Genomic DNA, 465,597 nt, shown 5'->3' with positions numbered 1-465,597 from the left:
TTAATAAAAAAAAAAAAAAAACTCGTTTAAAACAAAAAACTGCAGATTTGAATTGATGAAGTACTACTGAAAAATGGGTCCGTGGCTCACCTAGATGAAAAGTGACTATCACTGGCCATAGACTTCTGCAACACCTGGGCGCTTGCAGGTGTTGACGGTCTTTAAGGAGTAGGATCTTTTCTTGAAAGTTCCCAAATCGGTTTCGGTATGGGTTCAGAAAAACCGCCGAAGAAAGCGCGAAGCAGAAAATAACTTAAAAATCGCTCTGTTGTGGACTTCCGGTCATCGAGGTGGTGTGGAATTTGAAGTTTTGACGGGATGTCTGGAGGCGATATTCAGTTACCGAGATCAACTAAAACAATTCCACGAAACATTCTCCGCGAAAAATGCAAAATAAAATATTGCATCGTTGAATTATCTCCTTCGAAAGAAAACCAGTATGAATTAATGGAGTTTTATTTATGAAGTATTATAATAATGAACATTCTAAAAGTATTTTAGTGAAATTGCTTTTTGCTTATATTTCTTACCGAGTTAAGTGTTACCTGGCTTAAACTACCTAATCTTGTTTGTTTAGGACAAAACGTCCTAATGAGTTTTGGACACTTCTGGGGTGCTTTATATGCTGGCACTTCATATTTTATTTACACTTTGGAACGGCATTTGAAGTACAGAGGGAAAAAACTAATTAAATTTTATCCTTCAAACACTTTTATATGAGAATAAAAGACCAAGTCAAATTTTGTAACGGATTAAATTAAAAGACTAAAAGTGAGTCATTTGATTCAGACCAAAATTAAGGCTACAATTCATTTTCGGAAAATTCAAATAGTACCACTAACAAATATCCGCATTCAATATACTTTTATGATAAATATTAAAAGTGCAAAGATACCAAATGAGGCTGCTTCTGCCCAATTATTAATGTATGACATATTTTTTTCATTCATGACAAAATCGCATGTCAGCATCTTTCAGTTACGTTGTGGCTCTGTTTTCTTTACTGTTTTCATAAACATCGCTGCGACTTCGTCTAGCCTCGCAGATCAATGACTGACTAGTCATTAATCTGCGAGGCTATTAAAACTTGAATAAGTAGTAGCTTACCTTGAAACTTAGCAACACGACAATCCAAACCATTGCTGTAATAGATTATCTGGCGAACAATTTTTAGGGTTACGCCCCTCTAAACGAACAAAAGAACCTTAATAGGATCACTTAAATTTGTTGTTAGTGAGAATCTGACTCACACTTGCTCGTTTTTTTTATTATTGTTACTCCTGCAAAGGACTATAAAACTAACTTTCCAATGGCTGATTTTCCATAATCATTGTTTTAAGTTTGATAAAAAGATACATATAAGAATACAATTAAGAACAAGAAGGAGAACGAGATACTTAAATATTATGTCTGCCTTTTTATATACAGATAGGTAGGCAAAACAGATTATCCGTAACAGAAAAATCTAATCTTTATATACATTTGAAATACGTTTTAAACGATATTTATTGCACATTTATGTAGTAAGTGTTCTGCAAAGTCTAGTTTTAGAAGTATATTAAGTAGTCCACATAATAACTAATTATTATATAAAATAAAACATTATATTCAAAATAATAATTATATTACTTCCCTAAATTAGCTCAACAATTATCTGTGGCGTTTTACACTACCACATTAGTGTTTTAAAATAATTTAACTCCTTGTGGACGAAATCCAACTCACCTGTAATAACTACTTTATTAAACTGTTGAAAATTATATGAATCGACGACTTCTGAACGCTGAAAAAAGAATTTAGTATCACAACATTTCTATGTATTTTTTAATTTATATATATTGTCAGTGTTGCCAGTGCTTGCAACATGTATAATATAAATGCCAAAAATTGCTACCACCGCTCGTAAACATTGGAACGGTAAAAAATATTAACCACTACTTATATCATCAACATACTCTAATGTTAGAGTGTCCCTCACTCACCCTTCAAAACCGAAACACAATAATACTAAATATTGCTGCTTAGCGGCAGAATATCATGTCATGAGTGAGTGGATTTCAGGCAGGCTTGCATAAATTTTAGTTCAGAAAAAGCTTTATCGGATGTTGAAATGTATAAGAAACAATTTATGACAATGAGAAATTTAAAAATATTTCTATCTTTATGTATATATATTCGGTGTCTAGAATTATTAACGCCTGTTTTTTTTCTAAATCGATCTATGATTTAATCTCTTCTTTGATCAGTCATTTAAATATAATTTATCGAGTACTATGTATTAAAATAATTTAAATGTACAACAAAAAAAAATAACATTATAAAATATATTTAATCTTGCTCTAAATATAGTAACTGCTGCAGTTCTTGATGCTCTAAACTAAAACAACATTTTGAGCCAACAGTAGAGTAAAATTGAGGTTAATCCAATTTTTTTAAGTAGATTCTGCTACTGAGCATGTTACTCATATAGCACATAAATCCGAGTCAGATAGCCGTCCCATCGGACTATGTTGATAGAGTATGGACCTGTGTTTACAAACAAATATGCCCTGTGCAGATGTCTAGTCTTTGAGATTTATCACTTTGACCAATATTCTGTCAGAAGGACTTCAATACTATTAAAGGAAGTGAAAATAAGACAAATAACTAATCAAGCATGTTTTAATCGTGACCAATTTAAAATTCGTTCTTAAAACAAATGAAAAGTCGTACAAAAAAAACTTTTTAGACGATTTGCTGAGTAGTAGTAATGCCGTTGCTGATGTAGTTCAATACCATGCTGAACCAAGATTGCAGAGAAGCTAGGTAACTTTGTTCAGGAGCGTTAAGTGTTACTTGAACAGTACCATCGTTGTAAATTTCACCAGTAGGAATTTGTGGAACGGATTCCTCTTCAACGATTACGGGTAGTGTAGGTTCTTCGACGGGTTCAGGTTCAGGAACAATCACAGGGAGAACTGGTGCAGGTAATAGTACAGGGCTTGGGATAGGTGCTGGTTCTACTTCAGGCAAAACTGGTGCAGGTAATAAAACTGGGCTTGGCTCGGGCACTGGTTTTACTTCAGGCAAAACTGGTGCAGGCAACAGTACAGGGCTTGGTACTATAACTGGTTCTGCTTCAGGCAAAACTGGTGCAGGTAAAAGAACCGGGGCTGGCTCAGGTTTGTCCTCTAGACCCTTAGGGGCTGCAGCGACAGCCGCCACCAATAGAGACAGCAGAAAGAACTTCATTATTGTTCACTTATCTAAAAACAACGAGACATTAAATTAATAAATAATTCTTTCAAACACTGAATCTTATTTTATTTAAATATAAACAAACTATTTACCTTAATTTCGATCTGAGGTTCAATGTTGAATGATAATTTCGCTGAAGTTTCCGAAAATTTATTATAACAATACGTAACGTCATATTTATTATCATCATTTCCCCAATAAAGTAAATGGCTAAATTGAGCCCATATTTCATGATATGAGCTTTGTAATCGTATTTCACGAAATGACAATATTTTGATAAGGAAGTAATTAATGTGATATTATGGGGGATATAATCTTTTATTCTACTGAATTACTTATATTATTTGTTTCTTTATAATAACTGTTAATATATCTATATATCTTAATCTATATCAATATACTATAATAGAACCAATTTTTGGGAATAATATTATTTTGAGATCGTGTTGTTTACGTCGCTTGTCTTCAGCATGAAAAAGATTTTTTTTTTAATTAAAGAGAGAATATTGCCTCTATCTTGAGAAATGATTTTTATCAATTTTTGGAACTTTAAATTGTTTGTATGTATATTATATATTTTATTTACTTCGGCTTTTATATATTTCAACCGCAGTGATATCTATTTATTTTCAACACTTCAAATATTTTATAAAGGCGCCTTCATCGTGGTCACGAGTTGATAAAATAAAAACACCATACCTCTTTATCGCGGTTAAAACCCAAATAAAATACAAAAAATATAAAAAAAGTAAAAATGTTTGTCTATTAAAAAAAATATGTTTGTACAGAATATTTATGTTTCTGTTATTGAATTATATATAAAATAAAAATAAGTTAAATGTGTAAGTTGCCTTTATGGTTAACACGTGAATCTATGCCGAAGGTTGCGAGGTTCAACCCCGGGCAAGTTTTCTATTTAAATATAACAACGCCTATTATTATTTAGGTGTCATCAGACAATCAGTGCGTAAAGTAATAAAAATACAATAAAATATATGTATATTATGGTTAATTTTTTGGCCATAGGATCGGAATTGTAATTCAACGAGGAAATGCTGCTTGCATTCTTACCATCAAACAAATTTAATTTTTGCAAATCTTTCATTAATACAAAAAAATACATCTAATATAAAATAGATTTAACTTTTTTAAGTAATCTATCTTAATATTTTGAAATAACGATAAGGAATTGTAATTAAAATAATATTACCATATGTATAATTATTATAACTAAAACGAAACGAAATTTAATTAATAACAATTTATTAAAGAGACATTATAAATAAACAATAAAATATGTAGTATTAAGATATATGATGCATTATTCTAAGTTACTTGTTAGGGGTTACAAAAACTAAAACGGGCTTGTATTTGGGGTCCCAAGTACCATCGTTTTCCGACTGAGGCGTTAAATTTCCGCTTTTGTACGTCTCCGATATTTTTACGAAGATATCTTTGAATTTCTGCTCCGCGTCACTATCTATACTGTTTTCAACGTCTTTGATGGTAGATCCAGAAGGTAAAACCTCTTTTCCTGTTGTGTAAGGAGTTTCTTTGGCGTATTGAAGGTCCATATAGTCGTTAAGAATCCCTTCCAATACAGTTTTTACGCTGTCATTGGAAGAGTAGTCTTGGATGCCCTGAGAGAGCTCGTTGATGGTTACTGTAGGGACAGACATGTTTTATCTGAAACAATGTAAGAAAATTTAAATGGCGCAATTTGATATTTTAAAATATAAAAAATAAAGTATCTGTAGTGTTCTATAAATATTTACTCTGTGTAAATTTTATCAATCGTACGTAAAATGTATTAACATATTTATAATCATCCAATATTTAAGTTGTAAAAATATTTTATTGGCTCAGATAACAGGTAAGTCGTATAATACTAGCTTTTTTTTATCAATGGCATCATTTTTTATATACGTAGTAGTATTTTTTTATTTATTTTATTATATTACTTATTATTTAATAATTATATAATTATATATTTTAAAATTATATTATTAACTATATTTATTAGTATTATTTTTATTTTATTAAGAACAAGTTATATTGAAAAAAGAAATCAAACGTATTTTATCTTGTTACGAATGCTGTTAAGATACGATGTTATGGAGTGGACCGTCGTTTGAATTCAACTGGCGCAGTACCGATGGCAATACTATGATGTGTATACATTTACCTATTGTATTAATTTACGATACTTCTTGACCGAAGTGAGTACTTAAAAGGCAATACATGAATTGTACTAGACACAAGTGCAAGTAAATAATTACTTTAAAAAACAAATAATCTAAGAAGAATTAGATGATGTTTATTATTTTAAGATATTCTAATTGAGTACTCTAGTTTATTCTCGTATATACTTCTATAATTTTTCTATTTATTATATCTGAAATTTATTTACCCGTTTTCATATTATTTTGTAACATTTCAACCATGTTGGGAATCATGTCGTAAACGGCCGCGTAACATCTTTATAAAAGGTCTTCTATCTTACTATCAAATATTAATTTTAGGTCTTCACCACACTGATGAAGTTTTACTTATATTTTCCATCTGGTATATTATATTTGTATAATCTATAACTATTTGATATTCCTGATAGTAAAATAAAGAAAAACAAAAGTCCAAAAGTTGTATCACCTGTATAAAACTAACGTAAATTCCTTATATATCATAACTATCTGATACAACATTTTACAAGACCTAGTAATGCCTAAAGTTTAGTCAACTAATGCTATCAAATTTTCATTAGTTGAATTTCCCTATTCATTCATCTTTATGATAATATTTACTAACATATATATTCATAATTTGGAATTTAGTAAAAATATAATCAGGTTTACAACACGCCGTTACACGTCTATGAAAGAAGCAATAGTGTACATAAGTAACATACAAAAACAAAATCAATCCGTGGCAAATAAATCCACATCTTTTTCAAAATGTTGATTTTCATAAATAGAAGCATTACCAAAACTTTCAAATGCCAATTTTAATAATATCATATCATGTATTTTACATACTACCCGGTAGATTTATCTAAACGGCTTTATTATCACTATGATCTTTCATGACCTTGATTTGTATTTATAATTCATCTCGTACTCTGCGGTTAAAGAAAACAACGTAAGGAAACCTATATTCCGCATGAAAACCCGCCACATTAAAGCAACATACTGGAATAACCTCGTGAGGAGAGGAAGCCTTTTCCAGTAGTGGGACATTTACAGGCTACAAACAAACCTGAGACTTTATATTTCCGTAATAAATTTTTATTTAAAATATATTACACCCATGCCGATAATTGTTATCGAATATTTAAATACGGGAAGTTAATGATAAACGCCCTAAGGAAATGTTTTTAGGTTTGCTTTTTCACATATATGTCATTATCTGTAAAATATATGTACATATATAGAAATATTTCGAATATATTTAGAACTATGTAAAATCAAGAATTAAGGCGAAAATTATATTTATTCAAGCAGGCTCTTCGTGAGCACGTTTTAAGCGTCATTAATGTTATAAGAATTAATTTAAAAAAAACTACGAACGATTTAGACGGTATATTTTACCGAGAAGAAAGGGCAATAAATAAAATTTAAAAATAGAACATAATATTACATTTTAAATAAATGTTTTAGATTACTTAGTAAAAATACTATCGTGGAATCCAAAAATAATATATTTAAATATATATTTTTCTAGTGTTTTACTGAATTACAATCTACAATTCCATTTATTAACCTCCATAAATAGTATATAAGATAACAGGAGATTGATAACAAATTTATTATGATTTATTACATCATTAAAGTCGAAAATATCTTAATACGTATTTAAGTAAGCTAGTATAACTATATAGAAATATTATCAGCAAAAATATCAAGGTTCACTTCACGTACAAGTAATATACAACACCTAAGTATCAAAATATAAATAAAAAGCAAATATATTAGTATGCAAAGTAAAAGCAAAAAATTTAACTCACGTTTTCAAATAACTTTGATGCACTTCAAATACTTTACTAAAGAGTAAGTCGACTGACGTGTATATAAATATCACGCTGTTTTTATAAATCACAAACAATAAGGGCCCTCGAGATAAAAGTGGGCTTGGCGTGTCAAAAAATTGATAAGTAAACTTTATCAGAGTCACACATTACGAATCATTTTTCGCACCAGAGCACCCACTGATAAAATATGCCCTAAATAATCGCAACACAATATTTTTGGCATTCGTGTGAAAATTATTCTTAGCCTTATTCTAGAAACTACTACTACTTTGTACTTTCTCGCAAATAGATTATTTATTTTTAAAATCTATAAATTCCACCAACTTGAAGCTGATTTATGGCCGAATCTTCTTCAGCGAAGGTAGCAGCGGTGAGTTGTTGACAGATTTTTAACACAGCTTCAAGAAATAATTGTCTTCTTGAGAGTTTTATTCGTACAAAAGAGTAAAGGGCTCAAGATCGTTATCTTGGAATATAAAAAGAAATGTTTATACTCGTTTGTATTTATAAGAAACATACGTAAATTATTATTCTTTGTATTAATATATTATATGAAAGAAAATAATATACGCGACTTCGCCCGCGACTTCGCCCACGACTTCGCCCGCGTATTTAAGAGCGTAGATTTCAGGTATAAAAAGTAATGTATTTTCTTCCTTGGGGTTAAGCACCAAAGGTGATGAAATTCGGTTTATCCGTGAAAACGTAACAAATAGAGAGACTTACTTTCGCATTTATAATATTAGTAAAAAAATCTCATAATTTGTAACTAACTGAACTTTACTCTCTAAAATGAATAAATCAATTTCCTTTTTAGGAATTAATTAAAACTATGGAATAAAAATTATTGTGTTATTATATACGTATACAATTTATTTTTATTGCATAAAATATAATTTAGTAATAAATGATTTAAAATGTTTTTATTCATACATTTTACAATACTTTCGCATTGCTTATTTTTTGTTTGTTTACATCTTATCTTTGAGTTCGCCCTTTATCAAAGCTGAAGAAAAAATTACACTATCTTATGTGATGTTAACGTCACCTAAGCGAATTATCATATCATACATATCAATGCAGTTTCACTAAGTCTTCATTCGGATATTTTTATGATTCATAAAATATTAGCAATATTATAACATTCACTATAATTATTATTATTATTTTCATATTAGCAGCCTGTAAATTTCCCACTGCTGGGCTAAGACCTCCTCTCACTCTGAGGAGAAGGTTTGGAGCATATTCCACCACGCTGCTCCAATGCGGATTGGTGGAATACACATGTGGCAGAATTTCGTTGAATTTAGACACATGCCGGTTTCCTTACGATGTTTTCCTTTACCGCCGAGCACGAGATGAACTATAAACACAAATTCAGCACATGAAAATTCAGAGGTACCTGCCTGGGTTTGAACCCGAAATCATCGGTTAAGATGCACGCGTTCTAACTACTGGGCCATCTTGGCTCATAATTTTATACTAATACAAAAATATTTTGATACTATCTATCATTTTTGTTAAATAAACAAATGACTGCTTAGAATTAACAGTCCCTTTGTGGGGCTATATTAACGTTTATAAAACAAGATCACCGAGAGCGTCCAAACTGTCTCTTACTAATTAATTACGAAAAATTGTAATGTAACATTTTGTACAAGAGTTCATAGATCACACTCTACGATTTTAACAATATCTCCCTGGCTTCTTTATTATGTATTAAAAAAAAAGGTTATCAGTTAAAAAATTGAACAAAAAAAGCCGGCTGAGTAATAAGTTCCTTTTTAACGAAACGGTGGTAGTTTTTACTGTATGTATGTATCGCTATAAATAAATTATTATTAAAGTAAAACAATATTAATTTCCTGTTTCTATGTGCTGGTTATTTAATCGATTTATTGTTAAATAAAAACACATCACCGGTTTGTCATCGACTTATCAACATGTTCACTATTTCATCATCCAATTTTATGATTCATAGACTTTTTTGTCATTTTTTACTTAGAACTAGCGTTGTTCATTCGATATGATATTCAATTTCCTCTTCAAATAATCTATAAACAATATAACTTAGTACAAAGACATCTATTGATTCTAAACGCAAAAACATGTCAATTATATGATTATTCTTCAAAGGGCGTCTAAAGACTCATCTTTATGGTGATTTACAAATATTATAGTTTTATTAAATATGTGGTTCGTTTTTTTTGTCCAGAGGATCCGAATTGCGATTCAACGCGGATATGTCAAGATTTATACAGTAACTATTTTTAAGTCATATTTGTATATTTTATTGTTAATAATTCGTATATGTTTATAAATATATATTAATATGTTAAGAACGATACTAAAATATTTTGAATAATGTGTATAACCTTCTGAGTGAGAGTGGAAATCGGTCAAATGATACGCAAAATATTATCGTAATTTATTACAAAAATTATAGCCCCTTAATATAAAAAATATAGGCGTTTTAAAGTATATGCGCTGTCCTCTTCATTCCAATGCCAAAAAGCTGATAACAGAAAGAGAGAAATTAGTATGAAATTAGTGTAACTAATTAATTACTAAGATCGATCAATAATAAACAGGATGAAAATGTATGAGGTGTATATATTTTTTGAGCCTTTTTATGAATAATTTAAACAGATAACATTTTTATCGAAATGTCAATAGTATTTTATCGTCAAATCATCCTATGCATCTCAAATCGAAGTGACTTTGAGATAGGTCAACGGTTTTTTTCCATCTTCATGCTAATAATAAAATTATAGATTAAATTCCATTACAATATCATTGAAATATATTGATAACTGGGTATATAAGAAAAAAGTATTTATATCAATTTAACATATCATCCAACTAAGTGTGTGTGGGTGTGTGTATGTGTGTGTGAGAGAGAGAGAGTCAACGGAAAATATTTTATAATATTTAATTTTGTTATAATTTAGTTAGGTAAGATAAACACACTCTTAAGCCGTTTTGTAATAAAAGTAGTATAAGAAATACGCTTTTTTTATTTATTGATAAGTATATAATATACTAAAAGTATTTTGGTAACGCTTATAAAATGAAATCAACCAAAGCATAATTTGTAAATCATATAATTTATTGAATTCAGAATAGAGAATTTATACCTCTTGTAAATAATGAGCTGTTATTAATTGGTAATTATTAAACTTCGATGGGGTTGACGGCGATGACATCGATAGGGTTGAAGTCTGGTCCGGGAACGTCAGCCGGGGGAGCGGTACCGACATCAGTCACCTAATATAACACAATATAAAGTCATTTTATAAACGGTCGGTGGACTGACAAATGGGCCACCTGATGGTTAGTGATCACCAATTGTGATATAAGAAATATTAACCATTCCTTACATCACCTAATAGCATATACTATAATCCATTTTTGCATTTTTGTTACACATCAAAACAAACAAACAAGACAAATATTCGCGTTGTTCGCTTAGCAACTTTGTGGTTTTTTTTTCATGCTTTTTCGTGATCAAGGAAACATTGAAACATATTTGCGAAATCAGTCCATGCGGAGGATTTTTTTGTAATTGCGAGTTTGCTACAAATTAATCTAAATTATTGATGTTTTCTCTACCTGCTGTGGACACTTCACGTTGATGATGAGCTGCACGAGAGGGCTTGATACAGCAGGAATGTCGACGGGAGAAGGAATGACAGGCTCGGCTATAACTGGGATGTCAGCAGGCAGGGGTACGTGGATGCTTTCCTGCAAATACGACACACATATCAAACCTTAATGCTTATATCTAGATATATATCAAATCTATTTAAAATAAGTTATTGTTCTATTTTAATTTTTAATACTGTATATTTTTTTATTTTATTTAGTAATGATAAATGATATAATATATTTAAATATAAATTAAATTATAGTTACAAATTCGTGCCCATTGTGAAGAGCACTCATTAATTCATTTAGAGCATGTTCCAAGAAGGGCACAACTGCGGGATTGACGTTTGGGTTCTGTAGAGCATCAGAGAGCTCCTGCAGAGTCCAGGTACTTGTGCCTGGGCGGGCGAGGGCAACAGCCACAATGGCGGCAAGCAAAGTAAAGAATTTCATCTTGAATTATTTTTCTGTGAAATAATACCAATTTTAACGCATATAACTTAAATATAACACTTGAAATAAATCTGAGAAAAGTTACAATAAATACTACAATAACAATAACATTGAAAAAAAAAAACAACACGAAAAAGTACCACTTATAAATATTGTTGTATACAACATAGGTAAGGAGACTGTAAGACTTACTTCCTGTCCTGCAAGTATTGAATGAAATCAAAACTTAATTAACTATATATACGTTTTCGTAATGATAAATTCAATTTTATCTATCAATGTTAATTTAATGCTTATGTGTGATAAATTTACTTATCGGAATTTATTGATTAAAAACAATTTGAATTATTATAAACATGATCACCAACTAAACAATATAACTAGACACTACATGTAACGCCGAATGTTTAGCTGCGTAAACGCTAGACGAGCCGAGCACGGGCGGAGCGCAAGCCGAGCCGCTCGCCGCGGTGTCAGGTGTGAACGTGCAACGAGCCTACAACGATCACTCTCCTCGAACATAGTTTTCAACAGTGTACTCGTAGCTCGCAACGGGGATGGACGAGTTGGTGGCTTTTGCAGCAACCGCTGCTGCTACAGAGATTAATATAGCCAAAGTTAGTAAAAGAGCTAGAAGGCCAAAACGATAGGGATCTACAACTTTATATTTGAGATATATGAGACCATGCATCATCTTTTTTTTTAAAGTAATCCTCATGTTTGAGGTCCCATAATTTTGGGTCCCATTTGGCGTTTGTTTATTTAATTTGAAATTGTATCGGTAGGAATCCCACTTGACATTAGCAAAATATTGTGACATTTGTAAAAAGTTGTAACAAAACATAAAATAACTACTTGATTTAATTGTATCATAACTTGTTTTTTAATATGTATACATACTTCATAAATAAGTGAAGGAGAAAAATCTTCTAGCTATGAAAAAGATATAGATATGATGATAGATATGAGAGATAGATATATTAAAGTTTTTCATTTGCCTAAAAAAACGCTAATCGCAATAAAGTAAAACAGTTTCGCTAACAAAAGTTCTAAAATTACTTTCATTAATGTAAGTACACTTGATCCCAAGTAAATAAAAAAGCAATTTTTATAGCAAGAATAAATGCGAGATATAAAAATTTTTGATTTTATATTGCAAGGCATAACAATTGTAACTATTTAGGCGAGAAAAGAGCGGCGAAACTTGAATTCATACCAATGGGTTTTGATTGATCATGCATCTGTCAGATATCAATGGAAATAAACTTTACTTTCTTATTTATAGATACATACAAACTGTCCCCATGTTAGGATGGGCATAAAATGCGAGGGTTTTAATTTAACTCAAAATAACCTTGCAAATTATGACAAGTAATGTTATCAAGGGTAGATATTGTCCACTCATTTCACAGTGTTACCAGGAAAATTTACCAGAATTATTTAAGAATTGGCAATTCTTTTGCTTTAGTCGTTCTCTTTTCGAATTTTAATTTTGCCACCTCGCATACCCTTATATTCCAATCGCGCCACCATATTGGAGTAATGGTGCCCAACAACGTGAATTGTTTGCACCTTTTAATAAGTTATCATGCACGTAACGCTACTGAAGAAAAACCTCATACAACTTTACTGTATATATATGTATGGTATTTTTATCATACAATAATTACGCGTGAATAATAAAAACACACCCGAAACTTAACACCGTCAATCACATTTCCTTCACAAAGCCAGTGAAGATATTGGTGCTCAACGAGCCGTGATGGTTTATAAAAATATTATAGGAGTTACATCGCAACACGATAAAATATATTTAAAAATCATTCTCGGTATTTAATCTTTGTTGTGAACCCGATCAAAACTGTTCCTATTTTTCGATTTTAATTACGTACATTAAAAAAAAAGTCCGTTTACACTTTTACTTATAATATTATATACACGTAATATATCAAAATAAACATTAAATAAAAAGAAGTTTGCTCTTGTAGATGAATTATTATTTAGTACTAGTAGTTTAGCAATTAAAATATTTTTTATATTTTTATTATTGATATATACTATTAAAGTAAAGGATTCATTGAATCTAGTGTAAAATAAGGCTTTGTTCCTTAATTACTAATTGGGTAAGAAATCTACTTCATGAAATTAATAACATCTCATTTGTTTCGTATAGTTTATTAAATTTTAACCATAAATCGTTTTCAATTTACAAAGGTCGGATATCTTCGCATTCAATGATCCATAATACTAGGCTGAGCAGGAGCTCCGATATCGATAGGGTTTACAGCGATGACATCGACGGGGTTAACTTCGATTGGTTCAGGAATAACTATAACGGGCTCCTCAATAACTTCTTCGGGTGATTCTTCGACCAACACTGGTGTAGGGTCTACAGGAACCTCAGCGACCTAATTTATAATAATAAACGTTATGACTATATCACATTATCATTCATTAAAACTACAAATTGCGTCATGTATTTCTATCTAATATAAGATTTTGGAATTCCTCTAAATGTTACTAAAACATCTATAGTATTAATATTATATTTTATTACTTCTTATATATTAATACTGTTTACCAACCTGCTGCTGGCTTTTAACATTGACGATGATCTGCACAAGAGGGCTGGATGGAGCGGGACTGGGAACAACGGGGGCGGGAACAACAGGGCTAGGTACAATGGAGACATCAGCGGGCAGGGGCACGAAGACGCTTTCCTGGAAACAAGAATTAAATGAATAAGGAATTATTTTAATTTTAAATATTTCAAAGAGTTTTATTATTTTATTTAATACATAATTATATTTTACTTACTAATTGTTCTCCGTTGTGAAGAGCAGTCATGATTTCATTTAAAGCATGTTCCAAGATGGGTACGAGTGCGGGGTCGACATTGGGGTTCTGGAGAGCATCAGAGAGCTCCTCCAGAGTCCAAGTGCTTGTGCCCGGGCGGGCCAGAGCAACAGCAACGACGGCGGCGAAAATAGCGAAAAATTTCATCTTAACTGTTTTTTTTTACTAAAATAACGGAAAATAAATACCGATTAAAGCTAATTTTAAAAGTTAACTAACTAGATACAAGGACACAAATAAAGTTTTTTGTACAAACTACAATGATTTCAAAGTTTAAGCAAAACTTTGCGGGAAGTATATTGGACATATCCATTTAATAGAAAATTATCATACATAAATATTTGAATGTAAATATCAACAATTAAAATAACAGGTCACATTACTTACCGATTCACGAATAACAATGCGTTTAAAAAAAACGCTATATTTATACAAAATAAATTACAATGATAAAATGCAAGTTATATTACTCTCGATACAGATAATTATCTAATCAAATCCATTCGTAAATTATAATAAAGATAGAATTACATTCCATTATATGTGCGGTACAAATACTATTTTAACGGACAAACACATTTACGATGTATGGGAAAAAACATAGAATTCTATTGAAGTAATCTGTGATTTAAGATTTTAAATTACCATGGTTATTTTTATTACTAACAGTATTTAAAACGGGATATTTACCATGTTTTTTATTTTTATTTGTTGGAGCTCGATATTTCGACATTATCTACGAATGTCTTGTTCACGAGACTGACGTTTGCGGGTAGATGTTGACGGCATTAGAAGTGTCCATATCGGACTACCTCCTTTCTCGTACGTTTGCTGCGTAAACACTGATTACCACTACCACTGTCACTTTCACCCTTACTATATGTTTTATTTGCACTCGAAACTCGATCCCATGTTTTACAAACGAAACTCACCGTATCGATTCGCGAATTTTTTATATTATTATTCAAGGGTTTGCATAACTTTAACACTGGATTCCATACTTATATATATAATACATATCTGTGATTTGTCCGAAACATTTCATTTGCTAGAACACAAAACAATTCTGTACAAGCTCAAATACTACGGTATTACAGGTAAAGATATTAATCTGATTGCTTCATACTCAACTTAAAAGTTCCAATAGGATTTCATTCATAAAAGAAAAAGTCTTCTGGATCTATGCTAAAAATGTATGTTCTACAAGAATCAATAATAAATAAATTATCTTTATTTCTATTTTAAAGGTTTTTGTGATATAGTGTTATTTGCTAACGATAATTTACAGATTTTTAAAGTTGACAGAAAAAAACTAACTATGACCATGTAAATAGTGCATTCTCGTAGAAACACGATCGGTTCAGTAATAATTCATTCATTCGTTCATAAATAATTTAGTTTTGAATGCTCAAAAAACAAAATGTGTAGTTTTACCCTACCAAACGCTAGAAAGCAAATTGCAATATATTTTTAAGGGATGACTGTCTTGATGTAGCCGATACTACGGTGTTTGTAGGAATACCATTGCATTCTAAACTTCAGTGGAGTCCTTCATCGTCCCAACATTTTATTGGAAGAGTCAGGTCCTCAGCATACACGTTAAGAAAAGTTAGACAGCTAAATAATATATTAGCGCTCGTCTATACTAGACGAGCGCTAATATATTTTGATTATTTTCATAGTATTGTCATTTGATACGAGTATATTACTTCGGAATAACGCAACATATATTGAATCTATTTTTTTACAAGAGAGAGCAGTCCGGCCTGTTTATAATCTTGGAGCTAGAGACTCCCTTCGGGATGTTTTTGACAAAGTAGGAATAGTCATTGTTGCGTCACAATATATTTATGTATATTAACGGTAACATTGATTATTTTGATAGAATCAGTGATAATCATTGAATGTACATGAGAGGTAAGGTAAGCTTATAGTGACGCTAAGTTTCCGAATCCGTCCTTCTTGGACAAAGGTAGTGTTTTTCCTGAACACCAATTTCCATATTTCTAATGTAAATAAATAAGAACGTCCATTCACATCATCAAACAGACATTCATGCCAAATTTCTTGGATTATGCATTTCCAAAAACGTTTTATTAGCTGACTTTTAAATATAAACAGAAACCTAAACGCTAAATTCCATACTTCGAACTTTTGAAATTGACGAATTTTTATAATGAAACTTTTATAATGTTCATTCACGTACCATATAATAATCTTCTATTTTTGGCTTTTATTTATGCTGAGAGGGCACTGATTATTTAGGCAACATGGTAAATATCCCGTTTTAAATACTGTTAGTATTTAGGCAATGTCACGTACGATAAAAAAATCTTGTACAAAATTTCATCCTGGAACACTAACTGACTTGCTGTCAATTTTATCATTTTAAAATTTATTATGTTTATTTATTATATAGAGAAAAACATAATATTTCTAAAATATGTTCACTTAAGTTTTGCTTGGGTGTATTATTGGGATAATCATCGTATCGGAAAATGCGTTACAAGATACGCTACGTAATATATTATAGATCAACTCACAAAGGACTACCGCTCCACATTTGCGTCATTATCTAATTTGATGTTTCTTTTGTCTTTAATCTCACCGTAGTACAAGATAGCTCGATCTTTTTAACAGATGTAAATTTTTCTGATCGACATAACTATGCAATGACGAACATATTATTTTCTTAAATTAATGATTTTAAAAATTATAAAAATATTTTAAAAAATACATACAATACAAAAGTTCCTAAAGATTCAAACGTTTTCCGAAAATTTTAAGACTTTTTCTATTATATATTACTGCTTCAAAGTAAAATTTAAAAAGAAACACTGAAAATAATAGATGCTTGTACAATGTTACATCGGTCGGACGGTAGGAACGCGAATAACAGCCAGTAACTACTACAAATATCGATTACAAAAATCCTTATTAAAGATCATTGTTAAGTTGTTGTTACGAAATAACTTGTAAAAATATTTGTCCTTTTGGTTGGGGTCTCTTTGGCTAGTGGTTGGGGTCTCTTTAGCTGGTATAACTCTTTTTAGAAAAATAAGTTTAAAAAAAATGAACTCTAATTTGAATTCCTCATTCCATCGTTCCAACGACTCTTTCTCGACAAAAAAATATATTTCTTCAAACCGCCACAACCTTGAAATCAGATAGCTATAGGTAGTCTAGACTATGGCCTATCTATTCTGTACCGACAAGATGGCTGGTCTCAGTAGTGGGACAGCTTATAAGCAGGGCTGTAATTATTGTTATAGACAATCGTCTATATAAAAAATACGTCATTGGCGTCAATATCTAATCAGATATTGACGCCAATGACGTATTTTTTATTGGCCATTGAATTTACGTTATTTATTTATGTATTATTAATTGTATCTGTACTTGTGTTAACATTTTCAGTTAGTATAATAGAATAAAAAAAAGAATTAATAACATAATATTGTCTTCAAATCGTTTATTACACTTGTTATATACACATTAGCCAATAATTAAATACATTTTAATTTACAGAGGTCCGACATCTCCGCTGTCGATGACAGGCATAGGACCAACAGGGCCCCACATATCGACAGGGTTGACAGCAATGACGTCGATGGGGTTAACTATGACTGGTTCAGGAACAACAACAACGGGTTCCTCAATAGCTTCTTCGGGTGATTCTTCAACCAACACTGGTGTGGGAACTACAGGGGCCTCAGCGACCTAATTTACAAAAATAAACATTCAATACAACTTTTGTACACCCTAAACACGAAGTGGCGTATTACTCGCCTTGCAAATAAAAATTGCGGATCACTCTTTGAACTCAAACCACAACTTGCGTTATATAAACCAAAATATGTAACAATTAATAAATTAAGAAAGAATAATTTTAAAAAATGACAGGAATTTCTGAAAATGTTAGATACTAAATCAATACTTTTTACAAACCTGTTGCTGACTTTTGACGTTGACGATGATCTGCACAAGAGGGCTGGATGCAGCGGGGCTGGGGACAACGGGAGCGGGAACAACAGGGCTAGGCACAATGGCGACATCAGCGGGCAGAGGCACAAAGACGCTTTCCTGCAAACAAGAATTAAAGTTGAGGAATTATTTTAATTTATTGCAAAGACGATTTATTATTTTATTTAATATTTTTTTACATTACATTAGCAGCCTGTAAATTTCCCACTGCTGGGCTAAGGCCTCCTCTCCCTTTGAGGAGAAGGTTTGGAGCATATTCCACCACGCTGCTCCAATGCGGGTTGGTGGAATACACATGTGGCAGAATTTCGTTGAAATTAGACACATGCAGGTTTCCTCACGATGTTTTCCTTCACCGCCGAGCACGAGATGAATTATAAACACAAATTAAGCACATGTAAATTCAGTGGTGCCTGCTTGGGCTTGAACCCGAAATCATCTGGTTAAGATGCACGCGTTCTCACCACTGGACCATCTCGGCTCAAATCAATTATTTAATATATAACTTTATTTTACTTACTAATTGTTCTCCGCTGTGAAGAGCAGACATGATTTCATTTAATGCATGTTCCAAGATGGGCACGAGTTCGGGGTCGATATTGGGGTTCTGGAGAGCATCAGAGAGCTCCTCCAGAGTCCAGGTGCTTGTGCCAGGGCGGGCCACAGCAACAGCAACGACGGCGGCGAAAATAGCGAAAAATTTCATCTTTGCAGTATTTTTTCTGAAATAGCAAAATACAATTATATTATAATGTTCAAAAACGAATCTAATATACAAGAAGAATGATACATAGATGTATGTATCTTCTTTTAAACGGAAATTATTGGTATAACTATCATTTTTTTAAATAATGATAATAATACACAATTAGTTCCTATTTTCACAGTTCCAAAGAAAAAATATTACAAAAGCAAACTTCAAAATATCTTGCATATTGCTAATTATTATTATATAATCAAAAAGAATAATTTTAGTATATATTTTAATACTGTTAAGAAAATGTCATTTCATGTTACTTACCAAATCACAAGTACGGTTACATTTTCAAAAAACGCAGTATTTATACAACTTTAAATGATAATTATTGTAAATGAATTATATTACTCTCGATAGAGATAATTATCTAATCAAATTCTTATATAAATTATCATAAAGATAGATATATAATCGTTTATGCGTGAATTGGAATGTAACACGCATTGATCATCCCTTGAATTGACTAAAACAAATGTTAATTTCTACAGAATGACATCTAATTATCGATGACCTTTTTTGTTTATTTTCAAACGAGCTGTCGCTCGCAACTTCGCTTGCTTTTTACGGACTGGTCATCAGTTATTGGCAGAATAAACTCCTTCTATGGACATCAAGCTTACTTCATACCAAATTTAATCAAATTCAGTTCATTGGTTTGACCGTGAAAGAGTAACAAACAGACAAAAACAGAGTTACTTTCGCATTTATAACATATATTTCCTGTCTTTCCAAAAACCAAAATTTAGTATATTTTAATTTCTTTTTTTTATATTATAGTTTGGCGGAAGAGCATATGGGCCACTTGATGGTAAGTGGTCATCACCCATACACAATGGCATTGTAAGAAATATTAACCATTCCTTACACCGCCAATGCGCCACCAACCTTGGGAACTAAGATGTTACGTCCATTCTGCCTGTAGTTACACTGGCTCACTCACCCTTCAAACCGGAACACTTATGTTCCTGGCCGTGGTGACCACTTACCATCAGGGGGCCATTTGCACAACCGCCTACCGATTAATAAAAAAAAAATTATCTTTATAACAATATAATTAAGGTTGTATATTTTCGAGATAAAAGCTATTCCATCAATATATTTATCTATGGTATTTCCCTAATCTATTAATATATATCATTTCAATAGTTTTCACGTCAATTGAAAAAAAAATATTCTTGCATTTTGTTTTTATTAAGGGGACTACATGAGCTAAATGCAAGTTTTATAATGCAAAAAAGTATATGATCCAATGCAGTAAACCAAATGAAAAAAATATATGATAATCTTCAGGATACATGCTAAGTATTTGTTATTTTGAAAACATGATGTAATTAATTTGGTACGATAGAAAAAAATCACAAAGTTACCTCTAAAAAGATCTTTTAATCAATAATAACTATACTTATATACGTTCCATAATTCTGGTTTTTTGTCAGATTATTCTACAAGCAATATACTATTTAACCTGGGTGTCACTTTTTTAGTAAAATCAATAGATTTTTTTTAAATCCGATATTCTTATTTTCGAACAAAATGCGTACGCATGTGTGCGTAAACGCCGTGTACAGACAATGCCGGCCGAGGCCTGATGCCATACAGACGTGTCGATCTTTTCGCCGCATCATTCATTACGTTACGAGATATTTTTTTGTAATTTTAATTGTAAATTAATTGTTTCATGTTTTCTTATAATAAATTTTATTCTTTCTTGTAAATAAATATATTAAGTTAAAATAGTGTAGTAGTAATTAGGCATTTGTTTTTTTATTATATTATTTGTTATATTTTTTAATTGTGTAAATATGGGAAATAAAGTGAAACGCGTGAGGAAAACTAAAAAACGTTTATATAAATCAAGCGCCGAACATACATATGAACGATATTAAAAGGTAAGAGTATTTAATTAGTAAACATATATTTTTTTTTATAAATTATGAATATTGAAAACATCTATTAGAAAAATGTGCAATCAGTTCTCATATAATCAGATTTTTCGAGCCATTCTTAATAATTACGATAGAGTATTTGGTCAAAGGAAGGAAAACATTCATCCCCATCAAGTGACTACATTCGATCCCCATGAACTCGAAGCATTTTTTTTCATTATAACTACTATGACATATTAAGATACATATTTTTTAAATACATAATTTTATAATTAATAAAAATGTAATTACTAACATATATTTATTTTTTGCAGAATAAAGAAAGTCGAAAACAATAACACGGAAGCTATTTATATTGCGTAAGAGTTTAATTTTATCGATTGTTTATAATAAGAATTAAAGTTATGTATGAACTAATTTTAATAATAATAAAAAAAAGTAAAGTCGTAACAAAAAAAATGTAATTGTTGTGAACCAGAGAACTAGAATATTTAGAAGTGTCATTTGTACGTAATTCATAAATTTTTGTAACGTCCGCCATATTGGATTGAATATAGCAGCAATTCAAAAATTGTGCATTGTCATCGAGATTAAATATGTGTGCCAACTTTCAGCTGAAAGTGGGTGTAATATTTATTCCAAGATTCCAGGACATATGTAATAACATTAATACATACAAGTGAAATTAAATAAAAAAATTTAAAAAAAAATTAACACTAAATGTTTTTTTTTTGTAGTACTAAATATAAATAAAAATATTTTAAGTTTAATTAAATCAGTTTTATTTTTTAATCATTTTCGAATAACAGTCAAAAGCAATACAAATAATACTAATATCCTACCTATTTTTATGAGATTTATGATTAAACCTATTATGATTAAACCTTTCATTCATCAATGATTCAACCAAATCCAAATTGACAACATTTTTTTCTAGTAAATATTTAGTTTTTTTTTATTTTTTAAATTGAATATATATTTTTTCTTTATGAACCAATATTAATAAAACGAACAAATACTACGCTATATGTTACCCCACGGTCACTACACTACAGATTTCGAACACTTACGATTTTATTATATAAATAGATCATTAAACTTTTATAAAATGTTAAAAATTGGTATGTTTCAATATTTAGTATAAGAACTAATTGTGGTATAATAATATAAATAATAGAAAAAAAAGGTTAAAACTAACTGTCTATTTTATTGTATACAAAATATAAATAAAAATATTGTAAGTTTAATTGAATCAGTTTTATTTTATAATCATTTGTTAACTAACATCGAAAGAAATAAAAATAATTCTGTTGTCCTATCTATTTTTTATGAGATTTATGATTAATCTTACGTCGCTCGGTTTGGCGCCATCTATTAGAATATTTGGGCGTAATCTCGTTACCTCGCTTAACCCTTAGTACACGGGCTTGCCGTTTTTGTCGATTTTGTAAGTGTGTGCGTGCGATTCTCAAGGGCACTTAGCTCTTGTAGTCCTCTTAAGTATCTACTATACTCGCAATGGAATTCACGATAAGAATATTCATGTTCAAAATTATAAATCATTTCAGAAGTCGATTAAACTGAAAATTTCCGTAATGATGACCGTAATAAAAACCCAGAATATTGGACATTTAAGCACCTTACATGAAATACTCATAGATAGGAATACAGATTAAGATGAAAAATTATTATTTTTATAATATAATATATTCTTTCTTGAAAATTTATGTAAATAATATGTTAATAATATCGGTAATTTGTTATAAACTTAATTTGAAAACTGATTTATTAAAATAATGTCTATATTTAACTTTATTATAACAATAGCAATTATTTTTTAATTTCATTTTGGGCCTTATTTTATTCTGCGTTCGACAGTTAAATATAACAATGACAATAATTTCAACTATTCTATACTTAATAAAAATAAGTAAGATACTATTTTTCAATGATTTATTATAGACATTTTTATAGACAATAAAAGAATAATACATAGCGAGCCTTGTGTTTTGGTTGTTATCTTAATATTATCATTTACACTTTGTTCATCAAAATATATTTATTTGTGGCAATTATTTAAACGCTGCCGTAATGTGAACACTCACTGTCGGACAATATAACTAATTCAAGGTCGAGTAGCGTGCTGAGAAGCGAGGTGTGTGTATCTATGTGTTCGCCTTAATATCTTTGAATGGATAAGACCACCCATCACATATTCTACCACCAAATAGCAATATTTAGTATTGTAGTGTTCCGGTTTGAAGGGTGAGTGAGCCAGTATAAGTACAGGCACAAGATACATAACATCTTAGATCACGACGTTGGAAGCACTTTGGTTATGTCTGGAATGGTCAATATTTCTTATAGTATGTGGCTGATGGCCATTAGGAGAAATGAGTTCTAGGTCAAGACAAACTCAGCGAAAATCCGACTGGATGCAGAAAGCGTACAACTGAGACTTCGAGCAAGCATTAATATCTATTTGCTGATGATGACTATTTTACCAATGACAAAACTATTGATATTAATTAAATACCCAAACTTTGAAATAATTCTGTTGCAATAAAAGTCACAGTTATCATATCAATTATTTTGATCACTCGGTGGTTTTCATTATTTTTAAATGTATTGCTAAAACTAAAAGTACCTATTCTGTACATTTGCATCTCTTAATAGCAGTAGCTATTAGGACACAACTAGGTTTAATCGCTTACGACTCATTTTCACATCTTAATAATTTGACTAAACTAATTTTGGCAGTGGTCCGAGAAACGTAATCTGTAGTAGTAAATTACGTTAATTAAAGCATTATTATGCTTTTGCAACATTAATCGTATTAAATTAAATATAATGTTGAAAAAAATATTTACTATATACTTGCGTCTTAACTGTAAAAGAAATATAAAATCTGACATTCTATTTTTTATTCATTAACAATGGCCTCCTATCTTATGACATAAGATTCATAGAAAAGTAAGATTCACAGATATAATAATAGTGACGCGACTAAAGAAGTTTCACACTTCAAGCCCATAGCAGACGGCCGTTGCGCATGCGCCCGTCATGAGCATGTCGGTGACGCGAACCTATAAGATTTTCCTCTACCAAAAAGTGCCTATAGAAGTTTACGCTTCAATAAATATTTATCAGAGCCTACCTAGCTATGTTTACAACGACGTACGTTCTCCAAACGCAATACACCTGCCCAGACGCTAAATATTCATCAGCCAACATTATGTCTTAAAAATTAAGGTATTATTTTGTACCATAATAATGAGATGATGATGATGTCCTCCTAGCATGATATGAAATAAAATTAAACAAAGATACTTCTTGAATTAATCGTCCCTTGCCGAATAATATGAAAGAGTGTATAATTCAAATTCGTCCATTTCAAAATGTCATGTGGATAGATAAAATTTTGAAATGTTCGAAGTCAAAGGTTTGGAGTTTATTCCATCTCACTGCTCCGCGTAATGTATAGTCAATACTCATAGATATGTATCCATATGATGCAAATCTTCTCTAAGCATGTCAAGATTAGTTCGAGTGTTCTTACTTATTTCCTCAACTGTTATGGGTAAATAAATATTACTCAGAATTTTGTTTGTATTAAGAACAATGTAACCACTAGAAGTAAGTTTATTATCTAAAACCCTATATTAATAAGGATATCATATAATAACTCGTATATGGCCTCATCTTAAGGTATTCCATAAAATTCCGTCATATTTTTTAAAAACAAATCTATTATCTATATTTGTAAATAGTTTATTGAATCTTTATCCTAAATACCTAATGGAAGTTGCTGATAATGTAAGCCAAAAAGTTCCTATACACTGACACTGTGTAATATAATACAAAAAAAGCTTTAACTATATAATTTATGTTTTATGGAATTTATCATTCATTTAAATCGATGCGCAACTATACAACACTACAGATTCATATAAAAGACTTAATAGGTAGCCGGAGGCATCGCAATCGAATCGAAAGGTATTCGTTGTCGTTTCCTATTTTCTATTGTAATAACAAAATGATTCAGTTGTGTTCGTCCGAAGTTAGAATGACATACCATTGGAAACTAATCGTAACTGTTATAAAGAATTGGCACCCAATTACAATTCAGCTTAAGTTTATTTATGTAAGGAATAACATCGGGAACGTATCCCAACCGTTATTAGTAATAACTTTCAGAAAAATTATACTAATAATAGACCATCTTATTCTGTTAGACAATTCACAAAGTTACAAAATAGGAAGCTTATTGCCAATTATTAATTTTTAATACCACTTACAATGACAATAATTTTGTATCAAAGATGGATAAATCATTCATAAATTATTTTAAAGATACGCGACGATAACTGCATCAAATGAATGGATAGAATCGTTATTTAGCTTGAGGTTTATCTTTAAGCCAACTTCCGCTACTTAAAAATACAAATGCACGCGATAGTATTTGATATTTTGAAAAACATATGACTAAACTTAAAACTGAAATTCAAAGTATTGTCCAGTGAACGACTAGGAATATATCTGATTAGTTAATAGAAGTAGTAATTTTCTATAGGAACATTTCAATGAATTTGATTAGAGAATATCTATAATCTATTCCAGATGTCGTTGGAATAAATAATTTTGGACTTAGTCTACAGACGACGTGGATGAAGAAAGAAACAATGGATGGATTGTGTGATATGATTAGAAAGAGTGTTACTTGTGAGATGACGTCAGACAATGGAAGAAGACATGCTGCGCCGACCCCAAATAAAATAGGACTAAGGGAAGATGATGAAGACTACAGTAAAGCATTTAATGTTTTAATATAGATTAATTAATTATCTCATTGCTACATTAAAGTTTTACGGTTACTATAATATTCAAGGTCCATGGCCTTTGTTTCTGGTATAAATGGAAGCTCCTACAAGGTCTAAAGCTTTAAAAGTTAAAAAGGATGTTATCTAAGGCTCTATTCTTGGACCTATTTTGTACTAAATTTATACGCCAGACCTATAGAATGTGAAAAAACTCGTTTAATTAACATGTATGCATATGATACGCAGTTATTTTTAAACTTTAATTGTCATATGCAAATTATATCGATAATATAACTACATCTATTAAAAATATGAATTATGATGTTTTTTATATTTATCAGCGGTCGAGAAATCACACGCTATCATTGAATCCACAAAAATATACTTATTTCATGTATTGCACAGGGCAACATCTGCTAAAGCTTGGATATTTTTATAGATGGTCATCCTTTAGCGGAGTCTAAACTAATAAGGAATTGTGGAGGGCAGTTTGAAGGATCGTTACGTTCTCAAGTCAAAATGTTTTTTGGGGCTAAGACCTCTTTTGAGCGAATCGGTAAAATCTACTAGACTCTCGAACTTCTTGTTTCATTCTCCGTTGCTTTAGCATAATGTCCTTTATGGCCCCTGCTTATGTTAAAAGACCGAAAGAAAAATACAGAGCGTGCAAAATACAGAACAACATTAAAAGAAACCTTTCCACCAAATTGATTACATTCATAATATCTACTTATCTTTTTTATGTGTTTTGATAAATAAAGTTCCTTATTATTATATTATTTATTAATAAAAAATAAATTCATATTTAAAGTACCAGGATATACGAGACTACAGACATGGAATTAGTGTTATGATACAAACGATCTTATACTGTAAAAAACTTTCAAAATTGGAAGGGACCGATATCCTTTTTAAAACCATCCCAACCGTATCAAAGACAATGCGATTATGACATAGACTATTTTACAACTTTTTAGTAATTTGACACATTCCGGTTATTAAAAATATATCTTTTTTAAAATAATCCCAACCGTATCAAAGACAATGCGATTATGACATAGACTATTTCACAACTTTTTAATAATTTGACACATTTTAGTTATTAAAAATAACAGCTTAAATCGGAATGTAGATAATACCGAGAATAACAAATCAAATTACATAATATATTGACGATATGTCGTTAATTTTTTTACTGCAAACTTTATGATAATCCTCTAAAACCTTGTCTATTGGTGTTTCTTAAAAAAAAATTTACCGGCGTTACTTTAATCGTTGGTCAGGATGATTAGTTTATCTTTTCCTATCATCCTTGATTTGATATTCGAATGAATAAGACAGCATTTAACTGATCATCCCTTCACCAACATTTATATAGTCTAATCCAACTACAAGAGAACGAAAGCTAAGTAAACAACTTATTTTGACATCAAATTGACGCGATATCATCGAGAGCTTAAATATTTATATTTATTATGGATTTTCAAAAAAAATATCTTTTGAACGTCGATGAAGCTTTTATCAGAACTTAGAAAGTAAAATTAAAGTGGACATAAGTAGTTAACCAGAATAGTATTGTATTATAAATAAAAATATATTCATCAAGAACACTGAGCCGAGATGGCCAAGTGGTTAGAACGCGTGCATCTTAACCGATGATTTCGAGTTCAAACCCAGGCAGGCACCACTGAAATTTCATGTGCTTAATTTGTGTTTATAATTCATCTCGTGCTCGGCGGTGAAGGAAAACATCGTGAGGAAACCTGCATGTGTCTAATTTCAACGAAATTCTGCCACATGTGTATTCCGCCAACCCGCATTGGAGCAGCGTGGTGGAATATGCTCCAAAACCTTCTACTCAAAGGGAGAGGAGGCCTTTATTCCAGCAGTGGGACATTTACGGGCTGCTAATGCTAAAAAAAAAAGAACACTGTTATTAGCGAAAAAATTGATGCGTTTTTAGCAAATCGCATGGAATACGCCAATCTAAGGTTTCTTTATCTTTATTCCTTTTTCGAATGGAATAGATAATAGGTATAGCCGTTAATATATAACTGACTAATTCAAAAGCTACTAAATTTTATCATTTAGATTGAGATCCACTGGTGGTAGGCTCATAGTACATGTTAAAGATCAAATGACATTATGCCAAATAATCATTTAGTTTATCATTTCACAGTACATTTTACCGCAAAACAGCTTACTGCTTTAATACTTAGTATTTTAGTGGTCCGGGTTGAAGTGTGACTGAGCCAGTGTGACTACATATCATCTTAGTTTCCAAGATTGGTGCGCATTGCTTATATGAGAAAATATTTGTTACCATACTAAAGCCTATTAAGGTAGTAGTGACCACTTAACATCAGGTGGACCACTTCCCATCAGGAGGCCCAATCTCAAGTACAATTAACAAATCTCTTGTCTATTGTAGTTTATAGATGTATGTGACAATTAAATATTTATATTTTCTCTCTAATATAGATTCTATAAGCAACCATGTCAGGATAAATAGAAGAGTAATGTTTATTCTTTATGATATACTTTTAATTCTTTAATTATATTACAATATAGATACTTATAAACTAAATAAGTAATTCTTCCCTTGTGCCAACCTGAAACAATAATATAGGATATAAATTTACACATAGAAAGCAATAATAACAATATATAGTAATATTATACGAACGTATTTCTGTCAGTTTTAAATTTGGAATGAAGCAAACTTGAACTCCAGGAAAGAACATGGGCATTTTTTGTGCATAACTCTTGACGATCAATCCCTAAAACGCGGAAGAAATCGTGGGCGACATTTAGTACGCGATAAAAAATTAGGCACCGATAAGATTATTTTTGCGAAATTTTGCTTCTAGGCTAGTTCGTTGCATCCCACAATTTAACGAAAAATCATTCTAAACAAACGAGGCAGTCAAAACCTCAATATGTGATTATAATTTCAAATTCAATATCAAAAATATATTTAATCAGATAGGCTAATCTAAGAAAAGTATTTGTTTTTATTGAATTAATATTAAATACTAAGATAATACAATGGCTTAAGAAAGCTAAAAGTAATACAACCGCGCTTATGGTTAGCTTGATAAGAAACACGATTTACATCAGTCACGTATAGATACTGGACTATAAGTAATCACCGAGCCGAGATGGCCCAGTGGTTAGAACGCGTGCATCTTAAACGATGCCACTCCATCGGTTAAGATGCGTTATGTTGATATGATGGGTTCAGGAAGGCAAGCACCACTGAATTTTCATGTGCTTAAATTTTTTTTCAATTCATCTTGTGCTCGGCGGTGAAGGAAAACATCGTGAGGAAACCTGCATGTGTCTAGTTTCAACGAAATTCTGTCATAAACGTACATTCTGTAATCCGCATTGGAGCAGCGTGGTGGAATATGCTCCAAACCTTCTCCTCAAAGGAAGAGGAGGCCTTAGCCCATCTTAAAGAAAAAATTTCACCACCTGTTCAAATAAGTATCAGGCACCAGGCCAGTACTTAAACCTAGGGAAATTAAAGGTCGGTTATAGGGTCAATACCCTATATATTTTTATGATGGTGTACGGTATCGCTGATAATCGACCTTAAGAATATAGCTGATTCGCGGAAAATTCAACAAGACGTCAAATTCTACATTTATGTATAAATATACGGGGATAAATTTGTGAATAGTATTTTTGAAGAATTTTAAGAAATTAACGTAAAAAAACGATTACTTGCGAAAAATATATTTTTTATTAATTAAATATAAAATATATTAGACTAAATCATAAAAATTTAATTTCATAATCCATAACTTATAATTCAACATAAAAAGACACTTCTATTAAAATATGTAAAAATTAAAATATTTAAGTAAGCTCTTAAAAACACCTGAACCATTTCACGATGTAGATTCTAATGAAGTAGATCTAAATGAACCCTCAAAAGTCAGTAGTTGCTCTTCTCTACAATCCACATCACATCCACAATAAGTATATTAATCAACCCAAGCTCATTTAATATATATGAAGTTTGATAAAATATCGATTAAAAAAATAAAATGCGTAAACTTTTCACAAATTTTAAAAACATTTTACTTATGGCCTATTAAAGAATATTAGCTTCCTTTAAAATAATTAACTCTCGCGACGTCCTCGTTGTGGCAGTTTGGCTATGTTCCAAATTGAAGGTTATCGGTTTTTGCGATTATTACGAACATTTAACAAGCTATATATTGCATATAGCTTTAATAAAGCTGTATTGTGAGGATAACTTTATTAATAGCAGGTTTGTTTTTAGCGAGACAAATTTGATGAGATCCATCCGTCTCGACTTCACACGTGTAAGAGCGTTAAGAGATGGTTAACACATGGCATTTCTTTACAAAATAATGAGTTTTAAATAAATATTATAACATAAACAATATCATATCAAAAGATCTACCAATCCGCATAGTACGTTTATTTTATCTATGGTGATGTCGTCCTGACTGATTTTGACGACCAATCTCAAAGGAGAACCGCAAACGATTCGGGACATATTATTGTACACAAGTGCGTGAGCAAACAACAGAAAGTGTGGGAACGGAGAACGCCAGGTGCGTTCTCTCTCATAATCCGATGGAACGGCAAATCCGACACGACCGGAAAGAATTCTGACGCAGAACCTGACTTGTTGGTCGTGCTAAAAATCTTTAAATAGAAAAAAAAACAATAACTTTTTATCAGCCCGACCCAGGTGTACCAGGTCGCTTAACTCAGCACCTCGGGATTTACGGCCTTATATCTAACCACTACACCAAAAATTGAGTTTGATTTTGAGTTTTATTTGTACATATATTATCAAGAGGAGTTTGTTTGAATGTTTAATCTTCGGAACAAGATATCTAATTTTAAAAAAATCTGTGCATAAATTATATTCGTATCACAGAAGTTTCTTTATTTATTAAATTGCATTATAGTTTATAATACAGCACAATTCCACCTAACTACATATATGCACTTTAATTTTGACTTCCAAAGTCATACAAATTTCGCCGACATTCAAAACGCATTCTCTTCACGAATTCATAATGACTACCTGTGATACTCAGACCCGACCAATGATATCGCATCATTTCTATGTCGAAGTTATTTATTTGTCTTTACTCCACCCGGTGATAGGAAACGGTTATACTATGCGAATACAGTATTGGTCCAAATTCTAAAAGACCCATTTTTATATTTACAGAAAACATTTACAACAATCTACTGAGGAAGACTCGATTTCGATTCGCATGGATGTTATACGATGTAATTTTTGAAGTCCACCCGTCTGCACTGTGCTAATGCATCGTACAACAAAACCTCCATATTTTTTGAAGCTTTTATTTCAATATCTTTTAAAATTTCTGAAACTACAGGTGTGAATTTTTTTTATGAAATAGGTACGCAGGGGGCAAATGTGGTATCTTGGTAAGTGGTCACCACCGCCCATAGACATTAGCGCCGTAATAAATAACCACTCCTTACATCACAATAATGTACCACCAAATTTGGTAGCTAAGATGCTATGTCCCTTGTGCCTGCAGTTACACTGGCTCACTCACCCGGCAAACCGAAACATATTAATACTGAGACGGAAAACAGAGACCATGTATCTGAAAGCTTTAAGTCGTTTGTCTTGCGCTTGAGCTCTCTCCTTCGATAAAGTCAGATTGCCATCCCATCTGATTACGAGAATAATGAAATCGGGAACTCACTACGTATGCGAACAAAAACACTCTATGTTATCTATTATAACTGACGTTAGTCTCTCTTGAGTATGATCGTTGTGACTGAAATCGTCCAGGCAAACACAATTTCTAAACATTAATAAAACTTCTAGAAGAAATTCTCTAAATATACACATACTTACATGAAATTAATATAATCTCCGATAAAACTTTAACTTCAATTCCAACATTTTATGTCTCAGCGGCAACTGCTAGCAGTTTCTTATATGAACCCGCGAGTGATCTAGCTGCGAACAACAATATTTCCCTCCGTGACACTCCCGTTGTCGCCTCGTGCCATTGTGTGTGTGGAACCTGAATTAATAGAAAAAAAAATTAAGGAAGATTAAAAAAAAGCAACAGATGTTCATTGAAACCTACCGCGCCACTTTTTAGTACCTACTATTACGTCAGAGGACAAAATTTGGTATTGGGAATGCACTTCCATTTTAATGGCTCTCAAAAACTTTTCTTACTTCTGTAAGCCAATTGTGTCCAAGTAATAAGACATTGTTTAGATTTTCAAAATTTTAAATAAAAGTGGCCCCAAAATGTATCCCTGTGGAACACTCATTTTTAGAACAGACTGAAAGGACGTTCTTCATCCAATCAATAGTAACTCATTGAATCCTTTGACAGATTTCTCCGTAATGTTACACCTTTTAGAAACAATCAAATCGTAAATTTAAGAATACATCAATAGCATTCCTTTCCTATCTCCCATGCATATATAATCCTGCAAAGCACTATTCCAGCACCAGTTGCGAATAGGAAACAAACAGTCTCAATAGAAGGATGTCAAGGAGATGCTCGTGTGTAGTGGGTGACCTGCAGGTTGGTGGCCATGATGGAGCCGATGGTGAGGCAGTAGCCGGTGGGCGCGGGCTCGGCGCCGGCCGCGCGCGCCGCCGCCACGGCCGCGCCCGGCACCGGCGTCGCCTGCGACTGCAGCTGCAGCTCGATGCCCAGCGACGGCTGCGTCAGCACCAGCAGCGACATCTCGTACCATCTGTATGAATCACATTCATGCAAGTGATCATATTTTTTTTATAACATCCCTTTCGATGTCGTATGATCAGCGCGTGATCATAATGCAATCCGAACTTTTAGAAACGAGACGCGTATCAGCTTGTTTTAAATATATTCCAGATTTCTGAATTTAAAAAAAGATTATATGCTGTATAATCATAATCATTTTGGTAAGTGTATAGTTTCACCTGTCAGGCACAGTCTCCTGTATGAAACCCTCTATAGCGACTATCGGCACGTTGTTGGTGAGCTCGTTGTGTTCGGAGCGCACGTACGCGATGCGTTGCTTCGCCGCGGCGTAAGCGGCCGCGTAGCCGACGGGCTGAGCCGCGGTCACGTCACTTTGTGCTGCGTGACCGCTAAAAAAACAAATATTCATTACAATGAAAATTATATAAGACATTATGTAACCAGTTGCAAATGCGCAAATCTGTAAGTAAACAAATATACCCATAATTTGTTTATTGAATGAGACATGTTCAGTTATTAACTTGGAAATTATTGAAGGATAAGTTAAATGTCAATATAAAATTGGATTCACTTAAGTGTTTTAGCTGTGAAGGTGGGTGTAACTTTCAGACAGACAGAGTCATAGAAACAATTGCTGATATTACTGAATACAATTCATATCATCTTTAAAAAACCTAAAAAGTATATTATTATTAACAAAATGTGCCATTATAAAAAAAATACTTGCATGACTGTTGCTTTCCCGAAAACAGTTTGAAAAGCCTCTCTAACTGGTGAAACCTTTACTTCTTTATCTGAAGCTACAACTATGCATAGATCACCTCCACTCCCTGTAACATTAAAGTATACACTTAAATTATACAATTATTAATAAAAAAAAAAAAACAAAATTTATTTATTAAATTAACTATTTACAATTAATTATTATTAATTAAATATTTATGTTATGAATCTTTATAATCATAACCAAAACTCTAGGATATTCTAAATAAAATCTACCCAAAACCGAAACCGATGTTTTTGCATAGTGCTATATTAATAAGTCACATTAATATATTTGATTTTTTTTCATTCACAAAGTCTTAATAATCTAATATCCATTACCGAAACTATTTGAAACAATCGGATAATCCGAATTAATTTTGTATCCATATCTGAAATTGGTAAAATATTATTCTTATATCCGTATCCATATCCAGATTAAAATGCCATGTCCATAACATCCCTATCAATTATAATACTGATAAACTAATAGGAGTATGAAAACAAAAACTATTTTTGAAAAAATAACATACTTAAATACTCTTTCATTTGTGGATCAAGAGTTGTGATCATTGAGTCAACTGAGCTCTTAGCTTTTTCAGCTACTCTCTGCAATATACCTCCGCTTGAAACTGCACCTTTCATCCAAGTAAGAATTCCACTTCCAGGCATTACATCCCCTAGAAAGAACTTTTTTATTAAATTATTCTAATAATTTAATGCAAAATTATGAATTTCCCCTAACATATCAGCATGCTTGAATATTCTTTTAATTTTTATGTTATATAGTCAGTAGTAAAATATCAATATATTATCATTGAAATTTTATTTATATTTTGGATTTATATTGAAAGAAGGCAACATAAACATATAGTATATGAAGGAAGAATTTAAAAAAAAAAAATAGTTTGACCATAGACAATAGCAGTGTTCAATAATTTGTCATCATAAATATAAAATTAAGTTTTCTCTACTATAACCATAAGATAATTTAGTAATGTTAAATAAAATTTAAATTACTTATCACAATATTCTTATAATTTAATATTTTTTATTGAAAACCTACAAACAAAACGAATATTATCTATTCATTAAAATATATATTAATATGAGAGACATGAACATACCCAGTTGATCAATTTCTGAAATTGATTCAGGTAGAGACTCCGGGGATAATGTAGTCAAAGAATCCTCTGGAGACCGGATCGGTAAAGTCGGCTCTCCTTTAGATAATGGAATAGCTGGACTACAAAATAAATATATTCACATTTGAAACTTAAAATACACTTGAAGATATAGCAATATTTATAAATTCACACAATTACAACCTCATTGTTTCAATAATAATATTATTTACCTAAACTTCTCTGGACTCTCTGGTGATTGTTGAAGTGTTGGCTTTGTTTCAACATCTTGATTAGCTTGTGTTACTGGTACTGGTGATGATACTGGCACTGCCTGCGGAACCTTTAACAGAGTCACAAACAATTTGTTGCTCCTTAAAAACAAAACTTTTAAATAAAGAACACATATCATTTTAGGAGACAACAATCATGAAATATATTATTTACCACTTCAGGTTTCTTAGGAGCTGGTGCGGCTGATGTTGGGACTGTAGTAATAAAATTTGGAAGTTCAGTAGGCGGTGCGACGTTTGAAAGGAGATTGCCACTTGTAGCAAATGACGGAGCTGCCGGTATCTTATTTCTTCTATCAACGTTGCTCATGATTACACCTTAAATTTTAAAATAAAACAAATAATGAAATAGGAACGGCACTAAACATAATACGACATGATTTACAAAATATTTATAAGCATATTTGACTTAATTAATGTGTGTCTTTAAATACCAAAACTAAGCTATTACAATCATTTATCAAATTGATTATATCGAGAAATACAAAATAGAAATACAAATTAAAAACACCTAAACGACGAATTGATGAAAATCAACAAAAAATTGTTGTGACAGATATCTATCAAAGAGTATATAAAGTATATAATTTAATTGAAATGAAAGAAATATTAATAATATTTAGAAAATAATTAAAATTTAATGTTTGAAATGACATAAAATGTGAAACTGTAAATTAATATTTTTAATAGTATAAGAAATAAATAAATATACAAAAACTAAATGTTACTTATTAAGAAATTGTATTATTAGATATGAATATGAATGTCATTACTTAAGTAGTGTTTTTTTTTTGCATTTCAGCAAAAAGAAATTTTAAAATATGAAGAAAGAGAAATAAAGGGAGTTTATTATTCAATATGCAACCTCTTTAATGTGATACTATAGAATAAGAATTTTGTGGAATACACAGGCGTTTTAAGTTCAAGATATCTAGATGATCTTCAATCTCTACTATACAATTCACATGAGAACTTATGTGCTTTTTAAAGTAATTGGAGGAAAACAACAGTAAAGAATTTAATTACTATAATTTAAATAAACACATACTTCGTTTTAACTTTAATTTACATACCTGAGTCCTTTTTCCTCATTTCATAAAAGGACTTAACATGTAAAGGAAACTCATTCAAAGTATCATCAGATAAAGGTGGTCTAGTAAGCTTCACAGTTGGCACTGCAGTTTTAAGTAAACGATTTCCTTTGGTATTGAAAAACTCAGGCACAAAATGAGAACCACATATATACTTTAGCTCATGCAACTTCTCAATCGGCAAATGAATTAAATCTTCATCACCAGTTGCTTTCACCCATAATCGGCATCTGAAAGCAGCATTTATACGTTAAAGTAAGGGTAGCATGCTTCTAAGTTTACTTTTCATAAGTCGGTTCGATTCAAATATACGACCAGATACTTAAGTTTTTCTATTGTAAACTTGTAAACATTAAAATGTTAGATGTTTTGATAAATTTAATAATGTTTAGACATAAAATAAATATGGTATTTAACTTACTGATCTGGGTCTAAAGGAAAACTTGAAAGGAGCGTGTTAGACTTGGGTAACTTTCGCAAACCACAAATCGCACACTTCCTATAACTGTAATGTCGTATATTCTCCATTACAATACAATTAGTAATCAAATAACACAGTTATTATCAATAAAAATAAAATTTAAAAATACACCGAACTTCACAAACATGTTGTCAAATTCGAAATGTCGAAAACAAACATGTTGTCAAATTCGAAATGTCGAAAACAAACATGGCTGTTCTCTGTAACAAACTACCAACATTCCGAATGATTTTTATTTTTGTGTTGGCTACGGATCCATACGGTTCTCGATTCCGTTCTTCAACTAAATTTAAACTTTATTACGTACGTAATAAGGTTAAGATTACGTTGCTTTGCAACGTTTTCGACCATTTCTTAGAAACTGTCGCCGCACTGATATCTATTCTGCCCTCCTAATTGAAACAACCGTAAATGCACAAAATATGATTTCGAGATAACGGCGCTTAAAGTTTTTTACGGTAAATTGGGTGTCAGTACTATAGTTTAAGAAAAAAACAATATTTCTTTATTTTATGGATAGTAACGACCCTTGTCTTTAAAGTAGTACTAATTTTAATGAGATATAATCATTTGTTTATTTTTTAAATAGCAAATAATCTTTATGTGTAGTTAATTTTAATTTTATAATGTATAATGCCTAATCGTGAGTGCCGTATGTGACGGGGTTCCGGTTCTCATATCTAGGAATTGATGTTACGGTGTTTAACAAATAAACATTTCTAAATATTTACTAGCCATAGAAGCGGTAACTGTACTCTAACTAATTGCAAATCAGTAGCAAAAAAATATATTTAAGTGTAAATAAAAATCTTTAACAAGTTTTCTTTATATGGATTTATTACAAAACATAAACAAAAACTTAAACTTTTACTTCTTAAGTAATTAACTAGTGGAAGGCACTTTTGAAATCATATGGTTTGAGTCTCATTTTTTTGGGCGTCTTCTTTCCTAGTCTCTATCACTTGGTCTTGTACATATATCTGTATTTAACTTTTGACTTTTAATATTATGATTATTATTGTGTGCCTCTCTAAATCTAGTGTATTTCTCTTGATTCCGTGTTTCCTCATTTTTAGTCATTCATTCTTCATTTTGAACATCTTTATTATCATGTGTCTGCTGGTTTGCATCCTCGGTATTTTTTCCGTGTCTTATTTGCACCGGGCCCACAGTCATTACTTCCTTCCTCAATAAATGTTTTCCATTCATATATGATTTTGATCTCTTTACTCTCTATTTTCATCATCTAAACCACTCGTTTCATTTGCTTCAGAAATATAATCGCTGTCTTTGTCATAACCTGAATCATAAAAAATATCAATATTTGCATCAAAAACCTTGTGACATTCTAAATCTATACCGGGTTGATTGAAATATTGATATTATTTTCAACAAATTTGTATCTTATATATTATTATATTGTATAAAATTTCATATTTACTTGCATGATATGGGCTCCTTTTGAAAGGTTTTTTAAATATTTTTTTAATATCAGTTGATTTAGTTTTGCATAATGATGAATTATTTTCTAAAATTAAGTTGTTTTTGTTTTTTTCTGTGTCTACCTCACTAAGTAAGATAACATTGGCCTTAATTTTTAAAGTAAGTATTCGGCCTTGTCAGTCTTGGGACGCCATTTGACGGCAACAAAAATATAATAATTTAATAACAGTAAAGTAAGACATTTGAAAGCAATGTTAATAATATGTAAAACGGCAAAAGTAATAAAGGATTTTATACAAGTTCTTATAGACTTGCTATCACACTACACTATCACCAACAAAACATATCATGCTACATTTAACATTCATGCCAACTAAATACAATCATATTAAGCACTTACATTCAAAATAAGATAAAATAATTTAATAAAAATATTTGTTGAATTGGCTTAGAAGCATTGTATAAATATTTTATTATATAAATAATAATAAATATTAACTTACGTTTCCCGCGCCTCACACACATACAACCCACGAACTCTGGCGATACACTTAGCGCATAACTCAACCCCTCGCGTTTTAAAACCAATAATTTTACTACATATAACAGCCGTTTAACCGCGTTTACGGTTGTTATATTTAGAAAAAAATAACAAATAGGTTATTGCTTACTAAATACGACAACGGTAAAGATCAAATACCCTTGTTTTCAGTAGTAAATAAGTGCGGTAATGAGTCCTATCATTATGCAAAAGGACCGTAAGTTGTTGTTACTGTTTTTATGTTTAGTATTAGCCTTGCACAGTTGATGAATGTAGTTCAGATATCAGCGGTATATCATCTTACGGCCTTTATATTTGGTATACATTTTTAACGAATGATCAAGCTCATTCAAACATTTTAAGCATAACAAACGTAGGCGATCTTACGGTATTTAAATTTAGCAACAAACATAAAAATATGTAATTACGGCGCTTATGCTAAACATTATCTCGGTTTCTGTAAGTTTTATCAAAAACATAATAAAGAAGAGATTGTAGATCTCATCACGCTGATTCCGAATCAAGTATTAACTCATTTTTCATAAAAATCGTACTTACGGTCGTCTCAATTAGGAGTATTGACAAAATTGACATATTCTGACAATTCCGTGCTGTTGACGTGTCTTTTTACAGATTTTTAAAATCTTTCAACAGCTTCGTTATTTATTTCATTTGATTTTCTTAAATGTATATCAAGTAAAATCCTCAGATAAAAATTGGCATTTAAAAGATTTTTATACCAGGCATTAAACATTTGTTGTAAAACGGTACGTTATAACATTATCCGATGTTTGGAAAACAAACAAATAATAAATCTGTACGAATGACGAATCTGTCATTTGCGTTGAAATGAAATGTCATTCAAGCCATCACGGTTCGTTTCGGTTAAGTTATCTCGCTGTTTTCAGAATTGATTTAGTAGCGTTAAAACATTCTACAGTTTTCTGAGGATTTTTATTAACTTCTATACACCATGTCGGAGGCATCCGATGCACCTTTCAGCACTGTTGAGATCAACAATGAGAGTAGAGATGAAGAAGATCTCTTCGCTTCGGCGGTCCAGGTATCTTATAGGAATCTGTTTTATTTCGCTCGCATCCATCCGGCGTTCACCAGGGGCGTTACCGTCCCCTAAACGCCCCATTGTGTACAATAATTTTTACGATTTATCCCAGCCTTGATAGATACGAATTTGAAATTGATAGTGATAAATAGTTATTTTTTAATAATTACCCGATAATTTGATTACCAATACCTACCACGTATTTCTTTTATCGTTGATTGTATTGTGAGCTATTAAAACTTGTTTGTTAGTTCACCTTGATAAAGTACATATTTTTATATGAATATGCATATTCTAGTATTATCAAGTTTAGTTCAATGCACTGATGTTGCATCTCAGACCAGCCTAACAACTTTGTTTACAACTTGTTTAATATCATCATGTTTCGTTTTGTATACTTGACTACATTATTATGAATAATGTGATGCAATAACATTAAAGAGTACAAACTTAATTAAATAGAAACAAACAAATCATTGCTTGTAATTTTGAATAAAGGATAATTCACCTAGAAAATATATAATATAATGTGTGTACTTGGTATGTTTTAGGAAGTCAGTCTAGATCCAGATGTTAATGGTGCTCAAGATAGTTTAGACAAGGCAACTTTAGGGGATATAACATCATCACCAGCTATGATAAGTAGCCCGGTTATGGAAGAGGTATGTTTATTATTTAGTTTGAAATATATATTATAATAGTGAAAAGCAAAGATTGTATTGTGTTGTTGTAAATCTTTCTAGATACTAATTAAAGTTATTTGAATATATATATATATACTTAAGCTATTATTACACTTAATAGTTATTTTAAATATTTTTAAAATAAATATTTTATAGCCTATTTCAATAGGAGTAGTAAACAAACAACTTTGACATTGAAATGTCACAATATCATCGGCCAAGTTCATGAATAATATATATACTGTGGTATTCATTATAAATTAGTTTTGAAGTAAGAACCTTTAAAAGTACAATTAACTATAATTGTACTTTTAAAGATTAGTTTTGTAGTATAAATAGAAATATATCAATTACAATCTCTTTGTTTTGTATTGGGATTAGGAAATTGTATTGACTAGGTTATAAATACTTATTAAAAGATGTCTGTAACATCAATAAAATGTGCAGTTTAATTATTTTTATTTTAAAATTTATACCTATAATACTAGGTATACAGTTAAATTATATATGAGGCTCATCATTTACGAAGATAGTGTACTATGATAATAATATTCTATTTAAAAAACATGACAAACTGATTATACAAATTAATGTTATATACGCTCAGGAAGAAAAGCACTTATTAATTTCATCAATCATAATGATTGAACACAAAAAAATTAAAGACTTATTAATTTCATCAATCATAATGATTGATGAAATTAATAAGTGTTTAATTTGAATCATTTTTTATTGAAAGAATAGATAATATTTTATGTGATATTTAATACTATAAAATAAATAGGTATATTTGATTCTTTACAACAATTAGCGTTTAACAAAGATAAACTATTATCTGAATCGTCATTTTTAAAATAGAACAATTTATATTCAATGTTAATGTTCGCCTAACTTTTATAGATTTTAATTTTTAATTTACAGATAGCAACAGAGCGTGCAAATAATATAATAATAACGGTAACAGAACCTCAAAAGATTGGAGAAGGCATGAGTTCATATGTAGCTTACCGTGTTATAACAAAGACGAATATGCCAATATTTAGTCGACATGAATTTACAGTGCTACGAAGATTTTCAGATTTTCTAGGTCTCCATGAAAAGTTAAGTGAAAAGTATCTTCGTTCAGGCAGAATTATACCTCCTGCACCAGAAAAAAGTATTGTTGGTAAGTTTTTTTTTATGGATGAATTTTTATTTAACGGGCATTTTTTTAAAATTTGTTATACAAAGTTTAATGTACTCTCGTAACCTGATGGGACGGCAAATCTGACTCAATATAGCTCACATATGTATATTAGCTTAGACTTAATTCAATTCTTAAATAGACATACAAAACAGATAATCAATTGCTCTACCTGCTTTAAAGGTTAGTGATGAGACCCCGTAGATCATGGGTCGAAATGGCTTGAAGTCGATTGTTATATTTTCATCTATGAAGTCATTAGTTTTATAATAACTATATAATCTTTAACTGTGTTTTTGAATTTTATACCATAGGGCATTTTAAAACGCTTATTTAAAAGCATATATCTCTTAAAAAAATAATTACTAACCTAGTTTACTCAGGTAATGTTATTGGTCTAAAATGGTAAATATATTTCAGGAACAACAAAACTAAAGATGACATCTACACCGTCCACGGAAAGCGCTAACGGCACCACAAACTCAGCGGGAATGCAGTCGCAGTTCGTGGAGCGGAGACGCGCCGCCCTCGAGAGATTCCTCAACCGCGTCGCACAGCACCCCGTTCTATGCATTGACCCTGACTTCAGAGAGTTTTTGGAGTCCGGTAAGAATAATTTTATATTTATCATTCTGATTTGCATCTATAGCATCATCACTAGATATTAATTTATCGACCTTAATTTTATAATTATAATACGCATTTAATTTTTTTTTAAACGTGCCTAATATTTTTTCTTTTTAAAATTAATTTTTAACCAACCTTTACTCCCTCAGATACAGAACTACCGAAAGCTACGAGTACGTCAGCCCTGAGCAGCGCAGGCATGCTGCGTCTGTTCAACAAAGTGGGCGAGACCGTCAACAAGATCACGTACAAGATGGACGAGTCCGACCCGGTATTTAGTGCAATTTCAGTTCCATTGCCTCGCGGAAGTCGACTCGTCGTCTCGATAATTTGTAATAATACAAAACAGTGGTTCGAGGAGCGGTGCGCGCGCATCGAGTCGCTGGAGAGCGGGCTGCGGCGGCTGTGCGGCGCGTGCGAGGCGCTGGCCACGGAGCGGCGCGAGCTGGCGGCGCGCGCGCACGACGCGGCGCGCGCCGTGGCCGCCGCCGCCGCCGCCGACCCGCACGCGCCGCTCTCGCGCGCGCTCTCGCACCTCTCCGACCTGCACGAGAAGGTAACGCCGCCCGCCCGCTTATTTACGCCCTCTTACTTTTATCTTTATATGATACCGGTGTATCTGAGCTGTGCAAATTTTTTATTAGTACAACGATATTTCCTGAAAGAATAATAGCTAAATTTATTTGTATTTTACTCTAGTAGTGATCGTGTAAAAGGTCGTCTTTCAATTTGTTTTAAACTCACTACATACTGCACTCACTACTCACTACATTTTACAGATCGAACATTTAAGGAATGAGCAGGCAAACACTGACTTCTACGTTCTGACGGAGCACATCAAAGACTACCTCGGATTGATTGGAGCGATCAAAGATGTCTTCCATGAGAGAGTTAAGGTGAATTATTGTGCCATGTTTTTTTACTGTTAGGAATAATAATATATGTGTAAATATTACTCTTGTACGTGAAAATAAATAAAAAACAAATATTATATTATATTAGTATTAAAAGTATATTTTGAACATCCAGGTTTTTCAAAACTGGCAACACGCGCAGATGCAGCTAACGAAACGAAGAGAAAATAAGGCTAAAGCAGAACTAGCCAATAGACCCGAAAAAATGGAGCAGGCTGCTAACGAAATTATTGAAGTATTTACTTTTTCATATAATTAAATAAATTTAATCAAAAACTTTGACTCCAGAAAAATAATACCAAGCTTTTCCTGGGTGTTGTAAGTCCAATATTCTGATCTGAATAATATATCTATCATAATTTATTATTGTGATAGATAGCCTTAGGGCAAAAATGGAACAATTACGAAAACAGACAGTTTTTTGCTTATTTATGACAATTACAAATGTTTTAAAAAATGTTTAATCAAAGAGGATTTACTATAAAAGACGTAATTTAAATAAGATCCTTTGTTCTGCCGCGAAATCCAATGGGGTCAGGACTCACTATTAGAAATTTATAACACATATGACACTGCCTTATCGAGATCGTCATACGCGGCTGTTTAAGTCGGTGATGCTAAACCGGTATTGTATTAAAGCCGTCTTTTGCAACGACCAGGAATAATGCTGAAGGCGTAGTCTGTTCGTGTAGTAGCTTTGGTGGTCGCCCTTAAAGAGCGTTTAGTCGTCGCTTCTCAATTTCTGTCACTTTTAAGCTTGTGTGCGTGTAACTGCGTATGCGCGTATAATCACAACTACTATAGTCAAGCCTGTCGATATATAGCGTCATGCTATTACATCATTTATTTCGTACACATTTTCTATGGGTTTTATTTTTAATTGCTTAGAAAATAAAATGACCAACGAATGGTAATAAATTACTGAAATAATTATAATAAATTGGATATACACACATGACACAGTTAATATATATAAAAAATAAAAATTTGCGTAGAATAATAAAATAAATAATAATAAAATCGATTGTCACTCAAAGTAACCGTAAAATTCCGTATTTGAAAGTAACGTATGCTTTTGATTTCTTGTTTAAATTAAACTATCAAATTTTGCCGTCAAAACATTTAGTCCAACATTTTTATGTCACGAAAATTCTACAAAAAAAATATCCATCCTAGCCTTTAAAGACACTGGTAGTCTAATTATAAATGACAACTAAATTATGAGTTCATAAATAAATACAAGAAATTAAAGACACCAAGATCTTTTTTTATTATTTAAGGCAGTTGGTACGGATCTGATAAATACGTGGTACTTCATTCTGAACAAATAATAATAATAAAAAAAATTGAATTAAAAAGCTTTTTTTGAAGTCGTATTGTGTATTTGGCCTGGTTTTCATTCCTTTTCGTCTCGAAAATTATATAGGAATACCATTTTTTTAAAAAACATGCATTAAAAAAAAATCATCTATCTGTAGTGTTTATGTAGGATTTTTTCAATAGATTATATTAAAAAGAGACTTAACTTTTGTACACTATTTTTTGTTTAAGTAAATGATACTGATAAATATTTGGTTCACAATCCCTTTAAAAACCTCGTGAATACGGCTAATGAGGCATAAACGCTCTTAAGCGTCGTCCCTTTGTAGCAACTTGTCCATTACATCGCGGATATGGTTGGTGATGTTGATAGTTACTGACAATTGCCTTTGCGACCTCGATAGAATGTTTATTTTTTAACCGACTTCAAAAAAGGAGGAGGTTCATTAATAAATATAATCTATTGGCTGTAGTCACTTGTCACGCCCCATCAATCTCTGATATTGCTGGTAACAGAAGGTTGGCAACTATCTTTACCTAGTTGGGTTAGGATTAGTTGTTGGCTTGGGTGTTGCACTAATGAAATCTATGAAACGTAGTTTGTCTTATTATACATATCGAACGCTACAGTTTTTGTCGTTCTCTGTACGATATGAATGTATTTGTAATATGAGCAATAACTTCAAAGTATAAGCTAGGAATTGAAATCAGTCTGAACACTGAATAGAGTAAATTCATTACTCAGATCATTGAAAAACCACGTAAATAAGTAATGGAATGTCCGAAAACTTCGTTGCGTATATTGTTGTTTTATTATTATTATTATTAATAAATAAATATATTTTTAAATCTTTATATCAGAATAAAATATCTATCATATTTCAGTGGGAATCGAAGGTGGAGCGCTGCCAGCAGGAGTTCGACTCGATCTCGCGCGTCATCAAGAAGGAGCTGGAGCGCTGGGAGGAGCTGCGCCTGTCGGAGCTGCGCGCCACGCTGCTGCGGTACCTGCACGACCACATGCAGCACGAGGCGCAGGTCACTCCTTACTCACACGATACTCGCTAGTCAAGTCGAAACACGACAGGACAAAACCCAAATAAATATTTGACATCAAATTGACGCAATATTCATTGGTCGAGAGTTCGAATAATCTATGTTTAATATGGATTTTGAAAAAAAATTGCCTTTTGAACGTGAAATGGATATAAGTAGTTCAGTGGTATAGTGTTGTAATTTTTAAAGAATTACATAGTTTGTAAACATATCCTGTGAACTGACAAGCACAGAAAGAAATATAAAGAAAGAAATATAAATGTGTTATGAATTAGGCACTGGCTTTGTAAGATTATTAATGGTTCTTAGAATTTTATTACGACTACAAAGAAATTCAAATTTCTCCATTTAAAATATGCTGATAGATGAGGCCTACAGGTGAATTATAATATTATAGTTACGCCAAAAAAATATCGGTGACCTATTGAGTTTTCCATGGTATTCCCAAACCTTTTTATGGGCTAGCCAAATGTAAAACCAATCACAATATTTCTTAGGCGCTCTAATTATTGTCTACTAGTTCTCGTTCGCCAAGCGGTAGGCTTAAAAAAATTAAAGTTTATGCCAATTTTCATCAAATTCGGTTCCAATGTTTGGCCTTGAAAAAGTGACAGACAGACAGAGTTACTTTCGCATTTATATTATACAATTACAATACATTTATATATGTACAATGAAAAAGTGATCTATAATAGAAATATGTTCCGCTGATAAGTCTGTCATCCTAAAAGTGCACTTAGTACTATAATTATTTTTATTTATTAAATATAACTACGTATTTTTGTAATTGTTTTAAGAGTGTTTAGCTAAGCAAATCTATGTCAAAACAACGATACTTGTAAGAGAAAAACCCTCGCATGTTGTATGAGTAATTGGTAAGATAATTCTTGAATTCCAGGCGATCCGTTACTGGGACGCGTTCCTGCCGGAGGCGCGCGCGATCAAATGAGTGGCGCGCCGACGGCCGCTCCGCCACCGCCGCACGCCACCCTAGCACCTCATGTTTCGCCGTTATCTTTGCACCGTTAAATACAGATTATACATTCACATTGGACAGATATGAGCTGAACTTTGTTACGAATTAAATACCATCATAAACGTAATGATGCGATTTTTATCAGTTTCATTAAACACACGACAGTGGCTCGGAATGACAATAATAACAAAATTTTGGGAATTAAGTCACACGAGATACAAATGAGTTGGAGTCGTTTGTTTTTAACGGTGTAAATTTGAGATGGCGCTAGTGAATCGATAGACATGTTAATTCGTATTATAATCGTTCAACTCTGTCGTCCCATTTATTGGCTGGTTCACATCGGATATATCTATAGGATAAACATAATGAATATATGTATAGTTAGTTAGGATAAAGTAACATTACTGCCGCCGGTAACGACCTTGACTGGACTTTGTTATACCTGTAAATTGATGAGCATAAGAAAGGGATGTCTATAGAGAAGTCGAAATTGAATCCCCCGGTCGGACCAATAAAAGTCATTGGATTTTTCTGTAGAGATGTTCTTAGTAGCAAGCCGGCGTCTGAAATATAGGAATATGTACCCCGTGCTGATGGCTCATATCCTTTAGAGAGCCAGCTGTGACTGAAACCGTTCAGGGCATTAAATACGCTTGAGCCGCAATATGAAATACAAATGTTATTTACTTTTGTTGCTGATGGTACCGATTCCGTTATCTCTTAATTAAACCATTTTCTATTTATTAAAGGATATTTAAAATGCAACCATACAGCCATGACTTCAATTTTTTTTTTCACGCAAATTATTAATATTTATAAGGAAACAGTGTTTAAACATAAAATAATACACTATTTTTTATCAAAAAATATGACTTTGATACTTTATAACTGCTCAATATGTATAAGAAAATTATATTCAGTAGTTTTGGAACATCACAATCATAATTAAAGCTGATATTATCCGGTGTGAACTAGCCTTAAAATCTTTTGTTTCCAATATTGTTTTGTTTTAATTTTAATCAATGTATGATTTGGGACTTCATACGCATTTGTATTTTAAATTGATCTCTGTAATAATGTAAATAAGAGATAATATGGTGTCAAAAGTATTGTAAAAAATCTGACCAAAAAAAAGAGGAAAGACGCATACTAAATTAAAAGTTTTAAAATTAATATAAACAATTGTTTAACTTACGGTGATAGAAATAAGGTTCATTTTTCATTATTATTTTAACTAGTGGGCTATAATACTGCTACTTAAAATATTTATCCATAGATAAAGCTAGATGTAATGTAAGTAATAACTTTTTTTTCCGAATTAAAAAAAAAATGATGTGTGCGTCTATTCTTGTACAAGTGTGTCTATAGGCTGTGTCTTCGATAATAGAACAATTAATTCGTTCATAACAAGTCTGATTCCTTTTGTTTTGTATTATGTTGTTTTACGTTTACGTCTTCAATGATGAATGATGTGATGATTCTTGGCGGTTTCTCCTAAAACGACGCTGATTGCTTGCATAAGCAACTTTTTCTATCGCTACTTCCATATCAATTAAGTTTATGGAGAGATATTTATGTATTTAATCGATTTCGCTCGATTGGTCGTAATTTTTTTACGATGTTTTTTTTTTTATATTTAGCAAATTATTGCACATATTTCAGTCAATCGTTTTTGGTACTGAATTTTATAGATTTGAGAATTGAAAACTGAAATTACCTTAGTTATATTTATCTGGAAATTAAATAATCAATATATAGAAAGGAAAAATACATGTATGTTTGTATGTTATTTTATTTAACTGCTGTTAAATTAAAGATCACACTTCTAGATGTTTAACAGTAATAGTAAACTGAAGAAATGAATCGTTAGATTTTCAAATAAAAAATGCTTAGTGAAATCATAAATTTAATCCATAATTGCTCTCGTAAATTAGCAATAATGACACTTTCGTGGGAAGCAACGTCGTCGTTTCAAACGTTGGCCAATTAAAAAATAATTTTAAGGTTATATATAATTATTGTTTATCTGACATTAAATATATTTTGTTTGAAGTAATTGTTACAATAATTATATTTTCACAGCTTTGCTTTAATGCACAAGTTTTAATTCATAAATAAACTGAAAAAATAAAATAAACGAACCTCCCATCACATGTCCATAAAGTGGTGAATAATTATCGTACATGTAAAGATATTATGATTATTTATTGTCGGTATAATGTTCGTGCGACAATTACTTTAAATTTTCTTTGTATTTACGTTAATTTAAGATGATAAATTTTGTTAAAAACATCTATATTTTTATATCTGTTTTGTTCTAAGATACGTATTATGTATTAGAAAATGTATTCCAATTTAGATAAGATGATTTTTTTAGCCAGAATACTAAAATTATTATATCGTTTGATATGTTTTAAATGAAATATACGTAGTGTTAACTATATTAACACAAAATTTAGAATACTAGCGAAAATTAACGTATACATTAAAAAGTGACATTTAGAGGGGTCAGGCCACAGAGTTTTTAATTTTCCATTATTGAATGTAAAGAAAAATATATTATCATAGAGCATTCTGGCTAAAAAACTAAGTTAATATAATTTATATACATTAGATAGAACGATTGAAAATCTCGAATCTAATGTATTCATTATTTTTATATTGCCAAATATATATAGCGGTAATTTGGTGTAACGGAAGAGATAATCTAAATAAATTTAAATAATGTTGGTTTCGAATTATAGAAATTGTACTTTATTCCAATAATAATAATTATTACTTAAATAAACATTGTTTTTTTTAATGTTTTAATTACATATTTCACTTTCTAACGGTATTTACTGTACTGTACTGCACTGTACTGTACCATTACAGTGCCGAATTCAAACTTAACGCTGCCCCTAGGCCAATTGGAAAAAATGCCAGTCGCAATTCTGCAAAAAGTAGATAAATTTTCTATATATAATAATTAAATTAATAAAGCGACATTCATAGCAAAAATTTTATAACATATTTTTTAATTATTCATATTTTAAAAGAAAAGAAAAAACAAAATTTTTTATTCTTCCTTCTCATTTTGCCGCCCCGAAAATTTACCGCTAAGGGAACCCTGAGTGCCCCTAGTTTAAATCTAACGCTACGTAATTAATTAAAGTATATATTGTATCTTTATACAAATAAAATATATATAATATAATAAAATCTTACCTTTACCTAACAAAACTATGATTTTGATCATTGTCATTTAAAAAAAAGTGGTCCATAGAGTAACCAAATTAAAACCGGATTTTTTCAAGTTTTTAAGTATTTTAGGTACGGATAAATAGCTTGAAAAATGGTAACAATAAACATATTTATCGGAAAATCCCTATAATACTAACTCGATCATCCACTTAAAATACACCACTCAACTATTATTATCATTTCCAAATGATTCATTATTCTACTTGGGTTATTTTAATGTTTATTAATAACTTTCTGAAGTGGATGACCTTACATTAATATTTAACTATCTTATTATTACTTTATACAATAAAAGTTTCCGCTCCCAATGACCTGTAAGGTCCTATGTCCTACGTTTTTCTACATTAGTACAGAAAAGGACGTGTAATCTAGATTACTTGATGATGCCGAAAGAAAATAAATAAACAAATTAATTTTAACATATAATATTAGTTAGAATTGATAGTTTTACAGTATTAAGTTTAAATATTAAAAATATATATGAAATATAATATATAGTCAACGATAGAAACCATGCGCAACTGCCGTGCGACGTGACGGTCTGATCCAGCGGATGCTGCATCTTTCTTGCAGCGACAATTCGGTAATAGTACCAGGGCCGGATCTACCATATGGCTTTTTGGGCTTCAGTCCAGGGCCTCGTGGATTCAAAGGGGCTCCAGCTAAGTCAAGTCAAAGTCAAAAATAGACAATAATGCGAAAGTATCCATTACTTTATTATTAAACAGATCGTATGGTTTGCAGCCCTGCGAGTCCGGCAATTAATCAAACCCATTCAATTAATTTAAATCAAGTCTACGTTCAGATATGTCTTAAGTGGGCTCCTAAGTAGTATTAGCCCAGGGCCCCCTAAACTTACGGTCCGGTCCTGAATAGTACCTATGCGACGAAAAGCACTCATATAGAAAAAAGGCGCGGCGATTGCCTGCTACCCTGAGCTTTAATGGAGAAGATTTTTATCCTATCCACTTTTTTGTATGGCACAGCTACACATCTACTTCGATACAACTCACGGTATGACTATTAGTAAGTATTACAGACGTGACATTTGCCGGATTTTCTAATATGATGTTAAAATATAGCGTTACATACCTATACTCCAGCTACTTATTCCGGCTTCTAGAGCGGAAACTATATATTGTAGATAATATAACTCTATTAACTTAAACTCCACCAAGTTGGTTGATTTTTTGAAAAAACTTTAACAACCATCATCATATTCCAGCTAATTTACACTTCATAATGTAATCTTTTACGTTTACACTTACACACTTTAACTTACATCATGAATCACCCCATCCTTTGTTGAAAACCATATGATCAAACTCAAAAGCGGATTTGGGTCAAATTGTTTAAATTCGGTTTTGAGTTTACCGCATTTGAACAGACAGAGGGTTCGTTTTTTTAGATAACAACTATGTGAATTCGGGAAGTGGGTTATTATTACCTACCATTGCAGACTAATTGGTTATATAAGTTATCTTATGATGACTTGTAATTCATGTTGAATTTGATAATTAGCACAGTAATTATCAAATTGTAATTTATATAAATTGTCAAACTGCCGGTTAAATTCGAAATGTGGTCAGATATTTCCCATATATTTTCAAGTACTTCTTTTAATTAATAACCCCTTTAAGCTATTGCATTGATTATTAAGAAATATACGCGGGTAAAACACAATCTGTGATAAGCTTTTGTTATCATGATAATAAAACACTTTAAATGTAATATAAATATGAAACATTTGTTATTGATTTATTGTCGTTTAACCAGACGGGACAGACATTTAACAGGTAATGAGATTTTGTAATACTTGATTAAAGTTTTCACTATTTAATAATAATTTTCTTATGTATTATAATATTTTTATTACTGATACATTTGCGATACAAGTTTTTTATAATATATGTATTTTATAATTTGTTATTTTTTTTATTTACAGATAAGATGAAGCTTCTCATAGCGATTACACTCTTCGTCGCGGTGTCTGCTTTCCCTCTGTCAAATAAACCGCTCCGAGATGGACCTCCAATAATTTTCAGACACTGGGAACCAACACCCGAGAACGTAAGAGAGCTCCAAAATGATCAAAGCCGTTATGAACTTATTAAAAAAATTTTAAATGCGTTGCCACAAAAACCTTTAGAAGAAATCATAGATGCCCTTAATATTATTCATCACATACTAGATGACAATCAATACGACGATGATGATGCTGATATAGCTATAAACGATGGTGAAGATGAGAACCAATCCGACTTAGCCCCCGATAGTGAAGGAGAGGCTGTGAATCTTGAGCCTCCCCCACACAGAGGCGACAACGAAAACGACAACGCTCAACAATCAAATAATGAAAGCGAGAACAGCAATAAAATTCCAAATAAACACAAACATCCAGCCGGAAATCAATCCCAGCCAGAAGATGAGGAAAATCCTGAAGAAGTTGATGAAAATGATTCTCAGGGTGAAGAAGAAATTGTTGAAACACTTGAGGGAATCGAATTTAAAGTTCCAAATGTCGTTCAGCAACAGCCTAACTAATAACCACCAACTAAAGCGCGTAAAGAAATTCTACTACCCTGCAATAAAAGTTTAGGCAAAATTGTGATATTTTGAAACATTTAGTATTATATTTATTAGCTTGTGTTTTTCGATTGTTATTATTTCTTTGTAAAAATTTTTTGTTAGTAAATTTATTAAAATGAATAACTGAAATTTTATTTAAAAATCAATTTTTCAAATTTCATTCAAAATTATTTTTTTCGAGCATTTATAAGACTTCTAATTTATTTCCTAACAAATAATTAATAAACAAATCTTCTCAGACATAAAATTCAAGTTTTAGGTGTTGTTTTTTATTATTTTGAAAGATTTCTATTTGATGTGACAAATAAATACTTGAGCAAGCCATTAGAGTAATCGCTTTTTCTTATGCTCAACAAGGTTTCAATTTAAGTAACATTGATATGATATTATCTATTATTCCACATTATTTTTTTTATTCTGACAACAATCCCAAGTGGGGTTAATATTCTAAAAGTAAAATGGAAGTTCAACCAGAAGATCAGGAAAATTTGAAGTTTATAAAAATGATTCTCAAAGTAAAGAACAGTTTGTTCATTTGTTGACATTATGCTGAGGCCACTCAAATTAATTTCCAATTCCAAAATTAAAAAATATATATTCTATTAGAATTAAAAGGCACATGTGGCATTTCAATATCTACTTTATTTATGAACTAATTATTATAATTACATTAATTTCCTTTTTTTTTATTTAAGCACATAATCCTGTGGATAATCCATGACCTTCGGGAATTTTTTGACTTCTTCCTCGGAAATATGATCAAGTCTAGTTGGAACTAAACGAAGTTGACGAATTTGATTTGACACATTTTGCATTATATCTTCTGGAATTTCTTCACCAGGGTAAATTAATAACCTCTGCATAGTGTGACGTCTTTGAAGGTTGCCTCTCATCGCTTTGTATACAGCTTTTTTAATAATCTAAGATATAAAAATAATATTACTATTAATGATATATACTATAAGAAATCTAAATTAACTTTTTTTCAGATATGTTACACATTATACAAATTAATTTGTAAAAAAAAATTAAACAAGATTATTCTATATAAGTATAGACAAAAGCAGCTGTCCTATAATTGTAAATTTGAAAGCATTCTTTAAATCACTAATTGCTTGTGCCAGTATTTTTGTAGATATAACTTTTAGTAATCCGCGCTAGATCCCTTTAACACCAATGACACTCACAATATTTTGTTACACTTACCATAGTTGGATCTTTATTGTGAACTTCCCAAGCTAAGGTCCATGTCGCACCACCCGGATATCCAGTGTGATGGAAATATGCCCGTTGGCGCCAGTCATTGCCACGGAGAGCTATCTCTCTACTATTTATACAAACGACCACGTCTCCACAATCATTCATAGGGTGATAAATTGGTTTATGCAATCCCATTAAATATTTTTTTATAACTTCAGCAGACTGGTACGGATCTTGCCACTTGCAATCAAAAATGTGCCAGGTTCTCGCAAAAGTTGCCCATTGCTAAAGCAAAAATATTTTTTAATATGCATTTCTCTTGAATTTGCTATGATATAATAAACCCTAACAAAACATACCTGGACTCTTTTTGCTGCTGACATAGTAAAAAATAGAAAATGTAACTCTTGATTATGATTTTACTGAGTCAATAGCTTGATAAATACAGTCACTTATTTGTTTTAAAATAAGAAATTTGAGGTTATGAATTCATAGCAGAAAATGACATTAATGACAACAGTCTGAAATCTGAATTCTGACATTTCAGACAGGCTGTCAAAATGTTGTGTGACAGTGACAATTTCTGACTAGTGATTTATGGGGAAAATATTATCCTCGGCCTCAGTGGACATCTTAATCACAGATTATTTAGGCACAAATAAAAGCAAATAAAATCTGTGTAAATTCGAAAATCTGGATTGTTTATAAAATTAAGTTGATATTAATAACGAAATTTTAAGATAGCGTAGCGTACGTTAAGAAGAAAGCCGTATAGTACGGTAAATAATGGAGATACATTAGTAGTAGACACAGACCGTGGTCTGATTTTTTATCTATTGGCTAGTATTTTTTTTAAGTTTCTACATTTTAAATAATATGTTAACTCAAAGAAGTTCGGTTGATTAAAGTAATATTGAAATGTTCCTTAAAAATAGTTATAAGAAAGTACCGCAACGAAAGCCTGTACTGTCGCTCTGTTAGAATGCAAAAATAACTTACTTCATATATATCCTTTTGTATATTGTTTTGTATCCTTCATATATATGCTTTGTTTTTTGATTTCAGAGATTGATAAATAATTATATGTTATTATAGTTTCATGTATTTTGTAAGTAATTAGGAATCAAGTCTTTTGATTAAATTGATTTTAATTTACTAAACCATTAAATATTTTTATAATGTCATAAATATTACAAGTAAATAATATATATAAAATAAAAACAGAAGAAGTATATATTGATTTATTCATAACAAAATATTGCTCCTTAACATATAAGGACATAGTAATTTTAAATATTTTCTGTCTGATAAAACTACCATTTTGGTAGATGCTAAAAAGCAAGACGTAACAAGGATTATGTTGTTCAACTATTTATATAGTTTAATAAAATTAAAAATACATAATGAACAATACTTAATTAAACTCCTGCAAAGCCGAAGCACATGTTACACATTTATACAACTTGACTATAACCAAAACAATAATTTTCAACAAATAAAATACTTGTTTTCTTTTAAAATCATTCACCAAGATGCAAATCTTTTCTTAATGTATAAGCAGATACGTGCATCATGTAAGGTTCATTCTTGAGGAAGTTTTCTATAGCTTGGTCCCGAACATCTTCCCAGGCATAAAGGTCTCTGTAGATAGGTCGAACATATTTCATACGTCCTTGGTGGTTGACAAATGCGAATACGTCACTCAATTTTGTTTCATCCCTACTCCTTATACACAATCTTAGCCATCTGTATGTTATTTCAGTGTTTTTGCTGTTAGCAACTTTGTATGCGTCACCAAGATCACGTAGCTTGTCTAACGGCAGGGGATCTTGGTCGATTAAAGATTGTAGCAAATTGATAATTTGGTGTGGAGTGAATGACCTAATATCATCATTAGAGAAGTTGGCAGATGGTTCATTAATATGTTCCAAGAGAGATGTCACTGATTTCGTCATAGACGTATCATAGCTGTGAAAGAAAGGATAATTATTAACACTATTTTTATCATACTTTGTACATGCTAATAAAATTGGTAGATTTCATCAATAGTATTATTTATAGACCAGGGGATCAATTCTACTAACATGTAACAGTTATGAGACATTTATTCTAAATATATTCCGATCTAAATTCGAACGAACCGTAACTTTATCATTATGTTAGTAATATAGGTAGTATAGAAAAACGGCTGAACGGCAACGATACCGTTTCGATTCGATTGCGATTTTATGACAATTTGTTAGTAAAATTGGCGCCCTTGTAGTATGACTTTAAAAACTTACTTTGGTATTACTGGTGGCATACCACTCTTGTGGAGCCAGGTATCCCAATCTACCGTCGATAAATTTTCATTATCTTTGAAGTAGTTTAAAAGGTAGCTTTTAAACTGATCGGTGTCTATTGACTGTCTTTGGAAATTGTTGAGATATGATCGCAGGAAGTCGTCAAAAACAGCTGTATACAAAAACGTAAATTATTAATAAAAAAAAAATGTGAGTGTACCAGCAGTGATATTCAGAATCTTATACCATAAGAAAGCGACGAGAAACTTAAAATTATATCTATATAACTTGCATGAAAATCAATGAATATGAATTATAGTATAATAAAATGAACTCCATGCGTTTTATTATCCTCGAATCTAGTGCAAAAGATTATTTTTAAAATTATTTTGTAGGTTGACCCTTAGGTATTCCACCACTTTTTATCCAATAGTTGCGGCGCGGAGCTATTACAGCGTTAGCAAAAAAAAGAAACGTACATATTCGTCGTACGTAACGACATTATCGTATATTATATTTAAAATCAGAAGTTACCCTATAAATCAATTTAGATATTGCTATCTTAATAAAATTACTCACTTATATTCTCATCAATAATTTAAAGGGGCTTTAAATTTGATAAAAAATATATATTTACGAATACTTTAAAAGCGTACGCTAATTCTGACGCTGGTGCGGACAACAGATTTAGAGGAGAATAAGCCCCATCCCCTCATGTAAAACCCCATCGCACGCGTACTTAAAACATATATAATTATACATGACTTATTTTAAATCTTTAAATGTTGATGTTTAAGAGTGACCATTTTTATATCATACCAGGTCCTCCGAGTAGATCTTCGAGATATCGTAGAAAGAGCGAACCCTTTTCGTATGGAACAGTTGAGAACGCGTCATCAGGATGCACTCCATTCAATTGGACGACCAAGCGAGTTAATGGATTATTATCTCCGAGGTCATCGTGTATCTAAAAAAAAATATCTTTTAATCTCACCTGGGCCTCCTATTAAATCTTCGAGGTAGCGAAGGAAGAGAGAACCTTTTTCATATGGCACTCGGGAGAATGAGTCATCTGGATGAGTGTTGTTCAAGTCTGGTACCAGACATGTTAGGGGATTCTCCACACCGAGATTACTTATAATCTGCAACATACAAATTGCAGGAGATAATGTAAAGGGACAATTTATACTTGATGGTAGGGCTCTGTTCAAGTCTGTCTGAGTACATACCACCCACTATTCATATATTCTACACTAAACAGCAATAATTATTATTTTTATGTTTAAGTTTGACAGGCCAAAGGTATTAACTATGCCAGTGTATTAACAGGCACAAGATATAAACCAAGTTAGTTACCAAAGTTGATAGCACATTAACAATGCAGGAGATAGTTAAAATGTTATTCTTCTAATGTCTATGGGAATTGGCCAATTACCAATCTGCCTACTTTGAAATATTAAATGGTTTAATTTATGAAAAAAAGGATAGCATAGGTGCAATTGTGTTAATATATTATCTATAAAGATTTTGTCTTGTCCCGTGCTACCTCACGGTCTTTTCAGTTTCTACAAATAATTAAATGACAAAAAAAACCTTATTTAATAAATTATACATTAAATATATCCTCATTTTATAATAGGCTATTTGACAATGCGAAAAATAAAGTGTCAATTATTGTAATCAATATATATTATTATGAGTTTAAAAATGGTTATTTATTAACGAAAGTTGAAAATAATAATTAATTTATTGAAAAATCCATAAATAAAAATGCATTTTTTTAAACGTTTCTCACGTGACACAAAACGATCCTGATTGGTCGGGTTTATGATGACGTCATTTGCTTGATAGGTTATCAATATTATATTCGTTTGGGTACTGTATGTGGATTATATGTGCCACAGATTACAATGCAGGGAAATGACGTCACCCTCCCCATTGCAGCGCCATACTGTCAAAGTAGCGTTTTCGCGCGCTTTATAAATATGGATTTTTAATTTGATATTTTTCAGCAAATATATACTAGAGTTAAAAAAAAAAACTAATTTTAAGGGGTTCCTTAACCTCCACTAAATAATATAAAATGGATTTTAAAAACCAGTTAAATAGCCTATTAATGATGACAAAAAATTATATGTTACATAATACTAACATCGATAAATCGCAAATGGATTGCCTAGTTAAGTCAGGGTCAATACTGTTAAATAATATAAACTGGGATTAACTTCTTTTGTTCCACCTCCCAAATAGTTATTATTGATCGAGCATTTGTTTAGAGAATATTACACAATTTATTGGAAACATACATGTTCCTTCTATTTAGCACAACTATAAAGTTACAAACAGGTAAACAGGTGTCATAATATACCTGTTATGGTGTGATATTTAATTGAGATTTTTATGAAATAAAAGGTTTACTTTAATCCCTATTTAAATATTGTACAAATTCTAACTTTTTTTTACATAACTGTCAGTCCTTCCAGTCTTACTTAAATGCAAGAGTTGCTATTAAAAGAAATATAAATATTGATGCACTTAAATAACCAAATATATTCTGTTACTCAAATGACTCATTCCATACTTTTGCCAAAACTAGTCTTTATTGCCATATCATTTCAAGGTCAAATTTGTTTAATCCCCTCTTCTCCTTTCATTAGAATAGTCTACATTCAAACTTACTGTTTCACTAAGTTCCTGCAGCCCGAGTATGCTATGGAAATCCCTGCTCTTTTTAGCTTTCACTGGATCTTCTATGAGCGACGCACCAACTTTCCTTTCAAGGAACACTGTAAAACCCTCGTTAAGCCAGAAATGTTCGAAGTTCCGATTTGTCACCAGATTGCCAGTCCAGCTGTGCATTATCTCGTGGACAATTACATCTGCTTGACTCCTGTCACCAGCCTGAAATAGAAATTGTGAATAATTTATGAGGTTCACTTATTCATTGATATAACATATTTTAAGCCTAAAAAGGTGGGGTAAGATTTTTTTTATTGTATAGGTATAGGTTGGCGGACGAGAATATGGGCCACCTGATGGTAAATGGTTACGACCGCCATAGATAATGGCGCTGTAAAAATATTAACCATTCCTTACATCGCCAATGCGCCGCTAACCTTGGTAGCTAAGATCGCTTGTGCCTGTAGTTACACTGGTTCACTCACCCTTCAAACTGGAACACAATAATACTGAGTACTGTTGTTTGGCGGTAGAATATCTGAAGAGTGAGCGATACCTACCCAGACGAGCTTGCACAAAGGTCTACCACCAAGTAAAAGATCAAAATGTAGGATGTCATTCCGATCGAATTTAAACCTGTATTGAGAACTATTTTATTTATTTTATTCTCCTAGCAATCTTGCTCCAAAACACCCTATATATAATTATCATATATGTTGAAAACAAAAACAACAAAAACTTGTGTGTGACTAAAATTTATTAAAATAATTGGATGCTAAGTGTGTTTTAGTCTATATATTGGTAATACTATTAAACTAATATTTAATATGTTTATTAAATTGGGATGGCGTTCCTTCCTTTCTTTAAATATATTTTTTTTACGATTTGTAGATACTTTATTGTTGTTTTGTATTTTAGAATTCAAATGAACCATTTAGAGTATTTAATTTAAAACTGTTGTGTTAATAATTTTAATTAGAAATTTGGATAAGAATAATTATCTAAAGCATAAAGTTTATAAAGCGAAATTCAATATTCCATAGTAAATTAGCATAACTAAACATCAGATTGTTTTTTATGGTCATTAGAAAAAAGTAATCAAAAGTTTTAATAATATGTATATCAGTTGATAAGCACATAATGTTTATTAATATAGCACATAAGCACGTTACTCATTTAAAGTGTGTCGATATTTACTTCAAATTAAAATGATTCATTTAAATACTGAAACTTTAAATTACTTTTTTGTAGAAATAAACCTACCGTCTTGAATGACTCAATATCATATATATGCTAAAAATACAACGTTTTATAATTTTTTTCGTTTTCTCCTTATTACTATTTTTTTTTCGTATTGTTTAATTGTTTTTTTGTGCAAAAAAACAATTTAAATTTATTTACAAATTTTTGCCAACAAAATAATTCAAATGATAGGATATACTGTTATCAGAATTAAAAAAAAAGAGAAAATTTTTGCTTCTATTATTTAGGGGAAGAAGGGTGAAATAACTTTGTTTATATAATAGGGTTAACCAAAATTTGCTAATAACAAACTTTATCTACCTTTCAACTCCAATCATTATTCATCAAATCAAAATTACCATAGGTAGAGGTAGATAACTTACCAATAAGGTAGGGGTAACAAACGTCAAACAAGGGTTCTCCATACCCCCATAAGGGAATGAAGGGGGTAAAACTAGTAAGTCGTACTGTGTCCATTGGTAGGGGCCGCAAAGTCTCTCCGCAGCTTGCAAATACTTTTCGGTTTCCGCAAATTCCCAGGCACTCTGTTCTATTTCCTCTTTTTCAGACCATACTTGAGACCTACAATGTATAATGACTATAAATATATATTTTTTTATAGATTTGATAGTAAATATTTTTTCTATTTAGGCCAGCCAGGCCTTATTTACAAATTGACTTACCTAGGTCCTAATCTCCTGGACTCCAGGACACCTACTGCCAGCGCCAATAAGTAGGATGGTATAGGCACGGGTTGTCTAAAAGTAGTCTTATTACCGTTGCTCTCTCCACGGATTGCACTCATGAGAACTGTGAACTCCTCAGGTGCAATTACTTCGGCTTCATAAGTGAATTTAACAGCTGGTGTATCTTGACAGGGTAGAATGGATCGTGCATGGACTGGCTAAAACAAAATACAAACAGAATTAAAGTACACATTAATTTATATAATTTAATAATAAACTTTTTACATAAGTTTAAAGAATTTTAAGCACAAAATAAGACTATATAAAATCCTTAAAGCTTTTATTAATTGTTTAATATGTTGTTGCTTTACCTGACATTGACTGAAAAGATAAGGATGCGTCTTGCCAGATGTCTGATTTGGTTCCAACCATTGCAATGCTGTTGCTGATGGCTCAGTGCTGTACTTTATTTTAATCTGCAATCTAAAGATTACACAATCATTTTTTTTTATTTCTGTATTAGTTTTTATCATAAGTAACACCCAAGTTTATGGAAAATTTCATCAAATTTGTTTGAAACTGGTATAAAATAACTTCCCAAATGTGAGACAAAAAAACAAAAGCAAATAATATGTTTTTTTTTTTTTTAATACATATTATTATTCTATTCTTAACAAATTCTCTGTTCAAACAGCAGACACAATATTCAAACAATAACCACCAGTCTCACAGAACTTGTGGTACAGAACAGGGAAATGGTTAAAGCTTTTTTTTTATACCAATTTTTATTAGGCGTATATAGGCAAGAATCAGTTATTATCATCGTAACAGGGCAAAAATGTACTAATCAATTATAATGAGCAATGTCAGTTAAGTTCAGATGTTATCATAATTCTTTCTTACTATTACGATAATTATTTCATACTAGTATTGCTCTATGTAATAATTTAAGCTACATTTGTAACATTACAGGCTACATAATATAAAGAGATTGTTTACATGACCACTCCTTACATATTGCCCCGATAAAGTATTTCTGTACAGTCACTGAGGGCCATTTGGAGACACACACAACTCGAACTATTGGTATCCAAGTTATTATTGTTACAAGTACTCTCTTTCATGTCCACAATTATAAGGTTAGACATGCATGGTTTATATATAAAACCGGCAAGTGTCATGGAAACACATTGAGTCCTGTCCGTCTTTAAAGTCTCTTCAGAATCTGAACTATTTATACTATCAAAGGTAAAATGTATGAAACTTCTAATGAGGTCGACATTTGAATAAACTTGTTCTGTTGTCTTTCCAAGTTTTAGGACATCTACTTCTCTATTACAATTGAATACAATAAGAATATTTGTCACGTCACATTAACGAAGATAGAAAATGCCTGTGCAACATTGCTACTAAGTTAAAAAATTTACATTTTCATTTAAAATGTAATGAAAAAATAAAACCTAATATAACTTTGCATTTATGATAAGAAGAATACCCAATTATTGTTTGCTTCTTAAAAAGACAAGTAAATATAAATTATTAAGGAATATCAGTCTAACAATTTTTAATTTGTAATCTTACTTTTGCTCAGGTGCAGCTGACTGGGGTAAAGTGATAGTCAGCTTTGAACCATAATTAGGAATAGGTTCATCTAATTTATACTTCAATGTTGTACCATCTTTTAATTCAACAGCCTCTATTGTTAAATTATTTGTATCCAATATCTGAAATAAATGGTGAAAATTTGAGGAGGAAATAAAGAAACAGGTTGTATGTTGTATCTAAATAAAATTAAATTTCTCCAATGTGAGAACAAATTTAAAATTGATTAATTACACAGAAAAATTTGCCTGACATAAATATACTAAATGTATAATAATGTCAGCCTTAATGTAACTTAAAACAATTACCTAAAATCTAAATACTTGAACAAAGACATCTATTCTATTTAATTGATTAATAATTTAAAAGCATATGTGAATAAATATGATACTATAATTATGATATAGTATTATATGCCGGTAAGTTTCCTATTGAATGAAACTTATTGAAGTTTAATGAAAGTAATATTACAAGGCTAAATTTAAGAATAAATTTTTCAAATCAATAGTTAACCTTGTAAAGTTTTCTTTTTGCTATGTGTACATACCATTTTTTATCTAATTGGTTTATAGAAACAAATTACTGAAGCTGTATTTGGTCACTTTTTCTTATTTGATTCGCAATAATGAGAAGTTTTGTAAAAACTTGATGTGTTTATATATTAAGAAGTTTCAGAATATATTTTCCTAAAGTGAAATTTAACACTTTTTTTGTTAATTTTATAAGAACTGTGGACTACATTTGATACATCCTGTAATATGCACAGTCCAGTTTTTGTGTAGTTATTAAGATTAAATTTAGAGATTGAATGTAAACTAAATAAATAAATGACTGAATTTATTTTAACTGTACCTAACAATAATAGTATGAAATATGATGAATTAGAATTGCTTTTAATAATGTCCATACTTCATTAGAGATAGCTAGCAAGCTACACATACATATATTATCACACAAGATAGATATTATTATAAGACTCTTCACATTTCTTCACAAGAATTTTGTGATATGTCAATATATGTCATATATATCTGTTTGATAACCTATAGTACTGATTTGATTGACAGCATTATCAATACTTAGTAAATAATATCTCTGTTGGTGCTTTTAACAAAATTGATATAACACATATTTTGTAAAAAAAAATTGGCTAAAAAACATATGCCGAAAATCTGATTAAAATTTTTACTTACCACATCCTCGATGTAGTCTAATACTTGAATTGTTAAAACAGATGTCCCATATAACATTTTCTTTTCAAAATCCACTTTGTATAATAAGTCAACATGTTTTATAACAGCGAGCTCTAAAAAAAATAAAAAACATATTGAAATATAACAAAATCCTTAAAGATTTTTCGAAAATAATTAATAATTTTATTTCAAATAGAACAATATATATGTTAATAGAACCATACCTGGCCTTGAAAAAGACGATGGATCTAATGGACTTAATGCACCCATTGTTTTCATATGACTGAAACATAACACAGAAATCGCCATAAAATAAAAAATACATTTAAAACAATCATCCATCCTTAACACATGTGTAATTCAATAGATTAAACAGCAGAATATATCACTAATAGAATTTGATACTACTCATGAGATGGCAGTAATCACATCTCAAGCTAATAAGTAAAAGTGCCTATGTGCCTTTATCACATCTAATATATATGTATATAAACTATAAGCAAACTAACAATCAATTTAGATCTTAATTTCATGCATATAAAGTTTAAATTGATTTGTAAATAACGAAATTGACATTTTCATAACCTGTTGACAAACGAGAGATTGTTTTCGTAATTAAATTTAAACTTTTACATTGATGAAAACTAACAAAAAGATAATGTGAATTTGAATTTAAATGTTATGCTTTTTGTTTTATTGTTAAAATATATAAATCAAGAAAAAGCCGAAGACGAAACTGTATTCAACTTAACAATAGTCTTCAATTAAAATACTCATTTCGTTAAAAAAGCAATATATTAAATTAAATTTTAATTGTGGTAATGCATATTTTAGTTGTAAGCTGAATTTTGTACTTTAAATTTTATACGAAATTTAGATTTATCAAGTGCCTACCTGTTTATTGCACACAATTTTTGAGTAACTACAGATGGTAGGGTTTTAAACTCGTTTTTGGAAATATAATTGCTAGTGTACGCTGGTTTTTGAGCTAAAATTGAATAAGGTCTTTGTTTTCTATTTATTAGTGAACAGCGTAAAGACAAGCGAAAATGCCGCGTGACCAGTTTGCCGATGACAGCCATTTTTCGTTTTTAAATACAGACAACTAACAATTTCAATATGACTAAAAAATACTGAACGAAGTTTTAGTTTTCCAAAACAAGTCCTTATAAAAAGGAGTAAAATGATTATTGAAGTACACGAATATTTTAAATTTCATTATTAAGCTTATCTTTTTACTAAGCACATAATCAAGAATGTTTGAAAATACACCCTCATAATATACTTAAACTACCGTTTTTACATGGTCATATTAATAGATATTAGCTTCTAGATTTGCTATGTATAAGTATGAAGAGCATAAAGGATTCTACTAAACTTTAAGTAAAAGTAAATTATAGTACTGAGATTTTACGCGCTAAGTTAAGTTCAGTTGACCAAATCTCTTTTCGACTAAAAGAGAAATCAAGATGTGCTGGTGGTTGTTACCAGGAGCGATTTATTTGAATTCCTAATAAAAACAGACAACCTTTGTGTAGTGCGTAATGAAACGACATTATTATGTACGAGCGCATTTTCTTTACACGATTTAATAATTTTATATGGTTATTAATTAATTTATTTCGTAATTTTTTATTTACAAATTATTTCACGTAAATTACATGTTCGTCTGACATCCTGATATTCCACTTCTAAACTTCTTACTAAATTTATTTAGCAATGAAGGGAGTACGGAGTAGTACGCCCAATATGCCAATATAGTTAAACCAGATATTATGCCAATAGCGAAAAAGATAAAAAATAATATATTTTAAAATGACGAATTCCATTCACCGATAATGTAACAAATATTCTCTCAGAGAACAATAAATTCTTCTGGGACCATACATTTTCTCAATTAAGTATTAAATTGATTTTATTATACTTAATAACATTACAATTATGACTATTGTTGAATCAAATAATATCACTATAATTCTTTTAGAGAAGAAGGAAAAAATAACAACTATTGTGCCACATCTGCGTCATCGTCTCGGCTTAGTAACTGAACTGACTGCTACTCCTTCTCCTGGTTTCTTTCCCTCTCAATATCAGAATCCATTGGAATAGGATATAGAATATCAATTCGGGCAAACCATAATAAAAATGATACCCCGGCAACTTAAGAGATATAATTTATTTTATTATAAAACACTAAACGAACATAAAATATTTTTGATCGCACATTGAAGAAAGCTAATAAACAAATAACAAAAATTAAACCCAACGTAAGAGAGCTCTCTTGTATCCTAGCCATAATTCATGACAGACGTGAAACAATTTACAACGGTCGGCTTATATTAATGGCAGCTGTCAATATTTACTGTTGTCAATGTCAATTGTCTTATTTGTTAAAGTTTAAATGAGTGTTGTAGCTGTTGTTTGTCAAAATATGCAAAATGTTATTTGCATACAATAAAATGTAAAACTCTTTATTTAGTTTCTGGAGTACGTCAGTGTTTTTACTGAAAAATAATCGTTATATAGTGTGGTAGATGTGTTAGTCGAAAAATGTTATCCCGGTTTCATCATTACCATGGTTCAAATATCATTTTATTTGAAGAAAATACGGTGGCTTACCGCAAAACCAGTTTTGCGCATGGCTTGACTTTCAGTGAAAAACCTTTGTTGCCTGGTGAAATATTCCTGGTTGAAATTGAAAAGACAGAGCGTGGCTGGAGCGGTCATATGCGACTTGGTCTTACACTGCTCGATCCACAGACGGCTGCTCTCGGCGACAAAGGTCTCCCGCAATATGCTCTCCCCGATCTCGCCAATACGGGTATGTCATGGATTTTCCCAATATCAAAATCCCAAAACAATGTAATTAGTACCTTCGAACTTGTTAATCAGGGCACTAGTAGTCGTCGTGATAACGAAACGAGACTATCTATACTTGGAGACGGACATAGCGTGCGAACTCCTAGAGGATATATTTCTAAAATGATACTTAGGCCACAAAACCTTACCCAAAAAGGTACACCTCAGGGTATTTTGCCAATGGACGCAGGAAGTCGAATTGGCGTAATGTTCGTCCCTTGCCCTAAAACTAGTAAGGATGAACCAGATTTAGCAGAAATGCATTTCATAATTAATGGTGAAGAACAAGGCCCCTGCACAAAAACTATACCTTATACAAGTGGGCCACTTCATGCAGTTGTTGATGTTTATGGAACTACAAAACAAGTGAAGATAATACAACTCTATGGAGGTATGTTATATAGTTATAAATATTTTATTTATGGCAACAAAAATAAAATAAAATAATAGTTTATTGCCAAAATGACTTATTTATTAATAGCTAATTCTTAAATTTTGTTTTTTCAGTGAAAACTCTCCAAAATGTGTGTCGAGATGCTATTCTCCAGTATGTGAAAAATGGTTCAGTAAAATCCCTACCCTTGCCACAGTGTTTGAAAGATTATTTACTTTCATAGGATTTTTAAATAAGGAACATTATATTGTGATGACAATAAGGCTGTTTAAAAGTTTTATATTCCATTGGAACAAGTATTTAAGTGTTTTTAAATATTAAAAAGAATTGAATCAACTTAATTTATGATTGCTTATTTGAATTCAATTTTTTCATAAAATGAATTATAAAGTCATTGGTTTATAAATAAATAACATAATTTTATTAGGATCATCAAATTTAACATAAAAAAAACATCATTTGGAGTAATAATAAAAACAAATTTGTTAGTTTCAAAATAATGTTATACATCAATTTTTAATTAAGCAAGTTATTATTGAATTATTAGCATTGCTCAATCTATGATAATTAATTTTTACATAAAATTTTAATATTGTAAATTACATACAAATTCTTGTCTTGATCTAATGAAAGAACACTAAATTTTTATAAAAACTAAATTAACTAAAAAATTATGAGTAAAAAAAAGGATAAATTTTAAATTGTTCTAAAAAAATGAATAACTTTTTTGCTTCTAATAAAATAATGTTAAGTATGTAAAAAATGATCTGAATTAGTTTAAAATGCAACTATCTTATTGTTCAAAACTACCATTATTCCCCTTTTGTTTTGTTTCATCACGGAGAGGCTGTGTGATTGTGTTGACATAATGCATTCCGCTCTCTCACATGCTGTGCCCCACTCGTGGCTTGGCGTAGCTATCCTCAGGGGGCGAAAATAATGTCTCTCCCCCTTCTCCTCGCTGATGCATACAGCAGAGGCACACACCTCATGCTTCCACGGCTGAAGGGACCTACCCTTGTTCCTAAATTGACCTAACTAAAATTATACATTAATTTTAAAGTATGTATATAAAAAACAAAAAGTTGTTAATTTCATTTAATAGATTATCTATAATGTAATGTAACAAAATATGATTTAAATCATGGTTATGAATAATAAAAAATTGTACTAAAAATTAATATTTTCTTAATTCCTAATGTGTTTTTTATTTAATAGTGTTTTTTCACATGGTTGGATATCATTTAGCACATTATATTAGGGAACATTTTTATTCATCCATAAAATGAAGCTTTTCGGTATTCCACTTTTACCTTTACACAATATTATTTTGTATCCAAAAGTCAATTTTGCTATTTTAAGTTAGCAGATTACCTACTCAGTTGATAGTTTTACACAATCTTTAAACTTATTTCTCTTTTAGTAATATGTCAACCATTTAAGTCCAAATAGGTTTATAGAATGTGAACTACAAGATCTATGCCATTTTAATGTTGTAAATATTAACTAATTGTTTTGTGTTACTATTTTGTTATTTATATTCCTTGCACATAAGTAATGAGAGCTAATTTGAAGAAATATGTATTTATATGCAGCTCACATTCAACTTTATTTATTTATGGTTTTGATATTAATGAAATTGTTACACAACACAACATTTAATTATTGTAATTTTCTGAGCTATTTTATATTAAAATAAAAAGAAATATGTTTAATTTATAATATTGGCTTTAGAATGTATGTTGATTTTTATAGTATTCATAATGGAAGATAACAAGTTTTTTCTTTTATTAGAAAGACAAATATTTAAAATATTTAAGGATTCCTGTATAAAATATAATTAAAATATTTTGTTGTTGTTAATAAAATAAAATAGTTTTTTTTTTTTTAATAATATCTAACATCTCTTTTTTGGGTTAAGTTGTCTAAATATTTTTTATTTATTTATTTAGGAATATAAAACCATGATGTGTTGCTTAATGGCACAAATTTGCAACTTTGTTTTGTTTTTTTTTTGTAATTGTTACAATATATATTTTTATTTTATATTTATTTACTAACGAGTAGCTCAAGCATTCATGTATGTATTATTTTATGACTGATTTCAAGATAAAAATAGCCTTTTAAATTAATGTAATCTAGTATGAAATAAAAAACAAGCAGGTTACGAATAGGTAGTATATTACATAACATATAATATATATCCATAATTTATCAAATGAACATTTTTAAGATTTTACACCAATAATAAGTAGTTATTTATTACCGAAACAGCTTAGTCATAACTTATAAAGTTCACAATCAGAACCTTTGTAAAATGACTACTTAGCACTTATACTTGTAATTTCACATTTATGTAAATACATTAAACTCAAAATAAATATTTTGAGTTTCAGAAAGCTATTGTGTCAATTATAGTTGTCTTTATATATTATTTAAATTTATTTATTACCTAAAGTATGAATATTTTAGCTAAAAATGTTATGAACATAATAAACTAATTGCTTTCTTGACGCTTGAAGGGCAACGATGCGTATATGATACCTATATTGTAAATAGGTAGGAATTAAAACTTGTTTTAGATAATTAATAAACTATTTATTTTTTTACCTATGTATTTATTTAAAGTTTTATTTTCAATTTGTTTTTCATCATTCGGTAAGTAGGTATAGGTGCTATTTCATTTGGTTGTAATTACTATAGTATTTTAAACTTGATTTTCTTTTCATTTGAAAATGTTAAAAGTTGTGTTATCGTAAATTAAAAAAAAAATCTGCAGTAAAGTAAAAGTTCCAATACTAGCCTGTGGTGTCTCATCTGCTTAAGCAGATTGGAAAGTTAAAGGTTTGGAGCTCAATACACCACGCTGCTTCAATATGGGTTGCAACAAGTCATGTGGCAGATTTATATCCGGCATATGTGGTATTCCTCACGATGTTTTCCTTCAACGATAGTTATTATTAGTTTATAAAAACGTAGTGTTCGAACCCCCAAACTTTGTTTAAGATTTACGTGTAACTTAAGTATTTATTTTAAATTAATTAGGGAAAGAAACTAGTTAACTAGTTTTACTTCGCCCATTTGCGAAACGAATACCATATAATCACGCTTAAATATATTATGATAACGACCATCATCATTGCAGTGGTATTTTTAACACGATCGAGTACGCATCTCCTTGTCCCGAATCTGAACTGCAATTAATTAATTTATAATCAATATAATATATAAAAAAGTTCAGGGCTTTGTGGAAGCGGCTGTACCTACCACCTATCCAGCTAATTATCGACACTACTTGTTATCTTAGTGTTAGTTCTCATTTCCGAAGGTTAGTGACGCATTGGTGATGTAAAAAATTGCAATTGATTATTTATTGTAGCACCAAAGTTAATTCAAAAAAATCCTACACTTTTCCAAATAAAAAAAATAATGTATCTGGGTCGGCATCGCTGACCTCTTCCTAATTTAAAATGGCCACTTATTCACTTATGCTCATCGTCACACTGATAATTGTTGAAGACCTTGCAGTTGTTTGCCCTCAATATTTAGTTAGTGGGCGACAGTGGTACGTTCCACGTTATTGATAACGCTCTTCTGAACCAAATAGTATTCGTATACAATCTCTTCGTTTTACTCTGAACTAGCACGTAGAAGTTAAGGCGTGGATATATGTGAAATAGACTCATTTGAGTAACATTTATACCATTTTTTGGTAATCATTACCAAAAAACTTCGCTTCATTGAACTATTAATTACAAGATTATTATATATTTATCATTATTATATTAGATAAAATAATATTTTTAATTAAAGAATACAACACCAATGGAATCTTAACCTTACTTTTACAATTTAACTTTCATAATATTTAAAACGATTTTTTTTACGTAATGGATACGCCCAAATTTTTCTGGCGCCCAGTAACCAGATGTGACGTGATGCTTTTACCAAGAACGGCACACTGTACCTATAGTCCAAAGACGTGCTTCGGCCTCCGAGTAAGTCAAACTAACTAGTAACTACTGCATTTGCCCATTTGGCATTTATAGTGCGGCAGAGGTAAAAGGATAGAAAACCCTAATATTTAATTTGCAATTCAATTTCGAAAATATTTTTAATTAATAATAATAATATTATTTATGTTGTATTAGTTTTTATTAGTAGAAATATAAGCGTTTCTTTTCAACAAACTAATTGTAAATATCTTAATAGTTTAATTTATTGATTAATTAAATTATATACAGTGGATTTCATTCGTCCATTCGTCTATAGTGACGTTAAATCTAAGTCCCCTGAATTAAAGCATACTATAGTATGTACAAACATATGGCTATAGCGACATTGGTTGTAACGTCGAGTTCGGACGTAGCGACTGTTTTTATTGAATAGTTTGTAATAAATCTTTGGAAATCCCATGCAGATTTTGCAACCGTAGTCGGCCGCCAAAGACACAAAAGATCTTTAGACGCACGTTTACTGTTAAAGAAAAGGCGGAAATCGTTTCAAAATTGAAAAATGGTGCAAACAATGCTGATTTGTGCAAATAATACAAAGTTTCGCATTCAACAATATCTACGATGTGGAAAAACCGTGATAAAATATTAGAGTGCTTTGAGTCCATATCTTTAAAAATCTGTTAAAAGACTGTATCTTTTTGCCTTTACCTGTAACGACATCCGGATGTAACGACGAAATAACAGTGGTCCCTTCATCGTCGTTATATCCGTATTTATTACTGTATTATGTTTTTTCTATATATATTGACACATTTTTAAATAAAGTCATTCCGTTCCAACAAGTATGCTAGAAGAAGAAACACAAGTAAGTTAAGGACGAGTACCTCTACAATTATAATCTAATTTGTAAGTCGAGTAGGTATATTCAAAAAAAAATAACAAAAGTATTTTGGTCTTTCATCCAGTATATTTTTGACTATAGTACATAATAAAAGGATTCCTTCTTTATTTAGGCTTTGCCCAACATAGGAAGAAGGAGGAGAGATATAAATAATCTTAGATTATGAATACGTCAATTACATGTTATTTACTATTAAATAGCTCTTTATTAAGTACTATAAACAGTTCTTGATTAATATATCTTTTCTATAATATAACACCATGTCACTTATCTATGTACTAAAATGCGCTCTAATTTTACTACCAAAGTTCCGATATCAACATCCCCTCTTATAAAATCCTATTTTAAAATCTATAATGAATAGTTGCAAATTTTAATTGAATTTGAACAAAGACATTGCATCCATTTCTTAAAAAAATATTTAATTTTTTTTTTATTCTGTACCAACAAGGTACAGAATTAAAGAAAAAGGTGAAAAATGGTGTGAAAACTTTTATAAAATAACTAATATATATAATAAATTTTATAAATAATGAAAGTTAACTACAGTTGTGGTTATTACCCTTTTTTCTAAAAATAGAAAAACTTTGCTCTTTTTTCTCTAGATATTTTGGGAACTTACTTACGAGCTTCTCATCGTACCTCTTATGAAGTTAATGTGTATCTCCTGCGCCACTTCTTGAACAAAACATTGTTCGTAATCATAAATAAAAGGCACCGGAGTTTGTGGAAAATATGAATTGTTCATTTTATATTAGACTTAGAAAGCAGAAGTTTCGCCCGAAATCTTTTTTACGCGAATTAAAAGCATTTTACTATAAGTGCAATGTGGAGTGGAATCCAGAGAGTTATTAATAGTGATTAATTATGAAAGATGTGTTTTGCTACCTCAAATGAAAATAGAATAACAAAATCGAATGAATTCGCAACTTTCTTTAAAAACTTTGTTTAGTAAACTAGTCGAAGAGGGCGAAAATGTCGAATCAATGTAGGTCCTCTGAACAATGTATTTAAAAAAAAATACTTTATAGTTTTAGTAACAATCATTATTTACTACAAAACATAATATACTTACAATTTCACTGCAATAAAAAAATCTTTCATCATATTATTACTGTACTGACTATCGTAAGTATGTCTCTTCTGAACCTTTAAGGTAAAATAATTTCGAAGCTTTATGAATAGTATTTGTTGTTTTTTTAAACTGGAACTAACAAACTAAATTACCTGTTTATGATATTAGTGTGATGATGATTGAATTCGTATGCTTAAATACGAATATATATAATACTATCTAACTTCGATTAAGAAATGTCGAATTTAGTACTCACTTTACTAAATTGTGAGATTTAACGAAGAATGCGGTGATTATAACGTAGAAATTGAGATTAACTATTAGTCATTATAATTGCAAGTTGCAACTAGGCATAAATCATATAGTTATCTTTTTTCACTTTTCCACGGACGTCGAGAAAGTATTATTTTCACTACATAGTTACAATATCAAACGTATGTACAATACATGAGCTGTCATATCACTGAAAACGTTTTAAAAATTGCCCCACCCTTACCGACGAGTGCACACTCTATTATCTCATTTTCATAACGAAACGACTGGCGAAAAAGTGCGTTTGGGTCAGTGTGACCCCGTGGACCCAATGTCACTTAATCTAATATTTTGGCGTAAGTAGTAGAAATAATTATAATTTGCTCCATACCGAACAGCGCACTTTCTATATTCGATAAGACGGTAATACGGCACGTAATGGAAAGAAGTCAAGTTGATACGGAGTTTCTCAAATTATTGTCAGTAAAGATATTATTCGTAAGTCTGAGGACTGTAGCATAAAACTTACAAATATATAAAGTTTGTGTCTAGACATTAAGAAAAAAACATACTACATAGTACTATTCCGAACCAAAGCCGATTAATTGGCTAAATTAGTTTAATAAAACCTACATTTGAAATTGATGTAATGTGAATAAGTTAATTGTTGTTTTTTATTGAAGCTTTTCGTAAAGAAAAGTGGTGACTCTGTGGTTAATATTGTTAGTTCATTACAAACACGTATTTTAATACAAACTAACAAAGCTTACGAGATTATTATATGACTTTGCAATTTGTCAAAATAAATAACACTTTAAAATATTGTCAATTGTAATATTAAGTTAACTACCTAAGAAATTACACACAATAAGAGTCTGTTTTTCTCAAGCAGTCTACTTAAATGAACTTATTAGCAACAAGACTATAAATATTTTCTAAAATTATATGTACCTACATGTTTATGTAATTGAGCAAATTAAAAATAAAAGTAACAAATTATTGTTGACATAAAAGGTAAAAAGTGTTATACCAAAAAAAAAAATTAAATATATTATTAGACCACATTAAGTGAAGTTTGCTACAGAATATTTATATACTTAGCCTTCTCAAGAACTGATTTCTTGGTGGTAGGACTTGGTTCAGACCCGTTTGGGTAGATACAACCCACTCATCATATATTCTACGGTTAAGCAGCAATACTATGTTTCAGTTAGAAGGGAGATTGCGCCAGAATAACTTTATAGGTGCAAGGTAAATAACATCTGTTCTTAAAGTAGGTATCGCATTGGTTAAAAATTAATATGACACCAATGTATATGGGCAGCGTTAACCACTTACGATCTGGTGGCTATTTGCCATTCTGCCTACCTATACCATAAATAACTTAATTAAATCTTAATTGATTAGATAGTGAAATGCGTCTGTGAACTAATTTTAATGTGCTTAGATTCGACTTGCGATGGCGCCCGGCCGGTTGGCGAAAATCAGTGTGACTCCCAATCCGGTGCATGACCTCTTGTTGTAACAGAACTTCAGTTTTTTGTTTTTTTTATATAAACTCAAAATGCTTGAGTTGCTAGCAGGTTGAAATATTCATAATAAACATGTCACTTTTTTCTGTTTCAGTAAAATAATATGTTTATTATTTAAAAATAACGACTAAGCTAAATGTAAACTCTTTTTGAATTGGAGGTAGTTTAAGCCTAACATGGATAAATATAAAGTCTATTCCAATCGAAGAAGGAATAAAGGTAAACAAAACTTAGATTTACGGATTCCTTTCCATGCTTTGCTGATTAATATTATATTTATTTATAACACAACACTATCCTGCTTTACTACTTAATATAAACTTTGAAAGTTACATTAAATGCTTCGTCACCATCTAAAACGATAATAATAAAATATTCAACATCCTGACCAATATCTCGTACATTTAATGTCACATATTGAAATAGGCCAAACCAATTAAAATATTATGCAACTGTTGAACAAACAAAAAGTCATTGTACTATGTAAATTATACTGTACCTTTTTTATTCGAGGTAATTTTATTTGTATTTGTACTTAGAAATAATTTTGAATTCTCGGTAGTAAAAGCTCATTATAAATTTATTATATAGAAATTAAAAGTCGTAGTTTTTAGTCTGTATATCCACGTGATAATCTAAAAGATGAGCCGCCGAAATCTAAAAGATTGGTGTGGCGTCAGATACGCAAAAACTGTCATATCATCTGACACTTTGATAAGCAACTTATCTGGAGTTTAAATGTTAGTATTTGTAGATTCACTCCAACGATAGTGACTGAATATAATTTATTATTTACACAGCTGTTGTTTTTATCAATATGACATCACACAAATGTCTGAAAAGAATTAAAATGGTTGAAAATTGAATTTAATTTTATGGCAAGAAATATATTTTTTTGTAGCTTTTTATTACGAAAATCAACATTTTAAAGTACTTTTTCTAACATAGTAGAATATTAATATTTAACAATAAACACAACATACTCCAACTTAATCATGCTTGCGCAGTGTAGGTGTTGTCTTCTTTAATGGACAGAGATCTTTTTTATATCAAACCTTCAAAGTCAAAGTAAATATAAGGTGTTAAAAAAAACTTTATGTAGGTAGTAATTGTTTTGCTGATAAATTCAAATTTGCAGAATAGTTCTATATTACTTTAATTCACTACTTTCTCGCTTTCAATAATCGTTTGCTTGTGATGACAAAGACTTTTTATTAATTTTCATTTCATATCTTCCAAATTTCTTTTTTCTTATATATAAAGGTTGGCCTTTATCACTCTAAAAAAAAAGACAAGTTTTAAATATTTGCTTTATTTATTTTTTCATACAAGTTTTAATATTTTTTTTATCAGATAGTCCAAGTAGTCCCAGAGGTAGAATTATCACTGGAAGAGAGAAACAAATATAAGTAGTTATACCTAATATTTGATTAATAAATAGTTGTAACTTGATGTGCCCCGCGGTTTATGCCGAGTTTAATTTGTATTTTACCTATAATAAGTAGTATTAAAATTTTTGAGACTGACAATTTTTTATGAAATAAGATAATTTATATTATATAGAAAACTATATTACATAAATGATTTACAACTAAGTTTAACTCGTTTCAAGGTTGTCCGCTCAGATTATAAAAGAAAAGGTAGGTGGAGTGCATGAAACGTGAAAGTGAAATAACACTAAAGCGAATATAAGAACAAAAACATATTGCGAAACAGTACATTTTTTGTTAATTCGTCAGAGGCGCTATTACTTAAATTATTGACGATATAGCAAAAATAAGCTGTATTCCCTGTATTTTATTGCTTTACTTTTATGTTATCAGGCGCTCAATCTGCCGTTTATTTTGTAAGCATACGTGAGCCCAGACAAACAAAAAATAGTTTTGTTTCCGTTTAGTCACATTTTAAAAAGCGGTTATTTTGAAAAGACACACAAGCATTTCATTTATTTATATTATATGTAAAAGTTTAAGCTTCATTATATACGTAGTATCAAAACAAAAGATTTGTTTATTTAGTTTTGTAATATATCTACATTATAGACAAGCTTTAATGTTGCTTGTTTTATTGTCCCACATGAATAATAAATTATATTAAGTAAATTTAAGGTCTTCAGGACTAAATTATAGCTAATCTATATTGATTTGTGGATGGAACAATTTTGGTAAAGCTGCGATATTCAAGTTTATATCTAAATGGATTCAGACCAGATCAGATCAGAATCGGGTGGGATTTATAGTAACAGTATTCTTTATTTACCGACAGAAAGTTACTTGTTCCCAGCAAACAAACGGTTTGTTTTAAATAATTTATAACCAGAATACAAATTTTACTCTTTATATATTTAATTGAATACTCTATATTTATAAATTTGCTCAATAAACTACTCTTTTTTTTCTTTTGCATTTTACGATGTATCCCTTCCTAAACATATTTTTTAATGAATGAACCTTTTTGATTTAGTACATTTTAATATCAAGCCAATAATTCTTCAATTTGTACAAACCAAACAAATTAAATAGTCTTCGCGAGTTTTCATGTAGAAAACATAGTTTATTTACTAATTAAATTTAAATAATACCGGTTATTAGCATTGGCGCCGCATATATATATTAGCATCCGCACCGGGCGGCATTTTGCTGGGGGCGGCGCTACGGAGGTTTAACTTTTTTTTTAAAGAAATTAAATTTTTTGCCTCACATGCTTAATAGTTAATTTACAAAATAAAGTTTCACTTGCTCTCACCTAAATAAATCAAGTAAGTTCAAACTCGATATGTAAATTAACGAAAACGTCTATTTACATGCATAAATCTATCAAGTGTTACTTGTACTACCAAAATGTCAAAAACCGCCCGATAACGATAACGATTGCAAAAATAAGAGGGCGGCAAATTTGGAATCCGCGCGGGGTGTTAGTGACCTATGCTACGCCACTGGTTATTAGTGATGCACATTTATATTATAACTTCATTTCATGTGACTTTAATAAAACAATCGCACCATTAAGTACAACTTATAGCCATTTAAGCACTGACTCAATGTACCAAATATTACATGTTAATATATTAATAATATTTTGTATTAAATTTTGGTCTCTTAATCATAATATAATACAAAAAAAACACACGCAAATTACGGAAATGGTGTTTTGTATTTTTGATATGATTTATTTGTTTTGTACAAATTAAACTATTAATATAATTTCGAATTATCTATTAATAGTGGCTCTGTATTGAATATTTGTACTTACCGATACTCACCCAAGATATATAACAAGCAGGCAGCAACCTCCAGCACATGAAGTAATCTTCTAGATCTAGACTATATATATGTAGGTTGTTTATAAAATGACTAACTTTTTAAATCCGCCCAATTATAATGAATGTGAAAAAATGTTTTGATGCCTAAATCCAATTTTAAAATAATTTATATAATCTATATTTGAAAAATAGCATTATCTCGACTTCCATATTAACATTAAATTGGATAGAAGCATAATATCATGTTAATTGTATAACAATGTCTTTGATAGTTTTTTATTATTTTCATTTGACTATAAATTACCTCAATATTTTTTCCTCATGGTTTAATATTAAATATTACTATACTACTTACTCAGTCTTAGACACAACACAAATTTAAAATTCCCCATTTTCACAATACACATTCACAAACACTGCAGGTAATTTATACCTACCACGACATAGCACTAAACATGATTTGCAGTTTTCACTTTATTTTTTATAAGATATTTCCTTTACCCCCATCAGTCTAGCTTTATTACTGTTTAATATCAATGAAGTTCTTTTAACGTTAGACACTAATCTCTCAACACAAGCCATTCACTAACATTAACTGCACTTTCTCACTAGCTCACAAGGTATAAAAAAACTACAACATCAAATAAAATAATCTATTTGTGTTCACACACTACACATTGCTTACCATACACTGATTATGTTTACACTAAAACCGTTTTTAATTCATAGAGTACACAATGTATATTTCTTGCGGTTATTCTAGCAGAAACTAATTTTAATATAATAAACTTTTAACTCGCAATAACAATTATTGCTTTACACTAAAACTGTGACAGACACAGCACTTTCACATGAACAATAAATTAGTGACCCCTCACTAAACTATGTTTACAATCACCTCACATAAACACTACACGTCACAAGAATTACATAATAAGTTTAATATTCTGAAAACATTAGGAAAAGATTATAAAAATCTTAAACTATGATAGTTTGTATGTAAAACTAATTTTGTACAACTAGGCAGAACCCCCTCGCACAACAACTATGACCAAGTGATCTTCCTTCAGGCTCTCCTCAGTTAGGTTGTGGCAAGTCCTTTTCAGTAGTTCTGTTGAAAAGTCACATGGTGGGAAGGAATATAAAACACCAGTAGCCTCCGTCTCTTTATTCAGCAGTGATATTACCCCAGCGGCCTCCTTCTGTTTCAAATAAGAAACTAAATTTCTCATTGGTCTTGTTTGTATACTTGCATCCTCATTTGTTATTGAAGCTGTTGATCCAGCCACGCCTAGGAAAATGGCATGTGAACTTGATGTTGCTATTCGTTTCTGTACATCATCAAGCTTTGGCTGGTCTAATCGAAGTCTCTGAGTAATTCTCAACTGATTTTTGCCCTCTTCGTCTTTCATCAGACTATCAATAATTTCAGAGTCACCATCTGTGAGATGGAATTTTGTTGGAAATAATGAATTTTTAAGAATTAATGCTCCATTCCAAATTGTTGTTGCTTTTCGAACAACTTCAGGCAGAGTCCTGGCAGATGCAAGCATACCACCATTTCTACGTGGGGAGCCATCGGAATCGCTGTCCGGAGATCGGCGCCGTGGAGAGCGAGAACGAGATCTATCGACTCCAGGCTCTCGCGATCCAGAACGACGAACTCGTCCATCATATTCACCATCAGGGGCTCGTCTCCACTCTTCATCGCGGTAATCACCAGTTCCGTGATATACGCCCCGATACATACCACGACCCCGACCACGATGTCCACCTCTTCCTCTATACCCCCCAGATCCACTGTAACCATATCCATCTTCCCAAGTACCTTCATATCCCTCATATCCTTCAACTGGTCGACCCTCTTCACCAGCAGCAGGTGCATATGGTTTTGGCCTGTAGGGACCACCTGTTCCTACATCTGCAAAGTCAATTCTAAGGCGCCTGTCAGGACCACCAAGAGGAAATCCTCTCATTTCTTTAACTGCAGCTTGTGCAGCATCAATTGAATCATACAAAATATATGCATGTGGTTCACCTTTAGCATATTCAATTTTTTTTATGGCACCAAATCTGTCAAATTCTCTTTCCAGTTGCGCAACTGACGTCCATGGACCAAGACCTCCGACCCATACACGAGTTGTTGGGGTAGCTTTACCATAGCCAATTTTGCACTGGAATTTACCAATGTACTGGCCAGATAACTCTACTTTGGCTCTGTGGGCCATATCTAAAGTTTGATATCGTACGAAAGCAAAAGCATTACCAGTGCCCGGTGGTGGCCTTTTAATGTCTATATCTTCAACAATACCATAGCGACCAAAAATTCTTCGAAGTTCCTCATCTGATATATTGATTTCTAAATTCCCAGCAAATAAAGTTCTGGTTGCCAAGGGATCATCTTCTGGTTGAACATGATGTAAATAGTTTGGAAATTTGTCTTTTTTATTTTCAATCTTCTCAAAAGGTGGATGATGCGGGCGTGGCATGTATGGCCTGGGCATGTAGTGTGGGTGGGGAGGGTGATGCATTGGTGGACGGTGGTGCATTGGGGGTCCATGGGGACCTGCCATAGGATACTCATGCATCGGAGGGCGAAAGTCTCTGTGATGAGGAGGAACTGTTGGAGGTACTCCGTAAGCCCTATCGTCAGGTGGTGGTCTTCGTCTTTCGGCAACTGGAGACCAAGCATAGGAATAAGGACGATCATAATCAGGAGGAGTAATGCTTCTCGGTCTACTTCTATACTCTGACCTAACAGGTTCATACACAGGATCAACTATAGCAACTTTGTCATATAGAATAATTCTTGGTTTTGCGTGCTTTGCGTCTCGTGCATCTTCTGCACTACGGAAACAAACATACGCAACCCGTTCGTCCAGCTCATGAGAAATTTTGATACTAAAATCACCAAACTTTTTGTACTCTCTGTACAACGTATCTTTAATGATCTCATCCGAAGCTTTAGGATGTAAAGCACTTACACATAAAACCTTGTAATAAGGTCGCACGGATTCCTCTCTAACCTCCCGGGATCGCACATAATCATCACGATGGGGTGAAACGTATCGTCCACGGGGGCTAGGTGAGCGAACTCGCCGACGCACCCTTTCTGGCGTGACACGCTCGTCGGAGCTATCGTCATACCTTCCTATGCTACTACGCGTTCTTTTAGATCGCGGCATACTATCCCTGGATGAACTTCTCTTCATGTTACGAATTTTCACCGTTATACGATCTCTATCTCTATCGCTACGCGGTAATCCAATCATGAAAGCTCAGTCTGATGAACCACTATCTGAAATGCACAACATTACACGTCACTTCAAAATGTCGCCTTGTTCCAGAAAAAAATAATCTCACTTCACGATATCAAGTTGTTAGTCTTACCACAAACAAAATTAGGATATAATCACTAATCTAAATTCACAACACCTCCACAGCTATAAAAGTTTAGAAACGATTTTAAGTGCAATTATGAACAACGAAGAATAAAATGAATCAAGGGCAAATAATTACTTCATTAAAAGGGTATCCAAAATGGCTGCTTGTGCTTGGCCGATTCCAATGAATGACGAAAGCTTGGTCTGATCTAAGTATTGCCATTGCAAAAATTTTATTTTAGGTGATCTACACTATCAATTATTTGTGTTTAATTATTAGTAAAATAAAACTTACGACAACTTCACAAAGGAATTATAATATTTTCAAATAGAGTTGATTATTTTTGCACCGACAGCGAAAACATATTTTGTATGATTACAACGGCAAAACTCTTCTTAACAAATTCAGTGAAATGTAGCGGAACTAGCGGAATTTTTAACACTACTTAATGAATTTGCCGCTTATGTAACGGCAACACTGATGTAAGCCACTGCCATATATGAATAATAATTTAGCTAAAATGTTAATTATTGTTCAATGTTCATAATATTTTCTTTAGTTGTTTTACGACAGTTTATTGATATTTGTTTTATTTACATGTTATCAATATTATTGTATATGAGTTGGAAACGTTGCAAATGATAAGCGATAGCTGTTTCATTACAAGCCTTATTCATAATATTACAAATCATATCGTAAAGTAGGTAAGATTTTGTCAAATTTTGTTATCAACAATACTCGTGTATCTGCACATTAAGTATTCTTTAAAAAAAAACATTCATATTATATTTTTATTTTAGATCACGCGTTCCCATATTTTATATTTATAATGGTTTTCCTTTATGTTTTCCTCCTTATTTCATCAAACTTGTAATTGTTTCAGAATAGGTGGTATGTTGCGATAAATATAACTTCAACATTTAACTGTCTATTCATAATAAAAGTTAAAATGGATATTATAATAAATGTTAACAATCAGTCCAATGGAAGGGACAAACTTGCCAGGTAAATAAAACTTACTTTATAATTTATAAATCAATGTGTTTTTTTGCAAATTTTACGTAATCTCTGCGTATATTTAATGCACATAATAATTTTTAATAAGAGAGTGTAGTAGTTGTAATAATTATATATAATGTGGACTTTTTTCAGATTATTTCAATATACGAGTCGCCTGGTCTGGCATCAACTTGAATCCAGAAATGCAAATAAATATTCTGTCGATAGGATAAAAAGCTTAGAAAATGCTTTAGGCTCATTTAGAAAAGGTAATGAATTTTTAAATAAAAAAATTCAATGTTTATTATTGTTTATTCCATATACTGTCTGTCCATCAGTCAGAGACCAATTTTAAATATATCATAATAAAGATAAATAATAATTTAAATTGACTACATCATACTATATGCTGTATTCTCTTTCCTTGTTTCAGTGCTCAGAATGGGAAGATGCATTGACATCTGCTACTTAGCTCTAAATACAATGAACATAGAAGACCCATTCTTGCGAATATCATTAACTGTGAGCAAGATAGCTCATGCGTTGTACTTATATGCTGATCATGTAGTATGGCTCACAAAAAGTGGTTTCCTTAAAAGTGATACTGACAACTGGAATAGAACAGCCAATAGGTTCTGGCTATTATCAATTATTGCTAATTTAGCCAGAGATTTTTATGAAATATTACACATATTAGAACTAAACAGAACAATGTTACTGAAACCCACAAACCTATTGAGTGGTACAATGAAACAATTTGACTTGCAAGCCAGTGTGAAGCATACTTACACAATTGTAAGCTGTCATAAAGATATATTCATTGATACATTGAAGAATTCCTGTGACATTTTTATTCCATTAACAGCTTTGGGATTTACTAAATTTAGTCCTAGTGCTGTAGGAGCTTTGGGTGCAATTTCTTCACTAGCTGCATTAGTTACAATGGTGAAACCAATAACAAAACTAATTCCATCTTAAAGCTAGCTTTTCACTGAGAAATGTTATTTATGTAATACAATAACAGATTTTTAAACTAGCCAACACACAGATACATATCTCCGAAAATTATATTCAGATTATGTACATATAGACACTGTCAGATAATAAATAAGGGTGACTCAGACTACCATTTGGGAAGTGCAATGAGATAAAATGTTTGATTTAAAAAATATATAATATTTTAAATGTAACTTAACATGAAACATCTTTGCTATTAAAAATTATGGCTATTTGTACTATTGTTTGTATGTACTTGGATATCTAATATATAAAAACTAAATGTTAGTTTTTATTCATAATCTATGTGCTTGCAAATTATTCGTTTGATTTTGTCATTGTATATTTTTGGTGCTTGTATCTGGCTTGTGGCAGTTGGTATGCATAATATCATTAACATACAATAAGTGGATCTGTTGTATTGGATTTTGTATTCACTTATTATTGGGGCACAAAAAATTTATAAAATTCTGCAAAGCCATCAGCTACCTATGTAGTAATATTTATTAAATCAAATAGTGAAAAGCCTACTTTAAAGCTAAATAAAATTAAGACTGATCATATTGGTGATTTTATGTTATTGACATTTTATAAAAAGTATGTATAATAAATGCATAATGTCATTTTTCATTTTATTAGGTGTTTATGGACTGTAACGGTTTTTATTGGGGCATTGTTATTCTTATTTTTTTTTGTCATAATTCAGTCATTAGATATACGAAGGTTAAAAGTTATTTTTATCAATGAAATCAAGAAAGTTTTTGTTTTATATTATTTTATTAAATTTTATTACAATTATGGTATTTTTTAATGCTTTCAAACAAACTTCCGACGGAATAAGTTAAAATCTTATGAGTTTTATCAAATGATCTATAAATATTGTAGTAAATCAAATAGAAACACAAGTTCGTAGAGAACATTATATTGATTTATACAGGGTAGGTAAGATCGAAGCTTATGCCGCCATACCCTCATCCTTCTTCCTTCCTTGTCCCTTGTGTTATAATGAGTGCCTAGCGTAGCACGTATGTATAATATTACTTTTTCTCAATTGATTAGTTTAATAATAACTAATAAGAAAAAAAATTATTTATCTATTTTTACTTATTAATTATAAAGAAGTTTTATCGTTTCTGTCAGGCGTCCCCTAGTTGTGACGGTCACGTTTTATTTTATTTTATGAAAGATTTCATAAATGTCTTATATAGTATTAATACATTAGTTTTATTATTATTTTAAATTATACGACATTTTTACTATACTTTGTGAATTAAGCACTATTACAACACCTATTGACTTAATTGAGGTTGGGTACAAGATATCGTCAAGTGATAAACGATTCACAAATAAAAAATATCTGTCAATGCTAATTGTCTATGCCTAATACTTCTATGATGGGCATTGGGAATAATTTGACAATTGTTTGTTTCAGACTTGAAATTATTCAATGATTGTAACTGAATACTAAAATAAAGTATCAACTGTTACTTTTAACTGTAATATCATGTCTCGCAATATAGCCGAAGCAGCGAGAAAATTTCTTTTGTTAGGCCAATGTGTTCCTACTGTGAAACAAAATGCTACAAAAATACGCGTAAAGAGGTTAGAATTGGATGAAAATTTATTAATGGTCAGTAATCTATATATTTAAAAGAATTGAAAATGAAATGAATGTAAATGACTTGCAATTTAGTTTGTTTTGGTTTTAGTATTTCAGAAAAGATGAATTCTATTACTGTCATGATCCAGATAAAAAATGTAAGACCGGTGATATTGTACTAATTCAATCGTTGCCTAGGAAATTGACGAAGCTAATCACACACGAAGTTAAAGAAGTTGTTTATCCATTTGGGGATATCACTGATCCCATAACAAATAAGAAAGTTGCCAAGGAAAGGTACAGAGAAGATATTGAAAAAGAGGCTGAAATATATGGCAAATTGAAATCTGGATTTGATTATAATAAAGCCCTCCCGAGAGGTTGGCAAGACGGAAAAAAAGATTTTACTTCTAAACCAACATATACCAAATATCATGTTTTTGATGAAAATGATCCATATGCAATCTAGTGATAATTATATGATTTAGTTTAATGTAAATAAAAGTAGAATTAACTGATATGTTTTTTAATTATTTCCAATTACGTTTAACATTATCATAGCACTTTTAAAATTGAATAAAATTCTTATTTTAAATTATTTTTAGGAAAAGTTACATACATAGTTTTCATATCTGTTACCAAAGATAAAACTTTATAAATTACAATCCCACTTTCGAAATCAACAGATGAATTAATAACACTAATTATGGGTAAAACCATGTTATTTGTTACATGATAATTTTTTTATAATTAAAAAACTACTGTGTAAGAACATTATTTTATTAACACAAAGGCATAAAATTTGTACAATTGGATGGTAACGGTGGCATCAGTCCTGTGCCAAGAATTCTCTTTCAAGGGCCGCTCCCATTAGGTTCCAAGAACTATCGTCGTCATCAGGTGGACCATCGTCATCGGAGGGAGGTGTTGATGGTCTTGGCCTTTTACGGGGTTTTTGTCCGTCTTCTGCAAACATTTGTTTATTTTTAATAAATATAATTTATAAAAATTACAGAATTATAATTAAAAAAGATTGCCATTTTGATTTTTATTACTTTTGTAGGCTAGTATTTGGAGGTTGTCAAACTAACTACATATATATTGCTGATTACCTTTGTGTTTGGTTGAGTTTTATAGTAGTATTCAATTTAATATTTAATTCTATTATTTCATATGAAATTTTACATAGTTTAATTTAATAGTGTAATGACAAATAATGTTTAAATTGCCTAGTAGTTTTGGCTTTATTACAATATAACCATATATATATATATATATATAAATATGGTTATATTTATATATAAATATGGTTATATTTATATATATATATGGTTATATATTTATTTATTTATTAGTGAGGCAAATATTTTGGTAGACAAAATGATTGTAATGAGGTTGAAAATATACAAGCAGAGGTACTTTTGCATAAATAAGAATATTTGTTTAGATAAAATGCTAACCTGTATTGGAATCACTTGTATCTTCATTCTCTTCAGTTTCTCGCAACCTTAAACAAAATATACTTAACATTTATATTGCATATATATATATATATATATCTATTATAAGTGATTTAAGTTGGAAGTTTGTGATAATTATTTAATAATAGCCAGGCAGATGAGTAAATTTGGCATGTAGTGGAAGTATCAGACCATGGACACAATATGCAAAATTAATCAAACTTAAATAGGTTTTAGTTATGAGACTTGAGATTCAATACAGAACACAGATAAACAAAGTTGCTGTGGCTGTAGAATGACTTGTGAATGATCATTTTACAGTAATTTATTAATTAATTCTTACCTATCTTGGGAACTATTCTCTGTTTCTAGAGATAGTAGTCTATCTTCAGATATATTTTCTTCATCATCAAGATCATCTTGAGGTTTCTTCTCTTCGTCTGTTGAACTTTCATCTGATTCATTAAAGATATCTTCTACCTAAAGGAGTTTATATTTTCACATTAAATATTTTTCAAGTGATACAAATGACAAATATAATTGCAGTGTGGATGTAGCAGGCAATTAGGTACAATTAAGGTTTTGAATTTAATTTCAGCTTGTGAATAATATTTAATAGTGTGTTGTGCTGCATCTTTAGCTGCATAAAACTATAACTAGGACTTAATATAATTAGGACTTGATACTTTGGTTTATATTTTCTGTGTAGTAAATAAAAACGAAGTATTAATAGTTAAATTTTGTAATGGGACAAAGGTAGATCACAAGGTACATTAGAGCTCATCACAAGTATTGTTGACATAAGGTATTTCAATTGTGATATAATTTGTGCTTAAACATTCAACATATCCAGGTCAGTCGAAACAATGGCATTTCTTTACATACCTCTCTGTCCATATCAGCGATATCATCACTGGAGAACGACAGCAAAGGATTTATAGTATCCATGAAGCGTCCAGAAGGCGTACGTTTGCGCATCATGGGCGGGGCGGGAGGCGGACTACTGCAATGCGCGGGCGGGCGTCTCGCGCTGCTCTACACGCACCATACGCACATTAGCAGGAACGAATTTTTAGGTCATTATATTATGTTGAAGACTTAAAAATAAATAACTATCTAATTTGTAATATTATGTCTTTCTGGACTTCAAAATTGATTATAAAAGTGAATTTTTATTACAATTAGTGAAAATTATTTTTTTAGTGAAAATGTTTTATGCGTGCTAATAATTTAAATATTGAACATATTTTGGTCTGTCTTTTTATCTGCTTCGATATCTCTACCTGTCCACCCCTCTGCAGTGGGTAAAGTCTCTCATCAACACGCTCCCATCGCTCAGCACAGGTCCACAACCATTCTGGTGTAACTATGTGGAGTTTTTTCTTGCCATCGGTCATCTTTCTGCTTGCATTGACTTTTGCTGTACCTGAATTGAATGAACGATTAATAATAGGTATACAGAAATGTATAGATTTATATTTCTTATTTTAATTAATATTTTTGTCTCATTGAATACAGTAAAATAGAACTGGTTTCTTACCTGATCTTACTGCTACTAAATGTGTAGTATTTCCGGTAAAATCCTGTGTTACATCTGCCCCTAAGCTTTTAGCAACTTGATAAGCTCTAGATGTTTCTAACCTCTGGTGTGTGGGCACTAGCCCACTAAAAACTAAACTAGCACCAGCTAAAACCTTACACTTTACTTCAGGAATTATAAATTTCAAATCTGGTATTTGATATTGTCCCATACTATCATACATGTCATAGAATTGCCTGAAAAAGGTGCATTCATTATTTCTCTTCTAACTCATTTACATTTTACATATTTCATTAAAATAACCAAATTCCCATACCTTTAAACTTAATTGTAAGATCTAGTGGGGGGGATCTAGTGAGGGTGGTCAATGCATGCCATATAATGTTAAAGCTACCTATAGAATCTTTTTAATGGTCAGTCTTTTGAAGAAATGTGTTTAGTACCTTATCTTAGATTACCACAAATAAAAATAAATTATAGACTAGAATATTATAACACAATTTACATAATTACTTACTTGTGTATTCTTTTAAGGATATCCTCTAAATATATTAAATAATCATCAGCATCGTCAACTTCTATCTGACCATCATCTGTTCCCACCCAAACTGGAACATTTGAGTTGGCACTTGGGATGTCTTGGTCATTTTCTTTCTCCCCTGATTTACTTGTTTTATCATCTATTGGAGCAATTTTACCATTTTCAACTTCAACAGGCTTGCTGTCATTCTCATTTATTTCTTTTACTTTTATTTCTTTAGTTTCTTTATCTGGTTCTGCATCTAAAGTTGGCATTGGATTACTTGCAAGCACTTGTGATCCATTTTTACCGCTTGGCACTTTTATTTTTTCTTCAGCTGCAAAAACATTTGATTTTAAAATTGTGTGTATATTGAAAACTTATTTATGTGCATACAGGAACAACCATATACCACAAGTATAACCATAGATGTCATTTTAGATTAAGAGTTAGTTTGCATGTTGTCCTCGTACCTGTCCTCCTTTTTAAGCTAAGAAAAAGGAAGTCTTCAGTAGGACTATTATGTATGGATTTTTAGTGATATTACATAAGTTCTCAACAATGTAACATGTATCTAATCCAAAACTTTAAAAAAATTGTTTTATCATACGAATTTAGCATCACCAAATAAATATTCATATATAATAAAATTGAATATGTTAGAGAATATCTAAAAACTTATTCCTTTGAAAAATACTACGTAGTAATTATAAACTTCTTATAGCAAGTTTCCAACCATGTAAAGTGTATAAAGCCTTCTTGGGATAAAATAATTTTTTTTTAAATAAAAATCCCTTAAATATTTTTAAAGACTTGCTCATTAATTATATCTCACAAGATTATATGAATATTATTAAGGGTCTTTGATTTACATTCATGATATATATAATTTAACTACTACATTATGAACTTTATCAAGTTAAAATATTTTTAAGAAATATTTATTTAATACAATAGACTGTCTTCCTCGGCACATTCTTGTTAGAATCAACTTTTCCGAGTGGTAGTTTTACTGAACATGTGTAAACATTTATATCAAGTAATTATTTTCTTTGTGTTTAAAATGTGATAGTAATTTACTTACGTAGTGGAGGTGGAGCATTGATGTCACCTGTTGATTGGAAGAATGAGTAAGGCCTAACATGGATAAGGTTTGTTGCATGTCTCCAAACATCTTCTCTGTCGTCTATTATACAGACCATATTATCACCACAAGGGAACAGTGCTCTGGAAATCAAAGTCAAAGAATTATGCCCAATTATTATTATCTTTAAAGGTGACTATGCTGTCACTTTTAAACGGTTGTAGTTGTTTTCAGTTAACATTATTATGCTTACAGAGTAAATAATTTTATTACAGAGTAAATAGTTTATAAAACTGAATTATAAAGTTTTCGAAAAAATTAAAAATCTATTATCTCTTGTAGAGGCCCCGGTTGCATCTTTAGTTTTCTTAAATCTGGCCATCACACAATTTCATTATATATTTTATTTCTTTTTTTTTTGTATCCCTTGTATAATATATGTAAGTTATATTAGGTAACACTTCTATTTTTCTATTTGCGGTTGCTTTTAATATTCATCAATAATAATTAATAAATTACAATTTATGTTCGATTAATAAGAACAAATGTTAAAATGTTGATTCTTACTTTAAATTAGCAGATTTTGTTCTAGCATCAAAGCATTCATCTCTTGATAGGATTCTGTGTGAGAAATATTTCTTCTGTGGATCAAGTAACTCTGCAACTGCATGTGCATATTGTCTCGCACCAAAAGTGCATACATGAAGTTCATAATTTTTGGATGCTGATTCTAAAAATTCTTGGGTTTTAGGTCTTAACCTTGTATGACACCATCTGCCTTGATTGCCAGGACCTCGTAGGAAGAAATGTAAAACATCCTGTAAGGAGAAAATGTTTTTTATTAATATTTTTTAAAATAAACATAAGAAGCTAGTATCAATATTACATTAATCAAAAACTTGGATAAACAATATGCAAATAATGTTAAGTTACATATTTTTTATAAGACTAATGAAGACCATTGGTTGCAAAAAAGTACACTTACTACAGTGAAAATTAATATGATGTTTGTCTAAACAGCCAACCTCTCATCACATAATTCTATCATCAAACAGTGACAGTTTTTAATATATTAATAATAAGATTTTTTATTTATATGATAAATTTGTTTTAATTTCGAAAATATATTCTTAGGTAATCGTTTATACATTATGTTCAAGCATGTAATAAAGTACATTCATTCATAAAAAATATATACCTATGCTACTTTACCTTAATGTTAGGAGGTATATCATCGTTTGTCGTATGAACTAGTGTTTGGTCAAGATCAACAAGGAGAACCAGTTTACGATCCTTCAACAGACGATCAGCATCTTCTCTACCTAGCTTTTGAGCCAACTCTTCTGAAACCTGCGTTGATTAAGTTTTAAGTTAGTTCAAAATTTTGACATTATTTATATAGTAACTGTAATTTAAATTATTTACGGATAGAAGAAAAAAATAATCATTGTCTATAAATTTATTATTAGTACCTTAAGTTCAGGGACAGAATGGACCATTGGGACAACAGCTGTGTCACGTTTCTGAGTCTCTTCGGCCCGTAAATCGGCCCCACATTCTGCGCACATTTCTTTCATTACAGTTGGATGACGACATTCTTCTAGATCCGCGATACATCCTCTGTAAAAACGAAGTCATTTTATATTCATACATGAAGGTTAAATGTACTTATTCTGACTTTGTCTATGTAAACAATAACAACTACATTTTGGCGCGCGAATTTTTTTTTCTTGTATTTAAAAGCTATCCTATATTAAAAGTCCATTTGATAGCACTCATGACAAAATAATTGCTATACCAAATAATAAGAACTGTTTTTAAATTATAAATATAATCCCAAATTTAAAAACAGTTATACTATAAAAAGTATGTAAATACTGTGTGACGTCACTTACCCAGGTTCTACAATGTCTCCTTCTTTCACCTTGATGGTTATGATAGTACCAGCGCGAACCGCTTTGTATTTCTTTATTTCATTATTATTGCCCGAGGAATCACTATACAAAAATAATATTTGTCCATATGACACAAAAGCACCTTCTTTAGCTTTCCATTTAACTAGTTTAAAAGGCTTTTCCGAAGGAACAGAAATAGGCATAGTTTTGTCGGCCATTTTGAACGGAAATTGCGTGTTTAAACTAATTGTAGTATTTTCATTGGACGTTATAGAATATTTTTGGCGGTAAGTTGATATCTACCAATCATATGCGAGTTATGCGATCGATCGAGCTTATATCAAGAGCATACAGATTATACTAATATTACGGTAATAGACTACCATAACCATATATAATATATTATTAAGTTACTAAATAACTTATGTCATGTCAAGTAAAGAATATGTTAGGTACATAAATAATAAAATAATTCTATTTTTAAGTTATAATATTATTTCAATCTTGATATAGCATAAAATTGTTTTAATTACAACGAACAAGAAAAAGTAGTAACTTATAACTTAATGTTAATTAATAACTACCTTTGCCAGATTTTTTTAAAAATAGGTCTAACGCCATCGTCTGTCTTTTCTTTACTTTTTATTTTTTAAAAGCTTTGGTAGTTCGATGTTGAATTTTCTTATGAAACATATTTTAAATTATAGACTCTTTACCATTGCCATGCTTACCAGAAATAATTAATAACGTCGCTACTCACTCAACCGCTGTCACTTGATTTTATCATCAAATGAAAATATTTTTGAATCTGTGACAGTATCATTGTAGGGGTAGTGAGTTTGTGTATTACTTTTATTTTGTTTTGTTGTAAATATTTGATATCATTTACGTTTCAAATATGACGGATGATAACATAAATGTGAGTGATAATTCAGACTTAGAAGATGCTAGTACTCAAGAACTTCGTGGCTATTTAAGTAAATGGACTAACTATATACATGGGTGGCAAGATAGATTTATTGTTTTGAAGGATTCTACCCTATCCTATTATAAAAGCGAACTGGAGAGCAATCTTGGATGTCGTGGAGCCTTATGCTTAAAAAAAGCCAAAGTCAAGGTGATTATTTATAACCATTACCTATAGCGCAAAAATATATATATAAAAAATTAATATGTCCTTGTTCAAGTACGTATCTGCTATAGTTTTTTAATTAATTGCAATAGACCGAATCACTATGTTTTATTGCCTCAGACGTTCAATTACAACATTTCTTAAGGTATATACTTGCTATTGTATCATAGTACATTTTTCCTTATTTTGTTAGTTATTTGCACATTTTTCCTTATATTTTATAGTTATTAAAAAAAATGCCATAATAATATTTATTCACGTTTCAGCCACATGAATTTGACGACTGTAGGTTTGATGTATCAGTAAATGATTGTGTTTGGTATTTGAGAGCTACAAACCCAGAGGAAAAACAGCAGTGGATTGATGTATTGGAGTCATTCAAAGTAAGTATTTTTAACAAATAAAAACTAGAGTATTAATAAGCTATCTTAGCATATGCTGTTTGGTCCATATATTCTTCTTATGCAAGGACTTCTTGCATATATTTCTATATTATTATCAGTGTTATTAGATTAGGAACAATTACTTGATAAGGTTGGATAGTGACTATAGAGGTATTTTATCAATAATCATTTAAGAATTTTATCAATAGATCTAGCTTAACATGTCATTTTATTAATTACAAGTATCTTCTAATGTAATTATGTTGTTTGTTAAAATTATATGCGAAACTTAGATTTAGCGACCTTAAAGTAATTTATAATACGTTACGATTATGTTATTGGTTTATTATTTGAAAAACGGCTGCATTTTTTATTATTTATAAATTTAATTACTTTAAAATATTATCATGGGAAATCTCAAACATGTTAACATTAATTTGAATTTAATGATTGGTTCAATTTAATAGTTAATGGCTTTACCTATAATATTGTTTTTAAGGTGATTTGTAAAACTATGACATCTTTGTGTATTGAATGTTAAATCTATGATAACAGAAAGATAAATCAGTTTAAACTAAACATTCTTTAAACATAAAAAAATTTAATGTTAAGATCATTGCAAAGTTAATAGTAAAATTTCTATTTTACCCAATAATTATATTATTGGGCAGCATTCCTTAAACATTACGAAAATATCATTAATTATTTGCAGGTTGAATCAGGATATGGAACTAACTCAGATAGTAGTTCTAATGGAGGAGGCCTTCGGAGACATGGATCAGTTACATCTTTGCAATCAACAGGGTCACATGGTTATTATTGATTTATCTACTTGTTTAGATAGTAGTCCTAAAATGGATTATGAATCATGAGAATGAGTCAATCTATCATATACATATCAAAATATTTAAATGTAACACATTCATTTATAATAGTTATGTAAAAATCATATTTAAATTGAATCAGGTCACATATTTTCTCATGATATGGTATTGGTTATTATTATTTTTTAATTTAGTATATTGATAGAGATGAACCAATTTTCCATCACGTTGTGAGTAACCGCCGCCAATCCAAGATGACACTGGATAAAATATTAACTTTTTCTTATAATAGTTTTGTTTGGCAATTATTGGAACTAATATATTATGACCCGCATTCATATACTTAAAATAACTCATCAATTTTGACAACTCATCCTCTGAGTTCAAAATTAAAAGATTTCTCCCATATTCAAATAACAAACGATTATTACTAGAAAGATTAAAAATTGTTCAAAGTAAATTGATTAAAAATAGATCAAGTAGTATGAGTTGTTGTGATTCATTTACATTGTAAACAATGTTCTCTTGTTACATAAAACTGAATTGAATTGCCTCTATAAATAACAGATAGATAAATTGTAATACATACTTCATTTTATTGATAAGTTAAATATTATTAAATGAATATGTAAATGTGCTTGATAGTGAAATAAAAAAATATACGAATTCATAAAAGGCTTAAATGCCATGACATATATGTTATGATTAACTTAAAATATAATTTTTAAAAAGATGATTTAATTGATGCGATAAAGTGTTTTATAATTATGATAGTGACAAAAAAAGCTAAATTATTGAATCTATTTTATAAATGTTAACATCTCGGTTAGTCTGTTAACTCATCATAGTTAAACCGAACAGCATGTTATAAAAATTGACATCGATGTAGGCGGGGATTTAGACATGGAAATATGATTAATTATCGAATTAGTTCTAGTATTTTTAACTCACTCGGATATATTTATTTGGTCAAACACATACATATTTGCTTATATTGACTCCTATTCTGAATTTATAATGGTAATGCAACTATATTTTAATTTAAATTACTTGTTTTTCGGTGTCGGTCAAAACTGAATTATTAGTAGATTTTCCACATTCGGCGAAAATCGTATTCCAACTCGGTTTTTATGTAGTAATTTGTCAAATTAATGTTTTTGTAGGAATTTGTCGGTAGTGTATTACCATAAATTATACGACTTATAAACCCGTAGTAATTCTACGAATGCGAAGAAGACTTATTTAAATATATTTGATTCACTTGCACAAATATAGTAAATAATGCTATAAGCAAATTGAATTGACGTGCTTTGGTGTATTTGGCGAATTTAAGTACACATTAAATTATTAAAATAAGGCAAATATTTTAGTTGACCGCCAAAACTTTTGCATTGCTCCGCGTTTGCGTTCATTGTTTAGTTCAAAATCAAATATTTTGGCATATTCGAGTTATTTGCAGATTCAGTTCATACGCGTATGCAGTGGCGGATTTACAAATTTTCAAGGTATAGGTTGTAAAGCTTTTGCCGCCCTTGCCTCCACAATTGTCAAATTGTCATGTCCTAGATTATTTTTACAATTCAACAATTTCGTTGGAATTGTTCGTAAAATAATGTTTAGGTGTATTTTTGAGCAAATTAAAGCTCAATCGTGTAAGATTTGGAAGGCGGGGTAATGCATGCTACTTACACAATTGGTAGACGTGAATAAACAGAATAAATCATCTTGAAATAAAACTAGTTTTTAACGGATTTAATAGCGTATATTAATTATTTTAACATCCCGACGTTTCGAGCACTTTTCAGTGTCTGCCCGTGACCACGAACACTGCAAAGTGCTATACGCGATTAAATCCGTTAAAAACTAGTTTCATTTCAATGTGTAATAATCGCGAAAATCTAAGACAACATTATAAATCATCTTTATTGCGTTTACAAACAGTTGAAAATACTTAATTCAGTAAATTTATATAATTACGTTACAATACTTATTGCGTGATTTTTTGTTGGCAAAATCATCGATGATATCGTCGTACGTGATTTTGTTCATCAATTCTGACTCTATGCACAAAAGAGCTAAAGCGTTTAATTTTTCTTGGCTCAAGGTCGATCTCAAATAATTTTTAACCCTTTTTAAACAAGAAAAACTTCTCTCACCCGAACAATTCGTCGCTGGTGTACATAAAGCCATACGAAGGGCTATGTCCAAGTTCGGATAAACGTTCTGCAAACTCTGTTTTCGCTGAAACGAAGATAGACTTTGCAACGATGGAGAATCTGGTTTCACCAGAATGCTTTGCGAAGAAATGTGGCTTCGAAAATGTATGCATTCTTGAACTAATTCAGTCTCTAAATCATTAGGGTACGTTTCTTCCAAAGACCGAGCCTTTTTCGTAAGGGTTGATGATGACAATTCGCTCATTGTGGTCAGAAATGAAAATTTTTCATTGAAATTGTCGTACGCCTTCTTCCTTTTTACCAATTCGGATGCGAGTCTATCAAAGATGACGAGAAATGTGTTGATTTTGAAAGTATCACTCGCGGTCATACTTATTTCTTCCTCGGGTGTTTCGTCAGCAAATTTTTTCCTTTTCGGTTGTCTTTTTCCGAGGTCTTTTGCGTATTGCTTCGACGCACTTAATTCCATCGCCATTTCTTCAAAATACTTGAAGTTTTCCCGTTGATCCACGAAAAACTTGCGAAGAGATTCATAAAGATCGGCTACGGTAATCAAATCGACGGTAGAAGCCTGGATTTGAACATTTACTTTGTTTATTCTTTCCAAAAAAACGTTCCACACAACAACCATCAACGCCGTTTCCAATTGATTCAACTTTGAAAAAATTCCCGTTGCTTCGTTTCTTGTGACAGGCTTCTCCGTGCAATCGTCCCTGATTACTTCCAAAGCTTTAATGACTTCGTGCCACAAATCTCTCAAACTTTTACACGCATCCTCTCTAGCTGACCAACGTGTGAGGTTTACTCTCTTGACTGTTTTGCCTTCTCCAACTTCAGTCATCATCGTTTAACGACTCGGTCCGAGAGGCATCTTCAATTTTGGAGCACTCGTCGTCAAAAACACAATCATTAATTTTGGAGCACTCGCCGTCAAGAACACAATCATCAACTTTTTCTTTAGTCGATAGTTCAACAGATGACAGATGGGCAGCCGATTTGAAGTCCGTTTCATCCTTTCCAGATTGCATTGTTGACGTTCCCGACTTTTCGATACAATTTTCATTTTTGAAAAAACTGTCAATTTTTGTGGTTTTTCGTATGATTTGCTCTTGTTCTTCTTTTTTTATTTTGGCCTTCTTTTTGTACTTCGCTCCGCTAAGTCGCTTTCTACCATCACTCATTTTTACAATTTCTTTTCAGGAACTGAAATGGAAAGAATGAAATTAAGAAGTTTATTTCTCATACGCAAGCAACGGCATCCTTCGTTCCGAATTCCCGCAATAAATAGTTAGCGTAACGTAATTTTTGTTATTCTATCACGAAAAATCGAAACTACTTTGCATAGTTTCCGATGAATTGTTTATTGTGAATTATTATTTCTATTGTTTCATGTTTGTTTCATTAAAAAAACAAAATGATAAGATAACCATGAGCAATCTTTTAGAATATCTTATGGTTAGTATGAAAATGTTCAAAAGTTTAACGAGACCATGTTCCAAGCTTCGAAATGAAAAATATTTTTGAAGGGCTTTTTGAATGAATTTATTCGTTACAGATAATTTATTGTTATTTATTGGGATTATTAAAAGTTTTTACTTACCGGTGTTGTGAAAAAATTCATACAATCCGCGAAACACGTCGAAAAAAAAACAGCACACACCCGCGTAGAAATATCAATTCGGTATGCAATTACAGCAGCACGCTAAAGTCACAGTTCGCCTTTGTTGCAGCTGTATTTTGGAGGTGCCGGTAATAATCACGACACTCCTACTTATATTTCTCGAAATTTTAAAACGAGGAATTTGATTACAATAATGATTACAATATATTTCGTGAATTCTGGTTCGCATTTACTAACTCCACACAACATAGAGCAGAGAGCGTCTCGAATCGCGACCCAGTATTTTTCGCAAGCGTAAAACTCGTGGTTTTCTAGTTTCGTGCCTTATTTTCTTTTGTTTCGATGTTGTTTTCGTTTTTCGCCTCGATATGTTTGGGTAACCGTGGTAACCCACGCGGTTATGGGAATGGAGAATTAGGAGAATGGACCTTATCGCGTGCACGTGCAACATTGACGTCATTGATAACATTGTAGCATTTTAAAAAAATAGCGCATTCGGGGAAAAATATTTTTTTGACAGCAGACTATCCCGCTATCGCTGCTCAAGGTTTTTCTAGAATTCAAATAAATTTTTCTAAAGCTAGTGCATGTTCAACACATAATAGTCGATACATAAGATTAAAATCGGTAAAATTATTCACTAAATTATTTCTTACATTCAAATTAAAATTACTAAATTATATACAAACCATGCAGTTCGCAGCCTCCAAAAAATAATAGGACTGGCTGTATGGGTTGACGGTAGGAAAAGAAAAAGACATTTTCTATAATTTCGCTCTTTACACTCATCAAAGTGCGGGGAGAGGGCGCAAAGACCGATTACCGATTCGCCGCCCCAACCGATTACTGGTTGGGGGCGGCGAACTAGCTGTTTCTAGAATATGGAAGATTGCTAAACAGAAAACCGTCATCCAGAAATCTTTTTGATTTCTGGTAGCAAAAAAAAAAAAAATCGGTAACCAAATTTGCCGCCCCAAAAATCTGCCGCCCTAGGCTCAAGCCTACTCAGCCTGCTGGTAAATCCGCCACTGCGCGTATGACGTTTAATGTTTGCAAATACATCCAATACTAGGTTTAAAGATTTCGCTACACGAACATGCTTGACTAGTGAACTGCTTTAAACACATTACTACACATTGCATTGTATGTGTGTGATTCATTGGTCACGTGATTTATCGTAGACGTATTCTTCATTAATTTTAGGCGTATTTTATCACCGTATCCTTCCACTGAATTTAAATTTTACCATGTTCATAGGTCGCACGTCTCGTCGGCTCGCAGAAAAAATTGCAGAACTCGAAACATATACAGAATTGTTATCGAAGCAAGCGCTTCAACTGCAGAATTACTTCGACATGTGCGTCTCGATATACCCACAAATACAGGATGACGCTGCGGAGGCTATAGATGCTGCTAAGCTAGCTGACGGTACTTATAAAAATATATATAACGTTACTTAAATTTCAGAATGTTGGGCCAATTTTCTCCTGTCCAATCGAGTAGATGGACATTGAGCACGTATTTACTATATAAAATGATGAATCTAAAAAAATAATTTGCTATATTTACCCCTTTAACTAATCTGAGATTATTAATAATAGTGTTTAATATAATATCTTTCTTATGTGTCCGAATGAAAACTGTATTACAGAATGTGTACCCATATATATATTGACGAAGGTAACTCATTACAAATAAGTAATATGCAATCAAAATAAAAATGTATTCAAGTAGGCTTTCAAAAGCTTTGAATCGTCATTTTACAGAATCATAGCAGCTAGCGACAGTTCGGAATGTAGATTTTATCGAGACGAACCGGCAACAAACTTAATAGCTACTATTTTCTAACATATGAAATACAATACAAAGCTATGCCACTTGAATGCAATTAAATTTATTTAATATATTCTGCCTGAAAGTCAACAAAGTTGAATTATTTATTGTGCGAAAGTAACCCCAGGTTTATACCCGAAATATAAGGTAGATGGCAAGCGAATAACGACGTCGAGGTTTCCAGGAGTGTTACTGAAGCAGCGCACGGAGGAAGTGCGCTCGACGAGCGCGTCGTTCCGCGCGACGTGCGGCGCCACCGTGCTCGCCGTGCAGCACTGCGCCGAGCTGCTGCGGCGCCGCGACAAGCAGGCGCGCCAGGCCGAGGAGCTCTACATGTGAGTGTGCCGTCACAGTTCGCTTTTAGGATATTAAAGGTTCTGAAAAATATATACTTCTCTATGTTTTGGACGAATGGAGAATTGTATTTAGGAATGTTTTTTTTTTTTTTGTTAATCTTGATTAAATCATGATGTAATCGTGAAATTTTCAAAATATATTTTTATATGATATATTTTTAGATAACACTAGGTATATATTTCTAATATAAGAATGTTATCTAAAATAATATTTTAGAGATGATAATTTTTACTAAATGATTATTTTTTTGTCAAAGGGCATTGAAGAACCAACTCACAGAGGCAAGACTGGCTTCAAAACCTGGTCCAGATCATGAGGTAAGTCTTTCAATTGTAAACGAATAATATAATATAAATTATAAATAAGTATAATTGCGGCTCCTAACAAGCGACCTATGACAGCTTTACTTTAAATCACCGGGAAAAAAAGTTTTTGACACATTATTTTGAGTTTATAAAACTGATTTACGTTCATATAACTATCGTTTTACAAAGCGCTCGTCATGTAAGCACTCAAGCGACATGATTATATCGATTTTATCAACGGATATCACAATAGCTAATTTACAATAAATATTCATGAAGTGCATACCTAAATCTTCCTCGTGAATAAATATGTTTATCGGTGAATCAGGATTAAAAATCTACACGGTAGTTCCGTACACACGGCCCCTGCGATTTGTTATAAATTCCCCGTGGTGTGTGTAGTAATTAACAATTTGGTGGCAAAATAATCTGTGAACTCTCGGCATAAATAAAAGCCAAAAAAAAAACAATTTGTTAGTACGTCAATAATTCATAATTAAAATTACAGACCTTTTGACGTTCTAACAAAGAGACTCTTCGTTTCATACTACCGGAATATGTATTTGCTTTTGATTTCATATTCGCTTTTGTTAGTTCACAATAATGTAAACCACGCTTTATCTGCCTCTTGTTTTATTACGGCGAGAGGACTTTATTTTATAATATTTAGTAACGTTATGTAACAATTCGTGCGTCACATTTAATACCCTAGTAGGTCTCAAAAATCGGAATGAAGTTACGAGTTACCTAAAACGAGAGTGAGAGTAAGACAACAGATAAATCATCATAAAGTAATCTATAATCCAATCACAGGCGCAGTAAAGTCAAATAAACAACTTTGACATTGAATTTACGCGATTTCATTAGTTATGAAGTCACGTGGCATTTCGATTTTTGGCGAAGTTGTTTTCGGATATTTGGAAGTAAAATTGAAGTGGATTTAAATGAATATCATGTTTTCTAAATCAAAACAAATCGCATGGAATACGTACATAAATGTAGGTTTTATTTTATTAGTTAAGACACTGTGTAAGGGGCTGTGACCGCTTAACACTGGTGGTCAACTTGTCTGTCTGGCGGTCCCGTAAATGGAATAAAAAATATATTTCATATATAAACTTAGATAAGCACTTCTCTCTCTTCACGCAGTTTTGTGTGTCTAATTTTTGATAAATGTTTATTTTTAGCGTTCTACTTAAAACTGTTCTATTTCGAAGTCTTAAAAAAGTAACATAAATTCAATTATACATAGTTATATATATGTTTATACATAGTTGAAAGTTCAAACCACTCTTTATACTCATGAATAGTGAGTTTAGTTTGTAAACGTAACTAGTTCAGGATAATCACTCATGTCTTCAGAGGGCTCCAAGGTTAAGCAAGCAGCGGTGAATTTATCATGTCCTGTTATTTACAATTCATATCTTGCGATAAGACAGAAAACATGTGTTTTTGTTCTTCTTTAAAATTTGCTTTAATGTACTTACTACATTTGTATTCGGACGGTCGAATTATTTTTATTGTGTTTTGTTTTGGTATTCACAAATTGTGTAAATAGTAAAGATGTTCCGACAAAATATTTCGTAAAGATGTCGGTAAAGCCGACTATCCGGCCGCATTCGTAGTCGGCGACTAGTTGGCGACTATTCGGCAAAGAGACTAACTAAGAGAATCCTTTTATTGAATTTTTGAGAAATTATCATTTGGCACTGGTTATACAGGACTTTACGTGAATCATTATCCAATTGTTAAAAAAAGTACGCAAGAATTTATTTTTGACATGATTAAATTTTAATTCTCTTCAGCTCTTTCCCTTTAATGAACAATAATACTTTATTTTTTTGACACAAATACATCGCTCTGACCCGTGAAAAGTAAAATCAAGACGCTATTTGGCAGCGGAAGTTGCTAAATAACCGTGATCAATGATAATATGTATAATATAATATTGTCAAATGACCCCCGAAACCGTCATCGACTTGACCGAATAGTCGGCCGACTAGTCGGTCTTTGTACAACCGGCTAATCGATTAGTCGGCTAATTGGCCAAAGTTATAATCGGCACATCTCTACTAAATAGATATATTTGACAAAGTGATAAACATGGAAAGAAACCCTCAGCAACGCGGCTGAGAGTCGAGATATTGAGGAAACCGAGGGTACTTGTCCTTGAGATGCAATGGGCCATGTTCGAAATAACAAGAGCAGTCTGCTACATTAGCATGATCGTATTTGGATTTTTTATTAATAAATGGGAATGTTTGACATTAACTTGTGCCATGCCATGTTTTTTGTTGACGGTACGAGAACATTTCGGGTTAATGTTAATCATACTCATAGTAGTACGAGCAGGGCCGGACCGTAAGTGCAGGGGCCCTGGGCTAACACTACTGAGGGGCCCACCTAAGATATATCTGAACGTAGACTTGAATTAAATTAATTGAATGGGTTTGATTAATTGCAGGACTCGCAGGTCTGCAAACCATACGATCTCTTTAATTTAATAATATTATAGATTCTTTCGCATTATCGTCTATTTTTGACTTTGACTTTACTTGTATCCACGGGGCCCTGGGCTGAAGCCCAAAAAGCCATATGGTAGATCCGGCCCTGAGTACGAGTTTTAAAATCATTTAAACTAATTCAATCTCGATACATTTTATCAATTGCCTGGTATAATAATATATACCGGTAAGTTACAAATATGATGCCGGTAAGTTAGTATTAACTATACGGTATATTCATAACTACCGAAGACGAAGCTACATGATATCAAATCAAAGCGAAATATACTTTATTTGTTTAAGTTGGATTTTACAAGAAATTTTGAATCTTATTTAACAGAACTGTATTAAATATAAAGCTAACACAATGCTTATATTAATTTTTTTTTTATCAATGCAATTATGCTTATATTAAGATTTTTTTTTTTTAATTTATGTAAATGAAATAAAATCGAAACGATGAAACTTAAAGTATAGAAATGGCACGGTACGTTTATAGATCGTTTGTGTACACTCGTAATTTTCTCCGCAACACTGAGCGGCGGGCCGCGACGCCCGACGGACGCACACGCTGCTCTGTTTATTTATTTTTACGCGTTACTAGTTTTTCTGTTCCCGCTTTTTGTTTTTATTTTTTAATCTGTGGACTTGTTGCTCCGAATTCTGTGTTGATGTTGGTTGAATGCGTTTAATATATACGTTGCCTTTTTTACGATGAAGTTTAAAATTTTTAAGAAATGTCAGCGTCAGGTGAGTTGTTTACACAATTGCAATAGTGTACAGTTTTACTGTGAAATAACCTACATAAATATATTATCTAAATAATTTTAACACTAAAGTAAAAAATTAAAGATTCGATATGGATTTTACGTGTTTATTTCCATTTCATTATATTTTCTATTTATTCTATATTTTAATATTTTCAATCTTGATGACCCTGGAAAGAAAAGCAGATCATATTTTGGCTGACGACGCCGGAGAGTAGATACAATATTACATTCATAATATATTATGTTATATATTATTTTTGGATGAGCGTTGTATTGGTTTGTCTTGGTAGTTGTGTATCGTGACACTAATTAATTATTCTTCCATAAGGTTTTTTTTGTTAGTGTACTCGTTTTACCTGAGAATGTCTCGTTTTAGTCGAGAAGACCCAGCGGATAAAACACGTGGATCTTAAACGAATGTCGCAGATTTAAATCCGGGAAGGGTCACTGATTATTCATGTGTTTTGTATTCTCTTTTATTCTGGGGCTTAGCGTGAATAAAAACCGGATAAAACCTGCTTGTGTCAGATCATATCTGAAACATGTGTTGCCACCAACCCGTACTGGAGCAACATGTTGGAATAGCTTCCAAAATTATCCTCTATAGTAGACGTAGAATATTTGTTTACTTTTACTTTTTCGTTTGCGTGTATATGATAACTGATTATCCCTCACTAAATATCATATTGAATCCACCACCCTAAAACTTAAATCATCCGATTTCAGTTTTAGGTTGGTTTTTCAAAAATTTCTCGACTTTCTAATTGTTTTTAGCATTGACATACCAAAATTCAAGAATTACAAGAATACTACTATTTTCATTTGTACACGTCATAAAATAGTGTCAGTAATTACATATGTATCGCGATACGCGGTTTATATGTCCTTTGTATAATATAGATTGAGAACAAATAGTCTCAACTAGATAAGAACTGAAAGATGATTATACGAATTTTCAATGAGCGTTATAAAGGATTCTATTGTAGACTTCAGAAGTAAATATTTGTTGACAACGATAAGCAACTAGTTCACGGAAACGTAATGACATATTGATATGCATGCTTCGTAGACGTGTTACGTGTTGCAGAGATGTTGGTGAAATTCGTGTTACGGCTTACTTCATGGACGTTCGTCATTTCTTTTCGTTTCTAGCCTTCATTTACATGCGTCCAATAATTAGTCAATAATATATATTTAAATTATATTGTAGTCTACTTAAAGTTCTATTTTATTTTTCTCTGTAATATATAGATAATAAAATTAGGCTCAATAATTTTAAACATTGGTCAAACGTTGTATATTTGTTGTATATTAAAAAAAAAGTTTAATATGAACACTGTGAAACTTATGCGTTATGTTATGTAAGATAATTTTTACGTAATCATCGTACGGTTACACCATAATGATCTTAAAAGATTGTTCATGAATTTTCAAGGTATTTCGATTGGCATTCAAAGATTAATCACGGCCAGCAAAAACGTTTATATAATTTTAAGAACTTGTAGTATTATATCATAAATAGAAAAGAGAAAAAAACTGTAATACTTTTATTCTCATGTTTGACATTAATGACGAATGATTAAATTTTAGCGATCTCGTTAAAAAGCCCTGATCATCTGTTCTAAATTTAAAAATGATTCCGAGCGGTCTCTGATAAAGCTGAATGTATTATAAAGAATTCAATTATTCATGTCCGAATCGTTTTATGTGTAACTGATTCACGAAGGTACTGTTTATGATGAATGTAGCGAGTTCGTAATGAATAAATGCAAACATGCCTGTTTCATGAGGCTGTGACGTCATTTTCAATTTATAGCTTCACATTCGTGAGGTTTCATGATAAGGACGGGAATTTAAATTAAGTGAATATATATATGCAATGTCTGTGATGTATCCGTTGTTACTGTTTTACGCTGATTTCATTTTATTAGTCATTATTAAAGCTGGCACGATTATAAATAATATGTATATTGAATGATTTTAATTCAATTGTTCCATAATAAATATATGTAAATTATAACAATGTAATATACATTGAATTCTGTTTACTGTGTCACACACGTCAATAGTTTAAATTTAAAGCGGTAAAAGCGCTTTTTTATTTTAATATTATTAAGTTTAATTTCTATGAAAAGCGCTGCATTTTCTGGTATAAGTTTTATTTATGTTGATTTAGTAGATTTAAAGAGTGCGAATTGCGGCCGGAAGGACATTACTATTACAAATATAAACAGTAAAGTTATTAAACCATTGCAATTTGATCGGTTCACGGTTAATAAATACGTTAGTAAGCTGGCATGGTTGCGAAAATGTAAGATGGTACGTGCCGTGTGCCGGTTAAGTGACGTGACCGAGAAAGAAAAGTGCATATAATATTACGAGTCGACCTTTCTTCATATCTCGAAGTGTATCGGCCTTTTTTGTGCAACGGTTCTGGAAACAAGTCGTCGTCAGACTTTCTGATATAAATCGTTTTATTTTTTTATTTTGATAAACGTTCCAATTTTAAAAAAACTTTGTTGTCGCCTTCGTACTATGACGATTAGAAATTTAACGTAAGCGTTGTTATAAAATTTACGGTGCTTTTTTTTTTAGTTCTCTAAGAATTGTGTGCAAAGGTTTCAAAATTAAACTTGTTTTAATTTCGAATGATAGTTCTTTTATGAGTGTAATGTCATGATTATAAAAACCGACCAAGTGCCAGTCAGACACGCGCACGGAGGTTCCGTACCATTATCTATAAAAACGGTAAAAAAATCATGTCTGTTGTAAGGGAGCCATAAATACTAATTTTATTCTGTTTTTAGTATTTGTTGTTATATCGGTAACAGAAATACATCAAAAAATTATGTGAAAATTTCAACTGACTATCACGTTTTATGAGATAAGGCCTGGTGACAGATGGACAGACACGGATAGTAGAGTCTTAGTAATAGGATCCTGTTTCACGCTTTGAGTATGGAACTCAAATTAAGTCTAAAAGTGCAAGTAAAAACACTTGTAAATTTATGTATAAGTGTCAGGGAATTATCGTTCATTGTGAAATTCAATCGCTCTTTAATATCCGGTTCATATAATAAAAGTTTACATCGGTAATGTAATTCCATGAAGGACGATATGAATAGATAATTCGTTACAGGGAGACCCCCTGAACATCTGTAAGAACATCTCATTCTACTCTATTTAATTATACTAAAATAATTTATTTTTAAATAAAATAAAAATATTTGTACATACACAAGATTTTGGAGAAAGGTGTTTTATAGAAATATCACGCACATTTTTGTTTTTTTTTAATACATATATGTATGTTGTTAGTAGTAAACTTGTAAAATCCAGGAATATATGAAGTTCAATGAACGATGTATCTTATTAGAGATAAGTTGACGCCGGTAGATATGCTTAGTGCCAGGCGTAATACGATAGCTTCGCAATGAACAGGTTTCTGGCACTGAGCCTAGGTCGGTCAGGCAGATGTAGAGTGTACTTGATACTTGTTTAAAGGCAAGGCGAAGTGAAGTCTGCTTTTACTACCTAAGGTCACATTAAAAACATTCTGTACGAAAAGAACGTATTTAGTTGAACAGATTTGATGTTTATTATTTAAAAAAGTTTAATAATTTATCAGATCATAATATGTGTGTATGAACTAAATACATACACACATAATACATTAATATACAGATTTGACAAACTAAAGATAAAAAGTGTTACCATAATATTATAGGTGATAACTAAACGTACAATAACGCAAAAAAATTACAGTACGAAACCAAAAATAAATCTAAATACAATATAAAAAAAAAATATTCGAATTTTGAATTTAAAAAAATGTAACATGCGAAACAAAATTATCATGTGAGTAAATAAGTACTGTATTTATGCTCTATGGTCCTTCGGCTACATAGTTATATTAAAACGTAACACTTTTATGATAGTGATATACGTTTTCGTATAGTCACGTTTCGTAGATGATTTCGTGATTGCTATCTAAATTCCTTCAATAAATTCTACAATGTAGTAATGATACAAAACAAATATAATCCAATAGCTAAACCAATTATATGGTTTAGATTAGACAAGTTAAAAAGCTTATAATAGCCTTTCAGGTCGACATCAACAAAACATAATATTTTTTTTTTCATCAAACTGTCTAATTGCGCTTCCTCGCGATACGAAATGGTTTCGCAAGATTCTAATGCGTATATATTTTAAATTAATCTTAAGAAATCTCCGCCGATGTTTTTTTTCGAAGTTTTAAATATGTATGCTGTGTTTAAACGAATTTATATTATTAAATACTATGTGTCACTCTGTATTTAAAATGGCTCAATTTCAAAATGACGACCTCCGTGGTCGAGTAGTGTGTACACCGGTTCGATTCCGGCCGAGTCGATGTAGAAAAACTTCATTAGTTTTCTATGTTGTCCTGGGTCTGGGTGCTTGTGGTACCGTCGTTACTTCTGATTTTCCATAACACAAGTGCTTTAGCTACTTACGTTGGGATCTGAGTAATGTATGTGATGTTGTCCAATATTTATTTATTTATTTAATGAAAGGTTAGATTTTTGTAAAAAGGTGCGATCTACGTTTTGAGATAATTTTTTGAGGATTTATGTTTTTAATATTTTGTTTGTGTCTATGTTTATGTATAGTGTATATATGTACATATGAGAACAATTTCTTTTCGTATTCTGATTAAGTATATCGATTCAAAATTATACGCGGAGCATGTAATGTCGTAATTAATAACATGTCAATTATTCGATGTAATCGTTAAAGCAGTTTTCTTCTGTGAAGTTTGAAAAACAAATAGTTGAAGCGTGATGGCATTGACTCGTCATGCTAAGCTTTAATAAATCAATAAGCCCTTCGTGCCAATCGCGAACGTTTGCACCCTTGCTAATATTCATTTATTTTTTATAGATACACACACAAGGATACAACAAGGTTCTGCGTAAAACATTTATATAATAATGTATATAACTTGTTGGTTTACGAAGCGCGATTTTTTTTTAAATAATTGCGGCACCGGCAAATGTGCCACTTGATGTTAAGTGGTCACCACCAGTAATACACATTAGTGTTGTAAATATTAACCATTCCTTGCATCGCCAATGCGCCACCAACCTTGGGAACTAAGATATGTTCCCTGTGATTATAAGTTACACTAGCTTGTTCACGATTCAAACTGGAACGATACCAAGTACTTGCGGCAGAATATTTGATAAGTGGGTGGTACCTAGAGAGACAGGTTTGCACAAAGCCTACCACCGTACCATCTTCAACATCATCATCATATGTATCAGTTAAATAACACAAAAAAATACTGAATTATACATCTAAACCTTTCTCATAAATCACTGAGTACATTGATAAAAGCCGCTGAAAAACCTTTTGCTAGTTTTTGAGTTTATTGAGTTCCGATGGACAGACGCGGCGGGGCACTTTGTTTTACATTACGTAGTGATTTACGCTATTGGCAATTCGATTCGATATCTATAGCGAATACGACATAAATCTTTACAGACATTAGCATCGAATAGGTAACGACCATTTGCGACTTCATATAAGGTAACAATAAACATCTGGCATAACAATCGCCGTGCAACATAATAAATTCTATAATTCAATTGAACATGATTATATGGACTATATGTGTATATAATGAAGGCCTTGTGGTAGTGCCTAGCTTATAAAGCCACAGATCTCTTGGGTTCAAATCTCGGGTCGTTCAATCATTAATTGTTTTTTTTAATCATTTAAATCTATGTAGCATCCTTGTCTTCGCAACGAACGTAAAACCGTTAGTCTTAAGCGTGAACTCTGAACTTAAGTGAGGGTTTAGAGAAATCACTTGTGTTGGTGACCGCTGATTGAACACTGTAATAAGTATATATAAGATTGCTATGGTCTCCCTTGAGATGATGACCGTCGTGACCGTAATCGGTCAGGAGGACATCATCATTATTGTCATCACATCGCCTATAACACTCAAGAAGTCGTTATAGGAAAAAAGTGTATCTGCGTTTATTTTGGTCTTTGGGTGAGACCTGAATACCACTGATGACTATCTAGATGTTTCTAGTCAATTGACTGTTTGTAACGATAATTTATTTTCTTTTGAATTTTTTATTTGTCTTGCAACGTTAATTAAAGTAATAGTTTACTTTTATTGTATTTTTCGAATTGTCAGTATTTTGTTGTGAATGTCTATTTATTTTGATTCATTCATTCGAATTATATGTACATACCTACCTACTTGTATTTCATAGAGACTTAATACAATATAATTGAATAGATTAAGTTTCCGCTCAATAATAATAGAATTAAAACACTTATAGATTATCTCTTACCTGAGCATTATCGCTATGTTGATATGAATATTTTAATTTAACTATATTTATCTTAATTTGTAATTTTTATTGATGTATAAGTTTTGTTAATATTAAGATCACCTAATAATGCCACGACATGCAAAGACCGGGTTCCAGGATTTTAACTATAAAAAAACACCCAAAAGAGGTCTAGACGAGCAGCTTATTTTTTATAAATTACTTTAAAAATTTAAATTAATTCAGAATCAAATACCATTAGATATAAAAAGTGTTGATTGAATATAATCCAATATATTCCATATATTATCCAAAAGGATGTTTTTAATTCGTTGGTTTTAAAAAAATAAAAAAATAACGAAACATCACAAAGACGAATGAACTGCGAAATGATACGAACTGTTCTATATGGAAGCTCGTAATAAAATTGATTATATAGTCTAGTAGGTATTTTATATTCTCAATGGTGAGTAATATGTGGAATTTGCCATGTATTGTTTAACAATTCAGCATATTGGTGTATTGAATATACCTACAGTGTTTGTTTTGTGATATTTGTAAAATTGGATCGTAATTTCAAATCTTTATTTTCTGTAATCGAAGATAAATTAGATTGGATTCTTAATTTAAATTCAAGTGAGATGATTATCGTTATCATTCTATGTAAATGTTGTTTATTATAAGAATGTTATTTATCGGATTCAGTATTAGACCCTTCCCAGGCCACTGTAAAAGTGTAAATACAGTGCTAAATATATATGTATATCGATGTATTTAGCGAGATATATGCGCGGTGTTACCTTAATCGTTTAAATGTTAATGAACATACCGTGTCTTCCGAGTATGTTTCTATTATTTGATAGAGTTAATAATGAGATGAGAGATGATAGGGATGCTGCATGGAAATATTTTTTTTCTTTCCATTTATCATCACAATCGTAATTTCAGGATTACAGTTATGCTTTCAGTGGTTATATTTATTTAGTATGCAATCTCTTTACTACTGTGTGCCAGTTGTCTTATTTCAAATTCGCCTGTTAGTCTTGCGTGCGTCAAATATTGCGAACGAATTTTAAAATAGTTCCACCTTACCGTTTGAGTTGAAACTCTGCACACATTTTTAGTTCAATGACGATACATACTAAATAATGTATTACTAGTTTGCTATAGTTTTCTTTTAATAAAGTACGTAGTCGGACGATAATTTGGGCCACCTGATGGTAAGTCACCATTGCCCATAGACATTTGTGCTGGAAGGAATATTAATCATTCCTTACAACACTAATGCGCCACCAAACTTGCTACATAAGATGTTATCTCCCTGAATGCCTGTAGTCACACTCCTTTAAACACAATAATACTGAGTATTGCTGTTTGGCGGCAGAGTATATAATGAATGGGTGGTATCCAGACGGATTTGCATAAGACTCTGCCACCAAGTAAGTTATTTGTGAAGAGCGACGTTTTGTTCGTATTTGGTTTATAATGAATCGAATAAATATTATAACTCTATACAACGACCCTTCCATGATTTGTGACCGCAATCTATATTAGTCCGAAATGTAGCAATGTATCAAATATTCGCTACAGCGACCCGACTCGTCCATAAATATTATATACAGTTTTCATAGCAATAATAACCTTCGTCTAACAGTCATTCGCCGTGGATATAGGTCAGGTGAGTCCATGATCTTTTTCATATAGTTGTAACAAGTCGAATTTCACATAGTAACGGAGGGTGCGCCGTGACGTCACCAGCGCCAATATCGGCGAAGACAGCTACGACGGTATGACCACCCTTTGTTACGACAGACGACTTATACAATAGTATAGGGCTACATGTTAAATAGAGCCATCGTAAACGTTCCCTTTTGTTTATCCATTTTCTCTCGGCTTTTTGATGTTGTATCGAAACGCATTGTCTGATGTTGGCGGCGATGTGAACTGGCGGCGGGTACGTTTGAGATATTTTATGTTTTCTCTGTTTATAAATTCGGGCGTATAATGTTTGTTGTATTCGGAATGTGGGGCTTTTCTTCAATAACAATGTGCGCGTTGCTTGTTGTATTTGGGTTAAATTTCCTGAATATTAAACAAGTGCTCTTATTTAACTTATACTACTACTGCGATTGAATAAAAACTTCTCATAATGACGCAGACTTGTCACAGTAACTTAGTTTCCACATCACTTTTGCTAAATCCATATTTATATTATAAATTTATACGGTTCGTATGGGTGAACTGGCTAACCTTAGCAACTATCGGTCCGATATAAGTAATTCGTTTTGCGTTAGATAGCCCGTTGATTGGGTCAGGCTATATAACTTTATGCTACGAGCTTGGCGGAGTAGTATTCATAATTGTCAATTAAATATTAATTAATGAAGCATGTATGTATCTGTTAAATAAATTTAACGCGGGTGAAAGCGCGGGACACATCCAGTTCGAAATCAATTTAATTATGTCAACATAGTTACAGAAAAATTTGCGCCCTGGGTGCCATTAAGGCCAGCGCTGGTAAAGCCATAACTGGCTAAGTGCGACCACTAGGAAGGACTAGACGCAGGATTGCAATAGTAAAATTAAATCTTTGTGCAGTCTTATGTTCCAAGAAAATATTAGTTTAAAGCTCGATATGTTAGTTTGGCAAAAATATTGTGGATGTTCAATAATTATTTAATATAAATATGTGGATTTATAGCCTATTCCAATTGGTGTAGGAAAAAAGATAAACAAACCTTAGATTTACGTATTTCATGACATTAGCTTTAACTCGTCTATATTGTGTACTAATAAGAGTTTATGATTAAAATATATTTATTTATAATACAACACTAATACACTTAACTACTTATTTCCACTTTAATTTTACTTCCAAAATTCGTCATTCGTGCGTCGATTTGCTGTCAAATGTTGTTTATTTCGGCTTTTTTCCGTTTATATTTGGAATAGAGTATACGTTATATTAAGTTTACTTTGGAAGAGCTGTTTACCTATAGTCCTGTCTGGGTAGGTAGTGTCTCATCACGTATTCGACGACCAATCAGCAGTTTTATATAGTGTTCCGGTTTGAAGTGCGAGTAAGCCAATGGAATGGCATAAGGGACATAACATCTCAGTTCTCAAGGTCGGCGGCGCATTGATAATATTAGGAATGATTAATATTTTTTACAGCGCTAATATCTTTGGGCGGTGATGACCACTTACCATCGGGTATCCTATTTGCGCGTCCATCTACATTTGATAAAAATCGTAATTTTTTAAAACTTGTGGAAGTCGTTTAAGGATTTTTTTGTGCGTAATGGGGGAAAAATCGAGGTAATTCAATTTGACTACCACGTTTGTATATACAGTGTAAACTCTTTTCAACTTCCTATAACGTAATAATTAGTACAATTTGGTTTGTTAACCTTAAAACTCATTCATCGATACACTCTTGTATACATCGTACAACAGTCGTTCTCTGTTACGTAGAAATACGTTCATATTTTGGTGTCAGTTTGTATTAATTTTATCTTTATTATCACTGAAGTAATATAAAAGTGTTGAGTGCCGAGATGGCCCAGTGGTTAGAACGCGTGCATCTTAACCGATGATTTCGGGTTCAAACCCAGGCAGGCACCACTGAAATTTCAAGTGCTTAATTTGTGTTTATAATTCATCTCGTGCTCGGCGGTGAAGGAAAACATCGTGAGGAAACCTGCATGTGTCTAATTTCAACGAAATTCAGCCACATGTGTATTCCGCCAACCCGCATTGGAGCAGCGTGGTGGAATATGCTCCAAAACCTTCTCCTCAAAGGGAGAGGAGGCCTTTATCCCAGCAGTGGGACATTTACGGGCTGCTTATGTTATGTATGTAATATAAAAGTGTTATTGTTTAATAAAGGTGATACTATCCCATCCCAAGATATAGATATGAGTAAAATACAAAACAATATTGACATAGAAAAATATTACATGCAAAGTTAACAAAACTGTAATATTTTTTTTCTGTAATTTAGTTAAATGTGGTACAAATATTAAAAAATATTTTATTAAGGTCACTTTTATTTCTCATTTCATCGTGAGAAATTATTAAAGACATATAAGGGGGATTTTACTACAAGGCCATTTGTAAGGCAGAACCTAACCAGAGACTGTAGATCTATTTTGTAATGTAAGAATAAACTAAAAATTCAACGCAGATAAATTTATAGGATACAAGTATCAATTGACACTCTTAGTCGATTGTCAATATTTCATGAGTGAGATACGAAGTGAATTCTTACGGAATCGCACTACTGAAAACTGTAACGAAAAAAAAATCTTGTCTTGAGTTTCGTTGTACAGAGTTTACTCTGTATCGTGTTTCTGACACAAAAATAAAACGTTTCTGACGCAAGCACGATCAATCACTCGTACTGAGATTCAGGTGTTTTTATTTTTGCTAGGAACTCAATACTCATTATATTTGTCTATATAATAAAAACGACTCATTGAAAGCAGGCGAATACTATTTTTTAAATAAGATTTACCCAATCAATGGTTTTAGATCGATCTTACTACTACTAGATAGATACTTGTTGACTTCCAGGCTATATGTAAGTAATACATCCTGTATTACTTACATATAAGTATAATTGTATTCAACTAACATGACTTTGTATTTTTAAATGTTAAAACGAGTAATTAGTGAGTTTCTTGCCGGTTCTTCTCGGTACAATCTGCATTCCGAACCGGTGGTAGCTCCACTTGTACTCATATACTTAAATAAAGAATGTTATGATTTTGATCTACGTTTCAGTAACACGATGTAAAAAAACATATTATATAGACGACCTCCGTGGTCGAGTAGTGTGTACACCGGTTTTCATGGGTACGCTACTCTGAGGTCCCGGGTTCGATTCCCGGCCGAGTCGATGTAGAAAAATTCCATTAATTTTCTATGTTGTCTTGGGTCTGGGTATTTGTGGTACCGTCGTTACTTCTGATTTTCCATAACACAAGTGCTTTAGCTACTTACATTGGGATCAGAGTAATGTATGTGATGTTGTCCAATATTTATATTTATATATTTATATTCATTTCAAACATTAATAACGTGACGAAAGATAATATGATAAAATGTGAAACAAACAAACAGTTATGTTATTTATTCTCTACTATACGGTTGTAATTATCATTAGAGTATAAATAATAAGTGTAATCCTGAAAATGTTACTGAGAACTGAAAACACATTTCAACCAATCAAATTCGATGAAATAGTGTATCCGTAGTTGTTATACTAAAGTAATAGACAACACGTGACACAAAAAAAAAAAATGATTAACGTTAATTCGTAAATTATTGTAAGCTTTTGTTTTTCGAATGATGGTTACATCAGAGCGGTTCTAATGTGCTAGTTCGCTTCAATCCTTCACTGAGAATGATTCTTTGTTTACAGCGGCATTAGTTTTATAAAGCTAATGGTGTTATTTAACCTTGGTTGTACACATTGAACGCTGTTGAATAAATCCCAATGTTTAGCATTCAATAGCAGAAATAGATTGACTTTTACGATACGTTATCCGGAAAAAGAGAATCTAATGATAAATTAATGTATTAAATAGATAAGTATTATAGTGTTTGATTGTTATACATTCATTAGAAAGATGAGTTAGAGATTGTTTCAGTAAGAGTTATCAACCTCACCTCACCTCACCTCACCCTCAATTTACTTTACCGCTAAACTGTAATACATTTTTATTGCTTGTTCCTGATAGAAGGGCAAGTGAGTTAATGGAATTAGGTACAGGCAAAAGGAACCCTTCCTTATATCTCGTGTTTGACGGTTCACTGACGGCCTATGAAGTGTTTCATGTATTTCTGCTCTCGGAATGACAATCGTATCACGTCTTCCTTTAAATTAGATATTTCAAAGGAAGTTGCATGAAAAACTACCAAATAATTTATTTCTTCCGAAAATTCAGTTTATATTATTAAGTTTTTTTTGTTGCGGTATATGGATATATATATATATATTCTAATATACTTTCAAAAATTCAACTCAAAAAAAATTGTTTAATGACGTAGCGTTGTAACAAGAAGCGAACACGTTCACTGCCGCCGGTTTCACTTTCACTATAATTGTTACTTTTGTTTTTATTATAAATGCTTATATGAATATAATGACGGGTTAAATATATGATTTTTTTTATATAATCTGTGGTCACGGTTTAGTTTTTACGCGAATTTTTCATTATATTTTAAAGTAAAAATATTTCATAATAAATTCGGACACGTAAAAGAGGATTTCTAAAAGTCCGCGGAATGGAGGGGAAAGGTAGTAGGATTAATTATTCCGTACTGTTGTAATTATTATATATTTTTTTAATTTTGGCTTTTGTTTGCGCCGAGAAGGCACAGATTATTTCGCCAATGTCACTCGTATTTTTTTTAATCTAATTAACAATAGACTACGTTTTGACATTATAACGTCATTTGTTTACGAGTAGGTAATCTTTCAACTAAATTCATAAAATACTTTAATAGTAAAAATTTCATAGCGCCATCTGATATATTTCTGAACCAATATAATTATTATATTAAGTTATGATAAATAAATAATATTAAAAAAAAAACATTTGAAAGAAAACAAAAGGTAAAGTTAAATGAAAGAATGTTTTTTTTTTTAATCTTTAAATATTTTACAACACATGGCTCGACAGTCCTTTGAATTTGAATAGATGCATCGTATCACGGGCTTCGCTCTGCAATGTTCGGATGCATAGCTTAATTGATCCCTTAGGCGCTATTAACGAGGACGAGGGATGCGTGGTCATTGTTCAAGTCGTACTGTGTCGCCGGGCTTTTAAAGTACATTTAAATTTAGAATTATTAATGTACAGTTCGAGACAATAGTGGTACGTTGAAACCGTCAATACAATACAACTGTATGTGTAATATACAATTAAGCAATGCCAACTTCTAAGCTTTGACAATTTCTAAATAGAAAAACCCAAAAGCAGTTTTTAATAGCCCGATGAATCTCGTGATTTTCAGATTGCCCGCAAAACGAGTCGGACAAATACTACCTAGATAATAAACTAGCTCATTCCGACATTGTACGAGTAAAATTTATACAAAATTTACCCGTCCCATTTACCCTCTTAAAGTTGAAATTTACAGAAATCGTTTCTTAGAGGATGCTTACGTCATAAAATAAAAAATTGTTTCAAGTTGACAAATGTCAGGATTTTATAGATATAGTTGTAAGTATATTACTATAGTAACAGATACACGTAACAGCGTGTGACAAGGTAAGTCTATAAACCTCGGCTGTTCCTAAGGGAGCCATGGTTGGATATCGAAACATGTCAATTGGCTTTCATGGGGTGTGGCGTTGACGTCATCGTCGGGGTAAATGTCTTGAGCACGCCACCTCGGGGCGTGACGATTTACCCTTGGAATACCATCAAATGTAAAAAGAAATACTGATTTTATTATTTGGAATTTTAACAAGTAATGAATAATTTTGTATAAGATTTCTCATGAATACTTGTCTGAATTATTATAATTTTATTTATGGTGGCATTTATTTATAAACTTTACTATTTTTTTTATAAATCGTGTGAATTCCTTTTCAATGTAAATTTATCTTACGATTAGATTAATTGTAAACTAGACAGTGAACAGTTTATTATCGATATTGATTTTAAAAGATTACTGTGTAGTATTACTAGTTTCCCCGCGCCGGGCCCGCGTGTGATAGCGGAGTCAGGTGTTAGGTATCCTATATCCTGCCTTGTACCCCTGATTACACATTGTATGCAAAATTTCATTATCATCAGTTAAAGTGTAACAGAAAATATAAACAAACTCACATACATTTATATTATCACTAAGGTTTTATCACAGACACTATTCTTATACGATTTTTGTTTTATTAATATTAAAAGTTATCATAATGGTTTGGTTGTTATGATTTTCTGTAACTGTTTCGACTGTAGATAATATCAATGTATATCAACTTATGTATTGGCATATTCTCAATAATCAATCGATTTAAATTATGCATGTGTAGCGTCAGCATGACACACATCGTTATCTTCAACAATGTATTCCAAAGGGTTAGCGCTGGAACGGAAGCAGCGTGATAAATAATAACACACTTTACACAAGCTCGATTTATTTCATTGTATATTAATTTTTATTTTATATTTTACTAGATATGTCTCGTGGTTAAATTTTAAATAATATTTATATAAGTTTCAATAATTTTGACTAGATCAATATAAGATATTTCAAGTATAATAATCCCTTTTATTATCACTAGCCGTGAGTTGCGTTAGATTTTTATCATTATATATTTTATGAGTACATAATATGCTTTTTTTAGCATTTTAGAGATTCGATAGAATATATCTATGCTATCAGATCATCCATCCGGTTACTGTACACTGGACGAAATGTTAATGTGTTTCTTGTCATTATCAATTTGCCAACAAACATGAGAACTAATCTAATATTGTTGGACCGCTTGGAATCAAATGTGAAACTATTACAGGCGTCAGTATTATCATTCTTAGTTCGGAGATTAATTATATCAAACCGCGGCATGTCAAACGTCACTGCGGGTTTATATATCAAATTGTGATAGAATTACATCCGATGTATAATAACGTAGAATACAAAGAGATACATTTTAAACATATATTAAATTCTGCAATACTACAGCCCAGGGTCTTGGACGACCTTCATAAGGATGCACGTGTTTTAGTCGTGGCTTGATTAAATAATAAAAGCTTTTCGATTTCATAGCTTTTCAAGGAAACTTTTCAAAGTTTACCGTATACCGTACTCTTGTTATTGGGTCTTATTTAATTAATTCGGTGTATTTTTATTTCACTGAAAATCACTTAGTAATTCTTCTATTCATACGATTAATGTAAGAATATTTTGTTATTTATAAAATATTATATCTATACTAATATAATAAATGCGAAAGTAGCTCTGTCTGTTTGTCTGTTGCTCTTTCACGGCCAAACCACAACCGAATTTCATGGGTATAAAGCAACCTTGAACTCCAATGAGTCCTTCCATATTTAAGAAGAATACTTTTTTACGCCTAAAACCTACCGAGAAGCGGCGCGAGAAAACGCGAGGGAAGCAGCGGAAGACGACTAGTTTTTATATATTACTCTTTCTCTTATCACGCCATACGTATTATTTTTAAATTATCCTTCATCCAGTAAAACCCATATTATGGTAAAACAATTGTTTAAAAATCTACTATAGTACTGATTTCGGCTACGTATATATGACTATAATACGAAGTTATACTTAAAAAAACGAAGATTTATGTTCTCTTTCTAAATTAATATTACGTGTTGTCTAAAAACGTGCAGAACGTTAATGATTTAATTGAAATAAATAGCTCTCTGAATAGACCCATCAAATCTTGAGAATTTATCATTCTTGATACAATAAACGCAAAGTAACTCAGTCCGTATGTTTGTGACATCATCGTGACAAATCCACTAAATATCCACAAAATAGCTGGTGTTAAAAAGATATATCGAATTTACTAATTTCAATTTAATCTGAATTGTAATTGGTCGATAGCGCATGACGCAATAGATGACCAATAACAGGTCGTTTAGACAGATTAATAAATCTGACTTTGATTAGCATTGCAGAAACTGGACGTTTGTTACTGAAGGAATGTAAAAGTTAAATAAAAATAATTGTAAATCGTAGATCGTACGCAAATAATTCATGTCTTTAGGCAGATGTAGGTCAGCGTCGCGTCGCTAAGAATTAATTGTTTTATTCTACGCTCTACAATGATTAGACTTTCTATGGTTGTGCATGTGTGAATTGGAATTATGTATTTGATAAACAGTTCATTCGTTATTGCTTAACTGAGTGTTGAATATAAAAACGGATTGCTTATGATTTACGAAATCATAAATGATTTATTTTTAATTGTTTTCTTATTTACTATAATTCTAATTCTAATAATTATAATTCGATATCTTTGCATTCTTTTTGTTTTTTATTTAAATCTTTTAAATTAGCATGAAGTTTCTCGGTAATTTTTATTGTAATATCACACATTAACCAAAGAAATTTGTTTTTCCTAGGAAGGGCCGCACTCGACACTACCGGACGACGAGTTCTACGATGCGGTGGAGACGGGTTTTGACAAGATGGAAGAGGAGCGGTGCGCGAGAGTCGCTCCGCCCGCTGAAGTCACGCGGGACGAAGTCGAGCTGCCGCCGCCGGCCATTGACAACCGACTAACCGTGCACTCCTTGTGGCCAGAAGTAAACTCTTAACTTATTTGAATATTTTGTCGTTTCTGGACTCCTATCAGGCATATATTTTAGTATTATTTTAAATGCCAAACTAAAAAAAAACAGTAATTTAAAATTTACATCCCTTTTTTACGAAATATAAATGAACAGTTTACATGTTATTCTGTTTGTCTAGTCTTTAAACAGAAAAATCTTTATCACATACATATAGTATGTGATAAATATATGTATAGTATGTCGTAATATTGTGTTATTTATATTTCAATATGCACACATTTAAAAAATAAATCAAATTGTCCCTCTTTTTTTCAGAAATAAAATTTAAAAATCTAAAGATCTTACTATTTTTTTTACTGTTAAAGTATAAACATGGGCTCTTTGCAATTTAGAGGAAGGAAAATACCGCTCGAATAGCGACGAACAATATTCCGTGGTGGAACTAACTTCTTTTGTTTATTTCTTATCCTAAGATTATATCTTTTGTAATTCATACATTCGGATTTCGTTGAAATTGTTCCGTACAATACTTTATAGACATATTATAATATATACACGTATACAACTTGCGTTGAAATTTTAAATTATTTGTTTCTATTTTTTGTTGTATAGAAACATTAACGGCTTTATCTATAAATGTCGTTTAAGAGGAAATTAGTTAAACAATGTTCTGTCGTTCAAATGTCAAATTAATGGTGGCGGAAAGGGTTTTAAGTAAGTGAGTAAGTCAGTATTGTTGTGCTCCAGTTTGAAGGGTGAGTGAAGCAGTGTCATACCAGGCACAAGGGATATGACATCTTAGTCTTAGTTCCCATGGTTGCTGGCGCGTTGGTGATGTAAGGAAAGGTTATAAAAAAATCTAGAGTGCCAATGTCTGTGGGCAGTATATGCCTGATCGCCAACCTATGTAATATAAAAAAATACGTATTTTGTAAAGATATTATAAAAAAAAAATATATTATAATTTCTTTACTATATAATTTAATGCATAGGTATAATGAAAAATTTATTTGAAAAACGTAAATAAATGTTTGTTAATATTATTATTTTTACGTATTTTAATCTACTTCGCGTTTTACTTTCTAAATGATACTATTACATACAGATTATTTCGCGTGTTTTCACTTTCTAAGCAAAGCAATCTTCTGTTGCGGAAGCACCGAGAAAATTGCGACCAATTTGCAATGGAATCCACTTATCTTCTTGAATAACCATAACTAGTTCGTTGAAAACATTTGAGCAGCATTGTATTATAGCAGATATTCCTTCTCGTATCAGATGAGCTCGTTTTGAGTAAAATATTGAACGACTTCATAGACTTCGAAGATCTGATATCGCCTACTTAATTGACTAAATAAGGTAGAGGCTAGGTTAATAATAATAAAACATTTTTTTTTGTCTAGCTGGAAAATGCGTTTTCTCCCACATGCAGGGGGGGGGGGTTATGACTATAATATTGTTAATAGTAAATTTATTTATTATTTTTAAAGTCAGCTATTTTTTTTAGATCGACCGGATATCAACCGAACAGATCCAAGCGGCATTCGAAGGTGTCGGAGGTCAGATCGGTTGGCAGTTGTTCGCCGAAGAAGGGGACATGAGGATGTACAGAAGGTGACATATTTATCGCCGATTAATTATTACATATAACATCAACTATGTTTATCCAAAACGATTAATCACGTGATCGTTATCTGATAATGACGACGTTAGTCACTACCACCGCCACTTACCGTTAGTAACTCGTTTATTATGAACAATGAATCAATCAAAATATGCACACATTGACTTATTAAGACTAACGTAACAAGAAGGATGAATTCGTTATGTAATGTAATATTTAATTATCTAATTACGTACTGGAAATCTGTATCAGTTTAAAAATAGAACTTATTTTTTTGTCATCTGTTTTTCGAGCTTCTTTTGTTTTTTGATAAATGCGTGACTGTTAATTCTTGGTTATGGTTTTTGACAGGAAAATTGCACACTAAAGAATGCTGTAATACAGCCATTAACAACAACATTTTCTTAGCTTTAAAGTGACGGTATAATTCATTTTTGATTTTTTTTTGTCATCAGAGAAATGGAAATCGATGGCATGGTGATGGATCCTTTGAAGGCGATGCACAAAGTGCATGGCGTGTCCGCGCGGGAGATGTGCCATTACTTCTTCAACCCGAGATATAGATACGAATGGGAAAGTGAGTAAACAATTTTTTTACGTGTAATAGTTAGGTGTACGGGCCACTTGATAGAATATGATCCTCGCCGCCAATAGACATTGGCGATAACATATACAAATATTATAATGCATAAATATTAATCATTCCTTACATCACACCAATGCACTACCAACCTTGGGAACTAAGATGTTATGTTCCTTGGGCCAGCAGTTCCACTGACTCACTTACCCTTCAGATCAGAACTTAAATGCTGTTTTGCGTTAGAATATATGACGAGTGGGTGGTACCTAACCAGACGAGCATGCACAAATAAAATAAAAAAAAACTTATACATACTAGTTTCCAGCCGAGGCTTCGCCCGCATGTAAGTTCGCAGGCCTAACATCCTGATAAAGTGTACGCAAAATTTTGTAATAATCCGTAAACAATTTTTTTTTTTTTTAAGAATAGTAGCAATGCCCAAAATGTATTAGGAAATTACTAATATTCTAATTAACTTCTCCTTTTAAGCTTATCACTTGTGTTAGATTCGTATTTACAATATTTTGTTACATTTTATAAAATTCGTTTGGTTTGTTGTAACTACTTATAGCGTAGTTAGTTGCATTTGCAGTTTGTACTAAGAATAAGTAATTAGTTTAAAATGTTTCGTCGTATCCGATACGCAACGCGTGTCCTGTTAAATACTCAGTAAATGAGCCGCGACGTAAAGGTTGCGTGAAAAGTGCGATAAAATCTTTGTAAATGAACCGAGCTAAGCGTATCGTATATCTTGTATATTTGATTTTAACGGATTCGCGCATAAACTATTAATTTGATTTATATGCAACTTACATGTAAATAATTTTATTTTATTGTTTGAGTTCGGTTAGTTTATTTATGTGTTAATATTGTATGTACGTTTTGAGACAGCGATGTTGTGTATAGATCGGTTAGGTCGATGTCGGCTCGGACGCTTTCCAAGTGACCACTGCCAGAATTGTTAAAGTTTTGGGAAATAAGAAAAAAATTACTAATTTAGACACTAATGTTCGATTTTTAGATATTCCAAATATGTACACATAATTTCGATACAGCATTATATCTATCTATCTTTTTAGACGAAGCACATATCATTGTTATATTTAAATAAATTATTTATTATCATAAGTTCAAATTGTAGTAAATATCCTTGTCGAAGTGTAGAAAATATTCATTTTAATCTTTTTTTTTGTCTTTAAAATTGCCCTTTAACACCTTTCAAATCTGACATGTAGTTTTGAGGCCTTACAAGGTATTTATATAAGCGCATGAAAGAATCACGTCGCTCGTAATTTACCTACATGAACAATATGGGCAGAGATATAACTTCGCGCGGTGCTAATTGCATTAAAAGTATTTTTTCTATTATTTAAAGAACAAATTTCAGGTAAATTTCTAATTTGTCAATAAATATATTCCCATAAGAAAGAGACGTATCGTAAATCGATTGTGTAGTATCCAAAGAAACGCACGCCTGTGGTTCGCCTCCAAGACATTCGCATATGTTTAATATATAACTATGTTAGTCAAATTATAATCACCGGCACGAGTCGTGAGCACAGATGGCAGTACTGGGAACAAGTTCGCGCATGTACACTTGCGGTCAATTACAATAGCCCAATGTCAAGTGGGAGTCCTATACACGATAAGCATCGACTGATGGACCAATCGCGTGCTGCCTCGACAGCCTAAGCGTCTTCATTCCTCCAAAGAGACACCTAAAAATGTAATAGTGCGCGGGTCAAAATTGTTCTCACGGCTCAAGTTGCTTACACATACAATACGGAGTTTATTTTAAGTCCTAATACCGCCATAACAATAACATAACGGACCAAACTGTGTATTCCAGCGACACTGGAGACGATGAACATAGTGGAGGCGATATCGACGGACGCGCTGGTGTTCCACCAGACGTTCAAGCGCATCTGGCCCGCCTCGCAGCGCGACGCGCTGTTCTGGTCGCACGTGCGCGCCGCGCCGCACCACACCTACGCCGTCACCAACCACTCCACCACCAACGCCGACTACCCGGTCAGTGCGCACAATCGAATTCAATGAAAAATCTACGTATTCTAAAAACTAGGGCGTTCGAAATGATGTATAACTTTATAAACTAATTATAGTCCCGTAGTTAAATATATATTTAACCGCAAATACCGCAAAATATGACTTAATCTGCTTATATCCAGGTCCCACTTCATTAAGATCGGCACAGCAATTTAGTACAAATGAAATAACAAAGATACTGACAGAGTTACTTTGACGTTTATAATATTTAACACACATTTTTAATGTAGTACACTTTTATTCAATCTAAATAAATAGTTTTGTTTTAATTTTTATTAAACAATGTGATGAAATCCAATCAAGTCTCCTTTCGATATATTACTCGCGAACTGTTACAAGTGACCGCTCTGAGCAAGTGGTGCCGGCGAGCTAATGCCCGTTGTCCTGGCGGCCCGCAGTCGAACTCGGGCGCCTGCATCCGGCTGTTCGTGACGGTGTGCCTGGCGTGCCGCACGGCGTGGCCGGCCGGCGAGGCGCCCTCGCGCGGGAACATCACCACCAGCATCGCCTACTGCAGCACCGGTGAGTCCAACCCTACGTCTTAACACCACTTTTTTATCTCTCTGAGAAAACTTGTTACGCGTAGCCTCTACATGAAGAGGGGAATATGTGATCGACGAAACTGTTATCGGAATTTTCGAAGTAAAACTAAGTGGATATGATTGGTTAAGTGGAATTGTGTTGTATTATAAAGGTATATTAATTAAGATATGTTAGTAGTACACAGTATAACAGAGCTATTAGAAATCGCGCGGAGTACCTTAATCTAAGGTTTGTTTATCTTTATTTATTTATTTATTTATTTATTTATATATGATAAGACTATGGAATACTCGAGTCAGTCGAAAAATTTCGTGAGCCGTTCTTTGAGTTTTAAAGTCAAATACTACAGTCAAATTAAGACGACGCACAAATCGTATATGTTATGTCAATGGACCGAATAAATAAGTATGTTACCTGGTGACTGGCGTTAATTATAAAGAGATTATTTTATCATTATACAATTTTTATTACGCCTAATCTAAAAACAATTTAGTGTTATTATATTTTATTAACTATACTATATCATAGTACGGTAAACAGAGAGCTCCTATGTCTTTATCCTACGGGACTCAATATTTTAGATAGGAAACGCGTCAAAGCGTTTTGTTAATCGTCACGGTAGCATGCGAAAGCGATCCCTTGGCGCCCGCCGAAGAGCTCCATCTCTTCGGTACCGTTGGTTTCTTAGGGTGTATTCCGGTGCACTAGGCGTCCTTGGCACCGGCGAATCTCATATACCCCTCCATCACGTGGGGGTAACGCGTAATGCGTTTATCCAGGAGAATCAAAAGAGGGGACAATTCTACTTAATTATAACGGTAACGATACGTTCTCGATTCTATTTTGATCCAACTTTGGCTATTCTTTACAAAACTTAATCTCAGCTTAATCGTACCTGAAGATCAATTCTACTCGGTGGTAGGGCTTTGCGCTAGCCACTCTGGGTATGAACGGCCCACTCGTCATATATTCAAGGGACATTACATCTTATTTCCCAAGATTGCTGGCGAATTGGCGATGTAAGGAGTGGTTAATATTTCTTACAGCTCAATGTCTATGGGTGGTGATGACAACTTACCATCAGGTGACCCATGCTCGTCCGCCTACCAATGCCTATATGAAATAAATGTTAATTATATAGGTTGATACGATTCCGATTATACTCGATCTAATTTTTTACCGAACCGTAAATGGATCGTTAACAAATAACAAATATTGGACAACATCACATACATTACTCTGATTCCATGTGTTATGGAAAATCAGAAGTAACGACGGTACCACAATCACCCAGACCCAAGACAACATAGAAAACTATTGAAATTTTTCTACATCGACTCGGCCGGGAATCGAGCCCGGGACCTCGGATTGGCGTACCCATGAAAACCGGTGTATACACTACTCGACCACGGACGTCGTTGAGTTTGTAAAATAAGAAAATGCTTGAACGGCAACGATTATAATTGCGATAAACTGACAATTTCTCTGTATTTTTTTACCGTCTGATGTTTTAGACATTCCTTACATAGTTTTTAATAACATTAGTGTGTACTCAAATGTTCGTTACTGTGTAGTAACGAACATTTGAGGGCAATGCCCTAAACGTTTCGTCTAAAGATATTTATTATAAAATACTTTACTGTTGATAAGAATATCATTAGTAATTTAATTAGCTCCCCGTTACACGCGACGGTTTATGATCGCCACAGGTAACTAATTCAAGCTGTGTATTTACAGTAAAATCTAAGATTACGAAATGTAAATGTACAATGTTCTTTATTTATTTTAAAGTATAGTTATATTTTTTTTTTAAATATTAAATGATTTCAACTTAATAAGTATTTAGTATTTTCGGCTAATTTATAATATAAATTGCAAGTCCGTATAGCTTGGTAATACTTATTAGTTAGTAATTATTATTATTGCTAGTGTAGTTCATTCTCCCTGACTGTACTGGCCAGTACAGTCAGGGCGTTTGGGCTCCACCACCACTTATCAACAGGCGGAGTGGAGCCTACCTGCTTATATATAAAAAATAGTACTTAAAATATTAAATATTTTTATCGCTGTTATAGTTTTAAAAGTTAGTGGGATAGTATAATTAAGAGATATATGAAACATACATATCTAGCATAATATATTTAGAGCACATACAGTTTTTTTTAATTGTTTACCTAGTTTCGGTTCGCAGCGTCGCCTGCGTATCAGGAGAGCTTGGGAGGTGTATAGAAAATTAGCCTATTCTTTAGCGTTGAAGCTTTCATACGAAAGCCATCATACCAAACATCATCAAATTCGGTTAAGTGGTTTAGGGGTGAAATCGTTACGGAGAGACAGAGTTACTCTCGCATTTATAATATTAGTATGGACTTCGATCTGCACAGAATTTTGCGACTGGGCGTTTGTGATTTGCGTCGTAGGTCGATTGATTTTTCTTAGTTTCGTTAACACTTGTTTTCTGAATTAATTTATTCATAATTGCTCTACTAAGTAAATATTAATTACCTTTAATACTGATTACTTTGCATCTATTCGTCCCTAATCCGTGAATTTCGTGCCGACGATCGTTAGCTGGGTTAGATCTAATTAAATGTATGTACATTGTACATACATATAAACAGGGCTGTCTTAGACCATTCCAGGGCTCTAGGGCACGCGGGAAAATGGGGCCCTGGTGGATGATTTTTTTCCCTAAACCTAGCGGAAAATAAATCTTATTAATAGATCATTACGTTAATATTTAGTTCCTATAGTTAAAGTACACTTATGGCTTATATTTAAGGGGTGTTTTGTTACACAATACTGTGTCTTCTTCCTTCGAATGTCAAATTATGTCAGAAAGAGAGGAAATAATGTTTAACTAACTCACGTACTTAGTTTAATTATGTTTATAAGTAAGGTCGTTATGTTATTAAATATCTCGTTTGAGGTTTCCTTAAAGTTTTACATTATTAAATATTATTATTATCTTTTCTGTTCTAGTGAATCCAGGTGGCTGGGCACCGGCAGGCGTGCTCCGCGCAGTCTACAAAAGGGAATATCCGAAGTTCCTCAAACGATTCACGAATTACGTGGTCGAGCAGTGTCGCGATAAACCGTTAGTTATATAGCAACCGGCTACGCAAACCTGAACATATAAGCAGGGAATATTTTTTACTGGCACTACTATTATCATCCCTTACTCGAGAGGGTTACTTGTTACGGGCAACACTGGAGCTATAGAAGTTGGAAGTGGAAGTTCGTTTATAGTTTTATGGAAAATGTAATCAATGAAATATATTTTGTCATCTGACTTTCCGGGTGTACGTAAAGCATCCTATATTTTACATAAAGAAAACATTGATTATTTTATATTAAATTTATATGAATATTTGGTTCGTTTCATATATATATTTTTTTTAAATGGTGCACATTGTACTTGATTTATGCAACGATCGCGACCTGTGTACTTGTAATATAATTTAACGTGTATTATATTATAATATATATAATTAGTGTGAAGATTTGTCATTGTACAGAATATGTCTTTATGCACATGTGAGATGTACTCTAGGTCAAATATATAAATTATATGTAAACAAATGACAACGGAGAGGTATTGTTGTATATGTGTATTAGTTGGGGCGCTTATACACGTGCGTTATAAATATTCTGTTACACGATTATTACATTTAAGTCAATGTTTATTGTATACGCATCTTATTTCTGTTAATATTGGTTTTTAAAAATACTTTTTTTTTTTAATTTTAAATTTGTAAACTCTCCTTAATTATGTTATCTACTTACCTGTTTATTCACGCATGCGTGCGTATATTATCGGCGTTCATTTATACAAATATAGTATTTTTTTTTTTTGCTTTTTTTATTTCATAGTAAAGTCATATCACACTGAGACAATTTGTATTATTTGTATTTGTCAATTACACGCGTTTCGTGAGTGAAAAGGTCTATACATAATAATGATATTGTTCAATGATCATTGTGCACGCGTCCTATTACCTGATGCGTTAGTTATGTGTAAACGCGCCCTAACTAAACGTGATCTATAGAAATGTATCCACGTAGAGTATAGCGAGGGCTGTACATATATAATCTGTAACATATTGTATAAATAGATTAATAAATAAATAAATTTGAAATATAAAAATGTTATGATATCAACCAAGTTTTAATTCTATGGATCTCTTAAATTATAGATAAAATTAAATTGAAAATATGAGGGTAGTTGAAAGTTTTGACTCGTATAATTTAATTTGCACAAAACTTAAAAATATTAACGTTATTTATTTATTTATAAACAATGCCTATTTAAATTCCGTTGACGTGAACATAAAAACAGGGAGTTTCTGACGTATGAATAACAACGTAAACGATTTTCATACGATTTATTTATTATATTCCATTCCAATTTCTACTATAGGTTCATAAATATTTAATTTTTGTATGACATTCTTTATTATGCAATATATAGGATGTGTATGATCAATATTATTATTAAATCTAAGTACTTCATAATACTGCGTTGCACTGCATCTGTTATTATAAGGTTAAATTGATCTTGTCTAGAAACGCAATTTTTTCACGACGAGAGTGAACAAGATAACATCCGGTCATTGGAGCTCCGTTTTTTTTTTTTTTTAAATTCAGAAATATAATTACATGTATTATTTTTCTGTTTATAATGTATAAGTTCAGTGGACGTTACTTTTATCTCAAACGAGCGAGCGAGAAGGGTATATAGATTGCATTTATAGCAATGTTGGAATTGTATGTTATAACGCCTGTTTCTGAACAGATCTCTATATTATCTGGCCTTTTTCTCAAGCTGTGAATAATGAAACAACAACAATAGAGCCCATTTCTAATAAATTGAAAGGTTCAATAGTTGTTGTGCTTTATTAATGTTTAATCATATGATCTTTAGGTCTTATGTATAGGCTTTTGTTCTGAAACAGCCTCTTTAAATGTTTTTTAATAATTATTGTTTATAATAAAACTTTTTATGGACATATTTGCCTTTTTATTTAACAACATTATTGAATTATTTAGTCAGTTTTTTATAGAACACATGAAGTGTATCAAAATATATAGAAGGGAAATAAAGGATACATTTTGTGATTGTATGACTTCCTTAACTATAACACCTCGCAATAATCAGTGGGCCTAGAAAAGTCACACGCGAATTGTTATTGACATTTGTAGAGAATATCAGTCTTAAATTACTTTAATATTTTAAATTGTCACTTGACCAAGGATATACAAAAGACAGACGATAGAACTCTGGATAATCTATAGCTCGTAACATATTCTGAATAATCTATATTACAAAATAGTTTGAAAATTTTATACAATTTATTTATTAGACACGTTTGTTTTAAATATTATTTTCGTTACTTAAGTAATCTGTATGATTTTAATTACTTGATTTTAATAATGATCCTTTTATGTTGGCGTTATTAAAATATAGATTCTTCTAATCTAATTATAATTTTTGCATTTCAAACCCCCATAATAAGTCCTTTCTGGCATAGAACCATCTACGATAACAAAATAGTTATATTAAACAATACATGTAAAAAAAAAATACAAGTATCAAAATTGCAAATCAGTAAGCACAAATGTTAAATGTGTTTTGATCTACCGAATAATTAAAAGGAATGCCGCCTTGTACGCGCAAAGATATTAACGTAAATTGTATTAGATTATTAAAAAAATTTGAAAAAGTGGTATTTTGAAAACTTTTCATTGAAGTGTGGGACGTAAAGTCATTACCATGCTGAATTTTAAGTTACCAGTTGGAATATTTATTCTGTCTATCACGATGGCTATCAAGAAAACAATGTCGAATTGACAAACACCTTCATTATTTAAATGGACTATTTAAAAAATAACGGGATCTGCTTATAACTTGTGAAAAAAATATATATTTAAATAATCAATAATTTGATACTCTTCAGAAAAAAGTAATCTATTAAATTTTGCTGTTGAAATACTTGAATCTTGGAGGAGAATTAGTATTGCAAATGGCTTCATTAAAAATATAACACCTCGTCTTATTGCTTCCATTGGTGACAGGAGGGCTGGTTCAATTTTTGCCCAGAGGATTTGCAACGGTGAAGCATTTTTGCGACCATTTTACGCGGTCCAGATTTATACAGTAACTATTTTTATTTCATATTTGTATATATTTGAGGACTTAATGTTAATAATATGTGAATATTTGTGTGTGTATGTGTGTGTATATAGGAAGTATATTAATTACAGTAATATCAAAATTGTTGGAACTTTCAAATGAAGGAAATTTTTAAAAATTGGAAATTAGAAACATAAATAATCTATTAGTTGAAAATAAAAAACAAAAAGTGTAAGTTTTTTCTTTATTTACACAACACTTAACAATGTCATTCATGTTAACAGGACACTTACGGAAAATTCATGTGGATCATTCGTCTAAGTTCTTATTTTATTGACACACAGATAATAAATTAGCCATTACAATTATCTAAAGAATTTTTTCATTGGTATATTAACATTACACAGATAACTAATATAGTTACAAGAAGCATGAAACAAACAGTTTCTTTTTAAAATCTTCATTTTTGATTTTGAGTATTGTTAATACAATGTATCAAGTCATAAGATTAGCCATAACATATTATAACGCAAAAAACTAACCGTTTTTGAACTCGTTACCGAAACGGTTAAGGCTTAAGCTATATAATATGTTTAAATACTGAAATTGTTTAGTTTATAAAATTCTTACACATTTTTTAAACAGAAATAAACATTGTTACTCGATGGAACAACACTATTTATTCACAGAGATTAATCTTCGAAGTTTAATTACTTCGTACGTCGTAATAACATCAATAACTCTGATATATTTATAGCGCATATTGTATTTGCATATAAAATTCACAACAATATTATAACTCCTCAAACACATGGGGACCAGCCCCCGTCTCTTTATATAATTTTCAAACGTCCAACTTACGATAACACAAAGTAAAATATTAATTAATATTAGGCGTTATTATTTAAGTAAAAGTTATGTTCAAATAAATATTTTTAAAATTATACAGTTGCTGATAGTGTAAATAAAATTGCATTATACTTGATTTGTCTATGGTCTCCTCGAATTTATTAAATTTAATTATTTCATAAGTTAACTGAGGCTCCTGTTTAAACATTCCAATATTATATATTATAATATTAAACGAATATTATTTTTGTAACTAGAAAATCTGCAACAAATCTGAGATTACTTCCTTTATTTTAATGTATGTAAAGGAGAAAATCTATTAGAATATTCCTAAACCATATTGATTTATTTCATTACGTCTTCAAATAAATTGAGCTAACTAGTAGAATAATTTAGTAATTAAATTAAGTCTAACAATTTATTTAAGATTTGACATAATATGACATACATGTATGTACTTTGTTATTAGGCATAATACGAGCCTACATTTGGTATATGTTAGATATAATCAATAATATGAGATTTAACACCACGATCTACATTTAAATAATTTAAGAGGGATAAAACTTTACACAGATATATAATTACTTTATAAGTTAAACGTTTAAATCTATGTCCATTTATTTAGACCGTTATGTATTGACATTGAGCACAAGGAAGCGTAACATTATAACCTTTATTTTTGTATTTATTAGCTATACAATGGGTATAAATTACTTAGAATACCAGCGTCATATAGACGAATAAATCTCTACTTTATAATAATAATTAGTATAAACACGTTTAAACCTTATTTGATTATAATAAATTATATTAATAGTAACACGAAATGTTTAAGCGATCAAAGTATAATTAAGTAGGTTATAAATAACAACTGTTTAAATTTCATTATAAAAGTTATGTAAACACACTTGTCCGTGAAATGAAACGAAACGACAGTGTACACTTTCAGATATAGAAAAGTTTGTTAAAACGTTCGAAAATTTGAAATTTTGATATGATAAAAACCGAAAGGTTTCGGTGTATAAGGTATTATAAAAGTTATATATAAAAATAGGAATTTTCTCAAAGCTCAAGTGTATATGTGGACCAATTTTATATTTAGAGTTTTTGATTTTCTACCGCTACATATTTGATTAAAGGGTATATAATGAGATATAAATATATTAATAGTGCAAACATTTTAACTTTGCCGCTCTGAAGTTGCAATTTATAAATTTGTTGTAATTTTATAGTTCTAGGTATGTAGGAACAGTACGACAATGTAGATAGCCTAGCATTATGTTTCCATTTATTGATAATAATAGATTAATAAGAATTCTTATATATTTTTTATTAATTCTATGCGGTTGTAATGTGTAAAAGCCGTACTGTTATAATATTTGCACTATATATTCTCTAGACTGCTATTTCAGTTAAATGTTGGGAAGGTGATGGTGTCATGGCATGCAGTGAAAAAAAAAGATAAAATGACAGTTTGCCAACTACTTATATGGCACGCTATCACGGATTTTTATATTACGTATTTATCTACACAACAAATTTAATACCCGTCTAAATGGCAACTGCAATACAGAAATTAACATCCTATATATTGGATATCATACGAAGATAAATTCATACATGTATTAATGAAACGAACTAATAAACACATTGATATCATATCTACTGCTACTTAAGTAGATAGTAACAATACAATTTAATACCCACACAAACACGGGTATAGGTATAAAATAAGCGTATTTTCGGACACATCCGATTAGGCTTTGCGCCGATGATCCGTTTCAGACTTTTAATTTTTTTTTACATCCAAATGCTTTCAAAGGAAGATTTTAAACATCCATAGTTGTCATATCCGATTTTTTTTATTTGTATATTTACCCAAATCAGTGATGAACACACCATGATGGTTGCATTACTTTGGCCCCATTTAAATTAAGATACTTTGGCAACTATGTTTGAAATGATTTACTAAATACAATTTGTAGTATTTATTTTATACATAGGTTCAATCAATTTGAATAGGGCCAGTCATTTTTATAATAAAAGATACATTTTCTAATAATTAGTTAGTTAAGTATCTAAAATAAAGTTTATTAATATTTTTTCTTGAATATTGTTTACAGTTTTGATTTTTGATTTGGTACGGTTTGGTACTAGTTATAAACAGTTCAAAACTAATTAGTTCCAGATTACCTATGGTCTTTTAAAAAGTTTGTGCTTTAATATTTAACTGGCATTGATATAAAAGTCCTGTATATTACTTGCAACAAAATTAATAGGCTCTTTAAAATGTGTACAAAAAAAGCTGTTAGGTTTTCTTTGATCATTTACTAGTAGTTTGATCGAGTTATATTACGTTACGACGTTCCGCACTTTGTATACAAATGTCGCGATTAGTTAATATGTATTTTATCCAACATTTATGGATAATATTATCTGTTCTTGGAATTCACTCTTCAGCGGTGGGTTGAGAGGTTGAGTTTGGTGCTGATTGTATGGCGTTTTGACGTTGTGCTCGCTTTACATCAGCAATTGTTGTCACACCAGCTTCGTCAAGTTCCCTCCAACGTTGGTGATTATTTCTCGCGTGATTGACCAGTTCAGGCATATCAATGAACGCTGAAATATATGATGAATTTAAACATTTATATATCATAAAAATTGATATTGAATATTATTTTGTAATAATTATGTAATGATTTCTTGACATATTAATGAACATTAAATAGTTTGTTATTTCTGAACGAATCAGGAAGTAGCCCGCGTCGCGTGCGGCATCTGCCGGCCCGTTACCGTGAACGGGACGATTGAGAGTCGAGTCGTTACGCGCGCGAAAACAACTATGGCGTCCGCTCTTGCGCCGATAATTGTTAAATTATCTCAATTGTTTAATAATGTTATTGATTAATTACAAATAGTAAAGTGTAATTTCTTAAGATCGCTATTATTATTATTTACGCGCTCGCTGTATTAGCAGCTTTCCGAGTTCTATTCAGATTAGCGTTGACTTACCAGCCCAAGCTTCCATCATGTCAATAATGATGTAGTCGATGAAACCGATCTGTGAACGAGGTATGGAGCAAGTCGCGCGGTCGAACATCGGCATCACGACCGGCAGCTCCTTTGCCTTCTCTTCGTCAGTCTGCAAGAAGTACTCCTCTGCGATCCTAAATTAATTTTAAAAAGTGTAAAATCGATTTGCGAAAATGTTTGGTCGCCCTTTTAATAATGTGAACGTCAACCGATATGCAGTGAATTTAATTCGTATCTAGTTACCGGCATGTGGTAACACTGTTATGGTGTATGTATTACTTAAATATCATAATTATGTATTAGTTAAGGTCTCATATTATTTTCTGACATTTTATGATGAAGTTTTGCTGTAAATTAAGTTATCTATTACAGAAGGTATAGCTACAGTGTAAATCTTGTTAGAAACGTTTAACGTGGATAATCTGCAGGTATATAAAGTTTATGAATAAAATTGTAGGATATTATTTTATTAAATACCTCCTAGCCCATTCAAAGGCGAACTTTTGTGGTCTTGAAGCATTCGACACGTCAGCACATTTGATCATCATTCTCTTTATTAGAACGACGTTCTCTGGCGAGGTCAAGGCTGTTGTATCCAATGACAGAGGCTCCTAAAAATTAAATATGATGTTATTGAACTTCAATGAAATTACAAGGTTTTTAATATGCTAGAAAATATACATAAATTAAGCAAATTTTAACATTAAAATATCATAAACATTAAGTATTAAATCTGAGAACCCTTACTTAAGGGTTATCCTAAAGTAAAGTAAGCCTGTTAATGTTCCATCATTAGGCTAAGCCTTCTTCTACTTTTAAAAACAAGGCATATTCCAATGCCTTTCCAATGCGGATTAGTGAATTAATATTTGGCAGACATACGGCACATGAGGGTTTCCTCAGGATGTTTTCCTTCTCCATCAAGCACGAGAGAAATTATTAATTGAGTACACGATAGCTATTGCACACTTCGGCTACGATTCACCTGATCTAGACTATTCCTTCTATCTGGAGTAAAGGTATATGAGTTTAACGTACATCAGTGTTCATGTTATCCTCCTTGCTGCCGTTGGATTTGGCATAGAACACGTTGACGAACTTAGCGAGATGTTCGAAGTGCTTGGTCATCTCCGTGGCGAGTATCATGTCGATGACGTTGTGCCGCACCGACTTGTATGTGTCGCGGTCGAGATTCTTGAATATGTTCACGCGATCGTCATCTGGAAATGGATAAAACTACTAAATAACACTATTATTTTTTATTTGGCAAACTTAATTTTGTAACTTTGGATAATTGAAAATGATTTATTAGACGTAATAATATTTGAGCCACTTTACAACAATTTTAGATTTAGAGTAAAATTTCGGGCTGTAAAGGTGTTACAATGTGATGCCAATTTCAGAAATTGATAAAAAGAATGTTGTATTGATTTAGCTTTTAGTTCGTGTCAAAGTAGTAACCTTTTGGGGTTCATTTTATCGTATTTTACGAAATCACAAATTATTGCTGATTTTTGTGATAAACAAATTTAATTTAATGGGTAACGCAACTTAAATCTAAATAATAACTATTTATTTCCTAAATAATTAGTTGTTGGTTTTCCTTACTGAGGGTAAGTTTGAAGGTAAGGGCAGCGTGGTGAGACTCCAGTACGCTGACATCATTGTAGAGGATCGCAAGTGAGTGTCGAGAGTTGCAAAGGAATGCAGAAGATGTTCCAGGATGATCAATATCATGAGCCGCGGCTGAGATGAGCGCTGCAGCAGCTTCTAATGGCTCTAGCAACATCTTTAGACGCTCCTTCTCCATGAAGAATGCTACGGCCTAAATAGAATAGTTTTTTATGAAATAATGTCCAAATAAAAAAGTATTTTTCATAATCTATACACAAAACTAATAACAATAGTTATGAATACGGTTGATTTAGTTTGTCATGGTGTGAATTGGTTTTATAGTGTTTGATTAATACCAAGGCATATTATATGAAGCGTGTCATAACTAAGTAAGCGAGCTGTTTCTAGCAGTTGTAATACTAGCCGAATTTAGAATATTGTATATATACGTAAGTACAATTGAGTTGAAAAATGGCGATTGAGAAAAATCCAGATAGCGAACGTTTAATTAAATAAAATGGGGAGGCGAGTAGATAGTAGTATAGAGTTGAGAAATTTAGTCGTATTGACTTTATGCATTACCTGCAATACATCAGCTGCGTGTGTAGAATTATGATAGGTGTTGACAGCGTGGTAGTTCGTCTCAATAACCGTCAGCCAGTGTAAGAGAGTTCGTTCGTCGCATTCTAACGTCGAACAAACGTCAAAGCGGCCACCCATTAGAGTAAGTCCGAGGTGCGTGAGCGGCCGACCACGGGTCAAGTCCTCGAGGCGGAAGATCTCGAACTCCCAGCTCATAGCTGTGTCTAGAACTTCGCGTAGTTGACCTGTTGTCTGTTGTAGGTAAAAAAGTTAACTAGTTTCATTTCATTATTTTTTAAGTTGAACTGATTATATTCAGAGTAGTAGGCTCTCGTCATAGATTAGATTTCAAAGACGTTTTTCCTTTCAATTTAAATTAAAGTGAAATGTTAAAAAAGTAAAATATTTACTCTGAAATTACACAAAAAAGTACTTACTTTATGTTTCATATTAGTCCTGTTGGCTTGAGATCTAACGACCGTGGAGTCGTTACTACTCCTACGTGACGACAGGACGTTTGTCGCACCTTGCTGTAAACCATAACACGAAAAAGTTTTACAGAGAAATCTTTTGCGTGATTTCATATACAATAAAATATATTTTATTTAAATAATACTTAAATATTTATTATAATCACATATTGATAATATATACATATATAAAATATTTATTATAAACTTTACATAAAATCATTAATACATGTTAATAAAATATACAACAAATAAAAGTTATTTTATTTCGAACAATAATATTGATATAATACATTAATTAGTAGATTAGTAGCACTAAAACATGATATGGATTAATATATTAATAAATAAAAAAATACAAATAAATACTGGTTATTATTGAAAGCTTCGTTCAACTTGTTACAAGAGCCAAAAGGAAAACGTAGAACTTGCAAACTAATCTAACGTGATTAGGAAATTGAGCAACAGAAATCATTTTGATTTAGATTTAGTTTCATTAAACTTATTGTTTTGGAAGAATAACCAATTCATTTTTTTTTAATTAATGGTTTTAGTTTGGTTCTAATCTTTATTTTTTTTACTGCATGTGGTCCTTCTAGCCGGATTGTTGTTAATTGCCTCTTCGATTGGCTACTAGGATATTAAAATTTAATAAAAAAATGTTAAAGTTAAATGTAAAGTTATTAAAAATATATATTCGATGTTCTAATCAAATCCTTTAATTTGAAAATAGTTTTTCTATATATATAGTATAAAAAAAGTTGTCTCCCGTCGTCTCTACGCAAAGATCTTTTAAATTACGTTACGGATTTTAATGGAATTTTCATCAATAAATAGAATGATTCAAGAGGAAAGTTTATATGTATAATACGTCCATATTGTATTAGAGAAACGCCCAGAATTTCAACTTTCGTAGTTCGAAATAAGCAAAATTTATTTTATGTCTTTTTTTATGGCATTGGTTGGCGTACGAGCGTATGGGCCACCTGATGGTAAGTGGTCACCACCGCCCACAGACAAAGGCGCTGTAAAAAATATTAATATGCGCCACCAACCTCGGGAACTAAGATGTTATGTCCCTTGTGACTGTGATTAAACTGGCTCACTCACCCTTCTAACCGGAACACAACAATATAGAGTACTGATATTTGGCGGTAGAATATCTGATGAGTGGGTGGTACCTACCCAGACGGGCTTATTGTACCCTTATTGTACCCGGGGTGAAGCGAGTTATTTATAAAGAGAAGCACAAGTACAAATCTGTATTACTCGATAGTTATAACCAAACGAAAACTAAATTCTAAAATGTCCGAATTTAATATTTCGGAAAAATCTTTGTGTTCGCTCGCTTTCTGTTTACATGCTATACGATGTTTTTTTTTTTAAATCTAAATCAACAAAATGAAATCCAAAGTATTAGCAAACATAAGATCATGGCGCGAATTTTCTGAAACTATGTCACTGAAGCATCAGAAAAGAAAGTTAAAGACGATCACAGTAGAGGAAGAGTGTTTGTTGTAATTTCAAACCTCCTACCATATAAAAAAGGTTTGAGTTCACTTGCTCCCGCTTTCCCAGGCCGAACAGGATCATAAACAGATAAATAATAGTTAGTAAGTTTAAATATTAATTTTATATAAGTTATTATATAATAACAGTTTTTTATTAAATTATATTTGTTTAGTATTAAAAATTTTTTTAATAATTAATAATTAGACTAAATATATTATTTAATATAATAATACATGTTAAGAATATATAATTAACGAAAATATTTTTAAATTTTACTTAAATATAAAATATAAAAATTGTTAAATTGCTACTCACCGACAGCAAAGCCCCAATAAGGTCAGTTGCAATAGGATCTTCGGCCCTCATTTTGGGGTCTTCCCTCATCTGCGGGGAGTACAGCTCCGACGTGCGTAACATGTCAACGGCACGATCTATGCAAGCGATGGTCGAAGGTGGAGCGCCGTCTGTTGCCGCCGACAGGAGGGAAATAACCTAAAAACGCAATTTTTTTGTACTGAATTAATATTTGGAATATTTATTTTAAATATAACTAACATTTAACAAGACACGAAATAGATTTAAACATGACTAGAATTTCGTGTGGATTTAATAAATCCTGTTGCACTTGATGGTTATTTAATGTGTGAAAACCAAAAACAACCGAAGAGAACAGGCGATAAATAATAAATTGATATCTTCAGTATCACAACAATTTCTATGTAGCGTTGGAAGGTAAATGATATACCTAGATTTGCGTCATATGTTTGCCAGAAGGGCTGGCTTTTTTATTGCCCAGAGATTAATGCAGCCAGCATTCTTGCCACCATTCATCGTGATCATGATTTGTAAAATAACTATTTTTTATTTGAAATTTAGACATTGAATTAGATATAATTTATATTAAGACACACATTGTATTTATTAAGGAATAAATTATTTAAATATAAATTACCTTCGTAATTGGTGCTTCCAGTGGTAATCCCTGCAGTTTAGCCAATGATGTACGACGCAGTCCATCAGATGCTACAGAGCGGACATCCAACGATCCTCGTCGAATAGAATGCAGCGAGCCACGGGCCCGTTCACAGTCCATAGCATTGCTAGGTTCACAAACAAACACGACGTGTGAAGTGTTCCTAGAGAAACATAGCGGTCGTATATTTGTATAGCCATAAGTAGGATCTCATCTAAAGTAATATTTACAGCAGCTTTTGATTGTTTATAAGCGAGATTTCTAGTGATTTATTAATAGCATTATATCATTCTTGCTGAGATGAGCCAGTGGTTAAGCACAGTTTTTATGAGTCTATAGTTATTTTGGTGTCCGCGCAGGCAAACGTGGAAAAATGAACGTAACCACTCATTCGCATGAGAACAAGGTGATGGAATAAGCTCCCAATGTTTTCATGGAAGGAGGCCTTAGCCCGCATATTTAGATTGTTGCATTTAGATTGTTGGTGACTTAAATACAATTAAGTCATCTGTCGAGAAAACCGAATGAAATTACTTAACAGCCTAATATCTATAATAACATGTAATTTTCTTACTTGTTTAAAGTTACAGATGATCCTCGGCACGGAAGCAGCACTGGATCGGGAGCTGCACGTCTCCGTATTAATACAGGTGCTTCCCAATCACGGACCCCACTAGCTGCCAACCGCAGGGCCTCACCGCTTACCGCTTCTGTCAAAGGTCTCGGAGCTTCTTCTGGTCTCCAGCCAACAACTCGGCACCACGATTTATTTGTGAGCTATGAAAACACATTAAATAAATTTGCCAAATAAATGTATTTTAGTTAAATAGTATCAAAACTGTTATTGATGTTTTGTCAATGTCTTACCAGCGTTATTGACGCTGTTATTCGCTAACTTACATACTAATTTCATTGGATACTAACCAGTATTCGCTGTTGGTCATCGGTGACGGCAACAAGGTCTCGACAGCGATCCGTTGCCGCCGTCAGCGCCGCGACGGCACCGACATGGGCCCGCGTAGTAGCGGCGGCTGCACGAGCTTGCAACATTTCAGCACACCAAGCTGTTGCACCTAATGTTTCTACCATTACCTGATGGCGGGAAAAAATATAATATAAAGATCCATTAGCGACTATTTAGTTAAATACTTCTTTCTTTTATTAAAAAGACAGCGTTGTTTAATTAAACAACAACGTTTTATAATTAAGGCCGTAAACTCTTAAGTAAATGAACCTTTGATTTTTTATAGCGTTAGTGACATCAAAATGGTAACAAATTATTACATTTATTACAATTTCATAGCTACGTAATGTACGTGAAGCTTGACCAAAGATCATGAGTTAACTTCAGGGCAAGCGCCTCTGTAATTCCAAAGCGCTTAGTTACCGTCTGTCATTTGTCTTTAGATTGCCGTGGAGGTAATTTTATAGGAATCGAATGCGTTGAAACTAATTCTATAATGTATATAGACGAATTGTATATTGTTATTGAATTGTCTAATTCAATGAGCTTCAAACAAATATTATTACATATTTAGAAAAACAAAGATATGAATCAGAGAGTTGAATAGCAAAAATGTTATTTTTTAGTAAGTACTAAGGTACTAGGTTTGATAGGTATCAAACCCCATTAACTTGAAACAATTCAAATATGTATTGAATGTATTCTTTGACAAACTGACCCTTTAATTGAGTCGTGATGTAGACTTTCAAACTTTAAGCGGGCGCTTTAATTAGCAACGGAGTGGCACAGGAAGTAGCTTTATAACTTCTTAGCGATATATTAAGTAAAGCGGTTCTCAACTAAGTTGAAACATTTACAGTTGACACTATAACTTACGAACTTAATAACTTCTCTGTGACTCACGCAGATAGTTAAATAAATAATTTGAAATTTACTCGTTAACATAAAAACAACTCTAATATTTAAAATGTGAGTATCAAACTATTTTATCGAAGTGGAACACAGGCGTTATATGAAGTATTTCTACTATTTTCTATATTCTGAATATAGGCAACTATTGCTATATAACATACGACTTACGCCTGTCTGTTCACCTGTCACATCCTATTTCTTCTTTATAGAAAACATGGTTTAATTCGTTTCTTTTTGTTTACTTGAATTAAGTATACTTTAAATTAAATAGAGTACAAAATAAATAAAAAAAAAACATTTAAAATGTCATAAGGCAATTTGAAATTTTTAATAACAATACGTTAATGACAAGACGTTTAAATAACTACAATATATATTTTGAAATTTGTTCTGTGTATGTATATATTATTTTATATTACTCACCCTGTTGAAACCGGCCTCCAGATACGGTATAACAGCGAAGTCATCCTTGAGGTATGCGCTGAAATAAAGATAGATAAAACATTCAGTACTATTAAAATATAATACTATGTTACGTAAATTGTTTATCGATCCATCTATATCTAGATAGCACTTCCATACTCATAAAGTTCTTTGTTACGATAAAGGTGGGTACAGGGTAACCACGCGCGGCTCATGTTCGAGGTTGCTCAACCGCTAGCCACTCGTAGCTTGCCTGCAAAACGCGTTTGCGCCGAGCCCTTTGTTGTCATTTTGTACGTCACACAACATGGTGTCGAACATGCCAACAACTGCTTCTAATTTATTTTTAATTATTGGTTTAAAAATATTATGAAGTAGTACACTGTTTGGACGGAGCAGGTTTATTTAAAGTTAGGTATTATTTTGAAGTGTCTAAAATGAATATGGCGCACCGAAATACTAAGTTGGCGATGACTGAGTGATATACGAAATGTGTTGATGAGCGTTATTTGAAAATATGAATTTGTGTTACCAGTTAGCAGAACGAGCTGCATATCAATTGTCGTAAAAACAATGATATTATAATCAATATCGATTTAATAAAAGCTAATTTCGTATTAAATTCGCTTTGGAACTACTTATTGAGTAGTACTTCAGTTGAAAAAATCCCAGTAGTAGTCCGGAGTCGGAAAGATGGAGGTGTGTACACTCCAGTACCTCGGGAAGCACGTAAAGCAAAGCAGTTGGTCTTGCGGATTTGCCGTCCCATCGGATTATGAGAGTGAGGGAATAGAGACTGCACCTGTGTTTGTGCATACACTTGTGCACAATAATATGTTTCCTTGAGATTAACCACCGTGGGCGAAGTCGATCAGTCATCCTACTAAATAGATAAAATACAAATTTTGAAAGTCAATTAACCGAAGTTAATTATTACTCTAAGCTAGGAAGGCATAACGAGGCTTAAGAGTACTACTTTCGTATACGCAACCAAGCTACGCAAGACACGCACGTCGGGCAACCTTTGAGCATTATTAAAAAAACGTTAACTAATGTATGTCTCCAGTCAAACATGACCCTTACTTGCCTGTAATCCGCACGAGCCTTAAGAGCTACAAACAGAGATGGTCCAGTATTTTGAAAACATTACAAGATATTTGATGCTTATTGTAATACTGGCAACGTTTTTTTTAATTATCTAGTCTAGTACATTAACGTATTCATTAGGGAATAGCCTATTAAAATATAAAATAAAACTAATAATATGAAAATTAATATGTTGCGTGTACAACTAAAAGTAAATTGTAAGGTATGCACGTTTTATTATTTTAATATTTATTCAAAAGGAAATAATATCATACTTAATTCTAGTAACAATACGGGATCATTTATAACATAAACCTTTCGTCCCAGAATACCAATTGTAATATTTGATAGGTTATGATACATGACGTTACACACACACATCTTGCTCGAGTTCCCCGTGCTCCATCAGTAATCCTATCCGGATGGAAATAGACCGATACTGTAGGCTTGTGTACCTTCAACAACATCCAACAATATTCGCTAGTGTTATATTACACACCTATTGTTCATTGTAAACATGTATCTAAATATGCAGCATAAGTTTATAATATTGTGTTTCTCATATAAAAGTAATATTTAATATGATTACTCGAAATTTTTATTGGATTTGAACAAGGAATAATTTTTTCTTCCTTTATAAATGTAAACTTTTTCGTTTTTATATTTTGAAAGCGTTTTATTTTTAAACCGATATGGCCCAGTATACAGAATTTGTGGATCTTTACTCAAGTTCGACGGTAAAAACCAACCTTGTAGGGAAAAAGGCACGTGTCGCATTTAATTCTATCCTATGCTTAGTTAAGCTCCTAACCTCAGTAGTAACTCTCTCCTTTAAGAGAGTCTTTGCCAATCAGTGGAATATTTATGTGCCTTTACTATATTTTGGTGATAAATTCTTTTGAACCAACGATGGCAACGTACACTCACTGATTTTATTTGATAATTTTCAAAGCCTGCATAACGAAATGCTTTGATATATCAAGGCACTGCATTAAACGAACTAAAAACTGAAATTTGATGATGAAAATTTGGAGAAGAATTTAAAAATGTTATATTCAGAGATAGAATATCATAATGTAGATAAGTATTTTTGATTATAAATATTATTGAATTAGTATTTATCGTCGTGATTTTGCTTTATATTATACTTACAGGCAACGAAATTAGTTGATTAAAATTTAATTTAATTATTTTAATCTCTTTGCTTATCTTCACTACAAAATTTATTGTTTTTTTTACATTAGATATTAAAGCAACGCCACACATACACGTAGGATGTCGTGACAATGTTGTCGTTTCCGTTCGGTGCAGACGTCGCGTCGCGTCGTGACAACTACCATAGACTAGGAAACATTTTAAATGAATAGAACTCATTTAATTTATACAATGGCTTGCTAATCAACCGTCTAGACTGTAGACAACTAGACGGCTGGGGTTCCACGCCTTTATATTTTACAATAATTTTAACTTTTCTCTTGGGTTTTTCGTGAAGTTTTTCAAACTATTCTTTTATAAAATATTAAAGAATGCACTGGTTAATATGCACAAGGTTTTTGTTACACATGATAAATGTTTTTACTAATAACCATAATCCACCTGCTTTATTTTTTATTCTAATATAAAAAAAAAGAAAAGAGAATATAACATTATGAGTTGTATAGGCCAGTGGTTAGAACGCTTGCATCTTAACCGATGATGGCCTGTTCAAACCCGGAAAAGAATCCATACAATTTTCATGTGTATAATTCATGTCGCACTCGGTAATGAAGGAAAACATCGCGAGGGAACGAGTACATGTCTAACTTCAATCATATTCTGCCAAATGTGTATCTGTTTGTATTAAAGTTACTTTACTTTAAATATTGTCTGTAACCAGCAATTATTTTAGACGACGCTAAGCGAAACATTAGATAAATGTCACAAAAATAATCACTTGGAACACGTCTAGCGATTGTAAATGAAAAATAAACAGGCAGTCAGTATCCTTTCCAAGTCAACGAGCTGTGAGCGGCAAAGATCCAGTCAAAAATATATTACGATAAAGCTCGCTTCACCGACTTCTTTTGCTCGCTTTTAACAATTTTTTTTAACCATAATACTTCAAAGGATTTTGAACAGCTCCCGGCGGTATCCTTACCGTTTACAGAAAATATTTCCTTGTTAGAGTAAGTTTTGAATTTAGATATTTTATCTGGAATTCCAATTTATCATTACAAAAATAATAATTAAGAAAACAGCTATTGTTTTCGTTTTTATATCATTTATAAAGTTTAAAATATTTAAGGTTTATTCTATTAGAAAGAATACCCTCTACCGACACTAAATAACGTAAAACCACTCTGTAATGGAAAATGAATCCATGGATCAGTTAGCTGAAGCAATGAATAAGATATTTAGACTTTAGATGGCGTTATCTTGTTTGAAATATCTATTTACATTGTTTTTTAATGAAATATCGTCGCGTATGTTATAAAATGTATATTTTAGCCTTTGATGAAATTTCATTTTAATTATAATAAATTGATCGTAAATAAATAATTGACAATGAAACATTTTCCTTTTTAATTTTTTTACACGATACAACGTCAAAGGAAGACGTATAATATAAATATATGTTATTTTGGTTATGTAGGGGTTTTTTGATCTTTAATTTATTTAAATATCTATATTTATTCTGATAAATTAAATGGAAATATACCATCCGTTTGGAATGTATATTTAGAAGAAGACGACTATCCAGAAGACTTAACAAAAATCAGTAACAATTCCTCAGTAATCAAATAAAATTTATGTAAATTCTTCATGGAAATAATGACCATTTTTTATCATCTATATAATTGTTTATTTTAAAAGTATATGCTGGATTTTACGAACCTACGTTTTTCTTTACATTTTGTATTTTCTTTCCAATATATTTCATTTGAATAACATTACTGTATTACCATACATTATGTACATTTTTTTTTGCCTTAATATATTATTCATAGAGTAATTTTTATTCATGATCTTACTAAATATTTGTAACTTTGCAAATAATTTGCATTTCCTTTTAGCAAGTCAACGTTAAAGTTAGTATATAGATTCTAGTAGTATAGCATGATTTGTCGATGACACATGAAAATATAGAAATGACATCGAACATGTTGCTGAATAACAAAGTAAAAATTAATTAAATTAAATAGTTTTTTTTTAAAAACCTTTTACTTTATTACTACTTACTCTATAAAAATAAATCGTATGTTTATCGATTTATTTTTATAGATCTCGATCGTATTTGGTACGAAATCGTCCAATCATGAAGTCCATAAATCGGTCCGTGAGTTAGTTGAGTGTTATTACAATTTTTTATTTTATGTATAAAATTGATGTCAATTCCAGTATATTTGGCGTTCAATGTGTTTTAACGTTGTTTCAACGAAGGTAACTTTAATTGAATGTTGACGGCAAACTGTTGAAAACTTTTGTATAGCTTGTCATGCCGTGTCAACAGCGCTTGTGGTTGACAGGGTACAGGCTGCGAGCTTGATCAAGAATGTTCGTGTTTGTGGTTTGAATGTTCTAACAGCTGTGAGAGTGGGGCGGGGGTAAATTAGTCTTCATCTACTAGTCAATACAAAGTAACAACTGTATGTGTCGGATTTCATAGTAGGGTCGTGATGTAATCATTCTGATTTATTAAACACATGTATAATTAGGAGAGGATTTTATTTAATTTTAAAGCAATACCTATATAAGTGAAGGGTTTATATTCCGAAATCAATTTTTATTTATTAATATCCGACAAGAGCGAAAACAAAATATTTGTTCAACAAGTATTTTTAATATCCTTCATATTAAATTTTATGTTATTGGTCATACTTATCCACATTTTTTTCAACAATAATGTAATTAATATTGTATTATAAATTAATTAATATTAATATTAGATGAAAACGAATAATACAAAAATATACTTAAAACATTAAGGAAATACAACTCGAAAATCCGAAGTCATAAGTTATGTCAATTTTAAAGTTTAGATAACTATGTTGAAGTTTGCTTCAAAACTTGAATATGAGCCAGTATATATTTCTACTGCACTTGTTTAAAACTTAGTGTATTCTATATTTTATTAGATGTGGCATTGAGCCATTTCTCTTTGTACCGCGACCACGATACACTGAAAATGATTTATGTAGTTTGTATTCCTATTTCGTCCAATTAAATCTATGATCTAGTTAGTTTGCATAGTGGGTACTCGAATTTATATTTACTTGTTAAAAATATAATGTCTATGGTTTAATAAGGAAAGTGCCTTAAATGTTAAAATAGGCTCTAAGGCTTGGGGCTTTGACAAAATGCATGCCATAATTGTCGAAAACATTTTATTTTAAATAGCACCAAAAACGTGCAAACAGATAAAATAATAGAAACCATTACTAGAAATTGATTACGTCTCGATGAAATTTATTATTTCCCGAGAAACTGTATTTGCCGGTTACATCCCTTATTGTCATTTAATCCGCTATCCCACCCGAATCCCAGATTTCTATGTCAAATTCAATAAGGAACAATTTACTGATATAGTTATTATCGCATTTAATTCCTTTCGTTTAAGGTTGATCATATAACACTAAGAATAGATATAATCTTTAAAAAAAAAAATTAATGCTTATAACTTTCGGATCGTCATTTCTTACTTTAATTCAAAATAACAAATGAAAGAGCAACTGTTTTTTCATTTGCTTAAGTTGTGTTTATAATAAATATTTATATCTCGTACTCGGTGGCGAATAAATACTGCAAGGAAGCCTTTATAAGTCCGATGACTTGAAAGAGATGGCCTGCAGTGACACTTTATTACCTAATAAGAGTATTAATTAATTAATTTTTTTTTCTTTGTCACGAAACAAAGAAATAAAACCTTTTTATACTTCGATGCTTGCTTGTTAACAGTCAGGTGTGAATGACCTTATATAAATTTCAGTGACCAAAGTCGCCCTGAAAACCTTTATGGGCTGTAAAAGGGATTGCCCCATTAATGGTATGCCGACGAGCCATATTGTAACGTAATTCGCTTTGTACATATAATCGTTTTATATTTCAGGCTAAAGTAAAAATGTTCCCGGTTAAACATATCGTTGTTCTACTTAGAAATATCTTTTTCGTCCTCGGAAAAAGGGATGTTATGATAACCGTTTGACATTCTTTGATCGTATTATATTTTTTTTTTATTTAAAGCGGTCAAACAAGTAGTCCGCAATTAACAAAGGACACGCGTATTTGCAATCATTTTAGTAAAAAAATATATAATTTGTTCAATTTGTGTGTGGGTTTAATTTTGCCACTGAATTTTTACTACGACTTTTATATTAATATTTTGCATAGATACAAAATACAATTACATCAATTCAAATTTAAAAAAAGAAAACAATTAAACATGATTTATTTTACGAATTCCGAGTTTATATATTTTTATTTATCATTTTATTTTAAATCTGTTTTTATTGTTTTAAAATTACGAAAAAGGAAGTAATTTTATCAGCTTACGTAGGTAGGTAATATATTAGGTAGTTAACAGTAAATATTGATAAAATTACGATTTACATATCATGCATTCCGTTGTATTGTTTTGTTTTAAATAACATTTTTTTTATAACTTCGGCATAAACAAATGGACTTCTTACTTGGTGGTAGGACTTTGTGCATGAATACTGTGTATTGTTTTGTTCCGATTTGATGTGTGAATAAGCCATAGTAACTACAGACACAAGGGACATAACATCTCAGTTCCTATAGTTGGTTGTGTCTTGGTCATGTACGGAATGTTTAAAATTTCTCACAACTCCAATGTCAATGGGAATTGGTGACCTTTTATCTTTAGGCGGTCCATTTGCTATTCTATCTTAGACATAACGAACATACAAACAAAGAAGATTATATTTTAGTGCAAATATTAATCTGAAGTTTTTTTTATCCTTATTATGTGTAATTAAATGATTCGATTTTCAAATGAATTGATAAAGATGATTTATAGATATACCTATATCGTTGAGGGTAAGTAATATACTTAACATATACATACTATAAATAGTATTGTTACATTTATCAAACTATTACTTTATGATAAGACGTGATATTAATCAAATTTCCTATTATTCCGTAACAACATTTCATACAAAATTTGATCAGTTCGGATATATTTGTCTCCGGTCCGAATCAAATAAATGTAGGACGCATTACGTTTATTGGAAATGGGAAATGCAATGTCGGACAAGAATCAAAATTCGTGCCAGTTTATCGCATATAAACCGTAAACCGTTTTTACGGTCGCTTTTGAAATGTGTTACTTGTTTTGCGTCAGAAGTTTTATGCGATAAATAATAATATTTTTGATGTGAGCCTTCAGGGTAGATTCGTTTTATGTCTCGAGTAACATTAAAATCTAATTACGATGTACATAAAAGAATATACTCGTATTCGTGAAAGTATAAGCTCTTAACAACTTAAGTAGCAAGTTATTTTTGTAACGTGAAAATTGTTTGTACATTTTGTGATGTATCGAGTTAATTTGAATGACGTTGAAACCTTTTAGTTTTATGCTATGATATGAAATTTATTTATTCAATGAAAGAAGATAATTTTTTAAAATAATATCATTTATAATTAGTGAAACTGGTGATATATTCTTTCTTATTTATAGTGACTTCATTATCAACTGGGCCCCTTTGTTAAATATTATTAGTCCGTAGAAACTAGGCACTGTAAAAAATATATATCTTACGTAGTTGGAACCACAGGATTTAAGTCCTTAACTCAAACTTCACGTAATCGCGGAATACTTAGTACTGATATATGTCATTAGCAATAGAATAACTGGTTAGTTATAACCACCTAACCGTACCACCGCTTAACTCTTTCACTAAAAATCAAACGACTTTCTAAACAACTATGAATCTAAAATTTTAATGCAAATCTGTTTTGCATAATGACGAAAGTTTTTGTGACAGAATTTGTCAGAACTAGGCAGATTAGACGTGCTTACGTTTACGTTTGATTATAATATTGTATTAATATGTAACTATTGTAAAAAATCTGCCTTGGAGTTCAAAGGGCCGTTATAGACTGCCGACACAAGTCGTCTATAAGATTGCTAATCTTATATGTGACATCACGTCGTTATAAAATGAATGAATCTAAGTCCTTTTCAGGGCCCTAGGGCTCACGAGAACATGGGGCCCTGTTGGAAAGTAACGAATAAACCAATTACGAGTCGATATCGCGTATTGAGCAGTGGTTTGGCTATGCGGGTAAAGGCCCGGAGCGGTGTTGCATTGAAAAAATTATTGATCTATATTAAGTTGCTACTCAATAGTAGAAGTCGTGGAATCCTATTTTCTTGAATACAGTATTTGATAAATATCAAAAACATAGCTAAATCGTCATCATATATAAGTTTTAAAATAAATATATATTTTTTAATAATTGCCTCTATGCACCGTACCGTTTTGCCCTATGATAGCTACGCCACTGTAATTGAGGGTTCCGTACCACAAACTTTGGTATTATCAACTTGAGATATATCGTAAACCCAATTCACACTTGATCTGTTTTTATTATTAGCGGTCCATATTTACAACATCAGGATTTTTTTCTGTTTACATACTTTTTTTCGACTATTTCAATCCCCAAAGCATTCGGATACCAATGAGAATGGGCTTTGTGTGTCCTTATGGTAACGACGGTACTGTGTAATTATATAAATGTAATCTACATCTTGTTTAAGAAATGGAATTATTTAATATAAAATCTATATGATATTATTATTCTCAAGATGGTAGTTATATAATCGTCTACAAATAAAATAAGTAGTTTAGAATAAATAAATATAAAGGAATCGTGGGTTTTGTAAGAGCTCTTCAAAAGTACTTTATTGAGTATTCCTTAATAAAACATGATTTACTGTAATAAATTATTTATGTCTGACTGACGGGCGAATGTAAAAAGTTTTATGATACACGATTCGATCATTATTACCCAAAATGCCAACTTTTTCCTTATAAGATCCTTTATAATCCTATAATATTTATATAACTCAATCTAAGCACTAGCAGATGTTACTAGGCATACTCGTTGCCTGTGCGTGATTAGTTTATACGATAAATGTTGTATTTTATTACCGGTTTGATAATTAATTTGCAACTAGAGAGAGACCTGTGTAATATTCCGTTAATTAAGTGTCGTAGAGAAGTTATAAATGAGTTGGTATGGGTTCGCGGAGATTCCGTTCTGAACGGTTCTGATTGAGTTACATAAAATACTCTATACGTATTGTGATAGTTTCGTTCATAAATTCGCAATTTAAATATCGGTCGAGTGCGACTCCGACTGCTTGCATGAAGTTCGTGTTGTTACTATAGAAAATTATTCAGGAAAATATTTTGTCTGTGGTCATTTGAAAAAGTATAAAATAAATATATATAAATTGCAACAAGAAATGCGTGTGTATAAAATATGTTTGTAAAAAGTTTCAATTTATTACCTGTAGTAAAACTGAATTAGAGCATTGTTATCTGTACCGAAATTGTGTGTTCGGAATTTAAACTAAATTGTTTGAGTGAAGCTGGTTTAAAACGTAATTGCAAGATTTCTCGTATAGCAGGTACTACATGAATATAATAAAATAATATAGATAGTGCAAAAGAAGAAAGGCTAATGCGCCAAAATGATACTTTTGGAAAGTGAGGTTTACGAACGTAAGTTTAGTACGACACAATTTGAATGTAGCATCGAGAAATAAAATAAAAAACAATAATTCGTGAATTTGGCGAATGTATTTGGTTTTATGACATTAAAAATTATTAGGTTGGCGTAAAGACCATTTTCCTATAAGAAATAAAAACAAGATTAATGATTTTGGCGCACTTAATTCAGATATGACTGGTTTTACGAATTTTGCCGATGCTTCATCTAAGTTGTGTCGTACCACATAAACGTCACTTAATTAAAAATGCTTAAAAAGTTTAATTATTTGTTCTCGTTGACATAAAATTGACAAATTTGTGCTACATTTTTGTATATTATCTTTATTTAATTTAAAATGGTTCGTAGTTAAAACAATAAGTTATACTTGTATTTATCAGGTTTCTGCACATTAACAATTCAAATAAAATCAAAAAAATAAATGACGTAGGCTCTTGCGAATACTTTTGAAGCGTGATTTTACATGATTAAATCAAGTTTAAATGGTTCGGAATGTAGATTCAACTGAGAATAACTGGCAAGAAAGTTAGTAGTTCCGACAATCAGTTACATAGATAATTGAGTTATTACTTATCCTTAATGGTATTAATAAACATATTCCTTAGTGGTATTAATAAACACACTATTTCTTTTTAAATAGGTGTGTGGTTCGGTCTATGCTTTAGAAAATGTTAACCAACCCAGCTTAGGAACTAACATTTTTTTTTGTACTAGTGCTGTTGGCCCTATTGGCTTTAAAGCGTCACGCGACGTTGGGGCGAGTCCTAGACTCAGCCTTAAAATTGAGCGCTTTCGAGCTCGAGAGTGACGTTCGTCCTGAGGGTGTCTCCTATGAGATCGCACCTCGGCTCAGTCGTAGTTGGTGGGGGGGAACTAACATGTTACGTCCCTTATAGTTACACTCACCACACAAACCGGAACATAACAACACTTATAAATGTGTTTACTTACATAGTAAACTTGTACAAAGCCTTACCACCATCACCCAGCACCAGATACTGAATAATGTTTTTGATTTAACTTCATATCTTTAAATTAGTCCATGATGTATTTGAAATATGTATGTATGTAAAATATTTTTATTTTCTACTTATCATCCCAATCCAACCCCCAAAATCAGAATTTATTTATTTACCGATTGAGTCATCGAATTTTATATATGTTGATATGAATATCAGTTGTTTATTCCAATAGTTTCTGAAAAGACAGGCAGTGACAGGCGGACGAACGGAAACGAGAGTGATTGTATGATTATTTCGTTTTTTCATCGTTTCAGTTTTTCAGTTTCAGAAAGCAAAATTTAAAATAAATTTTAGACATTTATGTTGAAATTTCAAGAAACAAAACTTTACCAGTACTTTTTTATCTCATCCATCACGAAAATAATACTTACGAATTTAAACGACCCTTTTCGTTGAAAGGTCCAAATTATAAAATAACACGATAAAGAAGATATATGTCCATCTTTTATCCTTCATTGAAGCAGTTTGCATATTGATTCCCTGTTATAAAGAAAATTGAGCAACATACGGCTAAGGTAATGGCGACATGCATTTTAAAATATGCAAAAAATATCGATCCTCTGACTGCCGCTTGAAGTTTGTAAAATAAACTGTATACATGCAGCAATAAGACTTCGTGGCGTCTTATCGTTAATACTTGTTCGATTTCTGCTAAATGCGTAATGGATTTACTGTAAAGTGCTCGTGTTAAGAGGATTTAAGGTTTTTATTACGTTCTTTGCATACGTCATTTTATTATAAATATATTTTATAGTTTGTTTCTTTATTAAGTGTCATAATAATTTTGTTTTCGAATTTGTTTTTTTTTTTTTTTGTAGAATGCAAAGCAAAAGTTTGAGAATATTTAAAATTCACTCGAAATAAAAAAAAAAAAACGATGTATGTTTTCTTGCTTGGTTTTTTGTTTTCATTCTAATTTGCGTCGATATATTGTTTAACCATATATGTTTGTTCTTGCAAAGAGTGGGTACGGTCTTTGTGTGAGGTCTTTTGAGTTTTTTTTATAAAGATATACATTAATACTATTTTAAAAAATTAAACTCAAGTCACAATTTAAGCAGTTAATTATATTTATTAAACCTCAACAAACTTTTCCCTAAAAGCTTTCTAATGTTCAAACAATCAGTTAGTCTGCAACCTTTTAAAGAGTGCTTGAATAGAAATATTAGGAATTTATATTAAACTTTAATTTGTAAAGTTTTAAAATAACAAAACTTTACTACATGTAAATGTTCATATTTAAAAAAATGATATCCAATGCAATTAGAATAACTTCTGAGGAAGAGAAAAATTTTCCAACACTCTCTTGTTATTTAAACTCCAAAATGGCAACTTAGGTAGTTGCTAATAGTGCAATTTTTTTTGGCTCTAGGCTTATTGGAATAATTTTATTTTGATCCAAATAAAAAACTTGAAATCCTACAAATACTTAAAGAACCTGAAAAAGTATTATTATCATGAGAAAATTATATATTACATATCATTAAAAATGTCGAGGACTTTGAACTTCTAGACGGAGGATATTCGCTGAGCTTAGGTTTAGCAAGAATATGTTTTATCGCCAAGAAATTCCAAGTTTGCCCAAATTTTTTTGATATTTTTATCTGTATATTTATTGCACAGGACATTTTGAATAAGTGTTTATTATACAAATTACTTGATATAATAAATATTAAGAAGAACACTTTGATTTTTGATTAGATTTGAACACTCATTTTGTTATTCAATTGTTAATATACAGCTTAATCATTTCAAATCACATTGTTCCTTCCTAGATTTGAATTTTCGATCTTTATATATATCTTTATTAGGCTTTCAGATATTTAAACGTTATCAATATAATTTTAAGTAAGAGTAACCAAGGAACTCGTGCATGTACAGTATTGCATCGATGTTTCGATGTAAACATTACTGGTTGTCTATGAACGTCGAGTTGCATTTACTCAATTGGTATCATTAAAGATCGCTGACATTTGTACAAAATGGGAGTCTAATTTTACTTGAGCTCTATTGGGTTAGAGGTAACAATCAATTGCTCCCGCTCCCCCTTTGCTTCACAGAGACGACAAATGGCCTAGTCTTATTACGATTGCGAGCTAGCAACGATTCCAAGTTATAAGCAATAGTCAAGTTATTCATTTAGTTACGGTATACGTTATAACTTTATCAGTAACTCATCGTGTTTCCTATTGGGGTATTTTGCAGGTTTTTATCAAGTTTATAATAATTCTCACTTATAGTTATATTATTAAGTGAGAAAAATAATTAACGAAATTTGCTAAAGGTGAGGTCAGCGGTGTACTGTGTGTGTGATAGGCTGTTAGTTATAATATATAAGGTTAGTTTATTTAAATAGACTCGTAATATTCTTCGCTTGGGGTGTGCATCACTGATAACATGCTTTATAAAATAGTATTCAGTCAAGAAGATAAATCAGTTTTATTACGAATAATCATCAGGAACACTTCTGGACTCTTGCAAAATTATTTTTAATACACTCACATAGAGTGTATTAAAAATACTATATAGGTGAACTAAATAAAAAAATATATAGAGATATAAATGAAGCCATGTACTTGTATGTGGAAAATAAAAGGAACCCAAGCATATTTTTAAGTGCAGTGCAATTACGCAACGTATCGACGCATCCGAACAGAATAACTCAACAGTATTCAGAAAATTTAGGAAATTTACATCTGGCAATACATGCAGACTTATCGAATATAACAGAGATGGCGCCACTCGAAATAACTCGATAAATAGCTAACCGGATCATCAGTTGCACAGAGTAAATATTTCAGTATGTTCATAAATATTACGTGTGTTTTTAAAAATACTAATATTGTCATTCGTTGAATTTTATAACTTTGCATAATCACTAGAAGAAAATATGGAGAGTATGATTAATTAAAAAAAAAATTAACCAATAAATCTATTTATATGGATAAAAAAATGTTTTTATATTTCAAGGAATTTAAAAAAAGGATCACAAATAAAATTTTCGTACAAAAGAAAATGTTAACAACAATTAATTGTGTGCACAAAATTGACTTAATAGGGCGGGATGAAATAGTTTCAAATTAAAGTATGGCAAAACAAAAGCTTGTAAAATCCAAAAAATATTTTTGCCTTTTATAAATTTTAATATTTTTTTAAGTTAAATCTTCGAATCATCTACTCTGTGGAATCTTTTACACTTCGTTGAGGCTCTTCGGGGATTTTCGAGGAATTCGGTATCGGGCGGAATTTCGATAAGACGGTGAATGAAGAGAAAATTATTACATACTCCGCAAAACGAGCGCGACGTTGGTTCGGGAGATGAAATGTTTGTAATTCCAATACACACACACACACACACACAAATCCATACAGCCCATACATACACATATGACATTATACTTAAACAAATATTTAGGAATATATTTATATAATCTAAAAGACACAAGCATTACAATTTAAAACGTTCCGCAAAGAAACGCTGCATTTGAATTCGACCTTAAAATTTCACATTTATCGCATTCAAAGTAGTTACACTAACTTAAAAAACCGTAAAGATAATAAGTGAATTATGGAGCCGAGATGGCCCAGTGGTTAGAACGCGTGCATCTTAACCGATGATTTCGGGTTCAAACCCAGGCAGGCACCACTGAAATTTCAAGTGCTTAATTTGTGTTTATAATTCATCTCGTGCTCGGCGGTGAAGGAAAACATCGTGAGGAAACCTGCATGTGTCTAATTTCAACAAAATTCAGCCACATGTGTATTCCGCCAACCCGCATTGGAGCAGCGTGGTGGAATATGCTCCAAACCTTCTCCTCAAAGGGAGAGGAGGCCTTTATCCCAGCAGTGGGACATTTACGGGCTGCTTATGTTTTATGTATGTAGGTACTTATATATTGTTTTATGGGTAAACAGGGAAAAACCACAGAGTATGTCTAAAGAATTAACAAGATTTTGGAATAGCTTTGAAAAGGTTTTATGGTATGTAACTTTGCCAATACAGACATTTTGATTATTTAATATAACAATGGATAATGTAATATAAGGATGTATACGATCGCCTCATGAAGTAAGGTAATAACTTAAGTACAACTTTGTCTTCAAGTTTGTAAGTTGTGGCGAACATTGGAAAACTTTCCGAAGACAGAACTTTTCATCGAGCTAATGAAACCGCGATTTCAGTTATTATTTTTTTACCGTTCATTTATTTAATTGGTAGGACATTGATTTTTATTGGAGGTTGAAAATTAAACGTTGTTTTTTATAATTTCTTTGAGAACATATTTTGATGAGCAAATTAGTCATTGGCTGGTAAGATATCTTTGCCCGAAATCAATAATGGTTCACCAGATATTCTAGTAGTAATATTCATATACTACATTTATATGTAAAAAATAATTCGATATAATTTGGAACACAGGAGAGAGTTCATCTCTTCTTTCTGAAATGCTTATTGTCATTAACTAGTTTGGATTCATTCTCGCCTCTAGTCGCCTATCACGTCATAGGTTACAATCGACCAATAACTATTCAGATTAAAGCTAAATTAGTTTTATTCGTGTGTTAGAAACTGGAATTTAATACCAAAAATCATATCAAAATACATAGCATATTCGTACCAATTAGAGTCGAATCTTCATCCGATTCAGATATCTGAGTTCTGGACTCAGATACTTGGAGCACTTCAGACGCACTGAAGTGCTCTGTGTAGTGCTAGCCAATTAAGTTACGAGTTCCAGTAACAGCATTCGTGAAATTTAATTCAAGCGAACGTTGACTTTGATATGGGTGTCATATGAATATCATTCCCACATTATTATTTATTATCGGATTTACATTGGATCATAAAAGGCGAAATATCAATCTTATTTGTATAGGTGCCAACGTATTTACATTAAGCCAGTCATTTGACAAGAAAAAGGGTCAAAATAGATCTTAGATCCAACAGTTGGCAGCTGACTTGTAGATGACCGTTGACTTCGACAGAACATTAGCTTGCTTTCAGTTACTATATAATTTTTTTTCACATATACTATCTACTACTTCAGTTGCGATTTTCGGACATTAAAGATAACTCACTGACTGTTCTAGTCTTATGCCTCCGAAGATTGCGGGTTCAAACCACTCGTATGCAATAAGTTTTATTTTTTCCTACAATTTGTCTCAGTCTTGGCGATTAAAGACACGTGTTTATATACCACATTAATTACAGTAGCGTAATAATCTCTTAGTCTCATCATAAGTGGGGGCCTTACCCCAGCAGTGGGATATTGACAGTCGGTTACTTCTTTTAACAGCTTTACGCAGAGTTTAAATATGGAACATATGTAGTAAACACTTTATAAAGTGAACTCTTCCTATAGGAAGATTTCAAACATAGAGTCATAATGTTTTTGGAATCGAAAGCCAGTCTTCACAATCAATATTAGCCTCTGCAAGCAATTAGTTAAATTGGGTCTCGATTAAAGCGGCTATCGGCGTCTGTTAATAACGTTAAGTGCGTCCCCTTGGCGGTTTATATTAACAGGGGGTATCGAATAAGTTAGTTACGAATATATGTCTAATATGGCTTGCTGTTAGTGTTTATTAATATGTTTTTAATAAATTCATATTAAATTTTAATACCAAGTTTTTCACATCGCTTATGGACTTATTTTTATATACAATAAAATGATCTGTATCACGACATAATATAGTTTTGTTAAGTATCAACCATATAAACAGGCTGTTGTATGTACCTACTTGTATGTAATATATGTATATAGATAACATTTCGTCAAATTGATGAAGAAATTCTCAGACTATTTCTACACACAATGGACCAGTGTAGTAGTTTGAGATTATTGGTATCTTTGTCTTGTAGGAGATTGACAATTAATTCTTAAGCGGGCTTCAGACTTTTGCGTTAATCACGATATAATTTCTACAGCTTTAAAACTTTTACTTTAGCTGTACTACGTACTCACAAACCGCCTCTAGGCTAAAAGATAGCTAGCTAGAATATGCGTGAAATTTCAGACAGGTTCGAGAAATATTCAAGTGTTCACAGCGCTAATGTAGAACCCGCATTAATTATAGTAATTATTACGGGATAGTTTTCTGTTAATGTAATCAAACGCAACACGTGTTTCTACCAAATGTAATTATTATTAATTAATTAAAATGTCTGTAGCTATAGCGTGTACCTACAGCACGCTTTCATTTTATAACTAAATATATTCAAATATTTTTACCCTATATCGGTGAGTATATCGTTTTCGTTTGGAAAGCTTTTTAGCCGCTTTTGTTTTTTCAAATTAAATAAAAAAGTAATAAAAAAAAAAATACTAAATTCAATTTTTTCTTTATATTGACATAGGACCAAACAAATAGACACAAATACAGAACTGTCCAATTAAGTTTAAGCATTAAATAACCGAATTCATAACCATCCTTTTTCGAAGCCGGTGAAAAGTGAGTTAATTTTTGGCAATCAATATGAAAATTTACTTAAATAATACGAGTGTTTACACTTTAATTAAATTAAAGTGATTTTAATTAATAAAGATGTTAATCTAATATTATTGTTTCGTCAAGTAACGAATATCGCTTAACATTATGAACGAGATACGCAGAGTTATATATCGCTCTAATAATAACGAAGGATATTGTAAACATAAAGTTTTATGGAGGCATTCGTTCAGTTCTTATCACATTATATTGGGAAAGGTAAATTTTATGCGGGCGTTTGTTTTTTTTATACATTTATTACTAAATGAGGTGAAATATAAGCAAGCAGAAGGCTTATTGATAAATAATAAACCTACTGTTAGCGATGTTTACGATATTATTATAGGAAATTGTCTCTTGATAGTTTACAGTACGTAGGATCTGATTTAAAGGTCTGGAGGCCCTGAGGCCATAAAGAAGTGAAGGCCCTGCTGCAACAGTTGAGTGGAGGCCCCTAAATATTATTTTACAAATTATTTCGAACATATTCATTTCTGTCAGTTAGATTTGTCAATGTATTTTTATAATTTGACTGTAGATATATCTAAATATATTAATTTAAATTATTAATATAATTTCGGAATCTCTATGGAGACCCCAGAGCAGATGCCCCGGCCCTCCCCTAAATCTGGCTCTTACAATACGCAGCTCGCAAATGTATCACTGTTGGTTGTCCATGGGTAACCATGAGGCAAAAAATCAATCAACATAACCAGACTCTCTCACGATGTTAACCTTTACCGCTGTGCATGAGATGATTTATAAACACAGCACGTGGACTTAGGGCTGCTTGTTCGGATTCGAATCTTTGATTTAGATATACTTACTTTCTTTATCCGCAGGGACACGTTTGTGTTTGTTTGTGTTTGTCCAAAAATAGTAATATATTTTTTCCATTTTGTCATATATTACACGTGGATTCGATGAAGGAAAAATAACAAAGAACTTTCACAAATATCCGTTTCAATAGTACTCAAGCATGTCAGATCTCCGGAAAGCATGAATTGGGATCGATCACCTAACCCGGATGTCCCCCGCCCTTAATTGTCCTACTGTTCAACTCTTTGAAAGGAGAATTCTTTATACTTTTATCGAGAAAATGTTGACGAGGTAATTTTGTAAGAATTATCAGTACAATTTCGTTTTATGCTGGAGCTATCTATAAAACTAATAAATGCGAATTGTTTTTATTAAATAAATGGTACATTATTTATATTTTAAATATGTAAGTTTGTATTTAAATCCCATACATAGAAAGATTCCACAGACTTTTTATATAGAGTTAGATTACCACATAAAAAAATAAGGATATCTTTTTCGCATTTTAAGGTGGGTCAAATAAAAAAAAACCTGAATCTAAATTTTATTTATGGCCAGTAAAGCCCGCATAGCTTAAAATGGAAAGACTTTTGCTCGTACGGTTAAATGAAATTAATGTTACTGAGCAAAGCTCTTGTTTATTTGTTTCTACTTTGCTACGAATAAGTAATAAGGTACTTTGACGTTTGACAAATTCATAAATACTAATATTATAAATGCGAAGCTCTAAAAACTCTCTACCTTTTCACCGCTGAACCAATTTAGATGAAATTTGGTATTATTTGGTATTTGTTTTGTTTCTGTCTCGGGGAAAAGACAGTAGGTTACATTATGGTTACAAATTATCCCTCAAGAGTGTGTAAATGAGTACGGAGAATTAATAATTTCTTAAGTAAGAAATATAAAACTTATTATAATTTAACTTTTCGTTAACTTCAATATTGTTTATATATTTTTGACCAATCAGGTTAATTAGAAGATGATTTTATATTTTAAGGACCTTTGTATACCTTATTTAGTCTATCACACCACTCTGATGTTAATTTGTGATAGATAGTTCTAATATAACATACTCAAAAGTAACTCTGTCTGTTTGTTAAGTTTTTACGACTAAGCTACGGGACAGATCATAATGAAATTTGTAACGGAATAAGCTTAAGCCCCAAGAAAGGACATAGGCTATTTTTAATTCAAATCCCCGCCGTGGGTTCAGTTATATACATATGTATACATATATATGTATCATTAAAATTAAAAACAACATTAAATTAAGTCATTAAAAAGAAATGAATTAAAAAGTCAGAGTTTAGACGAGATGGCCTAGTGGTTCGATCACGTAAAACTTAACGGAATATTTTGGATTTAACGCGGGCACTAAATATATATAATATAACCTATACTGCTTTTTTTTTACATAGTTGGATGAAAAAATGTGTACCACCTCATGGTAAATGGTTACCATCGTCCCAATAAATAAAGAGCTTAGCCATTACTTACGACACTAATGCGCCACCAACCTTGGGCACTATAGATTTTATTACCCTTGCACCTGTAGTTTTACACTGGCTTTAAACTGATTTTATTTTAATAAATATACAGAAAGCGACAAATAATTAATAATAATTTCGTTACGTGACATTCCGTTTTATTAGAGAAGGTTTCGTTTCGTTATTATTCGTAATATATTATATGTTCAAATACCTATCACTGTTCGACATAATGAAATCAAGGGAGTTTCTCCCTTTGTTTGAAGGGCTTGTTTAACCATGTCAGTAATTTGCGGCTCCATCTATCAAGTTAATCGTGCGGGCTCTAGGTCATCAAGTTAGAGGCGCTAATTAAATAACCATCTGAAGTTTGACTGATTAACGTCGTTAGTCATTTTGTTGGCACTTTTAAAATATTTGTTAATTTCTTTAATTAAATTTTGTGTATACATTTCGACATGTAGGTATATAAATAATTAATATTTAAATATCATATTGAGCAAATAAAAATTTTAATGTATTTGTAATAGAGCGTTTTTATTGAAATAAACTTTTCAACTTTTTTTATGATCTGTATAAGGTGATGGGACTCGAATGGATGTTGAAGGCGGTGAACCGGAAGCTTGGGTGCATCTCGGGAGAGAAGCTTTGGATTGCGATTGGCTGATTTTTTAATTATTGAAATGTTTTGATTGGCTATTATGTTTGTATTTACGAGTAATTCCAAAAAACATTAAAACTTAAGATATGTTTGGTTTAAGTTCCATAGTATAACTGTTTCCTAGTTATATTAGTCACGTTGAACGTTAGCATATCCGTGAGTCGTAGCGTGATATTAAATACCTATTCCATATCCATTCTCAACAAATGCTATATGTTACGCAAAAAGATTTTTCAAACGGGACTGGAAAATCCTGAGATTACCGTGCTGAAATGTACAAATGTTTTTTTTTTTTGGTTTTGATATAGGTTCAAACGAACAGAAGACTCACCTGATGGAAAGTGACTACCACCTTCTATGAACATCTGTAATATTGGGGGCTTGCAGGAGCTTTTCCGGTCTTTAAGAAATGTGTACGCTCTTTTCTCGAAGGTTCACAAGTCGTATCGATTAGGAAAATTCGTCTGTGATAGTTGGTTCCACAGTGTCTGTGCGAGGCAGAATGTGCTTTATATAATACAATATATATAAATATATATATATATATTTTTAGCGTTTTTATTTCACTATTAAATGTACGTCCTGAGTAACGGATATGCATAATGCAATTTTTAGAGTGCGCGCCCACTCGCTCTTCGGATAGGTTCAAACATTTCGAGTGTACGTTACGTGCTCGGCCTAAATATAAATGGTTTTCAAATACGTCATATTTGAAAACCATATCAAAGTTGGAAAACAGTATTCAAACATTAAGTTTCAACCACGTAAACTTTAAATAGCTTAATCTGCGGACTGAGAGAGACTCGGGGGCTTACTTTCACATAACGTATCTACATATATATAATTTCGACCATATTAATGTTATATAAATATAATTTTCAGCCGAAATTGCACAGTAGTTCGAACGCTTAATTCGTAGCTGATAATAGTGGCTTCAGGTCCGGGTACCACTATGTTTTCATTTGCTTTGTATTTACAATTTTGAATTGGGCGTGGAAATTGCATGTGTCGGGTTAAATATTGTCTTACGTGTTTCCACCAACCTGTGTTGAAGATGCGTGGTCAGCAGGGCATAGTGCGCAGCGTGAAGTAAGCCATAAATTTAATTCCATATGATGGAATAATATTAAGGAACCAAGGAGGCCACTGTAACATTTACTAGCAGTTCACAATAATGGTAGTTTTTTTTTTAGTTTTCTAAATTTAAAATGTCTTTGAAAGGTAATATTTAAAACATAATTATATATGTTGAATTCGGTACATAATATTTGACGTAAGTTAACAAAATATTTTGTAACCATTCGTTAGGGTTTATTTTGTGTAATGACATTGTTATTTAAATTGAAAGATAAAGAGGGTACCTGGAAGGGATTCCTTTGTTCCGTCGTATCGATTTTTAATTCTAAACATAAAAGTAGATACCAGTTTCGAGTTTATATTGCATGTGGGAATTAAGTCTTAAGCTTATATGAATATTTTTTTAAAACAAAGTTCTAATGTAAACGAATAAATTTAAATACTTTTTAAATTCAAAACATTACTAAAATTCAATGAGTATGTTTGGTGAGGATGAAGATATACGCCGCTCTATTAAATTTTTAGTTAGGAATTCTGCGCAGTGGATACCATAAGTACATATTCACCGTAGTTATCATTTGCATTATTTTTATTTATAGTTCATTTCATAATGGAGAACAGCTTACATGCCTATCTACATTATCTTCCAAAGGAGCCCCCCCTACAAGGCTTCTGCCTTTACCTACAAGTGGGATATCAACCGACCTTGTCTATATATAATAAGTGTCGTTAAATAATACATAGTAAACAAGTTAAGTTATTAACAGATTTCTAAATGCATTTTATTTTATTTGAATATTATTAGTCTTAAAATATCTTGTTAATGTTTGCTAAGTATGAAGTTCTTTTAATTTAATTTCAGGCACTTCAGCCATTCTCAACGATGAATAACATACATACTATGCGTATATGTTAAAATGCTTTAGTGTGTGTGCGTAAACACAAGTAAACTTTCTATTCCTTCTCTATCATAATCCAATGAGATTGCAGTTCAACATAACCTAACAAAATACATACGCAGGACCAACAGCTTTCCTTGGCGTGGGACGAAATACAATCAATTTATTACTCGTAGTTTCTACTGAGAATTCCTTCACAGAAAATTGCAACAAGTTTTATTACCCGATCGGTAATCGAAACCATTGATCTGCAGTGCTAAAAATGACTAGATAAATATCACAGTTACAAAATAAATGACTTAAAAATAATATATAAATAATAACTGGTCTGAACTGAACAGACAGTTCAAGAAATACAAGTACCATTACAAATCAATTAAATAATTATAACGTTTAATTAAGATCGTTATCTAATTAATCCCACGGTCACTTTCATTTTATCATGTAACTTGAATTAAGCAAGTTATAATTCTGATATAAATTTAATCAGTTATGAAATTAGACTTTGCCTGCGGATATTTAAACGAATATCTTCATACTAGCAGAACGTCCTGACTTCGTACACGTTAAGTAGATACAAAGCTACCCTTCCCGTTCCTCACCTAAAAGTTGAAATTTCCAAAAACCCTTAGCGGTTCCTTTGTTCCAAATTACCGCTAGTTTCATTAGTTTTGTCTGTGCGTTGAGTCAGTCAGAAGAATCGATCAAGTAGAACTTGTGTGTTTTCAGAGCGCACACATTTGTCTTAGTGGTTACTATATTCAAGAAATGAATCGTATCGCTTGCGGACTGTATAATTGTCTACGAGTCGTAATTATTGCCTTGCTACTTACGGACCAAGAAACTACGAATAAATTATGTAAATTTACGAAGATTACAGTGCCTGGAGCTGTTTCAATTAAACACTTTTAAGTACATTTTATTACACTATGCGTAAGTAATTTTTTTTTTTATTTTTTTAATAAAATTACCTAATTAATGACACTTTGAATATAATAATAAAGCCTTTATCGCTGTTCTTGTTTATACAAAAAAAATATATAAAAATACATTTTTCACTTTTGTCTCAAACTTTTGATGTAAAATATCGGCTCACGGTCGTTAGTCTCCTACAGTTTGTCTGCCGGCAAAGGCCTCCTCTAAAGATTTCCATTCATTGCTATCTTTTGCGTTGCGAGTTCAATGACACTTTGAATACTACAGGTTAATATAGACAAAATGCGATGTCTCCTTAAAATCAAGCTTACGCAAATTCCTTTTCAATAGAACTCGACTCGACTTACCTACCTTATAATTCAAGTGTATAAATTTGATATTTTAAATGATCATATATGTATATATAAATTGTTAATTATATTGGTCTTTAGGATATAGACTACTAGTAATTAATACACTAACCTCTTTTTCACGACGGCAATGAGAATGACGTGTTGAGTGTTTTTCATCCCCCGAATAGCTCTGAAACAAACAAAGGTATAATTATTATATGAAGCACCTTCTAATATATAAATAATATGTTAAAATTAAATCTTCAATTTCTTCTTAATAAATAAAATTAATTTTTTATGTTTTTCTTCTTTGCGTTTAAATCATTCAGCCGATTGTGATAAAACGTTGGTGAGTTGGTTTGCCACGACAAGATTTTTTTTTTTATGTTTCTCCTATATAAGCCATCTCTATTTCTTGTTTAAAATAATTTATTTTAAGTATTCAATTAAAATATTTCTATAGGTTCCAATTGTCAGGGATACATAAAACGTCATAGATACCTGACACCCACCCTACTGCGTATATTCCGAGTTATCAATAAAAGATATAGAATTAAAGTTTTTTAATATAATATGAATCATATCTTCTCTTTTATTTTGAGCTCAACTAGCGTAAACACAACGTCATAACACAGATGAAAAAAAAACGACCTCTATTAACCTAAAAACGTAAATAAAAAAATAATATATATATATAGGAACGATATAATAATATAACAGTATTTAAAATCTTAGATATAATAATCGTTTAACTTATTTTATTTCTTATTCTATGTCACAAAGAAAATATTTTAAGAAAGGAAATAGGATATATAGTCAAAAGTGAAGTTACACAATTGAAACTACACATAAGAAATAGTCAGCGCGTGTAAGAAATATATGCGAACTGTATATTGTGCCCATATATCTTAAACCTCAGCGGTCTATTGTACACCGAGGTATGTATCAACTAAATGACTTGCGGAGTCTCGTAAGTGTCAGAAAGGAGAAAGCGAACATAATTAAATAAATTCTATTGTGTAGCGAACAATTATCATATAAACAATACCGTAGTATTATCATAGTATATTATGTAAGATAATATATTATTTCAAATACAACTAAATTAATTACGAATATATAATCTTCTAAAATAATAATCTTCATAAGGGTTCGAAAGTGGACTGTAATAGAAAATTAAAATAACAAAGTACCTTGATGAATGTTTTTTACGAAAAACTCATGAGCACTTTAGTCCGAAGGAGTATTATTACTAAGCTACGTATTATTTTTTTATTGTAAGAAGGTTCTCTGACCCTTTATTGACGTAGCGAGGGTTGTATTTTGGAGGAACCTACGATTACGCAATAAAGAAATGAAAAGATGTACATTATGTAACTGCTTCGTTGGTGTAGTCAGTATTGGATAGCTTCGCCCAATTGCCAGATATTGAGTTCAAATCCTGGATCGATCTCAGATTACATGAAATACGATTCATATCAAGTTAGATGCTTTAAAACATAAACGTATAAATCACGAAGCCGCACTATGGGGGTTAGATATAGGGTAGACTATGGCAGGGCTTCGTGCGTCGTGCAAGCAACGTCTACTCTACAGAATTCTACCGCAATATATTACTACCTTGTATTGCGTGTTGAAAGGTGAGTCAGCCAGTATAATTATCGGCATTAGAAAATCTTTCTCCTCAAGTTGTGCGACTGACGGTGTAAAAAAAGTTAAAAGGTTTCCTACAGCGTCAATATTCAAAGGTGATGGTGACCACTTATCACCAGAAAGAGTTTTGACTCGTGTGCCTTCATATTATAAAACCAAAAACAAACATTACCTTTTATCGCATCTTATATACCTTTATTTTTAAACATTTTACTTTTATTTTGCATTGATCTTAATGCTTTTAGGCCCTTCAGAGTAACGAGCCCTCGTAAAATAGTTTCAGACATTTCGCATTACTTTGGGACAGTGGATCTCGTTCAGGAAGATTGATTCCTTTTAGCGTAAACTCAGAAAAGGGATACAGTTATGGTCCTTTCGTTAAGTGCTGATCGTGCATATTGATGTTCGTTATTATGAACGGCATAATTTTGTTATTATTAATGTTAATATAAGTAAATGTAAATTATTATTAATAATTACCTGTCTTGTTTGCATAGTGGCTAAATTTAATTTAATCGTTTAATTTAAGCTGTGATCATTAATATGAAGACAAAAATATAATGAGAGTTTTGACGGTTAATTTTTGAATAAATGAAATTGGAATGAAGATCTAAGTGTAAATTAAAACATTTTAATAATTTTAACGTTGATAATAGACATTATGTACTTTAAAATGGGAGATTTTCGTCAAAACTGAATTCCTATCGAAAACGACGGTTATGCAAATTAAATATATAATTAATATATATACCAGCTACAGTATATCAGTGACCGATACCACACCTTAAATTATAAATATTTACTTTCAACCCGAGTTTGTTTTGTACTAAGGTAACAAAGGCGAACGGGACCATTTTTGTACATATAATTAATTATGACACGGCCCTTCCGACCCTGAAACATTATTTTCAGGTGCTTATTATAATCCCTTGTGAAAATATCCCCAGCACATAACCGCTTCAGGTAATTACATTAGGTAAACATAAAGCAACTTTAACTTAACTCTATTCATACTTCTCAATAGAATCAAGTATGGTGGATATATTTATTTGATAAGTATATAATACCGTAAAATTGTAAATAAAGTTAGATTATATATATAGATATCTATCTCGCGAGATTGTAAACTAACGATCAGTAGATTCTGAACAGTTAAACATTTTAAATTGTTATGTTGCTTGGCAATAAAACCGTGCAGGTACATTAAATAAATTATTATAATACACAAAAGCGGCACGGGTAACACGTTTGTGGAGAATAAAAAAAAATATTTAAAAATAATTTTGTACTAAAAAATTTAAAGTTGAACTGAAATTCACTTCGATAGAATATAATCTCCCTAAAAATAATGCGTTAAATTGTATGTTACAGTTTACAATCTCTTTGTCAGTATCTCGCGAGATAGATTGTAATCTACGAGCGTTAATATGCATCGGGCTTCCGATTCGAGCCTATGACCCGTCATCGCAGCGGCAAACCAATTCACTTGGTTTGTGATTCGTGAAATGTTTACTACTAACATACAGAAATACGCCATTTTACACTTTAGATATAATTATTATAGTCAATGTTATATATCATATTCTGACATTTCACACTAGTGTTCTGCGGTGAGATTTGAGTTTCTTGTTACAGAATAGCCCTACAGGGCATAATTCTACAACAGTTTGTCAATTTATCGTAATCGAATCGGGATCTTATTACAACCGATATAAATAAATATAATTGGCCCGCAGTTACTATAAACCGGAGTGTTTTTTTGTAAGTAAGGAGTAAGGATTGGAATTGAATCATTACCGTTATAAGTTTAGAATTTGGTCCTCGATTTAAAGAAACAAACCACCATTGCTTATACTATTTCTCAATACAGCGAGCGTGCACTCGCGCGAGTCTTGGTGTACGGAAATTATAATTTTAGGGTTATGATACAAAACACATGTAATTGATTTAAATAGTAACACAGCAAATTCAGCATTATCTTTTAATTTAGAAGAAATATTACGTTTAGTTAATTAATTTTAAAAAACGACTCCAAGAAAGGAGGTTATCAAATCGGCTTCATTTTTTTATTTTATGTTAGTTATCAACGAACTCCCTCATCTGAGAACCGATATGAGACCCGTTTCTTCCCATTTAAATTAAAAGAATAAATTTGAAGTCAGTTATTTTTTTTGTTAAAATTTTGTACCATCGTTTCATGCATTGAAACGATGGTACAAAACGTAAAGCTCTAGAAGTTGCTCTTGTACGTAAACAACTTTGTTCCTGCAAAAACGTTTTACTAATAGTTATATTTTTCTCGGTATGCAGTGTTTTGTTTTAATAACTTAGTTATAAATACATACTCGATGTTTTGTGTTGTGAGTAACAATATGTTAACTTGTTAAATGTTTGTAAAGATAAAGAATTATGTAATATACTTTGTAGCGCTTAATGTAATTACATTACATTACTTTAGCAGCCTGTAAATTTCCCACTCCTGGGTTAAGGCCTCCTCTCCCTTTAAGGAGAAGGTTTGGAGCATATTCCACCACGCTGCTCCAATGCGGGTTGATGGTTGATATGTGGCAGAATTTCGTTGAAATTAGACATATGCAGGTTTCCTTACCATGTATTCCTTCACCGCCGAGCACGAGATGAATTATAAACACAAATTAAGCACTTAAAATTCAGTGGTGCTTGCCTGGGTTTGAACCCGAAATCATAGTTTAGTAAGATGCACGCGTACTAACCTCTGAGCCATCTCGGCTCCTCTGGGCCATCACGGCTCTCGGTTAAATGTAATAGGATTATGTAATAGTCATCTGAGATAATTTATAGATTATTATCGTTTATATCGAATTAGAATATCTATGTCTTCCCATTGAAGATGCGATGCGAATGTTAAGCCTTCTACGTCTTCGCGTTATGTAAGCTATAATTAATTCGTCACCTGTCGTACCTTCATCATTTGAAGATCGAGGTGTCATTTTAAGGTCAAAATTTAGTCGCTTCTTCCCTTAATTCAAATTCCATTTGCATATTAAAACAATTAAACGTTGAAATACAGTTTTTTTCTATACAAAATGTTTAGTTCGTTGATTTTCATACAGAATAAATAATAATTCGAATCTACTTAATTTATATATGTATGGAATTTGATTGGTTGAAAAGAGTAAGTAGTTCTAGCTGGTTGTTTTCGGTAGAGTCAATATTCGACACTTGAAATCGAGCGATGAATCTTTATCTTCATTAAATATTGTAACATGAAGTTTTCAAAGTGCTTATGAAAGCCTATTTGAATAAGGAATATTGTAATTATATTGAAAATCAAGCAATAATTATCTGCAAACTTTAATAAACGCTTGCTTCGCTTTCAATGTTCGCTAATGATAGATAAATGTTAGCTGTCAAAGTAACAGGAAAAGTATCAACTGAAACGTCGAAGGAACAAGGTAAGGTATGATTTTTACTTTTATTATGTCGCTGCTCGTGAAGAAATTGGTCGGAAATTGTTGTGGATGATTAATGGAGTTTAAATAAAGATTATTTTGTACCTATTATAATTGATTGAACTTGACTAAATTATATTGATGCAGAGATCATGGACACTATAAATCCCGGGTCAGACAAAAAAAGATATTTTTTTGGTTCCCGATAGATTTTCAGTTTGTTTCCAAGTTGACAGTATTTGTACTCTTGTGTCTCTGAAAGCATTTAATGCACTTCGTCCTTTGTCTGACCTCTCACCGGTCGTTTTAGATTGCCGTCCCATCTGATTAGGGGATCATATTTTACTTGGTGGTAGGGCTTTATGCAAGCCCGTCTGGGTAGGTACCACCCACTCGTTAGATATTCTACCGCCAAACAGCAGTACTCAGTGTTGTTGTGTTCCGGTTTGAAGGGTGAGTGAGCCAGTGTAACTACAGGCACAAGGGACATAACATCTTAGTTCCCGAGGTTGGTGGCGCATTGGTGACGTAAGGAATGGTTAATACTTCTTACAGCGCCATGACTCCTGGCCTATTTGTTCGTCCGCCTACCGATATCATAAAAACATTTTCTATTGAAAGACTTAATTAATATAGAATGTTATGGCCATGCATGGTTTTCGTATTTTCCGTAAGATTTTTTTTTTATTGTAACCTGCAAGTGTTGTGAAGTTTTTTTTTTTTTTTTTAATTATTCTTGTTCATCCATACTAATCATATTATAATAATAAATATTAATATTATAAATGTGAAAGGAACTGTGTCTGTTTATCTGTCGGTTACGCTTTTATGGCTAAGTTGCTGGACAGAAATGGTATAAAGGAACCTTGAACTTCAAAGAACGACACGGGCTACTTAACAAATTAAAAAAAAAAATTGAAATTATGCGTAATCAAGTATTTTGTATTAGGGTGTCAAGAAAGTGTATTAAAATATTGATTTAGTAAACTTTGTTAGCCATAATGGGTTCGAGTTATTTAATAAAATCTTTTTGCTGCAAGCTTGAGCAATGGGGAGGGGTATTAGCTATGCATTAGATCTGTGTCGAGACAGACTCATTTGTTTATTAAAATGTCGCAACAGAATAATTTTAGATACATTTTAAGAGAGCAACTCAATTACTTAACATTTTAGATTTAAAAAATAATATAAAAGTATTTTATTACGTTAATATGTTTCACGGGTTAAAATAATAAGAGTCTTTAAAATTTCTGAAGTAACATTTCTGACTAAGATTTCTCAAAAATGATTATATTATAGTTATGAAATAATCTGTGGTAGAACTAATGTCATAGAATCAAAATTGGTTATTTTGAAACGTGAAGAATTGGCAATAAACTTAATCAATCTTTTCGTAATTAATATACTAAGAAAAGAACATCACTTGTTATCACTTGAAAATTAAAATAATCAAAAAATGAATAAAAAATTAGCCGAGATGGCCCAGTGATTAGAACGTGCATCTTAACCGATGATTGCGGATTCAAACCCAGGCAGGCACCCCTGACGTTGCATGTGCATGTGTTTTATTTCTCTTAAACAGTAACTCACAAGTTCCAAACTACAAAAAACATCGCGATATTGGATTTCGAACGTAATATTTAACGTAACGTATACCTACGTTAAGGCAATGCCCTATCTATCAACGCGCAGAATAAAGTAAATCATTGAGTGACTTTAAATTAGAATGTGCATTAAGAAATTTATTTTAATTAAGATTTTAAAAGGGCGCAAGAAGGTAAAGAGTTAAATCTTCAAATTCATCACATTGTTTTGTGTGTCGTTATTTTATGCTTTGCAAGGCAAATGATTATACACGCTTTGAAAACTAGTCAATCGCGACGAGTTAAATCGTGCAATTATGGAAATAAATCATTAACTTTAATGTATTGAAAATTTTATTGAAAAAAATGAGACATTTCATAACCTTTTAAAGAAAGAATGTGTTTTTTCTCAATTCGGATATTTATATTATTTTATGTAGATGCGGGCATAAAATAATAAAATCTGATGACGAGTTTCGACAGTCAAAGGAATTCTTCTATAAATGCCAAAAAATCAACCGCGATTGCTGCTGCTTAAAAAATTATATATAGATAAAAAAAATAAGGGAGTACTGAAATTGATTCTGTTCGATTATACACCTTAAAGTTTAAATATTATGATCTATATTTGTATGCGTAGTTTCACTACGTTCTGTAATAAATCACTATCAGAAACATTGTACGATTCAAGGAATTTTAAATCCATAGCAATATTCATTAAGTGTCGTTACAAATGACGTCAGTGTCAATGTTCCAGCTAAAAGTCCCGAAATTTCCTTTTTAACCAAATGAGGGCCGACAGAGCGGAAAATACAGCACATGTTAGCGATTTGTCGTTAATTTATGAGTCTGATGGCGCGGAGATTGTCCCTTTCGGTGAGATTTATGAAATTTATGCACCACGCTCGTAAGTGTACACGAGTTCGGTAAATGTTGACAAATTCGAGTTTTGTTTGTGGTGATTTTGTTTATGAGAATGCTAATTTGGAAATCATAAAAGAGTCTCGTAAAATTGTCTGTATTTTTTTTTTACAAATACGGTGCGACAAATAAATGTCAATTATACAAGTCAGTAATTACAGAAAAACTCTTTAAGATTTTAATTAGTAGCGGCTATGTGTTGCTTGATAAATATAAAAAAAGGTTTTTTTTGTGTATTTAAAGGAACGATCTGTAATGTTTATAAATGTTTATACCAGAGCTTCATGTTATTTTGAGGAGAAGTTCTGGAGCTTTTCCAATGCGAGTTGGTGGACACACATAATCTTGCAGATTTTTATCCGATGCAGATTTTCTCACGACGTTTTCCTTTAGCGCCAAGCGCGAGAACAATTATAAAACGGTAAATAAGGGCATATAATTTTAAATAAATTGACATGTGCCCAATCCTCGTTTCACGTGTTATGACCACAGAACCTTTTAGGTACCTTGTAATAAGATTCGCTGATCAAGAAATCTAATAAAGAATACAATATCATAGAAAAAGTTATAGTCATATATTTATTATGTTACTAATATTTCATTAAAAATTGGCCAAAATGAAATAGTAGATATGAATCTATTTTTATAAAACAAAAATATTTTAGTGTTATTTGATTCAATATAACTTTTTTAATTTGCTTGTTTTCAATTGAATCGTGTATTTTATTCAAACTGAGTTAGATATTCTATTTTTAAAATCAACACCAGGTCGTAATAGAGTGGTTTTGATCCCCGAATAGCGTATGTTCGTTTAAATCCCGTCCTAATAAAAAAACTGTCAAATCGAGTTAAAATCAATACGGCGGCTAATGGAGTACGGTTACACATCCCTGTCGACCAATTTCATTTCAAGTGGTGTGAAAACTCTGTAGCACGTATGATACAGACGCACACATGTATAACTTATAATAGTGAATCCGTTTATTCCAAATTTTAGCTTTGCTATCTTTCCTACATGAACTTTTGAATCAGCTGACTCCTTTCTATGAAAAAGGTATTAATCTTTATAATAAATGAGCTCTAACACAAATATATAAACAACTTATAAATGAAGATGAAGCGTCTTTCGGAGTAAATATATCGGTTTAATATATACATGCCAAAGTCTGCCAACGGTTTTAATTGCGTATAATAATTATCTAAGGAATCCCTATTTATTTAAAAATGTTATCTTTAAAGGTCACTCACTTTAATAAAAACTGAAGTAATAAATATTTTTACTTCTAATTATCGCTTGGATACATAATATTTCAAGCTAAATGTATCACAAAAAAGTACGTGTTGAATGTCAGTGAAGTTAAGCGGAATAAATTTGCAGTGTAAATAGAATAATTTTATATATTCAAGAAGGTGCATAATTGTGCATTTTGGTATTGCAAAATATAGCAGGGTTATTAGTATATTGTGTGAAATTCGGCTTTATCAGAAAAGATACAGCCGAGTACCAATTGACGATTGAAATCGATGTATAAAAGATCGGTATCGCGTTTAAATAATTGCCAGATAACGATATTAAAAATAGATGGGTCCCTGTTTAGACAACGTTTTTTTGTTATGAAGGTTCTCGAAGAGCTTATAGTTCGTCCTAGTTTTCCACGTAGGTCTTCCTCAGAAATAAGATAACGCTAGACTTAAGGCAGTTAACCTTTCATATAATAAATTCTAGAATATATAAATACTTAATATAATGTATATAAGTACATACATCAAAACATACATACTAGAAAATCTACCTCTAAATTTACTTTTAAGACTCGTCTACATGAGCACATATTGTCAGAAGGCCCTAGTTCTCAAGACTTTGATAATGCACTTGCATTATTATTTATTGTTTATATGTTTATACTAAAGATAATATAGATCAATATTTATTTTGTAGATACTATGTGTGTATGTATGTATTTTTTTAGAGTTTTATTTATATAAGTATGTTTACTGTTATGTTTTGTCCATTATTAATTACCGCCCTTATGAATGCCTGAAGGCTTTCAGTCCGCCTTCCGTTCCATTTACTTTGTGGTGGTCAATAAAGTATTTAAATAAAAATAAATAAATGTACCTCCATTCGAAACTGAACATGAATGCAATTATTAAAAAACTGTTTGCAATGAAACGTAACTTTTTCTTCAAAACGTATATTGCAGAATGGGTAAAAAAAATCTTTTATTCCCGAATGAATTGTAATGTCGATATATGGTAAACTCATTGAAGACTGAAGTTAAGTCATCAATGTCGAAGGCTTCAATTTCCATTACAGCAAATAACTACATCAGCGTTAAGTTGCAGTCTATCGTCATATTTAATTACAATTACTTATTTTATAACTTGAATATAAAAATGATTTTAAATGGACCAGCGCTTAGAATACTCTTTACAACAACAGATTGCAGGGTCAAGCACTACTAACCTGTGCCTGTGCATAGTTTGTGTTTATAATTCAACTCGTGACCGGTGAAGGTAAAACATTATGACGAAACTTCATACTGGCTATTGAATGATAATCTTTTGCATAAAATGTATTTGTCATCTCGCATTGAAATTATTGAATAGGATTCAAAACTTATTACACTTAATAATAACAAACAAAGAAATATTTATTTTAAATTAGCAACGAATTATTTTTATGTATTTTTAAAGCGAACATAAGAAAATTTTAAGATTAGCTGACATTGCGGCTTTACCCGCGTGAAATAACAAAAAACCATCACCTAATTTTACCCCCTCGAGGGGTGAATTAAAAATTCAAAATATTTTTTTTAAAAATAAAAAGTCCATCCTCGGGGGCTCTCTTACCAAATCCATTATCTCCATACCAAACCAAAAACGGTTCAGCGGTTTAAGCTTGAAGAGGTAACAGATAGAGTTACTTCTTTTAATATTAGTGTATATAATATTCATAATTTGTTTCTTAGTTGTTTATGCTGGGGAATAATATAAACGCATATAAAAACCACATGTTATTATAATTGCTTGTATCATCAATACATTGGTAACTATTTGAGATACGATACTGAACACAACAAAATAAAGTATACATTTTGGGTTTGTAATGACTGGTGAGTAGGGGTTCCCTTTCTACATACATATAGAGTAAATGGCCAATAAATAGGATAATCATATGATATTCTATAAATAATTAAAGTTTTAATTACTCAGTCTGTAACGCAAAGGTTTCTCTAGAGATTTAGTCAAATTTCACATCGTGGATCGTCGGTAAGGGGAGTATTTAGATATAACAAGCTCCCTTTGAGCATTAGATTTTGTTATTTATTATAAGCATATAATTACAAAAGATTAAGTGATATTATCTTCAGTATAAATTTGTCACATAACGGTGAAAAGTCCTGTTTTAATAATATAATATACGCATCTCGCAAATTCACACTGTTTCTTTCACCGGCAATTATAAATACAAAAAATGCACGTGAAAACTCTGTGCTAGTCCCATTATTAACATGTAATTATCGGTAAACATATCGATATTTTTTAAATTGAATAAATCTCCGATTCTATTAAATATAGTTTAAATATGGTATACCTACATTATTATAATTCAATGAAAAAAAATCTTTTTTTTAAATGAATGTGAATGCAATTTTCAAATTGAGAAAGCAAAATTGCAATTTTTTTAACAAATATGTCTACGCAATACGTCTTCATTTAAAATTATTGCATTCATTTTGATGTAAATCACGACTAATTTACTGGGATCATGAGTGTCTATAATAATATATATAATTTCCTGTGTGTGTATGAATGTATAGGGGTAAACACATCAACAACAGTTCGTTCTAGCACTGCCTAAGGTTAGCTGATAGATAATGCTATATCTGTTTATATATAAATAAATATATAAACAGATTAATTAATAGATTTTTAGTTACCTAGTTTGTATTTCGAATGTAACATTCGAAAATAATTCAAAAGAATGAAATAACATTGGCGCGTGTAAGTAATTTACAAAATATTTAATTTTTCCATTGAAAGAAATATAATAATTTTTTTTAAAATGTTTGTGGAAGGTAAGTTAAATCAGAGCAATATAAAAATATTTCAAGAAAAATATAAGAAGATTTTCCCGACATTTGAAAGCGAGAATAAAATTTTGTCGTCAAATAAAGTTGAAAGGAGACGCCGTCACAGCCCGCTGTTTGCCAATGGGTATTAAGTCAGTCTCCGTTCTGGCTGACAGTCTCCAAAGTTATACGAAAGAAGTTTAAAGAATTATTCAAAGGAAATCAGTCACTATTTTACATTGAAAAAATATCTTTAGCTAAAAGATAGTTTTGCAAAATTATGTACGGTTTCCTCGACAATTATATGAATTTATTTAAGAAATGTTTATGTATTTATGTACGTCACACGTCACACTGTCATAACGCATTTAAATATGGCTATATTTAGATCTAATTTTGCAACATTTTTTAATTGGTTGTGTTTGTTTGTTGGTGCTTGTGGTTTTTGCTTAACGATATTAGTATAAGTTATTGTCGCTTACTCTCTTCTACTCTTTATCTTTGACATAGAACATCCAATTTATCTGGTTATATAAAATTGTGAATAACTATGAAGCCTTAAATCATATCCAACCTTTCTGCCATATCTACCATTTACATCTCTGAATCTATATCATGAAAAAAAAATATCACAAAAAGTAAGATAATATTTAAGAGTTATTAAGAGTTTATTTTAAAACAAATCGTCAAAATGCGTCATCATTCATTCTTTATGTATCATTAACTCTTCTTAATTTTTTTTGTTTGAATTTTAATTACATCAATCCGATTAGCTAAGGTTGATAAGGCATTGCTCTTCAAATTGACAGGTCATGTCCAACACGTCGGAAGAGTTGACATGATCACAAATGGCCTGGGGCTATTTGGGTCAGCCCTCGATCAACGTCAGATAACAAAGTCTTTGTTATTGTTCTTGTAGGAATAACTATTGATCTGTACTAATAATATAAATGCAAAAGTGCCGCTTTCACGGCTACTATCCACGGTTACTAAATTGTTGAATACCAAGGACGGATATAGGCTATTTATTTACTCTTTGTGGGGGTGATATTGTAGATTAGGGGTTGTATGAAAGTTCATGAAGGATTTTCATCACAAACTTAATTTACCGCGGTTGCAGTTACTGCTAGTATTACATAGTTAGGCAATCCTGTATGTCTGTCAAAATCAAAACCAAAATATAATTTATTTAAGTAGGCTTTTGAATCGTCATTTCACAAAACTATATTAAGTGAAGCTACCACCGGTTAGGAATGTAGATTCTAGTGAGAAGAAACGGCAAGAAATTCAGTAATTAATCTTCTCCAACATTTAAAATACAAACTTATGTTTGTTAAATACAATTATATATGTATTCATTTTTTACAAATGATTTGAATTTATGAATATGTCAATACAGACCATGGCATTTGTAGCTGATATTTTACTTCTGTGTCGGTCTCTCTAGCCGGTTCGTTCTGAAATACAGTTGCATTCAACATCATGTTTAGTTCAGTCAAACAAGTACAAATCAAATTGAAATTTGAACTGACTGGCTTTTAAAATATCGAAGCAACACAAAACGATTTGTGAACAAATAATAATAGGTACGTACTCGTACCATACCATCAAACTGGTTAAAAAAACATTAAAGTCGTATTTTAACCGTGAAGTTTTTTTGTTCTTTACGGCGTATCTGTAATTCAGCGGGTCAGCACAAATTTCATGTTTGAACGGACTGATTTGAATAAATCGTGATCTTATTAGATGATTTCGATGATAAAAAAGCGTTCAGTTAACATTCGATATATATTTTTTTCAGGATAAATAATGTTTCAATTGTATTGAATGTATTTATTGTCTGTGTAATTTTGATAAAAGAGTAACTATTGAGTATGTTAGGTCTACTTTCCTAACTAGTGGTAGCTTTAAGTTTAATTAAATCTTTTAAAACGACAGTTGAAAAGTGCTTGAAAGAGACATTTTAACATATGGTTTGATTGGTTTTATGATTTGTGTTAGGTTATTTTTAAAATGACTCAAATGAGTCTAAAAAGTATTTGCGTTTACAATCCGCAAACTTAGCTTTATATCCAAATAAAAACCTCGTCATGTATGATATACTGGACCAACTCACAGATCCTCGTTTTTATTGAAATCAAAATATTACATTCGTAGTTTATTGAAGGCATTTTTAAAAAGAACATACATGAAATAAAAAATGACCGTGAAGAGGAAAACCGATATACGTTTATTGTATCATGATAATTATTTAACATAAATTCTGTCGATTGCGTAAACTTCATCTGAAGACTAACACCACGCTTTCTATTGTGGAAACAATAACTCCTATTGTTTGTACCTTATTTGCGCCGAAGTATAAACATAAATAATTTATTCGATCAGTTTTATATATTTTTTTCCGAGTTGTATATTGTCCGATATTTATAAAATTTGTTACACACTATATAGGTAAATGAAGCATGAATATAACCATTTGGATGAGATTTGGTATGGCGATAGTTTGAGTAACAGGAAACAAGCTACTTTTTTAATTCACCCATTGAAGGGGAATATGGGGTGTTTTTTGTTCCGTAGGTAAAGTTTTATACGTTTCGGCCGGAGTAAGCCAAGTAAGTAAGGTTCATCTACTGCAATAACACTAAATTGTAAATTGAATTAGCGCCTTTACTATCGATCTATACAATATACGCAATTAATTAAACAATATCAATAAAATAAACTAAAATAATTGCATTTACCAATTTATAAACACAATAGATATTGAATTTGTTTTATCTTCCCCTGGAAACGTTGGTCTTCATCAATAAACAATAAAGGCTTATTTACAATACCGTTATTCAATCATCTCGAATATTTTCAAGTGTTTGTGTCAGCGCTTTTGGAAATATTGCTATTGGGAATACCCTCATATGAAGGGCTCTCTATATAAAACAAAAGGCTTGGCCGCTCTCGTCTCCATTTAATATATTCTATCAAGAATTTTCGCTCGGTATCTTTATGTATGTTCGATTCTTCGGTCGGGTAATGATCTACCTCGAACTATATGAGAATAAGCAGAGGTGGAACGATTTCATTTGTGAACATTTTATCAAATTTTTAATTCGTTTATTTAAGGAGCAAAACGTTTTAGGGTTACGTTTTAAGTCGAGCCGAGATGGCCCAGTGGTTAGAACGCGTGCGTCTTAACCGATGATTTCGGGTTCAAACCCAGGCAGGCACCACTGAAATTTCATGTGCTTAATTTGTGTTTATAATTCATCTCGTGCTCGGCGGTGAAGGAAAACATCGTGAGGAAACCTGCATGTGTCTAATTTCAACGAAATTCTGCCACATTTGTATTCCGCCAACCCGCATTGGAGCAGCGTGCTGGAATATGCTCCAAACCTTCTCCTCAAAGGAGAGGAGGCCTTTATCCCAGCAGTGGGACATTTACGGGCTGCTAATGCTAATGCTATCTCATTATATAGTATAGGTAACTAAATTTACTCAAGTGTTTTCGATGTTGTCATGTACGTGTCATGTACATGGTAGAATTGTTTGTTTCAAATAACTCTCCTCAACAACCTGCCCGTTACATTTCGGTCAGAATAATCAGTTCACAGTTTGCAAATACCGTTCGCTTTTCGAAATATTTATTTTTCGAAATATTTATTGACAGCAAAATCAAGGTGACATATTGTTGTTGTTTTTTTTTTATATATGTTGGCGAACGGGCAAATTAGTCATTACCGTCCATAGGCATTGGCGTCGTAAAATAATATAATAATTTAACAACCTTACATCTCCAAAGCGCAACCAACCTTGAGAACTAAGTTGTTATGTCCCTTGTGCCTATAATTGCGTTGGTGCATTCACTTTTAAGCCGGAACACAACAATACGAAGTATTGCTGCTTGGCGGTAGAATACTTCTTGATAGTAGGGCGTTGTGCAAGCCCGTCTGGGTAGGTTACCACCAACTCATCAGATATTCTACCGTCAAACAGCAGTACTCAGTATTGTTGTGTTCTGGTTTGAACGGTCAGTGAGTCAGTGTAACTGCAGGCACAAGGACATAACAACTTAGTTCTATGTCTTAGTGATAAATTCTTGCATCGTTAGATCATTATTTATTTCTTAACTCAATTATAATTTCAATAGAACGGAGAATAATTGTAGAATATAACGAATAGTAAATGTATTTGGAATTATAGTATATGAACCTTAAAAATAAAATAATTATACTAATTAATTAAATTATTTGCGTAGTGATATAAAAATAATATTTAGTGCGTATGAAAAAAGGTGAACTCCCCTAGAGCATTTTTTTATCAAGGCCTTTGTTTTGGATCTGTGGCTTTTTACAGCTATAATAAAGATAAAATTTACTGTATAGTACACACACATATCCACATCAACATACAGTATTATAAAAACGCTTTGATAAACGTATTATTTAAATTTCGAAACTTCTGTACACGTTGTACGAGTATCGGCTTCTTTTCGAATTTTTCTGAATTTATTTCGATGCGAAGTAATTGAAAAGAGGCCAAAAGTTCTACAGTACCAGAAATATTTTTCCTTCTTAAATAATCTTATCTAGCCAGACAGAATGAGGTTAATTTGATGTTTGTTTTTTATTGTATTGATTGGGTTTATAGTATGACTGCATGCTTTTATTTCTAGATAACACCATAATCGATATTTTAGGTTTTTTATGACATAGTTGACAAACGAGCAGGCTTACTAGGGAAGTGATCATTACCAAGGAGAGTCACCTCATGGAAAGTGTACACCAAATGATTGAGCTTTGTTCTCGAAATTTCTAATGTACGTCGGTTCGGAAATACCGCCGGCGAGAGCTGGTCTCATAGAGTGGTCGTGTGGTATTTTAAGATTATTGGTGACTATATATATTAGCATATATATGCGACCTACAACGAAGTTATGAAAAGCAAAGATACTATATGGTAATTTATTTATCTGGCTATGTTATAGACATCGTTTGCGTTCGTCGTATGAACGTTCGGAGAAATGACTCGAATAATTTATTCATGTTTTCTAATTTATCACAAGCTTTTCATTTTGTATCGTAATCTTCTATATATTTGTATATATTCTAACTCCATTACCTTGGGTAACCTACTATTATATAATTTTTGTCATGATGTGGTCAAGTAAGTGACGTCATCTTTCAAAGAGAAAGTGGTTGTCAAAGTGTTAAAAAAATTAACTGGCAGTTCTTGATGAATTTCATATTATGCTTTTGACATATAACTAAAACTTATTTAATAAGTGTCCGTCAATATTTATTTTAAAGGTTTTAGTAAATGGTCGATTATAATATATATATTTGTCTTAATAAATGGACCATCTAAAACGGTCTGCTAGATTCTGAGATTAGCACGTTTAATTGGACGAATTCTTCAGATATATAATATTAAATATATACGGCACAGGATGTAACATTTTAGATTAATTATTGGCACATGCTTAAGTAGTTAATATAATTTGAGTGGAGCATTTTCACATTTGCGTTTCCCAAGTAAATTAAAATAAGAAAATTCTCAGATGCAAGTTATTTGCAAAGCATACCTACTTTGTTACGTTATTTCTCCTCGCTATTTATATTGGCAACAAATATGGTTAATTGGGATTAATATGTAAATACGTATAATTATCCCTTATCTGGTATAGTCCAGTTTACTTTGCGTTAAGTATTTGATGGTTTGATGAGTCGATTTGTATACAAAGTAACATTTATAATGATACTTGTAAAAGTAATCGAAATGTTTAGGCATTAAATTTTATAGATCGTCATTATTTTCGTTATTAATATATTTTTTGATGTGGTGATATATTGAAAATTTACATTTATTATTCAATAAAACAACCGAGAGAGTCAAGGCGGTCTAATATTTAGAAGACATGAATTTTACGCGAAATGTGAGCATTTAATCTTGGTAAAAATCATTGAATTTTCATATACTTTATTTGTTTTTATAAAATACCCCGTACTCGACCATGGAGGGAATCTGTATATTTAGGATGAAAATCTGCCACACGTGTAAGGGACCAATGGGACCTTTCCTGGCTGTTACTTAAGGAGATTTACAAATGCACCGCTTATAAATTATCCCAGTCGCCGTGTACGTTAAAATTCTTAAAAACTACAAGATAGATAGATATAAGAAGAAAGATATAGAAACATTTATCAGAAAAGCATAAAATGCAACAAAAACTTTTATAATATACTTGTTTCCGCCAGCGACTGAACAACCCTATCTCCAGTCAGAGTCAAAATTTATTCAGATCCGTTCTGTCTTTCTGACGTGATTAATTAAACGTACATCTATCCAAACTTTCGAATATATCATACTAGCGACCCGTCCCGACTTCGCACGGATGCAATGCTGATACTAATTATACTAAAGAATGTCTTTATACACACCGTTCACAGCCATTTTGTCATTAGATAATACAAACCGCTATGACACTGCATTTTAAATCTGTAACATCGTCGAAAATATTTATTTAAATTACGTGCTTTAAATGGCCATATTTATCTATATGAAATGCGTGTATTTATATAGATCAATATGGCCTAAAAAATAAACTTCCTCAATTAAATCAATGAATTTTACATTAAACGCATGAAACTGCATTGCGTAGCTATAGCTGCATTATATAGCAATATAATATATCAAAAACTTATCCGAAAAGCGATGTATCTTCTCGCATTTTATTAGGCATTGCAAAGACAAAAATAGGAATTTTTAGTAAGTACTTTTTAGTAAGATTACTTAGGCGAAAGATATAAGAATGATTCAGTATGTAAAATAATTATATTATCTAGATCATTTAAACTTTAAGTTTGCATTATTTTAATGCAATACATAAATAAATCGAGATCATAGTCATACATTTGATCGATGTATAAAATATATGTGTATGATAAATCACATTCCGTTAGTCTGTTAGTTCATTAATCTGTATGAATAATAACGGCGAATTATCCTCAGCTGCGATCATTTATTAGTCAGCCTTCAAGTTTCATTTAAATGTATTTCAATGCGTGTATATCATAAGATATATTTATATTTAATGATTTATTTTTAACATACGCTAAGCTATATGCTTTAGATTAGGTTCTCGAGTTTTAAATGTGTATTGTCTGTTCCTATACAAAGAAAACAAAGAGAACTGAAATATATTCGACATCGAAGTGACGCGTCCATTGATCGAGAGAGATAATCTATGGTATTAATTATGGACTTCTGTTTTGAACGTTGACGAAGGTGTTACTATAATTTTAAAACTGAAATCAAAATTGATATAAGTAGTTTAGTTGAACAGTGTTGTATTATAAATAAAGGTATATTAATCAAGAACTTTTTGTAGTGTACAGTATAGCTGAGCTATTAGTCATTTGAATGGATCTAAGTTTTTTTTTAAATTCTTTTTCGATTCGAATAGGTCATAGACTATATGACTTTCACCAGTTGTTCTACAAACTAAATTGGAATAATTGATATTTCTTTGTTAAGATTTTAATGTTGATTTAATTAGTAAGTGTAAAAATTACATACTAACCTTAATTTGTTTGTTGTTGTATTGTTGTTCTGATAAATTGATTTTTAATGTATATGAATTTGTATCACGTTCATAAATACTTTAACATATTATATAAAAAAATTGAAAATCGCGCATGCATTTTGTATTTTAATTAGCTCTCATTTTCCCTTGACACACACACCTACGTTAGTTACGCCGTATGTGGAGTACGAGTAGTAGAACACACAAGATAACTATACTAAACTAAACTATAACGCGAGGTGATGCTCTTCATTTGAATTGTATGCAGAAAAATTTCCATTGGAATGAATTGAATTATAGAAGCACTTTATTTTGTGTATTATTATATTTTGTTACACCTTACCTTGCTAATAATGTTGGATCCATTAATTGTGGCTGTCGCGCATCAATAACGACGACATGAGGTATTCGTGCGTCTGCGTCGCGTCGGAACGCGTCCAGAGCCTCTCTCGGCCCGCGCACCGCGCGTGATTCGCCGCCCGCACGTGCGGCCGCGTTGCAGGCGGCGGCGCAGACGCGCGACGCACGCTCCGGGAACACGCATAGTAGCTGTATAAAAATGATTTCTTAGGTTATTTTAAGCCAGCTCGATTTTTGACTTTAAAATTTAATAAATTTATCAAATTCAAACATTTAAAATAGAAATAATTTTATTTGTGACACACACTGCTTCGGAAAAATATGTATTTTAAAAACAAAAAAATAAAGGACACATTATATTATAATAATAAGAAGTCTGTACAGCAGACAGCAGTATGGCCACAAAAAGGAAGGTCACTCATCTTATGTTGAAAAATGGGGAAGTATACGATGTCCCCTAAAGTTTAACAACGCTGGTTTTCAGAGACAGCTTTAGAGGGTACCAAACGAACAACAGTGACAGCTACTAATAAATGCTTAAATAAAGCAACGTTCCACATATACAAAGAGACAAAAAATATTTTTTATATTCCTACTAACTATATTATAGTTAATAGAATGAACAGATTTTTTGATTGTCATAAGAAATTTAAAAATAATGATTCTATTAAAAAACAAATTATATTACCTCTAATGGTTCTGGTGGGGCGTAGAAAAGGGCGGCGGGGATGTGCGAAGGCGGCGGCGACCTGTTCTGCAAAGAGAAGCCTCTGTGTAATATACATTGACACTAATTACTACTCTAAGACGGTTACACTTATTACATTATGCAATTCTGAAATGTGTATAGTTGAATAATAATGTACGTCTTTAATAAAAGAGTGATGAACATGAGCGTAGAGGGAGGGAGAGGAAGAGGACAACCTAAGAAGACATGGATGGAGTGTGTGAGAAAGGAAATGAGAGAGATGGTTGTGAACGATCAGCTGACGAATAATAGAGGAGAAGGGAAGGAAAAGCTGTGGCGACCCCGAATGTATTCGGACACGAGGAGAGAAATGAGAGATTCACCCAACTCGAGAACAAAATTGAGAACGGAGTAAAGAAAAAATATTGGTATAAAATTATTATAAGTATAAAAAGTTGTTTTATCTCTAATAGAAAGACGGAGATCCCTTTCAGACCACCGGGTTAAATTATAAATCTATATTATCTTGCATTTTTTTTTCCATATAAATATTGTCACATAATCAATCAAACCCAGTCAGTAATGAATACATTTTTTCTGTTTCTTTTTATAAAAATACATCAATTCGTACTTAGAATTATAATTTTTAAGAACATATGTGTAAGTTCTCGCGACAAGATTTTATATCATAATAATAAAAAAATATATAATTTAATAAAATGATGCGTTTTGTTTACTTCAAACTTTTTTTTCTTTTTTAGTACATTAGGCTGTTCAATTCAGTTAGTGGATCTTCGCTGTTGAGTCGTTTGCTTGTTAATTTATTTAAAATTAATTTCTTCAGTAATCTTCTTGTCACTTGACCGTATTAATCAAGCACTTAAGAACTTTGAGCTTAAATAGATCGACGGTATTAGCATTTTGTGCAGCGCACAAGACTATCATACTATAATTTGAAACATTCTACGTAAAGCAGTTCCTAGCTGTATGTTACCAATCATTGTGTAGTCTGAATAAACTAAGTTCAACAATCTTAGTTATACCATAGGATAAACTATCATGAATATCAATATCAGAATTTTATGTCTGTACTCTTACCCGTTGAGCAGTTCCCTTGTTCCTAAAGAAAGACGACCCAAACAGTTATTTAGGTTAGGAACATCATGACGGCACGAGCTATCTCAATTCAATTTCAATTTGAATTTTTTGTGCTGTTAAATATGGAGGAGCATAAGTTCTACGATGACATGCTGCACTCAAGGCTCAAGCAATTTTCGTGTCTATACTGTTAAGCATTGAGGATTTCCTTCGGCTATGGCCAATTCTGGATGTAGAACCAGATATGTTAATAAGGATTAGTGGAATTAGTTCTAATTAAATTAACAAAAAGCTTTTAAAAACCCTGTGTGTCGCAGAATTTGTATTGTTCAAATATTTTATCTGATATTTCACTGACGTTTCAGGATCAAGCTAAAGGATAGGGAGTTGGTAGGTTTATGCAAATTCATCTAGGTAGGTATGACTAAGTCCATTATTTTTATGCCGACAAACAGCAATACTTTGCAAAATTGTTCCGTTTTGAATTGTGAAACAAAAGTCATGAAAACATAAAAAGTCATAATGGACCATTAATTTACGACTCTACCTATAAATGTTTTGATTATTATTATTAATTGAACGATAACAGAGACACAGGTCTTCTTCTTTCGAATAACTAATTTAAATGTCAGAAAGAGAAAAAAACTATGTTTAAGTAAGCCGTTAATAAATAATTGTTATATACACACTATTTTTAAGCTTCCACATTAAACAATTTCATAACGATAATTAACAAATATTTCTCAAAGGAGTTCTGTATAAAAAAAATATTGATTGAATATTTTTACATTTCATTATTAATAATGAATTCTCGACAAGACTGTATTAACATTAATTAAAAATTCCATTGTAATTTATTATCGTCTTCAATTTATAAAGCCGTCAGTCCTAAAGTGAGAAGATATGTCAATCAAAAGACGACCTAAAGTACTTTACTAAGTCTTTAAAGCTAGCCTCGAAGTCTAGGATTACAGAGGGATAATAAGCTAGTAATATAATACCGCACAGCTGACCGCAGTTCCGGGGTATCATTTCGGGTTACCGCAATGCCCCATTACGAAGACGAGAGCACTTTTGCGTACGTTTTGATTATTTCTTCCGAGATCTGCGCGGTTTCTAAATTGCTTCGACATTGAAAGTGTAAAGCTTTTGTTCTATATTTCGGAATATTAAATTTTGTCACGTTATTACAGTTTACTCTTGCTTTATTTAATATTATCCTTATCCTATTAAGTTATTGTAACGAAAACTAGAAACAAGTTTTCGTTACAAAATTAATTCAGGTTACAAGAATAAAACTTATTTTTTACGTGTATTTTCCCTAGCTTCGCCGATTGTAAATCCATAATCATTAATTTTTCATTCGATGCATATTTCGAATGTAGTTTTATTTTTCAATTTGAAAAAAGAACACTTTTAAGAATGGAATATGATTAGGAAGCTATTGTTATTGTAAATTCAAGATTATATTTTAAGCGTATGTAAATTGGAACAAGACATTCCATAACAACTAAGTGTGGAAAACGATGTTTTTCTTTCTGGTGGTAGCAAAGGCAAAGGCGCTAAGAAAAGCATATCCACCTTTATTACAAAAAAAAAATCAATAACAATGAATTATGTTTTAAAAATAAAGATTATTTTTATTAAGAGAGGGTGTTAGGAATTAAAAATAATATTGAAATATTTGCAAACGATTCGTTATTTTTAGATCAAGGCAAATCGTGTTTAAATATGATAACCGGTATTTAATTTATGTATCAAAATATTTCTTTAATAGCTAACGTCTGAGTTTTTTAATTAACGATTCAATGATTGACATTGAGGCGCAAGTAAATCTGTAATTTAATTAACTAAATACTCTAAGAGTTGCGAAGTTTATTTGAATACTTTGTTTTGAAAGTGCTTAAGGTCCAGTATAATATATAAGTATATCATTATTTTGACATTTTGAACAATAATATCTTTGAAATTTAACAAATTTTTAATTTAATTTTTTAATAAGAATATATTGCAAAAGCATCTTCTCATTATGAATAAAACGATTTTAAAAGCATATCAGATACTTTCAGACATAAAATCATGAAACAAATTTTTATAAGGTCATAAATATGACCTTAAAATTATTATTTTTTTTATTATGTGAAACATTATATATGAATATACTATTATTTTAAGTGCATATACTTATTTTGTACGTTATATTATCAAACACGTGTTGGACCAAAATAAGTTAAGCAATTTCTTTTTTTCTATAAAGTTTTATTTCTTTAAATATAATATTGTTATATGAAGAACTAAAAGTGCTAGTAAAATCCGACTTGAATAATCTATTCTTTGTTTTTGAGTATCAGACCAGATTTAGCAAGTTGCAAGACACGTCCGCGTCTCGCAAAGTACGTAACGACGTTGTTCCTGCGCTTTGTCTCTAGCATCGTATCGGATTAACGTCTATGTGAAAGTGAGAGCCGAGATGGCCCAGTGGTTGGAACGCGTGCATCTTAACCGATGATTTCGGGTTTAAGCCCAGGCAAGCACCACTGAACTTTCATGTGCTTAATTTGTGTTTATAATTCATCTCGTTCTCGGCGGTGAAGGAAACATGTGTATTCCAGCAACCCGCATTGGAGCAGCGTGGTGGAATATGCTCCAAACCTTCTCCTCAAAGGGAAAGGAGGCCTTAGCCCAGCCTTGGGAAATATACAGGCTGCTAAAGTATTGTAATGTATGAAAGTGATGGAATAGAGAATTCGCTTATGTTTACGTACTCAATTGTGCACTACTTGTATACTACGGTCAGCCGCAGTATTGGTGAAGTTGTTCACAGGCATATTGATTACATCCATTCCTTTTGTGGCATACTGATCACCTGATGATAAGTCATCACCCCTGCCCATAGACATTTGTACTGTAAGGAATATTAATCAATCCTTCATCAAAATCAAAATAAACTTTATTCAAGTAGTCTTTTGAATCGTCATTTAACAATTTATATTAAGCAAAGCTACCACCGGTTCGGAATGTAGATTCTACCGAGATGGACCGGCAAGAAACTCAGTAGTTACTCTTTTTCAACATCTAAGAATATAGTCATATTAGTTAAATACAATTATATATATATCTTGCCTGGAAGTCAATAAGCATCATATTAACTATGCGCGACTAACCTTGGGAACTAAGATGTTATGTCGTCAAGGACGCATGTTCCTGCAGTTACAGTGGCTCATGCATCCTTTAAACCGGGCCAGAACCATACTGTACTGATGATATGCATTTGAATATATAACTAGACTAGTATCTACCGAGAAGAGAGTCATAAATATCATAAATCATATATATCATAAATCACCAAGTAAACTTACTGTAGGTACTCCTATACCAGGTTGCATATACAAATTAATTAATTTGTTTAAGCTATGGTTTCAATGTTATTATTGTTGTATTATTAAGGTATATTTTAAATATATGACAAAAGAACCAATTGTACAATGAAATTACGCACAATGTAAAGTTTTATAGTGATATTTTCAACTTGCATGCATATTTCTAAAACAAATGTATATATATATATATATTTTTTTATTTTATTCAGATCTATGGAATATGAATCCAGAATTCGAATACAGATATAATATTTCGAATGAAGATAAACTATGGAAAACTAAATTTTTATTAATATGGATTTCCACCAGACACATTCACTTTAAGTGAACAATTTTCTCAGTTCATAATTCGTGGTACTTTCGTTCTAATGGCTTTCATTGTTCGCATTGTAAATATAAGCAGAAGGGTGTCGGGATAAAAAGCATTTATTTTATCCTTTGATACGGCTTCTAGATTGGCATCCTTGTAAAATACTGAAGTAAAATTGATTTTATGTCGTAGTTCATTTATATATTCAACGTTTACTAAATAATTTATTTATTAAAAAAAATCGCATATAAAGGAAAGAGACAGAGACAAGGGAACTTTTCTTGGTGGTAGGGCTTCGTGTAAGCCCACCTGGGTAGGTACCACCCACTTATCAGATATTCTACCGCCAAACAACAGTACTCAGTATTTGTTGTGTTTCGGTTTGAAGGGTGAGAGAGCCAATGTAACTACAGGCACAAGGGACATCTTAGTTTCCAAGGTTGGTGGGGAATTGGCGATGTAAGGAATGGTTAATATTTCTTACAGCGCCATTATCTATGAGGTGAACACTTACCATCATGTGGCCCATATGCTCGTCCAACCAACCTATGCTGACTTGACGATTTCTGCCAGTTAATTCTATTGTAAGCGGCGTAACAGAACTTTGTTACAAAAAAACCCAATCTACGTATAAATATAACGCAAAGGGATGATTGACTATCAACGCTTAAAATATTAACCTCCAGTTCTAAAACGATAGCTAAGGCCGGACTTAACAAGCAAAATTCTGAGCGCTCATTGGTTGCCTATTGCGTCAACAACTGTCACCGACCAATTACAATTCAGATTAAAGTAAAGTTAGTTAATTTGACATTAGTCAACGTTATGGAAAATAAAGGATAGAGATATGAAACTTTGAGGATACCTTTGATTCGTAATGTCGAGTCGCACTAAAATTTCACACATGTGATGTAGTTATTATGCAATATAGAAGATTTAATAGGTTATGAAATCCCTAGAGAAATTTTAGTTACGATTCCTTCGATAGTGTCACAATGGATTCAAACATCGATCAAAATAAACTCGACACAATGACAAACATTATACGGGTATAAACTTGAAAAGTAAAGATTAACTTCTAACATCGAGTTTCGACTTCGTAAAGTCAATACATCCTGCCCTGTCTCAGGATAAAGGATATATTGACGACTGTATACTATTCTATAACAAAATCCCGCTGGAATTATTCTATATTTAACGATATATTTATTTAAAACTTATATAAAGTATTATAACTTGGCTTATTGAAAAAGTTAAAACTCATGTCAAAAAAACATTTATAAATGAAGCGTATTACTCAATACAAGTTTAATATTATAGATAAAAAGCGTGGATTTCTAGGCAGGATATATAAAAGTTTAATTGTATTTTACTGACTCTGTAATTAAAATGGTAGATAAGTGAGTTCTTTGCCGGTTGCTCTCGGTCGAATTTACTCTTCGAACCGATGGTAACTTTATATTTAATTCAAGAATGTAACATGACGATTTAAAAGCTTTTATGAGCCTACTTGAATAAAGAATTTGATTTTATATAATTTTGATATGCTATATTGGCATACTATTCTGTACTAAATTATAAAGATGATACAAGAGAAACTTACTAGCATTATATTAGAGAATAGTATTCGTTGATTTTCATACAATATATAAATTCAACATATATAAATTAAATAGTATATAATAGATTGATGTGTTTGGTTGTTGAAAATGATTAACTGATCAATTTATAATGTCACCCCACTCCTAGTACCAACTTTAAGATTTAGGATGAAATGCTTGTGTGGGGTACACACACATGCATACCCCACACACAGGTATATTAGTAATTCCTTAAAATGGGTTTTTGCTATCCTTTTTTTTATAAAACGTTATTATGAAGTTAGCATGGTTTGATTTTACTTAGAAATCTGTCTTTATAAGTTACTAACATATAAAGGTGTACAACGAACAGCTAATAATTTAATTCATTGCTGGTTTATATAAAAATATGAGCGAGGGCATTATTGCGTTACAATACTACGCAATGAAGTTACTAAATTGATATTTATTCTATTTCCACAGACGTTTGTATCCGTGGCTTTTTTTTCGTGTATTTGTATCTTATCTGTAATTGGTGTTTACCAAAGGTTTACTTCATTAATAGCTGTAAAATATATATATATATAGTGTTTTGGCGGTAGAATATCTGATGAATGGGTGGTACCTACCCAGACGGGCTGGCACGTAGCCCTACCACCAAGTAAAGGTTTTGGCGTGGCGGCTTAAAATAATTCAATATTCGACGCTCTAATCGATCGTGAAATATATTTAATGGATTATGGTTGTACGCTATTTTGGAGATTGTATTTCTTAAATTATTTAATTATTGTAGTCAATGTCACACGTCACTTGAGATTAAGATTGAGAATAACTTCGTTTTAAAATTAAATTAGTTTAATTTTAAAGATTAATTAGTACATATTATAGATATGAAATTTTAACAACGTATAATATTTTAACGTTTTCTGTGAAGCCATTATAAGCGCTAATTTACGGCAAAATGCGGTAAATTTTCTTAGAACTTTTAAAAGCTACCTTAAGCATCTTTAAAAGCCTTGCAATCTCCGGTAGTAACGTTTTACAAAGGGTTAATGATCGTTTCTTTGGTCTTGTGTTACCGTCGAGTTCTTAATAAGCGCCTCGTAGTTGTTGCAGAGACGGTGTCAGGATAATTGTGCACGTGCAGTGTAATAATACCCCGGGTGATATATGTAGACGATTTGCTCGCTACGAGCATCGGGGGACACTCGCGGTGGATCCACGTTTGTCCCCTGATACTAGCTGCTGGCACGTGGAAAGTGTAATACTTATAGTACCTACCTACTTCATTTTTATTCATTTATTTATTTATTTTTATTTTAAGAAATACAAATTAAATCGTGACCTTTATGATAAGGTCGTAACATGATTGAAATCAAAAATATACGGTTTTATATTTTTACATTGTATAGAAAATATTAAATAAAAAAACCATTATAGATATTAAACATTATGATCAATGACGTTATATACTTTTCATTGGCTGCCCTTGGCCTATTTTGCGTGCTGTTAAAGACATAATTTTGAAATTACCCGTTTGTAGTGTGTACCATAGAAAGAATACTTGAAAGAAATTCCCTAAGTATTGCCACCTGTTTACAATAAATTTTGACACCATAAGCCCGCCCTACTTGGCCCGTCGGGAAATTTGCTACTGAGCGTACATCCGACAATAAACAAATTGTTTAAAACGTTTTTAAGGGAATATCATCGTTGCGATTATATTAAACATGGCCTATTAATTTATTGTACCGTATTGGTTTGAGTTTATGGTTACTAATCCACTTCACGGAGTCTTATTATGATGACGCGTATAAACGTCCTCAATAAACAGTCAATTTAAAGCTTAGGGAATTATTCAAATCGGTCTTGTAGTTCGTAAGATTAGCGCGTTCAACCATAGACTACCCAGGTTTATAATATAGATACAGATTAAATAATACATTGTACAGCTTATTGTATGCCGCCGGGTATTCATAATACAAATCGTATCAGTCAAATGTTTCAAAACTGATTATAATATCGTCTTAATATTTTTTTTTTTTTTTTGTATAGCGTGTATAGTCTATAATTTGATTAGATTTCTTTCTTTTTCTATTTCTCTTGTACAATTCAATATTTTATACATAAATAAATTATTTATCTATGTAATATTTTTTTATAAAAACCAATTATATTATTTGATATTTATAAATGATAAAAAATTACACTATTATTATAAAGATCGTTGTATATCAAAACTGTAGTGATATGTTCCTAGTGTTGCCATTTTATTTAAAAAAATATATTGAAATAAATTATTTGAATAAAAGCGTATATTACGTAACATCATGGACTCATACGTCATATGTGTTGGAGAATTGTTTATTCGGGAAAAATATACTGCCAGTTTTCTTACAATTTCGTTTCGAATTTTTTAGAATTTTGTACAAAATCTTGAGATCTTTGTAATGTCAATTTAAGAAAAGTATCAGACTTACTACGTAGACATTCTTATTCCGCGCTGTTTAAATTCAAGCTGAATATGTTACAGCCAAAGTAATAAATCCGGATATTATATATATTATCCAACCATTATTTATAATGACAACTCAATTTAGATAGGGTAATAATTGACACATAATATCTTCGAATAGTTGTATATATATAATGTAATAAAACCAGTAGGTATCGGTAAAGATTATAAAATTTTATTTCAATTTGCCTTAAGCATACCTAACTATATGTGTAGCAATATTATACTGTTATTTGAAAAGTAATAATTATAATGTTTATTATAAGAATTAAAATAACATTAAACTCGTTATAAAGTTTTTTAACTTTAATTTATAAAGTAAATTTAAGACCGTATTTATTACTTTGGCTAAGGTGGACCCGCTATTATGAATAATATCCGGATAAAGTGATTAATTTATCACATTGTCTAGTGAATTTTGCTATTATATATAATTACCAGTCATTATGTATAATGGCTATTTAATCACTATGACTGTAACATGTACACATTTGTTAGTGTAGTTTTGTTATTTCAAACTACCAATACAGCCTAGATATTTTCTTCAACGCTAAGAACGAGATTTATTACAATCACAAATTAAGCAACTGGTGTTGCCCTGGATTAACATTAAAATGATAAATGTAATCTATAAGTCATGTCCACAAAACCATTTTGGTCGAAAAATATTTAATTTATAAAAATGATATATTTATTTAGTTACTACCATTTAAAAATATTAAGTTAAAATTTTGCTCACATTTTTGGTTATAGTGAAAACAGTTGAAAATACTTTTTTTTTAATTCAACCCTTTGACGGTCATAAATAGTGTTATATTGTCTATTTATTCTATATATATTCTATATTAATAAACATAATATTTATTCAATTTGAAATAGAAAATAGGAAATCATATGAAACGAATTCAGCGTATAAAATTTTTCTAAGAATATTTATATCACAATAGGCGAAAACATCCTTCGTAAAATGTAATAAGGAAGTACCATCGGAATTGCTTTTTTATTTCATACCGATGGGACGAAGAAAATTCACCTTTACATTGAATATTCAGTGTAATTCAGTACACGTGATTCAAGAGCGGGATTTTTCAGGTAAATCCAGTTCAAAGCTAAAATTAAGCATTGTATGTATATTACATTATAATTTAAAGGGTTGTGTTTAATGAAAAATATAAAAGAATAAAATTATCTGTAAAGAAAAAGTACGAAATTCTCCAAAAACTGGTTAATTAATTATATTTACAGAACATCTAAGGCTGATGTCATATTTAAATATTATTTTTGTTAATAAAACAAAAGTAGTGCTTATTTTTATAACGATAAAAATCTTTCAGCTTTGGATCAATATTGACAGTCGCACGTCACCCAACTTTAAATATATTTTTTCTTAAATCAGTAGCCGTGGCGCCGTTGGAAGTGAGTTTTACGGAAAAAAATTGACAGATATTTGTTTTGATTATTATCATAGTATAGTTAAATGAAGTCTACAATATTCTTCATAATAATTTGTGAAATATGGAAATAAAGAAAAAGGTATTAAATATAGTATTAGATAATAATTATTATTGCCTCCAAGGGTGACAGGATGGGCTGGTTCGTTTTTAGCCCAGAGCATCAAATGCTGCTAGCATTCTTATGTTATTTGTCTTAGGAACTTATTATTAGATATATGAATAATTTGGTTATTATAATACTAGGTAGCTAGATAAAGCAACGAATGATATCGCGCACCGAGAGGGTCATGTAAAGGACTCTAAAGTTTTTAATAGAAATCTGAAATTTTGCTAGCTTTAGACACGCGGTGAAGTGACGCCTTTTTGTTCCAGCTATCTTGTATAAAGTAACGTCGTACTCAAATTAGTCGCTGGAAATGTACTCTCATAAATGTTTACTTCAAAATGGTATAATACCTTTTTAGATTTCACGAATACGAATTACGTTCCTTTGTTTCATTATTATTTATCTCGGCTACTGTTAACGTAATGAATGATGTCTTATGACGTGTTGTCGCCATTTGCTGAAATGTTTATGTCAACAGCGCGTCAAGCCGCCGCATTGTTGTAATATCACTATAGTTAGTTGTAGTTTTGGGGAGAGCATAATTAGAAAACAACAATGTTAACACTCTTTCGATGCCATGAGTGAGTTAGCTAATGACGGGCGGATAGCAACTGTGGTATGTGTGGATGCAGCATAAAAAGTGTACCTATTTATAAAATTAAATATAGCCGTACCAGATATAATACAAAATTATCAAAAGTAAACTAATATAGAATGTTCATAATAATACATTTGCTAAATGTCTTAAACGTAGGAATAAAAAATATAGAAGATGATTTGCCTCCGCATTCGTTTGTTTTGTTAAACGGTTTAAATGAACCACATTATAAAGCTATTATATTCTAGAATATTCCAAGAACGAAATTAAACTATTCAATTTTGGAATGTTTTTGACGTAGCTATTTAATTTGTTCGTTTAAAATCTAGTATTAAATTTATTAAGCTGTACGAATATAAATTGCATTTTTATTCGGATGATTTTATTAACTATTATAATATTAATTTATTTTTTATACGCAAAAATTGCAAATTCAAAAGCCAACGCTGATGGGATTCCATTCTGAGTCGATCAAAAAGATCTTTAATGGGTTCAAAAAATACTTAAATTCAAATCCAATACACATGGAACTTGTCACTTTACTTAGGCTCTCAGTCCTCCGCCTTCCAAAAATACTTTTTTATTCCAATGTCAGATCAGTCAAAGCAAAGGTTTTTATGAAGGATTGAAATTCCACGCGTGTCATAATTTTTATTCAAGACTATTATGGTGTGTTCGCTATAAAACATAGTACTATAGGCAATATTTAACAAAGTATTCGTGACATTTAAGTCGCATTTTTATATTCATTTTATAAATTTTATTAACTGCCTCATTGGCCGGCGTAAAAAGTAAGTAATTTATAATGGTCCCATATTAAGCTAGCAAAAAGTTATTTGTTTCGATTAAAATACACAAGCAGCCAGAGCCGGATCTACCATATGACTTTTTGGGCTTCAGCCCACGGTCTCGCGGCTTTAAGGGAGCCCCAGCTAAGTCAAGTCAAAGTCAAAAATAGACGGTAATGCGAAAGAATGCATAATTTTTTTAAATTAAACAGATCGTATGGTTTGCAGCCCTGCGAGTCCTGCAATTAATCAAACCAATTCAATTAATTTAATTCAAGTCTACGTTCAGATATGTCTTAGGTGGGCCCCTAAGTAGTATTAGCCCAGGGACCCCAAACTTACGATCAGGCCCTGCATCAGCTCGAATTTGGTATCGTATAATCAGCCTTTCCTTGGAATGCATGTAGAGCCGTTGGTCCTGTGTCTTAACTTTCTCCGTCCATGTTGGATTACCCGTACCCTCAAATAATTGTCGAAGATGTTATTTTAGTATCACGTGTAATACAAAGAATCTATGTTTGGCATTATAATAATAGGCGAATGTGTAGAACAGACTTTAAAAAGCAAAGACTCAACGTATCGGGCAAAATATTGGAAATGAAGTGATCATTTATAAAGCATAATATATATAATAATTTATAAAGTAAGTAGGATGTTACGTCATAGCATTAATTTCATGAATTACGCATATCGATAATATATGTACCCTTTATGCAAATCCAAGATTTGAGTATTCAACCGATTATAACGAAATCCGATAAGACGTTAATGTGATTGAATATTTAACATTTATAACCTTATTAATAGTTTAATAAACCCATCCCTATAACATTTACATTATAATTTATGGTCTCTAGCATTTGAAGTACAAATAAAGAGAAAAACCGATATTTGACTCAAGAGAAACCATAGTAACATCAAATACAAGGAGAATCTCTAAATATAAATTCGACTCAGCTACGGCGCTGAAAATGTATTATTGATCAACAAATGCGCATTCAAATTAGTAGTCCATGTAGTATGTCCATGTAGTATATGTCGAGATTCGTAGTTTAATTTAATAGCCCTGAAAAGCCCAGGCCTTGAATTCCCATGTAGGGCCGATTTAAAAATTAATATGTTTTTAAGTCCAGAAATTATTATTAGTAGCACGAAATTGCCAATGATTACAGGAAGCAATGCCCTGAAGCCCACCGGGCCTCTCTGATTTACCATCGGATTTTAAGAGTCAATCAAAAGAGGGTGCACTTGGGTTTGCACAAATACTTGTGCACTAAAAATGTGCACTGCATTGGCAGTTGTCTATTTTCGAACTCAATCAGACGGACATCATCACTTCGGGTGCTGAGTTCTCTCATTGCAGCAGAACTTCACGCTTCATTCATTTGAAAGCAATACTCATTTTGATAAAGTATATATGTTAAACAATTTGAGCCAAGTCTCTTTAATTTATTTTTGTATATTATTATCCGTTGCGGCCGGTGTGCCACGATCATTTCTAGAAGAATACATTTGACGTACAACGTTAATTGATCGTTAATATAACGAAATATTAACGAAGGTGTCAACAACAGTTGCTGTGATATATGTTATTGTTTGCTAGTATACTGTTTTAATTCAATCGGATTACTTAGGAATAAATAAGAAAAAAGACTTTTGTATCTTATCAGACGACTCGGAGTTCAAATCAGGGCAAGTACCATTAATTTGTGCTTAATTTGTGTTTATAATTCATCCCGTGCACAGCGACGAAAGATAATATGGTGATGACATTTTAAACGAGTAACTAACTCGCATAGGAGCAACCTGTTGGAGTAAGCTTCAAAGTCCTTTTCTTTTCTTCTTCTCAAAAAAGAGAGCAGACTTTTGCCCAACAGTGGGTAATCTTTACGCTATGTATCATACGTATACCAGTTGTCAAGGCGATTGTTTTAATGATATAGTATGGTGAATAAAATATTATGTTCTGCGCCTTATAGTAGCGACTTACAACAAAGTGGATCCTATAAAAACCTTCTTTATGAAAAATACATATTAATACCAACTTTCATGATGATCAGTCAAACGGTAATCCATTTTAGGTATAAGTTATATGATAAATTGATAGATATATAATGAAAACTTTTTGAGAAACGTCTATTCTAAACCCGGATCACATATCATTCATTTCTCGTTGATTAGCTTGAGTATATCCGCTCGAGGCACTTTCATAGCGTAGAAAGGAAAAGATATTAAACCAAATATGATCAGATCAATATTGATTTTGCTTGACCTAATAAAGTACTTTTTGTACGTCAGCCATTTGATGTTATTTAATGTAGAGATCGGAATCCTTTGTTAATATTTCTTTTATATTATATATTGTGTCATTCTGGTATTTTTATGTGAAAATCCTCTTTTTTATTCGTTTTGCTGAACGCAGACCAGAAATATATTGGATAGTATTTAAGTTATCAATTTTATTTTCAGGTAGTTGGTGTTAGTGCTTTGTCCAAGAATGTTTCGGTACCATCTACTCCTATTTTACCATCATACATTTTTACATACATTAGCAGCCCGTAAATGTCCCACTGCTGGGATAAAGGCCTCCTCTCCCTTTGAGGAGAAGGTTTGGAGCATATTCCACCACGCTGTTCCAATGCGGGTTGGCGGAATACACATGTGGCTGAATTTCGTTGAAATTAGACACATGCAGGTTTCCTCACGATGTTTTCCTTCACCGCCGAGCACGAGATGAACTATAAACACAAATTAAGCACATGAAATTTCAGTGGTGCCTGCCTGGGTTTGAACCCGAAATCATCGGTTAAGATGCACGCGTTCTAACCACTGGGCCATCTCGGCTCTCGGATTTTACCATCAAACAGCAGTATTCAGTATTATTGTGTTCTGGTGTGAAGGTTAAGTGAGCCAGTTTAAGTACAGGCACAAGGGACATAACATCTTCTCTTCTCTCTCTCTTCGTTGAGAACGAAAGGTTTGTAGCGCATTGGCGATGTAAGAAATAGTTAATATTTCTTACAGCGCCATTGGCTATAGGTAGTGGTTACCACTTACCATCAGGTGGTTCATATGCTCGTCCGCCTACCGAATTAATAAAAAACATTCACTAATATTCTACCAACAAAGAGCAATACTTAGTATCGTGGTCTCAAAAATTGCAACGTATTGCCGATTCAAGAAAAAGCTTATCTTACGGGGCTAATGTCTATGAGCGGTGGTGGCCACTTAACATAACGTGGTATAAAAGAAAATCGACTGTGCCGTTTAAAGTATTGAAAATATTGAATTATCATTCGAATAGGTGACTATTTTCAAATAACAACAGCCGTTAGCGATGTCTTGGATAATTATCGCATTCCGTTGTAAACAATTTTAATCTTTATATCTTCGGAATAAATACCTTTATCGCATACGACACACGCGAAACAAGTCGAGTACTTGTACGTACTCGACATTACAATGCAAATGCTATCAGATAAGATCTCTATCTGGCCGTGTAGAATATTATTTCAATTTGGGTTACCTCAGGAATGTACTAATGGGTTCAGTTCTTGACAGTTGAGTGGATACACAATATCTAATGCACATTTCGGTTTTAGTAAGCTCTAGACGCGTATGCGTTTAGACATTAAGTTTCATAAGATAAAATGATGTTCGTAAATATAATAACAATTATGAATAAAGAAAAGTTATTGTATATATCACGACCGCGTGGAATGCTGGCAAGAATGCAGCAGCATTTCCCCGTTGAATCGTAATTCCGATCCTCTGGACAAAAAACGAACCAGCCCTCTTGTTACCAGTGGAGGCAATGTGGCGAGGTGTTGTACTTTTTTTAATTAATTATTTTGAAATATTATTAAAGGTATCAACAGCAAATGGAACAATATAATAATTTGGATAAATTGCTTAACTAAAAGGAATTAAAGCAATATCCTATTCCATACCATTTTCAGTTATTAAAAATATAAAAGTATAATTATCATAATCCATTAAAACAATTTATATGTATATTGGAATATAATATAGTTTTCATAATTTCAAATCGAATTCAAATGAAAGCAATCTGTTTCCACATATTAATGAAGTTAGCATTCATAATTAAATATAATATTATCTGTATAGAGCGTTCGCCCTAATTTTTATTTAGCACTTTTTATTTAGAAATATTTTATCAATGGTCGTATTATTAGAATGTAACCGACCTATTTGGTTCACAATTGGCATCTGAAAAATTACATACATATTCTGAATATTTAAATAAAAATAAATATTATGTAAGCAAAGTCTGCAACGAGTAGGCTCAATTAGTTTATATTATTCGTTAACAATAATACCTCTAATCAAATTCCAAGCGCAGTTCATAGCACAAAAGACAAGATCTCAGCTCACAGCGCATTCAAAACACATAGCCCTCTCGAATACCTTTAGCTTTATGGATACAGACAAAGTTTAAAGAGCCATCAGAGAGTAAATACCTATCGAAAGTATATGTAGACATCGATTTTTCTTTTAATATACAAAATAAACTGTTAGAGAAATTTATCTCGCTTTATAAATCAAATGCTTTCTGAGGAGTTAGAGATTTGATATAGGAACAAATAAATCGTTAAAGATAATGAAAAAATCGCAAGTAGAAGGAAATTTAGAAGCAAATAAATTTCAATTTATCTGACTGCCAGCGAGAATAGAAAAAAAGGACTAACAGAAATGCCATCGAGTAGCGAACACACATAAACAATGAATTACGACATTATGTACTTCGAACACCTTCTGTTAGTGTTAGTGTAACGGTGATTTAAAGTCAAACTTGAAGTTGTGTGTTATCTGTATAAGTTCTCTTTGTATCTCATATATCACCGGTTCTCGTAGAGTATTCTTGATGGCATTTCGCATTACTCTGTTCTGTTATAGTGTTTGGGTTTTACTTATACAATTCGAATCACGTAGGTCTCGCTGCGTGGTACGGCGCCGCCATAATGCCACATTTGATATTTTAATTGACATGTTCCCAAACAATATAATTAGTGGTTAAACTAATTGTGTGAATGAAATGATATGTTTTATTTGACATTTTGTTTAGTATTAAATGTAATGATGGTAATACAATTATTTTATATATCTAGAGGATTTTAAATATATACACGAATATGAGCATATATAGCAGCTGCCTGTCTCAAATACAAACAAAGAAATCCCCTCCATTATAGTAGAAATTTCCAAAAAATATTTCATTGTAGTTACTGAATTCGGTCGAATTGACAGTGCGTCGATCCGTCAGTTAGGATAAATTATTTTATAAATATTGATAATATTAATAATTTAAACGAAAGGTTTTTGAAAATATGATAGAAAAACTGACATCAGGTTTATTTATTATACAAATCGTACGTACATTTCAAAAAAGGAAATATTCGAAATTATAAAAGTATACGCATAAATAAACGGGTTACTAAATTTTATTTCAGTGTTATTTAAGTACCAGGACGACATAAGTAGCGAGCTGTTCATGAATGTATTCGAGAACTTCCTGGCAGGCTTTGTTCGGAACGTATTGTTCGCCGGGGCCAGATATAAGTATCTGAAGTGCAAAGGCGAAATCGCTGATAGAATTGATTCTATGTGGAATAATACGAATTCATAACCATATTCACGTCTTGAAGACACAATAAGAATACAAATGTAAAGGTGAAAATTTCAGTCTTACAACTAGAAATCATTTAATGTACTATTTAGATAATGTGTTATTTATTACAACCTAAATTTAATATTACGAATTCGTCTTTAAATTATAAATTATTTTTATTTTTTATTAATTATAAATTTATGATGAAGTCATATTGTACTCTTTCCAGGTGTAATTTTGTCCAAAAACCTGTCCGTAATCGAGGTTAGACATAGTAACAAATGGACCTATTCTATTTTATTCATTGTCTATTGTGAATAGAACCAATTCAATTCACATTCCTATGAATTCATTCAAATTTTGATACATTTTCAAACTAAAAATTACTTAAAACACGAACGTTTAGTATTGTTTTTTTTTTAAATTCTTACCTCGTCTTCCTCCTCTACTTCGAATTCCCCGGTTTCTTCTACAATATTAGTTAATAACATACTTGGTCTCATCGATACTCTATGACGAATATTCGACCGTCTCTTTGTATCAAATACTTCTTCTTTCGGATCATCGTTTAAAGTAGCAAATTGTTCATAAAAATTGATAACCCCTGATAACTCACCGTCAATGTTAACAATTTCTTCAGGTTTTTTAACTATTGAATTTCTTTCATCGAGCTTTCTGTATCCTTCGTTTTCATTTGGATTTTCTCTTATAATATTCACTGAAGCCGTACCATTATACTCGAACTCTAAATCAAAGCCTCTTTCCTCGAATAGACTTTTAAATTTAGCCCAACAACCGATTTTTTTTTCTTTATCATCGTTTCTTATGCTTATATCATTTTCTTCTTTTATCTTTACCCTTTTAAAATCCATTTTTAATCCTTGAAACAATTAATTACTTCACTATTTTATCTTAGTTATTGTTTAATATCTTTGGGGATCGTTAGGAGCCATCATTAAGAATGATAAATTAAACCAATTAATATTAATCACGGAGCTCAATTGAGATTATTTGATAGGATAAAATAACAGTTCCTATTGATGGGTTTGATTGATAAGGCCACGTCACTATGAATATATATTAATTCACAAGCACCCTTTGCGTTGTGAGAAATTACACTTTTGTAATCATCACTTAGTTTTCGCACTAAACCATCTCCTTTGACTTTTCGATAAAGAACACCATATTTTAACGTTAAATCAAGTAATAGAACAACACGAGTACATCACACATCAAAATATAATAATACGTAACTATTTCTGAATACTGATTGTAATAAAACACGACGTTATTTGCGCACGCTACAATTATTCAACAGTTCCGTTGAAACTAAAACAATACTTGTAATAGCTGTCATATCGAATGCATAGATAATAATGATAACAAAACGTTAAGTTCTTATCAATCAATGTAAAAATGTTTTTTTGAAATTTAAATTTGATTGGTTCTTTTCATATACTAGATTATTTTGGGAGTGAGAAAAGGCTTCGAGTATCAAGATATCGTCTGGTCCACGTGATTTTATAATCGAATAACCGAATCAAAGATAACGAGACAAGATCTAATAATCGAAATTCAAGGAAAGCATCTGTATTTTAAAGATAATTTTGTAAAACACAAAATACTATAGTCATTAATTAAGGTTAAGGTAATTCGTACGTGTTTGGAAGTTTTGTAATAAATAAATGTTTGTTGGACAAAAAATTTACAAATTGTTTAGTCACTACTGTGAATTTATTAGAAAAAAATGCTTACTATTATAATCAAATTCTCGGTGTAGGTTTTCGCAGAAATTTTATTTATATTTTGTAAATAATTAATTGCTGATTAGAATTTGACAAGATATTGTATGATGTGTCATTTTAATAAGTGCCTAGTTGAAATTTAATTCTTTTACCTAGCGAGAATTAATTGCAGATTCATTATTAAATAGTCAATAGGATAAACTTGACTGGTCTGATGTATATGGTGAACAATTTTTACCTCCAATAATTGTAAATAAAAGAATATATCAATTGACAAATAAAAAACGTTTCTGCTAAGAAGCATTTCGTTAAACCAAGAAACTCTCAATTCAGGACTAATTGTTAAAGTTGATGCATTTTTGTCATATTTTATAGGATCTTGTTTAGAACTTAATAACATATTGATGATATTAAATTTGAGTGTGCAATTAAATATGTTTTGATATTTATTTAAAAACTTGCACATACCTTAAACACATATAACTTAAACGACTGTGAATTAGCTTTAAAGTGGTTGCGGTAAAAGTACATTCTGCAAAGTACAATGGAAGAGAGCGTCTCAATCGTCATTGGTGTAAGTGTCGTAACTATGGGCATTTGCCAAGCGCATCCAATAGTCGACGTTAGCATCTGAACTACCTTAGTCTGGTAGAGGTCAACCAGGAAAAGCATTCCCAAATATATATAGATTGCATCAGGCAGATGGCTAGCCGTTGTAGTCTGCCAAATTATTTTACAGTGTGTGAAGAACAGGTCGCTTAAACACACTGTATCCATCCCAAAATAAATAGGAAAGACGCTGAGTTTCAACACATCACTCATATATTATGACTGTATTACAGGTAATAGTGTAGAAACCTAAACTGTACTTACGGCGACGTCGACTAACGGCTCATCTTCAGGCGTGAGAGCCAGAGATGATCTTCTGCCAGCACGAGCACCTGGCGATCCGCTAGAACTGCCTGCAATTAGAAAAAAACAGTCATAATCCTGTAATACAATAATTTGTATACTGTACAATAGATTTTTAATAAAACTAATTGTAGATTAAATATAAGTCGGAAAGTTACGCCATGTTATCTGACCGTATATTGTAATTGAGGTCAAACTAAATAGTGTCTGTCAACATATTGTGTGTGTACGAACGTTGTTCAAACTATTTTGTAAATAATAATTTTCAATCATGTGAGGAGTAATTGTGACCTAAAATTTATTTTTTAGCTATCTCTCTGTCTGTTTGTTATCTCTATTTATATGCTTATGGTACCGGCAGAGTAGAATGGATCCAATGTTGACCCGTGGGTCTCTTAGATTAGGCTGAGGAAGTAGTTCTTAATCTATTAAGACCATTGTGTATTGAAGTCTTTTAATCCCCCATACATTGGTATAAACAATCGTTTAAAGTATGTCTGCCTGTCTGTCTGTCGGCCTTAAAGTCTGTCAAATTCCAATCAAATTAAATAGTGGCAAGCATAAAGATGAAGGCGAGGATTATATTTTTGTTGCTTTCATTATAAAAGTCATCAAAGCCAGCCCCGTCTAGGCGCCCCGGGCTGGACATGCATTCGGCGCCCTTTTATTTTACCAGGATCGGATTGGGAAGGTCAAAGACCGCCCTTAAAATACACGTAACGATATTTTTTTTGTACGAAGCGAGCGTAATTTCAGGATGATCGAGGACCGACTCTAACAATTTCCTTATGGTATTGTAGGACGGGAGGCAGGAGACTCCAGACCTCGGCGTCCCCCCAAATTTGGCGTCCCATCGCGCCCCTCCCTAACGCCGGCGCTGAATATAATTTAACAACAAAAACGACAATACGTTTATAGCACGCCTTTAATTCTGTTGTTTATTGTAAGTGACCTATTTTTGTAAGATCTTTAAAAATATTAATTAAATCGAGTAAAGTAATCTGTTTATATTAAATGCCATTCGAATACTCGTTTTAACATGAGGTATGTAGTGTTAGATAAGCGAGGTCATCAAGTGGCAGAACATTTCTACGTATTAACCAATCGATACTTGCAAAATAGTCATAATCGCTCACTATAATGTGATTTAAAATTTTACCATTAAATATGCAAAGAATTTATTCTTCCTTTCGAATGTTTAAAGTTTACTTTACGTTATAGGAGATTTATAATATTAACAATGTTTAAATTTCGTTTATAGGTACCTTTAGTAATACTTTTGTTAAATTTAAATTAATTTATTCTCAATATATATTTCGATTAGTGATGATAAAATAATGACCGTGCGCCCGTACGTACTTCATATCTTAATAGAATGTGTCATTTGTTCCACCATCCTTTGGCGAAGTCAAGCTGGTACTTATGCTCCAGAAGCGGGCCAGCGGTCGACCCTCAACCCATCGGGTTCCACTATGACCAATGACACTTAGGAAGCAAAAATACTTATCGCATATTGAACAATAAGATAATGCACGCATAAATGTATTTCCATTCAGTGTACAACATCCAGACTCAACAAAAAAAGGAAAAATCAAGTTCTGTTTTCTCTTATCCTTTGTTTTAACTTTATATCATTTGTACAATAAAATGGGTAATATTTTTTTTCATTCACATATTATGTAAAGTGTTTTATGTAATTATCAACTATATATGAAGTTTTTAAAAACAATTTTCATTCTTAGTTTGATCATTATAGACAATAGTTTGTTCAGTATGTATGTTGTCATGGCAACACTCGGTTTGACCTGATTACTCGGGGGAAATAAAACGGAGAATAAATAAATCGAATATCGGATCGTATGTGGATAATATTTTTGATGAAAGAAGAAAATATTTTAATAGTATTTTTTGTATTTTCTATAAAATATATATATTTTGAGGGTTCCGCACCCAAAGGGTTACCACCCTATTACTAAGACTCCACTGTCCGTCCGTCCGTACGTCTTTCTGTATCGACGTCTGTATCTGTAACCGTGATAGCTAGACATTTAAAATTTTCACTGATGATGTATGTCTGTTGGTGATATAACAGAAACGTACGGAACCCATCTAGTGCGAGTCTTACTCGCATTGGCCGGTTTTTTTAAACTTTTTATATAAATGATTAAGTAACATTTCTAATGAGGTAAGTTTCATCCTTACCTTGTACCACATATTTTGTTTCATGTGATAATATAATTAAGACATAATAAGATTTTTCACCCAAAATAAAGAAGAAAAACAAAAAGGTTTTAAGATGGCCGTATAATTTATACTGTTAATAAAACGCTGCACACTATGTATATTGTCATAGAATAATTCGTTTATGAAGGCAATCAGTGGATTTCCACTTTATTTATAAGCTTTTTACATCCATTATATTTAATTGAGTCGCCTGTATGTTATAAAATGTTGACTGAATTGCTTTCAAACGAAGTTTATAGAACACTCTGGATAGTAGAAACATTACCACGAAATGCCTTTTTCAATATGCTCCAAATTTATATAATGCATTTTGTATTTTTTATAAAATTTTAATATATTTTGAATAAATACGCTTTCAAAATAAAAAATAATAATAATATTTTAATTCGGTATTATTAAACAAATTACAAAATACACTTATAGGTTACAGTAAATCACTCCTTCTAAATCCTCATTCTCCTTCGTAAGTGTAAATTATTATTAGAGTGTTGATTAACCCCCCAGATTATCGTTGGTTAACGCTCATTGGTCGCCTTTTGCGTCATTGGCTGCCATCGACCAATGGCCATTCAGATAAATGTCAAATTAGTTAATCTTACTTTGATTAGCGTTTCAAATAAGGACGGTTAATTTATTAATTATTTAAACTTACATACATTTACATTTTACATAACCGTCAAACTATAAAAGAATAAAAACCTATATGTTATATAAATTCTATGATGTGAAAGTTTGTGTGTTTTGATGTTTGTTACTCAATTGTACATCAATAAGTTCATTAAACTCTTTTATTTATTCAGATTAAAAAAAAAAAATTGCATTCTATGAAATTAATCATTTGAATATTTCATAATCACGAGGTATGTTTCTAAAATAATTTACAATTTTCGTCAATTGTTATCCCGGGGTATAAAAATCTTTACATCCGACCCCAGGTATGAAATTACCTTCTTAAGATAGTTTATACTTTCAGAACGGACATAGTATAATTATATATTTTAGGTAAGTCTTATTATTTCCAAGTTGAAGCGAAAATTGACGCTTAGGTGCTTTCCAAGCGAATTCTTCCAAGGCCACCAAAACCAAACTTTGTAAGCTTTTAGAATTCCAAAGTCTCTACGGGATAGTCCGCTATAGAGTATTTAATACTCGCAATAATGTTTTGTATGCCTCACTGAAAAAAAATACTGCTAAGCCAATATAGATAAGACTCATACCAGAAGATGCAGGATGTTTTGAACAAGTAACAGAATAAAAACCATATGTATATTATCTTTTAGAAGTGACGACATATCACGACATGTCACGTTATAGGATGTGACAGTGCATTATTAAGGGTGATATATTCAAAAGATTTTTTTTAAATTTCGAAAACTATGACAGGTTTTGTTTTGATTTCATTTCATTGTTAACTGCAAGTCATTCATCAACATTTGGCGCCAAAATGATGAAACCTCTTTTAAATGAAACTTCATATCATATATCAAATACTGTACATTAGTTCAGTTTAAATGTTTAAGTTTTCATTTTTTTACTTATACGGCCAATAACACATTTTTCCGCACTCTAAAATTCATTATTTTTTAAATTGTAGCAATGTAGTAAATTGCAATCAAGAATCATCTTTATTTTTCTGCACATCTACGGCTGGAGCTCTTCAAAATGAGCCCATAACCGCTGAAACAAAAATTGGCTTACCTACGCTATTAACATATAAAATTTATTATTTTGATATAAAAATAATAATCAAAAAATTTTGTTAGATTTTATTTTATTCAAGTAAGTATTATTTATTAATCATTTTGAATGTGTATGTATGGGTAAGTTTGCTAAAAGGAATGCTTAAACGAGACAGCGAGAGTAATCATTTAATTGAAAAAAAAGACAAGACGACACAAATGAGAGAGAACTCCTGCGTTCTTTTGTCTTTCCAAATTTAAATGCGCCGTCTAAACACTCAATTAAAAAAAAATATCAAAAGAAAAAATTTGAAGAGCATTGATAACGACTCCACTTTCTTTTTAACACAAAATATATAATATAATCAAATAAGTATCAAATTAACGATATACTAAGTTAAAGGTTTTTTTTTGTTCATTAGGTAAATATATTTTGTTGTCGCCGCCATGTAGGCAAAATTGTAAGCGTCTTCTATTACGGCTGGATCTATGTTGTATTTATTTATTTTCTCTGTGTGGTGTACAATAAAGTAAGTATATTTTGGTTTACATTTAACACAAAATATATCAAATTAACCGACAAATTTTCCGGAATTAAAAACTGCCGTTATGACTTTCTAATTTCGATCAAACAATAAAGATGTTTAAAATGACGAGGGCAATGAGAAATACATATATACGTACTATACCTACATTTTATTACATCGAGTTGTGTATTAGGCTCAGATTGAACTAGCTGGCTATATAAAAGCTATGTTGATATATGTACAATTAGCTTGCTTAAGATTGTGTAATACTTATGAGTATTATGAATGATTACATTACCAGCCTGTAAATTTCCCACTGCTGGGCTTAATCCTCCTCTCCTTTTGAGGAGAAGGTCTTGGAGCATATTTCACCACGCTGCTCCAATGCGGGTTAGTGGAATACACGTGTGGCAGAATTTCGTTGAAATTAGACACATGCAGGTTTCCTCACGATGTTTTCCTTCACCACTATAATTTGTGTATATAATTAATTTCGTGCTCGACGAAATGAATTATATACACAAATTAAGCACATGAAAATTCAGTGGTGCTTGCCTGAGTTTGAACCCGAAATCATCGGTTAAGATGCACGCGTTCTAACCACTGGGTCATCTCGGCTCATCATGAATGATTATAATAAATGTATTAAAGTTTCAAAATCGACATTTTTTTTTTCTAAGTAGGTTAGCGTTGCTTAAATCCATCTTAATCTATACAGAGATCGTTGTTTATTTCGAACGCGCATCACGCAAAAATCGCTTAATATTTGACATGATTTTTTTTCCATAATATTAAGCGTGTTTGAGGAAGTTTTAGGCTGTACAATATATTTCAACGTATACCGTTGCCATAGCAACGTACGCCCGGGTCTGACAGTATAAGACAATGTACTGACATACTTTAAACATAAAACTTAACTATGAGACTCAAAGTTTGCAAGAGACACTTATTTCGTAAATGTTATGAGACGGTAAGAAAGTTTTATGAATATTAGATTTTAAGGGATGCGTTAGACCTCGATGTTCAATTTAATTTTGTATACAATCGACCTCTTAAAATGTGTTTTAAAACACAAAAACAGTTAAGTCTTAAAGATTACTCGGAATTCAACGGGTGTGACGCGCCGAAAGCACAATAATATATGATTCCAATTTTACATAAGCGAAGCCGCGATGCAACGCTTATATCAAAAGAGTAGGATTCAGAGCGTATTATAAATGGTTTGTGACTTTATAAGCAACATTAAATATGTCTCTCTTGAGTCAACGAATAGTGACAATAAATAAATTATTAGCACATGACAATCAATTTGTTTGTTGAAACTATATTATTTATTTCATAATAAATATCACTTTTTATAATAACGTTGACCGACCTAGTTTAAAGCTAAATTCCGCTAGGCTAATCGTACTAAACAGGTCTGATATCCGCTCAAGACAAAACGGTCATAAGTTTAGAACCAAAATACCTATAAATATTTTAATAATACAAGTTTCACGTGTACTACATTATTAATAATTATTAAGATAATACAACTGTAAATCTAGTGTGTAGTTAAGTATAATGTGTTTAATTTTAATACATTAAGATTTTTTATCTTATAATTTATTAAAACCCTTTTACAAATAATAATAAATGTATCTAAACAGGTTCTTATATTAAATCTTTTAGCAGAAAAACGATTAAGTTCGTAATTATATATTTCATTTTATGGATCTGATGTTATTTAAAATCTTTATGGCTTAAAATTATTCAAAGATTGTAATTGAATAAGAATGTAAAGAATATAATTTATAAAGACGTGGTCGAGTTCTAAAAACCGGCTATTAAATATTGTAATGTTTCTCAATATCACTGAAAAGTCTTATTAATTGTTCACCTGTCTCAATCTCGTCGCTGCTGCGTCTCTGCAGCCACCTCTGCACTATCTCGATACTGGCTTCCTCACCGGCCAACATTTTTTTTATTCATATTTAAACAACACTGCTTCCGTTTCACAGTACATTTCTCTCCTTACAACGTCAATTTATTTTAACACAGTTCACATTTACCTGCACACATTAGAAATACCACACATAGACACACATGTAAACACGCGATATTGCTTTCGCTTTATTTTATTACGTTGATTATTATACGCGCAATATTTATTCATGCTTTAAAAGCCACAGCCAAACAATTGTTAAAAAAAATAAAAATAAACACGCAAAACAAATTTCGAGATGACAACACGAAGTGTGTTCAAATATCGAATTAATTAAATGATGATCGTCGACAGGCGAGCGTAAACATCGAGGACTAGTGATACCAATTTATTTGTGCAGCTTAGCATTTTACGTCCCGTGATTTGTAGCCTTAACGCGACGGATTAAGGCCTAATTTACTTTCAACGGCTGCTATTTTTGATGCTGTTGCGCGGAGTTTGTAAGGCAGCCGGTTAGGTAATGGCCGTCAAGCCGACAGTTGATCGAAGAAGGGGGGTGAATGTAGGACGAGCGTAGTGCTATGTAAGCATAATATATTAACTGGAAGAGACGTAACTTTGTTCTTGATACAAGTAGCATTTGATGCGCATGTAAATTGCAAAATTCAACAGGCCCTTCGTTTTTTATGTACGGCACTACTTCTGAGTCACGATGTCGCAATAATTGCAAAATGTTTTCTGTCACAGCGATTCCAATGCTATAAATATGTGAGTACGAATCGAATTCAATAGCAGTTATTGATAAAAACTAGTTTGAAGACCTTTATTTATACTGAAGTTAAAGTTACATATGTAGTCTGATTTTTTCCAATGGAGTTTGCAATAACTCACAAAGATTTTTTTCTTTTATTTAGTTCGTTGATATATTTTTTATTTTTTACTGTATTATCTTTGTAAATTACGAATATGTTTTTTTTTAAATAAATAATTACTGACTCGTACCACTTCTTGTATATTTATGAGTTTAAGATATGCCTTTTAGAATTGTTTGTGGTAACTAGTCCGCTGGTCGCCTTTTGTGCTCAGACCAGTTTATTTAGTCATTTGATTCCAAACACCGTAAGTGATACAAATCGGCCGCTCGGATATCCGTATGATATGTCATAAGCTTTCTCAAAAATTACGAATTAAAAAACGTAACTAAATTAATAAGTCATACTTAAAATTGTGGTTTTAAGTCTATTTATGTGTCAACTTTAATTAAAAGAAAATCAAATGTAGGTTTCAACACAATGTTTTAGAGTTTTTGGAAATAAAAATAACGACTTTATCAAAAAAAACACACTCGACTAGTCCAAATATATGGAATGGTATTATAGATTGTATACTGGTTTATGTACCACTTTTTGTTAACAAAGACTTCAAAAGGGCGAATTCCTTTCGAAGCCACTGAACATTTTTAATACATTCTTTATCATACAATAATATGTGTAGTGACAGTAAACCACGATAACGAAAAAAAAAAAAAATGCCGCGTCTTTTTACGTTATAACGTAAATTTGCGTTACAAACCCTTCAATTTGTAACGTTACCGTATATGTCGGTATAAATGCTACACTTATATTTGACCTTGAAAATTCTGACGAGGTTCGATATAACTCGATGGTTTTAAAGGAAATCTATACGTACATTATAAATGGGAAAGTAAGACTTAAAGGCGCTAAACCGATTTAGTACGAAGTTAAATTTGGTACGAAGATAGTTTAAGTTCCGGGAAAGTACATAGGCTACTTTATTAATGGGGATTTTTAATGGGGAACCGCGTTAAAGGGGATGACGGTTTGTGTACCTGGGTAAAGGATTCAAATATATTACTAATTAAATTTATTTATTTTTCTCCTGTAATTAAATTGAAGCAGTAATGTATGTGTTTCTGCGTTTTATTTATTATATTATATTATCTTCGTCTTTTATTATTATTGTTGACTGATCCAGATGTACTGAAGTTATTTGTCGAGAGATGCTCGTTAATTGAAGCAATGCCGTCCAAAGGGTTTCTGTTCTCTTGAGAGAGTGAATGTTTGGATCTAATTCCACCACACTGCTCCAATTCGAGTTTGTCGATACGTTTTTGGCAGAATCGAATCGAATCTTTTATCGGTCGACATAAATTATGAACACAATGCAAAAGAAAAACGTATTAGCTAGCCCGATTTGAACAATCGAACTTCTATTAAAATTCAATTCACTGATAAGCTATTTCGGTGGTCGGTGCATTTATTTCCAATATACAATCGAAACAGCATTTTTCTTTAATTATTACTTTTAACAGATGTCTTTTAATTATTAATAAAACACCGATGTTCATGTTTCTAGCTTAATAAATGCGAACTACCATTAAAACTTTTATTCCCGATTTCAATCTCGTGTGTGTTTAATTTTCAGAAACGCTTTATCGTTTGTAGTTTACAGCAAGTCTAGCTGTAAGAAATGAAGACTAGTGACTCTCATCCAGAGTTCCCACACATCGACTCTTGGGCAATGAAAAAAATATCTAACATCTGATTCAATAACATGAGTCTGTATGGATTGGTGTTTGAAAATCTATTCCATATTTCTGACGTAAAAATATGTAGAATTTTCATACAAACTTTGAATGGGGATTTAACCTTCTTTGACGATTATTTCCAAAAGTTCTATTTCTGTGTTTCCTGTTTAAGAATTCATCCCGTTAAACACAAAGTCAGTCATTTTTCATTAGATGTTTTAACATAAGATGGACAATTTATCGGTAAGGTTAAAAATGTACTTGATTTAATTACTAAATAATATTCAATTTATTAAATAATTGTATACATGAGAAGTTAGGCAAGTTGCCTGAGAGAACTAATTAGTTACGTTTCCAGCGAGATGTTAATTATATACACGTATGAAGAGGTACGGTCGGGGTAAGAGGAAATATAATTACTTTAATTTTGTTAAATTATTTTTTTTATGATATAAGTGGAAAACGAGCAGGAGGCTCATCTGATGGAAAGTAGCAACCACCGCCCATGGACATCTACAACACCGAGGTCTTGCAGATTCGTTGCTGGCCTTTAAGAAATATCTCGCTTTTCTTGAAGGTTCCGAAGTATCAGTTTAGAAAAATCTGCTGCGAAAGCTGATTCCACAGAGTGGTTGTCGAGGCTGTAAATGCCTTAAAAATCGCGTTGTTGTGGATTTTTGGACATCCAAGTGAGAACGGTTAATGAGCGGGAAGAAATAAAGATGTTACTTGTGTGTAAACAGTTGAGCAGTATCTTAAGATATAATTATATACTAACCGCGTGATCACAGCATTATGAAAATGTAGCTACCGTTTTTCGTAGTACCTAAGTGTATAGAATGCATAGAAAATGTTTTGTATATTATTATGTAAGTCAGAGGTCGTCGCTGTAAGCAAAACGTGTACGATTGACGTCTTGACGTCGTTTGTGGTATGTCGTCTTTGAGATAAGAGAATCTCGTTAGCGTCGACACGCATAGATATGTATAATAGTATATTAATGTACCAGAAAAATATAATACAATATTAACATCCTCTGTCTAGTCTAGTGGTTGACTTATACGACTACAGGAGACGAAAACTCAGAATATTGGTGAGCCAATACCTTATTTTATTGATAGACTTTTTTTTTGCGTCAAGTAATGTTCAGCAACAATCAAGGGCATAAACACTTTCCGTGCTTTAAAGAGTACTTAACGCCTTTGGTCTGTGTGTAGATAGTAAATCTTTACGATTATGACCACTTTTGCTGAAAAACTTAATAAAACACATTATCTTTTTTTTTAATATCTCCTTCTCAAGATTTTTGATAATGGCCAACAATTTTTTTAATATTTTTTTTTAGCATTAGCATCAGCAGCCTGTAAATTTTCCCACTGCTGGGCTAAAGGCCTCCTCTCCCTTTGAAGAGAAGGCTTGGAGCATATTCCACCACGCTGCTCCAATGCGGGTTGGCGGAATACAAATGTGGCACAATTTTATTGAAATTATACATATGCAGGTTTCCTCACGATGTTTTCCTTCACCACCGAGCATGAGATGAATTATAAACACAAATTAAAAGCAAAGCACATGAAAATTCAGTGGTGCCTGCCTGGGCTTGAACCCGAAATCATCGGTTAAGATGCACGCGTTCTAACCACTGGGCCATCTCGGCTCTATTTATTTATTATTTTTTAATAAAACTATATTCTCCACACTTTATTTCTGAAAGAAACGATGGGCCGATGATATCATTGAAGTTTCAGGAAATTATTGGATAAATAATGTCCAGTATAGAGAGAAATTCATTTCTCTGGAAAGTATTTCAGTCATTTCTCCAGAAAGCAGACAGAGCAGTTTTTACCTAAAAAATTATCCTTATGAAATATTTACGGAACGTAAACTACTGGATGCCTGATGCGCGCTGTTATAGAATAAGCGAGGAGGTGTATTTGAAGCGTATGATTTTTATTTATGAAGAGAAATATAGACATAGAATGGAATATTTCTAGTTATAAATTCAGATGAAAAAAAAAGGTTGCGAGGAAACCTGCACACGTGACATGCAATTCGGATATATGTGCATATTTCGAACAATACGGAGCATGGTGAAGCCAGTTTTCCGACAGTTTCATGACATAGGTACGTACCTATATACATGAAAAACAATTCAAAGGAAATATAACTACATCTTTCTTGTCAAATATTTTACTATCCCATTTAAATGCAAATGGGATATTCTCCCCCAAACAAAGTCACCACGTGTCTTAATGAATAGGTCAGACTTACTTAACACTTCAACCTTCGGTCATGCTTTAGGTGAGCGGTAAATCTGCCAAATCATATTTTTAATCCAGCTTTCACAATGCACCCAATTAAGTGGGATAGCAAGATATATTTAAATCATTGTTATTGAAAAAGTAAGTATTGATATTTAAATATAACATTACTTATCTGTATGAATATATATAATAATGATGGAGGATTAAAAATAATGTACTCTTCACTAAAAATACATCAAGATTAATTGTTTACTAAGCGAATAATAATATAATTTTATCAAATATTTAATATTGAGAAATAATTATTTTTGATTGTCCGTTCGCATGTCTGTGTTTTTGTTTGTAAATAAATCCTTTGTCACCCAAATTAAGATCAAATAATAAATAGTTATTTCGAGCCAATTTCATCACCAGCATTTCATATCCGATTCGATATAGTAACAAAATACATAAATATTGTCTTTTAATGTGTGAAAGAATAACGTAATAGACAATATGGGTAGATCAAATAGCCCCTTCATAGTATTAAATAATAGTTTTTCTCGGTGGTGATATATTCCGCAATAAAAATTAAATTATCGTCACTCTGCGGCTCATAAATTACCTCAACCACGACGATTGAACTAATATTGGTATCGTCCAGAGATTTTTTTTTTTTTTTAAATAGGTAGCTGGACTGGTCTCCTGATGGCTTGTAGTCACCATCGCGCATTGATCATTGTGGAATACAAAGATACTGAGTATTGCTTTTTGGCGGTAGACTATCTGATGAGTGGCTGTTACCTACTCAGACGTATTGCACGAAAATGTACCGTTTAGTAATAAGCCAACAATATATTTTTTTATCAGTAGGTTAATATCTATTTATTATATACAATAACGACGACGTGGAAAATTAGTACCTAGTACTTATATTAGTAAGGGGCTCAAAGATGAATGGTGTGAAGAAAAACCATTACACTGATTGCGTTTGTTTGTGTGTATTTAACAGGCAGACAAAACAGCTTATTATCTTGTTTCTCTTCTATTGATCAACCTATTTATTTTTGTAGCTATTGACAAACGTAAACAAACTTTGACAAGGGTAGCAATAAAAAAAAAAATTTTTTTTTTAGATTGCCTGCAATTCCTACATTGTTCGAAAAATTCAAACCACATGTAATCCAAGATATTTTAATAGTGAAATTTCGACCACTGGACGAACGGTATCAATAAAATAACCGTTATTAATTATAAATCGAAATAAATTCATTCAATTAAAATAGATTTTACATGATACTCGACCTAACCTACAATTAGAGGTTTATAATAGGTAAGTCTGTTATGTTAATAAACATTATAAAACATACCTTATAACTAACATATAGTAGGTACGGGGTCAAGTGACCTCTCAGCGAGGCTGCGGGTTTAGGCGAATTCGTTTCTAATAATAACAAACATACTTGAACATGACGGATACGTTAATATAATAATTATTTTATTGCTATTTTACATTTATATGTAACTTTACTTTTGAAACGCGATGGCCCAGTCGTTAAAAAACGTCAATAAGACCGACTATTGCGTACCCAAAACTAAACAAGTACATAACACTATTTATTTATGTGTATATCTTATATTCGGCGCAGAAGGAAATAAATCATCAAGAAAAAAAAATCTTAAGAGATCTTGATGTGATGGATGAATGTTTGTCCAATTTTGGTTACATTGGAACCAATCTGTATTAGAGCACGGTGGTGGAATATGCCCTAAAAACCCCTCTCAAAAAGAAAGAATGACTGAGCTTTGCAATGCGATATTCACATTCCGCTAAGCACTTTTACCATTTCTATACATTTACTTTTTTATTGTATATAAGTATCCCTTTCCGTTTACATTCCCCTTCCTACATATTTTTTTGGTCCTCTGCCCAAAAATTCCCCGAGAAAGGTCACCTGTTGCACCCACTCCAACTTTCAACGTTCTATTCCTTTATTGTGTATTTATGGGAACATATATTGATAATTGCACAGCAAATATGTATATATACATAAATATGCCACGAGCAATCTGAAATTGACCTTGAAATCTAAAGGTATAAGCAATTTATCAAATTTGTGTTTGTAACGAAAGTCCAAATATCCTGTAACTGTCAAACTTATGGGCATCCTTGTCGATTTTGGCAAAGTTTGGATTAACCTCCAAGCCTTCTGCTTAGAATGCTAAATATGTAATAAATACGGTGACCATAATGTGGTCAATTTCAGACACAAAATTCTCAACATGGATATGATGTTTTGCTTGTAATTATAGTGGTTCCCCGTGCTAATAGTAACACAATAACTTAATCGCTAAAATAAAATATATCCCGCTGAGTTTCTTTCGCCGGTTCTTCTCAGGTCCGAGGTGCTAAATTCCGAACCGGTGGTAGATTTTTGACAATCAATAAGCAAGTGTAAACAGTTCTATATTGAATAAAGATTTTTGACTTTGACTTTGCTGTTTGGTGGTAAAAGAGATGGTGGGTAGAAGGTAGCCTAATGATCCTACACAAATATTTATCATTGATTGCTACCACATCTTATCCAAACTTCTATAGTAATATTGTAAATGAGAAAGTAACTCTGTCTGTCTGTCCGTCTGTTGCTCTTTCACGGTCAAACTACTGAACCGAATTTGATGAAATTTTGGTATGAAGCAAGCTTGAACTGCAAGGAAAGGTAGGCTGTAGGTCCTTTATACTAATAAAAGAAGTGTGATTGGTCTCTGGGGACATTGTTGGTCTTATCGCCGAAGTGACTAGTTCTAAGTACATCAATTATTATTTTATATAAGCTGTTCATAACGTGGTTAAATAACATTACAGTTCATGATTGTTCGTATTAGATTATGTATATGTACATCTGGCTACTTAAAGGGAGTTCGTATAGTTACAGTATAGTTAGCTATAAGTCTTTTCAGTATAAGATTTGATAGGTAATATACATATATTATATATACATATATGGTGGAAGATAGATCACATAATTGTAAATTTTATTACATTCATTGTGTTTGCATTAATAAAGCATAAGATCAAAAAATGTTGAATACAAAAAATGGTAAATGTATCGATTTTTCAATATTCTACGATTGTAAATTTGCGTTCGAGATGTGAAATATAAAATAAAAATGATACTCTATATTAGACTCAAAGTCTTTTAACGCTACAAAGACAAAAAAAACACTATTGAAAGAAGAATAATCAACTAAATAGTTATTCAAATTCACATACAGACGATAGTACGAAACAATTTAATAAGCAGCATTCATATTAATAAAGTCAGTTTTGAAAAATAGCAGGCAATTTCCTGGTCTCGCTGCGCTACGCTCATAAAAGTAGCAATTTCAATATTTTAGTTCCAACTGCACGGGTCGTGAGAAAAAATAAAAACTTATACATGCAAATGGTTCTATTTCCAGTCAACGGTAAGTAAAATGTATAATACTATGCTGATAGGATTCATATATGTTTTCATTTTTGTTATCACCTACACACTTAACGCTTCAACCGATTTATTACAAATTGTCCTTAGGTTATTTGACGTCACTAGAAATCGGTCGCAAATGAGGTGTCATTAAAATATATTGTAAAGTAATAATAAAAAATATATATTAAGCACAGACTATAAAAGGCGCGGACGAGTTGCACTCGAAGGCATTTGTCCGTTAGTCATCGACGGGTTCGCTTGATTGTCAATCGTATCCTATTATTTTTATTTTACCTACAGTGTTTTGTTAAAATTAATGACATGATGTATATATGTAATATAAGTCCAATTGTATACTAAACAGTTTTTTTTATTAATTCCTCTTCCTCTCTCTTACAATAATTTATTTACACTTATAATTTGAATGTCTTGCATAAAAATAGCAATAGCAGTTTTTTTTTTAATTATAAGTTTAGCGCTACAGTAGTATTTTTAGGTTTTAAGCATAGTTTTGATATTTTTATGTATGAATACTTTTAATGTAGCCCGTGATTGTAATTTTACAATGTAATTATAATTAATTAGCATAAAAAATATACTATTACTTGATAAAGCATTCATAAATTTTGGCCACCAAGATATGACGTCATTCAAAATTAAACATACAACAACAGCTGTCCTGATTGAATAAAATAAAATAATTAATGCTTTTATTTTGTGAAACTGCTTTGTATTAATGTTTTTATTTAAAATTTAAGTGATTTGTTTTATGATTTACAAAATATTTTGCTAATTGTTCGTCGTCAAAATTTGAAAACTCATGATGAAGCAAAACAGACTTAGCAAATAGAGGTATGTGGTCCATAGATAGTGCTGTAAGAAATCGTACAGAGTACCCGAAGAATGCGTCAAGTATGATTCGCGAATCAGGCAATTTTGAAATAAATATTAAGTCCATATTGCCCCGGCTGAATTGCTAATTAGATTTTATTTTAAATAAGTATGAAGCAACAAGCCAATTACGGTGACAAGATAGATAAGCGTTTCTATGTAATATATCTTTAATGTTTCATCTTTGAGGACACTAGAGAAGTGTATACGTGTGTGTATGTGTTGATGCACGTGATTGATAGAACACCAACAAATGTCATAAGTTGGATATATTAAGGCAAGGTAAGCTTGTCCTGGAAAAACAGGACTGCTGGCAATCCTAACCTATATCAAGTAATACCATGTTAAATAAGAGCAAGGTTATCGTAACACGAACATTCTAAGCCGGTCGAGTTAATACGTCGGACACGACGTTCGGTGAAATAAACTGATAGTAAGATGACGAAATACGTTGCAAGGTTCCTTAACTAATGAACTTCCTCTTCGGAAGTTAAATAGATCAGCGTTCGATTCTGTATTCTTTAAAAGGATGACCGTATTTGTGTTCTCGTGCTTGGTTGGTGGTTGGGCTTCGTGCTAGCCCCACTTATCAGATATTCTGCCGCCAAGCAGCAATACTTGGTATTGTTGTGTTCCAGTTTACAAGGGATAGAACATCTTAGTTCCCAAGGTTGGGCATTGGCGAAGTAAGGGATGGTTAATACATATTTCTATCTCTTTACAACAGATGGCAAATTCCAGCTGGTCTACTAATAAAAAAAAAAGAATGTAAAAAAATTCTCGCCTCGTATAATATGTTGCAGGAATAAATTGTGATATCAACTCAGAATAATTTCTCCGAATCTTTTGAAGTTGAATAGTCTAATTTATTGTGGACTTCATTTAATTCGAATAAGTAGTTTGTTATTTAAAAAAACTGCGTACCATGAAACGTAGATAAAATGTTTTTGCTAGAGCACAGGAAAGGTGAAAGTGTGGGTAAATAAAATCGCACCGGAAGCGAATTTGTTCGTAAGCCGATTGAAAGTGGTTTTATATTCTGCACTAACACTAGCCGTGCCAGCTCCGCTAACGATATTAGATATATTTTTTTACGGCTTTGTCCTAGTGTGCCAAAAATGATGGCACTCTAAACGTGTTGATTGAATTAAGAAGATTAGGGTATGCAGCGCTTTCCTTAAAATATTAAAATATCAAAAGCCTTTGTTGTTTCTTCTTTTCTCGAACGAGGTTCTTTTACGCGGTTTACAGTGGAGGCAGAAATCGTCAAGCTAAATTTAATTTCATTAGATGGGTTTATAACATTTTTTTGTTATAATTCATAAGGATTTTTAACAATTTAATTTTTTGACATTTATGTGCTATACATAGCGTTATTAATTTATTTAATTTTGTCTGTTATTTAATCCGTATTATACAACGAAAGCAACTTCGTTCCAATTGGATGTTCCACAATACCTGTATGTCTTTCTTTCAAAATTAAAGTTTTTATATCTTATCGATTAAGGTGTGTATGTGAAATCGAAATCCGAAATAAAACCCTTTCAAATACTTCTTCTCGGCTTCTTTGAATTGTGGCTTAAACATAAATTAATATATATTTAATAACAAATTTGAACTTTATAAGATTTTAAATTAACATGGTTATTTTTATTAATATAAGTATTTGAAACGGGATATTTAGAGTCTCATTAACAAGACATTCGTAGATAATGTCGAAATATCGAGCTCCATCAAATGAAAATAAAAAACATGGTATATATCCCGTTTCATATACTTATAGTAAAATTTGAACTTCTAAGAAATATCAGCGAAACTTAGTATTTACTCTTATTCATAAATTATATTAATGTATTTTAAATGTAAGAAAATCAACGAGTTCCAATTACAAGCTCTTTTATTGTAGTGTACAGAATGAATATTTTACTTATAATTTTTGTTTTTGAAATTATATTTTAATGTATTTCTTGGTAAATGTGAAATGATCTACCGGCTTTTAATAAAGAATTGTAAAACCCTGGAAGGGATTATACGACATGGATTGGATTGACTTCGCAAAGTCAAAAACTTTGTGTTAAGATCTTAACTTTTCAAGTTTACACTCTTTTATGTAATTTTTACTTTTTCTATCAAAAATCATCGAATTCATTTTGGATTTACATATTTTTGTATAATTTAAATATATTACGCAGTGATTTATAGTTATGAATAGACAGTCGGGGTATTTATAAAGAGTTTTACCATAACGGTTGTCTATATTTTCTTTTCTTGCATTAATAAGAAATATTATGTTATGTTGGGAAGAATAGATTGATTCAGTAGCAATATAGTGAAATCTCTGATAGGAATACTCACTCAGATCTTCGGTATACATACGTGTATAGAAAAGTCCAACAAGAGATATCGTAACTGTTACTTATTTATGGATTTTTAACTTTGTTGATTCATAAATCTAGATCGTTTGTTTCATTCAAAAAACATTAATAAATAAGCCATATTATTCATTATCAGATTATATAGATAATAAAAAGGCATGGAGCTAATATTTGTCGACTTATCAGGCAGGTAAAAATGTATATGATTGTATTTAACTTATTTCGAATGATGTAAAGGAGTAACTACTAAGTTTCTTAACGGATCTTCTCGGTAGAGTCTACATTCCGAACCGGTCGTTGGTCGTTGTTTTAAGTTCGATCAATTTCGTTAAATGATGATTCAAAAGTGGTTTTAAAAGGCTACATAAATAAAGTATGTTTCGATTTTGAGATGTCTATTGTTTTTAACTTTATAGTATAATGTCTTTTATTTACTTTGGGGTATTTACAGATGTTTAAACTATTTTCGATCTGTTGAGAGCTGTTTGGACCAATTATGGTCTTAAAGGCGAGCCCAAGCGTGTTTTAAAAGAGTTAGAATTCATTTAGGGCACGATGTATTAACAATGGCATAATCTACAGGAAAGTTAATATATATATGGTTATAATGAACTATTTATCGTCGGGCGTTAGACATTAAAGCCCATGTCCTTTCTTGGTGTTCAAGCTTGCTTCACATAGACTGACGGACAGAGTTACTTTGGCATTGATAATATTAGTATGGATAGATAGTACATGACTCACAAAGAAAATCTTTTAGCGTTAAGAAGTTGAACCTCATTTACGCATAAGTATAATTTAAAATTTGAATAATCTAAGGTGATAGGGCTTTGTGCAAGCCCATCTGGGTAGATACCACCCACTCATCAGATATTTTACCGCCAAACAGCAATACTCAGTATTTTTGTGTTTCGGTTTGAAGAGTGAGCCAATGTTACTACAGACACATAACATCTTAGCTCCCAAGGTTAGTGGCGCATTGGTGATGTCAGGAATGGTTAATATTTCTTACAGCGCCATTGTCTATGGGCGGTGGTGACCATTTACCATCAGGTGACCCATTTGTTCGTCCGCCTATGGATACCATAAAAAAAAAATACATTATTTATAATCACGTTTCGATGATTTATCTTATAAGCTACGTATTGTGTCGTCACAATCTTGATGAATTTCGGCCGCGATGCTATCGATGTTTACGTCACGCTAACCGAATACGGAATTCGATGATTGTCGATCACCTGGTACTAATTATGATTATAATACTTATTCGAACAAAAATCGTGAATCGTTTGGTACTAATTCATAAATACTGTGAGCTACGTCAGCAATGCTGCATTATGAATTATAATAGGAACTGATTGCGATTGATATACAAATTCCATTCAACGGAATCATTTATTAGGCGAAACATTTCAGGCGATAACATTTCTTTTACTGCAGTGAATATATGTACTATGTATTGTTTTTATTTAAATGAATATTTGTGATTTATTACTTGAAGGGAGTTTTACACGATTGTAAAATTTCCATAATGTAATTTATATACAGTTAAAGTTCTATCAAAAACTAGACAGTGCTATTGTTTTCGAAATATGATTATGAATTGTCTGTTATAAGTTGTTTTAACACGACTTTTAGTCTCATGTACAGTAAATACTAATAGTATTGCATGAATGTCCGACAGCTGTGTAAAATCCATCGCTACTTTTGGATCTTTCCATTATTTTGTTCTAGCGTGGATTGGTGGATCAAGTATTAGTCCGTAATAATCCAGTGCTGGGCAAAACTTATCTCTATATTTACTTGGTGGTAGGACTTTGTGCAAGGAGTAGGTACGAGTAGGTACCACTCTCTCATCAGGTATTCTATCGTCAAACAGCAGTACTCAGTATTATTGTGTTCCGGTTTGAAGGGTGAGTGAGCAAGTGTAACTACAGACACAAGGGACATAACATCGTTTCCAAGGTTGTTGGCGCTTTGGCAATGTAAAAAATGGTTAATAACTCTTACAGCGCCATTGTCTATGGCGGCTATGTAACCACTTACCATCAGGTAGTCCATTTTCTCGTTCGCCAACCAAAAAAAAAACAAAAACAAAACGGAAGGAGTTTATTCGACCGCTAGTGCGAGTTTCACATGAAACAAAACTTCATCCGACTCATACCACTTTTTTCAACGTTTTTTTCACTGGCGTACACGATGAATTAATAAACAAGTGCCACAATATAAAACTAGTTGTCGCTCCCGACTTAGTACGGCTGAATTCGTACAAAGTTAACCTCCTCACCGTAAGCAGACTGGCCAAGGAATCCAGAATCCAATAACACTCCTTCGAGGACACATTCCGAATGTCCGACTGGAATCTACAACTTCTTTATAGACAGACATTTATAATGCTTACGATTACATACGAATAAATACATATATCGAGAAAAAAAATTTAAACTTCAATTGTGATGCTTACATAATGAACTGGATTCTATCTAGCATATTTTTGTTTGAACAAAAAATCACTTTCTAAAAATATTAATTTCAAAGTCTGTATTATTCATAAAACCATTAAAGGACAGTCCAAAGCGACTGACTTAATTCCATTCGCTTATTTTCCATTATCATTTAAAAAAAAAAGTTGAAAGATAAAACATTTTATAAAAATACAAGACCAGTGAACAGGGGTCGTTAAATTGTCTAAACCGACCACAGATCTTAATAACTTCTAGAAAAGACAAAGTAAATTCAGTAAAATCGAGTTTATCCGGAACAAGTCCAATTATCTTTCCTTTTAAGTGGAAAAAAATATAAACAAAAAATGCTAATAAAGTATCTGTCAACTGCTTAAGCCAAGGTTGAATTCCATACATTAAGATAATTCTTTAACAGAATTATTAAACAAATTAAAATTGATTTTTTCTTACAAACATTATTCTGTAAGGGTTAATGACCTCTACATTTTTAATGACGTGATGGACTTTTTATGTCAATTGGTCTGCAAATATACGGCCTTAAAAAAAATATTTTTTGCATAAGATGTGTAGTTAAACACTAATGTATCTTTAAAAAAAAAAAACTTATAACAGCATTTGAAGAATTACTAATACTCCTATTAACCCTTCTTTTAAGCTTATCACTTGTGTTAGGAGTGGGGAGGACAATAGTCCAAGGGCGAGGATCGATCCTGCGACTTTTAACATCGCTAAGTGGGCCATGAACCATTGTGCTATTGTTGCTTAACTCTTTTACCATTAATTCGATCTTTGATTGAACAAAACAGAACATTTGTTAACAAATTAATTAAATCATATTTTTTATAATTTAAGCAGCTAAGTAGATGGAATATGTCAGTCGTAGATTATTTAACATGAAGAAAATAAAACAGTTTGTATAAGATTACAATATTAATGAAATATATTAAACAAAAACACCAAAATAATACTATATTTGACTTTATGCACAGTTTTCTTATTTAATATAATTCATTGACCTGCATTTGGTATAAATCTGTGTTTTAAAATACGTTTTCGTTATACTTGTTTAACTGAAATTATTTAATTATTATTTCATTGATATCGACTTGCCGTTACCACCGGTCACGTGGTCATCACTGCCCATAGCCATAAAATGCTAACAATTTCTTAAATAAACAACACGTCATCTAACTTTGGTACTGAAATATTATGTCTTGTGTCTGTAGATACATTGGTTTACTGACCGTTCAAACCGGAACACAATAATTCTAAGTATTCCCACACAAGCATACATACCTGGCGGTAGAATCATCATGCATGTATGGTTGATACTTATCCAGATGGGCTTGCACAAAGCCCTACCCGTAACTAAAATATCTTATTCGTGCTAACATAGTTTTGAAATAATGGCTACAATTAAAAAATAGATTGAAGTAATAAGCATCGCATATGATCGCAGACTAAACAAAAGTACATTACATTTTCATTTTTGTGTTAATTTTTCTTGGCAATGTTTTAATCGATCTCAATTTTATGATTCATCCAGCTGCCTTCTACTATGTTCTCCAAACAATTGATTTTTATTTCGATGATAGAATTTTCTACGACGTATAATTCAAAAGTTTTCTAATAGATTAGAAAATAATTAGAATACTTTTCGAAAGATATCTGTTTCGTAAAAATAAGTATATAGGAACTTTATCGGCTCGTTACTGGTAACTCAAAAATTATCGGTTACAGGATTGTAATGCAATACTAGTAATTTATTCAATGACATTATTATATTTGTATATACTTTTTATGTAATTGGGAGGCGGGCGGGCAAATGTTGGTAAGTGGTCACCAACACCCATAGACATTGGCGTCGTAAGAAATATTTGCCATTCCTTACATTACACCAACCCGCCACCAACTTTCGGTGCTACGATGCTATATCCCTTGTATTAGAAGTAAAATATCTGAGCACAAAGCCTTCAATAGTTCTTACATATTCTTACACGACGACGACGAGCTTGATAACGATAGATATTCAATTTTATTTGATTTATAAATAAAAATCTGGGATTTTCAACAGGACATTTATCTAACATTACCATCAAGTGTAAACTACACTCCAGTCACAGCTATTAAGTAAACCACTTACTATCAATCGCCTTAAGCTTTTTACTTATAAGGCACTTATCGAATTAATTTAATAGTTCCTCAAAATCTTTATAAACATTTATAAATAAAAGCGAATACATTTCGACTACGCATTATAACTTGTTAAAATATCTCCACTGAATAGCAAGATATTAGCCGAAGTTCTGAGATACAAATACTTATCAAATGAACTTAGGATGTCGTGAAATATTTCTGATTTTCCATTTAAAATAATATTTAAACAAAAACACATTAAGTATACAGAGTATTGAAATTTCATCAGGAAAAGTCAAATGAGAAAACTAGATTGACATTCTTTTGTTGCGAATTTGGTTGATATACGGATATAACGTGTTAATCTTAACTGATAATCACAGAATTAATTCCGGCTGAGCACCACTGAATTTCCGTATGTTTAATATAAGCGAAATACCCCTGATTGATTCATAACAAGATCTCCGATACTATAGTTAGGATTGACTTGAAATTAAGTATATTGGATGCGTTCAAAATGTTACATTATCAGCCTGTAAATTTCCCACAGCTGGGCTAAGGCCTCCTTTCCCTCTGAGAAAAAGGTTTGGAGCATATTCCACCACGCTGCTCCAATGCGGGATACACTTGTGGCAGAATTTCGTTTAAATTAGACACATGTAGGTTTCTTCACGATGTTTTCTTTCACCGCCAACCACAAGATGAATTATAAACACAAATTAAGCACATGAAAATTCATTGGAGCTTGCCTTACTTGAACCCACAATCATCAGTCAAGATGCACGTGTTCTAACCACTGGGCCATCTCGGCTCTTCAAAATCTTATTACAAGTAAATCACAAAAATTTCATTAATTAAATACAAAAATTAAACGTAACACTGAGTCAAACAAATTAATATTAATGAACGAAATCCTAAGCATGATCAAGTTTCAGCTGGAGCTGTATTCAATGGAAATACAAGACTTCTGTAGGAAATAAATCAATTTCTTAATGTTAATTTATTTAACTGTATGTCTTTTATTACTAATATTACTTTGTTTTTTTTTTTCTATTGTGATTTTTTAATAGTTGCTTGTTCTTTTTTTATGTTTAGGCGGACCGGCAAATGGGCTACCTGATGTTAGGTGGTCACCACCGCCCATAGACATTGGCTCTGTTAGAAATATTAACCATGCCTTACTTTGCCAATATTCCACCAACCTTGGTAACTAAGATGTTAAGTCTCTTGAGCCTGTAGTTATATTGACTCACTAACCCTTCAAACTAGAACACAACAATATCATGTATTGCTGCTTGATGAGTGGGTGGTATCTACCAAGACGGGTTTGCACAAATTCCTACCACCAAGTTACTAATGTTATACGTTCTAAAAAATTCCGTTACTTGTCCTCAATTCTTCTGAAATATATTATTTAAATCTATCAAGGGTAGGCACTGATCGTACACAAATTTATTCGTAATGTTTGAAAAATATTATCACCAAGCCAAAAAAATATGTGTATATTACAGAGGAAATTTGAAAGCGAAGTTTTAATTATATTTATTTAATATCTTCCCCTACCTTTTCTAACATCTATCTAAAGTTACGAAGGTGTGAAAATATAATTAAAACATGTTTACTGTTAAAAAATACAGAAATTTTGAAGCCATTGACGAGGGTCAACCTTCTGAGGGAATGTCACAATGAGTACGTAAATTTTAAACGAATACTTTATTTTTGAAATCGAATAATGTTTTTACTTTTATATTATTGTACAAAGAGGAAATAAGTATCAATTTATAAATATATATTATTAAAGTGTTTGATATTATTGCCCAAAAATACTTACTGTGAACTTAGAAAACAAACGTTGTTTATCTGATATGTCTTGTCTTGGCCAATTTTTCCCACAGTGGCAAATAAGTGCACAAGCGTGTAAGAAAATTCAATGTACCCACATTTTTACAATTAACATAAATAGTATAAAAAGGGCTTCAAAGATAGTTTGAGGTCAGTTGGTCGTTATTCTGCTCGAAGCAAGCAGAATAACGACCAACTGACCTCAAACTACCAACAGCTTTGACGCAATTATTACGTGCGAATCGTGAATTTATCAGTTATTAGTGTAAAACGTTTTATGGTTGTATTCATAGTATAAGTGATCTAACTATGCAATGGATGTGAAATGATTTATTTGGTGTTGTGATTGAAATAAACTATTTGATAATAAAATTTGTATGTTTGATTATAATCGTCACCCTCGAAAAATGTTAATTTACAAGCATGTCTTCAAACGCAAGCACCCCTTTACTCTCATAATTAGATGGGACGGCAGATCCCAAACGGATGGAAAATGTTCAGGAAAATGGAAAGGGTTCAGCCGTTGTAAGGGCATGACGTGCTCCCCGAGGCACGAGTAATCAACACAAATTCACTGGCACCGAATACATACATTTTGATTGCCCAATCCAGGGTTTGAACCCAGGTGACCTTATTTCACCACGCCGCTTCGTTGCATGTTTATGTATACATATGGCAGAGTTTTATGGAAATAAGACACATGGAGATTTCCGCCGTGAACGAGTTGAATTGTAAACACAACATGAAAATCCAGTGGTGCTTGGGTTTGAACCCGCTAACATTGGTTATAAAGCACGCGTTGCAACATCTGGGCCATCTCGGCTCTCTAATAAAATTGTTCCTTAATTCTAATATTTAGTAATTTTACTGTAAGTCGTCTAAAGATAAATGTTGCTTTATTTTATTTCCGGATTGAGTTCAAGTTATTGCTCCATTGGGGTCAACGTCTGTGCAAGTGTTCACGGGAATAAGCTTGTGACGCATCACAACTGTTTCGGAATCTGGACGCTCGGAGTTTATAATATCTTGATATATTTGCTTATATTATGAGTGAGATCTATTGTAGATCCCCTCCGAACTAATATTATGAATGTGATAGTGAGTTTGTTTGTTACACATTCACGTCTTGCGCCTTCTACTTTATAGAGGATAATGTTCGGAGTTTATTCCACAACTGTACGAAGAAATTTTACTTGCGTACAAAAAACCGTAAAAGCAGGATCCATCTTGTGCCAGAGAATACTCCGAGCAGTTGCGACCCAGGTGAAGATTTATGGAGGCCCCCTCTGCAAAGCGTTCTATCATAATCAACGCTCACTTTCACTGCTCCTGTTTCCCTCCCTGTCTAGTTACATTTGGTAGGAACCTGTTAGCGCAATTTTAGATATTCGTCGTACCATAGTACTTACTGCAGTTCTCGAGATTCCAAGGTCTTTTATTTTGTTATCATTTATGCAATTTTTTGTCTCTTTTATTATTAAAAACCAAAAAGAAAATGAAAAAAATATTTATTTACCGAAACAAATATACAACAGCCATAATTCTCTTGAGATTATGTCTAGATTGTCAAAACTACGTCATGACCTTAGAAATGTTATCTAAAGCCTAATATGGTTAAACGGCTCCTCTACTATATTTGTACATTTACGAATTGCGTTACGAATGTTAGGAAATGACTTATAAGCAACAAAAGTCTAAAGTGGAACTCATTTAAAAAATATATATTTATTGACATTCCAAATTTAATTGAGCCTTAATATTTTTTTTTAATTATAAGAGTAAGTCGTGTATCCTCTCGATGAGTACACTGAATTAATACTTACAATAGAGATGTTATTACTATACTATTTATATGCCGCGAGTTATGATCTTAATCATATTCGGGGATTCAATTCTGGGCAAGTAACACAAAATTTTTGCGTACTCAATTTGTGTTTGAGACCCATTCCGTGCACCAGCATGACATTTCCCAATTTCACTCATTTCGCGCACTTAACTATTAAGTTAAAGTAAACATCGTAAAGAGATCAACACTTCAACTTGAAAGACCCATTCTCCTTTATTCATGTACAAAATAGGAAAATATTAAAAGGCATACGAATTATTGTTTATTGCAAAATTATTATAGCGACAGCTGTCATGTTCATTCATCATTAGCAGCCCGTAAATGTCCCACTGCTGGGATAAAGGCCTCCTCTCCTTTGAGGAGAAGGTTTGGAGCATATTCCACCACGCTGCTCCAATGCGGGTTGGCGGAATACACATGTGGCAGAATTTCGTTGAAATTAGACACATGCAGGTTTCCTCACGATGTTTTCCTTCACCGCCGAGCACGAGATGAATTATAAACACAAATTAAGCACATGAAATTTCAGTGGTGCCTGCCTGGGTTTGAACCCGAAATCATCGGTTAAGATGCACGCGTTCTAACCACTGGGCCATCTCGACTCTCGGCCATCTCGACAGCTGTCATGTGTCGTTGTTTAATTAATGGTTCCATTAAAACGACTAGAGATTACGATTTTAAGTTGCATTAGTTAACATTATTAACTGAAATTTAAGGAATTCTAGGAAGGTTTCAATTATTCCCAAGTTCACGCCTTTAACAAATCTTGGGCTAATTTGAAGGTATAAATCTACGATATAATCAAAGTTGATTTCCAAAACTGTTCCTATACAAGTAGGAACATACATACACAAATGCATACTAACATTTATATATATATAACCAGCGAAGGGTTCCACACCATTATTTATAGAAAAATATGTCTATGTATGGGAGCCTACTTAAATATTTATTTAATTATATTTTTTAGTATTTATTGTAATAGGTGTAGCAGAAATACATCATCTGTGAAAACTTCAACTGTCAGACAGACAGACAAACGGACGGACAGTGGAGTCGTAGTAATAGGGTTCCGTTTTACCCATAGGGCACGAACCGTAAAAAAATAATCATAAATTAGCTAACTGTTATATTGTCGGTGCAAAAATGACACCTATAAAATACTGGTATTATTTTCTAAGCTACTTTAATACCTAACTTAAAATATTCATGTATAATATTTTATGTAGGTCATTCTGACGTTCAATTACTTTACACATATTTCCAGAACGAATAAAAGCTAGAACAAGCAACTATAATAATTAATTAATTTACATAAATGTTGACAAAAATAATCAATCACGTTTAAATTAAATCACAAAGTAATTTTATATCCTTGCGACCTAGAATGAACATTAAATTACTTACGAGTTTAATAAATGTGTTTGCTGTAAATATTTACATACAAATATATTTTGTATAAATAATATATTTAAGTAAAGAGGATATCCTGTTAAGGAATAAGTATTGGAGCTCGTAGCAGCAAACCACTACACTTCATTTTCACATTTTCTTTCCGACCAATACAGATTTTTCTAATCTGTTTTTCTTCGGTGAGTTCAAGAGGAAGTATAACAAAGATATATATTTTTTAATTAACTTGAAAATACGTAAATAGGCGCACGTTCTATTTACACACTCAATTTGCTTCTTAATTGTGGTACCGTCCTTTCATTGTGGTAACGTCAGATCATTAGTCGGGCTCACCAAAACCCTTATAATTCCGTAATATCCAACTGTCAGCCTGTCACACCCTTAGTTTCAACTAATTTGAATCAATACACACAAAATTTAGCTTGCGTTGCAAAGAAGATTGCTCGCCCGACCACCCTTTCAACCTCATTTCAAATTCCCACCCTGTATATAATTGTTTCATTTATATAGTAACATTGTTATTCATAACACAATTATTATTTATGTCTCGTTGATCTGGTGGTAAGCTTATAAGTATGCAGATTCAAAAGTCCTGGGTTCAAAGACTGTAAATAGAAATTAGAGAGTTTTTGTCTCACGAAATACACAGTAGCATCCGAAAGCTTGAAAGTTACCCGTGCCTTATCAATTTAGACTTGCGCCTGAACGGTTTTCGGTCGTGTCGAAATGTACTCATCGGTTTAAAGGAGTGACGGAAAAGTGAGTGAGTTTGAGTTTGTAGATATTTGAGTAATAATCGGCCAAGTCATTATTTATTGAAGTGAATCTGGCACAATTTTCCACCGGATGGAATGTAATGGGTGGTAGTAAGAAATACGTCGGTTAAATATAGGTATATCATTTCTTATTAAGTAGAATGTTTTAGAAAGGTAGAGCAGTATTTAATTAGAAATAATTTATGGAACTAAATGAAAATCTTCGTAATCGTAATTGCTTAGAACATAAAGGTATAGTTAATAAAACAAACTGCTTAGAATAATATAATTATATTCTAAAATAAAATAAATTTCGCTAAAACAAATTTAAGGCACTTGCGTAAAATAATTAATATAAGCCTAGTTTACATTACAAGTTCCTTAAAATTGAATTAAATGTTTGAATAATTCAGTTATAGGTGTACGTCAAGTGTGTTCACGGCTCAATGCGTGACCATTGAACCTTATAACGAAGCGTGTAATTATAAGGTCTATATTAGGCTATGACTGTACGGGGCTATTACACAAGCTCTTACTAAATAAATATCGTATTAAGTGTTGAATGCTAATTGTTTTGCTAGTTGTTAGCTTGTACGGCTTCAGATCATGAGGTCTCAGGTTGAATACCGGATTCGGCCAATGAAACAATTTATGTGTTATCGAAATATTATATATAGTCACAACAACATTGATCATTTAGATAGAATCAGTGATAATCATTTTATGTACACGAGACGTAAGGATAAGCTTATAATCGTAACACCAAGTTCCCGACTCCACAAAGTAAATACTTACTTCTTGGGGCAAGGTATCCGTTTCTATAATAAAATTTCGCAGATATTTTAAGCTTTGTCGATTCATAAATTCAAATAATTTGTAAAAACGAACCGGTGGTAGCTGCACTTGAGTATGTAAAATGATGATTCAAAATTGCTCGTAAAAGCCTCCTTGAATAAAGTATATTTTGATTGATTGATTGATCGACGGTTATTGATAGAATTTATAATGAAAGACTATAATTTTATGTAGAGTAAAATAAATATAAATATAGTTTCGTTAGTAAACATATGTTATTATTACAATAATGTATAGTAACGTTGTATATCCTATACGCGGCAGATACACAAAAGACGAGCACCACCGAAATAGCATGACGGTATACGAGAGCTTGAAGCTTAAAAAATAATAAAATCATTTTCATATTTTTGAAGCTATGTGTTAGATTATTGTGTATCGTGAAACATTAAAAAGTATTTATGTATGTCCGTCTTCGTGTTCTAAACCGACCATTGCCAAAAATATTTCACACGATTAACAGTCAGGGCACCAACTCCTTTCACATTTCCAATATTAAGTAAGAATTAAGAAAGTTAATTATTTAACTTAAAATGACAGCGTAAACTGTTTATATATTATTAATATTTAATTTGAATCGAATTTAAAAGTAATTATATTTAATTAACAGAAAGCTTTCTCATGTCAAATGATCTCTGTCAGAATGACAAATAAATGGAATTCTCGTAGTAGAGCAAAGAGCGAAAGTCCATGACGGAGATAACGAGATGAGTTGGACTCCTTCAGAAAAATTGTACTAGTTCTGCAAACATTAGGGAGTTGTGGGAAAAGAGTAGAGAGGCAGTGGGTTGACACACCTGGGTAATAATATATAAGACAACAGCCGAACAAAAGTGCGGGTCAACGAAGAAGTCTTCCTCGTAGATCTAATTTGTACACCAATAGTTAAAATGTAGATAGTGATGTTGCCTCAAAAAAAAAAATGACGGCAAATAAAAGAGAGCATACTTCAAATTCAACGATTGAAATGCATCTAGGTATAAATACGAAAGTCATTCAAGTGAATAAGCGCAGTAGGACGCCAAAATAAATAATATTAATCTCAAGATCAATTCAACGAACATTGTATCATATTTAATAGTTTAACAAATGTTTATAATCAATGATATTAGTATTTGGGCCAGTGAGCTCAATGTATCAATTTAATGAACATGTCCTGTCCATATCAAGATAATGGCTCAGTTTCTATTACAAGTTTGATTTTAATTCTAGCGACGTATGTCGGTGTAGTTTTATGTGTGTTGAAGTATATATAAATATATTTTGTTAGATTACATTGGCTCGAAATAAATTCCTACCTAGTTGGTGCAAATGTTGGAACTTGTTGGCCAATAAATTAACAAACGCAAAATTACTTGTCGTTGCCTCGGTTTGTAGTTGGCCGTATTTTTGCTCCAGTGGAGTTTTTAGTCATGACTGGAAGTATTTATTTATAAATGAACAAAGGTTTCAGAAAACATTGAATAACAAATTTATGATTCGTAAAAAATAAAAATAAAAAAAACTTTAATTATGACGTGTTACTATTCACTACGTCAAATAGTAGTATTTAAGTTTAACGTAAATACGTGTCACCAATGAATATAGTTATATATTGATAACTTTCCTTATACACCTACATATTTATGCAAAATTATTGTAATTTCTGTCGAAGTAGAGTTATTCTCTAAGAATCAATTTTAAGCTTAATGAAGAGCACGGTCGTAAATTGACTATTACAATTAAAACAAGGACGGAATACACGAAACAAAATATCAATGAGACGAGAGAGACACGAAGATAAAACATTAATAAATCGTATATAATAGAAAGAGACAGAGATAGAGAAATAAAGCGAAAGTGACTTACGTGACGATTTCTGCAAGTTCGTACGTTAAAAAAAATGTTTATAAGCAAGTAATACCGCGTGGCTAGTCAATAGTGTAATAATTCAACTCTGTCACTATGTAAGGTGTGATTAGCCGCTCGCGAGTGTCGACAAGGTTGTAAAGCTGGACTTTAAATCACCCATATCTCGAGGCCTTTGACTCGTGTATAACGCGGCTCGCGCAAGATAAGATCGCAAACACACGTCCGATTTCACTTACGACTATCTGATCAAACTTAGCCGATCATATGAATGGTACATGGGGTCATCTGATATCGTATTCGTCACGTTAACTATGAGCAAATGATTTTTACTGTTCTTTATAATATTTACAGTCAGATATATTTTTTTCTGGTTACATCTCTGATATAACACTGATTCCCATTTGTTTTTACGATCGCAAAGATTACATTCACTCATAAAAATTGATATCATTTGCTTTGATATAACTGTCTCGAATTAAATTAAATGCTATAATTGAAGAAAAAGGTTTTAGTTGATTTTTTTTTAAATAAAACAAAAATTACATTTGTATATTTAAAAAAGAAAGCAATTAAAGTTTCAAAAATACTCAGCGTTTAGATAAAAGTTAAAAAATTATAATTAATAAAATCATTTTTTTCTTCACATTTAGTGAGATACTCGCCGGTGTGCTGAGTTCATCGGAATAAAAACCGTCTCTTCGGAGAAGCGAGTCAGAGGAGGAACTATCGTTACACCTATGTACGTTTCGTGATCAAATAAAATATAACCTGATCATAAAATCGAAATTTACTCGTAAATTAGTATAGGTACTAGTTTCCGCCCGTGGATTCCTTCGCATGTAAGGGGTGGGGAGGGGGACTATCGGTTGTAGAAATCATAGAAATGCCTATTATTTATTAATTTTCCTATTTCTACCTCAAGCTACATAACTTGTGTTAGTAGTGAGTACGACCGTATTGTCGTGGAGTCAAGATTGAAATTGCGGCATTTATAATGTTTACACCCTTGAGCTATTGACTTCAGGCCCGTCTTAATCCAGGGTGCAGAGAGTGTAAAAAGCCGGAGCAAGTCTCGGATCATGGGAATTGGACCATTGAACTCTTTTATGTATCCCGCCCAGTTGTGAAGAGTACGCATAAGAGGAAGTTGATTGACTTCTATTATTGGACACATTTAAACTCATTGACACTGTTTAATAATATATATATATTATTAAACATATAATATAATAAACATTTATATATTTATTAATATTAATACGCTATTGTTCTCTATTTTGTTCCCATAAAGAAGATTTAAGGTAACATTTAATTAAAATATAATTATAACTAAACAAATTCATTTTTCAAACAATGAATAGATAAAGATAGATAAGTTTATTATTTGTGCCACTACAAAATAACAGACATGGCCCAATTCCTCTTTAAGAGGCATTGGGCCATGTCTGTGTAGAGATTCGGGGTTTAATGTTTTGAGAGTAATTAAAAATATTTTAATCCAATTAGACGAGTTATAAGCTTGATATTTTATATTCTAAGCCTTTAACAATAAATCCGACTGTGACTGGTCGTGTGATTAGCGTGTCCAATTATATTTTTTATATATTTACACGAGTAAAGCTATTTCGTTAGAAAAAAAAATGCTTATTGTCAAGTTACAGAACTAAACTAATTCGGTAACTTGACAATCGGATTGTAGATACTACCGAGAAAACCTTTTCCTTTTCACAAATTTTCGTCACGTCGTGAAACCTTTCGCTTAAAAGATATTTATTGTAAAATGATCAAACAATTTATTGTCATATAAAAAATAATATCAAAAAACTTCCTAATTTACTCTGTGTACGTAAATGTGTGTGAAACATTGCATATGTACATTGTAACGCGAAAATAATAAAATATTTATGAGGTTATCATGTAGATTCTGTCAACTAAATCACCCATATAGTAAATATTGTGACTATGAGTGGACCGTAACAATGTCCATTACATATGGACCACACCTGGTCTATAAACATTCCACAAGCGACAGAAAAACCAAACGTATCATATTACTTAGTATATTGGAAATTATACAAATAAATTAATGTCTTTCATTGTCATCATAATAAACAACTATTAAGATAACTTATAATTAGTAGGGCTTGTAAACATTTAAACATGTTTATTATATAATAAAAATTAAATACTTTAATAAGGTATCTCCGTTTGAGAAGAAGCTCTCAAGAGAATGTTGCACTACGATGCTCCAATGTGAGTTATTGGAATACACGTGGACCAAAATAATATATTACAAACATTTATATATAAAAGTAGTATATAACTAGGTTCAGGAACTCCTTTTAAAGGGTTTTTATAGTATATTCCAACAACATGCTCCAATGTTAATTATATCCAATGTAAACATTGTATATGGCATACTTTCATCCAACGCATGCAGTTAGACTGACCCAACGATGTAAACTTAGTGACATACCATTTTCATTTATGAATAATTTATACCGAATGGTATATTTTGTGAGTAATTAAATACAAGCTGAAAACGAATACGGTACATTGGAAACATATTTGCCCGCGACTATTTACTTACGACTATTTATTCTGCGATAAGAATCATATTCGATGTCAATTACACGTAATTATAATATTATCTCGCATGTTTTGAATAAAAAACGATTAATAATTCGTGAATAATTTAAATATACACACATAAAATATTATTCAATAATAGTTAATAATGTCAGTACACGGTATGAAACGAAACATTTATGTAAATGATTAAATTCATATTTAATTACATTTAAAACTATATTTTAGAGCCTCGAACAAAACGTCTGCCTATATCAAACGGAAGTTAACGTAAAACCTCTTTTCAAAAATAAAACACTCACCCCTCCACATTTCGCTTGGTCGGTACATCTTTGAAGTTTTCACTTCACTGAATCATTTCACACGAGGTGTCTCAGAGGAGAGGACTAAAAAAATACTGAAGATCTGCGCTTTGATATCAGTACGATAGTGACGTAGGCGCGATAATGTGATAGTGGGATTAAAGCATTGACAATTTCATTGATTGCGTCGGTAAGTAGTCGTAAGAGGAATTTCCTTAATGGTCGTATAGTGTTTTATAGGTTCTGGCTTAGAAAGTACACTAAGGTTAACCGTGCACCGGATATAGCTTGATATAGCTCGACTCTTTTATTCATTCTATTTTTATTCTGTGGTAAACGAACCGACTGGAAAGTGTCACAGTGTCATTGCCATGAGGGTAACTCGTCAGACTAATTGCTTTATTATAATCATTAATTAATATTGTTAAGTTTCTTACAATTTAAAATGTAAAAACGTAAACTGAGCACTTACACGAATGACACCCATCATAATAGATATACAATTTTATCCGAGTGAAACAAAAGACATTGTATCTCTTTTCAATTAATAACAATAATAAATGATACGACCATACGACACATCTTATAGCAAACCGATTTAATGTTATATGATAAACAAAATCTAGTTTTAAATTGATTTGTTTCAAGTGAAAAATGTATTTTTTCACCCAGTTTAATAGAACGTTTATTTCACAAGTACGCAAAACATCTGATCTTCAAAGCAACGAAGACCACATGCTTTATATTTCTTTATCTCAATACTTATAAATAATGTCGTGTTTACAGCACGCCACAACGGTTTTAGATCATGGCCGCTTTGATACGCCGGAGTATACAAAAGATTGGTGATAAGTATGTTTTACGTCAGTTAAAGAAAAGTTATTTCTTTTGAAAGTAAAACCTTTCGGCACGAAGTGTTAAATTTCAAGGTCAAATTTAAACTGTTTTAACATTTTTTTATCTGTGTAATCTATCTGTAGGTATTCTGTGGAAACATTAGCTTCAAATGTCAAAATGTGATATGCGTCAATGACTAAAATCATTATAGGGAACATGTATCAAATCGGCGTCTCACTGTAAGTCGGTTGTCGAGTCTTGTCACCATTTCACGAGTGAGATATAAAGTGAATTCACCCAGAATCGGACAGCGGACACAAATGTCACATATACTGAGAAATAGTTTAAAGTAAATACTTTATTGATTTTTTTTTTAAATTCCAATTGGAATAATGGTCAACGGGCTTTGTTATTTGTATTAGCATTAAGCCTGTTTCCGGACCTCACACAGAGTTGCCTAGTGGGTGGTTGAGTGTGTTTATTTATTTGCCTAAATCTAGTGAAGTGCTTAAAGAAAGAAAGAAGTCTATTGAAGAAACGGTTTATTTGTATCTGATAATATAAGATTGGTTTCACTATCAAATATAATCCGTCATGTTATACGACGTGAATATTAGAATCGTAACGGTCAGACTCTCATAATTTTGTGTTGTGTGTACCGTGACAAGTATTGTAGTGTTATTCTGTAAGAACTCACTTTGTATTTCACTCGTGAAAAATAAACTGGTTGTGATTGGCTATTTTAATGTATATGACATGACTTTAAATATTATAAATATTCGTGTTCCAAGTTTTTATTAACAGAATAGCTTTATTATTATTATTTAATAATTAATTAGATAACTAAATAAATACTCACCAGTAGATTGTAATACTGACAAACATCCAGTTAAGATCTAAGTGGGATCTTAATAATAGGTGATATACATTCAAGCGAGACTGGCAACAATCAAATCAAAACAAAACATTAAGTTACATACATGCGTCAATGTTTAACATCATTATAGGAATACACGTATCAAACTCGCTTGTCACCATTTCACGAGTGATATATAAAGTTAACTCACCCAGGATCGCGCAGCTGACATAAAAAGCTTATGTCACATATACTGAGTAATAGTTAATATAATTATTAGAAATAGTTATTATAGGTCACGATCGCATGCCGATGCGCGCCAGATATCTTTCTAGATATTCCACATAAAAAGTACTTCAAAAATATCTCACATGTGCCATTACACACTTTAAATTAAAACTCAACTATATTTTTTTCAATTATTTATCTTATCTTTAAGATTAAAATCAGTAAGAAAACAGGAGCTACTAATGGCATCATTAATAATGTCCACAAAAACATATTTTTTGCCACGGTCGCCAATCATCTCAGGGCTAATTAGGCATCTGCCAAAAATATATTAGAGACTTACGGCTTCACGTACGAGTACCATCCGAGGTAAGAGAGCTTATCACCAACTTTTTAATGGTTTATCGACGTGACCCGGAATTCTATATTTTCTATGATGGGATATGACTTGAAATCTGGAGTTTTATGAAGTAGACATTTAATATACAAGCCATTTAAATTACTATATGTAAACATATTATTGTTCTATAAGCCGCAACATATAATGTAATTTTTTCTACCAATATCAGATTCTAGCTTCTACATTTTCCAACTCACTCATACTCAACTGAGTATAATCTCGACTGAAAATAATTAAGAGATCAATTCGCTACATTGTTGCGTTTAGTATGCTTCTTATTTAGGTCATTTTATAATTATTCGATGCCGAGATGGCCCAGTGGTTAGAACGCGTGCATCTTAACCGATGATTTCGGGTTCAAACCCAGTCAGGCACCACTGAAATTTTATGTGCTTAATTTGTGTTTATAATTCATCTCGTGCTCAGCGGTGAAGGAAAACATCGTGAGGAAACCTGCATGTGTCTAATTTCAATGAAATTCTGCCACATGTGTATTCCGCCAACCCGCATTGGAGCAGCGGGGTGGAATATGCTCCAAACCTTCTCCTCAAGGGAGAGGAGGCCTTTATCCCAGCAGTGGGACATTTACGGGCTGCTAATGCTGAAAAAAAATAATTATTCGATAATGCAGGAAGTATTTCCGAGGAAGTTATCCTTTATAATATAAAGTGAAGCCAATACACATTCAAAGAAATATAAAAAAAAAATAGTAGAACGTCACCGGACGCCCTGTATATGTGAATCATTCAAATGAATATAAGAACTTATAATTACTAAAAAATAGTACGCAGCTCATAGGCACACACATACAAGGGAGTCTTAAGGCGGCGCGGAGGGTCATGATCGCATGCCGAGGCGCGCCAGATATTTATCTGAATATTCCACATCAAAAGTACTTCAAAAATATCTCACATGAACCATTACACTTTAAATTAAAACTCAAATATATTTATTTCATGTACGGTTAAAAAAAGTTTTGAAGGACAATATACCTTTATACGTACAACAGAAAAAAAATAACGACTGTAAACAAAGAAAACCTTTTGAAGATTCACGCGTTCTATATTCGAACGTGGTTTGGTTTGGTTATTAAAATAATAATTTATAGTTTTATTTTGTTAAAATCGTTTTATTTATGACTTTCTGGCAATTAAGAACGGGCTACAGACAATTTATCGCATAAACTTATAAATATAAAACTCCCGTCATAATCTAGACGAGAAACAGTCTCACCGGCATATGTTTTTATCCGTTATCAATAAGAAAGTTAGCAATGGAAGGGGTTAGACTTCGATCATCGTTAATGTGTTTACATTTATGATGAATCATTTACAAAATCCGATGTAAATATCATGCAATAAACGCCGAAGGCTGTTTGATTATTTAAAGCAATACAATATTATTTTAGATGTGATGTCTATTGGCTATTTGCCATAATATTAGTATTGCTCCACACGTGTCACTGAAGCATTTATAATTCACGTGTCAATATATTTTTTTTATACAGTGTAATCAGTCAGTGATTATCACGATTTAAGGAATATCTGATCTGATGATCTACTATCTAATGTGGTCATGTGTGTAAGGTACAAGAATTTGACTGCATGTGTGTGTAGTAGATGTTATATTTAATAGTATTTATTTATCAATTGGTTGGTTGGTAGTTTACTTTTTTTTATATCCTATTCAGCCTTTCTAAAAAAGAATCCTAAATCACGATTAGTAGCATGTATGTATACAAATATTATAAATACGAAAGTAACTTTGTCTGTTACCTCGTCAAGCTTTAACCGCTGAACCGGTTTATTGATACTTTTTTTATTTACCCCTCGAGGGGGTAAAATGGAGGCGACGGTTTGTGTGGTTTGATTGGTAATGTTTTATAAATTATGCGCGGATAAAGCCGCAGGTTCAGCTAGTAGAATATAATTTTAGCTAATCGCTAATAAACATCTTAAAGAACCATTCGTTTCTGTACATATAAACTAAAGTGAACCTTATTAACGTAGTCATTATGGTTGATTTCGTTTAAATAAAATTATAATTTATTTGAAGCACTATGAATGAACGGCTGTATCATAATGATTCACGTTTTTTTAATAAGTTATTATTTCTACAATTAAATTTATTTACTTAATTATATTGATGTACAAAAGGTTTCAGTTTAATTGTAAATAACGCTTATTAAAATAATCATTCAATAAATAAAATTATATTCATAGAGGCACATCCACGAAACTCTTAAACAAACAAGCATAATCAATAAATTGTATCGATTTTATAGAGGAGACTCGGGTTACGTGGGATTCGTAGCCGCTAAAATCAGTGCGAGAGCGCCCACAGCACTTGTGTTATAACACATCTGCGACCTCTCCCGAATTGTGCTCTACTCATTTCAGCGGAGTTCTCCTCAGGGGGTGAAGATGATCTCGCCTCCAGTACTCATTGTCCTAGAGCGTGCAGCAGCACCAGACCATCAGAACTGCCGCCCCAGGATTGATATGATATATATATATGTATATACGTATAGTACATATTTTTAGTATTTTTGTATTATGCAGTAAATTACAATTGGCATGATTTAAAGTGTGTTCTAGCTTTGTAATATTTTTCTCCTTGCCTGTGTTGGAAGAAAACTCTTCAAGAGATAAAAATGTCTTTTATACAAAATATTATATATATTTAACTTTTTTTTTTTGGTAAGTATAATAAAGCGCTAAAAAGATATAAATTTAATACCGCCATCAGTGACTGTAGAGTTTTAGAGTGTTTCTAAAAAACACCTCAGAATATATTTTTATTGATGTATGTTAAAAATAATCGAATATAAAAAATACTAGTTATTTATATAAAGTATAACACGTATTCATTAAATTTACCATTTAGTTCGAGTGTGTGTAGGAAGCTTTAGTTTTCTCACAGATAAACATAATAATATTATGTTTGACACACAGATAATAAATTAACCAGTTAAAGCTCTTGGTTTATATATGTTTAGTATGTTAATATTGGGTCCGAATGTTAATTTAAGTTCACGATTCAATTGTAGTAAGATACGTTTCAGAATGTATTTGATAGTGCAATTCAAGTTTGAATAAATTGTTCCAATTAAATAAGATAAATTAAGAACATTTGAATTTAAATTGTCTTGATATAATTAACCCTTCGTGAAAAATCTATGGTACATCATTATTGGTTCGTGACAAAAGGGCGATGAATTTTGACTGTCGTCGAAGTAGCCATCGGATCTTTGTTCGAAATTTAAATGAATATTAGTAGATAAGAGGAATTGTGAGCTATTAAAAATGAAGATATATTAATCAACAAATGTCGTGAATGATATACCAGAGTTATCAGCATATCGCTTGGAATATGTAAATCTAAGATTTGTTTATATCTGCTTCATCGATTTATATAATTACGCTATATTTAAATCTAGCTGTTACTTGGCTACGCTCAACGAAAATAGATTTTAATTATGATTTTGTTATGAATGAATACAAATTATGAACGTGTCAATTTTTATAAGTAAATTTCATCACTGGCCATTCCGAGCGTGACTGTATTAACGTTATAATCTTAAGCTGTAGAGACTTACAAAATACACATTATATTAACACACAGGCTCTTTATTAAATTAACTCGACTACATAGAGCTGTTCACTGAGCAACTTTAATTGTAAAGTGTGTACAATATACATCTTTCCAGCGTGTTCTAAGAAAATAATTAAAAAGAGTTTTTTACATACAAAAACGAACAGACGGGGAATGATGAGTTACAGTTACATGGAAAATGTAATTAAATCTGTGTCGTTAGTTTTAGGAGTGATAAGAGAAAAAAAAGCCGATCTTGCCCAGTGGTTAGAACGCGTGCATCTTAACCGATGATTGCGGTTTCAAACCCAGGCAAGCACCACTTATTTTTAATGCGCTTAATTTGTGTTTGTATTTCATCTAGTGCTCGGCGGTGAAGGAAAACATCGAGAGGAAACCATGTGTCTAATTACAACGAAATTGTGCCAGCACATGTGTATCCACGAATCCGCATCGAAGCAGCGTGAAAAGACATATTTCCTTATTTATAATAATAATCATGTAATACAGATCTTTATATATTTTTAACATAATATTGTATAATATACATTCTTAACCGTAATCTGTAGCCGTCACCGTATTCTGTAATTTGAGGAATCAATGACCTTTAAAGTTCCTACTTGAATAAAGATAAATATTTGGATTTCAAATAAGAATGAATCAGTATTAAATGCCTAGTTATATTGGCCAGCTTTTAAGGTGGCAGATACTGAGATTCCTTTTTTTCGTAGGAAATACGCATTAGGCGTTTTCCTCGCGTGAAATAGAGGGGTATATGGGACACGCCGGTGCCTTGGACGCCTAGTGTGCCCTAGTACACCGGAATACCCACTAAAAAGCCAGCAGTACTCCGTCTCTTCTCCGGACGACACTGGATCACCTTTGAATGCTACTGTGACGTGATCCCTAATTCAAGTTCTGGTCGGGCCAATTATTAGTACTATCAATGTCATTAACCTTGACACATACCTGCCTTAAAATTAAAGAACATTGCTATGAGAACACATATACGCAATCAAAAAGTCCAATGACCTCTGAAATTCGTATAAATGTAATTTGTTATCAACGCTTTCACGAATAACTTTCAACTTTAGACGTATTGCTCAATTTCGTTACTTTATTTCTCCGCACTTATTGATGTTATATTCAAACCTCAATCTAAACAATACGATATTTATTCTCATCTAAGATTTACATTTCCAAGTCAAGAAATACGAAGATCAAATAAAATCTGTAGAATATGAAAATATTTTACTGGCTGCAACCATGTTGCAAATGTAATTTGGAAGCGGGCGCTTTTAAAATTTTCTTGATGCGACTAGAGTGGATTTACTTGAACATTATTTACAGACATCGCGGCGAAGTTCATTCGGATAGACTTATGTATATTTATGCAATCAACGTGTAACTTCTTCGAGGATTCATATAAATTAATGCGTGTGTAATCAAGACAGTTATAAAAACAGTTTCGTCGGAAGCGTTTGACTCAACTTTAGATAGAGTTACATTTATATTAAACTTTGAACGCCCTAAAAGAAGTTTAACTACAAAAGTGTCTGTTTATAAATAAACAAATGAACAGTGCAAGTTTAATCGCTGGTCTCCTAGAGTCTTCAGGAAAGAAATATTTTTACCTAAAATCCCCCGAGGACAATTTTATGTGTTCGGATAAAAACATGTTGACGCAGGTTAAAAGCTTTTACTATGTCGTGTTTAATTGAAATCAATTTATTGGTTTACACGTGAAGCCCATACAAACACTTTAGCAGTAAAACTTCTTTTTGTAAAAAAAATAGCAGCCTGTAAATTTTCTACTATTTTGAGGATAGTTTTGGAGTTCATACCATCACACCTATTCAATATTTGTTATCACATGCAGGTTCTCACGGCGATTTCATTTGAGTATAAGATATTCACTTAGTGGTAGAGCATTGTGCAAGCCTGTCTGTGTAGGTACCACACACTCATTCCTCAGGCAGCCATAAGTATCGTTGTGTTTCTGTTAGAAAGGTGAGTGAATGAGGTTTATAGGTACCTACACCTTAGTTTCACAGGTTAGTGGCATATTGGCGACATAAAGAATATATATATAATATAATTTATTCTATAGCTCCAATGTCTAAGGGTAGTGGTGACGAGTTCCCATCAGGTGGCCCATTTGCCTGACAATAACAACGTATAGCATATATATTATAAACACAAGAAAAATCAGAGATACTTGTTTCGAATTTGAGTCCGCAATTAACGCTGAAAATTTCTAGCCACTGAGCAACTCAACGCTGTTAGCGTATACCTATACTATCAGTAACGGATTCGGTATACGGCAAATCTGGTTTTAATTTAGATGTATTCTATACTCATATTACTAAACAAACATGTTATTGTCATGTAGTTATATTTATATTCACATAGAAAATATGTCGATGAAGAGAAAATGATTCCGTCACGACATATCAACCTTGTTGGAAGTTGCCAGCGTGCCAAACGACAATCTATTCCTGGCACTGCTCGAGTTTTTTTTTACACAGTCATGTCACTGTTTGATGATAAGCGGCATAATTCTCAGATCAGATACATACGCTTAATTAATTCTTGTAATTTACACTTAAAATATGTTGACGTTTATGATTATATGTCGTGTTTCTTTTGATCATTTATGTATAATGTTCTATATTTTCACCACATTACATATAAAAAACATACATTTCAAACATTTTCAATTAACTATCTTATGTTTGTTTTGACATTTGTAACATTCGCAACATAAAATATAATGTATATAGTATCTATATACTAATGATATAAATATAAAAGTAAGTCTGTCTGTCACGGCCGTTTGTTTCTCTTTCACAGCCAAACCACTGAACTAAGATTGTACTCCAAGGATGGACTAAAGCTTTTTGCTTAACATTTTACGCCCTACCCAACGCAAGCGAAGCCGCGGTGGACAACTAGTGTGATATATTTTCTAAAGGTACGAGAAAAACATAACTCTCCTACGTCGTCGTCGTCATAGTGACATCTATTTCTTGTTAAGTTTTTATGGTAATGCTATTTAACTAAATTATATACTATACAATTTTATAAATAGCGTTTTGGGAAGTTTTGGAATACATAGTTGATAAAAATAGATTCAATATGTTGAAAATTTAGTTTTAATCGTTTTCAGAAAAAAATAATATACAGATAATAATAAAACTTTTTTTATAGCATAGACACCGTCACGCCCCAATTTACTTGAGGCGAAAATTGAAAAAAAAAAATAGCATCTGTCTTTACTCTGGCCTCAAACTATCTCCATGTCAAATTTCACCTAAATCGTTTTAGCGGTTGAAGCTTGATGAATATGACTAATAATATGACCGTTTTGTATGAATGTGTGATGTGAAAAAAGTATAATTATCCGATGTAGTTCAAAACTGCAATAGTTGATAAAAAATATAGTAAATACTTTTTAAACTCTATTTACTTTGTTGCAAATAAAAAACTGCAGCGACTGCGAGCGGCACAACGCCGTAATTAGTATTAGAAGATTAAATACGAAAATTTGTTCATTTTGCTCGATTCAACATTTTCTGCCTGATTTAATGCCGTTTACATAGTAAATATTTAACAACAAAATAGAATTATAGTGTCTGTCCGTGATGTCATTGCATATTGACAAGTGATCGTACCAAAATAACTGTTCTTTAAATTTATTTTTGTCTGCCTATATGTGCGAGGTGATCTGCGAAAGATTTAAAAAAAACTAATTTACTGTAGGTTTTTTACTGGATGGATTCAAAGGTAAAGTGTACTTACTTATGTATTTATCAAACGCTAATTTAGGCGTATAAATGGATTATAATTATTATGAATTATAATTAACAAAAAAAAAACAATGTTCAGAATTGTTTGCCTTTCACATTCCTTCAGGATAGGAGCATAACCGTTAGCTTACCTAATGTATTTATATTAAGATTTTTTTATAATTCCCTGTTATAACACAATGCATATTAATAATAAGCCAGGACAAAACTCGTTATAAAAAAGGTTGAACAAGAGAACTCTTTATAGTCAGCGTCCTCGAAAGGTAAGTTTTCAAAAGACTATTTGACACAGAAACGGACCGAAAAACACATCCGACCTTCGAATGAAATTACTGGACTGAGATTAATGAAGTTAATTATAGAAACAGTCGAGTCAATCGTTGCTTCTTAATTGAAATTTTAATGGGATTACATTGTCTTGTGAAAACATTTGGCCGGTCGCTAGAAACGAACAAAGCTTTTTTCAAATAAAACTCTGTTATTGTGTTGTTGAAATTAAATAAGACGACCATTTATTTCACTCCGACGTTTAAACATTCTTTTTATATTGTACACAATCTATAAACAATACTAATTATATAAAATAATATTCATGGATATATTATACTAAGTAAATACCACTAATTACATTTTTTATCAAAAATAAAATAATATTTATTCAAGAAAATAATTTTAGAATATGCGATATTTAATAGATATTTTTTTTTGTATTTTTTTTAATACTCATGTCTAATTAAATTTACAACTTTAAACAATATATAATAATATATTTACTAATGCATTTAATGCGTTCCTAATAATTCACCCAATTTTCCACCGGTGTTGCAGATGTCCATGGGCGGTGGTAGTCACTTTCCATCAGAAGAGCCTATGTCTGTTTGAAAATTTTTTTTTGCATAAAAAACCAGTTTTCGTCCTGACCTGTTTTGGCCTACGGACAACAGCCGTGCATTTTTTACTTTTACAGATGGACTCTTTCGAGTGAGGGACTCTCATAATCCGATGAGATTCAACACCGATTCATTAAGAACTGATTCAATCCGACATGGCCGGGGAGAGTTTAGGCGCAGGATCGACGATTTTACGTGCTTTCCGTAACGTTTGTATCGTATATAAAAAATTGAATGTGTTTTACTATCCGCTAACTAACACTTAGTATACATACTCTTTAATTTTTTAATGCATCTTCATGCAAATTACAACTCTAACTTTTAAAATACAGAGTTTCAACTCAATCGGATAAATCGCACAGGAACGTATGCAGGACAAATAAATATTAATTTATGTAGTATGTGGATTGAACAACTCTCACTAATTATCCAATTATAATATAACCATAATTTACCCGAAGCGAGTTTCTAAGCGAGTGACTAATTGTGTTTGATGTTTTCAAACTCCTTTCAAACTTTCAAGGTTTAACGGTATCTGTTCGTGTATATGATTTAATATAAACTAATACTTCGTTTTGGCGTGATCAGGTCTTACTGAAGTCTTAAATGTTTTGAACACCTGACACCATTTATTTTTCAGTGATACAAAAAAACGTCTGAAAAACGTCTAGTCACTGTAGAATTTGAAGGCGAATATTAGCTTTAGTCCTCCGAATAGTCTACTACTAATGAACTGATATAGTTCGAATATCTTTAGGCGTTATTTGTACTTCTAACTCATTTCGTGTTTGACGGACGGAAAGAAAATGTGAGTGAAACTGCGTGTGTCGGATGAAATTATACACCAAGCCTCATTTCAGCGGTGTCGTGATACAAGCTCTAAACCTTGTCCTAAAATGAGTACGTTAACAGGTTCTAACATTACATACATAACTGAAACTTGGAGACAATACAAAGCGAAAACATTTTCTTAAAGTGAAACTTTAATAGGCCTCGAAAAAGAAAGTTAAATCTTCAATATAGGTCATTCCTATTTTCTCTCGAACTACACTCAAGCTCTTAGCCATTGTAGTCATTAGATTGACATGTTGAATGGAGTTAATGTAACTCAGCCGAGCGAAGCGCGTTAGTGGACCTTTAACACTAATGAAATCTCATAGAGCGCAGGGGTACCATCGCAAATGTTTAATGTCAATGGTTTTCGGTTAATCGAAATGCTTTATTGGTCTAGTGGCTAGTTATAATGCCACGGCTCCGGAGGTCTTGGAATCCAGGTCGAAAATCGCAAAATTAGCAATACTGCAATTTGGAACTGTATACACTCCCAAACCTCGGAGAGCACCTAAAACCATAGTCCAGCGCCTGAACTCTTTCCTGTCGCGTCTGATTTGCTATTCCAACGTATTTGAGTTTGCGCACATACTTGTGCAGTATAATGTGTTCTGCGTGGCTGAGATTCGACCCCATGGACGAAATCGGTCAGGGCGACATCATCATCAAAAGGCAGATCTCGGGGTCGTGGGTTCAAACCTCAATTCGTGCCAAAACTGTCGAGATATTCACAGTAGCAGTTTCAAGTTCCAAAGTTTGCAGTGTTTATACTCCCGTGCCCTAAAATACATCAACAACAATTCAAGTCCGTACTTTTATAAATAAAAATTGATTTAATTATTTAATTCAATCAAAAAATTCAGAAATTGACGTTAGTAATTATATGCAAACTATAAATTATAAATCTATATGGATATGTCATACACAGGTTATGCGCCACATTTACAGGAAGACGTATCTAAATTTTATTGTTACAATTTTTTAATTTATTATTATAAGAATAGCCTAGCATTGATTTTAACAAAAAGTAATAAATTGAACTCCTATGTAGATAATAAGTGCAGTTGCTGCCGGTGAAGGTATTCAAATTAATTTCGTATTCATCTGGTTAGGTACCAGCCACATCATACATTATATAGCCCAAAGCAATACTTTTACTTGGTGGTAGGGCTTTGTGCAAGCACATCTGGGTAGGTACTACCCATTCATCAGATATACCGCCAAATAACAATACTCTGTATTGTTGTGTTCCGCTTAGAACTGTGAGTGAGCCAGTGTAATCACAGGCACAAGGGTGTGCCTGTGATTATATAACATCTTAGTTCCCAAGGTTGGTGGCGCATGATGTAAGGAATGGTTAATATTTCTTACAGCGCCTTTGTCTATGGGCGGTGGTGACCACTTACCATCAGGTGGCCCATGTGCTCGTCCGTCAACCAATGCCATAAAAAAATAGTATTATTGTGTTCCGGTTTAATGAGTGAGTGAGCCAGTTAAACTTAAAGATTGGTATCGCATTGTTAATATTATAAATAATTAACATTTTTTTACTGTACACTATTACCATCAATTAAGGCTACCATTTGGTACCACTGGCAAATGAGCCTCCATTTGCCAGTCCATGTAACTAAGCGACGTTTAAAATAAAATGACCTAACTTGTAGGTGTAAACAGTAACTACCGACTACGGAACAGAGTTTACACCTAGAATCTGCAAAGCTAGTCTCACTCAGCAATACTCTGAGATGAGCTTCCCTGTTAATTTAGTCAGCCAAGTATCTTACTCATTCGACAACAGTACTCGTGAATTGATGTCACTGGGGCTTCTCTATAATAACCGGGCACTAACAACTTAAGTTTTGCACTCATCTTGGACTAGTAATATGGCTATTTGTATGCACATAATTCCGTATAAATATATACATATTGATCTTTAATAACACCAAGAAGACGTTATGTATATATTTATTTATAATGCTAGCTGTTTCGCGCGGTTTTATCCATTTTTAATTGTTATTCTTAAAAAGTTACGACATTGATGTTTTAAATTCTTAAATCTTTATTACTATTAATAATGCGTTTTACACAATTTTAATAATTACTTTTAAGGGGAGATTAGCGGTATATACATGTATAATATTTTGTCATATCAGTATCTCTTAACGAGGATTAAAAGTCGCACAAATCAGCTAAAGGTCAACTAACAGTTTATTGGGGACTTTTTCTAAAATTTGTGAAAACTATTTTTGACAGACAAATCAGATGTAAATACAGGTGAAAATACTTGATTTAAGTTTATTTAATTTCCCAAATAGCACACTTAAATAAATAAACCTAACTGTAGAGAGACATACTAAGTCAAAATACTCTGGACCATGGTAAAGGAACCGCGATTAAATAGTTGCAGAGTTTCGACTGCAAAATAAACACAAATTAAACATATAAAAACCTTGATAGTTGCTCGGAAAATATTTACATGAAACTTGTAAGTTATAATAAAAGATTATTGACAAATGTTACTTTTTCAAGTGCTCGTAAAAAAACGGTTTGTATAACGTGGGTTTATAAATTAACCAAAACATTAATAACAGTAAAGAGCAGAAATACACCGCGTTGCCCTTAGCCACGTTCTTAATTAATATACCGAGGTAAAAACCTAATTTAAATGATTTATATCGACTTAAATTAAGGGTTGACTGTAGGTTAGTTACAATTCACCGTTGACTCTTGTAGCCCTTATAAAATATTATATGGATTTTTGGTATACGAATATTCTTAATTTCTTCAATATCCTAACTTTACTTCACTTTCCGGGAGCTCGTAAATCATTTGCTTCTGCGTCTGATTTCTTCGTATATATATTAGATTTAGAGGTAACAGGAATTTTGCGTGTTTGTTACAGCTTAAGGTAACCGAGATGACCTCGCGTAGCCTTATATAACAATCTTGGTGCGGAAATATTCCAGATCACTGTCCGCAGCAAGAGAAACATCCTAGAAAGAGAGATTGATGCAAGTCTCTTCTTTCAACTGAAAATTTACGTTTAAACAATTCTGTTACTATTCTAATCTGTGTTAACTCGGATTCCGAAGAATGCATCTATATATGCTCACGACTAATTATAATGCAAGAAATTTGATAGGCTAAATGAAGGCTAGTTTCGTGACCCAGCTTCGGTCAAGTACATCTTCATATTTTATGAAGTTTTAACTTCATGATGCTTTTCATGACATTATCAATCCCCCGATAGCCTCTGCCTTTGTTAACTGCACCCTTTACACCCCCACTCACGGCAGTTCAGAGACGGTAAATAAAGAGTTCGTTTACACTTCAAAACGTCGTTTCCTTACAAAGTATTTTACTGAACAAAGTAAATTACGTTGTTTATTTTCTAGAAATACTATAAAAGTAAATTCTTGAATACTTTTTATTCCAACTCGAGACAATCTTTGAACAATGCTTTGTTCCTTAGAATGATTCTTCTTTTGATTCTACAAAGCAATTTCAAAACGTACCTATAACTATTATAAGGGTATTCTTACAACGTTACTGAACAAAAATATAAATTTCAACGAAATTACATATTAAGATTTATACAAATATTGTTAAATATGTGAATTTATTTACATTTTTTAAAGCTGAACCGCTTGGCCGCTGCTTATATAATCTAGTACGAAGATATGCCATTTTATTTGAATACCGACAGTTTGAATGAATGCATCTTGGGGATGCTTTTGCTGGAGCATTAGATTCCTGCCACCATGTGGGCTATTGAGGCTAAAATATACTAATAAAAGCACTTAACAAGAAAGATCCCCATAGTCGGCTCTGACGATCATAACGGGATGCGATAGCTTAGCTTTATTGTACTCTGACTGCCTCTTGATCCTGAGGAAAGACTCCGGGTCGTGCCATTAAAAGTTACTGTCGATAAATTCTCAGTAGCAGCACTGAATATCCACAGTGTTTATTTTCATGCCTTGCAAAGAATGTAAAGCGCTGCGCTCAAAGTGTTGGTTCTGCACCTGAATTATTTCCACGTGTCGGCGTGTGTTTGTTTGGTCATATCGAAGATGTCATCCCATGAATGATATCATAATCGGATAAAGAGGGCGAGAGAATAGAGACAACAGACAGGTCTTTCTTGTATATGGCGGCTCTGGCGGAACTCTGACTGGTGGAGATAATTTTTGACCACCAACCCGTATTGGAGCAGCGTGGTAGAATTCGCTACAAACCAAAAAGCGAGGCCTTTACACTCTTAAAAAGAGATATTGCTTATTTGATTTTTTTTAAATACCGATCTCCTCCGTCTGTCAACCTGTTTTCCCATACATATTACAAGTCAGCGGCTCAGTTTTTATTCTAATATAAATTAAAAATTTCACTTAAAATTTGGAGAATCTAAACAAAACATTCAACGACCATATAAAGTTTTTACATTGTTACAAGTTGTTTTACATTTCTTTTTTTTTTATATGTAATTTTGTTTTTTTTTTTACAACACTTGAATTTATGTCCTATTTAGAAATCTAGTGTGCAATGAATTGTTGAGGAATCGCTGACTCTGATATGACAATTTACATTAGTTTCGGGGCAATAAATAAATTATTATTATATATTATTAAACTTTCATTAGCGTGGAGTTTTCTCGCTGTTCTTCGTAATTCATATAAGCAAAGTGAATTTAACGATTGAAAAAAATGTTAAAAGTTTTTAGTGTGTTTTCTTCTCTCACCCTGCCGCGTCGATAACATATACCTACGAATAATTACGAGATAATGACTAATACATAATATCTCGTTCGAATCTAAATTCATTGTTGTTTCGAAATTATCTACAAAAGGCAAAGTATGATCAAATAATTGTAAGACTAACCTTGTAATTACGCACATAGTTTATCAGTGCTATATCCGACATGAGTTATGGGCAAAAATCAATAATGTCTTGTTTGCTCAGATAACGCCCTTGTACAGATACCGCGGCCTACGCAGAGCTACCGTTCCATATCTTTATTATTGCCGCAGCACGTACTACTCATATTACAAAAATTGATGACTTAACTGGCTACTTACCTGTTTATATATATATTTAAAGAATAAATTTATTATAATAAATTTGAATTAATAAATAAGATATACTATTATGTGTGTGTCATACTCATACAATATTTAAAACAGACATAATACACTAAAAGTTCACGCAGTATGAAAATTTGGCGCGGTTGGTCCGGTTTGGCGTAAAAGATAAACAGATGGACACTGGACAGGGTTACTTTCGCTACTCATAAAGATACGGGATTTTAAATTTATTTTAGGAAGACTGACAACGATATAAAAAAAAACTAAACTTGAATTGATACAAATTGAAGCGTGCAATTAAAGGCTTCGGTATACGAAAATAAATCGCACATTCCGAAATACAATCGCTTGGTACGTCTTGGCGGTACAATATTTTATAATAAATAAAAAAAAATACTTAAACCAAGACTATAGGTACATTATCAGTAGATGTAGGTCATAAGACCAATCAGTGACCCAGTTCGTACATAAATACTTTACGGGATTGACAGGACAATAGGCTATTGTTCAATATAACCAAACCAAAGTCCGTAGCTTATAGCGTGGTCTTTAGGTGTCATTATCACATTATACGGCGTTTAAACTGCTGACATTATTTAATATTATATTTTTGGGATGAAAGATTTAGGTCGTTGCCTAAATTAAAAAATATTTTTTTATTTTAGAATATTATATGCGTTGCTTTTGTGACTTGGTCAGCGTGAAAATTTAATGTTTATTTTGATTGATATCAGCCAAATCCAAGAGGCTAGTATTAGCGAGACTTTATTTTAGCGAGTAGCCCTAGCCTCCAATACGGTGTTACGTCATAGGATATCATAATTAATTATATAACATTATTATATATAATGTCTATAATCGAAACTATTTATTTTACATTATTATTTACTTATAAAATTATTGTTGTAATTATTTGTTTAAAAATTTGTTAAACTTTAATTAATACTATTTTATTTGGCACACTATTTAAGACTTTTTTTTTTAAAAGATTGATCTGTCACGAGAAATAATGAGATGATGGGAATATTGAAAAATAGATTTGTTAGAGAATTATTATGAAACGTGATTTTATTTTGTCATCTTTAACTACTGAAATTACACTAGCTAACTTCGTGGGATATTTTACAGTGCAAGTGTGTGCGCAAATAAAGATGCACTCTATATTCCGTCACTCTTAAAATACGATTCTACAAAACCCACACGTTTGAAAGCAGCTCAGGACATAGGGATTTATCTGCACTTAACCTTTAACAGCGGGCAGTTTATGAGAATTTTTGAACGAAAACTCCAAAAAATATTTGATTGTATAGTCCTGGGATGTTGGGATCGAAAGCGAGAAGTCTAGTTCATATAAGAATATTATCATTTACTAACTTCATAATAGATGCCACAAGCCTTTGGCAATTTGAATGACTAAGTTTACCGTGGAGTTTCTCCTGTCCCATCGGACCCTATGTCTTTATATGAAAGATGAAGTACGTGTTAACCTATGTACATATAGCTCGTACATAATTTATTATTTATTGTGGAATATTATTGCTGGTAGTAACATGTAATAATTATACTAGTATAGATAAACAAATTCTTGAGACTTGCTGTTTTTCATCAGAATAGAAGTAATAGAAATAATTGTAATAGAACAACAGGTGGTAGCTTAACATTAATAGAATTTTATTTGAGTACAATATTTTTTTTATTTTATTTCATATACCACCGATCCAAGTTTTATTAAAGTTTGTTTGTGGTATATTCCTATATGTAGCTGTAGTAATACGTAGAAAGTAATGAATCATATTGTAGACTAACCACGGGTTTCTGTGACTTTATACGTTGAATTATATAACAATATAGGCAAAAAAGTGGCCTATATCATTGCTTGGGATCAGGCTTGCTTCATTCGAAATTTTGTTAAATTCGCTTCAGTTGGTGGAAAGGGTAAAAGACAGACATATAAAGTTTCTTTCCTGTTTATAATATTACTTTAGATAATAATGTATTATAGTGTATAGATTGAATTAATATATATAATATTAATTCTTTTTACAGCCTTTTACCTTCCACTGCTTTATCTTGGGCAACCCACATCCATCCTGCATCCTTTATTAAATCTTCCGTCCACCTCGCCACAAGGCGTGCTACTTTCTCCTAAACGTGGTCTCCACACAGTTAATATATATTAATACAATTATCATGTCAAATTATCAACGTTTTTTTGTGTGATGCGCATTAAAAATTATTTTATATCCTTATATAGATAGATAGATGTTCAAATAGATAAATTTATTAACTATATCGGTATCATTTACCGTATTTATCACGTTTTGGGAGTAAGCGGATGTGACGAAATCACATCGCCGATTGATTCGACGTCATCCTAACTAATATTAAAATGGGAAATTAAGTCTATTTATTTGTAACGCTGTCACCCGATCATTATAATTTTTTGCAAACTCATTATCAGTTCGCGGTCGCAAACTAGTTCTGTTATAAAATCGTCCTACAGTATATCAGAGTGTGATTTGTACCGGTTTTACTTGTTCTGATAACTATATTATCCCGTGTTAGGAGAACAAACGAATGTTTCGGTTCAAAGACAGTTTGTAGTTTCAAAGAGCGTCAAGTTCTCTTTGTTAGACCGATTTGCTTACACAAATAATATTGACATTCGATACTATATTGATTGCCCGTAGGGCTGTACAGCCACGAACATATATATGAGCTATTAAAATGATCATATGTGTAAGTAGAACAAAAACACAGTCAACAATAAACAGTCCGTAATTTTTCCTCTGCGAGGCTAAGTCCTTCTTTGCTCTCGAGAAGATTTGAAGCTCATACCACTGAGCTGCTGGTTGACGACAAATATAGGCCTCGTATTATTATATATTTTCCTTCACGAGGAAAGTTAACTAATATTTCCTTGAACCTGTCTCTTTGAAAATTAAATCCAATAATTTTATATGAGGCACGCAGGATTTAAACCCAGACCTTCGGTATCTCTAAGAAACTAGTTTCTGGACTCACGAGGCATTATTATATAGGCGAAGTAAGCGATAAATATGAAAATTGCTGCTATAAAAGTTGAATAACATGTCGCGTTACATAGCAGACGTCTTGAACGAGGTTTTAATATGTTCATTTCCGAAAACATCGATTTCTTCCTTAATATAATGAAGTCTTCGCGGTTTCCAACATATGAAATTAACAACAATGTAAAATATATGAGAAATTTTTATAAATAACAAAGAATCAAGTACTAAATGAGTAGATTATTTGTAATGCCAAACTGAAAAGACTACAGAACCAATATAAATAAAATTTATAACGGAAAATGGAGTATATTATATTATTATATAAGGCGATGCGTGAATTACGTATTCTTTTATATTATATCATTTACTTTGAATCGTATCTATAATTATGCTAAACTACTATATATGTATATACTTTTAAATATTTAATTCTTGGGAATTAACAAAGGAAGTTACGTGAGGTTTATGTGCATTTCTCTTCCTGCATTTCACGTAGTATATACTTTTGTGAAAGATAATGAACAATGACATTACTGTTAAAGTTTCCCATAAAAGTTCAAAGCAAAAACGTAAAACTACGCGTGTGCTTGTGCAGTTCTTTAAGTAATGTAAAACATTTTCAAAATTATAATAATCATTAATCACATGTATATACAATACTAAATAAGCATATATTAAAACCATTGAAAATTATGTACCATATTTTTTTTAAGTATTTGTTTAATAAAAATACGAGTTTATTTAATTCATGAAATTATTTACACATTAATATAATAATAATAATAAGTCAGATTATAAAAAATAAATAAATATTGCAAGCCAATTTTTTTTTAACAAAACTAAAATATTTTTACGTTTTTCATTTATAAATATAAACATAAAAAATGACAATAAATATTACCTGAATATTCCTCATCAACATCCATAACTTACACAATATACATATTATCCAATCACGATTAAATCACGAATATATTTCAAAACACACTTCGAGTATCAATACCACCAAATATAACTTCGACGTCACGTCGTCTATGATTAGGTAAAACAATTACAAATTATAAAACAATTGCGATTTATTTAATTAATGTCACTAGCGTGGAACTAACAACAACAATACTAGTCACCACGACAAACTAAATCACTGACGAAATGTATAACTAGTGACGCGAACGCACACATGTCGATAAAAAATTATATAACATCGGAAATGGAATGCGAATAGGTTATATGTCATCGGGAAGTGTAGTAATGTTTTATTGGCTCGAATATCACTGACCCGTGCACGATATCGTGTCGAATGATGCGTGGGTAAACAAAACAGCACTTCTTAACAAATGTCTGTCCATTATATTTCATATTCATGTGGGTTATCGCAAGCCGCGTCTGTTTGTTTATTTCGAGGAATTTAAAAAAATAAACACATTTGATCGAAAACATAATCAATTCGAACCACAAATCAACATTAGCTAACCACGTAAAGGAAATTCAGTTCCTCTAAAATATTTATAGTAGTTTACACTTGTAATCATTTTAATTTGATAATTTCTATTATGTGTTGTTTTCTGTAACGGCTATGTTCGCTTGCGTAATTTTTTTATCGATAACCTCAAAGTCCCGTACTATTTTTACGCTACCTGTATATTATCTATCAGCAATATAAATTAATAGTTTATGGGTTTTTGTGGTATCGATATTTACGTATCAGTCCGTTTGGCAGCGTGGTATGTGTGAACAGGACTGGAGGTCGATTGATAAGCGCGCGCGCATGTTGCTACCACGCACATGCTAGATTCATTAAAATGATATACATGTATGTTTATGTTACTGTTATTTATGTAATAAGCATTCGTTACTCGTGACTTTTTACAATCATTATTTCGGGGACAAAATCTTAAACAAGCGTTTTATGTGAAGTTTTGGTAAAATGTGGTTAGTATTAAAAAAACACTATCACCAATATTGTAAGACCCCTCTAACTCAACAGTATGTTATGGTTTGCCTAGCGATGATGCATCGTTGTTTCGAGTAGAGCAATTTGATTTATACATAAAAATCTAACATTTTCAATTTGGAAATTAAAAGATACTTAATGAAATGAAACAAAAAGAGTTTTGAAATAAAAATAGTTACAACATAACAAATATAATATAATAGTATTACCTGCTAATATTCTACAACGAAAAGTATGCGAGACTGGATCTTTATTACCCCTTAAGAAAAAATATACAGAGCGGAGCTGAATCAAATTAAGGTAGATACCCTGACTTCCCCCTCCCGTCAAATACGAACACAACCGCGTATGGAAGCTAGTGTAATTTCAGTAGTTCGGGATGGCAAAATAAAATTATGTTGTACCATGATGTTTCAATTTCTCTCTATATTTTTACAATGCCCCCAATCAATTGTTTTCCTTATGACAGCTCAATCACTTTTAAAATAAGAAATAGTGTTACATGCCAGTATTAAATGTTATAAAATAATGTCAACTAAAGTTGTAAAAATTATTGATCAATTAATTACAATAATAATTGTAATAATATGTAATAATAATAATAATGTGGCATTATTAATGATATTATTAATTATGATATCCTATGACGTAGCACCGTATTGGAGGCTAGGGCTAGTCTCGTAACACTAGTAATTAATAAAATTGTATGTAATTACTGAGGATTGATGAATAATATGTTGTTTTTCAGACTTTTTTACTATATCTAATAAAGATCAATTGGTTGATAAATGTTAAGATTTAAATCAATGAAATCATAAAATTTATAGATAAATATTATATTTATTAAGGTTAAACTTTGATAAAACTATATTTCATCAATTTAAATAAATCTTTTTTTTTTTTTTAATTAATATACTTATAACAGATAAATTGTTAGTCAGAAAACGTAGTATATTTAAATATATATGTATTCAACACTAACATTAACGCTAACACAGAATAATGAAGTCACTATTTAAGCAAAATAAGTTATTACAATGAGACTGAGTCCAAAAACACTGTTAATCCGTGTGTACGGTAAAGTTGAAAGGAGTTTATCGAAAATTCGAATCGCGAGTTGATTATCCTGTTACGATATAAATAATAAATTTCACATAGGAAAATTAGACTTAAGAGGGAAAAACACGTGCAAATGGTACCGGAATCGACACGCCTCATTATTTGTAATCAGAATAAACGTAAGCACTTTTTATTATTATATTTAATCGGACGCGACAATTAAGAATTGTTACTTAACTACATTTTTTAACAAAATATCGATTGCATTTTGTTAGTATAATCTAATATACGTGCATTGCTTGAAATCATAAATCGAAAAGGATTTGTATTGTTGAATAAAATCGATATTCGGAATACGGAAAAGAATACTCGTTAACAAATCCGGGAAGGCCTGTCTAAAAAGAACGTATATATTGGACAAAAAACATTCGGGGCTTCTTCTTGTTCGCTGGAGCCATTGTACGGTCGCCATGTTTGTTTTTTGAAAATGGATTTTATTATACGTGCATGTAGATTTTAGTAAATATGCTATTATCTATATGTCTTATTTTCACTGCCTCGTTGGTCTGGCGGCTAGATGAAGCCATGGTTTCCGATGTTCTGGAATCAAGCCCCAGGTCGGGCATGATGGGGTTATTCTGTCAAAAAATTAGCAACTGCCCAGAGTCTCGAAGTTGGAAGTGTGTACACTCCCGTGCCTCAAGAAGCAAAAGCACTATTAGTTTTGAGTCTGAACGCATTCCGGTCATGTCGGATTCGATGTTCCATCGGATTATGTGTTAGGGAATAGAGCACCTCATTGTATTTGCTCGCACACCATTGTGTACTACACATATATCCTGTGTAGATGGCTGATCTTTCTTGAGATTGGGCGACCAATCTCAAGAAAGATCAGCCGACCGACAAGGACGACATCAACATATATATCTTGCAAGTTTAATATCTTGTACTAGATATTAAATTTTAATGATATCTGTGTCGGATATCCTGTTGTGTATCAGTTGTATTGCTTTGATTTGTCACATTATTTCGAATGTCTAATTGGTGATGATAGAAAGATTGAAATCAGGTCTCGTGGTTTAGTGGCTTATTTAGATGGCTGCAGATTCCGAATGATGGCTCAAGAAATTCTTATTAGCAGCGCGTACGGAAATTTCGGCGAGTTTTCACTCAGATGCCTGTGGAAGCACTTACAACCATAATTCCGACACTAGAAGTCTCATGTAAAAAGTGCACATATGCATAAAGTGTATCTTAATTTTATAATAACTAGTGTCCATTTAGTGGTAAAATTTATTCCATAATCAATACTGAAACTCAAGGAAATTATGGGTATATAAAAAAAAAAAACATTTTTTTGCTATAATTCGACACGAGAGAGGAGAACTAAACGGTTTAGCCTATTTTTACTATTATAAATATAACATTACCAACTTAAAAAAACTACAAAATTATTCGTATTAAGCGTAGAGTAGAACCACCGCAAACTGTCGTCATAGTACTCGCACGGTTCATCCAATGTGATTAGATAATGTGTGACATCACGGAGCGGTTTAACATAATCATAGGATAAATAAGTCAAGTCATAAAACCGCTCGTATCCGTCTTACACTATGCAAGCTATCGTTAGGAAATTAATAATATCGTAAAAACATTACGTGATGTCACCGATATCGTATCGAAATAATTACAAGAGTATCTTGTTACGTATTTCTGTTATAACCGGCCCTTTTTCTGTTAGTTTCTTTAATAGGGATGTATATTATTTATTAAAAATACTTTTTTAGACTAATGAGTGCTATCAATATGAGCGCAAGGTTGTTAATAAGCTAATTGTTCATTATATCCATTAAGCTATACGATTTGAATTAAATTGGATAATATGTCAAAAATAAAATACTTAATTTGCTAGACATGACGTTGACGAAAGTACACACATAAACACGCGTACATACCCACACATGCACAATTCTATAACAAAGAATACTATAAGTAACGTAACCAAAGTACTTTATGAAATTGGTCAATTTTGAGTCAAAACCAACCTAATTCACTAATATTTCCAACTATTAATTTAATAATATTAAATTAAAACTATTAATTTATTAATATTAAATTAATAGTTGGAAAGCAGATAGTTAAGCTACAATATTATTACAGATTCATTACACGTACAAAGTTAACACTAATATACCGAATGGAAACACAACAAAATTAAGTATACCTGACCCACTTCACCGTTACAAGGATGAAATAGGTATATTTAAATTGGTGGTTTCCGAGTTGTGTGTGCGTCATACTTCGATAACGATAATGGCGTAGATAGCGTCGAAGGATGTTGTCACCATGTTAACAGCATGCTTGTGACCAAGCTGTATCGTTAAAACATTTATAGTACGTCAAAAGTAAAGTTACAATGCATAAATTCGCCATTCCTTTTTTTTATCTCTGGATAAACGGATCTACCACCATTGAAGTTTTCCCAACATGAAGTGGGTACCGTCGATGCTAAATGAGCCAGCACACTCACTAAACTACCAGCGGTACCACTCCGTCAGTTCCTGTGACTCCCCGAAATGTGCTATTACTGGACAGAGAACCTCACAAACTTCAATTGCACATAAAAGGTTTGAATCTTGTTTCAATAAGCTCTTCCAATGGAAGTTGTTGATTTTAAGAGTAACTACTGAGTTTCTTGCCGGTTCTTCTCGGTAGAATCTACATTCCGAACCGGTGGTAGCTTTAATTTAAATAGTTTGTTAAATGACGATTCAAAAGTGCTTGTAAAGACTACTTGAATAAAGTATATTTAGATTTTTTTTTTTGACGACACATGCTGACTTCTTGCGATATTATTCTTGTTCAATCAGTACATGACTTATAAACACTTAACGACTAAACTCAATGCTATACTTGGCAGGATTGGAATCAATAATTTTCGGTTAAGATCTCCGTGTTCTATTCACTGAGCTATCTCGGCTCGTAAATATCGTATAAAGTAAATAAATAATTATATTATTAGTAGATTTTCTAATTAAATTCTCTATTATAAAGATGTTTGCTATACCTAGTCATTTGTTTTACAAGAAATTTGCACATTTTAATAGCATGTTGACATGGAGGTTGTTTTTATTTAACACGTGTTTCGAACATATTTAATAACGAATATCAATCGACTTACACAGGACGACGCTAAAGATCGTGCAAAGTGGTATAGGCTTAGTACCCTGGCAATAGCTGGGATTAATAAATGCCAGACAGAACAAGAAATTCTACAGATTTGAATTTGAATTTAGAATATTTTTTTTTTTAATTTTACTAACTGAAATAAACTATCAAAATAATATACATAAACCTCGTTTATTATATAAATAGCTGAGCCGCGCTTCGCAGTTTCACTCACTTTAAATTTAGACTATTGACGTGAAAAGCGTTAAATATACTTGGAACATATGAAAGGATGTTTGAAATAACGTATGACATTAAATAAAGTGAAATTATAATAACACATAACTGGGTATATATCATAAATAGTACAAGCAGTATAATAGACTGATTCGTGCCTTGTATTCAAGATATAAGATTAAATTTGATACTTGAAATTGTTAGAAAAGTATACTGCGTCGAAATCGACTTTTTTATAAAAATATTACCCTTAGCTAATAACTTTAAGTGGACTTTATGTTGTTTGTATATAATACGTATACAGTTATATAAGAAGGTTTTAAATTATAAGTAAAATAAATTTATTTATTTTTGAAATGGTAAAAACAACGATAAGTTTCAAGACTAAGACCAAGAATAAGCATATTTTTTTTAGATTGAAAATGTTTTAACGAACAATTTTTATTTTTTTCATTATAAGGTTGCTGCGAAAAGTCGAGGAACTAGTCAACATTACTACAACGTAAGTTCATTGACATATAAATCACATGATATAAGAGGCTAGGACGTATGTGACGTCACTATATACATATATCTATATACTAAGGAGCATTTCCGACGTTGACTGTGACATACGTAACGCAAATACATGGTATTCTAACCTTCAATGTGTGTTTACGTTGAGTACTGAATTTACATTTTATATCTTTAGATTATTTAAATTATTATTTCTTATTATATAAAATATACAACATAATATTATTATATTAGTAAAGATATATCTGCTCCTAGACTACATTTCCTGGGTCCCAGTAAGCGATGGCTGGTTGTCTTGAGGAAGTTCATGAGAGTATAAGAGCCAATGGACTTACCTTGCCTGACAGCCTGACCTTGACAGAAACCGGGATAACAAAATATCGGTTAGAAGATGTCACCTTATAAACTGAGCTATAAGACCTTTTTAATGAACTAATTAATATTGATTATTCCGTTACAAAACAAAGGTTTTCGAGTGAGTTTTGTTTATTTCTGCCTCCTATTACCTACTAACTTGCGGCTTTAAGGGATTAGTGCAGACCCATTTGTAAAACTTTTGTGTTTGTTTGATTGGGTCTCTGGATAGGTGCGATTGGAACAGGCAGGCGCTGCGATCGGAATCCAGGATTTTTGTTCGAATAAAGAAAAAAAAAATACTAAACAAAATTCGTATTTTTCTAGTACAAAACGGGACGGGCTGCTTGTTATAAGCTGCAATATTCTCATAACTGTATAGACTACCTTGTAGTTCCGATAGAATTGCAACGTTTCCATTTGAGGATACCGTAAGAGGTGATTAAGAACAATTTTGCTAAACGCATCCACAATAGAGCACGGTTGCCCTCAGTCCAATCCACCAGAATAAACCTTTCCAAGGAACACTAAATGCGCTAAGTCTGCTAAATCCCATGCAGTACTAAAATACAGAATGCTGAACCCAAATAACTCAGATAAAGACTAGGGAATGATAATGATGATCAATTATTACTCCGTAAAGGAAAAAGAAGAGGAAGAACAAACTCGTGTAATTTCTGAAAAGAAAAAAGGTTTTAAACCAATGTACCGACCTATTCGTAAAACGGAAACGCTTAATTTATGAAGTCTGTTCAAATATATTTTAATAAATTTAATAAAAAGCCGAGATGGCCCAGTGGTTAGAACGCGTGCATCTTAAGCGATGATTTTGGTTTCAAACCAGGCAAGCACCACTGAATTTTCTTGTGCCTAATTTGTGTTTATAATTCATCTCGTGCTCGGCGGTAAAGGAAAACATCCTGAGGAAACCTGCATGTGTCTAATTTCAACGAAATTCTGTCACATGTGTATTCCACCAACCCGCATTGGAGCAGCGTGGTGGAATATGCTCCATATTTTCTCCTCAAAAGGGGGAGGGGGCCTTAGATCAGCAGTGGGAAATTTACAGGCTATTAATGTTAATGAAAATATAAACGCCAATAAATAGTGCACGACGTAGTTACATCACATGCGATCGCCGGTATTCGAGATGATCAAACGGCGCTTAAGTGGATCAAAATTCAGATTTCCTAATTAAGCGGCTCGTGGCTCGGGTTCATATAGAATTATAGGGCCGAATTATCAGAATATATAAATTTAATAAGACTTAAAAAGAGCACTTACTGTATCCGAATGATTTTTTTATTACTTCCGTTGCATTTCGAATTTATTTATGAGTCTGGTTATAATCTTCCGGGTTAAATGCCATTGTTACCAGCCGATTCCAGTAATATAATGCTAAATATTCCTCGTGACTACATCTGTGTCAGTTTTTTCGTAAACTCCGTAATTTATTTATTTGCCTGTTCTTATTTCGAATTTAAAATTAAATAACGGTACAGTTCAATGGTTGTGAAGTGATGATTAATAGCCTTTCCGACCTGTTACTGAGCAATCATCTCATTACATTAGCAGCCTGTAGATTTCCCACTGCTAGGCTAAGGCCTCCTGTCCCTTGAGGAGAAGGTTTGGAGCATATTCCAGCACGCTGCTCCAATGCGGGTTGGTGGAATACACATGGGGCAGAATTTCGTTGAAATTAGACACGTGCAGGTTTCCTCACGATGTTTTCCTTCACCGCTGAGCACGAGATGAATTATAAACACAAATTAAGCACATGAAAATTCAGTGGTGCCTGCCTGGTTTTAACCCGAAATCATCGGTTAAGATGCACGCGTTCTAACCACTGGGCCATCTCGGCTCTTCGTCTTTATAATTATATACTAGTATGATATACGTCAAGAGTTTAGTATCCATTGTATTTTTCGTGATAGCGTCTAGACGGTTCTCATAATACATCAAATTATGTTTGGGTAAATACCCCCGGTTATTCAAACACTACACTTTATAATACTATGTTGTGGTTAGAGGGTGAGTGAGCCTTTGTGATATATGGTTGGCATGGCTTTTGTGATATAAGGAATGACTTACACGTACCTAATGTGTGTATATGAGCGGATTAGATCACGTGCCATCAGAATCAAAATATTTTTTATTTATATATATATGTCGGAGATTCACATGGATAGCCATCTAAACGATTATTATTGTCGTCCGATATGTTGATTTTACTAATTCAGTCAGCACGCACGTCTGGCGCTGGCGCTGTCCCAAGACCAAGGGACCAAGTGCCTCACTCAACAAAGGAACACACACGGACAGATACATCATTAAATCTTTATATTTCCATCAATCGACTGTGTAATAAAATACGTGCCCGTCTTATATTCTTTACAATTGACATCTCCCAACTGACAATCTTTAAAACGTTAATCGCGTTGTGTGTTATTGACATTCTAATAAAAGAGGTCGTATACCCGTGTTAATTAATTATCTCTAATATATGTGTGTGTATGAGCTTACTTGAACAAAAAATATGATATATGTATGTACATATATTCTTAAGCAAAAGAAATTTCTAGGTGATTTTTCTTTTTTTTAATGATATAGGTAGGCGGACGAGCAAATGGGCCACCTGATGGTAAGGTCCCCACCGCCCATAGACAATGGCGCTGTAAGAAATATTAACCATTCCTTACATAACCAATGCGCCACCAACCTTGGAAACTAACATGTTATGTCCCTTGTGCCTGTTACACTGGCTCACTCACTCTTCAAACCGGAATGAGAATAACCATTCAGCCAGATTCAGGGGTCACATATATCAGTGCATATATTTTTGTTTTTAAATATTTTGTATTAAGCAGTTATCATACATCCATTCATTACATTCATTACATTCACTATATATTCGTACCATCATAAACTATGGTAGCTTGCATTTAATTTGACCCTGAAGCTTGACGATACAAAAGTGTTAGTATGAAACCTATTTCAATAAAGAGTAATAAGTTTTTATTTAATAATTTATACTACAATACTATATCACGTCCAAATTTATACTGCCCACATACCTACATTCTATAAAAAGATGATTATTACATTCCACCTGAGAACTGTCAAGTTCAAACTGTGAGTCTGCAAAAAAAGGTATACCTAACTGGAACCAATATTACTAAGAGTGAAATAAATGTTTGTCTCTCAAAGAGATATTGCCGTCAACCTTCTTGGTCGAAGACGGATGACAGAGACATTTGACAATTACGCTCTTAAAAATGGTCGTTTTACTAAGAAGTATTCGTTTTTTAATCTGTGCTGTTTAGTTTTGAATTAAGAAAATGTATACTATTTACAAATATGTATAACAGATTTTTAACATTAAAGAAAATTATAATATTAAAATTACGGATCATATAATGAAAAAGACACGTTAACTAATTTGATTAAGTGGTAGATTTTAATACATTAAGTGTCAATCCTACATGTAATAAACTTGGAAACTTATCCTTCCTCAGAAAGTTACCAAAACAATACTAAAAAATGCAATAACATTATTGCAACCATTAAAAGTCGTCGTTCAGTAGTATAAATTAATAATAAAAAATAAATATTAGACAACATCACATACATTACTCTGATCCCAATGTAAGTAGTTAAAGTACTTGTGTTATGGAAAATCAGATGTAATGATGGTACCACAAACGCCCAAACCCAAGACAACATAGATAACTAATGAACTTTTTTTACATCGACTCGGCCGGAAATCGAATCTGGGACCTCGGAGTGGCGTACCCATGAAAACCGGTGTACACACTACTCGAACACGGAGTTCGTCAAAATCCATCCCAGTATCACAGATACAAAGACCGATGAAGCCTTTCAAAATCATTTTCCACCACATTTAATCAAAGAATGTTAAAAGCAAAATCCTTTTTACGAATTTTTGCTCTATTTTACAATTTTAAGCCATTCTGTAATCCCATAAAAGCATTTCAAATATCAATAAGAATAACTCAAAGTAGTTTTTTATAATAAAAACTGACGATCTACAGAGTTCGCGTCTGTTCAAGGTGCATACAATGCCTGGGATTAATTCTACTGACAAATTTTCACATTAACACAGACGAATCAAACGTAAACAGTTGAGGTTTAGTCAAAGTTGGAGCGGGATATGCTTGGGATCGTATCGTAATCGATATGAAGAAGTAGAATTTGGCCTCAGTTACGGTTAAATTAATAATGTGAGAATAGTTGGATTGTAATATAATCGGGAACGTATCATTGTTGTTAACAGTAGAATTGTCCTCCTGTTTGCATTTCGTCCGACACACGCAGATTTCCTCGAGATGTTTTCTTTCACCAAGTTGAATATAAGCAAATTAAAAAAAAATGAGCTTCTGAAAACTATACTAGTTTTGAAAACGAGATTCTAATCACTATACAATTTCGTAAATTATGGTGTATTAAAAAAAAATCAGCTATTGTCTGAATAGAACGAGGGATAAAACACAGGTACAAGGGAAGTATTCAAAAATAATGACCGGACTTCGTAGTCCAATTAAAGAAAACAACAACAATCTAATGGGTACGTAATAAAACGAGAGTAATTCGTATTCTTTATTTCCGTCGTTTTTATATTGGATTAAATTTACGGGCGTCAATATTGTAATGCGATTTATGTCATGAATAATGAATATTAATGTTTGTGTTAGTACAACTTTTAAGAATTGATCCTTTTTTATTATTTATTACAAAGACCTAAGCAAATGAACCACCTTGTGGTAAGTTACTTTCACACTTAGGCACAGTGTCATATATATATATATATTTATGTATGATCTAGGTGGACGGGTAATTGGTCATATGGTAAGTGGTCACCACCGCACAATCATTATTTACATCACACCAATGCCAACCTTGGGAGCCTTGTGCCCGTAGTTACATAGGCTTACTCACCCTTATACCCAGCCATACTAACTTAAAAGATATCTGATGAGTACCAAAAATAAGTCAACCACCAATAATAAAGTATTAAATACTATAAATTATAAAGAATATTATTGTCTCTTACTCGCCCTTAAGATCTAAACACAAGATTACAAAGTATGTATAATTATTTGGCAGTAAAACAATTTTTTGTCCCTATCTTTCATACCTTCAATTGTTTATACTACAGTTCATAGTACTCGGGTTGTAACCGCGATCGAATTATATCATAATATTCAATAACGCATATTATGAGACCGTAGCCAAACCGTTATTACACTAACGGCTGTATAAAGACCAATACGGGTGACATTTTATTTAACATTTTGGAAATTTAATGAAAAAGGACGTAGCTTATATCGCAATCTGTAATTACTCGTTTAATTAATATTTGTCAATGGATGTTTGATGGTAAAAAATACGTACAGATTGTTAAACATTTAATTTATTAACTGACCCTTAAAATATCATTGGCATATTACCAAATTATTACAGATTATCAATTAAGTATTAAATAAGTTCTTGTAAAGTGTGATAACCCACTGCAGATATAAACATTTTACATTTATAGTAATAAAACTAAATACTACACTCCATCTTGAATGAATATAAATCTTTAAAATGAACAACAACTTAAACATGTATAATACGACGACAGAATTAGTACCAATGAAGAAAAAACAAAGAAAAAACGTATCACTAATTAAACAAAGAGTTTAACATTTTCTTAAAATGACCCATAGAAATTCATATCTATCTATAACTGCTGTCTTAATTTCAATTATAATTCAGTTATTAAAATTTGATTTTATATTTTATATAGGTTAGTTTGGTTTATATAAACTATATCAAAAATATTTTTGAAGGTCAATGTTCTTTACACCTTTAAAGACGTATCACTTTGAATGTTACCCACATCAGATATTAATTTTAAGTGCTTAATAATAAGTGGATGGTGTATTTTTTTCAATAAATAAATAAATATACACATTAATGTCATTAGAAGCGATAACATTGTAGCGTCTATATCGGATAATTGCTGAAAACTTCTTAAAACGCGAAGTCGTTCTTGATATCTACATTTATATAAATTTGCGAGTGTAACTTTTGCGAGTCTATTAAACCGTGGATTAATTTATACTAAAAACAATAAATCATTACACTTCTTTAATCTACGCTTCTCCAACGTATCTAGTTTTAAGTTTTCCATTATTAATTGTTGTCAATATATAATTTTCTACCATAGTAAACAATTCGAAGCTATTGGTGCCATAAGGTTACCAGGCATATGGTAATGATAGAATACGTATGCTGATCATGGTCTTTGGACCAATTTCAACCAACCCGTCGTCCAGTGATCCAAGTTCCAAGTATATCTTAAAGTATTTGTACCCAGCTACTCTTTGCCAAATAAATACAGAGATACAGAGTGTCTTGACTGGAGAGACTACAGTCTTTAAACGTTGTAATTCTATCAGCTTCCAGACTACCGGGTTAAGAATTTATAACCGAAGCCTGTAAATATGCCACTTCTGGGCTAAGGCCTCTCCATTTTAAGGAGGTTTGTAGATTAACACGCTAAACGTGGTAGATTGTTATCTACGACAAATGGGTTCACGATGTTATCGATTAAGATTTACGTCTAGTAACCATTGGGATATTACGGCTCTCGGCATTTCTAGCCGAATAATCTTTAATTAGTCAGACCTGCAAATCTACCCGTACCTAGAAAGTTGGAATCTGCAGACGTTGGTTACATACAACCATTATAGTAATTAAATTGGAAATACTCTTGACGATAGTATTATCGTCTAGAATATCAGTCATGTGCGAACTTATTTTTGCCCACTTATTCCTTTTATCACATATATGTTCTTGAAAATGAAGGTTATTAAGACCAAGCTGACAAACTTACGCAAGTCTCACCATTACAAATGCTCCGCCAATTTAAGACAAACGTGGGCTCTTTGTGTTGGCTTAGAATGACCTGTAAGAGGGCACGTTTTACTGCTCTATCTTCTAAAGGGTGCCGAAATAGCAGCAAACTAACAAACAACAACATTAAAAAGCATGAAATCACATCTTGTTCCACAGCTTAGCTAAGAGCTTCTCTTGTGTATTTTGTAACCGACCAAATGCATTGCGCTGAAAACGCACTAATAAATTGTTTTAATTACGCGATTCCACAGTTCGTGCTAGTATGTGTAATACAATGATATGAGAAAGTTAGTCAGTGGAAACTAGATTAGTGAGACAATATGGAAGAAGTTTCTTCGCTAGAGTTACAAGTGTTCCGCATAAATTAAGTTTTCACCGACACAAGTCCTCGTATATCCGAGTTGATACTACTCGGAAATTATTAGGAACTAATTCTGTTGCTCCATACTTTGAATTGCTTTACCACGATATAAATTTAAGTATTTTGAGTAGAGAAAAACCGAGGACAAGTGGACATGCAAACGAAGCCACGAGCGAAAACAAAAATATTAAATTAGTACAAAAACTAATCAAAATGATTCAAATATTTATAGATTCAGTTTTTCTTATCAAAGTAATTAAATTTTCTTTCTCATTATCAACTCACAATATCAAACTTAATGATAAATTAATGTAAGGTACTTGTTTTAATGATTCCTTTTCCCTCATTTTGAATGATTTTATTCGTTAATCTGTTGCACGCTAAAATAGGCGTGAATTTTTAGTAAGAGTATATTTTGATTAAGCGCGTCAATTTAGTATGCATTCGTAGTGCGTGCTAAATTGAACTCCGTTTTAGTACTTTCTATATGAGACCGACTTTGGATTGTTCTGATTTCGACATTTATTAGAGCTAATCAATAAATAGATTTAATTCAAATAAAATATAAAAATTGATAAGTATCGTGGGATTCATGGTTGGCTTTAACTATATATTATGTATTAAAAAAAAATTAACAACGTTTGCTTATAATATGAAGACGAAAAATAAAATAAAATAGAGGGAATAAAATGAAGGGTAAGGCGCGCAAAGAATTTCGTTGCAAAAATAAAGAGCGACCCTAACATTAGTCGCACATGATATGAGTCATCTGACATCTGACATCTCACCTTAGTAGTAAGCAACATTATCATTATATCTTTTGGGAAAATCGGTTGTATCATCTGACATAAGCAGCGCGCTTGCTCATTGGTTAAATCACGCGCGCGCTTCCACAATTTACTTCCCGTTACACATTTCCGTCCCTTTTCAAGAAGCGAAAAGAAAGATGTTACACTTAATAAAATATACAGGGTTATTGGTAATTCGACGTATTCCCTTTAGGAGGTGATAGGGGTGATTATTTGCGATAACATTAACCCCCATATGCATGATGCAAAGGTGAACCATTTTTGAGCTATCACGTTTTATAGATTTATCAAAATAAGTCAAAAATGCAACTTAAAAAAATTATTTAAAAAAAGTATCAATTAAAATCAATGTTTTATTCTGATTTATAAAAACGAATAAGCACTGGTTATTTATCAATATTAAAACAATAATTATAGGTCCAAATTTAAAAATGCATGACGGAAAAAGATATTATTTCAAACTTTTTTTTTTATTTTTTTCCACAAAAATGCCTTAAAAACATAAAAAAGCGTTATGAAACTTGTCCTGCAGATTATTTTAAAAACCGTTTTATCAGCTCTCCAAAAATGTATAAAAACTAGGATCTTATTTCGAAACAACCGAAATAAATTTTGGTTATATATATACGCTTGTATATAGATTGTGTACAATAAAAAAAACAGCTAATTGCTACTCGATTTCCTAAAGCAGTCGCAACGAAAAGTTATAATTATAAAAGCGCTCACGAGCGAACTGCTCACGCTCCAAGGATTCCGTGAAATATTGTTAAATGTTATGTAGCGGAGTTACTTTCCGTAAATTACTGTGAAATATTCAACATTTATTTATTTGTAAGTGTCCTAAATAGTATTATTATTAGTCGTATAGTTTCAGACTGTGAAGAATATACCCAGCTGTTTCTTCAAAATATTCTAGAAGTAAACGTTCTGCTGGCCAAACAGGAGAAATTAAATGTATTTATTTTTTTGTGTTAAACATATATGAATTTAAATTTTCTACTTTATATGATATGAATGACATTATATTTATGAAAAAAATTAAATTATCGACCGACAAAGCTGTGCGTTATAAATTTTGATTTATGTTTATAATATTTTATTAAAGAAGCATTAACTAATATATAATAATATATATAAGTTGTACGTTTATTTATATATTAAACCCTATAACTTTATATGATACATATATATTTTTTTTTATTGCCCTGACCCGGTTCTGAACCCAAGACCACCTAATCTGCAGCCGGATAATCTATTGGACCATCGACCACCTGAAATGTCAATCCTAATAGCTATATTATGTAATATTAGAATATTAAAACTTATAACTTTAAGAACACTCAGGAGATGAAGAGGCGAAAGGATCAGGTGTCAGTTTGTAATTTGAAAACGTTCCGTCTCAAGTTAATGTTCATTGTTAAAGTTTTGATTGAGAAGCAGAATAAATCAACATTTGTGTATATCATATAGCTTTTGAGAGCCGTGATAGCTCAGTAGCTAGGCAACGTCAGTCTCAACCGCAAAATTACGAGTTCAAGCCCGTGCAAACACCAATGTTATTCACTTCGTAAGCATATCTTCATTCTTGGTATGAAACCGCATTGGAGTGGCATGGTGGAACAAGCTCCAAAATATCCTCAAAAAGGCAGGAAACCTTAGCCCCGCAATGGAATATTTACAAACATTTATTTTACTTAATTCTTACTACATAAATAATTTTACATACATATAATTAACTATGCTATTCTATATGCCCTTTGGTATTCCTTTAAGAAGTGAGTCAGCCAGTGTAATTACAGGCATCATGGACACAATATATCCGATCCTAGGGTTGGCAGCGTATTGACAATATAATAAATGGTCTGTATTTGTCACAGTATCGACGTCTGTGCGCAGAGGTAAATATTTATCACCTGGCGAACCATTTGTCCGTGAGATATAAATAATATATATGAAGGGCTTAAAGAGAGGTTTTATACACTCTCAATAAAATCCAGTAAGAGACGTAAAATAAAAACAAAAAATATATTTACCAATTAAAATCATTTAAAATTTAAATAAAAAGGTACTAAGAAAATTAGATACGCCTTTGTTATTAAGTTTCATTATCTATAACAACGAGGTAAACAATTTTGATATTTTGTATGTATATTACTAAGTGTTAGGACTTTGTGCAATATACCTAATAAGCAAGAAATATTTACCATTCCTTACATCGCCAATGCGCTACCAACCGTGGTAACTAAGTATCCCTTGTGCCTGTAGTTACACTGGCTCACTCACCCTTCAAACCAGAACACCACAATACTGAGTATTGTTATTTGGCGGTAGAATATCTGTTGAGTGGCTGGTACCTACCCAGACGGGCTTACACAAAGCCTAAGCCCACTAAGTATACCACCACGTGCATCCATCTACTGTGCTATCTCGATATTAATCATATTATGCTTATTTAAGTATAACATTAAATAATTATTCATTCGAACGTTAATAACGTGAGTGATTGAACAATGCGAAATCAGCTACAAGTTGTGGAAACATCATAAATGTGTAATTTAATGTTATTCGACAATCTATATGTTATATGAAGAGGAAGCTTATATGTACTGCAGTTACAAGTTTTAATGGGCACCGGATATTACGCTCAAAACATCGTACGAGGAATAAAATGAATTCCGTAAAGCGACCCACAGATTGCGATTTTCACATACGAATATGAATTTATTATTCGTTGCAAATATTATTGTATATTAATGAATAGTAAATTATGAAAGTTTTTCTGTAAACTATATATCTGTATTAAACATACTATTGAAATCTTGGGTGGGTGTTTGATAGTATGGATAATTTTGAAACCAACGTGAAAAGAGAAATTTGACATAAGTTGTCTCGCGATCAATTTTGATGAAATTTTTTGAATTAATAATAATAATAATTAATAGTAATATGCATTTTTGAATTAGCCAATAGTATTACAAGTAAAGATCAAGAAGAAATAAATCTCTTTTAAATATAACTCTTATTTTCAATTTATAACGAGAGTCTTATCATCATCACCAAATCGTACTGATGCCGATTAATGTTTTCTGAAGGTCATCGAACCCATTCGATCAATATGACGACCTCCTAACCGATTTCAACCCATGCGGCCAAAAGAGATTAACCATCTGCTAGGTAACGCAAACACAAGTGCACCCTCTATTTCCTCACTGCTATAACCCGATAAGAGCGCAATTCCGACACGACCGGAAAAAATTCAGACTATGGGACCACGCCTCACGTACTTTTCAATAATAACGTCGATGATATGTGTACCGCAGCGCCGAGCCACCCGATAAGGTTAAGAAACTATATTATGTCAGAATAAATAAATAACAAAGGTAAAAGTAGGTAAATAAAAGGTCAAAATATATTCATGTTTTGCTTAACGCTGTCGTGTCAAATTTGTTTCCCAATAAATACATTAAATAATATTACAATTGTCACTATTTCTGCATTTATGAACACGATATTTTAATTATCTCTTATATAATATACTTATAAATAAAATTTTAACAGGTCAACTTATGTTCTTTTATTTCCGATCGTGTAAGCTTAAGTAACTCTTTTAAATCGAATACCAAAAATAAAATGTGTGTAGGCGTAGCTTAACGTCTGAAAATATCATGTCTGTGGGTGAAAATCTTTCCCTGACGTTAACAATGAAAATTATTAAAAATATTTTTGTAAGATAGTTAGCTGTTTATGCTTTCTATAAGTTTATAATTTGTTTAGTTCCTAATTTTTAAAATTAAGGACAACCCTTGATATTATACTTTATATAACGCTTGCTTCTAAAAAAGAAGTATCTTTTGTTTTGTTACTCGTCCGATTGATACTTTTAAATTATTTTAGTATCAGATATAAACTATGACCTAGACAGATGATATGTTGCATATTTTTTTAAGGCATAGCCTAATATGTTGACGTAGTTAGAGAGGCAAATTGTCAGTACATGCACCTTTGTAGCGGACGGTGTCAAAAATATAATAAATATTGAAAAAAAACTTAGAGGTTTGCATGTCTCCAAATCGTCTAAAAATGTTATATTCTACAGTTAACTTATATTAATAAATAATTTTAAAATTCAAACAGGTAGTTTTAAAAATATTACCCGATATTTAAATAATATAATGTATGTAATATATAATGGTTTCATTATCTGTTTTCTACTGTTTAGTACGATTAATAGTTACAGATGAAAAACATGTATGCACCCGTAAATTTAGTCCGAAGTAAATCAGCTTAAGGGAACATTTTTAGAAAGCGGTATTGCGCAGCGGTAGTACAGTCATGTTCTCTTACTTTACTTATATTACTTTAAAGATTGCCAATCCATCTCTGAAGGCGCAACGCCTTAACGATTAATGCTTGTTTTATAAAAGTATTTTGTTAATTTAAATATAAACATCCAAATCGTGAAACTCCTCCTCTTTTGGAATCAGTGATAATGAACACAAATTAAAATGTTTGCAATAGAAGTATTCTGACTATAATAATTATAAAACTTATCGTATCAAAATGGCGAATCACCGTACTTCCATTGTTAACATATCACGTGTGAGCTACAATGTCTAATACTTACTGCAGGTATTTGACATCTCACGTGACAACGCTTGACAAATATGAAATAACAGAGATTTTTTTTTAAATAATCTGTCTGTTTGTCGATAGTAAATGGATTATTTTGTACAGTCTTATGAATAAACTATTTTGACAAAAATAAAGAAAAATATCGCCATATCGTTCCAATAATAACACGTACACAGGACGGTGAAACTTTTAATCTTGTCAAATGAGTTAAGCTTAGAGATTGTTTATAATACAATCGATATTGTTTCTAAATAGTTTTTAAACAAGAAGAAGACACGAATAACATACATAACAAGCTGACATTTTATTTATTTGTCGCAATATTACATTTTCAAAGATATTTTGTCGGTTTCTTGCTTAAAAAAAACAATGAAATTATAAAAAAACTAGATTCCCTCCGCGATTGAATAGATAGGAGACACCTCCTCTTGCGTTTGCGTCAACTTTTAGACACATATTTCCTGTATAAAGTAACTTATGTGCTTTTCCAGACAATAATATATTTCCATGCCAAATTTCGTTTAGATCCGTTCAACCGTCCGTGTAAAATCTTTCGTATTTACGATACTATCTACTATCTTTCATTGAATACACATACGTTTATAAATTAATTTCGATTTAACAGTTGATCGATGTTGAGATCGGCTAAACTGACGTTTCGTACTTAAGGTGATATTCGTCTTTCATAAGCAGATAGGTAGGTACTAAATTTTCCAAGGCGGGTGACGATATGACACTACAAGCATTATGCCTGTCCGCAATATCGAACGTGACTTCCTAGAGCGAAACACAATGGAGACGACGACTTATAACATCACCTCGTGTCGGAGATACTTTATCTCATGAAATGCGGGATCGAGTTTCCGTTCGTCCATTGACACGGTCACAAGTTAATTATAACAATTAGTTTAAAAAAAAAAAAAAACAGTCATAAGAGCTTTAAACTTTAGACTCGTGAAAAGTAAAATTATTTAGATTTAATTTGCAAGTCAGTTAACTTGGAAAATAAATGGATGCATTTATGCGTGAAATGTATGCAACGAAGTTGCGGAGTAATGAATAATTGATTAAACCCCACTTGGTGTATTATTTCATAGTCATTAACGACTTGAATGTTTTCTAATTCAGTTGTTTTAGAAAGTTTCAAATGAAATTATACATAGTGGTAAGTTAATATTATTTATTTAAGTTTTTATAACCTGGATCTATATCTTAATATACGGATATATGTCGGAAGAAAGAAAGGGATAGAATATAGTTTGTTGTAGCTTATTGGATTTTTTGTAATGACTCGTAGGAAGTTTTGTGCGCAGTGTAAGTGTCACACGTAAATACAACAGATTTCTAGAAGATTTTCAAATGCTTAGTTAAAACTCTTAAAATCAGGAGAATATTTACAGGGGAGATTTCTTATATGATTTAAGTGCATCGAAAAATATGTGTTGAAATGGCTATTTGAAATTAGAGTTTAATAAATTTATCTTAAAAAGTGGACGAAAGTGACAAAAGTTTATAGAGGAAATCCAATATATTACATTTTTTTATTTAACAAAGGAAGCTAAATCATGCAAATGAAATCACTCAACCGATTGAGTGGTTTCATTTGCATAGAACTTGTAGGTTTAAATCTCCTTTCAAATCGCTTTTCAGTGGGTACTTTAGGCCCTTGATGACGACTGATGGTGAGGTGAAACTACTGAACAAAGTGTTCATGTCATTAAGAAGGTTTTTTAAACCAAATTTTCAATACTTTGGTTTGAGTTTGCGTCATCAAAATTTATTTTAATCTACACTCAGATCTACGGTGTAATTTTTGCGTAAATACGCACCCACGCACGCTAGACCCTTCGTGTAAAAACGCCAAATCTGTTAGCGTAATTAATTTCATCCGTTATGATCTTAGCGTCAGTATTTAATTGCGTTTTCATACACTTATTGCGTCAGTGATAGTACAACCTTTTATACGAAATATGATACATAACAATCATTAATTCCATAAAGATTAAATTTGATGAGAGACCAGATTATTCCCAAACTTCTACTGATAAAATATTCGTCTTTTAATTTTAAAACCGCTATTTAATTTCAAGTCTACTAATAAATTGCATTATACTAGTAATTTGTTTTGCATTATAAGGAAATATTTCTCCCGACATTATAACTTCACACGTCGATCCAAATGTATGGCATTAAATCTTAAACATACAGCTTTAACGCTTCGAACCCTAAGTACCTTAGTTGGAACATCATTGAACCGCTTCTAGATGTGGCAGACGTGATGTAACCTTTTGATGTGAAACACCTGTGGTGTGTTGACGAACTAAAGATCAAAGATCAAAGACCTTAAGATCAACTCGTATGCCGTGACGGTAAACGGCATGACGCTGCCTTGTGCTCTCTTACCGCCGCCGCTCTTTTCCTATAATGAGTAGGATATAGGTGCTCGGTATTCGAATTGTACAAATTTAAATCTCTGGTATTAGCAATTTTATATTTCTTTATTTGTGATTGCTAGGTAAGTAAACGGTACATTTGTAAAAACTTGTAGACTCGTTCTTGGTTTCCTGTTGTAATATTTATTTACGAGTTACATGATGGATAAAATTTCTTCGGATAAAAATATCTAAATTAAAAAAAATTGCTTCAGATTATATATTTTCAGAATAAGCAAAAATAACAAAATCATTATTTGTCACTAACCGGTAACCGGGAAGGTAACCATGTAATGACAAAACAACCTTTGGTTCATCTGCATCTTTTGTTTTCCTATTTGGTATGTTCCAATGAAATAGACCTTCCGTAGTTGCTATGCCATCCAGTTACAGGGATAATCTAAAGTGTCCTGTTCACACAAACTCATTTTTGTTTCAGTTACTGCTACTGTGTCTTCTTAAAGATTCGATCAGTCAGAAAAAAGGCTCCAAAAAGACAAAAGAAATTCAAAATCTTTATATTACTAATTGGGATCCATACCGACTACCAGCTCCGATTGAAGCTAAAATGTTGAAGAAAATATTGGAAAGAATCGCCTTATATAAAACATTGCAATATTGTCCATTTGAAGATGATATAACAGTTTGTCTCAATGGCAGCGTTAAATCGGTTGTTAATGAAATAATTCGTAAAGCTGTTAATGGAGATGACACGAACTCGCCTGATCGTTCGAGAGGAGAAATAGAGCCGAAGACTTTAACAATCGGTGTATCTGCTAAATTTCGTGGTGGTTGATATTAAATTGAAATACATTTCTTAAATAATAGCTATTGAATCACTTGCTCCAAGTAATTTAAACTATACGTATTAGATATTCATGAACGGAGTGTAAGCTAGGACTATTTCGATGTGAAATTTGTAAGCTAGGACTATTTCGATGTGAAATTTGTAAGCTAGGACTATTTCGATGTGAAATTATAAATCAATACATTTTATACGTCTATCAGTATTAGTATGAATCGTTATGTAGTATATTTCAAAAAAAATGGTTTTCACTTACTTTTTTCTAAAAATGAAATGGCCATAGACTTTTCTTCTTGCTTAAGGAGAATATTTCAACCTTGTACCACCATATCGTAACAGTGTGGCTTGTCTGATTCAAATATTTTAAAAGAGTAACTACTGTATTCTCATAATCTAAATTCCGAACCGGTGATGTTGACGATTCAAAAGTGCTTGCAAAAGCTTGCTTGAATAACGTTTATTTTGATTTTGAATAAAATAGAATCTTTGAAACAAAATAGAATAATAGCTATGACAGTTAAGAACTTATTCTACACACCCTGTTCAATATAGAATACGCGAACGTTGAACAATTATCGGTAAGATCAACACGAACAACGATGGCTTGGTTGCAAAAGGGCCGAAAGTACATTATTGAGTAAAATATAAATAACATTTTACCACCAAGTCACTCAAATAAAATAAATGTATCTAAATTAAAAACGGCATATATAAAATAACTAACTAACCTCTGTTTATTGTTTCAATTCTGTTTACCAAAATTGATATTATTGATATTAGCCATTTTATCACCAGGGCAGAATTAATTGTTTCCTATCACACTGCGAAAGAATTACATTGCGAATATTTCGATGAAAATGGACTATTAAATTATCATTAAGCTAAATTCGTTGTGATAGGTTTATGTCACAAGCCGACGGGCTAATAGCAATCAATTGAATTTAACAGAAAGCTGATTTATTATTAACAACTAAAGTTCATAAATGTGTAATACCAATATATTTTGTTATTACTAAATCTATGAATAATAATAAATCAACATCGAAAATGGTTTGTATAAATAAGGTTGACATATAATTGGTGAATTTGTTTTGTCAAAATTTCACAATTGTTTCGTTTTTATAGCGAGTAGCTCATAAAGCTGTAGATCTCTTATTCAGATTTCGTATCGGACGAATAAATATGTTTAATCTTTTCCGCGAGTAGGTTTTTAACCTAAAAAGTCTTTGAACCTGCGCCTAAATTTTTTCCGATATTATTGAATAGACAAACCATCGAATAATGAGAGTTTCCTCGTGTTTGCTGTAATATATGATGTGTCCTGATTGAAAATTGATCCGTAGGACTTCATTTGTTAACTTTCACTTATTTTGCTCCAAAGTTAAAGATAAATAATTTATGTCAGTCTCCTAGTTAAGCGATCCCTAGAATTCGTTCCGTGTTTTTGGAGTATTTACGTTTGTGTGTTCGGGTGTTTTGTTTGGTTATCCTTTGCGTATTCGAATATATCTTAAGATATTGATAATAAAGACTTTAAACAATTTTACTCCTCGTGAATTTGCATAATGAATACCGAAACCAAGTACCTAACTTTTAATCGAAATATGATACAGCAACCAAATCACACCCAGGCTAATTTTTGCAGTCGTAAGAAATCACGTTCAAGATTTAAATAATCTCATAAACCTTATTCCGATTAGATTTACAACCGGACGACCTGTCTGATATTAAATTTTATGAATTAAGAAACTTACCAGAAATTCTTTTGATGTGCAGTTGGGTGGCAAAGTTATTACCCATCTGTGACACATAACTGTCTTTTTTGCTGGAGAGCTGAATGCTGAAGCCGTCTGATTCGAGTGATGCACGTGGGGCTCTTGCGGCTTGCACCGCTTTGTTCTGGCACACGGGTGTGGGAGCAATTTTCGCCAAGGCCGCTTCCTGTGACCCTGTACTATCGCGTCTGCGATTTTTGTGGTCTAAGAGCATACTCGGCGTACACCCCATACTGATTGGCATTACACTTTGGCACTAACACTGTTGCACTTCGGTGTCATCTTTAAGATCTGAAACAAGAATATTTTTTAAAGATACATTTCAGTTCTAAGTTTTAAGTTTTTTGATATATATTTGATGTTTTTATGCTTGCTTTGCGTTTTGGGAGTGTTATTCAACTCCAATAATCCAGCTGGGATTAAAACTAATTCGAGGCGAAATTGGATGACGCCTGATCAATAAATATTACTTATTTTCACATTTGTTATTTCAACGATCACATTTATTTGTATATATATATAAAGTATTTATACGCTAGAGTATTTTTAGAACTTTTGAAAAAATTAATAAATCCAATTCCTCTTTTCGTTAACACCCAATTTACGTAAACAAAATCTAATAGACGTTTTAATGAGAACCGGAGAACGGTTTTTAACACTTTAATAACAAATCTTAATCGTATCTTAAAATAGAAATATGAAATTTAGCTGTCCAACGATAAAAATACAAGTGACTCTTTAGTCTAGTGGTATAAGGCCGATCCCTAGGTCCTGGGTTTGAGTCTTTTAATTGACATTTTCATTAGCAGCCTGGAAATTCGAAACCGACTGTGTTTATACTCAATCTTCAAAAATACATCGAGTGACATGCCTGATAAAGAGGTCAAGTCGGATTTGCTGTTCCAATTATCCGAATTAAGTAGTAAGGGAGCATGCACTTCTATACTATTATAAATGATACTAGCTTAACCTGCGGCTTTACTCGCGCGAAATTAATAAATCTTTATAGCACACAAATCTTCACCTCTCATGTTAACCCCTTCAGATGTGAATTAGTAGCCTTGTCCTTACCCGGAATTCAAATTAACCCTATTTCAACTAAATCGATTTAGCATTATAAGCGTAAAAGGTTACAGACAGAATTAATTTAGCATTTATAATATTAGTAGGGATTATCACGCGGGCTCTATAGCCTAGTTTGCTAGTCTCGAAAAACAGCCGTGGCGGGAATCGGTCCTTAAGGAAGGACCTTAGCAAAACTATGAGACGTTTGGGCTCTTTATTGAAAAATAAAATATTAATATTTCCAACGAATAATTTAAAAATCAATCGCATATTTAAACACACATACAAAATAACTGATAATTATCAATTAATTTGCAATATTTTTATTCAAACTTTTACTTAATCGTATTAAATACTCGTCCAGCGGTGAGCATGTTTCATAAATAATTCAATTATTTCACAAATTTGTAATATTTACGTTAATTAATTTACTAATAACAGTAACAAGTATGTCAAATTATACGTAAAAATAATTATATCTGTATATATGAATACACGATATAGCCCATTAGGTAAAACGCGTCGATTATAACCGAAGATTGCGAGTTCAAACCCAGGCAACCACTGAATTTGCATGTGAGTAATTTGTGTTTATTGTCGTCAGTGAAAATATCGTACCCACTTAGCATGGCGGAATGAACACTAATCCTAGAATAAATAAATCCTTAAAATCCTAGTCTTAGCTTACAGGATTTTATTTTTATTAAATAGGTACATTTAAAAAAAAGGTCTTTGATCGGCGATCGTTAACCGATTTTGACGAGTCTTTTTAAAATCAATGGACGATTTAATTTGTAATTTGTTCTCTAATATTTAACTAAAATAAAAAACATGTCTATCTATTTCACACTATACTACTATTTATATATATTATTAAATATATATAATAGTAAGTAAATCCCTATTTCCATTGGTCTCGGCATCACGCGTGAACGGCCGGAGCGATTTCACTAATTCTCTTTTTGTTGTGTTCGTTACTGTCAGGATGAAAGAATAAAAAAAGAAAGTTGAGAACAAAAACATTAAGAAAACAACGACCACATTAACCTTTCTAATGTAAAATTTTGTTTGACATAGTTGTTTGACAAATTCATAGAACACGCAATGCCAAATATATAACACAGATTCATCGGTCGGAATTTGATAAAATAATTAATTAATAAAGGACAACCTCATTGGCGATGTAAGGAATGATTAATATTTCTTACAGCGCTATTGCCTATCCATAACATAAAAAAAATAAAATCTTATCACTACGAGAGAATTAGGAGATCATAAATAAATATTTCAATATCCGCGCATCATTTTAATAATGTATGATATCTATATTTAATAACAAAACTATAAAAATTACTATCAAGAAAATTAAAAATTAAAATAAAGATACAAATTCTTAAAAAAAAAAACAGTTTGTAAAAAAAACAGAGTGAATAAATAAAATTATTGCTTTATATATTAAGTTTAATAAGACGTTCGCCATGTTTACGTTTCAAAGTTGACAGGATCCATAAGATCTGTCTTTAAACTTGGCTTGAAAAACTTTGGAGGTACGAAGAAGTTAGTTAAAAATCCGTCGTTGTAATCCTACTAATTTGTTCGGAAGTTTCGAAAATCATTTTCAACTTAGCCTTACGTGTAATTATGATATTATGTTCTTTAATCTGAAGTTATGTAAATAATGTCTGAGCGTATTTGATTTTGTTTCAAGTTTAAGTGACAAAGTTCTTCGATATATTTGCTATAACACGTTTCCTCTAGTTATAAGTTATTTTGTTATAATCAATTTTATGAGATCAATTGGTCATTATTGTCGTCAAAAAGTATATAAATTTGTCGACATATATAGGAAGGTACTTGCGTATTTTATTTTTTTTACTATTTACGTTATTCGATAAAGGTAATTCTGCTAGAATCGAAAGTTATTTTTAGCAAATACCTTGAATACATCAGATATGTTATGATTGATAATGTTTTTTAACTGTGTGGAAGATTATTATTCCGATGCGATTATTGTCGAACGTTAGTTAAACTCCTAAACATCTCCTTGTCTCACCAACTGTGCCATGGTCATCTTTTCCTGTAATTTTTCACGATAATTTCGTTTGTTAGAAAACAAAACAAATTTTGAACGACGTATTGTGAAACCTGCTACTCAAGCCGACTCGTGATCGAACACAGATGCCGCTCTACATCTGTTTGATCTCATTGACTGGCCATTTACCATGGAGTGCAAATTAAATGTACTATCCCCTTCCTAATGCTTTTTGAATCTAATTAAAATTATAAAAAAGTATTTGTTATAATGACCGGAAACTAACTCTGTAAATACGTAGCCTTTTAATCAGAAATGCAACAGGCTTTACCCAGCAGTATGACAGTTACAGGAATTTATAAAAGTTTTTGGGAAAAATATTATTTCTAGGTTATTGATTGAAAAAAATAAACAAAAACTTTTTCCTACAGATTCGTTTATTCATATTTAATTTGCGAATATTCGTTTTTGCTGCTCAAAAAAAACCGCTGGTTCAGAAAAATTCGAGAACAGAGATAAACATTTTTTCGGAATATAATATTTTCCACGCAAATTCCTGTTGAATTCAAGCCGACTATGTCCATAACACAGTTACTGCCTCTATGAGGTATAGTGACAGGCAAAATAAGTTTACGTTTCACGAACATGAAAACGCTGTTTCGGTGTCCTTGACACGTAGGCCGCGAGTTGACTTTGAGCGGCCGTTTATGGCGCGCCTGTAAACTATTTCTGGCAACTGACTGGCAACGTACGATCCAGCTAAGTCAAAACTTGAAATTTTTATACTGACTAATAATTATATAAAAAAGTTCGGTTGTTAAGTTGAAATGGGGTACTTTGATATTTTAATTTTAAGGCTATTTATGAATAAAAATTAATATTTATGGATTATTCATCGCGTTACTTTATATATTAATATAATTAATTTTTTCTAACACATATTAATTCAATATGTGGAAATGTATAGTCCTATATGTTTATATTATTATACAAAATACACAACAAAATATATATATAAATAAGCATATAGGATAAGCACTTTTAGGTATTTAATTTATTTATGGCGTTTTTTTTTACCGCATCCGATATTTTGGTTTATCATCAACGTATACTAATCATTCTGTAAATCTCTGGAGTGTGGACCCCTCTCATTTGTCAAACTTTATGTACGTGCGAGTACACAGTACAGTAGTTTTGGTTCAGAAATATAATATGTTATAGCTATTAGAAGTAATATATTATTTATTCTTAATGTAAAGACATGTACACACAAAAAGCTTCTTATATGAACTGACGTTGCATTATTAAATATATTACTTTTAACAACAATACTACAACTAAAATTATCAGTGTTTCTCTACTATATTTTGCATTTATTATACATGTAAATCTTACCATTGAATCAATATATACATTTATAAAAATCGCATTTAAATCCGTTGTGTAATTTTAAAGATCTAAGCATACATAGGGACAGACTATTTATTTTACTATGTAATGATATCAACAGTGAGATAAAATGATGGATTGAATGAAAAGTTATTAACATGTTAATAAAGAAATTCCAATAAACCATTATTGTATTCCCTGAATACAAATAATATATTCGAAATGAATAATGGAATTTAAAAAATAGGTTCCAGACAAAAGGTTTTATTTCACGAATTTTTTCCACGAATAATATCGAATGAGTGAACGGTGTTTCATTCGTGAAATAAAATTGAAATAAAACGCGCTTAAGTTCGACCAAAATTAAAATATACTTAATTCGAAAAGGCTCTTTTGAATCGTCATTTCACAAGGTGAATCTTATATAAAGCCATCTATTTACTCTTATATCTATCTATTTAAAACCAAACCTATTTTCAAGTTTTAAAAGTAGATTATATCGAAAAGAACCGGCAAGAAACTCAGTAGTAAATTTTTATCAATTACAACCAGGCATGTGTGTTGCAAGATAAATTGTAATTGACTCCTCGTTGTGGGGACGTCAATACTTCAAGGATAACGTCATATCATCAAATAATTTATAAATATAAATAAATTGGTAATATTTTTGTATCAATAGTAAAAAATATACATATATCACGGGGCGTGGTTATTTTGGTTGTTGATTTGGATAATTATTGAATCGAGTAGTTGGCAATAATGTTTAATGGCTGATTTACTTTTAGGAGCGGGTCACCCCGAATGGAGTTGTAAGTGTCATGGCAACGCGAGCGTTTATATTTTGAAAAGCGACTCGAATGCGATGGTTGCTTGCAAACCCATTTGCTCTTAATCAAGTTGAATTATTATAATCCTTTGATATTTTTATGTACGATTATTGAATCAATTAATACAGTGATTAGACGATTTTAAATACGTTTTATTTCGTGAATATCTCCATTGCACGCCCAAATAGTCTTCCAAATGTGGGATCAATCCCCGAGCCCAACTATTCGGCATCCTGCTCCTCCGACATATATATAATAATATAATAAACGTTGCAATAGCGTAACGAATCTATAAAATAACGTAACGATAGTCAGGTAAATTTAAACTGATGTAAAATATTTCAAATACTCTTTTAAATTATTAAATTTTTCACCGTAAAAGCATATCTTGAGCGAACAATTTTATTGATGAATTTTTAAAATGCATCGTTACCTTGTATATATGTGTTTCAAAGTAATTCAAACTAAATGAGAATGTATAATCTACTAGGACAAATGTCCCGGCTTCTCACGGGTAGAATAAGAATCTAAGTAAAACGTTGAGATACACAAAATACAAAGATTTTTTTCTTTGATTCGAAAACTTTCTCCGGCTAAAGCTGAAGAACAAAGTTTCATCACAATTTGTTCAATGATTTAGGAACGTGTATAAACGTACAAATATATATTTTTATATCTATCTTTAATTCGTAATTTACTACCTTTTAACTATATCTTTTGTGATGAGCTACGTTCATCTTTTGCTGTAATGACAGTTTCCCGCTCACATATCCGACTGAATAATTGTGAGAGTCTTCACAAAGAATAAAGGTTGTATGAAGTGTACCTATCTATCTAATTGCGTGGTAATATGATTGTTGAAAGATTGATAGAAAATGTATCGTTAATAAAATTATTCCATAAGTGAAAATTAGTACATTCGATTGGTTTTCAGGCCCAATTGAAACCATTGTTTCAAATTTCGACCTAAATCAAAATTACTTCTCGCACGACATTACTGTAGCAGAACATTCTCCATTAATTTCTCAGTTCTCACGTCCACCTGATGCTGCTGATTTATTGCTTACTACCTAATAAGGATGTGCTGCACTACTCCCGCTACTGATGGAAAGTCTGTTTTCCCGTTCACGCTAAAAATAATCGTTTAAAATTCCTCTTAAAAAACAGTCGCTATAATAACCTTTATACAATAGTAGTGTGCTCATAAAATTGTAAAACAAACTTCAAACAATCCCCAAGTGATAAAGTTATTTTTTAAAGACAAGAGGTATGCGGGCGGGCGAATGGGCATCGGTGCTATAAGAAATATTAACCACTCTTTACATCCCTAAAGCACCTACAATTTTGGGCTTTATGGTCGTATGACTGATTAACACTGGCTTTCATCCTTAAATCTGAAACACAACAATAATAAGCATTGCGGGTGGTACCTACCAAGACGGACTTGCACAAGGCCCTACTAACTATTGAAATTTAAATCAAATTTAAATTCGCACCTATATTTCATATTGGTTAAAATCTATATATTATATAAAAGCGAAATACCACTCGGATTTTAAAAAACTCCACCTCTAATTGTACGGATAAAGTCACAGGTTCAGCTAGTTGTATAAAATCGTTATTAATATTTAGATAGCTTTTGTTTTGTTTTCTTTGTCTTTGTAGAATCGAAATGGTTTAGTGGATAAAGTACGCGACTCTTAATTTAAACCCACGAAAGCATCACTGAGTTTTTCATTCCGCATTGAAGTAATGTCGTGGAAAAAGTTCTAAAACATTCTTAATGTGTTCCTGACATAACAATAGAATATTTACGATTAAATAAACCAACGCCGCGAATAAAATGGCAAATGTAGTATAATTCTCTTCTCGAAATCTATTTCCATATTTCAATAACGTTTGTGGATGCTAGTCGTGTTCAAGAGGAGCAATTAAAACGTATAAAACTGTTTTCTTTTCAGCTCGAGCGGGCAATAAAAAGAAACAAGGTGCAATCAAATAGTTGATTGCGAATTGTATTCAGCTGTGGTTACAAGATCAAAGGAATCGATTTTGTTTACTTCCAACGTCTCGAATGTTCCATTTTGTCTTAACTAAGAATGTGACGTTTTCGTTTCACACATACTAACAAATTTAAACTCGCTTTTTATTGGTTGATTTTGAATTATTGACAGTTAGTTAAAAGTGTTCGACTGCATTGAAAGTTTAAACATACAATGTTATTTTTAATGTAATGTATGTATAGTCTATTCCACTGGCAGGAAGAGTTAAGATAAATAAACAACATTGATCTAAATTGGCTTGACATCATTGGCCGAGATTTAAAATAATCTATGTTCATTATGGACGCGTGAAAAAATTGCATTTTCAATTTCGGTTATACTTTTATCAAAATTCTGGAAATTAAAGAACTTTTCTAATGTTATAGAGTTTTAAATATTAGTTTGTGAGTGGGCAAACTATTCGTTTAAAAATTACTTAATTCGAGAACATAGCTAATCATAGTATGTTACTTCTAGCTTTATCCACTGCAAAGTTCCAGGGGTCGAAACTGCCCTAAATGGCTTTAAGTTACTGCGTTACTGGTATTATTATAAAGTTAATCTAAAGTTTGTATATTCACTCCTCCTCCTACCATTGAAATGGACTATATGTATTATTACAATTCTGTCAACATTTGGTTGCAAAAATCGTATATCCTTCAAGAGTCTATAGAGTATTAAATAAGTTATCAAAGGCACTGTAAAGACTTCTATAATTAAACAATTATTTAGACGTGTCACTAGTCCGGTGATATATTGTTTGCGGAATGAGAAAATATACGATTGTTATTTGTTTGAGAATATAATAAGCCTTTGTTCTAAGCAAGTCAACGATAACGGCCCAGTTACTTATCGCTCGTGTTAAGTTCTATTGAACGGGAAAAGCTATCGAATTGAATGTTTTTTTATAGCTTGACACATCAAAGTCGTGTCAATTTTAAATATGGGTTTTATTTAATGACAAATGTGGGGGTTTTATTGGAAGTTAGGCATTGTAAAACTTTTATATGATGATAAATGTATTTATTTTTTTCAGGTAATTAGCCTAAGATTCTTTTCATTTCACCTGATATATGTAGTTTTAGGAAACCATGGAGGAAATATGTTTCAGTTGTTTTTTGACTTGGCCGGTTACAAAAACAAAATACCACCTGTAGTGATAAAGTGAAGTTGTTTGTTCACCAGAATCAGAATATGAAATTAATTATATGTTACACGAATCAAGAAACACATATAAACGCACACTCTAAATTGCAGATTCTACACTCGCTTGAAATGAAGGTTTTTTTCTCGAATGTATATTATAGTCCGCCCATTGTACAACACTCGTAATCAATATTTATTTTTCGTTTTGTAGTTTTTTATTTTACTAATTTTGTTTTACTTTTTTTTTCCTGTGTATTTCGTGTTGTTTGTGGTGTACAATGAAGTATATTTCATTCATTTCATTATATTTTTTCTTTATATTATATTTATATGATATTTCAGTATTTCTAGTGAAAATATTATCGTCAGTTGTTTAGTTCCTGATGTGTCTGTCTGAACAATTTTTCCAAAGAAACGAAGCGCGACGAGATATTGCTACATTGCTCTTTTCCTTCACATTTAAACGGAGGGAATGTGTTTTAAAAGAAAACTGACAAACGATAAATTCATTCGAGGTATTTCACACGTGTTACTGATATTTTACGATTTTATATATTGATAATATTTGAAATATTTTCCGTTATAAGAAACGTTTGAAGAATTTAACGTGTAGTTAATAAAAATCCGCAATTTATACTTTAACTGACATAAATAAACTTCGCTTATATTATATATTTTTTAATTTATCTAGAACTTAGTTGTTGCTATAGAAATGTTTTTTTTTTTTTTTTTATATTAGTTTACCGTTCTATGTCCATTTTATAATAATTATTATTTAAAATAAATTTTCTAAATAGAAAACGCATCTACCATGTTTCTAGAGGAATTAATATACCGAACTAGTGTATTTACATTGGCTCTATTAGTATTTGTATAGCATATGTAGGCGAACAGGCTATTCGGCCTTCAAATGGTTAGTGTTCCCCAAAGCCCATAGACAATGGCGCCTTATGAAATTTAAACCATTACACAAGCAATGTGGCACTAACCTTGGGGACTTAACTTATCCCTTGTTCTTTTAGTTACAAGTAAGTGTATACTATTTTTACAAACAACTCGTAAAGCTATAAGAGAAACAACATCAATTAAAATAAACATGTTAGCTCTTTTAAGGCAAATCAAATAAAAATACTCTTTATTGTACACCAGTAAACATAAAGTTGAATCACATTTAAGAAAGATGCACAAGAGGCGGCCTTATCGCTAAACAGCGATCTCTTCCAGGCAACCTGGAAACCAGGAAAGAAACAGATATAGAAAGAGGTAGGGGTGTACAAGGCAGATATAAACATAATATATGAATACATTACAGAGAAATAATAATATATTTAAATAAAATAATGTATATTGGTATTGTATTGGTAGCTAACAAGCATACATATATGTATGTATCTCATTAGATATAAATTATATATAAAATTAAACTAAAATTCTCTTGAACTAAATACAGCATTAAAGTGCAAGATAGTATTGTTTTAAGATAGTTTTGATGAAGCAAGTGATTGTGCACGTCTTACTTCAACAGGAAGAGAGTTCCACAGACGAATAGCATGAAGAGTAAAGGAATTTGTATAGAATGAAATCGAATGAGGAGGAATTTTTAAAAGTAAATTATCTTCAGAATGAAGATTTCGATTATGAGTAGTACATAAAAATTTTAAATTCTCCTATAAATAAAGCAGAGTTGAAGGACGAAAAAGAATTGAGTAAAGTACATAGATGGAGAATTTGAGTTTTCCTGCGATAACTAATTAGGAACCACTTGAGCTTTTTGCAAAAGTCGGAGGTGTGATCATATTTACGAAGACCAAATATGAAACGAATGCAAAGATTTTGAAGACGCTCAAGCTTGTTTAATTGCTCCTCTTTGTACAAGTCCAGCAATTCTTTGTACAAGTACGATCTACTCGTACTTAGCTCACTTCAGTATCAAACTCTGCAAATACTCTCACTATATAATTTACTTCAACATCAACGATAATTTCAGAAACTTTTTGAATAATCAAATGTACCACTGATGTTAAAACGTTCTGGCGTAGCGAACGAATCGATAAAAGCTGAATTTAAATGTTGTGGTTTCGTAATATACTGGGTTTATGTAAATTGGGTGAATATAAAATCGATTCTTTACAAATCGATATTTATATATATTAAAAAAGTTAGTTAAGTTAAGTTAGCTGTTATATCCGACGAGTCCGAGAGACATGGTCTCCACCGATCGCCAAACGCATCGTGCGGCATTTAGTTAGAGGGACTGATGACTTAAATTAGGTGAACCGAAACAGAAGATGAACCAAGAGCTATGGTACTCTTTGAGAGAGACCTTTTTTCAGGAGTAGATTGATTATTTCCATATATTATATTCGAAATACACATGTATATTTAGTTATTTGTACGATTCTGTGTGATTTGTGCCAGGCCTTAAATAGGTCAGACCTAGTGATTAAGAGTACATTATTAGATCAATTATAGTACTAAATTTACCATTTGTATCTGTAGGTATGTCTGAATGCGCAATTCTCTGGAAGTACTGATAGACTTTTCATTCCGTGTTCACCAGGAGACACTGATTCTCGGATTATTGGGCAAATTATTTGGCTTTTAAGTTGGAAAAATTGGAGTCATCTGTGAGTCCTATGTGTGTTGGAGTCACCTGTGAGTTACATTAAAACAATATGCGTTTGAATTGTTTCTTATTTACGATACCATAGGCTAATCTGAATAGAGTTCGTCTTAAATGCAACGTCAAAACTTTCATAATATAATATTTACAAGTATTGAGTTTGGGAATTACTTTGTGAGTGCATGTAATACTTTATTGTGGACTCCAATAACTACAAACTTCTCGTAAATAAGGACATGTGCCGAATCATTTCTTTTTGAGATAATTAAATGTAATATCATAAAAGTTCTAAAAAGGTTTCATGTTAATCGTATTTGTCAATATTTGAAGGCCAACATAAATGGAGAGAAATTATCTCTTTATAATGTGATTTTTTATCTGTGCCAAGTTAGAGTCAGTACGTTTTAATAAACATTTCATTATGTTCGATAGTATATAGAGTAGTGGGAAATCACTAACGAAGTAAAAAAAAAATTACACCAATAGGATTGGATTTATAAATTTGAAATTATTTATTTTATTATTACCCAAACGAAATTGTCAAAATTATCAAAAAAATATATATGCCTTATTATTGTACTGACCCATACTTTTTGTTTAGGTATAAGTATGACTACACTATTAATAGCAAGAAAGATATACAATATTAAATAATCATATACGCAACAGACGTTGTCACGTTATTTCTAACAAAATCAACTTTATCCCTAGGAGTGTTCAATAAAATGTAGTCGAATCAATAAACAAATATGATTCTATTTTGACTTCAATATAAAAGCAGCGTGACGTCACATCGCCGGAAAGAACGTCGCGACCCATGCATGTTGCGATGCGACGGGTGACGTCATTGATTCGGCACCGTTTTTATGCCAAAATCAAAATCGTTATTCAACAGAATATTTATTTACCTAAACACTATTTATATTAAAAAAAAAATTAAGTCGCAATCTGTTAATGTTCCACTGTTAGGCCTCATTCCTCCTCATCCTTTTGAGGAGTTTTATTACACCACGCTACTTCAATCCGTGTTGTTGGATATACATGTGGAAAATTGTCATTCAACACGTACAAATTTAATTGAAATGTATTCCTTCAAAACCGAACACTAGATGAACTGCAAAGACAAAAAAAATGAAAACTCAGTGCTGCTTGTCGGGGATTTAATCCGCAAACATCGATTAAGAGTCACGTGGCTTAACCACTGTTACATAAATATAAAAAGCGGAGAAAGCTTTGTTTTTGTAAGTTGAAATAGTTTAAAGCCTATTCTTGTAAAAAGTCATTTTCACTTCGGATCTTTAAGAATATAATTACATCAAATAACAATCCACAAAATTGCTGTATAATTATGACCAGATAGATAGATAACTTTTCTTCACACTAATATCAAAGAAATAAAATAAATATTTTATGTTATTTTAAATATTCGCATATAATACAAGAAAATGAACTTTACGCTTGTCAAGTCATTTGTCTAAAATCAAGGGGGAGGGGGGGCGAAACTGCGATAAGAAGCTAATTACATTATGATATCTTATGTTAAAACAATTTCCTAAGCGCGCTACATACTAGTAAAAGTTTTGTGTATTGATTGATCGGCTGATGCTAAGTGGTCACCACTGCCACTATATCATGGACATAATGAATGTAAGAAATATAATATATTTCTTTAAAACTATTTATAATTTAATGTTCTTTGTGCCTTGTGCCTTGTCAGTACACAGGATCTTTCATCCTTTAAGCTGGTACACAATCATACAACTATTACTGTTTAGACGGAAGAACATCTGATGATTGGGTGGTACCTACCTACCTGTGGTGGTAAATGTGGTGGTCTCCATTAATAAGAATAGACATACGGGTTAACCAATATATGTTTATTTAAATCAACTTAAATAGGTATTTACTTATTTAAATAAACAGTTATAAGATTAAATTGCCAATAGAAGATTCATCGTAGGAAATCGGATTTCAAAGGAATTCATGCGATTTCATCTGGCAATATAAATCGTAATAAGATGTTTTATTATTAAGGAAATTGCTTCGGATTTTAACAGGTTTCTTTGGGTTCTATTTTCCATAATGAGCTTACTTCTTCGTTCTACTTCTGAACTATTTGTAACAGAATGTTTATTGTAATTTTTTTTTGTAAATTTTACAGAAATATTGATTTAAATAATTTTCTCAGGCAAACAGCTTCTGATACATGAGATTTAAACTCGATGATTTAAGGTTATGTAGGTTTTTGGACGAAAAATCGTTAGTAGAACATTCGAAGTCAAGCGGAGTTTGATAGTAATTAGTACCGCTTATACTCCCATGGCTCGGCAAGCCTGCTATAGCAGGCACTGTCATTGAGTGTCTTTGGGTGTAATTCGTCGTATACGACGAGAACAATAAAATAACATATCAGTATTTATTTAATTATGAGTAACAATATCAACCGGAACCAAACACAAAAATTAAATATGAAGTAACAGACTACACAAAACTATACAAAATTTTAAAAAAGAATGCCACGGATACAGACAACAGAAATGATAACTACGAAAAATTCGAAAATTGTAAAGTCAAAAAAGACTACATTCTCCCTAAATAAAATATAAAATTAATAAAAAAAAAAAAAAATCTCTGGAGTCAACACAAAATTAACCCGACAGATGAAGATTTAAAGAAAAAAATTATATTCGAAAGAAATAAACTTTTAAAAGAAACACAAAAAAATACTACCATCTAAAACAAATAGAGTATTCAGTCAAATTCCATATTCACGTTGGACATAGGCGTCCACCAAGTTAAACCAAAGCTCTCCTCATTTAATAGGTTTCCACCACTGTCCTCAGATCATTAGGTCCACCTCTATATTTGCTGATATACGTACATTTACGTCGGTGACTTTCGAATTTAATTCAAAGATAGAAAGCATAGCTTGCAGAGCGTTCTCGAATTTGTGGTCTAGTTTCGCTTTTAGTTACATTCCATAATATACAAATGGTACAGAATTCACAGCGAATATAGCAGCTTAATCTGAACCGCGATCTAGCACTAATTAGTATTTGTCACTGATCAAATATCTGTCGACCGTGAACATGGGAATTGACAAATCACCTGACAACTTGCAATATTAATTGGTATAAAGGTACTATTTTGGTAATACAATTCCTGTACTTTTTTTATGGCATTGGTTGGCGGACGAGCATATAGGCCACCCAATGGTAAGTGCTCACCACCACAAAGGCGCTGTAAGAAATATTAACCATTCCTTACATCACCTATGCGCCACCAACCTTGGGAACTAAGATGTAATGTCCCTTGTGCCTGTAGTTACACTGGCTCACTCACCCTTCTAACCGGAAAACAACAATACTGTTATTTTGCGGTAGAATATCTGATGAGCGGGTGGTACCTACCCAGACGGACTTGCACAAAGCCCTACTACCAAGTAAATTAGTTATTAATAGACTGAGAAATAATAAATAATTTGTGTAGTTTAGTAATTTATGTTTGCTGTATGCACGATTATATACGAGTAGTTGTTAATAAGCTTACAATGTGGTCCAAGAACGTTCCTCAGATTTCTCAGTTTAATTAAGTCATCTTAGTAATATTATAAACGAATTATCATATTATCCCACACAAAAAAAATATCTAACAATTATTCATTGCTCTAGACCCTAAAATTAGCAATAAGCCTTGACTTGAGGACATAGAAGTCAATCTTGAACAAAGGGATACATATAGCAAGACTACAACCATCGTTATTATCAAAGTCATCACGTAACCAAATCAAAACTTGTCGAGCTATCGATAATGTGAGTGAAACTGGAATTTTTTTAGCATTAGCAGCCTGTAAATTTTCCCACTGCTGGGCTAAAGGCCTCCTCTCCCTTTGAGGAGAAGGTTTGGAGCATATTCCACCACGCTGCTCCAATGCGGGTTGGCGGTATACACATGTGGCAGAATTTCGTTGAAATTAGACACATGCAGGTTTCCTCACATGTTTTCCTTCACCGCCGAGCATAAGATGAATTATAAACACAAATTAAGCACATGAAATTTCAGTGGTGCCTGGGTTTGAACCCGAAATCATCGGTTAAGATGCACGCGTTCTAACCACTGGGCCATCTCAGCTGTGTATGCGTGGGCTTATAATATGTATGTACATATTAAATTATCAATTTCTAAATGGGTACACTACAAATGGCAGAATTTCGTTAAAATTAGACACATGCAGGTTTCATCACGATATTTTCCTTCACCGCCGAGCACGAGATGAATTATAAATACAAATTAAGTTGATTAAGATGCACACGTTCTAACCATCTGTTCTGGGCCATCTCGGCTCTGAAACTGGAATAACTCACAACAATAACATTACAATTATTTTTTCCATTTAATAAAAGGTTGTTATATTTAAGCTTAGTGAAATCAAGGAGCCCCGGCTATAATAAGTATAAAATAATTATCTTTCGCTTAAAAGCATTAAGATTTGTCCCCAATTTGTTTTCATTCAACATGGCATATCCATTAACGAAAACATTTAACAAAACAGAAGTATCATATCTAGTTTCGAGTCTCATTCAATAATACTTTTAAAGTCCTCAAAAGGAAACATTTCATTTATAAAGTATAAACAAAAGTATCTCTATGTTTTCAATTACACAGCGAACACAAAGTTTTTCCAAACACGAGAGCAACTTCGAACGGTCAGAAAATTAATTATGAAAATTGTTTCTTGTTCCTTTGAAGAGAAATTCAATGCTATTAACTCTACGAAGCCGGTGACCTGTTGCAGGTTTAAAAAGTCGAGGTCAACTGATTTGTACAGATATGTGACTGCCTCGTAATGTTTTCTGCAAAGAAAATGCAACATAAAATCGAAAACACGTCGACGTACACTCTATGTTATAAAATCCAATTTTCTTCTCGACAATATTTTTTAATTTAAAAATGGAATGTTAGTTATATAATCGATGCAATTAACCAAATCGTTAGTCAAGACTCTAGTGACTAGCTGTAAGGTTACAGATGTTTACATTCTCGGTAATCGGAAAACATCTAAAGCCGTTAGTCATTTCCACTTTCGTCGTCGGCTTGGCGCCTCGTTGGACTGAAGGTGGGGGGATAGAGTGTATACCTGTGTTTGCAAACACACTTGTGCACTAATGCACTATTGATTAATCCTTTGAAAAAATGCTGCCGTAGCCGAAATCGGTCGGAAGAACGAAAAAGATTTTACTATTATTCAGAACAGCGAGTGTTGCAAATAATATTAGGCCTATTAATTTCACTTTGTCTATAGCATAGGTAAGCAGATAAACCAAACGGGTCACCTGATAAAGTAAGACTTTACTTTACTTGGTGGAGTGGAGTAGAGCTTTGCGCCAGGCCATCTAGGTAGGTACCACCAACTCAACAGATATTCTACCTATTTATATTCTATCGTCAAAACACCACCAACCTTGTGACCTAAGATGTGAATGTCCCTTGGACCTGTAATTTTACTGGTTCACTCTTTAAAACCAGAGCCGAGATGGCCCAGTGGTTAGAACGCGTGCATCTTAACCGATGATTTTGGGTTCAAACCCAGGCAAGCACCACTGAATCTTCATGTGTTTAATTTGTGTTTATAATTCATCTCGTGCTCGGCGGTGAAGGAAAACCTCGTGCGGAAACTTGCATGTGTCTAATTTCAAAGAAATTCTGCCACGTGTGTAGTCCACCAACCCGCATTGGAGCAGCGTGGTGGAATATGCGCCAAACCTTCTCCTCAGAGGGAGAGAAGGCCCAGCAGTAGGAAATTTACAGGCTGCCTTTGTTATACTCTTTAAACTGTAACAAGGTAGAATATGTGATGAGAGGGTGTTCCATACCCAAACGAGCTTGCACAAAGCCAAGAGTACTTTGTATTCACACTGACTTATTCGACATCCATTTTAATATAGTTATTTTTCTGTTTATTGTTATTTATAAAGTATAATCATTTTAATTAAATAACGAGTACGTAATTTATACGAGCCAAGATGAAAAGTATAAGATATATACAAACTACGAGTATATATAACGAAATGATATTTTGAACTTTATAATAATTGGTGAACGAAAAAGGTGCGCTCAAACTCAAAGACAAAAAACTTCAATTAAAAAAATACCACTTCTCCCCTTTCCGTGTGCCAGAAAGGAAAATTCGTGCTGTAGTGCTTTCGAAAACAACTATGCGCAAACAGCTGCCCGTCAAAAAATACCACAAAGTGGAAACATGTCGGGGCGAAATGTCGCAAGTTATCTTCGAATGCCACAAATCCTACAAGATACAACATCAATTGATAATCTATACTTCTAAATAATACGTAATAATATATTTTATGCTTTTTAGAGCTCCGTACACAAGGGGTAAAACGGGATACTATTACTAAGACTCCGCTATCCGTCTGTCTGTCCGTCTGTCACCAGGCTGATCTCATGAACCTTGATAGTTAAACAATTGAAATTTTCACAGATTATGTTGTTGCCGCTATAACAACAAATACTAAAAGACAGCTAAATAAATATTAAAACGGGCTCGCATAAAACAGATATGTTTTTTTTTGTCTTTTTTATAGATAATGTACGGAATCGTTCGTGCGTAAGTCCAACTTGCACTTGGCTGGTTTTTAATAAAGAGTAAAAGCTTGTTTTTCGAACGAAGTTCTTTACGTGGCTTACAGTAGAGTTAACTGACAGAAACGTAAGGAAAACACGCTATGGCTATTCGGGCGACATTCCCCTCTCATCTTCGGAGTCTCTTCCTATTATATATTTTAAATATCATTATTTAAACATATTTTTTGTTTTTTAAAAACAATTTTATATCTTGTAATTTAATTAGTCTTTAACTTTTTTAATTTCAGTGTTTCAGACACTTAACACATAATATATAGCAAAAGCAACTTCTTTCTAAACTCACCCACAACATCTCTTTTTTTTTAAATAAGTAACATACTATACTAAACCAAATATGTTAAAAGAAAAACGCCTTAAAGAATGTCACCAGCTGAATCGCAGTATAACGGAAAGGTCAGGCACGGAGAAGATTAATTAAGGTCTCTACATACTTGTTGCTATGTGGTGTGTGCTCAACACGCACAATGAATATTTGGCAAGCATATATCTACCGAAGAGCCCCTTAACCGAATTTATTGGACAGACGGACATTAACGTCAGGGAACGCGCAGGTGGGTTATGGGAAAACGTTAAACAATATAAGGGCGCTTGAACACTAAGCGTCGTGATTAATATTTGATATCAAATGACTTCAAAATTTTCTACGCATGCACTAGTGTGACTTATTTTTACCAGTTGTCGACCGCGGCTTAGCTCGCGGTTTAGAGTTTATTCGTATGAAAAGTATCCTTCCTTGGAGTCAAGTTTGCTTTGAATCATAGTTTATTTTACTTACTTTATTTATATATCCACGCCTAAGCCTACTTGAATAGAGTATATTTTGATTTTATCACATTGAGTTCAGTAGTTACCGTAAAATATTATAAAGTCTGTCTATTACTTTTTAATGGTCTAACCACTGAGCCGAATTTGATGAAATTTGGCACAAGGCAAGCTTAAACTCAAAGGAAGGCTATTACTATATTTTCATGTCTAACACCTGTTAACCATCTGCTAAAACACGAACGAAGTCGCGGGCAACCACTAGTCGTCTATATTAATAAATAAAGAGATGTGTTTTTGTATTACTTAACTAAAAAAATTACTAAGCCAATATAAACAAAACTCATACTAGAAGATTCAGCGCATTTTGGAGAATTTAGTAAATAATACATGACAGGTAACATCTACCGACGGCTGCGTTTGTATCATATCAAAAAACAAATTCGTGAACAAGACATTTGTAGATAATGTCGAAATATCGAGCTCCGCCAAATAAAAATAAAAAACATGGTAAATATCTCGTTTTAAATACTGTTAGTAATCATATCAAAAAAGTCTATATATTAAAAACCAATAAATAGTAATACGATCCCTAGCACGCCAAGTTTGCGCCTAGCCTTAGAATCGCAATTAGAAGGAACGTTGGCACAAAATGTGTTTGTTAAGGAAAAGTTAGAGGCGGGTGACTTTGTAGTTGGTTTTAGCTTAGTTGCCTCTCAATACTATTACTATACAAGTACTGTTTTTAGGTGGTACTGTTTTCATGGCACAAAATACTTTAACGATCACTTAATTCGTAATGAGCACATGAGAATGGAAGTTTTTTTCTCTTAAATGAGTAAACTACTTAAGAATTTAATAGATGTATAAAAATATAATAGATTGCGCTATATGTTTTAAAGCTATGTGTTATAAGGTGTATGTTATATGCGAGCGTTATATGGGAAGTTTGTTGATTATAATAATCCGTAGATCTGATGTAAAACAATTACCGAAATGAAAAGTATTTGAGGTCAATATAATAAACAAAGTATGTACTATATTACTCACATACAATATACGTATTTTGATTAATGTTTAAATAGATATACATTTGTTATTTTGTTTTTTTACGGGTCAATCGACCAGGAAAAGAGTGGCGTATTTTGACTGGGTGACTATATTTTTCTCGTTGGTTTCTAGTTTTTTTCAAAACGCTCTTTCTCTTCACATTTTTATATCTATATTGAACCTCACATCGCCAATGCATCTCTGATCTTGGGAACTAAGATATTAAGTCCGTTGTCCCTGTAATTACAATATAGTCCACTCACCCTTCAAACCGAAACACAACAATACTATGTATTGCTGTTTGGCGGTAGAATATAGATGGTACCTACCCAGACAGTCTTGCACAAAGCCCTACCATTAAGTAATTTTAATAATCTGTATGCGATCGAACATGTACATCTACTTGATTTTAAAGTAATTATGTTTTCTAAATGTTATTACAGCTTACCTCAATTTTCTATAAATATTCGTTAAATACATAAATAAATTATGTTTGGCGTTTTATCTAGATAAATTAATACAGTCGCCTGTTGGATAAATGTCGGTAAACAAAGTCGCTTCCCGCCGTCTGTACGTTTAAAACCTTTTAAACTATGCAACGGATTCTAATGCGCTTTTCATCAATAAAAGTGATTCCAGAGAAATGTTTATATGTATAATACATGCGTATTATAGTTGAGACAAGCTTAGAATTTAGGTTTCATAGCTGGAGAAAAAATGCACCCGTGTGCAGCCGAGACGGGTAATAGTTTCTAATAAGATAAACATATATAATATAAAACGTGAATCTTAACCGAAGTTAGCGGGATTAAATCTATACAAGTACTACTGAATTTTCATTTTATTAATTTATTTATAAGACGTCTTGTTCCCTGCTGTGAAGGAAAATATTGCGGTAACCTGTATTGCATGGTATTTAGCCTCATGTGCAACAAGGATCACTTCCAAAACTTCTCCTCGAAACAAGAGTGACCTTAGCCCAGGATTTAATTTTAATATACACTTTAATGAGACAAATAAATAAACACATTTATTTAGATAAATAGTTATATACATTAAATACATTCGTAAATATATACCGATGGATTACGCAGAACGTAAAATAAACAGTTATTTTAAATAATACGTAAGAAGACCACGTCATTAAAACGTAGGTATATGATGTAAACATTCACATAAAAACATTTGTAAGATTTTTATTTAGAAACAGATGGTGGATTTTACAAACCAAACAACTTTTTTACAACCAACTAATTTCTAGTAAAAACAAGTAAAACAAGCGCCGTTGAAATTAGACATTCGCCGACAGGACTTTATACACGCGTTATACCAGCTACTCTTGTGTATAATTTTGAATGGTGAGAAAGCCAGTATAATAAAGACACAATAGCACCTAGATTCCGTGGTTGTCGGGTCATTGACCTTTTATTGAGTTGTTTTTAAAATGATAAAATAACTTCATGTAAATACATAAAGTTATTCCACCGTGCGGGATTCTGACAAATTTTTACATTAGTGTGACCGTGATTTGCGACATCAATTACTGGTGTTGTGAAGTTAATGATAAATTTTGTGATAGATTGGTTGGGAGAAAGAATGAGACGACTACGAAGTCAGTGAGTACTTTACATTTTTTTTAATAATGAAGTGTTAAAAATATCCTTTACGTATGTAGTAGATTAATGTATACTTATGTTTTTTTTTTCAATAACGATTACTGAGAAAAAAAATAGGTTTTGACGTTACTCAAATGAAGCCCACGTCTCATATATCCACGCTTGAAGATTCACGATTCCAACGATTGTGCCATCTCGGCTCTTGTATACATTAAATAAATACATACATACATTCAGTAAATTACTACATAGTTCTACGAATACTTTGCACGGCGGACATTTTATGGCTGACAAATAACCTGACTTACGACTGACTTTTATTGCTACTTTTATCCTTCATACGCGCGATCGTGTATGTTACTGAAAGTGTTTGACTAGCCTTCCTAAATTCGCCCGAGTACACTTCGAGATCTCTCCGCCCGCAGTCTAGACAAAAGACGCGCGATTTAATGCTATTAAATGCTATGACAGTCTCGACGAACTTTGTACTATAGTGAATTTAATTTTAAGTCGGGCTGCATTATAAGTTTTGTCAAAATTTTCTGTTGACATTTTACTTGCTGGTAGGACTGGTGCAAAGCCGTTTGGGTAGGTACCACCAACTTATCAGATATTCTACCGCTAAGCAGCAGTATTCGGTATTGGTTTGAAGGATGAGTGAGCCAGCACGAGAGCCATAACATCTTAGTTCCCCAGTTTGGTGATGATGTAAGGAATAGTTAATATTTCTTACAACGCTATTGTCTTTGGGCGGTGGTGACCAATATCTATGTCATAAAAAGAAACATTGATATTTAGTAATATTTATGACATGTGACAATCGAAAAAACGCATATATCTATAACACAAACGAACTTGTAAATTCAAAGTATATTATTACATGATACATGTACGATTAAATAAAACCAGAAGCTAATATTACCTACTTTGCTCGATAAATAAAGCACTTACCGTATAAAATTGGCTTAAATTGGTTTCATACCTTAATGCCCCTACAGTTTCTTTGTTACACGCATATAATGCGCTTTCATTACAATAAACTACAATAATTTATGTAAGTAGTACATAAATGTATTATAGAATCACAAGTACAAATCGATAATCTTGATACTTGAAAAATATCACTTTACTATTTGAACAATTATATTATTAACTCAGCTATACTATTAATAGAAAGTTTTATGTCTGTATTTTCTTTGGTATGTTGTTTTAATAATAATAATAATTAGTAACGTATTCCTGGATAGCGTGAATGGGTCTTTTCTGAGGAAACAAATTTTCGTGTTAAATTTTCAATTTAAATATAATTATTTTTTAGCGTTTCTGGTTGTACTGGTGGAGTGTTTTTTTAATAATTATTAATTATTATAGGTTGGTGGACTGGAAAATGGTCCACCTAATCGTCATTAGTTACCATCGCCTCTGATATTGCTGCAAGTCATATTAACCAATTCTTATATAGCAATGCGTCTCCAAGTTTGGAAACGAAGAAGTTATGTTAGTTTGTGGCAGTAACTATGTTTCACTCGGAACTAAACTGCAACACAAGAATACTAAGGAGAGCTGTTTAGAGTTAGAATGTGGAATGTGAAATGTGGAGTGATATCGATATAAAAACTCATTCCGAATAATCATTCAGAATAAGTAATAGGCATAAGTAATATTTTACTGAGTATTTGAAACGTTTTGTATTATTAATAACTTTATATAATAACCACTTTATTTAAATAATATAAAACAATTTGATCTGAAGATCAAAAATCAACAGAAACCGCTGTGGATTTCTTTTCACTTTTAATTTTGGAAACTTATATTTATGAGAGTAAACTAACTATATTCTTTTTTTTTTTATTGGTACTGGAAAAAAATCTAAGCTAATTCCTAATTCGTCACCAACTCTGTAAACGAATGTGTCATATCCTTTCAGCCGGTAATACCACTAGCTGACTCGCCCTACAAGCTGCAACACGCTTCGATTTGAAATTCGAAATGATGATGTTCGCGCTGAAATAACTGATGAGAACTCATCATTTATTTATATTACAAAAGACATATTTGCTTATTAATCTTCAAAAAAAGGAGAAACGATATGATCCAGTGGTTACAAGACGTGAATCTTGACACCTGATTCTGAGTTCAATCCGGACAAGCATCACTGTTTTCATGTGCTTAATTTGTATTTATAATTCATCCTGTGCTCAGCGATGAAGGAAACATTATGACTAAACCTGCATGTGAAATTTCTGCCACATGTGTATCCATCAACCCACATTGGATTAGCGTGGTGGAAGTAGATCCAAATGTTCTCAAAGGAAGGGGAGAAGGGCAGAAGGCTTTAGCTCTGCAGTAGAATATTAATATGCTATTTTTTTTTATCAGTTCGTTTTTTCATTTTCATTTCAGTCATTTTTGAAACAATATATACTTTTTTGTTTGGGAGAATACAATACTATAAATTTGGTCCCAGTCAAATTTTTATATGTAAGAACTTTACGGAACCTATTTGTTATTTACTTTTAGTTTACTATTATCTTTATATCACTGGTGTTCCATGTATCCAAACTGTTAGATCAGCGTGTTTGTTGATCAACTCCAAACATTCTCCTCCAATAAAATCGTGGTTCAGCAGCAGAATATTTACAAACAGTTATTGACTTACTGAGTGACATCTTCTATAAATATAATAAAATAGGATTTAAAATAAATGCATATGTAGACACGGTACATATACCAAAATTACATGTTTTTTTATTTTTTTGTTTATCTGTCGGTCTGTTTGTTCCGGCTAATCTCTTCGGCTTCGATTTTGACGGGAATTTCACTGGCAGATAGCTGATGCAATAAGGAGTAAGTTAGGCTAAAGGCTTAAGAACTATCTGTTTAAAATAACAGTTAGCTTAAAATAAAATAATTTGAAAAATATCAGTAGCTAATAGATAATTTTCAATTTTAATGCAAGGATCACGATTTCTACATCGCTGCCTTCTAATCTACGTAACCTTCCATAACTGTTACGCAACTCACGGTATATTGTAGTCACAAATCTCGTATACAAGGCACAAGAGCACAAGAACGGTAAACAACCGTTCTGCCGTGAGATTAGCTAAGATTATATGACACTGTTTGCGTTACCGACATGTTAAAAGTCGTATCGAGAACAACACACGACCGAATTTCAACCTTATAGTTTTTAAATACAGTTCAAAATGTAATATTAAACATTCAATAAACAAAACCTTTCCTGAAATTCAACGAACGCAATCGTTAACCAGAACACGGCAGCGTTTCGTGAAATTATTGATTTGTGGCGTTTCAAAACATTTATATGGAATTTATATTACCAATGCGTTTCTGAACACACAAATTAGGTGTTTGTAAATATTTCATCGGGTTCCGTATAATTAAACTATGTTTACTTTTACATACAAACAACATTACATGTAAAAGACACGTAGTATAACCTAAGCTCTTATAGTTTAACTAGCTTGGCACTTTAAGTGTTTTGGACTTATTCGTAACTAGATCTTCTTTCGCTTGTCGTAAATAAATATCAGTCTCATTAGTTTAAATTCTCCAAGACCTGACGGGAGGCCTTTATTTTATAATATAGTGATGTAGTGATGTTCAAGTGGGAAGCGTTTCTTCTCTTCTAAGATTATTTAGAATTTATATGAGAGTATATTATATAAGTATAATATAACTATGAAAAATATTATATCTATATCTATTATATTCCTAGAAAAACCGACAAACGTTGTTCGATTCAAGCCTATGTTTGATATACGGAAAGACATGGCCATCTGTTTAATAGTATATCTAAGTTTATGTGCTACAGCGCCATCTAGTATCATGTTACCTAAAGTAGAAATTGTAATCCATTAAAAATACACGTGTGCTAATTTTAGTTGTAATCGGTCACAATGTGTCCAAATCTATATCAAACAGATATACCGGCATCCATTTATATATGTACTAGTTGTCGTCAGCGGTTTCGCTCGCAATTTTGGTGTTGGTTTTGCCTAACATCTGACGTTTTAGACATAAATAACTATGGTGGAATACCATTGGAGTTCGAGTTCATGTCATACCAATTTTCACCAATTTCGCTTGAGTTGCCGTAATAGGAAAACAGAAAGATAGGCAGACAGACAGAGTTACGTAAGGTTGGATTTAGGTTCCGTATTTATAATATTAGTACATAATATACACAACAATTTAATTTTATCGGGTTATAGCGGCGCTTGAACAATACAATGGACTTGAAATATTCGTCCTATAAATGGTATTAAATATTTACTGAAAATTATGATTACTCTACGTTAATATACATTAACGACTCTATTACTTCAGCATAATTCTGGTTGTTAGTCAGAAATACAATAGAAGGCCGTTTTAAAATAATTTAAAATTAACATTTCAAAGTATTGAACTTAATATTGACATGTAATATAATGTAATTCAATTAAAATTATAATGAACCTCACCTTTTATTGGTTCTTTTATTAGTCATTTTAATCTGTCATTCATTAAAATTTTATTAAATTATGAAACACATTATGAATAAACGGTATCCTAAAATAGAGACACGGTATTTTGACACTAATTGTTTAAAAGTGTAGTAAGAAGTGAAACTTCTTACTACTAATCCGATTTAAAAAAATAATGAAATTCGTTGCAGCTTTTTAAATTAATAAAAATACATTTCAAAAACGAATTTCATTGCAAATTTGTAAACTAATCTTCTACTACGACTATCAATAAATACATTTATGGTCACAATAAAAAAAAAAAGTTAAACTATATCATTCAGTACAATTTAAGATAAATTGCAGACAGAGAAAAGAGTTTTGTCAATATTCGTTGTATTTGCTACTAAATATCACACATTTAACTTATATAATGATTAATGGAAAAGATTACCTAATAAGTTTTAAAACCTTGCTTATAGAATAGTTATCTTGTATAAGGACGATATAAATTGAGAAGTAAAGAAACCCTCGTATAAAGAACACTTTGATAGTGAAAAATCCAAGCTCGTACGTATGTTATATTACAAATGTTTCTGATAACGTTTCACTGAACTCTATTGGACGATTTTATTAACGGTCTGAGAACGTATCAAGTCTGGAAACAATGTAACCCATAACAAACAATCTAATTTCATTACTGCAACACAACGCTCACTTTTGGCAGGTATGGCAATGACGTCAAGTTGAGCGCGGTTTTTCCGGTTCTTGTTTAATCTTACTCGAGGAGTTTTGTTGCACATTACCTGAAATATAAAGAATAATCATTACTATAATTATTAATACAATAATATGTAATTCATGATTATCATATAATCAGTCGTAAGGCAGCTTAAACTATGAATGCCAAATATTTATATTGCAATATTATACATTAAAACCTTCTTCAAAACGCAATGCATATCACGGTACATTTTTTAAGTATATAGGTTAAGTTGTTTTTACATTTGAGCATTGCAAATAAAGCTTCTCCTCCCTTATTATTATAGATAAACAAAGGAACGCTAATTGTAACTATTAGCATCAAGACTAATGACACGAGGAAAACGATTGGCACGCAACGTCGGGGTCAATGTATAAATCGCAAATATAAAAAAAATAATCACGGAAGACGAATGAAATTGTAATACCGAAATTTCAATTGCGATGCTGACTGGAAATTCATCAAAAAATCAATCAAAGAGAACGATAAACCAACACGTTTAAGGAGACTCGTTTATATAAAGAAAAAACAACATAAATCTATCTTCTATAATAATGCATATATCTATTTCGGGTATATGTTTTTCCATATTGGCAACGTCCACTTTAAATGATTTATCATTTATTAATTCAATCAGAACGGTATTTTAATACAACATTTGTAGATCAATATTTTATGTTATAACCCTTTCATTCCGCGGTCCAAGAGACCCATCGTCCCAACGTTTGCAGAACATATTTTTAGAGAAAAATACTTTTCAATAATAATTTGCGTTCGGGAATTATTTGCACAAATTGAGCGCATATTCTTAATGTTTGTAAATACAACGGTACTGTTAGTGTACTTATTTAATTATGTTTAGAGGTTCTATACTAAGCACTACATTTTATCAGCGTTTATATAAATATAGTTAAATCATGTTACCTACATATAAAAAAAATATTCTGTATACGTTTTAATTATATAATTGTCAGGTACAGTAAAAAAATTAAAGATGGTGTATATTTACAAATTAAAGAGGCACGGATAAAATGCTGAGGGAGACAAGATATATAAACAAAAAAAAAGAAGTTTATAATTGTAAGTCATTTCGAAGTGATAGTTTTTAAAGGTATCGCTGCATACATAAAAAATAGTAAGAGGTTTAAATATTTCTTACCACTTGCTGATTTATTACACCACGCTGCTCCAATTCGGTTTGGTAAACACAGGCAAGTTTCCTCGCGATGTTTTCCTTCACCCGAGTACGAGATATATTATAAATTTAAAATAAGCACATGAAAATATATAGTAGTGCTTTTTGCATAGTAGTGCTTGCTCGAGTTTAAACCCGCAATCTTCCAAAGATTCACGTGTTCTAACCAATGGGCTATCGTGGCTCGACGACATCATCTCAGTGAAATACAATTAAACATGACTTAAATGAAATGATTGTACTGAATTATTTATATATTTTACGCACTGTGATTTCAATACCAAGATTACTGCCAAACATGTCGAGTTGCTCAGCATCCGATTGACAGATATCTTTCTGCGCCTACTGCTGATGAAAGAGATAGCAATATCATCGTATTGCTTCTAACTTTACTAGCATCGTATGAAAACAATGAGGTACATTACAATTATGCAAATCAAATTCTAGATAAGACACGACACGCCTGTGTATTCTAATATTATAAATGCGAAAGTAACTATGTTCTGAACTGAATTTAATAAAATTCGCTAAGAAGCAAGCTTGAACTCCAAGAAAGGACATCGGCTAGTTTTTATACCCAACACTGACGCTGGCGATAACAAAAAAGTAGAGAAGAAGGCATATTATTCGATACAAAATTATATAGATGATTAAAAAAGCGTGGTGTTAATGCTAGTTGACTTCCAGACAGGAGACATAAAATACATATATACTTGTATTTAACTAACATGACTGTATTTTTAGATGATGAAAAAGAGAAACTACTGATTTTCTTGCCGGTTCTTCTCGGTAGAATATACATTCCGAATCGGTGGTAGCTTTAACTTTAAATAGATTTTTAAATGACGATTCAAAAGTGCTTGTAAAAGCCTACTTTAATACAGTATATTTTTATTTTGACTAAAACTTAAACGATACATTATCAAGTAGTACTGTGCTAGATGTGTATATATGTGTTACGAATACATCTGAATTCAAAATACAGTCGCTGCATTAATACTCGTGCTAAAGTGCGACAATGCCAGCGGGTTTTTTATACTAGATTTCATAATATTATAAAAGGGTCTACTTTTGCACTTCGATATTCGCCCTTAAATAGTGCTTATAAGAAAATATTGACGTTCACGTTTTTCCAGATCACTCCAATCCCGAATGATAAGAACATTGTTATATCGTCCAATTAATCTCGGAGCCGAAAATTATAAAATATGCTAAATAATAATAACAAAATTTCTAATTAGGTATAAATATTATCAAAATATAATAAAAGAATTATGTACTTATATTTCTGCAATAGCATGTCCATATTTTGTGTATATACTATTTTATTAATATACACATATATCTACATACAATTACAATGTTCATGTACATATATAAAAACGAAATGATCAAGGAATATCATATGTAGATTAATCCTTATTAAATAAATAAGAAGAATTAAATTTATTGTTAAAAGCAATTTTCTCATTTGAAGTTATATAACTTTATTCAAGACCATTAATTTTATAAACAGAAAATATTTTACGTCCATTCATAATAGAAATGAATTTACGTATGAAACAAAGTTCTTTGAAGAAATAAAGCATATTTTTTTATTAAAAACACAAATGAATTTAATATTATATATTAAATTGAGATGTCTTGACCGATTTATGCTACGGCTGCCATTCTCACGTGAGACCAACCAAGTTTTGGCATTTGTGCACTAATCTTTATTCTCCGAATTCTTGTTATCCAATTGAATTCTAAATACGATACGACCAGAAGTCGTACGGGCGCAGCAACAACGCTTTTACGTAGTTTTCGAAGCGCAAAAGTGTAAACACTGCTAAATTCCAGATTCAAAGTTGTTACTGAAAATCCCTCATCAGTAAAGCTCCTCATTTAATATTAGCCCAATACGGAGTTTGTATCCAGAATCTAAGGATCTATTGGCTTATAACTAGCATAGACTTACTGTGTATATATGTATATTTATCAAGTAGATGGATCTTTAATATGCGTCCATATAACACTATTACTAAATTACAGATATATATACGATCCATGTTATTTCAATCCACACTCAAACATATCTTTGATGTCATGCGATCATAGTAACATAAAAAATATTCTTTGATATTTTTTTATTCAAGCTGAAAATTATATCTTATTTATTTTCTGAATTTCAAAGAGAATTCCTTAAAGATTACCACGGCAGGTTTTAACGAAGATGCTTTCGTTATATATTATATAAAAATGTATTTAAAAAAGTCAATAAAATAAAATTGTCAACTAAAACAAGAAAGTGGTTGAATCATTTTATATAAAACCGTACACAATAGAAATAGAAAGAGGGGGACAGGTTGGCATAACATTTATTCCTTACGTGACGATTTCTGCCAGTCCGCTCAACTGTAAGCCGCATAAAAGATCCTCCTTCCAATAGACGTGACACGAAATAGTGTCTCTTAGTCAACAACATCGAACGTAAAGTTTTTCTTAAGAATTCTCATCAATAAACTAATCTAACTACAGATCCGACATCCAGAGATATCTTACCATCAGGCGTCCCATTGGCGAGTTAGTGTGGCCTAGCTTAAAAAAAATACTATTAAATTATATATCATCTCAAACTATCGATTGATTCATTATTATTAACACACTATTCTACATATCCAGATAAAATTTTCGAAAGACTTTTTAAAGAATATCGACCCATTGAAAACTGTGTGAATTGAAAAGCGAGCAACACAATAAAAAGCTCAACATTTAATGACATAATTGAATCTTAATGTTCTACAGTTTTTAAATATATGTGTCAATTTTTTTTAATTTGTCATGTTTTTAAAAATAGAACAACCAGACATGAACACCAGACTATTTTTAAATCTATAAAAAAAATTCTGAGTCATCCTTGAACTTGGCGTCGATTTTATCAACAAATACCGTCTGTCAGGGAAAATATTTGGCAAACACAACCTGGCAATTAATGACGGCCAACGGCGCCTCGGCCGCGAACGAATACAAACAGTTCTTATAATATTTTATCGTTTGTAATGAAAACAAATATTAATTATGTTAATGGAGATTTATTTAACTTGAACTTTTTTTGAGGTTTCTAAAATTTAATATTGCAATTGAATTAAAATTTAATTTCTTCGTTAATTGCATTTCTAATTGCAACGACGAAATGCATTTCCTCATCGTCCCGCCACTATATATATTTTCAAAAATAATTTTATTATTTCAATGAATTTAAAAATGTTATATTGTAAATAGAGTATGCTATGACTGATTATAAACAATTGCTGGGAGGAGATTTATTCAGAACAAAAATAAAAAAAAAAATCTTTAAATGTTAATTTGATGGAACCTTCGGAAGCCGTTTCAGTCAAGCAAAAAAAGAGTCATCTTTGCATATAGGAATACTCAGCCGGTAGTTAAATCTATGTATGGATATTTTATACGCTACCCTAGTTAGAAAAACTAACTTTTAGTACGGCTCAGTCATATGGAATGCTATTTACGAGCCACATAAAACTATTATAAATATAATTCAGAGACAATTAAGAAATAAATGCGGGAATAACTCCGTCTGTTGTCTCTTCATGCTTAAACTTCTGAACCGATTTTGATGATTTTTTTTTATTGGAAAGAGTTTGAAATTTGGGCAAGGACATAGTCTACTTTTTGAATTAACTCAATTTCAAGGTTTGTGTGTGTGTATTTGAGAAAAGCCGCAGGTTCAACTGGTATTAATTTTAAGATTTACCTTACTTTGTTCGAACTGCATTTTTTGTGTATATATTTGTGAATATAAAATAGAGAAAAAACAGTTCATTGACCTTCTCCTCTCTATATCAACCGATTATTTTTATTCGTTTAGTTAACAAGCTATTGTTATTTATCACAGAGAAGAAAAATATTCGAACCAATCTATCTTATTTATATTTAAACACATGTGTGTATAAAATACACGTGATTCTAATTCTATTAAATAAAAATAAAAAAATTCTAGATACGAACCAATATTCAGAATGTTAGACAAATTAGACAGACTTTTATACTCTACTATATGTTCTGCCCTAGGCCCTTTGTTCAAGAGTAATAGAGTTGTACATAAATCTATTTTATTGGTATATGTTTATGTCATCGGAATCGAAGTATATAACTAACACAAACCCCCCTTTTCCTAATCAAAAACATGTAACAGAACATTTCCTTTCCATCTCCAAAATTTGATTATAAAGAAGACTGTGTAATGCATTAATACAGAAAATTCATACAAAAGCTACATTACATATCAATAACATCCTTCCTGATACGATTCTTGGTATAATTAATTATTATTTGAACCTTGCCTATTGAGCTGAGATGGCACAGTGGCTAGAACGCTTGCATCTTAAGTTATGATTACGGGTTCAAATCCGCGCTGAACTTTCATGTGTTTATTTCATGTTTATAATCTCGTGCTCGATGGTGAAGGAAAACATCGTGAGGAAACCTGTATGTGTCTAATTTCAATGAAATTCCGCAACATGTGTTTTAATCCACTTTTAATAGGATAACTCCTAAAAGGAGAGAGAGAGTTGTTATCCCAACAGTGAGACATTTACAGGTTTTTACTTTTGCTTTATGGCTATTATCATTATTTTATTCAATATAATTATTATTATACTTACTTATTGATGGTCATAGTACAAAGAAAACTACATTTCTATTACAAAACAAAAAAAAAACGATCGTGTGCGGATCTGTCGTTGTACATGTAAATAACTATACTCATGGCTGGCCATCAAACGTCCCAGCGGCTCTCCTCCATAAATAAAGAGTAAAACTGTGACAAATATCTTTTCAAAATATTTTACACTAATTCATCAAATAGTACACAAAAATAAAAATCTTTTTAGCGGCGCTGTGACGTAAAATAACTCGGACCAATTTATCAAACCTTATTGTCACCTCGTACCGAAACTCGAAACGCCTCAATTTGTCATACTAGAGTGACAAAAGACAGCTTCCACGTCCTCGTTTAGAGACAAAGGCCTTCTTAATTTTTCCGCGTAATATTTTAACCGCGACGCGTTCGTTTCACGCTGAACATTACACGCTCGTTAAACTAATTTCTAGTTGAGTTAAGATGACAACTTACTAGAATCTACTGACATATGTTTCGCTCTGCTGTTTTGTCATTTTAATTTGCACGTCGATTATTTTAGCATAATATTATATACTATGTAATTTATAATTATACAGTATTTTTTTCCTGTTTTAGGCATAAATAAATTTTGTTTAAGGGGCAGAGGTCAGGTGGCACCCTATGTCATATATTGGACAAATATACGCAAAATTTCAAAGTCCTGTTGTTTGGCGGTAGAATATCTGATGAGTGGTTGGTAGCTACCATCTGATATAAAAAAACGGGCTTGCATATATCTCTTTCACCAAGTTGGTTGTTATAGTTCACCACAAACATGATACAAAGAAATCTTAAGCACAAAATATTTGATATGTGTGTACGATGGGCGGACTTATGGCTAATTAGCCATCTCTTCCAGAGAACCCAATCCGAGAGAGATTTTAAAAAACATAACCTGGATAAGTTGTTCAGCCTAAAATTACATACAAATATTTTGGACACTAATACTGATACTAAATACACATATATTTTATAATACTTAAATGTTACAATACAAAGAAATTAATTTAAATCGTCTGAATCATTATTTAGGTAATAATTTTTAATTGTGTGCGTTAATTACGTACATGAATCATAGAGGTCCCCCTTGACTACATATAGAATATCAACCTCAAATAAAACTACGTGATATACAACACGTAGTCAGATAACATTGAGTGACTGGATTTACAAAACCGATGTTGCAATCCTCAATATATGCTAGAGGAGTCGGTAAAGAACTAACTTGAATACAAATTGAAGTTGTTCTTTTATGATAAAACTTTGCAACAGAAAATTGTTTACTCGAAATTTAAATTAATACAATTATCTATTCTAATATTACAAAGAGGAAAAATTATTCGTTTGTATGTAATGATCCGATTCTAAATATATTTCTCAGTGATATACATAGGATATATATGTTCAATAAATTTAAACCGAACGAAGCCGGGACCAGTCCTTAAATTATACAATTCTTAAAATATACCTAAAATCTGCACAGGTAATAATATTATAATGCACAAATATGCGCGTAAACACAGGTGAACTTTTATGTTACTTCAGTCCTATAATTCGAACGACGATAATTCCGAGGTTTTAGAGATAATTGCTTGCTTGATATGGTTTCGAATTTACCTCATTTCACCAAATAGATGATGAAAATGCTCATTATATTATAATAATGGCCGTAATAACTGTTAATGTGTTGATATGATATACTTTTAATGGTACGCTTAATCATTTTAGTAACTAGCTCCTTCATGCGGTTTTACTCGCATTGATAAGGATTAATATTGTATGGTAAACACATTGAAGCTATCCTATATTATTGCCATCGTTAGAAACATATTTATAGTTATTGTAGTTTATAAAAACTAATTGCTGGTTATGAAAGATGACCACTTGAGAACGACTCGATCAATAAGGCTATTTTTATTTTTGTTCGTAATTGTCGGAACAATGTTTGTATGAAAGATTTTTGAAATATCCACAAGAAATATCACCAATAATAAATATTATTTAAATTAGTGAATGTTTTTTACTTTTTTTTTAAAAATTAGTGATTTGTATGAAAATATTGATTAAATAATCAGTTTGCCAGTTCTCAGCTGTAGCATATTATAAAGAACGAAAAAATATTCAAATATGTTTTGCATGTCAGACTGACAGCAACCGAAGCCGAGTCTGTTGGCTTTTATATAATACACATGCATATAATGTACATACAGTTCAATAGTACCTAATTTCATTTGGCGTATCTCATGTATTACAGTTAATCAGCGTAAGCCATACGAGCGCCTCAACACCACTTAATCAAAATACATTAACATTTCTCACGATTACTTAATTGAATATGAGTATTAGAATCTAAAACATTACCAAAAGAAACGCCCTTATTTTTAATGAATACTATAATGGTAGACTACAACACAGATTTAGAATAGGCTGGATACCGCATGTTAATATCCCCTACTGCTGGGCTCCTCCTCTCCGTTTGTCGAATAGCTGGGGATGTTTACTTTCTCCGTCGAGCACGAGATGATTTATAAACTGATGATACAGATGCACGCGTCCTACCCACTAGGCCTTCGTCATTATGGTTTATAAGTCAAAATCCATTATATGGTACAGAATTTGTAAGAAAAAAAAACACAAATAGGCATACTTTTTATAATTGTTTTTATGACACTGCTTAAATGATTTAAAAGTAATTAACGCTTTAGGAGTTGCTTGTACACTCGTATTATACGGTAAATTTGTCAGCTTCCATTTTCGTACTGTGACGTAAATTTACCATATGTTATATCTTAGTCATAATGCGTAAGTAAGGCTGATGAATGAAATAAAACTCTACAAGCATAAAAAAGGACAACGCTTAAAATAGTTCGCATGTAATTCATGTATTTGTAAGCAAAATGAATTTAAAAGGATACCAGACTGTGCGGGACATACATGTTATGGTGTAACTGTGTCTTCTCAAGCACATGTGCACTGTCCTAATCCAGTGGGTCAGCAACGGCTTAATGTGCTTTCGGAGGAACGGGAGTGTGGGTGACTCTATCCAAACTTCGAGAAGCCGCTGGAAGTTTCTCGAAAGGAAAACCCGACAACTGGCCCTGGAATTCTGCTCAGGACTACGGGGTCTACTGCCTTATGAGTATCTATCTCATAGGTGTAACGCAGTCAATCTAAACTAATATTATAAAGTAAAAACATTTGTCTTTTTATAATTGATAAACTCGACTACTGAACATTTTAATGTTTATTTTATCTAGAAGTAACATAGGCTAAATTTCATTTCTAGTAATATTAAATATATATGTATATACTTTGATAGACACAGGCTGAAGCGTGAAAATCTGCGAGCACAGATTGCCGATATATTATTGAGTGAGTACCATTCAAACAGACCTATACAAAATACCATTAGTAAAAAGCCCATAAACATAACATGTCACTTGTCTGTCTTCATATTAAAACAACCAGCGCAGAGTTCAAAAATATTTGTTTCGTATTCCTTATACGATTTTTTTATCTCTCGCTTGACATTTAAGGCGACGAATCCATTAAAATCGCTACGAAGTTAAGATATAGCTGTAATGCGACACGTTGGAATCCGTCACGCCTACGGTGTCCATAAATTATAATAATGTACCGGATTGAAAAGAGCGCCTGACACTTGCACGCTGATTGATTCGGGTCGCTTGTTCTGAATACAAAATATATTTATTACTCTATAATAATTTAAACTAACATTAATTATACTTTAACTTATAAAACTAGCTGTGCCCGCGACTTCGTGCGCGTTTGAATTTCACAAAAAAATTTATTGTTGTAGCCTAAGTTACTGCTTATTATATCAGCTGTCTGCCAGTGATAGTCCCGTCAAAATCGATCCAGCCGTTCCAGAGTTTAGCCGGAACAAACAGACAGACAAAAATTGAACAAAATATTAATTTTCTATACGTACCGTGTATACATACATATGCATTTAGTAATAAGCGGTTATTTTAATGCTACAAACAGACACTCGAATTTTATTATATGTATAGATTTATGCTAATACATCTTTTTGAAAATACATCTCGTCACTAGTTGAACGAACACGATTTAAGTTGGCTAAGGTACTTTATCTTCAGTTAATGGGGTTCCTCCTGACTGTACCGATCCAGATCTGAGTATGGGCCTCGAGGATCTTCTCTTTACCTGGACTTTCCCTCACCGGTAGCTGCAGCTACCGCATCAATCCTTTTGGCCCGGAAGGCCAGGATCAAACATGATTTCGTGAATATCTCAATCGGTGGTGTGTCTATTCCGTGTAGTTGTCATATCCGGTAGTTATTGACGTCGTAATCGTCACTGCAATCAAAGCCTGTAATGGGGCAGATGTCAGATGACATTAGAAATTCGTACATTTACGCAGATAGAACGTTCCGGATTTTACCATTATTATAAAAAATCCCATTCTTTTATAATTTATGAGTGATCATTTATGTTAGTTCCAATGTTGACACACCTTCAAGTATTGAGTTTATATTTCAATTGTTTTACAGAATTAGCTGTGTATGTAGCATTTTTTTTTAAGCATTAGCAGCCCGTAAATGTCCCACTGCTAGGATAAAGGCCTCCTCTCCCTTTGAGGAGAAGGTTTGGAGCATATTCCACCACGCTGCTCCAATGCGGGTTGGCGGTATACACATGTGGCAGAATTTCGTTGAAATTAGACACATGCAGGTTTCCTCACATGTTTTCCTTCACCGCCGAGCATAAGATGAATTATAAACACAAATTAAGCACATGCAATTTCAGTGGTGCCTGCCTGGGTTTGAACCCGAAATCATCGGTTAAGATGCACGCGTTATAACCACTGGGCCATCTCAGCTGTGTATGTGTGGGCTTATAATATGTATGTACATATTAAATTATCAATTTCTAAATGGGTACACTCCTGCTGCTCTTATGGATTACGTTTTGAGGCTTATTCTGCCACTCTACACGGTTCGAGATGATTAATACAGATGTTGCTGAATTTTATTCTATTACCAAACACATTTACAAATCACAACGTTTGCAGAAAGCCTAATATAATCTCTCTCTCTCTCTCTCTCTCTCCTGTGTATTTATTTTTCCCATCTGATGGTGGGAACTGCCTTCATAGTCTTTTGCTTCCACTTCGCTCTATTAGAAAGCCTAATATAATATATATGCAAAATATTGTCTCCTGTCAAGTAATGTAATCGAAACGAACTTAGTAAATGAATTATTATTTCAAAATAGTCTCCATGTAAAATAATATTATTAAAAAAATTAAAAATAGCTAAGTAAGATTTCATGCATCTAAAAATGTCAGTCTTTATAGAAGATAAAATCTTATAATAAAATACTAATGGCGCCGTACGACGCTTATAATCACGTCAAACTAGAATTCATAGAAAAACATACAAAAGTTTGAAACGATCGCATGTCAACTACACTGCTTCGAAGTCATTTAGCTTCCGTATTAGCGACAGCCATTGTGATCCGTGTCGCGGAAGCGACGGTACCGTGAAAAAAATGTTACATATTATATTTTGCACTATTAAAATTGCGTAAGGTGTATGTTCTTAATGTTCCATATTTGTGTTAAAATAATGTATACACTTATATAATTATATGTCATATAATGGACTTTTTGTAATATTTTATATATTTAATTGAAAAAAAGGTTATATCAAAAAAATATGAATGTCGATAACGTATAAATAAATTATTATCGAATTAATTCAGGCTAAGTAGCGAGCAAGCGCTAGTCATATATAATAGATTGTTTATTGAAACACAAACTAAAGTTGTATTTTTATCATTATCACAAATTATTTTTGCAAACACAAATCATTTCTACACTTACATTACTACATTTTAAACTCAGTTATACGTACGCCATATTGAATTTAGAGTGACGTCACAAAGCCAGACGATCGAGACGCTTGCAACGATCCCGTTTGGTCGAATTATGAAATATTAATTATAAGTAGTTTACAAGTTATTGAAATTACTAATAGGGAAGAGATAAAGACATTTTTATAAATAAAAGTTGAGAGGTGTCAAGAGACACCTGGATGAAACGAAGTTCTTATTATTATAAGAAATTATTATTATTATTTTTTATTATTTATTATGTACAAAAAACCTGTATACACTGAACAAAAATAATCGTCGCGACACCACACTGTTCAATGCAAATAGAAATGAAAATATCTGGCTTGCTTTCTATAAGAGAGAGAGAGAGAGAGAGACAGAGAAACATGTGCACGCCGCACAGCTTACAATAGCTTACTAATATGTTTTAACTAAATAAATAATAATTGGTAATTTCAAATCAATTGGAACAACATTATAAGAAAGGATATGACATTATAGCAAAAAGTGTCGTTACAACTTTTCGTGAGAATTTTTCCGTCTAGCCCCCTTTCACAACGCGCGATAAGGTACTTCGTTCCAACATACCAGCTGAAATCAGATACCAGAGGGTACTCGAGGAAAGATCTCAGAAGTCAGTTAAAAGCGAGTCCTCGTAAATTATAATCTGACGTCTAAAGCTAATTAACTAAAACAACTCCCATCCATACAAACTGTTTAAAATTAAATTCGAAGCGTTAAGAAAAGTTTAATTTAGAATTTAATATAAATCTTATGTCACTTTTACTTCACAACAGACGGTAAAATTGTTTGACGTTCCAGCGTCAGTCCATTGTCTTAGTATTAATAAAAAAAATCTTACATAACTTAATATATATCTAATTACAAGTACACCAAGATTTTGTAATATAAAAAACAAACAAATACGAGTTGATATCCACACACGCTTATGAAATGTAGAAGTGTGTCTGAATGTGGAAAATGACAACTAAATAACATGAGATATATTAGGAGACTGCGCTATTTAGAAATTCAAGTTATATCTTATGGATCTGAGATTTCTTTGTCGTAAATACTCCTGTCATCAGATTGTGAATACGTCGCCCAGTTACGGTCTTTAATGCTTATGTCGATCTGGATACTGGTACTCGTCTGTATATATTCACACACACAAAGAAACGTAGAAACATATTAGTAATATAGATTATTTTTCTATTTTTCATCTAATATTATTTTTGAACTATTGCAGTTTTTTCATTTGATGAGCAAGACAAAGCGTAATGGAATGAGATGTACAAGTTTTTCAATATAGAAATAATATTAATAATGCGAGTTACTGTTTTAACTTCATTCGTATTGACTTTGCTTATGGAGATTCTTTTTTTAAACGGAACCCCGGGGTTTTCTGTTTTATTATCCAAGATAAATATTTGTTTGTTAATCTTCATTTATTATCTCTACGTATAGGAAAATTTAAAACGTATTTTTGATACGAAATATTTTTAGACGAGGAAATAAAACTTATACAAATTTGTCAACATAAATCTTTGAAAAAAAAACAAGCCCTGTTTAAATAATACTTTATATAAATATACAAATATAGGGTTATTGGTAATTCGACGTCTTCCCGTTAGGAGGTGATATGGGGAACTATTTGCGATAATTTTAACCCCCATATGCTTAATGCAAAAGTTAACCATTTTTGAGTTATCACGTTTTTTAGTTTTTTTCAAAATAAGTCAAATTGCAACTTCAAAAATTTATTTAAAAAAAGGTATCAATTCAAATCTATTTTTTTCTTCTGATTTATAAAAACGATTAAACACTGGTTATTTGTCAATATTAAAATAGTAATTATCGGCCCAAATTTAAAAATGCGAGAAGGAAAAAGATATTATTTCAATATTTTTTTGATTTTTTTTTCCACAAAAATGCCTTAAAAACTACAAAAATCGTTATGAAACTTGTCATGCATATAGGGATTAAAATTATCGCAAATAGTCACCACTATCACCTCCTAACGGGAATACGACGAATTACCAATAAACCTGTATATACTCGTATATGTATGATGAAAAACAAAATTACAATTTCAAAGTATTATAAAAAAAAAAAAAAAAACAAAAATTACAGACATTGCCTATAAATAAATCGTTTATACTTAAATATACTTTGTGAGTACTTTTGACTATCGACATGTAGTAAGATTAAATGAAATGTAAAGCTTCCACCGGCTTAAAATGTAGATTTTACCGAGAAGAACTGGCAACACACTAAATAAATCAGTAATTTCATACATTTCACCCAGTGAGTGTGACCAGACCTAAACTAACAACATACAGGGAAAATGGTTCTTTAAATGGAATAAAAACTTGAAAAAGTTATAAGGAAGATGGAATGTTTTCCTTCTAAACTCTCAATCAATTTAAGTGTAACCAAAAGCTCAAATAAAAGCGTGTCCTTAGACCTAAACTAACAGAACATCAATTACAGCTAGAGATATGAGCAATCGAACTGACGACAACATTTAAAAGGTACAAGAGAAAAATGACACAAAACTCTATTTAAGTTACAATTTATAAAAAAGTTGTTAAAGAATTGGCTACAGTACCAACTTCTAATTAAACATCTTTATATAGAATTTTTATTCAGACGCAATTATGCGCTGATAAAATTGGTTGTTAAAGGAAATGTTCAGAGAGAATGAATTCATCGGATATTTTGTCGTCAAAAATAACTGCTCTGTATTAGTGTTCCGGTTTGAAGTCGTGGCGTATTGACGGTGTAAGCAGTGGTTTTGTACTTCTTTCAGAGTCTGCCTATGGCAAGGGTGACTCAACGCTAATTAGGAGGATAATTTGCGCATCGGTTTTTCTGAATAAATAAAACACAAATAGTCTCCAGGGACTTCAAAATGAAAATTTAATTACGAACGAATATATCAATAATTAACAAAAATGAGTCTTCAAATTAAAAGCCAGTTGAGAACAGGTTTAAACACGTGACTGTTATATAGATATTTTCTACATGGGTACCTCGAGGACTGAACTGAACTAGAAACTAGGCCCTGCGATTAACTAATTAATTAAACTTCCTAGATATATTCCTGCACATAATGATGTGCAGTAAAATCCGTATCCAGTTACGGCGAACGGAGACTCCACATACACATAAAGATAAAACATCTTAGTTCCCAAGGTTGGTGATGCATTGGATGTAGGAAGGAATGGTTAATATTTCTTACAGTGCCATTGTCTAAAGGCGACTACTTACCGTCAGGTGGGCCATTTGCTCGTCCGCCTACTTTTATCATAAAAATATACCACCAAACACCTCTCCTATTTTTTCTTCTTAAAGTTATTTGTATTACTTTAATTTGTTATGTGATGGTCAACAGATAAATTATGTTTTTTCTGGTTTTACTTCTCAGGTCTGGTTGGTTTAAGTTCCCAACTTTGTTATTTATTTATCTTAATTAACTATTAATAAGTATAGTATAATAATGCCTTAAGGATAAGTCTATACTGAATATTACTTAGCTTTGAACAATTATATAGAATCGTCTTATAGATTTCAATAACATACAGCATACATTTCAAATGTATCTAGACTTTAAGAATAATATTGAACTTAATTCTAAAATGTTATTTATGATAGAAAATATGATATAATTTTATTACGTTTTCGTATCGAGTCTCATATGATGATTGAATTAAACTTTCGATAACTTTTCAAAAGTAATCCGACGTATTTTTATTTGTATTATGAGAAATTGTAAATATAAAATTAGTTTATTGAACTCTTTTAAATAAGCATACGAATAAAATAAAAAATGTATCATATTTTATTGTCTATGATATGTCTGCTATTAAAAAGCATGCTTGTTTGTTTTTAGGTAGTATGCTAATTTGAAGCACGTCCTGTGACTTTATGAACTAAATTAAAGATCTCTAGAGCATTACTTTTTATATTTGAGCTTAATAAGCTCCTTATTTTAAATTGGTGGTGGTTGGGCTTTGTGCAAGCCTATTTGGGTCGGTACCCCCCTTACATCAGATAATCTATGTAACTACAGACACAAAGGACATAACATCGTCATTCCCACAGTTAATATTTCTTACCATTATCTATGGTAATGATCACTTACAATGAGGTGGACGATTTATACGTCCACCTAAAAAAATGATAAAAAAAAATTAACGCATTTTTGGAACAAATTAACCATTTACCATGACCATTTTCTTATATAGTAGGCAGTAAATTATATACCTATTAGATTGTATATTTCCCAATATCAGAAGTGTGGGCCCAATCGTTCGGAAATCTTGTAATCAATTTGCGTGATTTTATCTAAACATACTAACATTCTATTATAAATAATTATTTTTGACTTGCAATAAATCATGTTTTTATCGAAATAAATCTCATGATAGGATATTATTTCTAATAATCAAAAATCTATATATTTAACCCATTATTCGTTTAATATTGATTAATTATTATTTTTTACATATTATATACATATTAATCGTGTATGTATAAATTATATAAAAAAGAGAACATTATGTGGGACGTTTTTTCAGGAATGTTAGGGTTTATAGTTTTTGAATTACCATAAACTTTATAGAAGGCCGTAAATGTAGGATAAAGCCTCCTCTCCACTTAAGTAGAAGGTTCGGAGCTTGTGTAAGTGGATTTACGAGTACACGAGGCAGACGTATAGCATATGCAGGTTATCTTACAATGTTTTCCTTCTAAACACTCAAGCGTATGAATCTTTAGTGGCGATTTCCTCGAATTTGAATCTGTTTCAATTTGTACCAAATATATAAACATTGATCCGTTATAGCTTGTTATAGCTAATAACATCATTATATTGTTGAAAACTATTTAAATTGACGCTTATTTAATATGATCGCATTGACTGAGTCTTTGATGGTCCGAGTAAAACCATCAGCACGAAAAAGAACCCAGACATCAGAACAGTACCTAATAAATCTCTGGTAAGTAATTATTAACAAACACTTCGACGAATTCAGAACCTCTTTTTTTTCGTTCGTTGAAAATTACCAAACAGAATCTTCCCAATCTGTCATCGGAACTGATTAAGAAAAACCTAATTTTCGCATTGACGATATATTTTAGCGCTCCTCGTCAAAACCGCTTCACAAATATCGTTAGTTTATTTTCAACATCCGCAGGCAGGTGGCAACATACATCTTCAATAGGGTTGCCATGCGTTTAGATTTCTACGGACTTGTCCCACTTTGATCTACTGGATAACCTCTGATTCTGGATGGATGAGAGATCAACAAATTATTAATCCTTATTTTAACGCATTAAACGTGTGTCAGATAAAACGATTTTTCAATATGCAAGCGTAAAATCTATGTTTTTCAGACATTCTTAATATATTTATATGGTGTCCCTAATCTTTGGTAATGCTGCGTCATATAACTATTTTAAGACGTCGAAGTGTGACCCAAGATAAAACTAAAGTGGGCTGTTATCTCGGTTATCGTACAGATACTTGTGATGAGACTGTTTATCTCTAGTATTAGAACACTAATGCGCGTGCGTGCTTAAGTGTTTAGGCGGAGTGTGTACACTTATAATGTTGGAATTTTTAAATGATACGTTTTTTCATATAGTATTTGCTTTATTCATGTATCTAATAAGCATCAATAACACGTTAATACCATTTAAAACCAATGATGTTTCATTTTGTAGTAGCCTTGTTTAATTTATCACTAATACATAGATAATAAAACTAGTTAATTCCAGTTCTGACAAGATTAAACTGACTACTTAAAATACTAACTTACTTTTAAAAAGTATCTTTATTGTAATTTACTAGACTGTAATATCAACAAAGATGATAAAAAATATTTCTTAAGCCAGGTTTATATTATATGTGATTACGCACTACGTACACAGAGGCACACAAATTCGACCTTAAAGTTTAACTTTAAATATTTATATGAAATTAAAAAATAAATCTTACGTTCTAGTATAAAGTTACGATGTAAATTAATCTCTATTGGATTTCTCTGTCCTTCGATATCGTAGTCATCATAGTTTAATTGGACATTTAAATTGAAAGAACGAATCGTATGCCGTTACGGTAAACGGCACTATGTCTTATACCGTCATATCATACATATCGTAGCTATAAATATCTTACTAATAAGAAGATAATAAGAAAAATATTTTTATTTGAATAATGAAGTCAAATGTTTTCGTTTATTTTACTCCATATACTTCTTAGTAACCAATAATTTCCATGTTTCACAATCGCCTGAATTTTTGTTTTTTATTAACTACAAGTTTTGCCTTTGGTCTTGTAGTTGCTTTGGTTTGGTTGGCTTGGTCACGTGGTTGATAATCAGTTGTTAGGCATAAAAAATAACTTTTGTCCTTCCTATAAGTTCAAAATTTGCGTCATACCAAATTACATAAAATACGGTTCAATAATTTAGCTTGAAAGATCAACAGACAGACAGAATTACATTTGTATTTATTTAGTATAGATGTTTCAAGTTTATAAAATGGTGACTCGTGACTTGTGTCGACGGAGGTTTGATAGCAAATATGGGATAAAAGTAAAGTGTCCCGAACGAATATAGCGTCGCCGTGTTTCAATAAAGAACCCAAAATAAACAAGGGCTAACGTTTAATTAAATTCGTACCCTACTTATACCTAAATGTCTGCGCCAAAGCGTCGTTTGTTCTTCAAAACTAATTGACCTATTTTGATAACACTTTCAGATTTTGTTTCGTCGATCTCCTGTCATTCGCTTTGAAATTATTTTCAAAATACTAGGGGAATATAAACGTCGACGTTATCGACAAAAAAGCTACTAAATATTTAATAATTTTAATTTGATTATACTAACACAATAAATAATTATTAAATAAGTAACTTTAATAAATGTTCTATTCTAATAACAAGCTACGTCTCCGGCTTCACACGGGTACAACAATGGTCTGTTATATACAACTTTTAAATTGAAAAATTTTGTTTTTTTTTCAGCTGGAAATGTAAAAACTTTCGGTTTTTCTTTACTTTTCAGGTTTACTTTTAGATCGCTCTGTTTATTGATGAAAATCGCACTCAAATACGTTGCATAGTTTAAAAGAACTAAGTGCACAGACCGCAGGAAGTGACTTTGTTGTATACGATGTAGAGATACATTAAAACCTTTTTAATTGAATTTTTACATCGGTAAGTATTTTCACAATATTATTTTACATAGATATGACGTAATTTGTTAAAGGTATGGGTTGTAATTAGGGCTGTCAATCTCTCACCCAGTCTCTGTTTCAAGGATGCACCTTTAGAGCCCGCTTAAGAAGTTAATATCCGGGTCTACGGAGCCGGGTCTTTTCTCGCCCTAAACATAATAACATAAAACAATTTCAAAGTTTCATATTTATGCCATGCTACTGTTTTTTTTTATTATTAAGTCATTTTGTTAGGCGTTATGGAGTATAATTTCAAGGTCAAATGCAATTGTAACATTGAAAACGTTTTTTGTAACACTCAGAGTGTTAACATTTCGATCACAAATAAGGTTCTACTTAAGTCACTTATACTGGTATTCAGTACGGGTATTCGTTTGCAATTTTTTTATTTTTTACTTTTTACACAATCTTGTCAATGATGATCGTTATTGTAGAACCAAATCACAGCTTGTATAGTCATTAATAATCCAAAAAAATAGAATTTGGTGCTGTCTGGAAATAAAATTATACAGACAGAAAATTAAGAAAAGTAATTAAATAAATCGTCTCACCCTGCGTGTTTAAAATACACGTGTGTCCTAAATACATTTTACATTCAAGAAGGAAAACTTCTTTGTGGATAAAAAAATTAACGTCGAATTTGAATGCGTATTCAAATGAAACCGTTCCTACGCAAAGATTCACTTCAGTCACGTGAAGTTACTCGCGTTTATTTTTATTATTTTACATTTAAGTAACATGATTTTTTCTAAGTAATAGTTGTTTTGATTTTTTCTGGATCATAAGCATGAACTTAATTAACATTAATCATGTTAATAGATACATCTTCAATGAGATTAAAAAAAATAATTCGTATATAAATTATTCTTATGTTGGCAACCTTGGGCGTAACTCACAGGAAGTGTGACCGTCACACGATTGTCAACAAGAACGCACGAAGTAACAATTAGCGTGTGGCGAATGTCTACTTTCTGCTTCATACACGAACTGGCACATATCGTTTCAATTGAAAAACATCTAGACCTTTTCAAGATAACCTTAAACGTAAACTGTTTAATTTAAAAAAAAAAACACACACACACACCCGCACAAACAACACAATTCCTTATTATAAGAAATGTATGTCGTACTGACCCATTTCAGCGGTTATTGTCTATTGCCCAGGAGAGTAGGAGGTAAGAGGTGCATTCTCTAATCCTTTAGGGAGTAGAGCGTAAAGGTTAACATGCTTTAAAATATAATGTAAATAATACATACGTATGTCACGCGTATTCTTTCAGAATCATTGTCTTCGATTTTGAATGAAAACGTCGCTACAAATACAAACGGCACATTAAGAAAATGCAAGGCATTGAATACGTCGACGTTTACACGAATAATAATGTCATACACCAGTACGAGTAAATACTTTTAACATTACCTGGATTATATTTTATCTCGATCAATTTTACACGAGGCGCGAAAAGAGAAGCATGAATATGTTTTACGTCATTAATCATTATAATTCGATCGATGTGTTGAACAAGAGTCAACGGACGCTGGTACTTTATAGTGTTATTAATAAACGCGAAATGATGTGGATAACACTCATGTTTATCTCATGGTTTCTTAATATTCATGTTTAAATAATGTATATTCTACACAGGCATAAATTATTTTTGGTACCTTAATGCATTTTTATTTATTAAATGGCTTTGGATACCACGCCTTTTGCATTCCGTCTTTAAAAAAAAACATTTATAATAAAGTTTCACAGTTCGTTATTATTTTTATCTAACATACCAAACGTCTCATAAAAATAAAATTACTCTTAAAATATCATAAATCATTATCGTAGGTGATTATAATTAGCCGCGAAGAAAATACAGATTAAAAATATAAAAGTTAAATATCAGAACACAGATTGCGCATAAATAAATTTAAAATGAGGTCGTTCATATTTTTAGAACTTCTTTCTTAATGGACAAAACATAAACAAAATTTAACAATACCCAGATATTAATAAAAAGTGCACCAGGCTTGGAGTACGCGTACTCGAACCGAACGCATGACCCACTGATATTATATTTAGCCCAGAAAGTATGTTTTATTTGTTATCAACGAAGCGGCTTGAGTACTGTTGGAGAACTTAAGCAGAACATTATGGACGAAACGAAACATACATATTTATAAATAATTGGATTCTGAATTCGTTTATCGAAAATTTGTGTTCACGTGTTTTCCATTTAAAGAAATTTTAACCGTAATAAGAAATTCAAAGTTTACGCTAAATTCAAAGTTGATCAACGGAGAATTTGAAAAATATGTAACCTACAACAGTAAAAGCAAATACATACACTTTAGAAATATAAATATATCTTGAATAAAATTGAAGCAATGACTTAAGTTCTAAGTGATTTAATTATTACGAGTTATACCAAATGAATAAATTATTTGCCGTAAAGTAAAGTAACATACCATCCTTAAAAGTGAAATGGATAAACATCTTATAACGTTTTTACGTGTGTATTTCACATGACATAATATTTACTTACAATTATTTTGTTCATGATCATCCGAGTGGCCAACACCAATCATAGACATTGGCGCCAATGCGCCACCAACCGGCCGCTAAGATACTATGTTGCTTTTGTCGGTAGTTGCACTGGCTTACTCACCTTTCCAACCCGAATACGACAATACTTAGTATTGTTATCTTATGAGCGGGTGGTACCTACCGAGACAGACTTGCCCAAAGGCCTATTAGCAAGTAACATATTTATTTTTGCCATTTCAATTGAAGATTTGAAATAAAACTAATTTAATAAAATATATAACGTAAGTTTTCTGACGGTTGACGTGATCTCGTGAAATAAAAATCGTGAAAACCCTGTACAGGTTGGCCTGATCTTTTTGACAGATGTAAATTTTTCTGATCGACATAACTTTCCAACGAAAAACATATTATTTTCTTAATTTAATGATTTCAATATTTTTTTAAATATTAAAAAACATACATATAACAAAAATCCGTTATCCGAAAATTTTAAACCTTTATGTTGCTTCAGAGTAAAATTTGAATAAGAACACTGAAAATAATCAACGCTTTTAAAATGTTACATCGGTCGGACGGCTGGTATGGGACACGAATAACAGGCAGTAACTGTTACAAATATCGCTTACAAAAAAATTAAAATCATTGTTAAGTTATTGTAACGAACGGGGGTCCTTTTGGTTGGGGTCTCTTTGGCTAGTGGTTGAGGTTTCTTTAGCTGGTATAACTCTTTTAGAAAAAATATATTTTTCACGTTTCTTTGGGAAAGTTGTTTACTTTCATGGTCTGAACCACCTATTTTAGTTTGGCGGGAGGTCCAAAATAACCCTGTAATATTAAATAGGTACTTGAATATTGACCCATCGTCGCTTATCTACTCATGATTTTATATGTCTAGTGCAATAAAGAATTTCACACATAATACACCCACACCATCTCGTCACAGTTACAAGTATTTTAAAACGTTATTCTTTGGACTACTAATTATTTTCTGTTTCCTTTCACTAGCCAGTCTGTCAAAACGATCAAGCTAACTTGCACAGGGTATAGTAATGTAAAGATAAAAACAAAAGCAAGTTTTAATTTAATATACAATATATATAAACTTCAATATTAATTTCAGGAATTCTAGAACTGAGAATTATTGCATACAAAAATACTATAAGTTTCACAAAATATTAGTTCGTTAAGTTCCCTTTCATTTATTTCCTTCTTCTAAAAAAATATGTTGTGTCCGAAATTCTTTAGACATGCGCGTTCCTCAACGTCCGTAGCAGTCACATATTTTATTGCCGTTTCACATCCCGGTTAAATTTACTGCCCAACTTGATAACATTAAATTTTCATTACCTACAGCGTCAATAAATCACACGTCTTCTATGGTACACGTAAAATTATAATTCGAGACGGTCCCACGCGAGTATTTTATTTTTAGTAAAATACTAGGTGTGGAAAATGTTTTTTTTTTAATCAAGATTTTGACGACCTCCTTGGTCGAGTAGTATGTACATCGATTTTCATGGGTACGCCACTCCAAGGTCCCGGGTTCGATTCGCGGCTGAGTGGATGTAGAAGTAGTTCATTATTTTTCTATGTTGCCTTGGGTCTGGGTATTTGTGATACCGTTGTTACTTCTGTTTTTCCATAACACAAGTGCTTTAGGTACTTACATTGGGATCATAGTAATGTATGTGATGTTGTCCAATATTTATTTATTTATATAGATGCAGTCCTCTTTTCAACTATCTATTAATTCAATCTATATGGATATACAATCAATGGATGGACGAAGAAGGTCAAAGACTTTTTCTAATTCAAAACTTGACACTTGACAAAATACCTAGAAGACACTTTGAAGTGAATTTGTTATAATAGATACCAGTTGAAGAAACAAAATTCATTTAACTTAATTAAATACTATTTCATAATACATCAATTGAAATCAATAAATCGGTAATTGACTTTAAGATTGTCCTCTTATCACGTGTTTTTATTACCTTTTATTAATTTTTTTCTTAAACTGACATACTAACTAACCAACTATTAAAATATTAATTTCTGACATATGGTTTGGTTTTGTGCAACTTCTGAATCTCATTAATAATAAAATACATTAGTAGATACATTTTACTAAGCGGGATTCATAAAAATATATATATATATATATCATATGCATTGTAAGTATGTTACGTAGATAAAAGAAAGAAACTATGTAGGTTAAAATCAAAAGAGATCTCATATCAAATAAAATATATCAGCTTATATTTTTTCTTCAATAACATAATACTACAAACAGTTATCGTACGTTTTTAACATTTGTATGTTTATTTGATAACCACATTGTGACGTGACGTCATCGTCAAGCGAAAATAAGCCTTATGTTTGAGTGTCACAGATTTCGACGATTTTGTATTTTACAATAAAGTATATTTTACGAATGAAGTATTTAAATACGACACAATTTTTTCTTGATGAATATTTTTCTTTTAGTTTCAGAAATTCCAATTAAAACACTATAATATGCGTGCACGCAGATTAAATGGCGAAAAGAACGGTTATCAGTGCGAAAAATTAACAAACGGCTTACCTGTAAATGACCTTGGGCACTTTGAATCACAAACACACACAGAAAAGTAATTGTCTAATTAAAAAAAAGTATACACTGACTTTAGTTTAACACCATACGGCCTTGTTAGAAATGAAACGAGTTGCCGAGGCACGGGAGCGCGAGACGTCCGCCTCCCTCGACAGATGCATCGCGACTGAGGATCCCCGCCGCCCGCCCTAGGTTTTCAACCGCCCAAACGAAAAATACATAATATTTTGTTAATTATTTTTACTGTAACGAAATACCTTTTATTTTCATTGGAATTTTAATTTAATTATCCGACCGTGTATATCAAAAAAAATTATATGAAACACACTTGCTTATGACTTTAGACTCTAGGTAAAAATGGAGTAGCTTGAAAATTTATGGCCTTCTCATTGTAAGGAAAACCTTTGGAGAATATTTCACTACGGTGCTCCCATGCTGGTTGGTAGATGCACATCTGGAAGATTTACATCCCACATGATTTCGTCACGATGTTTTCCTTCATCGTCGATTGAGTTTAATAATAGGCACATCTTAAGCACATGAAAATTCAGAGGTGCTTGTCCAAATATTGAACCCGTAATCTTTTGTTAAGATTCACGTGCTAGTAAATCAGCTTAAATTTAAATGTAAATTTAGTATTTTGATATTAAAATTAAACTTTAAATTATTAAGATTATTTTTATACAAGATTATTTGTCAAAAGTATTATTATATAACGATTAATTAATTATAAAAAGAATATATCAGCAATGAATGAAATGTATTTTGTTTTTTTTTTTTGAATATGCAAAGATCCTATTTTAGTCGTTTTAAAAATATAATAAAGTAATAAAATAAATAATATTTAATATATAATTCTGTTAAGAGTTGATATTATTTTCTAACTTAGTTAATTTTATATTACAGCATGTCGGTATATCCCTCTGAGCATTCCTCCCTTAATTAATACTATCTAGGCCTCTATTACCCTTGCGTTCTCAGTGATCCGTTGTAAATAAATATTACTTAGTCTATATCATTGGATGTTTTATTCAAGTAAGTTTTTACAAGCACTTACGATTAGGAATTTTCTAGTATTATATTAAAGGTGATCAACCTACACTGAAGCGGCGTGGGAGTATGGTCGAAATCTTCTTCTCAAAAAGGAGGCAAGCCTTAACTCAACAGTGGAAGATTACAGGATGTTACTTATTACTTTTTGAAACTCAGTAGTCACCAATTTCATTAATTTAAATTACAAAGTTATGTGAAACAAATACAGTTAAATTAATATACGAGTGTTATCCTACTGAACAGTCAACAAGTATTAACTCAATTCCTTTTTTATCTATATTAATATTATAAATGCGAAAGTAAGTCTGTCTGTTTGTCTGTTGTTCTTTCGCGGCCAAACCACTGGCACGAATTTGATGACATTTACTATTGAATGAACTACTTCTAAAACGCGAACGAAACCGTGGCAGTTAACTAGTAGGCTATATATAATCTTCTATGCCTTATTTAATAAAGTTTTTAATTGTTCGCTATATTTGCACGGTTTATTTGGATACTATTCCATCGATATTGTTAAATAAATTGATTCTTAATGTCACTGACTATGTAAATTTGGTCCAATAAGACAATACCGAAGAGAGCTGCGATGGCACAGTGGTTAGAACGTGTACATCTAAACCGATGATTGCGGGTTCAAACCAAAGCAATATAGAATTTTCATGTTGCGTGTGCTAAGAGATAAGAGGTCTTAGAGGTGGTGGTACATTTATAGGTTGTTAGTGTTAAGACAATTTATAAAATTTCTTGCAATTGTAATTGTATATTATAATGCCACAGTATATTCGAAAACCCTTGAGTAAGTCATTTATTTTTAATTAGCTAATAACCATTATTTGTGTTTCTTTTAATATTAGAAAAATCAACGAAATATAAAATTGGTTTGAAATCTGGCGTACCTTTCGAAGCCTTTACAGAGAGTATTCACATATAAAACAGTATAATTAATAAAGAAAAAGCCCCTTAATTGAATTTTGCAAAAATTTAATCATTATGCAATTTCGCCTCGGTCGATTGCTTTAAAATACATTTCATTGTTTGTGCTCATGGTTAACGTTCAACTTACTATCACGAATATAATAAATTTATAGATTAATTTCCATAGACAGAATATATTAAAAAAAAAATAATAATAATAAAATGAATCCAATTTTGTGGTCCTCGAACCCTACTTATAATAATCTTTTTTTTTTTCGAAGTAATAGATAGGCGAAGGGGTAAATGGACCACCTGATGGTAAGTGCTCACCATCGCCCATAAGATCGTACATAAGATGTTATGTCCTGTGCCTATAGTTACACTGGCTCACTCACCCTTCAAATCGAAACACAAAAACAGTATGTGGTGCTGTTTGGCGGTATCTGATGAGTGGAACATGAAACTCTGGTCAGGAAACTATATCACTATGGAATTAGAGAATGTGCACTCGACCTTCTGACTTCTTATCTTAACAATAGAATTCAGAGGGTTGACGTTAAAGGGACAAGGTCTCCTGGGGTCTTAGTTGGTATGGGGGTCCCACAAGGATCAATTCTTGGACCTTTTCTATTCCTCATATATATTAATGACTTGCCCTTTCTTGTTGGGAACAAACATGATATAGTATTGTTTGCTGATGATACCTCTTTGGTTTTTAAAATGTCTGATATAGTACACTGGTTTAGCGTAAATAATCTTAGGCTGAATAATAAAAAAACTAAAATTGTAAAATTTAGCACACCAAACGTGCAAAATGTAAAACCCGATGTACTTATCAATGGGGAATCGATGGATCCAGTTGAAACAACTGAATTTCTTGGCCTTACTCTTGATGCCAAATTACAGTGGCTCCCCCATATAAACGGATTGGCGGGTAGACTGAGTTCTGCGGCATTTGCGGTCAAAAAAATTAGATTATTTACCGATGTTGATACGGCTCGCCTAGTTTATTTCAGTTACTTTCACAGTATAATGTCGTACGGTATTATGCTTTGGGGTAACGCAGCCGCTATCCATACTATATTTGTGCTGCAGAAGAGGGCTATTCGCGCAATCTATAACCTGGGAGCCAAGGAATCTTTGAGGTATAAATTTAAAGAAATTAAGATATTGACTGTTGCTTCTCAATATATATTCTGTAATGTTTTGTATGTACGGAAAAATATTAATGTTTTTATGAGAAAATGTGATTCTCATAACGTTGGTACAAGGAACAAACACAATCTTGTTACTCCTGTTACTCGACTGCATAGAGTCAGTAACTCTTTTGTGGGGGCAATGTATACGCTTCTACAACAGGATCCCAGAAAGCGTTCAAAATGCTTCTGTTGCGAAATTTAAAAAAATTGTTAAGGAACGCTTGTGTGCGAAAGGTTACTATACAATTAGTGAGTTTATGTTTGATAGCACACCTTGGGAATGAAACGATCGCCTCCTGGCTGTTTCTACTCATATATAATTATGTATATAATTAATTTGACGTAAAAAAAAAAAAAAAGTCCCGCTGAGTTTCTTTCGCCGGTTCTTCTCAGGTCAGGGTGTTTTCTTTTCCGAACCGGTGGTAGTGTTTAACTTGACAATCAATAAGAAAGTGTAATACTTCTATATTGAATAAAGGAATTTGAGTTTGAGTTTGAGTTTGAGTGGGTGGTAAATAGCCAAACGGGCTTGCACAACGCCCTACCACCAAGCAAACGCTGTACCAAAAATAAAGGAGTCGTTTTTTTTCGTAATGCCGATCTGAAAAAATAAGTAGTTTTTTCAATATACTTATACCACAAGATGCTTCTCAAACAAGGTATTCTGCTATAATATACAAGCTACCATCCCAACTTCGCGCGGGTGGAATAAGGTTAACATAAAACGGTAATAGATATAAATCTTAATTTAAAAAAAGAACTTTTATTACTATAAAGAAACACATTACTTTTTTAATTTTTTTGATGGGGTTTTTTTATAGAATTGACAAGATGCTTTTTACAGCTTTATGGTAATGAGATGAACATTAAAGGGACGGATAACAGAATATCAGATAATTCATTTCAAGCTTTATTAATTGAGAGAGTGAGTATTTAATCGAGAAAAGGCTCTATGCTAAATTCAATCCTACCTTATAATATACCTTATCTTATCTAAATATAATTAATATTGTGATTTTTTTTTTTTTATTTCAATACAGTTATTATAGAATTTATAATAAATATTGACCAATTTTATTGACCTAGTGTACCGGTAGGTTGCAGACACTCATCAGATATTCTACTGCCAAACTTATATTGTTGATTTCTGGATTGAAGGAATAGGTTTGGTTAGGTTTAGGTTTATGTAAAATGTGATGTCGTAGAAGGAAGCCGCGGAGTGGGAGCTGGAAGAGGATACTGCTGCAGACCCGCTCCGCCGAAGACGACCGGTGCTACGCGCATCTTCTCCCCCCGCCTCAATAGGCGTCGCAAGGACGTGGGGGGTTCTCAGTACCCCGGGATTCCCCCCTAGGTGTTGGAGGCCCACAGAGGCGGGCCCAACATCAGGGCGTCACGGGCGCCCGCCGAAATGACGGAGAGACGGTATCGATGGTTTTTTAGTGAATATTTTGGTGTACCGGGGCGCACTCGGCGTCCAGGGCACGGGCGAGTCGCACATAAAACTTCCAAGTGGAGGAAACGCGTAAAGCGTTTTTCCAGCGAGAAAAAAATAGGTTAGGTTTATGTGTATACATATGTATATATATATAAATATGTATATATAAATATATACTAAATAAAAGTACGATAGTATGTAATAGTATTTACTTACAGCAATTAATATATTTAAGGCTTATTAATAAGCAGTATGAAAATTTGTTGTAAAATATCCGAGAATAATAAATATAAATTATAATAGGTTGATTTTCTTATATAGATTACATTGTAATTTACAGTTGATATTAGTTATTTTCACAGTTCAAGAAAGATACTATCGATTTTATGTATAACATATTATATCTATAATAACAATTTATTAGTATCCACCGTTATTTTTAACTTGGCCCGTTAAAAAAATTAATCTCATCTCAAAAAAAATCATTTATAAAATTAAGTCATATTATTAGTCAATACAAGATTATATTAATAATAAAAAGCGTGGACTTAGTATTTGTTGATTTCTAGACTAGGATTTATATAAATTGATTTGTGCTTTATCGAAATACTCGGTAATTGAAATGGTGGACTAGAACCTACTTATCGATTAATTTCGGTAGAATATACTTTCCGAACAGCTAGTAGCTGTACAATATACATTACGATTCAAAAATGCTTTGTTGAATTATTACTACTAGTACTTGAATTATTTGGATTTTTTTCGATTTTTCGCAGGAGAATAAACGTTCTGCACCAGTGGCAACTTTACATTTGATTTAATCTCGTTAATTTTCAAAGTTCTCTTTTAACAAAAATTATTTTAATTCTGGCAATTTTTCTGACCCTGACTTTGATTCTGATACTAATTCTAAGGTAAATTAGAAAATTTATAAACTGTTATCAAACCGGGGGAACAATTCTGCTGCAATTTCGTTTTAAGCTACATCTGAAAATGATACATAGTGAAATCATATTATTAGTGTTTAAGAGATATGCATATCAACATAGTATATATTTTCATTTAATCGAAAGATACACTGAATGCAGTAGCCTGTGGTTAATTGCTTCTTTAGATTGTAGAGAGGGTGGACATATGTGACGCAATTGTGGCTCACTGTTAGCCTTCTAAGCAAAAGCGCAAAAGCGTTATTCCTCTGAGGATTTAATGAAAATGATAAATGAAATTCTGCTATACATAATAATGTTTTGGTTTATGACTTTTTTTTAATTAATTTCGACTTGTTTAAGATACTGCTTTTCTAACATTTAGGTTTTAACTTTTAGGTTTTTTTAAACCTAAGATTTACCGATTATGAATGGTAAATGTCCGTAAAACTTTGGGATTCGAATATTACCATCATTCACTTGGTTTTACTGGAAAATCTTAAGATTTACCTTAGTTCGAGTTTTTACAGTAACATATATATATTAGGTAAACAAATTCAGTTAATAAATGAAATTTTATAAAACAAGTAATTTTGTCTATCAGAAACTATAATGAATTCCAGATATATTATTTTATATTTGTACCGAAATTAATTTGAAATTCGTATCGAAAATCAGAACTAATATTAATATTTCACTTTGTTTATATTGTTAAATTAAACATTTCTTCGTATGAGAATTTTCACAAATAAATTGAAATACACTTTAATTATCCTATTTTTTAAAACATAAAAAATTGTACTGTCTAGACTCTAGAGACTAGGCCTAAGAGCTTAAAGATTTTTTTGTAGGATTTCAGGTCATCAGAATATCTTTCGCAGACAATCATTTTATATATGTAATACTAGTTGTCGTCCGCAGATTCGCTCGCATTTTTTGTCCTTCCTCGAGATTCAAGCTTGTTTCGTATTGAATTTTAATCAAATTCGGTTCAGTGGTTTGGCTGTGAAAACGTAACAGAAAGAAAGAATTACTTTCGCATTTATAATATTAGTACAGATTTCTTGCAACGCATGTAGCTCTCTACAGAAGAAATTTTCTGCCATATACCTTTCTATCTTTTCTGACATAGTAAGGTATCTCAAGCCCTAACACACGTGTTTATTAGTCTTAAAGTTTTAGCGTAAATTTAGAAAATATAAACGAACAATATTGGTCACCTTTTCGACTTCCTCTAACGTATTTTTTTTTCGTAAACTAGATGACACTCGACAAACACAATCCCGATGAGATAAATTAATCTTCTAAATTTTATCTACGTACATTTATCAGACTCCAGCTTTATGAAAGTCATGGTAGCGTCTCTTCTTGATACTTGTAGAACATTTATCACACGAGTTATACGCGCGAATTCCTTCGTACGCTCTTTTTTAATAAAATAAAAACAGACGGACGGACGAATGGGCCACCTGATGGTAAGCGTTTCAGTCAAGAAATTTTCTAGCCGTCTGGAGTTTGGAAGTGAGTAGTTTACACTCCCGTGCCCCGGAAAGCGAGTAATGTTTTTTTCTTTCTGGTCGAGTCGGATATGCCATTCCATGGAGAGTGAGGAAATAAGTAAAGTAATGTACACTCGTGTTCTCATACAAACTTGTGCACTACGAGACTACGAGTTTAACCTTTGCGTTTTTTGGAAGTCGATTTCCATTGAAACCATTTTCAAGTTTATTATGTACAAATCACATTCCCGCAATTTGAAGTTAGTAACTCACATCGTTCGAATACATCGAGCCTCGGAGTGAGATAATGAGTATTTATACGCAGAATTAAATATATTTTCAAATAATATGAGCAATTTTTACGTGGAATTAATTAATAACAAATTGTTTCGTCATATTCGGAGAAACGTTTACGCTTATTCAGAAAGCATGTGTGCCTTCACTAAAGTTGTACATTTAATACAATGATACGTCTATCTGCCACAACACACAAGGCCTGTGGTAGCTGAACGTTACGATCAATATCTATTGGTCAAAACTTGCAAATAAACTTTCAGCCAGTATACCTAACTGAGCTGAGGTTTTGAATTCACTATTTACGTATACGTATTACAATACGTAAATATAGCCGTTTATATGAATAAATATTTAAATATTTGATCAGTAAGTATCTGTCGTTTAGAGTCAATTAATTACAAGTTGGGTCAGATAAGGATTTATAGGTTAACGATGTCATGTCAATCGTGTATATCTAGTACAAAGGTACTCTCAAAGCCACAGAGTATAAATACGGTGAAGTGTAATCAGTGACGATTACCAGCAGCCTGCGGAGGTACCTGGGGTGGTATATTAGAAACAGTGCTTATGAGATGGTGGACAAAAAAATTGCACGAATATACATATATTAATTTAAAGAGGACGATAGACATATCAGGCAGAAAAGGACGACAAGACTTATGTAGACTCAAAAAAAAAAAGTTGCATTTTATAAAATAATAATACAATAATAGATTATCGGTATAATTATATTTAAACTGTATTCCCCAGCATATTAATAGTACTTATTTTAATTTCATTAGGGACATACCAATTAAAGCAGGCACGCAAATGGCTATGTCATTGAAGTTTGTAAGGAGGTTATCAGCGGTGTATCCCACATACACCCAGACCCAAGACAATATAGAAAATTAATGAAATTTTTCTACATCGACTCGGCCGGGAATCGAACCCGGGACCTCGGAGAGGCGTACCCATGAAAACCGGTGCACACGCTACTCGACCTGACGTCGTCAAACATCGCAAAATATATTTTATGTATGGAATTGATTGATAAATCTCAAAGAGGTAGAGGATTTCTTGGCAATATTATTGTAATGACACGGTATAGTACTGCGTCCATATTTATGTCAATTATAGTAGCTTAATTAGGGACGGTATTAAGTAAATAAAGTAACACAGTACCTGGATTATGTACTTTTCTTTTCCTTTGAAAAACCTAAACAAGTTAAATTATTTGCTGTCATTTCGAATGCAATTACTCAACTATAAATTCCAATATAGATAAATAAATAAATAAATAATGATACTATTGAACTATGTAGATAAAAAACTACATTTAAAGTGTAGGTTGATGTTTTATATTTCAGATATGTTTTGATTAGATATAAATCATCAAATAGTACTTTCAGCCTGGTAACATCTGCGCCCAAGTATGTATAGAAGCGCATCCGTTTCCTTTAGGATCGATTACTTTTTTATTACAACTGAGACAGTATTCATATCGCTCACTTGGTGTCGAGGCATTGTGAGTAGAGGTTCTTCCTGCCTAGCCTTATAGTGATCAAGCTGGGTACGGGCCTCGAGGCATGCCTCCTTGCCCGGGCATGTCCTCAACGGTAGCGAGCAGCTGCCGTGTCACGAAAGCCCTTCTGGTTAAGTACCACCAACTCATCACATATTCTACCACAAAACAATAATACTTAATATTGTTGTGTTTTAGTTTAGTTTGATGAGTGAGCCGGTGTAAAACAAGTGATAGTGATAGTCTTAGTCCTCGAGATTGGTACCGCACTGACAATATATAGGATGGCTACATTTTTGTAGTACTTATAGTCAATGTCTATAGGTGGTGCTGACCACTAACGATCAGATGGCCCGTAAAATAGTCTGCCCACTCTGAAATAAAAAAGGAGGGACACCCAGTTGGAAAGAATACAATAAAACAAATTAACACCGTATGAGAATAATTCCCTGAAAGAAATATAATTGTTATATGCATGTATTGTATAAATCAATCAAAGAATTAAAACATTAATAAAAATAAGTTTAAATAATTTTCTATAAAACCATATACAGTAGAAAGAGACATAGTGAAAACGACAGAGAGAAAGGTCGCCTGGAGAGGCCAAAACGCTATTAAAGCCGCGTAAAAGATCTTGGTTCCAAAAACGGTCGGAAATTGTGTAAATTCGCCATTGAGTTTATTGAATGGCAAACATTTGTATGACCAACTAGAATATGTCAACTGGAATCTGAGCCTGGGATCTCTAAAGTGAGACAAGCAAACCATGTTGTGAGGAAGGTCTTAAGCTTGAATATAGAGGTAGGGGACGACCAAAGAAATGATGGATGGATTGTGTGAAAGACGATATGGGTAGAAAGAATGTTACTTGCGAGATGCCGTCCGACAGAGAAGTATGGAAGAAGAAGACATGCTGCGCCGACCCCGAGTAAAATGATGATGATAAGGACAGCAACTTTCGATAGCCATGCAATATCACTGGTGTACAACTAAGCTATTTATTGCTTGCATCGCATTTGGTATTCCGTAAATAAATGATACATTCACGATAAATTCACGATGCGGATCTCTACGGAGGTCTAATGGTATATGGTCTATGGTTTTTGGTAAAAGTATGGTATTGGTTCTGCACTTAGTGGTACTACACTTTTTAGTTGACTGCACACCTTGGGAATGAAACGGTCGCCTCCAGGCTGTTTCAAATAACTAAAATATTATTATTATTGTAGATACATGCAAATGGAAAAAAAAAAAAACAAAAAAAAAATTCCCGCTGAGTTTCTTTCGCCGGTTCTTCTCAGGTCCGAGGTGTTAAATTCCGAACCGGTGATAGATTTTTGACAATCAATAAGCAAGTGTAAACACTTCTATATTGAATAAAGATTTTTGACTTTGACTTTGCTCCTGAACTTTCCAATCGTCTCGGATTTGCTGTCCCATCGGATATCACAGTGAGGGAATGAAAAGTGCATCGATGATTGCGCACACACTCGTACAGTATATGTTCTGCGTTCTGCAGTGAACAGCGAATGTGCTCTAATATCACGCTTGCGTTACATTACTCTGGTTGAGATTTGGATGATACGGAACGCTGTTAATTGAGAAATAATTGTACAGCTCGTTTGAAAATGCTTTATTGAAATGTGCCTGTTTTAATTTACTTTCATTTATTTTTATTGAATCCATTATTTTGTCAAATTTTAATCAATTTAGAACAAAGAATTTAACTCTATTGCAAATTGAAATAAAATTAAATAATTCAATTTCAATTATAGAACCCTTTATAAATGCTTACCGAATTCAACTATTTAATTTGACAAAGTGATAACTTTAATTCATACATATTATTATTATACTCACATACAACTATGCGATAGTAATTTTAATTGAGAATACACTCAGTTTGAATAAACCACTGCGATGTCGCAATTGTTACCGATTTAATCAATCCATTCGAATAGAAACGATACATAACATTCCTATCGCTTTTATGTCTACGACTATAAGGACTAAAATAGCTTGAACTATTGTTACTCAATATTAATTGTTGAACGCGATACGAATAATTGAAGATATTCCATTTCTAGTGCACTAATGTTTGTCTGTTCGTTTTAATATGACTCGTTTGTTTTCAAGTCGTATATCAACGATGTTATGTGTATGAGCAACGGTGCTCATGACAATAATACTCAATGCAAAGTATTCCCAGAAAGCGTGCATCTTAACCGATGATTTCGGGTTCAAGCCCAGACAAGCACCACTAAATTTTTATGTTTATAATTCATCTCGTGCTCGGCGGAGGAATACATCGTGAAGAAACCTGCATGTGTCTAATTTATAATTTCGCATTGGAGTAGCGTGGTGGAATATTCTTCAAACCTTCTCGCCAAAGGGAGAGCCAGCCCTAGCAGAGGGAAATGTCCAGGTTGTTACTGTTTATATCTATTTAATGTATCAACTGATCAGTCAAAAGTCAAAATTTATCATCATTATTACGTCATATAATTAATCCCTACCTTAAGCGAAAAAAGCCGCGTGCGCAACTTGTTTAAAATAAAAGAACTTATTATCCCTGTATGTAATATGTATTTATGAATGTTTGTTTGACATTAGTTCACCGTGCTGCTTTACGAGGTTAATGACTGCGACTTACTCATAATTATATCAAAGTCCAGGGTTTCCTCGTGATGTTTAGATTATTTGCGAGTCGTTGTTTACTCTTTATCGTTTTCTTAAGCATCAAATGCAAGATGAATTATAAACAAAAAAGCAATTAATAAGTTCAAAACAATCCTTTAAAATTGGACCAAAACTCACGCAGCCTCCTTAAATTATAAAAAGGTACAAATTTAAACGACAATTCACATTAACCCCCTCCATTAATACCGCATACTTACTCGAGTTACCTAAGCATCCTTTGTGATCCGAAGTAATCGTTTTGCTCAGCCTTAAGCCGTAGCATACTATTTGGCCTACTTCGAGCGTACATAGAATTATTTTTGTATAAGAAAACTAAAATCAAACTTTCAATCGCAAACTACATTTCAAACAAGGATAATCAGTTTTCAATAAGTAAAAATATATGTTTCGAAAACATATATTTTTTAAATCGGTAAACTTAAACCGGTCAAATGATAAACAACAAAATAAGAGACGTAAAATCTATATATATACATAAAAGCAAAATACCACTCACTGATTAATGATAATGATTTCGGGTTCAAACCCAGGCAGGCACCACTGAATTTTCATGTGCTTCATTTGTGTTTATAATTCATCTCGTGCTCGGCGGTGAAGGAAAACATCGTGAGGAAACCTGCATGTGTCTAATTTGAACGAAATTCTGCCACATGTGTTCCGCCAACCCGCATTGGAGCAGTGGTAGTGGAATATGCTCCAAACCTTCTCTTCAAAGGGAGAGGAGGCCTTTAGCCCAGCAGTGGGAAATTTACAGGCTGCTAATGCTAAAAAAAAATGCTAATTTAAGTATTATTATGATGATATACACTTTATTCTATTGTGGCACGTGTTGGCATCGACTTCTGAGAGTGGTTTTTCCACTTTTTCACAATGCCATTTTTATGTCGCTCCCTCGTGGAACTATGCAAGACACCTGAGTCCTGACATTAGTTACAAAAACAATTTTACAACATTATGACCAAACTAATCATTTTAAAAAGTTATTTTTCCATGTATTTCGTATAAAATTATTGAACCGAACAAATTAACATGACGAGAAAAATCGGCAAGCATAAAATACGAAGAAAAATTAACTTTTTTATATATAAACTTCATTAAAATATATGTATTCTGAACTTTATAAATTAATAAAACTTGTTTCCGCCCTCTTGTGTTGCAGGTATGAGGATAGGATAAAACTGTACCTATGTACTGTTTTCTACACATTCTGATTTAGATGTCATTCAAATTCGTTCAGACATTCAGGCGTGATTGAGTAACAAAAATCCCTTCATCCAAACTTTCGCATTTATAATATTAGAAAGTTAACATACTATATGTAAATCGATTGATACTATTGTGAATTGCGTGAATGATACTACTCTTTGATAACTACATATATCTTTATTTACAATAAAACACTAGTACACTTAACTACTTAAATTTTACTTTCAACGTTGCGATAATAGTTTCATCGACTTTCAAAGCGCCATTTTAGCAAATCCATAGTGAATATCATAGATCAATTAAGCTCTCGCTCGACCAATGATATCAAGTCAATTTTTCTGTCAAATGTTTTTTATTTAGCATTTCTCCTCTTATGGCTGGAATAGCCATAAGATAAGCAGTACTAGCTTTACATTAAATGAACACTGTGCATTACGATTTAAAAGTGCTCTTATGAGTCTACTTGAATAAAGAATATTTCAATTTGATTCCATTTGATACCAAATGTCATGAAATTCAGACAGACAGAGATACTTTCGAATGTATAATATAAGTATAAATACTGTTCCAATTCCTAGTTTCAGATTTGATCACACACTTAAACATTCAGTCTGTATTCCACAGTGGTCCATCAGAATCAGTAACAATGGAATACATTACTGACCCAAAGGAACAATTTCCCAATAGTTTACATTTACTTACATAATTTATTGAAGAACGAAATCAAAGCTGCTTTAGATTATTCTGACGTCACAATATAATTAAACGATTTAAATAACTAGCTCGGCCTTACCCGAAGTTTATAAAACACAAACTTCCAACAACCGTTTTAACCTCCTTTGGGTGGATGTTAGTAGAATTCGTTCATAGCGGATGTCTACAGCCTGCCAAATTAAAAGTTTGTAGGTGTTAAAGTGTCTGAGATTTCGTGATTAATCAGTGAGCGGTATTTTGCTTTAAGCTATATATATATAGATTATGATTGTCATTCGTTCCATAAACATTAAGTTTATTTTATTTCCAACTCCTCGACATTGATTATAAATTTTACATAAAAAATGTTTAAGCATTCCAATTTCAAGATTGATATTTTCATTACACATTTCAACATATTAAAAAAATCCCTCACGTCGCACGTTCCTTTAAGGAGTGTCTTTAAATAATTAAAAATTTTGCAGTTTTATTTAGCCATCAACATAATTCAAATAATTGGTAACGGTCGACATCCTTAATGGACTATAACTAACTTAGCAGGAAATATTTAAGTGCAGAATTGTTTGCGTAAAATCATAGATGGCGCTAGTTATACATTAAATCGCGCTATCGTTGGCGTGACGACAAACCATCTACACCGTGATGCACTTGCCAGCGATAGGACCGGCTTTCCGGAGCTTATTTTACCAAATTTTTCTATGTCTCGTAGTAGCACGCGCCAGACGCCACACACTACGTAGACTCTAAATTGATAAAAAAGTATTTTAATATTTTAATACCCTGTCCATGTCCATTGTCCATTGTCCAGTGACCACCACCACGATAGATAACACCCTCCCGCCATATAGGGGACTCGCCGTTGCCCACGACGTCTAGTACGCCCTAGTACATCAGAAGACCAACTAAAAAACCAGCGGTACCTTCCTCGTTGTTGCTGTTGTCAACAGAGTCACAACTTTAGCTACAGATTTATTAACTAATTGTATAGTCAATAAAAAACATATAAAATGTTATCTATGTACAAAATAATTATGCACGTTACAAACACAGTAATTATTGTTAAATGTCCACTATTTTTATCAAGAAGTACTCGACATAATTTGGAAATATTACGGCCCCCATCACAAACACTTTTATATTCATATTTAATATTTTTTTATGAACAGTTGTGGCTCATTTAGGAGTAAAAAATTGGCAATTTTGTATTTCAACAGAAGTGCATCATCGTGTAAATCAGTGATTCCCAAAGTGTCCAGGTTGATCCCAGGGGTCCACGGGAGACTTGCTGGGGGTCTACGTAGGCGTGAATAAAAAATGGGGGTCCATAAGATGTTAATGGGGGTCCACGAAAATGTATCTGCTTTTGATAGTAAAGAGCAAAAATGTAAGCATAGTTTATATAAGAGCCTACCTACATTGTTTTAAGTACCTAACTAAGCAGATAAGATTTTAATAAGGCAAGCGTCTGATACTAGTCCAGACTTGCGTATTCGATATTACGTACAATTTTGTGTACAGTTAATGCTTGTTCAGACATGAACTTGATCACCACCCTTTTTTTTTCTTCATCAGTTTGAGAGAATCCCTAACAATTTTATAGATTTTAATTGCTGAAATACTCGTAATAACCCTACGGATAGAATTAAAAGCACTAAGATTAAACAAATTTAAGTATTTCTCATGTCTCTCGTCGACCACCTATTGGCATGAGAGAGTTTGAACTCTCTCATGCCAATAGGTGGTCGACGAGAAAAATAAGTTAGGGAACTACTGGTGTAAATGGTCTTCGAGAAAACAAATCTAATCGTTTTTCGTATCAGCGCCATCTATCCCAACAGAGTGAAAACTTTATGACAAATACCACGCTCTATATTTTACGCCATGGCTTTATAGTAGTTCTAATAAAATCCAACAGATGGCAGAAACAAGGAATAATTAAAATCAAACCTATTTACCAAGATGGCGCTAATAACTAAATATTTATTACTTATTGATAAAATTGAAAATATCTATCTTACATAATATTTTAAATGGAAACATATTATTTTGTAATCTGAAACTATTACAAATAAATGTGTTTAAACTGCACTTTGATTACTATACTTTTTTTAATTTTATTTAGACATTTAAATTTGTAAAAAAAAATGTAATATTTATTGACATTTAAAATAATTTTATTTGTACGAAGTTTGCAGGTACAATCTTTGCTATATGGTATTTACTCCGTGCTCCGTATCCACTTTTTTTTTTTTTTTTTTCTCGCTGGAAAAACGCGTTACGCGCTTCCCCCACGTGATGGAAGGTGGGGGGGTGTGTGGGACTCCCCGGAGCCCTGGACGCCGAGTGCGCCCAGGTACGCCGGGTTTACCCACTAAAAAACCAGCGGTACCCTCTCCGTCTTTCGGCGGGCGCCACGGGATCGCTTGCGCATGCTACCGTGACGCCCTGACGGTCGGCCCGCCTATGCGGGCCTCCAACACCTAGGGGGGGTTCTCGGGGTACTGAGACCCCCCCTAGTCCCCGCGACGCCTATTGAGGCGGGGGGAGAAGGTGCGCGTAGCGCTTCTTCCTCCTCCCCGGTCGTCTTCGGCGGAGCGGGTCTGCAGCGGCATCCTCTTCCCGCTCCCGCTCCGCGGCTTCCTTCTGCGACATCACGTTTTCGCAGAAGGAGCGCATCTCCGACCAACACGTCTCACTACCGAGCATTTCGTTGACGATGCTCGGCAGCGAGAGGTCTCCGCCCATAGTCGCCGCAAGGGTGTGCCTCTGGGGCCCCCACGCAGCACACTCACTCAGGGTGTGGTGCGCCGTGTCGACTGGCGCACCACACTCGTGGCAGGAGGGTGACACCTCCCGCCGCGCTATCCCGTGCAGGTACTTACCGAAGCATCCGTGCCCGGTAAGTACCTGCTGCTCCGTATCCACTAGCTAAGAAACGATTTACCTGCTTTAAATCGTCTCAGAATTTGTGTAGTAAGGAATTTATTTGAAGTAAAATTAAAGTTTATAGCGTCTAAGAGAAGGAAGTGCAAGGATCAAGAATATTAAAGGCAGTTTCGGTGCCGCCGAGACCATTTCGGCACCGAAACTCAATCTCGTTCTACCAAGATTAATACTTGGGCAGCAGTCGACGGTGCTCCAACATAGCTGGTCTAACTAACTATAGAATAAATCCCGATTCAAACTATTATTACTAATAGAAAAAAAATGTGTTCTTCTAAAACGGTATACCTACCTTACCAAATCAATTGACACTTGGTATTGTCTACCGAGGTACTCTGAAATATAACTTTGTTATATATTGGAATGAAGTTCTTCCATGCTTCTTACAGTAGAGTGAACTGACTATAATCGTCACATAAAACTAGCATTTTACCCCATCCAAGCGACCTTTCTCCTCTCTTTCTATTTATCATATATGGTAAACGGTTTCTTGTGACATTATTTAATCTATTTTTTTTCTTTTTAAAAATCATACAATTTATTTAATCATTCTCAAAGTTTGTCAATTTATTCCATCTGTTATATAACACGTAATATATAGAATTATAGAGAAAGCGACTTCGTTCTACCCGGATACTAGTAATTTCAATACATTGGGGAACCAGTGACTTACTTATAAATAAAGGTACACTCAGGTAAAGTTTTTATAAAATGGAGGAATAAAAAACCTGTTTGATATGTCATTATAATATTATTTATTCATGTATATTATTTGAATACATCAAAAAATTTTTGGTGTAAGACGAAAGTCGTTAATGCGTCTGGCCGCAAAACTATCAGCAACGGGTAGTAGGCCAGTTTATAATTTTCTTAAAAATTATTGTACATCGTCAGGAATGTACTACACTATATCTACTTAGCTCGAACAATGTGAACTTAAAAGAATTTTACAATAACCGGTAATATTTAAAACCATTAAATTAATCGTAAATTATTAAAATCAGTCATTTACAAAACATCGCATAATTTTATATTAAAATGCTAATTCTAATTTTATGTTTAAATCCGATTCGATTATATTGGAGATTTTATTCAATTTTTTTTTTTTGTTTGGATATCGCTTATTGCACTTATAAAACACACGCGCCATATTTAATGGCGGTAATATTTCTTAAAACTGAAGAGATAAATACTTTTTCTTAATTATAAAAAATAAAAAAGTTTGTGATGTAGCTGCCGCTGTGTCTGATTCGATTCGACGGCTATTTCTTAATATTAATTTAAACAACAACTAGACTAAACCTATTCTAGGGAAATGGCATAAAATTGAAACTTCAAAGATTAACGCCACACCACAATGTTTATTTTAAGTAGTGTGCCTTCTAATTATCTTACAAACTCCTTATATAATAAAATATCAGAATTGACGTCGATCACTAAGTTTAAACTAAGTAGAAAGCCACAGTTTCAGGATAGTTAGGCATGAACTAAGATTTCCTTAGAGGCTTCCCACGTAATTTAAAAAAATGACACGCATTTCGTATTATTCGAGTTATATGTTAAAATCGGACATTTTAAACATTTACAATCGCCGTTTTAATTATCCAAGTACTCACTTGGGAAACGCTTTAATTTTAGACAATCGCTCTTATATCAAACGACATAAAGTTCAAATCTGTCTGCAATAAAAAAAGACTTAGCTTCTTATTTAGAAGCGAATTATGAATATTTCAAATGAAAACGGCTGACGTGAACTATAAATAACTAAACTACAATACAATACTGACAACGTCATAGATGATTAAAATATACACCTTCTAATAAAATAGGTACGTAATAATCACAAACATACAATGCAGTGTAAATAATGATACTACCATTTACACGAACTATTTACAAAAATTTACATCGAAAAATCATATAAAAAAACAAACACGCCGCCCTTCACGCATGCGCCACGCCTATCAGTAACATAAATAAGTAACATAAATGTAATAAAAAACTATATTTACAAAAAAAAATTGTCATACTTTTGACCTTTAAAATTTATTAAAAATATACAAAACATCCACTAAAGAACTCGCCTCGATATCGTGATTATATCGTCCTCTCTCTGGGCAGTGACAATGGCATAACAATTATAAAAGAAAACATATCTCAGAATTGTAACTTTGTCGGATGATCCGTACGAAAAATTATATAAATCGTTGAGTTCCATAATCAGCGAGCGTTAAGTCATAGAATTAAATTTCAAAGGAGTATAAACTGAACGCACCAAAATTAAAAAACAAGCGATGTATCTCCTCTACTTAAGTGCTTTTTTACTACATCAAAAAACAAAAGATGGTTACACTATTTCGAACGTCAGTTAGAATAGCAAACAGCACGTAGGAACTAAACACTGAGACTTTGTTCAATATAGTAAAAAAACACGAGAGACTATCGCCGATTGTCAAAATGGTGACAGATGACAGCTGACAGTTGGAAACCTACGCCCATAAATATTTTAAATCTACCCTCCCTTCTTTATTAATAAACAGAGATATGAGAAATATTTTGCACTGGTTCTCTAAGCTTACTTTGTTTTGGGTGTTGGAAACGTTTGACGCGAACCTAAAAAATACATTATGTTATATGCGAAGTTAAGAGACCATTTGCCGATGTCCGTTTTGACCGTTGCCGTTCTGTGATGGGAATAGGACGCCTTCGTATGTCACGCCGTTGAGTTCGATTGACACTACCAGCTGTTGATCGCCTGTGGTCGAATCACCTAAAAAAAAGAAATGTTTAGTATGAATATATGAATATCTGCAGGAAGGAGGAGTGAGGAAAAGGCCTATTAGTGATCTTTATTAATGAGCGTTTGATATTACTTTTCGTAATCCTTGTCCTTACCATGTTTTTTAATTTTCTTATTTTATATGATATAGTTATTACCAAATGTATATAAACTCTTTTGTTTCTTTTTTAAGTTTTGACCAATCAAAACACAAATGTTTTAAGATAAGTACATACCTCGTGTGGTGATCTTAAAAGCGGCCCCGTGCACCCCATTGGAGTTTCCATTGAGATGCGCGTGCGAGCGCGGCGGAGTGAGCTGCGGGGAGGTGGACGCGGGGGGCGCGGGGGAGGGCGGGCGCGGGGTGCGGCGCTTGGCGGCGGGGGGAGGCGAGCGGCACGCCTCGCGCTTGATGCCGGTGAGACTGGAGTTGGGACTCTCGCTCAGGTTAAGAGCCTCGCTGCAGAACAACAGTTATTTCGTTAGTGCTTGTCCTATAATCGACCTGAGTCAGGTCGACTCAGCTCAACACTCTTTCGCTAACGTCAGAATTAAATTGAAGCAACGTATAAAAATAAACATCTATTCTTTGGCAACAATTATAAAGTTGCTTTCGATAGTGGCGATATTCCGATTATTTAATTACAAATAAAGTTTATTATTGAATAGTGATCACCACGTATTTATTTAAATATTGTAAAGTGTTGTTTTGGTGTATTTACCATCTGTCTGTGGTGGGTCGACAGCGTTGTTTTAATATCTGTCCCAGCAAAAAATCATTGCCAAGCACTTGATTGTTGAAGAGTGTTTTTTCAAAAGTTTCACAACTGAATTGGAAAAACAATAACTGTATTGGCAACCGTTCCTGATATCAAATCATTTAAAATATGGAACAAATTTGACATGGATATTTGGAGTAAAAATATATACTTATGTCCAAAACTTAAATTACTAAAATATTAATAAACACTCGCATTAAATTTTTTTTTTCATATCTACTACTACTGTAGGTATACTATTCATGGATTATGATCAATTCAATGTAATTAATTGTGATATTTACCGCTGCGGTTCGAGATCAGGCTGTGGGCTGTTGTTATTGTTGTTATATAATGACCAAAGAGTGAGTCGCGATACGTCGATGGCGGAGAGAGCCGCGTCGCGAGGTGATACCATCGGAGCATTCGGGGGAGATTCTGAGCCTGTGAATAATTAAATCATTAACATCATATATGATTAAATATAACGGTATTACTATAGCGCCCTGTGGAACTCCTTAATATAACCTAATATTTTTGACTTCATATAAAATGAGATAAAAATAATTATAAATGTGTTATTAATAAAAAAAGAATACCATTAAAAGTTATATAAAACTTATTTTTACAGTATCGACTTTATCAAAAGCCTATCCTAGAGTTTGTAGAAACGGTAAAATGGCTTCGATAAAACAACTGTAAGCAAAAATACTTACCGTTTCTGATTAAGTCACGCTGTTGCTGTATCATCTTCATATACTCGCGAACGCGGAACTCTATATCATGTTGAGAGATGTGGGGCGCGTGTGGTGGTAAGGGAGGAAGGCGTGGTACCCCAGCGACTCCTCCACCGAGAGAGAGGGAGAGAGGCTGCATGTGCTGAGTTAACTGTGCAAGAGACGCGGGAACTCTGTTGAGCTGTGGCTGGAAATAATATTGAACGTAAAAGTTATGGTAACACCTTAATCGCTCTTATTGAAGACGATCTATAGCTTATAAATAGTAAATCTACTTCATGAAATATTATTTGAAGAACAATGAATAATGAAATATGTAAATGACTTCAATAGGTAAACCTACTTATTACCTACTCGAGTAACGGATTTCATTTTTAGAAACTCCGCTTAAACAAAACACAATCAAAACAGTTTTGTTTAAAAATAAATATATAAATAACATAAGTTTTTATAACTGGCTGCAAATTATTATTATTAGATTTCTTTGTTTTATATTTCATAAATGTTTCATATTCACCATGGCTAAAGCGGCCTGCGCGTCGTATTGTCCAGAGGCACGCCGTCCTTCGCGCTTGTTGCCCTCTATAGCGGCGTCCAGCTCGCTTCTAGTTGACAGGTTCTTCTTTTCGCACTCATAGTCGTACAGATACTTCATGTATCTGAAAATAATTATATCAATATTTAAAACCAATTTAAGAAATAAGTTTGGCCAAGAGATTAAAAATATAACAAAGAACGTCAAATGACTTTCGACCAAAAGCAAAAACCGGGATTGTAGATCTAAGCCCTAAGCTATTGAAAAAATTTCCATAAATTAAATCCTTAAGTTGTAAATGTTAATACTGTTATAATACATCTTTTAGCTGTTCTATTATCACCGAAGCCTTTCAAATCGTGATGTAAGCTCGTAAGTCAACGTACCTATCAACCGAAACGCGACACTTATAAATCATATTTCAAAGTAAATTATCAATCGCGTATTATAAAGGAATATAACATTCCTAATCCTATTCTATGACGAGTCAATTTTATTCAAGAACATTGTCAACCAGACCATACAATAACTCATATAAAACGTTTCATATTAAACGCGCTCCACAAAGCGGCGACGCGTCATAAAAAGTCGGCTACCTTTACACGAACTGTCAAATGGGTAAGCTAATTATATGACATTCGTCATTACCGTCTTCTAATTTTATGTATAGCTCGCCTGTCTACGAAATCGTTCATTAAAACGTTCGAAAAATGTTTTAACTCTATCGTAATAATAAATTAAATGGAATTGTGTTCAAATTAAATTTACGAACGTCGATTGAACTTTGAACTCTAGTGTCTTATAATTAATACAGATCCTTTAATATAAATGTATGATGAGTTGGGTCCCAATTTTAATATGGAGCGTTTCCACTGAATCACTTGGAACCTTCTGTTTTTGCAACTGTTTGTAATTCGGTAACTAACGAATCCAGTGAATTATGTCAACAATTTGACTACCCAATACGTTGGCGATTCTAATGAGGCTTATAAAAGGTGCAGCTCTCCTTTTTAAATCAAAACACATTCAATTTCTTCGTTACGTCTCGAACAATCCGTGTGCCAAATTTTAAGATGATGGAGTCGTACTGAGGCGTGAAAGTAGGACAAACGATGACACGATCATTTGTATCATTATAGGTTAACATTTCTATTAAAGTGTTATATTTTTAGATTCTTTGTACGTACATAACCCTGTCTAATTAAATACTTCACTTAGTAAGTGAAATACTAGGTAATTAGTAATCATAAGGACGATGCATTTGAAATCCGTGTCGTGCGTAACGATGCCCAGTTTGAATTAGAATACACCTTTATGAGAACCGACAAAAGACGAGGTGAAGGAACTCGAGATAAACGAGAAATTATATCGGTTGAGATGAGTTAGAGGTTATTAATTATGAAGTTGTCATAATGTCGCGCTGGCGGCTCACGTACGGCCATTGTGGGGGAGGCTTTGTCTCCGAGTCGTGAGAGTTCGTAAGGTATAATGACGCAGTGTCGAATATGGAAGGGCTCCTGACAGACCACACGTGGACAATTGAATCCTTTGTGGGTAATCTTCGCCTAAATTATTCAACTTCAATATTATCATGCGCTGTGCTGTGCTGTGCTATATTCATTTAAAATAGTATGATACTAAAATACCATAGAGCTAGCTTTATTTTGTCATTATTTTTAATGTTGCCATCAGCTTCAACATTTGTACTGTATTGCCTATAAAATATTAGGGGTGCTTAGATAAATAATGCTGCCTTCGTCTTTCCAATGGCAAATCAATGATGTACGAATGAGATAAATTCGTTTTTCACTAAACCGCTAAACTCCGTTTATAAGCAAGACCGTTAGTGATTAAGTTAATTTCTTACTGTGTGCGTAAGGTGAAGGCGGCCGAGGTGATAGAGGAAGGCAGTCGCAGACCCTTGATGATTTCCTGCCAGAGCTTTTTGTTGATGACCTCTACGAGACCGCCACGGGCTATCACCAGGTTGTATAGCTCGTAGAGATCAAGAACAGACTTCGCCATTATAGGAAGTCGGTTGATTGGAGTACCTGCAACAATATAGATAAGATTACATACATTTAATTAACATTTTTATATATTATAAAGTATTGGAAACACAATCAGTGAAGTTAGTAATCTACTAAAACATATTCCAGTACATATTCAGTATCCATTCAAGCGACAAAAAGACCATTACCGAGTTATCGAACAGCTATAAACGAGCGCTCTATTTAGAGTAGTTAAACCCTTTACAGCGAAACGTAAGGGCAGTAAAGTCGCTAGCATGTTAAATCGCAACGCATCGCGCGATCGATGATTTATGTCGGCGCGAGCGCGTCAGATCGTTCGTTTACGATGCGTTACGGACGGATTTAGCGCAGCCGGTGTGGCCCGCGGAAACCGGCGATTGTTCGCGAGTTGATTTACTGTGATTCGGTGGTAAGCTTAATGGCGTGACGAAAAATAGACAACACGTCTCTCGGCGTTGCGTTGTGTAAGTACCGCATATTTAACGCATTCCGTACGATCGATGGGAGAGCAAACAACGTCGCTTGTTTAATGCGTATATAAACAAGACTTGTTATAACTTGTTGCAACGGAAGAACCATACGTTTAAAAAAATAACTTTTTATTATTATTATTTCAATAATCTTGTACGGTAATATCTTTGTATACTTAGATATAGAATATACATCGTAACGATCGTAATATCGTAAATATAAAATGTAGGTAATTATGAAAAAAAGTGTGAGATTCTGCGTCAAAATGTAAAACGAACAATTCGCGCCAATAAAACACTACGACCTCCGATCGTTTATTGATGAACTGGAGGCATTAGCAAATACCAACAGACTATTTGTCAATCCGTCTTCCTGTCTGCAGTTAATCATTCCCCTGGTTACTCCAGGGTGGGAGCGGGCGCCGGGGGGAAGGGGCGACTGATGGGTTTCCAAACGTCACCCGTTCAGAGATTAATTGCTGTGCTTATGTTTAAGCACAACGTGATGCGCTAAAATTGGAGCAAATGAAGCGTAACTTATTTGTATTTAGGACGCGTTCATTTTATTCCTTTCGTGGTAAAGGTTTGGGGAATGTAAATACCTAATAGACGAAATTATTAACTTCATTATATGGGGTTATATTAACACTTTATTGTATTTGTCGTTTGTATTATTGGTTTTATTGGTAATTTATGACAAAGTAATTTTTCAAGAGATTGATGATATGAACTTTAAAGTAAATAATATCTGTGGTTTGTATTTATAATATTAGAGCATAGAATACTTAGTATAGAATGTTAATATACCTAGATATATAAGCAGAAAGTAACTGTTCATTTTATTACATCTACATTTTTTACAATTTGTCCTCTGCCCAAAGGTGGTTGGTTGGAAGAGATCGCTGCTTTAGCGATTTGATCGCTTGGTGTACCTAATGCAACATTATACATTCAATAATTTAGCGTGTAAATATTTTGTTTATTAAAGTATAAATATTTACTAGTTTTTACTAATATTATAAATGTAAACGTAACCGAATTTGACGAAATTTGGTATGAACTTGTACTCCAAGAATTATTACATTATTACAAGAAAGAAAAAAGGATACGTTTTTTGCCTAACACATGGCAAACAACCCCCTAAATCGCGAACAAAGCCGCGGGCGGCAACTAGTAGAAAAATAAATAAGCAAATTCTCAGACAGATTTTGTTTGATTTCAATATTTCGTATTTACATGTAATCTTATCTAATAACTACCTAAATTATTATTTACTGGTTAATTTTAGGAAATAGATAGTTTGTTACATTCGAACGGGTATTGGCTTCACGTAGACCTGACATAATATATTTGTAAAGTGACCATTCAAAAGTGTTTGTTAAAGCGAATACTTAAAGACGTATTGCACTTTCAACGGTTCTCACACTTATTAACGTTCTAAATAAGCGGTAGGTAGTTAAATTACCTATTGGTAGGTAAATCTGAAATGTGCGCGTAACTTTATATTCATACCTATTATTTCGATATCAGATATTGTATCTACGTAAAAAATATTCAATTATGTATTAATTAATACTTTTGTTTTTGTTTCACTGTTATTCATTTCCATATTGATGCGTCAAACGCCCAAAGCTTTGAGGAATACCTTTGGTTGCTAATAATTGTTCACAATTTTTGCGCACGGTTTGAGCAAAAATTGTGTTCAATTTATATCGTGTTGAGATGTTAAGGGAGACATTGCGAAAAAGCCTATAAGGAATTATGCTTCAAATGTGTCCAAGGTCTAAGTACTAACGCGCATTTTAGTAACTTTATTATTATGAAATATATTTACTTATATGTAATATTTTTATAAACATAAGAAGGAACAATACCTGTTAAAAAATCTCGATAGCCTTGTCAGGTTTGTCAAGATTTGCGTGTCGAGCAGACAGATTAGCTTCGAAATAGTTCGATATATAATTGCGTATTGCACAAAATATGTCGTCAACCAGAGAGGACGTAATTGGAACCGACGCTTACATTAAATAGCATATATCTATGTATCTACCTATACGTTGGTAATTTATTTCAAAACTCAGTTGGCAACTCAAACAGTTTTACTTTAATTCATAAGGCATCATAAAAAAATACGATTAATAGCGCTAATGTAACTCACCTATCTATACTATAAGGTAATAGACATAAAATAAAGTTTTGATAATTTGAACATTTTATAGGTACCATAGGTCTGTAATTGTAGGTGTGTATTGGTACCTAAGTAGTCTAGGTTTAGATTATTCGATTTTTCGTCCAACAATAGGTAGGTTACCTATCTCTTAAAATTAGATAGTTATCTTAAATAACAAATAAATAAATAGTTTGCAAATGTAGGTATATATTTAATAACTTTTATAAAATAAATGCAGAAGTATTTCTATCACATAAACCCTAACCTCCATTATCCATCTATATAACGAGTGAGTTCCAAGAAAACGTGGACAAAACCTATTGTTTATGAAAGCAATCACCCCAATAACGATTTCCACTAACCGCCTTCCCCGGCGGAAAACGCGCGATTCGATGCGCGTGCGCCCAGCACCGTGCACTTGCTATTTGAATAACCCTACCGCAAACAAAATCCAAGCATCGCACAATATACACACTCCACAAAGTCACACGCAACTTCGTCGGTTAAACAGTAATTTACGACGTATGTCCAATCGCCGACAGAGCCGATCTAATCGTGCCCAATTGTGACAAATTATTGCTTTTCCTACGAAACCTTATGCTAAATATGTATTATGAATTTCACTTTATGAACCAACGTTTTATGAGGCTTCGAATAGAATGAATCCTTTCTCGATACCGCAGTAGTTACAGTGTTGCATTCGCATCGATTATATTCTCACCTCGCTCGATATTTATTAGCACTCGATGTCTCTAAGAAGGGCTAACCCTTTTGTGAGCAAAACTCGCGACTGTCGTAAATCGTCAACTCCTAACGCCCCCGAATGTTGATAAAGGATTGTAAATAACGAATGATTTGTTCCCTAATCTCCTTTAAGTGTAACATCGCATAAATATACATTGCGGTTGCATTTTATAACCGGATTAAAGTTATGATACATTTTTATGGTTAAACTAAGCTTCTTTAACGGGAAGAGTTAAAAACTGTAATAGGAATTACGTAAAAGAAGATGTCATTTGCTAATGTTATATCTAGGTAAGACGTTTGACCTATCAGATGCCTCTCGCTTTCGACGACACGAGCTATAACCGATCGAATCGACATCCAACGCCTACCTCTTATCGAGAGCTATATCAAGGCCCTTTATGCCTCAACCCTGCGATCGGCCAATAGCGAGCCACGGAGAGTCGTCGCCGGCCGTTCATTGGCTTGATACGCTTTTGATTGCGCCGCCCCTCTCGATTCACGACTCGATCAATCTCAATTACTGGCCTGTGCTCTTAACGCACCTACATTCACGCTGTTATTATAAGTTTTCAATACTAAAACGAATTAAATTAAGTGGAATATCAATATTATTTTTATACTGCAACTGGAGATCAGACATCGCGATATGATATTAATGGAATTAATTATTACACAGTTCAAAATTATAAATCTCAACTGAAATAGAATCACACATATGTTAGAAATGCATATTGCAAGGAACTAACGCCGATGCGGTTGTAAAATATTTACGATTTCAGATATACATACGTCAAATATAGTGCGACGGATATAACTTGAACAATTAAACCGAGGCATTGAATGACATATGAAAAAACCTTTAGAGACGAACGCGTTTAATCAAACGATGAGAAAAACGTTAAAGATTACAAAACACGCTGATATATGATAATTAAGAGTGTGTAATATTATTTCTCATTCGTATATTAAGGTTGTAAACGACAGCTAGCCCCTGTTTAGACAGTCGTTACGAGTTTATGAGCGGAAGAATTTATTGCAGGGCCAAGTGAAGTTTTAATTTAGAAATACGTTCACTCTCGTGTTAATTTCTACACTTTTAGAACATGAGTGGATATACATTTTTCATTAAAAAGAAATGTATTAAAACACATCCAAATAGGTTAGGTTAAAATAATATTAGGTTATATATTGATTAGGAAAGGAATTGTTATGAATTATATAATGTTTCGAGTTTCGATTCGTCCACCAATTCGCATTGGTACAGCATGGCGAAATAAGCTCAGAACCTTCTCCCCAAGAGGTCTTTTCCCAATAGTGGGACAAAACATTTTGTACCATACATAATCTGTGACTTCTGTGTGATTTTTTTTTGTCAAAAACCAAAGGTTAGTGATAAAGGTTTCGTATTTAGCACTCCTACAAACTTATCATAACTCAAAATGTATTTATTGCCTGTAGTACAAATTCCAAGAGATACGGTTCGAAAATGACATAAGGCCGAGGATACAACGATCAATCATGAGGGGAGCAGTAAAGTTGAGAACAATCCAGCGTAATTCCGTCTGAGAGACATTAAAATGGCGGCCGCCCTATCCGGTGCAACATTGTGGGGAACTGCGCGCGCGCACAATAACACTTTCTTATTAGAATCACTCGGGAAACTGACAGTTATATCACGACTGCAATACCGAACTCGTGATTAATAATGAACGATTGACGTCGAAATTCTCAAATAATTCAAGATCTTATACCAGTAAAATATAAAAAAAAAATAACCTTTAAACGTCGCATCATTCAAACCTTAATAACGCATAAATCATTTATACGGACGCAAATCAAAACCGCGCACAATATTTAAGTATTGTATCGCTTAGTGGAATTCAGGAGGCCATTCGATGTAATTGGCAATCATTCAGAAAAGAATATTCTCTCGCTCCAACAATCAAGACAAAGGCGGCCGATAGTACCTACAGGCGAGCCATTACAGGTCAATACCCATTATTATGCGATATTTTCGCGAGCACAGCCCTCCGATATCCCTTACACTCGCATAAGACGGCAAATATCTGTAATTAAAGGTTGTAAAGTTGATTTACAACCGGGGCCCGAGTATCGAACCTCGGGGTACGCCTCGACCAATCCCGTGCCTCGAGAGCCGTCGCACCGCGCCTCGTATCAATTTATTAGAAACGAATGAAAATCGCTGTTGCGGTGGCTTCGGTTCGCTATTATACGCATCCTGCGGTCGCGGATCCCATCTACTCCCCAGCGGATCGTGGTAGATAGTATCGAAGGCTGTTCCGTGCTTTACGACTTCAGCGGGGACGGTAACACCGGCAATAAAATTGCAACAATGGAAATGTCGGATGCGGCTAAAGGCGACGCAACTACGGCGGATCATTGCGATGAATGCAACAATGGAATCCTTGAAATGATGGTGGCAACTATCGCTAAGCATAAAGTTCGACAAAGTTCAAAGAGAAACTAGGCAATCGTACGATCTGACGTCATTTTAGCAGAAGCCGCACTTAAAAAATATATACAGCAGTCATTTTGTCTTCAGCATTATAGATGACAATTCATTAATAAAAAAAGGTCATTAATATGTGAACTTTTAATACGAAATATTGATTTTTTTCAGTATTTAGAATAATGGTTAATTTTTCAGAACGATTACAAGTGTAATTTATTATAAGCGAAGTCAGTTTACGTTTTTATGGGTGCGGAGAAAATCGACCGTCAAAACGAGTCCATACTCTGTTACAAAGTCGCAACTCAGCTTAGTAATTATAATTTGAATGAAAAGTTTAACAGCATTGCCATTTTTATTAATTATGTATTATATGGTAATTATATGTGCAAGGGTCTTAAAATCAATTAAAAACAATATATAATGTGCTACGAGTAGTCATTAACAAATCGTGTCAGTTAAACTGGTTCGAAATGTGTATTCTACTATACATAACAAATAAGCTTTATTTAGTATGGAGTTCAAAAAAAAACATTTTAATAGATGTATTCAAGGCTTTTCAACGCTTTCCGTCTATGTATTGTTATAATAACATATCTGCCCGAGTCTACTTATTTTTATGGCCATCGTTTGTCGCTTACAGGAATCGTAAAATAACATCGCAAACCTTTAATTTTCTTTATCATTTATTTTGTTACAAATACAATGTTGCTAATCGCCATTGTACATTGTTAATACGTACCTACAGATATATTTAACTTTTTCATTTTTCTTTATTTTTTTTGTTAATGGCATCTGTTTTTTTTTCTAGATATTATGTCATGATAAGGGAGTCAGCTTATTGATCTGAGAATAGTTACTTTTTAAATACATATATCTTTCTATATGAAATGGGCAAAAAATGGACAAAAAAAAATTATAAGTTAGTAGAATATCGTTTGATAATTAATTCTAAAATGTATGGTTATGAAGTATTTAAAATGTAACTTATGATCATTGTATTCTTGGTTAAAGGTGTCGAGACAACGACTGCCACCGCGTTTAGGGCCTCGCCTATCACTCATTTGAATGACAATCTAAAACACAATACGTAACGACCCGGTCGTGACAAAGCTGATTTAAATCGTCACTTCGGTATTAAACGAAAATATATTATATCTTTCGAGATGAGCAATTGTTTTAGGGCCAAAGCAAATAATAAAAATTGATTTTATTAACTTTTTATCTACATAAAAAAAGCAATTATGAAACACGAGCAACCGGGATGTGGATTCATGTAGAATTAAATCGTAGTTTAAAAAGTCTAAATGCAGAAGCAAATTATCATAAGGATACGGAGATGGACCAACTCACACTAGAGCGACATCATAGAATCTCCTAGAAGTCTTGGCGATTGTCTCGCAATTGGACGTTTTCAAGCTATTACTATATACCCTGAGATGACCCTGATAATGAGACAATAATTTCATTGAAGAAAATATATTTCATAACAATAAAATAATTTACAAAAGAAAAAAGAAACCCTAGATTCAATTTAATGAGTAACATGAGACAACAAAGCGTTATAACATAACGGAAATAAAATAATCCAGCGCGTAAGAAAAAACAGACAATGGAGTCAAAGGGCAGGATGACAATAGCAGTCTCTCCGATAGAACAAATGAAGAGGCTGTCACAATGCACCATTAGCATAAACGGACCGAAGACAGTGTCACACTCCGCGCGAGAGAGGTAAACGAAAGGGTCAATTGGAGACTTACTCATAAATAATATTTATGTACATACTTATATACTTTCTAGTTTAACAATGGACGCGCATCACGATTGATTTACGCTTCGAGATGCATTGTGTGACATATATAATGAGTTTTTTTCATTTCAACGTCTCGTCATTTTGGTTTTAATCCTTGTTAATCTATAGGTACTGTACTCCTATACACTTCGTTGGTCCTATAGAACCTGAGATCTTGGATCCCTAAGTCGGGCTGACAAAAAGTTATTGACGTTTTCTATCGTAAAATTGTCAGTAACAGCCAGGAGCCTGGAAGTGCGTACGTGCCCTAGACAGCAAGTAAAGCTGGTCCTGCGCCTAAAATCTATGTGTCCATCGTGGACGAAATCGAGAAATCATCATCCTCATAGGTATCTACTATTATATGAGGTCGAAGAATTTCGTTATTCCACGATTTACAGATGGAGTACAGAGATTGATTAAAAATAAAATTATAAAATGGCAAATAGGCCTGATGGTACATCACCACCACATTAACAAAGACAGTAGCCACTGTTGTTGCACTGGCTCACTCAATCTTAAAACCGGAACACAACAATACTAAGCAAAGCTGCTTTGTGGTTGGATGATGTTATGGAATATTTAAAATTACATGACGACCTATGGGAGGCGGAGCAGTGACGTTAAAAGCGAATGATAGCTTCAATAAGCAATAGATTCATAATGAGATGTGTTTATTAAGGATCAGTCTAAGTGGTTACATATACTCTCTAGTAAGTAACGATGATACAGTAAGTCGTTCCAAACGGAGTCATCATTGCATTCGAAGCTAATTCGATTTAACTACTACACGATATTTCAAACGCAATTTCCTAGCTTGTATAACATTTCGATTCAAGATATAGCATTCGCTACACGTTTTGAACTATTGACATTTAAGATAATCGAATTAGAGTCCAATTTTGTTTCGAAATAATCAAGGAGATCTCGTTCGTTGCAATGTTCGATAATCTTCAGAGGTATCGTTAATTCAATATCGTCGCTTCCGCCGTGCTCACCACCACTGATATGATTACGAGTAAGGAGATATACCTATATTTAATATTAAATTAAAATATGACTTACTTTTTAATATCATACGTTTATTGTTTTAAATGTCTTTAGTATTTTTATATCCTAATATCTACTGATTTTCAGTATTGAATAGGATAAATGCGACCTATTTTTAATACCGTACGTTTGTTTTACCTAAATTTCTTTATTTAAATTAAGTATAGGTTTTTATCAGTCAGAAGTTTTTAGGAAGGACCCGCCCTAACTTGGGCGGGTATCGAGGGCAAAATGACAACGCCTACTTTAATTCAATTATGATACAATATATTAAATATGATATGATAATGAATAATGATAAAAATGCAACATTTGAGTTACAAAGTTAAGTCAATTAAATACCATTATTTTTATTAACATATCCTGTCTGTAAGTCAACATCATTCATTCATCATTAGCTCCGAGATTTTTTATCAAATATATATAATTTTGTGTTGAGTAATATGCCTTATTTGAATTTGTAAATAGGAAAAGTTATAGAACTCGCTATTGAACCTCATAAATTATCTCTGTAAAATATTTTCTTTATACTTTGGCAATTGTAAATGTAATAAAGAATATCTAAAGGCTCCATAAAACAATTGGGCGCCGTGACATCCGTGGGAAATGTACATAATTGTGTGTCGCGGATGAGATAATACCTCCTTATAAGATAACGAATATCCGGCGCCTACTTAGATACTGACCAAGGAAATGAAAGACATAATTATATTTGCGAAACTAAAAGCCTTTTACAGACGTGGATAAGTTTCTAAATTTAAACAAGAATATATTTGTGGTCTTGTTATTATTAACAGTTACATAAATATCTCATTATTGGGGAATAGTCTCCCGTTTCAGATTCAGGAAATTATTCCAACTTTGAAAATTCTGCACTTAAATATGTAGTGATGTTCGCATTAGTTTAAACCACGTTTGATTTAAAAAGATCTATTTCCACCATCCCCACTATTAAGACAATGTATTTATTTAATATTTAATTTTAAGCTTTTATTGAGGTTTTGAAATAAATATTATACGTATTTAAAAAGTAAGACCATTTTCTTTCTTGGTGTTCTCATTTTTTCATAATTTCAACAAAATTACATCAAAATCGGTTCAGTGGTTTAGAGTTACTTTGGTGTCTACAATTTGAAGTATTTAAATTAAATTTTATTATTATTAATCGTTAGATTAGCCTGGTAACAAATAAATTTATATATTTATTTTTATAAATCAGAGAAAGCTACGAACAATCATCTCGAAATAGTTCCAAGATTCAATCCTATCTCTAAATCAGAAGTATAAGTCGGAAGTGCTGTCATCGCTATTATAAATAATCTTTTGGCTATAGCTCGTTAACGTGGAGAGGGGAAGGGGGGTGGAAAGGTAATTTAGCCTCATCCATCACCTTCCCTGACCTGGATACAGCTTTCAATCAAGCGAGTATTTGAAATATAGTCTAATTACTATTTATTTCTAGTATTAATTATTAGACAATTAAATTTAAAATATAAAACCCTGGAATATTGTACGCAGAAAATTTATAGAGTTTTCTATAGATTTTCCCAGAATGTAATCACATTTTGGAGTGTTGATAAATTGATGTAATAAGAAATTATGTGATTAAATTATTATTTAAGTTAATTGGTCAATTTTTAAAGTTAATTAGTGTGAGTTATCAATTTTATTATTAAGAAATTTTTCTTATAACGTCAGTTCAATTAACATATTAATTATATAATTGTACAATTTAGTATGATGACGTAAATAGAAGGCAATCGGTTTCTTATTGGACGTCATTCGTTTGGGTGTAATCCAATATAGAAATTTCAATCGATTCTTGTTAAAATGACAATAGTCTTCATTAATATATCTTATAAGATAGCTGGTTAAAATTTGTGTTTATAATTCACGTCGCGCTTAGCGGTGCATAGGTCGAAAGAAATCGGTCACATGTGAATACTCCAAGCCATTGAAGCAACATGGAATAAACTCCAAACCTTCTGCTCAGAGATATCTCAGCCCACCAGTTACTGCACTTGAAATGTCTCAGCCACCTGAGAATTAGATTGAATATTTTTGCGAATAACATATCTAGTCACTGGCCAAAATCCATCGGATATAAATTGTTTTTCATCTATTTAAATAGACCGCGCCGAGTGATCCGTGAGCTAATTACCCTCTAACGAGCGGCAATCTGTGACGTCTCCTGTGTATATTTCGATGGCCGTCGGTCGACGAGTGATGCCCTTTATTTCATAGCGAACTGGAGGTGGTACTATTCTTGGTTTTAGGAAATGGATACGCGTCAATCGTCCGAGAAAAAAGTTAAGAACAATGATCTTCCGCGGACGCGACTATCTTTGGAATCTATCGTATCGGTTACGTTCAAGGAAAAGCTGTCATAAGCGTTACAGTTATACCCGATTGAGAAATACTATACTGTCATATACCATGGTATTATTGCTGTGTCTTGTATTCTGAGGGTTAAGACTAAACTATTTAAAAAAGCGAAAGTATACACATCAACAACGTAAAATGTGTCATAAAACAATCTATTTTAACATATTTCTGTAAGAATGATAAAAATGGACGCCTCCCGCATAACGAGCTATCACGGTTTCAAATGACGAAAAACATGCATTATTTGCAGTAGCGAATATTTGATCTCATTTCGACACGGAATCGAGAGTCCAAGATAGCTGGCGGGCCCTTGTTAGCACCTCGAACTCGGATACGATCGATTAGGCCCGCGGCCGCTCACATTCAATTATTTATTTATTTATTCGTAATTAAGCCGCGCGAGTTATGGACGCGGTCCCGATTTACGACCGAGATGACTTATCAGTTATACTCGATTACGATTATTCGATGAAACATCGACTCGAGGGAATAGTCGATGAATTTGTGTTTGTTTAATATTTTTCAAATTTTCTATTTTATCGTGTGATTATAAATATATGTCAATAATGAATATGGATATTGGTACTTATAATAAATGTTCGAGTTCGAATCGCTTCATACGATTAGTTGTGAAAGCAGTCGATACTCATTACGACACACAATAAGTTAACCATTAATAATGTACGTTTATCGGAATATCGACAAGGATTTTATCGCATTTCGTTACTCGATAAGTCGGCCCGTCACGAGACCAATTTGCTGGTGGTCATAAATTACTTTATTAAAATAAATCAACCGGTTTATTGTTCTCTTCTCGCCTCATATTTTGTTGTTTTGGAAGCAGTTACTTTTGTTGATACTCTGCGCGTTCTTGAATTCACATCGTAAAATTTAACGTCTGTTTTTCGAATTACGACAAATAAATCAAATATCTTAACAATAATACTTAAATAAATGTTTTATAAATAGCAGCATTTACATTAAATATATTAAATATATTAAAAATATAAAAATATACATATCCAGTAATTATAATTTGTTTTAAAATGTTAATTAGTTGATATATTTTTTTCCTTTTTATTATTCGTATTTTATCGAGTTTATTTGTTCCAATAATACTCGTGTATGACGAATGCAACCGATTGATAAAATTAAAATATTTTAATGGTTTATTAGTATTTTTATGCCTCAGCAAGCTTCGTGAGTTACAATTTAATATAATGCTTAGTAAGGATACACGATACGAGAGCCTGAGGTTACATCTGAACTGTAATTCATCCATTATTGGACTATGCCATAAATATAGACGCCTTCAACCGAGATGAAGCTTATTAACGAAGATATATGAAAAATAGTCTCGGTATTGTTATATCCAATAAGTTGTAAGTGCAATTTCAAAAGAACTTCATGTAAATAAATATTTTAAATGATTTAACTATTATCCCAAAATGTATCTACGCGAAATATTTTATAAAGGCTTAATATTTTGCTACCTTTGCCAAGATTCAAAATTATACTTAAAAAAAAACGTTCATATATCATTCATTCAACTAGTAGGTATCAGAATCCTTGCTATAATAATTATTCAAAAGATAAACGGTCCCAGCAATCGTAGCGAGGCGCGAAAGTCGACGGCTTTAATCTGCTATTAATAAGTTGTGTTTTTAATTACAAGTCGATCGCAGCCTTATTTATTCGTATAATTTTATAGGGCCCCGCGGCGAGGACGGCACGCCGGCATAACAATAAAATATATGTGCCCAATGAATAAATTCGATTCATAACGAGAATTATTACGTGTGGCATTCCTTTCTTGATATCGACGTTCGTATTAATCGAAACATCTGATGACTAAGGATGTTGCTATAAAAGTACGACAGCCAATTAACTTATTCGATGAGAATAGTATTACATCACTAGTTGTCGTTCTTATTTTAAAAGAAAACTTTAGGCAGACGATCGAATTTTATCAACCTAAATACAGTTTATTTATTTTTTAGTAGAAGTTGATTTGGAATGTTCTTTATTTCGTTTGACTGACGGATTTGGTGCATCTAGTGTTGAACTTTGAATTACATAAAATAGAACTATTTTCGTGTCGTCTGCCAAATTTGATACTGTTAAAATCATGTGACAAATCGAAAAAGAACGTGACATACGGAGACGTATGTCTAGCCAACGTCCACGGAAACGCGAATAACGAAATATATAAGAAATAAAATAAATTCCGAACGCAGACATCATCAGTATTTGACGTTGACGACGCTCCAATTCTTAAATGCGAAAACAAAGAATTAAAGAAACTTCGTCAGCTATGTATTACATCATACGAAATATCTCGAGTAGATTATTCGATATATTACTGTAATTGGTCCTTCCAGTAAAACAATGATATTAATTATGTTTTTGTTATTTACAGATTTGTAATATTTGACGCAAAGATTGTTACGTCTGGAACTCTCGCCAAAATATTGAGAACTTGATACGTAAATGGGTCAATGCAACATTGTACGACCTTTAACAAATGCATCGCAAGTTATTAATCAAGTTTTACACCGTCGTAAAACCAGGGCGGGATTAAAACCACTCGAAATAATATTTTTATGGGATTTAGATCCGAGGTTATAAAGGTTTTATTGTACAAAGTTCAGTCGTGTTTCTAATTTCTTGTAGAGTGATTTACGACTGGAATGACGCTAGACGCGACGTAGACGCGACGGTCGCTTTGTTGCTTGCACTTTGAGTAGTATTGCTTTAAAAAAATTCCATCAATCTGAAGTGGCTAAATCTGTATTAATAAGGCACGTGTTAATATTATATATAGACATAAACATATATACACAGACTTTAATATTGCTTAATACGACTGGTGCAAAAACAATAAATAACTGTCTTTTGGTAAAACCGTACGATGGTAATAGATATTTATTTAATTTTGTTTTTCTTATGAGTATCAATTCTTTATCCAGAACAAAGAATAAACAGAAAGATGCTTTCATTAACAATTTTAATCCAATGTTTTCAGTGTGATTGATAACATATCAATAGAACAACAAAACTTACGTAAATTGTATTAAGAACCCTTGCGTAATTTATATACGTCGCAATTCATCGTTTGGATTTAAGTATTATACTTAAATAGAAATGAGTTGATTTTAAAAATATACGTAGGTAAATATACTGTTTGATAAAATTTAAACTCAGACCAAACAATTCAAATTAAATTGACGAAATAGTTATCAAATAAAATAATCAAGTATAATTTCGTTTGCGATGTTCATAAATAATAAATAATCAAGGCAACTTCCTTTAACTTCCGCCGTTTCAGCTTACCAATCAGTGGAACCCGATCGAATGTAATACAATTACATTGGACGATCTCCCATTGGGAATCGGGATCCGACATATGATTTCCGCTGTCCACTAGAAATAGCCATATTTCAACGAATTCTAGGCATCATAGGTTCATTTCACAAACAGACAAAAAAAGAAATAAAAAAAAATCTCTTAGCAATGTACTCTTAGACATATGTTCATCAATTTAAATAAGATTAAGTGAATTAATATTTTAAATACACAATCATAGTGATAATTAATGTAAGATACATTAACTGACTCATAAATCCACTTAAAAAAAGATTGAATCGAACTCAAAGGAACTCGCAAACGTCAACTGTCAAAATATAAAAAATAAAATTTTTAATCGGACAATTGCTCCCAAAGTACTTTTAGTGTCATAAAAGAAAAATAAGAAAATTATATTTTAGTTACATTTCAAAATGTTGAAATGAATGAATGAAACGCCATCAGTTGGTTGGGTTGTTTGGTACTAGTGGAGTTAAATTAGCACAGTGTTCGCCGTCCGAGCCGGCTCTGCGCTCCGCTACCGTCTTCTAAGACGCGTATAAAATCTTTGATACGCAGCACCGATGGAATCGAAATTCGATATTCGACTCACAAGTTTATTTATCGCGAAATACGACGATATTTTAGACCGTCCATCATTCAGACAGTTCACAGAAGCGGTAAGATTAATTGTATTTCGGTTGAGTTATCAAAATAATTAGAATGACGCTATTTTCGTTTGTGATGCTAATTTGACAGACGTCGCGGGAGATACCACATCTTCTTGTTTGCCGGCTGGATTCTTTGATTGCTTCTGTTATTTGTTTTAATAAAACACACACATTAATATTCTATTATATCCAGCCGAATTAAAAATCACATCAACATTTCGCATTGAACATATATCGTATGACAAAATAATTTGAACATATCATTAATGTCATAAACTGGCTCGACTCCAAATATATGATAACGCATTTATCATAAAACGGGCGAAGTTTAGGAAAGAACAGAAACGGGTTTAATGTAGGAAATATTTGATAGCCACTTCTAAGAACCGAGTATTTAATATACAGTAGTTAATTTCGAATACGACCGCTATAAATGTATTTGATTAATATCATTCCGGCGAAACAAATGTAACGGCTGTGCGCTATGATCAAAGAGCTGTGTAAATCAGCTCGGAACGGTGCGTGGAACAAAGGCTAAGGTGTTGTGAATTAAAATATAAACATTATATAACATCCTTTAATTACAAATTTCATCGCATAAATCTCACCTTCAATGGAATTGCTCGCTAAATACTGAATGAATGAGAAAACAAATCCTATGAAAAAAGTTGTCACTTAAGTTTTTTTGTCAATAAACCAACGATTTTTACCATTTATAGCGGAAAAGTCAACCTACGTATTTTATCTTCATTTCATTGCACCTAACTTACTACTCTACTATACTAAAATAAATTATTTCAATCGAAGTTGTTAAAACATCGTGAAAAGTTTTAAAATAATACTGTTACGAAAAATAAATATTGATTTATATAATCGCGGAATATGTTCCGATGATCTTAACAATGACCACGAACTGGAAACTCGCCAATCTTAACATCCAATAATAAACAGCCTTCGTTTGCCATTATTACAATAAATGAAAATTAATTACATGTTTTGTGAAATAGTTTTGGACATGTATATTATTCTTCTAATAATATAAATAGCGCAAGAATTTCAATTTGTCGCTTCAGAGAGTGCCATTTTATGTGCCTATTTTATCTGTTTATTGATTATGTTTTAGAACTAAATTTATAGCATTTATTCTTTCTCTTCAGGTATTTTTCTGTTACTGATTTTTCCAATAAGAAGTCACTATTATTATTATTATGCTCAACAATTAGTTCGAAATGAATGTATTTATTGTTCAGGCGAATGAAACTTGCATGTTTCGGATGAAATTTTGACACACATGTATCCACCATCTTTGGAGAAGTGTGGTGATACCACACAGACTAGCTTTACCCTCGAAGGTAAAGAAGATTTTTGACCAACAGTGGGATAATAACTGACGGTTACTATGTATTTATATTATTAGTTCTAACACATTTTCTTACTAATTATTAGAATAAGTCTGTACGTGGGTTTGTAGTTAACCTACAATTTATGCAATAAAGTGTTTAAATATTTGAAATAAAGTTTTATTTACTAATTTATGTAAATATTGCAGTTTTATACGGTCAGAAGCAATTCAACTTCCTAGTGTAAGAGAAAAATAGTTATTTTAAAAGCAATTAAGTTGGTTCCATTATCAAAAGAGTTGGGAAAGTCTGAATGGCGCGAAGATCAGAGAGTGTGTGGACATGTTGTGACAGAGCTCCGAATGATTAATGAGAGAATACTAATCGCGACCGATTTATTTATAGCTCGCCCAGGAGATCATTTGTTGATATTTAAATAGGCCACTGGGTCTGACTTTAATATGTAACTGCAGGATTCGTTTATAATTAACTTAAGTTTTTTTTTTACGAGCTTCATTTTAACTTCATGTGAGACGACCAATGGTTGGTTTTATATGGAATAAAAAAAAAATCGTATTTTAGTCAATTTAATTCAATTTGTGCCTTGCAGAGCTTAATTGACAATATTTTTAATATAAACTAATATTATAAGTACGAAAGTAACTCTGTTACTTCTCCAGGCTTCAACCGCTGAGCCGATTTAGATGAAATTTGGTATCTAGATAGTTTCAGTCATCGGGAAGGATAAGGCGTTTTTTTAATTCACTTCTCGACGGGATAAATTGGGAGCTATCGGTTTGTGTGCAATAGGTAAAGTTTGATATAATTTCGAACGAGTAAAGCCGCAGGTTCGGCTAGTAATAATTTAATATGACAATTTTAAATTGTTTTCATGCAGCTATGCGTTTGATTATTTCTACTTTGATATTTCTAAATGTCGGTCGGTGTAATTGCATTTAATAAAGAATAATTACTTAATTGGAGCAGACTGACTCGCTTTGATTACTTGGAATCATACTTCGCAATCTTAAAGATTACTTTGACGTTCATTATTAATAACAACATATGCCCCTGACTCCGTTTGAGTTAACTTAGAACTGAAGATAGAATTTCTATTGACTATACTCGTATATTTCTAAGTTACGATTGACATTCAACGTAATCGTGATCACAATTATTTAATATTCGTTTAAATATAATATTCTATTTATTTTTTTAAATATGTGGGGAGTTAAATTAGAATAAAATACAATTAGAATTGACAATATGTGTTTCAAACTAAGTTGAACGTATGAAAGTGGTATATAAAATTTTTGATTCCAATTCGATAAAGGAATATGAACCATCAAGATCTTACTATAAACTATATTAAATTTAACAGTTAAATAGCAAACATGTAATATAAAAAATAGGTATTCACAAAACAACATATCAGAAACATATCTTAGCAGATAGGATCCTTAGCAGAATGATAAAAGCCCGTACATGTCCCAAATATTCTACAAAGAATCTCGTATCTTATTATGAAAATATTGAAAACTGATATTGTTTAATTGTTTTTTTTAGTGATGGGAGAGCAATTTTTGGTTTGAGGAAATGTTCCTTGCATTCTTGCCCTCCATGCATTCAAGATTTGTACATATTTAATTAATTTCTCATACGTAAACATTGTATTTCTATATGAGTATTTTAAGTTTTAAACGCAGACGTGCTGTATAATTATTAATTAATTAATGTGTTCGCCAATGTTCTGTGATGTTGATATCACGTTTCTCAGCCGTTATTAACGTTCTAGTTGAACGTACTGACCTCTGATGTACTATTACACTGAATTTAGACGATTACTACATTTCTATTTCTATCGACTTTTTCGTTTAGAAATTTATGTACACGAGTTTATATAATAATGGTGGTTTTATTTGTACATTCGATATATTTAGATAAACTATTTCATATTATATCATAGCTATAATATGAAATAGTTTATCATAGTGGTTTCACGCGTGTTATTCGTTCTTCGTCTTAAAACCAAAACTATTTAGGTAACAGTTAAATTTTACTATGACAGAAAATTCAATCACAATGAGTCGAGTGGTTATCGATATAATCGAATGATTAAATATTATTCGATTGAATTTAATATACCTAACAGCTCTATCAAAGTTTTACTATATGGCATGGCAATAAAATATTAGTTTCTTAAAAAGCGTTAATATGACTTAAGCCTTTAAATCGGTTAACGAATAAGTTGCACGCTAGAAACATTTAGAGGGGGCGGCAAGGGTGCAATTACCTCTAAATAAGCAATAAATTACATAGCAATGGTGCGCGGGCGCCGCGTGACGCTCCGCGCTGCTTCCGCGAAACGCCATCTAGTGAGAGAGAAAATTGCACTCGGATCACGATCGATATAGACATGAAACATCGACTTATCGGACCGAGTCGTGACTTTGAGTGATTCTCTTAATATAATTAAAATGCATTTATTGCTTAAATATTTAGATATGCGTGGTACATAATATTCAACAACACAAATGAAACTTGTGTTAAATGATTGTAGGTGGTTGTAATGTCGTGTAATTTAATTTTTGTTTATTTATTGAAGTATGAGGTACCTATAGATTTATTCACTCACGAAGGCGTGCCACGTTAAAATTTATATTTTTAATGTATTTTTTTGCTGTCGTTACTTTTAGTAGAGTTTCACACACTAAGGCATTTTGTAGGCACGTCACTCATACTAATGCACGCCGATTATAATTTAACGAGGAGGGGCGCGCCTTCGTTAGTAAATAGATCTTTACATCAAATTTATTTAATAGAAATAAACAAATTTAATCCAAAAGCTCGAACATAATTAGATAGATGACCCGATTTTGATAAAATTTAGTAAAGCGATAGCGGAAGAAGTACGTTCAATAATGGTTTACAATACCATAATTATTAGTGGAAGATTAAATTTGCTTTAATGAGTTCATGTTTGAAATTATCCAGTGGCTTTAAATTTTCAATGTTATTAAACTATTGTAGACAGTGGTAGTGGTACAACAATGTTGCAAATCAGTGCATTATCCCCATTTCCTCATGCGGTGTTGTTGACATTTCCAGAATAGCCCTTTGTTGGGTCCACTCTTTCTGCCTCGTAGAGTGTTATACTTTGTAACTGTGGTCACGTGGGAACGCTTAAAAGCGTTAACTACGTAATGTCACATACGACTTATAATCTTTATCTTCTGACAGTTAAACATTTAAAACATCTATTAAATAATAATTAAACAACTTATATTTTATGTTTACGCGTATCAATTTAGGTATATGTATTATGAAATTATGTTTTTCGCCGCGTCTGTACGCGATACGCAACAACTATGAAACCGATTTTTATACAGTTTTCACTAAATGTCGGAGTGATTCGTGAGAAATGTTTTGGAGTATAATTCATTAAGATTCAGTGTATATTCTCTGAAATATTATGATGATTGTTGAAGTTATCTGAAAAAAATGACTAATAGAGATGTAAAAGAACCTTATTCCTCCCTGTGTGAAGTCGAATCTGTTTTTTTTTTTTAAGTAGAGGCGAAGGTTTTTTGTAATAAAAGTATAAAATTATTACAGTAATAGAGAGTATAGGATTAAACATTAAATAAAAAAATTAATGAATGGCTGACTATATCTACAATAATTGTTATCTTAAACAAAACAAAGATTAAATTCCTGCCCTATCAAATACTCGAACGGTACATAGTATTGGCAAATGAGTCATACTCGAAAATTCTAAGCTTTACAATCGTATCGCTGTCTCCAATTCAGGTAGACAAGGTACATACAATAAAACATTTACCCGACGTTGAAAAAAACACATTTCAAAGCAATTAACTGGGAGTAAACCTTCATGGCGTCAGAGAGATTACAAAGGACTTATCACTTTTTTTTTTCAAATTATATTTGTGGTAAATTAAGCCCTAAATTGAATAGCATAAGATTGGATTCCGTTTACAGTGGTTACAGTGTTGGTGGCCACGTATTTGTTTCTACTTGATAACAAATTGGTCATCTTTGACGAACCTCCGCGATGAAATAATGACTTACTTGTTTGTAAATTAACTTACGAAAAAAACTAGAATCTTTGCTAACTCTTAAATAAATCCATAAAATGGTCAGACTATATTAAACATGTCACGCGAATAATTAAATAGTATATAGTTAAAATAAGGCGATCGTCTGCCTTGACTATTAAATTTACTACGGCTCTTGACCTCTCCGTTTTTGAAATAAGGGTCACAGGCATTGATTCTACGTAGAGCAGATGTCGCGGCGACAAAGTAAGACGTACGTGCCTGTCGCATAAACAAGGCGTGATGTGTGGGGCCGGCAGCAACAATAGCTAGAGCGCAATTTGTGATTCGACTCTATAATACGCTGTAATTGCTTCAAAAGAGAAAACCACCCTTTATTTTTGCTAATTCGGTAACAGAGAAAGGTGGTCCGTGTTCAAATAGCTCATTCTAAACATCACAAAGGTTATTTATGCAACATTGTTTCATTTAATAATTAACAATTGTATAACTGTATGCATTATGTAGTTCCATATTTGAATGAAACCGTTCAAAAAGATCATAAAATCAGTCTAGAAACTTCAAAAGCTCTTTCATACAGAGTCATTTATTAAATGTTATTAAAAAAAAGAAATGTCACACACGAATTCGAAATTTAAATAAGAACAGATCTTTCATTGTAGCTCGTATCGAATTTATGACGAATATGATTTATGAGGGTATTTGATGCGGATGGACAGACGGACAACAATAGCCTCATACAAATTGGTGAGGAAAGAATCGTCGGGCCATGTTTTTAGTATTATAATGCGGTCACACTCCCCCTCCCAGCTTTTTATTGCATGATATTCTCAGAAATACAATGAATACTGATTTTATTACTTCAATTATTAATAACATATTCAAAATATAGATAACATATCGATAATCAAATAATCGTAAATGTTTGAATACTAAAATTCGTACAAAAGCCGAAAAAAATTATAAAAAGGAATAAAGGGTTCGATTTTCAAACATCAATTAAGTCTCGACTGGAGTCGAATTCGATACCTAAACATAATCGATTAAACACGCGCGTATATTGAACAATGCTTTTTGGCGCGAATTAAATTTCGTTCATAATTCCGGTCATTGACCAATGGGACCGATTTTACAGCCATAAATTCCTTTAAATCAAATCACTTAAATCTATTAACTTGAACTAAAGATAATAAGTCTATTTAAATTTTATTAGCCATTTCTATTAATATCTTCATAAAATATAAATAAATCGTAAAATCATTAACTTTTTTTTTTAAATATGAGAACTCATTTCTAAAGACTTGATTAAACGATTAACAGCCGAATGACCGAATAATTACTTAAAATAAAAAATAACAAGGCTTGTAAATCATTATTTCGAGGTTATATCTCGCTAATTCATCTCATCATTCACATCTCGATTAATCAAAGTTTATCTTACTCGGTCACGGCCCATATTGACTTTTATTAATGAACATTAAAAATATGCAAAACGCTTCGAACGTAAAACGAAAAGGCAGAACTTGATGGGCCGGCGTTTATGGCGTCGGAACGTATCAAAAAGTATTTATTAGAATTAGAATGATTTAATGCCATATTTTAATTCTAGGTTACAATCTATTTGTAATTTTATAATAAGCTTTTAATAATCGTATCGTTTGTGTTTTGTTTGTATTTCAGTGTATTGTGTACCTACATTGTAAATCAGTACGGCGTCAGTAATCAATCAGGCGTAATTAAATGTGCCGATCAATTATGGTGGCGATGATAATAGCAACGTTTTCGTGTTTTACGTGATATATAAAGGTAACTTTGTATAAAAACCAGACTGGCGTTTTGTTTTACACCTCCTTACATTATATTCTAAGTATTTGTGTTCTGGCAAAATAAATATAATTTTAAAAATCCGTCTCTTTTCCTCGTTTATCAGTTCATGATGTGTGACAATGTAAGGTACATTAGGTACATAAGGCGAACTATAGTACATATATTTTCTATTTTCAAATATCAAAATATTTAGCCAATTTTTTAAGACTATTTACATCTTAAAGACGTTAAAATAATGAATGAGTTCGTGTTCATGAATGAAATGTTAATTGTTAATAATATAACCGGGATCAAAACGTGTCGTACGCTAATAAACTAATTTTATTGGTGCTGAAACAAAGAAACGTTTAAGCCGCTATAAAATATATTTATAGATATCTTAACGTAGGCGAGACAATTTCATCAGAAAAATTTCGGGCGGCTGCTGTGATTTATTAATAATCTTTAAGATTACTATCTAATGCGAATGAAAATACAGACACAACTCGCACTTCTTTCCTAGTGATGTAAATAGAAAAAAAAAAAAACATTTTTAACGTTTTTTTTTTTGTTTAAAGAAATTTTATTCTAAAAAATACATCATTATTAATCTCAAACTTTTACGTTTAAATTGAATTTCTTAATTGCACTTTTTATTATTAGATATTATAGTAATATTTTAAATAGTATTTTTATTTGAAAGTTAGGACGTTGCTATTATATTTATCATAATGAGGTACTTGTTAAGTAACTAGCGTCATTTAAATACCTTATAATTGCCATTACAGACTCATTATCATCGGTTATTGTAAGTTATATTTTGATATCTACTATAAAATATTGTTGCATTTTTTTTTAAATTATATATTCATATAGTAATTAAACCTCTTGATATACTTAGTTTATTAATTTCCACACAAAAGTAAAGTCTACACAAGAGGTCATGTACAAAAGCCACAGTACAATTATTATTCAAACTGTTCTTAATATTGATATAATGTAATTATGACAGAAACAATGAAAAATAAACGTATAATTCTAAATTTAAAAATTCAAAATAAATCATAATCATGTTGCGGTAAGACCGTTAAACTTTTGTGTCTGCTATTGAAATAATTCACATCAAACGCAACGAAAATAAATGAATTAAGTTTCGCCTATTCACATCACTATCAACCTTGATTAATTCTACTTTTATATGTTTGTGGATAAGGCAGCTGTTTCGTTTGATCGCGATACGCCACAGTCGACAGAATGTCTCTAGCATTTTTCACAACGGCGAAAACACGACGAAAATAATCGATCATAATCTTGAGAATTCCTCGGAGTGAAACAATATTATTCGTTTAACGCTGCGGAATTAGAACTACGCATTATTAATTCGAGTTGAAATTAGTCTGTTCCCTTGACAGTTTTAAAATATGCACTCTATTTTATTTTATCGTTTGGAAGAACGTGCAAAACAATTATGTGTTGCAATACGAAAAAAATACAATAAATATTACATTTTTTTTTTTTAATTTTTAATATGTAAATCGATGCTTACTCGGAGTATTAAAAAAAAAGGCAACGTTAAATTACGTTTATCTGACACAAAGTCATTCAGTCACTTCTCTTTTCACCTCATTCATTCATTGGACGCGAACATCGACAGACTTGTGCGCTTCTGTTGCTCTGGTACAATTCGTAAGCGAAAAACTACTATCACATTCGTCTTTATTTTTAATCTTTTTTTGTTGCAATGACTGGCTGACATAGTACTATTGCAGTATACAGAAAAAAGTATGACAACAAAAGAACCTGCGAAACAGGACGAATACGAATTTCAAATAAGGTTACTAGTGACGTCATAATGCTAATTTTTTTTATTATTTGATCCCAAATTGACATATATAGCAGCGCGACACAGAAAAGGTTTTTGTATATAATACATGACAAATAACGTCTGCATATAGTTTTGCTTGTACCATATAGAAGTGGTAAGCGAATCCCATGGTACAACAGCAGATTAAAATGCATACCAAGAATATTTAAATAATTACATGCGATATATTTTTTAATCGCTGTATTTTTTAACTTGGGCTGAATGAAGGCAGGTCACCCTGCATGACTGGCGCGTTTTGTCCGTTATTGGCGCGAGATGACCGTCACAATGTTGCCTGCCAGTGCTATCGACTGACGTTTACCGATTTATTACAAACGATCTGTCAAATGTACTACGTTGGCACTGTTGGTTTGCTGTTTCAATTTTAAATAAATACATTATACACATTTGCATGTGTGCAGATATTATACATTAATTTTTTCATTATTTTTATTTTATCCTTATCGTATTATAGGTTTCGTTTATGATTAAACGTCAGTCTGTATTGAAGAATAATAAGATGTTATACATGTAAGTTTTATCATATATGTAACATCAATCAAATTGACCCAAAGTCATGACCAGAAGTTTTATAACACAGTGACTGAATGATAATTTAATTATCATACATAATACAATTCCAACCAACGATCATTCTGAATAAAGTCAATTTAGTTAATCTGACTTTTAATAGCAAAGAAAACTAACATATCTATTGATTCACCACATAGACAGTTATGAGCGTGCACATTAACAATGTTGTATTAATATATTTGGGTCATATATCGGTTTTAAAATTCAATTTATATAGAATAAATACGCGTCAGGGATATACAGCCAATTATAATTACTTACAGATAAAAATGTTATCTCCATTTTTAAATATATGTTGCAGTCAGAATAAAAATGATATACATTAATAATAGTCGTAACTATATAAACTAGCCAGCTGAGTATAAAACAAACACTTCAATAAAGTGTAACATTGCAGTGACAATCGCAATCATCAATCTTCGCCCCAGTGAGATCGGACCGATCATTAATTTAGTTATTTCAAGCCCCGAGGTGACAATATGCTTCAATGAAACGCCGAACGAATTAAAAATTTCATTAAATTTAAAAATTAGTGGTGCATTATTAGGCGTTATTTTTGAATTCCGAACTAGTTCTCATTGATAGATAATTCGAATGCATTATTTTCAAATTTAGAACGTCGAAAATAATTAAAAAACTTGTGCTAGAGAATTTATGAAATTTAAAATAAATCTTGGGGAATTCTAAATTCTACGATTGAACCATTTACATTGGAATTCTGAAATTCCAAATTTAAATCTAAATCTAAATTAAATGAGCAACGCACTCATTCCTCTATTTATAAAACTAATAATGCTATAATATTTTTTAATGGTGGTTTTATTTTTCTAAATCAATACGATGATTATCATACATGACAGACAATCCATGTATAATTATATTATAAGCGTTAATGCAATAGTTATAACTTTTTTATATTATAATAAGATTCCAGTTAATCCAGTTATACTTCTAGTACACTATGAATATCGACCCTTGTATTCCATCTTTCATTCAAAATCCATTTGAACAATAATTGTTCCACGCCCATATATCGAAGTCCCGTCTAATCAATCAGTTTGAAATGAGCATTCGTAGCTAAACAGACGCAAACAAATGAGCGCATAACCCAAAATCGAATTAACTAAAGCTAGTTTAAGATACCAATTAAACCTCTAACAAAGGCTATCCTCGATGACGAAGAAAAAAGTTTGATAGATCCACTCTTTAATCTAATCTATGATCTGCTATATTGTAAACGATAAGCAACTCTATCTTGTATAATGTAATGTTCAAATTAAGTTGACGTACAAGGGTTAAACACTTGAGAAGGCTGTTGGCACAACATCTTATATCGATTAAACAGATAATTAATCACGGGAAATGAATCCGAATGAGATGTTATTAGTTATAGTATACTCGCTATTAACAAGTGAAACAATACCATGGCTTGTACAGGTTGTGACATTTGTTTTTTTTTTTTTTTTAATTTTAAATTTTATTTTGAAGTAGATCTTTAAAAATAGGTACAAATAAAACGTTTCAGTTTTTATACAAAGCGTGAAAAATGTTTTTTTTTTTTTATATTTTAAATCAGAATCAATTACGTTTAGTAGGAACTAGAAATTATTAAATAAGTTTGTTTTTTTTATTGTTCATTTTGTTTTATATTTCGCAGTACGCAGTTGCACCCTGTATAACGATGCAGACAGAAGCGGGTTGATGGCCGATCAATCAGTTACTAACGAGTTAGTCACGTGGTAACTATCCTCTCCCCACCTCGATATGAGAAAATCGAAAAAAGACGCCCAAAAATTAATCGGTTAAATCAAAATGATAAAGAATGTTAAAAGTTAATTGTTATTTTTAAAAATAAACATACTGGCTGAAGGTATACAGCTGGAGTTATAAAGAAAAAAAATATTTTTTTTAATATATCGCATCATCCTACCACAACCAAAAACTTTGAGTCGATATATAAATAATAAAATAGTAATCACTTTCATCTATCTCTCATGTTGCAAATAATTAAATAGTTAAATCGATAATTGCGATTTACACGAATCGATTAAAGAACACCCACATCGATATCCCGATAAACATTACCATAATGGTTTGTCGCTGGCCTTAAACTAAACGTCTGAGATTGATTAAAAACAAAAAAGATATAGTGATGTGATGTTAATTTTTTTAACGGTGATGAAGACAGAGTGCCGCGCAGGCGCGGGGCGTGTCGGGTTAACTTTCATTACTCATGAGCAATAATAAATGATAAAACATTATTAATATGAGATCAGAACTGGAGGCTGGCATAAGGATAAGCTGGGTCGAATAAATTAATTCTAGTAATTAAAATACGAGTAAACGACCATAACGAACCAGAGCTATGAACGAACAAATATTGCGTTTGTAAGTTCACAGATATTTAATGACTTATTAACTAGACAAATAATTATAAAGCAACGAAATTCATTCAAATACCTCAAAGTTAATCCGATTAACACAACATCGATTCGATTCGATTCGAATTGGTTCTCGATATAAATCGTGAAAGAAAAACGACGATTAGTTTCGCTGTTATCGCCTCGCGTAATAACAGCCAGAAGTTTATTGGCCGTGTTCTGAAGTGATAAATTGAATAATAATTTATTACGTACCAGATAAGACCCGGTTCGATTCCGATTTCTGATATCACCAACGCGAAGACTATTGCACGGCCGTGTAAATATTATTTATAACATTTATTTCAATTATGACAAGTCGGACAAGGATGTACGATTAACGAGCCAACTCGTAAAATAGTTCTGAAGTCACTTATTAATTCCGATTTATGGGCTATATTTTATCAGCTTTTCACAAATCTTAAATTTTACACATAACCCGATATAAATGTCAAATATACGAAAATAAATATCAGGTTATATTAAAAACTATCGATGCACTTAAGACATTTAAATATATAGATTTAAATAATTAACGAACAGGATAAATTTCACAAATCATGTGAATCGAAAATTATAAAACAACACAAACATAACAAATATTATTAATAATATGACGAGAAACATAATCTATCCAACGACAACGATGGCGCTATTAAAAAAAGCGATCAATTAAAGATGAAAAGAGAAAAAATATAAAAATCCACTCAAAGATCGAGAAAGACGGACATAGTTATCAATCAAATCGCGCATGCACACGATCTGAATGCTCGAGGCGATTAACGAATCTCAAGCTTAATTATTTCTATTATGATATTTAAAATATAATGATTATCTTAAATAATACAGCACGTATGGCGAATTCCCACAGTCGAAACAACGAATGCGTCTTAACTCATGTAAAAACATTACCGGTAAAGATTTATGCAACGAATGTTAATACAAGCATATTGTGCCTTATAAATAATCCCACGTATCGTTAAGCATCTTATTCATTTTATTTATGATTTAAGTAAAGTGTGGTCTAGTGGCTAGATCACGTGTTCAGTGTTTATAATTCATCTCGTTTAATGCTGAGGTTGTGTCTGATGAATGTCTGACCCATGTATATCAACTAATCGAACACATCGAAGCAAGGAGGTAGACTGAGCTTCCCAACAGAACAGGAGACCTTAGCTCAACGCTGAGTTATTAACAAGCTGTTATTTATTAAAAAAAAAAAACTTATTAATAATAATAAGTTGAGATTAAGAAATAAATTGACACATAAATGTCAAGTAAGATACATTTTAAATAACATTCTAAATATTTCATAGTCGAGCTAATTACGTCTAATAGTTCTACATAGACGACGTACGGACATCGTTAATCATATGCGATCTTATCACCCATATGTCGATCCCCACAATATAAAACCGTTTGAAAGAGAAGATAACCTATATCTGATTGTCTAAAACCATACCACCAAGACCTCCCAGATACAACGTCTGCTCCTCTAAAATAGCTCATTTTAATTCGGTCGTGTTATATAAAGGATCGTCGATCGTGGATCGAACATTGAAATCTATGATAAATTACAAGTAATATCAATTGGTTGAGAATTAATCAACAGCAATGATTGTCGGACTTAATGTGGGAACTTACCTCGCTTTTGCATGAAGGAAAACAAATCATCAAGGAATTCTTTCCTCTGCGGCTCATCGCTTATCTCGTACAACTGTAACAAAAACAAAAACGAATTAATAATTATGAAAACATCAATAAAATAATACCTTTCGGACTTGAAGAGATATTCAAAAAAAGAACAAAAAATTAAAACACTTGAAGATCACGATGCTAAGTGTGGGTAGTTAAAAATAAACAAAGAAGTGTCAATCATATCTATTTATTATTAGATGACGGAAATCGTGGCCTGAAAACTATACGCAGACGTGAATAAGACAAAGACGGCAACAATGAAACGCTTATCACGTGTATAATATGAAAAATAGCAACGTTATCGACGCTAGGAATAATGAAAACATTAATATTCACAGTAGGAAGCTAACGGTGCGCAGTGGCCACGTGCGTCGGGCCCGCATGTCCGGAAAAAAAACATCGCAAATGCATTACATTTCTCATACATTCATGAATAATCTAGCGACGAACACGATAATACTCAAACAAGAATTTGAATATCAACGAGTTGGAAAGATCGGGTGGGAATCGAAACTTAGCCGGCAAAGCTAGCAATAACATTCTTAGTTCTTATGGAGTAGTTTGAATATCATTTTGATAGCCAATTGTGAGTACATGCTATAAGCATTTGTCACGAAGAGCATGCATTGCAGCAGCGTTGTGGATTAAGCTCTTATTCACGTCCTTCAGATGGTGGAATGAGCTTCAAAACATAAGATACTTGCAACTTTGTCCATCAGTGGGAGATACACATAAATATTACTATATATATATACTACAACATATTAAAACACCAGACGATTGAGACGTTCAAAGCGGCACATTATCTTGTGAACAATTAAGTCGACAGATAATATATCAACTATTAGTTATTTTTACTAACATCGAAAAAGAAGGATGTTTTCAAATCGGGTATTTATGAACCGATTTTCATTATTATATTTGCTATGAATACAGGACAGTTCTAATTTGTGGTTTCTGTACCGCGAAATGGGTATATCCCATTTCATTTGAATCGGAAATTGTTAAATTCATGAAGCGTACTTATATAATTACAGATATTTTTTGGATGAAAACATTATTGTATTATTATATGTATATTATTAAAAGTTTAAATGCAAGGCCTAATAGCAGCGATAAAGAAAGTTTTTTTCGCAATTAGGCTAGCAGATCTACTTTGTATAAGCGATACACCCCATTGCCACCGCGCATGTCATTGGTAATAATTGCCCCGATATCCGGCACTTAAATGTACTGGCAATTTAAAATAGAGATAAAACGTATCACTTACATACTATGACGATAAACAGTACATTGAAATAAGCGAAGGAAAATTTATTCAGTTTAGCGAATAATTAATAGTCTAGAGAATACAGGGAGATCTATATTTTGTTGATAACATATTACAGTGAATTACCTAATACATTTCAACATTTCATTTTACTTGTCTATGACCCATCTATTTACTCTGTGGAAATGAGCGATTCGAACTCTTAATTACTCCCGACATACAATGTCGACAAAAATATTCGTTAAGGTAGAAGTAAATAAAAATTAATAAATAATGCTGAGACAGCTAATGAGATGTTTTATGAACCTTCTCAATACGTATTTAGTTATTGGGTTTTTCTATTTAATCTTAACTATTAATCTATAAAATAAACTGACATACGACATGTAAATGAAATAGTTAGGACTAGGTTAAACGACTTATTAAATTAACATCACCATAAGAAATTCTACAGATAGTTTACATAAACCAACATTCATTTAAAATCATGTCAAAACAAGCGTGTCAATACAAACATCAAAGACGCCGAATCAAATCTATAAGCACGTGACATCAATATGGGAAAAACCGTTAAGCAAACGTACATCGTCCGGTTTACTTCGAAACGGGCAAAAGCTCATGGACGCGGCGCCGGAGAATCAAACACGAGCTATTTGCATTGAACGAACAATTACATCAGGGCACTTAGCGGCGAGACGAACTGGGCCGTGTACGGACAGCGAAACGCCATTTGACACTTCCTGTTTCCTCTCCTTATATTTGAATACTAGCTTCATTAAAACATTGACACATTCGGGTCATGGCACGCGAAAAAATTTGCATTAATGCGTTGCTTACATTTTCTTTACTCAACAGTGACGTTTCTAAGAACAATTATCAAAGCTTGCCCTAGTCTGTTTTAAATAGGCAGGCATTGTTTGAAGATCACAAGTGACTACAAACTTAAAACAAACGACTAAGAATTTAAATTCATAATTATCATAACATAATTAAATTACTATAATTAATAAAACTACTACTTTCTTTTCCGAAAGACGAAACACTATGTTGTAACTTTGATGGTGGCCGTATTTTGACAGGGAGATTGGATTAAAAGATCATCTTGACATGTTTTTAAATATAAAGGTTTGGATAGACACATTTAAATATTTTATGAAACAGATGAAAATTAATGAATGTTTATATATTTTGTCTCAATTAGTCATCGCATATTTAAAACATCGTGCGTTTTATCTGAAAACGACGTTGTACCATTGGTAGTATAGACAGCATACTTAGTATAGACAAGATACTTTTGTCGAAAACGACAAGAGGTGTAGAAATGGCTTAAATATTTAATACTACTTGTCGCTCTCGGCTTCGCTCACGTTTTAGGGGTTGCTTGTCAAGTGTTAGGCAAAATAAGTAGCCCATGTCCTTCCTTACAGTACAAGTTTGCTTCATACAAAATTTCATCAAATTCGGTTCATTGGTTTGGTAGTGAAAGAGCGACAGACATACAGCCAGACAGACAGAGTTACTTTCACATTTATAATATGTATTAGTATAGAAGTATAGATGACACGTGATAATACAAATCGCTTCGTCTCGACTCGAATGCTCTTATCTAAGACCGATATAAAAAGTTTATGTGGAAATTGCCTAAATACCGGGAGCGATGAAAAATTGATTTAATTTAAATAAGTCGAATTTTCATCGGCCTTTGCTAAACATTTGTTCTTAATGTGTCTCTGTCATCATGCTTAAAGGGTGTTATTAATGATAGCTACCGGTACTAGCAACATAAACGAGTATAAAAATTTCAATAATTAACCAGCTTAAATCTAAGAAGCAAAAGGTTACATATGAATATACATACATCCATAAGTTCCCAAGCAACGACACGGTTCATTATATATTCCAATTATTACAAAACAGACGTCGAAAGCGTCATAAAGATTTCAACGGCCTCTCGATGTGAACAGTTTGCGGACAAATTATTGTATGAAACGTCAGAAATATTATCATAACAGGGTCGCATTGTCGCCCACCGGCCCGTCAATATTTGAATCACAAAACTCGACTGTAAGCCGCTTAATCCCTATTGTCATGGGCCAATTAACGACTCTCCCCTTCCGCTTGAATAAATAAATAAATAACGCAACACCGCTATGATAGAGATTAGTAATAATATTTTGACGCGTCGCCAGTTTTAAATGTATTTTGTTATATTTTTATAATTTAAAATACTCGATATTATTACCCGAAAAAAAATATGTACGAATTTGTTAATTGCCTGTATGAAGTTATGTAAATATAATTCTAAATGCACATTAAAAATACTTTTAGGAGTAAAAAGCGATCAGCGGTAGCTTCGGAAATAATTGATCTTCAGATAATATTATTGATGATATTTTAGTAAATTCGATTTGCGAAGAGGTTAATTCAATGAGCTACAGTATATAAGTTATCACTGCTAAATACCCTTGAATATAGACTTACGTTATATTCCATGTATTAATCAATGTTTCTCGTTATTTCGTCATTGGTATTTTATAAAGAGAATATAAAAAGTCCATTTTAATGATAAATTACTATAATAAAACTATAAACGTAAACGACGTTAGACGTTTTTTTATATATTAATTTCACATGCAGTTTTCACGTTCTCTAAATAAAATCAATGTTCAGAAAACTTATAATTCATTAAATCACCGTGAATTCACTAAATATTAATCAACTTACAAATAAACGACAGAGCTCAAACGTTTTGTTATATGGGCTATGCATCTTCAGTTTTTGTATTAAACAGTTGACTTTATGTATATTTTGTATAAGAGATAAATCCTTAATAAGAATCGCCATTAGACAGTTCAAGGCTTCTTTATAAGACATCTAACAACTGCAATATTATTTGATAGACTATTGTATTCCAATCGATACGAATTGCGTTACAACCTTCACAGCACAATGTATCACAGTAAACCTAATTCGTTTGTAGTAGTGTCGCTTAATAATCGAAATTCGAACATTATCATTTAAAAAAAAAATAGAAAAACAAATGAATTTATATGTTTTGAAAATTTCTTCTATTGGTAACACTGAAATTCGTCGTGAGTTACAGGAAAAAAAAAAATGGTCCACAACAAAGGAGAAAAAGTTACTGTTCTGTCTGTGTTTGATAAAATTTAGTCGTAATAATAACTTAAAAACTATCTTTCCAGACAAGACAATTAGAACTTAATAATTAAGATAAGTATTATACAATATATTTAATTATACAATGAAAAAATACATAATAAAACTAAACAGATATAAGGTTATTTATATGTATAGCTTAGTTATACAGATAGAGTACCATAAACCTGTCTTGTGATGTAATGATTTAAACGAAATGAGTTCGTGATATTGTATTAAGACGATCGGTAAAATTAATTCAATTGTAATTTCACGAGTGACATGATAATAGAAGGGCTTTTCCATAATTCTGTGATATATGTAGGAATACATTTTGTACATACAATAATAATGACGCTTACTACGTCTGTTTATTTGATATCCAGTAACCTAAGATATATAATTACTTTAAGATTTGCGGTTAAAATTCTTTATTATGTGAAGTGTTGAACTACATGAGATATATCATAAAATAATTTAAATAAAATCTCTTCAACATAAATATGAGAAGACAAACGCGCACGGATGAGAACACTAAAGTACAACGGCACGCCGCCTCAAGACAATTTCAAATTGCTAGCAATAATTCAACGTGTAATATAAGAGGGATGGGTTTATAAATAAACTCCGTACTCACTAGTAAGTAAGACAGCGTTTATGGAAATGCCGTGGATTTATACTTATTGAGTTTGGTTAAATATTGAGCTGAATTTGATGAGCTTATATACATTTATTTGCCCTAGGCTCGGCGGCGCTAGTACGAAATATCATTACAAGTTACTTGAACGGTGTAACTTAAATAAACCTGTGGGAAGACGATTTGCGTAGAATATATTTATGACCATTAGTAATTTAATTGTATCATAAATTATTTATATCTCGCATACTCAATACAGTCAAGTTCTATTAAGAAATATTTATCAATCAATATACAAATCCGTATTCCGGTATAAAGGATGAGTAAGCCAGTGTTATTTCAGGAGCATCTTTTGTATCATATTTGTAAGTACATACCACATAGGTACACCAAAATGAATAAATTCGTTCTCATACTATCTCAATATAAATATAAATTACTATATAAAGATTAAAAGCCAAAGAGAGAGAGAAAGAATTCCATAAAGGTGACTGAAAAGTCAAAGTTGAACTTTTACTTTAAAGCATCCAAAGAAGTCTTACATAAAAATGAACAGTTTTTATGATAATAAAATTATCGATGTTAATAAATATTCAAGCTATTGTTTTGTTATATTGCAATTTCCTGTCATTTCACACACACAACATTGTAACCTCCATCAAGCATGGCTGTAAAACGACGCACCTTAATGTCTTGTCGTGTGTACGCGAGCTATGATAAGTTGACCTATTTTCAAACCAATCGCTAGCGTATCGCATTTAGTCGTAATTATATCACCCAGTAGCACTTTCCGTTGAGAATGATAACAGAAACATATTTATAACCAATAACATCATTTATATTTTTATAGTAGTTGTGTAGGTAAGTTCAGAATCGTTTCGCAAGCACTATAGCCGTTCTTTTAATTACTTTATATAAATATACTTTACATTGTGTAATTATTCGGAGAAGAAACATAAAGATCCTGATATATATGTATACAATTTACCATTTGAAATGTCTTCAATCCTGTCTTTCAAAAATCAATAAAAATACTGTAAAAAGCTAAAACTAACATTGATAGCTGCGACTGAAAGATTGAGCAAAAGGGTAATGTGACGCAAAGGGCGCTACGATAATGATCTTTTAAGATCCACAGAGTTGTGAAGTGGTCAGTGGTGGTCTTAAAAGCATAAGGTCCGCACAAGACTTCATTAAAACGTATTAAATAATAGTTTTTATTTGGTGAGGCAAAATGGGAGGCATAATGTCAATCTCGCTCTAAGATCAAGGCAACTCCAGTGACAAATACATTAAAATTGCTTAAAATAACCCCCCTTACTTTAGGACACACAACGAGCGTAACTGATTAATCACCATGTCATCGGTATTGGTAAATTTTTGTTTGTGTACAGTCAATCATAAATGTCTTACCAGTTAAAATATTAATAGATAACATTTTAATTGAATTATTATTAATATAAGGGTATAAAATTAAAATGACGAACAGTATCAGTCATTCCAATTGGTGAGCTGTATTCGGTATTTGCAATCATAATCTTAGTATAACATCGATAAATGGATAATTTGTAGCCGAGTTTCATGTAAACCCTTCGTGTTTATTTATATACCGAAGTCAATGTAACCACAAAATGTTTTGTCACGATCGTACTTAACTGTACCAGTAATCGTGAAGTGTTACCACTTACGCAAAATATAAATAAATCGTAAATGAAAATAAGAATTGTTTGTATGAGTGTATTTTATTTCCTTTGTGTGCGATACGTTTATACTCGATTTTTCGAATGATGGCGTCATATAGAATCTTAAAATGTTGTCATTGATTTACTTTATACATTAACAAAGCAAATAATAAAAAAAGTTGTATATGAGTAAGAAATTTATATAGAAAAATAAACTTTGTAAGTTGCTAGTTATCAATTACCTATTTGTTTAAATGGAAGTTTATCTAATTTATGCAATAAAACTATATATATAAGTAATTTCGCCAATGACACGTGAAATTTCACAGAAGTCCTGAACGAATTCCAAGCTCAAGGACTAAAGCTAACTTCGTAGGCGACAACGCGCAACTGTGTGCGCCACACAGGTGCATCTCACTAGATGTTATTTCTACTATTAAATAGTTTCGATCGCTAATGGCCGGTTACTATATTCAAGAAACGATTCGTTTTCTTCGATAGTATATCTGTCCTAATGAAGTTTATATAATTTTATCAAAAGACTTCCATCTGCTTCATTCATTGGTACTTTACCCTACTAGCTGTTATTTACTAATCGTTGTACCTTCGATGTAATGTTAAGTTAGCGTTAAGTATTAAAGTTACAAAACAAATAATCATAATTAACTTACTTATGATGTTTAAAATTAAGGTAAACATGAACAACACTGACGTTACTTGTGCAACATATGTTAGGAGTTAAGTTTCATAGTATTATGTCAAGCCACTAATACGATTTGCTATACAGATCTGGCGCAATCCCTAGTTCAAGTTGCTTTATACATATGTTAACTAGCTTCACCATACTAGGTATATAATACATACGTACAATTTTTTTTCAAATATTTATTAACTATTAACTTTTTAATATAAAAGGTGATATGATATTTGTATCTTCTCTAGAGTCAAAAACAATACGAAAATAAAATATTTAAACTAAAACCTATTTTACTTAACCTGTGTTAACTATCACGGAAGGCTGACTATCAAATGACGAAAACCTTATAAGGTAACGATCCTAGATATTTGTTCTGTAAGAAAAGTTAAATTTACATAGTCGATGTCATTTCGACTAATATCTATGTTATGTACCTTGGAAAACTAAACAAAAAATGAATAATAATTTATTAATTTAAAATTAGCTTTTACCTCGATGTACATTGAACATTTAAGGAATATATATATATATATATATATATATATAACTATGTTGAGAATATATTGAAATGAATCGTATAAAAAAATAAATTTCCGTTTCAAACAATGTAACAAAATAATAACGACAGCCGGCGCGACTAAGCGACAATCGTAAAACGGTAAAAAGCAATCAATTTCAAGAAACACCTTAAATAAGCGTTACGAAATTTAAAGAGTTTCAAAGAAGTAACAAAACTGAGTGCTGGGAGAGTCGGTGATGGCAGGTGCGGATTCTCTGGTTTGTAGCTTTAACTGAATTTAATGAGTTAAGCAAATACGCAATCACCGCTCGGTCCAATTTACTAGCGAGTTATACAGATTGACGCTATTTTAAGTACGTCGAGAGTTCAATAAAATATTTAAAAAAATCTTAAAGTAGGTATATGAAGCGTGATATGTACGATTCACTTTGATTTTACCCATTTTCATGAGACATTTTTATCTTAAGATCTTATCTCTATGAATATGTAAACACCACGTCTTATTCCGACATATTAGACGTTTAAAATAAATTATTTCCAGAAAACGTCTATTATAACGTAATTGATTACATTGCATACAAACTTTTGCATTTACAATATTAATCAGATTTTTGAGACTTAAAAGTAGAGCGGATTAAATTCATAATTAAAATCGCCTCAGCTTGTCACTTAAGGTCCATAGACTAAATGAGTTAATTGTTACACGGCAAGTCAAAGGTCGTTGACCGCTGAAACAAAGCCTCAATTGATACGAGTGTTGAAATAGTATTCAATGGATTTCAACTAAGGAGCGGCAGATCTCCATAGATAGGTATAATTTGTCCGCTTAAAACACTTACCGATACTTACAGCTGGGTTTAAACTTTTTTTAATGCATCAAAAAAAGGAAAGTTTTGGAATAGGTCGCAAATGAGTAAGTAGCCTAGTTTTGTTTACAGAAATTAAGAAAGACATCGTCAGGTAACTTCTTGTATTGGACGTTTTACGCAGTTATATACACGGAAGGCTTTACTTAGTTGGGAGATGTATTTGTTACATAAAACGGCTCTATGAAAATATTACAATTTCTTCATAGCAATAGGTACACGAGGGTTCCTCGCGATTATTAATCTCATAAAATAAATAGAGCTTGGCTGAATTAGAACATGCAACAGAAAACAAATCTTGCTTTATAACGAATTAAACCGTCCAGCCTGAGAACGAACGACATCTGATAGAGCGGCCGGTCTTCGCGCTAACAGACTCGCAACCGAGTGTTTACATAAAAATTAAACTTCGTTATCATTCATTCTCTCTAAGATTGATTGACTTCATAACAATGAAAATGATTTTTAGAATTTAGAGATACATTAAGCTAACTATTAAGTAAATAGCCAATAATACATATGTATTAATAAAATAACATTTATTTCTTGACTTCGTTCGTCACATAACTTATGTCTGATATACAAACTAAATATAAATTTATATTCTCACCGAACCTTAAACATAATACAGTCATAGTATTTAAATATATACTATAAATCATAAAACACTATAAAACAAATAATAGTAATTAAATGAGTAATTATTTACAAGTTTCATTTTCAATAGGAAATATATTAAACGATAAAATTACTTACGAAGATTTATTAGCATAATTAAGGTACCTTGATGTATATATTAAAACAGTTTATATAGATAACAGCTGAGTTTAAGTGTTACAAGAATTATACATAGCATATGTTATATGTATAATTCTATATATTAATATGTCCGCTGTCCATCCATAATGGGTTGCCGAATGCCGCCCTAGTATTATTCCGGCCAAGTAATCTTGTTATCGTCAAAAACAATAGAATGCCTAGCCATTAGCGCATAACACGAAATATTACGAGGTACTGGAAGTGATGTGAGCGACGCAGTGAGATAAATTAAAACGTAGTTGTAATGTGTAGATATCATATTTGATTATTATCTGTAAATTTTAGGAATATGATTGAGAAAAATAAATGACAATTATTTTAATGTTTTTAGTTGTCAAGTCCACATGTGTTTAGGTATAAAATAATCATAATAAACCAATATTATATAAGAGACGATTGACCGAACGTTCTTTTTTTTTGCAAAAATTAATATAAGGAGGACTTTATCTAGCTTTTAATAATTGTTAATGATAATATTAATATTATCACCATGTAATCATGAAAACCGATCATCAATTGTACAAAAAAGGGTTATCATTGAAATTTGACTTGAATCGCGCCAAAAAAAGTTTCACTTCGATAAATAGTGTTGCCACATCCAGTAATAGTGTTGCTACATATTAATAATTATCCTGTATCGAGTACGCCGCAAGCCGTGTACGCGATTACACGCCCTCCTTTGATCTCCAATTAGATGAACATTTTGGGGTTCCGCATTAACTGCCCCGTGATAGGGGAGCGATACATGCTCATAGACCCCTAATATGATGGGTGTGAATGTAAATACTGTGACATAAACGTAAAGAAAGGGTTGCTAAAGAATATATATTTCCATGGTGACCACTTCATAAAAAAAATATGGAAACATTGAAATGAACGAAAACAGTAAAAAAATCCTAAAAAAAAACGAATTGCCTCTAAAATTAGTATTTTTTTTTTAAATTAATTTTGAGTCTAGTCGTCTCTTTTCTTTTCGACACAATTTAGAATATTAAACAAAACCTATTCAATAATTTATTTTTTATTTTATAATCAACAAAAATCGATGTATATTCTGGCACTAAAATTTATTAAAACATTTAATCGAACTTAAACCACAAAACGCAGTAATTTGATAGGGTGTCCAATTTCAGACCGTCGTGAAGCTATAATCCGTTCTTAAGAGTGTATTACACACCCCATAATAATCTATTAAGGATAAAGCTCTACTCAGTGTGATAAGGCTGAAACCGAATAAATATGTAACATTAAAAAAAAAATGGAATGATATTTTAAAAAACTACACACATATTTGAATTTCAAATCAATATAGTATATAAGAATTTTATTTTTTGATCATTCCACAATGACGTTCGATTATTATTCGAAATTCGAATCGATATTCAATGGTCAAAATTATTTGATATTTTTATTTAATTAATGAAATACTTTTTATTTTTACTAAAGTGGTGTAAAATAAAATATCGTCCATATATTTATTATTAGTGAAATAGATTGAATGAATTCTCTACTTCAAATAGAGCTCGGGAAACTCATTCGAATCACTTTGACCGATAAATTGCGAATTTCAACTGAGGTTTTTCACGCTAAGCTGTCATTTGGGATTAGATACTATATTGCGTCGAAAAAGAATTTGAAAAGTGTTTACGGCCTGACTTGTCACTGGGAATATTTATGAAATTAATTATATAATTATATTAATGTTTTAATTAAATTTAATTATTCATTTATGTCTATTGAATTTGAGCTTCGTTTTTTTGATACTTCTTGTAGACTTATGCAATCCTAGTATCTAATTATTTAATTGTAGTTTTTATACTGTAGATAGAATTGATTAATTCATACAGTTTCTATTACTGATATCATTTTAATTGTATTTTTAAATTATTTCCATAACAATCTGAAGTTTCTGTTGTTGATTTTAGCATGTACAAATCCTACTGTCAAATCTAAAAAAATATATTTCGCTAACATGTAAAGTATAAATAATACAATAAAATTTATTTCTATTGTTTAAGCGATGATGAAAACATACATTATAATTGACTTTCTCGAGTCTTAAACATTGGATGGTATTTGTAAACGCCATATTGTCACAGCGCTGGTCGATGCGTGTAAATGGTGTTAGCGAGTGCATGCGAGACGCACACACACGCTTTCATTCATTGGAAAATAATAATTAGCGCTAAATTAAAACACGAATACTTTTTTTTAAACATCTCACAGTCTAATTAAAGCAGACTATAGCAGATAAAAAACATATTACCTCTTGTAAATAAAAATCAGTTTTTTATTTATTTAAAATTGTGTTTTAATTTTAGAATATTGGCATTCTTAATTTAAGTTCTTTATTTTTAAACGCTCTCGTGTAGAATGACTCTATTATCTATATTGACACTGAACGGAAGTTTATATAACATGAAGTTATTAGTAGATAAATACTAATTGTCTGTGACGTCTTCACCTGAGAAAGACGTTGAAGGAATTTCCCGTATTAACACTATGCATAAAGATCGGACTTAACGCATAAAGGATTTTCACGTAAAGACTTGAATATCATCACAATGCTCGAAACAAAGACACATATATGCATCTCACTCTAACGCGCTGTAAATTCTAATGCTTATCTTGTTTAACATTGCTTCACGAGAGAAAGATGAATTGTACGATTTGTAGGGCTGTCAACCTTTAAGAGATCTAAACCAATTTACGTAGCGAAGGTTTATTAAATATGTATTTGCTTTAAATTGTTTTTTTTTTTTACTATTATAGATCATGTTCAATAAAACGATGTATTTAGTATACTTTGATAATATTATTGTTTATTTCTAACATAGTTCGAGTAAAATAATTCACTGCAATCCTTTCAAATATAACAATTTCTGTCTTTTCGTATGTTGGTAGCCCTTGATTTGTGCCAAGTATTCGTTCGAACTTCGACGGTCAGTCTAAAAGGCCTAATGAACACGCACACATGCAAATACTTGCATTTATACGTCGCGAATGGTTTGCGTTATTTGCAGGTGTAACAAACGTGCGGTCAATCACCCGTTCGTGTACGCGTGATGCATGTGTGCAATCGTGATAGAGTAGTTCGGACACAACGCTTTTCTATTTATTTCATAATTCATATCTAATATAAGCTCTTAACAAAATTAATGTAATTAGTAAATTTAAGGAACGATATTAATGGACTTTCCATTTAATTCAAAAAACGGTTTAGAATTCGCTGTCAATGTATTTAATCAAAATAGATATGTCATAGCTACGCAGTAAATATCATCAGTGTCATTTATACGTAGATCTTAATATCAGCTGTAATAATTACTGCTGGAACACTTTACGGTCGCGAAATGACATAATTGATACATACTGCTAAATTTATTAGAATTATGTACACAACGAATTCATACAAGAGAATAACGTCTTATATAATCTAAATACTTTAACGAGTACTTTTGATTCGTCAATATCAATCGTATCTATTTAAATTCAACTCAGAAGAGATGGTAAGAAATACAGTACCTTGTTCCCCTTTTAACCAATCAAATTCAGGAAAATTAAAAAAAAAAACTTTAAAATTTGACTTGACCAACATATTTTATATTATACATATATGTGAATTTAGATATTTCAATTTCGAAGTATAAATACTTTTGTGATGATTTCCGATGAGTAATAATAAACACATAACACATACACTTAGAGCCATTAAAGTAAATATTTATCAAGATGTTTCAAAAAGAATTAACATTAATGTATTCTAATTGCTTATTTCACTGAAGGCGACCGAATCGACATTAAAAATTGATGTCACATTTTATAGGATCATCGTAAATTATTAATCTCCTTAATAATGCCGTTTGCAGTAAAAATATAAGTTTCTATGACAGATAAATCATCACGGATAAGAAGAGGTTCTAATCCGATCATTACGATATAGCCATGTTATAAAATCATACGTTTCACGCATTATCCGGTAATAAAATGTAACTCGTAAACGTAAACGGCCACAGATTGACCACCCCTGGTATTATAGATTATTAGTCTCAATGTTAATCGTGACTCATTTGACACACCACTATGGATAACTCCTGACATTTTAGTCTATATTGGTTTTAGTCTATATTAAAATTAAAACTATTCAACCAAAGAACTAAATTAAAAAACTGACTTTTCTCTGAATGATAACGCCACAGATATATATACCTCTGAAAAAAAAAAACAGTGACAGATCGATATAGATGTTATATAAGAAACAAACTTGATACTCAGTGCTCGAACCGAGAGTAAATATTTTAAAACAAATAGCGATAAGCTATTTTGATGCTTATTTCCTTTATATATCATAAAAACGGTTGTCAATATCGCGTAACAATTTCACGATCGACGTCTAAGAGTCACTTCGAATTTGTTCTAGAATAGTTCCACAGATCTAAGAGTCAATGTATGTATTAATATAAATGGTATTACATACATATATACACGACATAGTAGCTTTAGTCACTAATATTGTAAATAAGATTTATGTTTGTGATTTCACAAGAGTCTTTATTAAGACATTTAACGTAATGTGTTATTACGATTTATAAGTACAACTAGATATACAATCTACAGATCAAGTAAGTCAACGTATTAAGCGTAATACCTATTAAAATATAGACTTAGGTATAAAAAACATATATATTTGTTTAAATCGTTGGAATATACATTTAAATATCTTTCGTTTAAAATAAACATTTGTAATTTTGGACTTAATGAATTATGCCTTTGCCATTTATATTAAATGAATTTTAAAATGTAATAAACATTATGTGTTATATTATGTTCAGTCCGTGTGACGCTCTAGGTAACTTATATAAAATGTGCGTTTAATTGCATCGTAATATTTTTTTTTTCTAATCAATATAATATTTCCTACAATTTAAATTCACGATCTCCTAAGGTGACCTTACCTCCTAATTTAACGATTAAATTAATGATGTATTACTAAGAAATTCGATATTGTTACTAATTTCGCTCTAATATTAATCATATCAAAACCAGTTCACCTCGCGTTAATGACAAAAGATTAAACGCCTATTAAAAAATCTCATAAATTATAAAAATTTATATCGAATACTTTTTTAATCCCGATATTAATTTAGTATCGTTTCATATTAAGACTATAATTAAGTTTCACATAAAAAGACCCTAAAATATATCGTCAAAGTTTTATGGAACAGTCTGATTTTCATATAGGTAGGTTATCATCGTCAGCTTTCTGCGCTACTTCATTAAGTTATTAATTAAATATTTTGACTTAACGTAAGTTCGGATACGTGTACCAACTCATAAATATCTAATCATCTTACAAATTATTTGGTACGAGTATTCAACGTATACCCGCTAATAATATGACAATATTAGATGAATTTATAAAAACAGTCTACTTTCAGAACAAATCTAATGATAATTTTGTGAGAATTAGAAATGGTTTCTTAAAGGTATAACTAGAGAGTGAGCTTTTATACTAATTATTATACCTTATATTGTCGGCATATTTGAATGACAGCATATACATATAATATATATTAAAAATACTTATGTTAATAAAAAACAATGGTGGGATTTTAAATAGTAGGTAGACGTAGGTAAGATGGACGCATATTTGATTCTCATACTTACTCCATAGCATTAAGAAACAATATTTGCAATGTCCTAATTGCATTATGATCAGATTTTTGACGTATTAACGATTTAATAAACTAATATTTTCAAATTAAAATAAAATGTACACTCAAATCAAATACGTAAACAATAACAATGTAATATTTTTTATGTGCTACTTTGATTCAAAATATTTAGTGACTTTAAGTAGTTATTTTATAACAAGCTTAACGACTGCAAACAGAACATGTTTAATCTTCATAATTTAAATAATTAACATTAAATAAATAATAACGGTTAGACAATCAACAATTATATCCCATTATGATACATTTATAAAAATACACTTATAATCATGATCGACATTGACTTTTCAATCTGATATTAGATGTTTAAGCAATCACAACAATATATCATTTATCGATAATTTAGACAAATGCCTCACATCACTATTTACACTAGCCGTTAAACGGATTACTTAACATATATACTTACTTTCTTCTTATCAACTTCAAAAAAGTTAGGCATCTTCGGCGGCTCAGAATGCATTGAGTTCGAGAGCTGCTCTCCCATTAATGTATTGAAGAAATCCATTAATTCCATCGAATAATAAACGGATACGTTATAAACACTCCGGGGGTCAGTCCGAATCGATTTGGAGATCGCGAAATATTGTAAAAATCTGACCCGAGCGCGACACACTAGCACGTGGGTGACGAGCGATGGCGATCCGCCAGACGTCTTGCTCGTGCCAACATCCGATATAAACTAAATTGAAAATTGAAAACAAAATACAATGCTCGAATCTTGATATGACAATAATAGGCGAGACGGCGATAAGAATATGAGTCAGAGAGAGCGAGACAAAAGTACGCGCTAGACGGCTCCGCTCCACCCCATCGGCATTGGCGGCGCAGGGGTTGTCGCCAGACGAGATCGCTTGAAATTTAAAATTCCTACCTGCTCGAAAGATAGCAATATATCCATCTAATCGTTGAATGATTTTCGGCTTTATTACGACTACTCAAAATACCTTTTATATCAAAGGAATGTAAGCAGATAAGCTGTTTGCTCGGAGCGTTTTATAAGTTGTAATTATAAATAGCAAACGTGTGGATACAATGCGCAAGGTTATTCCAAGAATTCCGTTTGTTTTATAATATATAGGCGTTTTGTTTGATTGAATGATGGCTGAAGAACCAATCATAACTTATCCAACGACTTAGAGCTAAGCAAATACAATATATTATAAATCAATAGACGCTTAGATTGTAGATTACAAATTATTATAATTAAAAACCAAAGCAAATATGACTTGAAATATATCAGTAATGATGACCTGTCAAACCAAACCAAGCTGGTGGTCATCTGAATCCCACAAAATACCCTAATATTATCATAAATTGAAGGGTGGCGGTAAATTTGGAAGTTGGCAGAAAATTATTTCATCACAAATAATCAATTAAAATCCGTCTATTGAACAACATTGCATGGGGCGATCATCTCGTTATTGATATCTGTGTAACGGAGTAAAGTGGGCAAATCTGGCAATACGGGCGACAGAATTGATACGGGTGGTTTTATCCTGATTTTGACATCAAAAGAGTTATTCTATTCAACCTAATAACCAGTTACGTTAGCCACGAATTAACATTAAAAAAATACTAATACATTTGATTTTTTAAATAAGGAACATATTCCGAAACGAAAATGTGTAAAAGATTAAAATGTATTATTAAATTTTGTCCATGGGATTTGCCTGCGTGAGATCTGGGAACCTGCTTTTGAATTATCTATTAATGACGTCATCAAAACCCTCTCAATAACATTGTGTCATTGTCATTTAGTAAAAATTGATTTTTGTATTAACATGTTATCAAAATAAATAATACTTCGTCATTTATGTATTTTTGTATACGTAATTTTGTTATTTATCGGCTGTGGTTTACACCACGTTTTATAAAATATTATATATTTATTTGTCCTTTTTTTCCTCAGTTAAAGTAAACGGTTCAAAATGTTTTTATGCCCTAATAAAGAACTAAATAGCGAGTTTATCACCGACAAACGTAATTCCAAAAATAATAATATCTAAGTGCAATAAAAATTACAATGGAACGGGTCGACGCAGTCATTCTGGCAAAAAGGATCTTTGAAATAACGATTAAAATATTATTTTCGAAATGCACAAACAATAGAGCGAAAGAATGTTTATTTTATTATCAGAAAGGAAGTGAATAGATACAGAGCATTATTGGTTAGGCTTCGGGGAATTTGCCTGTGAAATGGTGAAACAATGGACGGGCCCAGATTGTTATTACCATGTGTATAAATAATGCTAAATAAAAGAGATTTTGCTTCGGACAAATTCCATTTTCTTCTCATTTAGATTTGACTGTAATTGTCTCCAACAATAATAAAAAAAAATTGGCAATTTTCCATACTTATTAATTTTATGTGAGTAAATTCTCAGAAGCATACTGCTTGAATTGTTATTTTATAATAAGCTAGTCCTCGACCGCGCTTTCGCATGCGAGTAGCACATGTCCATCCTTTAGGTTCAAGCTTGCTATCTATCTATCTTATTCGGTTGAGTGACACGTAGAGTTACTTTCACATTTCTAATATTAGTATATGTAACTTAATCTAAAGCTACTATAGAGCTATTCTAAAAAAATAACTCGAAGCTCACCGTAGAATGCTATCGTGAAATATCGTTTGAAAGCGACATTCGACATACATAATTATTTTTTTAAAACATCATCGCAACTCATCATAACAGCTTATCACGTGAAAAAAATATAAGGTGAGTTTTGATTATTATAATATGTGTCATATAAATGTATTAAGCAAATAAAAAATTATATCTTTGCTGAATTTTGTGCAAAAATTTTGAAAATCTAGATATGATGTATAAGATTACATGTGTTCGGTCTGCTGAGTACAATATCAATTTTAACTGGCATGAGTATTTATATATACCTACATTATTTTTACTATGGTATACTAATATATACAATATATGTTCACACATAATATACATATACCAACATCTATTATACCATTTCCTGGAGTTTATCCTTCTGACATTATCTGTATAAGCGGTAAAGACCTTCGCAATTAACATTCTTAGATACCCACCCCCGAGTAGGAATTAGACGTGACATTTCTATCGTTAAATCCTCATTGTTTTCCAAACATCTGGAATTTATTATCCATTATTATAAAGAATGAGTCATAAATTGATAAGTTATATTTCATGCGAAAAAATCAGTGTAGTCACCTATTATATTGATGATAAGTAATGGTTTCTTTATTATTATTATTTTAAGGGTTCGTTTTGAAAGATAACAAAGTATTATTATAAATATATCACGTATCTTTTTTTATTCGATTGCGATGTAAACAAATCAAAGAAAAAACAAAAGTTACTCTATGATTAAAATATAGAGCTATTTTAGACATATATTACATAACCTCTTTTGAAACTTAGACCTGGGGGGTAGTAAAGCCTAACATCTCGCCTTGTTACCTTCATTGGTGACAGGAGGGCTGTTTGATTATTTGTCTTGTATTTGGAATTGTTATTCAACGGGGAAATGCTGCTAGTATTCTTGCAATTTCACGCGGTCGTGATTTGTACAGTAACATTTTTTTTATTTATTTGCTTAAGGTCTTAATGTAAATAATTCTTATGTAATAAAACTTAATACACCTTTTTAATAATTGTTGAAGTTTTATTACCTAAAATGGTAAAAATGTCTTATAATAAGACGAAGATCCCATTTGTGACATTTCGTCTGACGCAAGTTGAAATTAGATATGGCGGACGGTAGCTGTCATTCTCTCTTTTTATTTTCGTAATGCTTCAAAATATACCTATTACTTTATTACAATTATTAGTATCTTAATTATTTATCTGTACTTTCAATTATTATAGATGATTTAACTCCTAATATCAGTGGAGCTATTATGCGAGTATAATCTCGAAATACGTCGCAGATAACGGATAGAGAGACTCTTGATTAAGTCTTATACTTATAACATTTCATTTGTTTTGATCTGATTCAAATAGAGTTTAAAACATTCATTAGATATTTTCCAGCGAAATGGTGCTGTTGAGGTGTAAAGAGTAAGTCACCCCCCTAACACAATAGACATAAGACTCATATTTTAGGTACCCATTAATTTTTTTTTGGTACCTAATTAATTGAACGCATAAGACTACATTCAAAATTACGAATTGGCCTTTTTTTAATTTTAATACCTAAATACAGTTATAATACATTTTAAATTTTCATGAATATTTCATACTGGATTTGTCAAAAAAGTTTTTATTGCCAGCATAGAGTTTGAGTATAAGAGATATTTTTAAAACATCCTAACGATATAAATCTCAATGTTAGCGCCTCATTTACGCTTTAAAATGATGAGTTTGAAAACTCGGACATAACCTAGTCGTCGTGTTTAGAAAACATTATTATATTTTTTGCACCATTTGCTAACGTAATCTTATGTAGCAGACGAGTGATGTTTTAGCATTTCGAATCTAAAATTGAGATTAGATTTTTTTTTTTTTTAATATAAATATTCTTCTTACTTATTTCGTTAATTAAGATTTAATCTAGTGTGAGATCCTTTTTCTCTTTTAGATTAATATCAATGGACATTTACATTATTACATAGTCTATGTACATTTTTTAAACTATTATACTAATTTTCTTAACTAGAACCTTATTGTGTGTTCGTTCGTTTTTTATTGCTTTAATGCCATTAAATAATGATTAAAAGTGTTAGGCACAAATATAATTAATGTAACAAACAAATTAACAAAGTGTTTTTTAATTTGTATCTTATATTATTAAAGGTAATTAAAAATATTCTTAGGTAATGAAATGCTTAGGTACTTACAAGTTTATCAACTTTTCCGAACCTATATTATAAAACCAGCTATACCAAATTGTTATTTCGAAAAACTTAAATTAAATCTATACGACAATCATATTGATAAAATAAACCTATTAAAACGAACACCTTATTTGTATCGAGACATGAACAACAACCCTATTTTAATCGATTATTACGATTAAAAACCGAACACGTTTCGCACAATCCATCGTAGCATCGACACAAGTGAACCCTATTTTTATAATTGAAAACTCATCCACAATTACGAGTTTCTATTATAGTTAACACTCCTCTTTTCGCACGGGGGAAGATTTATCTGTGTCCGATTTTAATTATCACCCAATAGTCAATAGACCCCAAAATAGCCCCCTTTAATTATGTTACAACACATTTAGTTTTGATGTCTTTATTAGTAACGTATTCCCTGGATAAGTGTATTATTGCATAATGTTGTTGAACTACTACGATGTTAATGTTCTTCTCATTTTCTTTATTTATTTTTTATTTGTCGACATAAAATTAATCAACTTAATTATTTAACTGATTATGTTATTGACCTCGGCAATGGCAACATTGTAATATGTACTTAAACCCTTGAGCGATAAACAAAAATAAACGCTCGATCAGTTGTCAACGAGACGATTAAGGAAAAATAGGACACTATCAATATTCCTTGATGTAACAAAAAGATGGCAACAAATACACGATAGCTCCCATCAGTCATGGCTTACGTTTCACAATAATTAAAGCAGTGTGTAAAACACCTATAAACTGCTAGTAAAGAGTTAATGGACTGGCTTCATTACCACGCCACGCCCTCCCGCTAGGTGGCGCGCTTGTTTTATTGCGTTTCATTCCAATCGAATGATTGATTGTGCGATATCAACTTTAATCATAATTTCTAATAGGAAACATTTCGCGGTTCCAATTTTAAATTAACTTATTCGAACTGGAATCGAAAGACATAAAATTTGAAAATGGAATTAGCAGAATTTATTTAAAAATAGTAGTAGTTAAAATGACGATCCATAATGGCAAGCTAAAGAAACGGCTGTAATTTTTTTTTAAATATTTGTATTTAAATAAATAAGCACACAGTCATCAAGGAGGATATTCAAAACTGTCTTGATTTATAAAAAAAGACATACAGCTCTTAAAAATAGCCAACCCTAAGTAATTTCTAAGAGATAATCAACGTCAAAATTAAACCCAAGCATTTCGAAAATAGAAAGAAACTCGAATCGTAAGCGTTGTTTACGCTGGAAAATCAAGAATCACATGATATTTTATGTGTAGACGGACGCGTTCCGTTCTCGGCCGGGGATAAATTATTGAAATTGATAAAACAATGGATAACGATACAAAGTGTTTCACAGTTGGGAAGGTCGTAAAGAGGAAATGTTGCAGGCCGTGCTTTGTGATTGCCGCTGTCCAAACAAATCTAGCGCACGCGTTGTTCTTGTGACGTATGTGGGATTAGATAGCGATTTAAGCGCTTTAAGTAGCGCTAAATGGTTCAATGAAACAGATAAAATCAATTAAGGAGTTCTATATTTGATAATATTTTACTAATGATGTATACGAAGAATAAAGATTATACGAATTATCAGATAATGTAATCATTTAAATATTAGTATTTATAAAATATCCATTAAATATTTTTAAGTTATTAATAAACAGTTATCTGTCATCATTAATAATATAAACAAGAGTTCTATAATTAATGATTATTTATATGTAATTTATTTCAATAACAACAATACCTATTTATTTATACTCAAGATTGTGAGATCGGTAGTATGTTTGTGGTTTACGTTAAGCTCATTAAGTGATTTCTCGGAAACTCGTAATTAAGCCCTGATCAAAGGGATTGATTGTTTTGAGTGGAAATGTTAGTATTCCCTGTATAAAGACTTTTAAGGGTCGCTATACGAGAGCCATATTGTCATTTTCCTTGTAATGTATAAATCTTTTTAGGAAAGATTTTTCGCGGAAGCCTTTTGTTAAGAAGAAAATAAAAATTAAAGGTCGAGATTCTTCAAATTGAAGATATTTTTGTTCCTTATATAGCGACGTCTAACGTCGCTATATTGCTAGTAATTGTAGTAAGAATTGTGAGTGGATGCTACAATATTTTATGTTTAATTGATACTTTTGAGTTGCGTGATCAAATTCGAAAGTTTATTTATTGTGAAACTTTTTTTTTTTTTGTAAAATGTCAAGGTCGAACTCGAGTTGATCCACGTTTGAACTATATATCGTTACTTTATTTATTTTTTTAAATTACAGTAGTATTTAATAAAAATACTATTTTGACATCTAGTATAGAGCCTTCAATATTGTTATTATAAATATCACACTATGATTTCCTTTACGATCGGTAAAGGTGTTGCCATCTTCATCCAAATATTATTAATTTGTTATAAAATAAGTTACCTAAAATTAATTTTAATTTATACAAAACTATAAACTGCTCCAGTGAATTCTATTAAGTTTATTTAATAACCTTACAAATAAAAGATTCAAGTCAAGCTTTACACGATAAAGGCGTGTTCACAGTTATAAATTTGAATGAAATAAAGGCGAATCCATATAGTATGTGGATCGAATTGGAAGGTAATAAAAACAGTGTCGCCACAAAGCGCGCCGACCGTGTTCGACCTAATAAACAATTACCTATATAAATTGTACAATAAAATTGTTGGTCAACGGTTTTATCGAGCGAATCGTAGCCGTGTCGTGTACATGCAACTTTATAAACAATTCAAGTGATTATTTTTTCTTTTTTCAACAATGAAACTACTATTTGTAATTCTGAAAACGAAAACTGTTTTTCACATCGTGTTTTTTTTTATAAAATGATAGTATTAATATAATCTTAGTGGTATTTATTTAAAAAGTGCCATTAAAATTGAGTGAATGACGCTCCCGCCCTAACATGAAATATTCAGGCGATATGTATAATAATAAAACTTCAGCCTCCCCGCTGTAAGCAAAAAACGTAGTGTTGTAAATTTAAAATGAGAACAGGAAATGATAACCCGCGGGTCGTCTGCGCCTGCGCCACCCCCGCACGCACACTTACAAATTCGCTTTAAAATTATGTACATAATTTCGAAACTAATAATAAAAAATATTAAAAGTATTTGCCAGTAAAAGAGTTTTTTCTACATAAGTTGTACTATATGATTAAGATAAGTTTTAAATTGTACGTATAATTACGTCAAAGTCAATATAACAGCTCACAGTCCTACGAATTAATAATAAAAATAACAAATCTTAGGTTTCTTGGAATATGACAAGGTACGTTACGACTTAGTTTTAATATTATCGCTGTAAAATAACATGTATTTAAAACGAAACGACTTTGGAACGACATTAGCCATAAATGGATTCGTATCGATAAATAACTGTAACTGTATTTCAAGGGGATGGTAATCTCAAGGATTGGGTCATTTTTTGTGCTAGTGGATTTATTATTTTTTGCCCGGGTGGCAATCTGGAAATTTTAGAATAATCTTCAGTTGAGAGTCACATGTGCATCCAACGCAACAGCGATAAACATTTTATTGGAATGTTCGGAGCAAAAACTGCTAACCAAATGTTGGTTACGATTTAGGGACTAAAGGAAGTTGTTATTTAAATATCATTTCTCTTCCCTCCCCGAGCCGCAGCGCTACCTGATTCGTGACGTCATCGAATTACATAATTAATAAGTTATATGATAAATGTCTAATGCAATATCAAGAAGTATTTAAATATAATATCGTTATATAGAATAGTTTTAAATATATTTTTTTAAATACTTTCAATATATTTACGATTTTCAAGCAACAGATATACCTATAAAAAAAAAAAAACAATTTGCAAAATCCAAAAGCACGCAGCGTTCTGATTTGGTGTTGCGAGGATGATGACATAAACAGACATGTCCTTGATACTACTGAGGGTTCTATTTATACACGGCAGATGCTCCCCGTGTCCCGTGCGAGGCTATTTCAGGCCTCCCTTTGGACCATCCCTGATCTAATCCTTGCGCGTGGCCCTCTTGTAATACGAAACTAACATCATACTATTTTTTATGAAGGCGTGTGTACTCAGCATTAAATAACATTGCAAATAACATAAAGCCATTTTATTAATATACCTAATGGTTCTTTAAAGAATTCATACACTGAATTAAAAAATAAATCAAAGCATCTCAGTAAATAGGCAGAGATAAATACATTTTACGACAGAAAGTTTCACTCAAACGTTACATAAAATAAGCGTTGCAGTAACATTCGACCCTGAAACTTGATTCTGATTACAAGTATTTTTACTTCAAAAGTTTTTAATGCCGCGATTTAAATACGCTATTTGTACGCCACAGACTATATCAATAAAAAAAATAGTTACAGATTAAATAGAAAATTTTCGATTTGATTAGCGGACATTTAAAATCAGTAATAAATCAGCAAACTCGATATTCAATTAGTACAAAACGTATTTATTTATAGAAGTTGCATAGAGTGCATCGTTGCAGGAGTGACGGGTCACCCGACACGTTAATGTGCGTTGAGTCGATACATATGGCGAGATATCAGATTAGTGGCCATTTTGAATTTTCTGTATTACGCTCGCGTTGGATGGTTTATATTTTGCAATTATAAGTAATTCTTTATGACGATTAAAAACATTAATTTTTATCATTTCATATGTAAATGTAATTATTGTGTGTGTGTCTCTGATATTTTAAGAGGCTGGATTCTTTTTTATTTATGTTTGCGTGGGTCCCTGAATTGTTTAGGTTGGACATGGCATGCTGGGATCGAGTTTTAAGAATTTTTTAACATAAAAAATTGAATAAACAATATCCTTATTTCAATTAATAAATATACACTACTTGGTAGGGTTGTCTGGGAGCTACCATTACTTACTGGGAGGTACTTATTGGAGCGATATTGTAAGTACAGACACAGAATACATTTCTTCTTGGTTTTAAATGTTGCTGTTCGATATTTGAAAATATATTACCTACAGCGCAAATGTTTGCTGGGCCTTAACTAGTCGCTATAAATCAAACAATCAGACAAAAAGACTTATTAACTATTATAATTTAAATTATTTTTTCATTGTTAGTTTTTATGTATTCGTTAATGAATATTAAACCTTTATATAAACAACACATTGTTGAGTTAATATAAAACATATTGTCTTTAATAGTCGACTTGAAATCGTTAAATACAAAAATATCACAATAACATAAAATAATTACGTATTTAGTTTCACGTAGTCGATATGCAAACACTTGGATAGGTATATTGAAGCAAGTTTTTTGCAAACAATCATATTATAATTTATTTACATATTATCTTAATGATTTTGTCGTAAATTGTTAAATCACGCGAAGATAATATTTGCGGCGTAATAGTTTTATATGACAATGTATCTAAAAATACTTTACAGCTGAAGTATAAAAAATAATAAATACTTATTATAATTAAAGAATGAAGTCATACATGCTTAGAAACATATTACAAAATTATTTTATTGTTGATTTATTTTACGTATTTTTGGATTAAATTACTCAGTGATTATAATTTATATTAAATGAATATTATTTAACATGGATCCATTTAAGCCTGAAAAAAAATCTTAAGCTAGCGTTCGATGTTTGAAAACTTCATTCGTTCCATTTATTTCATAATAGGTCTATTTATATTTTTTTCTTTCGTGCTTTTTTAATTTATCTTCTTTTTAATAGTTAATAATACTTATTGTATTTTTACGTTCGTATACGGCTTTACTTATCGTTATGCTATACACAAATTTAAAATATACTTACTTATTAGGTTATTTTAAGAAATTAACAGGACACCCTATTTTTATTACTTAATATTCATTTATATATTTTTAATATTAAAATTCTATTACATTTAAATTTATATAATTATAATTATAATTTAAGACTTTATCATTGTATTTTAAATAGTACATAACATTTTTTTTATTATTTTACCAAACTGTTAAACCAATAATTTAATTATTAATATGTTTATTTTTAAATACTTGTTTGGTTAAAATGTTATGCCAGTATCATACATTAGTATCCTTGATTCCTTAAAACGTTTTCAAATTATAAGTACCTACTTCGTAAAAATCATGATTTAACTAGAACCTTCACAATTTATCCGAACATATAACAATATTTGTCGTTCATTGTATTGATAATCGTAAAAGGGTATTACAATGTTTGCAAATGTGTAGGTGACGGTTAAGTTTAGAGTCATCGTGGTTGGTAATAAAATTATTTGTGTTGTGTATTTGTTATAGACAAATATATTGAAATTTATTGCGACATGATCATACGAATCGTATTAAATATACTGATCATAGCTTACATCAATGTGTTATTTAGTAGGTAAAGAATTTTTAATTCATAATTGAGTCCATTCATATTTCTTCCATGCCTCAATCAGAAAAAAAAAACGATGAAAAATTATTACGAATATCTGGTATATTCCTTTTTTGAATTATGTTAAATTCAGTTAAATAATAATTAAATATTATTTAAGAAATTTTGATAATTTGCCCCAGAGATAGGACGCGCAGTTACTATCAATGCAACTGTAGCCCCCCGTGCACTGTCTGCCAGAAATAGCCAGTCAGCTGGGGTGCGTCAGAGCGCGATAATACGCAACCGACGCGTGCAGAAAAAAAAATGTTTATAAATTAAAACAACTAATTAACGAATTCAGATTATCTTCTGATAAACTTATATAATACATAAGCTATGTTCAAAGTTACAATATACTGAAACCGATCCTAGCTCCTAGGTATCCTATAGGTATGGATTTAGTTGTTTTTAATTCTGATATCTTTTTGATTACCAATTGTAATAGCGTACCGCTTATAATGACAAAAAAAGATAATTGAACTATTTACGCCTATTTTATTTTATTTTACAAAGATAAAAATAATAATCGATTAATTATAACGACACGAGAATATATATCTAATATTTATATAATCTAACGTAAAAAATCACTGATGAATAAATAATCTTAGTTCAAAAAAAGAAGAAGATAAATAATGCAGAATTCTTGTTTTCCATTTTTAAAACATTTCGAATTTTGTCATCGTTTTAAAATGCTACATCGAAACGTCCACAGATAACGTTACAATAACATTACTCAAAGACAATTAGTTATGTTCGTCTAAATGACATTATTATTCAAACGCAAATGACATACATCATCATTGACCAATCGGTGTCATTTACGAATGTTTGAATCAGTTCATTAGGATGGACCTACACTATAAAAAAAGTTATACCTATACCAAGAAAAAAACATTTACAAAATCACATAAGAAATATTGTACGAAATAGACATGATTTTTGACAGTTAGTTGTGATACTAGTAAATAAATCTAATTGCTCTGTCCAACTTAAAAAGTCAACGATAACGTCGTTGATAGACGTAATCGTACCGATTTATGAACAACTGACCATTTTAAGGCTAATTGCGACGACAAATCGGCTATTTAACGATAATAGCTGCATCTAAATTTAAAAAAAAAATATATATAATGACACGAACGCGCCTTAATTAGGATCGGAAGTCTCGAATGTTTTTTAATGTTTAACTAATTTGTTTGTTAGCTTCATTGTTATTGTATATTTATATTTGGTAAAAGTAAGGTATTGATTTTTATGTTTAAGTGATTGTAGCTCTTATCTGAAGGTAATATAACTGATAGTGGCATGTAGTAGCTCAGGTTTTCTTGTAACAAGTAAATGTACAAAGCGATAATAGAAACTCCTTGTTGTATATTGAGTTACTTATTAAAATTCGACTCGCTTTCAAAGTTAACCTAATTGGCTGAAAACAGCTTCTACATTACACCCATAATATATTTTCTACGTGATATTTTGTATTACAGAGTTTAAAATCAATAAATTATTTTCTGATACCTAGTAAGCGGTGGAATATAATATTGACTATTTTTCGACATGGCAATATCGCCGCAATAACTACCTCCTGGACATATGGTTACGAAATCGTTTGTTTCAAGTGTATAAAACATTCCATCCCGATAAACGTATCGAAGCGACCAAACGATAACACGTCTAGACGGAATAAATATCCAAAACACTCGAATACCAGCTCGATGGCTCACTTGGCTAATCGTTTAAGTTGCCAGATTAAAAAAACAACATTTGTTTTTTTTCGAACGCACCCATAACCTACTGCCACTTTAAAAGGTTGAAGGCGAATCTAATAGGGCACGTGCATTTAAAACATTTTAAACGAGCTTGTTTCGAGATTACGGAGAGCTTTTTGTGTTGTAATGTTCCAAATACTTTTATTTACGAATTTATACTACTTACCTAAACTACCTATATGTTATAAAATAAAGTAACCACACTCAAAACACCTTAAACTAAAGCAAAGTAGGGACTCGTGTAAGTTATGGCGCGAAAAATAATTTTTCATCGACAGTTACTAGTTGATATTATTAAATAGAATTGATCGAAAACATTACAAATCAACGTCAAGGTTTGATCGAGTCTTTTGGTTTTAATAAAACCCTTGAAAAATATATTGCAAAATTATAAGTGATAAATTATATAAATCAAACGTGTAGTCCATAAACAAGGGTGCCCCCCAGTGAGCGTTTCGCGCGTTGTGACAAATGCTGTATCGGCGTGCGCGCTCCATAAAATACTACGTGATGGTATTAAACGATTCATCCATATGCTTCGTTTTTGTTACGTAATTTATTATTTTATTAATATTGATTGGAAATTTAAAAACAGAAGTTTAATATATTGGCATAATAAATTACAACCTAAGTCATTTCAATATTTAAGTACATCTAATTTAACGTCCAGTACTTATATTTTCACCTGCTAAATAATACGTATGCTTATTTAATTTTAAAGGTTAGAATATATAAAATAGTTTATTTATGTCCTAATTAAAAACAATTTTTGATGGTAATAAACTATACAACACATGTATACACAATTCTAAGTTAAATTCAACACAAATTCGAGATGAGTTCGCCTATGACTAAAAATTGTTGTTTAATAAAAATTCTTATTTATTTTTGCCAACATGACTTTTTTCATAAAATAATTTGCTTCATATTTATAAATGGAAAACCAAAAGTAGAAGATATATTCTGCCCCTGCTAATCGAAATAAGTACGAAAACAAGAATTAACTTTAAATCAAACGTAAAGTTCTAATTACAAATTAATATACAACAATTTAATTTTAATTCAAATTTAATACAACTTTAAATTATATTGTATAGTTTTTATTTTATAAACAACTACATAGTAGTTTATATCATGGATTCGGTCGAATCGCACAAAGCGAGCACGTCCGATCGCAAGCTATCAAATCGTTCTATCAAACGCGCCGCAACGTTGCATGCAAAATTTACGTTATCGCGCGACGCCTTCACGGATTTTATTTAATACGATAAAAATATACAAAATTAACCTACACGTACTTTTATTAGCGGGATAAAATTGTTATATAGTACAATTATAGCGCAGTACACTTCCTGATGTCAATAATTCAGATCTATAAATATATTGGAAACATTTTCAAACTAACTAAATACTTATAAAAAAATTGAAGAGTTAGCCTGTAACTTTCCCATTGCAGAGGACTACTATTAAAACAAAATTCCATCTCTTTTTGGCAAGACGTGACGCATTTTGGCAAGCTCAGATATGGCAAGGCACTTTTCGAAATACTTTTTTTTTATTCTGGGGAATACAACGCAAACTAAATAATAAATTGTTTTAAAAAAAAAGACCTGTACTACACTCTATGTGCTAATTATTAAATTTACATTACATTCTTGTAAGAAATGTAATTGTAAACATTTTTTTAAATGCTATAAAGATTATTAAACATTTCAAACAAAGTTATTAATACCTTCGCATATTACTTTACTGTACGTTCGCTGAATAGATATTAAAGATTAAATAAATTAACACTACAATTTTAATTGGGCGACGTTCACACCTCGACAATGTTGCTTTTAGAATCGAATATTATTACTTTTGCTTTGTGTAGCCACGCATTGTGTGATGCGTTTCAATTTACGAGAGTCGGAGGAATTAGCGCGTGCTCTTTTATAAAGTGCAAGGAACAAAGGCCGCCTGACCAACGCCTTATGGTAAGTGGCGAAAGCAAGGACTTGATGCATAGCGAAACACGTAACTCTTTTCATTTAATTTTAACAATTGGGTAAGTTTCGGAAATGCTATCGTAAATTATATCGACCTATATTCTTGAAATACTTTACATATATTAAATCCTCTGCCGCCTCTTTATGGTAGCTAATGACTGAACGGAACCTGTTTTAAAAATTGGTGAACGAGACTTTAAAATCCAGGAAAGAATAGCCAGTTCATTCGTAAACCAATTACCGTTCACTTTCACTGGTATACTCATAACATTTATAAAGTATCCACATAGCACAAAGGAGTCGATTAAATGTCCTTTGAAGTGAGGCACGGAGCGCGAAGACCAAGATAAAAGCAGTTAACACGTTAATTTTAGTCAAAACCGTGCCATATGCGACGCTGCAAAAGTCCGCCACTCATGCGATTACAAACTATGCAACAGATGAAACAGCTAAGCATAGTAAAATTATTCATAAAATAGTTATTTATGTTCTGTTAATTTAGTAAAATCTACAGCAACTGTGGGAAGCTCTTGCTTGCTACGAGTACGTAATAGACGCTGAGTTCCTTGCCTACAGATCTCCATTATGTCGTCTAATTTTCGAGAAACATCCAATTTTCTATATAATTGTTTTCGAAATAATTGCATAATACGCAAATTACAGAATCTTCTTCGTCTTTTTAAAAAAAAGCAAACGAGCTTCGGAGAACTGTCTGATAATGAATGGTAGTCCTTATCCAGCACGTCTTAAACACACGTTTTACATATTCTTACCGTTAATCGTCGTGTAACAAGGTAATGCAAGCGTGATCAATGAATGCCGATAATTTTATTTCTTTCTTCCAATGATAAAAGACTTAACGGCTCGTTAACGCCCACGTCGTGAACACTGATACGTTGTGAAAACAATAATACAACTAAATGATTTCTGACAGTCAAAGCTAAATGTTTTAACCGGCAAACATATCCCGCAGAAGCTCTTGTTGTATTCTCAGATACCTAACTTATTATGCTGATTGGACAGAAATCATTGAAAAAATCCAATTTAATTTCGACTGGGATGAAACCGCTCATTGATATATGTAGCATTAGCATTAGCAGCCTGTAAATTTTCCCACTGCTGGGCTAAAGGCCTCCTCTCCCTTTGAGGAGAAGGTTTGGAGCATATTTCACCACGCTGCTCCAATGCGGGTTGACGGAATTGATATATGTAAGTACATATAATAATATTTTTAGTCATAAATTTGTAAGAACACGCTTAATGTTATCGTATGATGTGTACACTTTTATTTATTATTATTATTAAGCTTATGGAATTATTTGTATACCAAAATTCATGGATTGTTTTACTAAGCAGTTGTACCAACATTTAAAACTTCAAACTGCAATCAATGAATTGAATAACTCGTTTAACCTTTTTTTCATTCGTCTAATATATTAACATTGTTCAATAAACACATCTCCGCAAACCCTTGACTATTCTCGTTAACCCTTAAATGGGTGACAGAAAATTATTATTTCTCAATCCGAACGGAATGAATGACCCCTCGTTTGTACAAAACCAATGAAATATGTAACAAAGAAAGAAACGAGTTGTGTCGGGGTGTTCCGGCGAATAAAGAAAGCGATTATTGGATATACCGACGCACGTTGTGATGGAAGTTATGAATAACGAATTAAGGGGTTGTCAGAGGGGTTCAAAAGTTTACAGCGATTACGTTGTTGAAGGGTAAATATTTACTATGCTTTATGTAAATTGACAGATGTCATTTAGCTATTATAAGATTTGCGAATAATTCATTCAACCGAAATACGACCTAAGATTTGTGGCAATTCTCAATCTTTTTGGAATAGTAATTTGAAATTTATTAAATGTAAAAATAAAACAAAAACCTCTACATACCTGACGGACCTGCTTATATTGTTCTTCAAAGCTCCATCCAGCGGCGCTTCCCTCTGATGACGAGGACGAGGCGGATCCTGCTGGTTGGGCGGGCGGTGGAGGGGCGGGAGCGAGGAACGCCGGTGGAGCATAGGGGAAATTTCCACCGCCACCAGCGAGAGCGAACACGCTACTTGGAGTGGACAATGGCGCTCCTTGTGCCAGTGATGCCAGAGAAGACAGATGGGGGTGTAACGAAGTCTTGAGAGATTCGAAGTCATCACGTACCTGGAAGAATACATTTTTAAGTCATCTTTTCACCTTTTGTATATGTACCTATGTTGTAATAATTGTGAGCATTTTTTTTTAAACTTTAGTGGCATAAGTTACTAGATTTTACTGCTTAATAAATTATTCAGCATTTACAGAAGACTTTCACTGGTACAAAATTTTAGCTTAAGTTTTACATATTTTAAGAAATATCTCTTAAGTTAGGATATATTATTGTTTTTGATAAAGCCTTACTTTCAACTCCCTTTCGAGCGGCCGTGGCGAGTTCCTCTGGTGAGTATGGTTAATTTGGTGGTTATTTATCTGGTGGCCCAGAGACCCGTGGTGGCTCATGTTGTGGTGTGGTTGGTGGGGCTGATGCATTGGTTGGTGTTGAGGCTGGTGGTTTGTTGGAACGTCTCGCCCCACACCCTCGTCTGAACTATCACAAGACTGGTCTCCGGAGGAATCACCTTCAGACCGCGCAGACTGTGGAAGATTTAATATACTTAGTTAGAAATCAAAGAAGCGTATCATCTTAACACGATAATTACAGATGTTGTAACAACAAAGTTCGACGATGATAAAACAAAATATAAATCTAAAATTCAGTGTTGCAACCACACTTATTTCAATGAAATCAAAGAGAGAAAAAGCATTGGAAGCAAGAAACAATGTATCAGAAAATGTTCAGTAAATAATACCTTTAACGGAGAAATGGTATCGCGCAAGTTTTAAAATAGTTCAAGTCTATCATTATATATGTCTTGAACGCCGGCTCAATGTACTGATTTTTCCATTCATATCTAAGCGTCTACGGTCCTGGGCTTAGTAATTGTCGTATTTTTAAATAAGCAAGAAGCAGGTGTCCTGTGAACTAGTCGCCTGGACCAGCAATTACGCATAAATGTCGCGAGGCGTCAGGCGATTAAATATAAAAAGGAAAAATTCGCCCGACTCATTAAATGTCCCTTCTCTGTATGTTATGTTGCGTGTGTCCCACCCGAGTTTGTTAAATTGCAGAATTATAGTGAGACTCCCGCGATGTATTAAGGTATTTACACAAAAGTTTTTTTTCTTAAATGCCGTAAATAATGTGAGGGACTGGGACGAACGGATTTGCCCTTTATGCGTGTTTTTTTTTTAAAAACTAACTGAAACACTAACCAACACTAAATCACTTTTTAACTTCGGTATGCCAGATATCACAGAAAACTTAATAATAAGACAAATAACATCGAATAAAATAATCATTTTACGGTCTCCATTATCTTACTTAAATTTAAAAGCTTATGAACTCTTAAGATTATTAACTCAGCTCAACACGACTTATTATAGTCAGCTTTAATTAATAATAATAATGACCACAATAACAAATCCAGCTGTTTTTATAAAAATATCTCAATTTCCAAATAAGGTGTAACTTACTGAGTGGTAAAATACAAATAGTGCCTTAATGGTTTACATAATTGCACTGTTATTCGATACCTTGTATCGAAATTACTTGCGTATTGAATAACGTACTAAGTTAACATAGCAATCGGGTCACTTGGCTAATAATCTCGCAAATATTCACGTACAAGTAATTCTAAACACATTTTAATTGATACTTCAATAACGTACAATGTTTAGGTTTTCCATCCGCAATTATTTTAGTTTATGTTCATACTGGTTTCTCGCTCTGATTTCGCACGGGATTAATTAATATTCAAATATATGAAATTACACTGATACATAGCACTAATAACACTACCGATGTGGGTACGCCTTTGAAAAGTTAAGGGAATGTATTATAAATACATGTTGATATATTTATAAAATTATTTACAAAACAAAACAGAACGAATTCTAAGGAAACAAAAAAATTACAATTATTTAAAGTAAGACTAAATATAATTAACAAACCTAAAACACAGTCAGCCTGTCAGTCGAATAATCAAACAATATTAAGGATTTCAACGACGCCTTTGATCAAACCTATCGTTTAAAAAATAATTTATAAGAGCCATGTATAGTGTCTTCCTAGGTATAGTCTGATTTCTGTACCCCATTTTTTTATTTAACTCTTATTTTGTACACATTACAAACATAAATATGTGCAACACTAATGGGAAAATTATGACTCGTAGGACATTAGTCCAGACTAACTTTGGGTAAGCACTTGAAAATTGAGATAAGTTGGGTGGTATATTTATTTATACCTACACATGTATACCATAAACCATAAGTAACTGCGTATTCAATTTTAATAATACAAAAAATAAATACGATGAAATATAAAAATCGGTACATATATACATATACTTATATAATCAATACATAATGTCGTTCTATTAATATGATTTTAAAATTTCACAAAAACGTTCAAATTTATGTGCACACAAAATTATTTAGCAAATAATGTTAATTATTTGTGGTTCGTTGTTTCTGCCTAAGGCGTTAACTTTTGAAAATTATTTCACAAACTTACGTACATATATAATATGATAACGACATCGATAACAGATGGTTGACTCCGAAAACACCCGAAGCGATCTATAACGATGCTTTAAATTGTCGCAAATGCAACGAAATAATATACTTTATTGCCAGCCATCATTTAAAATACGAAAAGTATTTTTTATTTTTATTATATAGGTAAGTGGTCACCACCGCCCATAGATAATGGCGTTGTAATAAATATTAACCATTTCTTACATCGCTAATGCACTACCAACCATGGTAACTAAGATGTTATGTCCCTTGTGCCTGTAGTTACACTGGCGCACTCACCCTTCTAACCGGAACACAACAATATTGAGTACTACTGTATGGCGGTAGAATATATGATGAGTTAGTGGTTCCTACCTAGACGGTGCACAAAGTCCTACCACCAAGTTAAAAGTAACTGAAAACTTGAACTCAAACCTATTTATTATTATGCAAAAGATTGATGTCTCGCTTTAGACGAGTTTTTCTTGTTGTTATAAGTCCGTTGTGCCAAAAATGACAACTAGTTTTGTCGAAGAAACGATCACCTCCTGGCAATAAATATATGTAAATAATCACAAATTGACAAAAAAAACCGCTGAGTTTCTTTCGTCGGTCAGCGTATTTTCTTTTCCATAAGTAAGTTTCTTTAACGTAATGCTTGTATAATGAATGAAGGAATTTGGTTTAAGATGAAATGACAAAAAAAAAAACACTTTCATATTGATTACGTTCGTAGATTAAAATTATAAAAGCGTACTGATAACTTCTATATCAACAGTTCCTGAAATACCTTATCAAATATCTGATCATCTAGCGCTGAGTTTTGATCGGATAATACATTGTAGATATCAGTTGACGTAAGTTCAAATCATTACTATTATTAATAATTATTAAGAATGAGTCATGTATAAACACAATATCAAATAGATTACAATAATAGTCGTCTTTGTAACGTAGGTAAGTATCTAACAGTCACTACAATAATATCTATGAATGTTAGTAATAAATGACAAATCATTTTAAAATTTCTAGTCTCAACGGTCAACTCTTCTAGTTTCAACGGTTAATATATTTAATTTAACATTTCCCTTTCCAAGAAGTTGACACGCTGCACATTGATGACAAACCTCACATTAAACTCCCAAGGCTAGGTATAAATGGCGCGTTTATATAAGAAAACAAGGCATTGCGGATCCATTTCACGCGAACCGACTGTAATGAGGTTGGGGAACCAGTCCCGAGTCGATAGCCGAGTACTTTAAGTTCCATCGGAATCAATATAACAAAACTGTAGGTAATCAGATCGTTCGAAATGAGCGCGGTCGCCGCCAGCCCGCGGCCTCAATTACGGCATTAAAATTATTATTTTATTTCCATTTTTATTTATTATTCGCATTATTATATTGTGTGGAGTTATTATCGGTGAAATGTTTCGTTCGGATAAACGCTTCGTTGGGAACGACACGCAACCTTCCCGCAACGCTCTGTTTTAGGGTACTTTCGGTCGATTCCGATTTTAATATTTTTTTCTTTGCAAAACATCGTCCTCGCTCCTTACGCTTGCTTAACTTTGTTTAACTTCGATGTTTGTTTTTCATTGAATATGTTAAATTTACATTAAAGATTAATGATTTGATTATTTCATAATGAACCCTAAACGCCTATACGAAATAAATGTTCCTCAAATCGTCAATTGTATTAAAACTTCATCAAACCCTACAGAACCCTCCAAATCCATATCAATAAATGTATCCCTATAAGTAACTTAACATATTATACCACTTTCTCATGGTTCACGACTGCTACCGAATTCCGTGTTTATTTTTTTTCATCTTGACCGCAATTTGATTTAAACGCTTTATCAATAAACATAAGACGATTTTGGTAATACGAAATCAATGTTAGGTGCGTAGGTAAATAACTTCCCTGAGATATGATTATATTGTTATCGTCGAACAAAATAAACAGCTGCAAGCATCGATAAGTAGGATAGAGTTAGCACAATGTGCGCTAATTCCAACTCAAACAGATTCAGTAACGCATTCGTCTTCGACGTCGTTTGTCGAAATCTGTCGCGTGATTTTATAATAAAACTCTAACTGTACTCCGATAAAAGACTCGTCTATATGTGATATTGTATTGTATATGTCAATAAAAGTGACCGGAATTTTACTATAACTTAACACTTAGGACGTCGTAATATTTATCTCCGCTCGGAGCTAACTGCCCTTAGGGTCAGTATGTTTTTCTATTGTAACTGCTTTTCATTGGAAATCATTTACAAAGAATTTTTATAGTTATGGAGAGCGAATTGTACATATATGTATGTCCCTTGTGTTTTATTTATTAGTCATTGTTACATCAGAGCTAAGATGGGCCAATAGTTAGACCACGTGAATCTTAACCGAAGATTTTGAGTTCAATCTTGTGCTTAAAGGTAATGGAAGCCACTGAGAGGAAATCTATCATTGTCAGATCAAAATCAGACTTTACCACCACCTCTTGTTGGAGCAGCGTTGAAATAAGCAGAAGACCTTAACCCAGCAGTGGATTTATTTAATTTTTTTATAGTTACTTTAGTTTAAAATTCTATTGTCATGACAGTTTTAAAAATATCTTCATTTTCGAAGCAACGATATGAAAAGTAAAGGAATTTATCGATCGGAACCATTAAAAACGGACACGCTTATTGTTTAAACAAATAAGGAATGAACTCAACAGCATTCTCAGAAGATTCCCGAACCAATACTAGCCGCGATACAAACAGAAGGACACACCATTGATTAACGCCTTCATCAAACCCATGCAAAGGACTTTACACCTAATCGTATAATATATGAGCACCATATTAGAATGTCATAAAATTTTGGACTATCTGTCCAAAATTTTATGATGCTTATGATATTCTGTGCAATGAATGAGCCATACTTAGAAAAGTGCTACTTTATGTTAAAGTTACCGAACGTTAGACGTAATCTTTACCGGCCATAAATTTGTTTTACGACGAATATTGAATCCTAATCCGAAACGATATTGTTAACATTATTTGAAGATAAAGCTTTCAGTGAAATCGCTGCGTCTTTCCACGATATACACTAAGTTATATTTGTTATAGAAATCGTAATCGTCTCTACGCGAGCAGCTTTTATGAGCCGTAATCAAATAGAAACTTGTAATGAAAGATGTCGTGTACGCTCAGCTTGTTTGATATTCAAAGCAAATACACCAGTAATAAAATATTGAACATTAAGTTGTTAATATCGTCGAATATATACCAGTGCGAAAGCGTGATTTAAAAAATATTAAGTATTCGTGTTAATCACACATGTACGAAAAGCACTGATGTATCTCTTTAACTATTATTTGGTTTGTTAAATTTCTTTGAATATACATATTATAGAATAGAAATATTATATTTGTCTGATGATATTAAAACTACATTCGAAATTTGAACGAAAACAAAATAAAAGTGCGCGTTCCCGCAGGCTACGTGATGTAAACGTTCGCGCATCCTCACTCCCTGGAACATTTATTAGCGGTATCCGTCACGACCAGCTTTGTCCACACATTAGCAGAGTTAGCACCAGGATCCCAGCTACCTGCGTATTTACCTAGACCGAACTACGTATTTGTCTAGATATCCACACTTATCTGGCGTTTCACGAACCTATTGCGACATTCATTTGTGCAATGTATTGTTGACGGTGTAGGGAAATCTGCCTTTAGGTTTGCGTAAGCGACGAAGGAATTGTTGATTGTACAAGATGCTTATTTAACTAATAAACTTACTTATTCTATGGCATAATCGTTCACATGTATAGGAAATACTATAAAATCGCTTGAACGACTTAATATTCCGTGAGATACTTTTATGAATCTTATTTCAATGTTAACAAATACAGTGATCATAAAACTGTATAAAAGTGAACAAAGGCGAACACAAAACGATATCATAGAGGGAGATAGTTCCCGAGTGTGTCACAATGTTGCGGTATTAACTGCTGCAGTAACATTAACATTAGCGCACATAAAATAACCGCCAATAAGTCGAAGCACACATCAAACCGTCGACAAAGCAACAGGTTCTTGGCTCGACAAACACACGATGTTTACATTACGATCCTGGGGCTTCATTTAATAATTCTCGGGAACTAAAAGCCTTTGAACATTTCATCAGATGACCCTCGCTGTTTGCACACACTCCTGCGTCGAGATGCTAATGTGGACACAAGGACTTGTATCGCCGATCGGCCTCCGATGCTTTTATTGTTAGCTATCCCTTCGAATAGCTCGGCTCCTTCTATTTCACTGTTGTCCTTCACTGTTCGATCTTCAGTGATATCTTGTTTAAACATTCCATCTAACACTTTTTTGTTCGATTACTTTTTTTGTGATAAAAAAATATCCTTTAAATTGAACTGATTTTGTTACCTAAGTAACGACGCAATCGGTAAGTCTATTCGTCAACGTCGAATAGACAAGCCAGGAAGCTACTACAACTGTTCAAAATGAGCCAAGTGTTTGAGCAAAACAAAAGGTGATAAGGAGAGGTAAATAACCTGACCCATTGACGGCGTGACGCCGCGCCGTCACCGGCACACATCACAGCGCACTGGACGCAGCGCGCCGCTAACTCATGCCTAACAGCTGTTTAACGCTTCAAATACTCGCTAAAATATTTTCAGCGTCGATTACGTACCAACTAAATATTCACTTCTTTTCGTTTACTAGCTCTACTATGAGACAAAGACATTAAAGTCTACCTACTTCTATGAGGTATTTTTTTAATTATTCACTTAATGAGGCGACTTAAACACAATTCGTTCGACAATTTGTAATAGATGTCACTTAAAATAAACCGACACGTTGAATTCGATCACTTAATTTTATTCAAAATACCGCAACAGCGGTAAGTAAAAAGAGATCGTGTCGCTTATTGTGATGATAATTATTTTGGAAAACAAAAACTAGAAAGCGGTCGGTCAAAGATACCTATCTGTTAATTATTGTCACCAAAATGGCGGACGCTATTGTAAATGATTCAAAATGGCGGAGTAACGAATCAGTGAGTTTCATGTACATTCGTTTGATTGACGCGTGCCAGATAGCACGGCGTTAATATACCTTAATATATATTTATTTATGCATAGAAAGCGCAAATAAAAACGAGTTATTTCGAATTAGAATCGAGATAAATCTGTGCTTGCATAGTCGTACACGTGACGCAAGACGGACGACAACATCGATGAGCAATTAATAGAGTGCGCAGGAACATCGGTCCGTAGGGCTATTAACACAATATTTGACATTGGAAAATATCGAAATCGTTGAGACAATTTCGAAGCGTAGCAACGCGAGGCGTTTAAATATTGACGTTTCTCACGAGCGTCGCCGGCGGACGCGGCTCGTGCTTATAACACACCTCAATGCTTTACTAGCCCTATTCCTTCCGCTTTTCACACAAATAGGTAATAATCGATTGGTTTTATTGCGTGCTATGTGTAGGCGCGCCCGCTCCGCCGCCGGGGTGATACTTCGAAGAATCTTTTAAAATGTAACATGTCGTATTCCTTCGAAGTCAATGCGAGGCGTCGCGCTAAGTGGACGGTCAAACTAAAACATAACTTTGCTTACATAAATATATGTATTGAACTCTTTCCGATCACTCTGAGTGATCAAATGACACATTGCATTAATATTTTGTAAAACGTGAATTTGTCATGTAAACGTCAAGGATCGCTTTTGTTTACATTACTCAGTTCCGTAAACTGTAAACAACCATCATTGCATATAAAAAGCCTTTGTGATTCTCGTTTATTTGAGCTGAGTCATTGCGAAGGTACAAATCGCAAATCCGCGAATTCGTCGCGACTTCGTGTACTTTTAGATGAATAAGGAAGTTTGCTTGATGATAAAATTTAATGTCAAAAAAATAAAAAATTAAAGATTACATTTTGAATGAGTTTATTTAATTTTCTGTATTCAATAATGATGTTGAACGGATGTGACGTGCTTAAGAGAGTATTTGAATAAATCACCTTATTAGGCATTCCCCTTTTGTCAGTTCCCGTATACAAAGTAATTATGACGTCTTTAGATATCTCTGATTTATATTTTCAATGTTATTTCTTCTATCCTTGCCTATAGTTTTCCTTGTATTTTAAAGGCTATTTCCTTCTCTAATCTAAAATTAACATAAGTATAACTGACTTTATCATTGATCATCACATCACATCACAATGCTGGTCTAAGGCTTGCTCTCCAATTGAGAAAGTTTAAAGATTTTTTTTTCTGTTTCTCGTTATATTTAAGGACATATCGTATACTTATATTCGTACTTATTGTATATAGTACGTATAGATTATATACTACAAGTATTGATAATATAATTTATTTATTGATATATAATTTGTGTATTTATTTATATATTACTTTAAGTTATAGATTAATGTTATTTTATTTAATATTACAGCACCACCCAATTCATATTCTATGACCTACACCGTTGGTTGCCTAGATGAGATCGCTATGTAGCGATAAGGTCGCCTAAATTGTACGCCTCTTTTATTTAGGCTGTATCCATGTGTACTTATTTATTTTGTGTGTGGTGTACAATAAAGTATAAAGTAAAGTAAGTAAGGTTATTACACCACGCTTCTCCAATGGTATTTGGTGGATTAACATGTTGTTGTTGTTTTCCTTCAAAGTCAGCACGTAGTTAGTCATAAACACAAATTAAGCACATGTTATTTCAAAGGTGCTTGCCTGGGTTTGAATCTTCAATCATTAGTTAGGATTATCTTTTAAAACAGATACATTATAAGCTATACAACATTGGGTCAAATATGTTTTTTTAAGTTATGTTTTGACGTCAAACTGTTACAATAAAGCAGTTATTATTGTAAATACATGTTAGAATAGTTACCTGCTATGGATGGTGCTTTGATTTGTATAAAACTAGACACATAAAATTACCTGATAGGTAACTGTGGATAAAGACATTATCACTGTGGTCTGTAAATGAAAGAAAACCGGGCAAGTACAATACGATCTCCCGAACTTAGGGTTCCGTAGCACCGCAACAGACACTGATGTAACAAATTTACAATTTTTGTATGTTTTCCTATACTTGTTTTACAAGAAATGAGTTCTTGACAAGATTCATGATTCTAGGTCAACGGGTAGTATAGGTTTATATTATATAGGATTTGATTCTTTGCCAATGTAGGTATGGGAAATGCGACATAAACGGCCATACCTTCTGATTGCGTTAACATACAGGTTTAATATTTTCACAGCTCCAAGGGACCGCAGACCTTAATATTCGGCATTAATTTTAACTTTAAATCTCCACCCGTTCCTGAGAAAACGGTCTTGATGAACAGACAGACAGACATACAACGAACTGATCATCATAAGGGTTCCTTTTTTCCTGTAGAGGTACAGAACCCATCATAACATCATCCAAACGGACAATTAAACCATTACCAATATATATAACTGATGTAGGATGTATGTTTATAGGCAATTAAAATGGCTACTAAATATGTAATATATTTACAATTATCCATGAACATTGTAGTTTATTTCGTAACGCATGAGACAATGGCGTATGCGGTGTATCGTTAAAGGTTACACCGAAGTTTAATTACTGAGGGTTTGTGGTGCTCGTAAACGTTGGACCAGGAAACTAATGCCATAACCGCAGATAGGTCACCTAACGAAACGGATACCACTTTGTAACTGTACCCGACGATAAAATTAACTTATTTGTTTTTTTTTCCTAACCAAGACGAAGGCATCTGGAATTATCTGTAATTTTGTTAATGTTTATATATATATATATATGTATTTTATAAGGTACTTAATAAATCTCTTTTAAATTAAAACAATACAAATTTGGCTTTAAAAAAAGCATTCCACGTTTAATCGAGTTGTTTTAATCAATAAAGATCAACTTTTTTTTTAAAGTAGGTACGTATTGTTTTTTTATATAAAAATATTGTCATAATAAATACCCTTGCCATAAATTTAAATGATGGGTAGCTGGCAATGTTTATAAATCTTCCTTCGCCCAAAGAACGAGCAGAGCTGTTATCAATCACATATCGATGTCGGTCCAGTAGGCATGTATTGTCGCGTATCGACAATCGACATCATTAATTTAATTTGAATATTTCTGACTGATATCGATTTGACATTTGACATGGACAACGAGTGTATTGTTTTAGATTAATATTTTAATACCGCTAAAGACAAGGTTAAAATCATCGTTTGACTTTGTCAGACTACGTAACGTTATCGCCAAGAAACTCGGAGGCGTTTAATTTTTCCGCAGCCGCAGATTTCCTTTTTTGTGAACTAGCCCGATGACAATTGTTTCATTTCCAATTTGTCGTATCGGCTATAAAGTCACTATTACTCAATAAAATAACAAATACTAATTATAATATTATAAATTATACTTAATGGTATTTATAAATTACTGTTTTAATCATTTTTAAAAATCATCTTAGGTAAACCTACCTACTGTTCATTTTAAGTAAATATACCAATTACAAGAAAATAATAAAATTTTTAAGAAAATAAATAAAAAGAAAATGTTTTCATTTATTGATTTTATTTGAATAAGTAATTAGTATCAATACCTACTATTTGTAAAAAAAGGGCTAAGTATGGTAATTCTAAATTGTAGGACAAAATCATTACCAAAGTTATTCAAAAAATACGGGTTATCCAATAATGAGTGTGTTTTACTTCTTTTTAAAAAAAACAACCACAGAGTATATTTTACATTAGCCTTCGAAAAGTCACCCATCAAAACAAACAGGCAAAATCAATATGAACCCTTCCCGATAGCGTTCAAATAACGTCACGTCGATTTAAATAAGGCATAAAAAAACTCGTTTAATATTGACGACAGAGCTTTTTATATAAAAGAACGTGTCATTCGTCTGTTCGTAACGTATCGAAAAAGTCTAAACATTTCACCCATCGAACAAGCAAATTTAATTTTTGTTTTTTATAAGACGAAGAAATGCTATCGTATGTTTATAATTTAAACTGAATTATGATATACTGAATATTATTTTGTGACTAATTAAATGTAAATATTGGCATAAATTTAAAAAAAATAGCTCAAAAAAAGTTTTTATAATGTTACAAGCTATTTTTTTTTTTGTAGACGAAAAAATGCTCATTCTGTACATGTTTATAATTTAAAAAATCAAATGAATATAAAAGTTAATATAACGAATAATTTCGTTGTATATGTACTGGTATAACATGAAACTTATAAAACTTAACTTAAAAATAATCAATAAAGTCGGTTAAAGAACGTAGATAAAGTTGTAGGACGTTCGTAGTATAGTTTGATGGAATCTAACCGATCTGTCAACCATCATTGTATTATGTTAATATATAGGTTTATTCACATCAACCCACGTTTGAATAAATCATAACAATTCCATCGTGAATCTAAATTGTTATTGTGATTTATTTAAGATGTTATCATTAGATTACTGACATGATATTTTTTTACTGAACTTCTGACGTAAGATGTTATTAAAGAAGGGTTAATCTAAAGATAAGTAGGTAAAAATATATATACAACAACAGATGTGAAAGCTAAGCATTTAATAATTATCTAAGTTTATCTTTCTAGCTCATAAAATTCTACATACGAAAAAATAGATTAAAAAAAAAGGTATTTAAAAAAAAATTGCTTACTTCTTTTTTCAAAGTTATTCCGCAATTCCAAATCTGTAACAAAATGATTTATTTTAATTTATTTAATAGTATTAAACAAAATAACATTAAACTCAGTGATGATGTTATAAAAATAAAAAGATACAAATGGTCACACTTTCTTCGTGTTTCCGATTAAAGAGCCGCACCCCGCAGCGCGGGCGCATCTTATTTACAAACAATCGCAGCTTAACTCGCATTCGCCTTTATTAATTTCCTAATACTACCTGAATACTTCAACACAATAAACATATTAACTGTACTCTTTCATTCTATATAAATAAATCCGTGAAAATTAAATGCAGAACAAATATGTTATTAACTGACTTGTTTAAAATCCTTAAGCTCGAAACAATAATATAATATAAATCTCCACAGGTAATAAATTTAATATGAATGTCAATCTCGATATATTTTTACTGGTCTCTCGTAATAATAATATGACCCGTTCGATTACGCCGTCATAATACAGATTATAATATTTTATTCCGACATTCCCAGTATGATATTAAAGAATTACTCATCCAAATCAGATAATACGAAATACGCATCGAACACGATAATTAATGAATAATCTCAGATGGTATGACATGAAAGTAAGATCGTACTTAAAAATACCAAGCTCACATGCTTCGAATTATTGATAAATCAAAGGAGTTCTCGATGAAAGAGGCACTAAATCAAAGGCTTCATATTTTGACGTATAGCGCACGCCTCTCGGTCACACTGTTTCCGCTAGATGGCGCGATAACCACCTGTCAAACGGAGCTGTCATTACCTTATTAATGGCCATCGGTCATCATTTTGATAGTTAACAAAATTGTGTCATTATTAAATTACTAAAATATGTGTCAAATATTCCTTATAAATGTGTACAAATAACTTATAACATATATTTAACGTTTTTTTAAGGATAAGTTAAGATATATTTCAATGAAAGTGAGTAATACTGTAATTAGACATATCAGCGACATAACAGTATTTCAAAGAACAATGGTTCACCCACGCAACGTCTGGCGTGAATCTTACATTTGCAAATTCATTCTAATTTGCATTTACAGATGTAAATATAATTCCGCATCCGAATGCACTCGGAACCGTGTTAAAAACACAGACCAGAACTAACACTTTCGCTATTATCCTTAAAAAAACCTACAAACGAAACCAAAGATTGTCCAAACGAAAAGGTACCAAATAAAATTCGACTTAAATCCAATGGATCAAGGTTGAAAATGATTACGTATTAAGTGACTTTGGCTGTTTTGAATTGTGTGATTTTTTTAAAAGACCACACACGGTCGGCGTCAGCCCCTAGAACAACACCATATCACTTAGTACACTTTACAGGTATATCTAGTAGCGTTAAAGAATCACGTCTTTAATTTGATAGACGCTGTCCTTTAGTCTGTGGTTCATAAAAGAACGCATTCCAAATTTGAAATTTTGTTTATAATAAACATTATGACTGCTTCATCAAGGAGTGATTCTTCAAACATGAATAATGAATTCAAATCGCGTTTAATGAAATGGAGATTTTATTTATCTTTAATTAAGGTCACAAAAGAAATTATATTCAATATTTGTGGTGGACATTAATAAATTATGATCAGTGATTTAATTTAAACTGTTAACAGGTTTAATTGCTATGTGGAGAATTATTTGACATTTGAGGATTGCGTTTTTTTTTTAAAAGCATTATTTTTTTAACAATTTGTAATACTTATTTCGGATAGGTATATTAAGACGGATTAAATTACTTTAAGTATAATACAATGGTGGTCAACGGAAGCTCATAATCATTTCCTCATAATAAAGAATATAGATATCATAATATGTATTTATTTTCAGTTTACTTTTTTCTCTACAAATCCTAGCCAAGAAATTCGTAATATATTAACCAAAACAGGAAATGTCCCAACAAATAAAGATACTTTATAGGTAACTAAAAACAAAAATACTGTGACGAATTAACAGTTTTAACTTTCCACGTGACAGGGCCGAGTTGGCTAAGTGCACATGTGTAACAAACTCAACGTATAAATAAATACTTATTTTATGTACTTTAAATAAGTATTTCATTTATCACATCACAGTTCACTAGATTTAGTTTGAGTGAATTTCGAAAATGTCAGACTTGTGTAACGGAGGTGAACTTTAATTTAATTCATTATACTTTAAGATTAATCTGTATATGAATACGTGAACATCAAAATTTAACGTATTTCGTTAACTTGCTAGGGCTTTTCGCAAGTCCGACTCGGTACAGGCCACTTTTCGCATATTCGTACCACCAAAAGATAATTCCTACCATAGTATTATGTTACGTTTTGAAAGGATGATTGGGCCAGTAACTACAAGTACAAGGGACATAATATTTTAATTCCCAGGATTGACGAATTTCTATTTCACTTACCATCAGGTGACCGATTTGTCTGTTCACCTGTATATGTAATTAAAAAAGTTAGTATGGATGGATTTAAGCTGCATTAATTCGAAAAGTCATAGATTTTTTATACTTAGATACTCAGTCATCTGTCAAAATGTTTTTATTGCACACATGCTTTTGGGGGTGTAAACAAAAACACATAAATAAGAAAATAAAATAATTGGGCATATGTATGGCTCCTGGAACTATTAGTAATATAATAAATCTTACCTCACTCTGACTTTAATTTGACTCGTTTAATTTTTTGTTTATCCGCAACATGATCTTTAAAAAAACACTCCAAAATCCTTGACCAAAAGCTGCTAATAGATTCCCAGCTACACGATATTTATTTAAATGTTCAAATAATTCTACTGTTCGAAAAACACTGGAATGCACTATGGAATAAATAACCTTCAAATCAAATTAATGGAACGAATCAATTATTTATATTAAAATACATATATATATTTCTATAATATGTATATAATGTTTCGTATCCTTATTTGTACATATGTACTTATTTAGTTACATTTAGTTACATAACATATTATTGCAAATAATATGCTACTGTGTGTGAGTAAGGTTCATCTTAGTGGGCTCCGCAAAATTTTACCATTGCCTTCATTGATAAAAAATAAAAATGGTGAATTTTGTTTATATCTACATAATACAGTAAGCATTAAGTTAATATTAACAAAATATTTTAATAAAATCGTAGCAATTTTGAAATATAACATTGAATATCTTTATTAATAAATGGGAGCCTTTTTTGTAACTGATCAACTAAATATATACCTCACATAATACTTATATACAAGAAGTCGCAGATTTTAGGATATAATATTATTATAAAAGTTTCGTGAAAACACTTTGCAGTTTTTTACTCGCTTGTTTAAACTATTGATTAGTGTTCTTGTATAAATAAAAGCAAACAAAAAAAATTTGCATGATAATAAATTATTGGTGTTCAGTTTATCGTTATGAAACCGTAAGGATTTTAGTAACTTTTGGAAGAACCAAAAAAGCTATTAGCCGAAGCTATTAAAAAAAAATACTCAATCTCTCTAGAAAAACAGTGTTCGAGAATTGTGAGCGAGAGTTTCCATGTTTTGTTAGGAGCGACTTTAATAACATTAATTACAAATCCAACAGTGTAAATATAGTAAGTCGAAAAAATTAATTGCAAAAAATACAGATAAAAGGCCAAACTTGGGGAAACTATAATTCTTCAAACGCATATTGCATCTCCAGAATGTAACATAAACACAAGTAAACCCGTATTTTATTAACAGAAATCGCCATATTACATTATTTTTTTTATCAATGAATGCAATGATAAAATTTCGCGGAGCCCAACACAGGAAGAGGCGTGGTCTACAAGCTCCAAGTTAGCGACTTCGACGAATCGCTTGCCACACGTTGCGACGCTTTAAAACATTGATAAACAAGTTATTGATATAATATTAAACGACTATTCGACAAATATTACGTATAATACGAAATTATTTCATGTTTTCGAAATACAATTCTATAAATTTTACACTATCAGAGTAAATATTATGTTCTAATTTCGCAGTCAAAATTTATCAATTTTCATAAATATTTTTGAAATGTCAAGTTACGAATCTACCGTGACAGTTTTATGTGAAGCTAGCATCGTTTTTAAACGTCTTTTTTATCGAGAATAGTTGGTACCACCCACTAATCGACCTGCTGCTGAGTATTAATCTCCTCGATCGCATTTATTATGAGGATATAAGGATCAAATTTAATTCACCGACGGTCACCACGTTCACGATAGTTTTCATCAAGCATGAGATAAATATGATGATGGGCCGAGATGGCGGTGAAGGAAAACATCGTGAGGACACCTGCATGTGTCTAATTTCAACGAAATTCTGCCACATGTGTATTCCGCCAACCCGCATTGGAGCAGCGTGGTGGAATATGCTCCAAACCTTCTCCTCAAAGGGAGAGGAGGCCTTTATCCCAGCAGTGGGACATTTACGGGCTGCTAATGAGATAAATATTAATTAAATACTTAATAAATTGCAGTGTTGCCAGGATTCAAAACAATCTTCTATTAATATCGTCATCAAATAAAGTTACAATGACATAGAGAAATAATTTTCAAGTTTCTATACTGTAGGTAGGTAGTCCTTAATGGTCAAATGGCTACTGTAGTTACGAGACCACACAAGACAAAGTAATTGTGTGACAACTTTTCATTCGAGAGGGCAAACAGAGGGGGCGGAGGATCCGTAACCCGGAGGCCCTCGACGAACCGATATGGGGGGCCTTTTTTATTCGGGTGTTTCTTTAAATGGTACTTTCGATTCGATTGGAATTAGATATTATTTTGTACTTATCTAATATTCATAAAAATGTTTTTTTGTGTATCGTCTACACAATAGATTTAAATAAAAAAAAATGAACCAAGCTGAATTTATTATTAATTTTAGTTATTCATAGCAATGTTTATTTTTTTTTAAACTTACACACATACATACATGTAATCAGAACTAAAATTTATTTGAATACTTATGTATTTTCCAAAATATCTATAAATACATAAACCATTAATCTTATGTCATTATATTTATATTTGAACTTAGGTATATATGTATGTTCATTATTTTATATTAATTTACATAATTATATACGAGCATAACCCTCTGAATTTATACTTTGTGATATTTACAAACACAAGAGGACGTAAGGACCCCACCGGTTGTTGTATCAGCAAGTATAATGCAGCGAAAACTTGAAAGTCATTTTAGGGTTGAATCCAGTAACAGTTATAAATATACATTGGATATAAGCGAATTTTATAATACTTTTTAAAATGAGATTCTATTTTCAAATTTCCTGATATATACAGATGTCAAATCATGATATCATCTAATTCTTAAAAAAATAACTTGAATCATCGCACATTTAATTGAATGATTGAACAAAATGAATGAGTCAAACAACTTTGACTAGTTTATGAGCGTTCCGTTATTCTTGCATGGAGTCGAAACGCTAACTACATCGTTTACTTTAATACTTTGTACTTGATTATTGGAATTCCCAATACATAGACACGATTTGTATGTGATTAGGTATTTCAACATTTTCCCTTATATTTAAGATTTATATCACGTAAGTACATAAATTAATTTTATAAACTATTACAGTTGCTTTCTTTCTTTCATGTTAAATAAAAGTCCTATTTCAGTAACTCTTTGTGTGATGTATATTGATATTTTATGTCTTTATTTAAATTATTATGTATAAATAAATTATTGAATTTATATATAATAAATAAATATTTGTGTAACTAATTCACGTCTCTGTACAAAGACAACGAGGCTAGCGGTACGGAAGACGGTATACAAATTAAACGAAACGTGTTTTTTCAGCCATTTTCAAATTGCATTTTTTTCAGTCTATTACCGCATTTTTTGGAGCAGTCTTAGCCTTACTAATGAAAAGGACATATAGCGCTACATATCTTCGCGTCGTCGAAGTGATGAGTTGGAAGCTTTATAGAGGCGCTTAGAACGAGCTCCCGGCTACTGATCTACACAATGCATGGATCGCTGTCATTGTTATAATATATCTAATTATAATACGTCGGTAATCAAAAGCGATATCGCTTTATATATTTATTGAAACTCTTATTTTCAACACCTTCGACTATTACTAATGCACGAAAGACTACCTATCTATATAAAGAAATTAAGACATACCTAATTTCATGTAGTAGGTACTTTAAGATATACATATGTGTGTGTGTGTATGTGAAAATGTTAGTGTTCGTAGGTATATACCTATTCGTATCTTTATTTTACTTTGTATAAATTAAAAAACGAATCGACTTAATTTTTTAGTGTTATATTTTTTAATTCTACTTAAGAGTATGTCACAAAAGGACTTTATTACTTAAACATACATTACGTACAACAACAAACAACAAATAATAGCATTTCGACTATCAATGCGTCGACCAATCTGAATCGACAATAACAATGTGTAACACACACGACGCAGCACTCACACATGCACAAGAAATAACTAATTAGCATACGCGATAAAAGAGGCCAGTAAACATCCATGATGTATTAAAATCACGTCCCCGTAACAATTAACACAAACGAGCGAACGATCAAATAATAAAAAGTCTCTTTGTCATTACAAACACTCGACTCGTTCGTAGAAACATTAACAATAATAACTTAAACTCGATCGGTTTCAGAACGAAGATGGCGAACCGCAATTCAACATGGCGGCGGTAATTATTTACGATAGCTATATTATTATATTAATTTTGTTAACATTGTTGATAAACTTGAGTATTTAACATAACTATAAAATTTATAGCGTTTTTGTCCGACCATACGTAATTACATACTTATATACAGGTACATTTTCCAACACCCATTATACGTTTAATAAGACTTGAATCTTCAAGTTTTTATTCAATTTATAATATTCTAGTTGTAACAACATGTATTTTATTTAATTCCTTAATATAGTGTAACTAAATTTAATTTTACTGGCAGATAGGTATCCTTCTATTACATGAGTTAATAATGAGTATTATGTCGATTTGTTATATTCCGCACTTGTCAATCAGACGAGTACACCTAATTTGGATGAAACAATGTCATTCGATACGTTAAAAGCGCCAAAGCAATCTAAATGTCTAGTTATTACAAGCACAAATAACTATTCGTATTCAGACATTATTAGGAATTCGAAAACAATTTTCCGTCATAGATATATTCACGCGTTTCAACCTCAAAACTTCATACGCTAACAAAGAGCGAGACGAGCCGCATCACCTCCAACCTCCGATTGAGAAACCCAATTTGAATAACAATCAATAAATTAATGTACGGACGTAATTTATTCATAAGCAGGAGTCTGTGACACACCGACGCGACGAGCGCTGAATCCAAATGTAATTTTATAAGAAACTCGTCTTTTCAACGTTCCATTATGGGCAGAATGTAATACTTTTCTTAACGTATCATCATTATCGGGACACATCACAATGCCCCTTTGAACGAGTGTCGTTTAAGTCGACTAATCTCTCTTTACACGTAAAAACGGACGACACCGAATGAGTTTCTCGTGTTGGAATAATTAGTCTGCAATTGAAAGCGTGCTTTATTTCAAGAGTCCGGACAAAATGGACACGACACGGTTGGGCAACGGTAAAACACTTTCACGAATACAATGATATTTCAAAGGATTGTAATTCCGAAACGGTTGCCTCCCTTTTGTTTGTCGTACGAAGTGGTAATATTTGAATAGTCGTCTGGTAGCGATATAAATAGCCGCTCGTTAATTACCGACTGTAATCACATTTCGCCAAACGCGTTACGACACACATGTCCCATCCCTTCGCTGTTCTAAATTTAAATATTATTTAGGCGGGAGCTCGAGCCACGCTCCCTGTCTCGATAGAATCGAAAATAATTTATGGATCTTTGTCAGAACTCTCGAATAGGTAAGATGTCGCTACGAAGAATCTAAATGAAGAGAACTGCGATATATTCTTGGGGTGTTTTAATTAACAAGTAAACAGTTTCAAGCAGTTTGAAATGAGAATAAATATATACGGATTTATCGAACAGGAACCGGTGAATGGATTTGTAAGTAAATGGTCATCACTGCCTATAATTATTGGCACCTTACCGTACCGTCAATAGACCGGTAATCTTCGAATTTCTGACCTCAATGTTACATCCCTTGTGCTAGTAAACACCGCTTAACATATGCCATAAGTTAGAATATAGATATTCAAAGTAAATATTTATACATATTTTTTTTTATTTAACTGACAAGTGGTAACACCTCCTTCGAGGTGCTTGCATAAAGTTCTACAACCCGTAAAAAGACCCCGTAGTATTAAAAACGCGGTAATATTTCTAAGACATATATTTTTATAATGTTTCTTCGATTGATTTGACTTATAAAATACTAGCTGAACCTGCGGCTTTACCCGCGCGAAATTTATAAAACTTTACATATAGCACACATTCCGTCACCCCTGTTTACGCCCGAGGTTTTAAATGAAATAAAAATATTTTATTCACACTTATCTATGACACTAGAGGGTTTAGGGTTGCATTTTGTTTTTAAATCAGCGTTACTCATATTAACATTCACGGAGCTATTTTTAGAAGTTTTAAAATACAACCACGGTGCTAAAATTAATATGCCACGTACATTTTCGGATCGAATTACTGAGATGTAAATCACATTATATAAAGCAACTCACTAACCATGACAGTGTTAAATCATTTTTGTTCATCTTGTCTAAATTTATGACTTTTATGTCTATCTTCGATATGAAATCAGAATGTCTTTGGGGATGGTCTGTGATATTTCTTAATTTATAGTAACTCAAAAATAGATCTATATATTATATGTAAATATCAATCAATCTACGTCTACGTCAACAATCAAGTAACACTTCTTCCTACTAATAATACCTAAATAATAATTAAAAAAACTAATTATATTGTACACATCTATTAATAGTTAAGTATTTTATATGATATAAGTAGTTGGACAGGCAAATGAGCTTACTTGATGGTAATTGGTTACCCTATACCCTATCACCCTATACAATGGTACTGTAAGAAATATCATCCATTCACTACCTTCGGAACTATGATTTTATGTCTCTCGTGCGTGTAGTTACTCTGATGAGGTCTATATATTTTTGTCAGATATATACATTAGTTTATATAATTATGTCATAGGAGGCTATATAGGTATATATACTCGTAGTATGATGAAATCTTATTAAAAAATGTTTAATACTTTGCTTCAAAAAAGTAAACAAATCTTATGAAACAAAACACGATAATCAAGTGGACAAATTTCGCTTGAAGTATTTCCCTTTCACAGAGCTATCTTCATAATAAACGCAATCTAATAACTATAGGATCCGAGATGGTTATAATCAATATCCCTAAATTAAGCCAGAACCACTGAATTCGCGTGTCGTCACGATCGCCCAGAGCGCGATCCTCGATCCTCCAAACATTTCCAAATCACATCAATTTGACATTATAATATTAGCTGTTATTATATTTAACAATTGCGATTTAATATTTTACCAAGATCAGTTCGTAACGGAAGATAAACTCGATAATTTAAAATAGCAACTATTGTAACTATTCTACAGACACAAGGGCTTAAAACTTACTGCCAATTTTATACGGGTGAAATCAATTGATCAATTTTAAAAACGGTTTCAATTCTGAACGAACAAAGAGTAGGTTACGCTTTCTGTTTTCTGTATTCTGTAAGAAGGAATGTAATGAACGTACGACATTGAATATAATAATTATAAAATTTATAGGATACACGTATCAAAATGGCGTATCACCGTGGGGTGGGGTACGAAATGAACTCTAACAGAATCCCACTGATATACAAGAGATACGATAGAGCATAAGGGTCCTCTATTTCCGCATTCCAAAAATCCGATGTGGCCGGAGAGAGTTCAGACACAGGACCAAAAAGTTTAAGTAATTTCCTAGGCACAGGAGTATTAACACTGCTATCTTCCGAACTGCGGAATCCTACTATTATTTAACCCGACAATCCTATGCTAAATAGCCCGATCTATAGAACTGTGAACCCAAGAACTCAGGCGCTACTAGGGCCTAGAATACAAAACTAACGAGGCAATCGAATTAAATTTACATGGATATGTTGTATACAATATCATGGTTAGTGTGATAAATTGTAAATAATATATTTAGATTAGCCTCAGGGAAACAGAAGCTGTGGTAGCGGCAAATTGATGCCTGTCAGTTTCACCACAATTAGAATCTCGAATGGCGATTGAGTCCGATTTGACGATCGTGAGAATCGATTATTGTAATTATGCGATCAATGCCTCAAGCGATTTTCGATGCATCGAGTAAAATATTAAAATTATTTGAATGCACTTATTTTTGTCCTGGAATTAAATTAATTTTACTTCTAAAATGTCTTGTATTGTAAAGTAACGAAAAATAAGCGTAGAATTATCCAACTGCTGGGCTAAGGCCCATCTCCTTTTGATGCATTTCAACTTATTACTTTACGCCCGCAATTAATTATAAACGCAAAATAAGCATATTAAAATAAACTGTGTTTATTTCGGACTTAAACCCAAAATTTTCGATTAAGATTCGCGTGCACTCACCACCAAACATATTATAGTCATCAATAAATAAAACGACCAATCAAAGTCCACAAATTTACAATCTGTATTGTTATAAGCGTTATTAGTACAAACGTACGAAACAATGTAATAAAGCTATTATAGATCGTGTACACAAACAAGACGCTGTTTTAATTTGATTGCACCAATTATTGCTTACAGTTGCAAGATTCCTCGCGGGAAAAACAACTGTCAATCACGACAGGTCTGAGATATCGCACGATTACGTCTATATACACAGATACCTTAACACGCTATGCTAGTTCATAGATAGTCAAACTTTGAGGAACTCATCCCAAAATCATACTTGGAATTTCATTAGTATTTACTTTAAATATAAGATAAATAAGTATAGCTAACTCACGCAAGATATCATGGGAACATTGGAAAAATGTTGAGAACCGTTGCCTTAGACCGCATTCAATGTTCCACGTAAACGATGTTGATTCCCAGAATAATGATCAGTATCGCGGACCTAATGATACGTTGTGAATTATACCTCTACAAATATAAACCTAGACTAAATAAAATAGAAGTGACACGTTTCGAATACGAGTAGAAAATGTGTTACGATTATCACTTTGTTTTAACTTAGATACTTAGTAAGCTAAGCTAAGCATAAAAACCAGTTGACAGCATCAATTAACTAATTGTTATTTGACACTGGCAACACTGCGTACTGATTTATTAATTAAGAAAATAAGTATTGAAAATAAAAATGTTATAGAAAATGAAGTGTAAAATGATATATAAAAAATAATATAGTACATCTATAATGACCGTAGTCTCCACTAAAAATAAGCTACCGTTTAATGGGACACGATTTGATATGAATTATTATAATTATAGACTTCTTTGACTAGCTGTGACTCGAATGAGAGGCGTATCGTTCGCACACGCCATTCACATTTCTTAATATAAAATGATTTTAGTTTGTACTGAAACAAAATATTTTCTAATAACTTTTAATATAAAATTTAGATATCTTGATAGGAAGGATAAGAAGTGCTCATAATAATGCACACTCCAAATTCGAATGTTTTGTGTAACCTACGTTTTTCCTAGTATAGACTATTTGATTAAAAACTGCATAATTATTACTACTGTACTGAGTAAGTTCTGAAATTAAATAAAAAAAAATAACCTATTTGTTAATATAATAGACATTTAAAATAATTCGCAATAAAATATGGTCCAAATGACGTTTACATAACGCTTTTTTTTTATTTAAATATTCATCAGTTTGGATTGCCATATTAAAAAATTAAAAATAATATAGAATCCTTACAGAATCGTAGCAATAATATTTAAAAAGCGAGTATAATCTTGTCCACTCAAATGACCGTTCACACAGATTACATTACGTGTATATTTTCACTATTTCAATAACACGCATATTAATTAAGCAGACTATTTCCCGCGTTTAGCGTTCGTATCGCTGCAGAGCTGTGATATTTCCTGCGTAATATAAAATTACATTACCTGGTTGCTGTAATGAGAGGATATCGGGCGGGTCGTGTTATAAGTAGTCTTAATATTTATAATGAACGACAACGACACCTTGGATTCGCAATTAGTGACAGCTTGGCCTCGTTACCGTAAGGGGCTCGCCCGACACCTTGCGCGCCGTCTTCGCTCGCGCGGACTAAACTGTGTGCACCTCAAAGGTTAGCCCCGCTGCAAACACGACTTTGTGAGATCCTACTTAGAACGGAAATCTGTCTGGAGCGAGTATTTTTGGTGGTGCTATGGAAGACGATGATTAAGACGGTCTAACTTCGAGAGATGACTTATCCTGGATTTGACAATTACTTACCATTCAGTTTACAATTTATTAAATGTTACCCCTGGGCCTAAAGAAATTTACGTTAACCTTTAAAAAAAAAATGATCTTGGTCCACGTTACCAATGAGTGTACCAACGAGGCAGGCCTCGAGGCTGTATCCATACTAGTCTTAGTCCTTTCACAATGACGGATAGACAAAAAAATGACATCATATTTTTTAAAGTATTTATCTAATTTATGCTGTGTCAAAACTATATAGTAAATGTTTGTTGGAATAGTGATGGAAGAACTTTTTCGTTTTGGTAATAATCAATAGTCCCTTCGTGTATTTGGTGAAAAAATAAGTAGGTATGTATAAGTAGGTATATACTCGTATATGTCTAAGTATTTATATACCTAATTAAAACTTTTATCACGTGTCAGATTTATGAGATATTCAGTAAAATATAGAAAAGTAATGCTGATGTATAACCCGATTTAAGTAAAATACATTTTCTTTTAAAGCATTTATTATAAAAAATCTACAACAAAGAATTGGTTGCATCTTAATACAATCGAGTCTTCACAACTTTAAAATAATGAAGCCGAGATGTTCTTAGAAGTAATCTCTAACTAAAATGCAAAGACAAAAAAGCACAAATACATTGAAACAAATTCGTACTCTCTCTATTTATATCATTAGACATAAAAAAAATAATGATGGAATGATTAATCTTGAGAAATACGGCGCCACTTCACTTATAGTGCACAATAACCGACTACTTAGAAGTCAGCGCCATTCAAACTTCAGTGAATATCTCAATGCGAGATATTATGCGCTTAATTAATTATATTTAATGTAGCCGCAGCCTTTGTTCAATGAGACAACTATTATTTTATAAAAGAATTAATTTATCATCTTTATTGTATTGCGGCAGTCGTTTACACGGTAACGTTTTATTATTTTAAGCTGTATGCGCAACGGTTTTCGTTTTATTTTATTTCATATTAATTTAAAAAAAAACACGTCGATATGAATGTAGATGTAGGTGTGGTTGAATTGATAAGTTAATTTGCGTCAAATGCAAAAAAAAATATCTCAAACACGATGCACCCTAATGGGATCAAGAAATTTTACTAGCGAAGCGCCCAAATGTTTATTTAAAGATTTATAAATTTAAGTTGTTTTTTAAAGTACATATAAAGTAATATGATAAAGTTTAAGAGAAAGAACCATGAACTGCGCGTGCGCCGGTAGCGGTTGCGTGTTTGCATACATTTTTTTAAACTTTACTAATTTATACGACGTTAGTACAATCGTGTGGTATCATACAATAAAATTTACTGTCTCAGGTTGAAATATATCTCGCGTTGTCATTGTAAAAAAATATATTAATTTCTTATTTAAAAAAAAAATTGATAAAAACATGTTACATAAAGATACAAAACTCCATAATATAAACTTTTACCTTTACTCAACTTACACTCTTTAGAAAAAAGTTGTTTTCAATTACTCTTAAGAGATAAATGTTTGCAACACAATTGAATCACTTTTTTATTAAAAATTTGGCAAAAAAAGTTTAAATTGCCTTAACAAAGATAAATGAGCAACGGTACTCGACCCAACGATGACCACTGTCAAACAAAAATACCGATATATACAGTGACTCGATTCGTTTTGATATTTGTGGAGATCAATTTATTTATAAAATTAGATTTAAAATTAAATTTAATAGTCAAATTATAATTAATTTTTATATTGTTTCTTTAACCTGGCGTATTTTATTTAGATTTCAAGCAAAATTTTGGTCGAAAATGAATATGCATTCTTATCAATAAAGATATAAATATAAATACCATATTATAATCGTATTACATACATATACATATATTTGGACTCTAACGACAAATTGTTTTACGATGTAATTGTATAAAAAGTACAGTATACGACTAAATCGCAATACAAATATGTATCAAGATGAGTCGAATGCAGTAAAAACGAAAGTGTCAAAAAGGAAATACCCAGATACCTTCCGAGAAGTTTCATTATTAAATCTAAATATTTCACTTTTATTGTTTTATTATCATTGAATAATTTATTTTTAAAATGTATTCAGGCATAACAGTTATCTAATTTATAAAAAAATACATATAATAGTAATAACAACGATCACAAAAAAATAGTTTAATAATTAAGTAAAAATTCAAAAGTGCTTCTCAAATTATCACAAAAGTATGTAATTATGTACTTATTGTTAGTATTGTCATCATATAAGTAACATTTATTATACATCAGTATAGATATAAAATTAGCGCAATATTTTTTTTATAATTTACTACATAGGTATTTACTGTTTATCACATACTTTGAGTCCAAGTGTATTTTTTTAAATAATAGGCTATGTAGGTACTTTTAAGAGGTTCACACTGTTTCCTAATTCATAATTGTCGAAACCTGTAATTTAATCATAAATGCCATTATCTTTTGTTCTTTTTTATGTTACGTGAATTGAACCGTTATGTCAAAAGAACAGATAATAATATTAAAAAAAAAACCCAAAAGTAAGAAAAGTTTATCGTTGTAAGAAGTTTTTTTTTATTTGTTTGAAGTATATTATCTTCAATAATACATATTATAATTCTACGATATAGTGTTTACTTATTTTAATATGAAACTTGAAAGATGTTAAAATCGGTTATATTATATCGGTCGGCATTTATGATGTGTGTGTCAACAAAACGCCGACATAGTTTGCCGACATCACTCAAATCTTCTCGGGTGTGCTAGTTGTCGGTAAACACATCGACATAATTGAAATTATTTGTCAAGTATTGTGCAATGACGTTGGATTATTGCAATACAGAACTGGCTGAGACCACTTGTGGGTATGTAATGGATTACCAAAGAACATATCTTTATTCATGTACTCAATCAATAAGTAAGTATGTGCTTAGTATTCATTAATTATACCTATATCACTGTGTAAGTGCTCAAGCCGCATAAGAGCAGCGTGGTGAGGAAAGCTTCAAACCTTGTCCTAAAACGGGGTAGGAGGTCTTTGCCCAGCACGTTGTTATGATGTTAATATACTATAACTTTACTTTTACTTTAGGTAAGTATATAATAATCGCATAAAACTTCATAATATCAGTAGACTTATTATGTTATCAATTTTATGACTTCCAAAAACCCTACCACCAAGTAAACTATTTATTGAGGAAGGTTATTATTATAACAAGGTATTACCCATGGAGGCAAGGAAGGAACGTAGGTATAAAGCGGCTAGCGTAGCTACGCGAACCACGCGAAGCTGCTGGTACCTCAAAAAGTCGCTACGATATGTATAATTCTAATTTTAATATTTATAATAAAATTACAATCAGCCTGAATCAATTTCAATTTACATATAACCTTCTTCTCTACTGCTCTGCACTTATGCTGAATATTAAACTGTTCACGTATTATATACCAAATATATAAGTGAATATATATCTTACCGTAGCAGTAATAACTCGTCCATCTTTACTTGAGGCAAATTAAGTACAAAAAAGAAAATACAACATATAATTAGGTCCTTAATTCAGCTGCCTGGAAAAATACACCTGCCCTGAGTCCACGCGCCACATTTATTTCCCGAAGCGTTTTACTACACCCAAAACGACTATTTTACTTTGATCCCTTACCTACATTCATCTAACCTCACTTTCTTCTTGTTTTATTATACGAGAGAGAGGAGAGGTAGGTCATGGAGTACTGTTCACTTTTAGTGTTACGTTTTAGTGGTAGTAAATAATTAAGCAGATAATTTGATGAGAGGAAGCTGCTCCGGTGAGGTGTTTATGTGCGGTTGTCTAGATTGTATGACAGGGAACTTTCATTGTTATTTCTCTCGCATGCGATGAAAGCAAAGAGGGTAATGCCAATAATTAGGTTCTCCACATTCATAAAATTTACACCGATGAGGTTTTAATTTGAGATGTTTTAACATACATCCGGCATTCGTTCTTCGTTCAATAATCGAATTAAAAAATAATTATACCATTTATTTTTTAATTCGATATTTGAACGAATGCGTTCGATTCAATAATTATTATTTACTTATTGCAATGGCAATTTATCGTAATCTTAATTTACATATTTAAATGTAGTTATTAAAAATATTACAAATTCAACATTTTACTGATCGAAATAAATTTTCGTTTCGTTTAGTTCGTTTTAAAATATGCGAAAATATTGTAAGTATGATGCTGTTAATTTGGCATAAATCTCTGTTATATTCGGGCTTAGAATAAAATTTCTAAAGATATAAGCAAATGTATAAAATATATGTATGTATATGTAATACGTTATTTACATAATGGTATAAAATCGTGTCTAGTTCGATAACTGTGCAAAATTTACATATTATTCAAAAGCGGGTTTTCCTACGATGTTTTGTACGTTATTGTGATAAGTTGTTAATTTTTTTTTATTTTGGTACACGGTAATGTGATGCGTAAATACAGTAACCGTTAAATAATCGTTACCATTCGAGAATTTTTATGGTATACGAAATAAAAAAGTAGTGGAACCTTAGTTTTGAAATTTATTAAAAAAATATGCAATAAAAAAATTGCAATGTATTCCGTTCATTCATCAAAATATATGTCTAAGCGTCAAACAGTTTAATTAAGTAGGATTCATTATATGTTTATCGTAAATGCTGGCAGCGTCAGTATGGCGGAGAAGAACACGTGACAACCGAAAAGTGTCATAATCGATGTGAATATCGAAAATAGATTACTAACATGAACCTACGTTTCGAATATCATCATGTCTGATAACGAGTTGACGCCTAACCCCTCGTTATATATAATATTTTGTATTTCTTGTGCAATAATTACATGTAAAAGACATAACTTATGTAGATGACGTACGTTTTTTTTTTTCAATATATTCTAAATCGTGATATATCTCTATATTATTCGAATTAAGTCACATGAGATTGACTATAACTGAGTCATACTCCACAATAATATGTAATCTCCTAAGATCATACCACTCTGTCTTGTTTCATTTAAATAAATATAAAATAACAAACCATTTATAGAAAACTTTAAAAAGATCGGACTTTGTTTTAATTCCTTCGACCTCATGAAATGACAAAATAATAAAAAAAAATACTAAAACGCCTCTTCATAAAGCTCCATTATTCAAAAGGCACAAGACCGCAAAGCTCGAAATAAAAAAAAGGATTTTTCATCACATTCTCATTACAAATTACATTAATATTTTTAGTGGAGAATCAACCCCTGAACAAGATTATTTAAAGTCCTATAATATATCTTGATGGCTAGTTAAAAATAAACCCTATATCTACTAGTTAAATAAAATCAAAGTAAAGAATAATATCGATTCGATATCAATACTCGGCTATCGAGTTACGTCTCAGGGGAAGCCCGACAAATGCTGTTAGAATGATTAGTATCAAAACATAAGCTTATGAATGTTGAATAAACGTGGTGTTATATCCGCTTTAATCGAGTTACTGATTTATTTTTATATTTTCTAGAATAATTATATTATAATCCTATTTGTTTTTAAATCGATATTAAGCTACGAGTGACATTTTACCTCATTTATATCGATTTAAAAACTACCTACAAATAATTTACGTACCTACTATTCATAAACATCGATTTTAAAAACTATAAAATATGATCAATACCTATATTTTATATTAATATGTTTATTATGATATAATTTCTATTGTCATCGTTATCTCAATGATTTATCTAATTGAATACACTTGATCGACTAATAATAAACTACAGCAAATAATTAGTTTATGGAATAGTATATGTATTAACTACATGACTGTATTTTTAGATGTTGAAAAAGAGTAACTACTGAGTTTCTTGCCGGATCTTCTCGGTAGAATCTACATTCCGAACTGGTGGTAGCTTCACTTAAAATAGTTTGTTAAATTACGATTCAAAAGTGTTTGTAAATACCTACTTGAATAAAGTATATTGTGATTTGATTTGAATAGGTATTATTCTATAAACTCGCTGTGATTTAATTAAACGTGATCACAATAAGATCATTATTATGTTATAGTTTGTTCATATTAAATAGATATTACTTGGTGGTAGGGCTTTGCGCAATCCCGTCTGGATAGGTGATACCTAGTCATGAGATATTCAACCTCCAAAAAGCTGTTCTTAGAATTGCATTCCGATTAGGAGGATGGGTGAGCCAGTGTTACTACAGCCACGTGGGACATAACATCATTGCTCACAAAGTGTTGCATTGGCGACGTAAGGAATGGTTAATATTTCTTATAGTGCCAATGTCTCACTTGCCAGACGCCTTCCTATATAATAAATATAATTAATTATATTACCAACTTTGAACCGATTAAAAAATAAGGTCTTGTATTTACTTTACTTGTTTGTGTGCGAGTAATTTTGTTATTAACTATGGTTTATGTAAATCTAAGGCTTATTTATCTTTACACATTTTTCGACCGGATTGAACCTAATAGTAGAGTCAATGACCTTCAAATAAACTAATAATACCGTAATATAAATAATATTGTAATATTGTTTATCTAAATTTACAATTTTATAGAACCGTTTTATGATAAATATTTAGTCTATTATACTTAAGTACATGTTCACTCAATGGTTGAATTCGGTTGACAAATAGAAAACGTACTCAACTATAAAGATTTAATTGTGTCATATGATAGGAATCACAGACTAATTAATGAAATGACTTTTCATATTCTGGTATTAGTGTGTTTATAAGGGCGTTCGAAATAGAAAGATATTTAATGCTGTTTAACATTCATAATGTCTTATAAACCACATAATCCTCTGATATCAATGTAAGTATACGGAAGCTCCTTAAAACGATCGTGTTTCGATCGATGGATAGTCATATTTCCTTCGTATCCCATTACGATGTTCGTCTCTGATGTGACATTATTAATATCAATGTATATTTATATCGTATGAAATCTTAATGTAATATATGTTTGTCACTGTAATGAATTAAATATTTTAAAGTTTTTATTCGAATATATCGTATAAGATCTTCTAAATACTTATATTCATAAAGTTTTCTCTGTGTAGAATCTAGTTAGGAAACCAAAAAAGTGACTTATGTCAAAGGCTGTATAGACTTTATCATCTATTTTAAAATATATACATTTTTGTCAAAACATGGCTCCATGAAATTGTACCTTTGACTAAAATTATTATAGCATACTTTTGGTTTTGTTAAAAAATAAATAAAGATATTCTCACTTAACATAATCATCATATTACATACATATGCGAACGGAGATGTATTAACAAGAGTAGAGAGAGAAAGCATTATATAAAATACAAGTTAATAGCAAACATCAAATTCAATTAATAATCATTCACTTATAGCATTAGCAAAATATTCATACACAAAATAATGCATTAGGCTGTTAACAATAAAAGGGTTTGCTATGAAATATTTAACGCTTTACCGAAGTATACAATAAAACAGCTTTCTCCCTTTCATATGGGATTTACTCCATCGCATCATTAGTAACACGCTAATGACCGCTTCACATGCTTGATCGTTGCCCGCAAAACAATAAATGGCCGTGTATTATTACATTGAATAATTATAAAGAATTAACCTTTTTTTTTTATTTCACCTCTACCTGTAAATAATAAGCATGAGTAAAATATGTTTTTGGACGTTACAGACTTGCATTTTTTTTTTGTTCAATAGATAAAGATCCTTTATTAATAGATAAAGGAATGTCACACACGACCTATGTCCTCTTCAGTATTACGCTAATTTTACATATTAACACACAACGTACAACTATATTTTCATAATTGGAAATTGGAATTAAAAAAGTTTTAATAATTAATGTATATATTTTTTCTGTCCTGTATTTTTATTCATGTGAAAAAATATTCTGCCAAAGACTTTTTTATTGATTCCTGAGCGGTTGAAATTTTCTAAATTTTATTTTAGTGACATAATAATATTATGAATTATTTATAATGCATAGGTATGTTTAAATTCTTACTGTATTACAACTGTTAGTACACAATTGTCCTTGTCAATCGGTTAGTAGTAAAATGTCATTCGTAGTGGTCAAGTCTATTAATTAATTAAGTCGGCGACAGCCTTAAGGGACAAGAAATGTCACGGTGAATAACATTGGTATCACGTGAATGATTAAATAAGAATACTGTTTAGCATATATTTCAGGTTTTTTTTGTTTCTATGCTTACTGACAATCAAGAAAATTGCAATAATAGTTAAATACAGTATTAATACATTTAGTATTATTACGTACTTATTAAAACGGCGTTTGTGGAATTAAAATAATCTTGCATCATCTTAAGTAACCCTTCTTGACAGATAATGTTATGTAAAAAGCTAAAATAAAAAAAGAGAATAAGAAATTTTTAGTATGAGACTGATTTGGTTTGATTTGATCCGTGCATTAGCTTCCAACATATAGGTACTTACCTTGTTTGACGAAATCGACTTATTAGAAAATTAATAATATGATAATGATAAAAATCCCGCAGTATGGAAATAAATTTTCCCCAATTGACAATAGGTACGTAACATAAACACTATGTTAAAAATAACTTTATGTATATACTTTATTATTGGCGAAATTCGTCTTAATAGGTATGTGAAAGGACATCTTAGTACGAACAAAGAAAATAAGAAAAATAATACTAAAGATTTTACTCTTGCCTATTCTCAATGACAACGAAAAAAAAAAATCAAAATGTCAACTCCAAATGCAACACAAAATTGCAACCGCGAGCCGCGTCATACTTTTAATTAAGGACAGTGCACTGATCATATCGGAACGCGATTATAATCTTCATATGACTTCGCGAAGACCCGGCAATGCCCGCTGCCCGCCGTGATACGAACGTATCGTTTTACATAACTCATTGTTTGCTAGCTACGTTTGTTTATGATACTAATATTTAAACTCACTCACTTATGTGAACTCACTTAAATCCATTTTACGTATGTAACGACGAAATAATTGAGTGATCGGGTTTCAGTATTTATTATTGTTTCTTATATTTGTCCCCATTCATTTAGTCTCAATGCTGAATGTTTATTTCTTACATTCGTCTTTATCGCGACTCCTCTCAGTTTAATTTTTTATTTTTCGTTCTACATTCATTTATTTTTTGTGCTGTCATATTATACTCTCAAACTTAACTCGTTTTGACTTTTCATACCTTTTAAACATGTACTTTAATTAGGTAAATTTAACTGCATTATTTACAAATAGACAATTGTATTTTTCATAAGATTTGCTTTTAGTATCGAGATTTAGATATGGCCTCTTTATATTGCCTTTTCCCAATCAGCAGACGGATTGAATGCTAATTTAAACTTTGTTTAATAATAACGCTATCTGTACTTTAATACATCATATTATTTTGACTTTAAAAAATCAACTATGATTTTGCTAGGGACGACCTTTCAAACGAATATCCACAACATCAATTAAAAACCTTATCAGTAATGTAGATTATAACAGAGAGACAGATGAATTCGTACGACACAGATATTTTTAATAACACGAATAAAAACTATTTTCAAATCTGTTATAATTCATGGTTGACGTTGATTTGATAAGAATCGATCATAAATAAATCTTCTAGAAGTTCGTCACTTTGCGTCATTACTTACTTACTTGAATAGCATTCCTCCCAGCTATACCATCCAGGGTTCAAAATATCAGGGATCCTCATGTGATGATTACCGTGATGATTTATAATAAAAACTTTAAGTACTTACATGATAAAATTTTTAGCAAAGTCTTTCATCAACGTACCTATATGCATGTATAACTGTAATATATGTATGTCGCATATGACTTTTTACTATTCATGGTCATGTTCTGTGATGAATTTGGACTCTTACAAGATAGCGCAAAGTTCAAAATCGCTCGTAAATGGAATTTGGGAGGGAGATGACGACAATCACGGAGCTTATCTTATGATCCTTAGCAATACTCAACAAGTGATAACATTCCCTATACTAAAACATGAATTCACTGGCAGAACGGAATCTAGGATATAAAATACCATGATTATGCTTGATCAATCATAAACCAGCAATACAAAGTATTGACACTATTGAGTCATCTCGACACATTACTATGATTAGTTATTGTCACATGACTGACAATCTGAGTGCACGTCACGTGGAATCACGAAAGTTTTCTTGTATCACTCCTGAATAAACTATAATGGAAAATGTCATAGTAATTCTTATCATATTTTTTCCCTCGGTTAATAGTCCATTGGAGAAGTAGGTATGGTTTATATTCTTATATTGTGAACACTGTGTCAGCCAGTCTTCTTAGCTAATTTAAAAAGAAACCCTGCCGCTTATTTATTTTTTAAATTAATATGTTTCTATGCTATGTTTCGATTCCGTCTAAACGATTGACTGTAAAACACAATCAAACAAACATACATTTTATTTACAAATAAGTATGTGTTGTCGAAATTCATTTGTTTAAACCCACTTCAAAAACAATAGGTATTATATTCAACTCGGAAGTTTCTTTTGCCTATAACTGAAAGTGACATTCGTATAAAATTATATTCCTCTTTGTTGATAATAATAATTTAATAAAAGAAATCTTTTAAGTCTTTAATTTTCGATGGTCAAGGATTAATAATATTTTAGATGTACTAATTTAACAAATTTGTTCTAGAAATATACCTTATTGATTTAACTGTCGTTAGTAGAAGGTAAATTTTAACAATTCATTGTCCACCATTTTATTATTTAAAGATATACATACAGTAACAGACGTAGATATTCCAATGGCAAATAAATTAAATCAAATCAAACCAACATTTGACATGACATTTTAAAAAAAGAACTTTCAGAACTTTCTAGAAAATACCTACAAAGACTAAACGCTTCTAAGGAAGAGTTGATTTGAATAACAGTCGCGTTCAAAATTACCGCCCTATCATTAATAACTCACGAATGAGTGCGATTATAAACATGCAAATTGAATACCGCTGGCAATAATGATAGGTGATATAAATAACATAAATACATTAAAACAACTATATATAAAAGGACGTAAGTACAGAACACCTCGGTTTACAAGTCGAACAAATAGCGGACCCTTTGTTACATTATTAACCAGGGCCAGACCGTAAGTTTAGGGGGCCCTGGGCTAACACTATTTAGGTGCCCATCTAAGACATATATGAAGGTAGACTTGAATTAAATTAATTGAATGGGTTTGATTAATTGCAGGACTCGCAGGGCTGCAAACCATACGATCTGTTTAATTTAATAAAGTTATGGATTCTTTCGCATTATCGTCTATTTTTGACTTTGACTTGACTTAGCTGGGGTCCCCTTGAATCCAGGGGGCTCTGGGTTGAAGCCTAAAAAGCCATATGGTAGATCCGGCCCTGTTACTAACACAATTCTTATTTAATAGAAATACTTATTAAGTTATAAAGGAAAATTGTCTGTATAGGTTCTCTAAGGCAGGGCTGTCCAAACTACATACCTTTGCGGGCCATTTAAATTTACTACAAAAGCTAGAGGGCCGCAGAAAAAAAAAATTTCAGCTAATAAAATACAGGGTAATAATTTCTTTATACGTTTATTGATTCTTAGCTAATTTATCTTTAACAATCATATCAATATCAACATCAACATTCGTTGTTGCCAGGCGCATTGCATGAAGAAGCGACTTATCTGACAGTGAAGATCTATACTTAGATTTTATAAAGTTCATTGTAGAATATGCACTTTCACATAAATAAGTGCTGCCCATCATCGATCCCATTTTCAAGCCAAAATTGTTAATACGGGAAAACGATCGCCAAGGATCTTAAAAAAATACATTCCAGTTTCTGTTCTCCCCTTGTAAAATGGATCTGACTGTACGTCACATAATTCCAACTGGTATTCAGTCTTTACGCTTTCGATTTGAATTGTTAATGGACGCATAAATAGAGCCAAATCGCGCTCTAATTCTTTGAAATCAGCGAAACGCTGCTCAAATTCTAAAATTACCTCATCGATGTACTTCAGGTGGTCAGAAAAGTTGCATCCTTCAAAATTTCCCATTTCGGTGTAATATTCTTGGCAACTCGGAAAAAAAGAAAAATCATTTTTTTCCAGTGACGTTTTGAACAATCTCAGTTTACTTTTGAACCCATTCACATACCCATACAAGTTGGCTATATTGTGTTGTTTGCCTTGTAATTTCAAATTTAATTCATTCAAATGTTGTGTCATATCAGTTAAAAATGCTAGATCAGCAAGAAATTCAGGATCTTGCATTTTAGTTTCCATATCACTTGTATCAGATTTTATTTCATTTTTAAGAAATATGGGAATGTCTTTCCGTAAAGCGAAAAAGCGCTGCAAGCACTGACCAGCACTCAACCATCGGATTTCTGAGTGCAATAGCAGATCCCCATAGCTTGCGTCAATTTCAGTTAAAAAATTACGAAATTTACGATGACTCAAAGCTTTGTTTCCGCCTCTAATAAGATTAGTTATTTCAACAACTATTTTCATGGCATTCATTTGGCGCAAAGATTTTCCGCAAAAAGCTTCTTGGTGTATGATGCAATGGATTAATGGGCAATCAATGCCATTTTGTTTTAGAAGTCCCCTAAGTCCTGTAACGTTTCCTATCATAGCTTTTGCTCCATCGGTCACAATACAAGAACATTTTTGAAACCCACCGTATTCCATAACAGTTTTGTTAACTGCTTGAAAGATATCGCTGCCTTTAGTTGAGACATATAGTGGCACTAAGTTTAACATTTCCTCCGTGATCAAAAAATCTTTTGAAATGCAGCGAATAAAAATTATTAATTGACCGATATCTGTTTGGTCGGTACTTTCATCCAAACATAATGAATAATATTCACATTTTACAATGTAATCACATATTTTTTTCGAAACATATTCGCCCATATCATCTATTCGTCGCGCAACTGTTTGGTGAGATAATGCTACAGATTCAAATTTTTCTGCTAATTTCGGCTGTATGAAGCGATGAGCCATGGCAACTGCGCATTGTTTTATAAAAACTCCATCGCTGAAGGGTTTTTTAGCTTTGGCTAATTGTAAACAAACTTCATAAGAAGCAGCCAAACTGTAATTGTCTGTATTTACTTTTGAAAAAAAACTTGTCTGTTGCGTTAGTTTTTTCTTATGCTCAGTCACAACAATTTTTCTTGCTTCACCGACGTGTATTTTATATTTTTCTTCGTGCAAAGTAGTATAATGACGCTTAACATTATATTCTTTACACACAGACAAAACTTGCATACAAATCATACACTGAATTTTATTACTATTGTTGCAAATAAAATAATCAAGTTCCCACTTCTCATTAAATACACGATGTTCATCAGTTAATTTTCGCTTCTTCGTAGACATAATGTCAACTTTATTTTGCTATTAAGTGGCGATACGAACTTAGTGAAAGCGAAAGCCTAACTAATACGGACACCAACAAATACTCACTCTACAGAAACAAAATACTTTCCGGGAATTCCCCGAAATAGTTAATGAATGTTACAAGAATGAATAAATAAATAATACTAAATATTGATTATTTGTTTTGACAAATAATTCTATTATCCAAACTATTTATGTCCAAAACTATTGGCTGATTACAATATTCCGCGGGCCGCAAGAATACAAGACGCGGGCCGCATGCGGCCCGCGGGCCGTTGTTTGGACAGCCCTGCTCTAAGGCATCCAAAAAGGCTTAGGACTTAAATTTAATCCCCTACTAAAGCAAATATATATATTTTACTAGCTTATACTACAAAATCACAAAGTTGAACGGATAGTGTACAAAATTTCAAGTCAATGAGATGGAACTGGATTGGATGAATTACATGGAACTGGTTTACAATTCAGTTGCGAGACTTGACGGACACATGCTACCCGGTGGAGTTAAATCTTATAAAATGAGTGAATGATTATGTTCGTATTGTATGCGTTCACGAAACGTTTAATATTGTTCAAAATTAATTAGTTAGATACATCTATTGATCGTAAAGGGAGACCTGTGAACGATTTTATTGCAATTTATCGAGGTAGCCCTCATCATAGAAGCCACAAGCCAATCAATATACCAGGAAGGAAGGAATAATAACTTTAACGTTAAAGAAAACCGTTAACCAACAGAGTTTTTAATTAACGCGATTAATATAAATGCTATATAAGCCATCGAAGAGGTATTATTGAATAATTTGTTTTTATGCGGGTACCCGCGCCAACCCGCGAACTATCAAACCACGCATCGTACTGAAACATTACAAACTCCTAATAAATTTATTGCAAATCAAACTTTATTTTGTACTTGATAGAGTTTTTATTTGATTATTTTTTTAATTGAAGTTAATTGTAATAAAAAATTGATAGAAAAACGTCGTGAGCGATAACGTATGCTTATAGCTACGGGTTTAATTTGATAAGTGTGAAGTGGCGTAGTGAAGTTATAAACGTTCAACTTAAGGTAAATAAGGTAAAATAATCACTTATAAGTGATAAATTGAATTCTCAAACAATAATTCATAGATTCAAGTCAATTGTAAAAATACATTGGTAAAGAAGGCATATTATTCGATACAAGATTATATTGATGATAAAAAGCGTGGAGTTAATGCTTGTTGACTTCCAGGCAAGAGACATAACATACATATATAATTGTATTTAACTAACAAGACTGTATTTTTAGATATTGAAAAAGAGTAACTACTGAGTTTCTTGCCGGTTCGTCTCGGTAGAATCTACATTCCGAACCGATGGTTGCTTTACTTTAAATAGTTTCTTAAATGACGATTCAAAAGTGCTTGTAAAAGCCTACTTGAATGAAGTATATTTTGATTTTGAATATTAAAATAATACTATAATAGGTATATAGATACTAATAAAAATATGACTACATTTTAAAATGGCGATAATAAGTAGGTAGTACTAATTAACACACAATATTAATTATTTTGAATTTGTTATTATATTATTTACTTACAGAAATATTAAAAGTACCTATCGCTAATGTTAAGTTATAAAAAGGCTTTATTCAGATAATATTACATAAGACAAGTAAATTCAACGAACGTAAGTAGATACTCTAACGTCAAAAAATATTTTATCATTGTGCCATGTTTTTGTCTGGGCGAAGTTTAATTTGACGAACAAAACCACGGGGCGCAGTCAATATTCAATAGTAGTCAAAAGTAGTCACTTTCGATCAGGTGAGTCGTTTGCCACCTATACCATAAAAAAACATTTGAGATAACGTAAAGGAAAAAAACGAATAGGCGATTTAATAACCTCCTTTCTTGAAGTTGGCTAAAAACAAATGATTTAAACATGCGCTTCGAGATCAATGATAGAAGTATTTATTTATAGAATTTCACACTACCGTTGTAACAATAAAGGTCGCCTTCTTACACACCGTCGTGTAACAAGTTTGAAGGTGGTATTTGTAACCTACCTACATACCTACTTGGTTATATTAAAAGGCAATTTATTTAAAACATTATACGTGTGAGATAAGTAACAACTACCAAACGCGATGATTGCCTGTAATAAGATTTATTTAATTATTTTTGTAGTAATAACTAAAAAGATGGTTTGGTAGATACCTATACGTACTTACCTAGAATTATACTAATTTATAATATTCATTTGATTTTGGCTTTTCATAAACGCTACGAGTACCAAACGTCTAACAAACAAACGAACTTTAAAACATCTGGATAATATTGGAACAATAACTTTATTTACATAAGAATTGTTAACATTATTAATATTTGTATATAGTGTGACCAATTCTGATGATGATAATATTAATTTAATAATAATTGAGATTTGTATTTGTGTCATCAATTGCGTAATCAATAATGTAATTTTATGTAAAGGTGTTTGTATCTCGGTTTCAAATAGCCAAGTCAAATCCGATGAAATCCTTGAGATTAGAATCTTTCAATTTATGGGCATACATAGGTATATTCCCCAATTTATGCACTTAGATATAAAATAATGTCTATCAAAATCGAAAATGAATATCAGAAATAATTATAACAATAATAAAATGAATTATTCTTTCCCAAATACAATATGAAAGATAATAATATATAAAACTAGGTACAAGGTAGTTAGGTATATATTAGGCACTAATTATCATTTTTTTTTCTCAATCACCTATAACAAAAGTAAAGATTATAAGAGAACAGAGATATTTTTTTAATTCTGTAAATATTTTTGATCAAACACTAGCTTGAAAATACTTTGAATATTTTATTCTTAACTGGACTTATCCTTACAACATCAAGTAACAACACCGAAATTTTCCAAATTTTTTTAACAACGAGATTATGTTACAGATTGTATGTGCTTTTTACTGACATTTAAATATATTAAGTTTATTATAATACATAGTTTGCTATATACACGATAACATTTAAATATATATATATATTCTTTTTTATATTTTGGATTTATATGCGAGCTAAGTTTTCTGTTAAGGATGCTGTATTTGAACAAGTCGTTATTTATATACATATTCACATACTTTTGCTTTAATTTTTGTTTTATTATTTTCAGTATTTTAAATAATTCGTAATTAACAATGAAATTATCTATTATTTAATCACCTATGCATTCCATAGAAATATAATTACAGAAGGTTAAAAATTGAAATAAATTAATGTTTTCCTTATATAACAATGATAATTACCAAAATTGGCAAATAGATTGCAAACTGTGAATAGAAACGATAGACGGCTGAAGTAATAGGAAATATTATTATGTAGGTATTTTATTTTTCCAAATCTTGCCACATTAAAGCTACATTAAACAATGGTCAATATGTACGTTCAAAGTGATACATATTATTAGGTAGTTCAATAGACGTCACTGATCGGTGTAATAGCAGACGACATCACCCACGCAACCTTTTCTTTATAAATATTGTATGTCAATACGACTATTTACTACATTGAATATAAATAAGCGATAAACCATCGAGTTCGATTCCAGTGAAGATTGGTGACAATGGCGCTTTTGTCGAGTCAGCCATTTTATTTGTATGCAAATTAAAATTCTAACAAAGGGGTCGTATCAAATCAATTCATGGAAAATGACGTTCAAATAGAAACGTAGAAAAAACAAACACAAAACACAACAAACTTTATTCATCCGTAGTGATTAAAATTGAATATTGATTTTATTGATATCAAATACTATAAAAATAATAAAAAACTAACAATTTAAATATACTTATATTAACTATTTATAATTTTTTGATATTATTATGACGTATGTATGTATTATTAATAATCTCAAAGATGAGCTCTTCTTATCTCGAACATCAGGAATTGCCAATTTTTCTTTAGAAATTAATTGTGAAATTTGAAAGTAGGTACATAATATGATGTCTGGGTAAGAAATATTCAATAGACTATTTTTTTCGAAATGACATTTTAAATCTGTAGGCGCCAACCTTCGTGTAGGATGCGCACGCGACCAGGTAGAGTCTGTAATTCACCTGACGACTTTTTAACACTCGACAAACCCATTGTTACCCAAACTATGATACAGCATTTATATTTTTTTCATTATAGCAACATTTTCGACACCCTATTTTTAAATAGATGACACGTTATACACAATTTTTATATTTCGTAGAATAAGTACGAAAATAAATATCAAATCACGACCGCCATGTGTCGAGAAGTGTTGTCAACACGAAAAAAAAATAAATGAATCGAGAGAGAGTCGCCAATTATTTCAATTAATGAAACGTCGCGGTGTCGACAGGAAAAGGAAGCTGGGCTCTGAATACGAGCTAACTTTAGTAGATTGTGCACTGAGTGACAGCTAGATTTGATTAATTAATTCGTGGCCATTCGCCGAGTGGGGATAATAAATCGTGCGCTTCGGCCTCCCGTGAGATGTCGCCAGCGTCGGACACACCGCTGAATAAATGATTGACTCAAACGCAGACATTATATCTGTCTAGACCGAAATAGCAAGCTAACGACGTCTTATACAGGTAAGTAATAATGAAGTCGTCAGATGCACTTCCGTTAGATCATTAAAATTTTAAGTTATTTCAAGAAAACCTCACTATGTTTTGTTTGCAACTTCGACTCATGCACTTACAAGTACTGGAAAGTCTGCATTCCTCGTACAGAGTGAACGTATGCTTTATGGCCGATTGATATTTACTTTCTATATAAGAATTTCTCTCCATTACATCAATCAACAACAATCCAACATAAATCTAATGGATGGGTGTGTTTGCGGAAAACACGGTAAGTATAGAGAGCTAAACGAAAATATTTTGGCTGAAATTATTAATTGCAATTAAAAAAAAAATCCTTAACCCCAGCTGTATTACTTAATATCTTTGATGTTGAGGTATTAAAAAAATACATTTTATCTTCAAATTAGCATTTATAATAATTAATTTAATCCAGGATCATTGCTGTTTCGTTGACAGAATAAAAATAACTTCATAATTCGTTCATCGTAATGGTTTGTTTCACTATGTTTATCTAGAATAATAAAAAAACAGATAGTTCAAATTATAATACTCTCACAATAAAATTTATATAAGTAGATGTCTCCTTCATTTATTTACATTATACGTATGTTATAACCTACGTATATAATTACATAGAAGCCAGCAAAGTTTCAACATAATATATAGAGAATGACTAATAGAATAATAATTATTAACCCGATACAGATTACAACAATGTATTTATATATTTAACTTATATCGAATAATGTCAACTGGCTTCTTAATCTTATTTTAAATTAAGAATGTATAACGTTGTAACTTGTACTCTATGATAGTCGATCAAATAATGTCTTATTATATGTAACATATATTATCTGTAGCAATAAAAAGTATAATAACTATACATAAATTACAAAAACAAATAGCTTTTACCAATTATATGTATAATTTGTATTCAGTATAAAATTTATGGCTTCCATGCTAAGCAAAAAGTTGTGTAACTTAATAATCACGCTACTTTGTAATTTATATACTAAGTATATTTTGTACTTAATCTTAATAAAGTTACGTGTGTTTGGAAAACTTAACGTAACGTGAGTGGTAACTGTTTTGCTGCCACTGCTTGAATATATTCTTATATTTATCTAAAAATCATCATAATTGTATATATTTGAAGGTAGTTAAATCTTTATTAAAGTTGCCACTTATTTTCAATGTAAATTTCGAGGGGATCGCTTAGATATTTAGTAGTTACCCATTCGAAAGTACTATTTCCAGATATTAGGTACTTAAAATTTAATTATTAGGTATATTTTGTAAGCCAACGAATCGAATATTATTAATATTTGAATATAACTACTCTTTTATTTATGAAGTCGTAGATCAATTCGATATTATTAATTATTGTTATTTATTGGTTGGCAATGCGTATATAACTTTAGGCGGAATACCTACCCAATTTCAATGGCCCGTGGTGTTCGCCAGATAATATTAGAACCTATAATTGAAATATTACTAAATATTTTTATAATAGGACCCTGCTAAATAGAAACATTTCCTATATTGGAGCTCGAATAACCAACAATAAAATTAACAATTAAAAACACCTTTTTGAACGATTTTATAAATAAAATAAGCATCTTCTATTAATAACTAATAATATTTATTAACTACGGTCTGAGTAAGACAATCCTCTTGCCCTAAACACATTTACAAGTTTCCGTTATAAAAAAGTAAAACGCCAAAGACAATAATAAGTTTTAAAAAATCATTTAAGTATTTGTTTTTCCCGGAATTATACATAACTACAGAAATGGTTCCGCTACATAAACAATGCTCAAATACTAAGTCGGCACAGATGGCAAAGGGTCGGCCTTCATCCTGCATTATAAAATCCGGCAAAGAATTTGTTATTAATAATCGTATCGGCGCCATTTTGGTTAAAACCGCCGACACTAGTAACCCCACATGTGAAAATATGTTCTTTCCATAATCGATCACTTAACCTATAAAACTGTTAATTATAATCCTAAGAAAATATCATTTTTAGAAATAATTGAAAGAATTGCTTCTCGGATTGTAAATTAAGATATCTACCTTAATAGATTAATATGATTTGTATAGAGCGTTATATAAGGTTAGGTTCAATAGATTATTTTAAGCTTTAAAGCAAATTCTAGCAATAAGTAAAACTTTTAATACTGCGATACAAAAAAATCAGGAACAACTTTAAACAGAAATAAATCGATTACAAATCGATATTCTTATTTGAATCTGACACGACAAAAGGACACAGATAATATCAAAGTCACTAGATATACACTTATTGATTTTATCAATATATTCTGTCACCGGAATAAGATATACATTAAATATAACCGTAAAGGGAAGACTTTTTTTTGTAATTCATTGAAGTAAGAATGATTGAAGTTATAGTTTCTTTCCCAAGTTATATCGTTTGAAATGTTTTATAAGCATTTAACACAAAACCATTGTTAACTTTAATTTAATAAGTAGCTTCCTAATTAAAACGAAATTAATCATATATCAAAAGTGAAATGGTATAAAAACTTTCTAGTAAGTGTCAACGTCTACATTCCCGTCTCAGGGCGTTATTTTTTTTAAACATATATTGCGGTCTGTCTAAAGTCGATGCAGGTCTGCTCCACACGTGTAGATAAAGTTTTATCATGTTTTTGCAGTAGCTTTGAACATGTGTAAACTGTAACTATTATACAGCATCAGCTTTTTTTTTGCGATATTATTGCCGTAAAATTAATACTAATAAAAATCACTTCACCTGATAAAAACGACATGTAATCATTACAAGTTTTACGATTATGACACAGATAAAAATATCTTTAACGTAAGGTATGTTGTACAAATTCGAAGTACCTATAACTTTATCAATGGAAAAAATTACCTCTTCATTAATCCAAATTAATTCATTTTTTTTTTTTTATATACATAGCACAGGACAATAAAATTATAAGTATACATATAATTCTAATGCATATTTATATTGTAAGTACTATAATATTTAAAAGTGCCACAAATTAATTTTCAAATACTTTTTTATGTCGGTATGTTTGCAACATTTGTAGCGACGGCTTTGTATGGTTGCCATGCAAAACTTAGTTGATTAATTAAAAAATTTTTACCGCAGTCTACGATAACAATATAATACTTATATAATACAAAATTAGCAAAAAAATAAAACTGTACCTAAATGTTTACAAAAGGAGGTACACTAACAAAAAAAATAAGACAATAGCTACATAACAGGTAAAATTGACGGTTAAAAGCAAATCAGAAAACATGACTTACCACGGGACTATCGTCTCCAAGGTCTGAATCACGGTCGGCGTCGGCCATGGCGTACGCCGGCACCGGCTCACGATTCTTAACCCGAATCTTGGCGGTTTTTGAAACACGGGAACGACAACACGCCACACAGCGGCACGTGTTCACACGCTCACACACGCACGGTACATGCAATGCAGCGGAAAGTTCGCGCGAAAATCTCTACCGTATATACGAGCGTTACCGCGGCTCGCACGGAATGGTATGGCGAGCCGGTAACACGGCGCCCCCTCTCTACCGAGGCCCCGCCCCAAGGCGTCTCGCGTCACGGCGAATCAAACCTCGCGATATCAAAGTGATATTTCTGTTATACGCTCCGCCCGCCGCATTTATATTGTTTTTATTCGAGCTATAAAACAATCGCAAGCTATCGATTTGTGATTAATAACAGAAATGAAACACGACATTGACAAACAATTAGCTCACCATCACCGAATTATTTTATGAATGATAATTATTTAATAAGTATCATCTCACTGTATTTTCTATGAGGTAAGTAAACTCATTTTTGTACCTCCGTGCAATGTAAATAAATAAATCGATATGTCACAATAAACTTTTCAACGCTCTTTTCAAAGCC

The 465,597-nt window shown here is 31.9% G+C and overlaps 16 protein-coding genes and 1 long non-coding RNA gene across 32 annotated transcripts; 6 read left to right on the top strand and 11 right to left on the bottom strand.

Moving 5' to 3' along the window:
* Positions 1 to 2,656: 2,656 nt before the first annotated feature.
* Positions 2,657 to 3,387, bottom strand: LOC125070589 (magnetosome-associated protein MamJ-like). Of its 2 annotated transcripts, XM_047680513.1 has the most exons (3): positions 3,330 to 3,385; positions 3,129 to 3,245; positions 2,657 to 3,071 (listed from the first exon to the last, which is right to left on the bottom strand). In XM_047680513.1, the coding sequence occupies exons 2-3, from the start codon at positions 3,229 to 3,231 to the stop codon at positions 2,725 to 2,727; spliced, it is 450 nt and encodes a 149-aa protein (XP_047536469.1). In that variant the 5' UTR covers positions 3,232 to 3,245; positions 3,330 to 3,385; the 3' UTR covers positions 2,657 to 2,724. The 2 variants fall into 2 exon arrangements, with proteins under 2 accessions (XP_047536469.1, XP_047536468.1); XM_047680512.1 differs by having other exon boundaries at positions 2,657 to 3,245; positions 3,330 to 3,387.
* Positions 3,388 to 4,568: 1,181 nt separating this feature from the next.
* On the bottom strand, positions 4,569 to 7,354 carry LOC125070590. Its single transcript, XM_047680514.1, has 2 exons — positions 7,238 to 7,354; positions 4,569 to 4,923 (listed from the first exon to the last, which is right to left on the bottom strand). The coding sequence occupies exon 2, from the start codon at positions 4,914 to 4,916 to the stop codon at positions 4,569 to 4,571; it is 348 nt and encodes a 115-aa protein (XP_047536470.1). The 5' UTR covers positions 4,917 to 4,923; positions 7,238 to 7,354.
* A 2,997-nt stretch (positions 7,355 to 10,351) lies between these two features.
* LOC125070654 lies at positions 10,352 to 19,237 on the bottom strand. The gene is made up of 9 exons (XM_047680602.1): positions 19,224 to 19,237; positions 18,723 to 18,924; positions 18,251 to 18,301; positions 14,180 to 14,287; positions 13,937 to 14,082; positions 11,902 to 12,022; positions 11,177 to 11,362; positions 10,874 to 11,005; positions 10,352 to 10,528 (listed from the first exon to the last, which is right to left on the bottom strand). Exons 2-9 carry the CDS (start codon positions 18,906 to 18,908, stop codon positions 10,436 to 10,438), a joined length of 1,023 nt encoding a protein of 340 aa, XP_047536558.1. The 5' UTR covers positions 18,909 to 18,924; positions 19,224 to 19,237; the 3' UTR covers positions 10,352 to 10,435.
* Positions 19,238 to 28,187: 8,950 nt separating this feature from the next.
* On the bottom strand, positions 28,188 to 38,838 carry LOC125070183 (protein PRRC1-like). Of its 3 annotated transcripts, none has more exons than XM_047679914.1 (11): positions 38,705 to 38,838; positions 35,664 to 35,911; positions 34,745 to 34,908; positions 34,531 to 34,640; positions 34,301 to 34,419; positions 33,707 to 33,853; positions 33,139 to 33,241; positions 32,630 to 32,800; positions 32,241 to 32,421; positions 31,556 to 31,727; positions 28,188 to 28,277 (listed from the first exon to the last, which is right to left on the bottom strand). In XM_047679914.1, the coding sequence occupies exons 2-10, from the start codon at positions 35,680 to 35,682 to the stop codon at positions 31,605 to 31,607; spliced, it is 1,137 nt and encodes a 378-aa protein (XP_047535870.1). In that variant the 5' UTR covers positions 35,683 to 35,911; positions 38,705 to 38,838; the 3' UTR covers positions 28,188 to 28,277; positions 31,556 to 31,604. The 3 variants fall into 3 exon arrangements, with proteins under 3 accessions (XP_047535870.1, XP_047535869.1, XP_047535868.1); XM_047679913.1 differs by lacking the exon at positions 38,705 to 38,838 and adding an exon at positions 36,470 to 36,528; XM_047679912.1 differs by lacking the exon at positions 38,705 to 38,838 and adding an exon at positions 36,103 to 36,424.
* Positions 38,839 to 39,007: 169 nt separating this feature from the next.
* On the top strand, positions 39,008 to 47,165 carry LOC125070184 (sorting nexin-2). The gene is made up of 10 exons (XM_047679915.1): positions 39,008 to 39,209; positions 39,761 to 39,871; positions 40,814 to 41,057; positions 41,496 to 41,681; positions 41,852 to 41,973; positions 42,052 to 42,258; positions 42,482 to 42,598; positions 42,732 to 42,851; positions 44,822 to 44,974; positions 45,891 to 47,165. Exons 1-10 carry the CDS (start codon positions 39,120 to 39,122, stop codon positions 45,939 to 45,941), a joined length of 1,401 nt encoding a protein of 466 aa, XP_047535871.1. The 5' UTR covers positions 39,008 to 39,119; the 3' UTR covers positions 45,942 to 47,165.
* A 1,537-nt stretch (positions 47,166 to 48,702) lies between these two features.
* Positions 48,703 to 49,320, bottom strand: LOC125070185. Its single transcript, XR_007119872.1, has 2 exons — positions 49,179 to 49,320; positions 48,703 to 48,904 (listed from the first exon to the last, which is right to left on the bottom strand). It is a non-coding gene; the product is annotated as an uncharacterized LOC125070185 (long non-coding RNA).
* Positions 49,321 to 50,964: 1,644 nt separating this feature from the next.
* On the top strand, positions 50,965 to 52,061 carry LOC125070532 (aspartic and glutamic acid-rich protein). The gene is made up of 2 exons (XM_047680432.1): positions 50,965 to 51,010; positions 51,160 to 52,061. Exon 2 carries the CDS (start codon positions 51,165 to 51,167, stop codon positions 51,756 to 51,758), a length of 594 nt encoding a protein of 197 aa, XP_047536388.1. The 5' UTR covers positions 50,965 to 51,010; positions 51,160 to 51,164; the 3' UTR covers positions 51,759 to 52,061.
* A 364-nt stretch (positions 52,062 to 52,425) lies between these two features.
* LOC125070533 (39S ribosomal protein L13, mitochondrial) lies at positions 52,426 to 53,529 on the bottom strand. Its single transcript, XM_047680434.1, has 3 exons — positions 53,363 to 53,529; positions 53,010 to 53,288; positions 52,426 to 52,723 (listed from the first exon to the last, which is right to left on the bottom strand). The coding sequence occupies exons 1-3, from the start codon at positions 53,384 to 53,386 to the stop codon at positions 52,490 to 52,492; spliced, it is 537 nt and encodes a 178-aa protein (XP_047536390.1). The 5' UTR covers positions 53,387 to 53,529; the 3' UTR covers positions 52,426 to 52,489.
* Positions 53,530 to 54,229: 700 nt separating this feature from the next.
* On the bottom strand, positions 54,230 to 63,769 carry LOC125070437 (leukotriene A-4 hydrolase). 2 transcript variants are annotated; one of them, XM_047680314.1, is made up of 11 exons: positions 63,582 to 63,769; positions 62,912 to 62,970; positions 62,688 to 62,800; positions 61,474 to 61,616; positions 60,264 to 60,375; positions 59,890 to 60,110; positions 59,590 to 59,788; positions 57,965 to 58,186; positions 56,280 to 56,427; positions 55,286 to 55,457; positions 54,230 to 54,971 (listed from the first exon to the last, which is right to left on the bottom strand). In XM_047680314.1, exons 1-11 carry the CDS (start codon positions 63,767 to 63,769, stop codon positions 54,524 to 54,526), a joined length of 2,025 nt encoding a protein of 674 aa, XP_047536270.1. In that variant the 3' UTR covers positions 54,230 to 54,523. The 2 variants fall into 2 exon arrangements, with proteins under 2 accessions (XP_047536270.1, XP_047536269.1); XM_047680313.1 differs by lacking the exon at positions 56,280 to 56,427 and adding an exon at positions 56,105 to 56,252.
* Positions 63,770 to 65,098: 1,329 nt separating this feature from the next.
* LOC125070387 (neuralized-like protein 2) lies at positions 65,099 to 66,378 on the top strand. The gene is made up of 2 exons (XM_047680232.1): positions 65,099 to 65,937; positions 66,054 to 66,378. The coding sequence occupies exons 1-2, from the start codon at positions 65,238 to 65,240 to the stop codon at positions 66,161 to 66,163; spliced, it is 810 nt and encodes a 269-aa protein (XP_047536188.1). The 5' UTR covers positions 65,099 to 65,237; the 3' UTR covers positions 66,164 to 66,378.
* Positions 66,379 to 77,557: 11,179 nt separating this feature from the next.
* Positions 77,558 to 80,486, bottom strand: LOC125070271 (RNA-binding protein spenito). Of its 2 annotated transcripts, none has more exons than XM_047680064.1 (2): positions 80,438 to 80,486; positions 77,558 to 80,216 (listed from the first exon to the last, which is right to left on the bottom strand). In XM_047680064.1, the coding sequence occupies exon 2, from the start codon at positions 80,188 to 80,190 to the stop codon at positions 77,938 to 77,940; it is 2,253 nt and encodes a 750-aa protein (XP_047536020.1). In that variant the 5' UTR covers positions 80,191 to 80,216; positions 80,438 to 80,486; the 3' UTR covers positions 77,558 to 77,937. The 2 variants fall into 2 exon arrangements, with proteins under 2 accessions (XP_047536020.1, XP_047536019.1); XM_047680063.1 differs by having other exon boundaries at positions 80,309 to 80,473.
* Positions 80,487 to 80,782: 296 nt separating this feature from the next.
* Positions 80,783 to 83,030, top strand: LOC125070339 (peroxisomal membrane protein 11B). 5 transcript variants are annotated; one of them, XM_047680163.1, is made up of 4 exons: positions 80,783 to 81,002; positions 81,186 to 81,307; positions 81,455 to 81,570; positions 81,735 to 83,030. In XM_047680163.1, exons 2-4 carry the CDS (start codon positions 81,252 to 81,254, stop codon positions 82,277 to 82,279), a joined length of 717 nt encoding a protein of 238 aa, XP_047536119.1. In that variant the 5' UTR covers positions 80,783 to 81,002; positions 81,186 to 81,251; the 3' UTR covers positions 82,280 to 83,030. The 5 variants fall into 5 exon arrangements, with proteins under 5 accessions (XP_047536119.1, XP_047536118.1, XP_047536120.1 ...); XM_047680162.1 differs by having other exon boundaries at positions 81,103 to 81,307; XM_047680164.1 differs by having other exon boundaries at positions 80,783 to 81,006; positions 81,191 to 81,307.
* A 642-nt stretch (positions 83,031 to 83,672) lies between these two features.
* On the top strand, positions 83,673 to 84,415 carry LOC125070401 (28S ribosomal protein S17, mitochondrial). The gene is made up of 2 exons (XM_047680260.1): positions 83,673 to 83,927; positions 84,007 to 84,415. Exons 1-2 carry the CDS (start codon positions 83,802 to 83,804, stop codon positions 84,364 to 84,366), a joined length of 486 nt encoding a protein of 161 aa, XP_047536216.1. The 5' UTR covers positions 83,673 to 83,801; the 3' UTR covers positions 84,367 to 84,415.
* Positions 84,416 to 84,659: 244 nt separating this feature from the next.
* LOC125070286 (RNA polymerase II subunit A C-terminal domain phosphatase) lies at positions 84,660 to 90,619 on the bottom strand. The gene is made up of 12 exons (XM_047680081.1): positions 90,397 to 90,619; positions 89,974 to 90,121; positions 89,714 to 89,851; positions 89,069 to 89,319; positions 88,502 to 88,644; positions 87,415 to 87,754; positions 86,898 to 87,133; positions 86,641 to 86,783; positions 86,243 to 86,392; positions 85,701 to 85,837; positions 85,358 to 85,404; positions 84,660 to 84,863 (listed from the first exon to the last, which is right to left on the bottom strand). Exons 1-12 carry the CDS (start codon positions 90,612 to 90,614, stop codon positions 84,727 to 84,729), a joined length of 2,088 nt encoding a protein of 695 aa, XP_047536037.1. The 5' UTR covers positions 90,615 to 90,619; the 3' UTR covers positions 84,660 to 84,726.
* Positions 90,620 to 91,169: 550 nt separating this feature from the next.
* LOC125070602 (ceramide transfer protein) lies at positions 91,170 to 128,737 on the top strand. Its single transcript, XM_047680540.1, has 12 exons — positions 91,170 to 91,513; positions 91,795 to 91,911; positions 92,624 to 92,723; positions 97,791 to 97,961; positions 98,551 to 98,701; positions 98,980 to 99,040; positions 118,744 to 118,926; positions 120,422 to 120,528; positions 120,994 to 121,115; positions 122,968 to 123,149; positions 123,584 to 123,707; positions 126,711 to 128,737. The coding sequence occupies exons 1-12, from the start codon at positions 91,295 to 91,297 to the stop codon at positions 126,836 to 126,838; spliced, it is 1,665 nt and encodes a 554-aa protein (XP_047536496.1). The 5' UTR covers positions 91,170 to 91,294; the 3' UTR covers positions 126,839 to 128,737.
* Positions 128,738 to 130,093: 1,356 nt separating this feature from the next.
* On the bottom strand, positions 130,094 to 334,407 carry LOC125070601 (high affinity cAMP-specific and IBMX-insensitive 3',5'-cyclic phosphodiesterase 8). 5 transcript variants are annotated; one of them, XM_047680537.1, is made up of 19 exons: positions 334,257 to 334,407; positions 283,668 to 283,979; positions 205,111 to 205,199; positions 185,035 to 185,100; positions 184,330 to 184,535; positions 164,877 to 164,936; positions 141,197 to 141,254; positions 139,822 to 139,989; positions 139,472 to 139,674; positions 138,877 to 139,060; positions 138,240 to 138,416; positions 137,949 to 137,981; positions 136,380 to 136,472; positions 135,943 to 136,194; positions 135,355 to 135,571; positions 134,785 to 134,966; positions 134,224 to 134,357; positions 133,726 to 133,880; positions 130,094 to 133,332 (listed from the first exon to the last, which is right to left on the bottom strand). In XM_047680537.1, exons 2-19 carry the CDS (start codon positions 283,930 to 283,932, stop codon positions 133,163 to 133,165), a joined length of 2,712 nt encoding a protein of 903 aa, XP_047536493.1. In that variant the 5' UTR covers positions 283,933 to 283,979; positions 334,257 to 334,407; the 3' UTR covers positions 130,094 to 133,162. The 5 variants fall into 5 exon arrangements, with proteins under 5 accessions (XP_047536493.1, XP_047536495.1, XP_047536494.1 ...); XM_047680539.1 differs by lacking the exons at positions 283,668 to 283,979; positions 334,257 to 334,407 and adding an exon at positions 259,564 to 259,722; XM_047680538.1 differs by lacking the exons at positions 283,668 to 283,979; positions 334,257 to 334,407 and adding an exon at positions 211,479 to 212,013.
* Positions 334,408 to 351,390: 16,983 nt separating this feature from the next.
* Positions 351,391 to 465,207, bottom strand: LOC125070438 (protein dead ringer). 3 transcript variants are annotated; one of them, XM_047680315.1, is made up of 12 exons: positions 464,982 to 465,207; positions 431,152 to 431,184; positions 419,206 to 419,439; positions 418,702 to 418,968; positions 386,346 to 386,418; positions 357,336 to 357,519; positions 355,451 to 355,592; positions 354,913 to 355,120; positions 354,502 to 354,640; positions 354,161 to 354,265; positions 353,675 to 353,898; positions 351,391 to 353,429 (listed from the first exon to the last, which is right to left on the bottom strand). In XM_047680315.1, the coding sequence occupies exons 1-12, from the start codon at positions 465,027 to 465,029 to the stop codon at positions 353,302 to 353,304; spliced, it is 1,785 nt and encodes a 594-aa protein (XP_047536271.1). In that variant the 5' UTR covers positions 465,030 to 465,207; the 3' UTR covers positions 351,391 to 353,301. The 3 variants fall into 3 exon arrangements, with proteins under 3 accessions (XP_047536271.1, XP_047536273.1, XP_047536272.1); XM_047680317.1 differs by lacking the exon at positions 354,161 to 354,265; XM_047680316.1 differs by lacking the exon at positions 431,152 to 431,184.
* Positions 465,208 to 465,597: the final 390 nt, after the last annotated feature.

This window comes from Vanessa atalanta, chromosome 17, assembly GCF_905147765.1.
Source record: "Vanessa atalanta chromosome 17, ilVanAtal1.2, whole genome shotgun sequence".
NCBI lineage: Eukaryota > Metazoa > Arthropoda > Insecta > Lepidoptera > Nymphalidae > Vanessa > Vanessa atalanta.
The sequence above is the reverse complement of the archived record's forward strand: the minus strand, read 5'-3'. Positions and strand labels throughout refer to the sequence as shown.

Excerpts from the sequence above, each read along its gene's own strand:
- LOC125070271 (XM_047680064.1), bottom strand. The coding sequence starts at position 80,190 with ATGATTGGATTACCGCGTAGCGATAGAGATAGAGATCGTATAACGGTG.
- LOC125070401 (XM_047680260.1), top strand. The coding sequence starts at position 83,802 with ATGTCTCGCAATATAGCCGAAGCAGCGAGAAAATTTCTTTTGTTAGGC. Across the intron at positions 83,928-84,006 it reads TGGATGAAAATTTATTAATG|TATTTCAGAAAAGATGAATT; the intron begins GTCAGTAATCTA and ends TTTTGGTTTTAG.
- LOC125070286 (XM_047680081.1), bottom strand. The coding sequence starts at position 90,614 with ATGGCCGACAAAACTATGCCTATTTCTGTTCCTTCGGAAAAGCCTTTT. Across the intron at positions 89,852-89,973 it reads ATTCTGTCCCTGAACTTAAG|GTTTCAGAAGAGTTGGCTCA; the intron begins GTACTAATAATA and ends TAATCAACGCAG. Across the intron at positions 86,393-86,640 it reads CACTGCAGAGGGGTGGACAG|AGCAGCGCGAGACGCCCGCC; the intron begins GTAGAGATATCG and ends TGGTGCGTGTAG.
- LOC125070589 (XM_047680512.1), bottom strand. The coding sequence starts at position 3,231 with ATGAAGTTCTTTCTGCTGTCTCTATTGGTGGCGGCTGTCGCTGCAGCC.
- LOC125070438 (XM_047680315.1), bottom strand. The coding sequence starts at position 465,029 with ATGGCCGACGCCGACCGTGATTCAGACCTTGGAGACGATAGTCCCGTG. Across the intron at positions 386,419-418,701 it reads AATATAAGCAGGTCCGTCAG|TTGTACGAGATAAGCGATGA; the intron begins GTATGTAGAGGT and ends TTTTTGTTACAG. Across the intron at positions 355,121-355,450 it reads CGCAGGCCGCTTTAGCCATG|CCACAGCTCAACAGAGTTCC; the intron begins GTGAATATGAAA and ends TATTATTTCCAG.
- LOC125070601 (XM_047680535.1), bottom strand. The coding sequence starts at position 203,364 with ATGGATTTTAAAAGGGTAAAGATAAAAGAAGAAAATGATATAAGCATA. Across the intron at positions 139,990-141,196 it reads TGGAGGCCGGTTTCAACAGG|GTAATGGTAGAAACATTAGG; the intron begins GTGAGTAATATA and ends TCCCGCCATCAG. Across the intron at positions 133,333-133,725 it reads CATGATGGAAGCTTGGGCTG|CGTTCATTGATATGCCTGAA; the intron begins GTAAGTCAACGC and ends CATATATTTCAG.
- LOC125070533 (XM_047680434.1), bottom strand. The coding sequence starts at position 53,386 with ATGTCAGCAGCAAAAAGAGTCCAG. Across the intron at positions 53,289-53,362 it reads CAGCAGCAAAAAGAGTCCAG|CAATGGGCAACTTTTGCGAG; the intron begins GTATGTTTTGTT and ends TTTTTGCTTTAG. Across the intron at positions 52,724-53,009 it reads ACAATAAAGATCCAACTATG|ATTATTAAAAAAGCTGTATA; the intron begins GTAAGTGTAACA and ends TTTATATCTTAG.
- LOC125070532 (XM_047680432.1), top strand. The coding sequence starts at position 51,165 with ATGAAGCTTCTCATAGCGATTACACTCTTCGTCGCGGTGTCTGCTTTC.
- LOC125070590 (XM_047680514.1), bottom strand. The coding sequence starts at position 4,916 with ATGTCTGTCCCTACAGTAACCATCAACGAGCTCTCTCAGGGCATCCAA.
- LOC125070602 (XM_047680540.1), top strand. The coding sequence starts at position 91,295 with ATGACGGATGATAACATAAATGTGAGTGATAATTCAGACTTAGAAGAT. Across the intron at positions 98,702-98,979 it reads CAGGCCGAGGAGCTCTACAT|GGCATTGAAGAACCAACTCA; the intron begins GTGAGTGTGCCG and ends TTTTTGTCAAAG. Across the intron at positions 121,116-122,967 it reads ATATAGATACGAATGGGAAA|CGACACTGGAGACGATGAAC; the intron begins GTGAGTAAACAA and ends TGTGTATTCCAG.
- LOC125070387 (XM_047680232.1), top strand. The coding sequence starts at position 65,238 with ATGTTATCCCGGTTTCATCATTACCATGGTTCAAATATCATTTTATTT. Across the intron at positions 65,938-66,053 it reads GATAATACAACTCTATGGAG|TGAAAACTCTCCAAAATGTG; the intron begins GTATGTTATATA and ends TTGTTTTTTCAG.
- LOC125070339 (XM_047680163.1), top strand. The coding sequence starts at position 81,252 with ATGGATATTATAATAAATGTTAACAATCAGTCCAATGGAAGGGACAAA. Across the intron at positions 81,308-81,454 it reads GGAAGGGACAAACTTGCCAG|ATTATTTCAATATACGAGTC; the intron begins GTAAATAAAACT and ends GACTTTTTTCAG. Across the intron at positions 81,571-81,734 it reads TTTAGGCTCATTTAGAAAAG|TGCTCAGAATGGGAAGATGC; the intron begins GTAATGAATTTT and ends TCCTTGTTTCAG.
- LOC125070437 (XM_047680314.1), bottom strand. The coding sequence starts at position 63,769 with ATGGCTGTCATCGGCAAACTGGTCACGCGGCATTTTCGCTTGTCTTTA. Across the intron at positions 60,376-61,473 it reads TCAGCTGCACCTGAGCAAAA|ATTGCAGATTAAAATAAAGT; the intron begins GTAAGATTACAA and ends TGTAATCTTTAG. Across the intron at positions 56,428-57,964 it reads TGCAGGAACTTAGTGAAACA|ATTATAAGTAATCTCGGTGT; the intron begins GTAAGTTTGAAT and ends TGTATGTTGCAG.
- LOC125070183 (XM_047679912.1), bottom strand. The coding sequence starts at position 36,209 with ATGGAGAATATACGACATTACAGTTATAGGAAGTGTGCGATTTGTGGT. Across the intron at positions 34,641-34,744 it reads CTCCTAAGAAACCTGAAGTG|GTTCCGCAGGCAGTGCCAGT; the intron begins GTAAATAATATA and ends ACTCTGTTAAAG. Across the intron at positions 33,242-33,706 it reads ACAAATGAAAGAGTATTTAA|GGAGTGGAGGTGATCTATGC; the intron begins GTATGTTATTTT and ends TTAATGTTACAG.
- LOC125070184 (XM_047679915.1), top strand. The coding sequence starts at position 39,120 with ATGTCGGAGGCATCCGATGCACCTTTCAGCACTGTTGAGATCAACAAT. Across the intron at positions 39,210-39,760 it reads TCTTCGCTTCGGCGGTCCAG|GAAGTCAGTCTAGATCCAGA; the intron begins GTATCTTATAGG and ends GGTATGTTTTAG. Across the intron at positions 41,974-42,051 it reads AGATGGACGAGTCCGACCCG|TGGTTCGAGGAGCGGTGCGC; the intron begins GTATTTAGTGCA and ends AATACAAAACAG.
- LOC125070654 (XM_047680602.1), bottom strand. The coding sequence starts at position 18,908 with ATGAAATTTTTCGCTATTTTCGCCGCCGTCGTTGCTGTTGCTGTGGCC. Across the intron at positions 11,006-11,176 it reads TTCACAATGGGCACGAATTT|GAAAGCATCCACGTACCCCT; the intron begins GTAACTATAATT and ends TCGTATTTGCAG. Across the intron at positions 10,529-10,873 it reads ACGTGAAGTGTCCACAGCAG|GTGACTGATGTCGGTACCGC; the intron begins GTAGAGAAAACA and ends GTGTTATATTAG.